We start from the raw sequence: 576716 nt of genomic DNA on the forward strand, positions 1-576716 counted from the left end.
AAAAACAACCCCAAGGATGGGTTTGTCTTTGCTCAAGGCAGACTTTACCCAAACAGTTTTTCCAAGCATACCTCTCATGTGCACCACTGGAACCTTCTCCCCATCTGTTGTTTGTAGGGGTTCAGATTGGGCAGGGCCTGCTCGGCTGATGGAGCCTCGGGTGTTAACTAACCAGGTGGCTTTTGCTAAATGCACCTCCCAGTTTTTGAAACTCCCCCCACCCAGTGCCTTCAAGGTGGTTTTAAGCAGTCCATTACACCGCTCAACCTTCCCAGCTGCTGGTGCATGGTAAGGGATGTGGTACACCCACTCAATGCCATGTTCTCTAGCCCAGGTGTTTATAAGGCTGTTCTTGAAGTGAGTCCCATTGTCAGACTCAATTTTCTCAGGGGTGCCATGCCTCCAAAGGACTTGCTTTTCAAGGCCCAGGATGGTGTTCCGGGCTGTAGCGTGAGGCACAGGGTAAGTCTCCAGCCATCCTGTGGTGGCTTCTACCATTGTGAGCACATAGCGCTTGCCTTGGTGGGTTTGAGGCAGTGTGATGTAATCAACCTGCCAGGCCTCCCCATACTTGTATTTGGACCATCGCCCACCATACCACAGGGGCTTCACCCGCTTGGCCTGCTTGATAGCAGCGCACATCTTATGGTCATGGATCACCTGGGAGATACTGTCCATGGTTAGATCCACCCCTCGATCTCGTGCCCACTTATAGGTGGCATCTCTGCCCTGATGGCCTGAGGCATCATGGGCCCATCGAGCTAGGAACAACTCTCCTTTATGTTGCCAATCCAAGTCTATCTGGGACACCTCTATTTTTGCAGTCTGATCTACCTGTTTGTTGTTACGATGTTCTTCGTTAGATCCGCTCTTGGGGACGTGAGCATCTACATGATGGACCTTCACGGATCGCTTCTCTACCTGAGTGGCAATGCCTTTCCACTCCTCAGCAGCCCAGATTGGTTTTCCTCTGTGCTGCCAGATTGCCTAATTCCACCTTTCCAGCCAACCCCCCAGAGCATTGGCTACCATCCATGAGTGTCGGGGTCTCCTCCCCCCGCCATGTAGCCCTGGGAAGAGGGGCCCTGAGGGCACAGACACACGGGGTTTCCCTGCCCCGGGTCAGCCTCGTTCCCCATTGGTTGGTTTGTGTTTCCTGCGCGGGCAAGGACCCTCGGGTCCCGGTGACTGTAACAGTTCCTCTGCAGATGCCCGGCCATGCGGCTGGGAAAATAAACATCTCTGAAACATCTAGCAAGAATCTGTCCATATATATTTCTTTTCCATGGGACTCCTGGTTTGATATAGGCATGTTACAGTATCCCCGCTGTAACAAAATGGTGGGAGAATTGCGAACAGAACGATCCCTGATCCCTAAGCGACTGATTTGTGTGAGTAAACCCTGGAAACTTTGGATGCCTCTTCTTGGTTTTGTTTTGCTATTCCATATCTAAACTATGGAGGAACCGTGGGAAGACTCTTGGCTTTCAGAGCCGCATATGGACATTTATCTTAAACTAAAAATGATTATTGAACAACGATTTGTAAATTTTAGCTTGATTCAAGCTCAGAAAGAACTGAAACACTTCCTGGCATGGTTGTTTAAGAACTTTTTCTATGTTTCTTGGGATTTAATTCTTACCAAGGTTTTTTGGAAGACCATTTGGACCCAGTTAATATTTGAGTCAAAATATATGCCGATGGAAGAATATTTTCCTGAATATTATTTAATTACCGAGACTGTTGAGCAATGTCAGCTGTGTCCTGGCGAAGGGAAGCCTGGCTCAGGGACTGTGCGACACAGGCCACGTGCACCGAGCGCTCTGTGAGCAGCAGCGAGACAATTCCCACGCGCGGGCGGAGCCACGCGGGCCGCAGTGTCGGCAGCATAGCGAGGCGCGGCAGGAGTGGCGCGACCCGGCAGTGCCCGCCCGGCCCCACGCAGCGAGTGGTGGAGCGAGCCCTGTGAGCGTCCGAACGAGCGGGGCGGCGCGCGGGTGGCGGCTGGCAGCGGCAGAGTGGAGCCGTGCCCAGCCGAAACGCGCGCTGGAGCAGGGCGCGGGGGGGCTCGGGGGCCCAGCTGAGACATGGGCGCAGCCCCAGGCAGTGGCAGCAAAGCTGAGACCAGAGGAGGCGACGCATGGAGAACAGAGCGGCACGGCCCGGCCCGGCCTGCGCTGCCCCAAACGCGACCCTGGGAAGAGCACGCAGGAACCAGCAGCGCCGACAATCCCAACATGGGAGCGACCGAAAGAGAGAGCAAAGACACAGCGAGACAGAAAACAGCAGCCACTCGGAAAAAGGAAAAGACCATAGTAGCTAAGATCTTAGGGATAGTGAAATGGCATAATGTTAAACAAAATTATGGTTTTATACCAAGATGTGATAACCAGCAAGACATATTCGTGCATAGAACTGCTATTAAAAAGAATAACCCTGAAAAATGCATCCCAAGCTTGGGAGATGGAGAGGTGGTGGAATTCAAAATCATACAAGGTAGAAAAGGGTTACAAGCATCGCAGGTCACTGGGCCTGATGGTGTTCCTGTGAAAGGCAGTATACATGCTAAAAATCGTAGTCCTGTTAGACAATATTTCCATTGTAAACCCCCCCTGCAGTCTCCCTTTCCTAATCCCACCTTTCCCTTTTACCCTATACCCAATATGAACCCTTTCCTAAGTTTACCCTATCCCCAGTTTATTCCTAATCCATTTTTCACCCCATGGCTTCGTTATGTAATTCCATTTCCCAAAAATCCCTTTCCAATGCCGAGTGGGGGAAGAAAAAGGGGGAGGGAAGAAATTAAACCCTCTCCTGCCTCAGTTTCCCCACAAAGGATGCTCAGAGAGTTCTGTCTCCCTTCTGTCAGCCGTAGGATGTTCCAGAGAATCTCTTTGGACATTTAAAGACTCAGGAGGGTGGCTTGTTTTGTTTTGAAACTGTTCTTGTTATGTTTATCCAGTTGTCTTCATTCTCCTTTTATTAAAATAAAACGGGTGAAATGTCGGGGTCTCCTCCCCCCGCCATGTAGCCCTGGGAGGAGGGGCCCTGAGGACACAGACACACGGGGTTTCCCTGCCCCTGGTCAGCCTCGTTCCCCATTGGTTGGTTTGTGTTTCCTGCGCGGGCAAAAGGACCTCGGGTCCCGGTGACTGTAGCAGTTCCTCGGCAGAGCCCAGCCATGCGGCTGGGGAAATAAACATCTCTGAAACATCTATCAAGAATCCGTCCATATATATTTCATTTCCACGGGACTCCTGGTTTGATATAGGCATGTTACAGTATCCTCACTGCAACACATGAGTCAGTGTAGAGGTAGAGCTTTGGCCACTACTCTCTTTCAGCTATGTCCAGGGCTAGTTGAACAGCTTTGAGTTCAGCAAATTGGCTCGATCCACCTTCTCCTTCAGTAGCCTGTGCAACTTGTCGTGTGGGGCTCCATACTGCAGCTTTCCATATCCAGCTAGCGCCTACAATTCGGCAAGAACCATCAGTGAAGAGGGTGTATTGTCTTTCACTGTCTGTTAGCGCATTATATGGTGGGGCTTCTTCAGCACGCGTCACCTGCTCCTCTTCTTCTTCAGAAGATATCCCAAAAGTCTCACCTTCAGGCCAGTTTGTAATTATTTCCAGGATCCAAGGGCGACTTGGGTTTCCAATTCGGGCACACTGCGTGATGAGGGCGATCCATTTGCTCCAAGGAGCGTCCGTGGCGTGATGCGTGGAAGAAAACTTTCCTTTGAACATCCACCCCAGCACTGGTAGTCGGGGTGCCAGGAGGAGTTGTGCCTCTGTGCCGATTACTTCTGAGGCAGCTTGGATTCCTTCACAAGCTGCCAAGATTTCTTTTTCTGTGGGAGTGTAGTTGGCTTCAGACCCTCTGTAGCTTCGGCTCCAGAATCCCAGTGGTCGGCCCCGAGTCTCACCAGGCACCTTCTGCCAGAGGCTCCAGGACAGACCATGGCTCCCGGCTGCAGAGTAGAGCACGTTCTTCACCTCTGGTCCTGTCCTGACTGGGCCAAGGGCTACGGCATGAGCGATTTCCTGCTTGATCTGGGTGAAGGCTTGCTGCTGTTTGGGGCCCCAGTGGAAATGGTTCTTCTTGCGGGTAACCAGGTAAAGAGGACTCACAATCTGGCTGTACTCAGGAATGTGCATTCTCCAAAAACCTATGGCGCCTAGGAAAGCTTGTGTTTCCTTCTTGCTGGTCGGTGGAGACATCGCAGTGATCTTGTTGACGACCTCGGTGGGAATCTGACGTGGTCCATCTTGCCACTTTACTCCCAGGAACTGGATCTCTTGGGCAGGTCCCTTGACTTTGCTCCTTTTGATGGCAAAGCCGGCTTCCAGGAGAATCTGGATGATTTTCTCTCCTTTCTCAAATACTTTCTATGCTGTGTTTCCTCACACTATGATGTCATTGATGTATTGCAGATGTTCTCTAGCTTCACCCTTTTCCAGTGCAGCCTGGATCAGTCCATGGCAAATGGTGGGACTGTGCTTCCACCCCTGGGGCAGTCGGTTCCAGGTATACTGCACACCCTTCCAGGTGAAGGCAAACGGAGGCCTGCACTCTGCTGCCAGAGGAATGGAGAAAAATACATTAGCAATGTCACTAGTGGCATACCACTTTGCTACTTTGGACTCCAGCTCGTACTGGAGCTCCAACATGTCCGGCACAGCAGCGCTCAATGGTGGAGTCACTTCATTCAAGGCACGATAGTCCACAGTCAATCTCCATTCCCTGTCAGACTTGCGCACTGGCCAAATGGGACTGTTGAAGGGTGAGTGGGTCTTGCTGACCACCCCTTGGCTCACCAGCTCACAGATCATCTTGTGGATAGGGATCACAGCATCTCGAATTGTCCGATACTGCCGGTGGTGCACTGTCGAGGTGGCAATTGGCACTCATTGCTCTTCCACTTTCAGGAGCCAAACTGCAGAAGGATTCTCTGATAGTCCAGGCAGGGTGTTCAATTGCCTAATGCCCTCTGCCTCCACAGCAGCAATCCCAAATGCCCACCTGAGTCCTTTTGGGTCTTTGTATTAGCCATTCCGGAGGAAGTCTATGCCCAGAATACACGGGGCCTCTGGGCCTGTCACAATCAGATGTTTTTGCCACTCTTTCCCAGTCAGGCTCACCTCAGCTTCCAACAGGGTCAACTGCTGTGATCCCCCAGTCACCCCAGCAATGGAGGCAGGTTCTGCCCCCACATGTCCCAATGGCATTAAAGTATACTGTGCCCCAGTATCAACCAAGGCATCACATTTCTGTTGCTCTGATGTGCCAGGCCATCGGATCCACACCGTCCAGAAAACCCTGTTCTCCCGTGCCTCTTCCTGGCTAGAGGCAGGGGCCTCTAGCCCTGGTTATCATTCTTTCCCTGGCCGTACATGCTCTAGGTACCTTCAAGGGGATCTGACATATCATCTTCTCTTCTGTAATACTTGGCAGCTCGGTCACTGGAGGCTGAGGCTACTTTCACCTTAGCGGAACCCCTTCGGTTAGTACCTCCCTCCTTGAGTTCACGCACCCGCGCTGCCAGGACAAAACTGGGTTTCCCATCCCACCTTCTCATGTCTTCCCCATGCTCACACAGGAAAAACCACAGCTCAGCTCGTGGGGTGTACCCTCTCTCTGTAGCAGGGGGACGATGGGCTCTGACTTGGTGGCCTCTGACTCGCACTGGTGCCACACTGATCTTCCTCATCTCCTCCCTCATCTCCTTCATCTCTTCTTTGAGGTCCTGGACCAGAGCAGAGACATGAGCTTTCAGAGGGCCATTGACCATACTGTCATAATTCCTGAGCTTGTTGGCGACAGAGCCCACTGTCAGCATCAATCATTGCAATGAAGGTGGTGTATTGCGGTGGCCCTAGCTTTGCCCCGTTCCACATCATCTGTCCTGTGCACTTGACCTTATTGGGGTCATTATCACGCTGTCCATCCCTCCCAAAGAGTACCTCTAATACTTCCACCTCGCTTAGCTGCTAGATCCCTTCCTCAAGTGTCTTCCACTGCATTCTATGATGGTACTCCTGCATTCTTTCTTTCTGAATGAACCTTTCTCTCACACTCATTATGAGTCGATCCCAGAGAGAAAGGGGTCCTGGCTCCCTCACAAATATCTGGTCCACACCTGGGTCCTGGGTCAACGGTCCCAGATACCTTGCCTCACCACTATCCAGTTGCACACCTGTGCCCATAAGGTCCCAAACCCGAAGCAGCCAGGTTTTTCAAGGCTCACGCCCCCTTCGCACAATGTCTTTTCGCATACCACGGAGACTGTCGTACGACAGGGACTCAGTGATGATTTCTGGCTCTGGCTCTCCTGCTGGTTTTGAGGGCCCTGGCTCCCCGTCATCATTAACTGGTCATACTGATTTGGTCTTATACTTCCTCCTTTGCACAGGGGTGACAGCTGCTTGCTGTGGTTGTCCTTGTGGTTCAGCTGAAACCTGGACGGTTGTAACATCTGTGGGTTCCACTGCTGCACCATCGGACTCACCCTCTTTGGGGCAGGGAGAGGGTTTTTCACTAGCTGAGGAGGTGTATTCCCTTAGCACTTGGCATATCTCCTGGCGCACCTGGCCCATCTCCTGGCATATCTCCTGGCGCACCTGGCCCATCTCCTGGCACATCTCCTGCATCCCCTTCACCAGTACCCCCACCCAGTTCGGGTAGTCCATTTCCGAGGTGGGCTGTTGGGCAGTATCAGGCTGCGGGGCAGGGTCAGGCTGTGGGGCAGGATCTCTAGTGTCTGGGGCTGTGTCAGATTCTGGGGCTGGATCAGGCTCTGGTGCAGGATCTCTAATGTCTGGGACCGTGTCAGGTTCTGGGGCTGGATCAGGCTCTGGGGTAGGATCTCTAGTGTCTGGGGCCGGTGTCTAGGTAGTTATCCAAGCCAATCTCAACTTATCCCTGAGTGCTAAATAGAGTAGGCCTACCAGCACCAGTTGGTTAGTACTCAGAGCGAATCTAAACCCTTTGAAAATTGTTGGGGTGTGCCCAAAGAACTGGTTGAGGGCTTGGGAGAAAACTTCCCCTGGTGTCATTTCCTCACAGAAGGTACCATTTTTAACATAACCCCAAAAACATGCCCGTGGTATGTGATAGCCCTTTATCCATGTACCCACATTCCGGAGGAAGTTAAAAACCCATGAATTCCTCACCTTCTCGACCCATAGCGGGAACTGGATAACAGCAATGGTAGCCTTAGTCAGAGGACCCATGTTTAGGTAAGGAGCTGCAAAGGGGAAGAATATAGCCACGACCACCTGCCACCCGAAACAGGGTAAACTAGACCACATAGTGCTGCCTAGCAAGGTTCCTATATCCAGCATACAAGATTAAGTTATCCAGGAACTGTTATTCCTTTTTCACCGAGTGGAAGGTATCTTTTCAGCTTTATACAGGCTAGCGCTTTTATTTCAATGCCTTAGAAAGCCTCGAGCAGCCCAGAGAGGCAGCACGGTCGATCTAGCACTTTAGTAGCTCTAAATCGGTACCTGTATCAGCTGCAAAGCAAATACCATCAGCAGAAGCAAAGAGGGAGAAATATAGCTCCCTGCCTGCTCAATTTCCTGCAGTTAGAAGCTTTCAAAATGAGACAGACAACCACATGTTCACAGGAAGATAGCTGAGCTGAGAGAGAGGGCGGAGCCTCCCCTCGACCATCTTTTATTCGGAGAAGGGGAAAGGGGAGGACTGGGGGCGGACCCGGGGCGACTGGCCAATCAGACACTGCTAAAGAGTTTGAGTTACATTTGGTTTTGCCCACGCTTAGAACAAAGGAGCTTGGAGCACATGGGCAGGAGCACATGTCTTTGGGAGGGGGAGGGGAAGCTCAGAACAGGCAGCAACAATTCCCTATTTTTTTTTCTTTCAAGCTGGGTTGTAACTCTTAGTAACTTAAAAGTGCATAGAACAGTAACAAAACAGCAGTGCAAAACATATTTGAAATCTATCGTCCCTAAAACTCGATAGTACCCAGGATGCCTTTAAACTAGTTCTCCAGTCAAAACTCAGGGGGTTAGTCAGGACATCTATGGTATGGAGTATCAGGACGAAGACTTACAGAGTACAGTGCAAAACCTGAGTGCAAAACAGTGCAACTTAAGGGATTAACATCAAAATGTGCAGTAGGGGGATTACATGAGGGTGCAAAATCAGGATCCTTTTTACGGCGTCTCTTCCAGGAGGCAGTTTTAACCTCCTTAATTTTTGAGGAAGTGACATAAGGTTTTACCCATTTCCCTGGGATCCATCTCAGTCCTTGAGGGGTAGATACACTGGCATACCCACATCCCCAAGTTACAAGTTTGTATGGTCCTTGGATTTTTTGAGTCTCTGGGTCCCAGATCAGGACTTCTGGATTTTCCTTCAGTTTCTGTCTCCCGGTGTTCTGGAAATGACGATAGATGGGAGGGTTTGGATCCTCAAAGGTGCCATTCAGGAAGTTTATGGTAAACAGTGCTTTGCTGAGTCTGAGGACAGGTGAGTTGAGTTTGGTGGTCCCTGATTGTTGTAGCAGCATTCGCTTGAGGGTTTGATGGGCACATTCAACAATGCCTTGTGCAGTTGGGGAGTGAGGAATACCTGTAACATGTCGAAATCCCCACTGCTGACGGAAGTTTTTAAACTCCTGAGAGGTGTAGGCAGGTCCACTATCAGTTTTTATCTCCTCAGGTATACCGAGCACAGCAAAAGCTTGGACAAGATGTTTTTCAATGTCCTTAGCTTTCTCACCTGCATGTGCAGAGGCATACAGAGCACCAGAGAAGGTATCAATAGAAACATGAACGTATTTTAATCTCCCAAATTCAGGGAAATGTGTGACGTCCATCTGCCACACTTCACCGCTATTAATGCCTCTGGGATTAACCCCATGCCCAGTGATGGAAGCTGTAGCTTCTGGCAGTTGGGACATGTAGCCACTATTGCTTTTGCCTGCGTCCGCGACAGATGGAACATGCGGATAAGAGCAGGAATATTTTGATGGTACATGGCATGGCTCAATTTTGCCTGTTCGAAAACTTGGGGGAGCTTTGGTAAGTCGGCTGATAGAACTATGTCTGCTGGCATAGCCAGAGCATCAGCTCTTCGATTACCTTCCGCAATAAATCCTGGCAGGTTTGTATGTGACCTCACATGCATGACAAAATAGGGATGCTCTCTGTGGGAAACTAGATAAATTAGCTTTGAGAGCAAATCATAAATTTTTTTGTTTGAGACGTCTTTTAGGAGAGCATGCTCAGCTCTAACAGTTACTCCAGCTACATATGCTGAGTCTGTCACCAAATTAAAGGGTTCTTTGAACCTCTCAAATGCTCTAATGACAGCTGCTAATTCAGCTACTTGTGGTGATCCTTGGATTACCTTGATGTCAGATTCCCCCTTTTGTGTCTTTGGATTTTTCCATGTAATCACGGACTTTTTGCATTTTCCTGAGGCAACAGTAAAAATGGTAATCACATCGAGGGGTTTTCTGCTTTGAATCTCTCGAGGGATGAAAGAGAATGCCAGATTAAACATGTTATGTTTTGGGTAATGATTGGAGATTTGGCCTGAGTAACTATCTAATGCAAATTGTAAATTTATATTATTTTGGAGTAGGTGATCTAATGCGTCTGTTGTTACAGGTAAGTAGATGCATGCAAAGTCACATCCTGCCAGGGTGCGGAGCCTTGCTCTACCCTTCATGATGATTTTTGCTATTAATTCTTGTGGCTGTGTGATGGTTTTAGGAGGTTGGAGTGGAAGGAAAACCCATTCAATTATGATGAGGGGTTCCTTCTGCTCTTTGTCCCACTGAAATATGAGGCCGTGAAAGCGTGGTACCTTCCCTAGAATGACAAGCTTAAAGGGCAGGGAAGGCTGATACCTGTGTGCTTGTCTGGTGGAAATGAGCTTTTGTATCTTTTTGAGAGACTGCCTTGCCTTTTCTGTCAGGGATCTAGGGGATGCTGGACTGCCTTCCCCTTTTACCAGGTTTGCAATAGGAGCTACATCCTCTGTGGTGAGTCCTAACCAGGACTTTAAATACTTCAGTGTCCCACAGATCTGTTGCACTTCCTCTAGTGTTTTCGGGTTATTATTAATGGTGACAGGTGCTGGAGTGATAGAGGTTTCTGTGATTTTGAGTCCGAGGTATTTCCAAGGGCTTGTTCTCTGCATTTTTTCAGGTTGTAATTCAAAGCCCTTGGCCTCTAGGGCCTCAAACACCATGTTAAGTGTCTGCACAAGATACTGATTATTGGGAGCACACACCAGCACATCATCCATGTAATGTAGGATGATGGCTTTCTCTGCTTTGGCACGGATGGGAGATAGAATTTTAGCAATATACTCTTGGCAGAGAGTTGGGGAATTTTTCATACCTTGGGGAAGCACAAGCCAATATTAACGTTCAATGGGAGTTTCACGATTAAGAGGTGGTACAGAAAATGCAAATCAAGGGGCATCTGCAAGATGGAGTGGAATATGAAAGAAGCAATCTTTAATGTCAAGAACAGCTAAATGTCAATGTTGTGGGAGCATTGAAGGTGATGGCATACCTGGTTGAAGGGGTCCCATGTCTTCAATAACCTTATTAACTTCTCTAAGATCTTGGAGTAGCCTATATTTGTTCTTTCCCGGTTTTTGTATTACAAACACGGGTGTGTTCCATGGGCTGTTAGTTGGAACTATATTTCCTTTAGCCAATTGTTCAGCTACTAATGTTTTGAGTGCCTCTATGTTTTCTTTTTTTAGCGACCACTGGTTAACCCGCACGGGTTCATCTGTTTTCCAAGTTAATTTCTGTGGATGGCACTCTTCTTCAGCGGCCACAAGGAAAAATTTTGATGCCTAGGGGTGATATCAATTTTTGTTCCCCACTGAGGCATGGCATCCCTTCCCCAGAGGGTGAATTTGGTGTCCAGGACATACGGACGAAGTGTCGCTATTTGTCCTTCAGGACCTTCAATTTGGATGGTGTGTTTGGATTGCATTGCAATTTGGGTACCTCCAATCCCATGTATGATGCCCTGAGATTGTAACTCCCATTGCTCCGGCCACTTATCAAATGGAATGACAGACACATCAGCACCTGTGTCGATCATTCCCATTATAATGATTTTATGTGATTTGTAAAGGAGCTTACATTCTATTATAGGTTTGTCATTTCCCAAAACCTCAGTCCAACAGATGGCTGGGATATGACCATCTGTGGGCAGGTATTTGGGCAGTGGAATGGCCTGTGCAATGACTTGACCCTTTGGCATGAAGTACGGCAGATATATACGTTGTACAATTAGGTTAGAACACCCGTTCTGATCCACTTTCATGAGTGTGGGTGTAACCTCTACCCCAGCAGGTGTCTCCCAAGTGTCCCCAATAACAAAAAGGTATGTAGAGTCTTGCGTGTGGTCCACATTCTGGAATGAGATGGGTATTACAGTCTGTTTGCTGTTGTTGAAATGGTGTGTTTCAGCACAGGTTACCTTAAACCTGAGTCCAGAAGTCCAAGTTGCTTTGTCTGCAGCCCTATTTAAGTCTGAATGCGGAGCTGTTAGGACACGTAGAGTAGCTAGTTTCCCTGCTGTTGACCTGGGGAAACACTCTTTGGAGAGTTTTTATCAGCAGTTATAATCGCTCTGCAATTGCGAGCTACATGTCCCTTTTTATGACAACGATAGCATATAAGGTTACCACGCGATTGAGTTCCCCCTGTACCCATAGCATTCTCCAAAACTTCCCCAACCATCCCCACTTTTTTCAAAAAGGGACCAGCTGTGTTCAGAGGCACCTTCTTTGTAAAGACTTCGAGGATGGATTCAACAGTAGGAGGAGGAAGCAGACGGAGAGTGAGGATGACTTGTTTGCAAGCATCATTCGTATTCACTTGGAGAAGTTCGAGTAGGAGCGCTTGTTGGAGGTCAGGATTAGGGACCTGGGAAGAGACAGCTTTGCACAAACGGTTATAAAAGTGAATAATATTTTCATTTGGCAATTGCTTGATGGTGGTATAATGAGAGTTAGGAGTTTGAGATGGTAATAATGTTAAGGCCTTTTCAGCAGCACGTGTGATTTCAGTAAGAACTGGAAGAGGGATAAGCATTGCTTGTTTTTGAGGATTTGCCATATTATTGTCACCAGATAAAAGGTCTAATGTGATATAATTATTCTCAAGGTCCAGGTAATTATCTGGAGTTTTCCACAAAATTTTTAATAAATCAGATAAAATTATTTTCCATTGCTTTTTCCACATCATAAAATCACCAGGTGTGAGAAGAGTTTGCATCAGTGTAACTAAATCATGAGGTACAAGTAAGTGAGTTGCAAAAGTAGCACTTAAAAGGCTCTTAAAATAATTACTATGCATTCCAAACTCCTTAATTGCCTTGCACATATCCTTAATATTAGAATAAGGAAAGGGTTTCCAATCAGGGTTTGCTCCATTGCTAGTAGGAGAGAGTGTAGTAGAAGCAGTTGGAGTTACTTCCTGGTAGCCATGGGTTCCCGGATTTAGAGAGGTAGTCACAGGATTGTGGGAACCTGGGGCGGGACAATGGGAAGCAGGGGCGGGGAGTGGAGGGGCAGGGGCAGGGAGTGGAGGCGGGGACACGGCCGGAGGAGGAGAGGGGTTGGGGGCGGGGTTGTGTGAGCCAGGGGCAGTACTTGAGCCATGGGCGGGCACAGAGGGAGGGGTGAAAAACGACACTGTGGGGGCGGGGTTTGGGGCGGGGTCAGGTTCTGATGCAGGAGTGGGAGGGGATGGGGACAAGAAGGGATTTGTGGGGTGGGGGAGAAAGGGATTGTGGGAGGTGTAGTTTGGGGATGAAGGAACATTGCATCCGCCATTATTGGAGACAAACAAACTCGGAGAAAAGGGGTTGGGGGGAGGGGGTTTTTCCCGGCCTGAGAGCACATGGCAATGGCTGTCCCTGGGAACAAAGAGATCAGGAGAGAAGGGGTTTTTACGCGCGCTTGAAACATGAGAGCTAGAAACTGGGGACAAGGGAGTGGAGAAAAGGGGTTGGGAAGGTCCTGGGACGGGCTCCGGATTCCCGTCCAAGGCAGGGTGCTGAGGAAACACGGGTGAGCAAGGAGGACGATAGCTCTCCTGTACTAAAAAGCAGGCTGCTCCAGCTGTGTTTTCCAGCATAGGGAAAGAGGGGTCGGGGACACAGGGGTTGGAAGAGGGTAAAAGGGAATTAACAGGGAGTTTTTGCAGAGGCTTTTCATGTACTGCCTTTTTCTCTGGCAAAGTATAACTTAGTAACAGGAGAGGAAAGAATTTTGAAACTGTTTCATCTCCTGCACGCCTAAGAGAGGAGAGTTTCCTACCCACCTTATCCCAAAATTCAGCAGATCTTATGTCTTCGGAGGTCAGATTAGGAAAGTACTGAAAAAGCCATTGTACAAAAGATTGAACTAGATTTTTAGGGTATTTATGCCCAGTTAAGGAAAGGTAGCTTTGAACTTGGTGGTATATTTCTCTATGGTGTGCAGAAACTTCAGATCCCATTATGAAAGCAACACCACTTTAAACCTCAACCCAACTCGCCAAAAAGGAGGAAAAAAAAGAGAAAGTTTGAACCAGCACCAGCTTAAGACAGGAGCCCCTAAACCAGCAGGGAAATATTCACCAGAATTCTGGGTTTATCACAGGAAAGCAGGTCCAGAGAAAAAAAACATGCGAGAAGGGTCTTCTGCTTTCCAGCTGTTCCCTTGCCATGTGGTGTGGGGGAGGTACAGGCTGAGGCTCTGGGTTCACCTCTTACGCAAAAAGTAACAGCTCGCTACACAGAGCTGGCACAGCAGGACGTGCAGAGCTAACTCCAGCAGACACACAGCTGCCTGGACACCCTGAAAGTCTCTCAGAACTGGAGTTCAGAGATAGCATGTTGGGCGCCAAATGTGGAAGGTATCTTTTCAGCTTTATACTGGCTAGCGCTTGTATTTCAATGCCTTAGAAAGCCTTGAGCAGCCCAGAGAGGCAGCACGGTCGATCTAGCACTTTAGTAGCTCTAAATCGGTACCTGTATCAACTGCAAAGCAAATACCATCAGCAGAAGCAAAGAGGGAGAAATATAGCTCCCTGCCCGCTCAATTTCCTGCGGTTAGAAGCTTTCAAAATGAGACAGACAACCACAGATGTTCACAGGAAGATAGCTGAGCTGAGAGAGAGGGCGGAGCCTCCCCTCGACCATCTTTTATTCGGAGAAGGGGAAAGGGGAGGACTGGGGGCGGACCCGGGGTGGCCGGTCAATCAGACACTGCTAAAGAGTTTGAGTTACATTCGGTTTTGCCCACGCTTAGAACAAAGGAGCTTGGAGCACATGGGCAGGAGCACGTGTCTTTGGGAGGGGGAGGGGAAGCTCAGAACAGGCAGCAACATCACCTCTCTCTCTTAATGCCCTCAGGCCCCACGGTTGGGCACCAAGATATGTCTTGGTTTAGGTCTGGCATAATTGACAGAGATTTATAGACCTTAAACAAGAAAACTACAAACCTATGTTTTTATATTTTATAAGTAAAAATATGCACTGGGTCTTATGGTGAAGGGTTTTAAGTGTAAAGATATGATTTTATAGTTTAATTTAAGAATTTAAATGTTATAATAGAAGTATCTGTGTGTACGTGACACGACAAGTTATTGGTCAAGACAGCTGCATTGCAGTGACAAAGTATTACAAATGATAGGTTATAAAGTCAAAACAAAGTTTCATTTTAAGTGCCTATTGGATTAGAAAGTTATAAATTGCTGTGTAGCCCTTTGTCTTGTGACTATTTCTTGTTATGGTGACTTATTACAAAATCTCACACCTCTGGGACTGATGCTTGTTTGTTATTTTAAGTAATAAATCATGTATAACTGTGATTGTCCCATCTCTCTTTAATAAGAACTCCGATGACGATGAAGGGCCACCAAATTAGGCGGCAATCGTTCCCCTGTGCTCTTGCACCAAAATTCCTTTAGCATGGCCCTGTTTAACATTCACATACAGCCCAAATTCTTTTTCTGAGTCTGGAAGAGCTAAGACTGCGGCATTAACCAATTCGTCTTTTAATTTTCTAAAGCTTTGCTCTCCTTCGGATGTCTATACCATGACATTAGGACTGTCTTGGGTTAAAAAGTCATGTAAAGGTTTGGCTGTTGGAGTGAAAGCTCCTCTGGACTCAGGCCCAGAGGGAAGCCAAAGCACAGGGGTTGAATTAAAACCTTTAGACAAGCTGAGATACATGAAGCCACACCAAAGTGAAATGGAAATATAGATTTTTTAACTTTTAGTAGAAATATATGCCAAGTGCCTTAAACATTAAAAAGCTGTAGCAGAGACCTTAAACACAGTTCTTGCTGCAGCAGTGTTACCTTTTCACAGAATTCTTTACTTTAGACAAAATATAGATAGAATTATACTGTTCCCATTTTTTAGATAGAGTGTTCACATAAACAATAAGAACTGATAGAAACTGTATACGCAAATCTGTGTAATGCCTATGTAACACTTGTGTAAGACTTACGATTGTTAGAATTAGACCAGGATAGGTTAAGAAAAGAAAAACTAGAATTGTGTGTTAATCTTATTGGTCAGTTATCAAATATAATCCACACTTCTGTAAGAAAAAATATAGAGTATAAAGTCTAGAATATAGAGCATATAGAGTATAGAGCATATAGAGTATAGAATATATATGGAGCATATAGAGCATATAGAAGAAGAAGCAGCTGGTTTGGCCTGCTGTTGCTGTTGCTGCTTGCCTTTATCATGTAATCCCCTTCAAACTCTGCCTTCAAGAAAGCTATGAGACTATGAAATAAAGAACTTAGCAGAACAGCAGCCTCCTCTGCTCTCTTACCCTGGTCCAAGAAGGAAGGGTACCCCGTCAAAAGCTCAACATCTGTCCAAAACAGAGGAATCCTCAATCCATGCTCTGCAGTACCCCACCAACCCTAAAAACTGCTGTAGCTCCTTTTTTGTCTGGGGTAACGGTACTTGTAAAATTCCTTGTATTCTTTCTGGATCAATACACCATAATCCTCCAGTCAAAATGTGTCCCAAATATTTAACCTTTTTCTCTACCAACTGCGCCTTCTTTTCAGATACTCTAAGCCCCTTTTTTTGCAAGAAAATTTTAGCAGCTTTACAGTAGCCTCTTCAACCACCTTTTCCTGTTCCCCTGATAAAAGCAAATCATCCACATACTGCAATAACCTAATTCCCGAGAGTGGGGTAAACTCTCTTAATATTTTCTGCAAGGCTTGCCCAAACAAAACCAGTGACTCTGTATATCCCTGCAGGAGCACTGTCCAGGTCAATTGTTGCTTTACCATTTTGCCTCCTTCTTCCTGTTTCCACTCAAAGGCAAAATACTGTTTACTGTCCTCTGTAATTGGACACCCCCAGAAAGCATCCTTCAAATCCAGTACAGAGTAATACTGATGTGAAGAAGATATTTGATTCAGGATGGTATGGGGATCTGGAACAGTGGGATGCCTTGGTTTGACAATTTCATTTATTATTCTTAAATCTTGCACCTTTCTGTAGGTTCCATCTGGTTTCTTAACAGGCAGGATAGGGGTGTTATAGGGAGATATACATGGCTCCAAAAGACCTGCCTTTAGCAGGGACTCAATGACAGGCTGTAACCCCTTCTTTCCCTCCCTCAAAAGCAGGTATTGCTTTTTAGACACCACTTGTCCTGGTTGCTTCAAAGTAACTTGGAGATGCTCGATGTCTAGTTTTCCATATTTCCCTGGGGCTGCCCACACCTCTGGGTTTATTTCAGCATAAGCCTTCTCAGACATTTTACACAAAGTTACCACAGTGTTAGACTCTGTGTCATTTTTTACAATACTAATTTGCATTCCCATTTTAGCCATCAAATCCTTTCCCAGTAAATTACAATCACAATTAGGAACAAACAGGAACTCATGCATTTCAAACCTATCCCCCACATCTACTAACAGCAGTTGAATAAAATGCACTCACTCATCCTGTCCACTCACCCCTTGAATAATCAACGATCTTTTTGACAATTTCCCTCCCTTAGGGATAAAATTTAAGGTGGATCAAGAGGCGCCTGTATTTATCAGGAAACACACCTCCTCTCAATCCAGACCCACCTTAAAAGTTAACAAGGGCTCTAGTGTGGTGGGTCCCTGGTATAATGGGACCTCCTGACACCCCTAGCAATCCATCTCCATTATCCTCTGGACCTCCTCCTCCTGAGGGTCTGGCTGTTTCTGCAGACAGTCCTGCTTCCAGTGTCCTTCTGCCCAGCAGATAGCACACTGGTTCCTCCCCAGCCTCTGTTTGGGTTAACTCTCCCCTGCCAAGGAGGGAATGCCTCTGCCACTTCCTTGTGGCTGACCCCATCCCCTCTGTCCCTGGGGACCTCTTGGACCCTGTGCTTTATTCCTCTGGGGCTGTAAAAACTCTGCCATTATCTTCACCTTTGCCTTTACCTTTTCCTCATCCCTTCTTCCATATATCTACTGTGTTTTTCTAACTAATTCCTCCAGAGGCTTATTCTGCCACTCTTCATCTTTCTGTACTCCTTTCCTTATATCAGGCCAGGCTTTAGTAACAAATTGTACCTTCAGCAATGTGTCAAAGGCTGGCCCCTCAGGATCCGTCCCCCCCGTGCTTCCGTAAGGCATCCCTAATCCTCTCCACCCAATGAGAGGGGCTTTTATGCTTCTCCTGTTCTAACGACATAGCCTTAGTTATGTTGTTTGTTCTGGGAGCCTCCGATTTGATTGCCCTAATCAAGTAAGCACGGTAGTCACAAAGGCAAGCCAGACTGGCCGGATTATTTGAGTCCCACTGGGGGTCTGCCTGGAGGATGGCATCATCCACTGTAGATGCTTTAGGTCCAGCCCCCCCCCCCCCCCGCTGCCTGTGGATGTTCATCTTCCCACAGCTGCTTGGTTTTCTGCAAAATCATTCGTTTCTCTGATGACCCAAACAAAATCCCCAAAATAAAATCCCAATCCTTCCATGTATAATCTGCATTTCCCAAATATTCCTCTATCTTTTCCCCCACCCCTATGGGATCATCCAAATGATGGGGGTAATTCTTTTTTCAACCCTCTTATATCCTGGGTAGTAAATGATACAATAACAAACCCAAACCCTCCCCCTTGACCCCTCAAAGGAACTTGGCATAGTGGCATCTGGTTCACCCCATCTCTTGGGTCCGGGGGGTTTCTGATGTCCTAAATTGAGCTCCTTTTCTAGCTCTAGGGGGTGATACGATATGCTGCTCTCCTCCCCCTGCACTGTCATTATTCTCAGGTGGGGCCGTAGGAATGGCATTTCCCTGATCCCTTTGCTCCGGAAGTTGCAGATTACCGTGCTTACTTGATTAGAGCAATCAAATCAGGGACTCCCAGAACTAACAGCATAGGCCCCGGGGGCCACCTCACCACCCCTCGGGAGAAGAAAAAAGAGAGCTTCCTGTGGTTTTTCCTTTTTTAAATATGTCATCACAGAGGCATTGCCAACTTCTCTAATTGGGCTAGCAATTGGCTCTGTGCTGGACATAGAAGTTTTAAGCAGCTTTTCTCCCGCCCACTAAAACCAGGCTGTGTTAAACCAACACAGTAGTCTTCAGTAAACCTGGGCACTGGCTTTTCCAATGCCCATCTTTCTTACAGTAAGCACACTGATTTGGCCCTTACCTCCCTTGGGTTTCATTTGAGCTTCCTCTACTATTTCCACCTTTACTTCTGCCTCTGCCTCATTCTTGACCACATTCTCTTCTTTGGTGTTGCTCTAAAGCTGCCACTATGACCCCTGTGAGGTTTTTCTTTTCTTGCTTGTCTCGGTTGTTATATATCCTCCAGGTTTCTCCCATTAATGCCTCCAAATTTCTGTTATCTGGCTCTTTTAATTTCTGTAGTTTCTGTCTGATGTCTGGGCTGGACTGTCCTGGCCTCAAGGAGACTAAGTGCTGCTTCCCCATTTCTGAAGCAGGATCAAGGTGATTTACCAAAATACGAATATCGATCTAGTATCGATATCCAACTGAGACGGACAAAGACTCTATAATGGTTTAGAGTTAGAAAGTGCATGTTTATTTGGTGCCAGGCACTGCGTGGGATAGCTCCCTAAGACACAGGGCCATGATACAAGCAAACACAAAGCTTTTTATTTACAAAAATTATGAATATCCAAAATACAAATGCATATTCATAACATTAACACCTCCCATTCTCCGCTTCGTATGGAAATGAGCTTAAATGTCATTAAGCATGCATAGTGTGTGTTCTGAATTGAGTCGGTGGTCTCGAATTGGGTCAGTGGTCCCAGATAGATGAAGTAAACTCATCTCCCTCATTTTGACCTTTTTTGCCTTTCTGAACTTTAACAATCCTAATTACTTTAGTGACCTCCAAATTTCCTCTTGTGTGACTTTTGAATAGGTTCCCACAGAGGGAGGAAATTGGTAATTGTCCTTGTTCCCTAGACCAACTTAGCAATGTTTCTGTTCCTCGTTCTAAGCACAGCTAAGCAAACATACAAATGACAGATCATCAGTTATTTAGTAATCAATTACTAACATCTTAAAAACCATTTCAGGTCCAGCTCTATTAACTATTTTAATTAACTCTAGCTGGGCCCAAATTCCTTCCTATTCTAACTAATTTCAACACAGCTAGCCTATAACTAAAATCTTTATGTTTCTTTTAAATCTATGTTTCAAAGGGTTGTAAACTTCCTCATTGCCTCTTGGAGCCTATCTACAAAGTCAGTAAGAGACTCCTGCTGTCCCTGTTTAACACTATACATTAATGACCAATTTACTGCTTTCGGAATGGCATTCTCTAATCCAAATTTGACTAACTCCCAGTATCTGATTAAAGAGGCATATTTGCCTGGATTGTTCCGATCCCACAGAGGATTTGTGGTAGGGAACAGCATGTCCACATTACCCTGTAGGGCTCCATTAGCAATTTGTCCCTGCATGTGTTTTAGCTGTTTTAATCACTAATTCTTTTTCAGTTTCTGTTAATTCTGTCAGAATTAAATCAATATCACCCCAATCTGGGTCCTGGTCCTTGACTATCAACTCAGATGGTTTTGCCACTTTACTGGGGTCTTCCCTGAAATTTTTAACCTCTTCTCTCCAACTATTCAAATCATTAATGGAAAAAGGTACTTTTACTCTCGTGGCCTTTCCCATGGGACCTACCACTTGTATCAAAGGAGCAATAACTGGTAAAACATTTTTAGCCTTGCTTCTAGTGCAAGCTGTCACTGGAGTCCCTGAGCTCATTCCCTCATCTGAGTCATCTGAGTCATCTTCTTTCTCACTTTCTAATCTACTACCACTAGGTGATGATTGAGGGGCCCCAGGGACTCTCCTGAGGAGATTAGATTGTAACTCCAAAAGATCAACCTCACTATATTCTTCTCTATCTCTCATCTTAAGACATTTCTGACCTATACTACATGCAGAACACCACCTCATTTTTCTTTTACCTCCATCCTTTTCTAGGGCCAAAACTAAGGGATCTTGTCGGGGTAAATTAATACCACACTCTCTCGGCCACTCAGGCTTGTTTCTCAGAGTGAAAAACATATCCAGGTAAATAACCTCATTCCATTTGTCCTCTCTTCTTAAAAACATTAATTGCAACAGAGTATTATATTGTAAGGTCTTGTTTACTGGCCACTTTTTTTCATTTCCTAATTTATATAGTGACCACTAGTGATTAAACTATTTAATTAAATCACTTTTCTTTAAATTGCCTCCAGGGATCCCTTCTTAATCCTTCCAATGAGCCAAAAAACACCCCAACGGACTATTTTGTACAATCTCCTTACTGCTGGTGCTACCCTTTCCTGGTACTATCCAGATGTCCGCACTTGGCAGTGAAAATTATCACTTGTGTTCCTTTCTTTACTCTTGTTCTGCGGATACTGCACCAACCACAAATTGGGAATCTTAGTTTCAACCTGCACCAGTATTAACATTTATAATGTTGACAAGCAATAAACGTGAAAGGATCACATGGCCCATTCCCGCACAATCTACACGGTCCTGATCCGCACAACAGACAAGGTAATGGAGTATGATGTGGCATAAGCCAAAATCCTTTTAACAGACACACAGGCAAGAAACAAAAACTTATTAACAGACACACGGACAAGAAACACTAGTCTTATATAGATGTCGGGGTTTGATGCTGGATAAGTGCCAGGCACTCCGAAAAACCTACTCATGTATTTTCCTCTGCTATAGCTGAGAAGAGATGGGAAAATTGAAATGAAGATTTCATGAATTGAGATAAGGATTAGGGAAAAAAAATTTTAAGGGCAAAACAGGTTCAAAACTGAAACAGTATAAAGAAAATTTATTATTAACAGAATTAAAAGTGAAAAGTGTAATAAGAACTAAAACAAACCTTTAGAACACTTCTCTTCTTCCCAGTCCCTCCCTCTTTTCCACTGACAGCGCAAGGAAACAAAATATGGGGCTTTGGTCAGTCTTTCATTTCTTAAAAATCTTTCTTCAGTGCACTTCTTAAAAATCTTTCTTCAGTCCGCCTAAGGAAAAGTTTCTTTCTTCTGCTGTGCCATGGGGTCCTTCCCACGGGAGGCAGTTCTTTATTAATTTCTCTAGCGTGGTTCTAATTTTCACAAACAGCAGCCTGCCCTACCTGCTGTGAGTCCCTCCAACGGGCCAAGCAGTCTTCCCACAACTGCCTAGCGTGGGTCATTGTTGGGGTTTTAGTTTAGTCCTAGTTTTTTTTCTGTTAGAGGAATTTTCTCCCATATGCACGTTGCTAGGGCACAAATGACTGTACTTAAGAAAGACAAAAGGGCCTGTCCAAGCTTTTTGTTCTCACCTGACTGGCAGTTCAGTTCGTTCTCAGCGTCTGGAGGGAGAAGGTGCAGAGAAAGGAGCTGCTGGTTCCCGTTTTCGGCGTCTTTCCTTTCTGCTGGAAACAACACCGGGGATCCCAAAGCTGCTTTCCCTGCCCTGCTGGAGCCTGGGCTGCGGCCGTCCTACCCCGCTGCTGTTTCGAGCCTTCATTACGCTGTAGCCGTGCTCACCCTGCCTGCCTGGAGCCCCGGGGGGTTCCCCTTTTGGATACATCTCGTCTGCCACCCGGGATTTGTGTTTGTGCCTGCCGCTTCAGCCTACCAGTCCAGCCTGCTGTTTCCGGGAACCCGGGACCAGCTGCCCACCGGTTTCTGAAGCTCCTTTGTTCCATCCTTCCCCGGGATCTCAGGGCACCAGAGCAGCCGCGTGCTCCCCGAGCTCGCTCCGGAGCGCCCCCTGCAGCCGCGGGGGAACCATCGCACCTGCCCTGCTCACCGGGAGCCGCCAGCGATCCCTGTCGGCTGCGAGCGGAACTGCACCCGAGGGGAAATAGCCTGACAGCCGAGAAGGCCGGGACTGGGTTTGTGTTTGCTGTTACTGTCATAGTTGTTGTTGTTTTGTTTGACTAGTTATATATATATATATATATATATATATATATCGTAAAGAACTGTTATTCCTATTTCCCACATCTTTGCCTAAAGACCCTTGATTTCAAAATTATAATAACTCAGAGAGAAAGGGGTTATATCTGCCACTCCAAGGGAGGCTTCTGCCTTCCTTAGCAGACACCTGTCTTTCAAACCGAGACAGTCATTTTAGTTCGTGGGGTTTTATTGCAGACGAGGTGGGGTCTGTGGCTCAGACCCAGGAAGCCGTGACCAACACAGAGAGAGCCTCTCACAAGGGACAGTCTTCCAGAGGTCTACGGCATTCCCTCAGCCGCCGGGGTGCCTCCGCAGAGAGGTGCCTGTCTCAGCAGGCTATCAGCTCTTTAGTGATTCAGTGAGAGTGATTTCAGCTCTTGTTCTGCAAGGCACCCCCAGACCAGACCAGGAGGAAAGAGACGAGGGGCTCGTTTGGCGGTTCCGCATGGGGCAGCTTTATTTGTCCCGCACCCCGCGAAGGGTAAGCCAGGGATGAGCTCTCCCTCCTTCTAAGGGAAGATACGGTAGTTCTTATAGGGATACAAGGATGGGTGTGAAAGGGTAGAAGCCAATGGGTTACAAAGAATCTACATAGGGTCTCCCAGAGGATCATGGTTCTGTTTTCTCTCACCCTCACCGAGAAGTGCTGCCTTTTCCAAGGGGATCTTGCCGGGAGGTTGTGCAATCTTCTTATCTCAGCAGGCTTCCCTCCAAGGCAGGGGCTGGGCATACTCCACAACTCCCCCTCCTGTATTTAGTAAAAAGGAATCTCCAGCAGCTCTTTTGAAGCAATGTAGGAGGCATGAGAACATAAGTAACATATAAGAATTCCAATGAATATCCACAAAACACCCTTAACTAAAGATGCAATCCATCCCGTTAATCCCCATTGTTTGAAAAGTTCATTGACCCAGTCTAGGCTCTTTTCTACTTTTATGTCTTTTACTAGTCCTTCTAGTTTCTGGATGTTCACCTGGATGGGTGTTGAGTGCGAAGAAAGATTGAAGCAGCACATCCCTTCAAAGTCCTGGCAGCCATGTCCGTGGACAAGCAGTAGGTAGTCTATCGCTGCTCGATTCTGTAGGGTTGCGTGTCTGGTAGTCTTCTCATCCTTTAAAAGATCGCTCAAGGCAGCAGATGTCGCATTGGCCTGTTTGCTAAGCCAACAACCTAGGTGATTTATATCACCAAGGGCTTTAAGCACAGTTAACCAAGGAGTGAACACAAAAGCTGTGACTCGCTCTCCCATATTTAAATTGCAAATGCAGCTGTAGCAATTTTCAGCAAAGAATCTCTTTTGGCGCGTTGATATGTTTGTTTGTCTCCAATTATGTAATAATGTGATATTTGGAGTGAGGGTAGAAAGCTTGCCAAGGCTACAGGGGCCTCTTTGGAGGCATAAGGGGATCCCGGCCCATACTCTGTCACCACAGACAAGAAATAACCCCTGGGGTAACACTTTGGGGTGGAGAGTGGACACGGAGAGTATGTGACTGGCGTAATTGCACCAATCCTGATTATTATAGGCTTTGTAAATTGGTGATATGTCTTTTCTGTATGTGTTTTTTGCCTGGTCAATTCCTGGCCAACCTTGGCTTTGCTGTCTAAAGTAAAATTTGACACAATATGTTGCTTTGGAGGACCCCAGCAGGTTCAATTCTTGGGGTTCATCTCAAGCATTTGACAGAATCTTTGTCCATTCGTCCCAAGTGTCTACTGGGTTGGGCCTCTTACCTGTGGTGCGGAGGAGCTCTGAGTTAGTGATGGGCCAGTCATCTGCTACTAAGGGAATTCCTACCAGACACATGGAGAGTGGGTTGTCTACGCTGCCTACGGACAGGCACAGATTGTCTTGTTTGCAAGAATATCACTTCCGGGACTATGCTTGCTAACCCATGACAAGTGTCTTTGCTGGGGTCACCCAAATATTATGGCTAGGCTGTGGGACAACCCAGCTGAAGGCACATGGTACCGCGAAGAGCATCCAGGCAGCGATGAGGACAGCATCAACGTAGATAAATTTCACCTTTGGACAGGGATGGGGCTTCTGAGAGGGAATATAAGCAAGACTTGTTATCTTTATGGTGAGAGGAGAGGGTTTTAGGGTTTAGGGAGGTTTGGCAAGGGTTGAGGGAGGGGGATATTTTGGGGTAAAGGGGGTGGTAACATATAGACTAGGGATCAAGTTTTTCAGACTGTGTCTGACCTATGGCTTGACTTTTGCCATAGCTTCTTGTTCAGCTTTCTGTTTTGTCTGCTGTCGTGTGGTGGGACAGTCTTTTCTCAGGTTTGGGGTCATTCAGGGACGTCTCCGTCTCCATGCAGAACTGGTCTGCTTTTGGGTAAGTGTTGTATTTGTCTCAGGAGAGTTCTTGTTGGTGTTTGTGGGAGCAGTGTTTGCGGGAGCAGTGTTTGCAGGGCCTAGGTATGGTTTTGTATTTTTTCCTGGGAACCATTTCAGGCCAGATGGTAGTCGAACACAGGCATAGCTTCTCCCCTAGGTAATCAATTGGAAAGGCCCAGAGGTCTGGTGTGTTTCTGGGTCCTTCACCAGCACTGGCAGTTTCTCTGTGAGCTTAGCTTGGGTTGAATTTGAGAAATAGCAGCAGAGTATTGGGGGGTCAGGCTCTGATGATGTACCATTTAGGAAGTTAATGATGTACAGAGCCTTACAGAGTCTTTCAACAGGAGACAAAATTTCTGTTTCTCTCTGCTGCTGATTGAGGACTCTTTTGATGGTTTGGTGGGTCCTTTCCATGATGGATTGCCCTGTGGGATTGCCAGGTATGCCTTTTGTTATGTTTTATTCCCCATTGGTTGAAGAAATCTTTCAACTTCCGGGAGGCATAGGAGGGCCCATTATCTGTTTTGACTTCTTCAGGGACTCCCAGGGTGGCGAAGGCAAGGAGAAAATACTTGATGGTGTGGATGGCATTTTCTCCTGCGTGGGCCGACGCAAACACTGCCCCAGAAAATGTGTCAACCAACATGTGCACATATTTAGATCTCCCAAAGGATGGGAAGTGGGTTACGTCAGTTTGCCACAATTGGCAGCTGTTCAGACAGCGGGGGTTGACTCCGATACCCATAGATGGTATTTAATAATTTTGGCAGTTTGGGCACATTGCGACGATAGCTCTCACTTGGTCTTTCGAGAGCTTAAACGTTCTGACGAGGGCAGGCATGTTTTGGCGATAAAATGCATGTGACAACTTCACCTGGGCGAAGATATTGGGGACGTTTGCAGTCTCTGTTGGCATGGCTAGTGCGTCTGCTTTCTTGTTCCCTTCTGTAATGGTGCCTGGGAGGTCGGTGTGTGATCTCACATGCATAATATGATAAGGTTGCTTTCTGTGGGAGATTAAATGAATTAATGTAGAAATCAATTGGGTAACTTTGGATTGGAGGCCTCTTTGAGAAAAGCATGTTCAGCCCTCATAGCTATGCCAGCAACATAAGCTGAATCTGTGCCAAGATTAAAGGGTTTGTCTTTGAATTTCTCAAAGGCTCTGATGACGGCTGCTAGCTGGGCAATCTGTGGAGATCCCTCTACTATTTAGATATCAGACTCCCATTTTTGAGTCTTGGGATCTTGCAGAGTCATTACTGACTTATGGGATGACCCAGAGACATTGGTAAAGACAGAGTTTTGAGAGGTGTCTGACTTTGGACTAATTTTGGGGTCAGATTAAAGGCTGCATCATGAATGAAAAGTCTATGTTTTGGCATGTGGATGTAAATTTGGCCTGTGTACCTATCTAGGGCGAACTGGAGGTGTAGAGAAATGGCTGAGTGAACAGGGATGTGTATACGTGCACAATCCAAGCTATATTAGTGAACTGTCCTTGACTAGGGAAAAAAGAGAAGAGCAATGCTGATATGGCAAGCCAACAGGATGTCGGGGAGGGGGATGCTGACCATAGAAAGACTTATGTTAGTCGCGTGCATATTAATCTGTAACCAATCGCTTGTTATTAAAGGCCGCATGAACAGCAGCTGTAATCCAATAGTATGGAGCTTGCTTATGCGTGCTTGGGGAATTAGGGTATAACTATGGGACTGACAATAGAATAAATGGAGTTCCATCATATCTCTGTGAGAAGCGTGGTTCATCCTGGCAGATCTCTGGCAATTTGGAGGCTCTCACTGGTCTGGAGCAAATGCTCCAGATCTCCCGTGGTCAGTGGCAAGTATATACATGTGAACTCACACCCTGCAAGAGAGTGGAGGCGAGTCCTGGCCTTTTTTATCAAATGTGCTATTATTTCTTGAAGGGTGGTTATTGTCTTTGTAGGTTGATTGCTTGTAAAGATCCATTCAATTATCAGCAAAGGGTCTCTGAGTTGAGGGTCCCATTGGAAGATCAGTCCAAGGAAACGGGGGGCCTAACCCAGAACTGCAAACTGGAGAGGCAGACTGGGTTCGATGCGATGGGCTTGGTGTAAAGACAGGGCTTCCTGGACTTTGGTGATGGTACCTCAGGCTTCTGGCGTGAGGGCGCGTGGAGAGTCCAAATCTCCGCTGCCACAGAGAAGGTTGAAGAGGGAGGCGAGGTCTTCTGTTGTGACCCCTAGTAGGGGGCATATCCAATTTATGGATGTGCACAAACTGTGTAAGTCTCTTAGGGTCTTTGGATCATCTCTGATGGTGAGTTGTTGGGGTACGATGGTTCTCTCACGGATCTGGAGGCCGAAGTAAGTCCATGGGCTGGAATGCTGCACTTTGTCTTCACGAATCTCGAACCCTGCTTCTTCTATGGCTTCAATTGTCTTTTTAAGAGTTCTGTCCAAGTAAGTTTTTTCTGATGCACAGATCAGGATGTCATTCATATAATGGTGGATGATTGCTTCTGGGAACAGGCTCCTGATGGGGGACAGAATGTGGGCGACATACCACTGGCAGATGGTTGGGCTGTTTTTCATGTCTTGTGGGAGGACGAGTCAGTGGTATCTTCTGAGTGGGGCTTATTCCTTAAGACAACATTTTGTTTGCTCCTCATGGATACTGCAACTCCACCAATCCCGGAGATCATACCTGCCACTGGCTCCAGTTCCCAATTCCCTGGCCACTTGGAGTGGGCAATGATGGTCACATCTGCCCTGGTGTCCAGCATACCTGGATGGTGGATCCTCTCTCCCTTACAGAACAAGCTGCACCCAATGGTCGGCTTGTTTGAGCCTACAATTTCTGTCCACATTGCTGTTATATTGAGTGGAATCTGTTCTGGGTGCTTCTGTGGAAGCAAAAAGGCTTGTGCAATCGGTGTTCCCTGTGAGAGAAAAAAGGTGTGTCTGTGCAACAAAGCTGGACAAGAATCTCTTGTCCAGAGTGAAATGTTTGTATTTCTGGTAAAACAAAAATTTGTTCCGGACCATGGAAGGTGTCACCTAGGATGAGAATGTCCCATGGGCCGTTCTGTGGTCCGTACTTTCCAGTGGGGATACGATAAAAACGCTTGTCAACAAGGTTAAGTGACAGTGATGTTATCAGCCCGCGCCTGGTTCCCATCGGTAGTGCTCTGTGTGTTGGATCCTTCTCATGTGTTCTGGAATCACCTGGGATGATGCGCTGCGATGTCTCCTGTCTTTCGGTTCTTGGTACTCTGATGTGGACTTCGTAGGCAGGGCGGAGCGATATGGCCTTTGATTTGTTGTCTGTGCGCGGGGCCTTACCGCGCTCCACTGGAAGTTTCCTGAGTGCTGCTGGTGCTGCTGCTGTCTCTAGTGCTTTTGGTAGGTGGCATGGCGGTCCTGAGTGGGTGACTTTTCTGGGCAGTCTTTTATAAAATGTCCAAATTTGCTGCAGTAGAAACAGCGGGCATTCTCTTTAGAGACTGCCACTGCAAATGCACCGGAAACCCCATCTGCAATGCCCTTAACAACTGCTTGGGTCACTGTGTTTTCGGTGGATGTATAGCATGTGCAGCTTTCTACCATCTGCTCTATGGTGGGTTCTGTGTCCATGGGTAAAGCCCTTAAGATAGTCTTACATTTTTCATTAGCATTTGCCATGGCAAGTTTACCCAAAAGTTCTTTTCGTCCATCTGGACTCTCTATCTGTTTCTCTAAGCTCATTTTCAAACGATCAATGAACTTAATGAAGCTTTCATTTACTGACTGTTTGATGTTAGAGAAGTGTTGTGTAGGAACAATAGATATGTCCTGTAATGCTACTTCAGGTAAGGTGGTAGCTTGGTCTGAGGGTTTTTGGAGGTCACCTTCTCCAGCTAATTGTTCAATTGTCCAATCTGTCTGATTTGTGTCTTTAGCATAGGTGTCAGACAACATTTTTAAATGTCTCTTCCAATGCCTTTCCCATAACATATATTCCACAGGGGAACAGAGGCAAGTAACAATGTTTTTAATATCATGTGGTATGAGCATATAGGCGGAGAAGGTGGCTTCCAATAAGTTTCTAAAAAAATGTGATCCTCTCCCGTGGTCTTTTGCTGCTTTGCAAAGCTATTTGATTTCTTTGTATGGGATAGGTTCCCATATTTTTGTAGTTGATGGTCCACCCTTCCTCCCTTTCCCTACAACGACTGGGAAGGCTGAGATCTTTTGGGCTAGCTCCCAGTCCCCTTCTCGGGTGGCTTCCCTACGTGTCTGTGCCCAGCGATCTTCAGTATCTGCGTCAGAATCCGAGCTGCTGCTATTGTCCTCTGAAACTGAGGAGCTCACAGTGGCAGGGTGGGGCTGGGCTGCAGGGGGCGTAGCGCGGCCTTTTTTAGATGCCGGCTTTGCCTTAGCCAGGGCCGGAGTGGCGGGGGATCGAGGGTGTTGTGAGGGATGGGAGAGGGGCGCGTCCCGGCCGCAGGGAGACAGCGGGGAGGCTGTGCAGCAGCTGCACGTTTTGGGGGGGGGTCGGGTTGCCGCCGTTGCCACTTCTAGAATTCTGTGTGAAGTCGTCATAGGCTGCAGGAGGTTGCGGGGTGGGGGGAAGGGTAGGAGCGGTGGGATTCATAGCAGTAGCGAAGGAAGAGGGAATTGCGCAAGAAACCGGAGGGGGGGGTGGGGCGTTTGCCGTCGCTTGCCAGGCTGGCAGTGCCGCTGCTAGCAGGGGGAGGGAGGAGGGGGCTTCTGTTCCAGGGGCCGCAGGCTGGGGCGGCGGCGTGGATGCTGCATGGCACTCTAGCTGGCCTCCGCCGGCAGCAGTGGGGGCAGGCGCTGGCGGCGCCAGCTGAAGTGTGAGACATGGCGTGTGCTCTGTGCCCCATTGTGCCTGCGTTGAGTCGCGTGGGGCCGGAGGGGGGGGGGGGGGGGGGGGCGTTTGCTGCACCATGCTCGCGCCGGTAGAGCCAGGTGGGGGGGAAGCAGGGGGATTTCGGTAGGGATGGGGGGGGGCAGGGTCAGATACACCACGAGCCGGCGCGAGAGGGGGGTTGGTGTCGCGCGCGAAGGATTGCGAAATAGCAGGGGCACAAGCAGGTTGGGCGGGAGGGGGCTCAGAGCTGTCCATCCCGGGGGGAAGGAGTGGAGGAGGGGTGGATCCTGTGCGCGCTGCCTGGGGGGTGGCAGCGGGACTGGAGGGACGAGCGGGGGGTTCTGGGGATGGGAGAAGTTGAAGAACTGGTTTTCCTAGATTCGGCTGGGGGGGAAAGGGAGTTAGCATTTGAAAGTGCGCTTGGATGCCTGAGGTGGCTGCTAGTCTCTTGGCTTCTATTTTTATCGTTGTGCGTGGCGAGGGGTAGGGGATTGGGGGTGTGAAAAACGAGGTTCACTCTCCTGTGAGAATTTAAAGGGTTTAATATAAAGACAATAAGAGACATAAAATAAAGCAAAGAGGTAACGGCCGGCTGCCTTGGCGCTCTGCCAAGAGCACACCTGATGCTCAAGGTTAGTCCATTTTATACCATTTTTACTGTCTGTTCTCTATGCATATTCAAACTTTTCCAGGAGCTGTTCTGCATGGCCACTCCTTGGTTCCGCCTTTTTAGAGCATTCGTATTCTTCTGCCTTGCGGTATTATTTCTTTTGATTCTTGGGGTTGGGCTCACTAGGTAAGAGTTGATAGTAGGGTGGATCTCTTAATTCTCCAGACAGTCAGGGCTGATTGCAGCTTTGGCCTCTTTGGCCCCCCCCGGGCAGAGCCGTGATAGTGACTCTGGGGTCTCCTGGCCCCCCCCCCCCCCCCCCATTCTCCGGGCAGAGTAGCCTTTGGGCCCTTTTGTTCTCTGGACAATTAGCAGCTTGTCGGGCGTCATCCTCTGTTCGCTTGGAAGTTATCTTACTTGCTCACACTTGCTAACATCCTTGCTAAAACAAAAGAAAACTACATCCACACAGCAAAAAGCATTTCTAACATTATATAATATCTACCTTTATACTTGCGAGAAGCCAATATTACAATATATGTTTATAACAATCCCCCCTTTTTCTATTTTATAAATCATTTGGCTTGAGCAGTAATTCTTTTCTTCTTGGCTTCTAATGTCCGTTCGTTCTTTTCACAGATCAATTTGGCTTCTTCGAGAGGGTCTTTTATATCACTTTGTCTTTTTAAGACCATAATTTTCTGTGCTGTTCCAGACATAGCCAACTTTGGGTCTGTAGGCATTGCCACAACTTGCATGCCTTGAACTATGCTGGTGATTAGCCGAATAAAACAGGGGATCAAGCAAGGGAGAAATATTAGACTAGCTGTAGCACATAAGAGGAAGAAACCTAGCTTCTTCTACCATTCTTTCCCCAATATGCAATCCCACCAGTTAGCAGTCATCATTGATTCCCATTTTTGGACCGGCACATGGGCTATTTTTCTGATATTGTTGGCGATATCTAGAATGGCATCCCCATTGTCATCGATTTTTAAACAACAATCGGATGTATTAAACTTCTCACATACACCCCCTTCTTCAGCCAGTAAATAGTCTAAAGCCAGCCTATTTTGATATATTGCAGCTCTGGTTTGGCATTGCTGACTGACTATTAATTCCATATCCCCGGCTGTTTCATTGGTTATGATGTCTACAAGAGCTTGGAGTCTGATGATACGATTCAGCATGTAAATTGGGGTTCGATACCCCCAACTTCCAACTTGTGCCCAGGTAGCTGGCCCATATGTTTCTAATATTCGCTCAGGGGGCCATTCCTCATCTTTCCATTTTTAAAATTCTCCAATCAAATCCCTTTTATTTCTTTTGAAGTTCTCATAGACAGGTATTCCTAATTGATCTCCCTCTGGTTCTGGTAAAAGGAAAAACCCTGGTTGAATGATTCCTAGTGTACAACTCCCTTCCCAATGTGAAGGGAGTCTTGGGTATGCCCTTTTCCCACATATCCAAAATAAGCCATCTGGTGCTTTCCAATAATCACCTTCTTGTTGATTTATATTCTCTCAAAATTTGGGGTTTTTTGGGATTCCAAAATAAGGATTTTTCCTTGTGTCATTGCATTGAAAGAGTCCAATTTCATTATCATATACACAGTCCTTTCTTTTTTTCTGAGCCAAATACCAAGTTGGTTTTTCTGGGACCCACCACGTTGAAGTTTTGTTACTCACTTTATACCTTTTACAGGGAGTGTTTCCTACTTCATTAAGAAAAATTTTCCCAGTTCGCCAGAGGCATTCTTCCCCTATCACTGTTGAACTTAAAATCCACCCTTCAGGTCGGTTCCCCCCTCTTATATTTGTCCGGTTCCATTCAAGGAGTTCTAGCAGGCCTATGCTGCTTCCTTTCTATGGCCATTCTTCTGTCATTAAAGCTCCTCCACAGACCCAACAGTTGGTTATGTTAAGTTCCTTACTTATCCTCTCCCCCAATTCAACAAACAGGTTTTTTCCCAACCTTGGGGTTTTTTCTTCTTTTAACTGTTGTTTAAGCTTTGCATACAGGTCCTGACGTGAGGTGAATATAGGGCGAGGTTGCTGTGCTGGCTTTGTATTTTTACTTACCACTTGTTCTTTTACCAAATCTTGGACTGTTCCCCTGGTGGCAGCTGTGAAGCAAATCCATTTCTCTCCTTTTGGACAATTGCTTCCCAGTCTGTTTCCACTTGTTCCTAAATTTTCTGTAATCCAATATTTTTCCCCTTTATGCATGCAAATACCTAATTTGGATGAGTCATAACAGTGACTGTTGATATGGGTATGAGTAATAAGAAAGAAACCCCAGTGCCTTTCCATGTAAAGCTTTTGATAGCATTTGTAACATGGTCTTGACGGTGTCCTGAAAGGGACCAGGATAAGTGACAAAAGAAGGAATAACAGAGGTCCGGCATGGCTTATACTCCCACCTCCCTTGCCTATGAGGTTGCAACCCATAGCAGGTGTATTGGATCTTCTCGGTGGCGAGTACAGTGGCCAACCCGGTCTTGCCCTCTATTTCCTTGTTACTTCCCTTTTTATGGTTTCTAGGCAAATCTCTTCTGGCACCTTTTAACTGTAGTATCCTATTGTACCTCAGGTATTTCCCATTCAACAGGCACTAGTAATTCTCATTTGCAGAGCAAAGTTATTACTTTTGTTGTTTGTGATTCTGTCTGGATAGAGGGTCGATTTTGTGCTTGACACTCCTTACAACTAGGGCGTCGATGGTGTGAAATGCCAATTTTCCCACAGATTAAACACTTATATTTGATTTAGCTGGCATGCCCCGTGTTAGAATGATTCAAACAGGGTATATGATGTGGCACTGATGGAAGTTGTGATTCTTCCCCTTCTTAATACGAGTCACAGGCTAGAATCAGAACACGAGAGTTCCCTGTTTGATACAGTCCCAACCCTTCCTGTTTGAAGTGGGAATATTCCTCCCCAAGATGTCCCAGAATTTGTCCAGGGGGCACGTGAAACCACTGATATAAATTTGGCTTTTACTTCTCAGTTAGGTGTGATTCTTTGCATATCCCTTGGATTATTTAGATTGTTCTAGTTCATTGCCACCCGGCCTCCGTTTAAGAATCAATTTGGTATCACCTGGTTTGGATATTACAGTCCACTCTTCAGGTTCTTTTACAGGTCCTTTGATTCTGCTGGCATGGATCCACCCTCGTTCCTTGGTCCCGATTGCTGCCTCAGTCATCAGCAGTACCTGAAAAGGACCCTCCCATTGTGGAGTCAAAGATTGTTCTTTCCATGTTTTTACTAGTACCCAGTCCCCTGGATGGATATTATGAATTTTGAGTTCCAAAGTTGTGGTTTGAGGGATCATTCCTTTCAGCCACGAATTTTCAAGTGTTCTGGCAATTGTGGTGATATATTTTCTGACACTTACTTTCCCTATTTCATAAGTGGCTGTTTCATGTTGAGTGGTAAGGAAGGGTAATCCGAACATCATCTCGTAAGGTGATACTCCCAGGTCTGACCTGGGCTGTGTTCGGACTCTCAACAGAGCCAAAGGTAAGCACTTTACCCACGACATTTGAGTTTCAATCATTAATTTTGTTAAAGTTTTTTTTAAAGTCTGGTGCATTCTTTCTACTCGGCCTGAACTTTGTGGGTGCCAGGGGGTATGTAATTCCCATTTTATTCCCAAGGCTTGAGTTATTTGCTGTAAGACTTTGGATGTAAAATGTGCTCCTCTATCTGAGTCTATTTTATTAGCCATTCCATATCTGGGAATAATTTGTTCTAGAAGGGTTTTGCATACTACATTAGCTGTAGCTCTAGTGGCAGGAAGTGCTTCTACCCAATGAGTTAGATGGTCTACTATTACTAATAGGAACTTCTATCTCTGTACTTGAGGAAGTTCAGTGAAATCTGCTTGGATACTTTGGAATGGTCGCAGAGCTAACTCGCGGCCTCTTAATGTTGTTTTTATTAATTATTTTCCTATTCACTCTTTGGCAAGTTATAAAATTCCCAGTTATTTGTTTTGCTACCCCAAAGATTCCAATATACCCATAATTTCTTAAGAAATGATCACACAAAGCTTGAGTACCCCAATGAGTTTTTTGATGCATATCTTCTAATATTCTCCTAGTGAGTGGCTTATTAAGTAACTGTCTCCCATCAGGGAGTTTCCATTTTCCAGATTGATCTTGTTCTCCCCCTATCTTAGATAATTCCTTTTGTTCTTCACAAAATTTAGGGATTTCCAATTCTTCCCTCTCTGGGGTCAAGATTAACATAATTCGTTCAGTCCCATTTTCTGCTGCATCTTTGGCTTCTTGATCTGCCAGATTATTCCCTCTTATTTCTGGGGTCATCCCTTTTTGGTGTCCTTTGATATGCACTACGGCTATTTCTTCAGGCAGTTTTAATGCCTCCAAAACTTCTGAAATCAGGCCTTCATGTACCAGTTCCTTCCCCTTTGAATTTAGCAAACCCCTTTCTTCCCAGATCTTTCCAAAGGTATGTATTACCCCAAAGGCATACTTTGAATCTGTATAGATGGTCCCCTTTTTCTGTGCTAAATGCTCCAGTGCTCTCTTTAGGGCATATAATTCACAAGATTGCGCCGACCAATTTGAAGGTAGTTTTCCTTTTTCGATGGTCTGCATATTTATCCCATCGACTAAGGCATATCCTGACATTCTTTTTCCTTGCAAGCATCTGAATGAACCATCCACATATATTCTTTCCCCTTCCAAGAGGGCTTGTTCTGCTAGATCTTCCTGAACTTTTGTTTGGTATTGAATAATTTCCAAGCAATCATGTGCCAGGTCATCTTTTGGTTCCCCATACAGGAATTGGGCCGGATTGAGGCTTTTGCTCATTTCTATAGTTAAATCATTACTGTCAATCAGAATTGCTTCATATTTTAATATCCTGGAGTCTGTTAACCATTTTTCAGCTTTCTGATTTAGCACATTCCGGACCGCATGGGGTGTGTATACAATCAGTTTACTTCCAAAGGTGAGCTTACGGCTCTCCTCCACTAAAATAGCAGTGGCTATTTGGCTTGAATGCATACTGGCCAGCCACGGCTTACTGGGTCCAATAATTTAGATAAATAAGCTGTTGGTCTTCTCACCCCTCCCCATTCCTGGACTAATACACTATGAGCTACTCCATTTTCTGCATTCACATATAAATGAAAGGGCTTTTCTAGTGAGGGTAAGCTTAGGGCTGGTACCGAGGCTAGTTTCAACTTCAGTTTTTCTAATTTATCATCATCATCTTTGGTCCATTGTATATTGTCTCCTCCTGTTAATTTTTCATATAAAAATTTTACTGCTTGTGTATATCCTCCCATCTATAGTCTGCAATATCCCAGTAACCCCAGCAGTCTCCTAACCTCCTTTTTTGAAGAGGGAGGAGGGAGGGATAAAATCCCTGTAATTCTTTCAGGACTTCGTTTTTGGCTACCTTTGCTTATCAGGTGGCCGAGATATTTTACTTCTGATTCCACAAACTGTAATTTCCCTTTTGATGCCCTTAGTCCCTTTTCCCCAAGAAAATTTAGAAGTTTCATAGTAGCTTCTTTAATTTCAACTTCTCCTGATATTAGAAGATCATCTACATATTGGATAATTTGTATTCCTGGGGGAGTGGGGAAGGTTCGTAATATTTCTCCCAAGGCTTGCCCAAATAAATTTGGGGCCTCACAATACCCCTGTGGCAGTTTAGTCCACCTCAGTTGGTTCCTTTTCCCCGTGTTTGGATCTTCCCATTCAAAGGCAAAAATATTTTGGCTTTCCTCTGCCAGTGGGCAGGCCCAAAAGGCATCTTTAAGATCCACCACACTAAACCACTGATGTTGAGGTGGAATTTTGCTTAAAAGAGTGTAGGGATTAGGAACCATAGGGTAGCAGGCCCGTGTTCTTTTGTTTACTTCTCTTAAATCTTGCACTAATCTATAATTTCCATCAGATTTCTTTACTGGGAGAATAGGGGTATTATGAGGGGATTTACAAGGTTCTAGTGTCCCATCCTTTATTAATTCTTCTATCACTGGTTTTAAGCCTTTTCTCCCTTCTAAAGATATAGGGTACTGACGTACACGAATGGGACATTCTTCTTTTTCAATTGTGACCCTTATGGGGTCAATATCTAGTCCACCCCTATTCCCTTCCCCAGCCCAAACCTCTCTGTTAATTTTTCCCTCATCTTCTTGGCTAAGTTTTAACACTTTGGCCGTCATTTTCCCTTCTTCTGGTATGACTCCAATCCCCAGCTGGATCTGTAAATCCCTTCCCAATAAATTGCTGCCAGCCCCAAGAACTAACAAAACATCCCCTATCCTTATTTTTGTTTCCCCTTCAATGACCACATCTTTAATGACAGGGACTTGAAATCCTTCCCCCTTTGCTCCCGTTACTTTTACCATATCAGTACTTACATCACACTCTTTTGGAATATTCATCACACAAGTCTTTTCTGCCCCAGTGTCAACTATAAATTCTAATACTTCCTCTTGGGGGCCTACTTTTAAAGTTATCAAAGGCTCCAGGTGGTATTTATCCCCCAAAACTAGAGCCCATGACTTCCCTATTTTTCTTCTGTGTGTGTCTCTTGAAATATTTTCAGATCCCTCCTCAGGTGGGGGCATTCCCTTTTGTAATGCCCCTCTTCCTTGCAATAGAAACAGGCATCCCTGGGTTGTTCTCGGAATTTTGACGGTGCTGAAGTTTTATTTTTCTCCCTTCCCCCATTTCTGAACCTTGAGTGTTTAAGAGTGGTACCTGAGGGCTTTTGATTTAGATTTTTTTGGAAGGTACTCTCTCGCATAGTGGCTATCATGATCCTTGCTTCCACTTTGGCTTTTTCTTCATCCCTCCGGACATATATATCTTTTGAGCTTCTCTTACTAGGTCTTGTCGTGGTTTTTCGTACCAGTCTTCTATTTTTTCCAGTTTTTTCCTAATATCTGGCCAGGCATGAGTGACAAAGTTAACTCTTAGCAGGGCTTGCCCTGCTAGGGACTCCGGGTCTATCCCAGAATATTGTTTCATATTCTTTCGGAGCCTCTCCAGCCACTCAGTCAGGCTTTCCTCCTTCCCTTGCTCCCCCTCAAAGGCTTTTCTGACATTTTGTCCTCGGAGTGCCCCCTCTTTTATTCCCTTGATTATCAAATTACGATAATCATTCATATGTCCCCTCCCAGCTTCATAATTTTGGTTCCAGTTAGGAGGTGTAATGGGCATTTTCTGATCCCCGGGTGGACCTTGTTGATTTTCTCTTTCCCAAATTTTTATTCCAGCAATTCTAATCATTTCTCTTTCCTCTTGGGAGAATATTATTTTCATGATTGATTGCATTTCTTCCCAAGTGAAAATGTTGGGACCTAAGAACTGGTCCAACTGTTCAGCTGTACCTATGGGGTCTTCTAATAATCCTTTAATTTCCTTTTTGAAATTCCTAACCTCTGTAGAGGTTAGAGGGGCATTCACAAAGCTGGTTCCCCCTCCTCCCATAGGCACTTCTCTTAATGGTAATAAATTAATTTCCCAGCTTCTCTCTGTTTGTTTAGCAATGGAGGGACTGTTGGGCTGCCTCTGAGCCTTAATGGCACCTCTTGTATTCTGGTATGGTGCTCCTTCATTAAGAAGAGGGTTTATTTGGGAAGAAGGCACCGAACTCCCCTGGGGAGGAGAGGCAGATTCAGAGTCTGGCGCTGAAGCCGAGTATTCTGGAGTGCAAGGGGTGGGGGTGGGGTCTGGCACTGAAGCCAAATATTCCGGAGCGAAAGGAGTGGAGGCGGGGTCCGGCGCTGAAGCCGGGTTTCTCAAGGCGGGAGAGGTGGGGGCTGAAGCCGGGACGTGTGACGTTTTCCTTGATTCAATTGAGGGTGTGGGGATTCCCGAGATATATGGGAAGGGTGGGATCCCCGGCATGGGCGGGGGCAGGGCTCCCCCCCAGCTCCATTGGGGCCGGAGGGCTGCCGGGGGAAAGGCCCCCGGTGCGGGCGGAGGGATGGCTGGTGGAGGAAACCCCGGAGCCGGGGGGAGGAGGGAGGAGGCAGCTTCTGATACTGGCGGCGGAGGAAACCCCGGAGCTGGGAGGAGGGGTGCAGCTTCTAGTGCTGGCGGTGGAGGCAATACTTCTAAAGGGTCCCAGCCTTTTTTCTCTTCTGTTTGCTTTTCCTCTGGGGTTTCTGATAGTTTAAAGACTTTGGTTCCCAGAGGTTTTGTAATTCCTGTCCAGCAAGAAGCATATTCTCTCTCCTCAGGGTGAGATGGCTCTTTTGAATTTACAAATACATTTAGAGCCTGGCAAGTCCATGCCTCATCAGACCCATATTTTGGCCAGTACACATGATCAGGTCTGATTTCCTTTTTTATCCACTCTTTCATGCAGAATTGAATCATTTTTACTTTATCTTTTCTTTTTGTAGAAGGATCAATTTCCCAGTTTGAGAGTTTGACCCTGAGGGGACTGTCTTGGGGTATATCCTCTGGTACCCTTTTATAATTTGAACTTAATTTACTAGGTTGTTGTCCCATTTTTCCAGGGGTTCTCTATTCCAACTTACTCTTTTCAAAATATCAATTTATCCCCCCCTTTGAAATACCAACTCATTCCTTTAAAACACCAACTTCACTGCTGTAAAATACTACCCACCCTTTCACAGTACAAAAACCAAAAAAAATTTATTATAGCCCACCTTCCCCAATGTCATAGGTTAGCAAGCATAGTCCCAGAAGGGATGTCCTTCCCAAGGGGTGCTTACAGCTTCCTCTGGGACCTGATAGAACCTATCAGCTGGCCAGTTTGAATATGGACAATTCTTTAAGCCACTTAAAGTTGTGACCGCCTCTGTGATACACACTTAAGAATAGACAAACTCCCCCCCCTCAAGCTCTCTCTCGTTTCCGGCGCTGGGACAGGTGGCTGCGGGGCCCGTGTGGGGCCCTGCTTGGGCCAGGCCGGGCCGGGCCATGACCATCCTGGTAGCCATGGGCCTGTTCCGCCAGAGCGGGTCGGAACCCCCCCCTCCACTGCGGCCAAGATTTCAGCAAAGCGGCACTGCTGTCCCTGCTGTCCGGCAGAGGTCAGGTGACCAACAGCGATAAGCCACATTCCAGCTGCAAGGCCGAGGTGAGATTAACCCTTTTATTGCTGTGAAGAGCTGAAAACCTGAGAGGAGAGAGAGAGAGGAGATGCTTAAAGCTGAAAGTCTGTTGTGAAGCTATGATATATTGGAATATCCCGTCATAATTTCATGGAGATATGGGGGGTGGAGTGTTCAACTCGTAAGCAATAGGCAGATGCTGACGCAGCTGTAATTTCATGAGAAGTTTGGACAGGGAGAGATGGACCAGATGAACCAGATGAGGACTTTTGTTCCAAATGGGAAAGGAGAAAAACCCCAGTTCCTAGAGAAGCTCCCAGAGATAGTCTTAAAGATGAAGATGAGGAAGACCCTTTGATCCCAGGGAGGGAGAAGGGCCTCTGTTTTTTTTTGTTTCTGAACGGCTCAACCTTAAAATTGTACCCCAGAAAACTTTCAAGAGTGGACCCTCGAAAGCAGTTGGGGGAAAAGCTGCAAGTCGGGGGAAGGGACTCACATCGCAAGCAGAGAGACTCCTCTTCCTAAATGGACTGAACATTATTTGGAAGTGGGTGGCTGTCTCGTTGTGATACTGTTTTCATAGCACGAGCAAAAAGAGACTTCTCTTTCTAAATGGACTGAACAAGGTTATTATGGAAGTGGTAAACAGACTGAACATCTTAAGGGTTGGCTTTTTACATTGTCAGTGGGAGAAGGGAGGAAGGTGGGGGGAGGAGGAGAGTTCTGAAGGTGGCATAATTTTTTTTTCCCTCTTTTAGGTCTGTTAATAAACTTCTTTATATTCTTTCAAGTTTGGTGCCTGCTTTGCGTTTTTCCTAATTCTTGTCTCACAGAAGATAAACAGTAATGAGTATTTTAGACCAAACCACTACACTAAATTGGTGTTTCTGCCCGGTTACAGAACCCAACCCGCAACACCCAAAAACAAAGTTGACTTCTAATTACACAGGTTTTCATTCACACATTCACTCTTTTTTTTCTTTTTTTTTTTTAAATATTTGTTCACTCACTCATTCTTACTCACAACAGAATAATAAGGTACCTTTTTCAAGTCACTTGTTAGTATCCACCCATGGGTATTATATAATCCTTAGGATCCTGGGTGTTCTTGGATTCCCCTCAACCCAGCACTGCTAGCATCCAACCCCAAATTCTCTTGGGGTACCTTTAGACTCTGCGTGTTCTTGGAGTTTTCCTCAACCCAGCATATGGGGGGGGGTAGGTCCCACTTTGCAACCCCTTCCCTGGGACCCTGTCCCAGGCACCCCGGGAGATTCTTTCACTCCTTTTATCTCTCACTTCGTCTCCTCGCTGGCTGCTGTTCTCGCGAACAAAGACCAGAACCGCAGCACTCAGAGACTGCCACACTCGCTTCGCAGATCTGGGGGTAACCAGTCCGCGTCTCATTCACACACACACATCTCCCGTAACCACCCCCTTTTTGTTTGGACAATACTTACCAGTCCTGTTTCTTTTCCAGTGTCTGTGGGGTTTTTGAGAGCGCTCTCTTTCATTTGCTTTATTTTTGTGTCTTTCTTGTCCTCCGGGTGTTGCCCTGCTGCCACCAAACCGCGCCAGAGGATGCTAAGCAGGGACCCTGCCCCAAAGTGGGCGGGGGGTGCCTTACCCTCGCTTTTTGAATCCTCTCACGCTTTTCAGAGGTGAGGTGTAGATCCGGGACGAGCCCCCAATTATGAAAAACGAGGTCCACTCTCCTGTGAGAATTTAAAGGGTTTAATATAAAGACAATAAGAGACACATAAAATAAAGCAAAGAGGTAACGGCCGGGTGCCTTGGCGCTCTGCCAAGAGCACACCTGATGCTCAAGGTTAGTCCTTTTTATACCATTTTTACTGTCTGTTCTCTATGCATATTCAAACTTTTCCAGGAGCTGTTCTGCATGGCCACTCCTTGGTTCCGCCTTTTTAGAGCATTCGTATTCTTCTGCCTTGCGGTATTATTTCTTTTGATTCTTGGGGTTGGGCTCACTAGGTAAGAGTTGATAGTAGGGTGGATCTCTTAATTCTCCAGACAGTCAGGGCTGATTGCAGCTTTGGCCTCTTTGGCCTCCCGGGCAGAGCCATGATAGCGACTCTGGGGTCTCCTGGCCCCCCCGTTCTCCGGGCAGAGTAGCCTTTGGGCCCTTTTGTTCTCTGGACAAAGTGTTGATTAGCAGCTTGTCGGGCGTCATCCTCTGTTCGCTTGGAAGTTATCTTACTTGCTCACACTTGCTAACATCCTTACTAAAACGAAAGAAAACTACATCCACACAGCAAAAAGCATTTCTAACATTATATAATATCTACCTTTATACTTGCGAGAAGCCAATATTACAATATATGTTTATAACGGGGGGGTCGGTCACGGTGCGTGTTCCGTTTTGAGGGGGTGCAGACAGTTATTCTACTGGGAAGGGGGGGTCAGGATTTGGTGTAGTGGTAGCCTCCTAAACAGCTTGGCCAGAGCTGGGAGGCAGGCGTGCTTCACATGGAGGCAGACATCTCTCAGGCAGAGAGGTGGGATGAGGGAGAGGAGGGGGTTGGTTTGGCTGAGGGTTATTTGCTACACGACACTTATTTTGTACTGACTTAACTATTACATTAAATAAGGGAATAAAGCGAGAGACAGAGAAGTCTCCTGAAGCGTGAAAAGAATAGATTTTCTTTCCCATGTTGTCCCAGAAGGGATTAGAAAGGAGAGAATCTCTGCTCACATCAGGAAAATTTTGAGATATCCAATAAGTGAAAGAGTTGATATTTATCTTAGAAAGAGCACTCTTAGACAATTTAAAGTCAGTACCAATGAGGGGATTTAAGATAAGGGAGTATAAGTCTCTCTCTGGTTGGGAGAGGCGGGGTTTACCCAGCCTGGCTCCCATCTTTGAGTTCCTGTGCCTCACTCAGCAGAAAATGAGAAAAAAAAAAGTCTAAAAAGGACCCGGAAATAGAAATGTGCACGAAAGAGCCCCAACTTTAACTTACACATCACGTCTTCAGGCGGGGCTGGATCCGGTGATGTCCAAAAAAATCTGCTGCCTGGGTGGTCAGCCGGTGGTTCGATCCTCAGGACTTTCGTCCTAGATGGAAGGCAAGGGTCTCGAACCCTCCTCTTCGGAAAGCTTCTGCTATAACACAGGGGGTGTCTTCAGAAGAGCAGCGCTCGAACAGCAGTTTCTATCCTGAAGCTGTTCAGGATGCAGCTCAAGCCGTGGACAGTCTGGGGTCAGGGGTCCAATGGCTGTTCAGGCACCAGATATTGCAGCCGGGTTGGGGTCTGTGGATCAGACCCAGTGTGAAAAACGAGGTTCACTCTTTGTAAAATTCAAAAAAAGTTTAATAAAAGGGACAATTAGGAGACAATAGCAAAAAGGGTATTACGGCTGGGAGCTTTGACAGAGAGCCAAAGGCACCCCTCTACATCCAAAAGATCATCTTTAAAAGTACATCTCTTATTGCATATTCATCACAATCATGCATGATTCATAAATTCTTTGGAGTTTCTATGTATCATCCCATCAGCCTTATCTTCCCCCTTGGCTCCATTCCGTCTCTGCTCCCTCCATAAATTCTTCCCTCTGGTTTCTGGTTTTCTTCTTCTCTGATAAGATAGTCCAGGAATGTGAAGACTTTCTCTGCCTATCTTTTCTAAATTGGCTACATAAACAATAGACATTCTATATCATGTATTACATGACAGAACCTAGGTAAAGTTTTTCTAACATTATGTAACATGCGAAAAGCCAACATCACCATACATTCATAACAATACCTCGCTTTTCTTTTTTTTACAGATCATTTGGCTTGAGCAGTATCCCATGTTTTCTAGCCTTTATTATTTGCTCATTTTTTTCACAAATCAATCTTGCTTCTTCAAAGGGGTCTTTGATATCATTTTGCTTCTTCAACACCATGATCTTTTGTGCCGTTCCAGATGTAGCCAATTTTGGTTCCACAGGCATTGGTACTATTTGCATGCCTTGGACCATGGTAGATATTAATCGAATAAAACAGGGGACCAAGCCTGCGGTGGCACATAAAAGGAAGAAACCTAGCTTCTTCCACCATTCTATTCCTAATACATTATCCCACCAGCTAAGTTTTAGTGCGGATTCCCACTTTTGGACCGGTACATGGGCTATTTTTCTGATATTTTTGGCTATATCTAGGACGGCAATCCCCATGGTCATCTATCTTCAAACAACAATCTGATGTATTAAATTTTCCACAAACACCTCCTTCTTCAGCCAATAGATAGTCTAAAGCCAACCTATTTTGATACACCGCAGCTCTTGTTTGGCTTTGTTGGCTAGCTAGTAAATCCAATGCCTGACCAGTTGGGTTCGTTATTATTTCTACAACTGCTTGGAGTCTTATAATCTGGTTCAGCATGTAAATTGAGGTTCGATATCCCCACCCAACTCCCATCTTGTACCCACCCTTCTGGTCTGTTTTCTCCCCTTATCTTTGTCCGATTCCACTTAAGGAGTTCTATTGGGCTTAAGCTACTGCCTTTCCATGGCCATTCCTCTGTCATCAGAGGCCCTCCACAGACCCAACAGTTGGTTACATTAAGCTCTTTACCTGTCCTTTCCCCTAACTCCACAAACAGGTTTTTTCCAAATTTTGAGATATCTTTTTCATTTTCTAATTGTTGAGTTTCACATACATCTTGAATTTGGGTCGATATAGAGTTAGATTGCTGTGCTAGCTTTGCCTTCTTGTTTACCAGTTGTTCTTTTACTAAGCCTGAGACTTTACTCCCAACAATATATGTGAAACAAATCCATCTTTCCCCTTTTGGACATTTACTTCCCAACCTGCTACCACTTGTTCCTAAGTTTTCTACAATCCAGTACTTTTGCCCATTTTGTATACAGTTTTCTAATTTGGATGGGTTATAACAGTGACTGTTGACATGGGTATGCGCAATGAAAAAGGAACCTCGGTGTTTTTCCATATACAGCTTTCGGTAACACCTATGGCATGGCTTTGTCGGTATCCCCAGAGGGAAGAGACAAAAAAGAAGTGACAGATAAAGGAATAACAGAGGTCCAATATGGCTTATACCTCCACCTCCCATGCCTATGGGGTTGCTACCTACAGCAGGGGTATATGATCTTCTTGGTGGCAGGTACAGTGGTCAATTCGGTCTTGCCCTCTATTTCCTCATCACTTCCTTTTTGCTAATTTCCATGCAAATTGCTTTTGACACTTCTTAATTGTAGCTTCCCACCGTTCCTCAGGTATCTCCCATTCAACAGGCACTAGTAATTCCCATCCACAAAACAAGGTTACTGTTTCAGCTGTTCTTTGCTCTACCTGGATGGGGAATAGATTTGGCATTTGACACTTCATGTGGTGAGAAGTGTCGTTTTAGTGAACTACAATACCAATATTTTTTACAGTCTAGACATTTAAGTTTAACCCAGCTAGCGTGTCCAGTATTGGGATGAATCAGACAGGGTATATGGTATGGCACTGTTGGAAGTGACAATTCCTCCTCTTTTTAAATGTCACAGGCTAAGGCCAGAATGTGAGAACTCTCAGCCCGAAATAGTCCTGATCCTCCTGTTTGGAGTGGAAGTATTCCTCCCCAAGGAGGGTATCGGAGGTGTCTCAGGACTTGTCCAGGCAACACTTGAAACCACTGATATAAGCTTGGCCTTATTTCCCAATCAGGTGTGATTCTTGGTGTATCTCTTGGATCATTTGGGTCTTCCCAGTGCATTACCACCCAGTTCCCGCTTAAGAGTCAACTTGGTATCACCAGGCTTAGATGTTATAGTCCACTCCTTAGGTTCTTCCATGGGTCCTTTGATTCTGCTGGAGTGGATCCACCCTCGCTCCTTGGTCCGGATCACTGCCTCAGTCATCAGTAGCACCTGAAAAGGACCCTCCCATTGTGGAGTTAAAGATTGCTCTTTCCGTGTTTTCACTAGTACCCATTCCCCTGGATGGATATTATGGATTTTAAAGTCTAAAGGTGTGGTTTGAGGGATTATCCCTTTCAATCGCAAAACTTCAAGGGTCCTTGCAATTGTGGTGACATATCCTTTAACACTCATTTGCCCTACTTCATAGGTAGCAGTTTCATGTTGGGTGGTCAGAAAGGGTGACCCAAACATCATTTCGTAAGGTGACACTCCCAGGTCTGACCTGGGTTGTGTCCGAACCCTCAATAAAGCCAGAGGTAGGCATTTTAACCACGACATTTGAGTTTCAATTATTAATTTAGTTAAGGTTCGCTTTGAAGTTTGATTCATCCTCTCTACCCATCCTGAACTCTGTGGGTGCCATGGGGTATGTAGTTCCCATTTTATTCCCAAGGCTTGAGTTAGTTGCTGTAGAACTTTTGTTGTAAAGTGTGTCCCTCTATCTGAGTCTATCCTATTAATCATTCCATACCTGGGAATAATTTGTTCTAAGAGGGTTTTACATGCTACATTGGCTGTGGCTCTGACAGTGGGAACAGCTTCCACCCAATGGGTGGTTTGTTATTACTAACAAGATTTTCCACCTCTGTACTTGGGGAAGTTCGGTAAAGTCCACTTGGATACTTTGAAATGGTTGGAGAGCTAACTCACGATCTCCTGAAGTTGTTTTTCTCATCACCTTTTTATTTACTTTTTGGCAAACCATACATCTTTCCGTTATTTGTTTAGCCAACCCATAAATTCCAATGCACCCATAATTCCTTAGAAAGTGATCACACAAAGCCTTGGTACCCGAATGAGGTTTTTGATGCATGTCTTATAATATTTTTCTGGTGAGTGATTTATTAAGTAACTACCTTCCATCAGGGAGTTTCCATTTTCCACATTTTTCTGGCTTTCCCCCTATCTTACTTAATTCTTTTTCCTCTGTTTCACTAAATTTTGGAGTCTCCAATTTTTCGTTCTTTGAGGTCAAAATTAGCATAACCCTTTTTATCCTGTTTTCTGCAGCATCCTTAGCTTCTTGATCTGCCAAATTATTTCCTCTTATTTCTGAGGTCATTCCTTTTTGGTGTCCTTTTATATGTACTACAGCTATCTCTTCAGGTAATCTTAATGCCTCTAAAACTTCTAAAATAAGTCCTTCATGTATCAATCCCTTTCCCTTTGAATTAAGTAATCCCCTTTCTTCCCAAATTTTTCCAAAGGTGTGTACTACCCCAATGGCATACTTTGAATCAGTATATATGGTTCCTTTCTTTTGTGCTAAATATTCCAGTGCCCTTTTTAGGGCCTATAATTCACAAGTCTGAGCTGACCAGTTTGAGGGTAATTTTCCTTTTTCAATGGTTTGCATAGTCCCCCCATCAACTAAAGCATACCCTGACATTTTTTTTCCTTGTACACATCTGGAAAAACCATCTACATATATTATTTCTCCTTCTGAAAGGGCTTGTTCCTCGAGATCTTCTCAAACTTTGGTTTGGTAATGGATAATTTCTAAGCAGTTATGTGTCAGGTTATCTTTTGGCTCTCCATATAAAAATTGAGCTGGATTCAGACTCTTGCTCACTTCTAGTGTCAAATCATCACTATCAGAATTGCTTCATATTTTAGCATTGTAGAGTCTGTTAAACATTTTTCAGCTTTCTGGTTTAGCACATTTCAAACTGCATGAGGTGTGCACACTATTAGCTTGTTCCCAAAAGTAAGCTTATGACTTTCTTCTACCAAGATTGCAGTAGCTGCTGTAGCTTGAATACATATTGGCCAGCCATGGTTTACTGGATCTAACATCTTTGACAAGTAAGCTATTGGTCTCTTCACTCCTCCCCACTCCTGAACCAGAACTCCATGAGCTACTCCACTTTCCATGTTCACATACAGATGAAAGGGTTTTTCTAATGAGGGTAAGATTAAAGCTGGTACTGAGGAGAGTTTTAATTTCAATTCCTCTAATTTACCATTATCCTCTTTGGTCCATTTTATATCATCTCCTTCTGTCAACTTTCGGGGTTTAACTTTCGACTTCCCTTGCTTATTAAGTGACCAAGATATTTTACTTCTGATTCTACAAATTGCAGTTTCCCTTTTGATACTCTTAACCCCTTTTCTCCAAGAAAATTCAGAAGTTTTATCATTGCTTCCCTGACTTCACTTTCAGCTTCCCCAGATAATAAGAGGTCATCCACATACTGGATGATTTGTATTTCTGGTGGAGTAGGGAAAGCTTGTAATATTGTTTCTAAAGCTTGTCCAAATAGGTTTGGAGATTCTGGAAATCCCTGTGGTAATCTAGTCCATCTTAGTTGCTGCTTTCTCCCAGTATTTGGATCCTCCCATTCAAAGGCGAAAATATCTCGGCTTTCTTCAGCCAGTGGGCAGGTCCTGAAGCCATCTTTTAAATCCACTACACTAAACCACTGATGCTGGGGTGGGACTTTACTTAGGAGAGTATAGGGATTGGGTACCACAGGATAACGAGCCCGAGTCCTCTTATTAACTTCCTGTAAGTCTTGCACTAATCTATAAGTCCCATCAGGCTTTTTTACTGGTTAGAATAGGGGTGTTATAAGGAGGCATACAAGGTTCTAATGTCCCATCCTTTATTAGTCCTTCTATTACTGGTTTCAAGCCTTCTCATCCTTCTAAGGATATAGGGTACTGACATACATGTATGGGACATTCTTCTTTCTCAATTGTGATCCTTATGGGGTCAATGTCCAGTCCTCCTCTATTCCCTTCTCCAGCCCAAACCTCCTTGTTAATTTTCTTTTCATCTTCTTGACCAAGTTTTAAAATTTTAGCTGTCATTTTCCCTTCTTCTGGTACAACTCCTATTCCCAACTCCACCTGTAAATCCCTCCCTAATAAATTGCTACCTGCCCCAGGGACTAATAAAACATCCCCCATCCAAATTCTAGTTTCCCCTTCGATTACCACATCTTTTATGACAGGAACTGTAAAACTTTCTCCTTTTGCCCGTTACTTTTACGGTATCTTTACTTATACTACAACCTTTTGGAGTATTCACTAGGCAGGTTCTTTTGGCCCCTGTATCAACCACAAATTCTAACTCCTCCTCCTGGGGACCGACTTTAAATTTATCACAGGCTCTAGATGGTGTTTGTCCCCCAGAAAATAGAGCCGGTGACATCCCTATTCCTCGTCTGGGTTTATTTCTCAGAAGATTTTCACGTCCTTCCTTAAGTAAGGGCATTCTCTTCTAAAATGCCCTTCCTCTCCACAGTAATAGCAAGCAGTTTTAGAATGCTCCTGGGTTTTTGTTTGAACTGAGTTCCTGTTTTTTCCCTTTTCCCCTTTTCTAAAGCCCGAATTTCTAGGAGTGGTATCTGGGGGCTTCAGATTCCTTTGAACGTTACTTTCTCTCATAGTGGCTACTATAATTTTTGCTTCTACTTTGGCTTTTTCTTCTGATGCCTAGGTTTTAACTTTTGCATTTTCCTGATTCTGTACTGCTTAGAGTGTAACTCTGAGGTTTCTTGTAGCTTGCTAATTTCTGCTCACTTGTGCTAGGTAGATATAACAAAAGCCTCTCCAGGCCTGCTCTCCAAGGTCACCCAGACCATCCTAGGCCCAAAAAGTATAATCCAAAGAGCTTCTAAGGGGGGCAAGCAGAGGGGAAATTACATCACTGAACTGAAGCTTTAATTGGAGAATTAACCCTGATATGCAAATGAACCAAACCTATAAAGGTGTGAAGAACTTGTGACATGTCGTCCATCTTGGGGTCCATTTTGGCAATAGCCTGTGTCTCCCAGGGTGTACCTTTGAAGGCCTTTCAAATAAATACCTATTTTATTCTTTTACTTCTGTCCAGTCTCTGTGTCTAGGAGGCCTCATAAGGCATCACAGGTAACCCGACACTGTAACCTTTGCCTCCAGACAAATCCCAAAAATACCCCCGAACCAAAAATGCGTCAAATTGGAAGGGGCCATGGGCCTGGACAGCAGTGGCAAATTGATTTTACGAAACTTCCGGGAAAAGGGGGTGTAGTGCTTTGGTCCAAAATACTCATTACTGTTTATCTTCTGTGAGATAAGAATTCGGAGAAATGCAAAGCAGGCACCAAACTTGAAAGAATATAAAGAAGTATATTAACAGACCTAAAAGAAGGAAAAGGGAAAAAAAAATTATACTATGCCTTCAGAACTCTTCTCGTCTCCGCCACCTTCCTCCCTTCTCCCACTGACAATGTAAAAAGACAACCCTTAAGATATTCAGTCTGTTTACCACTTCCATAATAACCTTGTTCAGTCCATGTAGAAAGAGAAGTCTCTTCTTGCTCATGTTATGAAAACATTATCACAATGAGACAGCCACCCACTTCCAAATATTGTTCAGTCCATTTAGGAAGAGGAGTCTCTCTGCTTGCATGTGAGTCCCTTCCCCCGACTTGCAGCTTTTCCCGCAACTGCTTTCGAGGGTCCACTCTTGAAGTTTTTGGGGTACAATTTTAAGGTTGAGCCGTTCAGAAACAAGAACAGAGGCCCTTCTCCTTCCCTGGGATCAAAGGGTCTTCCTCATCTTCATCATTAGGACTATCTAGGAACTGAGGTTTTCTCCTTTCCTGTTTGGAGCAAAAGTCCTCATCTGGTCCATCTCTCCCTGTCCAAACTTCTCATGAAATTACACCTGCGTCAGCATCTGCCTATCTCAGCACAGGTGCTTTTGCTTACAAGTTGAACACTCCACCCCCCATATCTTCATGAAATTACAACGGGATACTCTGATATATCATAGCTTCACAACAGAATTTCAGCTTTAAGCATCTCCTCTCTCTCTTCCCTCAGGTTTTCAGCTCTTCACAGCAATAAAAGGGTTAATCTCACCTAGGCCTTACAGCTGTGTGGCTTATTGCTGTTGGTCACCTGACCTCTGCAGGACAGAGGTGCCACTTTGCTGAAATCTTGGCCGCAGTGAAGAGAGGGGGGGTGGTTCCGAGCTGCTCTGGCTGCCCACAGCCCTGCTCTGGGGGGGGGGGGTCATCCTGGAGCTGTGGCCTGGCCTGGCCTGGCCTGGCCCGAGCAGGGCCTGGGCCAGGCCCACTGGGCCCTGCAGCCACCTGTCTCAGCACCGGAAACGAGAGAGAGCTTGGGGGGGGGGGGGGGGAGTTTGTCTATTCTTAAGTGTGTATCACAGAGGCGGTCACAACTTTAAGTGTCTTAAAGAATTGTCCATATTCAAACTGGCCAGCTGATAGGTTCTGTCCGGTCCCAGAGGAAACTGTAAGCACCCCTTAGCAAGGACATCCCTTCTGGGACTATGCTTGCTAACCTATGACAGGGGGGTATCAATATTTGCTAGTGTTGACAGGTTCTTTTTCAGGATGGCCAGAAGCTTTTCCTACTAGAACCACTAAGGCTCGAGAAGTAACCAAAGCATTACGACAAGAAATAATACCGCACTTCGGAGTTCCAGCCACAATATCCTCCGATAGGGGACCACATTTTATTTCAAGAGCGGTACAACAAACTAGCCATCATTTAGGCATAGATTGGGAACTCCACACTCCATGCCACCCAGAGTCAAGTGGTCAAGTAGAGAAAATGAATCATTTGATTAAACAGCAAATTGTGAGACTAGGGCAAGAAGCTAACCTACCCTGGCCCTAATCTCTTCCACTTGCGTTGTTACGAATTCAGACCAAGCCCAGAATTAAAGAAAAGCTAAGTCCCTTCAAAATACTTTATCGGAGACCATATGGGGTACAAAAAGGAATGTCTACCCAAATTGGTGAGGAGATGTTAACCACCTATATGATTGCTTTAGACAAACAACTTAGAGAAATTGAAAAACGTGTGGCTGGAACCCGAAGTCGCGGCTTGGATGGTCCTGTACATGACATTCAGCCTGGACGTTATGTATATGTTAAGTCTCTTACAGAAAAAACTCTAGAACCACAGTGAGGAGGACCATTCCAGGTACTTCTCACCACTTACACCACAATTAAGATCAGAGAACAGAGTGTCTGGATTCACCATACTTGGGTAAAGAAGGCTCCAGAGGCCCCTTGGAAAGTGACCCCTTGGGATGATGAACTGAAGTTTACCCGAACAAAATGAAAATGTTAGGGTGGCACGCAAGTATAACCCAGAAAACTGTTTATTTCACAGCCATAATTGTAGCCTCAAGTTGAGAAGTTATTCATAGGAGAGAAGACATATGGTCCCAAGCCTTTATGCGGTTCACTGGACTCATGGGGAAATATTCTGATTTAAAGGATTTAAACCTACTGACTGTGGTCATGCACGGAAACCAAGTGTATACAAAGCAAGAATGAGAAAAACAAAAAGCTTGGCAACTTCAGGGAACTGTAAGAGAAGAAGTCAAAATAGGATGCCGAATGATTAACGGAACTACTCATAAAAAAGCAACCCAAATTAGTGTTTCAACTACTACAGACAAACATAATGAAATCTGCAGTCATTCAAGTGAAGTAGATTGTTAGTATAATTTTACATTAGCACAGACCGTTGAAGTAGTTTGTCTTTAGGCCCAGGACAGTAATGGGTTCTCATTCAAATTCCAGATAAATACCCATGCTAGGCCTACTACATCCTACACCAGCAATCAAATCCAAACCCAGGTCATACCACTTAAGACTGAACCAAAGATTTATGAGATTGGCCCCTATGTAGTGAGGAACACAGGCCAGCAATTATTGCTGTTTAATACAGAGTGGTCTCTTAAGCATGTAGAACTACTAATGTAAATTAATATTTCTGGGATCGAACCAGTCTGCTCCCCTGTTGCTGCCTCCCTGAAGGGCCGCCCGGCCCCAGGACCTGCCCAGGCATGTCCAGACTTGTCTCTGCCATGTGCTCTGAATCCCCTTTGTTTCAAGCGCAGGTAGAATTTGAAAGTAGCATGGACTCCCCCGAAACAGAGTCCAATTGGCTGGTTACCACGGGTCCATCCCCTGCTCTCCCCGTTCCCCTCCCCCAAATAAAGGCAGCCGATTGCAGCTGGCCCACCCTTTTTTTCTCCTGCTTCTCCCTTCTGTGAACAGATTCTCTCGTCCCTGCCAGGACGGGAGGAATAAAGAAAACGTGAATACAGGCATGGAGTCAGGGCTATATTTCTACCTCTTTGCTTCTACTTATGATGATAGCCTAACAGCTATCACTTGCCACGTTTTGGAGCAGTGAATTCTCATCAAATGGAGCCCAACATGCTATCTCGTAACCACGGTTCTAGAGAGATTTTTGGGGTATCCCGGCAAACCACGTGTCGGCTGGAGTGACCCCTTTGCGTGCAGTGCCAGCACTCTGCAGCCCTGCTGCTGCTTTTTGTGCAGTAGCGAGCTCAGAGCACCAGCCAAAGCCCCCTCCACGCCACGTGGCATGGGAACGGCTTAACAGCAGAGGACCTACTTCGCTGATTTTTTTTTTTCTCCAGACCGGCTTTCCTGTGGTAAATCCACAGCTTTGGTGAGTATTTCCCCGCTGGCTTGGGGGCTCGTGTCTTGTAGCTGGTTTCGGTGCAATTTTTTTTTTTTTTTTCCGTTTTTTCGCGATTTTGGGCTGAGGGAGTGGTGTTGCTTTTATAATGGGATCTGAAGTCTCTGCACACCACAGAGAAATATATTACCAAGTTCAGAGTTACCTTTCTTGTACTGGGCATAAATATCCTAAAAGTTTAGTTCAATCTTTTGTGCGTTGGCTTTTCCAGGACTTTCCTCAGCTAACCTCCGAAGACGTAAGGTCTTCTGAGTTTTGGGATGGTATCGGGAAAAAGCTTTCCTCTCTCAGGCGCTCAGGAGACAAAACAGTTTCAAAATTTTTTCCTCTTCTGCTACTGATAGAAACGGAATGGCCAATCAAAATTTATAAAGAAATGACATTTATTATACGACCGAGATATCGGTTTCAAAAGCCACGATCAGGAAAAGCAGCACCGAGCCCGGGGTCGGAGCTGGGTGAACACGCATAGATCTGATCTCTATTGCACCAGACCTCCCAAGTTCACGGCTGCTGCTTTGGCTGGTCCCTTCTTATACAGTTTTTTGGTGAAGTCTGAATTAATTCTATTCTTCTCGTATTCATGAAGTTTTCTTTTCCCGGAGTTGGGCTGCACAAAGCCTTTCCTGGGTCTGATGAATCGTCCATCCTGGGTGATGAGTGGGCCATTTCTTCTGATGCATGGGCCATCTTGGGTTCCTGGAACAGTTATTTTTAGTTCCCGGAATGTCTGATTCCTTATCAGATGAGATGTAGACACCAGAAGGTGGTAATCAAGTCATCATAGTGCAAATGTCCCGGTGATAAGATCCAACCCCACCTAGGTGGAATCCTCACTTATTGTGAGGAACTTCTTTTGGTGTTGTGAAATTTTTCTCTCAGCCAAGCCACTGGGGGAGGGTTTTGAAACTTTGTCTCTACATGGTTTGATTACATTCCAGTTTTATATATAATAGCACAAATTACATACTTTATTTATAACAATTCCCCCCCTTTTTATATGGAAACATTAATTCGTGCTACCTTTTGTTACAAAAAATATAGAAACACTATCATCAAATACTTATTACAAGTATAAAGGTATGAATATTCAAACAAAAGAATTCCTTTTAGTCATAGCTATTCAGTTTCTCTTGTAACTCTAGCTTTTCCTCTTTTATCTGCTTTTCAAACTTTACCAGAACCTCGGCAGCTTTACTATTTGCTTCTTCTATTAATTCCATGATATTAGAGATTTTATTGTTTTTGCCAAATCCTCCAGCAGCTAGTTCCGGATTCATGGGCATCGCAGCTATTTGCATACCTTATACTACTGAGTGTATTAATCTAATAAAACAAGGAATCATGCAGGGTATGAATATCACCCTGGCCACTGAACAAAGTATAAAAAATGCTGCTTTCTTCCACCATGTACCATCAAACAGTTGTTCCCACCATGATGCTGGTAAAATGGAATTCCATTTTTGGACTGGAACGTGTGCCACCTTTTTGATCTCAGCTGCGAGGTCCCTGATGGTCTCCCTGTCATACATGAAATCCCTATTTGTGCTTGGTCTTTGCATATTAAGTGCTTTAATTAATTTTGAGTTAAATATTTTTAAATTGAATGTTAAAATTAACCCATCAGCCCAGGTACACAAATCAAGTTTTATTATTTTGGTTTTCACTCGTTCCAAGCTGTTCATTTGTGCCCTTCCCAGTAAAAAATCCCCAGTTAAAAGTTCCCCAGTTAAAATCCCTTTTCAAACATGAATCACTTGTACACCATAAGAGTTATCTTTCCTATGTTTACTGTATACTTTTACAAGTGTTTTAAGATGTGTTGGATGTATTTTTTTATGTTTTTACTTGTACTTTGGTTCCAAAGAAGATTTCAAAACCCCAGTTCCAACAAACAGCACAGCCCCCACAGCCATTACCCTGTAAGCTCCATAGCAACCTGAATTTTAATGACCCTTATCTCAACTAATACCACCCCTCTGACCAGGATGAGCCATTGGTGGACAGAGATAATCTGACAAAGGGAAAACACCAATCACCTTAAACCAAAGGGGCGGACTGTGGGTGGACTGTGGGCGGAGCAAAAGCTATAAAACAGGGAGCACAGGAAAGACACGCCCTCATTTCCCTTCCTCTCCAGTTGAGTTCAGTGCTGGAGAAACCTACTCCTTCCCAGGAGCCTTTTAGAAATATATTTCCTTTCGACCAGCCTAGCACTGCAAGCCCTTTTTTTTTTTCTCTACCTGAGGTCCAGTGCTGTCTAAGCCTGAAGATCTCGAATCCCTGTGCTCCTGGGGCATACCTCCTGAGCCACTAGGATCCCAAATTTTTATATTTTGCTAATTTTTGCAATTTTTCAATTTTTCTCTTTTAATAAATTGTTTTAATTTCTACTAAGAGTTGTCTCATTCCTCACAACTCTTTTGGGGCCCTCGTCCGGGATCCTATTTTTGCCCTAAAATCCAGGTATTTTGGTTAATTTTACTATTTTTGAATTTTTGCGATTTTTTTGGTTTTTTTCCCTTGGATTTTCTGGGCTCCCACAAGGATTACTGCAGTGGAGAAAGGACACCTCCGGTGGAGAAGGACTTTGTGGTAAGGCTTGAACCCTTCTTAAAGGGAATTTAGTTACCCTTTTTAAGGGCTACTAGTTTTTGGGGAACCTCCAAGTGGAATTCCTTTGTGAGAGTGTGTGTGGGGGGGGTTGGCTGCCCCCAGTGTGTGTGTGAGTGTGCTTGAAAGGGTTCATTTTTAAGGGCACCACGAGGGATCACCCTTTAGAGACACAGAGGGGAGGATCGAGTGTGGTGATCAGCCTTTCTTGGGGGAGGTTTCCACGTTTTAGGGGTGTGCGCAGCCCCAAATTCAGTTTTATTAGTGTCTCAGTCTCCTCGGGTCTATGACTGAGGAGAAACCTCATTTTAAACCCCTTCTTTTCTTCTTTTCGGCAGGGTCGGCCGCCATTTTGAAGTTTTGAATTTCCGCGTGGTCGGCCGCCATATTGAAATTTCGGGTTTCCGCGTGGTCGGCCGCCATTTTGAAATTTCGGGTTTCGGCACGGGCAGCCGCCATTTTGTGTCCTTTTAATTTGAACTGCACCCCTTTGCTGTTCTAAGTGCATGTGTGAACTTGTTTTAGCTGCACTCTTGTGGTCAGTGCTATCTAGCACCTTTATACTTCCTGTTAGTTTGGAGTGTTTGAGTTATTGGATTATAGTTGTAATTTGCTTTATCTGCTTTAATCATAAGACACCACTTTGATATTTTGAATTACTGTTTGTGTTATTCATTATAATCTTTTTCCTTTAATTCGGTTATAAATATTTTAAATTTACCTCTCCTTTGCTAATAAAGACAACTCTTGTTTCTTAAGTTTTAAGTATTATATATATAAAGCTATCTAAATTTCAGTTATACTTTAAAGAATTTAAATACACATTAATTATTCTTATTATAATTAAACTTATTTTTTTTTGCACCATATTTGTTTCTCACCAGCCTACCATATTTAATTTTTCCACAGATTCACCATCATTAATTCCCTTATATATCTATTATCCCTACTTACTTTTCTCTACATTAGTTGTATTGTATTTTATGCTTATAAATCTATTATAATTGTATTTTTTTACTGTGATATTGTATTGATTTTAAGTTATTTTGTAATATTATCTCCTTATACAATATTCTAATTGTTTTATATAATATAATACTTTGGTTTATTTAATTTAAAAAAAAAATTTTTTTTTTCTTCTGCACAAGCTACTTGTTTGCTTCCCAGTAACAAAATGGGACAAGCAAATAGCAAAAAGAAAGACCTAATGAAGAAATACAAAATCTTCCCAGAGAGTCCATTAGGACAAATGCTCCTAAAGTGGGAAGAAAATCTTTTAACTAAAGAAAAAGACCAGTGCCAAATGATTAGGTACTGTGTTTTTAAGTGGCCAAAACATAAAATTAACAAAGATGGGCTCAAATGGCCCAAGTATGGGTCTTCTGAAAAATGGCTTTGTGAGGCTTTGCATTCTTATGTACATTACAAAGCTCCAAAACATTCAGATGAATTAGACTATGCTAAAATTTGGGCAAATTATTGGCAAAAACCAAAATAAAGACCAAGGCAAAAAAATAGAATTGGAAGAGGAAACTAAATCTAAATCAATTGGACTTAATAAAAATTCAAGCCAAATTGTTTCCATTTCAGAAGAACACAAACAGAAAGAAAAACAAAAACCTAAATTAAATCAACCAAAGTGGGACCCCCTAGACTACCTTCCTCCGGTAACTCCTCCAGAAAGGAGGGTCCAAATTGAACAAGAAAGGGTCCTTCCTTCATCAAGCCACCCAACCGAAAGGGACTCAGAAAGTGAAAAAGAAAATTCTGTTCCTTCCTGCTCTCACAAAAAGACAACCGGACAAAGGATTTCTTCTAGCCAGGATGGCCCAGCATCTTGCACTAGAAAGAAATAATTTAAAACACCTGACTGTCCCACCTGCCTTAGCACTGCTCATGAGTCCAAAATTTTACCTCTTAGGGAGGTACCCATGGGAAATGCTCAAGGAGGAATTGGTTATGTAGTTGTACCTCTAGCTTCATCTGAGGTACGAGAATTTAAAAAAGAAATGAAAAGCCTGATGGCTGACCCAATTGGTCTAGCTGACCAATTTGATCAATTCCTCGGCCCTAATATTTATAATTGGGGAGAGATACAATCCATCCTACACTCTTTATTCACCATTGAGGAACAAAAACTGATTAGAGCGGCAGGAGTGACAGTCTGGGACAGAGAAAATAATTCTAATCAGGGCCCAATTGGAGAACAAAAATTACCACTGACAGACCCTGAATGGAACCCAAATTCAGAAGAGGGCAGGAGGAACATGAAAGACTACAGAAATTTAATTATAAAAGGGATTAGAGAAGCTGTTCCTCGAGTTAATAATATGAAAAAGGCATTTTGTGGGGAACAGGAAAAGGATGAGTCCCCAACAGCTTGGATGGCTCGGTTAAGGAACAACATCCAACTTTATTCTGTCATTGATTTAGACAGTGAAGGTGGTAAGACTATGCTAAAAGTACATTTTGTGCTTCACTCCTGGCCTGACATCAGAAAAAAATTGGAAAAATTGGAAAAATGGCCAGAGAGGGAACTAGATGAATTACTGGAGGAAGCCCAAAAAGTCTTTGTTAGGAGGGATGAAGAGAGGATGAAGGCTAAAAGCCGAATAATGAACAACAGTACTAGTGCTCCAATCCACAACCCTCCTACACAAAGAACTTTCCAAGGGGGCACCCCACAACAGCAAACCCAAATCTGCCCTCAGCAACAGCCACAAGTTTGTGCTTGCAATACACAATCTACCTCAATTGTTCAAAGACCTGAGAGGTTAATTTGCACATACTGTAATAAACCAGGCCACGGGCACTGGTACGGTTTTAAAAAGCAGAGAGACCAAGGAGTCCTTCAAATGGAGGGACAAATTTTGAACAACTGAAGGGGTCAGGGGCTTTATTCTCTGGGGCAAAAACATCTTAAAGAGCCCTTGATAAAATTAGAAGCTGGACCCCAGAGACAGCAAGTGGAGTTTTTAGTGGACACAGGTGCTGAAAGAACCTGTGTCACTGAAACACCTCCAGGATGTTTTATTTCTCAAGATACATTAGCTATATATGGTGCTAATGGTGAAAGCTTCACTGTTCCTGTAATTAAAAATGTAACCTTTTCCATACAAGGACGTACCCATACAGGGGATGTTCTATACCTACCTCAAGCTGGGATCAATCTTTTAGGACGTGACTTCCAAATACCTCTGAGGGTTGGGGTGGTACCGCAAGGTGGAAAAATGACTACTAAATTGTTTGTTTTATCTTTAGTAGATGAGCAACACATTGACCCGGTAGTGTGGGCCAAACCTGGCAACCGGGGAAAAATGGACATCACACCTCTAACAATTGAGTTGCTCCCAAATAGCCAGCCAGTACGTGTACCACAATATCCCCTCTCCAAAGACAAAAGAAAGGGCCTGAAGCCTGTTATCATGGACTTATTACAAGATGGAATTCTTGAGACCTGCAAATCCAGTTACAACACTCCAATTTTGGCTGTCCAGAAACCAGATAAGTAATTCCGGCTTGTACAAGATCTGCGTGAGGTCAATAAGAGAGTCCAAACCAGGTATCCACTGGTGCAGGACCCCTATACACTCCTGAGTCGGGTACCCCCAGCACATGCCTGGTTCTCTGTTATTGACCTTAAAGATGCTTTCTGGTCATGTCCTCTAGATTCTCATTGCAGAGACATCTTTGCATTTACCTGCGAGTATCCGGACACTGGACGGAAGCAGCAGCTGCACTGGACTCGCCTGCCTCAAGGTTACACCAAGGCACCCACACTCTTCGGCCAAGCGCTAGAAGATTTGCTAAGTTCCTTTTCTCCACCCGAAGGGATTCAGGTAACCCAGTACGTAGACGACCTGCTCCTCTCTGGGGAACAGGAGTCTACGGTAAGAACTGCTACAATTCAGTTACTGAATTTTCTACGGAGGAACGGGCTGAGGGTGTCAAAACTTAAATTACAATTTGTGCTACAGGAGGTGAAGTATTTGGGACATCTAATTGGCCATGGCACAAAAAAACTCAGTGCCGAAAGAGTAGAAGGAATCCTAAATTTACCACCTCCAACTTCAAAACGAGAAATTCGGCAATTATTAGGCCTATTTGGATACTGCAGACTGTGGATTGATCAGTATTCACAATCTGCCAAATTTTTATATGAAAAACTAATGGAAGAAGAACCTTTTAATTGGACTAATTCAGACACACAAAAATTACAAAATCTGAAAGAGAAATTAACAAAAGCACCTGTTTTAAGCCTCCCTTCACTAGAAAAGCCCTTCGATCTATTTGTTAATGTGGAGAAGGGAATTGCCTATGGCGTCTTGACCCAAGAGTGGGGTGGAGTCAGGAAGCCAGTTGCTTTTCTTTCCAAATTACTAGATCCAGCGTCCAGAGGATGGCCCGTCTGTATCCAGTCCATCGCCACAGCAGCCGTTCTGGTCTCGGAGAGTCAAAAACTCATTTTTGGTGGAGACTTGACAGTGCATACACCACACTCAATCAAAACCATTTTAGCTCACAGGGCTGCAGAGTGGTTAACTGACCCAAGAATAGTCAAATATGAAGCCATTCTCATGCACTCAGACCACCTGAGGCTAGTTGTGTGTACACACCAAAATCCAGCTCAATTTCATTATGGGACCCCATCAGAAAAAGAAATTGAACACAATTCCATTGAGATAATTGACATCCAAACAAAAGTTAGAGAGGACCTGGTGGACTGCCCCCTCAATGAAGGGGAAATCCTCTTCATTGACGGGTCATCTCGAGTGGTGGATGGAAAACGATGCTCTGGCTATTCAGTGGTCGATGGACACCAAATGTGCGTGCTAGAAAAGGGCAAATTGCCACCAACCTGGTCAGCTCAAGTCTGTGAGCTCTATGCCCTAGAAAAAGCACTCCACCGACTAGCAGGAAGAATTGGGACCATTTACACTGACTCCAGATACGCTTATGGCGTAGTCCACACCTTTGGAAAAATCTGGTCCGAAAGGGGGTTCCTAAACACCAAAGGGAAAGATATCCTACATAAGGAATTGATCCTAAAAATTCTAAAAGCACTGCAACTGCCTCAGGTGATCTCAGTGGTGCATATTCCAGGTCATCAATCAGGAACCACAAAAGAAGCTCGAGGGAACAACCTAGCAGACTTGGCAGCAAAAGAAGCAGCAGTGGAAGAAGAGGTAAAAGTGATGGAAGTGAACCAACTTCCAACTAACACCCCCACAACTGACACTATTCCACAAACTAACATTTTACCCACGCCCATTTTTACTGATCAGGAAAAACAAAAATTAGTTTTAATTGGAGCTAATGAGGATTCTCAAGGCCGCTGGTATTTACCAGATAAACGCCAAATTTTAAACAAAAATTTAACCCGAGAAATTCTACAAAATATCCACCAAAGCAATCATTGGGGTTCAAAGGCTCTGGCAGATCACTACCTCAGAACCTTTGGATGCACTGGTGTTTATGGAATAGCCAACCAAATAACCCGGGACTGTGTAATCTGTCAAAAGGTTAACAAAAAGGTGATGAAAAAGAACACTGGCAGAGGAATTGAATTAGCAATCAGGCCTTTCCAAAACATTCAAATTGACTTTACAGAAATGCCTCCTGTCCAGAGGTGGAAATACCTATTGGTAATCGTTGATCACCTTACCCACTGGGTGGAAGCTATTCCAACTGTCAATGCAACGGCCCAGACAGTGAGTAAGGTGATCCTCGAGCAAATTATCCCCCGTTATGGGATAGTCCACCGCATAGATTCAGATCGAGGTACCCATTTTACCTCCCAAATTGTACAACAATTGGCTCAGCAATTAGGAACAAATTGGAGATTACACACCCCGTGGCATCCACAGAGCTCTGGGAGAGTGGAACGGATGAACCAGACAATCAAGAACACCCTCACAAAATTAATGCTGGAAACAAAATGGACCTGGGTAAAATGCCTTCCACTTGCTCTTCTTAGAATTAGGACACAGCCAAGATCTGATTTGGGTTGTTCACCATATGAGATGTTGTATGGATTGCCCTACCTTGCTACACCACAAGAGCTGAATGTGAAAGAGTGTGGAAACACCAATGTACAACAATATGTACAGATAATTGCCAAAAATCTGAAGTTGCTAAGGGAAAGAGGTTTTCTTCCACAAACTCCCCCACTTGATTTTAATTTACATCACATCAATCCAGGTGACTGGGTGTTAATAAAATCCTGGAAAGAAAAGTCATTAACCCCATCTTGGGAAGGTCCATTTCAGGTCCAGCTAACCACTGAAACAGCTGTCCGAACATTTGAAAAGGGCTGGACACACGTCAAAAGGGTGAAGGGTCCAGTAACACCACCAATTTTAGAAAAGAAACCTCCAGACAAACCATCAAACTAAACACCCTGTTTGAAAGCTCCACTCAGCATCCCTCAGTCCAAGTTAATAAAATCCTGTACTCCCAGCTCTTCCCCAGTTATACCTCAGTAATAAGTGCTAGCTACAAGTTGTTAAATTAAGTTGAAAATATTTTGCTGTTAATTCTGTTCTTTGTCATTCCCTTTTACAGATTCTGCCTTCACACAACCATATTGTCACATCAACTGTATAGTAAGGCTCCATTTGAAGCCAGCATTCTCTTTCAATAACAGTCCAATCAGACTCCAAATTTACGGGCATGATAACTCTAATCTTTGACAAGGCCAACCCTAAAATAACCATGAGTTTCCAGAAGCCTGAGATCACTGAAGAACCATCTGAAGGTGAGAAGCCTAAAGAAAGGACGAAAGAAGCAAAGATGACAAGCCCCACCAGCAGAGGCAACCCAAATGCTGACAGCTCCTCTCGGGTATGCCTAAAGGGGAAAGTGAGCAACATCCTGCTACTAAATGTCATCTGTCTCTGGGTCCTCTGGCCTCCCTTTACACAAGCAGCCGACAGCCGCTGTAACAGATGTTACAAAACTGTGTACCAGGCAGAAGGAGGCTCATTCCAAATTCGACACTTTTTCCGAGCACATACTTATGTTAATCCATCTTGTTACAACATAACAGGGTTGAGTATCTGCTCAGAAAAAGGTCACAGGTATTGGATTGGCAGAAACATTGGCACCCAAATACATAAGCAGAAGGGAGAGTGCCCCTCCCAAGACAATTGGCTCTGTTTCAATTTTAGATACATAACCAAGACAGAAGATTTGTTGAAAAGAAAAACCTATGACACCGACCTGATCCAAGAGGTGGTCATAGAAGAAAAGGAAAAACAAAAAGAAAACAATCCTTTGATGTCAAGGAAAAACTTATTTATTGACCTGGCAGAAAGGATTGGACAACAGCTAAATTTAACCAATTGCTGGGTGTGTGGAGGAACTTTAGAATCGGAAAGTTGGCCTTGGCGGGGAGTCAGTCTTGGACCCCCCGATTTACTCCGACTGAGTAATCTTTCCCCCACAACCTGACATGACAATGAAACCTGGCTGCTAAGCAATACTGTTATTGGAGAAGAATGCATCTGGAGGAAAGGAAGAAAATTTTTAGAAGAAGTTGGTGAGACAATATGCAAAAGGTACCTGGTGACTGATGGGCAAAAACACTGGTGGATACCCCAAGAACCAGATGTATTCTGGTCTGCAGAAAAGGTTAAAAACAAAAATTGCATTTTGAATCCTGTTAAAAAACTCTGGCAGTGCTGGGATCAAGGAAATCCATACTCTGTCCTGCCACAAATTTCCAAGTACTGGATTACAGCAGCAAGTATACAACCCCACTTCTGGGAAGCACCACAAGACCTCTATTGGATCTGTGGTAACCGAGCTTATTCCAACTTACCACCTCGCTGGAAAGGGAGCTGCACTCTTGGAGCCATTCAACCAAACTTCTTCCTACTTGCTGAAAACGCTGGAGCCCACCTTGGAATCTCCCTTTATGATGAACTTTTCCGTACTAAGAGACATGTAATAGGTTGGACCCAGAGATGGGGAGAAGAAGAATGGCCAGCCAAGAGGATCCTAGAGACTTATGGACCTGCAACATGGGCACAGGATGGGAGCTGGGGGTACCGAACTCCCATCTACATGCTAAACCGGATCATCAGACTGCAAGCACTAATTGAGGTAATCACTAATGAGACCTCTCTTGCTCTTGAACTGCTTAACACACAGCAAGGGCAAACTCCAAAATCGGCTGGCATTGGACTATTTACTAGCTGAAGAAGGTGGAGTATGCGGCAAGTTTAACACCTCAGACTGCTGCATCCACATTGATGACCACGGCGAAGCCATCACCAAGATTACCCAAAACATCAGGAAACTAGCCCATGTTCCAGTGCAGAAATGGCAGCCCTTGATCACTTCTGAATGGTGGGGAAATATTTTCCAAGGAGAATGGTGGAAGAAAGCTTTAATTATTGTTGGACTTTCCCTTACAGGACTTATTTTTCTCCCTTGTTTAATCCCTTGTTTCATCCGTCTAATCACCACTGTCGTCCAAAGCATGCCACTGATCCAGGACCTTCAAGGACAACAGCAGCATCCACCATTCGCTCAAAAGATTATGTATATCAATAATAGTAATAATAAGAAAACCAGAAAGGAGAGAAAAATTGCCCAGCAAGTGTGGGGCAGTTTTAAAGAGCTTGAATCTATCCCTGAAGAGCTATCCACCTCCACTTAAATGCAAAGACCAAAGATGCGAGCATAAGAGAAAAAGGGGGGACTTGTCATACATGAAATCCCTATTTGTGCTTGGTCTTTGCATATTAAGTGCTTTAATTAATTTTGAGTTAAATATTTTTAAATTGAATGTTAAAATTAACCCATCAGCCCAGGTACACAAATCAAGTTTTATTATTTTGGTTTTCACTCGTTCCAAGCTGTTCATTTGTGCCCTTCCCAGTAAAAAATCCCCAGTTAAAAGTTCCCCAGTTAAAATCCCTTTTCAAACATGAATCACTTGTACACCATAAGAGTTATCTTTCCTATGTTTACTGTATACTTTTACAAGTGTTTTAAGATGTGTTGGATGTATTTTTTTATGTTTTTACTTGTACTTTGGTTCCAAAGAAGATTTCAAAACCCCAGTTCCAACAAACAGCACAGCCCCCACAGCCATTACCCTGTAAGCTCCATAGCAACCTGAATTTTAATGACCCTTATCTCAACTAATACCACCCCTCTGACCAGGATGAGCCATTGGTGGACAGAGATAATCTGACAAAGGGAAAACACCAATCACCTTAAACCAAAGGGGCGGACTGTGGGTGGACTGTGGGCGGAGCAAAAGCTATAAAACAGGGAGCACAGGAAAGACACGCCCTCATTTCCCTTCCTCTCCAGTTGAGTTCAGTGCTGGAGAAACCTACTCCTTCCCAGAAGCCTTTTAGAAATATATTTCCTTTCGACCAGCCTAGCACTGCAAGCCCTTTTTTTTTTTCTCTACCTGAGGTCCAGTGCTGTCTAAGCCTGAAGATCTCGAATCCCTGTGCTCCTGGGGCATACCTCCTGAGCCACTAGGATCCCAAATTTTTATATTTTGCTAATTTTTGCAATTTTTCAATTTTTCTCTTTTAATAAATTGTTTTAATTTCTACTAAGAGTTGTCTCATTCCTCACACTCCCCATAGTCATCAATTTCTATGCAGCATTCTGATTCATTGAACTTCCCACAGACTCCCCCTTCTTCAGCTAACAAATAGTCTAAAGCAATTCGGTTTTGGTATACAAAGGTACGCATCTGATAATGTTGTTTGGCTAACAGTTCTAGTGCATCCGAGGTATGATTTGAAACCACTTCTACTACAGCTTGGAGCCTTATGAGCCGATTGAGTAAATATACAGGGGTTCTATACCCCCAGCTCCCATCCTGTGCCCGTGTTGCTGGACCATAATATTGGATTATTCTTTCTGCTGGCCACTCTTCTTCATGCCATTTCTGACTTCCACCTGCTATAGGTAGTGTTTTCTTTATCCCTCTTTTCCTTCGGCTTAAGGTTTCGTATAGAGGGGCTCCTAACAGGCCACTTTCTGATCTGGGGAGTGTAAAGAAAGAGGGTCGAATCATACTTAGAGTGCATGAACCTTTCCATTTACTGGGCAGTTCACTGTATGCCTTTTTGCCACATATCCAGTATATACCATCAGGGGCTTTCCATTTTATTCTCGTATTTTCTGGTTCTCTCCAATATTCTCTTAAGTTTTCTAAGGATTGGTAAGGGTTAACTCCAGATTGCTTGTACCAGCAAAGGTTGACTCGACTATTCCAATCACAATTCGCTTTTCTCTCTTGACTCCAATATCCTGCAGGGGGTTCTGGTTGCCAGATTTTACTTTTGTTATTTGAATATACTGCTAGGGTGGATATACACGGGGTGTATCCCACAACCTCAGTATATTCACTTCCTTCCCTTCTGATGCAAATTATTCCTATTACTCGTTGGTCTAGAATCCAACCTTCAGGCCTCTGTGTAGTCTTTGAGAACTGATTTTTATCTCTTTTTAGAAATTGTTCTGGAGCTAAGCCTTCACCCTTCCAAGGCCATTTTTCTGCTGATTTTAGCCCCCCACATATCCAACAGTTAGATAAACCTAGCTCAGTAGCAATTTCTTGCATTAGGTCTATGAACAAGTTAGTGTTTGGGGCCGGCCATTCCCAATCATTATACTGTTTTTCTAATAAGTCGTATTGTTTGCTTAATGCCAGTAGTCTCTCTTGCTTTATTCTCTTTTTTCTTATTTCTGATTCTTGTCTCTTAAGGTTTAATGTTACCTGTTTCATAGAGTTTTCTGGGTCTATGCCATCCTTGTTCTTAGTAAAGCAAAAAGTGTTATCATATTGTAAGCATGCCCTGTCATCATTTTCCTCAAGGAGGTCTAGTATAACAGGTTCGTTGCCAAGGGGTGATCTGTCTTCGTACCTTAAATTTTTTTCCTACCCAGTAAATTTTCCATCCATTATACACATGCTTAATTTTGCATTATCATAACATAATTTGTTGATCTGAGAATAGGCTACGAAGATGGATTTTTTCTTCCCTCCAACCCATACAGTATGATTACAGTGGTCACAGATTGAGACCGGCATTTGGTCTATATTTCTTTTATGTCTCCTGGAGTATTGGTTTTCATTTTTGGGAGGAGGAGCTTCTGACTTCCTTTTCTTAAACCTTGCATTTTGAGATAAGCATTTAATTTTGCCTTCTGATTCACAAATTTTAAATCGAGTGCCGTTTAGATCACAATGTATGCTATTTCTTTTGCAGTTCTCTGGGCTTTGGTGTGCTTCCTGTTCCTTCAAAGGAACCTGCTGACACAGTTTGCAAAGACTGCCAGCTTTTTGGTCCTCTTTGGGGGACAAACCCCCTAGGGGTATATTAAGTGTTAGGCATATGGTCAGGCTCAGGACCATTAGGAACCCCCATAGGTGTATCCCTCTGCCTTTGCCTTCGCCCACTGGAGTGCAGCCAGCGGCGAGGTAAGCCATCTTCTTGGCAGCAGGGATATTCTTCTGGGGCCCTATGGCTGGACCAAATAACATACCTTCTCTTATATATGTTCCACCTAGAGAGCTTTATTGTGTCTGAACCGCAAGGTACCTTGATTGTTTTCCGGCACTCGACTGTTAAAATTTCTGCTTGTGCGTCCAATTTTCCCCTGACCCCGTATTTATATATATATATGTGGCGTACCACTCAGGGGAGTCTAGTTCCAATTTCCCACTTTGGTAGCAAGGGTTAAATATTGGCTAGTCAGGTCTTGCTCCTCCTCCAAACACTTTGTACACAGGCCTCTGGGCCTATCCCCTCTGGGACAATGAACAACCCAAATTTCGTTACAATATTCACACTTGAAAGAGACAAAGGGATAACATTCACAACCAGTTATATTACAACTTATCTGATCCCTCCCAGTCATTTGTTGGGTCTGTGCAATTTTATTTTTAAATCTCATGGTGGAGAAGTGATCTTCCACTCAGGTATTCCTTCCTGGACTTCGATTTTCTTCACTTGAGAAGCGTGCTGTTACAGTGGGGATACTGCAACACGCCTATATCAAACCAGGAGTCCCGTGGAAAGGAATATATACGGACGGATTCTTGCTAGATGTTTCAGAGATGTTTATTTCCCCAGCCGCATGGCCGGGGCTCTGCTGAGGGACTGTTACAGTCAGGACCCAAGCTGCTTTGCCCGCGCAGGGGAACACAAACCAACCAATGGGGAACGAGGCTGACCAGGGGCAGGGAAACCCCGTGCCTCCCTCAGGGCTCCCAGGGCTACATGGCGGGGGGAGGAGACCCCAACAGCGTGCGTCCAGCCTTTCTCTGCCGTTCGAATTGCTGCATCTGTAGTGAGGAGGACAAGAAATGGACCCTCCCAGTGAGGAGTGAGAGGGGTTTCCTTCCATGTTTTTATAAGAACTTTGTCCCCCGGCTGTATTTTGTGGATAGTAAATCCCAGGGGGGAATGTTGTGTCACCAGCCCCTGTTTCTTTAATTCCTGTAATTTCTTATTGATTGCTGTCAGATAGGGATGGATTTGTCCATCCTCTATCCCAGGATGCCCTACTGGCATTCCATGCTCATAGGGCATCCCATACAGCATCTCAAAGGGTGACAGCCCTGTCTCTGAATGAGGCATAGTTCGGATGTTCAGGAGGGCTAAGGGAAGACACTTTATCCAGGATATTTTTGTTTCTAACATTAATTTTGATAATTGTGCTTTTAGAGTTTGGTTCATTCTCTCGACCTGGCCCGAGCTCGGAGGGTGCCAAGGGGTATGATATTGCCATCGAATCCCTAGTGCCTCAGCCAATTGCTTAATAATTTTAGAGGTGAAATGTGTCCCTTGATCTGAATCTATGTAGTTTATTATACCATATCAGGGTATAATTTCTTCCAATAATATCTTTGAAACTGTCTGGGCTGTTGCCCTTGAGGTAGGGAAAGCCTCCACCCAGTGGGTTAATTTATCAACTAATACCAACAAATTTTTATATCTTCTAATTTTAGGTAGCTCAGTAAAATCTATTTGGATCCTTTCAAAAGGCCGATGAGCAGCAGGGCGACTCCCCAGTACTGCCTGTCGGAAGTTAGCCCGGCTTATTCTCTGGCATATCATGCACCCTTGTACCTCCTGCTTTGCTAATTCATAAATACCTTTACATCCAAAAAACTTTAAAAATTGTTCCGCCAGGGCCCTTGCCCCCCAATGAGTTTTCTGATGTAGTCTTTTTAGGATTTTCCTACTATATTCCTTTGACAGTAACTCCCTCCCATCAGGTAACCTCCACTTACCTTCTTCTTGTTTTGCTCCAATTTTTAGGTAGTCTTCAATCTCCTTTTCGGAGGGTTGTGGGGGGTATTCTTTGGGTTCTCCTTGCTCGACCTCGGGGGTACTTACTTTTAGTAATGCTGCATTTTTCGCCTCTTTGTCAGCTAGATTATTTCCTCGGGTCTGGAACTGCATGCCTGTCTGATGTCCCTTAACATGCACTCTTGAGATTGCCTCTGGCTCCCTGACAGCTTCCAGGATCTGTTTTATTATTTCCCCATGAATTAATCCTCTCCCTCTGATGTTAATCAGCCCTCTCTCTTCCCAAATTTTCCCAAAAGTGTGTACCACACCAAATGAATACTTGGAATCTGTAAAAATAGTTCCCTTTTTTCCTTTCAATCGCTTCAGAGCTCTAAATACTGCATACAATTCACATGCTTGAGCGGACCAACTAGCACTTAGAGGTCCAGACTCCACCACTTCTCCTGTTTTTCCATCTATCACCGCATATCCTGACTTTCTCTTACCATCCACTACTCTTGCTGAACCATCCACAAACAATTTCTCTCCTTCTTCCAGTTCTTCTTGCTCCAGATCCAGTCTTATCTTTGTTTGTAGTTCTACTATTTCAGCACAATTATGAGTTGATATCTCTGAGACCCCCCCATACAGAAACTGCGCAGGATTTCCTGCTGTAGTTGTCCGCAGCTCTAAATCATGAGAATGGACCAATATTGCCTCATATTTCAGAAGCCTAGCATCAGTAAGCCATTTATCAGCTTTTTGTTGCAGCAGGTTCCTGACACTGTGAGGAGTATATACAATTAAAGATGCCCCAAAAGTCACTTTTTTTGCTTCTTCTACCATCAGTGCCACAGCTACTATTGCCTGCAAGCATGTAGGCCATCCTTTGCTTACTGGATCCAACAGCTTTGACATATATCCTATTGGTTTCTTAACTCCTGTCCAATCTTGAGTTAAGACCCCATGGGCAGTGTGGTTGCTGACATCCACAAAAAATTGAAATTGTTTCTTCACATCTGGAAGACTTAAGACTGGGGCTGTTATTAGGGCTTCCTTTAATTTTTTAAAATTCTTTTTCATCTTGCTCCGTCCACTTTATCCTGTCAGTGGTTAGTTTTTCATATAGAAATTTCACCTTTTCGCTATAACTCTCAATCCATTGTCTGCAGTACCCCAGGAGTCCTAGTAACTGCCTGATTTTTCTCTTTGTACCAGGCAGGGGCAGAGCCACGATACCAGCTACCCTTTCAGGGTCTAATTTCTTTTTTCCTTTAGTTAGCCAATGTCCCAGGTATTTTACTTCGGGTTCAGTGAATTGAAGTTTTGACTTGGAGACTTTTAACCCTTTGTCCCCTAGGAAGTTTAACAACTTTATAGTGGCTTCTCTTACATCTTTTTCTGTTGGTCCAGCTACCAGCAAGTCATCTACATACTGAAGTAGCTTGGTTCCTTGAATAGGTTCAAATTGGCTGAGTAATTGTTCAAGAGCCTGGCCAAACAAGTTCGATGAGTCTACAAACCCCTGAGGCAAGGAGGTCCACCTGAGCTGTTGTTTTCGGTGGGTCTCAGGATCTTCCCATTGAAAGGCAAAATAGTCCCGACTTTTCTCGCTAGAGGACAAGTCTAAAAGGCATCTTTTAAGTCTATTACACTATACCAGGTATCTGAGGGAGAGACGTTGCTTAATAGAGTGTATGGGTTAGGGACTGTGGGGAATAGGGTTTTAGTTCTTGCATTTACTGCTCTCAGATCCTGTACTAGTCTATAATTTCCATCTGATTTCTGTATTGCCAGAATAGGAGTGTTATGTCTGAACATGCAGGGCTCCAGAGTCCCTTTCTTTATTAATTCATCTATCACTGGTTTCAGTCCCTTTCTCCCTTTTACAGGGAGGGGATATTGTTTAACTCTGATCGGATCTTTTGGTCTTTCAATTTCGATGTGAATGGGTGTCATTTCTATTTTGCCAGCCTCTCCTTTAGTATACCAAACTTTTGGATTAATCTTGTTTTCATCCTCTATGGTTAGTTTGTATAGGCTCACCATAAGCTGTGATTCTTGAACAATCAAATTTACCTCCAAAGCCACCATCAAATCTCTTCCCAACAAATTGTAGTCTGCCTCTTCTACCAATAACGCATCCCCTAGGCAGATTCTGGTTTCAGATTCAAATTCTACATCTTTAATAATCGGAACTTTAAAGGGTTCCCCCTTTGCCCCGACCACTATTTGGGTATTCTTACTTTTTTTACATCCGCTCGGCAGTTGCTGAACTGTGGTCCGTTCAGCTCCTGAGTCTACTAAAAAAATTAGTTCTTGCTTCAGGGGTCCGACTTTTAATTTTATCAAGGGCTCTCTGGATGTTCTGGACCCTAAATTGAGGAGCCCCTGACACCCCTAATCCTCTTGGAAGATTTTCTCATCTTTCAACCTTTTTCTACAATCCCTCTTAAAATGCCCTCTCCTCCCACAGTCAAAGCACTCTGGAAGGTTTCTGCGGCTATCTTGTTTCCATTGCGGGGGAGGGACTCAGTTCCTCTGAAGGTCGGGGCCCCTCCCAGGGCTTACCGTGTTGCTTGGGCGTTCCTGCTTCTGCACTTCCCTGACAGCTGCCACTAGCAACTTCGATTGTGCCTTTTGTTTTTCCTCATCTCTCCTCATGTACATCCACTGGGCTTCTCTGAGCAATTCCTGTAAATTCTTCTCCTGCCAATTATCAATTTTCTCCAGTTTCCTCCGTATGTCCTCCCAGGATTTTGCAACGAATTGTGTTTTTAATAGAACTTCCCCAATCAGTGAATTAGGGTCAGTTCCTGAGTACATTTGTAAATTTCGCCTCAATCTTTCTAGACATTCTGTGGGTGTTTCATCCTTTCCCTGGCATTCCCCAAACACTTTACTTAGATTCTGCCCTCTGGGTACTGCCTCGCATATCCCTTGTATTACTATGTTTCTTAGATCTATCATGTTTCGTCTACCATCCACCATCTGAGTGTCCCACCCCGGGTCTTGGCTTGGCCATTTCTGGCTGCCTGGTGCTCCCTGTGGATTCCTGTGTTCCCATCCCCATATCCCAGCTTGTTTAATCATTTCCCGTTCCTCGCTGTTGAATAGGGACCTTAGTATTGCGCATATATCATCATATGAATATATACTGTTTCCCAAAAATTCATCCAGCTGGTCTGCCACCCCTAGGGGATCATCCATTAGGTTTCCCATCTCTTTCTTAAAAGCCCTCACATCTCCCGGGTTAATGGGCACGTTTACAAACCCTATAACCCCTGGTGCAGTTGGCACCTCTCTCAGGGGAAGCAGCTTATGCTTTTCTCCCTCCCCCTCCCCGTGATCTCTGCTGGCTTTCTTTGCTTGAAAGCGTGTTCTGCTGGAAGGGGGGGAGTAGGCTCCCGGTGAGGGGGTGGAGGGATTTTTGTTTTCCCCAGGTGGCGATGAAGGCAAGGGTTGGAGTTGGGGATAGATTTGTGATACCAGTACTTGTCCCGGTATCACCGCGGCACCGTCCATTTGAGGTGCTTGTGCCGGCACGGGTGGGTGCGGAGGGACCAAATACGGGGGAGGAAGGTTGTCTAAGGGGTCCCATGTTCCGCTCAGGGTGGCAGGCCCCTGTTGTATTTTTATCGGGAGAAGCTCGGTTCGAGCAGACGCCCACATCTTAACATATTCTTCCTCCTTTTTTCGCGGAGGGGTCTTAGTGTTTATATAATTACATAGAGCTTGGCACATCCACTTTTCGAAAGTGCCAAAAATAGGCCAAATTACATGTTCCCTGATTTCTTTGCCCCCCCATACTTCCATACAGAAATAAACCATTTTTTCCTTGGATTTATTTCTCCTTTCGGGACAGTCTCCCCAGTGCTCTAGTATCCAGCCTAAGGGACTATCTCTCGGGATTTCAGGTATCCCTTGTTCCTTCCTACCCCCTGATTTTTCTTGGGGTTTGCTCTTTTTCTGTCCCATCTTAAAGAAGAGAAAAAAAAAACCAAAAAGCAAACAAAAAAACCCTTCGCTAGCGTATCTTACCTTGATTTTGTGGAATCTTCTAAATCCCTGAATTTGGTACCGTGTTAAATTTGTATTTTAATTTCTTACCAGTATAGTAGCCCTCGCAGGGGACCGCCCTGGGGGTTTTCCTCCGGTAACAGCTCTCAAAGTTCTGACTTTTACCTGGACTAAATATGTCCGAGACAAGGGGCCTTACCAGTCCTTTGACCTCGACAAAGGATGTACCCTTCCCCCTAGTCATCTGCGACCGATCCCCAGAATTTCTCGATTTATTCGGGCTTGACATGTGGAAAAGAATTTACTCCGTGTCTTTTGCTTCCCCCGCGACCGACCTCTTCCCTCGCGGGAGAGAGGAACTGCGATCTTGGGGTCCACGCTCGCTTCGTGATAATATCACGTCTCACACACACACGCTCGGTCACCCCCACTCAACCACGCAATACTTACGGTCCATTTTCCTGCGTGGATTCTTTGTGCACGTAGATTTTTATGAGTGAATTACCCTGCCGCGGCTCCGGGGATCCCACCCTGGTTCCCCCTCCGAATTCCCTGAGAGCTCGTTTTATTCCCTTTTCTTGATCGAGGTATCACTTTAAATTTGGTTCGTTGATACGATTGGTCAGGGGGATCCCCTGTCTGGCCAGGCCGCTAGGAAAAATTAGCGGGGCGCCTCCTGGCCGAAAAAGGGGTCCTCGATATCCCAAATCGTATCACGTCGGGGTCACCAAAAATTGATAGAAACAGAATGGCCAATCAAAATTTATAAAGAAATGACATTTATTAAACAACCGAAATATCGGTTTCAAAAGCCACGATCAGGAAAAGCAGCACCGAGCCCGGGGTCGGAGCTGGGTGAACACGCATAGATCTGATCTCTATTGCACCAGACCTCCCAAGTTCACGGCTGCTGCTTTGGCTGGTCCCTTCTTATACAGTTTTTTGGTGAAGTCTGAATTAATTCTATTCTTCTCGTATTCATGAAGTTTTCTTTTCCTGGAGTTGGGCTGCACAAAGCCTTTCCTGGGTCTGATGAATCATCCATCCTGGGTGATGAGTGGGCCATTTCTTCTGATGGATGGGCCATCTTGGGTTCCTGGAACAGTTATTTTTAGTTCCCAGAATGTCCGATTCCTTATCAGATGAGATGTAGACACCAGAAGGTGGTAATCAAGTCGTCATAGTGCAAATGTCCCGGTGATAAGATCCAACCCCACCTAGGTGGAATCCTCACTTATTGTGAGGAACTTCTTTTGGTGTTGTGAAATTTTTCTCTCAGCCAAGCCGGTGGGGGGGGTTTTGAAACTTTGTCTCTACATGGTTTGATTACATTCCAGTTTTATATATAATAGCACGAATGAATCGTGCCGCAACCGGGCCAGGAGACACTTCAGAAACAGAGTCAGAGAAGTGGGTATTTGCTTTATTCGGCGCACCGGGTGTGTGGGGATCGCTCCTCCAAACACACACACCTGGTGCTCTCTACAACACAGTATTAAGGGTTAAATTATGAATATTCATCACATTCCTTGAGACAGGTGTGGTTATACAAATTATTTATAGGAAGTCATTAGCATATGGGCCACGCATGCGCTGTGTGTCTTGGTGGTCGTGCTGAGGAAGGCCTCTCCTCTTCCTCGAGGGTCTTTTCTGATGAAGGTCAGTAGTCTTCCTCACAGTGCACTTTTCACCTTTCTCCCTGGGCATGCGTAGTCCTTTGAGGAAGGATTCAGCAGTCTCTGAGATGATCCTTGTCCCCTCTATCTTGACAAGATTAGGGTGAATTCGGCTTCTCAGGCTTTGTAATTAACATCTTCTGTCTGAACTAACATTTGCTGTCTCCCAATAGTTAACTTGTGCTTACATGAGTTAGTTATTGACTGCCCCTTCTTCAATCCCCCCTTTTCTTTGGTTATTTGTAATTCTTTACAAATCTTGCATGTCTTTAAAGTAAGAACCCTTCTCTATCTTATTTCTAAGTTTATGCTTGTGCCATTGAGCATAAGCATCGCGATTCCAAGTACATAGTATCATACAACAGTAACTACTAATACAAACAGTAAGTAGGAATGCAATAACACAAATAGCTGTTACAAACAGTTGTTTAAGCCAGGATAAGTTGGGTAACCATGATGTAAGTTTGTCCCATACCTCTTTAAACCCCCAAGAAGTGTTGTCTAATGTGATCTGATGTAGTGTCTGTGTTTTTTCCAGAATTGTCTGCAAATCTGTTTCTATTCGTTTGTCTAAATCAACATGACTACAACAGCTTGTATTTATTACTGTACATACTCCTCCTTCTTTGACATACAGCAAATCTAATGCAAGTCTATTCTGTATGGCTAATTGTGAGATGCTCTTAATCTCGATTTCCTGTGCTCTTATGGCATCTGCACTGGCATTCATTATAGTTTCTACAGTAGCAGAAAGGTTCGCTATTGCTTTCTCTAGTTCACTTACTCCGAGTCCCGGTATAAACCATCTGGCAAAGCTGTGAAATCTAGTGGGCCTATCTATTAAGGGGTTTGATGTCCTTTTGGTCCTCTATATAAAAGTTTGGAGCAAGCCTTGTATTTGAGAAACAACAGTAATGTGGGGAAATACCGGTCCTATGGCACAGCGGCCTTGCCATCCTAAGGGTAAAACTTTATAGGCGCTGTGACCACATATCCAGTACCAACCCCACCCTGTGGGCACCAGCCAACCCTTGGGCTTTGGTCCTTGTCTTGTTTGATTCTTATTCCACATGTTGGCCCCCCCATACGTCCAGAATTCTGAGCAGTTGGGGTAGCTGCCTATAAATGTTAAGTTCCCGCATTTGGAGTCTGTCTTATTCCCCCCTGAGTTTTTAGGTACAGATTCTTCCCAGCACCTCTGCACACGGGATACTGGTGAGGACCCAAGTATTGGCTCTTCAAACTCCAACTTCCACTGAAGTTGATCTAGGGATATGTTGACATAATGTGAAAGCCTGTTAGTACTAAGTGCAGCATAGATTTCTGTTGTATTAGGGAATGTTGCCCCAACCAAAGGAAAGCCTCTAGCAGAATTCTCAGGCAGCTGAGAACATATCCAGCAATCAGTTAGATTAAAATTTTCAACAACACCTTTGAGCAATCGAAGGTATGTGTTCTGGTCCCATGCACCTACCCCAATTATCAATGTTACCAGTATGGTCCAAATCATGTTGTGTTGATTTTTCGTAGCTGAAGGCACAGAGGTCCTGTTCTTCTTGCCTCCCACTCTGGCTTTGGCGCAGGTTTGGTCCTGGTATAATGGATCCAGGTCGGTTTTCCTTGTACTTTAATTGCTGTATGAGTGGTCAGCAGTGTCTGATGAGGTCCTTCCCATTTCTCCTGGAGTGGATCCCCTGAAAGAGACTTAACATAAATCCAATCCCCTGGTTTCACATTATGAAATGGTTTATCAGGTGGTGGTGGTTGACAATTAACAACTGTAGCGCTTATTGACTGTAATTTTTGACCTAAATGCTTTACATAATCTATTAGGTAGCTTTGCCCTACCAGAGCCACACTGTCATTGTGAATCACGTTTGTTCCATAGGGCCTTCCATACAGAATCTCAAAGGGGCTTAATTTTTCTTTGAGCCGTGGTTTTACCCTAATTCTTAGCAAAGCCATGGGCAGAGCCTGATACCAATATAAATTAGTTTCTTGACAAATTTTGGCTAATTGTTGCTTTATTAAGTGATTCATCTTTTCCACTTGTCCACTTGCCTGAGGCCTGTATGGTATATGTAACTGCCAGTGTATGCCTAGTAAATGACTGACTTTCTGCACCACCTGGGCTACAAAGTGTGATCCTCTGTCAGAATTAATTTCTCGGGGTACCCCAAATCGTGGAATAATTTCTTGTATTAAAGCTTTAACAACTTCTCTAGCTTTATTTGTTCTACAAGGGAAAGCTTCTGGCCAGCCTGAGAAAGTGTCTGTGAGGACTAGAAGGTACTTGTATCCCCCCTTCCTAGGTAATTCAGAAAAGTCAATTTGCCACACATCCCCGGGTAAAACTCCTTTAGTGATAGTTCCTGTGCTTAGCCTAACAGTGGTATTAGGGTTGTTTTTAAGACAGATTTCACAAGTGGAAGTTATGTCCTCAGTTGTTTCCTTCAGTTTTGATGCTGTCACTCTGTCCTTCAAATGGTTATATAAAGCATCAACTCCCCAATGTGTCTTAGAATGTTCGCTTTGGATGAATAATTTTAGCAGTTTTCTGGGTATCACAATGAGATCTTTTATTTTAGCGCACCCATCAGATCCTATTTGTCCCTTCCCTTCTTGTATCCAATTTAGATCATCAGTGGTGGGGGTTTTTCACCCATAAGGATGTTAGAAGGGATTAGAGCAAGGTCTTGAATTTGATCCCCGCCAGCCACTGCCTTTGCTGTTTTGTCTGCCATAGCATTTCCCAGTTCAGGGATAGTGTTACCCTGGGAGTGTCCCTTACAATGCATTATAGCCACTTTTGAAGGTTTTACCACTGCTTCCAGTAACTGCATGATTTCAGTAGCATGCTTGATTTCTTTCTTCTGTGAGGTTAATAAACCCCTTTCTTTCCAGATAGCCCCGTGAGCGTGTACCACCCCAAAAGCATACCTTGAATCAGTCCAAATGTTAATAGGTTTTCCTTCGGCCAATGCCAAGGCTCGAGTTCGGGCTATTATTTCAGCCTTTTGAGCTGATGTCCCCACAGGTAACGGTTTTGCCTCAATGACAGCGTCTGTGGTTGTAACTGCATACCCAGCGAGCCGCTTACCATTCTTGATATAACTGCTCCCATCAGTGAACCAGTTGTCTGCATTTTCTAGCGGAGAGTCCTTTAGGTCCGGGTGGCTGGAGTAAACTGCCTCCATGGTTTCAATGCAGTCATGCTGTACAGGCTCCTCAGTAGCCTTGTCCTGGAGGTAAGCTGCTGGGTTTAAAATGTTAGTTACTTGGATACTCACATCCTCCGATTCTGCTAGGACAGCCTGGTATTTGAGAAAGCGAGATGGGGTTAACCAGTGATTTCCTTTCTGTGTGAGCACTGCTGACACTGTGTGAGAGACAAAAACAGTTATCTGCTGTCCCAGTGTGAACTTGCGAGCTTCTTCTATGTTCAGGATCACAGCTGCCACTGCACGCAGGCAGGGGGCCATCCTTGGCTGACCACATCCAGCTGCTTGGAGAAATAAGCCACTGGCCTTTTGTATGGTCCCAGCTTCTGTGCCAAAAGTCCCAGCGCCAGTCCTTGTCTCTCATGTGAGAACAACAGAAAAGGTTTAGTGACATCTGGTATGCCCAGTGCTGGAGCTCGCATCAACTCACATTTCAGAGTTACAAATGCATTATTAGTCTCTGGTGTCCAGCATAGGTGAGTTCCCCCAGTCTCTTTTAGGAGTTGGTATAAAGGTTTCACAATGAGTCCATAGTTGTAGATCCATAATCTACACCATCCTGTCATTCCCAGAAAGGTTCTCAGTTCTTTGGTTGTGGTTGGCCTGGGCATTTGACAAATTGCCTCCTTCCTGTTGTCTCCCAAGGCTCTCTCCCCTCCTGCCAGTTCATACCCCAGATATGTAACTTTCTGGAGGACTAGCTGAGCCTTTTCAGGGGAGACCCTATATCCACTTAGTCCCAGAAAACTTAAAAGACTTACAGTCCAGTTCTTGCAGTCTTCACGGGTCCTTGTTGCTATCAGTAGATCATTGACGTACTGCAGGAGTGTACCTTCTCCAAGTGGCGGTGTCCAGGCTTCCAGTTCTTGGGATAATTGACCTCCAAATATCGTGGGGCTATTTTTGAATCCTTGTGGCAATACAGTCCATGTGAGCTGACTTTTTCTCCCTGTTTTGGGGTTTTCCCATTCAAAGGCAAAAATTTCCTGACTGCTTTCAGCTAATGGCAGACAAAAGAAAGCATCTTTTAAATCTAAAACTGAAAACCACACGAAATTACTTTGTAATTTTGTGAGTAAAGTATAAGGATTGGCTACTATGGGATGCAGTGTTTTTGTTATTGCATTTATTGCCCTCAGATCTTGGACTAACCGATAACTTCTGTTTGGCTTTTGTACTGGTAGAATTGGGGTGTTGTAGGGGGACCTACATTCTCTCAGCAACCCTTGATCGATAAATTTGGCAATTATTGGCTCTATTCCCACCCGTGCTTCATGCCTTAGTGGATATTGTTTGACTGACACTGGCTGTGCCCCTTCTAATAATTCAATAACCACTGGGGAAGCTCGTTTTGATCTTCCTGGGATTTTAACATCCCATACTAGTGGGATTACTTGATCTCTTATCTCATCATCTATGGGTATTCCTTCTTTTTCAGGGATATTTGCTAAACTTAAGGCCAAAATTAAGTTTTCTTCAGGAACCTGTAGTCTCATTCCTTTTTCTGTGAATTCTATTTTTGCTTGTAACCAGGTTAATAGATCTCTGCCTAGCAGGGGTTTAGGCAAGTTTGGAAGATATAGAAATTGGTGTATTCCCATCCTTTTGCCTAATGTAAATTTTAAGGGTCTCAAAAAATAGGCTTTCTCAGTTTTCCCTGTAGCCCCAACAACTTGGACATAATCATTACTGACAGGACTCAAAGTCTGATTCAGGACTGAGAATGTGGCTCCAGTATCCACCAAAAACTCCACCTCCCCTTCCCCTAGCTTAACTTTGACCACCGGGTCGGCTAGGGAGGGACCCGCCGGTCCCTGTCACTCATGGTACAGCTGTGCTACAGTCACTGGATGATTGTGTCTTTGGGGGCGTGGCATTGTTCATAGGACAATCTCGTTTCCAGTGCCCGGGCTGACCATATAACAAACATCGATCTGAGCCTGGGCGTTGCTGCCTTTGTCCTCTAGGTGGGGGCCTTCTCCCGCCCCTGGGGAATCCCGATCCCCTGACCTGGGCCACTGCGACTGTGTGGGGCTGTGCCCTGTTTTTATAAACTTCCCATGCCACTGCTAGAGGTTTCTCTAAGTTTTGGTTATCTGGTTCCTTAATCTTTTGCAGTTTTCTACGTATATCTGGTGCTGATTGCCCCATCAATAAGGATATTAACTGTTGCTGCCCAATTTCAGAAGCTGGGCCTAGTGTAGTGTGTCTTCTCATATTATCCCTTAATTTTTCTATAAATGCACCTGGGGATTCAGTGGTTTCTTGGTGAATACTGAATAACAATGACCAGTTAACTGTTTTAGGTATAGCATTTAGAAGCCCCCAGTGTACTAATTTCCTGTATCTAACTAAGAATGGGTATGTTTGTGGATCATTGAGGTCCCAGTGTGGATTTCCTGTAGGAAAAATGTTATCTACATTTCCATGCAATGTCCCAGCAGCTATCTGTCCCTGCACATGTGTTCTTGCTGTGGATATTACAGCAGCTTTTTCTGTCTCAGTTAATTCTGACAGCATGAGGTCTATATCTTCCCAATCAATATCTTGATTTCTAACAACCAATGCAAACCTTTTTGCTACCTTTTCAGGGTCTTCTCTATACATTCTGGCTGCCTCCCTCCAGGTATCTAAATCCAAAGCTGTAAATGGTGTTTTAACGTTTGTTATTCCCCCGTCTGGCCCCACCACTTGTCTAAGTGGTGCTATGAGCTTCTTCTCTACAGGGGTCTTGCTCCTAGTTCTGGATGATATTCCTGAGCCAGCCTCGCTTGTTCCTTCATCCCCACTATCCTCTGAGGATGTTTGGGGCACTGGAGACATTGTTCCTGATGTTAGGGTGCCACCACTGCACCCCATTAGCTCCTGGGTTTCCAAGGGATCCTGGTCCCTCTCAGCTTTGAGCTTCAAACATCTTTGCCCAATACTGTATGATGAGCAACATCTCTTCAGGCGGTTTTTTCCTTTTGCCTCCTTTTCTAGGAGGAGGACCATAGAGTCCTGTGGTGCCAGATTGATGCCAAATTGTTTCTGCCACTCTGGTTTGCATCTTAAGGTAAAAAACCAATCTGCATAGGAGGTCTGTCTCAGTTTTGAAAGACAGGTGTCTGCTAAGGAAGGCAGAAGCCTCCCTTGAAGTGGCAGATATAACCCCTTTCCCTCTGAGTTATTATAATTTTGAAATCAAGGGGCTTTAGGCAATGATGTGGGAAATAGGAATAACAGTTCTTTACTATATATATAGATAGATATATAACCAGTCAAACAAAAACAACAACAACTATGACAGTAACAGCAAACACAAACCCAGTCCCAGCTTTCTTGGCTGTCAGGGTATTTCCCCTAGGGTGCAGTTCCACTCGCAGCCGGTAGGGGCGCTGGCGGCTCCCGGTGAGCAGGGCAGGTGTGATGGTTCCCCCGCGGCTGCAGGGGGCGCTCCGGAGCGAGCTCGAGTAGCACGCGGCACTGGTGCCCTGGGATCCCGGGGAAGGATAGAACAAAAGCTTCACAAACCGCTGGGCAGCCGATCCCAGACTCTCGGCAGGCACAAACACAAATCCTGGGTGGCAGACGAGATGTATCCAAAAGGGGAACCCCCGGAGGTCCAGGCAGGCAAGGCAAGCATGGCTACAACGCAGCGAAGGCTCGAAGCAGCAGCGGGGCAGGGCGGCCACAGCCCAGCCTCCAGCAGGGCAGGGAAAGCAGCTTTGGGATCCTGGCGTTGTTTCCAGCAGAAAGAAAGACGGCTGAAAACAGGAACCAGCAGCTCCTTTCTCTGCAGCTTCTCTCTCCGGGCACTGAGAGCGAACTGAACTCACACCCAGTGAAAACAAAAGCCTGGTCAGGCCCTTTTGTCTTCTCTTAAGTACGGCCATTTGTCCCCTAGCAACATGCATATGGGAAAAAATTCCTTTAACAGGAAAAAAACTAGGACTAAACTAAAAACCCCAACAATGTCCACCCCGAATTTTTTTCCATACTAACATGTTACATGAAACTTAACCTTTTTAACCATATGAATACATGCATCACCCGAATTATATACATATATACATGCTGTTACTGATACACTGATACAAGTACAGAGTTCACCCTAAAACAAGGTCCCCTTGCAGTATGCATCGGGTCTCTCCATCCCTTTGCATCACCCACCAGGTGCAACCTGGTCCCTGAGCAAAAACAACCCCACGGATGGGTTTGTCTTTGCTCAAGACAGACTTTACCCAAACAGTTTTTCCAAGCATACCACTCACGTGCACCACTGGAACCTTATCCCCGTCTGTCGTTTGTAGGGGTTCGGATTGGGCAGGGCCTGCTCGGCTGGTGGAGCCTCGGGTGTTAACTAACCAGGTGGCTTTTGCTAAATGCACCTCCCAGTTTTTGAAACTCCCCCCACCCAGTGCCTTCAAGGTGGTTTTAAGCAGTCCATTACACCGCTCAACCTTCCCAGCTGCTGGTGCATGGTAAGGGATGTGGTACACCCACTCAATGCCATGTTCTCTAGTCCAGGTGTTTATAAGGCTGTTCTTGAAGTGAGTCCCATTGTCAGACTCAATTTTCTCAGGGGTGCCATGCCTCCAAAAGACTTGCTTTTCAAGGCCCAGGATGGTGTTCCGGGCTGTAGCGTGAAGCACAGGGTAGGTCTCCAGTCATCCTGTGGTGGCTTCTACCATTGTGAGAACATAGCGCTTGCCTTGGTGGGTTTGAGGCAGTGTGATGTAATCAATCTGCCAGGCTTCCCCATACTTGTATTTGGACCATCGCCCACCATACCACAGAGGCTTCACCCGCTTGGCCTGCTTGATTGCAGCGCATGTCTCACAGTCATGGATCACCTGGGAGATTCTGTCCATGGTTAGATCCACCCCTCGGTCTCGTGCCCACTTATAGGTGGCATCTCTGCCCTGATGGCCTGAGGCATCATGGGCCCATCGAGCTAGGAACAACTCTCCTTTATGTTGCCAATCCAAGTCTATCTGGGACACCTCTATTTTCGCAGCCTGATCCACCTGTTTGTTGTTATGATGTTCTTCATTAGCCCGGCTCTTGGGGATGTGAGCATCTACATGACGGACCTTCACAGATAGCTTCTCTACCTGAGTGGCAATGTCTTTCCACTCCTCAGCAGCCCAGTTTGGTTTTCCTCTGCGCTGCCAGTTTGCCTTATTCCACCTTTCCAGCCAACCCCACAAAGCATTGGCTACCATCCATGAGTCAGTGTAGAGGTAGAGCTTTGGCCACTTCTCTCTTTCAGCTATGTCCAGAGCTAATTGAACAGCTTTGAGCTAAGCAAATTGGCTCGATCCACCTTCTCCTTCAGTAGCCTGTGCAACTTGTCATGTGGGGCTCCATATAGCGGCTTTCCATCTCCAGCTAGCGCCTACAATTTGGCAGGAACCATCAGTGAAGAGGGCATATTGTCTTTCGCTCTCTGGTAGCTCATTATATGGTGGGGCTTCTTCGGCACGCGTCACCTGCTCCTCTTCTTCTTCAGAAGATAACCCAAAAGTCTCACCTTCTAGCCAGTTTGTGATTATTTCCAAGATCCCAGGGCGACTTGGGTTTCCAATTTGGGCGCGCTGCGTGATGAGGGCGATCCATTTGCTCCAAGTAGCATCGGTGGCGTGATGCGTGGAAGGAACCTTTACTTTGAACATCCACCCCAGCACTGGTAGTCGGGGTGCCAGGACGAGTTGTGCCTCTGTGCCGATTACTTCTGAGGCAGCTTGGACTCCATCATAAGCTGCCAAGATTTCTTTCTCTGTGGGAGTGTAGTTGGCTTCAGACCCTCTGTAGCTTTGGCTCCAGAATCCCAGTGGTCGGCCCCGAGTCTCACCAGGCACCTTCTGCCAGAAGCTCCAGGACAGGCTATTGTTCCTGGCTGCAGAGTAGAGCACATTCTTCACCTCTGGTCCTGTCCTGACTGGGCCAAGGGCTACGGCGTGAGCAATTTCCTGCTTGATCTGGGCCAAGGCTTGCTGCTGTTCTGGGCCCCAGTGGAAATGGTTCTTCTTGCGGGTAACCAGGTAGAGAGGGCTCACGATCTGGCTGTCCTCGGGAATGTGCATCCTCCAGAAACCTATGGCACCTAGGAAAGCTTGTGTTTCCTTCTTACTGGTTGGTGGAGACATCGCAGTGATCTTATTGATGACCTCGGTGGGAATCTGACGTCGTCCATCTTGCCACTTTACTCCCAGGAACTTGATCTCTCGGGCAGGTCCCTTGACTTTGCTCTTCTTGATGGCGAAACCAGCTTCCAGGAGAATTTGGATTATTCTCTCTCCTTTCTCAAACACTTCTGTTGCGGTGTTCCCCACATAATGATGTCATCAATGTACTGCAGGTGTTCTGGGGCCTCACCTTTTCCAGTGCAGCCTGGATCAGTCCATGGCAAATGGTGGGACTGTGCTTCCACCCCTGGGGCAGTCGGTTCCAGGTGTACTGTACACCCCTCCAGGTGAAAGCAAACTGAGGCCTGCACTCTGATGCCAGAGGAATGGAGAAAAATGCATTGGCAATGTCAATAATGGCGTACCACTTTGCTGCTTTGGACTCCAGCTCGTACTGGAGCTCCAACATGTCTGGCGCAGCAGTGCTCAGCGGTGGAGTCACTTCATTCAAAGCACGATAGTCCACAGTCAATCTCCATTTCCCATCAGACTTGCGCACAGGCCAGATTGGGCTGTTGAAGGGTAAGTGGGTCTTGCTGACCACCCCTTGGTTCTCCAGCTCACAGATCATCTTATGGATGGGGATCACAGCGTCTCGATTTGTCCAATACTGCCGGCGATGCACTGTCGAGGTGGAATTGGCACTCGTTGCTCTTCCACTTTCAGGAGCCCAACTGCGGAAGGATTCTCAGATAGTCCAGGCAGGGTGTTCAATTGCCTAATGCCCTCTGCTGTTGGAGAATGGAGTTATTGGGATCAATAAAAGAACTGTGCAAGCTATTGAGCTGGAGGCTTTTTGTGCCTGTGTGTATGAGACACTTTCTGTGGGAAAATCCTCTGTGAAAAGCAAAACAATTTCAGCCTGAGAAATTTCAGGGAGTAACGTACTTGCAGGTGCGATGGGGAGGCAAGGACAACATTCTTTTGAACATAACAAGACTGTGGAAGACTGCCAATGTAGTCTGATTGTGTAGAAATAGAAATATGTCCTGATAAGTAAGCCACTTAGGAGCTAACAAGCGGGTATACTATATAAGTGCCTTTAGACTGCTAATAAATCGGAGTGTATTTTTCAACCATATTGGCTGGTGTCTGTTCTTCTCCCCCCGCCGGGGATCCGAGCTCCCCGTCCCGCCGCGGCTTCCGACACTCTGCCTCCACAGCAGCAATCCCAAATGCCCACCTGAGTCCTTTTGGGTCTTTGTAATAGCCATTCTGGAGGAAGTCTATGCCCAGAATACACGGAGCCTCTGGGCCAGTCACAATCAGATGCTTTTGCCACTCCTTCCCAGTCAGGCTCACCTCAGCTTCCAAAAGGGTCAACTGCTGTGATCCCCCAGTCACCCCAGCGATGGATACAGGTTCTGCCCCCATATGTCCCGATGGCATTAAAGTGCACTGTGCCCCAGTATCAACCAATGCATCATATTTTTGTGGCTCTGATGTGCCAGGCCATTGGATCCACACTGTCCAGAAAACCCGGTTCTCCTGTGCCTCTTCCTGGCTAGAGGCAGGGCCCCTCTAGCCCTGGTTATCATTCTTTCTCTGGGCGTACATGCTCTAGGTACCTTCAAGGGGATCTGACATATCATCCTCCTTTCTGTAATACCTGGCAGCTCGGTCACGGGAGGCTGAGGCTACTTTCACCTTAGTGGAACCCCCTCGGTTAGTGCCTCCCTCCATGAGTTCACGCACCCGCGCTGCCAGGACAGAAGTGGGTTTCCCATCCCACCTTCTCATGTCTTCCCCATGCTCACACAGGAAAAACCACAGCTCAGCTCGTGGGGTGCACCCTCTCTCTCTAGCTGGGGGACAACGGGCTCTGACTTGGGGGCCTGTGACTCACACTGGTGACACACTGACCTTCCTCATCTCCTCCATCTCCTCTTTGAGGTCCTGGACCACAGCAAAGACATGAGCTTTCAGCGGACCTTTGACCATACTGTCATAATTCCTGAGCTTGTTGGCAACAGAGCCCACTGTTTCTCCGGTATTGTCAGCATCAGTCGTTGCAATGAAGGTGGTGTATTGCGGTGGCCCTAGCTTTGCCAGGTTCCACATCATCTGTCCTGTGCACCGGACCTTATCAGGGTCATTATCATGCTGTCTATCCTTCCCAAAGAGTACCTCCAATACTGCTACCTCTCTTAGCTGTTGGATCCCTTCCTCAAGTGTCTTCCACTGCATTCTATGATGGTACTCATGCATTCTTTCTTTCTAAATGAACCTCTCACACTCATTAAGAGCCGCCCCCAGAGAGAAAGGGGCCCTGGCTCCCTCACAAATATCTGGTTCACACCTGGGTCCTGGGTCAATGATCCCAGATACCTTGCCTCACCACTATCCAGTTGCACACTTGTGCCCATAAGGTCCCAAACCCGAAGCAGCCAGGTGGTATAAGGCTCACGCCCCCTTCGCACAATGTCTTTTCGCATACCACGGAGACTGTCGTACGACAGGGACTCAGTGATGATTTCTGGCTCTGGCTCTCCTGCTGGTTGTGAGGGCCCTGGTTCCCCATCATCATTAACTGGTCATACTGATTTGGTCTTACACTTCCTCCTTTGCACCGGGGCGACTGCTGCTGGCTGTGGTTGTCCTTGTGGTTCAGCTGAAACCTGGACAGTTGTAACAGCCGTGGGTTCCACTGCTGCACCATCGGACTCACCCTCTTCAGGGCAGGGAGAGGGTTTTTCACTAGCTGAGGAGGTGTATTCCCTTAGCAATTGGCATATCCCCTGGCGCACATGGCCCATCTCCTGGCACATCTCCTTGCGCACCTGGCCCATCTCCTGGCATAACTGGCCCATCTCCTGGCACATCTCCTTGCACACCTGACCCATCTCCTGGCACATCACCTGCATCCCTTTCGCCAGTACCCCCACCCAGTTCAGGTAGTCCATTTCTGAGGTGGGCTGTTGGGCGGTATCGGGCTGTGGGGCAGGATCTCTAGTGTCTGGGGCTGTGTCAGGCTCTGAGGCTGAATCAGGCTCTGGGGTAGGATCTCTAGTATCTGAGGCCGTGTCAGGTTCTGGGGCAGGATCAGGCTCTGGGGTAGGATCTCTAGTGTCTGGGGCCGGTGTCCGAGTAGTTATCCAAGCCAATCTCAACTTCTCCCTGAGTGCTAAATAGAGTAGGCCTACCAGCAGCAGGTGGTTAGTATTCAGATGGAATCTAAACCCTTTGAAAATTGATGAGGTGGGCCCAAAGAACTGGTTGAGGGGTTGGGAGAAAACTTCCCCTGGTGTCATTTCCTCACAGAAGGTACCATTGATAACATAACCCCAAAAACATGCACTCAGTGTGTGACAGCCATTTATCCACGTGCCCACATTCTGGAGGAAGTTAAAAACCCATGAATTCCTCACCTTCCTGACCCATAGCGCAAGCTGGATAACAACAATGGTAGCCTTAGTCAGAGGACCCATATTCAAGTAAGGAGCTGCTAAGGGGAAGAATATAGCCACAGCCACATGCCACCTGAACCAGGGTAAACTAGACCACATATTGCTGCCTAACAAGGTTCCTATATCCAGCACACAAAATTAAGCTATCCAGGAACTGTTATTCCTTTTTCACCTCTCTCTCTTAATGCCTTCAGGCCCCACGTTGGGAGCCAAGATCTGTCTCGGTTTTGAAAGACAGGTGTCTGCTAAGGAAGGCAGAAGCCTCCCTTGAAGTGGCAGATATAACCCCTTTCCCTCTGAGTTATTATAATTTTGAAATCAAGGGGCTTTAGGCAATGATGTGGGAAATAGGAATAACAGTTCTTTACTATATATATATAACCAGTCAAACAAAACAACAACAACTATGACAGTAACAGCAAACACAAACCCAGTCCCAGCCTTCTCGGCTGTCAGGGTATTTCCCCTAGGGTGCAGTTCCACTCGCAGCCGGTAGGGGCGCTGGCAGCTCCCGGTGAGCAGGGCAGGTGTGATGGTTCCCCCGCGGCTGCAGGGGGCGCTCCGGAGTGAGCTCGGGGAGCACGCGGCACTGGTGCCCTGGGATCCCGGGGAAGGATGGAACAAAGGAGCTTCACAAACCGCTGGGCAGCCGACCCCAGACTCTCGGGAACAGCAGGCTGGAACGGCCGGCTGGAGCAGCAGGCACAAACACAAATCCTGGGTGGCAGATGAGATGTATCCAAAAGGGGAACCCCCCGGAGGTCCAGGCAGGCAGGGCGAGCATGGCTACAATGCAGCGAAGGCTCGAAGCAACAGCGGGGCAGGGTGGCCACAGCCCAGCCTCCAGCAGGGCAGGGAAAGCAGCTTTGGGATCCCGGCGTTGTTTCCAGCAGAAAGAAAGACGGCTGAAAACAGGAACCAGCAGCTCCTTTCTCTGCAGCTTCTCTCTCCGGGCGCTGAGAGCGAACTGAACTCACACCCAGGTGAAAACAAAAGCCTGGTCAGGCCCTTTTGTCTTCTCTTAAGTATGACCATTTGTCCCCTAGCAACATGCATATGGGAAAAAATTCCTTTAACAGGAAAAAACTAGGACTAAACTAAAAACCCCAACAAGGTCTCATCCCATTTATTTTCCCTCCTTAAAATAACATTAATTGCAATAGAGTGTTATATCTTAAAGAGCCATTTTCTGGCCATTTTTCACCATCATCTAATCTGTAGAGTGGCCGCCACTGATTACAATATTTAATTAGGGTGCTCTTTTTCATATTCCCTCCAGGGACTCCCCCCAGCTCTTTCCAGTGTGCCAGCACGCATCCTAATGGACTTTTCTGGGTTATTTCCTTACTTTCTGATGATCCCATTGCCTCTTTTGTCCTTTCTCTCCCTCTTTTCTCTCTTCACGGCCAAAAATCCCCACAACCAGAGAACCAACTCCTTCCTTCCACAAGGCCACGCTCTGCCAATATTGTCTAAAACCAAGCTCTCTCCTCCAGCAACTTGGACACTGTTCAATCTTTCTAATAGACAATACTACTTTCTAATACATATACAAAAAAACCAAAACAAACCCAAACTTCACAACTGTTTCCACACTAGGCACGGGATTTTAAAAGGAAAATTAGCTGGGGTTATATTAGAAAAGCGTTGGAGCCTGGGTGTTCTCAATTCAGTAACTAAAATCTTTTTCCTCTAAAATCCGCCCCCCCTTGGACAGTAAGGTTGAATTCCAAACCAACGGTTTATATGATTTATACTCATTCACTCTTTGCCAAACGCTTCGCTTTTCTCTGGCCGAGCCCGTCGCTGGGGTACGGAACCGCAGATAGAGTTCCTCACTCGCTCCACACTTTGACAGCACGTCTCATCCTCTCTCACTCACACAGCAGCAGAATAGCAACAGACAAAACAAAAATAGCCATACAATAGTGCATAACAGCGGGGTCCAACCCCTTAAAGGTACCTTTCACAGTGGGGTCCAACCCCGGGGGGTCCAACCCCTTTAAAAGTTGGGGTCCAACCCCTTAAAAGTACTTTTCCTCTGGCCCAGGACTAATTTTGGGAGACCCAGTCTTCCTCGGGACTTTCAACCCACCCTCAGGGACTCGAACCCTGGACCTGCAGGTATTTTGTGTTTAAAAGGAATAGCAAATACCTGAATTTGGTGCAGATGGTCCTTGTCTGCCCCCGCCGTGAGCCAAAGGACAGCTGAGCTCCCCCTGAAAATTCAGGGTCGTGACTGGGAGGTCTGCTTACCCCTGGATCCAGCAGCCGGGCAGAGAGGGTCCCATCTGGGGTGCCAGATGAATCGTGCCGCAACCGGGCCAGGAGACACTTCAGAAACAGAGTCAGAGAAGCGGGTATTTGCTTTATTCGGCGCACCGGGTGTGTGGGGATCGCTCCTCCAAACACACACACCTGGTGCTCTCTACAACACAGTATTAAGGGTTAAATTATGAATATTCATCACATTCCTTGGGACAGGTGTGGTTAAACAAATTATTTATCGGAAGTCATTAGCATATGGGCCACGCATGCGCTGTGTGTCTTGGTGGTCGTGCTGAGGAAGGCCTCTCCTCTTCCTCGAGGGTCTTTTCTGATGAAGGTCAGTAGTCTTCCTCACAGTGCACTTTTCACCTTTCTCCCTGGGCATGCGTAGTCCTTTGAGGAAGGATTCAGCAGTCTCTGAGATGATCCTTGTCCCCTCTATCTTGACAAGATTAGGGTGAATTCGGCTTCTCAGGCTTTGTAATTAACATCTTCTGTCTGAACTAACATTTGCTGTCTCCCAATAGTTAACTTGTGCTTACATGAGGTAGTTATTGACTGCCCCTTCTTCACGAATTACATACTTTATTTATAACACTACTAACTTACACTTTGCCAAAGAAGAACGCAGTACAGGAAAAGCCACTGCAAAAACCCCCAGGTGACTCCCTTACGACTTCTCCTAACCCCTGTGTCCCTCATCCCGCTTCCTCTATGCTGGAAAACATGGCTGGAGCAGCCTGCTTTTTAGCACAGGAGAGCTATCGACCTCCTGGCCCACCCGTGTCTCCTCAGCACCCTGCCTTGGACAGGAACCCGGAGCCCGTCCCGGGAACTTTCCAACCCCTTTTCTCTACTCCTTTGTCCCCAGTTTCTAGTCCACATGTTGTAAGCGTGCAAAAAAACCCCTTTTCCTCCAATCTCTTTGTTCCCAGGAACAGCAATAGTCATGTGCTCATAGCCTGGGAAAACCTCACCCCCCCACTCCCTTTTCCCTGCATCTATCTGTTTCCAATAATGGCAGAGGCCATGTGGCCTCATCTCTGAACTACACCTCCCACAATCCCTTTCGCCTCCATCCCACAAATCCCTTCTTGTCTCCATCCCCTCCCACACCTGCGTCGAAACCTACCCCCGCCCTCTATCCCGCCCCCACGGCGTCATGTTTCACCCCTCCCTCTCTTCCCGCCCAGGAGGCGGGCACTGCTCACACCCCCGGGGGTTAGCACTGCCCCCTCTGCCCACAACCCTGCCCCCAACCCCTCCCCTCCTCCTGCTGCTTCCGCCCCTCCACTCCCCGCCCCTGCCACCCCCCTCCCCGCCCCTGCTTCCCACTGTCCAGCCCCATGTTCCCACAGTCATGTGACTCCCCCTTTACATCCAGGAACCCATGGCTACCAGGAAGTGCCTCCGGCTGCTACTACTCTCCCTCATAGCAGCACAGGAGCTAGTCCTAGCTGGACTCCTTTCCCATATTCCAATATCAAAGATTTGTGCAAAGCAATTAAGGAGTTTGGGATGCATAGTCACTATTTTAAAAGCCTGTTATGTGCTACCTTTTCAATGCATCTGTTGGTGCCTCATGATTTGATTACACTAATGCACTCTCTTCTCACCCCTGGTGAATTTGTTTGTGGAAACAACAGTGGAAGCAAATTTTATCTGATTTATTGCAAGTACTGTGGAAAACTCCAGATAATTATCTGGATTTTGACCACAATTATCTGACATTAGACCATTTATCTGGTGCCAATAATATGGCAAATGCTCAAGAACAAGCAATGCTTATTCCACGCCCAGTCCTTATTGAAATAACACGTGCTGCTGAAAAGGCCTTAACATTACTACCATCTCTAACGCCTGAATCTCATTATACCAATGTTAAACAATTGCCAACTGAAAATATTATACAGTTTTATAATCATTTGCATGAAGTAATCTTTTCCCAGGTCCCAAATCCAGACCTGCAAGAAGCATTCCTGCTTGAACTGCTCTAGGCCAATGCAAATGAGGCTTGCAAGCAGGTGATTCTGAGTCTCCCCTTGCATCCACCCCCAACTGTTGAAACCATCCTCGAAGTATGTACAAAGAAGGTGCAGCTGAACACAGCTGTTCCCTTTTTGAAAAAAGTGGGGATGGTGGGGGAGGTCATGGAGGACGCGTGGGTACAGGGGAAACTCAATCTCGAGGTAACCTCATGTGCTACCGTTGTCAGAAAAAGGGACATGTGGCTAGGAATTGCAGAGCAATTATAACTGCTGCTAAAAACTCTTCAGAGACTGTCTCCCCAGGTCAACAGCAAAAAACCTAATGATTCAGCGCATCCTAATAGCTCCACGTTCCAACAGAAATAGAGCTGCAGACAAAATAACATGGACACCTGGACTAAGGTTTAAGGTAACCTGTGATGTAGCATGTCTTGGTTTGAAAGACAGGTGTCTGCTAAGGAAGGCAGAAGCCTCCCTTGGAATGGCAGATGCAACCCCCTTCCCTCTGAGTTATTATAATTTTGAAATCAAGGGGCTTTTAGGCAAAGATGTGGGAAAATAGGAATAACAGTTCTTTACTATTATATAGCTATATGTGTATAACCAGTCAAACAAACTAAAATAACTATGGCAGTAACAGCAAACAATCACAAACCCAGTGCCAGCCTTCTTGCCTATCAGGCCCTTTCCCCTTGGGTGCAGTTCTGGTCGCAGCCGGCAGGGGCGCTGGTGGCTCCTGGTGAGCAGGGCAGGTGCGATGGTTCCCCCACAGCTGCAGGGGGCGCTCCGGAGAACTCGGCACTGGTGGCCTGGGATCCCGGGAAGGGATCAATGAAGCTTCACAAACCGCTGGGCAGCTGACCCCGGTGTCCGGCCGGACCCTCGGGAACAGCAGGCTGGAACGGCAGGCTGGAATGGCAGGCTGGAACGGCAGGGATGAGCACAAATCCCGGGTGGCAGACGCGATGTATCCAAATGGGGAAACCCCCTGAAAGCCTGGACAGGCAGGGTGAGCATGGATACAACGCAGCGAAGGCTCGAAGCAACGGCGGGGCACGGCGGCCACAGCCCGGCTTCCAGTGGGGCAGGGAAGGCGGAATTTAGCATCCTGGGGCTTCTCCAGCAGAAGGAAAAGCAGCTAAAGAAAACAGCTTCCCTCTCTGTCCTAACGCCGAGACCAACTGCCCCCACACACTCAGGTGAAACAAAAGAGTAGCCAGATGCGCCCCACTCTGTAGCCAGCACTTTTGTTTTCCTTAAGTACCCAGCCATTTGCTCCCCTAGCAACATGTATGGGCAAAAATTCCTTTAACAGAAGAAAAACCAGGAGAGCTCCTAAAACCCCAACATAGCACGTCACTTCAACAGCAACAGACGCACAGTGATACCAATCACATTCCAGAATGTGGACCACATACCAGACTTTACATACCTTTTTGTTATTGGGGACACTCAGGAAACACGTGCTGAGATAGAGGTTACACCTACACTCATGAAAGTGGATCAGAATAGGGGTTCTATCCTAATGGCACACTGTATACATCCACCATACTTTATGCCAAAGGGTCAAGTCATTGCACAGGCCATTCCACTGCCCAAATACCTGCCCACAGATGGTCATATCCCAGCCATCTGTTGGACTGAGGTTCTGGGAAACTATAAACCTTTAGTGGAATGTAAGCTCCATCATGGATCTCATAAAATCAATATCATGGGAATGATAGACACAGGTGCTGATGTGTCTGTCATTCCATTTGATAAGTGGCCTGCACAATGGGAATTGCAGTCTCAGGGTATCATACAAGGGATTGGAGGTACCCAAATTGTGAAGCAATCAAAAAACATCATTCAAATTGAAGGTCCCGAAGGACAAATAGGAACACTTCGCCCGTATGTCCTAGATACCAAATTCACCCTGTGGGGAAGAGATGCCATGTCTCAGTGGGGAACAAAAATTGATATCACCCCGGACATCAAAATTTTCCCTTGCGGCCACTGGATCAGAGTGCCATCCACAAAAATTGACTTGGAAAACTGAGAAACCAGTGTGGATTGACCAGTGGTCGCTAAAAAATGAAAAGTTTAAGGCACTCCACACATTAGTAAATGAACAATTAGCTAAAGGGAACATCGCACCAACTAATAGCCCCTGGAACCAGCCCATGTTTGTGACACAAAAACCGGGCAAGAACAGGTGGCAGCTTCTCCATGATCTCAGAAAAATCAATGAGGTTATTGAAGACATGGGACCCCTTCAACCAGGCATGCCATCACCTTCAATGCTCCCACAACATTGGAATTTGGCTGTCCTTGATATTAAGGACTGCTTCTTCCATATTCCACTCCACCCTGCAGATGCCCCTCGATTTGCATTTTCCGTGCCCTCTATTAATTGTGAGGTCCCCATGAAACATTACCATTGCCTTGTGCTTCCCCAAGGTATGAAAAATTCACCAAGTCTCTGTCAAGAGTATATTGCTAAAATTCTATCTCCCATCCGTGCCAAAGCAGAGAAAGCCATCATCCTACATTACATAGATGATGTGCTGGTATGTGCTTCCAATAACCAATACCTTGAGCGGACACTTAACATGGTGATTGAGGCCCTAGAGGCCAAGGGCTTTGAATTACAACGAGAAAAAATGCAGAGAACAAGCCCTTGGAAATACCTTGGACTCAAAATCACAGAGACTTCCATCACCCCAACACCCATCACCATCAATAACAATCCAAAAACATTAGAAGAAATGCAACAGCTCTGTGGGTCACTGACTTATATAAGACCCTGGTTGGGACTCACTGTTGCTGCCTGTTCTGAGCTTCCCCTCCCCCACCCAAAGACACTTGCTCCTGCCCATGTGCTCCGAGCTCCTATGTTCTAAGTGCGGCCAAAGTCAAATGTAACTCAAACTCTTTAGCAGTGTCTGATTGGCCGGTCACCCCGGGTCTGCCCCCAGTCCTCCCCTTTCCCCATTCTCCAAATAAAAGAGATGGGCGAGGGAAGGCTCCGCCCTCTCTCTCAGCTCAGCTTTTCCTGTGAACATCTGTAGTTGTCTCTCCCGCCTTTTAAAGCTTCTATCTGCAGGAAATTGAGCGGGCAGGGAGCTATATTTCTCCCTCTGTTTCTGCTGATGGTATTTGCTCTGCAGCTGATACAGGTACCGATTTAGAGCTACTAAAATGCTAGATCGCCCGTGCTGCCTCTCTGGGCTGCTCGAGGCTTTCTAAGGCATTGAAATACAAGCGCTAGCTGGTATAAAGCTGAAAAGATACCTTTCACAACTCACCACAGAGGATGTGGCTCCTATTATGAACCTACTGTCAGGGGGAGGCGGTCCAGCATCTCCCAGATCCCTGACAGAAGAGGCAAGGCAGTCCCTCAAAAGGGTGCAAGAGGCAATTTCCACCAGGCAAGCACACAGGTATCAGTCCTTCCTACCCTTTAAGCTTGTCATTCTAGGGAAGGTATCACGCTTTCATGGCCTCATTTTTCAGTGGGACAAGGAGCAGAAGGAACACCTCATCATAATTGAATGGGTGGTCGTCCTGCTCCAACCATCCAAGAGCATCACTAAGCCACAAGAACTGATAGCTAAAATTATCATGAAGGGTAGAGCAAGGCTCCGCACCCTGGCAGGATGTGACTTTGCATGCATCTACTTACCGGTAACAACAGACTCATTAGAACACCTGCTCCAAAATAATATGAACTTACAATTTGCATTAGACAGTTACTCAGGCCAAATCTCCAATCATTGCCCACAACATCAATTGTTTAATCTGGCATTCTCTTTTATTCCTCGAGAGATTGAAAGTAGAAAACCCCTTGATGCTCTAACCATTTTTACCAATGGCTCAGGGAAACCTAAAAGAACAGTCCTGACTTGGAAAGACCCCAAGATGCAAAAGTGGAAATCTGACGTCAGTGTAGTCCAGGGGTCACCACAAGTAGCTGAACAGGCAGCTGTCGTCTGTTGCTGCCTGTTCTGAGCTTCCCCTCCCCAAGACACTTGCCTCTGCCATGTGCTCTGAACCCCTTTGTTCTAAGTGCGGGCACAATCAAATGTAACTCAAACTCTTTAGCAGTGTCTGATTGGCTGGTCACCCTGGGCCTGCCCCCAGTCCTCCCCTTCCCCTTCTCCGAATAAAAGAGAAGATCAAGGGAAGCCACACCCTCTTTTGGCTCTGCTACCCTTTCTGTGAACATCTCTTGTTGTCTGTTTCTTTTGAAAGCTTCTAACTGCAGAAAATTGAGTGGGCAGAGAGCTATATTTCTCCCTCTTTGCTTCTGCTAGAGGTATTTGCTTTGCAGCTGATACAGTTACCGATTTTGGAGCTTCTGAAATGCTAGATTGCCTGTGCTACCTCTCTGGGTTGCTCGAGGCTTTCTAAGGCATTGAACTACAAGCGCTAGCCAGTAAAAGATGAAAAGATACCTCTTCAGTCATCAGAGCATTTGAGAGGTTCAAAGAACCCTTTAATTTGGTCACTGATTCAGCATATGTAGCTGGAGTAACTGTGAGAGCAGAACACACTCTCCTAAAAGAAGTTTCAAACAAGAAAATTTATGATCTGCTCTCGAAGCTGATTTATCTGGTTTCCCACTGAGAGCATCCCTATTTTGTCATGCATGTGAGGTCACATACAAACCTGCCAGGATTTATTACAGAGGGTAATCGTAGAGCTGATGCCCTGGCTATGCCAGTAGACATAGTTTTATCAGCTGACTTACCAAAGCTCCCCCAAGTTTTTGAACAGGCAAAATTGAGCCATGCCATGTACCACCAAAATATTCCTGCTCTTATCCACGTGTTCTATCTGTCATGGACACAGGCGAAAGCAATCGTGGCGACATGTCCCAACTGCCAGAAGCTACAGCTTCCATCACTGGGCATGGGAGTCAATCCCAGAGGCATTAATAGCGGTGAAGTGTGGCAGATGGACATCACACATTTCCCTGAATTTGGGATATTAAAATACATTCATGTTTCTATTGATACCTTCTCTGGTGCTATGTATGCCTCGGCACATGCTGGTGAAAAGGCTAAGGACGTTGCAAAACATCTTGTCCAAGCTTTTGCTGTACTCGGTGTACCTGAGGAGATAAACCCGATAATGGGCCTGCTTACATCTCTCAGGAGTTCAAAAACTTTCGTCAGCACTGGGGATTTCGACATGTCACAGGTATTCCTCACTCCCCAACTGGACAGGGCATTGTTGAACGTGCCCACCAAACTCTTAAATGAATGTTGCTGCAACAACCAGGAACCACCAAAATCAACTCACCCGTCCTCAGACTCAGCAAGGCATTGTTTACAATAAATTTCGTGAAAGGCACCTTTGAGGATCCAAACCCTCCAATCTATCATCATTTCCAGAACACCAGGAGACAGAAGCTGAAAGAAAATCCAGAGGTCCTGATCTGGGACCCAGAGACTCAGAAGATCCAGGAACTGTATCAACTTATAACTTGGGGACATGGATACGCCAGTGTATCCACCCCTCAGGGATTGAGGTGGATTCCCAGCAAATGGGTAAAACCCTATGTTACTTCCACAAAAGTCAAGGAGGTCAAAACTGCCTCCTGGAGGAGACGCTGTAAAGAAGATCCTGATTTTACATCTCCATTTGAGCCCTTTGCACTGGATTTTGATGCTGATCCCCTAAGTTAAGTTGCACTGTTTTGCACTCACATTTTGTACTTTATTTTGTAGATCCTTGTCCTGATACCCCATATCATAGATGTCCTGACTAACCTCCTGAGTTTTCTCCCCTACCTGATGTTTTAGAAAGCCATATCAACGGTAGCGTGGACTGTCCCACAGCCCTAAAACAAGCTTGAGGGCTTACACTGCATGAACTTTACATCTTGCAGTCAAATCATTCCACGCCTCCATACGGAGACCAGAACTAAATCAACCATCTGAAAGAAGAACTGGGGGACTGGTTTAGGGACATCCTGGGTAGTGTTGGGATATAGGGACAGTGGATTTCAATTATGTTTTGCACTGTTGTTTTATTACTGTTTTGTACACTTTAAGTTACTCAGGGTCACAGCCCAGGTTTAAAGGAAAAAAATGGGGAATTGTTGCTGTCTGCCCGAAGGGCCACCCAACCCCAGGACCTGCCCAGGCATGTCCAGACTTGTCTCTGCTATGTGCTCTGAATCCCCTTTGTTCCAAGCGCGGGTAGAATTTGAAAGTAGCATGGACTCCCCCGAAACAGAGTCCAATTGGCTGGTTACCATGGGTCCACCCCCTGCTCTCCCCGTTCCCCTCCCCCAAATAAAGGCGGCCGATTGCAGCTGGCCCACCCCTTTTTTCTCCTGCTTCTCCCTTCTGTGAACAGATTCTCTCGTCCCTGCCAGGACGGGAGAAATAAAGAAAACGTGAATACAGGCATGGAGTCAGGGCTATATTTCTACCTCTTTGCTTCTACTTATGATGATAGCCTAACAGCTATCACTTGCCGTCTCTCCAGGCAGCTGGAGGCATTCCAGGGCATAGAACGGTGAGTCTGCTGACTGAGCGAGCAGTGAATTCTAGTCACTCCCCTTTAATACAAACATCCTTTGAAGAGTAGATGGCCTGGCTGCAAAAGCAAACACCCCTCAAAGGCAGAATGCTGAGAAACCTGACTGGCATGCTGGGAACAGGACTAAGAGTCCTAAACAGAATTGATTCAGAGATACTGATGAATAAATTGGCCACAGCAACCAGTGACCTGACCAAATTAAAACAGCCCCTACAGTCCTCCCTATTAGTATTAGGAAACAGCCAGTGGCAAGTCTCCAAAATACTCCCAGACTTCGGAAAGACCAGCAACCTGGACCACAGACTGATATTAAACACACTTGGTGTAGCTCAAGACAATGTATCATTAGTCCTTAGCTGCATACAAGCCCAATTATGGATGCAGTCAACAGCTTCCTTAATTATAAGAGAAGGAAACGAAGGTGTTTTCCCTATTGAAATCCGAGAAGCTGTTTAGAATAATGCTAAATTAGAAAGGAAGCTCCAATCCTGGTGGACCTTGGTAAATGTCACTTATGACCCAATGACTAACATAGCTACTGCCTTTGTGCTTACCATACGTAATGCCACAGTTTATGTAATTCATCCTATTGTTGCATTGGGACCAAACTATGAAGGAACAGTTTTTTACCCCTCTGAACATAGAGTATGGGCTCGGATGGTAGAAGGAAAATGGCAAACAGTAAATTTAGAATCTTGCATCACACGGGAACAACAAGGATTTATCTGTAATACACTTGATGCCCCCGACCATCTCCCTGAGGACGGAGTCTGCCTCGGAGGGCGTGGTTTCCATCTCGCCCGAACCACCCGTTACGGCGCAAGTCAGGGGCAGGTCCGTACCTCCCGAACCCGGGGTCCTCCCATCAGATGAACCATGCGCGCGGCCAGGGGCGGTCCCAGAGCTTCCATCTAGCCCTCCCGCTACCCCCACGCGGTCCGGATTCGCGGCTGCTTCCGCATTTGACTTGCCCGCCGAAGCGGCGGCGGCGGCGCCTGCTTCTGACGTCATCATTCCCACCGTTGCCGACCCAGCTTTACTTCCGCGTTTGCGAAACCTGCTTCTACGCCTGCGCGGCGCGGCATAACCCACCCAACCTCAGATACCGCGGTTACCCCGGCAACGCCGCTCGCGACTCAAGCCGCTCCTAGCCCTGCCCCAAGCCCTAGCCAGGGCGTCAGCCACGCCCCTGGCTCCAGCCAAGCCTCGCCCCCGGTCCCCGGCCCCAGCGTTTCTGCTACCAGCCTGGCCCCACCTCCAATCCCGGCTGCAAGCCCCTCAGGTCTGCCAGACACGGACGCCTCAACTGCTACGCCGGCACCACCGGTAGGCATAGCACCTCCAGCCAGCACTGCAATTCCATCGGCTGCTACAGCTCCATCGTACAAGCCTTCAGCAGCTACAGCTCCCACCAGCTCTGGGTCAACACAACCCCTGTCTTCACCGCAGCCACGGCCAAGGGCATACAGCCTAGGCATTTCAGCAACTACCGTGTGTTATAAACATATATTATAATATTGGCTTCTCGCAAGTATAAAGGTAGATATTATATAATGTTAGAAATGCTTTTTGCTGTGTGGATGTAGTTTTCTCTCTTTTTAGCAAGAATGTTAGCAAGTGTGAGCAAGTAAGATAACCTCCAAGCGAACAGAAGATGAGGCCCAAGAAGCTGCTAATCAACATTTTGTCCAGAGAACAAAAGGGCCCAAAGGCTACTCTGCCCGGAGAACGGGGGGGCCAGGAGAGCCCAAGAGCCGTTATCACCGCTCTGCCCGGGAGAGGCAAAGAGGCCAAAGCTGCAATCAGCCCTGACTGTCTGGAGAATTAAGAGATCCACCCTACCATTAACTCTCACCTATCGAGCCCAACCCCAAGAATCAATAGAAATAAAACCACAAGGCAGAAGAATACGCATGCTCTAAAAAGGCGGAACCAAGGAGTGGCCATGCAGAACAGCTCCTGGAAAAGTTTGAATATGCATAGAGAACAGACAGTAGAAATGGTATAAAAAGGACTCGCCTCCAGCATCAGGTGTGCTCTTGGCAGAGCGCCAAGGCAGCCGGCCGTTACCTCTTTGCTTTATTTTATGTCTCTTATTGTCTTTATATTAAACCCTTTAAATTCTCACAGGAGAGTGAACCTCGTTTTTCACGTGTCACCATCACATGTACCCCCCATCCCTCTGACAACACCACTCAGAGAATTATCACGACAATCACAGGATGTTAAACCACATCTCCCACACAGCTTCAGCGAGATAAAATCTATTTTATCTCCAGAACAAAAAGAGGACTTTTTTAAATATATACTGACACCCCTTCCATCACAACAGGACCAAGCACGTATTATTCCTATTAAAAGTGAAGTCTCGGAGCGAGACATTCCACTTCATGCACATTCTTCTCGAACTTCTCAGGGATGCTCAGCTGACTTTATGGGACTTTTTCATCCTCAAGTGCCTGTTCAGGACCTCAGTGGGGAGGATATGGTGACCATCACAGCTCCAGAAGGCATTCCTATATCTTCTCAAGCTTCATCTTATTTTTTTACAACGAGCAGTACAACTCCAACTTCTCGTATGCCTTCTTCAAAGCTTCAAATTCCACAAAAGCAGGCATCTGATCCCTCATTTTTCCACCATCGCTTTCAGCTTTCGGATGACTTTGTTCGCCATCTTTATTTCCGACTGAGAGAATGTACAAGAGATTATCTACCTCAAGAGGTTGGTGCACTGGGTCCCCAGCCCTCACCCATCCCGCATGGTGGCAGTACCCTATCCAGATCCACTGTACTCTCTCCTCCAGTGTCCAGATCAAAGCCACCTGCGATGGCAGGTTCAGCCACTCCTTGTTTATTACCTTACAGTTCACAACCACGAATACCCTCCCCTATTCCTCATCCAGGAGGGGGAGAAGAAGATAGAATGCATGGATTCTTCAGTGAAGAAGAACCTGCATCCCTGCAGTCCAATCAAGCTGCAAGTTTACGAAATGCTGGTATGGACATGGTTTCACCCAACAAATATGTTTCAAAAGATACATCTGTTACAACAGACTGGTCAAGTATTAGTAAAAAAGGACTCAGAGATTTTAATATGGCCGAAACAGATAGTATTGTAATGCCAGTTACGTATTCCAGACAAAATCAAAATCCTCCTGTATGGCAACCTATGGATCATCAAGTCATCAAAGATTTAATGGATGCAGTAAAGAATCATGGACTGGGAAGTCCATACTTCAAACAGCTGTTGAGAGGCACATTTAACAACTATGATTTGGTACCTTTTGACTGTATAAGTATTGCCTCAACAATTTTTACAGATGCACAACTCCTGATATGGGATGCAAGATGGAGAAGAGCACTTCGTGAGCTGAGAGAAAAATATGCAGGAGGACCACATGCAGCTCTCACATTAGAGCAATTGGCTGGTGACGAACTTCATGCTAGACCAGAAGATCAGGCAGTGGTTTTACCTTGAAATGTGCTTATAGATATCAAAGAAGCAGCGCAAAAAGCAATCTTACAAATTCCACCAACTGGAACCCCAGAAGGCATTTACACAGAAATAAAGCAAGGTCTTGCTGAAACTTTTACCTCATTCGTCAATCGTCTTACGCAAGCCTTGGACAGACAAGTTAGTGATGAAGCAGCAAAACTGTATCTGCTACAAGGTCTTGCTTTTGCAAACGCTAATGCAGAGTGCAAATGTATAATCAGTGCTATACCTGGTCAACCGACCATAGCTGAAATGATAGAAGCATGCAGTAAGGTGGGCACACCTCAGCATGTTGCAGCAGTCCAAGCAAATGCTTTTGGACAAGAACTTGGAAAACTTCTTAAAGCGTAAGTAGCAGCACTTCATTCAGATCTACAACGAAGTAACTTCAGAAGTAATGGCAGCAGAACTCTCAAGAAGGCAATGCTTCAGGTGTAGAAAATTTGGATACATCTAAGGATTTTGCCCTGAGTCTGCAGAGGATACAAGAGTACCGAATCACTGCGCAAGATACAGCGCTTAGAACTTGCTTCAACAATCTGCAGGATCTACAGTAGCTCTTAGGAACAATAAATTCAAACAGGACAATGTTGGAGAACACCAATGATGGACTTGCTTTAGTTTTTGACTTGCTAAGAGGAGACTGTGACATCATGTCTCCCAGGACTTATTACAGCTGGTTGTGGGGTCAGTGAGTCTGACCCGGGAAGAGGTGACCAGTCCGGAGAGATGGTCCCGAAAGGAATCGCTTTCCCGAGGCCCGGTGTCTTCCCTCAGCTGCTGGCCAGGAGGGCCCTTGCAGAGACTGTCAGCTCTTTAGTGATTATCAGCTCGTGATTCCAGCTCAGCTCTGCAGGGCAGCCTCCAGGCCAAGCCAGACCAGAGAGAGAGACGAGAGGCTCATGTGGCTGGTTCCACATGGAAGGTAGCTTTATTGTTGGTCCCCTCCGGCGAAGGGGAAAGCCAGGGACGAGAGCTCTCTCTTACAGGGGCAGAGGCCTTTGCTTTTATAGGGATACAGGGGATGGGTGAAGGCCAATGGGCTACAAAGGATCTGCATAGGGTCTCCTAAAGGATTGTGGGTCTGTCTTTCCTCTCCAGTGACCAAAGAAGTAGTTGCCTTTCCAGGGAGTCCTGCTGGGCGATTACAAAATCTCTTATCTCAGCAGAGATCCCTCCAGGGCAGGGGCTGGGCATACCTCACAAGGGCTCTTACTCCTGAGGCTCAAAAGGCTCTTGACAGAATGGCAAATGCCAAATACTCATTTTTTGGAAAATATAAAAATATCCATCTGCCAGTGGATACATTTTCCAATGTGGTATTTGCTTCCTTGCACACAGGAGAAATAGCGAAACATGCATGTCAGCATTTTCTGCAAGCATTTGCATCATTAGGTATACTTTAAAAGATAAAAACAAACAATAGTCTAGCTTATATAGCAAAAGAGCTACATAAATTCTTAATGAGTCAGGGTGCACGTCACTCCTTCGGTATTCCTCATTCTCCTACAGGGTAAGCAATTATTGAAAGAACACACCAAACCTTAAAATCCCTTTTTGGTTAAACAAAAAAAGGGGGGAGGCAGAGGCTGTACGTTTTAAGATTTTTAAAAACAGGTTTTTTGCAGAATCAAATTCGCTTAAAATTAGACATTTGCCAACACCGTATAGGTAAAGTTAAAGGCAAACCCTTTGGTTTAGATCAGAAATCCAGAGACAGGGAAAATTGAAAGTCCATTTCAACTAATAACCTGGGGCAAAGGGTATGCTTGTGTCTCAACAGGTGCGGGACCAAAGTGGATTTTAGCAAAAAACGTGAAACCTTATCAAGTCCAGAAACAAGCAGGAATCGACTCCGGGAACAAGGAGGCGAGCACGCAAACGTGAATCAGTGTCAATACTGCTGTCGATGCCACAGACATCCGTTGTCTTTCTGTGCAAGAACTGTGGACTGAGTCTTATGTAAAAAGTGGGAAAGTTAATGGTGTAAATTTTGTATGTAAGAGTGTGTTAGAAGTTGTGTTACAGATCAGAGATTCCTATGTGGGATAAAGCTGTTGAACATGAAGCTCAATCAGGTATTATACTTGTGCCTTATCATCTCACTGATTGCCTTAAGCAATGAAGCTTTCCCAGTAAAACAATCAAAAGAAAATGTCTGGGAGACTTTGGCCAATGCATCAGGCCTAGATACCATCTGTCTAACTCATTCAAGGCCAAAGAAACCATTCTCAACATGTTTGGTCAGTCTACCAGCAGACAAATGGCTACCTTCCAAACATGCTAATCTAAAACTTTCACGATTCGGTTCAAATCAAGTGGAAAGTTGGGATGTTTGGACCAAATCCCTTCCGGAGGCTCCTTACGAACCTCAGGAATTGGAAATTCTTGGTTCAATAAAGATGGAGTTTTGTGTAATATTCAGTTCTCCAGGGTTGAAACAAAATAAAGACAAGATAACAGATGTCACTCCAAATTACAAGATATATAGAAATGCAACATCTTGGTGCAATTCAACAGTAAAGATGAGCACACCGTTCAACCAGGATCCATTGCAATTGCCACGAGGGATGTTTCTCATTTGTGGGGACAGAATTTGGCCTGCAATTCCCTCAAATGTCAAAGGCGGTCCATGCAGCTTTAGAAAGCTTTCTTTGCTAACTCCTAATGCAAAAATGATAAAAGAACATAAGAGTAGGGAGAAAAGATTTGTTGAGCAATATAAATCTGATTGTAATGACAAATTGATATCTTGGAATTTTGGACAAAGGTTTACTGCAGCTTTCCTTTTACCTGGTGCTGCTGCAGGAGCAGCCTTAAGACAATTGGATCAATTAGGCTGTTGGCTAAGTAAGAACTCTCATGCTGTCTCTCTCACATTGAGTGATATGTTAACTAATGTTCAGAGTGTGAGACAAGCGACTGCAAAACAGAGCAGCAATTGATTATCTTCTATTAGTGTATGGACATGGATGTGAAGAATTTGAAGGTATGTGTTGTATGAATTTGTCGGATCATTTGAAATCCATCCATGAAAGTATATGGCAATTAGAGGATGGAATAGCTAAACTTGGAGAAGAAAGCGGATCATTGTTGAACGATGTGTTCAATTGATTTGACCTTACACCCTTATGGAGAAAAATTTTGAAGATAGGTTTGTATGTTTTAACTGTTGCTGTAATTCTTTTAGTATTTGTGCCTTGTATACTTCACTGTGCTAGATGAGCCACGGACAAAGCTGTCAAGGAATGGGGGTTTTGGTTCAAACAGGAGGGGGAGATGTAGGAACCCAGAGTGCTGAGAATATTTCTCTACCTGTTTTTAAGGGTTCTTACCCCCCTAAACAACACTGTTTTAACCTCCAACCTTGGAAAAAATTACCAACGATCAGACAGGAACTAGAAAATACAGTGGTGTGAATTAGGTGATAGACTACTATGTAAGATTGTCACAGGGTGAAAAATTTAGAGGTTTTGGGCTTCTCTTTGTAGTAAATAGATAAAAGTAAAAAATATCAAAATGGAGGATTGTTGTTGTTCTCTAAACCTTCTTCTCCTTCTTCTACTACTCCATGTTCTGCAGTAAAAGTAGTTTGGAATGATTGGATAGAGAATTCCGCAGTTCCTGCCCGTATTACTGAATAATTGGTAGGAAAGTGAAAATAATATACATTTTTAGTAACTATTGGTTAAATTATCTTTAAAAGGCTGTGTAAATCTTGATAATTAGACTTCTCTCCTGCTTTCTGTGCTCTATGCTGTACCTGGGTCACGCTAGTGGCTCTGTTCCTCTGATAAGACTTAATAAACAACTATCCGGCAGCATTGAAACTCCAGGAAAAGTCTCGGTTTATCTTTGAAACTCCTTGCAAGGACTTTTAGAAAATTCTCTCCCATCAGGAGGGATTTGATATATGGCACGGTTCAGTGTCAGCCAGGAATCACTCTAATTTTTGTATTTGTAATTTTACCAAGACTGTTGGGTGTGACTTTTTGTATTTAGCACCGGTTGTGTCTCATCAATTGATAAGGTCTAACTACACCATATACCATAAATTGCTACCCACACCTATTGGGATGGACCTCACATTAGTAAAGCAATTAGTGAAACATCAGGACCTAATTGAGATTTTAGAAGAAATCTGAAAAAACGAGAAAAATACCTTAGTCACCATCCATCATGACACAAGAAATAAGCAGAATCTTGCAAAGAGTAAAACAAGATGCAAGTCATAACTGGTGAGACATGCTTTTTGAGTGGTCACCTACTGCAACTGGCATTCTGAATATGCTATGTCACCCCATAATTGTTTTATTAATTTTGGTGAGTGCCTGCCTTGTGTTGTCTATTATGTTGCTTTTTTGGAACTATAGAGTACTAAAGAAGTTATCAGTTTTAACTACTTTGTCAAATGCACATGGAAAAGCATTAAGGGATGCTTACCGTAAAAAATTATTAGAAAAAGAATTTATGTATTAGTAAAAGAATTTACTAACTCTATAGAAAAGGAGGGACTGAATCAAAGGGGATGGGGAAGCAGAAGTTAAATGATTTGCTAAGAAGTTGTTTGCTAAAAACAATGCATACAGCTTGCTCAACACTTATTGTGCCTACCAAAGCAGGATGAGAAGATAGAAGACTATTGATAAAGGGAAGGAATCTTGACCAAAGATCCTGTTTTCAACCTAAAACTAACTAAAACCACCCTTGAAGTTTGGACTTGGGCCAGGGACATAAAGAACATGCGCAGGGAAGCAAGGTGAAAAGTTCAGAAGGAGGAAGACTCTTTACTTCATCTGAGGAAGACCCTTACCCTATCTCAGCGACCCCTGCCCACAACCACCAGAAAGCACTGCGCAAGCGCAACGCGGATGTAAATGACTTTTAGGGTCATTGTAATGCGAGGCTAGGTGAGGCTAAGTAATGAATATGTATAAGCGTATTGGGAAACTTAATGAATAAACTTGTAACCTTATATATACCAAGCTGAATGCAGCTGTCGGCATGCATGACTTTAGAGGAACTATCCCCCGTGTGTCCCAGCGCTATAATAAACATACCTACTTTACTACTTATTCCAGTAGTGGAGTTTTTTTCTGCATATCATATGCGGTGGGAGGGGGTGGCCGGAGAGACAAATAGGGGCAATTAGGAAACAAAAGAAAATGGCCACGAGCTCCCACATACCACGGTAATGGCCCAGCCAGAGAAACTAGAGTTTAGGAGTGATGCCTGAGGGAGAAGTGGTATGGTTTCGGCAGTTTCTTAGCTGGGGGTAGGGCAGTCTTTGGTCGGGAGCAGTGACAGTGGTGTGGTGTTTCTTCGCCTTGGAACTCTCCTGCGCATGGAATTTTTTTTCGAACACTGTGGTGGAGCTCTGCCTGCCGCCGGCTTGTGAGCCTGTTGCTCACAAGAGAGAAGCACCGAGAGACCAACGCAGTTCATTTGGGTGCCTGGGGGAGTCGTCCCTTCCTCCCCTGCCCCTGGAGCCGCCACATGGAGGGCTGCCTGGAGCCGGAGCAACACCCTGTCGGACCTCTTCTCTGTACGGTAGTGCGACAGCGCAATAAAGCCCTGCCTCCCTTCCCAGCGTGCCGAAGACCGTCTTGCATCAGAATGCCTCCTGCAGCCGCGGCTGACTCACCGCAGCCTCTCTCCTCCAACACTAGCCAACAGTCACCCCTGCCGGTTGTGGCCGTAACTACACCAAAGGAGAAATTGCTTGACGAGCGGTAAAAGGCTGTTGTTGGGTTTTCTGTTTTTTTGTTGTTCCTGTGTTGCTGTTGTTGTTGTTTGTTTGTCTTTATATAAAAATGTATATATATATTTTCTAGTAAAGAACTGTGATTCCTTTTCCCATATCTTTTCCTGAAAGCCCCGTAATTTCAAAGTTATAATAATTTGGAGGAGGGGGTCATCTTTTCCATTCCAGGAGGGTTCCCACTTTCCTTGGCAGACACCCTTTTAAACCAGGACAACCAGGAATGCTGCTCTCCTAGATTCTTAAGTATTACAGCTGGTGATGAGGTCCAAGGCTCTGACCCAGGAAGAGATGACCGGTTCGGGGAGATGGTCCCGAAAGGAATCGCCTTCCCGAGGTCCGGTGTCTTCCTCTCAGCTGCTGGCCAGGAGGGCCCTTGCAGAAGCTGTCAGCTCTTTAGTGATTGTCAGCTCGTGATTTCTCAGCTCAGCTCTGCAGGGCAGCCTCCAGGCCAAACCAGACCAGAGAGAGAGATGAGAAGGCTCGTGTGGCTGGTTCCGCACAGAGGTAGCTTTATTATGGGTCCCCTCCGGCGAAGGGGGGAGCCAGTGACAGATGCCCTCCCTCGAGGGGCCCGAGGGAGCTTGCCTTTATAGGGATACAGGGGATCAGTAGGGGACCAATGGGTTACAGAGGGTCTGGGACAGACCAATGGGTTACAGAAAGATCTGCATAGTGTCTTCCAAAGGATTGTGGGTCCACCTTTCCTCGCCATGATCCAAGAAGTGGTTGCCTTTCCAGGGAGTCCTGCTGGGCTATTGCAAAATCTCTTGTCTCAGCAGAGATCCCTCCAGGGCAAGGGCTGGGCATACCCCACACTTAAGTACTTTAGATTTGTAAGTTAGGCCTGTGAGTTGCTGTTGTGGTATAGTTAAGTCTATATGAATCATTTGCTAAGCTGTTTGACTTAAATGACGAGGTTTAGGAATGGCATTCCCCAATTTTGTACTCCTGCTAAAACCATGTGCTGCTTCCACTCCCCTCTCAATCCAGTTGGAGGAACAAAAGGTAAAGATCACGGGTGGAGATAAAAGCGATTTACTGGAAACAGCAAAGATATAAGAAAACAAACAGTAAAAGCAACAATAGTAATAACAAAAGTATACAAAAGAGAGGGTGTTTTACATGCAAAATGCTCACCATAGAGCTCGACCCCGACCGAAGCCATGTTTTCTTGACCAGATGGAACCCCTTCTCTCCAGAAGAGAGAGAGTCCCTTTTCCCCCCACCCCCAGCAATGATATGAGGGGTATAGAATAAGGTCTCAGCCCTAGCCACGTCCCCTCCTGGCTACTGCAAAAAACTAATCCTGTCCTGGCTAAAATCAGGACACTTAAGTTATCAACTAAGTATTGTTAAGTTTTTTCAAGTTTAAGTGTGAAGGCTAAGTAGTGCTGTTTGGCCTTTAGGCATAAGCTGTTGGTCAAGTCCAGTCCAGGGCTCAGTTTAGCACTGGGGTCTACTCTGAACCTTGTGACTCAACAGGAGGGTCTTCCATATTCCTTTTGTCTTGGGGTGACTTGATGTTGTATTCCTGTCATAGGTTAGCAAGCATAGTCCCGGAAGGGATGTCCTTGCTGAGGGGTGCTTACAGCTTCCTCTGGGACCTGATAGAACCTATCAGATGGCCAGTTTGAATACGGACAATTCTTTAAGCCACTTAAAGTTGTGACTGCCTCTGTGATACACACTTAAGAATAGACAAACTCCCCCTCAAGCTCTCTCTCGTTTCCGGCGCTGGGACAGGTGGCTGCAGGCCCCGTGCGGGGGCCAGCAGGCCCAGCCAGGCCCTGCTTGGGCCAGGCCGGGCCAGGCCACGGCCAGCCTGGAGCCATGGGCCTGTTCCAGCCGTGGAACTCCCCTCCCCCACTGCCTTGCCGTGGGCGACCAGGGCAGCTTGGGTCTCCCCCCTCTCCACTGCGGCCAAGATTTCAGCAAAGCGGCACCTCTGTCCGGCAGAGGTCAGGTGACCAACAGCGATAAGCCACATTCCAGCTGCAAGGCCGAGGTGCGATTAACCCTTTTATTGCTGTGAAGAGCTGAAAACCTGAGGGAAGAGAGAGAGGAGATGCTTAAAGCTGAAATTCTGTTGTGAAGCTATGATATATCAGAGTATCCCGTTGTAATTTCATGAAGATCTGGGGGGTGGAGTGTTCAACTCGTAAGCAGAAGCACCTGTGCTGAGATAGGCAGATGCTGACTCAGCTGTAATTTCATGAGAAGCTTGGACAGGGAGAGATGAACCGAATGAGGACTGTTGCTCCAAATGGGAAAGGAGAAAAACCTCAGTTCCTAGAGATGCTCCCAGAGATAGTCCTAACGATGAAGATGAGGAAGACCCTTTTCTCCCAGGGAAGGAGAAGGGCCTCTGTTTCTTTGTTTCTGAACAGCTCAACCTTAAAATTGTACCCCAAAAAACTTCAAGAGTGGACCCTCGAAACCAGTTGCGGGAAAAGCTGCAAGTCGGGGGAAGGGACTCACATGCGAGCAGAGAGACTCCTCTTCCTAAATGGACTGAACAATATTTGGAAGTGGGCGGCTGTCTCGTTGTGATACTGTTTTCATAGCACGAGCAAAAAGAGACTTCTCTTTCTACATGGACTGAACAAGGTTATTATGGAAGTGGTAAAGAGACTGAACATCTTAAGGGTTGTCTTTACATTGTCAGTGGGAGAAGGGAGGAAGGTGGGGGGAGGAGGAGAGTTCTGAAGGTGGTATAATTTTTTTTCTTCTTTTAGGTCTGTTAATAAACTTCTTTATATTCTTTCAAGTTTGGTGCCTGCTTTGCGTTTTTCCTAATTCTTATCTCACAGAAGATAAACAGTAATGAGTATTTTAGACCAAACCACTACACTAAATTGGTGTTTCTGCCCGGTTACAAACCCAACCCGCGACAATTCCCTATTGCTGCACTGTGCCCAGAAATTAGTATATATACCTTTCTATGCTTTTAAACTGAGCCTGAGCAGAGAGAAAAGAAAAAACCCTCAAGAACGCAGAGATAACACACTCTCGTTCTCTGCATTTTTTTTTTCTTTTGGCTTCTGCGTTCTGCGGCTGGGAGAGTGGAAGCAGAGAAAAGCACCCTGCTTGCTTGTTTAGCCATTTTTTGGCTTTTTTTCCCTCCAGAGAGTTGAACTTTGTTTTTCCGGGAATTTTGGATTTTTTCCCTTTTTCTGCTGGACTGCTTCAATATCAGAACACATCGGGAGGACTTTCCACTGAGCACAGAGGGTCTGGCCCTGGGCCAAGTCCCAGCTCTGAGGAGGAGGGAGACCAAAGGGAGGATTCTAACATTTTCCCAGGTTTTTCTCCACAGCGAGAGATATTATTATTTAGCATTATTATCCTTTTCCCGTGTGTTTGTTAAATAAATAGTTTTTATCTCTTTCCCTTTCCTTTGAGGAAAAAGGTTTTTTTTCCCCCGAACCTGGTGATTTGTAACCTGCCTTCTCTCAGAGGATATATTTCTAAATTTGGCCAAACCGGCACACCTTTTTATCCTTACCCTTTCCTATCCTTTTCTCCCCCCCCCCCCCCCCCCCCCCCCCCCACCTCCACGTAGATAGTTTTGGGTTTATTTAAATTTGGATTTATTGATTTTGGACTTCTGTTTGATGTTTCTCTGTGTGCTTTAACCATCTAGTAAGAAGTAGAGTGAACCATGCCAACGAACTTTGCCATGCTTTCACTTTTATATTAAACCTGTTTTTGCAAATACCTTTGCTGGTGTTTCCTTATGCAACCCTAAAACACTCATTCACAACACCTCTGAAGCCCTCTGACCCATTTCCAGAAAGGTCTGAAAGAACAGACTGTGCATGATAATTAATTTGCATAGAAATCGAGAAACCTGTCTTCAGGGCAGGGAAACCTATATATAAAAAGGTATCCCCACCAAGCCTGGGCAGTGCCCCCAGAAGCCTAGACATCCCATCAGCTGGATTGATGCTGGAACTAGGATTGGTGATGTCTTTTTCTCTCTTTCTCTCTCTTCCTCTTTAATTCATTTCTTTTTTTATCTCTTCCTTTTCATTTTACTCCTTTATCCAAACCCCACTGCCATGTGCTTATATAGTAGGTCAGAAACTCATACTAATTCCCATGCCAAGTGTGTAATTTACTAATAAAACTTTGTGAGGTTTTGCAGACCCTCTGACTTTTGTCATTCCTTTTGACCACAGGCATTTATGAAGTTTGGGTGGTCCCTTCCCTTAAGGGTGGGATGTCACACTTGGTTAATTATGGATTTCTGGCACATGTTCTGGACTGAGGAAATGGGCTGCTTTGTTCTCAGTCATTTCTGGGCCACCTATAGTAAACCTCTTTTCCCCAACCCAAAGATCAAATACATTGGGATTGACCTAAACCTGCTATGAAAAAGGTTTTATCTACCAGGTCAGCCTCTGCTTTTAAATCAAATACTTTGATACTCCAGTAGTAGATGAGATCTAGGAATGAATCTGAGCCCTTCACCCTATGAGAGGATGCATACAGAGATGCCCATGCAGAGCCCAAGGTAGACAGTGAGGTCTCACAGACATACATCCACCTATACCACTGCTCCCAGTGTAGGGTTAGGGCCACAAAGGTTAGCAGATAACCTCAATTGTCTGAACTGAGGGAAGACCAAATAGTAAAACAAAAGGAAAGTGATAAAAGTTACAGGTAAGTATAATTGAAAGTATTTTTTTTTAACTTTTTAAAAACAGGGATTTCAACCTATCCATTTAGCAGCCTTGAAGATTCTCTGACAGACTAGGGACATCTCAAATGCATTAAAACCTGCCCTGGAAGTGTCATACACTGTAACAGTGACAAAAAGGCATAATATAATGATGACCAAAGACCTTTGTAGTCTCATAGGGATGTAACAGTACTGTGACAGTGTTGCGTGCTGCAGCTTTGGGACACGCTGGTTTGCCTGAGTAGGGTGGCAACACATAGAAGTACCATGGAACATGCAGGTTATCAGTGGCAGAATGATGCAACATGATGTAACGACACAGCAAGCAGTGCCAAGGAGGGACTGTGCCAAACCCCCATGTCCCACCCAGCCCTGCAGGATTACAGCTCTGTGTGGCACCCTAGAGGGAAAGGAACATGGCAATGTAACAGGTGGTGACAGTGGGAATGGTGATGTCATTGTGGGCCTGGTGTCACACCAGTGACACTGGGGCACGCGCTCAGAGCAGGAGCTGAGGGCAGTAGAGACAGCAGGGCTGCATAGTGATGCTCCCTCGTGTGAACCGCTATTCCCCCGCAAAACGAAGCACTGCAGGGACGCCATTCGGGGGGTGACGTCACAGCACAGGTGGTGAGCTCACCACGGCGCTATCACACGAGAGCGCGGCACAACCCTGCTACGATGCCCGCTCATGTCAGACCCTATACCTGCCGGTGCCTGTTGCCCACCTTGACTGACATGGCAGCTACCGCAGCGGCTACCCACCACCAGCTGCTCCTCACAATAGCCTCACGTTCTTCCGGCCAACGGAAGTCGATAGTGGCAACCATGGCAACGCGCCACAAGCGGCGTGCGACTAATCCGGGCGCAGAACGCTGTCGGCGTTGACTATTCCTTTCCTCTCCATCTCCCCGTGAAGTGTCCCCACGCCTCCCAAGGGAGGGAATTGTACGTTCCTGCGGCAGTGAGGCGAGGGCCGCGGAGAACCGAGCGTCTGGACCCCGGAATTATTGCCAGAACTCCCGCCTTTCATGAATATGCAAATGTAGGGCGGGGCGGTGGCGGCCGGGCCAGGAAGCGGCACGGCTGAGTCACTTCCGCAGCGACGATGATAAGGCAGAACCTGTGGTGGGCGGTGGCGTTGTTGTCGTAATCTTTCGACGTTTGAGGAGTCTCCCCGCGTTCGGTCTACTTTCCGCCTTGTCTCCACCATCATGATGGAGGAGATAGACCGGTTCCAGGTGCCAGCCGTTCGGGCCGAGATGCAGCCGCTGGTGAGGGGCGAGTGAGGCCGCGCTGTTTCCGGGAGCTGCCGCCTTGCCATGGGGGTGTGTGCCCCTGTGCCCGTGCGCCGCGATTGTTGTGTAACGGCCGTCATCTCCCTGGGTGTTGTCGGTAGCAAGGGGGGAAGGGAAGGGAAGGGAAGGGAAGGGAAGGGAAGGGAAGGGAAGGGAGCGGGCAAAAGGGGCTGTGCTCCTGCTTCGGTTGAAACGTCGCTTCTCCAAACGCAGTAACATCTCGAAACGCCCCGGCCTGGCTGGTGCATGAGGTGAGTGTTTCGCGCCGCCTCGGCCAGTGGGGCTCCAGTGCAGGGGAGGGGAGTGGGGAGCGGCGGTAAGATTGAGGAGCCTGTCCAAGTAAGGACGGGCAGCCAGAGCCGCTGGAGGCGTAAAGGCCTGGTGGGGTTTTAGTTGATTTTTACAATATACGTGAGATCCGGGGGAAGAATTGGGCGATGCTTATGCGCAGTCCGGTCTGAGAGGTTCTCCTAAGGGACGGGATATCCACACGGGATGGGCGTTAAATACGCGTATCTGGCGTAAGTTGTATGAAGCTATGAAGCTGTGGGACGCTCTCTGTGGCTGATTTTATAGCCATTGCTCTAGTGGAAAAATGTTATTGGATACGTGTGTGAAAAATTCAGGTGTTCTGCAAAGAAACATCTGTGTCAAATTACAGTTCTGCTCACATAAAATTCTTTACATAAAGAAGCAATCTGTAAGGGGTTGGATTTTTTTCCCCCACGCCAGGGCATGTGTTTTTAATTTTGTTGGTTTTGGGTTTTTTTTCCATTTTATGGACAATTATACTCAGTTAATGAGCGCTGAAGAAGTTGACATAAAGGTTACACTACTACATGGGACCCTGGGGAATCTTTGCAGAGAAGGAAGTATACAGGCTTGTGGGACTTTGTGGCTGCATAACTGGGCAGGTAGAGTGGTCCTGGGCTCTTGGTATCTTCTGAAATGACGTTTATGAAGGAAGGCCAGCTGGCTGGTAGTCATGGGAGATGCTAGATCATCACCAAGTAGTCTTGGTGATGATTTCTTGAGTGTGTAGTTGCTTTGCTTTGATGCTACAGGCTTGCTTGTGTGTGCTGTGCCTCAGCTGCATTCTGCAGAACACTTGAATGTGGTTATCTGTTTCCCATCTGGGAAAGGTTCCTTTGTGTGTTCCTCTCCACTTAATTCAGTCTGCCTCCCTCTTCGATTGAAGGTGCATTGTTATGTGCAACCTGGGACCTGTTGAAATACAGTTCACCTTGGCATTAAAGTGAAAGCTGGATATGGGCTGATTCAAGATGTTGATTCCCTTTGGCACCTGGAGTAAGCAAATTCCATCTTGGCATCCGACTGCATGAGACAGCGATATGAAATATTTGGAGAAGTGGAAATAATTTTAATAGAGTACTTGTACAGATCCTTTTGACAGTAGGTGAGGATAGGTTATTGGCTGGTTCATGTTAGTACTGAAGATACTACTGAGATTTCCAGTATATCAAACTGTACATAATTTAGAGTTCATGTACCAGTCCTTAGTTTCTTGTTGCAGCTAGTGTTTGCAAAAAGTTGAGAACAAAATAATTGTCTTGTGAACAGAAAGACAGTTTACAAATTTAAATTACCCCTCAGTGGCAAGAAAACCACTTTTCTTATGGTGGGAGTGTTGAAAAATTGTGAAAATATTTTTAGCTAGGTGGTGGTGTTTTCTTGTTTGCTTTTTCAGCTTCTAACCTTTGTGGTGGGGAAGAAAACTATTCATAAAAGCTGATGTAGACCTGTTGCATGCCTTACTTGGTGTGTGTGGGTGTCTGTGGGTGTGTGTTTTGTCAAGCAGAGACAGCAGGTATGACAAGGCTGACCCTCTTTATTCATGTTGAGAGCAGTAGGCATAGCAGTGAGATTAGGAAGTTTGGAAAACTTGTTGGCAGACGAAAAAACAATACACATAAGTATTTTCTAGAAACCCCATGATAATAGTAGAGGGATGGAATTGGCTTGTGCATTCACATTTGCATGGCCATGGAGTGACCAGAACTCAAAGAGATGGTCTGGTCCAGCCCTGCTGTTGCAGGGTAGGATGGTATATTATGCAGCTGTCATAGTAAGCTTTGGAAATAGGTTTCCTTCTTCTTCAGCAGCCAAGAATTAAGACATTTTCACAAAGAGATTTAACACTTGCATTAAAAGAATATTCTGAACCTTTGTTTTGGGGTTTCAGTTCATTTTTAACTAATGGAGTGCATAGTAAAAGCTTGTCTATGTTGAAGGTTGTTGCTATGACTGGATGTGTGGGATTTTTCTGTGTGCCTAGAAATGCTGGCATTGGGCTCAGAAGTGGGACAGAACAAGTCTGGTACAACACTTCCAGGGGCTTTGTCTACTTTGTGTACCTCCTGGTTTGTATTTTTCAAGTAGGGACTGGGTGCTTGCAAGAATCGCTGCAGTTCAGAAGGTGACTGAGGTTTATCATAGTGATTTGCCACACAGTTCTGCCCAATACTGCTGCTTTTTTCTGTTACAGTAACTGTTTGACCCTTCCCTCTCTCCTCCATCACATGCTTTCAAGTATAGAATAACTTTAGCATCTCAGGACTTTTTTCTCTTCCCAGTATAAAAGTTTTCAGTTTCATGTGGTCTTGGGGACAGATGAGTTGTCCAATGTTGAAGGCCAAAGGAATCTGGCAGTGTTTTCCCCATCCAAAGGGCTGAGGTAGAAGTTTGTTTTCCAGGAAAAATCTGAGAGCTGGTATGAACTGCTACTAAAGCTATCAAAAACTGTTTTGAAACATGATCCCCTGCTGAAAGCAAATAGAGAACAGAAGGTCCCTTGCCCAGTCTGAAGTGCATACACTATAAGAAATATTTTTTCATCCTGTTTAGGCTGGAGGGTATCCTAGGAGAGCACTGTTTCCTCTGAGTCTGGCCAGTAGCTGGCAGTGTGAGAAGAGTCCTGAAGTGAGGTTTGTAAAGCTAGGCTTTTCTTGAAATCCTTAAAAATTTGCATTCTTGACCAGCATGCATACTTTTTAATGTCTGTTCATTTGTGTAGGTTAAGTGTCATCTTACCTTTTGATGTCTTCCTGCTGAACTCCAGGATAATTGTCAGAGATCTGCCTAGAAACAATGTGACAGGCAGGCCTGCTGATCTGCTAATGTTCAAAATGAAGCAACAGGTATGCTTTTAAATGCTGAAGGGAAGCCATTCTTAGAAAGTAGTCTGAAACTTTTCTGAGTCCTTCAGCCTCCAAACCCGCCATCCATACTGGCACTATTGATCAGCTGTCTGAAATCCTCCTGAGCCTGTATCTCTAGCATACACCAAGCACTGACTGGTATATGATGGCAAATTGACAGATCACATGTTGGATCACATGTTGTTCCCATACACTGATGCAGAGAGTTTCTGTTCTTAGCACAAAAATGGAAGTAAACATGTTTTTGCCCACACAGCACCAGTACGACTTTTCTGAAGAAAAAGAACCTGTCAAAGTGCAGCAGCTTCAGAGGAGCTTTGCTACAAACTTATGAGACTTTGGCTTGCTTTCTGAAAGCGGCATGTGTAATACAGTATTTTAGTTTCCCAATTCTTTGCCCACATGAAAAGTGGGAGCTCTTTCTGGAGAAATTGGGTTGATGGTTCTTAGATCTCGTTCTGAAGTATTGTGGCCATGCTGGTTCCTTGCAAATGTTTGCCAGGCTGTGGGACCTTGGGCTGGTAGCTCTAGTTGTGATGACTGCAGCTGATCCAAGGATTTTGCTGAGCCGCATCCTACAGTGAGGTTGTTGGTTTTCTAGCTAGGATGCCAAATATATGCTGCTCCTGGAGGTGTAAAATTTTCTGAAACTTTGAAGGATACAGAAGATGGTTTTCTATACAGCTTTCTTTGAACATTAGAAAAGAAAAAAAACTAGACTACTGTATGCTTAGCTTTTAAAAAATAAACTATCATTTTAGTTAGTGGACAGAATGAGTGTTCAACATGCTTATCAAATCCACATTCATTATTTTTGGAAAATATTGACTGTTTCATCCTAGGGAAGTTGTGCTATGTGTTAAGACCTTTTTGTTTTGTCTGATGCATCCCTAAAATAGGGGAAAACCTGAAATGAGAAAAGTAAGAGTAATGAAGAAGCAAAAAGAAAGGCTATACCTGTAGGGCTTAGAAAGAGTATGTTAATGTAACATTAGGTCTAGTGTAGATACACAAGAAACTCCTTTCTAGGTGGAAAAAAGTTTCTAAAATGAAAATGTAATCCCTATGTATATTAATTTTAATGTAGCCCAGGGGTTACACAGCTTTGTAAATGTTTTGTAAATGCCTACAGCACTATGGGTTCTGAAATTGAAATAATTCAGATAGTGGTGCTTTTAGTTATACAGCTTGTTTTGATGTGCTGCTGTGTCATTTATAGCAGTAGCCTAAAAATTACCTCCCTGCATGTTTCATTTTTGTAATTGGGATTGTCTTGTTCCTTCCCTGCCCTGTATCAGGTCTTAGGTGCAGAGGTACAGGAGCATTTTTATTATCCCCCCAGGCCAGGGACAAACTCCGGAAGTGATTCCAGCATAGGCTCCAACTCCTGGCTATGCTTCCCCCCCTCTCCCCCTCCTTGTGCACCTGCTCACTGGCAGAGCATGGTATTGTCGTGGTTTAGCACACCTTGGTTTTTAGTTAAGGAGAAATCCATCAGCCACGGAAGTGATTCTTTTGCAAGGGGGTGCTGACAGCTTCCTCCAGACCCGACAAAACCAATCAGCTGGCTAGTTTGAATATTGATAATTCTGTTAAGCCACTTAAGCTTGACACGCCTCTGTGGTCCACATTTAAGAACGAACAAACCCCGGGAAAGCTCTCTTACTTCCGGTTTTTGGACAGGTAACTGGGGGGCCCGCGCAGCCCAGCGGGGCCGGGCTGGGCCCTGCTCGGCGCGGCCCGGCCGGGTCGGCCGCAACGCAGTTTGGCTAAGAGCTCAGCCGCTTCTGCTTCGCTGGACACCCGGCGCAGCCCCTCAGTGCGGCCGCTGAAATGAAATTCTACACCGCAAGAGCTCCGGCCACCGACCGGCAGAGATCACGTGACCAACAGCGAGAGGCAAACTCCTGATGCAAGGCCCGGGTGAGATTAACTCTTTTAGTGCTGTAAAATTCTCCAGAACGGATGAAACTGTGAAAAACGAGGTTCACTCTCCTGTTAGGATTTAAAAGTTTAATAAAGGACAATAAAGGACAAAGATAATAAAGCAAAATTCACGGCGCCGGGTGCCTTGGCACTCAGCCAAGAGCACACCTGTTATTGCGGAGACACCCTTTACATACCTGTCCTATTGTATCAGTCTAATGCATATTCATAATCAATTATGCATATTCAAACTTTCCCCCAAACTAGTTTACATGTTCCAGGAACTGTTTAGCATGGCTCCTCCTTGTATCCGCCTTTTTAGAGCATGCGCATTTCTTGGCTGTGGTTTTAGTCAGTTTTTATTATCACTTCTTGAGTGGGCTTTGGTCGATGGTTTCTGCAGATGGTAGTTGCTGATAGTTGGCATGTCAGTAGCAGGGGTCTTCAACACACGTTGGTTGGATGTTATCCAACCAAGCAGACAGTTCAATTACCACAAGCATAACTATATTAGCTATTTTACTATTATGTCTAAGTTTAGTTAATGACAGAAATAAAGGCATTAGTTATTGTTACAAAACTACATCTTTCTAACAAAGCTACTTTAACATTATACATATAGCATTCATTTTAACATTTGCAGAAAGCCAATATTATAATATGTATCTTTCACAATCCCCCCTCTTTTATTTCTATAAATCATTTGGCTTGAGCAATAATTCCTGTTTTCTAACTTCCATCATTCGCTCATTTTTTTCACAAATCAATTTTGCTTCTTCAAAGGGATCTTCCAAATTATTTTGTTTCTTTAACACTATTATCTTTTGTGCCATTCCAGATGTAGCAAATTTGGGGTCCATAGGCATTGTTACCACTTGCATACCTTGGACTACACTGGTGATTAGCCGTATAAAACAGGGGATCAAGCAAGGAAGAAATATCAAACCAGCTGTAGCACATAAAAGGAAGAAGCCTAGCTTCTTCCACCATTCTATTCCCAATACATTATCCCACCAGCTAGTTTTTAACATTGATTCCCATTTTTTGATTGGTACATGGGCTATTTTTCTGATATCCTTGGCTATATCCAGGATGGCATTCCCGTTGTCATCTATTTTCAAACAACAATCTGATGTATTAAATTTTCCCCAGACACCCCCTTCTTCAGCTAATAAATAGTCTAAAGCCAACCTGTTCTGATACACTGCAGCTCTGGTTTGGCTTTGTTGACTTGATATAAATTCCAATGCCCGGGCAGTTTTGTTCGTTATTATCTCCACAACTGCTTGGAATCTTATAATACGATTCAGCATATAAATTGGGGTTCAATATCCCCAACTCCCATCTTGCGCCCAGGTGGCTGGCCCATATGTTTCTAGTATGCGTTCAGGGGGCCATTCTTCATCTCTCCATTTTTGAAATCCCCCAATCAATTCCCTTTTTTTTCTTTTTAGGCCATCATAAACTGGTACTCCTAATTGATCTCCATCTGGACCTGGTAAAAAGAAAAATCCTGGCTGTATGGTCCCCAGAGTACAACTCCCTTTCCACTGGGAGGGGAGTTTTGGGTACGCTCTTTTCCCACATATCCAAAATAAGCCATCTGGTGCTTTCCAATAATCATTTCTCTGTTGATTTATATTCTCCCAAAATTTGGATATTTCTGTGATCCCAAAATAAGGATTCTTGCCTGTATCATTGCATTGAAAAAGTCTGGTTTCGTTATTATACTTGCAATTTTTCCCTTTTGGTTTTTTCTGGGCCCAATACTGAGTTGGTTCCTCTGGGATCCACCATGTAAAAGTTCCATTACTAGCTTTATATCTCTTACAGGGAGTATTTCCTACTTCGCTAAGAAAATTCTTTCCAGTGCACCAGCGACATTCTTCTCCTATTTTTGTTGAACTTAAAATCCACCCTTCTGGTAGATTTTCCCCTCTTATATTTGTCCGGTTCCATTTAAGGAGTTCAACTGGGCCTAAGCTACTGCCTTTCCATGGCCATTCCTCTGTCATTAAGGCCCCTCCACAGACCCAACAGTTGGTTATGTTTAGTTCCTTACTTATTCTTTCCCCCAATTCCACAAACAGGTTTTTCCCAAATCTCGAGATATCTATTTCCTTTTCTAATTGCTGTCTATGTTTCGTATACAAATCTTGACGTGGGGTTGACACAGAATTAGATTGCTGTGTTGGCTTTGCCTTTTTGTTTACTACTTGTTCTTTTACCAAATCTTGGACTCTACCCTTAAGGGCAAATATGAAACAAACCCATCTTTCCCCCTTTGGACATTCATTTCCCCACCTATTACCACTTATTCCTAAGTTTTCTGCAATCCAGTATTTTTTCCTGTTTTGCTTACAGATACCTAGTTTGGATGGGTTATAATAGTGACTGTTGATGTGGGTGTGTGTAATAAAAAAGGAACCTCGGTTTCTTTCCATGTAAAGCTTTCCGTAGCACTTGTGACATGATTTTGCTGGTATCCCGAAAGGGAAGAGACAAAAAAAGAGTGACAGAAGGAGGAATAATAGAGGTCTGGTATGGTGTATACCCCCACCTCCCATGCCTATGGGGTTGCTACCCACAGCAGGTGTATATGATCTTCTCAGTGGCAAGTTATAGTGGCCAATCCGGTCTTGCCCTCTATTTCCTTGTCACTTCTTTTTGCTATTTTCCAGGCAAATCACTTTTGGCACCATAATTTTCCCACCATTCCTCAGGTACCTCCCACTCAACAGTCACTAGTAATTCCCATCCACAGGGCAAAGTTATTATCTTGGTTATTCCTAGTTCTATTTGGATAGGGAATAAATTTGTCATTCGACACTCCATACAATGAGGGTGCCATTTTTGTGAACTGCAGTACCAATTTTTTTCACAATTTATGCATTTACATTTAGCCCAGCTAGCATGTCCGGTATTGGGATGAATCAGACAGGGTATATGGTATGGCACTGATGGAGGTTGTGATATCTCGAGATTAGGATACAGTCTATCCTCTTTATACAAATCACAGGCTAAGGCTAAAACATGAGGACTCTTTGACAGAAACAGTCCTGATTCTCCAGTTTGGAGTGGAAGTATTCCTCCCCAAGAGGGTGTTGGAGGTTCCTCAAAATTTGTCCAAACAGCACTTGATATAAGCTTGGCCTTATTTCCCAATTAGGTGTGATTCTTGGTACATTCCTTGGATCATTTGGGTCTTCCTAGTTCATTACCACCCAGTCCTCACTTAAGAGTCAACTTGATATCACCCGACTTAGATGTTATAGTCCACTCCTTAGGTTCTTCCACAGGTCCTTTAATTCTGCTGGTGTGGATCCACCCTCTTTCCCTGGTTTGGATCACTGCCTCAGTCATCAGTAGCACCTGAAAAGGACCCTCCCATTGTGGAGTTAAAGATCGCTCTTTCCGTGTTTTCACTAGTACCCATTCCCCTGGATGGATATTATGGATTTTAAAGTCTAAAGGTGAGGTTTGAGGGATTTTCCCTTTCAACCGCAAATATTCAAGGGTCCTTGCAATTGTGGTGACATATCCTTTAACACTCATTTGCCCTACTTCATAAGTAGCAGTTTCATGTTGGGTGGTCAGAAAGGGTAATCCGAACATCATCTCATAGGGTGACACTCCCAGGCCTGACCTGGGTTGTGTTCGGACCCTCAATAGAGCCAAAGGTAAACATTTTACCCATGACATTTGTGTTTCAATCATTAGTTTTGTTAAAGTTCTCTTTAAAGTCTGGTCCATCCTCTCTACCCGGTCCGAATTTTGTGGATGCCATGAGGTATGTAATTCCCATTTTATTCCCAGGGCTTGAGTTATTTGCTGTAAAACTCTTGACATAAAATGTGTCCCCCTATCTGAGTCTATTCTATTAACCATTCCATACCTGGGAATAATTTGTTCCAAAAGGGTTTTACATACTACATTAGCTGTAGCTTTGACAGTGGGAACAGCTTCTACCCAATGAGTTAAATGGTCTATTATTACTAATAAAAACTTCCACCTCTGTACTTGGGGAAGTTCAGTAAAGTCCACTTGGATACTTTGAAACGGTCGCAGAGCTAACTCGCAGCCTCCTACTGTTGTTTTTCTCATTACTTTTTTATTTACCTTTTGGCAACTTATACATTTCTCAGTTACTTGCTTTGCCAATCCAAAGATCCCAATGCATCCATAATTCTTTAAAAAGTGATCACACAAAGCTTGAGTACCCCAATGAGTTTTTTGATGCATGTCTTCTAATATTTTTCTAGTAAGTGGCTTATAAAGTAACTGCCTCCCATCAGGGAGTTTCCATTTCCCAGATTGATCTTGCTCTCCCCCTATCTTACTTAATTCTTTTTCTTCTGCTTCACTACATTTTGGAACTTCCAATTCTTCCTTATCTGGGGTCAAAATTAACATAACCTTTTTGGTCCCATTTTCTGCTGCATCTCTAGCCTCTTGATCTGCCAAGTTATTCCCTCTTATTTCTGAGGTCATTCTCCTTTGGTGTCCTTTAACATGTACTACAGCTATTTCTTCAGGCAATTTTAATGCCTCTAAAACGAGTCCCTCGTGTATCAGTCCCTTTGCCTTTGAATTAAGTAACCCCCTTCCCAAATTTTTCCGAAGGTGTGTACTACCCCAAAGGCATACTTTGAATCAGTATATATGGTTCCTTTCTTTTGTGCTAAATATTCCAGTGCTCTTTTTAGAGCATATAATTCACAAGATTGTGTTGGGGTCCCTCCCCCTGCCATGGAGCCCTGGGAGAGGGACCCTGGGGGGGGAGACACGGGGTTTCCCTGCCCCTGGTCAGCCTCGTTCCCCACTGGTTGGTTTGTGGTTTCCTGCACGGGAAAAGGACCCTCGGGCCCTGTGACTGTAGCAGTTCCTCAGCAGAGCCCCGACCATGCGGCTGGGGAAATAAACATCTCTCTGAAACATCTATCAAGAATCCGTCCATATATATTTCTTTTCCACGGTGTAGAAGCTGATCGTGATGAGGGGGGGTTCGGTCGGGCCCGGCTGGAGACGAGAGATCTCTATAAGCAGATCTTGGTGCATGCTGTTTATTGCAAGGGGCGTGGGTACAAGGGCACTGCTTAGAGCTACCAGCTGCAGCTCCAAGCAGGCCCAAGGTGTAAGAGAGAGGGAGAGAGAGTGAGCAAGAGAGCTAAGAGCAAGAGCAAGAGGCTAAGAGCTAAGAGAGTTAAGAGCGTAAGAGAGACGAATTAAGAGCGCTAGAGCAAGAGAGCTAGAGAGTTACAAGCGTAAGGTCCTTGTTACAATACAATAAATCATCTTCTGTACTGAATATTCTAATTCTCATTAGCCAATCTAATACAAGGTACAAATCCTATAGCATTTACATACAGCCTATAAGAGTTATTGCATTACCATAGAGTGTTACATTTTAACTTCTAAAAACTACTCCTTGGACCCCTTCTGCTGAGCTAGTAGGGTCTGCTCTGACCCTTGGACCTGTCTGCAAGCAGAGGGTATTGTCTAATCAAGAGGGGATTACCTTCAGCCAGCTATACCATTGTTTTCTAGTTGTTCAGTAACTTAAGACTTTATATCTCAAAGGTGGCCTTCATTTCGATGTCGCTTATAGTTTTCATATTCCCAAAATCTTTTGTTAGGCAATCATATTTATAAGGCTTTCCTGTTTCATCTTCCCCAACACACGGGACTCCTGGTTTGATATATGCGTGTTACAGTATCCCCACTGTAACAAGATTGAGGTGACCAATTTGAAGGTAATTTCCCTTTTTCGATGCTCTGCATATTTGTCTCATCAACCAAGGCATATCCTGATATCCTTTTTCCTTGTAAGCATCCAGATGAACCATCAACATATATTTTTTCCCTTTCTGGGAGGGCCTGTTATAGGAGAAAGTTTCACGAAGGATGTCTGGACTTCAGGTGGCTCTCTTGAAAGCTGTTTATTGCATAGGCGAAGTTACAGCATTTCAGGGAGTGGGTATCCAGAGCCAGCCCTACAGCTGCCAGCTCCAGCTTGTAGGCATACCTGAGGCCGCCTTCTGTTGAAGTTACAAAGCATTATATACTTTTCTTTGCAGAGTATCTTAATACATAACAACCAATAAGCACCATACACAATACCTTTACATTTGCCTATTGCCTATCATAACTACTACCATTACCATATTATAGTCATTATTATCCAATCACAAGAGTAAGTTACAATTTAAGCTTACAGTGGAGAATTCGCAGACCTCTTTTCTTCTTCCTACATCAACATTTCTTGTTTGCCTGCGATATCTCTCTTTTTGTTAAAGACATGTTTTCTATTTACTTATGCTCTTCTTGAGACTTATTTACTTGGTGAAAAACATGTCTTTGTTTGTAGTCACATACCTTTGCCCTAATCATAAAAATCTCCTTCCAACTCATCTCCAACCTTTGCCTTCTCAGTTACTCAGTGGTCAGTGTTTTAGCAAAACATCTTTTACTCTATATCAAAACTTGCTTCCATTTCTATCTCATCCCCAGTTTCTACATTCAGAGATCTTTCTGCCAAGCCTACATATCTGTGAAACTTTCTTACCAAACTTTCATCCTCCCCAACAGCCTGTTCTGCTAGATCTTCCCAATTTTTAGTTTGGTATTGTATAATTTCTAAACAATTATGTGTTAAGTCAGTCTTTGGTTTTCCATATAAAAATTGAGCTGGATTCAAACTTTTTTTTACTTCTAGTGTCAAGTCATCACTATCTATCAGAATTGCTTCATATTTTAACATCCTAGAATCTGTTAACCATTTTTCAGCTTTTTGATTTAACACATTTCGGACTGTGTGAGGTGTGCACACAATTAGTTTACTTCCAAAAGTAAGTTTACGGCTCTCTTCTACCAGAATAGCCGTAGCTGTTCTAGCTTGAATACATACTGGCCAGCCATGGCTCACTGGATCTAGCAATTTACATAAATAAGCTACTGGCCTTTTCACCCCTCCCCACTCCTGGAATAAAACTCCATGAGCTTCTCCATTTTCCACATTCACATACAGATGAAAAGGTTTTTCTAATGAGGGTAAACTTAAAGCTGGTACCGAGGCTAATTTCAACTTCAATTCTTCTAATTTATTATCATCTTCTCTGGTCCACTTTATATTATCCCCCTCTGTCACTTTTTCATATAGAAATTTTACTGCCTGCGTATACCCTTCAATCCATAGTCTACAATATCCCAATAATCCAAGCAGTCTTCTAACTTCCTTCTTTGAAGAAGGAGGGGGAAGAGATAAAATCCCTGCAACCCTCTCAGGATTAAGCTTTTGGCTACCTTTACTTATTAAGTGACCAAGATATTTTACTTCTGATTCTGCAAATTGTAGTTTCCCTTTTGATACCCTTAATCCTTTTTCCCCAAGAAAATTCAATAGTTTTATAGTAGCCTCCCTAACTTCAATTTCAGCTTCCCCTGATAATAGATCATCCACATATTGGATAATTTGTATTCCCGGAGGAGTGGGGAAAGTCTGCAGTATTTCTTCTAAAGCTTGCCCAAATAGATTTGGAGACTCAGTAAATCCCTGTGGTAATTTTGTCCATCTTAATTGCCGCTTTCTCCCAGTACTTGGATCCTCCCATTCAAAGGCAAAAATATTTTGACTATCCTCTGCTAACGGGCAAGCCCAAAGAGCATCTCTAAGATCCACTACACTAAACCACTGATGCTGAGGTGGGACTTTACTTAACAGGGTATAGGGGTTGGGTACCACTGGGTAACAGGTCCAAGTTCTCTTGTTAACTTCCCTTAAGTCTTGTACCAATCTATACATCCCATCAGATTTTTTTAACTGGGAGAATAGGGATATTATGAGGAGACATACAAGGTTCCAGTGTCCCATCCTTTATCAATTCTTCTATTACCAGCTTTAAGCCTTCTCTTCCTTCTAAGGATATGGAGTACTGACGCACACAAATGGGACATTCTTCTCTTTCAGTCGTGACCCTTATGGGGTCAATATTCAATTCTTCCCTATTCCCTTCCCCAGCCCAAACTTCTTTGTTAATCTTTTCCTCATCTTCTTGGCCAAGTTTTTAACACTTTGGCCGTCATCTTCCCTTCTTCCAGTATAACCCCTATTCCTAATTGTACCTGTAAGTCTCTCCCCAATAAGTTTGTCTTGGGGTGTTGCAACCTGCTGCAGGAACTAATAAGACATCTCCCATCCCTATTCTGGTTTCCCCTTCAATTACTACATTTTTAATGACAGGAACTTTAAGCCCTTCTCCTTTTGCTCCTGTTGCCTTCACAGTGTCATTACTCACATTACACCCTTTTGGAATATTTGCTACACAAGTTCTCTCTGCCCCTGCATCAACTATAAATTCTAATACCTCCCCTTGGGGGCCTACTTTTAAAGTTATCAAAAGCTCTAGATGGTATTTATCCCCCAGAAAATAGAGCCCATGACCTCCCTATTCTTCTTCTGGGTGTATCTCTTGGAATATTTTCAGGTTCTTTTTTAGATGAGGGCATTCCCTCTTATAGTGTCCTTCTTCCCCACAATAAAAACAGGCATTTTTGGTTTGCTCCTGGGATTTTGATTGTGCTGGGGTTCAGTTTTTTCCATTTTCCCTGTCTCTGAAACCCAAATGTTTGGGAGTGGTACTTGGGGGCTTCAGATTCCTCTGGGAGTTACTTTTTCGCATAGTGGCTATCATAATTTTTGCTTCTACTTTGGCTTTTTCTTCATCTCTCCGTACATAAACCTATTGAGCTTCTCTTAATAATTCATTTAATGCCCGCTCGTGCCAGTCCTCTATCTTTTCCATCTTCTTTCTAATATCTGGCCAGGTATGAGTGAGAAAGTTAATTGTCAATAGAGCTTGCCCGGCTATGCTCTCAGGGTCAATTCTGGAGTATTGTTTCATATTCTTTTGGAACCTCTCTAACCAATCAGTTGGAGTCTCCTCCTTCCCTTTTTGCCCATCGAAAGCCTTGCTGACATTTTGCCCTTGGGGTGCTGCCTCTTTTGTTCCTTTGATTATCAGATTACGATAATCATTCATATGTACTCACCCTGCCTCTTCAGTGTGGTTCCAGTTAGGAGGTGCTATTGGCATTTTCTGGTCCCCAGGTGGACCTTGTTGATTCTCTCTTTCCCAAATTCTCATTCCATCAGCTCTAATCATCTGCCTCTCCTTTTGGGAAAATATAATATTCATTATTTACTGCATTTCTTCCCAAGTGAAAATATTGGGACCTAAGAATTGGTTTAATTGTTCAGCTGTACCTATGGGATCTTCTAACAACCCTTTAATTTCCTTTTTAAAATTTCTGACTTCTGAAGAGGTCAAAGGAGCATTCACAAATCCCATCCCCCCTTGAACCCCTCCCATCTGTGAAAAACAAGGTTCACTCTCCTGTGAGAATTTAAAAGTTTAATAAAAAGACAATATGAGACACATAAAGCAAAGAGGTAATGGCCAGGTGCCTTGGCACTCTGCCAAGAGCACACCTGATGCCCAGGGATAGTCTTTTTTTATACCATTTTTACTGTCTGTTCTTTATGCATATTCAAACTTCTCCAGGAACTGTTCTGCATGGCCACTCCTTGGTTCCGCCTTTTTAGAGCATTCGTATTCTTCTGCCTTGCGGTTTTATTTCTTTTGATTCTTGGGCCTGGGCTCGCTAGGTGAGAGTTGATAGTCGAGTGGGCCTCTTAATTCCCCAGACAGTAAGGGTTGATAGCAGCTTTGGGCCTCTTTGGCCCCCCGGGCAGAGTGGTGATAGCCGCTTTGGGCCCTTTTGTTCTCTGGGCAGAGTGCTGATAGCTGCTTTGGGCCTCATCTTCTATTCGCTTGGAAGTTATCTTACTCGCTCACACTTGCTAAATTCTTGCTAAAAAGAAAGAAATCTACATCCACACAGCAAAAGCATTTCTAACATTATATAATATTCACCTTAATACTTGCGAGAAGCCAATATTCCGATATGCATTTATAACAATCCCCCTTTTTTCTATTTTATAAATCATTTGACTTGAGCAATAATTCTTTTTTTCTTGGCTTCTAATGTTCATTCGTTCTTTTCACAGATTAATTTGGCTTCTTCAAGAGGGTCTTTTATATCACTTTGTTTTTTTAATACCATAATTTTTTGTGCTCTTTTAGACATATCCAACTTTGGGCCTTTAGGCATTGCCACAACTTGCATGCCTTGAACTACGCTGGTGATTAGTCGAATAAAACAGGGGATCAAGCAAGGGAGAAATATTAGACCAGCTGTAGCACATAAGAGGAAGAAACCTAGCTTCTTCCACTATTCTTTCCCCAATACGCCATCCCACCAGTTAGCAGTCATCATTGTTTCTCATTTTTGGACCAGTACATGGGCTATTTTTCTGATATTGTTGGCGATATCTAGAACGGCATCCCCATTGTCATCGATTTTTAAACAACAATCGGATGTATTAAACTTCTCACATACACCCCCTTCTTCAGCCAGTAAATAGTCTAAAGCCAGCCTATTTTGATATATTGCAGCTCTGGTTTGGCGTTGCTGACTGACTATTAATTCCATAGCCCCGGCTATTTCATTGGTTATGATTTCTATGAGAGCTTGGAGTCTGATGATACAATTTAGCATGTAAATTGGGGTTCGATATCCCCAACTTCCAACTTGTGCCCAGGTAGCTGGCCCATATGCTTCCAATATGCGTTCAGGGGGCCATTCCTCATCTCTCCATTTTTAAAATTCTCCAATCAAATCCCTTTTATTTCTTTTGAAGTTCTCATAGACAGGTATTCCTAATTGATCTCCCTCTGGTTCTGGTAAAAGGAAAAACCCTGGTTGAATGATTACTAGTGTACAACTCCCTTTCCAATGTGAAGGGAGTCTTGGGTATGCCCTTTTCCCACATATCCAAAATAAGCCATCTGGTGCTTTCCAATAATCACCTTCTTGTTGATTTATATTCTCCCAAAATTTGGATATTTCTGGGATTGCAAAATAAGGGTTTTTCCCTGTGTCATTGCATTGAAAGAGTCCAATTTCATTATCATATACACAGTTCTTTCCTTTTTTCTGAGCCCAATACCAAGCTGTTTTTTCCGGGACCCACCACGTCGAAGTTTTATTACTTACTTTATACCTTTTACAGGGAGTATTTCCTACTTCATTAAGAAAATTTTTCCCAGTTCGCCAGAGGCATTCTTCCCCTATCACTGTTGAACTTAAAACCCACCCTTCAGGTCGGTTCCCCCCTCTTATATTTGTCCGGTTCCATTTAAGGATTTCTACCGGGCCTATGCTGCTACCTTTCTATGGCCATTCTTCTGTCATTAAAGCTCCTCCACAGACCCAACAGTTGGTTATGTTAAGTTCCTTACCTATCCTCTCCCCCAATTCTACAAACAGGTTTTTTCCTAACCTTGGGGTTTTTTCCTCTTTTAACTGTTGTTTAAGCTTTGCATACAGGTCCTGACGTGAGGTGAATATAGGGTGAGGTTGCTGTGCTGGCTTTGTATTTTTACTTACCACTTGTTCTTTTACCAAATCTTGGACTGTTCCCCTGGTGGCAGCTGTGAAGCAAATCCATTTCTCTCCTTTTGGACAATTGCTTCCCAGTCTGTTTCCACTTGTTCCTAAATTTTCTGTAATCCAATATTTTTCCCCTTTATGCATGCAAATACCTAATTTGGATGCGTCATATCAGTGACTGTTGATATGGGTATGAGTAATAAGAAAGAAACCCCGGTGTCTTTCCATGTAAAGCTTTTGATAGCATTTGTAACATGGTCTTGCCGGTGTCCTGAAAGGGACCAGGACAGGTGACAAAAGAAGGAATAACAGAGGTCCGGCATGGCTTATACTCCCACCTCCCTTGCCTATGAGGTTGCAACCCATAGCAGGTGTATTGGATCTTCTCGGTGGCGAGTACAGTAGCCAACTCAGTCTTGCCCTCTATTTCCTTGTCACTTCCCTTTTTATAGTTTCTAGGCAAATCTCTTCTGGCACCTTTTAACTGTAGTATCCTATTGTACCTCAGGTATTTCCCATTCAACAGGCACTAGTAATTCCCATCTGCAGAGCAAAGTTATTATTTCTGTTGCTTGTAATTCTGCCTGGATAGAGGATTGATTTTGTGCTTGACACTCCTTACAACTAGGGCGTCGATGGTGTGAACTACAGTGCCAATTTTCCCCACAGATTAAACACTTATATTTGACTTAGCTGGCATGCCCTGTATTAGGATGCTTCAAACGGTATATGGTGTGGCCCTGATGGAAGTTGTGATTCTCCCCCTTCTTAATACAAGTCACAGGCTAAAATCAGAACATGGGAATCCCCTGTTTGATACAGTCCTAACCCTCCCGTTTGAAGTGGGAGTATTCCTCCCCAAGGTGGGTATTGAAGATGTCTCAGAATTCGTCCAGGGGGCACTTGAAACCACTGATATCAATTTGGCTTTTACTTCTCAGTTAGGTGTGATTCTTTGCACATCCCTTGGATCATTTAGATTGTCCCAGTTCATTACCACCTGGTCTCCGTTTAAGAGTTAATTTGATATCACCTGGTTTGGATATTACAGTCCATTCTTCAGGTTCTTTTACAGGTCCTTTGATTCTGCTGGCATGGATCCACCCTCGTTCCTTGGTCCGGATAGCGGCCTCGGTTGTCAGCAGTACCTGAAAAGGACCCTCCCATTGTGGAGTCAAAGATTGTTCTTTCCATGTTTTTACTAGTACCCATTTCCCTGGATGGATATTATGAATTTTGAGTTCCAAAGTTGTGGTTTGAGGGATCATTCCCTTCAGCCACAAATTTTCAAGTGTTCTGGCAATTGTGGTGATATATTTTCTGACACTTACTTCCTCTACTTCATAAGTGGCTGTTTCATGTTGAGTGGTAAGGAAGGGTAATCCAAACATCATCTCATAAGGTGATACTCCCAGGTCTGACCTGGGCTGTGTTCGGACTCTCAACAGAGCCAAAGGTAAGCACTTTACCCACGACATTTGAGTTTCAATCATTAATTTTGTCAAAGTTTTTTTTAAAGTCTGGTGCATTCTTTCTACTCGGCCTGAACTTTGTGGGTGCCAGGGGGTATGTAATTCCCATTTTATTCCCAAGGCTTGAGTTATTTGCTGTAAGACTTTGGATGTAAAATGTGCTCCTCTGTCTGAGTCTATTTTATTAACCATTCCATACCTGGGAATAATTTGTTCTAGAAGGGTTTTATATACTACATTAGCTGTAGCTCTAGTGGCAGGAACTGCTTCCACCCAATGAGTTAAATGGTCTACTATTACCAATAGGAACTTCCATTTCTGTACTTGGGGAAGTTCAGTGAAATCTGCTTGGATACTTTGGAATGGTCGCAGAGCTAACTCACGGCCTCCTAATGTTGTTTTTCTCATTATTTTCCTATTCACTCATTGGCAAGTTATACAGTTCTCAGTTATTTGTTTTGCTACCCCAAAGATTCCAATATACCCATAATTTCTTAAGAAATGATCACACAAAGCCTGAGTACCTCAATGAGTTTTCTGATGCATATCTTCTAGTATTCTCCTAGTGAGTGGCTTATTAAGTAACTGTCTCCCATCAGGGAGTTTCCATTTTCCAGATTGATCTTGTTCTCCCCCTATCTTAGATAATTCCTTTTGTTCTTCACTAAATTTAGGGATTTCCAATTCTCCCCTCTCTGTGGTCAAGATTAACATAATTCGTTTAGTCCCATTTTCTGCTGCATCTTTGGCTTCTTGATCTGCTAGATTATTCCTTCTTATTTCTGGGGCATTCCCCTTTTGGTGTCCTTTGACATGCACTATGGCTATTTCTTCAGGCAATTTTAATGCCTCCAACACTTCTGAAATCAGGCCTTCATGTACCAGTTCCTTCCCCTTTGAATTTAGTAAACCCCTTTCCTCCCAGATCTTTCCAAAGGTATGTATTACCCCAAAGGCATACTTTGAATCAGTATATATGGTCTCCTTTTTGTGTGCTAAATACTCCAGTGCTTTTTTTAGAGTGTATAATTCACAAGATTGTGCCGACCAATTTGAAGGTAGTTTTCCTTTTTCGATGGTCTGCTGTAGAGGAATTCCTTGTGGAACAGGGGCACATGATACCCCAGGAGAGCTTGGGCACCCCAGGGTTGTTGCAGAAGTACCCCTGACAGGGCCTCAGGCTGAAGATAGGCTTGCAAGGCACCTGCTATCCAGCAGCCTTGAACAGCCTTGGGAAAAGGTATACACTAGTCAGCTCCCCTGCTGCTTAGAGGCTTTCTCGTGGGAGTGGGGCGTGAACTTTGCAAAGTATATCTTGGTGTAAGTAAACAATAAAACTGGAGCACGATGCTCAAATCGTCTCGGTGTTCGTGTCGTGACTCCAGCTGGTTCCCCTGCACCCGGGACACCCCCCCTGCTAAAGTCTGCATATTTATCCCATCGACTAAGGCATATCCTGACATTCTTTTTCCTTGCAAGCATCTGGATGAACCATCCACATATATTATTTTCCCTTCCAAGAGGGCTTGTTCTGCTGGATCTTCCTGAACTTTTGTTTGGTATTGAATAATTTCCAAGCAATCATGTGCCAGGTCATCTTTTGGTTCTCCATACAGAAATTGGGCTGGATTGAGACTTTTGCTCATTTCTATAGTTAGATCATTACTGTCACTCAGAATTGCTTCATATTTTAATATCCTGGAGTCTGTTAACCATTTATCAGCTTTTTGATTTAGCACATTTTGGACTGCATGGGGTGTGTATACAATTAGTTTACTTCCAAAAGTGAGCTTACGGCTCTCCTCTACCAAAATAGCAGTAGCTGCTATGGCTTGAATACATACCGGCCAGCCACAGCTTACTGGGTCCAATAATTTGGATAAATAAGCTATTGGTCTTCTCACCCCTCCCCATTCCTGGACTAAAACACCATGAGCTACTCTATTCTCTGCATTCACATATAAATAAAAGGGCTTTTCTACTGAGGGTAAGCTCAGGGGTGGTACTGAGGCTAGTTTCAACTTCAGTTTTTCTAATTTATCATCATCATTTTTGGTCCATTGTATATTGTCCCCCCCTGTTAATTTTTCATATAAAAATGTTGCTGCCTGTGTATACCCTTCAATCTATAGTCTGCAATATCCCAATAGCTCTAGCAGCCTCCTAACCTCTTTCTTTGAAAAGGGAGGAGGGAGGGATAAAATCCCTGTAATTCTTTCAGGACTTAGTTTTTGCCTACCTTTGCTTATCAGGTGACCAAGATATTTTACTTCTGATTCTACAAACTGTAATTTCCCTTTTGATGCTCTTAGTCCCTTTTCCCCAAGAAAATTCAGAAGTTTTATAGTAGCTTCTCTAACTTCAATTTCAACTTCTCCTGATATTAGAAGATCATCTACATATTGGATAATTTGTATTCCTGGGGGAGTGGGGAAGGTTTGTAATATTTCTCCCAAGGCTTGCCCAAATAAATTTGGGGCCTCACAATACCCCTGTGGCAGTTTAGTCCATCTCAACTGGTTCTTTTCCCCCGTGTTTGGATCTTCCCATTCAAAGGCAAAAATATTTTGGCTTTCCTCTGCCAGTGGGCAAGCCTAAAAAGCATCTTTAAGATTCATCACACTGAACCACTGATGTTGAGGTGGAATTTTGTTTAAAAGACTGTAAGGATTAGGAACCATAGGGTAGCAGGCCCGTGTTCTTTTGTTTATTTCCCTTAAATCTTGCGCTAATCTATAATTTCCATCAGATTTCTTTACTGGGAGAATAGGGGTATTATGAGGGGATTTACAAGGTTCTAGTGTCCCATCCTTTATTAATTCTTCTATTACTGGTTTTAAGCCTTTTCTCCCCTCTAAAGATATAGGGTACTGACGTACATGAATGGGACATTCCTCTCTTTCAGTTGTGATCCTTATGGGGTCAATATCGAGTCCACCCCTATTCCCTTCCACAGCCTACAGGAGAAAGTTTCACGAAGGATGTCCGGACTTCAGGTGGCTCTCTTGAAAGCTGTTTATTGCATAGGCGAAGTTACAGCATTTCAGGGAGTGGGTATCCAGAGCCAGCCCTACAGCTGCCAGCTCCAGCTTGTAGGCATACCTGAAGTTGCCTTCTGTTTAAGTTACAAAGCATTATATACTTTTCTTTGTAGAGTATCTTAATACATAACAACCAATAAGCACCATACACAATACCTTTACATTTGCCTATAGCCTATCATAACTACTACCATTACCATATTATAGTCATTATTATCCAATCACAAGAGTAAGTAAGTTACAATTTAAGCTTACAGTGGAAAATTCTCAGACTTCTCTTCTTCCTACATCAACATTTCTTGTTTGCCTGCCATATCTCTCTTTTTGTTAAAGACATGTTTTCTATTTACTTATGCTCTTCTTGAGACTTATTTACTTGGCGAAAAATATGTCTTTGTTTGTAGTCACGCACCTTTGCCCTTGTCTTGGTTTGAAAGACAGGTGTCTGCTAAGGAAGGCAGAAGCCTCCCTTGGAATGGCAGATATAACCCCTTTCCCTCCGAGTTATTATAATTTTGAAATCAAGGGCTTTTAGGCAAAGATGTGGGAAAATAGGAATAACAGTTCTTTACTATTATATATATAACCAGTCAAACAAAACAACAATAACTATGGCAGTAACAGCAAACAATCACAAACCCAGTCCCAGCCTTCTCGGCTGTCAGGCCCTTTCCCCTTGGGTGCAATTCTACTTGCAGCCGGCAGGGGTGCTGGCAGCTCCCAGTGAGCAGGGCAGGTGCGATGGTTTCCCCGCGGCTGCAGGAGGGGATCTGGAGCGAGCTCGGGGAGCACGCGGCACCGGTGGCCTGGGGTCCTGGGGAAGGATGGAACAAAAGCTTCACAAACCCCTGGGCAGCCAATCCCGGTGTCTGGCCGGACTCTCGGGAACAGCAGGCTGGAACAGCAGGCTGGAACGGTGGGGACGAGCACAGATCCCAGAGGACAGACGAGATGTATCCAAACGGGGAACCCCCCGGAGGTCGGGCAGGCAGGGCAAGCATGGCTACAGCGTAGTGAAGGCTCGAAGCAGCGGCGGGGCAGGGTGGCCACAGCCTGGCCTCCAGCAGGGCCGGGAAAACAGCTTTGGGATCCCGGCGTTGTTTCCAGCAGAAAAGAAAAATGGCCGAGGAAAAAGAACCAGCAGCTTCTTTCTCTGCAGCTTCTCTCTCCGAACCCCGAGAGCGAACTGACCCCACACCCAGGTGAAACAAAGGAGTAGCCAGGCCCACCCCACCCCCAATGGGCAGCTCTTTTTGTCTTTTTTAAGTACAGCCATTTGTCCCCTAGCAACATGCATATGGGAAAAAATTCCTTTAACAGGAAAAAAAACTAGGACTAAACTAAAACCACAACAGCCCGCATCCTAAAAATCTCCTTCCAACTCATCTCCAACCTTTGTCTTCTCAGCAATGCAGTGATCACTGGTGCAGCAAAACATCTTTTACTCTATATCAAAACTTGCTTTCATTTCTATCTCATCCTCAGTTTCTACATTCAGAGATCTTTCTGCCAAGCCTACATATCTGTGAAACTTTCTTACCAAACTTTCATCCTCCCCAACACCAGCCCAAACCTCTCTGTTAATCTTTTCCTCATCTTCTTGGTTAAGTTTTAACACTTTGGCCGTCATTTTCCCTTCCTCTGGTATGACTCCAATCCCCAGCTGGATCTGTAAATCCCTTCCCAATAAATTGCTGCCAGCCCCAGGAACTAACAAAACATCCCCTATCTTTATTTTTGTTTCCCCTTCAATGACCACATCTTTAATGACAGGGACCTTAAATCCTTCCCCCTTTGCTCCCGTTACTTTTACCATATCAGTACTTACATCACACTCTTTTGGAATATTCATCACACAAGTCCTTTCTGCCCTAGTGTCAACTATAAATTCTAATACCTCCTCTTGGGGGCCTACTTTTAAAGTTATCAAAGGCTCCAGAAGGTATTTATCCCCCAAAACTAGAGCCCATGACTTCCCTATTTTTCTTCTGTGTGTCTCTTGAAATATTTTCAGATCCCTCCTTAGGTGGGGGCATTCCCTTTTATAATGCCCCTCTTCCTTGCAATAGAAACAGGCATCCCTGGGTTGTTCCTGGAATTTTGACGGTGCTGAAGTTTTATTTTTCTCCCTTCCCCCATTTCTGAACCTTGAGTGTTTAAGAGTGGTACCTGAGGGCTTTTGATTTAGATTTTTTTGGAAGGTACTCTCTCGCATAGTGGCTATCATGATCCTTGCTTCCACTTTGGCTTTTTCTTCATCCCTCCGGACATATATATCTTTTGAGCTTCCCTTACTAGGTCTTGTCATGGTTTTTCGTACCAGTCTTCTATTTTTTCCAGTTTTTTCCTAATATCTGGCCAGGCATGAGTGACAAAGTTAGCTCTTAGCAGGGCTTGCCCTGCTAGGGACTCTGGGTCTATCCCAGAATACTGTTTCATATTCTTTCGGAGCCTCTCCAGCCACTCAGTCGGGGTTTCCTCCTTCCCTTGCTGCCCCTCAAAGGCCTTTCTGACATTTTGTCCTCGGGGTGCCCCCTCTTTTATTCCCTTGATTATCAAATTACGATAATCATTCATATGTCCCCTCCCAGCTTCATCATTTTGGTTCCAGTTTGGAGGTGTAATGGGCATTTTCTGATCCCTGGGTGGACCTTGTTGGTTTTCTCTTTCCCAAATTTTTATTCCAGCAATTCTAATCATTTCTCTTTCCTCTTGGGAGAATATTATTTTCATTATTGATTGCATTTCTTCCCAAGTGAAAATGTTGGGACCTAAGAACTGGTCCAACTGTTCAGCTGTACCTATGGGGTCTTCTAATAATCCTTTAATTTCTTTTTTGAAATTCCTAACCTCTGTAGAGGTTAGAGGAGCATTCACAAAAACAGTTCCCCCTCTTCCCATAGGCACTTCTCTTAATGGTAACAAATTAATTTCCCAGCTTTCCTCTGTTTGTTTAGCAATGGAGGGATTGTTGGGCTGACTTTGAGCCTTAATGGCACCTCTTGTATTCTGGTATGGTGCTCCTTCGTTAAGAAGAGGGTTTATTTGGGAAGAAGGCACCGAACTCCCTTGGGGAGGAGAGGCAGATTCAGAGTCTGGCGCTGAAGCCAAGTATTCCGGAGCGCAAGGAGTGGAGGCGGGGTCTGGCACTGAAGCCAGGTTTCTCAAGGCAGGAGGAGTGAGGGCTGAAGTCGGGATGTCTGACGTTTCCCTTGATTCAACTGCGGGTGCGGGAATCCCCGAGATATATGGGAAGGGTGGGATTCCCAGCATGGGCGGGGGCAGGGCCCCCCCCCCCCCCCCAGCTCCATTGGGGTGGGAGGACTGCCGGGGGAAAGGAACCTGGTGTGGGCAAAGGGATGGCTGGCAGAGGAAATCCCGGAGCCGGGGGGAGGGCCACCCCCGGCACCAGTGGCAGTGGTAATATTTCTAAGGGGTCCCACCCTTTTTTCTCTTTTGTTTGCTTCTCCTCTGGGGTTTTGACTCCCAGGGGGCTGTCTTGGGGTATATCCTCTGGTACCCTTTTATCCTTTGAACTTAATTTATTAAATTTTTGTCCCATTTTTCCAAGAGTTCTCTATTCCAACTTACTCCTCTAAAATATCAGTTTATCCCCCCCCCTTAAAATACCAACTCACTCCTTTAAAACACCAACTTCACTGCTGTAAAATACTACCCACCCCTTCACAGCACAGAAAATGATTTATTATAGCCCACCTCCCCCAAAAACAAAGTTACTTCTAATTACAGTCTTTCATTCACACATTCACTCTTATTTTTTTATTTTTGTTCACTCACTCACTCTTACTCACAACAGAATAAGGTACCTTTTTCAAGCTACTAGTTAGTATCCACCCATGGATATTATATAATCCTTAGGATCCATGGTGTTCTCGGATTTCCCTCAACCCAGCATTGCTAGCATCCAACCCCAAATTCTCTTGGGGTACCTTTAGACCCTGGGTGCTCTTGGATTTTTCCTCAACCCAGCATATGGGGGGGGTGGCCCCCACTTTGTAACCCCTTCCCTGGGACCCCGTCCCAGTCCACCCCGGGAGATTCTTTCACTCCTTTTATCTCTCGCTTCGTCTCCTCGCTGGCCGCTGTTCTCGCGAACAAAGACCGGAACCGCAGCTCTCAGAGACTACTGCACTCGCTTCACAGATCTGGGGGTAACCAGTCCGCGTCTCATTCACACACACTCATCTCCCGTAACCACCCCCTTTTTTCTTTGGACAATACTTACCAATCCTGTTTCTTGTTCAGTCTCCATGGGACTTCTATTTAGAGCGCTCTCTTTCATTTCCTTTATTTTTGTGTCTTTCTTGTCCTCTGGGTGTTGCCCTGCTACCACCGATCTATGCCAGAAGATACGGAGCAGGGACCCGCCGAAAACTGGGCGGGGGGGCACTTTACCCTTGCTCTGAATCCCCTCATGCTTTTCAGAGGCGAGGTATAGATCCGGGACGCGCCCCCAATTGTGAAAAATGAGGTTCACTCTCCTGTGAGAATTTAAAAGTTTAATAAAAAGACAATATGAGACACATAAAATAAAGCAAAGAGGTAATGGCCAGGTGCCTTGGCACTCTGCCAAGAGCACACCTGATGCCCAGGGATAGTCTTTTTTTATACCATTTTTACTGTCTGTTCTTTATGCATATTCAAACTTTTCCAGGAGCTGTTCTGCATGGCCACTCCTTGGTTCCGCCTTTTTAGAGCATGCGTATTCTTCTGCCTTGCGGTTTTATTTCTTTTGATTCTTGGGCCTGGGCTCGCTAGGTGAGAGTTGATAATCGAGTGGGCCTCTTAATTCCCCAGACAGTAAGGGTTGATAGCAGTTTTGGGCCTCTTTGGCCCCCCGGGCAGAGTGGTGATAGCCGCTTTGGGCCTCATCTTCTATTCGCTTGGAAGTTATCTTACTTGCTCACACTTGCTAAATTCTTGCTAAAAAGAAAGAAAACTATGTCCACAGTAAAAGCATTTCTAACATTATATAATATTCACCTTAATACTTGCGAGAAGCCAATATTACGATATGCGTTTATAACACATCGGTACTTCTCGTAATGGGAATAACCTGATTTCTTGATCCCAACCTTTCTGTACCTCAATCATCATAACCTCAGAAGAGACCCTTTTCCTTTGTTTTGGAGTAGTGGCAGGAGAGGAATTATCGAGCTGTCTTTGAGTTTTAACTGAGTTTCTCCTAGTATTTTGGTATGGTGCTTTTTCTCTGGGAAGGGGACACATCGGAACCACGGAAGTCGGCGGTGAAGCCGGAACTGCCAAGGGGACAGAGGCGAGGGCAGAAGTTGGCAGTGAGGCCGGAACCACCAAGGGGACAGAGGCGGGTTCAGCTGGTGGAAGTGGAACCACCGCAGGAGCAGGAGCGGCCGGCATGCAGGGAACAGGGGTGGGGGTGGGGGTGCCCAGCACAGCCAGAGCTGCAGCTGCGGCTGTGCCCGGCACGGGAGCGCTTGGAGCGGCCAGGGCCGTGGCTGGTTCGGGTGGGATCATAGCCAGCGCAGGAGCGCCTGGCGCAGTATGGTATGGAGGTGGCAATGCTTCCAGGGGGTCCCGGCCCTTTTCTTTCTTGTCCTCTGCTTGCTCTGTCTCTGGGGGTTCTGATATCTTAAAAACTTTTAATCCTAGGGGTTCTATGTCTCCTGTCTACCAAGGAGCATATTTTTTTTCTTCCAGGTCAAACGGTTCCTTTGAATTTACAAATGTATTCAAGGCTTGACAAATCCAATCTTCAAAGGACCCGTTCCTAGGCCAATAGACATGATCAGGTCTTATTTCTTTTTTTGTCCATTCTATCATACAATACCGAATCATCTTTACTTTATCTTTTTCCTTTGTACAAGGGTCACTATCCCAGTTGACTAACTTAATTCCCAGGGGACTATCTTGGGGTATATCTGCTGGCACCTTTTTATTCCCTTTTTTCCTTGAACCCAACTTACTGGTTCTTTGTCCCATCTTCCCAGGATTTTATCTGTTCATCCCTGGCCCCTGTTTTTTGCTCTAACCCACCCCTCTGGCAGCTTAAACACCACCCTCCTCTCACAGCACAGAAAACCTTTCCTCTTCAATAATATAATAATATAATATAATCCACCTCCCTCCAGATAATAAAATCAAACTTTAAATCAATCTATATTATGTATACTTTCATTCACTCTTACTCACTTTTATTTCTTTAATATGTCTCACTCATTCTCACTCACAACAAGACAACACAATGATAAGGTATCTTGATTTTCAAATCATTTGTTAATATTTGTTAATATTCTTGTTGGCCAACCCCAGATTCTCTTGAGTATAGTATCCTACACTTCCCATCTAGAGTAATTTTTCTAGCCTCTGTGTATTCCAACCCTCAATCCGGCAACTTTTCTGGAATCGGGGACCCTCACTTTCATCCTGTTTCCTAGTGGATTGTGCTAGGAAACCAGGAAACCCTTTGCTCCCTTTTCCTAGGGGTCCAACCCCTCCCTGAGACCCAGTCCCAGTTACCCTGGGGGGATCTTTCACTCCTTTTATCTTTCGCTTTGTCTCCTTGATGGCCATTTTTCTCGCGAAAAAATCGGAACCACAGCTCTCAGAGACTCCACACTCACTTTGCAGGTCTGGGGTAACCAGCCCGCGTCTCATTCACACACCAGTCAACCCCCATATTCGCCCCCCTGGAAATACTTACAATCCTTTTTCTTGTCTGGGTCTTCGTGCACGATAATTATGGAGCTCGTTGCCGCGGTTTCTTAGGGAGCCTCTTTTTCCTTTTCTTTTGCTTTATTTGTCCCTTTCTTGTCCACAGGGTGTCAACCTGCAACCGTCGATTCACACCATAAGAAACAGAGCGGGCTGCCAAACTCGGCGGGGCACGCCTCCCCCGCTCAGGATCTCCCAGGGTCTCAGAAGCAAGGTGTTAATCCTGGATGAAGCGCCCAATTGTGAAAAATGAGGTTCACTCTCCTGTTAGGATTTAAAATTTTAATAAAGGACAATAAGGGACAAAGATAAAGCAAAATTCACTGTGCCGGGTGCCTTGGCACTCAGCCAAGAGCACACCAGTCCAGTTATTGCAGAGACACCCTTTACATACCTGTCCTATTGCATCAGCCTAATGCATATTCATAATCAACTATGCATATTCAAACTTTCCCCCAAACTAGTTTACATGTTCCAGGAACTGTTTAGCATGGCTCCTCCTTGTATCCGCCTTTTTAGAGCATGCGCATTTCTTGGCTGTGGTTTTAGTCAGTTTTTATTATCACTTCTTGAGTGGGCTTTGGTCGATGGTTTCTGCAGATGGTAGTTGCTGATAGTTGGCAAGTCAGTAGCAGGGGTCTTCAACATACGTTGGTTGGATGCTATCTGTAGTGGTGTATCCAACCAAGCAGACAGTTCAATTACCACAAGCATAACTATATTAGCTATTTTACTATTATGTCTAAGTTTAGTTAATGACAGAAATAAAGGCATTAGTTATTGTTACAAAACTACATCTATAACAAAGCTGCTTTAACATTATACATATAGAATCTATTTGTAGAAAGCCAATTAAAATATGTATCTATCACAATAACAAAGCTACTTTAACATTATACATATAGCATTCATTTTAACATTTGTAGAAAGCCAATATTAAAATGTGTATCTATCACAAAACCTACAGACATCAATCCTCTTCCGAGTCAGAGGAAAAGGAAAGGTGAAGGCACATAAAACACCATAGAGACACCAAAGTCAGCAAAAAAGGAAGAGCTGAAGCCCAGAGAAAGGAGAAAGAGGAGATGCTTCAAACTTAGGAGCTGAAATTCTTTAGTAAAGCTATAGTGATGAACTATGATATATCAGAATACCCTTTGTAATTTCATGAAAAGCATGGGCAGGTGGAGTGTTCAAACCGCGACCATGAGCAAAGGTATCTGTGCTGAAATAAGCAAATGTTGAAGTAACTATGATCTAATGAGAAGCTTGAACAGAGAGAGAGATTAGTGATGAAGACCCTTGCTCCCAGGGAAGAAGAAGACCTCTCTTCCCAGAGATGATGATCCCATGACACTGTTGGGGCTGCCCAAGGCAGCACAGCGTCCAGCTGCAGACATCCTTGGCTTCTGCTGCTGCAGGCAGGGCTCAGCTGTAGCTAGCAGGGAAAGCTGTCAGCTGCAACAGGCTGAGGTTGGCTGCAGCTTGTAAGGAAAGCTGGCTCCTTTGCAAGGAGCGAGCCCCAAACAAAGGTGGTGTAAAAGCATCAGCAGAGGCAAAGGATGAGAGAGGGGTCTCTGTGTAGGTTCCAGCTGGTTTATTGCTGATGGAAAGTCCAGGGACAAAGACCAGGAAAAAGGGGAAAGCACAGCATTTTATATGGGGGTGGAACAAAGGGAAACAACCAATGGGGATCGACTGAGGAGGAGGCGATAACAGGGGAATAACCAATGGGGATAACTTAGGGGAGGGAATTACATTAGTAGACCAATGGGGCATCGAAGAAGGGAGAACTTTCCAGAACTAATATATAAGCAACTAATGGAAATACATAAACATGAACTTATACATAAAACTGGGTGGAGAACCCCTGAACCAATAAACTTAAAACATGTAAACTAAGAACCACTAGGAACATGGGAACTCGCTGTAACCAAGGGGTGAGAATCAGACCTCTGTGTTCTGGAGGCCTGTCTACCAGTTCTCTGAATGCTCTGCTGTAGTGGCCACTGCCACCTGCACTGCAACAATCCCAGAGATAGATGAAGAGAACCTTTGCTTCTGAACAGCTCATCCTTTAAATAGTACCCCATTAGCTAAAGATTGAACCCTCGAAAACAGTTGTGGGGAAAGCTGTAAGTCAAGGGAAGGGACTTTCACATGCGAGCAGAGAACCATCCCAGGTGGCTGTCTTGCTGTGACATTGAAGCCACAAGAGAACTGTTTCTTGTGGAGATGTCTCCATAGCATGAGCAAGAGAGACTCCTCTCCCTAAGTGAACTGAAAAAGAGGATGTTATAGAGGTGGTAAACTGATTGGAAAAATCCCAAGTTTTGTCTCTTTACATTGTCAGTGGGAAAAGAGAGGAGAAGTGGGGGGAGGAGAAGTGTTCTGAAGGTTTATTCTGACTTTTTTTGTTTTTCCTTTTAGTTCTGTTAATAAACTTTTTATTCTTTAAATTTTTGTGCCTCCTTTGCTATCTCCTAATTCTTATCTCACAGAAGGAAAATAAGTCATGGATTTCGAACTAAACCACTACAGGTATACTGAAAAGTCCTTGATTTAGAGTAAGCACTGCTTAGCAACAACCAAAACATCAGTGTGTATGATGTCCTACCCTTAAGGGGAAGGGAGCACCCAAGATTTGTAGATGGTCATGGTTGAAAGGAATGACAAAAGTCAGAGGGTCCACAAAACCTCACAATTTTATTAGTAAACTACACACTTAGCATGGAAATTGGTATGCTAGTCCCTGACCTACTATATAAGTACATGGCAGTGGGTTTTGGATAAAGGGGTAGGGCAAAAGGGAAGAGAGAAAGTGAGAGATTAATTAAAGAGGGGGAGAGAGAAAGAAAAAGAGATCACCAGTCCTGGTTCCAGAGTCGATACAGCTGGGGTGTTCAGGGTCCTGGGTGTGCCACCTGGGCTTTGTGGGGGTACCTTTTTATATATAGGTTTTCTCCACCCTGGAGATAAGTTTCTTGCTTCCTATGCAAATTAGTTCTCATGTGCAGTCTGTTCTGGACCTTTATGGAAGTGGGTCGGAGGGCTTCAGGGGTCTTCAGTGGTCTTGATCCCCCCCCTCCACAGTCCATGCCCGCTTCTTGACTTTATTCCTGCATTTGTGGTGTATTGTGTTGTGCTTATCTCCAGAAACTAGAACAAGGATGTTTGTCCCAGAAAAGTGCTGCCCTACTTCCACATGGCCCTCTTGTCCAGCCACATCCTATTCTTTCTCAGTGTGTTATTACCAACAATCCTTGGCTGTTATTACCGGCAATCTTTGGTTGGCTCCACAGCTATCTGGCTATCGGTGTTTGAGACATACACATTAGCCCCTTATTTTCTGGGATTCTACACCACTCCATGGCTCAAACATCAATATAGATTTGGTGATCCATTGAAAAGGGAAAATAAGAGAGAGGGAGAGACAGAAATGGGCAAATGCATTCTATAAGCGATCTCTAAATTTTGGGGATAATCTCTTTTTAATCCCCCACATCTTAAGGTGTAATTCAATTACCAAAATGAAAAGCAGAGGTTAACATTAAAAGAACAATCACAGGGTGTAACATCTTGTTAAGAATTCCCATTGCTGTTGGTGACCATCCAAATAAAATGTCCTACCAATGGTGTTCCCTGTTTTTCTTCACTTGTTGCAATACTTGTTGGATTTCTTCCACATCATTATAAATGATAATCAGTCTTTTGTCTGTATCAAGGTGAGATTCGTTCCAATAGGGATAGGCTGTGTCTTAAATCAGTGTATAATTAAATCATAACAACTGATAAGATATAACAGGAGTTGAGTAAATAAAATTGCATCCCATAATGTTAACAAAATTACAGACACAAATATTAGAGTGATTACTTGTATCTACAATAAAGTTGTCTACAAGTACAAAATCACAAGGGGTTCTCATACAGGCACATCCATTCCATTGGGCCTGTACTCTGTTCCAGGGGACAGAGTGATTTAATCCTGACATAATGATTGGATATATAGTATATACCAAAGCACTGTGTATTGTTAAAACAAAAACTGTGGCTTTACTCTTGGTGGGGTTATAAGGGAGATTAACTAGTTACCACCAAGAGTGGAATTCCCTTTCAAATTTGGTTGCATTAGCCCAGGTTACCTTTTGAATTTCAGTGGACAAATTGCTTTTATCTCCTTCCTTTATAATTGCTGCCACAGTAAATTGCACCGAGAAGCATGTGTGATGCAGAATGTACTATAGTTACCATACTGATTAGCATAAATAAAATAACGGAGGGTCTCCACCCTCAGGGTTGAGCTTGTTGATGTGTGAAGCAGATTTGGTTCATGCTGGCAATGACTGCTCCTTCAAGAAGGATAAGCAGTCCCTTAATGGTTAGCTTCCATCTTCAGTGGGGGTGTGCTGGCATCATTCCTGGAAAGAGAAAACAATACAAATCTTGGCAGGGTTAGTCCGGATAGGTTACCCCTTTGTGGATCAAGTTGTCTGACAGCTTGGACTAATGACAAAATTAATTTTTCCCACTCAGACTATCTCTGTTCTGTCTCTTTAAATGCAGTTGAGTTGAACAGTAAAGATATTTTTGTTCCATCAGGGCCAGTTTGACCTTGACATTCCTTAGGTAGAATCTCACACTTCATGAAGTGCTTTCTGCACTGCTGTTGCTGCTTCCACCACCTTTTCAGGGTGGTCTCCTGCAATTAGAGTATTACATAATTTCATGTCCAGAGGGAGTGAGACTGTCTGTAAAAGTTCAGCAAGCGCAGCATGTGCAATCATAGGTGAATGCTTATACCCCTGCAGGAGTCTGTTAAAAGGTGTATTGGATTCCTTTCCAGGTAAGTGTAATTTGAACCTTGTCATGTTCCCGGTGTGGAATCATAAAAATAATTTTTTACATCTAGGGTTGCCATCCACAAGTGGGATGCTCTCTGAATTTGAGTTACCAGTTCTGCAAAAGTTAGCAGAGCAGCATAGTATTGGCATTCAATTGCCTGTAATGAACTGTAAACCACAACTGTCTCTCACCAGCCAGACAGGAGCATCAGAAGGGGGTGTGAGTGATAATACCTCTTTTCTCCAAATCTGTTACGACCCCATCAATGCTCAAGCACATAGCTGTTGGTAGTGTGGCTGTTAGGTTTGTGGTATTGAGTACCGTAGCCGTTAGTGGGGCAAAACCGACTAGAACTTCAAGCAAAAATCTGTCATTGTGATACATTGGCAGTCCTTGGATCAGGGACTACAGGTGCTGCGTGGAGCGAGTGCACTGCAGTCTCTGGTTTGGGTTAACGTTTGAACTGAAAGACCACAAGCTGATGTCCAGATGTCATGTTCGATTGTTCAGAACATCAAAAAATGTTTTCATTGCAATCTTTAATTGCAAAGCAAGTAGCCAACATCCGCTTCTCACCCAGGAGCCATAAATTAACCTTAGCAGCTTTGCAGATAACACTTGCTTTGTTTACTCCAGTGATTTTAATTCTGTTGTCCAGGTCGTACACCCGGCTTCTCAGCATCCCACTGAATTAATATTGAATATTGTGCTCCAGTACCTATTAGAAACTATTAATTGTTGATGAGAACCAACTGGAATCCGAATGTCTGGGCCATTTTTATGTATGTATTGATAGGATTCCACTCTCTGGATTTCAGTTTTGCCTGGCTTGTGGCCAGAATGCTCACATTAGCCCCTTCTGGGCTTGTACAGTGTGTTATCAACATTATTCTCAAACTGAATCTAAAACAGAGCACTGTAGCAGCTGCTAAGAAAAAAATGAACTCTATCCCAGCTGCAATAGGGACAATATCCATGCCTTATTCCATACCATTTACATCATGCCAGATGCCTGACTTTCCACTATGCCATTGCCTTTCCTGTCTTTTGATAGATATACACACAGATATCATTTCATTCCCTTAGTCAATGGGCCATCCCTATTGTACCGGTTTGGCCAAATTTAGAAATATATCCTCTGAGAGAAGGCACAACCACCCCTCCCCCACCAGGTTCGGGAAAAAATAAATTTTCCTCAAAGGAAAGTGAAGAAGATAAAACTATTTATTTATCAAACACACGGGAAAGGAAAATAATGTTAAATGGTAGAATCTTTCGCTGTGGAGGAAAAACCTGGGAAAGCGTTAGAGTCCTCCCTTTGGTCTCCTTGGAGCTGGGCCTTGGCCCAGGGCCAGGCCCTCTGTGCCTGGTGGAAAGTCCTCCTGATGTGCTCTGATGTTACAGCAATCAAGCAGTACAGTAGAAAAGGGAGAAAATCTGAAATTCCAGGGAAGGAAAAATTCAACTCTCAGTCTCTCTCCGGAGAACAAAGCAGCTGAACCACTGGCCAAAAAAACTGTTCTGGGCGCAGCAAGCCGGGTGCTTCCTCCCTCCCCTGCTGCAGTGGGGAAAACCAATTGCTATCTCTGTGTGACCTTGAACAAGCTGCAAACTGCTTTGAAAAAGTTTTGCTCAGTTTTTTCCTTCCCCCTCTCAGGCTCAGTTTAGAGTCATAGAAAGGCACAGGAATTAATTTCTGGGCATAGGCAGCAATATGGGATACACATCATAAGGTCACCCCAAGACATTACCCCAAGACACCTATAAAAGTCTGCTGAGTTCATTTAGTCCATGACCTTGGAATTCATCTATCATAACAGTCTTTCAGGCAGGAAAGATAGTGTGTGCTCTTGTCACATGTTGAAGCCAGTTCTGATTCCATCAAGGCTGCCCTGGTTTGGTTTCATCACAATTCATTTATTATTAATGTGGCGATTGAAGGGGAGTTGTGTTCAGATCCCCAAATCTAGAGTGGCACAGATGGGCATTGTGAGATGCCCAGTGTGCTGACAGGCATATAGCTGCCATAGAAGTGATAATAGTGTTATATAGTTATTAGCATAATATAGTTAAATTAATTGTCTGCTCTCACCCAAAATAAAATCCCCTTGAGGCACACACCAGACTTCCCCATCCTCCCACATTACCCACCAAGTGCCCATGGGTCCTTGAGCAAAAGCAATCCCATGGATGAGTTTGCCTTTGCCTGAGGCAGGAATAACCCAGACTATTTTCCCCAGCATATTTTTAATGTGCACTACAGGAACTTTATCTCCTTCTACAGTATGTAAAAGTTTTGATTGGGCAGGGCCAGACCAATTGGCAGATCCTCTGGTGTTGACTAACCCTGTGGCCTTTGCTCAATATGTATGCCGATGTTTGAAGGTACCACCACCCATTGCTCTCAGTGTAGTCTTTAATAGTCCATTACATCATTCCATCTTTCCAGAGGCTGGTGCATGATAGGGAATGTGATATACCCACTCAATGTCATGTTCTTTGGCCAAAGGGTCTATGAGGTTGTTTCAAAAATGAGTCCCGTTGTCTGACTCAGTTCTTTCTGGAGTACTGCATTGCCATAAGACTTGCTTTCCAAGGCCCAGGATAGTGTTCTGGGCAGTGGCATGGGGCACAGGTTATGTTTCCAACTATCTGGTTCTTGTTTCCACCATTGCAAGCACATGGCGCTTGCCTTGGCGGGTTTGTGGGAGTGTGATATAGTCAGTCTGCCAGGTCTCCCCATATTTATATTTCAGCCATTGTCCTCTATACCACAGGGGCTTTAACCACTTGGCCTGCTTAATTGTAGTGCATATTTCACATTCATGGATACGCTCTGTGATAATGTCCATGGTAAAGTTCACCCCTTGATCACAAGCCCATTGATATATTGCATTTCTTCCTTGATGGCCTGAGGTGTCATGGGCCCACTGAGCTAGAAATAATTACATCTTGGTGGCCTGATTCACCTGTTAGTCATTCGGATATTCTTCAGTGGCCTGACTCTTGGGTACATAAGCATCTACATGACTGTCGCGAGTGAATGTTTAAAGGTCGCCTAAAGAATCACTGGCAACGGTATGGGCAAAAACTAGATGGTTAAAGCAAACCAAGAAAAAACCAAACAAAAATTAAAAATCAATCAACTTGAAATAAACCCAAAACTATCTATGTGGAGGCTGGGAGGGGGGTAGACAAAATGTTGGGGAGGATGAAAGTTTGGTAAGAAAGTTTCACAGGTATGTAGGCTTGGCAGAAAGACCTCAATGTAGAAACTGGGGATGAGATAGAAATGGAAGCAAGTTTTGATATAGAGTAAAAGATGTTTTGCTGAAACACTGACCACTGAGTAACTGAGAAGGCAAAGGTTGGAGATGAGTTGGAAGGAGATTTTTATGATTAGGGCAAAGGTATGTGACTACAAACAAAGACATGTTTTTCACCAAGTAAATCAGTCTCAAGAAGAGCATAAGTAAATAGAAAACATGTCTTTACCAAAAAGAGAGATATGGCAGGCATACAAGAAATGTTGATGTAGGAAGAAGAAAAGAGGTCTGCGAATTCTCCATTGTAAGCTTAAATTGTAACTTACTTACTCTTGTGATTGGATAATAATGACTATAATATGGTGATGGTAGTAGTTATGATAGGCTATAGGCAAATGTAAAGGTATTGTGTATGGTGCTTATTGGTTGTTATGTATTAAGATACTCTGCAAAGAAAAGTATATAATGCTTTGTAACTTGAACAGAAAGCGGCTTCAGGTATGCCTACAAGCTGGAGCTGGCAGCTGTAGGGCTGGCTCTGGATACCCACTCCCTGAAATGCTGTAACTTCGCCTATGCAATAAACAGCTTTCAAGAGAGCCACCTGAAGTCCAGACATCCTTCGTGAAACTTTCTCCTATACAAAAGGCTATGAAAGGGTAAGAATAAAAAGGAATACAGAAGACCCACTTGAGTCACAAGGTTCAGGGTAGACCTCCATGCTAAACTGAGCCTGGATTTGATCAACAGTTTATGTCTAAAGGCCCAACAGCACTTAACTTAAAACTTAATTGAAAAGTTAAACAATTTAGCAAAGGATTCATATAGAATTTATTATACAACAGTAGCTTGCTTACAGGCCTAACTTACAAATCTAAAGTACTTAAGAATCTAGGAGAGCAGCATTCCTAGCATGTTTGTTATAGCATATGCACACTTGCATGCACGCAAACCTAGAGTTTGTACAAGGTACCTGTGAAAAATTCCCCTTAAATTCAGTGAAATACTCACTTCGGATGCACTTGCATCTTCTCAGCAGGAGAAAAGTTGAGCCTCGAGGAGTGGGGGGTATCAGCCCAGGATCCATCAGCGTTGTTCAGCGATCATCCAAGTGTAGCAAACTTGAGAGTTCACTGGCTCTGAGAGGCCCCACTCAGAGGGAGGTTGCTGGTCACAGCCCGGTGCAGCCCAGGAGAGCTCAAAGGGTCTCACTTTAGACCGCTGTTTATAGAGTTGCAAGAGAGTGGGCTTTAGTCATAGTAATTTCCCATCCTGGTCACATTTTAGGTTAGTAATGTTCTTTGAAAGCTTGATAACAAAAATATTATTCCACTTGGATTGTTATTCAGGCAAGAAAAATAAGTTTCCAAGACTGTTCCTTAAAAAACAGGAGCTCGTTAGACAGCCAAAGTTCCTGGGAGCAGACAGTGTTTCTGATAAGCTCAAGAGGTGCTTAGTCCAGGTGCTGTTCATCAAGGCCAAGACCTAAAAAGCATTTCTAAGATCATAGTGTGGGCTGAGGCGGGGGGGGGGGAGATGCACCACCACAGTGACCTTCACCCGGGCAGCAATATCGTTCTACAATGCAGCAGCCCATATGGGATTACCCCTATGCTGCCAGTTATTCTGCTTTCATTGCTGCAACCACCCCCACGGGCATTTGCTACCATCCATGAATCAGTGTAGAGGGAAAGTATTGGCTGTTTTTCTCATTCAGCAATGTCTAAAGACAGCTGGAGAGCTTTCACCTCTGCAAACTGACTCAACACACCTTCTCCTCCAGCAGTTTTCACAACTTGTCATAGGGGACTCCATACAGCTGCTTTCTACCTTCCATCTTTTCCCACAATATGGCAGAGCCCATCAGTAAACAAGGAATATTGCTTCGTACTTTCTGGTAAGTTCTTATACAATGGGGCTGTTTCAGCACATGTAGTGGTTTGACCTTGGCTGGTTCCAGGTGCCCATTAAGCCACTCTATCATTCCCTTTCCCAGTGGGACAGGGCAGAGAAAATAAGATGGAAAACAACTCGTAGGTTGAAATAAGGCAGTTTACTAAAGCAAAGAAAAAAACAAACAAAAGTTTGTGCATGCATAAGCAAAGTGAAAAGTTAATCTCTACTCCCAATCAGCGAGCAATGTTCAGGCACTTCCTGGAAAGCAGGGCTTCAGCATGCATAGTGGTTGCTCTGGAAAGCAAACGTTGAATAACGAATGCCCCCTGTTCCTCCTCTCTCCCTTACCTTTATATCTGAGCTGACATCATATAGTATGGAATATCCCTTTGGTTAATTTGTGTCAACTGGGCTGGTTGTGTCCTCTCCCAGGATCTTGTCCCCTCCCAGCCCCTTGATGGGGGAAAGGAGTGTTAGAGGGACAGTGCTGTTTAGCAGTAGCCAAAACACTGGTGTGTTATCAGCACCCTTCCAGCTACCAATGCAAAGCACAACACTGTGAGGGCTGCTAAGGAAAAATGAACTCTATCTCAATCAGACCCAATATAGCACATTATGTCCTCTGCTGACATTCCAAAATCTTTGCTTTCTGGCCTGTCCATGATCACTTCCAAGATTCCTGGATGACTGGGGTTTCCTATTTGAGCTTTGATCAGTGTGACCCACATACATCATGCAGCTGATGCTACATGGAGTACAGAGGAGTCCCTTCCTTTGAGCATCCAGCCCAGCACTGGAAGTCAGCACACCAAGAGGAGCTGTGCTTCAGTACCAATCATTTCTGAAGCAGCTCAAACCCCTTCATAAGATGCTAGTATCTCTTTTTAAGTTAGGCTGTATAGCAAGCTTTGGATCCCCTGTATCCCTGTACTAGTTTGAAAACAAACCAGTGAGAGGCACCAAGTAAGAATAACAATTTAATAGGGAAATTAGGAAAAAAAGAACATAAAGGCAGAAAACACTGGTTTAAACTGACAGTCAGGATACAGCCTGACACCCTGTTAGTCAGGGTGGTGGTAACAGTCCAATAAAATGGTGCCTGCAGTCCTCCTGAAGTGGTGGATGTGGTTCTGTTGAAGCAGTGATCCTGTAGAAGGGTCTGCTCTTCCTCAAAAAGGTCCAGTGGTGGCTATGTAGCTCCTGTCCTCTGGGAATCCAGTGGAAAGGGTTGTCTGTGGTGTTTGGAATCTCAGATTATATCCAGGATGGAATGCTTGGTTCCTCCCTCTGGGTGGAGCATCTCACAATGGGATGATGAGTCACGAGGCCAGGCGTTGTTGGGCTCATTAACAGAAGATAGTCCGGAGTGGAGGAGGCAAGGAAACAGTGCCCCACCTGGTTTCAACAGCTCATGAGGATGGTAATAGAATACACTGTAACCCAGAACATTATCCACCCCTTATTCTATTACCATCTACATCATCCCAAATCAATACCTTCCTTAAACTCTACACACACACATACATATATATATACATACAGTGAAACGCTACACACAGTTCTCACTTAAGATTAGGTTTCCTTGTGGTACACAACGGGTTTCCCCATCTTTCTGCATTACCTACCACGTGTAACCAGGTCCTTGAGCAAAGACAATCCCACAGATGGGTTTGCCTTTGCCTGTGATGGGATTAATACAAACAGTCTTTCCTAAAATACCTCTCGTGTACCACAAGGACTCCATCTCCATCCACTGTGTGCAAGGGTTCAGACTGGGTGGGACCAGCTCGATTGATGGACCCTCGGGTATTGACCATCCAGGTGGCCTTTGCTAAGTTCATGTCATAGGTTAGCAAGCATAGTCCCGGAAGGGATGTCCTTGCTAAGGGGTGCTTACAGCTTCCTCTGGGACCTGATAGAACCTATCAGCTGGCCAGTTTGAATATGGACAATTCTTTAAGCCACTTAAAGTTGTGACCGCCTCTGTGATACACACTTAAGAATAGACAAACTCCCCCTCCAAGCTCTCTCTCGTTTCTGGCGCTGGGACAGGTGGCTGCGGGGCCCAAGCAGGGCCCAGTGGGCCCGGCCAGGCCCTGCTCGGGCCAGGCCGGGCCAGGCCATGGCTCCAGGATGACCCCTCCCAGCAGGGCTGTGGGCAGCCAGAGCAGCTCGGAACCGCCCTCCTCTCCACTGCGGCCAAGATTTCAGCAAAGTGGCACCTCTGTCCGGCAGAGGTCAGGTGACCAACAGCGATAAACCACACAGCTGCAAGGCTGAGGTGAGATTAACCCTTTTATTGATGTGAAGAGCTGAAAACCTGAGGGAACAGAAAGAGGAGATGCTTAAAGCTGAAAGTCTGTTGTGAAGCTATGATATATCAGAATATCCTGTTGTAATTTCATGAAGATATGGGGGGTGGAGTGTTCAACTCGTAAGCAAAAGCACCTGTGCTGAGATAGGCAGATGCTGACGCAGCTATAATTTCATGAGAAGTTTGGACAGGGAGAGATGGATCAGATGAGGACTTTTGCTCCAAACGGGAAAGGAGAAAACCTCAGTTCCTAGAGATGGATCAGATGAGGACTTTTGCGCCAAATGGGAAAGGAGAAAAACCTCAGTTCCTAGAGATGCTCCCAGAGATAGTCCTAACGATGAAGAAGAGGAAGACCCTTTGCTCCCAGGGAAGGAGAAGGGCCTCTGTTTTTTGTTTCTGAACAGCTCAACCTTAAAATTGTACCCCAAAAAACTTCAAGAGTGGACCCTCGAAACCAGTTGCGGGAAAAGCTGCAAGTCGGGGGAAGGGACTCACATCGCGAGCAGAGAGACTCCTCTTCCTTAATGGACTGAACAATATTTGGAAGTGGGTGGCTGTCTCATTGTGATAATGTTTTCATAGCACGAGTAAGAAGGGACTTCTCTTTCTAAATGGACTGAACAAGGTTATTATGGAAGTGGTAAAGAGACTGAACATCTTAAGGGTTGTCTTTTTCCATTGTCAATGGGAGAAGGGAGGAAGGTGGGGGAGGAGGAGCAGAGTTCTGAAGGTGGTATAATTTTTTTTTCCCTTTTTCTTCTTTTAGGTCTGTTAATAAACTTCTTTATATTCTTTCAAGTTTGGTGCCTGCTTTGCGTTTCTCCTAATTCTTATCTCACAGAAGATAAACAGTAATGAGTATTTTGGACCAAACCACTGCACTAAATTGGTGTTTCTGCCAGGTTACAAACCCAACCCGCTACAGTTCACTTCCCAGTTTTTGAAGGTCCCCCCACCCAGTGCCTTCAGGGTGGTTTTCTAAGTAGTCCATTGCAGCATTCAACTTTCCTGGCAGCTGGTGCATGATAAGGAATATGATATATCCATTCAATACCATGTTCTCTGTCCCAGGTGTTTATGAGGCTGTTCTTAAAATGAGTCCCGTTGTCTGATTCGATCCTCTCAGGGGTGCCGTGTCTCCAAAGGACTTGCTTTTCCAGGCCCATGATGGTGTTCCAGGCAGTAGCATGAGGCACAGGGTAGGTCTCCAGCCATCCAGTGGTTGCTTCCACCATGGTCAACATGTGGCGCTCGCCTTGGCGGGTTTGGGGAAGGGTGATGTAGTCAACTTGCCAGGCTTCCCCATACCTATACTTTGACCATCATCCACTGTACCACAGAGGCTTTACCCTCTTGGCCTGTTTGATTGCAGCACAGGTCTCACAACTGTGGATGACCTGTGAAATGCTGTCCATAGTAAGGTCCACCCCTCGGTCACGGGCCCATTGGTATGTTGTATCTCGTCCCCTGATGATCAGGGCATCATGGGCCCAACGAGCTAGGAATAATTCTCCCTTGTGCTGCCAGTCCAGATCCACCTGTGATACTTTCACCTTGGCTGCTTGGTCCACCTGTTTGTTGTTGCGATGCTCTTCATTAGCCCAATTCTTGGGTACGTGCGCATCCACGTGTCTAACCTTCACGGTCAGTTTCTCTACTTGGACGGCGATGTCCTGCCAAATCTCAGCGGCCCAGATGGGTTTCCCTCTGCGCTGCCAGTTGGCCGTTCTCCAGCGATCCAGCCATCCCCACAGAGCATTAGCTACCATCCATGAGTCGGGGTAGAGATAGAGCCTTGGCCACTTTTCTCATTCAGCAATATCCAAAGCCAGCTGGACGGCTTTAAGCTCTGCAACCTGATTCAATCCATCTTGTCCCTCGGTAGCTTGTGCAACTCATTGTGTGGGACTCCATACTGCAGCTTCCCATTTCTGGCTAGTGCCTACAATTCAGCAGGAACGATCATTGAAGAGGGCATATTGGCTTTCAGTCTCTGGTAGCTTGCTATGTGGTGGGGCTTCCTTGGCACAAGTTACTTGCTCTTCCTCTTCTTCAGAAGATAATCCAAAAGTCTCACCTTCAGGCCAGTTTGTTATGATTTCCAGAACCCCAGGGCGATTCGGGTTTCCAATACGGGTGCGCTGCATGATGAGGGCGATCCATTTGCTCCAAGCAGCGTCGGTGGCATGATGCGTGGAAGGAACCTTTCCCTTGAACATCCACCCCAACAGCGGAAGTCGGGGTGCCAGGAGGAGTTGTGCCTCTGTGCCGATAACTTCTGAGGCAGCTTGGACTCCTTCATAAGCTGCCAAGATTTCTTTCTCTGTGTGAGTGTAGTTGGCTTCGGACCCTCTGTAGCTTCAGCTCCAGAATTCCAGTGGTCAACCCCGAGTCTCGCCCGGCACCTTCTGCCAGAGGCTCCAGGACAGACCATTGTTCCCGGCTGCAGAGGAGAGCACGTTCTTCACTTCGGGTCCTGTCCTGACTGGGCCCAGGACTCCTGCGTGAGAGATTTCCTGCTTGATCTGGGCGAAGGCTTGCTGCTGTTCTGGGCCCCAGTGGAAATCGTTCTTCTTGCGGGTAACCAGGTAGAGAGGGCTCACAATCTGGCTGTACTCAGGAATGTGCATTCTCCAGAAACTTATGGTGCCTAGGAAAGCTTGTGTTTCCTTCTTGTTGGTCGGTGGAGACATCGCAGTGATCCTATTGATGATCTCAGTGGGAATCTGACGCTGTCCATCTTGCCACTTTACTCCCAAGAACTGGTTCTCTCGGCCAGGTCCCTTGACTTTGCTCTTGATGGCGAATCCAGCTTCCAGGAGAATCTGGATGATTTTCTCTCCTTTCTCAAATACTTCCTTTGCCATGTTCCCACACACAATGATGTCGTCGATGTCTTGCAGATGTTCTGGGGCCTCACCCTTTTCCAGTGCAGTCTGGATCAGTCCATGGCAGATGGTGGGACTGTGCTTCCACCCCTGGGGCAATCGGTTCCAGGTGTGCTGTATATCCCTCCAGGCGAAGGCAAACTGAGGCCTGCACTCTGCTGCCAGAGGGATGGAGAAGAAGGCATTGGCAGTATCGATGGTTGCGTATCACTTCGCTGCCTTGGATTCCAGCTTGTACTGAAGCTCCAGCATGTCTGGTATGGCAGCACTCAGTGGTGGCGTGACTTCATTTAAGCCATGGTAATCCACCGTTAGTCTCCATTCCCCGCTGGTTTTATGCACTGGCCATATAGGGCTGTTGAAATGTGAATGGGCCTTGCTGACCACCCCTTGGCTCTCCAGCTCATGAATCATCTTATGGATGGGAACCACAGAATCTCTGTTGGTGCGGTATTGCCGACGGTGCACTGTTGCTGTGTCAATTGGCACCTGTTGTTCTTCAACTCTTAGCAGTCCCACAGCAGAGGGGTCATCTGAGAGACCAGGCAGGGTATTCACTTGTCTGATGCCTTCGGTCTCTAGGGCAGCTATCCCAAAAGCCCAACGATGTCCTTTTGGGTCTTTGAAATGTCCATTTCTGAGATAGTCTATGCTGAGGATGCATGGGGCCTCTGGGCCATTCACGATGGAGTGTTTCTGCCACTCGTTCCCAGTTAAACTCACTTCAGCTTCCAGTACAGTCAGCTGCTGGGATCCTCCTGTCACCCCACAAATAGAAATGGCTTTCACTCCCACATACCTTGATGGCATCAGAGTACATTGAGCGCCTGTGTCAACCAAAGCCGTGTATTCTTGTGGGTCAGACATGCCAGGCCATTGGATCCACACAGTCCAAAAGACCGGATTGTCCCGTTCCTCTACCTGGCTTGAGGAAGGGCCCCTCTATTCCTGCTCATGGTACACGTTGCTTCCATCCGATGAATATGCTCCTGAGGTCTCTTCAAGAGAATCGATCATATTATCATTCCTATACCATCTGGAGTTCTGTGCGTGAGACCGGAGCAGCGTTGACTCTAAATGAGCTTCTTGTGGTAGTTGTCCCTCTTTTTAGTTCACGTACGCGGGCTGCTAAGGAGGAGGTGGGTTTTCCATCCCACTTACTCATGTCTTCTCCATGTTCCTGAAGAAAGAACCAGAGATTACCTCTTGGGGTGTATCCTCTCTCCCTGGTTGGGGGACGCCTGCTCCGAATGGCAGACTCTTGTTGGTTCTGGCGAGATGTGGTAAATTTCTTCCTTCAGTTCCTTTTTCAGTTTCTGATGGCTGTCTTCAATCAAGCTCCAGACTTGCTCAGCCAGCCTTGTTTCCACGGACGAGACATGGGTGTGAAACGGGGCGGTGACAGTGTCCTCGTAAATCCTCAGTTTGTTCACCAAGGCGCCCACCCTGTCCTCGCCTTCCCTCCATTGCAGGATTGCCAGGTAATGGGAGTACATTTCTGGTCCAAGACGTGCGAATCTCAACCACATCTGTGACATGCACTAGACACCATCCGGGCTCTTAGGAAATCTCTCGTCTTCCGAGAAAATGATCTCCAGCACAGCCAATTCCCTCAGGCATCAGATAACTTGTTCCGTTGTGCTCCATTTTCCTTGGTGCACCTGGAAGTCTTCTTTACAAAGGTACCTGTCCTTTACACTTGTCAGCAGTCACCGCCAGAGGCTGAGAGTTTTTGGGTTCTCCCGATCCCCTGGTCAATGACCACATCCCGGGGCAGAGATCCCAGCTGCCTGGCCTCACTTCCGTCCAGAATGGTGTCATTGGCTGCAGTGTCCCAGATGCAGAGCAGCCAGGTCAGGATGGACTCATTCGTCTGGCGGGTGAATTCCCTCCGCAGGTCACGCAGCTCACCCAGGGATAGTGACCGAGTGATGATCTCTGGCTCTGTCTCTTCTGCTGGGCGTGAAGGTCCTGCTGCATCCTCATCAGTCACTATATGGACTGATTTGCTTTTTGATTTCTGAATGGGGGCAACTGCTACCGGTTTAGGCTGTTCTGGTTTGGCGACGGTTTGTGTGGAGATGCTGATGGTGCTTTTGGTTTCTTTCTCCTCTGTGTCAGTCTGCGTAGACATGGACGCTGTTGTTTTGTATTTGGTTCCTTTCTTCTTTGTGACAGTCTGTACAGACATGGTGTTTCTTGCTTTGCTCTTTTTTTCCTCCTCCTCAAGCAGACGCTGCACCACACCAAGTAGTGTTTTGTTTCTAAGCATGGTGTACACAATTCAGGTCATAGAGAAAAAAGAGAATAGAACTGACAAGAAGATTATACCATCCTTAACATCCAGAGGGAACTCAATATTTTCAAAAACTGCTGTGCCTGGCCTGAAAGGCTGGAAGAAACCACGCTCTACTCTTCCCACCAGGGGCTGGGTGCGATTGTTGAGGAGATCCCAGATGTAGCAGCCCAGACTAGGACAGCCAAACAAAATTGAATATATATTCTGAATGGTATTCATTGCCTCGCAGGTTATTATGCTATAGACATAATAAACCAATAAAGCAATTCTCATACCATTCCCTGGTTTCAACAGGAGCAATACAACAGGCAGGTAGTTTCTCATGTGAGGAAAAAAATAGAGAGCAAGATACAGTACCCATATAGACAAGCTGAGCACCATGGTGAATTGGTTTCTGTTAATACAAAATTATAATTTTTACTTTCTCTCAGAGCAAGCCTCACGTTGGGTGCCAAAATATGTACTAGTTTGAAAACAAACCAGTGAGAGGCACCAAGTAAGAATAACAATTTAATAGGGAAATTAGGAAAAAAAGAACATAAAGGCAGAAAACACTGGTTTAAACTGACAGTCAGGATACAACCTGACACCCTGTTAGTCAGGGTGGTGGTAACAGTCCAATAAAATGGTGCCTGCAGTCCTCCTGAAGTGGTGGATGTGGTTCTGTTGAAGTAGTGATCCTGTAGAAGAGTCTGCTCTTCCTCAGGAGGTCCAGTGATGGCTATGTAGCTCTTGTCCTCTGGGAATCCAGTGGAAAGGGTTGTCTGTGGTGTTTGGAATCTCAGATTATATCCAGGATGGAATGCTTGGTTCCTCCCTCTGGGTGGAGCATCTCACAATGGGATGATGAGTCACGAGGCCAGGCGTTGTTGGGCTCATTAACAGAAGATAGTCCCGAGGGAAGGAGTTATCTATGAGTCATGCGGCAGGGCATTGATGGCCCATTAATCAGAAGATAGTCCGGAGGAAGGAGGCAAGGAAACACTGCCCCACCTGGTTTCAACAGCTCATGAGGATGGTAATAGAATACACTGCAACCCAGGACAATCCCTGAGTCCAAAAGCCTGGGGGTTGACCTTCAGTACCAGAGGCCCCAAGTGTGGCCATTCTCCCCAGCTGCAGTGTAGGGCATGTTTTTTTTTCATCTCTTCGGGTTTGGATTGGCCTGAGGGCTACTGCATGAACTATCTCCTGTTTAATTTGTTCAAATGATTTTTGTTGCTCAGGGCCTCATTTGAAATAATTCTTCTGAATCACTTGATACGGAAGACTTACAATGAGACTGTGCTTCAGAACATTCATTCTCCAGAAACTCACAATGCCTAAAAAAGCTTGAGTTTCTTTCTTAACAGCAATGTCTCTGTGGGAACCATATATATGGAGGTAACACCAAGATGGCCACGATCACAGAATCACAGAATCAACTAGGTTGGAAAAGACCTTTGAGGTCATCAAGTCCAACCTATGACCTGACACCACCTTGTCAACTAGACCATGGCACTTAGTGCCACATCCAGTCTTTACTTAAACACCTCCAGGGACAGTGACTCCACCACCTCCCTGGGCAGCCCATTCAAGTGCCCAATCACTCTTTCTGTGAAGAAGTTTTCCTAATATCCAACCTAAACTTCCCTGGCACAGCTTAAGACTCTGTCCTCTTGTCCTGTCTCTGGTTGCCTGAGAGAAGAGGCCAACCCCCACCTGGCTGCAACCTTCTTTCAGGTAGAGAGTGATAAGGTCTCCCCTGACCTTCTTCTTCTCCAGGCTAAACAATCCCGGCACCCTCAGCTGCTCCTTGTCGGGGTCCCTCCCCTGCCATGTAGCCCTGGGAGCCCTGAGGGAGGCACGGGGTTTCCCTACCCCTGGTCAGCCTCGTTCCCCATTGGTTGGTTTGTGTTCCCCTGCGCGGGCAAAGGAGCTCGGGTCCCGTGACTGTAGCAGTTCCTCGGCAGAGCCCGGCCATGCAGCTGGGGAAATAAACATCTCTGAAACATCTATCAAGAATCCGTCTATATATATTTCTTTTCCACGGGACTCCTGGTTTGATATAGGTGTGTTACAGTAATCCCCGCTGTAACAAAATGGTGGTGAATTGTGAGCAGAACGATCCCCGATCCCTAAGCGACTGATTTGTGTGAGTAAACCCTGGAAACTTTGGATGCCTCTTCTTGGTTTTGTTTTGCTATTCCATATCTAAACTATGGAGGAACCGTGGGAAGACTCTTGGCTTTCAGAGCCGCATATGGACATTTATCTTAAACTTAAAATGATTCTTGAACAACGATTTGTAAATTTTAGCTTGATTCAAGCTCAAAAAGAACTGAAACACTTCCTGGCATGGTTGTTTAAGAACTTTTTCTATGTTTCTTGGGATTTAATTCTTACCAAGGGCTTTTGGAAGACCGTTTGGACCCAGTTAATATTTGAGTCAAAATATATGCCGATGGAAGAATATTTTCGTGAATATTACTTAATTACCTAGACTGCTGAGCAATGTCAGCTGTGTCCTGGCGAAGGGAAGCCTGCCTCAGGGACTGTGCAACCCAGGCCACGTGCACCGAGCGCTCTGCGAGCAGCAGCGAGGCAGCTGCCGTGCGCAGGCGGAGCCACGCGAGCCGCAGTGTCGGTGGTGGAGCGGGGAGCAACGGGAGCGGCGCGGCCCGGCAGTGCCCGCCCGGCCCTGCGCAGCGCGTGGTGGAGCGAGCCCCGTGAACGCCCGAACGAGAGGGGCAGCACACGGGCGGCGGCTGGCGGTGGCGGAGCGGAGCCGTGCCCAGCCGAAACATGCGCTGGAGCAGAGTGCGGAGGGGTCATCGCTCGGGGGCCCAGCCAAAACGTGGGTGCAGCCCCAGGCAGTGGCAATGCAGCTGAGAGCAGAGGAGGCGGCGCAGGAAGAACGGAGCGGCGCGGCCCGGCCCGGCCCGCATGGCCCCAAACGCGACCCTGGGAAGAGCATGCAGGAACCAGCAGCCCCGACAGTTCCAACATGGGAGCGACCGAAAGAGAGAGCAAAGACACAGCGAGACAGAAAACAGCAGCCACTCGGAAAAAGGAAAAGACCATAGTAGCTAAGATCTTAGGGATAGTGAAATGGTATAATGTTAAACAAAATTATGGTTTTATAACAAGATGTGATAACCAGCAAGACATATTCGTGCATAAAACTGCTATTAAAAAGAATAACCCTGAAAAATGCATCCCAAGCTTGGGAGATGGAGAGGTGGTGGAATTCAAAATCATACAAGGTAGAAAAGGGTTACAAGCATCGCAGGTCACTGGGCCTGATGGTGTTCCTGTAAAAGGCAGTATATATGCAAAAAATCGTAGTCATGTTAGACAATATCTCCATTGTAAGCCTCCCCTACAGTCTCCCTTTCCTAATCCCACCTTTCCCTTTTACCCTATGTCTTATTACCCCCAGTGTATTCCCAATCCGTTTTTTCATCCATGGTTTCCCTCACAAAATCATGCCTTTGCCAATTGTTTCCCCAAAAATCCCTTTCCAATGCCGAGTGGGGGGTGAAAAGGGGTAGGTAAGAAATTAAACCCTCTCCTGCCTCAGTTTCCCCACCAAGCTTGCTCAGAGAGTTCTGTCTCCCTTCTATCAGCCCTAAGATGTTCCAGAGAATCTGTTTGGACATTTAAAGACTCAGGAGGGTGGCTTGTTTTGTTTTGAAACTGTTCTTGTTATGTTAATCCAGTTGTCTTCATTCTCCTTTTATTAAAATAAAACGGGTGAAATGTCGGGGTCCCTCCCCCTGCCATGTAGCCCTGGGAGCCCTGAGGGAGGCACGGGGTTTCCCTGCCCCTGGTCAGCCTCGTTCCCCATTGGTTGGTTTGTGTTCCCCTGCGCGGGCAAAGGAGCTCGGGTCCCGTGACTGTAGCAGTTCCTCGGCAGAGCCCGGCCATGCGGCTGGAGAAATAAACATCTCTGAAACATCTATCAAGAATCCGTCTATATATATTTCTTTTCCACGGGACTCCTGGTTTGATATAGGCATGTTACAGTATCCTCACTGCAACAGCTCCTCATAGGACTTGTGTTCTAGACCCTTCACCAGCCTTGTTGCTCTTCTTTGGACACACTCCAGCATCTCAACATCCTTCATAAATTGGGGAGCTCATAACTGGACACAGTACTCAAGGTGTGGCCTCACCAATGTGGAGTACAGGGGAAGGATCACTTCCCTAGTCCTGCTGGCCACACTATTCCTGATACAGGCCAGGATGCCATTGGCCTTCTTAGCCACCTGGGCACACTGCTGGCTCATGTTCAGTCTGCTGTCAATCAGTACCCCAAGTCCCTCTCTGCCTGGCTGCTGTCCAGCCAGATTCACAGCTGAAGTGTGAATAAAGGATTTATTCTATTATTTTGCTGGCAAAACAGGGACCCATACAGTGTGTCATGGGTTAGCATAGCTACAGAAATGATTCTCTTGCAAAGAGGTGCTTACAGCTTCCTCTATGACTTGACAGAACCTATCAACTGGCTAGTTTGAATATTGACAACTTTTTAAGCCACTTAAAGAGCTTGACACGCCTCTGTGGTCCACTTTTAAGAATGAACAAACCCCGGGAAAGCTCTCTCTTGCTTCCAGCCTTGGGACAGGTAACTGGGGGGGCAGGGGGCTGTGCATCCCTGCGGGGCCGGGCCAGGCCCTGCTTGGCCCAGGCTGGGCTGGGACACAGCCATCCTGGAGCCATGCGGCCCTGTTCCATCCGTGCCCCCCCCCAGCAGCCCTGCTCCATGCAGGCAGCCCCTGGTGCAGCTGGGGCTCGTCTGAGACTGCTGCCCTGCTGCCCGGCAAAGATCATGTGACCAACAGTGATAAGCTTCATTCCAGCTGCAAGGCCCAAGTGAGATTAACCCTTTTAGTGCTGTAAGTTTCCTCCAGAACAGATGAAGCCTGCAGACATCAATTCTCTCCCGAGTCAATGCCATAAAGACACCAAAGTCAGTGAAGAAGGAAGAGCTGAAACCCTGAGGGAGGAGAAAGAAGAGATGCTTAGAAGCTGAAATTCTGTTGTAAAGCTATGGTGGTGATGGACTATGATATATCAGAGTACCCGCTGTAATTTCATGAAAGCATGGGGGGTTGCAGCATTCAAACCGTAATTGTGAGCAGAAGTTCTTGTCCTGAAATAAGCAAATGACAATAGCTGTAATTTGATGAGGACCCTTCTGCTCCCAGGGAAGGGGCAGGGCCTCTATTCCTAGAGATGAAGATGCTCCCAGAGATGGGTGAAGACAACCTTTGTTTCTGAACAGCTGAACCTTAAAATGGTACCCCACTAGCTCAAGATTGGACCCTTGAAAGCAGTTGTGGGGAAAGATGTAAGTCGAGGGAAGGGACTCTCACATGCGAGCAGAGAACCAACCTGGGCGGCTGTCTCATTGTGACATTGAAGCCGTGAGAGAACTTCTTGTGGAGATGTCTCCATAGCATGAGCAAGAGAGACTCCGCTCCCTAAGTGAACTGAAAAAGGTTATTATAAAAGTGGTAAACTGACTGAAAATCTCAAGGGTTGTCTTTTTACATTGTCAGTGGGAGAAGGGAGAAAGGTGGGGGGAGGAGAAGTGTTCTGAAGGTTTGGTCTGAATTTTTTTTCTTTCTTTTAGGTCTGTTATTAAACTTCTTTATATTCTTTAAAGTTTTGTGCCTGCTTTGCTTTGTCCTAATTCTTATCTCACAGAAGGAAAATAAGTAAGTAATGAGTATTTTAGACCAAACCACTACACTCTAATTGGTGTTTCTGCCTGGTTTATGAACTGAACCTGCTACACCTTGCTAAGCTTATGTCATTTTAGCAGGGGCAAAAAGCACTCAGGCTGTTCCCGGTCTCACATATCAAAGGCCTGGCACAGGCACAATTTTTCATAAGGCTGTGTTTAACAATCTATAAGCTTCTGATCTCCCTTCCCCCCTTACTTCACAGTAGGCTTAGGCCTGTGAAGAATGCTTTTTAAGTCTTTTTACAGCATTATGTTATCTGACTTCTCAAGATAGACAGAAACAACAGTGAATTTTCCCAGCCTTAATATTCTTAGTGCCCCCGAGCTGCAAGGTCATCTTGAGCACAAGTCTCTTCACCCGTCTTCCTTTTTTAACCCTTTCCTCCCTACAGTCTCCAACAACTAGTATCTTGTTAATCATATCCATTGGGATCTGATGATGTCCATCTTTCCATTTTATTGCTAAAAACCTGAATCTCCTGTGAAAGTCCTTTGACCTCACTTTGTTTTATGGCAAAACCAGCTTTCAGAATGATTTGGACTATTTTCTTCCCTTTCTCAAGATTTTCTTCTGCTGTATTACTTTGCATGATGTTATCATCAATGTTTTGCAGATATTCTGGAGGTTTGCCCTGTTTCAGTACAGTCTGGATCAGTCCATGGTAGAAGGTAGGCCTGTGTTTCCACTTCTGGGCAATTAATGCCAGGTGTAATGGATACCCCTCTGCTGCCAAAGGGATGGAGAAAAGTGCATTAGCAATATCAGTCATGGCATACCACTTGGCTGCCTTTGACTCCAGCTCATCTGGAAGTTCCAGCATGTCTGGTATGTCAGTGCTTGGCAGCAGTGTGACTTCATTCAGGCCACGATAATCTACTCTTAGCCTACATTCTCCATTCGACTTTCACACTGCCCATATGGGACTATTAAAGGGCAAGCAGGTCCTGCTGATCACTCCTTGTCTCTCCAGTTGATGAATCAGCTTAAGGATGGGAATGACAGAGTCCCAGTTGGTGTGCCACCAGTACACCGTTGTGGTAGAGATTGGCACCTATTGTTCTTCAGCTTTCAGCAACTCCACAACAGAAGGGTCCTCCAAGAGTCTAGGCAACAGTCAGCTGTTGGGATACTCCTGTCACTCCAGAAACACAAATTGATTCTGCTTCTGCATAGCTTGATGGCATTAGGGTACACTGTGCAGTAGATGTGCAGTAGATACAGCAGTATCTACTAGAGACCCATAGGATAAGGATACTCCTGTGGGTCTGATGTGCCAGGCCCTCTGATCCATAGAGTCCAGTAAACCCAGTTGTCCCTCTCCTCTACCTGGCCTGAGGCAGGGTTCCTCTACTACTGGTCATAGGATTCTCCACTTCTTGTAGCGGTAGATTAGAATTCCTTTCCATAGGATCAGGAGTAAAATCAGCCTTTCTACCACCCTGCAATTAACATACCCATGCCTCTAGGGTCAAAGTAGATTTTCCATCCCACTTACTCATGTCGTCTCCATGGTCCCACAGGTAAAACCACAGAGTACCCTGTGGTGTGTACTTTCCATATCCTTCCTCATGAGTGGAAGGACACTTACTGTTCATGACTGTGATGATGGTCCATACAGGTAAGGAGGGAGTAGGATCTATCCTCTGAGTTGCTGGACCAGTTTCTCCACAGCCGAGACAAGGGAGAAAGAGAGATTGTCTTTGTATTCCCAGAGCTGGTGACCCACTTCATCCACCATTGGTGGCCCATTGTCTCTCCAAACTGTTGTTGCCAGTGGTTTGGTGTGCAACAATGGTGCACTCCATACAAATTTCCACCACATGGGTCATGGTTGTTGGACTTTGTCTGGGTCTGTGGGTAACTGCACATTTTTTGAGTCAAAATAAATCATCTCCTGCATGGCTAATTCTGTCAGGTACTGGCTACCTTTATTTACTGCAATCTACTTGCCTGGGTGACATATAACATCTTCCTTTAATGCTTGATAGGAGTTGCTTCCAGAAGCTAAGGACTCCTGTCCTTCCAATCGCCTTGTCAATGCCTGTTTGACTAGAAAGTGATCCCAGCTGCTTGGCTTCTCTATCCTCTAATTCCAAACTGTTAGCCCTGTTATCACCTGTCTGCTCCAATGCTGGGATGTTATGTGCACCTGGATGATGGCTGAAATATTTTAGTATGTCTTGCAGCTCACTCAAGGATAAGGATTGAGTGGTTACCTCTTGTTCTGGTTCTTCTTCTTCCTCCCGTTCCTGTGATGGCCCTGCTTCATCTTCCTTTACTAAATGACCTGTCTTTCATGTCCATTTCTTCTTGTGTATAGGGGCAACTGATGCTAGTATGGGTTGGTCCTCTGATTTAGCTGCATTACCTATCGGGGGGTCAGACAAGGTGAGCAAAATGCCAGGGTGAGAGAGAGGAACAATGTGTGCTTTTTAATTCTGAAAGCTTTCATTCAAGGAAAGCCCTCAGCTTACCTACATGGACTGTAACGTATATGCAGGCTCTTGAATCAGAGAGAACCAAAAGGTTCAAACTTCAACAACTTAGGAGTTGTTGAAGTAACATCCCTAATAATGACACTGGCCAGTATTTGGGACAAGCAGTCATTTATATTGCCAAGGATGTCTGATGAAACAAAGACTTACAGGGGTTTATATACACTGCAACTCTTACCCCCTTCTGAGTTCAGTCCACTATTTTGTCAGATACGTGTATATCATGTTTCTTCTTGCTGTTTTTCTGTGAAGCAGTATTGCCATCTAACATTCTTTTCTGGTAATTTTGAGGAGGGGTCGGGGGAGATCTTCTCTTACTTCATCACCATCATCTTTGTCATTGTAGCCGCTTCAGTTCGAAACCAGGCAAACACCAATTAGAGTGTAGTGGTTTGGGTCAAGATATGTATTACTCACTTATTTTCCTTCTGTGAGATAAGAATTAGGAGAAAGCAAAGCAGGCACAAAACTTTAAAGAATATAAAGAAGTTTAATAACAGACCTAAAAGAAAGAAAAAAATCAGACTAAACCTTCAGAACACTTCTCCTCCCCCCACCTTTCTCCCTTCTCCTACTGACAATGTAAAAAGACAACCCTTGAGATTTTCAGTCAGTTTACCACTTTTATAATAACCTTTTTCAGTTCACTTAGAGAGCGGAGTCTCTCTTGCTCATGCTATGGAGACATCTCCACAAGAAGTTCTCTCATGGCTTCAATGTCACAATGAGACAGCCGCCCAGGTTGGTTCTTGTTGGAAGCTGTGCGGGACGGGGAGCCCGGATCCCCGGTGGGGGGAGCGAGAAAAACAGAAGCCAAACCAATATGGTTGAAAAATGCACTCCGATTTTTTAGCAGTCTAAAGGCACTTATATAGTATACCAGCTTGTTAGCTCCTAAGTGGCTTAAAGCTTATCAAGACACATTTCTATTTCTACATAATTGGACTACATTGGCAAGTTTCCACAGTCTTGTTTTGATCAAAAGAATTTTTTGCTTGCCTCCCTCGTCTCACTCCCGGATATCACACCTGCAAGTTCTTTACTCCCTGAAATTACTCAGGCTGAAACTGTTTAGTTTCATACAGGGACTTTCCCACGGAAAATGTCTTTCACACACAAGCCTAAAAACCTCCAGCTCAATAGCTTGCACAGTTCTTTTATTGATCCCAATAATTCTATTCTCCAACAGGTTCTCTGCTCGCATGTGAGAGTCCCTTCCCTCGACATACATCTTTCCTCACAACTGCTTTCAAGGGTCCAATCTTGAGCTACTGGGGTACCATTTTAAGGTTCAGCTGTTCAAAAACAAAGGTTGTCTTCACCCATCTCTGGGAGCATCTTCATCTCTAGGAATAGAGGCCCTGCCCCTTCCCTGGGAGCAGAAGGGTCCTCATCAAATTACAGCTATTGTCATTTGCTTATTTCAGCACAAGAACTTCTGCTCACAATTACGGTTTGAATGCTGCAACCCCCCATGCTTTCATGAAATTACAGCGGGTACTCTGATATATCATAGTCCATCACCACCATAGCTTTACAACAGAATTTCAGCTTCTAAGCATCTCTTCTTTCTCCTCCCTCAGGGTTTCAGCTCTTCCTTCTTCACTGACTTTGGTGTCTTTATGGCATTGACTCGGGAGAGAATTGATGTCTGCAGGCTTCATCTGTTCTGGAGGAAACTTACAGCACTAAAGGGGTTAATCTCAGCCAGCTCCGCAGCTGGAGTTCACTTATCGCTGTTGGTCACATGATCTTTGCCGGGCATCTGTTGGTCACATGATCTTTGCCAGGCATGGGGGCAGCTTCAGCTGAATCTTCGGCTTCACTGGGGGGTTGGTCGAGAGCTGGGCTGCACCGCCTGCATGGAGCAGAGCTGTAGGGGGCCACGGATGGAACAGGGTTGCCTGCAGGCCCCCCCCCTGCTACTTGTCCGAAAGCCGGAAGACAAGAGAACTTTCCTGGGCTCTCTTCGTTCTTAAAAGTGGATCACAGAGGCGAGTCAAGCTTCTTAAGTGGCTTAAAAAGTTGACAATATTCCAATTAGCCAGTTGATAGGTTCTTTCAGGTCATAAAGGAAGCTGTCAGTGCCTCTTTGCAAGAGAATCACTTCTGTGGCTGATGGAGACCTCTAACAAAAAACCCAAACTATACTAAACCATGACAGTCATGCCATCCTCCAGATGGCCTTTCAAGCCTCATGCGTGTGCTCTTTCTTCTTGTGATGTCCCATTTATTATTTTATTGTTCTAATTTCTTATTTAGACATCTAATTCATCCCTAGTTATAAAATAACTCTAAGGCTCCTCTAGCTAAAACAATACTCTTTTGACTGAAACTTCTGGGGTATAACCACTTTTCCTTACCACAGGTATAACACATTCATCAGAGTCTAAGCCCGAGTTACTCCCTGTTCTTTCCCATAACATCTATCTTATTAGAACAAAGTTATCCATTAACTAGAACTAAGAGCAGCTAAAGCAACAAGATTATAAAAACTAAGATAGCAAAGTCACAGAAACACAAATTTCTTAAATAATTTCAGTACAGTTCCTTATAAAATTCAAGAACATTAAGTTTCTTAGCTAAATACTATATCTCTCTTTCACTCTCAAGTTGTATCCTCCTTGCTGTGAAATTGAAGACTGAATGTGGTAAGAGAAGAAGAGGGGACCTCATCACTGGTTTGATCTGTGGAGCAGAAGATTAAGAATGGAGCTGGCTAATGGCAGGACTGGGAGTCAGTCATGAAGGTGTACCTGTTTTTTCCAGACATCTTTAGAACTTGGCTGGAGTAGTTGTCTTTGGGCTTCTGTGCAGATTAATTATCTTTTGCTTTCCACAGTGTAGAAATGCACCTCTTCCCTCACACATGCACAGCATGCATCTTCAGTGAAGTCTTGTGCCATTCTGAAAATAAGGTCCCTGTGAGGTTATTCTGTCACTATAAAATTGGCATTGTAGTGATGCAGCCACTTGCAACTAGTAAATCTGTCGGTTCCAGCTCTAGCCCTGTGTGGTCTCCCTGACTGTTATTCTCCTTTCTGAGGTTTTGTCCTGGTTTCGGCTGTAATAGAGTTAATTTCTTCTCAGTAGCTGGTACAGTGCTGTGTTTTGGATTCAGTATGAGAATAATGTTGATAAACACATTTTAGTTGTTGCCAAGTAGTGCTTACCCTGAGTCAAGGACTTTGCAGTCTCATGCTCTGCCAGTGAGCAGGTGCACAAGAAACTGGAAGGGTGCACAGATGGGACAGGTGACCTGAACTGGTCAAAGGGATATTCCACACCATAAAGCATCATGCCCAGTATATAAACTAAGGGGAGTTGCCTGGAAGGGGGGCCGATCAGGGTTCAGGGACGGGGTTTGGCATCAGTCAGCAAGTGGTGAGAAATTGTATTGTGCATAACTTGGGTTTTTTTTGGGTTTTTCTAATCTTATTTCTTTTAATATTTCCTATTATTATAATATTTTAATTTCATTTCAATTATTAAACTGTTCTTAACCTACAAGTTTTACTTTTGATTCTCTTTCCTGTTCTGCTGGGGTGTGGGGGGTGAGTGAGCAGTTACATGGTGCCTAGTTGTCAGCTGGGCTTAAACCATGACAGGTTTAAAGTGTAATCTTACACAACAGATTGGTGTCCATTTTGGAATAAGTAATAGAAAGTAAGCATTTGCTTCTTTCCTTTGACTCTGAGGATAGCAAGGTGGAGAGAATGGAATTCTAGGTAGAAGTTTTCTTCAGTTTCAAAGAGTACCTGCTTTGGGCATATCCACCATTTATTCACAGAATAACAGTTTATTGCTTCTCTGGGAAGAAATGTTCTCTTAAATGCATGCCAAGTATACTAACTATATCCAAACTGCTTTTACTGAGATGTAAAGTCCTCTTAGGGACTGAGAAAGGTTATTTTCGGCTGTAAAGCTGAAGGATGGGGAGGAGGGGAATGATGTTTGTTTTTTCACTAAGTTTGCCACAGGCACTGGAAGAGCTTTTGAGCTGGTATGAGGTGACTTGCTTTGGTGGTGGCCTCTCCTACTTCTTGCCTTCAAACAAATCTCTTTTATGGTTGGCCAGTAAATTATCTTTTTTTTTTTCTTGGTGGACTGAATATCTTTATCTTCCTTAAATGGGATTATTTTTGTGTCTTCATTAGTTCTTCATTTTGCTCCTATGCACAGTTGTCTAACTTGAGATTTTTTATGTTTCTGTGTATACCTCTGTCATAGGTTAGCAAGCCTAGTCCCGGAAGGGATATCCTTGCTAAGGGGTGCTTACAGCTTCCTCTGGGACCTGATAGAACCTATCAGCTGGCCAGTTTGAATATGGACAATTCTTTAAGCCACTTAAAGTTGTGACCGCCTCTGTGATACACACTTAAGAATAGACAAACTCCCCCTCCAAGCTCTCTCTCGTTTCCGGCGCTGGGACAGGTGGCTGCAGGCCCCGTGCGGGGCCCGGCAGGCCCGGCGAGGCCCTGCTTGGGCCAGGCCAGACCGGGCCACGGCCAGCCTGGAGCCATGGGCCTGTTCCAGCCGTGGAACTCCCCCCCCCCCCCCCCCCCCGCCCCGCCTTGCCGTGGGCGACCGGAGCAGCTTGGCTCTCCCCCCTCTCCACTACGGCCAAGATTTCAGCAAAGCGGCACCTCTGTCCAGCAGAGGTCAGGTGACCAGCAGTGATAAGCCACATTCCAGCTGCAAGGCTGAGGTGAGATTAACCCTTTTATTGCTGTGAAGAGCTGAAAACCTGAGGGAAGAGAGAGAGGAGATGCTTAAAGCTGAAATTCTGTTGTGAAGCTATGATATATCAGAGTATCCTGTTGTAATTTCATGAAGATATGGGGGGTGGAGTGTTCAACTCGTAAGCAATAAGCAGATGCTGTCGCAGCTGTAATTTCATGAGAAGTTTGGACAGGGAGAGATGGACCAGATGAGGACTGTTGCTCCAAACGGGAAAGGAGAAAACCTCAATTCCTAGAGATGCTCCCAGAGATAGTCTTAAAGATGAAGATGAGGAAGACCCTTTGCTCCCAGGGAAGGAGAAGGGCCTCTGTTTTTTATGTTTCTGAACAGCTCAACCTTAAAATTGTACCCCAAAAAACTTCAAGAGTGGACCCTCGAAAGCAGTTGCGGGAAAAGCTGCAGGTCAGGGGAAGGGACTCACATCGCAAGCAGAGAGACTCCTCTTCCTAAATGGACTGAACAATATTTGGAAGTGGGTGGCTGTCTTGTTGTGATACTGTTTTCATAGCACGAGCAAAAAGAGACTTCTCTTTCTAAATGGACTGAACAAGGTTATTATGGAAGTGGTAAACAGACTGAACATCTTAAGGGTTGGCTTTTTACATTGTCAGTGGGAGAAGGGAGGAAGGTGGGGGGAGGAGGAGAGTTCTGAAGGTGGTATAATTTTTTTTTTTTTTTCTTTTCTTCTTTTAGGTCTGTTAATAAACTTCTTTATATTCTTTCAAGTTTGGTGCCTGCTTTGCGTTTCTCCTAATTCTTATCTCACAGAAGATAAACAGTAATGAGTATTTTAGACCAAACCACTACAACCTCTGTGAGGATATTCTCAGATTTAAGGTACCTTGAATTCCTTTTTTCCCCTCAAAGTGAAGAAGTGCTGTAGTCCTCGCAGAAGAATTCACTTTATATTGGGTTGTTGACAGTTGACAAGCCTAGTAGAAACTGCTAGCTAGTGATTCAATTTCTCTAAATCTGTGTGTGTCAAAAGTTTGATCAAAACCGTAATCTAAATCATACGCTAGGATAAAGGGGAATGGGTATGGTAAAGGAGTTACAGGACATCCAACTCTTCTTGAAAATGCCTTATGAGTACATCTGTACTGCGGTTTAACTTTCAAGAATTGACTCTTTCACAGAATAGAATCATTTAGGTTGAAAAAGACCTTTAAGATCATCGAGTCCAACTATTAACCTAATGCTACAAAGTCCACCACTAAACCATGTCCCAAAGTGCCACATCTACACTTCTTTTAAATACCTCCAGGGATGATGACTCAACCACTTTCCTCTTGTGTCCTATCACTTGCTATTTGGGAAAAGACACTGACACCCACCTGTCTACAACATCCTTTCAGGTAGTTGTAGAGTGCAGTAAGGTCTCCCCTCATCCTCCTTTTTTCCAGACTAAACAACCTCAGTTCCCTCAGCCACTCCTCATAAGACTTGTTCTCTAGACCCTTCACCAGCTTTGTTGCTGTTCACTGGACATGCTTTAGCACTTCAATGTCTTTCTTGTAGTGAGGGACACAAAATTGAACACAGTATTCAAGGTGCAGCCTCATCAGTGCTGAGCACAGGGAGACAATCACTTCCCTAGCCCTGCTGGCCATGCTATTTCTGATACAAGCCAGGATGCCATTGGCCTTCTTGGCCACATGGGCACACTGCTAGGTCATGTTCAGCTGTCTGTCAACCAGCATCTCCAGGTCCTTTTCCACCAGGCAGCTTTCCAGCCACTCTTCCCCAAGCCTGTAGCATTCCATAGGGTTTGTTGTGACTCAAGTACAGGACCCAGCACTTTGCCTTGTTGAATCTCATACAATTGGCCTTGGCCCATCAATCAGCCTATCTACATACATCCCTCTGTAGACCCTTCCTACTCTCCAGCAGATCAACACTCCCACCCTATTACTGCAGGCCTGGGCCCTAGAATATATCACCGTGTCCCGCAGCCATAGGGAGGAGGAGGAGAGAAGATCCAGCAGGCAGGAATTGTGCAGCAAGATTGATTCATTTAATTATTTTACAAACTCTTTTATAGACTTTTTTCTTCATAGTCTAATTGGACAAAGGATCAGCCACCCCTTGGGGTGATTGGCTAAAATCCTAAAACATCCATTGTCAAAATATTTTTCTACTATATCCTAAACAAGACTTTTCAAGGTTGCAGGTGGCTTGGTTGTTTACATTCCCTGCCACCTCTTCTGTGAGAGAGAAAAGTCTCTCACGGACTTAGAAAATAGCAAGAAAATCCTTGCTTGCAGCATTTTTGTATCTACTGAATCGCGCCACAACCGGGCCAGGAGACACTTCAGAGACAGAGTCAGAGAAGCGGGTATTTGCTTTATTTGGTGCGCCGGGTGTGTGGGGATTGCTCCTCCAAACACACACACCTGGTGCTCTCTACAGCACAGTATTAAGGGTTAAATTATGAATATTTATCACATTCCTTGGGACAGGTGTGGTTATACAAATTATTTATCGGAAGTCATTAATATTAGCATACGGGCCACACATGCGCTGTGTGTCCTGGTGGTCGCGCTGAGGAAGGCCCTCTTCTTCCTCGGGGGTCTTTCTGATGAAGGTCAGTAGTCATCCTCACAGTGCACTTTTCACCTTTCTCCCTAGGCATGTGTAGTCCTTTGAGGAATGATTCAGCAATCTCTGAGATAATCCTTGTCCCCTCTATCTTGACAAGATTAGGGTGAATTTGGCTTCTTAGGTTTTGTAATTAATGTCTGCTGTCTGAACTAACATTTACTGTCTCCCAATAGTTAACTTGTGCTTACATGAGTTAGTTATTGACTGCCCCTTCTTCAGTCCCCCCTTTTCTTTGGTTATTTGTAATTCTTTACAAATCTTGCATGTTTTTAAAGTAAGGACCCTTCTCTATCTTATTTCTAAGTTTATGCTTGTGCCATTGAGCATAAGCATTGCGATTCCAAGTACATAGTATCATACATACAACAGTAACTACTCATACAAACACTAAGTAACAATGCAATAACACAAATAGCTGTTACAAACAATTGTTTAAGCCAGGATAAGTTGGGTAACCATGCTGTAAGTTTGTCCCATACTTCTTTAAACCTTCAAGAAGTGTCGTCTAAGGTGATCTGATGCAATGTTCGCTTTGGATAAATAATTTTAATAGTTTTCTGGGTATGACTATGAGACCCTTTATCCTAGCCCACCCATCTGTGCTCATTTGTCTCTTGTCTTCTTGTATCCAATTTAAATCATCAGTGTTGTATGGTGGTTTTTTTTTTTTTTTCATCCATAAGGATGCTAGAAGGAATTAGAGTTAGGGCTTGGATCTGAACCCCGCCAGCCACTGCCTTTGCTGTTTTGTCTGCCATAGCCTTTCCCAGTTCAGGGATAGTGTTACCCTGGGAGTGTCCCTTACAATGCATTATAGCCACTTTTGAAGGTTTTACCACTCCTTCCAGTAACTGTAGGATTTCAGTACCATGCTTGATTTCTTTCTTCTGTGAGGTTAATAAACCCCTTTCTTTCCAGATATCCCTGTGAGCGTGTACCACCCCAAAAGTATACCTTGAATCAGTCCAAATGTTAATAGGTTTTCCTTCGGCCAATGCCAAGGCTCGAGTTAGGGCTATTATTTCAGCCTTTTGAGCTGATGTCCCCACAGGTAACGGTTTTGCCTCAATGAGAGTGTCTGTGGTTGTAACTGCATACCCAGCCAGCCGCTTACCATTCTTGACATAACTGCTCCCATCAGTGAACCAGTTTTCCACATTTTCTAGCGGAGAGTCCTTTAGGTCCGGATGGCTGGAGTAAACTGCCTCCATGGTTTCGATGCAGTCATGCTGTACAGGCTCCTCAGCAGCCTTGTCCTGGAGGTAAGCTGCTGGGTTTAAAACGTTAGTTACTTGGATACTCACATCCTCCGATTCTGCTAGGACAGCCTGGTATTTGAGAAAGCGAGATGGGGTTAACCAGTGATTTCCTTTCTGTGTGAGCACTGCTGACACTGTGTGAGAGACAAAAACAGTTATCTGCTGTCCCAGTGTGAACTTGCGAGCTTCTTCTATGTTCAGGATCACAGCTGCCACTGCACGCAGGCAGGGGGCCATCCTTGGCTGACCACATCCAGCTGCTTGGAGAAATAAGCCACTGGCCTTTTGTATGGTCTCAGCTTCTGTGCCAAAAATCCCAGCGCTAGTCCTTGTCTCTCATGTGAGAACAACAGAAAAGGTTTAGTGACATCTGGTATGCCCAGTGCTGGAGCTCGCATCAACTCACATTTCAGAGTTACAAATGCATTATTAGTCTCTGGTGTCCAGCATAGGTGAGTTCCCCCAGTCTCTTTTAGGAGTTGGTATAAAGGTTTCAGAATGAGTCTATAGTTGTAGATCTATAATCTACACCATCCTGTCATTCCCAGAAAAGTTCTCAGTTCTTTGGTTGTAGTTGGCCAGGGCATTTGACAAATTGCCTCCTTCCTGTTGTCTCCCAAGGCTCTCTCCCCTCTGGCCAGTTCATACTCCCGATATGTAACATTCTGGAGGACTAGCTGAGCCTTTTCAGGAGACACTCTATATCCACTTAGTCCCAGAAAACTTAAAAGACTTACAGTCCAGTTCTTGCAGTCTTCACAGGTCCTTGTTGCTATTAATAGATCATCAGTGTACTGCAAGAGTGTACCTTCCCTTCCCCAAGTGGCGGCATCCAGGCTTCCAGTTCCTTGGCTAATTGATCTCCAAATATCATGGGTCTATTTTTGAATCTTTGTGGCAATACAGTCCATGTAAGTTGGCTTTTTCTCCCTGTTCTGTTTCCTGTTGTCTCCCAAGGCTCTCTCCCCTCCTTCCAGTTCATACCCCAGATATGTGACTTTCTGGAGGACTAGCTGAGCCTTTTCAGGGGAGACTCTATATCCACTTAGTCCCAGAAAATTTAAAAGACTTACAGTCCAGTTCTTGCAGTCTTCACGGGTCCTTGTTGCTATCAGTAGATCATCGACGTACTGCAGGAGTGTACCTTCTCCAAGTGGCGGTGTCCAGGCTTCCAGTTCTTGGGATAATTGACCTCCAAATATCGTGGGGCTATTTTTTAATCCTTGTGGCAATACAGTCCATGTGAGCTGACTTTTTCTCCCTGTTCTGGGGTTTTCCCATTCAAAGGCAAAAATTTCCTGCCCTGCAACATTTCCTGACTGCTTTCAGCTAATGGCAGACAAAAGAAAGCATCTTTTAAATCTAAAACTGAAAACCACACTCAGTCACTTTGTAATTTTGTGAGTAAAGTGTCCTCAGGTCCTGAACTAATCAATAACTTCCATTTGGCTTCTGTACTGGTAGAATTGGGGTATTGCAGGAAGGTCTACACTCTCTCAACAACCTCTGATTAATAAATGTAGTAATTATTGGTTCTATTCTTACTCATGTTTCATGCCTTAGTGTATATTGTTTAATTGACACTGGTTGTGCCCCTTCTTAGTTCAATAATCACTGGGGGAGCCCGTTTTGATCTCTGGAATTTCAACATCTCCTACTAATGGGATCACTTGATTTGTTATTTTACTATCTATGGGTATTTCTCTTTCCTTTTATCTAATCTTAGTGGTTTAACTTACACTTTAAAGTCTTAGTCAGGTATCTTCAGGAGGCTTCTTTGGTTGTAGCTTCTTTATACAGTTTTTGTTATAATAATATTCTTACTCTGCTGTATGATTCTATACATTATGAAGGATTAGTTTTTATGATACAAAACTAACACACAAAACATTTTCATACAAAATGTTCTCATGCAAACATATCTTTACATTAGGGCTATGCTCTGTTTTCCAGGAGACAGATTATAGCACTCTTGTCATTTAATCTTGACACAAACTACAAACTGTGGCTTCATTATTGGTGGGATTAAAAATGAAATGAATTCTCTTTCAAACCTAGTTTTTTGGTTTTTTGGTTGTTTTTTTTTTGTTTGTTTTTTTTGTCTTCATCCCATTCTGCACCTACAACTGAGATTGCAGAATGTGCTATAAATAGGAGGGGTGAGGAAAAGTGAAAACATCTTCTTAAGACATATGGCTTGAGATTGAACAGCACTTTAGTTTGAGAGCTGGTAGAAGGCTTTTCTGTATCCCTCTTGGTTTAGGAAGGGGGATTCAATCATTTCTCATGTAGCATTTGCTTGTGTTTTGTCAAGATTCTTTAATTCACTAATTAGAAAATCCAAAAATTTAGCTAGATTATAATAATTTTGAAGCCTTCTGAGGCAGAACCGGGAAGGTTAGTTCATATTTGTAGGATTTCAAATATGTATCAATTCTTATACCAACTCTCAGGATAATATTGGTTGAGACAAATTATACATCTGTAAGACTTTAACCACACCATTTTTCAGTAAAAAGACAAAACAAGTTAGACAAAAATTAAACTCAAGAATATGTAGAATGCGTTAACTTCTATTTGATCTCTCACCAAGTCACTTGTAATGAAAACACAAACAAATTACAAACATTAACCAACTGACAATGTGAGCAATTATGGTGACACTTTACATTTCATTGGTTTTCACACAGCTCCATCTCATGTGTTGGTAGATTCTTATAAAAGAAAAGTGAAAATTTGGCCCACTAGACTGATTATTAAAAAAATAGTGAAACTTTTTGGGGCTAACACAAAGTGACAGTGAAGCAATGGTTATCACATTTAGGTGTGATTTTGCTGCTAGCAGTTTCCTTGCTCTCAAACTGCTTTCTTTATCTTTGATGTTGGGACATTTGACATTCCTAGAGAAGAAAAAAGAAACAAACTTCCCCCCCCTCCAAAAAAAATGAAAAATATGTCTGAGCGAAACAAGAGTTTAATTGCATTAACTTATTCAAGTGGAGTTTTAGTATTTATTCTATGAAGTGCTTGTTGCACCACTTTTGTTGTCTCCCACAGGTTTTCGGTGGGGTTTCTTCCAATTGATTCTTCAGTGGAGGGAGTGAGACTGCTTTTAAAAGTTTTGCAAGAGTTGCAGTCTGTGAATCAGGCATTTGGATTGCCCCTTTTTTTTTTTTTTTTTTTCTTCAGGGTTTTAGTAGGCTTCTGCTTTTCGCCTGGAGCAGTTTGCCTTATCAGTTTGCTCCTTTTGTTCTAGTGATTTTCATTTTGGACAAGATCAAGTTGGGCAGCAAGCAATGTTACTGCCTAAAACCCTTTTTTTTTTTTTTTTTTTTACCAAGTCCACCCCAGGAGTAGAGAGGTGACTAACAAATTAACCACGGAAGGATAGCAAAACATTTTCCCCCTAGGTTTCTCTACAGCCCCTGCAGACGAGGCTGCATGACAAATACCTAGGCCTGCACAGGGACAGCACCATCCCCACAAGGCAGCAGCTGCAGAATTGGCTGCAGGATTAGAATCTGCCAATTCTAGTTTTCCACAATAAACCACAGACTGGTGGCGGGGTTCCCCACAAGATAGGAGCTCCAGATTCGCCTCAGGTCTGAAACCTGCCAATTCTGGCTTTTCACAACAAAACACGAAAGGCACAGGGGCACGGGTCCCCTCCAAACAGGAGCCTTTCAGCTCTGCACAAGCACCACATAACAGGAGCCTTACAGCTCTGCACACCCAAACCTGTTAATCACTTCCGCAATTCTTACAACTTCTGCCATCACCTTTGCCATCGCTTTTGCCTTTTCCTCATCTCTTCTTACATACACTTGCTGTACTTTTCTAACCAGTTTCTCTCAAATTTCTCACTATTCTCTGCCACTCTCCCCTTACTCTAACATTATCTGCACTTTCATTTTTTTTTATTCTTGCTCTTTCTAGTCTGATGCCAAGCTCTCTCCTCTGGCAGCTTGGACACCACCCACTCCATCTAGTAGAAGTACAATACCACTTTCTCTCACAATTAATACATGCACAGAAATACAAGCTTCACAACTGTTTTCATACACTAAACACAGGATTTCAAAAGGGAAATCAGATGGAGCTATATCAGAAAGGCGTTGGGGGTCTGGATGATTTCAATTCAATAGCTAAAGTCTTTTCTCCTCTAAAATCTGCCCCCCCCTTCGGACAGTAAGGTTGAATTCCAAACCAACGGTTTATATGATTTATCCTCATTCACTCTTTGCCAAACGCTTCGCTTTTCTCTGGCCGAGCCCATCGCCAGGGTACAGAACCGCAGATAGAGCTCCTCACTCGCTTCGCACTTTGACAGCACGTCTCATCCACTCTCACTCACACAGCAGCAGAATAGCAACAGACAAAACAAAAATAGCCGTACAATATCGCATAACAGAGGGGTCCAACCCCTTAAAGGTACCTTTCACAGTGGGGTCCAACCCCGGGGGGTCCAACCCCTTTAAAAGTTGGGGTCCAACCCCTTAAAAGTACTTTTCCTCTGGCCCAGGACTAATTTTGGGAGACCCAGTCTTCCTCGGGACTTTCAACCCACCCTCAGGGACTTGAACCCTGGACCTGCAGGTATTTTGTGTTTAAAAGGAATAGCAAATACCTGAATTTGGTGCAGATGGTCCTTGTCTGCCCCCGCCGTGAGCCAAAGGACAGCTGAGCTCCCCCTGAAAATTCAGGGTCGTGACTGGGAGGTCTGCTTACCCCTGGATCCAGCAGCCGGGCAGAGAGGGTCCCATCTGGGGTGCCAGATGAATCGTGCCGCAACCGGGCCAGGAGACACTTCAGAAACAGAGTCAGAGAAGCGGGTATTTGCTTTATTCGGCGCACCGGGTGTGTGGGGATCGCTCCTCCAAACACACACACCTGGTGCTCTCTACAACACAGTATTAAGGGTTAAATTATGAATATTCATCACATTCCTTGGGACAGGTGTGGTTAAACAAATTATTTATCGGAAGTCATTAGCATATGGGCCACACATGCGCTGAGGAAGGCCTCTCCTCCTCCTTGGGGGTCTTTCTGATGAAGGCCAGTACTCATCCTCGCAGTGAACTTTTCACCTTTCTCCCTGGGCATTCGTAGTCCTTTGAGGAATGATTCAGCAGTCTCTGAGATGATCCTTGTCCCCTCTATCTTGACAAGATTAGGGTGAATTCGGCTTCTCAGGCTTTGTAATTAACATCCTCTGTCTGAACTAACATTTGCTGTCTCCCAATAGTTAACTTGTGCTTACATGAGTTAGTTATTGACTGCCCCTTCTTCACCAGAGGTGCACTCCATTCATTTTGCTGTGGACTTAAGTACTCTCTTAAACTGTTACATATTCATTAAGCCCAGAAAATAATTTACACTTCACTCAACTTTCTCCCCTCTCCGGTCTCTGCCCCCTTCCGCCAGCAGGACGCAGCTTCAGTCCTCTGGATAGCTTCAGAACTGAAGACAGGCACCCTCTCTCCGGTGCCTCCCCAGTCTCCAGTCTAATTTGTAGCTGACAGTTTCCTTGGGAGGTGTGAGTTTTGATGAGATAACAGTCTTCCTGGGATGAATGCGGTTTATCTTCTTTGTTTCTCTAAGATATCTTGGTTCCTGGCTCTGTAGTTTCTCAGCTGAAAAGACATTTATTACCATGTGTTTATTAATACATTTCTTAACATATTACAACTATTTCGAAGTTACAATTTATCTTAATCTCGTTTCTGCTTAACTACATTTTACCTTAACACTATTTCTACATAGTACATAACCACTTATAAATGTTAAAATCATATATGCGAAAGACAACATTTATCATTCACTCATTTATCACAGCCAGTTTTTGTACTGAGACCGAAATCGGCTAGAAAACAAACTTTCTAACACAATTTGAAGCAGGAAAGCCAAGGGGTGTTTAAGGCTGAACATGAGGCAAGCATATGTCTTGACCCCACCTCTTCTTGGAATTTCTATCAGAACACCGCTGGAACCCAGGAGTTGGTAGGTATATGTGTGCCTTTCTGTATTTTTTTCTTTTTCTCCTTCTAATTCCTTCTCCTTGGATTTTTTGAGTAACTTAAAATTGAATGGGCTTGAAGTTTTCTAAGTTGAATGGGCTAAGTTAATGCTTTGGGAAGTGTTGATTGAATGCTGCTCTAAACCTTTTGCCAAAGTCCTCTGATTTTCTGAAGTTGCCAGTAAAGTTCTTTTTGTTGTTTTGACCTCTTGAAAATATCTGGTTGGTATTTCTTCTGTGTGTCTAACTCAGAGTACGTGAACAGCCATAAACCCTTTTAAGTGTCTCCTTGAGCAAGGTTGTTTGGGGCCTTACATTTTTTAAATGGTGTAGTCGGCAGGATATTACTGAGTTGATGAAGAGGTATTTTATTTGGAGATAACTGCTCATCCCAGAATAAAGGAGAAGTTAACTTTCGGTTGAAACCCATATACTCCGGCAAAAAGGTTATGGAATCCTAACCTGAACTGCTCTCTGCTCATAGAATTGTTAAAAGCTTGCCCAGACCCGGACAGAGAGATATGGGCTGAGAAAAACTGGCAAAATCCGCAGTTATTTGCAGAGAAAATAGGAACTTCGGCAAAAAAAGAGAAAAAAAAAACCCTTGTAAGGGACAGGGCCTGGTATGCACGTGGGTGGAGGCCGAACTCAGAGAGAAATATGTTGTGGAGCTCAAACAGAAAAAGCTGATTGAGTTGCAAATTGCTTTGGAGGCTGAAACAGTAGCTTGCCTCAGGGCAGAGTGAGAATTGAAAGCCCAGAAGAAGATAGCTGAAAACCTGAGAAACCAGTTAAACAAGCTTGTCCAGAGCCAAAGAGCTTTGGAGTTGCAAAGTAACACTGCTGGGGGAGGTGTGGAGGATGAACCAGAGATTTCCAGCCTTGGGGAGGAGCTGGGCCTCCCCGAACATTGTCACCCCCCTCAGCCTTTGCTGAGTTGAGTGCAGCAAAGCCAAATCCCTCCTCTCACCCTAAACTCTGCCTGCCTGTAAAAAAGGAGGAGGCGGAGAGGGAGGTGGGACTCCCTGAGCATGATGTCACCACTCTCCGCTCCCTGGAGGAGGGGTTTGACTCAGCAAAGCCAACCCACTCCCCTCCCCCTCCTCGCAAGCTCTGTCTGCTTGTAAAGACAGAATTCGTTTATCAAGAGTAAGAACCCATGGTAACGATGTCTCACTCTGCAACAGAATTGGTTAAGTTGCAAGGGAAAATTAGCAATTGTCCCAAAGAAAATGAAATAAACAATGTTTTGAAAATTTACTCATGGGGGGGGGGGATGAAATAAAGCTTTCCAAAGAGGAAGCACATGACAGAGTGCCCTGGTCTTTTGCCCAGGAAGCAACATGTTCTGTGAGAAGTTTGGACCCGTTGGAGGAGGGAGAACCCATCCCTCTGATATGCGGAAAAGAATCTACAACTCGAAAGTTGTAAAGTAGGTATGTTTATTGCAGCGCCGGACGCATGGAGGGTAGCCCCAAAAAAACCATGCGTGCCGACTGCGGTACTCAGCTTGAAATATATCTGGTTACAAATTTCATATACATCAGGTTACACAATACACCTATACATATTCATCGTCTGTCTCCGCTTTGTATTATAATTAGCTCAGCATCCTATTATGCCTGCCCAGTGCCGCCTGGTGGTCGTGGGCCGGGATCTCCGGGATGAAGTAAGCAGTCTTCCTCAGATTTGAACTCTTCTTGCTTCCTTGTGCATGCTCTTTGAGGTCCTGGTCCAAGTCCAAACCCCAAAGCTGGTTCGGGCCAGTTCCAAGGTCTGAAAGCAGGACCTTTGGTCATGGTTTCTTCCTCTTATCAATGGTCTGGCATCCTATCCTTATCCTCCCATACATCCTTCCCCTTTGCCTGGCCAGCATAGCAAATATTCAGCAAGCAGTACATTGTTTAGCAAGCAGCTGCAAAGTTTTACAGTCCTAGCAGTACCCACAGCAATTAACTCTTAAAGCCTGAGTAATTAAATTAGTAAATTCTTTTACTAGTATATGGATTCTTTGGAGACTTTTTTCAATGCTTTTACTTTTCCGGCCCATTCTCTGTATGTGGTGGAGGCTTCAGTTGTGTTGTCCTTATCCTCACAAAATCATATGATTTGGTAAGGCACTCTGATTGATCCTATCAATTTGCTTTCTTAAAAGGTAATAAATCAGCATTATCATTTAAAAAATTGCAAACAGCAAAAACAGTGCACCAATTAAACTTTTCACCCAACTTGACAAATTCCATCCCAACCCCTGAAAAATTTTTCCACTCGGGTTTCCTTCATGTTCCTCATGTGTGTTCCTTTGAATATGGTCTAACAATCTCAGATCATTTTCCACATCCTGGGTCACATTTGGGATACGTATACAGCAATGGTCTAAGTCATCCTTCAGGTATCCACACACTCTATGTTCCTTAAGCGACATCATATCCAGTGCCATTCTGTTTTGTAAGGTCATCCTAGAGTTTGCCTGTACCTGCAGGTTTAGATCCTTGAATACCTTTTTTGTTACATTTGCCAATTTCTCAACCTGCCCTGTCAATTGATACAGCCATGCTCTGTTTCTCTAAGTAGCCAAAGGAGCCTGTTACAGTGGGGATACTGTAACACGATGTATCAAACAAGGAAGCCGTGGAAAAGAAATATATATAGACAGATTCTTGATAGATGTTTCAGAGATGTTTATTTCTCCAGACGCATGGCCAGAGTTCTGCCGAGGAACTGCTACAGTCACGGGACCCAAGGGTCCTTCCCCGCGCAGGGGAACACAAAACAACCAATGGGAACGAGGCTGACCAGGGGCTAGGGAAACCCCCTGTCTCTCCCCCAGGGCCCCTCTCCCAGGGCTACATTGCAGGGGGGAGGGACCCCGACATTTCACCCATTTATTTTTAACAAAAGAGATTTAAAACTTAACATTGAAAACAACTGGATAAACATGACAAGAACAGTTTCAAAACAATACAAGCCACCCTCCTGAGCCTTTAAATGTCCAAACAGATTCTCTGGAACATCTTAAGGCTGACAGAAGGGAGACAGGACTCTCCGAGCATGCTTTGTGGGGAAACTGAGGCAGGAGAGGGTTTAATTTCTTCCCTCCCCCTTTTCATTCCCCCCTCGGCATCGGAGAGGAGTTGTAGGGAAAGGGAATTGTATAGGGAAGCCATGGGGTGAAAAATGGATTGGGAATAAACTGGGGATGGGGTAAACTTAGGAAGGGGTTCATATTGGGTATGGGGTAAAAGGGGAAAGTAGGCTGTGGGTAGGGAAGCTCCTGGGATGGATATTGTTTATAATTTTGTGCATAACGGCTGCCTTTGACAGGAATACCTCCAGGCCCAGTAACATTTGCTGCTTGTAAACCCTTCTTTCCTTGTACTATATCAAATTGTACAACTTCCCCATCTCCTACACTTTGCAGGTAATTTTTAGTGTTATTCCTTTTAATGGCAGTTCTATGGATGAATAAATCTTCCCCTGTATCATCTCGTGTTATAAATCCATAGTTGTTTTTTACATTGTACCATTTCACAGTTCCTGGGATTTTTGTTGATACAACTTCTCCTATCACGTCCTTGCGTGTTTGTCGTGGCTACTGGTCCCGTATGGCTGCTGCCTCGCCCACTCCGACGTCTCGGTCGGGCCCTGGCATTGCAGCTGCTCCGCACCCTCCGAGCGGTGCTGCTCCGGCATGTGTCTGGGCTCTGCGTGGCCCCGCGTTGCCATCGCCGCCGGCCCCGCGCCCTCCAAGCGGTTCCGCTCCGCCAACTCCACTCTGCTTTGAGAGCGGCCTCGTTTTGGCTCGGCGCTGTGTGGCTTCTCGTGTCGCTGTAGAAACTGCCGCTTCTCACTCTACAAGGCTTTCTGAGCCGTGTGCTCAGAGCGGGCTTCCACGCCGACCCCTGGTTCCTGGCTGCTTGTGGGGGCCGCGTCTCTGCTGCACGTGGCCCATGGCATCTGCAGTGCCTGTGGCGTCGCTCCCTCACTAGCCATCGAGGACCCCGAGACAGGGATGGGGTCCGCGATAAAGCGCGGGCTCCCGAGGGGGCCGGGTGCATCCAGCGCAGGCACCTCCACCGGCACGGCTGCAGTCACGCACTCCTGGGATGGCTGCCGCATGGTCTCGGCCATGGGATTACAGTCATCCTCTGCTTTAGGGGTAATGGGACCATAGAAATGCTCCTCAAGAGCTTCACTGATTACAAGGCATCCATGGAGTGGTTCAATCACTAATGCATGTTTTGTTTGATCCTTCATCTCACAAAAGATCTCATACCAAAAGCACTCAAGACTAGTTCCAGGAGGATTAATATCAAAAAGTAAGTCTCGAGAAATATAGACGAAATTTTTGAAAAGCCAGTTAAAAAAATGTTCTAGATCTCCCGGTTCCAATACTTTCTTGTTTTGTTGTTCAAGGATTCCTTTAACTTCTAGATACATTTCTTTCTGTGACTCAGAGAGCCACATTTCCCATGATTCTTCCATAGTCCAGAGAGAATATCCAAACCAAGGTGAGAAGAGAGAGATCTAGAGTTCTTTTTACTCACAAATTTTCTGTCCTTTGGGATCGGTGTCTTGCCAGCAATTCCCTAGCATTTGTTACAGTGGGGATATTGTAACACGATGTATCAAACAAGGAGGCCGTGGAAAAGAAATATATATGGACGGATTCTTGATAGATGTTTCAGAGATGTTTATTTCTCCAGCCGCATGGCCAGAGCTCTGCTGAGGAACTGTTACAGTCACGGGACCCGAGGGTCCTTCCCTGCGCAGGGGAACACAAACCAACCAATGGGGAACGAGGCTGACTAGGGGATAGGGAAACCACGTGTCTCTCCCCCAGGGCCCCTCTCCCAGGGCTACATGGCAGGGGGGAGGGACCCCGACAGGAGCCAGTAGGGATTCTAGTGCCCAACTAACCTTAACCCTGGTTCATACCAGTGAGCATTAAAATCCCTATCTTCTCTTTTTATCCATCTGATTCTAAGTTTCTCCAGGTTTCCTTTGAAGGGATACTTTTTCCAAATTGAGCATAGAGTAACCATCTCAAGCATAATTTGTTTCACCTTTCCATCTAAGGAAAAACATGTCATACAGGTTCCATCGCTTAATGCCCAAGTAAGATGTCCTGGACTTGGAATGCTGGTTTTTCTGCAATTTAGTGTGGCTCCCCTTTTGGGTATCCACATGTCTTCCAATTTAATATTACTGCTTTATCCCCTGAATTCGCATCTATATTTCAGGGCTGCTGCTAAAGAAGGAATTAGTTTTATTTCTTCATCAATTGAGCTACAATTATAGATTGTTAAACAGTGCCAAAAGGGAGCTATTGCTGGTTTTTCACAGAAGGAGGTCCATTTTTCCCCTAATGGTACCTGTGTTCTATTACTTTCCAAATTTCTTCCTCATATAATGCACCAAGGGGCTATGGCCATGTATCTAAAATGTGATGAAATAGACACAGACCAAACTGACTCCCATTTTTCCTGTGTCCTTCCTTCCTGGAGGGATTAGGCATCTTCACATTTCCAGTTCATGACTGCTACATATACGTTCTTTTTTACCCTTTCATTATAGGTACACCATCCCAAATTAAATAGCCCAGGTCCCAATATTGGGTTCTTTACTTTCTCGTTAAATGAGTCTTCTAAATTGTCACACTGGGATTTGGGTCCTGGGGTGATCCATCTCTTTACAGACAGTAGCCACCACTTCCTGCCACTCAACTCTAGGGTCTGGGCAACATTTGATCTGCTTGGTATCATTCTTTTCTTCAACACTAGTCAAATTAATTGTTAATATTCCCCACGGCTGTCTTGGTTTGAAAGACAGGTGTCTTCTAAGGATAGCAGAAGCCTCCCTTGGAATGGCAGATGCGATCCCCCTTCCCTCCAAGTTATTATAATTTTGAAATCAAGGGGCTTTCAGGCAAAGATAAGGGTAATAGGAATAACAGTTCTTTACTATTATATATCTATATGTGTATAACAAGTCAAACAAACAACAATAACTATGGCAGTAACAGCAAACAATCACAAACCCAGTCCCAGCCTTCTTGGCTGTCAGGCCCTTTCCCCTCGGGTGCAGTTCCAGTTGCAGCCGTCAGGGGCGCTGGTGGCTCCGGTGAGCAGGGCAGGTGCGATGGTTTCCCCGCAGCTGCAGGGGACGCTCCAGAGCGAGCTTGGAGAGCACGCGGCACCGGTGGCCTGGGATCCCGGGGAGGGATGGAACAAAAGCTTCACAAACCCCTGGGCAGCCAATCCCAGTGTCCGGCCGGACCCTCAGGAACAGCAGGCTGGAACAGCAGGCTGGAACGGCAGGGACGAGCACAAATCCCAGGTGGCAGACGAGAAGTATCCAAACTGCAGAGCTGTGGTGGGAACCCCCCGGTGGTCTGGGCAGGCAGGGCGAGCACGGCTACAACATAGTGAAGGCTCAAAGTAACGGCAGGGGCAGGGCGGCCACGGCCCAGCTCCCAGTGGGGCAGGGAAGGCGGGCTTGGGATCCCGGAGTTTCTCCGGCAGAAGGAAAAGCAGCCGAAGAAGCAGCCTCTCTCTCCATCCAAACACCGGGAACTGACTGCCCACCACCCCAAGTGAAAAAGCGTAATAGGATGCACCCCACTCCTATAGCTAGGTTTTTTGTTTTTCTGAAGTACCCAGCTATTTGTCCCCCTTGCAACACGTATGGGGAAAATTCCTTTAACCGATAAAAACCAGGAGAGCTCCTAAAACCCCAACATTATCCACCCTAAATTTTCCCATACTAACATGTTACATGAAACTTAACCCTTTTAACCATATAAATACATGGATCACCTGAATTATATAAATATATACATGCTGATACTGATACAAGTACAGAGCCATGGGTAGTTCACCCTAAAACAAGGTCCCCTTGAGGTATGCATCGGGTCTCTCCATCCCTTTGCATCACCCACCAGGTGCAACCTGGTCCCTGAGCAAAACCAACCCCACGGATGGGTCTGTCTTTGCTCGAGGCAGAATTAACCCAAACAGTTTTTCCAAGCATACCTCTCATGTGCACCACTGGAACCTTATCCCCGTCTGTTGTTTGTAGGGGTTCAGATTGGGCAGGGCCTGCTCTATTGGTGGAGCCTCGGGTGTTAAGTAACCAGGTGGCTTTTGCTAAATGCACCTCCCAGTTTTTGAAAGTCCCCCCACCCAGTGCCTTCAAGGTGGTTTTAAGCAGTCCATTACACCGCTCAACCTTCCCAGCTGCTGGTGCATGGTAAGGGGTGTGGTACACCCACTCAATGCCATGTTCTCTAGCCCAGGTGTTTATAAGGCTATTCTTTAAATGAGCCCCATTATCAGACTTGATTCTCTCAGGGGTGCCATGCCTCCAAAGGACTTGCTTTTCAAGGCCCAGGATGCTGTTCCGGGCTGTAGCGTGAGACACAGGGTAGGTCTCCAGCCATCCTGTGGTGGCTTCTACCATTGTGAGCACATAGTGCTTGCCTTGGCGCGTTTGATGCAGTGTGATGTAATCAATCTGCCAGGCCTCCCCATACTTGTATTTGGACCTTCGCCCACCATACCACAGGGGCTTCACCCTCTTGGCCTTCTTGATAGCAGCGCATGTCTCAAAATCATGGATCCCCTGGGAGATACTGTCCATGGTCAGATCCACCCCTCGATCTCGTGCCCACTTATAGGTGGCATCTCTGCCCTGATGGCCTGAGGCATCATGGGCCCATCGAGCTAGGAACAACTCTCCTTTATGTTGCCAATCCAATTCTATCTGGGACACCTCTATTTTCGCAGCCTGATTTACCTGTTTGTTGTTACGATGTTCTTCATTAGCCCGGCTTTTGGGGACGTGAGCATCTATATGACAGACCTTCACGGATGGCTTCTCTACCCGAGTGGCAATGCCTTTCCACTCCTCAGCAGCCCAGATTGGTTTTCCTCTGTGCTGCCAGTTTGCCTTCTTACACCTTTCCAGCCAACCCCCCAGAGCATTGGCTACCATCCATGAATCAGTGTAGAGGCTTTCAGCTGTGTCCAGAGCGAATCGGATGGCTTTGAGTCCAGCAAATTGGCTCGATCCACCTTCTCCTTCAGTAGCCTGTGCAACTTGTCATGTGGGGCTCCATACAGCGGCTTTCTATCTCCAGCTAGCACCTACAATTCGGCAGGAACGATCCGTGAAGAGGGCGGACTGTCTTTCACTCTCTGGTAGCTCATTATATGGTGGGGCTTCTTCGGCACGTGTCACCTGCTCCTCTTCTTCTTCAGAAGATAATCCAAAAGTCTCACGTTCAAGCCAGTTCGTGATTATTTCCAAGATCCAAGGGCGACTTGGGTTTCCAATTCGGGTGCGCTGCGTGATGAGGGCGATCCATTTGCTCCAAGTAGCGTCGGTGGCGTGATGCATGCCTCTGTGCCGATTACTTCTGAGGCAGCTTGGACTCCTTCATAAGCTGCCAAGATTTCCTTCTCTGTGGGAGTGTAGTTGGCTTCAGACCCTCTGTAGCTTCAGCTCCAGAATTCCAGTGGTCGACCCCGAGTCTCGCCCGGCACCTTCTGCCAGAGGCTCCAGGACAGACCATTGTTCCCAGCTGCAGAGTAGAGCACGTTCTTTACCTCTGGTCCTGTCCTGACTGGGCCCAGGGCTACTGCATGAGAGATTTCCTGCTTGATCTGGGTGAAGGCTTGTTGCTGTTCTGGGCCCCAGTGGAAATCGTTCTTCTTGTGGGTAACCAGGTAGAGAGGGCTCACCATCTGGCTATACTCGGGAATGTGCATTCTCCAGAAACCTATGGCACCTAGGAAAGCTTGTGTTTCCTTCTTGTTGGTCAGTGGACACATTGCTTTGATCTTATTGATGACCTCAGTGGGAATCTGACGCTGTCCATCTTGCCACTTTACTCCCAGGAACTGGATCTCTAGGGCAGGTCCCTTGACTTTGCTCTTCTTGATGGCGAAACCAGCTTCCAGGAGAATTTGGATGATTCTCTCTCCTTTCTCAAATACCTCCGATGCCGTGTTCCCCCACACAATGATGTCATCAATGTACTGCAGATGTTCTGGGGCCTCACCGTCTTCCAGTGCAGCCTGGATCAGTCCATGGCAGAGGGTGGGACTGTGCTTCCACCCCTGGGGCAGTCAGTTCTAGGTGTACTGCACGCCCCTCCAGGTGAAGGCAAACTGAGGCCTGCACTCTGCTGCCAGAGGAATGGAGAAAAATGCATTGGCAATGTCAATAGTGGCATACCACTTCGCTGCTTTGGACTCCAGCTTGTACTGGAGCTCCAACATGTCTGGCACAGCAGCACTCAATGGTGGAGTCACTTCATTCAAGTCACGATAGTCCACTGTCAATCTCCATTCCCTGTCAGACTTGCGCACAGGCCAAATGGGGCTGTTGAAGAGTGAGTGGGTCTTGCTGACCACCCCTTGGCTCTCCAGCTCACAGATCATCTTGTGGATAGGGATCACACTATCTCGATTTGTCCAGTACTGCCAGCGGTGCACTGTCGAGGTGGCAATTGGTACTCGTTTCTCTTCCACTTTCAGGAGCCCAACTGCAGAAGGATTTTCTGATAGTCCAGGCAAGGTGTTCAATTGCCCAATGCCCTCTGCCTCCACAGCAGCAATCCCAAATGCCCACCTGAGTCCTTTTGGGTCTTTGTAATAGCCATTCTGGAGGAAGTCTATGCCCAGAATACACGGGGCCTCTGGGCCGGTCACAATCGGATGCTTTTGCCACTCCTTCCCAGTCAGGCTCACCTCAGCTTCCAAAAGGGTCAACTGCTGTGATCCCCCGGTCACCCCAGCGATGGATACAGGTTCTGCCCCCACATGTCCCGATGGCATTAAAGTGCACTGTGCCCCAGTATCAACCAATGCATCATATTTTTGTGGCTCTGATGTGCCAGGCCATCGGATCCACACCGTCCAGAAAAGCCAATTCTCCCGTGCCTCTTCCTGGCTAGAGGCAGGGCCCCTCTAGCCCTGGTTATTATTCTTTCCCTGGACATACATGCTAGAGGTCCCTTCAAGGGGATCCGACATTTCATCCTCCCTTCTGTAATACCTGGCAGCTCGGTCACGGGAGGCTGAGGCTACTTTCACCTTAGCAGAACCCGTTTGGTTAGTGCCTCCCTCCTTGAGTTCACGCACCCACGCTGCCAGGACAGAGGTGGGTTTCCCATCCCACCTTCTCATGTCTTCCCCATGCTCACACAGAAAAAACCAGAGCTCAGCTCATGGGGTGTACCCTCTCTCTCTAGCGAGGGGATGACTGGCTCTGACTTGGGGGCCTGTGACTCGCACTGATGTAACACTGATCTTCCTCATCTCTTCCCTCATATCCTCCCTCATTTCTTTCCTCATATCCTTCATCTCCTCTTTGAAGTCCTGGACCACAGCAGAGACATGAGCTTTCAGCGGACTATTGACCATACTGTCATAATTTCTGAGCCTGTTGGTGACAGAGCCCACTGTTTCTCGGTTATTCTCAGTATCAATCGTTGCAATGAAGGTGGTGTATTGCTGTGGCCCTAGCTTTGCCAGGTTCCACAACATCTGCCCTGTGCACCTGACCTTATTGGGGTCATTATCATGCTGAACATCCCTCCCAAAAATTACCTCTAATACTGCCACCTCTCTTAGCTGCTGGATCCCATCCTCGAGTGTCTTCTACTGCATTGCTTCTTTGTGAATGAACCTTTCTCTCACACTCATTATGAGCCGCACCCAGAGAGAAAGGGGCCCTGGCTCCCTCACAAATATCTGGTCCACACCTGGGTCCTGGGTCAACGATCCCAGATACCTTGCCTCACCACTATCCAGTTGCACACCTGTACCCATAAGGTCCCAAACCTGAAGCAGCCAGGTTGTGTAAGGCTCACGTCGTACGACAGGGACTCAGTGATGATTTCTGGCTCTGGCTCTCCTGCTGGTTGTGAGGGCCCTGGTTCCCCATCATCATTACCTGGCCTACTGATTTGGTCTTACACTTCCTCCTTTGCACATGGGCGACTGCTGCTGGCTGTGATTGTCCTTGTGGTTTAGCTGGAACCTGGATGGTTGTAACATCCGTGGGTTCCACTGCTGTGCTGTGGGACTCACCCTCTTTGGGGCAGGGAGAGGGTTTTTCACTAGCTGAGGAGGCTATTCCCTTGGCATCTGGCATATCACCTGGCACATTTCCTGCATCCCCTTCACCAGTACCCCCACCCAGTTTGGGTAGTCCATTTCTGAGGTGGGCTGTTGGGCAGTATCAGGCTGTGGGGCAGGATCTCTAGTGTCTGGGGCTGTGTCAGGCTCTGGGGCTGGATCTCTAGTCTCTGGGGCCATGTCAGGTTCTGAGGGAGGATCAGGCTCTGGGGTAGGATCTCTAGTCTCTGGGGCCAGTGTCTAGGTAGTTATCCAAGCCAATCTCAACTTCTCCCTGAGTGCTAAATAGAGTAGGCCTATCAGCACCACTTGGTTAGTACCCAGAGGAAATCTAAACCCTTCAAAAATTGGTGGGGTGGGCCCAAAGAACTGGTTGAGGGGTTGGGAGAAAACTTCCCCTGGTGTCATTTCCTCACAGAAGGCACCATTTTTAGCATAACGCCAAAAACATGCACTCAGTGAGTGATAGCCCTTTATCCACGTGCCCACATTCCGGAGGAAGTTAAAAGCCCATGAATTCCTCACCTACTTGACCCATAGCGCAAACGGGATAACAGCAATGGTAGCCTTAGTCGGAGGACCCATTTTTAGGTAAGGAGCTGCAAAGGGGAAGAATATAGCCACGACCACCTGCCACCCGAAACAGGGTAAACTAGACCACATAGTGCTGCCTAACAAGGTTCCTATATCCACCACACAAAATTAAGTTATCCAGGAACTGTTGTTCCTTTTTCACCCCTTGCTCTTGATGCCCTCAGGCCCCACGGTTGGGCGCCAAGATCTGTCTTGGTTTGAAAGACAGGTGTCTGCTAAGGAAGGCAGGAGCCTCCCTTGGAATGGCAGATGCGATCCCCCTTCCCTCCAAGTTATTATAATTTTGAAATCAAGGGGCTTTCAGGCAAAGATAAGGGTAATAGGAATAACAGTTCTTTACTATTATATATCTATATGTGTATAACAAGTCAAACAAACAACAATAACTATGGCAGTAACAGCAAACAATCACAAACCCAGTCCCAGCCTTCTTGGCTGTCAGGCCCTTTCCCCTCGGGTGCAGTTCCGGTTGCAGCCGTCAGGGGCGCTGGTGGCTCCGGTGAGCAGGGCAGGTGCGATGGTTTCCCCGCAGCTGCAGGGGACGCTCCAGAGCGAGCTTGGAGAGCACGCGGCACCGGTGGCCTGGGATCCCGGGGAGGGATGGAACAAAAGCTTCACAAACCCCTGGGCAGCCAATCCCAGTGTCCGGCCGGACCCTCAGGAACAGCAGGCTGGAACAGCAGGCTGGAACGGCAGGGACGAGCACAAATCCCAGGTGGCAGACGAGAAGTATCCAAACTGCAGAGCTGTGGTGGGAACCCCCCGGTGGTCTGGGCAGGCAGGGCGAGCACGGCTACAACATAGTGAAGGCTCAAAGTAACGGCAGGGGCAGGGCGGCCACGGCCCAGCTCCCAGTGGGGCAGGGAAGGCGGGCTTGGGATCCCGGAGTTTCTCCGGCAGAAGGAAAAGCAGCCGAAGAAGCAGCCTCTCTCTCCATCCAAACACCGGGAACTGACTGCCCACCACCCCAAGTGAAAAAGCGTAATAGGATGCACCCCACTCCTATAGCTAGGTTTTTTGTTTTTCTGAAGTATCCAGCCATTTGTCCTCCTAGCAACACATATGGGGAAAATTCCTTTAACAGAAAAAAACCAGGAGAACTCCTAAAACACCAACAACGGCATAGGCTCCCCTGCTGCCTCAGGTAAACAGGCTGTAATTCAGTAACATTCCGCAAATTGGCAAATGCTCTTATGAGGTCTACCACCAAATTTTCCCTTTGTTCCAGTTTTGGGAGGTCAATTATTTGCCAATCTTTCTCTCTGGATACCTAAAGCATTCCCAATCGCAAAATTGATATTATGAATAAAACACAGTACGAGTAACTTGACAGTCTAGACATGTTTCAGAGCCAGTTTGGAAGTTTTTGGGTCTTGATAAACGACTTTCCAAGCTTGCGGTGCTTTCTTCACTCGGCTGTAATGGATCCAAGCATTCTGCTCCTTTATCGCCGTCAAAGTAGTGTGAAGCACCTGGAATGTTCCTTACCAGTGTGGTTCCAAAACCTTTTCTGCAAAAGACTTAACATATACATAATCACCAGGCTGTATGTTGTGTACAGGACCATCCAGACCTGGACTTCGGGTCCCAGCCACATGCTTTTCAATTTTTCTAAGCTGTTTGCTCAAAGCCTCCATATAGGTGGCTAGTGTTTCTTCCCCAATTTGGATAGATGTCCCTTTTTGTACTCGGTATGGTCTCCTATAAAGCATTTCAAAGGGACTTTATTTTCTCTGCCTGGCCACTTGATTGTGGGTGGTACAGAGTATGGAGCTCCCAATCTATGCCCAAATAATGGCTAATTTGCTGCACCACCTTTGAAATGAAGTGTGGCCCTCTGTCTGAGGATATTGTGGCTGGGACTCCAAAGCATGGTATTATTTCTTGTAGCAGCACTTTGGTTACTTCCTGGGCTTTGGCAGTTCTGGTGGGAAAAGCCTATGGCCATCTTGAAAAGGTATCTGTTAATACCAACAAATATCGATACCCCCCTTTTCTTGGAAGTTCTGAAAAATCAATTTGCCACTGCTGCCCAGGCCCATGGCCTTTTGCAATTTGCCCAAGTTCTGGCTTGGGGTATTCTTGGGTTCAGTCTGGAGGCAAAGATCAGACTGCTGGGTTACCTGTATAATGGTAGCTTGTAAATTCCTGTCAATAATCCTTTCTGTTAAATAATTATATAGGGCATCTACTCCTCAATGGGTTTTTTACTGACCATAACAAATGGGAAGGAATGACTAACTTTCTTTCTTCAGTAACAGCCCACCTCTCTTAATTATATGTTCAGCTTTCTATCTTTTATGTTATATATTGGCTTACCTTCTAGGGAGATTTGCCTACCTGGGATCAAGGCTCTCTCAGTTGTTATCTCACCTTTCACAGCTTCTTTTGCCTCTCGATCCGCCAGCTCATTTCCTTCCTCCAATTCTGAGCTCACCTTTTGGTATGCCTTAATGTTCATGATTGCTATTTTCTCAGGTAACTGAACAGCATCTAACAGTCGCGTTATTTCTTGTGCATGCTTGATATTTTTCCTTGGGTATTCAACAACCCTCTTTCTTTCCAAATAGCTCTGTGTGCATGTACAACCCCAAATGCATACTTCAAGTCTGTGTAAATGTTTATTCTCTTTCTTTTTGCCATTTCCAAGGCTCGAGTTAGGGCAATTATCTCAGCTTTCTGTGCAGAGGTGTTTGTCGGTAACCGTCCAGATTCTATTACCCCCTGGCAGGTGGTAGCTGCATACCAGCATGCTGCTTTCCACTGATGACATAACTGCTTCCATCAGTGAACCAGGTCTCTGCATCGTCCAAAGGGGTATCCTTCAGATCCGGATGGCTGGAGTAAGTGGCTTCGATTGTCTCCAGGCAATCGTGGTGTACCGGTTCTCCTTGGTTTCCACTGAGAAAAGAGGCTGGGTTGACAATGTTAGTTACCACTATTTCTACATCATCTTGTTCTACTATGATGGCTTGATATTTTAAAAACATTTGTGGGGAGAGTCAATGCCCGCCTTTCACTTCCAGCACTGTAACAGTAAGCAATGTGTAAAGCATAATTGTGCAGAAGAAGGGGATGTGGAACTGTTTGTAGCCCCTGGAAGGAGGGAGAAAAGGGGCTGACAGAGGAGCAGAGGTGGCAACTGGAAAGTTCTCTCCAGCTGTAGATGAAAAAGGCACAAGTGGTTAAGAGAAGAAGCAAGATTTTGGGTTTGAGAACCACTGAAGGGTTTGGTAAAGTTGGAAAGGTATTTGGCCCGAACCCAGGACCCTGACTGAAATGATATGCTGTGGAGGTTGGAATGACTTGAGTTTTGTTATATCTTTGACTCCTACCCCTGAGGCAATCCCAGATTATTTTATGTAGTAGAATTTTCTACTGAATGTAATTTTCCCATGGTGCCCATTGACCTTTTCCTCTTTCCCTGGGTACGGGTTCTGGGGATCCCCCTGAAACATGGTTGGTGGGACGGATAAGGGTGGTAATCTGGGACATGTATATTTGTTTGTGTTGTGGTGCTACCTGGATCTGTAAGATTACAGATTCCAAAAGGCAAAGTGGCCTAACTATTGATCCTTACAGTTTGTACAAGAAGTACAATACATTGCAATATCAATAAACAATAAAGAATCTTAAATGGAACTCACCATGCTATTTTGGAGTTTGAGATGTTATTAATAAATGAGCAAAGAATATGTAAAATAACAGACCCCACTGAAGAAGAATACGGTGTCAAGAAACACAAAGGAAATCACAGACTGTCCCGGTTTGAGACAAATTTGGAGGAACATCTAAAATGAACGTCCTCTGATAGAAGGCAGGTTTCAGCCGCCCCTCCCCCACCAGGTTCAGAAAGAATTTTCCTCGGAGGAAAGTGAAAGGGAAAAAAACCCTATTTATTTAACAGACACAATGCACAATGGGAAAAGAATAATGCTAAATAATAAAACCTCTCGCTGTGGAGAGAACCTGGTAAATTTTCAGAGTCCTTTCTGTGGGTGTGGTCTCTCTCTTCCCCTCTTTCTGGGCTGGGTTGGCATGGGCCTCCCTCCGGGCCAATGGTGTAGGGTCTCCCGGTGTGTTCTGAACAGTTCCAGAAGAGAAGAAGAAGAAGCCAAAGTCCCAGGAAAAAAAAGTTTAATTCTCTGTCTCCGGAGAAACAGAGCCGAAAGCTGGCTGAAAAGCAGCAAAGGGTGCTTCCTCCTCTCTTGCTGCCACAGAAGCATGCAGAGGAGTAGTGTGACCTTGGAGCACAAACTGCTTTGAAAAGTTCATCTGGCTTTCTTTTTTCTTTCTCTTGCACCCAGTTTTAAAGACACAGAAAGGCACAGGAATCATGTCTGGGCATAGAGCCGTGATAGGGGATTGTTCCGGTTTGGCGAAATTTAGAAATATATCCTCTGAGAGAAGGCACAACCACCCCTTCCCCCCCAGGTTCGGGAAAAAATAAATTTTCCTCGAAGGAAAGTGAAGGAGATAAAACTATTTATTCACCAAACACACGGGAAAAGGAAAATAAGGCTAAATAATAAAATGTTTCGCTGTGGAGGAAAAACCTGGGAAAGTGTTAAGAGTCCTCCCTTTGGTCTCCTCGGAGCTGGGGCTTGGGCCAGGGCCAGGCCCTCTGTGCCCGATGGAAAGTCCTCCCGATGTGCTCTGAGGTTGAAAGCAGTCCAGTAGAAAAGGGAGAAAATACGGAATTCCAGAGAAGGAAAAACAAAGTCCAACTCTCAGTCTCTCTCTCCGGAGAACAAGAAACTGAAACAACTGGCCAAAAGCTGATGGGAAAGCCGCAAGCCGGCTGCTTCCTCGCTCCCCCTCCACAGCTGGGAGAAAATAAAACCTGCTATCTCTGTGTGACCTTGTACAAGCTGCAAATTGCCCTGAAAAAGTTTTGCTCAGTTTTTTCCTTCCCCCTCTCAGGCTCAGTTTAGAGGCATAGAAAGGCAAAAGAATTAATTTCTGGGCATAGGCAGCGATATGGGATACACATCATAAGGTCACCCCAAGACATTCCACCCCTTATCCCATATTGGTGGCTCAATGTCCAAACTAAGATATTTTAATTATACACACACATTTATATATATATATACACAGCTATATACAAACAGTGACAGTGACAATCAGCAAGCAGGGGTATACAAGCATTTCACACTACAGGTGGTTTTCACACAACAATCAGATCTCCCTGCGGTACACAACATGTTGCTCCATCTTTCTGCATTACCCACCATGTACAACCAGGTCCCTGAGCAAAGACAACACCACGGATGAGTTTGTCTGTACTCGAGGCAGAATTTATCCACACAGTCTTTCCTAACGGACCTCTGACGTGCACTACTGGGACCTTATCTCCATCTGTTGTATGCAGGCATTCAGATTGGGCTGGACCAGCTCTATTGGTGGAACCTCGGGTGTTAAGTAACCAGGCGGCCTTTGCTAGATGCTGCTCCCAATTTTTGAAAGTTCCCCCACCTAGTGCCTTCAAAGGGGTTTTCAACAATCCATTGCACCGTTCCACTTTTCCTGCAGCTGGTGCATGGTAAGGGATGTGGTACACACACTCAATGCCATGTTCTCTAGCCCAGGTGTTAATAAGGCTATTCTTAAAATGAGCCCCATTGTCAGATTCAATTCTCTCAGGGGTGCCATGCCTCCAGAGGACTTGCTTTTCAAGGCCCAGGATGGTGTTCTGGGCAGTAGCGTGAGGCACAGGGTAGGTCTCCAGCCATCCTGTGGTGGCTTCTACCATTGTGAGCACATAGCGCTTGCCTTGGCAGGTTTGAGGCAGTGTGATGTAATCAATCTGCCAGGCCTCCCCATACTTGTATTTGGACCACCGCCCACCATACCACAGGGGCTTCACCTGCTTGGCCTGCTTGATCGCAGCACATGTCTCACAGTCATGGATCACCTGGGAGATACAGTCCATAGTTAGATCCACCCCTCGATCTCGTGCCCACTTATAGGTGGCATCTCTGCCCTGATGGCCTGAGGCATCATGGGCCCATCGAGCTAGGAACAACTCTCCCTTGTGTTTCCAGTCCAAGTCTACCTGTGACACTTCTATCTTTGCAGCCTGATCTACCTGCTCGTTGTTTTGGTGTTCCTCATTAGCCCTAGTCTTGGGGACATGGGCATCTACATGGCGGACTTTCACAACTAGCTTTTTGACTCGGGAAGCGATGTTTTTCCACTCTTCAGCAGCCCAGACTGGTTTTCCCCTATGATGCCAATTAGCTTTTTTCCACTTTTCTAGCCATCCCCAGAGAGCATTGGCTACCATCCATGAATCAGTGTGGAGGTAGAGCTTTGGCCACTTCTCTCTTTCAGCAATGTCCAGGGCTAGTTGAACATCTTTGAGTTCAGCGAGTTGGCTTAATCCACCTTCTCCTTCAGTAGCTTCTGCAACCCATCGTGTGGGACTCCATACGGCTGCTTTCCACTTTCGTTTCATCCCTACAATGCGACAAGAACCGTCGGTGAAAAGAGCGTAGCATGTGTCTTCTGATGGCAGTTGGTTGTATGGTGGAGCTTCTTCAGCACGTGTCACTTGTTCTTCTTCATCAGTGAGACCAAAGTTTTCACCTTCAGGCCAGTTTGTGATTATTTCCAAAATTCCAGGGCTATTCAGTTTTCCAATACAGGCGCGCTGTGTGATGAGAGCAATCCATTTGCTCCATGTGGCATTGGTGGCATGGTGGGTAGAGGGAACCTCTGCTTTGAACATCCACCCCTTCACTGGTAGTCGGGGCGCCAGGAGGAGTTGTGCCTCAGTGCCAATTACCTCTGAGGCGGCTTGGATTCCTTCATAGGCTGCCAAGATTTCCTTCTCTGTTGGAGTGTAGTTGGCTTCAGACCCTCTGTAGCTTCAGCTCCAAAATCCCAGTGGTCGACCTCGAGTCTCACCAGACACCTTCTGCCAGAGGCTCCAGGACAGGCCATTGTTCCCAGGTGCAGAGTAGAGCACATTCTTCACTTCGGGTCCTGTCCTGACTGGGCCAAGGGCTACCGCATGAGCGATTTCCTGCTTGATGTGGGCAAAAGCTTGTTGCTGTTCTGGGCCCCAGTGGAAATTGTTCTTCTTGCAGGTAACCAGGTAAAGAGGACTCACAATCTGGCTGTACTCAGGAATATGCATCCTCCAAAAGCCTATGGCACCTAGGAAAGCTTGTGTTTCTTTCTTGTTGGTTGTTGGAGACATTGCTGTGATCTTATTGATGACCTCAGCGGGAATCTGACGCCGTCCATCTTGCCATTTCACTCCCAGGAACTGGATCTCCCCGGCAGGTCCCTTGACTTTGCTCTTCTTGATGGCGAAACCAGCTTCCAGGAGAATCCAGATAACTTTCTCTCCTTTCTGAAACACTTCTGCTGCAGTGTTCCCCCACACAATGATGTCATCAATGTACTGCAGATGTTCTGGAGCGTCACCCTTTTCTAGTGCAATCTGGATCAGCCCATGGCAGATGGTGGGACTGTGCTTCCACCCCTGGGGCAGTCGGTTCCAGGTATACTGCACACCCCTCCAGGTGAAGGCAAACTGAGGCCTGCACTCTGCTGCCAAAGGAATGGAGAAAAATGCATTGGCAATGTCAATAGTGGCATACCACTTCGCTGCTTTGGACTCCAGCTTGTACTGGAGCTCCAACATGTCCAGCACAGCAGCGCTCAGCAGTGGAGTCACTTCATTCAAGTCACGATAGTCCACAGTCAATTTCCATTCTCTTTCGGATTTGTGCACAGGCCAAATGGGACTACTGAAGGGTGAGTGGGTCTTGCTGATCACCCCTTGGCTCTCCAGCTCACGGATCATGTTGTGGATGGGAATCACAGCATCTCGATTTGTCCGGTACTGTCGACGATGCACTGTCGAGGTAGCAATTGGTACTCTTTGTTCTTCCACCTTCAGAAGGCTGACTGCAGATGGGTTCTCTGATAGCCCAGGCAAAGTGTTTAATTGCTTAATGCCCTCTGTCTCCACAGCAGCTATTCCAAAAGCCCACTTGAGTCCCTTTGGGTCTCTAAAATACCCGTTCTGGAGGAAATCTATGCCCAAAATGCACGGGGCCTCTGGGCCAGTCACAATGAGATGTTTCTTCCACTCAGTTCCAGTCAGGCTCACCTCAGCTTCCACCAAGGTCAAATTTTGTGATCCACCTGTTACACCAGAAATAGAAACAGATTCTACCCCCACATGCTGCGATGGAATTATTGCGCACTGCGCACCAGTGTCAACCAAAGCATCATATTTTTGTGGTTCTGATGTACCAGGCCAACGAATCCACACAGTCCAAAAAACACGGTTTTCCCTGACCTCTACCTGGCTAGAGGCAGGGCCCCTCTATGCCTGGTTATCCTTCTTTCCCTGGGCCTCTATCTTAGAGGTTCCTTCATGGGAATTGGACATGCCATCATCTTTTCCATCATTTTTGGCAGTTTGGCTACAGGCAACTGGAGCTACTTCCTTTTTGGTAGAACATCCTTTCTGAGACTTGCGCTCCTTCAATTCACTCACTCGTGCTGCCAGAGCAGAAGTGGGTTGTCCACCCCACTTCCTCATGTTTTCCCCACTGTCACACAGGAAATTCCACAGCTCACTTCGTGGGATGTGCCTTCTCTCTGGGGAACGTCCGTGGAGAAGGCACTCTTTAATCTCCTGGAGATTCTTCTCTATCTTATCTTTCACTTTCTGCATACATGTTTCCACAGCTTCTTGCATGTGTTGGGCCATGCACAGAGTCTGCATATGCTCGGAGCTTCACTGCCATATCCTGCACAGTCTCATTCGCACTGTAGTCTGGTTTCATTATTGCTAAAGCAGAAGCGTATTCTGGTGGCCCAAGCTGTATGAGTTTTCCCCACATATATGGAATAACTTTGGCCCGGTCTGGACTTCTCAATCCTGGGTCATTTGCGAAGACAACCTCTACCACCCCCAGTTCTCTCAGGTGTTGGATCCCTTGTTCTATGGTCTTCCATGGGGTTTGCTGCATGTAGAGATCATCTCCAGACATATATCTTTCAATCACGCCTGACAAAACTCGTCTCCAGAAACTGTTAGAATCAGCCCCCCTTTTCATCGCTTGGTCGATCACTGGATCGTGTGGCAGGGATCCCAAATGCCTCGCTTCAGCACCATCCAGCATCACATCATCACCTGCCGCATCCCAAATACGGACCATCCAACTTATTATGGATTCATCGGACTGTTGGGTGTAATCGTTTCTTAGGCTGTGAAGGTCCTTTATGGATATGGACTCAGTAATGGTTTCTGTGCCTGAGTCAGTTGGAGGCTTTGAGGTTCCTTCCCCTGCATCTTTTGAGGTTCCTTCCCTTGCATCATCATCTTTCACTGGGCGATCAGTTTTGGTAGTGTGCTTCTTCCTCGTGACAGGAGCCACTGTCAGTGGCTTAGACTCTCCCTATGGTTTGGGCTTGCTGTCTGGTTTATCTGCAGCCTGAGTGACTGGGGTATCTGCAGGCTTTGCTGATTGATCTTCCTGCCTCTCTACCTTTACCTGCTGCAGTGTGCGATAGGCATATGCCAAAGCCCAACATATTGCAAGGAGCTTGTTCTCATTGGAATTGTCATTGTATTTCTCTTTCAGATATTTTGCCACCTCACCTGGTTTCTGAACTTGTTCAGGGGGAAACTTGCAAACCATTGGGTCAGAGAATTTCTTTAGGGTTTGGCCGATGTCCTCCCATTCCCCACACCACTCAGGATTTTCCACCTCTGGGTCAGGTGTCTCAACAGTCACCCTAGAAATCTGAGCTCTCATTCCAGACAAGCTGCGAGACATATGGAGGAAGATTACAAGATAAAATACCAGGAGGGTGGTCTCTTTAACATCCAGGGGAAACTGAACACTCTCAAAAGAAAATCTATCAAATTTAAAGGGAAGGGAAACCCCGACTCCTCCTCCTCTAACAATCTGGGTGCAATTACTAATAAATTCCCAAAACAGGCTACTGAAGCTAGGACTGGGGTTAGGACGGAGAAACCACTTATCATACAGACTTCGAACAGCTGCCTGTACCTGTGTCAACTTCTTATAAATCATTATCACTGAGCACAGCAAAATAGAAATCCTGATTCGTCTGCCTTCTCTGTAAAATTTACATATCAAGGACAAGATTGGAGCAAGTTGTGGATAGGCAAACAACCCTAGGGACCAAAAAAAAACCAGTACCTCAATGAAGCCTAAGGACCAAAAAGACAGGAGTACATCAAGCCAGAGAGACATTATGAACTCAACCAACATGGTGATTACTTTACCCCAACACAGAATAAGTAAATTCAAACCAAAATGTAATTAGCACAGTTTTTTCACTTTCCTTAGAGCCCCGCAGTTGGGCACCACTAAATTTGTTCCGGTTTGGCCAAATTTAGAAATATATCCTCTGAGAGAAGGCACAACCACCCCTTCCCCCCCAGGTTCGGGAAAAAATAAATTTTCCTCGAAGGAAAGTGAAGGAGATAAAACTATTTATTTACCAAACACACGGGAAAAGGAAAATAAGGCTAAATAATAAAATGTTTCGCTGTGGAGGAAAAACCTGGGAAAGTGTTAAGAGTCCTCCCTTTGGTCTCCTCGGAGCTGGGGCTTGGGCCAGGGCCAGGCCCTCTGTGCCCGATGGAAAGTCCTCCCGATGTGCTCTGAGGTTGAAAGCAGTCCAGTAGAAAAGGGAGAAAATCCGGAATTCCAGAGAAGGAAAAGCAAAGTCCAACTCTCAATCTCTCTCTCCGGAGAACAAGAAACTGAAACAACTGGCCAAAAGCTGACTGGAAAGCCGCAAGCCGGCTGCTTCCTCACTCCCCTCCCGCAGCTGGGAGAAAAAAAACCTGCTATCTCTGTGTGACCTTGTACAAGCTGCAAACTGCCCTGAAAAAGTTTTGCTCAGTTTTTTCCTTCCCCCTCTCAGGCTCAGTTTAGAGGCATAGAAAGGCAAAAGAATTAATTTCTGGGCATAGGCAGCGATATGGGATACACATCATAAGGTCACCCCAAGACAGGGATACACATCATAAAGTCACCCCAAGACACAGACCAATCTGCTGGACTTTTTGATCAGTTCAGCTGAAAGACTGGTTCATGAACTCTCCCCCCACATCCTGGTTTGCATCACACCTTGCCTGCAATTTTAGAGACTCACAGGGTCGGGGGTGATGACCTGCATAGAAAGAAATTTTTATGTTAACTAGAATTATGCTTTTGATTATTGAAATAGCAATTGTCCGTTATACAATTTACTGTATACTTTCCTTGTGGGAGGTATTCTTACAGCTTTTTACTGCCTAGGCTAGTGGTTTAATGCCTTAGAAAGCCTCGAGCAGCCTAGAGAGGTAGCACAGGCAATCTAGCATTTCAGTAGCTCTAAAATCGGTAACTGTATTAGCTGCAAAGCTGATACCACCAGCAGAAGCAAAGAGGGAGAAATATAGCTCTTAGCTTGCTTAATTTCCCGCAATTAGAAGCTTTCAAAAGAAACAGAAGCACACAGATGTTCGCAGAAAAAGTTGCAGAACCAAAAGAGGCGGGGCCTCCCTTGATCCTCTCTTTTATTCGGAGAAGGGGAAAGGGGAGGACTGGGGGCGGACCCGGGGTGACTGGCCAATCAGACACTGCTAAAGAGTTTGAGTTACATTTGGTTTTGTCTGCTCTTTGGAACAAAGGGATTCAGAGCATATGTCAGGGGCAAGTGTATTGGGGAGGGGGAGGGGAAGCTCAGAACAGGCAGCAACATTTCTTCTTCTTTCCTTTCTCCTCTGTCTGTGAGATTAGGATCCCAGTGTTGCCACGAGAGGAAAGGTACCATTACTGTGGTCCCGGTCAATGTTTAGAACCACGGGGTGGTCTGAGAGACTGGACAGACTGATGTCTGGAGACATTTTGGGGTGCATGTATGTGGAGGAAGGGGCAGGTCGGGCCTTGCCTTGATGAGGCAGTGCACTGCCCTGTACACCCCCATCCCCTAGAGCCTGTATCCCAGCCTGGCAGTGGCTGCCAATCACTGGCACACCAGAGGCAGTGCTGCTCACCTGCTTCTGGAGCTCCTAACCCAGCTCCTGAGTGGCCAGATGACTGAAAGTTCCACCTGGGGGAAGGGCCCAGGAAAGCCAAGGGGTATTTAAGGCTGAACATGAGGCAAGCATATGTCTTGACCCCACCTCTTCTTGGAATTTCTATCAGAACACCGCTGGAACTCAGGAGGTGGTAGCTATATGTGTGCCTTTCTGTATTTTTTCTTTCTCTCCTTCTAATTCCTTCTCCTTGGATTTTTTGAGTAACTTAAAATCGAATGGGCTTGAAGTTTTCTAAGTTGAATGGGCTAAGTTAATGCTTTGGGAAGTGTTGATTGAATGCTGCTCTAAACCTTTTGCCAAAGTCCTCTGATTTTCTGAAGTTGCCAGTAAAGTTCTTTTTGTTGTTTTGACCTCTTGAGAATATCTAGTCAGTATTTCTCCCGTGTGTCTAACTCAGAGTACATGAACAGCCGTAAGCCCTTTTAAGTGTCTCCTTGAGCAAGATTGTTTGGGGCCTTACACTCCGAACATTATTTGAGAACATATCCAGCCATTAGTTACATTTAATATTTTAGTTACTTTGATCTTTAAATTTCATAAGTATTTTCACGACTAATCCCTTGGTGAAATTCTAAAGGTGTCTTTGGTGAACAAAGATTTTGGTTCACTATCAAGATACAGATATAAGTAATATTTTAGCTACAAGGTTAACTCATTCTCTTTCCTCAGTCTTATTTGGATTGGGGAGAATAACTTCATGTCCCACTGAGTTGATGCCTTTTTGATTCTAGAATACTGTACCCAATGTCCTTTATAGTTCAACTTTACTGTGGTATATGTGGTTAACAATACTTAGTAGGGTCCTTTCCACTTTGATTGGAGAGGTGCTGGGTCCCAGTCCTTAAGGTACACCCAGTCTCCTGTTTGGAATTTGTGCACTGGTGTGTCCAGTACTGTTGGTCTGGCGACAACAACTGCCCGTCATCAATCTTGCAATGTTTTACCTAAAACTATGAGGTAGTTATTGAGGTCTGAGGTCTGCCCCACCTTTACCATGCTGTACTAGTTTGAAAATAAACCAGTGAGAGGCACCAAGTCAGAATAACAATTTAATGGAAATTAAAGAAAAGGAAAAGAAAGTAAAAGAAAACACTGACAGAGCCAAGATACAACCTGAATCCCTATTAGGCAGGGTAGTGGTAGCAGTCTGGTGGAATGGTGGCTGCAATCCTCTGAAGTGGTGATCCTGTAGTAGAAGGGGTCTGCTCTTCCTCAGCAAAGTCCAGCGGTGGCTGTGTAGCTCCTGTCCTCTGGAAATCCAGTGGAGCCAGTCCCTTTGATGCTCAGAGTCCCAGATTATATCCACGATGGGATGCTTGGTTCCTCCCTCTGGGTGGAGCATCTCACAATGGAGTAATGAGTCATGAGGCCAAGTGTTGATTAGGCTCGTTAACAGAAGATAGTCTGGAGGGAGTTATCTCTGAGTCATGCAGCAGGACAATGATGGGCCATTAACAGAAAGATAGTCTGGGGGGAGGAGGCAAGGAAAACACTGCCCCACCTGATTTCAACAGCTCATGAGGATGGTAATAGAATACACCTCAACCCAGGACATTATCCACCCCTTATTCTATTACCATCTACATCATCCCAAATCAATACCTTCTTAAACTCTAAACACACATACATATATAGATATATATACAATGAAACCCTACACACCGTTCTCACCTAAGATTAGGTCTCCCTGTGATACACAACGGGTTTCCCCATCTTTGTGCATTACCCACCAAGTGCAACCAGGTCCTTGAGCAAAGACAATCCCACGGATGGGTTTGCCTTTGCCTGAGGTGGGATTAATCCAAACAGTCTTTCCTAAAATACCTCTCAGGTGTACCACAGGGACTCCATCTCCATCCACTGTGTGCAAGGGTTCAGACTCGGCAGGACCAGCTCGATTGATGGACCATCGGGTATTGAGCATCCAGGTAGCCTTCGCTAAGTTCGCTTCCCAATTTTTGAAGGTCGCCCCACCAAGTGCCTTTAGGGTGGTTTTAAGTAGTCCATTGCAGCGTTCAACTTTTCCGGCAGCTGGTGCATGATAAGGAATATGATATATCCATTCGATACCGTGTTCTCTGGCCCAGGTGTTGATGAGGCTGTTCTTAAAATGAGTCCCGTTGTCTGACTCGATCCTGTCCGGGGTGCCATGTCTCCACAGGACTTGCTTTTCCAGGCCCAAGATGGTGTTCCGGGCTGTAGCATGAGGCACAGGGTAGGTCTCCAGCCATCCAGTGGTTGCTTCAACCATGGTCAACACGTAGCGCTTGCCTTGACGAGTTTGGGGAAGGGTGATGTAGTCAACTTGCCAGGCTTCCCCATACCTATACTTTGACCATCATCCACTGTACCACAGAGGCTTTACCCTCTTGGCCTGTTTGATTGCAGCACAGGTCTCACAACTGTGGATGACCTGTGAAATGCTGTCCATAGTAAGGTCCACCCCTCGGTCACGGGCCCATTGGTATGTTGCATCTCTGCCCTGATGACCAGAGGCATCATGGGCCCAACGAGCTAGGAATAATTCTCCCTTGTGCTGCCAGTCCAGATCCACCTGTGATACTTTCACATTGGCAGCTCGGTCCACCTGCTCGTTGTTGCGATGTTCTTCATTAGGCCGACTCTTGGGTACGTGCGCATCCACATGTCGAACCTTCACGGTCAGCTTCTCCACTCGGGCGGCGACGTTCTGCCAAATCTCAGTGGCCCAGATGGGTTTCCCTCTGCGCTGCCAGTTGGCTTTTCTCCAGCGAACCAGCCATCCCCACAGAGCATTAGCTACCATCCACGAGTCGGTGTAGAGATAGAGCCTCGGCCACTTCTCTCGTTCAGCAATATCCAAAGCCAGCTGGACGGCTTTAAGCTCTGCAACCTGCCTCGATCCACCTTGTCCCTCGGTAGCTTGTGCAACTTGCCGTGTGGGGCTCCATATTGCAGCTTTCCATTTCCTGTTAGTGCCTACAATTCAGCAGGAACGATCATTGAAGAGGGCATATTGGCTTTCAGTCTCTGGTAGCTTGCTATGTGGTGGGGCTTCCTTGGCACAAGTTACTTGCTCTTCCTCTTCTTCAGAAGATAATCCAAAAGTCTCACCTTCAGGCCAGTTTGTTATAATTTCCAGAATCCCAGGGCGATTCGGGTTTCCAATACGGGCACGCTGTGTGATGAGAGCAATCCATTTGCTCTATGTGGTGTCGGTGGCGTGATGTGTGGCAGGAACCTTTCCCTTGAACATCCACCCCAGCACTGGTAGTCGGGGTGCCAGGAGGAGCTGTGCCTCTGTGCCGATTACCTCTGAGGCGGCTTGGACTCCTTCATAGGCGGCGAAGATTTCCTTCTCTGTGGGAGTGTAGTTGGCTTCAGATCCTCTGTAGCTTCGGCTCCAGAATCCCAGTGGTCGGCCACGAGTCTCACCAGGCACCTTCTGCCAGAGGCTCCAGGACAGACCATGGCTCCCGGCTGCAGAGTAGAGCACGTTCTTCACCTCTGGTCCTGTCCTGACTGGGCCAAGGGCTACTGCATGAGCGATTTCCTGTTAGATCTGGGCGAAGGCTTGCTGCTGTTCAGAGCCCCAGTGGAAATCGTTCTTCTTTCGGGTAACCAGGTAGAGAGGGCTCACAATCTGGCTGTACTCAGGAATGTGCATTCTCCAAAAACCTATGGCACCTAGGAAAGCTTGTGTTTCCTTCTTGCTGGTCGGTGGAGACATCGCAGTGATCTTGTTGATGACCTTGGTGGGAATCTGATGTCGTCCATCTTGCCACTTTACTCCCAGGAACTGGATCTCTTGGGCAGGTCCCTTGACTTTGCTCCTTTTGATGGCAAAGCCAGCTTCCAGGAGAATCCAGATAACTTTCTCTCCTTTCTCAAATACTTCCTTTGCTGTGTTTCCCCACACGATGATGTCGTCGATGTATTGCAGATGTTCTGGGGCCTCACCCTTTTCCAGTGCAGTCTGGATCAGTCCATGGCAAATGGTGGGACTGTGCTTCCACCCCTGGGGCAGTCGGTTCCAGGTGTATTGTACACCCCTCCAGGTGAAAGCAAACTGGGGCCTGCATTCTGCTGCCAAAGGAATGGAGAAGAAGGCGTTGGCAATGTCAATAGTGGAGTACCACTTCGCTGCTTTGGACTCCAGCTCGTACTGAAGTTCCAACATGTCCGGCACAGCAGCACTCAATGGTGGTGTGACTTCATTCAGGCCACGGTAATCCACCGTCAGTCTCCATTCTCCGTTGGACTTACGCACTGGCCATATAGGGCTGTTGAAAGGTGAATGGGCCTTGCTGACCACCCCTTGGCTCTCCAGTTTACGAATCATCTCATGGACGGGAACCACAGAGTCTCTGTCTGTGCGGTATTACCGACGGTGTACTGTTGCTGTGGCAATTGGTACCTGTTGTTCTTCAACTCTTAGCAGTCCCACGGCAGACGGGTCATCTGAGAGGCCAGGCAATGTACTCAGTTGTCTGATATCTTCTGTCTCCACAGCAGCTATCCCAAAAGCCCAACGATGTCCTTTTGGGTCCTTGAAATATCCATTTCTGAGATAGTCTATGCCGAGAATGCACGGGGCCTCCGGGCCAGTCACGATGGGGTGTTTCTGCCACTCGTTCCCAGTTAAACTCACTTCAGCTTCCAGTACAGTCAGCTGCTGGGATCCTCCTGTCACCCCACAAATAGAAATGGGTTCTGCTCCCACATACCTTGATGGCATCAGAGTACATTGAGCGCCTGTGTCAACCAAAGCCGTGTATTTTTGTGGGTCAGCTGTGCCAGGCCATCGGACCCACACAGTCCAAAAGACCCGATTATCCCTCTCCTCTACCTGGCTAGAGGCAGGGCCCCTCTATTCCTGGTTCTGGTGCATGTTGCTCCCTTCCGGTGAATATGTTCCTGAGGTCCCTTCAAGAGGATCAGTCATACTATCATTCTGGTATCGTCTGGAGTTCTGTGTGCGAGAGACCGGAGCAATGTTGACTCTAGATGCACTTCTTGTGGTAATTGTCCCTCTTTTTAGTTCCCGTACCCTGGCTGCTAAGTAGGAGGTGGGTTTTCCATGCCACTTACTCATGTCTTCTCCATGTTCCTGAAGGAAAAACCAGAGATTACCTCGTGGGGTGTATCCTCTCTCCCTGGTTGGGGGGCGCCGGCTCCTAATGGCAGAGACTCTTGTTGGTTCTGGCGAGATGTGATAAATCTCTTCCTTAAGCTCCTTTTTCAATTTCTGATGGCCTTCTTCAACCAAGCTCCGGACTTGCTCAGCCAAAAGACTTGTTTCCACGGATGAGACATGGGTGCGAAACGGGGCTGTGACAGTGTCCTTGTAAATCCTCAGCTTGTTCACCAAGACACCCACCCTGTCCTCACCTTCCCTCCATTGCAGCGTTGCCAGGTAACGGGAGTATATCTCTGGTCCAAGGCATGCGAACCTCAACTACATCTGTGACGTGCACTGGACACCATCTGGGCTCTTAGGAAATCTCTCATCTTCTGAGAAAATGATCTCCAGCACAGCCAATTCCCTCAGGCACCGGATACCTTGTTCCATTGTGCTCCATTTTCATTGCTGTACCTGGAGGTCTTCTTTACAAAGGTACCTGTCCCTTACACTTGTAAGCAGTCGCCGCCAGAGGCTGAGAGTTTCTTGGGTTCTCCCGATCCCCTGGTCAATGACCACATCCCGGGGCAGAGATCCCAGTTGCCTGGCCTCATTTCCGTCTAGAATAGTGTCATTGGCTGCAGCATCCCAAATGCAGAGCAGCCAGGTCAGGATGGACTCGTTCGTCTGGCGCGTGAATTCCCTCCGCAGGTCACGCAGCTCACCCAGGGATAGCGACCGAGTGATGATCTCTGGCTCTGCCTCTTCTGCTGGGTGCGAAGGTCCTGCTGCATCCTCGTCAGTCACTATGCGGACTGACTTGCTTTTAGATTTCTTCTTCTGAACGGGGGCAACTGCAATCGGTTTAGGCTGTTCTGGTTCAGTGATGGTTTGCGTGGGGATGCTGACAGTGCTTTTGGTTCCTTTCTCCTCTGTGTCGGTCTGCGTAGACATGGGCGCTGTTGTCTTGCGTCTGGCTTCTTTCTCCTCTGTGTCAGTCTGCGTAGACATGGATGCTGTCGTTTTGCATTTGGTTTCTTTCTCCTCTGTGCCAGTCTGCGTAGAGATGGACACTGTTGCTTTGCGTTTGGTTCCTTTTTCCTTTGTGTCAGTCTGCGTAGACATGGACGCTGTTGTTTTGCATTTGGTTTCTTTCTTCTCTGCGACAGTCTGTGCAGACATGGTGTTTGTTGCTCCGCTCTTCTTCCCTCCCTCCCTCCCTCATCCTGAGGATGCTGTGCCATAGCTCTGATTCTGAGCATGGTGTACATGGTGCAGGCTGTACAGAGAAGACAAAGCAGAACTGACAGCAAGTTTATGCTATCTTTGACATCCAGAGGGAGTTCAATATTTTCAAAAACTGCTGTGCCTGGCCTGAAAGGCTGGAAGAAACCACTCTCTACTCCTCCCACCAGGGGCTGGGTGTGATTGTTGAGGAGATCCCAGAAATAGGAGCCCAGACTAGGACAGCCAAACAAAATTAAGTATATTTTCCGAATGGCATTCATCGCCTCACAGGTTATTATGCTATAGACATAATAAACCATTAAAGCAATTCTCATACCATTCCCTGGTTTTAACAGGAGTAATACTACAGGCAGGTAGTTCCCCATGTGAGGAAAGATATAGAGAGCAAGATACAGTACCCACGCAGACAAGCTGAGCACCATGGTGAATACAAAATTGTAATTCTGACTTTCTCTCAGAGCAGTGCCGCACTTTGGGCGCCAAATTATGTACTAGTTTGAAAATAAGCCAGTGAGAGGCACCAAGTCAGAATAACAATTTAATGGAAATTAAAGAAAAGGAAAAGAAAGTAAAAGAAAACACTGACAGAGCCAAGATACAACCTGAATCCCTATTAGGCAGGGTAGTGGTAGCAGTCTGGTGGAATGGTGGCTGCAATCCTCTGAAGTGGTGATCCTGTAGTAGAAGGGGTCTGCTCTTCCTCAGCAAAGTCCAGCGGTGGCTGTGTAGCTCCTGTCCTCTGGAAATCCAGTGGAGCCAGTCCCTTTGATGCTCAGAGTCCCAGATTATATCCACGATGGGATGCTTGGTTCCTCCCTCTGGGTGGAGCATCTCACAATGGGGTAATGAGTCATGAGGCCAGGTGTTGATTAGGCTCGTTAACAGAAGATAGTCTGGAGGGAGTTATCTCTGAGTCATGCAGCAGGACAATGATGGGCCATTAACAGAAAGATAGTCTGGGGGGAGGAGGCAAGGAAAACACTGCCCCACCTGATTTCAACAGCTCATGAGGATGGTAATAGAATACACCTCAACCCAGGACACATGCACATCCCATGGGATATGTGGAGTTTGATAGGGCCAACCATATAGCAGCTCATGGGGGCTTAATTTTTCTGTGGCTCTAGGTTGGATCCTAATTCTCAACAAAGCAATTGGGAGGGCTTGTACCCAAGTCAACTAAGTTTCTTGACAGATTTTATTGAGTTGCAGCTTAAGAGTATAATTCATCCTTTCTACCTTTCCACTAGCTTGTGGCTGGTATGGAGTATAAGTTCCACTAAATTCTCAAGCCCTTGCTAACTTGTTCCACTGTTTTTGCTAGAAAATGAGACCCTCTGTCTGATGACATTCCCAGAGGAACTCCAAAGCACAGAATTATTTGATTTAGCAATATTTTTATGACTTCTTTTGCTATGTTTGTGTTACAGGGAAACGCTTCAGGTCACCCAGAAAAGGTATCCACTAAAAGGAAAAGATATTTATAGCTCTCTTTATGTGGAAGTTATTTGCCAATAATCTCCCAGTGAATTACCAGATTTCATAGCCCCTATTACCACTTTATTTCCAGTATTGCCGTTATTTCTTTTACATGTGCCACACTTTTGAGTCTTTGAATATACGATTTCAGTCATCTTGGAGTTAATTACTGTCTTTCTTAAGTGTTTCAACAATTTTTCTGCACTCCAGTATGTAGATTGGTGCTCTCTGTCTACTATTTCTCTCATAATTGACTAGGGAACTATTACTTGTCCAGTAGGGGTTATTGCCCATCCACTGGGGTGAAATCTAGCTTCTAATACTTCAGTTAACTGACAATCTTTTGCACTTTATTCTGGCTTAATATATGGTAGACTAATCTCTTGTTGCGGAACCAAAACATGGATGCCTTTTTCCACAGCCTCTTTAGCCGCCCTGTTGGCTAAGTAATTTCTGTATTTTGGCCCTATTTTATTTGTCTGGTGTGCTCAATAGTGCATAATTGCAACTTCATCTGGTTTTTGTACTGCTTCCAATAGGTGTAATATTTTTGTTTCATGTTTGATTGTTGTACCCTGTGCTGATAAAAATCCTCTTTCTCTCCAGATTGCTCCGTGGGCATGCACTACGCCAAAAGCATACTTAGAATCAGTCCAGCTGTTTACTTTCTTTTGCTTAGTTCCAATGCTCAGGTGAGAGCAACCAGTTTGGCCTTCTGTGCTGAAACATCTGACATCAGAGCCTTAGATTGTTCAGGGTAGTTACTGTGTATCCTGACATGCATTTTCCTTTGCGAACAAAGCTACTTCTGTCCATTTATAGTTCCCAATCTGGATCCTCTATTGGGATGTCCTTTAAATCTGGTCAGATGGAATAAACTTCTTTGATTGTTTGTAGGCAGTCATGTTCTGGAGTACTTTCTACCTCAGTGGCTGACAGAAACATAGAAGGATTAACAGTAGAGGTGGTTTTGAGGGTAATGTCGTCCTGTTCCATTAGTACCACTTAGTACTTAAGCATTTGGCTGGGAGACAGCCAGTGGTCCCCCTTTTGTTCCAAGACTGTGTGTACCATATGCAGTACATAGACCGTCATGCTTTGTCCTAGAGTCAATTCACAAGTTTCCTGAATCAACAGCACTGTAGCTGCAACTGCTCGAAAACAGCTCAGCCATCCTTGGCTTACATTATCGAGCTGTTGAGAATAATATGCAACAACTCATCTCTGGTCCCCTAGAAATTGTGCTAGAACTCCCAAGGTGATATTTTATCTCACAAGGTGATATTTTATCTCACATATTGAATAATTCAAAAGATCTTGTGAGATCTGTCAAGCCTAAAGCTGGAGCCCTCATTAATGCTTTCTTAAGTTGGTTGAATGCAGCCTGCATAGCATCAGTCCATATAATAAAATCTTTGTGGGTGGTTTTTAAAAGTCCATACAAAGGTTGGACTAGGAATCTGTAATTACTGATCCACAAGCGACACCACCTGACCATTCTGAGAAAGGCACACAATTCTTTTACAGTTTTGTGATTCCAGAAGCCAGCAGATAGCTTCTTTGTTTTCCGTGCTTAGTTTCCTTTGACCTCAGAGGATTTCAAAACCCAGAAAGGTCAGTCTTCTTCATCACTTGCACCTTCTCCCTCAATACCCTGTAACCATTTAATCCTAAAAAGTTTAACAATTCAACAGTTAGGCCTTGGCACTGTTCTTTAGTTTTGGTGGCTATCAGGATATCATCAACATATTGTAACAAAGCCCCTTGCAGATTAAAGGTCTTCCATTCCTCTAATTCCTTTGCCAGTTGATTCCCAAAAATTGTGGGTCTATTTTTAAATCCTTGTGGCAGTACAGTCCAAGTCAATTTGGTCTTTCTTCCTGTCTGTAGATTTTCCCATTCAAATGTGAATAGTTCCTGGCTGTCACAGCTTAGAGGTATGCAAATAAAGGCATCCTTTATATCTATTACAGTAAATCATTCCAAATTCTCTTTTAGCATGGTTAAGTGCTTATGGGTTAGTGTCATGGTTTGACCCTGGCTGGATGGTTTTGGAGAGTTAGACAGGTACAAAAATTGATGGGTTACCCATAATTCCCCCATTTGAATTTAATTGGATTGAAAAAGGAGCATGTTTCATGAGTCCCAGGGGCACTGATAATTGTGATGGAGTCATCACTTAACTTCCCTTGCAGGGTATTTAATACCAAACTACTAGCTCCTGTGTCTACCAAAAATTCTAGCTTTTAATTTCCAAGCATGACTGTTACCATAGACTCTGCTGAGGAAGAAACTCCCGGTCCCCTTCATAGGTCCTCTGCTATGGCCATGAGAGGGCCTGAAGGAGTCCTGGGTTTTAGCTGATGACACTCCTGCTTCCAATGTCCATCCTTTTTACAATATACGCATTGATTTGTTCCCAATCTTCCTAATGAAGGTTGGGGAACTGAACCCCTTTCCCTGCCATGAGACCGCCCCTCTCCCTGGGGGCAGGAATCCTTTACTGATTTCTCCTATAACTGCTACCACTTTCTGTTTAGTCACTTCCTGCTGTTTTTCACTATTTCTATATGCAGCCCATGCAACATCAAGTAATTAACCCATATCAAAAGTGCCTGTTCCCTGGATTTTTTGTAGTTTCTTCCTAATATCATCTGAGGACTGTCCTATGAAAATAGGAGCTAGGCAATTTTTGCCTTCCTCCATCTCTGGATCTATATTAGCATATTTCCAAGCGGTATCTTTGAGACAGTTCATAAATTCTGTAGGGGACTCCTTACAGTCCTGCTTCACCTCAAATAATTTAGACATATTTATAGCTTTTGGAATCACATGTCTAATCCCATATAAAATCCACTGTTGATATCTAGTTAACCTTTCTCACTGTACAGGTACATTTGGGTCCCACCCAGCATCTGCCAAAGGGAAATTTATTTTTAGATTACTGGGAAGGGTTCCCACCAGGATTTGCTCTTCGACAAATCTTTTACTAGTTTTAAGAACTGTCTCCCTTTTGGTGCTGTCAAATAACATTTCCAACATAGTGTCTCTATCCTTCCAATCAGGGTCTTGAGTTTTAATCATCATTTCAAAAGCTTTAGCTATTTCGTCCAGATCATCCCTATAAGTTCCAGTCATCAATTTTCAATTATTCAGATCTGTAATTGAAAACAGGACTTTTACTGTTATTGGTCCCTCAGCCCCTACTGACTGTTGAAGAGGAGATATTATTAGATCATTCTGTTTCCTCCATGTTCTTCCTGCTACAGAGCTAAAGCCCTCTGCAGCCTCAAACCTTCTTCCCAAACTTCCTCCTCCCTCTATTGCTTCTTTATCTATGCTGCCAGCTGGCTTTCTCAGTCCTCTATGCACTGAACTTAGAGCTAAATCCAAACCTTCCTCCTGGTCATCTAAGTGCTTAGAGCAGACTTGTCCTATACTACTGTAGTGGTTTGGTTCGAATTATCCACTACTTACTTATTTTCCTTCTGTGAGATAAGAATTAGGAGAAAGCAAAGCAGGCACAAAACTTTAAAGAATATAAAGAAGTTTATTAACAGACCTAAAAGAAAGAAAAAAAAGTCAGACTAAACGTTCAGAACACTTCTCTTCCCCCCACCTTTCTCCCTTCTCCCATTGACAACGTAAAAAGACAACCCCTGAGATTTTCAGTCAGTTTACCACCTCTATAATAATCTCTTTTTCAGTTCACTTAGGGAGAGGAGTCTCTCTTGATCATGCTATGGAGACATCTCCACAAGAAACAGTTCTCTCATGGCTTCAACGTCACAACGAGACAGCTGCCCGGGATGGTTCTCTGCTCACATGTCAAAGTCCCTTCCCTCGACTTACAGCTTTCCCGACAACTGCTTTTGAGGGTCCAATCTTGAGCTACTGGGGTTGAGCTGTTCAGAAGCAAAGGTTCTCTTTACCTATCGCTGGGAGCATCTTCAGCTCCTGGAACAGAGGCCCTCCTCCTCCCCTGGGAGCAAGGGTCTTCATCACTTTCATCTCTCTCTGTTCAAGCTTCTCATCAAATCACAGCTACTTCAAAATTTTCTTATTTCAGCACAGGTACTTTTGCTCACTATTGCAATTTGAACACTCCACCCCCCCCCCCATGCTTTCATGAAATTACACCAGGTACTCTGATGTATCATGGTTCATCACCATAGCTTTACAACAGAATTTCAGCTTCTAGGCTTGAAGCATCTCCTCTTTCTCCTCTCTCGGGGTTTCAGCTCTTCCTTCTTCACTGACTTTGGTGTCTTTATGGTGTTTTCTTCACGTGCCTTCACCTTTCCCTTTTCTCTGACCCGGGAGAGGATTGATGTCTCCCGGCTTCATCTTTTTTGGAGGAGTCTTACAGCACTAATAGAGTTAATGTCACCCGGGCCTTGCAGCTGGAATTCGCCTTTTGCTGTTCATCACCTAATTTCTGCTGGGTGGCGGCCGGAGCTTGTTTCGGTGTAGCATTTTATTTCAGCAGCTGCACTGGGAGGGGCTGGCCGAGCCGCGGGGCCGCCTGCACAGAGCAGGGCCGCGGATAGAACAGGGACACGTGGCTCTGGGGTGGCTGGCTCCCGGCCGGCTCGGCCTGCACTGAGGGGCTGCACCGGGTGTCCAGCGAGCAGAAGCGGCTGAGATCTTAGCCAAGCCGTGCTGCAGCCGGGCCGTGCTGAGCAGGGCCCAACCCAGCCCTGCTGGGCCATGCTGCAAGTCCCCCCAGTTACCTGTCCGAAAGCCGGAAGCAAGAGAGCTTTCCCGGGGTTTGTTTGTTCTTAAATGTGGATCACAGAGGCGTGTCAAGCTTCTTAAGTGTCCTGGGTTGAGGTGTATTCTATTACCATCCTCATGAGCTGTTGAAATCAGGTGGGGCAGTGTTTCCTTGCCTCCTCCCCCCAGACTATCTTTCTGTTAATGGCCCATCATTGTCCTGCTGCATGACTCAGAGATAACTCCCTCGGACTATCTTCTGTTAATGAGCCTAATCAACACTTGGCCTCATGACTCATTACCCCATTGTGAGATGCTCCACCCAGAGGGAGAAACCAAGCATCCCATCGTGGATATAATCTGGGACTCTGAACACCAGAGACACTCTCTCCACTGGATTTCCAGAGGACAGGAGCTACACAGCCACCACTGGACTTTCTGAGGAAGAGCAGACCCCTTCTACCACAGGATCACCACTTCAGAGGACTGCAGCCACCATTCTACCAGACTGCTACCACCACCCTGCCTAACAGGGACTCAGGTTGTATCTTGACTCTGTCAGTGTTTTCTTTTACTTTTTTTTTCCTTTTCTTTAATTTCCATTAAATTGTTATTCTGACTTGGTGCCTCCCACTGGTTTGTCTTCAAACTAGTACATATGGGAGACAAAATATTGATTAGTTCTATCTTGCACAAGTGTATAAAGACATTTAAGATGACGATACAGAGCATTATTGCTAACATCCTTCAAAACTGATCCTTCTATTCTCTTAACTACATTAGCAACATAAGCAGAATCTGTAATCAAATTAAAAGGCTCCGGGAAAAGCTGAAATGCTCTAACTACTGCTGCAAGTTCTACTACCTGGGTCGAACCCTCTACTATTTGAATATTCTGTTTCCATGTTTTAGTTTCTGGGTCTTGTCACATTACCACCGAGCTATATGTCTTTCCTGATCCATCACTAAAAATTGTCACAGCATCCAAAGGCAATTAAAGGCCAATCTCTGGGAATCATAGAGAGCGAAGGAAGTCCAGGTTTGTGAAGTCCCTTATCTCTTAGCTGTATAAGCTTGTGGCATTGCTCGAGAATTGCTTACAGCAAGAGCATTAAGTGCTGTTACAAGTCTTATCCAACATCTCAGCTTGAGCAGAAAGCCTTTTGTCCATCATCTCACCTTGACTGGTAATAGCTCTTTCCAGTTTTTCTCCTAATGAATCAGTTTGGACAACAGCCGTATGCTGTGCATTACCAACTTTACTACATGCTTCAAGCATATCTGAAATACTTGGTTGTACCCTTGGTAAAGCTCTAATAGTTCGCTGACACTCCTCATTAGCATTAAAATAAGCAAGATTCCGTAATAAAATTGGACGAGCAACATCATCCTCACGTTGTCTCTCCAAAGCCTGGGTCAGCCGATCAATGAAAGAAGAAAAGGTCTCGATAGGACCCTGCTTGATTTGTGTATAGGCACCTTGTGGAGAACCCACAGGCTCAATTTGCAAAGGTGCCCTTTTAGCTGCTTCTTTAAGGTCAGCAAGGACCGCCCTTGCCAGATCTGCTTGATCTTCTGGCCTGTCATGAGGTGGATCTCCTGCCAATTGTGCAAGTGTCAGAGCTGCATTAGGACCTGCGTAATTCTCTATCAGTTTTTCAAGAAGTCTACGCCACTTTAAATCCTACAGTAAATACTGCGAATCAGTCAAAAGCATGGAAGCAATGTTTTTACAGTCAAAAGGTGTTAAGTCCACATGATCTAAAGTTGCTTTTAACAGCTGCCTAAAGTAGGGAGATCCCAAACCACTCTCCTTTATAGCTCTCCTTAAATCCTTAATGTCATCATGTGCCAAGGCTTCCCATCTCGGGTTTGCTCCTCCTCTACCATACCTCACCAGCAATGCTAACAACGATTTATGAGGCTGGACAAAATCATCCTCTTTAGATACCTCCCGATGTATAACATTCCAATTTGAAACAGGCTTTTCCCTTAGATTTATTTCTCTCTGCTTATCGGCAGAGGAAAGCCTATTCATATCTTGAAGGCTTAAATTAAATTCATCCACTGAAGGTAAACACTCATCCTGAGTTTGCACATCTGCTGTGCTACCGGCAAACCTCCGAGCTGTCATGGGGGCATCCATCTTTACTTTCATCACTTCCGAAGATGTCATTTCCTGAGATGTAGTTTCCGGGGCCTCCTGCCCTCCGGCACCATACGTCACTTCCGAGGGCTCTCCCCTCGTTTCTTCACCACCCCCCCTTTCGGGTGCAATATCACAAGCAGCCGGAGGGGGCGACTGTGAGGGAGACAGTGGCGCAGTTAAAATTTCGGAGCCGCCATTAAGCACTGAGCTGTTCAACAATTCTATCACCACCCGGCAAGCAGGGATTAACATAGCCGCCGCCTTATCGCGTTTCAAAGCGAGATCATAAAGTCTAGTTGCACTATCATCCCAAACTGATTTAGTAAGAAGAAGGTCAAAGTCAATGTCAGGGCAATTACGAAAAACCCAAAGCAATAAATCTTTCACTTCTTTGCTGGGAAGAGGCTCAGAATGTAACTTCAGCAAGGCATCTAACTTATTATAGACATCCCTCTGTTCTTTTGAAATATTCTCACCCATCTCTTAACCTCCCCGGCCCCTGCCTTCACTCAATGTTGAAGACAGTTTTCCTACCGGCATGCTTGGGAGAAATCGGCCCACGACCCTCCGTTAAGCTTCCTTTCAGCTTTAGCTCCCACCGGATCACCCTTCATTTCAGGGTTTGGCTAACTCACGTTGACCGGGGGAATCCTCTTCATTCTACTCCGACTTCTGCACCGTAAATCCACTGCACACCAGGCACCACTTGTCACTTTCTCGCGCTTTCTCATGTCGGAGGAAAATAACCTTAAGGGATGGGACTATGCAATTACATGAATTTATTGTTTAAAATAACAAACGCATCAGTCCAGGCGTGAGATTTTACAACACCTCAGAGTAATGGCGACTAGTCACAAGATTTAGGGTTCCATCATAATTTATAACTTTCTAATCCAATAGACACTTAAAACGACACTTTGTTTTACATTAATGACCTATCACCTGTGGCACTTCTCACTGCAATGCAGCTATGTCTTGACCAATAACTTCTCATGTCATGTACACACAGATGTCTCTCTTATACCATCTACATTCTTAACTTAAACTATATAAAACCACACTATTATATTTTAAAACCCTTCACCAAAACACCCAGTGTACAATTTTACTTGTAATGATAGGAATACAAGTTTGTAATCCTTTTGCTTAAAGTCCACAAATCTCTGTCAATTAAGCCAGACCTAGTCTCTTCCAGGGTTGTAAATCAAAGCCTCCTTTAATTGCAGGAGTTTCTACTCCTCTGTCTCCCACATAAAAAGAGGAATAACTTCAGGGCAATGCTTGCAAATAGATTTCTCTGAGTTACCTAAATGTGGATGCTCTAAGTATCTGCTTGTTTTAGTGGCTATATTTTCAGGAGGGCCAGAGGCTTTCCCATGCCAAAACATTTGAGATAGAGAAGTTATTAAAATTCTACTTAAAGAAATAATCCCTAGATTTGGGATCCCTGAGGGTTTTTACTGAGATAATGGACCCCATTTTGTTTCAGAAGTAGTTGGGGGTGTCAAAATTTCTCCAAATAATAGGGAATTTGCACACTCTGTGGAGACTGCAGTAAAGCTTCAAGATAAAAAGAATGAATCAGACTCCTGAGGCAAATTGCAAAATTATTTCAGGAAAGACAATTTAGATGGGGAGAGGTTTTACCTATTGCTTTGATGAGAATTAGGATAACCCCACGAGTTAGGGAAGGAGTAAGCCCTTTTGAAGTGTTATATGGAAAACCATATCATATTAGAGAAAAAATGACCAAATGCACTTACAGGGGAAAGGGTGTAGTGGTTTGGTCCAAAATACTCATCATTGTTTATCTTCTGTGAGATAAGAATTAGGAGAAATGCAAAGCAGGCACCAAACTTGAAAGAATATAAAGAAGTTTATTAACAGACCTAAAAGAAGAAAAAAAATTATACCACACCTTCAGAACTCTCCTCCTCCCCCCACCTTCCTCCCTTCTCCCACTGACAATGTAAAAAGCCAACCCTTAAGATGTTCAGTCTGTTTACCACTTCCATAATAACCTTGTTCAGTCCATTTAGAAAGAAGAGAAGTCTCTTGCTCATGCTATGAAAACATTATCACAACGAGACAGCCACCCACTTCCAAATATCGTTCAGCCCATTTAGGAAGAGGAGTCTCTGCTTGCATGCGAGTCCCTTCCCCCGACTTGCAGCTTTTCCTGCAACTGCTTTCGAGGGTCCACTCATGAAGTTTTTGGGGTACAATTTTAAGGTTGAGCTGTTCAGAAACAAAAAACAGAGGCCCTCCTCCTTCCCTGGGAGCAAAGGGTCTTCCTCATCTTCATCTTTAGGACTATCACTGGGAGCATCTCTAGGAACTGAGGTTTTTCTCCTTTCCCGTTTGGAGCAAAAGTCCTCATCACTTCCATCTCTCCCTGTCCAAGCATCTCATGAAATTCCAGCTGCATCAGCATCTGCCTATCTCAGCACAGGTGCTTTTGCTCACGAGTTGAACACTCCACCCCCCATATCTTCATGAAATTACAACGGGATACTCTGATATATCATAGCTTCACAACAGACTTTCAGCTTTAAGCATCTCCTCTCTCTCTTCCCTCAGGTTTTCAGCTCTTCACAGCAATAAAAGGGTTAATCTCACCTCGGCCTTGCAGCTTTGCAGCTGGAATGTTGAATGTTGCTTATCTCAGTGGAGAAGGGGAAGAGCCAAGCCGCTCCGGCTGCCCACGGCAAAGCAGGGGGGGGGTTCCACGGCTGGAATAGGGCCCATTGGCTCCAGGATGGCCGTGGCCCAGCCTGGCCTGGCCCGAGCAGGGCCTGGCTGGGCCTGCTGGCCCCTGCACGGGGCTCGCAGCCACCTGTCCCAGCACCAGAAATGAGAGAGAGATGGAGCTGGGGGGGGTTATCTATTCTTAAGTGTGGATCACAGAGGCGGTCACAACTTTAAGTGGCTTAGAGAATTGTCCATGTTCAAACTGGCCATCTGATAGTTTCTATCAGGTCATAGAGGAAGCAGTAAGCACCCCTTTGCAAGGACATCACCTCCGGGACTATGCTTGCTAACCTATGACAAAGGGATAATGAGAAATCATTTTTTGTCTCTTTCTTGGGTATTATCCTACCGACACAGGTACCTTAATCAGCAGGCTCCCCTCCCTTTGGCTGCAGTACACAATTTCACGCCTGGAGACTGTTTATGTTTGACCCTGGAAGGATACACTGTTGAACTAGAGGTGGAAAGGACCTTATTTAGTGCACTTGCACCACTGTTAAGGTAGAGGGAATTAGTTCTTGGATCCATTTTTCTTGTGTGACGAGGGCTCCCTTGGATAACCACTGGACATGTATACCCCACTGGAACCTTTGAAACTGAGTGAAACCAAGACCTTTTAATTAATGAATTCCACTTGGGAGTTGATATTTTCTTATGTTGAACTAGATTGTCCACAGGGATTGTTGTTAATGTTTTGTTTTATACTGGTATTGTTGCCAGTGATAATAATTTTAATCTATAAAAATATTGATTTTTTCATAGTTAATAACAATAATGATAAGGCATATGTTGAAAGTAACTTTAATCTTAATTTGTATTGTGAAAACCGAATCTAATCCAATCTTGCACCTTATACAGTCCTTTGGAAAAATTTATAATGTCATGCAAATTATAGCTTGTTTACTCCTCCCCAAATCAGCCACAAATCCTGTACTTTGGGGAGTAATAACTACAGATTTAGAAATTATGGGGAAAAATATGTGGAAACATGTAAATGGTAGCAAAACCACTCAGTGCAATGAGAAAGGGAAGTATAGCCTGCAATGGACTCCACCTAATGCTACCAACATTGTGAAATGCAACATTTCAAAACCCAAGACCCTTTGGTGAAGTAATTGACTAATACCCCTTGGGGATACCAGATAAACCCCATTGGTTGAATGCCTGGTATATGAAACTGAGACTTGAAGAAAATAGGTATTTTTAACAAGTCTCAAAGGGGAGATTTTGTTGAAATAAAGTACCATGAGAAGGTTAAAATAAATCACTGAAATATAATACAGGATAAATAAACTTATGAAAAATGAGGGACTAACCAAAACTGCAGGAACCAAGAGCCATGATCTGAGAAGTGAGAGTAGGACACTATAAATCAAACTGCAAAGCCAAAGAAGTGAACTTTGTGCTAGCCTTATTCAGTAACATAGTAAAATACCTGCTCATAGGCTGTGATCGCCCCTTCCTCATAGAGCATGTGTGGTAAAATAAGTGTGCACTGTATCTATAAACAGAGATGAGAGAATTCAAAGCCAATGACTATAGCTTTAGGTTGTTATATTTATGGGAAATGCCAATTTTTTTTTTCTATGCATATAAAAATGAAGGCCTGGAAGACTGAGGGGGTGTTGGCTTTGTGGATTTATTACTTAGCATCCATCTCTATACAGACATGAAATAAACAAATAACTCTGTGTGTGGATCAGCTTCCTGCATGCTGGGTGTCAACAATAGAATGGAGTGCATTTGTCAGGTTGGGTCCTAAATTTAAGAAAACTCCTGGACCACAGTCATAGTTTGTTTTATTGTTGCTTAACATGATTTGGTCACTGCCACATGTATTTAGTTTCAGTTTCAACTGTGTTTCTCCTATATTTCTCTTGCAAATTTGTCAATTGCAATGGATCCCAGGGCTTGGTTCACATAGTAGGTCGTGGATGACCACTCCAATGTCCCATCTTTTTTTTCCATTTTAGCAACGAGTCTGCCTTCATATTCAGGAGGATTTTTGGGTGTGATAACTCACCCTTAAGGGGAAGGAAGCACCTAAGATTCATAAATGCTCATTGGTCGAGAGGAATGATGATGAAAGGGAAGGTGAAAGGGAAGAGAGGAATTAAAGGGGAAGAGATGAATTTTAAAAAAAAGAGAGAAAGGAAAAGGAAAAGAAAGAGGGGAAAAAAGAAAATTAAAGAGGTAGAGATGAATTAAAGAAAGAATGGAAAAGAAGAAAAAGAGCGAGAAAATGAGAGAATTAAAAGGAAGAAAAGGAGGAGAAGAGATCACCAGTCCTGGTTCCAGAGTCGATCCAGCTGAGGAAATGCTGATCCTGGTTTCAGCATTGATCCAGCTGATAAGTGGTGATCCAGCTGCATTGGTCTGGCTGATGAGATGTCCAGGGTGCTGGAGGCACCATGGGCTTTGGCGGGGGTACCTTTTTATGGACAGGATCTCGCTTTCTATGTAAATTAGTTATTATGCTCAGTCCATTCTTTCAGGCCTTTCTGGAAATGGGTTGGAGGACTTTAAGGGTCTTTGGTGATCCAAATCCCACCTTATAATCCATGTCAACTTCCTGCCAATCATTCCTGTGCTTGTGCTGTAGTGTTTTGGTTCTTTCTCATGGAAAAGTGCTACCCTATCTCTGCCTGGCCCCCCTTCTCCAGCCAAAACTTGTTATTTCTCATGGAGTGCAAATAACAGTAGTCCTTGGTTGTTACCAACAATTCTTTTCTGTTATTACTAACGGTACTTGGTTGGCTCCAAAGCCATCCAGTTATCAGTGTTTGAGACTGTGCTGGTTTGGCCAAATTTAGAAATATATCCTCTGAAAGAAGGCAGGTTACAAAACCACCCCTTCCCCACCAGGTTCGGGAAAAAATAAATTTTCCTCAAAGGAAAATGAAAGAGATAAAAACTATTTATTTAACAAACACACAGGAAAAGGAAAATAATGCTAAATGATAAAATCTCTCGCTGTGGAGAAAAAACCTGGGAAAGTGTTAGAGTCCTCCCTTTGGTCTCCTCGGAGCTGGGGCTTGGCCCAGGGCCAGGCCCTGTGCTCGGTGGAAACTCCTCCCGATGTGTTCTGATGTTGAAGCAGCCCAGCAGAAAAGGGAAAAAATCTGAAATGCCAGGGGGAAGAAAAAGTTCAGCTCTCAGTCTCTCTCTGGAGAAAAAGCAGCTGAAAAACTGGCCAAAAGTTGACTGGAAAGCAGCAATCCAAGTGCTTCCTCGCTCCCCTGCCACAGCTGAAAAAAAGTCGCTATCTCTGTGTGACCTTGAATAAGCTGCAAACTGCCTTGAAGAAGTTTTGCTCAGGTTTTCCTCCCCCCTCTCAGGCTCAGTTTAAAGGCATAGAAAGGCACAAAATTAATTCCTGGGCATAGGGCAGCGATATGGGATACACATCAAAAAGTAACCCCAAGACACATTTGCCCCATATCTTCTGGGAATTGGGAGTTCAAAGGATCTCACTTTGGACGGCTGTTTATAGGGTCATTAGAGAGTGGGCTTTAGTACGTTTTCATCCTGGCTGCAATTTGAGTTGGTAACTTTCTTGGAAGGTCCAATAATAACAATATTATTCCATTTGGGTTGTTATTCAGTCAAAAAAACTAAGTTTCCAAGGTTGTTCATTAAAAAACATATGCTCATTAGACACTTGTTATTTCCTGGGAACAGAGAGTGTTTCTGATGAGCTCAAGAGGGGCCTAGTCCAGGTGCAGTTCATCAAGGTCGAGGCAGAACAAGCATTTCTCAGATCATAGTGCGGCCCGGAGGGGGGGGATGCACCATCACAAGTCATTCCGTAACTAGAGTCAGCTTCTCTGGGCCTCTATCGTGGGGAACAAAGAATCATAGTCTTCTGGTTTGCTGTCATTGGGATCACTCCAGATATCTCCATCCCAATCTTCAGGGCATACTATTAGTTTCCTAATCTGTATGATGCTAGGGGAATGGGGAGCCTGTATAAGCATTATTTTTACCTTTTCTCCCAACTTTTGTCTTTTCTTCTTTTCTTCACAGAATGGGTAAGGTTGGTGCTACTAATGAGAGGGGAGAGCTTAGACAAGTCCCTGCTTTTGCCCAGGTTTCTGGCAGTAGACAGCAGCTTTTATTGAGGCAGCCAGCACCCCAAGCCCACTCTCACTCACACGTCCTTAATAATGACCGATCAGGTCTATTACAACATGGATTATTTATTGAATGGACACAAGGAATACAGACATAAGACTTTAAACAGACTACTTACTACACAGGATAACACAAAAGAACTACTAGTAGATAAAAAATACAGTGCATGATAATAAAGGTACCTATATTACAGCTAGTGAAGAAATAGTATAGATTAGGAGCCAATGTCACTTACCAACGAATGATAGTGGTGTGCAGAAGTCTCCTAATTTCTCTCAATCCCAGGGAAGTATCTCAATACCAACGTCTCAGCATTGAGGAGAACTCTCCACACCCTCAGAGAGTGTATAAGAGATTTCTGATTTTATGAAAATCATAGTGGTCTTTTATAGTTGTAAAAGTGCTTGTCTGTCAGTCACTTATTTCTGCTTATCTTTTTCCCATGTATTCAAGGCAGGATGTTTATTTCTGACTAAGGGTGTTTTCAGCCAAGAGAACGCACCACAAGGCAAACCATTCCGGCCTAGTTTAGCCATGAGGGAAGTAGATAAGCTTTTGCTGTGTCAGGGAGTGAAAGGTCCTGTCACAGTTGGAAGGGACCACAGTGGGTCATCTGGTCCAACCTCCCTGTTCAAGCAGGGTCATCCTAGAGCACATTGCACAGGATTGTGTCCAGACGATTCTTAAATATCTCCAGTGAGGGAGATTCCACAACCTCTCTGAGCAATCTGTTCTGTTAGAAGCTCAGCGGAACGAGGAGCCCCGGCCCCAGCGGGGGGAGAGAGAAACAGTCCAAAACCAATATGGTTGATAAGCGAACTCTGTTTATTAGCAGTCCAAAGGCACTTATATAGTATACCAGCTTGTCAGCTCTTAAGTGGCTTAAAGCTTATCAAGACACATTTCTATTTCTACATAATTGGACTTACATTGGCAAGTTTTCATAGTCTTGTTATGATTAAAAGAATTCAGTGCTCACCTCCCTCGTTCACTCCCGGATAGTACAGCTGCAAGTTTTTCACTCCCTCTCTGTTTCTCAGGCCTGCTTGTTATCTTTCACACAGGGACTTTCCCATGGAAAGTTTTCTCACACACAAGCCTAAAACTTCCAGGCCTATTGCTTGCACAGTTCTTTTATTGATCCCAATAATTATATTTCCCAACACTGTTCCAGTGCTTGGTCACCTGCACAGTAAAGGAGCTCTTCTTCATGTTCAAGTGGAATTTCCTGTGCATCAATTTCTGCCTGTTGTTCCTTGTCCTATTGCTTGGCCTCCCTGAGAAGAGCCTGGCTCCATCCTCTTGACACCCTCCCTTCAGATACTTACAGGCATTGATGAGGTCCCCTCTCAGTCATCTCTTCTCGAGGCTGAACAAGCTCCACTTCCTCAACCTTTCCTCTTAAGAGAGATGCTCCAGTCTCCTAATCATCTTTTTTGCCCTCCACTGGACCTACTCTAGGAGCTCCATGTCTCTCTTGTACTGAGGAGCCCAGAACTGGACACAGCACTCCAGATGTGCCTCACCAGGGCTGAGTGGAAGGGCAAGATCAACTCCCTCGACCTGCCGGCAATGTTGTTCCTAATGCACCCAAGGTTTCCATAGGCCTTGGCCACAAGGGCACACTGCTGCCTCATGGACAGCTTATTGTCCACCAGGACCCCCAGGTCCTTCTCCACAGAACTGCTTTCCAGCAGGTCACCCCCAGCCTGTGCATGGGGTTATTCTTCCTCAGGTACAGGACTCTGCACTTGCCTTTGGTGAATTTCAGAAGGTTCTTCTCTGCCCACCTCTCCAACCTGTTCAGGTCCTTCTGAAGGGCTGTACAGCACTGCAAGGTATCTTCCTCTAATTGTTTTTGCAGCAGTTCCATTTTTAAAGACAGCACTATATATACACCTTCTATTTCCTTCTCCAGGTCCTGTTCCTTCCTTTGTCTTCTCTCCCTTTCTTGATATGCAGCTTCTAAACCAGTATCTAGCATCTCCTTTCCCTTTTCCATCCTTTATATGACCCCTAAATGCCTTTAAGCGGTCTTCAACAACTTAATTATGCCAATTGTTATGAGCCTGGTCTTCTGAGAATTTGGGACTCATTCACTCTATGCCTCTGTAAATAATATTACTTGCCATCCTGCTGACTACTCCAATTTGTTGCAAGTGGAGTGACGCAGCTCACTCCTGAGAGAAGCAACAATATAGTTTACTGACAATGAGTTAACAAAATTCAATGGTAAATGCAACAGTGGTTTAACAAAATTCAATGACAAGGTACACTTGATTATTTACTGAATAGAAGACAGGGTCAGGCAAAACTTTCAGGGAGCCCCTCCCCATGAGTCACGAGGTGCAGAAAATACCCCCTTGCTTTCTAAATGCTTTCTCAGGAGTCTAATTGCAGCTGGATCCAAGCCTGGTCCCAGACTTGGTCAACAGTTTGTCTAAAGGATTATATGTGCACAATCAATCCTTCACATCACTTAGCTAAGATTTCAAAGTTTAGTATGCTATTAATCTGTTGCGGCAAAGAATCTCTCATCCTTGAGGAATAACTTTAAGAGGTGTCCCTCCTCAAGGGGAGATCCTGGCATGCAGCCTGCTACTGTGCAGGAAAGCTCACCAGGCCCTGGGCTGTCCACTATTTATGAAGTAAGGTCATTGACTTATATTTGCATACTGGAAAGATGCCTAGGTCACAACCTTTGGCTACCATGTTGCTATTCATCCCCCAAATTCCAGAGTAAGCTGGATACAGCCATCATAACTCCCACTGGTAATTATGGCTTAAACAGTGGGGCAGGGGGATGAAGGAAGGAAGCAAGCAAGCAAGCAAGCACACCATCACAAGCCAGAGATGAGTTTGTGGCCATACATGCCAGGAAATATCACAGGACACTGACCAGCCCCAGTGTCAGGCTGTGTTTCATGCTGCATATCGAGCAACTCTTTTGCTACAGCTTTCGAAAACAAATCAAGGGTGAAAAGCTGCTGGTAAAGCAACTAGCAGGAATTCTTTTTGATCTCCAGAGGAGCTGCTGTTTCAAGTTCATAACATAGAATCATAGCTCAGAGAAGGGTTTCTATAGATTTAGCTATGGTTGTCGTGTGTGCCGGTTTGGCCAAATTTAGAAATATATCCTCTGAGAGAAGGCAGGTCACCACCCCTCCCCCACCAGGTTCAGGAAAAAATAAGTTTTCCTCAAAGGAAAGTGAAAGAGATAAAAACTATTTATTTAACAAACACACAGGAAAAGGAAAATAATGCTAAATAATGAAATCTCTCGCTGTGGAGGAAAAACCTGGGAAAGTGTTCGAGTCCTCCCTTTGGTCTCCTCGGAGCTGGGACTTGGCCCAGGGCCAGGCCCTCTGTGCTCGGTGGAAAGTCCTCCCAATGTGTTCTGATATTGAAGCAGCCCAGCAGAAAAGGGAAAAAAATCTGAAATTCCAGGGAAGGGAAAAAAAGTTCAACTCTCAGTCTCTCTCCGGAGAAAAAGAAACTGAACAACTGGACAAAAACTGACCTGGGAGCAGCAAGCCAAATGCTTCCTTGCTCCCCTGCCACAGCTGTGAAAAAAAAAGTCACTATCTCTGTGTGACCTTGAACAAGCTGCTAACTGCTTTGAAAAAGTTTTGCTCAGTTTTTCCTTCCCCCTCTCAGGCTCAGTTTAGAGGCATAGAAAGGCACAAGAATTAATTTCTGGGCATAGGGCAGAGATATGGGATACACATCATAAAGTCCCCCCAAGACATAGTGCTAGGTCAAGACTTTCCTTGCTGGAACTCAATCACAGGGTAGCTTTCACTCTGCTGAATACTCCTTGAATGCAAAGGCCAGTGTGAGAAATGAAGCCCACTCCTCTTTTTGGGGCTTTATAAATTTAATAAGGGACAATAGGGGACAAAGGTCATTTAAAGCCAATGGACAGCGCTGGGTGCTTAGCTCATAGCCAGAGGCACAAACACTTACACAAACTTCCCGGTTATATGCTTTAGCATCATGCATGTTAATAAACTACAATGCATATGCATAGTTTTTTTCTGAGAACTAATTTACAATTTTTCTAGAAGGGATTAACATAGTCCCTCCCCCGACCCGCCTTTTAGAGCATGTGTATTATGATTGTGGGGGTCCTTGGGGGTCTTCTCCAATGAAGGCTCACGTCACAAACTTTTCAACTTTGTCTTTGGAGCATGTGCAGTTATGGTGTTCCTAGGTCTTTCTGGATCCAACCGGTTTAAATTCTTTACTTGGTGATTTATTGGCTTCACTTTTGCCCACTTCTCGTTAGCACATCCTGCTGCTTCCCTTATCTAGCTATACTTGCTTATTTTTGAAATTATCCACCTGGCGTTTCCGTTTATTTAAGCATTAAGTGATTAATTAACCCTATACTAGCTCTTACATTGTATAGAAGGTTATGATTCAGATTATATAGGTATCTTATAACTCAAGCTATATTAGCATCTTGTAACTTTGACCCCAGTAATGTTAACTAGTTAATATCTGCATAGCAAAGTTATTCTTAACATGTTTACACATAATAATTCCTAACATATTCTAATACATAATATTTCTTACATTTCACTACCCGCGAAAGTCAATGCTATAATAGCTGTTTATCACACCACCAGGTAGTAGCAAGAGGAAAAGCTAGTATAATTTGTAGTTGTCTTGGTTTACAGACAAATTTAGGAGAAAACACTCTGGAATGAGTGTTTCCTCTAAAGAGAAGGGCTTCAGTAATCCCTTTTGCCAATGAGAAAAATGAATGCCAGTGGGTGAAAGTGAAAAAAACCCAAACTATTTATTGACAAACCAAAGTGCCCGCACGGCACGAGAAAAAAAAAAAAAAATTGAATAAATGCTAGATATTGAACTTTCAGAACCTTACCCCACACCCCCCCACAGCAGAACAAAAAAACCCAAAATTCCCGGGAAATAAAATACGCTGGCTGGCCGCGTGGCAGGGAAGACAAAATGGTGGCTGGCTTTGTCTCAGGGAAGGGAAAAAGGGGCTCACGCAGTAGCTCGGGCAAAACATATGGGAACCTGTTGAACCTCTGGCGTTGGTCTCACAGCAGATGAAGCTGGTGGATTTTGGTGTCCTTTCTCTTGTTGGTTCAGCTTTTCCCGAGGTCTCGGGCTGGCCGGACCGGCCCCCGCCGGTCTTCTGCAGGTCCCGGTCGACCGTCTTGGCGATTGTCTGATCTCGGACCAAAAACTAAGCTGAACAGTTCGAGAAAGCAAAACAGAAGCCGCCGAAAGATTGCTGCTGCAGCCTCTCCAGGCCAGGGGAAGGAAGGAAGGAAGGAAGGAAGGAAGGAAGGAAGGAAGGAAGGAAGGAAGGAAGGAAGGAAGGAAGGAAGGAAGGAAGGAAGGAAGGAAGAAAGAAAGAAAGAAAGAAAGAAAGAAAGAAAGAAAGAAAGAAAGAAAGAAAGAAAGAAAGAAAGAAAGAAAGAAAGAAAGAAAGAAAGAAAGAAAGAAAGAAAGAAAGAATCTTGCTTAAGCTAGCAAAAACCTAACCTAGCTAAGCAACAAAGTAACATCCGGTCCGCGCCGTGACCAGTACTCTCTGGAGTGTGTCTTTGAACAAAGCCCGCGCAGGAGCTCCAAGGCTCCCGCCCCTCCCCTGGACCCACCTTAAAGCTACAGCAGCCATTTCTGGGCATAAAGCAGACGATCAGGAATAGAGAATCATCATAAAATCACCCCAATACAGTAGTGTTTTCATCAAAAGCTTTTCCTCAGCTTTTACAGAATGCACTGATGTCTTAATGTGACAGATCCTATTTTTAAGGTTAACAGCTCCCTTCTGGAATCACAGAATGGTTGAGGTTTGACAGGACCTCTGGAGATCATCTAGTCCAACCCCCTTGCTAAGGCAGGTTCATCCTACTGTTGTCTGGAAAATGAGCAAGAGAAAGAGCTTTTAGGACTTGATATTTAAATTGGATAAATTAAGCTGCTTTACAAGGTCCAGTGAACAGGAGTATGGACTATCTCATGGTGGCTTTGTTGCAGACTTGCCATCAGGCTAATTATATTACCAAATGTCAAAAATATCGGAATGAGTCTCTCCAACACTAAAGTTATGTTAAAAAGGGCATCATTTATTCAGGCCTGAAGGTGCATGATGGAGATTCTAACCTAACGTGGACCTGTGATTTTACAAGAGTGTTGCTTATATACAGTTGCTACATGCATATTGCAATTTACCCATGACCATAAATCCCATCCCAAGTTCCCAGAGATTCAGTGCTTTGTTTTGTCTATCGCTGCATTCTTGGGCCAGATGTCTTCTTATCTCCCAACCATCCTTGCTGAAAGCAGCTTTCACATGCCTTGTTTCTCTGCTAAAAGTTTCACAGGCACAGTAAAAATGGAATTAATCCTTTTGAGATCAATTATCCAGTGGATGGAGGGAGGCATTTGTGGTGGTTTCTTTGCTGCCTGTAGGCCTCTGACAAGTTTGGGTAAGCTGGAATACTTCAGGGCTTTCAAGGTAAAGTCTTCCTGTTAACTGCTGGTTTGGCATAGCTGTACAAAGGAATCAAAAATTGTGTTTTGGGCCACTCCAAAAACACATGCATAGGACTTGGTGTGTAGACAGTGTGTGTCTGATCTGTGGCCACCAGCTAAGCTTATCATACCTGCTCATGTCATCTGCTATAACCCCTTTGCCTGCATTGCTGTTTGCAGCTGGCAAATTGCTTCCACCCATCTGGGCTTGCCCTGAGGAAAGGTTCTTCCCTGCTTAAGGAAAAATTGCACCCAAGCTCCATCCACTGTGGTCTGCTGGAAGGGAGGAGTTTTAAAAAGAAAATATTTCTTCTCCAATTTGTTTGAATTTATCCTATCTGTGACTGTTGTAACTGCTGGACTCTGTCTAGCAGGCTGCTGCGGCCTGAAAGCTCAGCGAGGGTTTCCTAGGGCCATGCAATTAATCACATCCCAGAGTCCATTTTGGACAGCCCTGCGATCTGGCTCCGGCAGCCAGCAGCATTACAACGCAGTGGATGGCAAAGAAGGTAGAGAAGGGTCTCTCATGAGGGTTTGAGATGGCTTTATTAACATCTTGTCCCCACGATTTTCAGAGGTAGAGAGAACAGTGTGGTCTGGGTGCGGGATGGTTTTGTCAGGGGCCCAGGGGCGGTCCCTAGGCGGGGTTGGGGTACAAGAACAAATAGGGAGAAACCAAGGGAGTGACCAAGGCTAGGGAGGGAACAGGGGAAACATACAGAATCAGGGGGTCAACAGACCACCACATGTGACTTTTCTCTACAAGAGAACTCTTGAAAAAGGGACAAACCTGGACAATTGGTGGTGGAAGGCTTTAGTTCTGTTCCAAAATGTCTAGGCACTTGATAAGTAGCAGAAATCTCCTGATGAGCCAAAAGCAGTAAAATTTTCTGGTCAGTGGAAGAGACTTTGCCCAAACTTCCAGGAAAGAGGTTTATGGCCCACTTAAGGTGATATGCCTCTTCCTGCCACCTGCTGGACTCCCTTTCAGCTCGGCTGGACTCAGGTGGTGTTGGCGCCACTGTCTTGGGTTGCTGCCCCATGGTGGGGGCGGGGGGGCAGGAACGGTCCTGCCTGGCACCGAAAACTGTGGTCCCGGCCCCGCCTGTCCCAGCTGCAGTTTTGGAGCTGTCACTTCAGCACTGTCGGCTTGGGAGCCTCCCTGCTGCCTCTTCTCAGGCCCCTTGTCCTGCAGAAGTGTCCTGGAGGGCTCATAAATGGGAAGACACCCACGGGTGGTACAGTGCCAGGGTCTGCTGATCACTTCAGTGAGACAGACAAAATGGACCCCCTTCAGGTTGTGGCCATGGCCTTTTCCCTGCCGAAACCACGCCCATGGCTATGATGTGAATGGTATTTGAAAAAAGAGCGCTGAAAACTCCACCCCCTTCTCTCTGTACCCAGGACATACCCCCATATTGTGAAAACTGTCACCATGTTGATGTATTGGGAAAGCCCTGCTGTATCCCTCCACAGTGGCATGCTGGGCTTTTGTGGTCCCTGCTGTCTCTTGAAAGAGTTCTATGTAAGAAACTAGGTAGTGACTTCTGGGTAGTGACTTCTGTTTCCCAGGGGAAGAAGTGGAAGACCATAGAAAACCCAAATTTAAAGTCCCTTCTCTAGAATATATTATCATTCTTTGTAAGGTTCAAATTTTCTATATGCAGTGCTGATCACAGAATCACATAACATGATAAAGAACATGATAATTTTGTGGTGCTATACTGTATCTTTAAGTATGGTCATCTAAATAACCAAGTCTGGTCGTTATAAAAATAGCTCCTTAACCAGATAATTGTACTTAAATGCCAGCTCTGTGTCAATGCAAAACCTCTGATTGGATGTGCACTTGGTTAATATTGATTAAAACTGCAGTCTCAATTAAGTAGAGTCTGGTGATAGTGCCTTTGTGTTGCTATAGGCAGCCATGTTGTAAACTTACTGAATATCAGACTTTATTTAATGTAAGGAACCTTACAGCTTGTAGTGGGTTGACCCTGGCTGGATGCCAGGTACCCACCAAAGCCACTGTATCACCCCCCCTCTGCAACTGGACAGGGGAGAAAAAAAATTAATAAAAGGTTTATTACCGCAGTAAATATTACCGTATCATGCAGCCGTAGGGAGGAGGACAGAAATGGTCCAACAGGCAGGAATTGTGCAGCAAGAATGATTTATTTAATTATTTTTCAAACTCTTTTATAGACTTTTTTCTTCATCGTCTAATTGGACAAAGGATCAGCCACCCCTTGGGGGTGATTGGCTAGAATCCTAAAACATCCATTGTCAAAATATTTTTCTACTGTGCTATAAACAAAGCTCGGCAAGGTCGCAGGTGTTCATGTTTTATAAACTCTGTGAATATCTTCTGTGAGAGAGAAAAGTATCCCACGGACTTAGAAAAAAGCAAGAGAAATTCTTGCTAACAGCATTTTTGTATCCACAAAGGTTTATGAGTTAAGGACCAGGAGAGATCACTTGTGGATTACCATCACAGGCAAAACAGACTCGATTTGGGGAAATTAATTGAATTTATTACCAATCAAAATAAAAACAGGATAATGAGAAGTAAAACAAATATTAAAAACACCTTCCCCCCACCCCTCCCTCTTTCCTGGGCTCTATTTCCTCCCCCCCAGCAGCACAGGGAGACAGGGAATGGGGGTTACGGTCAGTTCATCACATGTTGTTCCTGCCACTGCTCAGGGACAGGAATCATAGAATCATGGAATATGCTGTGTTGCAAGGGACCAATCAGGACTGAGTTCAACTCCTGGCCCTGTGCACGACACTTGAAAAATCCCACCATGTGCCTGAAAACATTGTCCAAATGCTTCTTGAATGCAGTCAGGCTTGGTGTTGTGACCACTTCCCTGGGGAGCCTGTTCCAGTGCTCTGGGTAAAAAACCTTTTCCTGATATACAACCGTCCTGGTTTTGACCAGGACAGAGTTAATTATTTTTGCAGTACCTGTGAGGGGGTGTAGCCTGGAGCCATGTGGGCATGTATAGGTTGTTATTCTATACCACCTCTTGTCATCGAGTGGGATGGAAGTAAGAAACTCGCATCCGAGAGAGGGGGGCATTCCCTTCCAATGGGAGAAAGCATGGTGGGAGAAGCAGTTTGGTATTGTTTTATTTTACATGTAAATTGTTCCTTTGTCTTCTATGGGTTTTTATTAATTTTGTTGCTGTTACTGTTCATTTTTCTTATCTCATTGCCATTTCCAGTATATTGTTCTTATCTCAACCATTTGTGCCTCAAACTCCTCTGCAGACACCTGCAGGTGGACAAGGAGGGGATGGGAAGTGAGTGAGCGGCATGTGGTTTTGGAGTCCCAGGGAGGTTTACAGATCCATGACACCAACATAAACCTCCCTTGACACAATTTCATGCCATATCCTCGAGTCCTGTTACTGGTCACGAGAGTGAAGAGATCAGTACTTGCCCCTCTGCTTCCCCTCATGAGGAAGTTGAAGACCTCATTGGTCTCCCCTCAGTCTCCTCCAGGCTGAACAAATCAGGTGACCACAGCCGGTCCTCATAAGGCTTCCCCTCCAGATCCTTCACCATCCTTGCGGCCCTCCTTTGGATGCTCTCCAATAAATTAATGTCTTTTTTATATTGTCATGCCAAAAACTGCACACAGTACTCAAGGTGAGGCCACACCAGTGCAGAGTAGAGGTGGTGTCATAGGTTAGCAAGCATAGTCCCGGAGGTGATGTCCTTGCAAAGGGGTGCTTACTGCTTCCTCTGGGACGTGATAGAACCTATCAGCTGGCCAGTTTGAATATGGACAATTCTTTAAGCCACTTAAAATTGTGACCACCGCTATGATCCACATTTAAGAATAGACAGACTCCCCCCCCAGCTCTCTCTCTCGTTTCTGGTGCTGGCACAGGTGGCCACAGGCCCTGTGTGGGGGCCAGCGGGCCCAGCCAGGCCCTGCTTGGGCCAGGCCGGGCTGGGTCACGGCCATCCTGGAGTTGATGGGCCCTGTTCCAGCCGTGGAACCCCCCCCCCCCCCCCCACTGCCTTGCTGTGGGCAGCCGGAGCGGCTTGGCTCTCCCCCCTCTCCACTGCGATAAGAAAAATTCAACATTCCAGCTGCAAGGCCAAGGTGAGATTAACCCTTTTATTGCTGTGAAGAGCTGAAAACCTGAGGGAAGAGAGAGAGGAGATGCTTAAAGCCGAAATTCTGTTGTGAAGCTATGATATATCAGACTATCCTGTTGTAATTTCATGAAGATATGGGGGGTGGTGTGTTCAACTCGCAAGCAAAAGCACCTGAGCTGAGATAGGCAGATGCTGACGCAGCTGTAATTTCATGAGAAGTTTGGACAGGGAGAGATGGACCAGATGAGGACTTTTGCTCCAAATGGGAAAGGAGAAAACCTCAGTTCCTAGAGAAGCTCCCAGAGATAGTCCTAAAGATGAAGATGAGGAAGACCCTTTGCTCCCAGGGAAGGAGAAGGGCCTCTCTTTTTTGTTTCTGAACAGCTCAACCTTAAAATTGTACCCCAAAAGACTTCATGAGTGGACCCTCGAAAGCAGTTGCGGGAAAAGCTGCAAGTCGGGGGAAGGGACTCACATCGCGAGCAGAGAGACCTCTTCCTAAATGGACTGAACAATATTTGGAAGTGGGCAGCTGTCTTGTTGCGATAATGTTTTCATAGCAGGAGCAAGAAGAGACTTCTCTTTCTAAATGGACTGAACAAGGTTATTATGGAAGTGGTAAACAGACTGAACATCTTAAGGGTTGTCCTTTTACATTGTCAGTGGGAGAAGGGAGGAAGGTGGAGGGGAGGAGGAGAGTTCTGAAGGTGGTATAATTTTGTTTTTCCCTTCTTTTAGGTCTGTTAATAAACTTCTTTATATTCTTTCAAGTTTGGTTCCTGCTTTGCATTTCTCCTAATTCTTATCTCACAGAAGATAAACAGTAATGAGTATTTTGGACCAAACCACTACAGCTGGACAATCACCTCCTTTGACTGGCTGGTGATGCTGGTCTTGATGCACCCCAAGACACAGTTGGCCCTCCTGGCTGCCAGGGCACTGCTGACTCATATTCAATTTGCCATCGACCAGGACCCCCAGGTGCCTTTACCCAATGCTGCTCTCCAGCCTCTTGTTGCTCAGTCTATACACACATCCAGGGTCGCCCCATTCCAGGTGCAGAATCTGGCACTTGCCCTTGTTAAACTTCATATGGTTGGTGATTTGTTGAGGTCTCTCTGCAGGGCCTCTGTGCCCTCAAGGGATTCGACAGCAAACTTACTTAGTATTCCTTTGAGTCCTGTGTCCAAGTTGTTAATGAAGATGTCCTTCCCCTGCTCCAGCATGGGGTCCCAACCACTAGAGTCAGTTCTCCACAAATTTCATCATGAGTCTTTCCCTCTTCATGAACTGCTCCAGCATTAGTCCCTTCCACGCGGTGCAGTCCTTCAAGAACAGCCTGCTCCAACATGGCTGCCCCACAGGGTCACAAGTCTTTCCAAGAAACCTGCTCTAGCGTGGGCTACTCTCTCCATGGGTTCATGGGTCCCTGCCAGGAGCCTGTTCCAGCAAGGCCTTCCCACGGGGTCACAGCCTTCTTTTGGGCATCCACCTACTCCTGTGTGGGGCTCCTCCACATCTACGCAATAACTTTTTTTTCCTTCTTAAATATGTTATCGCAGAGGTGTTACTACCGTTGCTGATTGGCTCAACCTTGGCCAGCTGCAGGTCTGTCTTGCCAAGCAAACCAAATACACAGCTCCAGAGTGCTAGACACTTGTGTCCCACAGACAATCTCTAATGTGATCTTACAGCATTAATTTTTGTCTTCATACTATCTGGTTGTTCTCACTGAAGTCAAATGGTAGTCAACAGCCATCTTAGGCAAGAAAGAGCCTTTTGGTATATCAGTGTGATGCCTGTTCTCCCTGAATAACCACCACTCTTCCTGTTCATACAGACAGATGTTGCAAGCTGCCTGTACCGGTTTGGCCAAATTTAGAAATATATCCTCTGAGGGAAGGCAGGTTACCACCCCTCCCCCACCAGGTTTGGGGAAAATAAATTTTCCTCAAAGGAAAGTGAAAGAGATAAAAACTATTTATTTAACAAACACACAAAAAAGGATAATAATGCTAAATAATAAATAAAATAATATATAATAATATATAATAATATATAATAATATATAATATATAATATAAATAAAAATAATAAAACCTGGGAAAGTGTTCGACTCCTCCCTTTGGTCTCCTCGGAGCTGGGGCTTGACCCAGGGTCAGGCCCTCTGTGCTCGGTGGAAAGTCCTCCCAATGTATTCAAATATTGAAGCAGTCCAGTGGAAAAAAAAGAATATCTGAAATTCCAGGGGAAAAAAAAGTTCAACTCTCAATCTCTCCGGAGAACAAGAAACTGAAACAACTGGCCAAAAAACTGAACTGGGAGCAGCAAGCTGAGTGCTTCCTCCCTCCCCTGCCGCAGCTGGGAAAAACAAAGTTGCTATCTCTGTGTGACCTTGAACAAGCTGCAAACTGCTTTGAAAAAGTTTTGCTCAGTTTTTCCTTCCCCCTCTCAGGCTCAGTTTAAAGGCATAAAAAGGCACAAAAATTAATTTCTGGGCATAGGGCAGCGATATGGGATACACATCATAAAGTCCCCCCAAGACATTCCACCCCTTATCCCATATCATTGGCTTAATGCCCAAACTAATATATTCTACCTCTAAACACACACATCAATACATACATATATGTATACACAGCTATGTACAAACACTGACAGCGACACTCAGCAAGCAGGGGTATACAGGAATTTCACATTACAGATGGTTTTCACCCAACAATCAGATCCCCCTGTGGTACACAACATGTTGTACATCTTTCTGCATTATCCTCATCTTTCACTGGGCGATCAGTTTTGGTTGTGTGTTTTTTCCTCGTGACAGGAGCAACTGTCAGTGGCTTAGACTCTCTATCTGGTTTGGGCTTGCTGTCTGGTTTGGTTGCAGTCTGAGTGACTGGGGCATCTGCAGGCTTTGCTGATTTATCTTCCTGCCTGTAGCGGGTTCGGTTTGTAACCGGGCGGAAACACCAATTTAGTGTAGTGGTTTGGTCCAAAATACTCATTACTGTTTACCTTCTGTGAGATAAGAATTAGGAGAAATGCAAAGCAGGAACCAAACTTGAAAGAATATAAAGAAGTTTATTAACAGACCTAAAAGAGGAAAAAAAATTATACCATACCTTCAGAACTCTCCTCCTCCCCTCCACCTTCCTCCCTTCTCCCACTGACAATGTAAAAGGACAACCCTTAAGATGTTCAGTCTGTTTACCACTTCCATAATAACCTTGTTCAGTCCATTTAGAAAGAGAAGTCTCTTCTTGCTCCTGCTATGAAAACATTATCGCAACAAGACAGCTGCCCACTTCCAAATATTGTTCAGTCCATTTAGGAAGAGGTCTCTCTGCTCGCGATGTGAGTCCCTTCCCCCGACTTGCAGCTTTTCCCGCAACTGCTTTCGAGGGTCCACTCATGAAGTCTTTTGGGGTACAATTTTAAGGTTGAGCTGTTCAGAAACAAAAGTTGTCTTCACCCATCTCTGGGAGCATTTCATCTCTAAGAACAGAGGCCCTTCTCCTTCCCTGGGAGCAAAGGGTCTTCCTCATCTTCATCTTTAGGACTATCTCTGGGAGCATCTCTAGGAACTGAGGTTTTCTCCTTTCCCGTTTGGAGCAAAAGTCCTCATCTGGTCCACCTCTCCCTGTCCAAATTTCTCATGAAATTACAGCTGCGTCAGCATCTGCCTATCTCAGCTCAGGTGCTTTTGCTTGCGAGTTGAACACACCACCCCCCATATCTTCATGAAATTACAACAGGATAGTCTGATATATCATAGCTTCACAACAGAATTTCGGCTTTAAGCATCTCCTCTTTCTCTTCCCCCAGGTTTTCAGCTCTTCACAGCAATAAAAGGGTTAATCTCACCTTGGCCTTGCAGCTGGAATGTGGCTTATCGCAGTGGAGAGGGGGGAGAGCCAAACCGCTCCGGCTGCCCACAGCAGTGCTGGGGGGGGTTTTCCGTGGATGGAACAGGGAGGCCATCGGCTCCAGGATGGCCATAGCCCTGCCCGGCCTGGCCCAAGCAGGGCCTGGCCAGGCCCACTGGCCCCCGCACGGGGCCCACAGCCACCTGTCCCAGCACCAGAAACGAGAGAGAGCTTGGGGGGGAGTCTGTCTATTCTTAAAAGTGGATCACAGAGGCGGTCACAATTTTAAGTGGCTTAAAGAATTGTCCATATTCAAACTGGCCAGCTGATAGGTTCTGTCAGGTCATGGGGGGGAAGCTGTAAGAAGAACATCACTTCCGAGACTCAGCTTGCTGACCTATGACACTGCCCCTCTACCTTTACCTGCTGCAGTGTGCAATAGGCATATGCCAAAGCCCAACATATTGCAAGGAGCTTGTTCTCATTAGAATTGTCATTGTATTTCTATTTCAGATATTTTCCCACCTCAGCTGGTTTCTGAATTTGTTCAGACCAGTACAAATTTAGTGGCGCCCAAGGTGGGGCAGGAAGATAAATCAGCAAAGCCTGCAGATACCCCAGTCACTCAGACTGCAACCAAACCAGACAGCAAGCCCAAACCAGATGGAGAGTCTAAGCCACTGACAGTGGCTCCTGTCACGAGGAAAAAACACACAACCAAAACTGATCGCCCAGTGAAAGGTGAGGATAATGCAGAAAGATGTATTACAGCTGGTGGTGGGGTCAGTAGCTCTGACCCAGGAAGAGGTGACCGGTCCGGAGAGATGGTCCCGAAAGGGATCGCCTTCCCGAGGCCCAGTGTCTTCCCTCAGCTGCTGGCAGAGGGGCCCTTGCAGAGACTGTCACCTCTTTAGTGATTGTCAGCTCGTGATTTCAGCTCAGCTCTGCAGGGCAGCCTCCAGGCCAAACCAGACCAGAGAGAGACGAGAAGGCCCGTGTGGCTGGTTCCGTACGAAGGTAGCTTTATTGTTGGTCTCCTCCGGCGAAGGGGAAAGCCAGGGACGAGCTCTCTCTCCCCACAGAGCCAGGGGGCTTCCTTTTATAGGGATACAGGGGATCAGTGGGGGACCAATGGGTTACAAAGGGTCTGGGACAGACCAATGGGTTACAGAAAGATCTGCATAGGGTCTCCCAAAGGATTGTGGGTCCACCTTTCCTCGCCATGACCAAAGTGGTTGCCTTTTCAAGGAATCCTGCTGGGCAATTGCGAAATCTCTTGTCTCAGCAGAGATCCCTCCAGGGCAAGGGCTGGGCATATCCCACAAAGATGGATGCAGGACCTACAGTTTTGGAATGGTTTTCCTTTTAAATAGACCAGAAAAATATGAATGTGCCTGTACCAGAAATAGAAAATATTTCTATAGCAATGTTTGTGTTTTACAATTTAATGACTTGGCTGCATTTTTCAGCTAACTGGCATGGGATGTAACTCTGCTTATGAGAAACATGCCATTATCTTTTAATGGGTTTCTTAAGTTGCTTTCATGGAAGGTACCTCCTGTCCACTCTGGAACAGGATATTACGTAGGCAGTCCTTGGCTTCACAGTGGTAATGGCTGTTACAACTGTGTGGGAAAAATGAATGGATCTGCAGTACTGTTCTCCATTCTCAGGAACATCCGAAGGTGCATTTGTGCTGTAATGACATCAACAACTCCAGCATAGTGTAGAGATGCCTGAATTTAATGTTAAAATAAGAATGTCTGTCCCTGCATCCCATCATGGAGCCCAACAGGACCGTGAGATCTGTCCCAGAAGGCATGTAAATTAGCCTTCAGTAAGTTTCATGTTTTTCTGATGAAAATATACCTCAGGTAACTTGTTTAAAGCAGAGTTGTATTTCAGCTGCACTGCAGTAACTCAGATAGTGAGTCCCTCAAAGCACTGAACTTTTTCAGCCATGTAGAAGAGATGTGCCTCTAAGCTATGCAAGGGTGGGTGTGAGTCATGCAGAGGTTGTATTGCCTCATGGTTATATGTCTTCACTTACTAATGTATTCAAGCTGCTTCCAGTGAGGTTACTTATGAAGAATGAATCTGGAGGGGAAATTCTTTTGATGTTCACTTATTTGACTTGAGTTTTATGTGAGTCCTAAAGGATGTGTTTTGTAGATAACTCTGCAGGGGAGGCAGCATGGAAAGCAGGGCACAAGTGTCTTTGCTTAAAAAATAGGGAAGAAAACTTGATTTATCTTAAAACTGCTGATCTTGTCACCAAATCTCTGAAATATTGGAATAAGACTGCTTAACACTAATTTGGTGTTAAAGAAGGCATAATTTATTCAGGCCTGAGATCCAATGGGGGATACTCCTAACCTTATGCGAACACGTGATTCTATAAGTGTGTTACTTATATACAGTTGCTACATGCACATTACAATTTACCCATTACCATAAATCCCACCCCAAGTTCCCAGATTCAGTCCTTTGTTTTGTCTATTACTGTATTCTTGAGCCTTGCTGGAAAGCAGTTTTTGCATGCCTTATTTCTCTGCTAAAAGTTCACAGGCACAGTAAAAATTAAATTAACCCTTTTGGTTTCAATTCTCCCCTTTGAAACTTTTCAAATTCCTCAAGGCCATTTAATAATTTTCAATTTGATTTCTATCTATAGTCATATATATTCTCGTGAGATTCCGATTGATTATTCTACAAACACAACTAACAACTGGTAATTACTACAATAATTACTACAATTACAATTATGATGGTTTCCAATATTCCAGCCAGCCATCCTCTCAGGGACCATCCCCCTATTACTTGAAGAATTTTATTGAGCCAATTCGTTTCAGAGGCCTTTTGGATAGCATTGCTATCTTCAGCAACTTGCCACATTTTGTTAAGTTGCTTTTGGAGATCTTTTACATTTGGGATGTGTACACAACAGTGTTCTCTATCAATTTTTAAATACCCACAAACCCCTTGTTCTTTAGTCAGCAATAGGTCTAAGGCCAGTCTGTTTTGTAATGTGAGTCTAGTATTTGCCTGTATTTGCTTATTTATAATTTGAAATCCCCTTTCTGTAGCTTCAGATAGTCTCCTTAATTGCCAAGTTAGATTATCTAATAAAATTCTGTTTTCTAGAGCCATGGCTCCTGGTAAGAGAAAACTCTGTCGAGCCCATTCAAACTGTGTAGAAGCTGAAGGCCCTGTCCATCCATCCTCTATCTCATTTTACCTTATTCCAATATTGGGCTTTTATGGGGCTTCTTTTCCAAGTTGGACATAAGGTTAATAACCCTAAGGTAACTTGTGTGGTGGTCAGTTCAAGCATGAAGTGAGTGGTCCAATATCCATCTGAAGTAGCCCAAACAGTGTAACCTTGGGAAGGAATTTCCAAGGATTTAACACCATCTAAAGGTTTATTATTACAATTTAGAACTAATTTGGCCATCCAGCTTATGGTGCTGGACCAACTTTCATGGTTTTATTTTTCTCCTCACCTCCATTGATTTTCACTTAGATTATACATAGGTGTGATTCCCTAATTCAGACACCATTTTACCTTTCCTAAGTTTAAAAGGGAACACTAACATGAGTTCTCCTCCTTTGTTTTAACCAATCCCTTTCTACCAATACGGAGAAATGAAATACAAGTAGATATAAGTGAAAAAATAAGTTTGCTAACAAGCGAAACAGCAACAGGCAAAAAAATAAGTCAATAATCACTAGATACAAAATTGCTAAATCTCACAAACTCCCTGAGAACAAAGAGAAACCCAAAATGGTAGAAATACCCTTTCCAAGATGGTGCCCACCATGGGCTCCTGCGTGTAGAGAGAGAAAGGCAAAATGTCATCTGACCGTCACACCAAAATGGTGGCCTTTGCAGGCGGGAGACAAAGGGAAAGGATGGCAGCAAACCTGCCCAGGAAGGTAGGAGCTTATAAAGCAGTTCTAGTAGCAGATGAGAAGTGCCAGAGCGTGTTGGGTCAGCACCACTGCCTGCCGCTTCTTCCTGCTGCCCACTAGACTCTGCCAGTGTTGGTGCTGCTGCCCTCCACACTGCAGGTGTGTTGGGGGGGGAAGAACCAGTCTGTCTGCACTGATGCAGGGTGAACCAGCCCCAGGGACTGGCTTGCTTTGCAAAGTTCACTCCAAAACAGTTTTTGATTGCAAAATGCAGTTTTTCCGAGTGGCTACTGTTGCAAGCCCAGGAAAAAACCCCAACTGCCCAAAGCAACTCCTCTGAAGCGGAGCCTCTGCCTTCAGCAAACACTGCCAGGAGACAGAGGGAGCTCCCTGCTTCTTGGCTCCAACTTAAAAAGGGACCATGGCAACACACCCCCTCCCCTTCCCCCCCCCCTCCATTCCATTTTCTGGCTGCAGGGTCTGAAAGAGACAGTAACAATTTTTGGGCACAGATAGATATGGAATGCAATGACATTTTGGGCTACCCATTATATAATAGAAGAATAATTTAATTTTGCGATGTTAAAGTCTATTAGCTCTACTGAAAACAGGAAATAGTTCACATCTGCTTGATAACGGAAATGACTGAGGTGGGAAATTCAAGTGAATTACATTTTCCTGTATAAGTACAGGTGTATACTCAGTGTTGACTACATTGCTCTGCTTCCAATGTTTGCAAATACTGCAGAATTAGAAGCATAAAAAACAGATAGAGACAGGGTAGATGTACATGAGCTATCATGGAATTAAATATAACACAATCTAAATGTAATTTTTCATATTATATTTATCCTAGTGTCTGTGCAAACTGGTGAAACACAGGTTACTATGAAATTGTTGATTGCTCTGGCATAGATGAACCACATGAGTTGTTTTGGGCGTTTTCTGCCGTGATCCTATTTCTGTTTCTGTGACCTGTTCTGTTTGGCTCAGGCCACCTCTGTGTGCTGTCTTGAGATCACCACACATGACACTCCTCAACTAAAAACTATGGTCCTGTGGGCACTTTACACAAGCTATTGTGATGATGCCAAATTTCCAGACGTGATACTGATCACATGGTCCTGTACCTTAGATTGAAAATGTTGCTTTGGAGATAAAAAAGTCAGGAGATGGATTTTTACTTAAAGAACTGTAGAGACAGAGAAGTGTTTAAATGGTAATGCAACCACTTTAAAGTAAATTGAGAGCCTCCAAGTTTTGTCAGGTTAAAGCACAGGTTACAAATAGGGTAGAGGCTACCTGCTTCCTAAGAAATGTCTCACCCAGAAATTATTATTGGAATTATATGGCAGAAGAGCTTGCTAAGCCGCTTGCCATCATTTATCACCAGTCCTGGCTAACTGGGGAGGTCCCAGGTGACTTGAAGTTGGCCAATGTGATGCCCATCTACAAGAAGGGCTGGAAGGAAGATCCAGGGAACTACAGGCCTGTCAGCCTGACCTTGGTACCCGGCAAGGTTATAGAGCAGATCATCGTGAGTGTGATCACATGGCACATACAGGAAAATCAAGGGCTCAGACTCAGCCAGCATTGGTTTAGGAAAGGCAGGTCCTGCCTGACTAACCTGATCTTTTATGACCAGGAGACCTGCCTAGTGGATCAGGGAAAGGCTGTGGATGTGTCTACCTGGACTTCAGTAAAGCCTTCGATACTGCCTCCCATGGCATACTCCTGGAAAAGCTGTCACCTCACAGCTTGGACAGGTGCATTCTTCGCTGGGTTAAGAACTGGCTGCATGGCCAGGCCCAGAGAGTGGTGGTGAATAGTGCTGCATTCAGTTAGTGTCCAGTCCCTAGTGGTGTCCCCCAGGGGTCAGTGTTGGGCCCAGTCCTGTTTAAAATCTTTATTGATGATCTGGATGAGGGTATCAAGTCTACCCTTAGTAAATTCACTGACAACACCAAGTTGTGTGGGAGTGTTGATCTGTTGGAGGATAGGAAGGCTCTGCAGAGGGATCTGGACAGGCTGTATAGATGGGCCTTGTAGTGGTTTGGTCCAAAATACTCATTACTGTTTACCTTCTGTGAGATAAGAATTAGGAGAAAAGCAAAGCAGGCACAAAACTTAAAAGAATATAAAGAAGTTTATTAACAGACCTAAAAGAAGAAAGAGAGAAAAAAAAACATACCACACCTTCAGAACTCTTCTCCACCCCCCACCTTTCTCCCTTCTCCCACTGACAATGCAAAAAGACAACCCTTGTTCAGTCTGTTTACCACTTCCGTTCAGTTCATTTAGGAAGAGGAATCTCTCTTGCCCATGCTCTGGAGAAATTATCACAATGAGACAGCCGCCTGGGTTGATTCTCTGCTCACATAATGTGGGAGTCCCTTTCCCCGACTTGCAGCTTTTCCCTCAACTGCTTTCAAGGGTCCAATCTTGAGCTACTGGGGTACAATTTTAAGGTTGAGCCATTCAGAAACAAAAGTTCTCTTCACCCATCTCTGGGAGCATTTTCATCTCTGAGAATAGAGGCCCTTCTCCTTCCCTGGGAGCAAAGGGTCTTCCTCATCTTCATCTCTAGGACTATCTCTGGGAGCATCTCTCGGAACTGAGGTCTTCTCCTTCCAATTTGGAGCAATAGTCCTCATCACTTCCATCTCTCCCTGTTCAAACTTCTCATCAAATTACAGCTGCTTCAGCATTTGCTTATTCCAGCACAGGTGCTGTTGCTCACAAGTACAGTTTGAACGCTCCACTCCCCATGCTTTCACGAAATTACAACGGGTACTCTGATATATCATAGTCTATCACCACCATAACTTTACAACAGAATTTCAGCTTTAAGCATCTCCTCTTTCTCCTCCCTCAGGTTTTCAGCTCTTCACAGCACTAAAAGGGTTAATCTCACCCAGGCCTTGCAGCTGGAATTTCACTTATCGCTGTTGGTCACATGATCTTTTTCTGGGCAGCGGTGGGCAGCTTTCAGCTGAATCTTGGCCGCAGTGGAGAGGGGGAGCTGGGACGCTCCGTCTGCACATAGCAGGGCTGTGGGGGGGGGCCATGGGTGGAACAGGGCCCATCAACTCCAGGATGGCTGTGGCCCGGCCCGGCCTGGCCCGAGAAGGGCCTGGGCTGGGCCCGCCGGCCCCTGCATGGGGCCCGCAGCCACCTGTCCCAGTGCCGGAAACGAGAGCTCTGCCTCGGGGTTTGGCTATTCTTAAATGTGGACCACAGAGGCGGTCAAAATTCTAAGTGGCTTAAAAAATTGTCCATATTCAAACTGGCCATCTGATAGGTTCTGTCAGGTCATAGAGGAGCTGTAAGAACCTCTTTGCAAGAACATCACTTCTGGGACTATGCTTTGCTAACCCATGACAGGCCTACACCAATATTATGAGGTTCAACAAGATAAAGTGCCATGTCCTGCACTTTGGCCACAATAATCCCATGCAGTGCTACAGGCTTGGGGAAGAGTGGCTGGAAAGGATCTGGTGGTGCTGGTTGATAGCCAGCTGAACACAAGCCAGCAGTGTGCCCAGGTAGCCAAGAAGGCCAATGGCATCCTGCCTTGTGTCAGAAACAGTGTGGCCAGCAGGACCAGAGGAGTGATTTTCCCCCTGTACTCAGCACTGATGAGGCATCACCTCAAGTACTGTGTCCAGTTCTTGGCCCTTCACTTCAAGAAGGACATTGAGGTACTGGAGCGAGTCCAGAGAAGGGCAATGAAACTGCTGAAGGATGTTACGAATGGGAGAGGGGAGAGCTTAGCCAAATCCCTGCCTTTGCCCAGGTTTCTGGCAGTAGACAACAGCTTTACTGAGGCAGCTGGCACCCCAAAATCCACTCTTGTTCACAAGTTTTTAATAATGACTGATCAGGCCTACTATAACATGAATTATTTTTTGAGGAGACCAAGGAAAACAGACATAAGACTTAAAACAGATTTACTTACTACACAGGATAAACAGAAAGAAACACTACTAGTAGATAAAGATACAGTGTACAATAATAAAGGTACCTATGTTACAGCTAGAGAAGAAATAGTATAGATTAGGAGTCAATGTCACTTACCAAGGAATGATAGTGGTGTGTAGAAAATCTCCTAATTCCTCTCAATCCTAGGGAAGTAACTCGACGTGAACATCTTCCTGCCGAGGAGAACTCTCCACGCATTCAGTGTATGAGATTTCTGATTTCATGAAAATCATAGTGGTCTTTTATAGTTGTAAAAGTGCTTGTGTTCTGCAGTCACTAATTTTAGGTGTTCCTTTCTCACCATTCGACAGGATGTGTATTGCTGGCTAAGGAGGTTTTCAGCCAAGATAATTCATCACATGACAAATCATTCCAGTCTGACAGCCATATGTGAGGGGAGAGAAGGTTTTGCTGTATCAAGGGGTGAAAGGTCCTGCCACAAAGGGTCTGGAGTGCACGTCTTATGAGGAGCAGCGGAGAAAGCTGGGATTGTTTAGACTGAAGAGGAGGCTCAGGGGAGACCTTATCACTCCCTGAAAGGAGGTTGTAGCCAGGTGGAGGTCGTCCTCTTCTCCCAGGCAACCAGTGACAGGACAAGAGGACATAGCCTTCAGCTGTTCCAAGGGAGGTTTAAGTTGGACATTAGGAAGAATTTCTTAACAGAAAGGGTGATTAAATATTGGAATGGACTACCCAGGGAGGTGGTGAAGTCTCTGTCCCTGGAGGTGTTTAAGGAAAGACTGGACATGGCACTTAGTGCCATGGTCTAGTTGACATGGTGGTGATCGGTCATAGGTTGGGCTTGATGATCTCAGAGGTCTTTTCCAACCTAATTGATTCTGTGATCAGTACATTATTTCATTATACATTTTAATGAGCTGGAAATCTGCTGCCTCTTTTGAAGTTCATAACAATGCACTTAGATACCTTGTGTTTGTACAACATGACAGCATCAGCTTAGATAGATCTGTATGCAGTAAAGTATGCTGAAGATATGCTTAGGGGTTAGGATATATGTACATGTCATGATTTAACCACAGCCAGCAACCAAGCCCCACGCAGCTGTTCATTAACACCCCCACCAGTGGGATCAGAGAATTGGAGGGGAAAAGCTAGAAAACTCTTGGGTTGAGATAAAGACAGTTTAATATGGAAAGCAAAATCTGTGCACACAAGTAAAGGAAAACAAGGAATTCACTGCTTCCCATGGGCAGGCAGGTGTTCAGCCATCTCCAGGAGAGCAGGACCCCATCACGCATAATGGTTACTTGGGAAGACAAATGCCATTACTCCAAACATCCTCCCCCTTCCTCCTTCTTCCCCTCACATTATGTACTGAGCATGATGTCACATGGTATGGAATATCCTTTTGATTAGTTTGGGTCACCTGTCCTGGCTGTGTCTCCTCCCAATCTCCCATGCACCCCTAACTTCCTTGCCAGTGTGGAAGTGAGAAAAGCAGAAAAGGCCTTGGTTCGATGTAAGCCCTGCTCAGCAATAATCGAAACACCTCAATGTTATCAACCCTGTGTTCAACACAAATCCAAAACATAGCCCAAATAATAGCCACTATGAAGAAAATTAATTCTGTCCCAGCCCAAAACAGGACAGTATATGAGCTTTTTAAAATGTGAATTTCATATAAAACATCAGAAGCTGTTTCTGAGCTATGGTGCTGTGGGCAGGTGTAACAAATGGTGTGGGGATACTGCAACACGTGTATCAGACAGCAAGGCCTGTGGAAAGAATATATATGGACCGATTCTTGGTAGATATTTTCAGACATGTTTATTTTCCCAGCTGCATGGCTGAGGATCGGCTGAGGAACTGCAGCAATCATGGGACCTGAGGGTCCTTTCCCCGTGCAGGGGAACACAAAACAACCAATGGGGAACGAGGTTGACCAGGGGCTAGGGAAACCCCGGGTCTCTCCCCCAGGGCCCCTCTCCCAGGACCACATGGCAGGGGGGAAGGGACCCCAACAGGCAGGGATATTATAAGACTGCTTTAATATAGCTCTAACATACACATTAGGTAGCAGTTGGAAAGACAGCGTGTCTTTCAAGGTTTAAGTAGCACTTTCTGGAAGTGCCTTCAATTAACAGCTCATGACAAGCTTTCTTTGGTGTTTCTCTCATTATATTGCATAGCCTGATAATGAGAATGATCACCCAAAGAGACTCAAATTTATTTACCATTTTTTATTTCATTGGAAGGCTCCTGGATATTTGAGCTAGTAACATTCCTGATTTGTGCCTCCAGAAGTGTCTAAGACAATTATGTGGAGTAGAGACTCCAAAATGAGTTACCTCCCCTTTTAGTTTTAACCACTCCCCTTTCACCAATAGGGAGAGACAGATGGGAGAAGATATAAGTGAAAAAATAAGAGTTTACTTTTAAAAAAGTAACAGACTGTATGGACCAGAAGACAAAGACAAGATGGCAGAGAAGCCCCCTTCTCCAGACCACATGGTGGAGAGAGAGAACAAAGGAAAAATGACCCAGCAACCAAGCCTCCGTGATTGCAGAACTCCCTCCTCTCCTAAACAACAACCAACAAGGAACAGGGACAAAACAAAAACCTGGAAGAACTATTATTTTGTCCAAAAACAAGAGTCAGTGCTGCTGGGCTGCTTGCTCCATGCCACCCAACAGGGGCTTTCCTGGTGGCAGCAGTTCTGTCAGCAGTTGGGCGTTGCGAAATACTGGGGCAAAGGCTGAAAAACTTGTGGAGTGAGAGAGTCCAATGTCCCAGCATAATTGTCCCGAGTGGCAACAGTGAAAAAGGTCCAAAGAAAACATCTTCCGTGGCTCCAGAAGTGGGGGTTGCCCCGGCAACAATGGCCAAAAAAATGTTGCGAAATTCTCCAAAGCCTGGAGAGAAACAAAAGAGAACCTACCTGTCATAGTTAGCAAGCGTAGTCCCGGAAGGGATGTCCTTGCTAAGGGGTGCTTACAGCTTCCTCTGGGACCTGATAGAACCTATCAGCTGGCCAGTTTGAATATGGACAATTCTTTAAGCCACTTAAAATTGTGACCGCCTCTATGATCCACATTTAAGAATAGACAGACTCCCCCCCCCAAGCTCTCTCTCGTTTCCGGCGCTGGGACAGGTGGCTGCGGGGCCCGAGCAGGGCCAAGTGGGCCCAGCCCAGGCCCTGCTCGGGCCAAGCCGGGCCTGGCCACCGCTCCAGGATGACCCCCCCCAGCAGGGCTGCGGCCAGCCAGAGCGGCTCAGAACCCCCCTTCCCCCTCCACTGCGGCCAAGATTTCAGCCAAAGCGGAACCGCTGTCCGGCAGAGGTCAGGTGACCAACAGCAATAAGACACATTCCAGCTGCAAGGCCTAGGTGAGATTAACCCTTTTATTGCTGTGAAGAGCTGAAAATCTGGGGGAAGAGAAAGAGGAGATGCTTAAAGCTGAAAGTCTGTTGTGAAGCTATGATATATCAGAGTATCCCGTTGTAATTTCATGAAGATATGGGGGGTGGAGTGTTCAACTCGTGAGCAAAAGCACCTGAGCTGAGATAGGCAGATGCTGACACAGCTGTAATTTCATGAGAAATTTGGACAGGGAGAGATGGACCAGATGAGGACTTTTGCTCCAAACGGGAAAGGAGAAAACCTCAGTTCCTAGAGAAGCTCCCAGAGATAGTCCTAACGATGAAGATGAGGAGGACCCTTTGCTCCCAGGGAAGGAGGAGGGCCTCTGTTCTTAGAGATGAAATGCTCCCAGAGATGGGTGAAGACAACTTTTGTGTCTGAACAGCTCAACCTTAAAATTGTACCCCAATAAAACTTCAAGAGTGGACCCTCGAAAGCAGTTGCAGGAAAAGCTGCAAGTCGGGGGAAGGGACTCACATCGCGAGCAGAGAGACCTCTTCCTAAATGGACTGAACAATATTTGGAAGTGGGCAGCTGTCTCGTTGTGATAATGATTTCATAGCAGGAGCAAGAAGAGAGACTTCTCTCCCTAAATGGACTGAACAAGGTTATTATGGAAGTGGTAAACAGACTGAACATCTTAAGGGTTGTCTTTTTACATTGTCAGTGGGAGAAGGGAGGAAGGTGGTGGGAGGAGGAGAGTTCTGAAGGTATGATATAATTTTTTTTTTCCCCCCTCTTTTAGGTCTGTTATTAAACTTCTTTATATTCTTTCAAGTTTTGTGCCTGCTTTGCATTTCTCCTAATTTTTATCTCACAGAAGGTAAACAGTAATGAGTATTTTGGACCAAACCACTACACTAAATTGGTGTTTCCGCCTGGTTACAAACCGAACCCGCGACAGTACCCCAGGCAAATCTCTTGGCAGCCTGGAGAGGAACAAAAAAGGAGCTCTGCCTCCACTCCGAAACCTGTGGAGAACAAAATCAGCACTCTGTGTGAGTCTTCCCTGTCTCTTAGAGGTACCCCCCAAACCCCTGCCTCTGCAAACCCTGGGTAAAACACTCCGGTTCTGCTTCTAGCCCCTGGGTCTTAAAGGGACAGTAACAATCTTGGGCAGGTTGACATAGAGACACTATGGAATGCAACACACTTGTTTTGGGTTACTGTCGTGGTTTGACGCAGCTAAGCATCAAGCACACGAAATCTGTTATTTTTCATAAGGGGAAAATAAGAAAATATTGAGGAAAACTAGAGAGCTGTGAGGCAAAACAGGTTCAAACTTGAACAGTTGCTGTACAAAGAATAAGTTTATTACTAACAGAATTAAAAGTAAAGAGACATAACAAGAAATTAAAGCAAACCTCCCCCCTCTTCCAGCGCCTCCCTCCTATTACCCAACTCGCACAAAGGATAACAGAACATGGGATTTTAGTCAGTATTGTAGTTCTTGAAAAGTCTCTTTCTTATGCTTAAAGAAAAAAGGGTTTCTTCTGCTTCACGTGGTTCCCAAGCTGCCACCAACAACAGACTCGCCCGGAAAATCTGCTGTAGTGAAAAACATCTCTTTATAAGCTGCATATGAATTCCTCATCTCCCATGAAAAATCTCACAGTTCCTTCACACTGCCAGACATGGGCCATCACATGGGGTTATTAGTCTTTTTAAGGATGAGTTATTTTGGCCTGAACACAAAGGCTTTCTTTGCCACAAGTCTCTAAAAGCCTCTCACTGCTTCTATATAGCCTGGCATAGGCACTCTTCACATCTTCACAGGCCGCGCATGAATTCTCCAGCCCCCAATGTACTTCAAGTGGATTAAAGTGACAAACAGTTTGTGATATTACAGTTTCTTACCATGGCATGCAAGAAGTATTTTTAAGCTATGCATGAAAAATGTGGCACCGCCCTCTTTTTTCCCATCGCCATTTTTGGCTCTGTCTCACATGACTCACTTTCTCTTTCTCTCTGACTTTGAAGCTGCCATGTTGAAGAGTGTTCTTGTTCAGGCTTTCCAGTGGAGAAAGCCTCGCTCCCTTTATGCTGCTGGCTGCATGATGTCTTCTTCAGTTTAGCGTGAAGTGTGCTGGCTGTAGATAGGAGGCTATGCCAGCTCCTGCTGGCTCGGCCAGCTCTGCATGGAGAGGAGAGGGACCTGCCAGTCCCAAGAAGACATGCTGGATGGGTTTAGCTGTGTGGCAATCCATGGCTGGTTTTAGCTCCCTGCAGCTCTGGGATAGTTCTCCCCCCAGCGACCCAGGGTCTGTGCCACGACATTGGGAAAGCGGAAGGGGGCAGGGGCCCCAGCCCAGCCCTGCAGGGCCTGGAGGCTTGGAGGGCCCCCCACCTTCCGTCAGTCGAGCTGGAACTAAAAGAAATTCCGGCCTCTCCATGTGGTTTAAATATGTAAATTGCAAGAAGCATTATTGGTCTAAAAGTCTGTCCATCAACTCAGATTCAACCCACTACAGTTACCCAGGACAATAAGTCAAGTACTTGAGTTAAGCTTCAAGCTATCATCACTCTTAAGATCTAAGCAGAGTGGAATCCAGTTGGAAGCCTGTAGTGATGCATTGAGGTGGCCACATAAAAACAGAGGCTAGACAAAAACAAGAGAATAAAAGGTATTTATTTGAAGGACCTTCAAAGGTACACCCTGGGCAGTCAAAAGGCTACACCCAAGATGGACGCTGGGTCACGGGTTCTTCACACTTTTATAAGTTTGGTCCATTTGCATATCAGGGTTAATTGTCCAATTATAACCTCAGTTAATGATGTAATTACCCCAAGTTTGCCCCCCCTCTCAAGGCTTTAGTTTACACATTTTGGGGCCTGGGACAACAAGGTGTCCTTGAAAAGCAAACCTAGAGAGGCTTTGTTATGTCTAACCAGCATGAGAGAACAGTAGTTAACAGGCCACACAAAACTTCAGAGTTACACACTAGGCAGTACAGGATTTGAAAAATATGAAAGTTAAAACCTAAGGCATCAGTAGTCAGTGGTGTTCTCCAGGGATCGATACTGGTCCTGGTCTTATTCAACTTGTTTATCAATGACCTGGATAAAAGGATAGAATGTACCCTCAGCAAGTTTGTTAATACAAAACTGTGGGGAGTGGCTGATGCACCTGAAGCCTGTGCTGCCATTCAGTGGGACCTTGATAGGCTGGAGAGTTGGGCAGAGAGAAACCTAATGGGGTTCAGCAAGAGCAAGTGTAGGGTCCTGCACCTGGGGAGGAATAACCCCAAGTACCAGTACGGGTTGGAGGCTGACCTATTAGAGAGCAGCTCTGCAAAGAAGGATCTGGGAGTCTTGGTGGATGACAAGTTGACCATGAGCTGGTAGAGTACCCTTGTGGCCAGGAGGGCCAATGGTATCCTTGGATGAATCGGGAAGAGTGTGACCAGCAGGTCGAGGGAGATGATTGTTCCCCTCTACTCGGCCCTAGTGGGGCCACATCTGCAGTATTGTGTTCAGTTCTGGGCTCCTCAGTACAAGAAAGACAAGGAGCTACTGGAGAGGGTCCAGCAGAGTGTGACAAAGATGATTAGGGGTCTGGAGCATCTCTTATGAGGAGAGACTGCAAGAACATGACGAAGAACTTTTTTACACTGAGGGTGGCAGAACACTGGAACAGGCTGCCCAGGGAGGTCGTGGAGTCTCCCTCTGTGGAGACGTTCAAAACCCACCTGGACGTGTTCTGTGTAACCTACCCTTTGCGTGGGAATTGGACTAGATGATCTCCAGAGGTCTTTTCCAACCTTACCCATTCTGTGATTCTGCAATTGTAGTGGTTTGATTTTGTCTGGGTGCCAGGTGTCTACCAAGCCACTCTATCACTCCCTTTCCCAGTGGAACAGGAGAAAGAGAACAAGATGGAAAACAGCTAGTAGGTTAAGAAAGTTTACTAAAGCAAAGAAAAAAACAAAGCAAATGTTTGTGCATCCATAAGCAAAGGGAAAAGTTAATCTATACTTCCCACCAGCGAGCAATGTTCAGATACTTCCCAGGAAGCAAGGCTTCAGCACACATAGCAGTTGCTTCGGAAGGCAAACATTGTAGAATAACAAATGCCCCCCCCCATTCCTCCTCTCCCTTAGATTTTATATCTGAGCTGACATCATATGGTATGGAATATCCCTTTGGTTCACATGGGTCAACTGGCCTGGTTGTGTCCCCTCCCAGGATCTTGCCTACTCCCAGCCCCTTGATGGGGGGAAGGGGTGTTAGAGAGACAGCACTGATGCTGCTCAGCAGTAGCCAAAACATTGGTATGTTATCAACACCCTTCCAGCTACCAATGCAAAGCACAACACTGTGAGGGCTGCTAAGGAAAAATGAACTCTATCTCAGTCAGACCCAATATGGTGATCTACATTTTAGATAGCTTTTCCCAGCAGCACAGGTGTTGCAAATCTTAAATTAATGCACAAAGCTGATTCTACCCTGCAAAAAATTGGAACTAATAGGTAAGAAAAATAGTATTTTTTCCCATTCCTGCTTTCTTAATGATAATGGAATTTAAAAGGGCTGTTTCAGCTAAATATCTCATATCCAGCAGTATTTGAAAAGATAATAATGAACTGAAAGTGTTTCTGTGCCCACCTGCAGTGTTAATTGAAAGCTGTGAAGACAAAGAGGTAGAACCAGGCTCAAGGGATCTTTCTTACAGAAACTTTATGTGAACCATCTCTCCTGTATCTGAATGTATTGTCTAAGCCATCCTTATTAAGCTAAAAGGCTTCAGTGGTAATGAGAGGTTTTAATGCTTCCCCTTGTATTAATTCTTGTTACAAACCAAATTGAAACCCTTGCAGATGCCCCATCTTACATTTTGTTGACTCTTTTCTAGTCTCCACTTTTCTATATACAGTGCACACAGCAGAAGAAACAGACACAAACATAGACCTAGGCTCCAAATTTACAACTGAAAAGGTACCTCAGGAGGAAAGTTGTGCATTTTTAATTTGCTTTTTAAGATCACATGTTTTTCTTCCCCTTTTAACTGTGAGATCCTTATGTAAATGAGACTCATAGGGAGAAGAAATTGTCAGATGTGACAGACTGGTGTATCCTGAGCCCAACCTTTAATATGTCTGGGCTGTGAGACTTGTGATTTGTTTATGCAATTTTCTGCTTAATATCAAATTCTTGCAAGAAGGGAACAATTTTCAGGACTATAATATAATATAATATAATATAATACTGAAGTGTAATATTGGTACTTCTTGCTTTCTGGTGCATGCTATCAAATGTATTAAGTAGAAATGCATTTATGACGATGCTCTTGTCACAGGGGACAGAACCCTGGAGGTGGACTCAGCTCTCCTGCTCATGTGTTGAGCAGCTTCACCTCTATGGATTTCAATTTTCCCACATATAAAATATCTGTTCAAAAACATTTTGAAAGATGAAAAGGAGAACAGAAAAGCAGAGACATAGGGAAAAGAACTTAGCATCACTGCAGAGAACAAAAAGTCATCTGTGCAGTGTGATGACAGAGACAATAAGGCAAGCAAAAGTTCTGAGAGATTAAAACGCAGACAAAAAGCTGTGAAGCCATTCTAGATTATTAGTACATTGCCTTGTGATGCCTTAAGAGGCCTCCTAGACACAGAGACTGGAGTAAAAGAATAAAATAGGTATTTATTTGAAAGGCCTCCAAAGGTACACCCTGGGAGCCACAGGCTATTGCCAAAAATGGACCCCAAGATGGATTACAGGTCATGAGTTCTTCACACCTTTATAGGTTTGGTTCATTTGCATATCAGGGTTAATTCTCCAATTAAAGCTTCAGTTCAATGATGTAATTTCCCCTCTGCTTGCCCCCCTTAGAAGCTCTTTGGATTATAATATTTGGGCCTAGGATGATCTGGGTGACCTTGAAGAGCAGGCCCGGAGAGGCTTTGTTATGTCTACCTAGCACAAGTGAGCAGAAATTAGCAAGCTACAAGAAACCTCAGAGTTACACTCTAAGCAGTACAGAATCAGGAAAATATAAAAGTTAAAACCTAGGCAACATTTCCCCCCCTTTAGAGGCTTGACAAGGCCTTTACCTTGTCTAGACTCTATTGTAAATATTCTAATATCTACTAATAATATGTCTAACAGCAGTATATATCAATAAACAAGAATTATAATTACAATCATTATAAAAAAATCTGTAATCCAGGGATCCAGGGTCAGTTTGGTAACCATGAAACCAGGGTGTGGAAGATACCATCAGTTTTGGGTGTTATCCAATGCAAAATCTAAGTTGATTCTCAAATTGTAAAAAAATTTTGTTGATCTTTCCACTTCAGTTCACGTCAATTATTAATTTTGTATCCAAATGAATATCTTTGGATATACTTTGGACTAGAATCATATGCAAAATTTTGGTTCCAAACCCGAGTCAGGGTTACCAACTGTGTAAATAATAAGCACAGGAAAAAATCCTTTAAACTACATCATCTTCATTTGTATCAGTCTCTGTTTTCTCAGTTATTTCAGGAGCAGAAGCCTTCTTAACTCTGGAGTAGTGAATCCAGGGTCCTTTGTCAGCAACTTTGACTGCGGTGAGGGTGGTCAGCAAAATCTGGAACGGTCCTCTCCACTTGGCCTGCAGAGGATCACTGTCCCACCACTTGACATAGACCCAGTCTCCAGGCTGGAAGGGACATGCAGGAGTGTCCAGTCCTATGGGTCTGGATAACACGACATAATTCTGGAGCTTCTGCAAAGTAGAACCTAAAGCCATTAGATATCTCTGTAAATCAAGTTTTGCCCTCATGTGAATTTCACCTGGAACATGTGGAATTTGATATGGCCTGCCATACAATATTTCATAGAGACTGATGGTATCCCTCCACCTTGGTTGTATATGGATCCTCAGCAAAGCTATAGGCAAGGCCTGAACCCATGTCATGGATGTCTCTTGACAGATTTTGCTAATTTGTGCCTTAAGGGTCTCATTCATGCGTTCCACTTTACCGCTTGCTTGGGGTCTGTAAGGTGTGTGCAGATCCCAAGCAATTCCCAAAATTCGGCTAACTTCTTGAATCACATTTGCAGAAAAATGTGGTCCCCTATCAGAGGACATACCCTAAGGAACCCCAAACCTTGGTATTATATGATTAAGCAAAGCTTTCACCACCTCCTTGGCTGTGTTACTGCAACAGGGGTAAGCTTCAGGCCATCCACTGAAGGTTTCAACCAACACCAGTATGTACCTGTATCCTTCTTTGCGTGGTAACTCAGCAAAGTCTATTTGCCAGTAATCTCCACGAAGACCCCCTGCCTTTGTTACTCCTAACACAACTCTTTTCCTCATATCAGGATTGTTTTTACAGCAGATTTCACACCTGCTCACTACTGATTGTACAATATCTACCATTCCCTTTCCTATTACTACCTTCTTTAGATGTTTCAGAAGATTTTCAACCCCGAAATGCGTGCTTTCATGTTCTCTTTGAGCTAGCTCTCGAAGAATTAGAGGTGGGACCACAACGTGATTTGCAGGTGTAACAGCCCATCCATTTTCTGTGATCTCAGCCTTAAGAAACTTAATTAACTTGTGGTCTGCCTGATCATATTTTGGGGTGAACCCTGACAAGTCAATCGTTTTTTGTGGAATTACTGCAAGAACACCTTTTTCTGCAGCCCCTCTTGCTGTTTCATCAGCGAAGCGATTTCCCAATTCTGGAGTGGTTTTCCCTTTCTGGTGACCCCTACAATGCATGATAGCTACTTCTGTGGTTTTTTTGATGCTCTCTAAGAGGGCAAGGATTTGTTCAGTGTGTTTGATGTGGTTACCTTGTGCGTTCAACAGCCCTCTCTCCTTCCAGATGTCTCCATGGGCATGCACAACACGAAATGCATATTTAGAGTCAGTCCATATATTTACCTTTTTTCCTTTGCTCAGGTCCAGGGCCCTTGTCAGTGCAATCAGTTCAGCTTTTTGCAATGACACGTCTGCCAATAGGGCCTTCACCTCGATCACCTTGTTCTGGGTTGTTACTGCGTAACCTGTCATTTGTTTACCATTTCTCATGAAGTTGATCCCGTCTGTAAACAGCTCCCAGTCTGGATTTTCTAGGGGCACGTTCTTCAGGTCTGGTCTGCTGGAATAGACCTCCTTGATTGTCTGCAAACAGTCGTGCTCAGGCACATCATCAGTTAAAGTAGAGGACAGAAACATGGCAGGGTTAACAACAGAAGTTGTTTTCAGGGTAACATCATCCTGTTCTAACAGCAGTGACTGATATCTAAGCATCCGATTGCTGGACAGCCAATGTCCTCCTTTCTGTTCCAGCACTGCTGCTACTGCATGTGGCACATACACTACAATGTGTTGTCCAAGGGTGAGTTTCTGGACCACTTGAATCAGGATGACAGTAGCTGCCACAGCTTTCAAACACCCAGGCCACCCTTGGCTAACATTGTCTAGCTCTTTGGAAAAGTAGGCCACAGCCCTCTGTTGGCTTCTGAGGTACTGTGCTAATACACCCAGTGCCACATTCAGTCTCTCATGTGTAAAAAGTTCAAAAGGCTTAGTCAAGTCTGGTAAGCCCAGTGCTGGAGCTGACGTTAGAGAGTGTTTCAGCTGTTTAAATGCAGCCCTTGTGCTTTCAGTCCAAATTATAATGCCATTTTCAGCTGCTTTTATTGCTCCATACAAGGGTTTCACCAACAACCCATAATTTCCTATCCATAAACGACACCAACCTACCATTCCCAGAAAGGCTTGCATTTCTCTCACGGTGTGGGGCTCTGGAAGCTGGCAGATGGCTTCTTTCCGTTCCTTGCTGAGCTGTCAGTGTCCACGGAAGATCTCAAGACCCAAATAAACTACTGCTTCCTTGGCGATCTGTGCCTTCTCTTTGGAAACTCTGTACCCACTCTGTCCCAAAAAGTTTAACAAGCTTATAGTGAATTGGATGCAGTCATCTCTGGTTGTAGGTGCAGTCAAGATCTCATCAACATACTGAAGGATAACTCCTCCCGGCTCTTGTCTCCTCTGATCTTCTAATTCTTTTGCTAGCTGGTTTCCAAATATTGTTGGGCTATTCTTGAAACCCTGGGGTAAGACTGTCCAAGTAAGCTGACTTTTCCTTCCTGTTTCAGGGTTTTCCCACTCAAAAGCAAAAAGCTCCTGGCTGTTTTTATGCACAGGAATGCAGAAAAAGGCATCTTTCAGGTCCACAACAGTAAACCACCCTAATTTATCTGTCAGTGTGGTCAAAATTGTATAAGGGTTTGCTACCACGGGATATATGTCCTCTGTAATTTTGTTAATTGCTCTCAAATCTTGGACTAACCGGTAACTTTTACCATCAGCTTTCTTCACTGAAAGGATTGGCGTGTTATACCTGGACTCACATTGCACTAATAACCCATGGCGGAGGAATTTTTCAATTATAGGTGCCAGTCCTTTGCGACTCTCTAATTTTAAAGGATATTGTTTTTGCCTTACCGGTGTAGCTCCTGGTTTGAGTGCAATGCTCACTGGTTCTGCCTGTTTGGATCTTCCTGGAACATCACTGGCCCACACAATTGGATTGACAGCATTTTCGACTTCAATGGGGATTTTTCCACAGCTGTCCTGTATAAAAAGTGCAGCAACTTGGACAAATTTAGTTTCTGGAATGATAACTCAAATGCCCTCCCTTCTTCTAAATTTAATTTCGGCTTCCAATTTTTCTAACAAATCCCTCCCCAGCAATGGTTTAGGGGAGTTGGGCATATAAAGAAATTGATGAGTTACCCAATGCTTCTCCAGTTTAAATTTTAAAGGTTGGAAGAAAGGCCATGTTTCAGTTACTTCTGTTGCCCCAACCGCATGAACAGTTTCGTGACTAAGTTTCCCTTCTGTCCTGGGTTGAGGTGTATTCTATTACCATCCTCATGAGCTGTTGAAATCAGGTGGGGCAGTGTTTCCTTGCCTCCTCCCCCCAGACTATCTTTCTGTTAATGGCCCATCATTGTCCTGCCGCATGACTCAGAGATAACTCCCTCCAGACTATCTTCTGTTAATGAGCCTAATCAACACTTGCCTCATGACTCATTACCCCATTGTGAGATGCTCCACCCAGAGGGAGGAACCAAGCATCCCATCGTGGATATAATCTGGGACTCTGAGCACCAAAGACACTGGCTCCACTGGATTTCCAGAGGACAGGAGCTACACAGCCACCGCTGGACTTTCTGAGGAAGAGCAGACCCCTTCTACTACAGGATCACCACTTCAGAGGACTACAGCCACCATTCCACCAGACTGCTACCACTACCCTGCCTAATAGGGACTCAGGTTGTATCTTGACTCTGTCAGTGTTTTCTTTTACTTTCTTTTCCTTTTTTTTTTAATTTCCATTAAATTGTTATTCTGACTTGGTGCCTCTCACTGGTTTGTTTTCAAACTAGTACACCTTCTAAAGTATTTAACACAAAATATGCTGCACCGGTGTCTAGCAGAAATTCTATATCATCTTTCCCCAGCTTGGCTATAACCAAAGTCTCTGCTGGGGGAGAAGCCTTCGGTCCCCATCATTCTGAGTTTGAGTTTTGTTCCAATGGGAGTTGGGGAACTGGGGGTGTCTTCTTCAGCATCGGACAGTCAGCTTTCCAATGCCCTTTCTTCTTGCAATAACCGCATGTGTCTGTCCCCAGGGGGAGCGGCTTTCTTAGATGTCTTTTCCTGGGTATCCTTCCTCCTGGGACAGGGTTTCCCTTTGTCACTGGAGTCTCTATCTCAAAATGCTCTCCAGGCTACTTCTAACATTTTATTCATGCCTTGAACCCCTTCTAACTTTTGCAACTTTCTCCTTATATCATTTGAAGCCTGACCCATAAATAAATAAGCCAGATGAAGGGCCCCTAATGCTGTATCAGGATTTATGTGTGTGAATTTGATAGCAGCTTCTCTTAACCTATTCAAAAAATCAGAAGGAGTTTCATTAGGACCTTACTTCACTTCATAAAGCTTTGCCCAGCTGAGAGCTTTAGGGACACCATGCTTTAATCCATATACTATGAGATCTTGATACCGTTTTAATCTTTGCATATCTGCTGGCACATTTGGGTCCCACCTTGGATCATCTGTTGGAAAATTATCTGCAACCGTACCTTGTAGCATTCCATTAGCTATGCCTGATTCCACAGAGTCAACAATAACTTTGTTCACCATCTGCTTTTCAGTGGGATCAAGCAGTGTGTCTATCATAACTACCAAATCACTCCAGTCAGGGTTCTGTGTTTGAATTGCTCTTTGTACCAAAGTAGCCACATTGTCTGGATTTTCTTTATATTTTCCCACTGTACTGGTTTGGCCAAATTTAGAAATATATCCTCTGAGAGAAGGCACAACCACCCCTCCCCACACCAGGTTCGGGAAAAAAAAATTTTCCTCGAAGGAAAGTGAAGGATATAAAACTATTTATTTACCAAACACACGGGAAAAAGAAAATAAGGCTATATATTAAAATCTCTCGCTGTGGAGAAAAAAACCTGGGAAAAAGTGTTAGAGTCCTCCCTTTGGTCTCCTCAGAGCTGGGGCTTGGGCCAGGGCCAGGCCCTCTGTGCCCGGTGGAAAGTCCTCCTGATGTTCTCTGAGGTTGAAGCAGTCCAGCAGAAAAGGGAGAAAATCTGAAATTCCAGGGAAGGAAAAGCAAAGTTCAACTCTCAGTCTCTCTCCAGAGAAAAAAGAAACTGAACAACTGGCCAAAAGCTGACTTGAAAGCAGCAAGCCGGGTGCTTCCTCGCTCCCCTGCCACAGCTGAAAAAAAAAGCCCCTATCTCTGTGTGACCTTGAACAAGCGACAAACTGCTTTGAGAAAGTTTTGCTCAGTTTTTTCCTTCCCCGTCTCAGGCTCAGTTTAGAGGCATAGAAAGGCACAAGAATTAATTTCTGGGCATAGGGCAGCGATATGGGATACACATCATAAGGTCACCCCAAGAAATTCCACCCTTTATCCCATATTTTGGCTCAATGCCCAAACTAAGATATTCTAATTCTACACACACACATTAATACATATATATATATATATATATACATACACACAGCTATGTGAGAACAGTGACATTGACACTCAGCAAGCAGTGGTATACAGGCATTCCACATTACAGGTGGTTTTCACCCAACAATCAGATCTTCCGGTGGTACACAACGTGTTGTTCCATCTTTCTGCATTATCCACCATGTGCAACCAGGTCCCTGAGCAAAGACAACCCCATGGATGGGTTTGTCTGTACTCGAGGAAGAATTCATCCAAACAGGTTTTCCTAACAGACCTCTGACATGCACTACTGGGACCTTATCTCCATCTGTTGCATGCAGGGGTTCAGACTGGGGTGGATCAGCTCTATTGGTGGAACCTCGGGTCTTAACTAACCAGGTGGCCTTTGCCAGAAGCTGCTCCCAAGTTTTGAAAGTTCCCCCACCCAGTGCCTTCAAAGTGGTTTACAACAATCCATTGCACAGTTCCATTTTGCCTGCACTGGTGCACGGTAAGGGATATGGTACACCCACTCAATGCCATGTTCTCTAGCCCAGGTGTTAATAAGGCTATTCTTAAAATGAGTCCCATTGTCAGACTTGATTCTCTCAGGGGTGCCATGCCTCCAAAGGACTTGCTTTTCAAGGCCCAGGATGGTGTTCCGGGCTGTAGCGTGAGGCACAGGGTAGGTCTCCAGCCATCCTGTGGTGGCTTCTACCATTGTGAGCACATAGCGCTTGCCTTGGTGGGTTTGAGGCAGTGTGATGTAATCAATCTGCCAGGCCTCACCATACTTGTATTTGGACCATCGCCCACCATACCACAGAGGCTTCACCCGCTTGGCCTGCTTGATCGCAGCACATGTCTCAAAATCATGGATCACCTGGGAGATACTGTCCATGGTTAGATCCACCCCTCGATCTCATGCCCACCTATAGGTGGCATCTCTGCCCTGATGGCCTGAGGCATCAGGGGCCCATCGAGCTAGGAACAACTCTCCCTTGTGTTTCCAGTCCAAGTCTATCTGTGACACTTCTATCTTTGCAGCCTGATCTACCTGCTTGTTGTTTTGGTGTTCTTCATTAGCCCGGCTCTTGGGGACATGGGCATCTACATGGCGGACTTTCACAACCAGCTTTCTTACTCGGGCAGCGATGCCTTTCCACTCTTCAGCAGCCCAGATTGGTTTTCCCCTATGCTGCCAATTAGCTTTTGCCCACTTTTCCAGCCATCCCCATAGAGCATTGGCTACCATCCATGAATCAGTGTAGAGGTAGAGCTTTGGCCACTTCTCTCTTTCAGCAATGTCCAGGGCTAGTTGAACAGCTTTGAGTTCAACGAGTTGGCTTGATCCACCTTCTCCTTCAGTAGCTTCTGCAACCCGTCGTGTGGGACTCCATACGGCTGCTTTCCACTTTCGTTTCATCCCTACGATGCGACAAGAACCGTCGGTGAAAAGAGCGTAGCATGTGTCTTCTGATGGCAGTTGGTTGTATGGTGGAGCTTCTTCAGCGTGTGTCACTTGATCTTGTTCCTCTTCATCAGTGATACCAAAGTTTTAACCTTCAGGCCAATTTGGGATTATTTCCAAAATCCCAGGGCAATTCAGGTTTTCCGATACAGGCGCGCTGTGTGATGAGAGCAATCCATTTGCTCCATGTGGAAGGTATCTTTTCAGCTTTTTACCGGCTAGGCTAGTGGTTTAATGCCTTAAAAAGCCTCAAGCAGCCTAGAGGGGTAGCATGGGTAATCTAGCACAAAATCTAGCACTAAATAGCACAATCTAGCTCTAAAATTGGTACCTGTATCAGCTGCAAAGCAAATACCATCAGCAGAAGCAAAGAGAGAGAAATATAGCTCTCTGCTCGCTCAATTTCCCGCAGTTGGAATCTTTCAAATGAAACAGACAAGAGATGTTCACAGTAGGATAGCAGAGCCAAGAGAGGGTGGGGCCTCCCTTGATCACATCTTTTATTCGGAGAAGGGGAAAGGGGAGGACTGGGGGCGGACCTGGGGTGACCAATCAGACACTGCTAAAGAGTTTGAGTTACATTTGGTTTTGCCTGCGCTTAGAACAAAGGAGCTCAGAGCACATGGCAGAGGCAAGTGTCTTTGGGAGGGGGAGGGGAAGCTCAGAACAGGCAGCAACAATTCCCTATTTTTTTTTCTTTAAAGCCGGGTTGTAACTCTTAGTAACTTAAAAGTGCATAGAACAGTAACAAAACAACAGTGCAAAACATAATTGGAATCTATCGTCCCTACAACTCGACAGTACCTAGGATGTCTTTAAACTAGTTCCCCAGTCAAAACTCAGGGGGGTAGTCAGGACATCTATGGTATGGGGTACCAGGACAAAGATTTACAAAATACAGTGCAAAACCTGAGTGCAAAACAGTGCAACTTAAGGGAGTAACATCAAAATCTGCAGTAGGGGGTTTACATGAGGGTGCAAAATCAGGATCCTTTTTACGGTGTCTCCTCCAGGAGGCAGTTTTAACCTCCTTAACTTTTGAGGAAGTGACATAAGGTTTTACCCATTTCCCTGGGATCCACCTCAGTCCTTGAGGAGTAGATACACTGGCATACCCACATCCCCAAGTTACAAGTTTGTATGGTCCTTGGATTTTTTGAGTCTCTGGGTCCCGGATCAGGACTTCTGGATTTTCCTTCAGTTTCTGTCTCCCGGTGTTCTGGAAATGACGATAGATGGGAGGGTTCGGATCTTCAAAGGTGCCATTCAGGAAGTTTATGGTAAACAGTGCTTTGCTGAGTCTGAGGACAGGTGAGTCGAGTTTGGTGGTCCCTGATTGTTGTAGCAGCATTCGCTTGAGGGTTTGATGGGCACGTTCAACAATGCCTTGTGCAGTTGGGGAGTGAAGAATACCTGTACATGTCGAAATCCCCACTGCTGACGGATGTTTTTAAACTCCTGAGAGGTGTAGGCAGGTCCATTGTCAGTTTTTATCTCCTCAGGTATACCAAGCACAGCAAAAGCTTGGACAAGATGTTTTTCAACGTCCTTAGCCTTTTCACCTGCATGTGCAGAGGCATACATAACACCAGAGAAGGTATCAATAGAAACATGAACGTATTTTAATCTCCCAAATTCAGGGAAATGTGTCACGTCCATCTGCCACACTTCACCGCTATTAATGCCTCTGGGATTGACTCCCACTGCCCAGTGATGGAAGCTGTAGCTTCTGGCAGTTGGGACACGTTGCCACTATTGCTTTTGCCTGTGTCCGCGACAGATGGAACATGCGGATAAGAGCAGGAATATTTTGATGGTACATAGCATGGCTCAATTTTGCTTGTTAAAAACTTGGGGGAGCTTTGGTAAGTCGGCTGATAAAACTATGTCTGCTGGCATAGCCAGAGCATCAGCTCTACGATTACCCTCTGCAATAAATCCAGGCAGGTTTGTATGTGACCTCACATGCATGACAAAATAGGGATGCTCTCTGTGGGAAACCAGATAAATTAGCTTTGAGAGCAAATCATAAATTTTTTTGTTTGAGATTTCTTTTAGGAGAGCATGCTCAGCTCTAAAAGTTACTCCAGCTACATATGCTGAGGCTGTGACCAAAATAAAGGGTTCTTTGAACCTCTCAAATGCTCTAACGACAGCTGCTAGTTCAGCTACTTGTGGTGATCCCTGGATTACTTTGATGTCAGATTCCCACTTTTGCGTCTTTGCATTTTTTTCCATGTGACCACGGACTTTTTACTTTTTCCTGAAGCATCGGTGTTCCGGTTTGGCCAAATTTAGAAATATATACTTAGAAATATAAAAACGGTAATTGCATTGAGGGGTTTTCTACTTTGAATCTCTCGAGGGATGAAAGAGAATGCCAGATTAAACATGTTATGTTTTGGGTAGTGATTGGAGATTTGGCCTGAGTAACTATCTAGTACAAATTGTAAATTTATATTATTTTGAAGTAAGTGGTCTAATGTGTCTGTTGTTACTGGTAAGTAGATGCATGCAAAGTCACATCCTGCCAGGGTGCGGAGCCTTGCTCTACCCTTCATGATAATTTTTGCCATTAGTTCCTGTGGCTGTGTGATGGTTTTAGGAGGTTGGAGTGGAAGGAATACCCATTCAATTATGATGAGGGGTTCCTTCTGCTCTTTGTCCCACTGAAATATAAGGCCGTGAAAGCGTGGTACCTCCCCTAGAATGACAAGCTTAAAGGGTAGGGAGGGCTGATACCTGTGTGCTTGTCTGGTGGAAATGAGCTCTTGTATCTTTCTGAGAGACTGCCTTGCCTCTTCTGTCAGGGATCTAGGGGATGCAGGACCGCCTTCCCCTTTTACCAGGTTTGCAATAGGAGCTACATCCTCTGTGGTGAGTCCTAACCAGGACCATAAATACTTCAGTGTCCCACAGATCTGTTGTAATTCCTCTAGTGTTTTTGGGTTATTATTAATGGTGACGGGTGTTGGGGTGATAGAGGTCTCTGTGATTTTGAGTCCGAGGTATTTCCAAAGGCTTGTTCTCTGCATTTTTTCAGGTTGTAATTCAAAGCCCTTGGCCTCTAGGGCCTCAATCACCATGTTAAGGGTCTGCTCGAGATACTGATTATTGGGAGCACACACCAGCACATGCCAATGTTGTGGGAGCATTGAAGGTGATGGCATACCTGGTTGAAGGGGTCCCATGTCTTCAATAACCTTATTAATTTCTCTAAGATCTTGGAGGAGCCTATATTTGTTCTTTCCCGGTTTTTGTATTACAAACACGGGTGTGTTCCATCGGCTGTAAGTTGGAACAATATTTCCTCTAGCCAATTATTCAGCTACTAACTTTTTGAGTGCCTCTAAGTTTTCTCTTTTTAGCGACCACTGCTTAACCCACACTGGTTCATCTGTTTTCCAAGTTAATTTCTGTGGATGGCACTAAACTTCAGGGGCCGTAAGGGAGAATTTTGGTGCCTAGGGGTGATATCCATTTTTGTTCCCCACTGGGACATGGCATCCCTTCCCCACAGGGTGAATTTGGTGTCCAGGACATACAGACGAAGTGTCACTAATTGTCCTTCAGGACCTTCAATTTGGATGGTGTGTTTGAATTGCTTCGCAATTTGGGTACCTCCAATCCCATGTATGATGCCCTGAGATTGTAACTCCCATTGCTCAGGCCACTTATCAAATGGAATGACAGACACATCAGCACCTGTGTCGATCATTCCCATTATACTGACTTTATGTGATTTGTAAAGGAGCTTACATTCTATTACAGGTTTGTCATTTCCCAAAACTTTAGTCCAACAGATGGCTGGGATATGATCATCTGTGGGCAGGTATTTGGGCAGTGGAATGGCCTGTGCAATGACTTGACCCTTTCGCATAAAGTACAGCGTATATATACATCGAACAATTAGGTTAGAACACCCGTTCTGATCCACTTTCATGAGTGTAGGTGTAACCTCTATCCCAGCAGGTGTCTCCCAAGTGTCCTCAATAACAAAAAGGTATGTAAAGTCTTGCATGTGGTCCACATTCTGGAATGAGATGGGTATTGGAGTCTCTTTGTTGTTGTTGAAATGGTGTGTTTCATCACAGGTTACCTTAAACCTGAGTCCAGAAGTCCAAGTTGCTTTGTCTGCAGCCCTATTTATTTCTGAATGCGGAGCTGTTAGGACGTGTTGAGTCGCTAGTTTCCCTGCTGTTGATTTGGGGAAACAGTCTTTGGAGAGTTTTTATCAGCAGTTATAATCATTCTGCAATTGCGAGCTACATGTCCCCTTTTCTGACAACGATAGCATATAAGGTTACCACGCGATTGAGTTTCTCCTGTACCCGTAGCATTCTCCACAACCTCCCCAACCATCCCCACTTTTTTCAAAAAGGGAACAGCTGTGTTCAGCGGCACCTTCTTTGTACAGACTTCGAGGATGGATTCAACAGTAGGAGGAGGAAGCAGAGGGAGAGTGAGGATGACTTGTTTGCAAGCATCATTTGTATTATCTTGGAGAAGTTCGAGTAGGAACGCTTGTTGGAGGTCAGGATTAGGGACCTGGGAAGAGACAGCTTCGCACAAACGGTTATAAAAGTGAATAATATTTTCATTTGGCAATTGCTTAATGGTGGTATAATGAGAGTTAGGAGTTTGAGATGGTAGTAATGTTAAGGCCTTTTCAGCAGCATGTGTGATTTCAGTAAGAACTGGACGAGGGATAAGCATTGCTTGTTTTTGAGGATTTGCCATATTATTGTCACCAGATAAAAGGTCTAATGTGATATAATTATTCTCAAAGTCCAGGTAATTATCTGGAGTTTGCCACAAAATTTTTAATAAATCAGATAAAATTATTTTCCATTGCTTTTTCCACATCATAAAATCACCAGGTGTGAGAAGAGTTTGCATCAATGTAAGTAAATCATGAGGTACAAGTAAGTGAGTTGCAAAAGTAGCACTTAAAAGGCTCTTAAAATAATTACTCTGCATTCCAAACTCCTTACCTGCCGTGCACAAATCCTTAATATTAGAATAAGGAAAGTGTTTCCAGTCAGGGTTTGCTCCATTGCTAGTAGGAGAGAGTGTAGTAGAAGCAGCTGAAATTACTTCCGGGTAGCCATGGGTTCTAGGATTTAGAGAGGTAGTCACAGGATTGTGCGAACCTGGGGCGGGACAATGGGAAGCAGGGGCAGGGAGTGGAGGGGCAGGGGCAGGGAGTGAAGGTGGGGACACGGCGGGAGAAGGGGAGGGGTTGGGGGCGGGGTTGTGGGAGGCAGGGGCAGTACTTGAGCCATGGGCAGGAACAGAGGGAGGTGTGAAACACGACGCTGTGGGGCCAGGGTTGGGGGCGGGGTCAGGTTCTGACGCGGGAGTGGGAGGGGATGGGGACAAGAAGGGATTTTTGGGGTGGAGGAGAAAGGGATTGTGGGCGGTGTAGTTTGGAGAGGAAGGAACATTGCATCTGCCATTATTGGAGACAAACAAACTTGGAGAAAAGGGGTTGGGGGGAGGGGGTTTTTCCCGGGCTGCGTGCACATGGCAATGCCTGTCCCTGGGAACAAAGAGATCAGGGGAGAAGGGGCTTTTACGCATGCTTGAAACATGAGGGCTAGAAACTGGGGGCAAAGGAGTGGAGAAAAGGGGTTGGGAAGGTCCTGGGACGGGCTCCGAATTCCCGTCCAAGGCAGGGTGCTGAGGAAACACGGGTGAGTCAGGAGGAAGATAGCTCTCCTGTGCTAAAAAGCAGTCTGCTCTAGCTGTGTTTTCCAGCGTAAGGGAAGAGGGATCAGGGACACAGGGGTTGGAAGAGGGTATAAGGGAATTAACAGGGGGGTTTTGCAGAGGCTTTTCATGTACTGCTTTTTTCTCCGGTAAACTGTAACTTAGTAACAGGAGAGGAAAGAATTTTGAAACTGTTTCATCTCCTGCACGCCTAAGAGAGGAGCGTTTTCTCCCCACCTTATCCCAAAATTCAGCAGATCTTATGTCTTCGGAGGTCAGATTAGGAAAGTACTGAAAAAGCCATTGTACAAAAGATTGAACTAGATTTTTAGGGTATTTATGCCCAGTTAAGGAAAGGTAGCTTTGAACTTGGTGGTATATTTCTCTATGCTGTACAGAAACATCAGATCCCATTATGAAAGCAACACCACAAACCTCAACCCGTAATAGCAAAAAGGAGGAAAAAAAAAAAAAACCAAAAGAGAAAGATTGTACTGGCACCAGCTTAAGACAGTAAACCAGCAGGGAAATACTCACCAGAATTCTGGATTTACCACAGGAAAGCAGGTCCGGAGAAAAAATACATGCGACAAGGGTCTTCTGCTCACCAGCCGTTCCCTTGCCACGTGGTGTGGGGGAGGGTACAGGCTGAGGCTCTGGGTTCACTGTTACACAAAAAGTAACAGCTCGGAACACAGAGCTGGCACAGCAGGAGGTGCAGAGCTAACTCCAGCAGACACGCAGCTGCTAGGACACTCTAAAAGTCTCTCAGAACTGGGGTTCAGAGATAGCATATTGGGTGCCAAATGTGGAAGGTATCTTTTCAGCTTTTTACCAGCTAGGTTAGTGGTTTAATGCCTTAGAAAGCCTTGAGCAGCCTAGAGAGGTAGCACGGGCGATCTAGCACTTTAGTAGCTCTAAAATCGGTACCTGTATCAGCTGCAAAGCAAATAGCATCAGCAGAAGCAAAGAGGGAGAAATAGAGCTCCCTGCTGGCTCAATTTCCTGCAGTTAGAAGTTTTCAAAAGAAACAGACAACAAGAGATGTTCACAGGAGGATAGCAGAGCCAAGAGATGGCGGGGCCTCCCTCGATCGTTCCTTTTATTCGAAGAAGGGGAAAGGGGAGGACTGGGGGCGGACCTGGGGTGACCGGACAATCAGACACTGCTAAAGAGTTTTAGTTATATTTGGTTTTGCCCGCGCTTCGAACAAAGGAGCTCAGAGCACATGGCAGAGGCAAGTGTCTTTGGGAGGGGGAGGGGAAGGTCCGAACAGGCAGCAACAGCTCCATGTAGCATTGGTGGCATGGTGGGTAGAGGGAACCTTTGCTTTGAACATCCACCCCAGCACCGGTAGTCGGGGTGCCAGGAGGAGTTGTGCTTCAGTGCTGATTACCTCTGAGGCGCCTTGGATTCCTTCATAGGCTGCCAAGATTTCCTTCTCTGTTGGGGTGTAGTTGGCTTCAGACCCCCTGTAGCTTTGGCTCCAAAATCCCAGTGGTCGACCTCGAGTCTCACCAGACACCTTCTGCCAGAGGCTCCAGGACAGACCATGGCTCCCAGCTGCAGAGTAGAGCACATTCTTCACTTTGGGTTCTGTCCTGACTGGGCCAAGGGCTACAGCATGAGTGATTTCCTGCTTGATTTGGGCAAAGGCTTGTTGCTGTTCAGGGCCCCAGTGGAAATTGTTCTTCTTGCGGATAACCAGGTAAAGAGGGCTCACAATCTGGCTGTACTCAGGAATATGCATTCTCCAAAAGCCTATGGCACCTAGGAAAGCTTGTGTCTCCTTCTTGTTGGTTGGTGGAGACATTGCAGTGGTCTTATTGATGACCTCAGCGGGAATCTGACGCCGTCCATCTTGCCATTTCACTCCCTGGAACTGGATCTCTCGAGCAGATCCCTTGACTTTGCTCTTCTTGATGGCGAAATCAGCTTCCAGGAGAATCTGGATAATTTTCTCTCCTTTCTCAAACATTTCTGTTGTGGTGTTCCCCCACACGATGATGTCATCAATGTATTGCAAATGTTCTGGAGCCTCACCCTTTTCTAGTGCAGTCTGGATCAGTCCATGGCAGATGGTGGGACTGTGCTTCCACCCCTGGGGCAGTCAGTTCCAGGTGTACTGCACACCCCTCCAGGTGAAGGCAAACTGAGGCCTGCACTCTGCTGCCAGAGGAATGGAGAAAAATGCATTAGCAATGTCAATAGTGGCATACCACTTTGCTGCTTTGGACTCCAGCTCATACTGGAGCTTCAACATGTCCGGCACAGCAGCGCTCAATGGTGGAGTCACTTCATTCAAGCCACGATAGTCCACAGTCAATCTCCATTCTCCTTCAGACTTGCACACAGGCCAGATGGGACTACTGAAGGGTGAGTGGGTCTTGCTGACCACCCCTCGGCTCTCCAGATCACAGATCATCTTGTTGATGGGAATCATAGCATCCCGAGTTGTCCGGTACTGTCGGCGATGCACTGTCGAGGTAGCAATTGGTACTCTTTGTTCTTCCACCTTCAGACGGCCGACTGCAGATGGGTTCTCTGATAGTCCAGGCAAAGTGTTCAATTGCTTAATGCCCTCTGTCTCCACATCAGGTATTCCAAAAGCCCACTTGAGTCCCTTTGGGTCTCTGAAATACCTGCTTCAGAGGCAGTCTATGCCCAAAATGCATGGGGCCTCTGGGCCAGTCACAATGAGATGTTTCTTCCACTCATTTCCAGTCAGGCTCACCTCAGCTTCCACCAAGGTCAAATTTTGTGATCCACCTGTTACACTAGAAATAGAAACAGATTCTACCCCCACATATTGCGATGGGATTATTGTACACTGTGCATCAGTGTCAACCAAGGCATTATATTTTTGTGGTTCTGATGTACCAGGCCAACGAATCCACATAGTCCAAAAAACATGGTTTTCCCTGACCTCTACCTGGCTAGAGGCAGGGCCTCTCTATGCCTGGTTATCCTTCTTTTCCTGGGCCTGCATCTTAGAGGTTCCTTCATGGGAATCGGACATGCCATCGTCTTTTCCATCATTTCCAGCAGTTTGGCTACAGGCAACTGGAGCTACTTCCTTTTTGGTAGAACATCCTTTCTGAGACTTGCACTCCAATTCATGCACTCGTGCTGCCAGAGCAGACATGGGTTGTCCACCCCACCTCTTTGTGTCTTCCCCACTGTCACACAGGAATTTCCACAGCTCACTTCATGGGATGTTCCTTCTCTCTAGGGAACGTCCATGGAGAAGGCACTCTTTAATCTCCTGGAGATTCTTCTTTATTTCATCTTCAATTTGCTGCATACGTGTTTCCACAGCTGCGATTCTTGCATGTGTTGGGCCATGCACAGAGTCTGCATATACTTGGAGCTTCACTGCCATATCCCGCACAGTCTCCTTCGCAGCGTAGTCCAGTTTCATTATTGCTAATGCAGAAGCATATTCTTGTGGCCCAAGTCATATGAGTTTTCGCCACATATATGGAATAACTCTGGCCCGGTCTGGACTCCTCAATCCTGTGTCATCTGTGAAGACAACCTCTACCACCCCTAGTTCTCTCAGGCACTGGATCCCTTGTTCTAAGGTCTTCCACTGGGTTTGCTGCATGTAGAGATCAACTGCGCACATATATCTTTGAAATGCCTGTCAAGACCCGTCTCCAGACACTGGCAGAGTCACCCTCCCTTTTCATCGCTTGGTCGACCACTGGATCATGTGACAGGGATCCCAAATGCCTCGCTTCAGCACCGTCCAGCATCACATCATCACCTGCTGCATCCCAAATACGGACCATCCAACTTATTATGGATTCATCAGACCGTCGGGTGTAATCCTTTCTTAGGCTGTTTTAGTGGTTTGGTCCAAGATACTCATTACTGTTTACATTCTGTGAGATAAGAAGTAGGAGAAACCCAAAGCAGGCACCAATCTTGAAAGAATATAAAGAAGTTTATTAACAGATCTAAAAGAAGGAAAAAAAAAAAATTATACCACACCTTCAGAACTCTTCTCCTCCCCCCACCTTCCTCCCTTCTCCCAGTGACAATGAAAAAAGACAACCCTTAAGATGTTCAGTCTGTTTATCACTTCCATAATAACCTTGTTCAGTCCATTTAGGGAGAGAAGTCTCTCTTGCTCCTGCTATGAAAACATTATCACAACGAGACAGCCGCCCACTTCCAAATAACTCTGTTCAGTCCATTTAGGAAGAGGAGGAGTCTCTCTGCTTGCATATGAGTCCCTCCCCCGACTTGCAACTTTTCCCACAACTGCTTTCAAGGGTCCACTCATGAAGCTTTTTGGGGTACAAATTTAAGGTTGAGCCGTTCAGAAACAAAAGTTCTCTTCACCCATCTCTGGGAGCATTTCATCTCTAAGAACAGAGGCCCTTCTCCTTCCCTGGGAGCAAAGGGTCTTCCTCATCTTCATCTTTAGGACTATCACTGGGAGCATCTCTAGGAACTGAGGTTTTCTCCTTTCCCATTTGGAGCAAAATTTCTCACTGCTTCCATCTCTCCCTGTCCAAACTTCTCATGAAATTACAGCTGCGCCAGCATCTGCCTATCTCAGCGCAGGTGCTTTTGCTCATGAGTTGAACACTCCACCCCCCATATCTTCATGAAATTACAACGGGACATTCTGATATATCATAGCTTCACAACAGACTTTCAGCTTTAAGCATCTCCTCTTTCTCTTCCCTCAGGTTTTCAGCTCTTCACAGCAATAAAAGGGTTAATCTCACCTAGGCCTTGCAGCTGGAATGTGGCTTAATGCAGCGGAGACGGGGGGGGGGGGGGGGGGGGGGGGGGGGGGGGGAGCTGGGCCGCTCTGGCTGCCCACAGCAGCGCTGTGCGGGGGTTCTGCGGGTGGAACAGGCCCATCGGCTCCAGGATCGCCATGGCCTGACCCGGCCTGGCCCAAGCAGGGCCTGGGCCGGGCCTGCCGCCCCCCGCACGGGGCCCGCAGCCACCTGTCCTAGCACCGGAAAATGAGAGAGCTGTGGGGGGGGTTGTCTATTCTTAAGTGTGGATCACAGAGGCGGTCACAATTTTAAGTGGCTTAAAGAATTGTACATATTTAAACTGGCCAGCTGATAGGTTCTGTCAGGTCATGGGGGGAAGCTGTAAGCACTCCTTTGCGAGAACATCACTTCTGAGACTATGCTAGCTAACCCATGACAGCTGTGAAGGTCCTTTATGGACATGGACTCAGTAATGGTTTCTGTGCCTGAGTCAGTTGGTGGTTTTGAGGTTCCTTCCCCTGCATCTTTTGAGGTTCCTTCCCCTGCATTATCCTCATCTTTCACTGGGCGATCAGTTTTGGTTGTGTGTTTTTTCCTCGTGACAGGAGCCACTGTCAGTGGCTTAGACTCTCCCTCTGGTTTGGGCTTGCTGTCTGGTGTGGCTGCAGTCTGAGTGACTGGGGTGTCTGCAGGCTTTGCTGATTGATCTTCCTGCCTCTCTACCTTTACCTGCTGCAGTGTGCGATAGGCATATGCCAAAGCCCAACATATTGCAAGGAGCTTGTTCTCATTAGAATTGTCATTGTATTTCTCTTCAAATATTTTCCCACCTCAGCTGCTTTCTGAACTTGTTCAGATGGGAAATCTTAAACTATCAGGTCAGAGAATTTCTTTAGGGTTTGGCCGATGTCCTCCCATTCCCCACACCACTCAGGATTTTCCACCTCTGGGTCAGGTGTCTCAACAGTCACCCTGGAAATCTGAGCTCTCATTCTAGACAAGCTGCGAACCACATGGAGGAAGATTACCAGATTAAATACCAGGAGGGTGGTCTCTTTAACATCCAGGGGATACTGAACATTCTCAAAAGATAACCTATCAAATTTAAAGGGAAGGGAAACCCTGTCTCCTCCTCTTCTAACAATCTGGGTGCAATTACTAATAAATTCCCAAAACAGGCTACTGAAGCTAGGACTGGGGTTAGGACGGAGAAAACACATATCATACAGACTTCGAACAGCTGCCTGTACCTGTGTCAACTTCTTATAAATCATTATCACTGAGCACAGCAAAATAGAAATCCTGATTCGTCTGCCTTCTCTGTAAAATTTACATATCAAGGACAAGATTGGAGCAAGTTGTGGATAGGCAAACAACCCTAGGGACCAAAAAAACACTAGTACCTCAATGAAGCCTAAGGACCAGAAAGACATGAGTACATCAAGCCAGAGAGACATTATGAACTCAACCAGCATGGTGACTACTTTACCCCAACACAGAATAAGTAAATTCAAACCAAAATGTAATTACTACACGTTTTTTCACTTTCCTTCGAGCCACGCAGCTGGGTGCCACAAAATATGTGCCAGTTTGGCCAAATTTAGAAATATATCCTCTGAGAGAAGGCACAACCACCCCTCCCCACACCAGGTTCAGGAAAAATAAATTTTCTTTGAAGGAAAGTGAAGGACATAAAACTATTTATTTACCAAACACACGGGAAAAGGAAAATAAGGCTATATATTAAAATCTCTCGCTGTGGTGAAAAAAACCTGGGAAAAAGTGTTAGAGTCCTCCCTTTGGTCTCCTCGGAGTTGGGGCTTGGCCCAGGGCCAGGCCCTCTGTGCCTGATGGAAAGTCCTCCTGATGTTCTCTGAGGTTGAAGCAGTCCAGTAGAAAAGGGAGAAAATCTGAAATTCCAGGGAAGGAAAAGCAAAGTTCAACTCTCAGTCTCTCTCCGGAGAAAAAAGAAACTGAACAACTGGCCAAAAGCTGACTTGAAAGCAGCAAGCTGGGTGCTTCCTCGCTCCCCTGCCACAGCTGAAAAAAAAGCCCCTATCTCTGTGTGACCTTGAACAAGCTGCAAACTGCTTTGAGAAAGTTTTGCTCAGTTTTCCTTCCCCCTCTCAGGCTCAGTTTAAAGGCATAGAAAGGCACAAGAATTAATTTCTGGGCATAGTGCAGCGATATGGGATACACATCACAAAGTCACCCCAAGACACTATGCCTGATTCCACAGAGTCTACAATAACTGTTCACCATCTGCTTTTCAGTGGGATCGAGCAGTGTGTCTATCATAACTACCAAATCACTCCAGTCACGGTTCTGTGTTTGAATTGCTCTTTGTCCCAAAGTAGCCACGTTGTCTGGATTTTCTTTATATTTTCCCACTGTACTCTTCCATTGATCTAACTCTATGAGGGAGTACGGAACCTTTTTATAGACTGGTCCTTGATTACCTGCAGCCTGCCTCAGAGGGGCTTGTAAATCTGGCTCCTTTTTTGTTCTGGTCCATGTAACGATTGGGCTGCGCTCCCTTATTGCTTTTCTTGCTATCTTTCCTCTTTTTCGCCTGCTTAAAGCAGCTATCTCATCTTCCTCTTCAGAGGAATTGCCTGTGTGGGAGCTGTCTGATTGTGTGTCAGGTTTGCTCCTGGGCCTGCGCGCTTCAATGACATCATCTCCTGAGCCAGCTGCTCGGCGTGTGGTGTTATCATGGTAACAACAACACCTGGGAGAGGGAGGAACACCACCCCCCCGCGGGAAGTTCCCTCCCTGCCCCTCCGGTGGAAAGTCCTGCCCCCCGGCTCCTCCTCTAAGGGTGGTGCCGTAGGCTGCACATGCTGGCTGTCCCCTCCCCTCAGCTCCTCCCCCCTGGAGGGACCGGAGGGGAGGGGGGAGAGAGAGAGCCGGGCGGCTTCTGGGCAGAAGCCACTGAAGACGCAAACGCCTTCCGAGGCTGCCACGGCCAATCGTCTTCACTTTTCAGGTGTGGCCCTGCTGGAGCCTGAGTCTCAGCTGGGAAGTCTCCCAAGTCTTCCAAGTCCGCAGGAGATGGCGGGGACGGCCGGTCCGCCCCCCCTTCTCTTCCCTCACTGGCCAGAATCCATCTAAAGCTGCCTGTCCTCCCCTCCCCGCCCCCGGGACCTGTGTCAGCTGAGAAGGAGGAGGAGGAGGGAGAGGCGGGGGAGGGGGGGGAGGAGGAGGAGGAGGAGGAGGAGGAGGAGGAGGAGGAGGAGGAGGAGGAGGAGGAGGAGGAGGAGGAGGAGGAGGAGGAGGAGGAGGAGGAGGAGGAGGAGGAGGAGGAGGAGGAGGAGGAGGAGGAGGAGGAGGAGGAGGAGGGGGAGGGGGCTCCGATCTCAAGGAGGGAGCAATTAAATCCATTTCCATGTCTTCCCCCTTTGTCAGGTCCAACATAAACTTCTTAACCTTTTTCTCTTTTCTCCTTAAAAATAGTATATGCTCTTTCTTAGGTATTTGTAACTTAGAAGCAGCCAAGAAAAGCTTTGCATACTCTAGTTCTAAGAAACAGTGGTCTCTTCGATGATATGATATTAAACTCAATATTAATTCTTCTTCCAGAGTGCCGTATTGCGGCCTTTTCTGCCAGTTATTCAACCTGTAAGCTGGCCAAATCAATGTAGAAAGCCTAAGTAATTCTGCTTTTGTAAGGGTTTTATCTTTGCCAATCAACTTTGCCCAGTTATCTAATACAAATTTTAAAGGGGTGTTAGGTGGTACTTCAGTCCCCATACAAGAAATATTACCACCCATGGTTTTACGCTTATAAACAGAAAATTCACAAAACTAAAGCAACAAGATCTGAAAACACTCTATAAAGCAAAGAGAGAAAACTAAAGAAGGTAGGATTTGAACCCACAAACCCCAGGAATACAAACTGTGGCTGGAAATACTATCCAAGCCCTAAGCCTCTGTGCCACCTGGCCATGTGCCAAAGAGAGTTGGCTACAATTCTCCTAACCTTTTCACAAGGCAGGAACAAACCAACAGAGGGAAAATTAAATCCCTGAATAGAATGTTCCCTGATAAGCTCTCAAGAGCTACCAAGCTAACAGAAAGGGGAAATACCAAAGGAAACCCCCTTGGACCCTCCCGAGTCCCCAAACTAACTACAAGAGATCTCTTAACACCTAATTCAGGTGTTACCAACAGAATACCACCTTTATTCAGTTACTCACCGGGCCTCTGTGCTGGATCTGGAGAGTTTTCTGGGCTCTTGGAGCTCCTCTGTCTCCTGGACTGCCGCAACTGCCCCCCCAGGTGCCGGCCGAGGGGGGGGAGCTGAGCTGGATCTTTCTGAGTCCCAGAGGATTTTCAGAAGCCTTGTTGTCCCTTCTGGCGGTGCCAAAGAACTGATGCCTTAAGAGGCCTCCTAGACACAGAGACTGGACAGGAGTAAAAGAATAAAATAGGTATTTATTTGAAAGGCCTTCAAAGGTACACCCTGGGAGCCACAGGCTATTGCCAAAAATGGACCCCAAGATGGATTACAGGTCATGAGTTCTTCACACCTTTATAGGTTTGGTTCATTTGCATATCAGGGTTAATTCTCCAATTAAAGCTTCAGTTCAATGATGTAATTTCCCCTCTGCTTGCCCCCCTTAGAAGCTCTTTGGATTATAATATTTGGGCCTAGGACGGTCTGGCTGACCTTGAAGAGCAGGCCCAGAGAGGCTTTGTTATGTCTACCTAGCACAAGTGAGCAGAAATTAGCAAGCTACAAGAAACCTCAGAGTTACACTCTAAGCAGTACAGAATCAGGAAAATACAAAAGTTAAAACCTAGGCATCACTGCTTTATCAAAAAGCGGAGCTGTTTTAAGGATCACAGAATTTCCCATAGAGAGGAGAGTGGAGAATATTTTCTCAGGGCTCTAAAAAGTAATTGAGAAGGGTGGGCAGATAGACACATCCCAGTTCCCAGCTATGCTTTTAAGGGGTATCTGAAGGCCACAGAATCTATGTCCCCATTCCTTTCCACATGCACTGGGTTCCCAAAGTAGTTACAGGGTGGAAAGCAGAGACTTGTCAAATTTTCAAGATGTCAGAGGTGTTGACTGTGGCAAAGGAAGCTACATTTCCTAAGGTTCTACCAAGGGTGTGTTTGTACCCAGCACCCAGATCCATTGCTCAGGGTGTAAGTGCACACTGTTGTCTGGAGCTATTTCCTACCACAGTGAGTGTGGGCAGGTGATGAGTGTAAAAAGACTGTTGACCTGATGCATTATGGCAGATTTTGTGTTTCTTGCTTACTATTGCCAAAAGGAAAGAGGCAATTTTCATGGGTTGTTTTAAACAGAGAAAGCTAATAACCCTACTGAGCGTGCCATATTCCTTAAATCACCGATTTCAGTTTAAAGTGATTTCAGCTTCTCTCTGTGCCCCTGCATACTGAGGATTCACAGCACTCCTGCTCCATGAAGGTTCACTGGAACTATTTTCTGATGTTCAGAAATGACACACTGTACACACTGTAGGACACAGCTGTACCTAGCAGGAGGGCAGAGTTTTCAAGGCCCATCATGTTAAGCCTATAGAAAAAAAAAACAAATAAGGAACTGCCCCACCATTTGAATGCTGTGGCTACCCATACCCAATTAAGCTCTGAGCATGTGGGGAGAAAACTGATTAAACTCTGGCCTCAGCCAACTGTTCATACAGTGGCCTGACTGAATGTATTTTTTTCCCTAGGAATGAAGACATAAGGAAGCCTCAGGAAAAAAAATCCTTAAATGTATTTAAACCTAGAGCCATTTAGAGCCTCTACAGCCACATCTCAGGACTTGCCTTTTGATTGGGAGTGTTGTGTTCTGCTCCCAGTGAGCAGAGAGAAATCACAGTTTACTATCCATTTCTGCACTTTCATATGGGTACAAATGATGTCACAACAAAAAATCTAAGATCAATCAAAAGAGACTTCAGAGTCCTGGGAAGAATAATTAAATATGCCAGACCACAGGAAGTGTTTTCCTCAATCCTGTGGGATTTTCCTCAGTAATGGGCAGAAACTTTGGAAGAAACAGGTGAGCCTAGGATATCAATACCTGCCTGCAGGACTGGTGCCTGCACCAAAATGTTGGGCTTTTAAACAATGGAACAGCCTTCAAGAGGCAAGGTATGCTGGGTCTTGATGGCATCCACATGTCCAGATGGAGAAAACACATCTTTGGACATAAGCTGACAGGGCTGATCGAGAACTAGAATTGATGGGGGAAGGGGATACCAACGGGAGAGCTGAAGTTAAGACAAGGGTTGGCATGGTATCGCCTGAGGGTAGAGATGCTAGTGGGAACATTTTTGCTGCTCCTGGGAGCATGGAGGGCTCAGGAGCACATCTGAACTGCTTGTACACCAACACATGCAGTATGAGAAACAAATAGGATGAACAGGAAGCATTGGTCAGTCCCCAGAGCTATGATGTCATTGGTGTTAGTGAGACTTGGTGGAATGAGTCCCACAACTGGAGTGCCAGGATGGAGGACTACAGGCTGTTCAGGAAGGCTAGGCAGGGCAGGTGAGGTGGAGGAGTTGCACTGTATGTGAGAGGTATGACTGTACAGCCATTACAGTTAGGGATGATGTGGTTGAGAGCTTCTGGGTGAGGATCAGGGGGATGGAAAACAAGGCAGCTGTCATGGTGGGTGTCTGCTATCAATCACCCAGCCAGGTGATGACAGTGATGAGTTAGTCTACAGGCAATTAGGAGAAATCTCTGGATTGGTAGCCCTTGTCCTTATGGGAGATTTCAACTTTCCAGGTATCAACAGGGAATACCATTCTTCTGTGACAAGCAAGTCTGTAAAATTCCTGAAGTTTGTGGAAGATAACTTCTTGTCACAGGTACTCAGTGAACCAACTAGGAAAGATGCCCCCCTAGACTTGTTTGTGACTAGAGAAGGACTTGTGGGAGATGTGATGGTTGGTGGTTGTCTTGGCCACAGTGATCACAAAACCGTTGAGGTTAAAATTTTCGGTGTAATTGATGCCATGAAGATTTTTTGCCTTTTCTTTTATACCCCTGTTATACCTTTTTTACAACTTCTGTATTCTTAGTGCTTTTTGCCTACATTCTTGGACTTGTTTGTCAAGCTGAGAGACTAAACATTTTAGAAGCTTCGTAGCTAGGGATCAGTGTTCCCCAGACCCCAAGGTCCTCTCCAGAACACATTTTATAAGCTAAGATAGAACCATCCAGGGGAAGGCTCCTTGGGGAGGGGGGCTCACTTGAGTCTCTCATTGGGGAATCTTTGATAGATATGCTAATTAGTAAAACCGATAATGTTATACCAGATCTTTTGGGGTATGCATTTTGCTGGGTGCATTTCGGTGCATTTGACCTGGCACCTAAGGATCCTTAAAATAAATACCAATGTAAAATCCCTTTTTCCCCTTCTAACCGTGTTTGACTCTTGATTTTAAGACCAGGAAAAGGCATCATAATGAGAAAAAATGTCAGCAGAGTTGCTACCCTGGATTTCGAGAGAGCAAACTTTAAGCTACTCAGTGAGCTATTTAGCAGAGTACCCCAGGAATCTGCTTTTTAGTACTGAGGAGTCCATGAGTGCTGGTCAATCTTTAAGAACCACCTTTTAAACGTACAGGAGAAGGCAATCCCACTGCGTCCTAAGTCAAGTAAGCAGAGCAGACGATCAGCTTGGTTGAACAGGGAACTCCTCCTGGAGCTCAAAGGGGAAAAAAAATGGTATGATCTCAGGAAGCTATGTCAGGCTTCTCAGGAAGATTACAGAGCTGTGGTTAGTATATGTAGGGAGAAGACACAAAAGACCAAAGCTCAATTAGAGTTGAAACTGGCCAGTCTTATGTCAGACAACAAGAAAGGATTTTTAAAATATGTTAATAACAAGAGGAGGTGTAAAGAAAACATTGGACTGTACTTGTTAAAGATGGTCATCTGAATAATAGAGATGAAGAAAAAGCAGAGGAATTAAATGGGGTTTTTTGCCTCAGTCTTTAATGATATTGATAGACCTTGGGTTGCCCAGTCCTCTGAGTTGGAGGGCCACGACTGATGCGGCTGGTGTGGGGTCAGTAGCTCTGACCCAGGAAGCTGTGACCGGTCCGGAGAGATGATCCCGTGAGGAATCGTCTTCCCGAGGCCTGGTGTCTTCCCTCAGCCATAGCTGGAGTGCCCTTGCAGAGAAGCTATCAGCTCTTTAGTGATTGTCAGCTCGTGATTTCAGCTTTTTGCTCTGCAGGGCAATCTCCAGGCCAGACCAGGAGGAGAGAGACAAGAGACCTGTATAGCAGTTCCGCATGGGGTAGCTTTATTAGTCTGTACCCTGCGAAGGGGAGGCCAGGGACAAGCTCTCTCTGCCTCACAGGGGCAGAGGGCTAGCTCTTATAGGGATACAGGGGGTGGGTGTCAGAGGGTAAAAGCCAATGGGTTACAAAGGATCTGCATAGGGTCTCCCAGAGGATTCTGGGTCTGTCTTCTCACCGTAACTGAAAAGTGGTTGCCTTTCCAGGGAGAGTCCTGCTGGGAGGTTAAGCAATCTCCTTATCTCAGCAGGCGTCTCTCCATGGCAGGGGCTGGGCATACCCCACACATGACTGCGGGAACAGTGCCTTCCCATTTGAGGACACTAAATCTGTAAATTACCAGCTGTATCAGCTGAATGTTCATAAGTCCATGGGGCTTGATGGGATTCATCCCAAAGTTCTGAAGGAGCTAGAGGATGTTATGGCAGGACCCCTCTCAATCATCTACTAAAGGTCTTGGGAGTCTGGGGAGGTGCTTGCTGACTGGAAGCTAGTCAATATTATTCCAATTTATAAGAGGGGCATGAAGGAAGACCCAGCAAACTACAGACCTGTTAGTCTAACCTCAGTACCTGGAAAATTTATGGAGAAGATCATACTGGGTGCTACTGAAAGGTATTTAAAAACAATGCAATCATCAGGCACAATTAATGGGTTCACAAAGGGAAAGTCCTGTTTAACTAATTTGATATCTTTCAATGATAATGTTAATTGCCTAGTGGATGAAAGGAAGGCAGTGGACGTAGTTTTTCTTGATTGTAGTAATGCCATTGATACTGTCCCTTACAATGTCCTTCTGGACAAGTTGTCCAACTGTGAGATGAGCAGGTTTACAGTGCACTGGGTAAAGAGCTGGCTGAAGGACAGAGCTCAAAGGTTTGTAGTGAATGGAGCTACATCTGACTGTCAACCAGTCACCAGTGGTGTTCCTCAGGGCTCAATTCTAGGGCCAGTTCTGTTCAATATCTTTATCAATGATCTGGATGCAGGAGTTGAATGCACCATTAGCAAGTTTGCTGATACCAAACTGGGAGTTGCTGTTGACTCTCTCAAGGGATGAGATATCTTGCTCTAGATAGACTGGAGCATTAGGTTATGATTAATAGGATGAAATTTGACAAGTCAAAATGCCAGATTCTGCACCTGGGATGGAGTAATGCTGGGCACAAATATAAAGTGGGAGAGGAGTGGCTGGAGAGCAGCCCTGCAGAAAGGGATCTGGGGGTGCAGGTCAATAGCAAGCTAAGTAGGAGTCAGCAGTGAGCCCTGGCAGCCAAGAGGGCAAACTGCATCATGGGGTGCATCAAACACAATATAACCAGTCAGTCAAAAGAGGTGATTATACCGATGTATTCAGGGTTGGTACAGCCATACCTTGAGTCCCGTGTGTAGTTCTGGGGCCTACAATTTAAGAAGGATGTTAAGGTACTTGAATGTGTCCAGAGGAGGGCAACAAAGCTGGTGAAAGGGCTGGAAGGCGTGTCCTGAGAGGAGCGGTCAAGGATGTTGGGTTCACCTAGTTCGGAAAAAAAGATGCTGAGGGGCGATGCCATTGCTCTTTCCATCTTCCTGAGGAGGATAAGTGGAGAGGGAGGTGCTGCATTGAGTTTGCGTGGCCAGGTTTTGGCAACTGGGGGGCTACAGGGTTGGCTTCTGTGAGAAGCTGCTAGAAACTTCCTCCATGTCTGGCAGAGCCAATCCCTGGTAACTCCAAAGACGGATGTGCCATGAGTCAAGGCTGGGCCAATTAGAAATGGTGGTAATGCCTCTGTGATAACATGAAGAAGAAGAAGAAAGAAGAAAGAAGAAAGAAGAAAGAAGAAAGAAGAAAGAAGAAAGAAGAAAGAAGAAAGAAGAAAGAAGAAAGAAGAAAGAAGAAAGAAGAACGTATCCCCAGAGAACGTCGAAATCACGACATAGGCAGGTCAGATGATATGGCCAAAGCAGAGCTAAGACCTCATTTAATGAATTTCTCCTCTTTTATAGTGTAGTTCGCAATAAAGAAATTACATGATTGGCTTATTCACTCATCACCTCTCAAGGTGATAGGCTGAGCAGTAAGACACCCATTTCCAAATATTATTCTCACAAGACTGAAAACAATTCTACAGTTTCCACAACAACTTGCAAGTGCAAAAATGGTTTACATTCTTACAAACTGTTATCCATCCAGTTCTCATGAGAATGAAAGCTTCTCACAGAGAAGCTGTGAGAAGCTGGATTTCTCTGTTTCTCAGCTAAAGCATGAGAAAGGAAAAACTTCACAAATGCTACAGAGCTGGAAATTTTCTCTGCTCCTGCCTTTTAGCATCCACAGGGTGAGAATATGGGAGAAGAATAACTCTGCAGACACCAAGGTCAGTGAAGAAGGAGGGGAAGGATGTGCTCCAGGCACCAGATCTGGGATTCCTCTGCAGCCCGTGGTGAAGACCATGATGAAGCAGTTGTGCCCTTGCAGTCCATGGACATCCGTGGGGGTGCAGAGATCCAACTGCAGCCCGTGGAGGAGGCCCATGCCAGAGCAGGTGGATGCCTGAGAGGAGGCTGTGAACCTGTGGGAGGCCCGTGGAGAGAGGAGTGCCTGCTGGAGCATCCTGTCCTTGAAGAACTACACCACGTGGAAGAGTGACCCATGCTGCAGCAGTTTGGGGAGGACTGTTGCCTGTGAGATGGACTCACATTGGAGAAGTTTGCAGAGAATTGTCTCCCATAGGAGGGACCCCATAGTCGAGCAGGGGAAGAACTCCTCCCTCTGAGCTGTGGGAGAAACAATGTGTGAGGAACTGACCATAACCCCCATTCCCTCTCTTCCTGTACTGCTGGGGGAGGAGGTGGAGCTTGGAAGGAGAGAGGGGTGGAGGGAAGGTGTTTTAAGATCTTGTTTTACTTCTCATCATCCTGCTCTTATTTTGTTAGTAATAAATTCAATCAGTATCTCTAATTTGAGTCTGTTTTGCCTGACAGTGTTTGGTGAATGATCTCTCCCAGTCCTTAACTCATGAGCCCTTCATTATGTTTTCTCTCCCCTGTCCACCTGTGGATGGGAGTGACAGAGAGGCTTTATTGGGTATCTGGCATCCAGCCAGAGTCAACCCATTACAGGTGCTGATCTCTCCTCCCTGGTGTCCACTGACAGGATGCATGGGAATGGTTCAGAACTGTGCCAGGGGAGGTTTAAACTGGATGTTAAGAAGCATTTCTTTGCCAAGAGGGTGGTCAAACACTGGAAAAGGCTTCCTAGAGAGGTGGCTGATGCCCCAAGCCTGTCAGTGTTCAAGGTATTTAGACAATGTCTTTAATGACGTGCTTTAACTTTTGATCAGGCCTGAATTGGTCATGTAGTTGCACCAGATGATCATTGTAGATCTCTTCCAACTGAAATATTCTATTCTATTCTATTCTATTCTATTCTATTCTATTCTATTCTATTCTATTCTCATCATTTGGCCCAGGGCTGGTGACAGCACATAGCTGAGATTTTGATGTTGGGGTCAGAACTGAATGCATCAGTCTAGGGAAGCTTGTAAAAACTGACAAAATTGCCAAGTGAATTTTAATAGCAAAAGCCTGTGGTGGATCTCAGTGTGCTCATAGGCTTTCATAAGCAAAAGGCTAATTAATCAAGTAAATGTTTGTCTTGGTTTGAAAGACAGGTGTCTGCTAAGGAAGGCAGAAGCCTCCCTTGGAATGGCAGATGCAACCCCTTTCCCTCTGAGTTATTATAATTTTGAAATCAAGGGGGCTTTTAGGCAAAGATGTGGAAAATAGGAATAACAGTTCTTTACTATTATATATATAACCAGTCAAACAAACAACAATAACTATGACAGTATCAGCAAACAATCACAAACCCAGTGCCAGCCTTCTCGGCTGCCAGGCCCTTTCCCCTCGGGTGCAGTTCCGGTCGCAGCCGGCAGGGGCGCTGGCAGCTCCCGGTGAGCAGGGCAGGTGCGATGGTTTCCCCGCGGCTTCAGGAGGGGCTCCGGAGCGAGCTCAGGGAGCACGCAGCACCTGTGGCCTGGGCTCCCGGGGAAGAATGGAACAAAGGCTTCACAAACCCCTGGGCAGCTGACCCCGGTTTCCAGCCGGACCCTCGGGAACGGCAGGCTGGAACAGCAGGCGGGAACGGCAGGGACAAGCACAAATCCCGGATGGCAGACGCAATGTATCCAAACGGGGTACCCCCCGGAGGTCTAGGCAGGCAGGGCGAGCACGGCTACAACGTAGTGGAGGCTCAAAGCAACGGCGGGACAGGGCGGCCACAGCCCGGCTCCGAGCGGGGCAGGGAAGGCGGGCTTGGGATCCCGGCGTTGTTTCCAGCAGAAAGAAAAACGGCCGAAAAGAACCAGCAGCTCCTCTCTCTCCGAACGAAGAGACTGAACTGCCCACACCCCCAGATGAAACAAAAAGAGCAGCCAGGTCCTTTGTCTTCCTTAAGCACTCAGCCATTTGTCCCCTAGCAACATGCATATGGGAAAAATTCCTTTAACAGGAAAGAAAAACTAGGACTAAACTAAAACCCCAACAATGTTTTTCTGGGTGGATGAGCTATAGAGAGAGAAATGCATCCATTCAGTATGCACAGAAGCAGAGCATGTTCATGCAAGGAGGGAGCTTCAGCCAAGCTGTCTTCTCACAGCCAGGGATTGTTCATTGCTACAGAATGTATATGAAGTGATGGGAAATATGGATGGGAAATAAGACAGTGCCTTGATGCTCCTGGACCAGGGATAGATACATGCTGGCACTGCAGATGCTGTCTCTGGCCTACTTCAGTTTCATTTTGGTTCCCTTTTACTCTTCGGAGGAAATGGACCTGGCCCATGCATGCAGTGGTGATTGCCCAGACTCTGATGGTTCTTTGTGATCCCTCTGCCCTTGTCATGAGTCTGTTTTGCAGTGATAGCATGTTCCCCTGTGGGTTCTGCTGTAGAGGAGCAGTGCTGCTGAGGCAGAAAAGCATCATTACAAACCTTGGAGATGGATTCCTGGTGTGGACTGGCATTGTTAAGGACTCTGCTGGTGTCCTTAATCATCCCCACCTCCAGGGGCAGGGGCAGGGGTGCAGTCTCTACCAGTTTCACACCTCTCTAGTCACTAGGGGGAAAGGAAGACACATCTCCAGGGATGGACTTGTCTCCTTTTAAGATGAGTGTCTAAGGCAGAATGGAATAAATCACCCTTTGAAAATCATCTTCCTCTTCTGTGGTGGTCTAGGAAGCCTTGTCTATTTGTTTGCTCTAGAGCCCAGCTTTGAGATTGTTCTAGCAGAGTCCTCTGGTCCAGGACCAGAGTCCAGATCCTCAAAGGCACCTCAGAACATTTCTCACCTCCTGTTGTTCATGCATATGGATGTCTAATGTCACTGGAAGGTTACCCACAAGGAGAAGCTACAGTCAGCATATCAACTTCTAAGAGAAGTAGGGTCTGGTTTTCATTTAAAGAGTTTTAATACAATTTTAACAGTTTGAGCCTGAGCTAGTCCAGGTGGCCAGGTCCTTTCCCTGCCATGTGAACTGCTGGCTGTGTGTTCCTTCCATGTGGGACCTCATATGTTCAAGTGCTAGACTGCACCAGCACAGGAGGCAATTGCACCATCATTTACCACAACATGTCTAATCCCATGCCTTCCTGCAGCCAGCAGATTGGGGCTCTATCACGTGAAAAGGGGAGTCTTCCTTGACCCTTAGTGTGGGAAGATTTACTCAACCCTTAGTGTTTAATTTGTCTGTCAGCATCCCAGGAAAGTCGAGACCCTTGTGCCTGACTAGTCTGTCAGCGTCCTGTTAGGGGGATCCTTCACTGAGTCGTCCTACTGCATTGGAGGGTGGTTCAACTGACTTAGTCAGGGTAACACACCAACAGCATGCGGGAGACCCCTCAGCAGATCTTCCTCTTTATTAGTGTGTTACCTGCTGCTGGCAACTACCAGTGTCCACAAAGGATTCACACTAACAGTTTACGGAATAGCACTCTTTATTAATATAAAATCATGACAGGTTAAGGTTGGAAGGTTGTCGGTGATAGTGTCTGACAGCAAAAATATACTTGAAGGAATATAAAGGTGTCATGGCTAGACACTGGCCCAATGCCAGGCACCCATGAAAGCCGCTTGCTCACCCTCCTCTGCCACAGTTGGGCAGAGGAGAGAAAAAAATTAATGAAGGATTCATGAGTTAAGGACTGGGAGAAAATACTTTGAGGGCAAAACAGCCTCAACTTAAAGTTGCAAAGTGAATTTATTACTAACAGAGTCATAGGAGGATAATGAGAAGTAAAATAAGCCCTTAAAACACCTTTTCTTCCCCCAACGCCCTCCCTCCTTCCCACTGACAGTGCAGGGAGACAGTGTATGGGGGTTTGGTCAGTTTATCACTTATGGGGAGAAATAAGATAGAATTGGGTTGTGAGCTGTAAAACCTGCCTGCAGAGGCACATGGCAGCACAAAGAAGCACATAGCAGCACAAAGGAGCACATAGCGGCACAGAGAAGCTTATCTCCACTGGACCCTGGGGGGAGGAAGTGTCACACAGCAGACCCCTATGGAGAGAAGCCTGCCGGGAGCTGATGGACGGCTGAACAGCGAGTGATCACCCCATAGAAGGAAGTGTATTGCTGATGTGGCAACACGGGATAGGTCACATAGTGAGAATTGCCATACAAGGAAATACTGTGCCTTAGAAAAGTGTATAAAACCAGCTCATTCCTTTGAATAAATGATTCAGATCCCCTGCTGGTCTGGATCCGTGCCTCAATTGCCAACAGTCACCCAAGGTTTTCTTCCACTGCTCCAGGAGAGGAGTCCTTCCCCTGCTGCACTGTGGGGTCCCTTCCCATGGGAGACAGTTCTCCGTGAACCTCTCCAGCGTAGGTCCACTCTCACGAGCAGCAGTCCTTCCAAAACTGCTGCAACATGGGTCACTCCTCCACAGGGTGCAGTCCTCCAAGGACAGGCTGCTCCAGCCTGGAAGCAAGGGCCCTCTCTCCATCAGATCTTCCACTGGGCCACAGCCACTTCCAGGCTACCACCTGCTCCAGCGTGAGCACCTCCCCCACGGGCTGCAGGTGGATCTCTGCATCCCCTGTGGATCCCCATGGGCTGCCTGCTTCACCATGGTCTTCACCACAGTCTTCACCACGGCCTGCAGAGGAATCTCAGCTCTGGTTCCTGGAGCACCTCCTCCCCCTCCTTCTCCACTGACCTTGGTGTCTTCATGTTGTTTTTCCCTCACATGTTCTCACCTCCTCCTCTTCTCTGACTAGAAGAAAAAGCTGTGCATGCCCCACTTTGTTTTGATTTTCTTCTTAAATATGTTATCACAGAGGCATTACCAACCTTTCTAATTGGCCCAGCTTTGGCCAGCAGCATGCACCTCTTCAGAGCCATCAGGGATTGGCTCTGCCAGATATGGTGGAAGCTTCTGGCACCGTCTCACAGAAGCCACCTTTGTTGCCCCCCTGCTACCAAAAAACAGGCCATGCAAAACCAACACAACAGGCAAGCTCTAATTCTCAATATAATGTTCAGCATGCAGAGAGTATGATTCTTACCCAATAGGCATCCCTATGCAGGAGAAGACACGTTCAGCCCATCAACTGATCCCAGCAGTTATGATGGAGTCTTCCCTAACTTTTCCCCCATTCTTATTTTTATACTATTTCTTTGTGTTTAGGTGGATCTTGAGTGACTCTAGTCATGCATACCTTTGTTACTGACTGGTGTAAAATGCTCTAGCTTTGCTTTTAAAGATACAGTCAAAAAGAATATAGAGCGCATGCCCAGTGAGGGGTCGTCATACCTTGGAGGTAGGTAACTTTGGGATGGTGGTGTGCATTATTATTAGGCTTTAATGAAGCAAGTTCATCTAAGGAGAGGGATTTCCCCACAGTTGCTGTCTCAGCAGTAGGACATCTTCCCCTATTGCCCCGGTTGACAGGTGTTATGTGGTTTATCAGCTGTAAAGTATCATTGAGTTCCCTTCCCTGCAAGGATTTCCACAGAGTCTGGCCACAGTGTCTCCACTCTGCTCCACCCTCCATTCCATCATCCTTAGCAGGTGTGTGGGTATGGGCAATCATCATGGAATAGGTTTCAAGTCATGCCAACCACATTCCATCCAGGGAGCGACAACTGTGATTTACCATATAATTCCCATACTGTTATAACTCCTGTTAAGATGCCAATACAACTCTTCAGTTTCTTCTAATTGTATCCCCAGTTACCTGTCCACAGGGTCCTCAGTCATTTTCCCACAGGCTCCAAGGACTTAGTTGTGTTCAGTACTACTAGGAAGCATCTAGCTCTTGGAGTCATGGTTTTGAAAAGCTGCTGTATTCTTCCTTTTCCCAGACTGTTAGAGAAAAGGTTCTTATCTGGGAAGCCTGGACACAGGTGGTGGCCTGCCACTTACCACCTTACACATCCTGTATATATATATTCATGTATAATTTCGTTTCTAGCTTCTTGTGGGAAGAAGTGAATGTGTTTGAAAACCAATATTATTTACTATGGTGCTAAATAGAGACAGTTCCAAGAGGTTTCAAGTTTGCCATGAAAGGAGTTTAAATATAATAGAATCATAAAATAGAATCATAGAATATGCTGAGTTGGAAGGCACCCATCAGGATCATCTAGTCCAACTCCTGGCCCCACACAGAACACCTCAAGAATGACACTACGTGCCTAAGAGCATTGTCCAAATGCTTCTTGAACTCTGTCAGGCTTGGTGCTGTGACCACTTCCCTGGAGAGCCTGTTCCAGTGCTCAACCACCCTCTGGGTGAAAAACTTTTTCCTGATATCTAACATAAACCTCCCCTGAAACAATTTCAGGCCATTTTCTTGAGTCCTGTCACTGGTCACCAGAGAGAAGAGATCAGTGCCTGCCCCTCCGCTTCCCATTGTGAGGATGTTGAAGACCATCATGAGGTTTCCCCTCAGTCTCCTCTTCTCCAGGCTGAACAAATCAAGTGATCTCAGCTGCTCCTCATAAGGCTTCCCCTCCAAACCCTTCACCATCCTTGCGGCCCTCCTTTGGATGTTCACCAATAGCTTAATGTCTTTTATATTGTTGTGCCCAAAACTGCACACAGTACTCAAGGTGAGGCCACACCAGTGCAGAGTAGAGCTGGACAATCACCTCCTTTGACTGGCTGGTGATGCTGGGCTTGATGCACCCCAGGACACAGTTGGCCCTCCTGGCTGCCAGGGCACTGCTGACTCATATTCAACTTGCCATGGACCAGGACCCCCAGGTGCCTTTGCCCAATGCTGCTCTCCAGCCTCTTGTTGCTCAGTCTATACACACATCCAGGGTTGCCCCATTCCAGGTGCAGAATCTGGCACTTGCCCTTGTTAAACTTCATATGGTTGGTGATTTGTTGAGGTCTCTCTGCAGGGCCTCTGTGCCCTCAAGGGATTCGACAGAAAACTTACTTAGTATTCCTTTGAGATCTGCATCCAAGTCATTAATGAAGATATTGACGACAACTCGGCCTAGGATGGAGCCCTGGGGAACCCTACTAGTGACCAGACTCTAGTCGGATGCAACCCCATTGACTATAACTCTTTGTGCCTGACTCCTGAACCAGTTGTTCACCCATCACATAACATGGTTATCCAGCTGTGTGCTGGACATTTTGTCCAGAAGGATACTATGCAACACAATATCAAAAGCTTTACTGAAATAAAAAAAAATGCATCTACTGGCTTCCCTTGATAAACTCGGTGGGTTACCCTGTCGTAGAAGGAAATCAGGTTCAACAAGCAGGACTTTCTCCTTATGAAGCCATGATGGCTGTGACCAATCACTGCTTTGTCCTCCATGTGTCAATACCTCCCAGAATAATATTTTCCATTATTTTACCAGTCACTGAACTGAGACTGACAGACCTGTAGTTTCCAGGGTCCTTCTTGCCTTGAGAATCGGGACAATGTTAGCCAGCTTCCAGTCAGCTGGTACCTCTCCAGATTCCCAAGACTACTCAAAAATCATCTTTTCATCAGTGCTGGAGCTGCCTGAATTGGCACTTTGTATATCTGAATCCTCTGCTATGCTGTACCATAGAGTACAAAACTGCCTGAATTAGCTTGCCTGCAAGTAGGCATAATGGAATGGACTCCGTATTTGAGGAACTTTGGTTTTCAGGGGGATTTCAGTGACAGTGAAAAATGCTGTGCTGACAGATACTGAAATTAAATCTTTCCAGTTAGCCAAAACCAAATAGATCCAGGTTGGGAAGTACAGACGTCTTCACTCCTCTCCAAGAGGGACTGGAGATTGAATTCTCTTACTCATTCAGTCCTCATTTTTTCTGAGATGGACTTTAACTCAGCTGGCCATGAGCTTTTTAGTTTTAATCATGAGGTAGACTGGTCCACTTGGAACTCAGCTGAAACTGTAAATGCGTTTCATACAACACCCCAAAGAGTCGTCACATGAAAATTGTTTTGGACTATGAGCAGCAGTCCTGCCACACCTGCTGCAATGTGAGTCCCTCCCATGGGCAAACAGTCCTCCCAAAACTGCTGCAGCGTGGGTCACTCTTCCACAGGGTGCAGTCCTCCAAGGACAGACTGTTCCAGCCTGGAAGCAAGGGCCCTCTCCACCGGATCTTCCACTAGATCACAGCCTCCTCCAGGCATCCACCCGCTCCAGCGTGAGCACGTCCCCCACGGGCTGCGGGTGGATCTCTGCATCCCCCATGGAACCCCATGGGCTGCAGGGGGACAACCTGCTTCACCATGGACTTCACCACAGCCTGCAGAGGCATCTCAGCTCTGATGCCTGGAGCACCTCCTCCCCCTCCTTCTTCACTGACCTTGGTGTCGCCATGTTGTTTTTCCCTCATGTTCTCACATCCTCCTCTTCTCTGACTAGAAGCAAAAAGCCCGGTAACTTTGTTTTGATTTTCTTCTTAAATATGTTATCACAGAGGCATTACCAACCTCTCTCATTGGCCCAGTTTTGGCCAGCAGCATGTCCATCTTTCAGTGCCATCAGGGATTGGCTCTGCTGCACATGGTGGAAACTTCCAGGAGGTTCTCACAGAAACCACTTCTGTGGCCCCCCCTGCTACCAAAAACCAGGCCGAGCAAAACCAATACGCCCACCCTCTGTATTATATTCCCAGTATCATCTATCATATAAGCCAGGTGTTGAAACCTGGTGTTTTCAGGGGTACTGTAAGCATACTAAACATGCTTCCAAAGTTTTTTCTAGGTTTCCCTAGGTTTCAGCCATTCAAAACACTGGCATGTTCTCTGTTCCCTCTGAATGTGAGTGGGAATGGACTCACCTGACAGTCAGTGAACAGACTGCAGAACTTTTAGCTAAATTATTCTGTTTCATTTTCTTTCTCAACAGGATCCAACAGCTGCATCTATTTTGGACAGAGATTGTGGTAAAAGAGAAGGAGAGACTGTAGCCATGGACTATAAGCCATCCCCACTTCAAGTGAAAGTAGGTGAGTCTTTGCTGATGGAAAGTGAAAAGGCTGAATCCAAGGTCTGAAATATGGTGAGGTGCTTGTGGGACCATATGCAGATCTTCATGTATGTGGCTGAGCATGCCAGCTCAGCTCAGACAACTCCAGAGCACTTTATCAGTGTGATTCTTCTGCAAACATGCAAGGACACTTTATTTTGGGCTGTGGTAGATGAAGACAACTATGCCTTGAAAGGAAGACATAGCTCTTTAAACCAACAGATTTTTATCACGCTAAGATCAAGGCTTTGGACAGGAAAATAATGAAGATAATATAGAGGGACTGTATAGAAGAGAAGACAGGACAACTGCAAACAAAAGGGAAAGGATCAGAGACTTGGACTACCAGGAAAAGCAGTGTTACTGTAAGCTGGAGGGTTTGTAAAGGTTCACATAGAAATGCTCGTGCTGTTTCTTAGCAATATTTTTGAAGTTCTGGAAGCAGAATTATATTAGCACAATACTCTGTTTCCTCACAAGGCTAGTGCTTACAAGAGGACAGCAATCCACACATGACTGTCCTGTCTCCAAAATCTGAGCCACTATTGTAACACAGAGACTTAAAGACCTGACAAGGGACAGATCAAAAGAATAGTGTAGGTTTTGCTCAGAGCATGGATAAAAAAATGTGAATCTAAGTCTTGAAAATTTCACATAGGAGTAGGAAGCAGTGCCCTGGTTATCCTTCACATCAGAACAAATGACATTGACAGGATGCTGCTGGAGCTGGTTGAGGTTGACCTGTTGGAGTGGGTCCAGAGGAGAGCCACAAAAATGGTCACAGGGATGGAACACCTCTCCCATGAGGAAAGGTTGAGAGTTGGGGTTGTTTATCCTGGAGAACAAAAGACTCTGGGGAGACCTTATTGCAGCCTTTCAATACTAAAAGGGGTCTTATAAGAAAGATGGGGACAGACTTTTTAATAGGGCCTTTAGCAACAGAACCCAGGATAATGGTTTTAAAGAGGGTAGATTCACACTAGATATAAGGATGAATTTTTTTTATGATGAGGGTGGTAAACCACTAGAACAGGTTGCCAAGAGGTTGTAAATGCCCCATCCCAGGAAACATTCAAGGTCAGATTGGATGGGGCTCTGAGCAACTTGGTCTAGTTGAAGATGTCCCTGCTCATTGCAGGAGGCTTGGATTAGATGACCTTTAAAGGTCCCTTCCAACCCAAACCATTCAATGATTGTATGCCATGCTAGGTAAGCCTCTGAAAAAGTGGGTGCCCAGATGTTCAGTGGAATAGCTCTGGCCACTACCAAATGAGTGACAGGGAAGGTCAGCAAACAGCTAAGGTTTGAAGATATGGGGAAGTTTGGGCATTGGTGTATAATTATGAAGACATGTTCTCTGATAGATAGGTTTTACCTAAGGACCTGGAGTACTACTGCAAACATTGGTGTTGGCCTCATTTCTAAGAGAAACATTAAAGAAACACCAGGAAAAAGCTGGGAGGTGCTTGTGAAGTCTCAAGGCTCTGCCTGAGTATGTGGTAAATTGAATAATCAGACAAATCTGGTCATGGCAGTGCAGAAAGGAATGTCACAGAGTAGACCCATGGACAACAAAGGAAAAGAAAGTGGTTGAATAAGCAAGATCTTGCTGGAAGAGTGACTAGGGAGGAGAAGTCAGAAAGTTGAATATGTAAGTGTAGCAAGATTATGCAGCAAAGTGGAGGACCTTGAGCTACTGATACAGGATAGGAGTGAGTGCATTGGAACAGTAGATCTTTCCTGCAATGTCAGTGATGAGCACTCTGAAACCAGTGGCTGCTTTTCAGGAAAAGACAGGGAGCAGCAGTGTGTGTTAATGACAGCACAACTCACAGTTTAGTAAAAGATTATCACTTCCAGCATGCCATATGCCACCATGATATTTTTCACTGCCAAAAGAGTTCTGTAATGTTATCAGAGAGATAATTGCTACTGCAGCAGTTGTTTTCTATAATTTAACATCAGGAATCATGTTGGAGAGCAATTAATACTATGATTGGTAAGTCTGAGATGTTCTTGTATTTCTAGGCACTAAAAATAAAAATATTCTCCAGAAATTCACTAACATGTCAGGAAATGGTGCTATTTTAGACTTGGCTTTGGTAAGTCATGAAGATGCTATAGAAGACCTGGTCATAGGAAATAGCTTTGGATTCAAGGACAAGTTCAATCCATGAAAATTAAATGAAAATGTAATTTGAGGTAGATCTATAACAAAAATAAGTTTTTGTCATGGGTTAGCTAGCATAGTCCCAGAAGTGATGTTCTTGCAAAGGGGTGCTTACAGCTTCCTCTATGACCTGACAGAACCTATCAGATGGCCAGTTTGAATATGGACAATTCTTTAAGCCACTTAAAGTTGTGACCGCCTCTGTGATCCACACTTAAGAATAGTAAACTCCGAGGCAGAACCTCTCTGTCTCGTTTCCAGTGCTGGGACAGGTGGCTGCGGGCCCCGTGCGGGGGGCCAGTGGGCCCGGCCCAGGCCCTGTTTGGGCCAGGCCGGGTGAAGCCACGGCCATCCTGGAGTCGATGGGCCCTGTTCCACCTGCAGAAACCCCCCCAGCAGGGCTGTGGGCAGCTGTAGAGGCTCGGCTCCCCCCCGCCTCCACTGCAGCCAAGGCCAAGATTTCAGCCAAAGCGGAACCGCTGTCTGGCAGAGTTCATGTGACCAACAGTGATAAGCCACATTCCAGCTGCAAGGCCTAGGTGAGATTAACCCTTTTATTGCTGTGAAGAGCTGAAAACCTGAGGGAAGAGAAAGAGGAGATGCTTAAAGCTAAAATTCTGTTGTGAAGCTATGATATGTCAGAGTATCTGTTGTAATTTCATGAAAGCATGGGGGGTGGAGCGTTCAACTCGTAAGCAAAAGCAGCTGTAATTTCATGAGAGGTTTGAACAGGGAGAGATGGAAGCGATGAGGACTTTAGCTCCAAATGGGAAAAGAGAAAACCTCAGTTCCTAGAAATGATCCCAGAGATTTCTTAGAGATTAAATGCTCCCAGAGATGGGTAAAGAGAACCTTTGTTTCTGAATGGCTCAACCTTAAAATTGTACCCCAAAAAACTTCAAGAGTGGACCCTTGAAAGCAGTTGTGGGAAAAGCTGCAAGTTGGGGGGAAGGGACTCACATGCGAACAGACTCCTCTTCCTAAATGGACTGAACAAAGTTATTTAGAAGTAAGTGGCTATCTCGTTGTGATAATGTTTTCATAGCATGAACAAGAAAGACTCCTCTTCCTAAATAGACTAAACAAAGTTATTATGTAAGTAATAAACAGACTGAACATCTAAAAGTTTGTCCTTTTACATTGTCACTTAGAGAAGGGAGGAAGGTGAGGGGAGGAGAAGAGATCTGAAGGTGTGGTATAATTTTTTTTTTCTTCTTTTAAGTCTGTTAATAAACTTCTTTATATCCTTTCAAGTTTGGTGCCTGCTTTGCTTTTCTCCTAATTCTTATCTCACAGAAGATAAACAGTAATGAGTATTTTAGACCAAACCACTACAGTTTTATAAACTAAGAGTTCAAGCAGAGTCAGGAGATTAAAAAGCCCAGGAACTCAAACACATCAGGTAGAGTTGAAGGAGAAAGTATCAGAAAAAAGGACATTGCTAATGTAGTTCTCCAACAGCCATTTCATTTATATGTTCATTAATGACTTTGACACAAAAAACAAGAGTTGGCAAAGAAAATTTAATCGTAACAGCAATGATGAAGTTGCAATAAGAAGACCAAGGGCAATCAAAAGAGAGTTCAGGGCCTTTGGACAACTGGTTAAGGGATCAGGAGCACAAGTATTTTTTTCCTCTATCCTTCCAGTTGCAAGGAATGATGTTGGAAGAAACAGGAAGAGCCAGCTGATCAATACCTGGCTATGTGACTGCTGTCACCAGCAGAATTTGGGTTTTTTTGGCCACGGGTTGGTCTACATAATACCAGGCCTACTGGAGACAGAAATATTCTATAAGCAGCTGGGAGGAGTCTCACAATCAGTAGCCCTTATTCTCAGTGGGGACTTCAACCTACCAGATGTCTGATGGAAATACAATACAGGAGAGAGGAAACAGTCTCTTAGAATGTGTGGACAATAAGTTTGTGACAGCTGGTAACTAGGGGAGGTGTACCACTTGTATTAGTTTTAAAACAAACCAGTGGGAGGCACCAAGTCAGAATAACAATTTAATGGAAATTAAAGAAAAGGAAAAAAAAAGTAAAAGAAAACACTGGTTCAAACTGACAGAGTCAAGATACAACCTGAATCCCTGTTAGGTAGGGTGGTGGTAGCAGTCTGGTAGAATGGTGGCTGCAATCCTCTGAAGTGGTGATCCTGTAGTAGAAGGGGTCTGCTCTTCCTCAGAAAGTCCAGTGGTGGCTGTGTAGCTCCTGTCCTCTGGAAATCCAGTGGAAAGGGTTGTCTTTGGTGTTCAGAGTCCCAGATTATATCCACGATGGGATGCTTGGTTCCTCCCTCTGGGTGGAGCATCTCACAATGGGGTAATGAGTCATGAGGCCAAGTGTTGATGAGGCTCATTAACAGAAGATAGTCCAGAGGGAGTTATCTCTGAGTCATGAGGCAGGACAATGATGGACCATTAACAGCAAGATAGTCTGGGGGGAGGAGGCAAGGAAACACTGCCCCACCTGATTTCCACAGCTCATGAGGATGGTAATAGAATACACTGCAACCCAGGACACCACTGGACCTGCTGTTTGTGAACAGAGGACGTGAGTAATGTGATGGCTGGAGGACATCTTGGACACAGTGATCATGAAACTATTGAGTTTTCAATTCTCAGAGAAGTAAGAAGGGGGGTCAGCAAAACTTCTACCTTGGACTTTTGGAGGGCAGACTTTGGCCTCTTTAGGGGCCTGGTTGACAGAATCCTTTGTGAGGCAGTCCTGAAGGGCAAAGGAGTCCAGGAAGGCTGGGCATTCTTCAAGCAGGAAATCTTAAAAGGCACAGGAGCAGGCTGTCCTATGCCAAAAGACAAGCCTGCAGGGAAGAAGATCAGCCTGGCTAAACATAGAGTTTTTGCTGGAACACAGGAGGGACAGAAGAGAGTTTATGACCTCTGGAAGAAGGGACAGGCAACTCAGGAGGACTACAAAGATGTCATTAGGTTATGCAGGGAGAAAGCCCAACAATAACTTAATTGCACCACTACAGTAAAAGACAATTAAAAATTGTTTCTATAAATACATTCACAAGAAAAGGAGGGCTAAGGAGAATCTCCATCTTTTATTGGATGCAGGGGGAAATGTAGTGACAAAGGATGAGGGGAAGGCTGAGATATTTAATGCCTTCTTTGCCTGAGTCTTTAATAGTAAGACCAGTTGTGAGTATCCAGCCTGCTGAGCTGGAAGAGAAAGACAGGGAGCAGAATGAAGCCTCTATAATCTAAGGGAAAATGGTCAGTGACCTGCCACACCACTTAGACACACACAAGTCTATGGGGCCAGATGGGATCCACCCAAGAGTACTGAGGAAGCTGGCAGAAGTGCTCACCAAGCCCCTTTCAATCATTTCCCAGCTGTCCTGACTAAATGGGGAGGTCCCAGTTGACTGGAGGTTGGCCAATGTGATGCCTATCTAAAAGAAGGGCTGGAAGAAGGATCCAGGGAACTACAGCCCTGTCAGCCTGACCTTGGTGCCAGGGAAGGTCATGGAGCAGATCATCCTGAGTGCCATCATGCAAGCACGTACAGGACAACCAGCTGATCAGGCCCAGTCAGCATGGTTTTAGGAAAGGCAGATGCTGCTTGACCAATTTGATCTCCTTCTATGACAGGGTGACCCATTTAGTGGATGAGGGAAAGCCTGTGGACTTTGTTTACCTTTGTTTACCTGTAAAGCCTCTGTCACTGTCTCACACAGCATTCTCCTGGAGAAACTGTCTACTTGTGGCTTGGATGGGCATACTCTTTTCTGGGTAAAAAACTGGCTAGATGGCCAGGCCAAAAGTGTTGTGGTGAATGGCATCAAATCCATCTAGCGGATGATCACAAGTTGTGTTCCTCAGGGCTCCGTATTGGGGCCAATTCTGTTTAATATCTATCAATGATAGATGTCCACAGAAGGGCAATGAAACTAGTGAAGGGTCTGGAGAGCAAGACTTATGAGGAGCAGCTGAGGGAGCTTGAGTTGTTGAGCCTGGAGAAAAGGAGGCTCTGGGGAAACCTTATAGCTCTCTATCTGAAAGGAGGTTGTAGCAAGGTGAGGGCCCATCTCTTCTCCTAAGTAACGAGTGAAAAGGAGTTATATCTCATTTAGCCAAGAATCTTGTGGTCCCCTGAACTTTGTAAGGAGCTGTGCCCTAGTTAGCTAAGGAATTTATGGCTTTTTGGACTTTTTAATTTTAGCTGGTTTTGCTTACGTGGGTTTAACTTAGTGTCAGTAGAACAAGATAAAGAACCTAAGAAAATTAAGGAACAGCTGAGCTTGCACCTGCAGGAAATAACTCCAGAGACTTACACACCACAGAAAACTTAATCAATAGAGGGTTATTTAGCTAGGGAAGCAAATTCAATAAAGAATTGTTTAGGTAAGAGGAGTTTTGGGTTGTCTTTAACTAAAGATACATGTAGTGTCTTAGTGACTTAGAACAATAAGATAAGAAACTAGAAGTCAGCAGAAGTAAATTATGCATGCGCTGGAAGCTGCCAACATGGAAGAGTCATCCAAAGGGCAGGCGATGAAGACCATAATGAAGACCCTCTGATGAAGTAACAAAGCCCCCTACTCAAAATAATACCGGCGAAAAAGACACTAGATGACAGCCTTGGCCCATGAAAGAACAGCAAGATAAACTTGGAGATGGCACCTCTGGTGTAATAGACTGGGCGGACCATGGGAGGGACTGTAAAGAAATCCTAAGTGTTACAATGTATTTAAACCCCAGGAAACTGTGTCTCATTGGACAGGCTCATGGCAAAAAAATCCCAGTATGTCTCCAGCACTGTAATAAAGGAATGTTTGATCTAACAGAATTTTGCTGTTGGATTTGAGTTCTTTAATTCACAAGGATAGGACAAGAGGAAATGGCCTCAAGTGGTGCCAGGGGAGGTTTAGACTGTATATTAGGAAAAATTTCCTCACTGAAAGGGTTATCAAGCATTGGAAGAGGCTGCCCAGGGAAATGGTTGAGTCACCATCCCTGGAGGTATTTAAAAGATGTGTAGACATGGCACTTAGGGGAAGGAAAAACAGTTGTGATATTATTGCAGATTAGTTAGAGGAGAAATAGAGGGGCAAGAAGGGAAGAGATAAATGAAACACTGTAGCTGACACAGGCTCAGATAAACAGCAAAGCTGTTAAGAGAAACTGGAACAGCAATTCACTGGAGTTCAGCAGCCTTTTCATTACAGTTATTACTATTATTATCATTAGTGTTATATTTTACTTTATTTCAATTATTAAATTGTACTTATCTCAACCCAGGAGTTTTACTTTTTTTTTTCTGATTCTCCTCCACATCCCACTGGGGAGGGAGGGGAGGGGGGAGTGAATGAGTGAGTTCATGGTACTCACTGTCTGGAGTTAAACCATGACACAGTGTAAAACCCAGCTATGCACAGCAGAGTCCCAGTGTGCCAGGTACAGTAAGTGATGCAGCTAGTTCTTAATGTGTCAGGGAGATGTACAGCATTAAACAGTGAGGAAGTTGGATAGAACCAGTAGCAGCAACAAACTAAGCATATTTTTTTTTCCAGTTAGCACAGACTTCATCATGTCCATTGATTTTGGTTTACTTACCACACAAAGGAAATAACAATGATTCATAACTACCAAGACATAACTAGGGTTTTAAGGCAATTCTACCATAAATCCAAAGCCATCATGTTATGTTTGTTGTAACTTCAAATTTTTCTACCTTCTGCTCTGAATGCAAGATAATCCCTGCTTTTTCCAAACAACCAAATACCCTCTTCTTTGCTCTCTGCCATGAAACTGGTACAATCAAGACAGCAGGTATTGATATCTCCTAAAGGAATTATGCAGTTCTCCCATCTAGCTCAATATCCTGAAATTCAAGAGCTTAAAAGTGCTTTCTGCCATGAGTAAATGGCCAGCTGGCTATAAGAAGAGAGTTTAATCACATCATGTGTTTCAGAGCTGCAGGCTGATGGCAGCCTCTTCACTGCTAAGGAGCTGCTAAGTAACACCAGCCCCACCATGCCAGAATACAGCCTCTCTCAGCTCCCCCATCAATACCCAGCCTGAAAGTAAGAGTAGATTTTCAAAAAAGAAAGATTTTATGTGGTTTATTTTAAATACTGGTTGTTGGACTAGAAATTTGGGAGAAAAAATAAATAGTAAAAGTGAGAGAATTGTATAAATTGATCTGAAAAGCAGTGTTTGACATATTAAATGACACTGTGCTAAAAACGTCTTGAACAAGGCTAGCATATTTAATTTTTAAAGTGATGCTTTCAGGCATGCGTAGTTTAAGTCCAGAATGGAGGCCACTTTTTAAAATCAAGATTTTCAGGTTTTGCTTACAATTAAAAAACCCGCAAACAATCAACAGGTATCTTGGGTTTAAAGTCTCTAGTAAACCCTAGAACTATTTTTTTTTAAACTTCACTTAAAGAATATGTAAATGGTAATTTCAAAACTATTCACAAAATTCATGTCTAATTTTCAAGGTTATTTTGGCTATAAAAAGTTTGGGAGGCTCAAGTCACAAAACAGCTGTGCCTTTTTTAGCTATACACTTTCAGAACATGGAAGACTCAAGTTTGATTCCTTTTTCTGCCTGAATTATTTAACTACTAGGCTGAAATGTGGCTTTATGCAGCCTCTGATCTGTGGAGCAGGGCATGAAGCAATTGCAAAATACGAAAACAAAACTTTGACATAAATATTTCTGTGCAGGCAAATATTATGTTTTTAGTGCTTCCCAGATCACATAGCTGACTCACTTCTGCCTATGTGCAGAAGAGCAACAATACACTTGAAGTCCTTGGATTCGGCTTGAGCCTTTTGAGTTTTACTATACTTCATTGGAAGGGGATGATCAGTAACACAAGGAGGTGATCTTGGCTCCTTTGTTGCCAATGTTCTTCTTTCTAACTGCAATTCATAGGTACCTGGGAGTTTCCACCTCGCTAGAAAGTGGTGTCATGGCCACATTAGAAAAGGCTATGGCTGCTTTGGGTCTCATTGACTAGATGAAGTATCTCCAAGAGGTCTCCAGGACATTAATCTGAAATAGAACCAGGATGTAATCTCTGCTTCAGAGCAAGGCAAGAGGGAGAAAAGGAAAAGGGCAGGAATAAATAGGAAAAAGTGCTAACTGTCTGCATTTGCCTGGTAATGACCATCAGATGGGAGATGACCAAAATAATCTGGAGAGTTGTAAAATGAGTGGAAAGGCTTCATATGAAACCTCCTCTGTGCTAGTGAGGAATTATATGAATGTGGCTGAATTGGCAGTAAATTGTCTGTAGCATTTAGTGAGTGCTTAATTTCCAATCTCTTTGTTTTCTCACCTTAATTACATTAAGGGAAACCTTTTTCTCCATGAGGATAATCAAACACTGGAAAACTTCTCCCAGGGAGGTTGTGTCATATCTCCATCCTTGGAGATTTTTAAAATATGACTGAAGAAAGCTCTAAGCAGTCCAGTCTGATCCCATAACTGATCCTGTTGTCCCAAACATGGGTTCATTACCTGGTGTGCAATGCCAATTCACACACTGATAACAAAGTATTTCCATTTTTATTCTAGTTTGTGTAAAGTAGGGAGCTGAGTGGCAACCCACAAAAGGCTGACTCTCAGATCATCAAAACTTACACTATTTATACATTTTAAAAACAAAGGCATCAGCATTCATTAGTTACAAATTACACAGCTTTATCATTAATTAGTACTCAAACCCTAAGTTGCCAGTTATATCTCTCACTTCTCATGGTAATTAGTCTGCATGTGCAGTTCTTTCCTCCATTTGAGTTGGGGGTCCATTTTGAGTAGGTGGTCAATTGGTCAGTGGTTGTGATCTCCCCTGATGGAATTGCCTTTCCTCCAGTTACTGCTCAGTCCACCTGACTTCAATCAGTGGCTCTCATCCAGACAAGCCATTCATTTTAGAATTGTCTTCACTTTTCCTGAAAACAAAAGATTAGCCAAGCCTATAAGTTTCACAATGTAGTTGCTTAATCATAACTGTCTAGCTATAGGAACTGATGCTGTAAGAGGCCACCTAAAATAGAGACTAGACAGGAGTGAGGGAATAAAAGTAGGTATTTATTTGAAAGGCCTTCAAAGGTACACCCTGGGGAGCCAGAGGCTATTGCCAAGATGGACCCCAAGATGGACGACAGGTCACAAGTTCTTCACACTTTTATAGGTTTGGTTCATTTGCCTAGCAGGGTTAATTCTCCAATTAAAGCTTCAGTTTAATGATGTCATTTCCCCTCAGCTTGCCCCCCCCTTTAGAGGCTTTTGGTTTATACTTTTTGGGCCTAGGACAGTCTGAGTGCCCTTGGAGAGCAGGCCTGGAGAGGCTTTGTTATGTCTACCTAGCATGAGAGAGCAGAAATTAACAGGCTACAAGAAACTTCAGAGTTGTACACCAGGCAGTAGAGGATTTGAAAAATATAAAAGTAAAACCTAAGACATCATTCCCCCCCTGCAGAGGCTTGGCAAGGCCTCTACCTTGTCGAGACTCTATTCTAAATATTCTAAATATCTACTAATAATATGTGTCTAACAGCAGTATATATCTAACGATACTATATAGCTATAAACAAGAATTATAATTACAGTCATTATAAAAAATCTGTAATCCAGGGTCAGTTTGGTAACCATGAAACCAGGGTGTGGAAGATACAATCAGCTTTGAATGTTATCCAGTGTAAGATCTAAGTTAGTTCTCAAATTGTAAAAAAAATTTGTTGATCTTTCCACTTCAGTTCACATGTCAATTGTTAGTTTTGTATCCAAATGAATGTCCTTGGATATACTTTGGACTAGAGTTGTATGTAAATTTTGGTTCCAAACCCGAGTCAGGGTTACCAACTGTGTAAATAATAAGCACAGGAAAAAATCCTTTAAACTACATCATCTTCATTTGTATCAGTCTCTGTTTTCTCAGTTATTTCAGGAGCAGAAGCCTTCTTAACTCTGGAGTAGTGAATCCAGGGTCCTTTGTCAGCAACTTTGACTGCGGTGAGGGTGGTCAGCAAAATCTGGAACGGTCCTCTCCACTTGGCCTGCAGAGGATCACTGTCCCACCACTTGACATAGACCCAGTCTCCAGGCTGGAAGGGACATGCAGGAGTGTCCAGTCCTATGGGTCTGGATAACACGACATAATTCTGGAGCTTCTGCAAAGTAGAACCTAAAGCCATTAGATATCTCTGTAAATCAAGTTTTGCCCTCATGTGAATTTCACCTGGAACATGTGGAATTTGATATGGCCTGCCATACAATATTTCATAGAGACTGATGGTATCCCTCCACCTTGGTTGTATATGGATCCTCAGCAAAGCTATAGGCAAGGCCTGAACCCATGTCATGGATGTCTCTTGACAGATTTTGCTAATTTGTGCCTTAAGGGTCTCATTCATGCGTTCCACTTTACCGCTTGCTTGGGGTCTGTAAGGTGTGTGCAGATCCCAAGCAATTCCCAAAATTCGGCTAACTTCTTGAATCACATTTGCAGAAAAATGTGGTCCCCTATCAGAGGACATACCCTAAGGAACCCCAAACCTTGGTATTATATGATTAAGCAAAGCTTTCACCACCTCCTTGGCTGTGTTACTGCAACAGGGGTAAGCTTCAGGCCATCCACTGAAGGTTTCAACCAACACCAGTATGTACCTGTATCCTTCTTTGCGTGGTAACTCAGCAAAGTCTATTTGCCAGTAATCTCCACGAAGACCCCCTGCCTTTGTTACTCCTAACACAACTCTTTTCCTCATATCAGGATTGTTTTTACAGCAGATTTCACACCTGCTCACTACTGATTGTACAATATCTACCATTCCCTTTCCTATTACTACCTTCTTTAGATGTTTCAGAAGATTTTCAACCCCGAAATGCGTGCTTTCATGTTCTCTTTGAGCTAGCTCTCGAAGAATTAGAGGTGGGACCACAACGTTTTTTTGATGTTGGGGAGGGGGATGCTGACCATAGAAAGAGAAAGACTTATGTTAGTTAGTCACGTGCATATTAATCTGTAACCAATCGCTTGCTATTAAAGGCCGCGTGAACAGTAGCTGTAACCCAATAGTACGGAGCTTGCTTATGCATGCTTGGAGAATTAGGGTATAACTATGGGTCTGACAATAGAATAAACGGAGTTCCATCATATCTCTATGAGAAGCATGGTTCATCCCGGCAGATCTCTGGCTATTCTGGGTTGTTCCTGCATAACCTGTCATTTGTTTACCATTTCTCATGAAGCTGCTCCCGTCTGTAAACAGCTCCCAGTCTGGATTTTCTAGGGGCACGTCCTTCAGGTCTGGTCTGCTGGAATAAACCTCCTCGATTGTCTGCAGTCATGCTCAGGCACATCATCAGTTAAGGTAGAGGACAGAAACATGGCAGGGTTAACAACAGAAGTTGTTTTCAGGGTAACATCATCCTGTTCTAACAGCAGTGACTGATATTTAAGCATTCGGTTGCCGGACAGCTAATGTCCTCCTTTCTGTTCGAGTACTGCTGCTACTGCATGTGGCACATACACTACAATGTGTTGTCCATGGGTGAGTTTCTGGACCTCTTGAATCAGGATGACAGTAGCCACCACGGCTTTCAAACACCCAGGCCACCCTTGGCTAACATTGTCTAGCTCTTTGGAAAAGTAGGCCACAGCCCTCTGTTGGCTTCCGAGGTACTGTGCTAATACACCCAGTGCCACATTCAGTCTCTCATGTGTAAAAAGTTCAAAAGGCTTAGTCAAGTCTGGTAAGCCCAGTGCTGGAGCTGACGTTAGAGAGTGTTTCAGCTGTTTAAATGCAGCCCTTGTGCTTTCAGTCCAAATTATAATGCCATTTTCAGCTGCTTTTATTGCTCCATACAAGGGTTTCACCAACAACCCATAATTTGCTATCCACAAACGACACCAACATTCCCAGAAAGGCTTGCATCTCTCTAATGGAGTGGGGCTCTGGAAGCTGGCAGATGGCTTCTTTCCGTTCCTTGCTGAGCTGTCAGTGTCCACGGAAGATCTCAAGACCCAAATAAACTACTGCTTCCTTGGCGATCTGTGCCTTCTCTTTGGAAACTCTGTACCCACTCTGTCCCAAAAAGTTTAACAAGCTTATAGTGAATTGGATGCAGTCATCTCTGGTCTTAGCTGCAATCAAGATGTCATCAACATACTGAAGGATAACCCCTCCTGGCTCTTGTCTCCTCCAATCTTCTAATTCCTTTGCTAGCTGGTTTCCAAATATTGTCGGGCTATTCTTGAAACCCTGGGGTAAGACTGTCCAAGTAAGTTGACTTTTCCTTCCTATTTCAGGGTTTTCCCACTCAAAAGCAAAAAGCTCCTGGCTGTTTTTATGCACAGGAATGCAGAAAAAGGCATCTTTCAGGTCCACAACAGTAAACCACCCTAATTTATCTGTCAGTGTGGTCAAAAGTGTGTATGGATTGCTACCACTGGGTGTATGTCCTCTGTAATTTTGTTAATTGCTCTCAAATCTTGGACTAACCGATAACTCTTTGCATCAGCTTTCTTCACTGAAAGGATTGGCGTGTTATACTTGGACTCACATTGCACTAATAACCCCTGGCGGAGGAATTTTTCAATTATAGGTGCCAGTCCTTTGCAACTCTCTAATTTTAAAGGATATTGTTTTTGCCTTACCGGTGTAGCTCCTGGTTTGAGTGCAATGCTCACTGATTCTGCCTGTTTGGATCTTCCTGGAACATCACTGGCCCACACAATTGGATTGACAGCATTTTCGACTTCAATGGGGATTTTGCCACAGCTGTCCTGTATAAAAAGTGCAGCAACTCGACAAATTTAGTTTCTGGAAGTTAGTTTCACTACTCGTTGTAGTGGTTTGGTCCAAAATACTCATTACTGTTTACCTTCTGTGAGATAAGAATGAGGAGAAAAGCAAAGCAGGCACAAAACTTAAAAGAATATAAAGAAGTTTATTAACAGACCTAAAAGAGGGGAAAAAAAAATTTAAAAAAATCATACCACACCTTCAGAACTCTTATCCTCCCCCCACCTTTCTCCCTTCTCCCACTGACAATGTAAAAAGACAACCCTCAAGATGTTCAGTCTGTTTACCACTTCCATAATCACCTTGTTCAGTTCATTTAGGAAGAGGAGTCTCTCTTGCTCATACTATGGAGATATTATCACAACGAGACAGCCGCCCAGGTTGGTTCTCTGCTCGCATCATGTGGGAGTCCCTTTCCTTGACTGGCAGCTTTTCACACAACTGCTGTCAAGGGTCCAATCTTGAGCTACTGGGGTACAATTTTAAGGTTGAGCCATTCAGAAACAAAAGTTCTCTTCACCCATCTCTGGGAGCATTTTCATCTCTGAGAATAGAGGCTCTCCCCCTTCCCAGGGAGAAAAAGGGTCCTCATCATCTTCATCTCTAGGACTATCTCTGGGAGCATCTCTCGGAACTGAGGTCTTCTCCTTCCAATTTGGAGCAATAGTCCTCATCACTTCCATCTCTCCCTGTTCAAACTTCTCATCAAATTACAGCTGCTTCAGCATTTGCTTATTCCAGCACAGGTGCTGTTGCTCACAAGTACAGTTTGAACGCTCCACTCCCCATGCTTTCACGAAATTACAACGGGTACTCTGATATATCATAGTCTATCACCACCATAGCTTTACAACAGAATTTCAGCTTTACGCATCTCCTCTTTCTCCTCCCTCAGGTTTTCAGCTCTTCACAGCACTAAAAGGGTTAATCTCACCCAGGCCTTGCAGCCGGAATTTCACTTATCACTGTTGGTCACATGATCTTTGCCAGGCAGTGAGCAGCTTTCAGCTGAATTCTTTGGCCACACTGGAGAGGGGGAGAGAAACCAGGCCGCTCCGTCTGCACGTAGCAGGACTGTGGGGGGAAGGCGTGGGTGGAACAGGGCTGCATGGCTCCAGGATGGCTGTGGCCTGGCCCAAGCAGGTCCCGGCAGGTCCCAGCAGGGCCCAGCAGGGCCACTGGGCCCTGCACAGGCCAGTTACCAGTCCTCTGTCTGGAAGCAAGGGAGAGGGCGCTTCCCAGAGTTTGTCCATTCTTAAATGTGGACCACAGAGGCGGTCAAAATTCTAAGTGGCTTAAAAAATTGTCCATATTCAAACTAGCCAGGTGATAAGTTCTGACAGGTCATAGAGGAAGCTGTAAGCACCTCTTTGCAAGAAAATCACTTCTGGGACTATGCTTGTTAACCCATGACACCTCCCTGTACTTGTACTTGGACCATCACCCAATATACCACAGGGGCTTCATCCGCTTGGCCTGCTTGATCGCAGCGCATGTCTCACAATCATGGATAACCTGGGAGATACTGTCCATGGTTAGATCCACCCCTCGGTCTTGTGCCCACTTATAGGTGGCATCTCTGCCCTGATGGCCTGAGGCATCATGGGCCCATCGAGCTAAGAACAACTCTCCTTTATGTTGCCAATCCAAGTCTATCTGGGACACCTCTATTTTCGCACCCTGATCTACCTGCTTGTTATGATATTCTTCATTAGCCCGGCTCTTGGGGACGTGAGCATCTACATGACGGACTTTCAGGGGTAGCTTCTCTACCCAAGTGTCAATGCCTTTCCACTTATCAGCAGCCTAGACTGGTTTTCCTCTGCGCTGCTAGTCTGCTTTCTTCCACCTTTCTAGCCAATCTCACAGAGCATTGGTTACCATCCATGAGTCAGTGTAGAGGTAGAGCTTTGGCCACTTCTCTCTTTCAGCTATGTCCAGAGATAATTGAACAGCTTTGAGTTCAGCAAATTGGCTCAATCCACCTTCTCCTTCAGTAGCCTGCGCAACTTGTCGTGTGGGGCTCTATACAGCAGCTTTCTATTTCCGGCTAGCACCTACAATTTGGCAGGAACCATCAGTGAAGAGGGCGTATTGTCTTTCATTCTCCGGTAGCTCGTTATACGGTGGGGCTTCCTCAGCACGTGTCACCTGCTCCTCTTCTTCTTCAGAAGATAACCCAAAAGTCTCACCTTCAGGCCAGTTTGACATTATTTCCAGAATCCCAGGGCAACTTGGGTTTCCAATTCGGGCGCACTGCATGATGAGGGTGATCCATTTGCTCTAAGTAGCGTTGGTGGCGTGATGTTTGGAAGGAACCTTTACCCTGAACATCCAACCCAGCACTGGTAGTCGGGGTGCCAGGAGGAGTTGTGCCTCTGTACCAATTACTTCTGAGGCAGCTTGGACTCCTTCATAAGCTGCCAAGATTTCCTTCTCTGTGGGAGTGTAGTTGGCTTCAGACCCTCTATAGCTTCGGCTCCAAAATCCCAGTGGTCGGCCCTGAGTCTCACCAGGCACCTTCTGCCAGAGGCTCCAGGACAGACCATTGTTCCCAGCTGCAGAATAGAGCACGTTCATCACCTCTGGTCCTGTCCTGACTGGGCCCAGGGCTACTGGGTGAGCGACTTCTTGCTTAATCATGGCAAAGGCTTGTTGTTGTTCTGGGCCCCAATGGAAATTGTTCTTCTTGCGGGTAACCAGGTAGAGAAGGCTCACGATCTGGCTACACTCGGGAATTTGCATTCTCTAGAAACCTATGGCGCCTAGGAAAGCTTCTGTTTCCTTCTTGTTGGTCGGTGGAGACATCGCAGGGATCTTATTGATGATCTCAATGGGAATCTGACGTCGTCCATCTTGCCACTTTACTCCCAGGAACTGGATCTTTCGGGCAGGTCCCTTGACTTTGCTCTTCTTGATGGCGAAACCAGCTTCCAGGAGAATTTGGATGATTTTCTCCCCTTTCTCAAATACCTCCAATGCCGTGTTCCCCCACACAGTGATGTTGTCAATGTACTGCAGAGGTTCTGGGGCCTCACCCTCTTCCAGTGCAGCCTGGATCAGTCCATGGCAGATGGTGGGACTGTGCTTCCACCCCTGGGGCAGTCGGTTCCAGGTATACTGCATGCCCCTCTAGGTGAAGGCAAACTGAGGCCTGCACTCTGCTGCCAGAGGAATGGAGAAAAATGCATAAGCAAGGTCAGTAGTGGCATACCACTTCACTGCTTTGGACTCCAGCTCATATTGGAACTCCAACGTGTCTGGCACAGCAGCACTCAATGGTGGAGTCACTTCATTCAAGGCACGATAGTCCACAGTCAATCTCCATTCCCCATCAGACTTGCTGTCTCGGTTTGAAAGACAGGTGTCTGCTAAGGAAGGCAGAAGCCTCCCTTGGAGTGGCAGATATAACCCCTTTCCCTCTGAGTTATTATAATTTTGAAATCAAGGGTCTTTAGGCAAAGATGTGGGAAAATAGGAATAACAGTTCTTTACTATATATATATATATATATATATATATAACTAGTCAAACAAAACAACAACAACTATGGCAGTAACAGCAAACACAAACCCAGTCCCAGCCTTCTCGGCTGTCAGGCTATTTCCCCTCGGGTGCAGTTCCGCTTGCAGCCGACAGGGATCGCTGGCGGCTCCCGGTGAGCAGGGCAGGTGCGATGGTTCCCCCGCGGCTGCAGGGGGCGCTCCGGAGCGAGCTCGGGGAACACGCGGCTGCTCTGGCGCCCTGGGATCCCGGGGAAGGGTGGAACAAAGGAGCTTCACAAACCGGTGGGCAGCTGGTCCCGGTTCCCGGAAACAGCAGGCTGGACTGGTAGGCTGGAGCGGCAGGCACAAACACAAATCCCGGGTGGCAGACGAGATGTATCCAAAAGGGGAACCCCCCGGGGCTCCAGGCAGGCAGGGCAAGCACGGCTACAGCGTAGCGAAGGCTCGAAGCAGCAGCGGGGTGGGCGGCCACAGCCCCAGCCTCCAGCAGGGCAGGGAAAGCAGCCCTGGGATCCCCGGTGTTGTTCCCAGCAGAAAGGAAAGACGCCGAAAACGGGAACCAGCAGCTCCTCTCTCCGCGGCTTCTCCCTCCAGACGCTGAGAGCGAACTGAACTGCCCGCCAGGTGAAAACAAAAGCCTGGCCGGGCCCTTTTGTCTTTTCTTAAGTATGGCTATCTCCTCTCAAGTATGGCCATTTATCTCCTAGCAACATGCTATGGGAAAAAATTCCTTTAACAGAAAAAAAACTAGGACTAAACTAAAACCCCAACATTATCCACCCCGAATTTTTTTCCATACTAACATGTTACATGAAACTTAACTTTTTAACCATATAAATACAAGCATCACCTAAGTTATATACATATGTACATGCTGATACTGATACAAGTACAGAGCCATGGGTAGTTCACCCTAAAACAAGGTCCCCTTGAGGTATGCATCGGGTCTCTCCATCCCTTTGCATCACCCACCAGGTACAACCTGGTCCCTGAGCAAAAACAACCCCACGGATGGGTTTGTCTTTGCTCAAGGCAGACTTTACCCAAACAGTTTTTCCAAGCATACCTCTCATGTGCACCACTGGAACCTTATCCCCATCTGTTGTTTGTAGGGGTTCGGATTGGGCAGGGCCAGCTCGGCTGGTGGAGCCTCGGGTGTTAACTAACCAGGTGGCTTTTGCTAAATGCACCTCCCAGTTTTTGAAACTCCCCCCACCCAGTGCCTTCAAGGTGGTTTTAAGCAGTCCATTACACCGCTCAACCTTCCCAGCTGCTGGTGCATGGTAAGGGATGTGGTACACCCACTCAATGCCATGTTCTCTAGCCCAGGTGTTTATAAGGCTGTTCTTGAAGTGAGTCCCATTGTCAGATTCAATCCTCTCAGGGGTACCATGCCTCCAAAGGACTTGCTTTTCAAGGCCCAGGATGGTGTTACGGGCAGTAGCGTGAGGCACAGGGTAGGTCTCCAGCCATCCTGTGGTGGCTTCTACCATTGTGAGCACATGGCGCTTGCCTTGGCGGGTTTGAGGCAGTGTGATGTAATCAACCTGCCAGGCCTCCCCATACTTGTATTTGGACCACCGCCCACCATACCACAGGGGCTTCACCCGCTTGGCCTGCTTGATCGCAGCGCATGTCTCACAGTCATGGATGACCTGGGAGATACTGTCCATGGTCAGATCCACCCCTCGGTCTCGTGCCCACTTATAGGTGGCATCTCTGCCCTGATGGCCTGAGGCATCATGGGCCCATCGAGCTAGGAACAACTCTCCTTTATGTTGCCAATCCAGGTCTATCTGGGACACCTCTATTTTCGCAGCCTGATCTACCTGCTTGTTATTACGATGTTCTTCATTAGCCCGGCTCTTGGGAATGTGAGCATCTACATGACGGACCTTCACAGATAGCTTCTCTACTCGAGCGGCAATGTCTTTCCACTCCTCAGCAGCCCAGATTGGTTTTCCTCTGCGCTGCCATTTTGCCTTATTCCACCTTTCCAGCCAACCCCACAGAGCATTGGCTACCATCCATGAATCAGTGTAAAGGTAGAGCTTTGGCCACTTCTCTCTTTCAGCAATGTCCAGAGCTAATTGAACGGCTTTGAGTTCAGCAAATTGGCTCGATCCACCTTCTCCTTCCGTAGCCTGTGCAACTTGTCGTGTGGGGCTCCATACAGCGGCTTTCCATTTCCGGCTAGCGCCTACAATTCGGCAGGAACCATCAGTGAAGAGGGCATATTGTCTTTCACTCTCTGGTAGCTCGTTATACGGTGGGGCTTCTTCGGCACGCGTCACCTGCTCCTCTTCTTCTTCAGAAGATAACCCAAAAGTCTCACCTTCTGGCCAGTTCGTAATTATTTCCAAGATCCCAGGGCGACTTGGGTTTCCAATTCGGGCGCGCTGCGTGATGAGGGCGATCCATTTGCTCCAAGTAGCATCGGTGGCGTGATGCGTGGAGGGAACCTTTCCTTTGAACATCCACCCCAGCACCGGTAGTCGAGGTGCCAGGAGGAGTTGTGCCTCAGTTCCAATTACCTCTGAGGCAGCTTGGACTCCTTCATAAGCTGCCAAGATTTCTTTCTCTGTGGGAGTGTAGTTGGCTTCGGACCCTCTGTAGCTTCGGCTCCAGAATCCCAGCGGTCGGCCCCGAGTCTCACCAGGCACCTTCTGCCAGAGGCTCCAGGACAGACCATTGTTCCCGGCTGCAGAGTAGAGCACGTTCTTCACCTCTGGTCCTGTCCTGACTGGGCCAAGGGCTACGGCGTGAGCGATTTCCTGCTTGATCTGGGCAAAGGCTTGCTGTTGTTCTGGGCCCCAGTGGAAATCGTTCTTCTTGCGGGTAACCAGGTAGAGGGGGCTCACAATCTGGCTGTACTCAGGAATGTGCATCCTCCAGAAACCTATGGCGCCTAGGAAAGCTTGTGTTTCCTTCTTGTTGGTTGGTGGAGACATCGCAGTGATCTTATTGATGACCTCAGTGGGAATCTGACGCCGTCCATCTTGCCACTTCACTCCCAGGAACTGGATCTCTCGGGCAGGCCCCTTGACTTTGCTCTTCTTGATGGCGAAACCAGCTTTTAGGAGAATTTGGATTATTCTCTCTCCTTTCTCAAACACTTCTGTTGCGGTGTTCCCCCACACAATGATGTCATCAATGTACTGCAGATGTTCTGGGGCCTCACCCTTTTCCAGTGCAGCCTGGATCAGTCCATGGCAGATGGTGGGACTGTGCTTCCACCCCTGGGGCAGTCGGTTCCAGGTGTACTGCACACCCCTCCAGGTGAAAGCAAACTGGGGCCTGCACTCTGCTGCCAGAGGAATGGAGAAAAATGCATTGGCAATGTCAATAGTGGCATACCACTTTGCTGCTTTGGACTCCAGCTCATACTGGAGCTCCAACATGTCCGGCACAGCAGCGCTCAGTGGTGGAGTCACTTCATTCAAGCCACGATAGTCCACAGTCAATCTCCATTCCCCATCAGACTTGCGCACAGGCCAAATGGGGCTGTTGAAGGGTGAGTGGGTCTTGCTGACCACCCCTTGGCTCTCCAGCTCACGAATCATCTTGTGGATGGGAATCACAGCGTCTCGATTTGTCCGATACTGCCGGCGGTGCACTGTCGAGGTGGCAATTGGCACTCGTTGCTCTTCCACTTTCAGGAGCCCAACTGCAGAAGGATTCTCAGACAGTCCGGACAGGGTGTTCAACTGCCTAATGCCCTCTGCCTCCACAGCAGCAATCCCAAACGCCCACCTGAGTCCCTTTGGGTCTTTGTAATAACCATTCCGGAGGAAGTCTATGCCCAGAATACATGGGGCCTCTGGACCGGTCACAATTGGATGCTTTTGCCACTCCTTCCCAGTCAGGCTCACCTCAGCTTCCAAAAGGGTCAACTGCTGTGATCCCCCAGTCACCCCAGCAATGGATACAGGTTCTGCCCCCACATGTCCCGATGGCATTAAAGTACACTGTGCCCCAGTATCAACCAATGCATCATATTTTTGTGGCTCTGATGTGCCAGGCCATCGGATCCACACCGTCCAGAAAACCCGGTTCTCCCGTGCCTCTTCCTGGCTAGAGGCAGGGCCCCTCTAGCCCTGGTTATCATTCTTTCCCTGGGCATACATACTAGAGGTACCTTCGAGGGGATCTGACATATCATCCTCCTGTCTGTAATACCTGGCAGCTCGGTCACGGGAGGCTGAGGCTACTTTCACCTTAGCGGAACCCCCTCGGTTAGTGCCTCCCTCCTTGAGTTCACGCACCCGCGCTGCCAGGACAGAAGTGGGTTTCCCATCCCACCTTCTCATGTCTTCCCCATGCTCACACAGGAAAAACCAGAGCTCAGCTCGTGGGGTGTACCCTCTCTCTCTAGCAGGGGGACGACGGGCTCTGACCTGGGGGCCTGTGACTCGCACTGGTGCCACACTGACCTTCCTCATCTCCTCCCTTATCTCCTTTATCTCCTCTTTGAGGTCCTGGACCACAGCAGAGACATGAGTTTTCAGTGGACCATTGACCATGCTATCATAATTCCTGAGCTTGTTGGCAACAGAGCCCACTGTTTCTCGGTTATTGTCAGCATCAATGGTTGCAATGAAGGTGGTGTATTGCGATGGCCCTAGCCTTGCCAGGTTCCACATCATCTGTCCTGTGCACCTGACCTTATCGGGGTCATTACCGTGCTGTCCATCCCTCCCAAAGAGTACCTCTAATACTGCCACTTCTCTTAGCTGTTGGATCCCTTCCTCAAGTGTCTTCCACTGCATTCTATGATGGTACTCCTGCATTCTCTCTTTGTGAATGAACCTTTCTCTCACACTCATTAAGAGCCGGTCCCAGAGAGAAAGGGGTCCTGGCTCCCTCACAAATATCTGGTTCACACCTGGGTCCTGGGTCAACGATCCCAGATACCTTGCCTCACCACTATCCAGTTGCACACTTGTGCCCATGAGGTCCCAAACCCGAAGCAGCCAGGTGGTATAAGGCTCACGCCCCCTTCGCACAATGTCGTCTCGCATACCACGGAGACTGTCGTACGACAGGGACTCAATGATGATTTCTGGCTCTGGCTCCCCTGCTGGTTGTGAGGGCCCTGGTTCCCCATCATCATTAACTGGTCGTACTGATTTGGTCTTACACTTCCTCCTTTGCACAGGGGCGACTGCTGCTGGCTGTACTTGTCCTTGGGGTTCAGCTGAAACCTGGGCGGTTGTAACATCCGTGGGTTCCACTGCTGCACCGTCAGACTCACCCTTTTTGGGGCAGGGAGAGGTTTTTTCACTAGCTGAGGGGGTGTATTCCCTTAGCAATTGGCATATCCCCTGGTGCACCTGGCCCATCTCCTGGCGCATCTCCTGCATCCCTTTCGCCAGTACCCCCACCCATTTCGGGTAGTCCATTTCTGAGGTGGGCTGTTGGGCGGTATCTGGCTGTGGGGCAGGGTCTCTAGTGTCTGGGGCTGTGTCAGGCTCTGGGGCTGAATCAGGCTCTGGGGTAGGATCTCTAGTGTCTGGGGCCGTGTCAGGTTCCGGGGCAGGATCAGGCTCTGGGGTAGGAACTCTACTCTCTGGGGCCATGTCAGGTTCTGGGGCAGGGTCAGGCTCTGGGGCAGGATCTCTAGTCTCTGGGGCTGGTGTCTGGGTAGTTATCCAAGCCAATCTCAACTTATCCTTGAATGCTAAATAGAGTAGGCCTACCAGCAGCAGGTGGTTAGTATTCAGAAGGAATCTAAACCCTTCAAAAATTGATGGGGTGGGTCCAAATAACTGGTTGAGGGGTTGGGGGAAAACTTCCCCTGGTGTCATTTCCTCACAGAAGGTACCATTGTTAACATAACCCCAAAAACATGCGCTCAGTGTGTGATAGCCATTTATCCACGTGCCCACATTCCGGAGGAAGTTAAAAACCCATGAATTCCTCACCTTCTCGACCCACAGCACAAGCTGGATAACAGCAATGGTAGCCTTAGTGAGAGGACCCATATTCAAGTAGGGAGCTGCAAAGGGGAAGAATATAGCCACGGCCACATGCCACCCGAACCAGGGCAAAGTAGACCACATAGTGCTGCCTACCAAGGTTCCTATATCCAACACACCGAATTAAGTTATCCAGGAACTGTTATTCCTTTTTCACCTCTCTCTCTTAATGCCCTCAGGCCCCACGTTGGGCGCCAAGATCTGTCTCGGTTTGAAAGACAGGTGTCTGCTAAGGAAGGCAGAAGCCTCCCTTGGAGTGGCAGATATAACCCCTTTCCCTCTGAGTTATTATAATTTTGAAATCAAGGGTCTTTAGGCAAAGATGTGGGAAAATAGGAATAACAGTTCTTTACTATATATATATATATATATATATATATAACTAGTCAAACAAAACAACAACAACTATGGCAGTAACAGCAAACACAAACCCAGTCCCAGCCTTCTCGGCTGTCAGGCTATTTCCCCTCGGGTGCAGTTCCGCTTGCAGCCGACAGGGATCGCTGGCGGCTCCCGGTGAGCAGGGCAGGTGCGATGGTTCCCCCGCGGCTGCAGGGGGCGCTCCGGAGCGAGCTCGGGGAACACGCGGCTGCTCTGGCGCCCTGGGATCCCGGGGAAGGGTGGAACAAAGGAGCTTCACAAACCGGTGGGCAGCTGGTCCCGGTTCCCGGAAACAGCAGGCTGGACTGGTAGGCTGGAGCGGCAGGCACAAACACAAATCCCGGGTGGCAGACGAGATGTATCCAAAAGGGGAACCCCCCGGGGCTCCAGGCAGGCAGGGCAAGCACGGCTACAGCGTAGCGAAGGCTCGAAGCAGCAGCGGGGTGGGCGGCCACAGCCCCAGCCTCCAGCAGGGCAGGGAAAGCAGCCCTGGGATCCCCGGTGTTGTTCCCAGCAGAAAGGAAAGACGCCGAAAACGGGAACCAGCAGCTCCTCTCTCCGCGGCTTCTCCCTCCAGACGCTGAGAGCGAACTGAACTGCCCGCCAGGTGAAAACAAAAGCCTGGCCGGGCCCTTTTGTCTTTTCTTAAGTATGGCTATCTCCTCTCAAGTATGGCCATTTATCTCCTAGCAACATGCTATGGGAAAAAATTCCTTTAACAGAAAAAAAACTAGGACTAAACTAAAACCCCAACACTTGCGCACAGGCCAGATGGGGCTGTTGAAGGGTGAGTGGGTCTTGCTGACCACCCCTTGTGTGAGAAATGAGACAACTCTTAGTTAAAAATTAAAATAATTTATTGAAAACAGAAAAGTGAAAAATTTAAAAATTTGGGATCCTATGGCCCGATAGATGGTATGCCCCAGGAGCGCAGGGATTTTAGATCTTCTGGCTGAAACAGCACTAGACCTCAGGTAGAGAAAAAGGGCTTACAGTGCTAGGCTGGCTTTTGGCTGGTAAGAAAAAAAAATATTTCTAAAGGCTCCTTAATAGGAGTAGGCTTTCCCAGCACTGGCCTCCACCTCAGCAAGGCTGGAGAGAAAAGGGGCGTGTCTCTCTCTGGCCCATTGTTTTATAGTGCCTTTGCTCCGCCCCAGTCCGTCCACAGCCCGCCCACAGCCCGCCCCTTCGGTTTAAAGTGATTGGTGTTTTCCCTTTGACAGATTATCTCTGTCCACCAATGGCTCATCCTTGTCAGAGGGGTGGTATTAGTTGAGATAAGGGTCATTAAAATTCAGGTTGCTATGGGGCTTGCTTACAGGGTAATGGCTATGGGGGCTGGGCTGTTTGTTGGAACTGGGGTTTTGAAATTTGCCTTGGAACCAAACTACAAGTAAAAACACCTAAAAAAGTAGTAAAATACATCCAACATCTTAAACACTTGTAAAAGTATACAGTAAACACAGGAAAGATAACTCTTATGGTGTACAAGTGATTAATGGAACTTGATTTTTGGTACCTGGGCTGATGGGTTAATTTTAACATTCAATTTAAAAATATTTAACTCAAAATTAATTAAAGCACTTAATATGCAAAGACCAAGCACAAATAGGGATTTCATGTATGACACCTTGGCTCTCCAGTTCAAGAATCATCTTTTGCATGGGGATCACAGCATCTTTATTTGTCCGATACTGCCGGCGGTGCACTGTTGAGGTAGCAATTGGCACTTGTTGCTCTTCCACTTTCAGGAGCCCAATTGCAGAAGGATTTTCTGATAGTCTAGGCAGGGTGTTCAATTGCCTAATGCCCTCTGCTTCCACAGCAGCAATCCCAAACACCCACCTGAGTTCTTCTGGGTCTTTGTAATAGCTGTTCCGGAGGAAGTCTATGCCCAGAATACATGGGGCCTCTGGGCCTGTCACAATCAGATGTTTTTGCCACTCCTTCCCAGTCAGGCTCACCTTAGCTTCCAACAGGGTCAAATCCTGTGATCCTCCGGTCACCCCAGCAATGGATACAGGTTCTGCCCCCATATGTCCCGATGGCATTAAAATACACTGTGCCCCAGTATCAACCAATGCATCATATTTTTGTGGCTCTGATGTGCCAGGCCATTGGATCCACACCGTCCAGAAAACTCGGTTCTCCCATGCCTCTCCCTGGCTAGAGGCAGGGCCCTTCTAGCCCTGGTTATTATTCTTTCCCTGGACATACATGCTAGAGGTCCCTTCAAGGGGATCTGACATGTCATCCTCCCTTCTGTAATACCTGGCAGCTCGGTCACGGGAGGCTGAGGCTACTTTCATCTTAGCGGAACCCCCTCGGTTAGTGCCTCCTTCCTTGAGTTCACGCACCCGCACTGCCAGGACAGAACTGGGTTTCCCATCCCACCTTCTCATGTCTTCCCCATGCTAACACAGAAAAAACCACAGCTCAGCTCGTGGGGTGTACCCTCTCTCTCTCGCGGGGGGACAATGGGCTCTGACTTGGGGGCCTGTGACTCGCACTGATGTCACACTGATCTTCCTCATCTCCTTCCTCATCTCCTTCATCTCATCTCCTTCATGTCCTCTTTGAGGTCCTTAACCACCGCAGAGACATGAGCTTTCAGCGGGCCATTGACCATACTGTCATAATTCCTGAGCCTGTTGGCGACAGAGCCCACTGTTTCTCGGTTATTCTCAGCATCAATCATTGCAATTGTCTTGGGGTGACCTTATGGTGTGTATCCCATATCGCTGCCCTATGCCCAGAAATTAATTCCTGTGTCTTTCTATGCTTCTAAACTGAGCCTGAGAGGGGGAAGGAAAAAACTGAGCAAAACATTTTCAGGGCAGTTTGCAGCTTGTTCAAGGTCACACAGAGATAGCAGGTTTTTTTTTTCCCAGCTGCGGCAGGGGAGCGAGGAAGCACCCGGATTGCTGCTTTCCAGTCAGCTTTTGGCCAGTTGTTTCAGTTTCTTGTTCTCCGGAGAGAGAGATTGAGAGTTGGACTTTGCTTTTCCTTCTCTGGAATTCTGGATTTTCTCCCTTTTCTACTGGACTGCTTTCAACCTCAGAGCACATCGGGAGGACTTTCCATCGGGCACAGAGGGCCTGGCCCTGGCCCAAGCCCCAGCTCCGAGGAGACCAAAGGGAGGACTCTTAACACTTTCCCTGGTTTTTCCTCCACAGCAAAACATTTTATTATTTAGCCTTATTTTCCTTTTCCCGTGTGTTTGGTAAATAAATAGTTTTATCTCCTTCACTTTCCTTCGAGGAAAATTTATTTTTTCCCGAACCTGGGGGGGGAAGGGGTGGTTGTGCCTTCTCTCAGAGGATATATTTCTAAATTTGGCCAAACCGGAACAGCAATCAAGGAGGTGTATTGCTGTGGCCGTAGCTTTGCCAGGTTCCACAACATCTGCCCTGTGCAACTGACCTTGTCAGGGTCATTATCATGCTGTCCATCCCTCCCAAAGAGTACCTCTAATACTGCCACCTCTCTTAGCTGCTGGATCCCTTCCTCGAGTGTCTTCCACTGCATTCTATGATGGTACTCCTGCATTCTGTCTTTGTGAACGAACCTTTCTCTCACACTCATTATGAGCCGCACCCAGAGAGAAAGGGGCCCTGGCTCCCTCACAAATATCTGGTCCACACCTGGGTCCTGGGTCAATGATCCCAGATACCTTGCCTCGCCACTATCCAGTTGCACACCTGTACCCATAAGGTCCCAAACCCGAAGCAGCCAGGTTGTATAAGGCTCACACCCCCTTTGCACAATGTCTTTTCGCATACCACGGAGACTGTCGTACGACAGGGACTCAGTGATGATTTCCGGCTCTGACTCTCCTGCTGGTTGTGAGGGCCCTGGTTCCCCATCATCATTAACTGGTCATACTGATTTGGTCTTATACTTCCTCCTCTGCACAGGAGCGACTGTTGCTGGCTGTGATTGCCCTTGTGGTTCAGCTGGAGCTTGGACGGTTGTAACATCCATAGGTTCCGCTGCTGCACCATCGGACTCATCCTCTTTGGGGCAGGGAGAAGGTTTCCCACTAGCTGGGGAGGTGTATTCCTTCAGCAGCACCTGGCATATCTCACGCATCTCCTTCATCAGTGCCCCCACAAAATCTGGGTGGTTCCTTTCTGAGGTGGGCTGTTGGGCAGTATCAGGCTGTGGGGCAGGGTCAGGCTGTGGTGCAGGATCTCTGGTGTCTGGGGCTGTGTCAGGCTCTGGGGCTGTATCTCTAGTGTCTGGGGCCGTATCTCTAGTGTCTAGGGCCGTGTCAGGTTCTGGGGCAGGATCAGGCTCTGGGGTAGGATCTCTAGTATCTGGGGCCGGTGTCTGGGTAGTTATCCAAACCAATCTGAACTTATCCCTGAGTGCTAAATAGAGTAGGCCTATCAGCACCAGTTGGTTAGTGCCCAGAGGAAACCTAAACCCTTCGAAAATTGGTGGGGTGGGCCCAAAGAACTGGTTGAGGGGTTGGGAGAAAACTTCCCCTGGTGTTATTTCCTCACAGAAGGTACCATTTTTAACATAACCCCAAAAACATGCACTTACTGTGTGATAGCCCTTTATCCACGTGCCCACATTCCGGAGGAAGTTAAAAGCCCATGAATTCCTCACCTGGAATGGAAGAAAAAAAATTGCAACCCCCTTCCCTCCAAATTATTATAATTTTGAAATTAAGGGGCTTTCAGGCAAAGATATGAGGAACAGGAATAGCAGTTCTTTACTATTATATATCTATATGTGTATAACAAGTCAAACAACAATAACTATGGCAGTAACAGCAAACGATCACAAACCCAGTGCCAGCCTTCTTGGCTGTCAGGCCCTTCCCCTTGGGTGCAGTTTTGGTCGCAGCCGCCAGGGGCGCTGGCGGCTCCCGGTCAGCAGGGCGGGGGTGATGGCTCCCCCGCGGCTGCAGGAGGCGCTGCGGAGCGAGCTCAGGGAGCACGCGGCACCGGTGCCCTGGGATCCCGGGGAGGGATGGAACAAAGGTTTCACAAACTCCTGGGCAGCTGATCCCAGTGTCTGGCCAGACCCTCGGGAACAGCAGGCTGGAACAGCAGGGATGAGCACAAATCCCGGGTGGCAGACGAGATGTATCCAAACTGCGGAGCTGCGGTGGGAACCCCCCAGAGGTCTTGGCAGGCAGGGCGAGCAGGGGCTACAGAGTACCGAAGGCTCAAAGCAACAGCGGGGGCAGGGTGGCCGCAACCTGACTCCCAGCGGAGCAGGGAAGGTGGGCTTGGGATCCCGGGGTTTCTCCGGTAGAAGGAAGGCAGCAGAAGAAGCAGCCTCTCTTTCCATCCAAACAAAGGGAACTGACTGCCCACCAACCTAGGTGAAAGAGATGCACCCCTCCCCCTATGGCCAGGTCCTTTGTTTTTCTTAAGCACCCAGTAATTTGTCCCCCTAGCAACATGTATGGGGAAAATTCCTTTAAGAGAAAAAGAAAACAGGAGAACTAAAACCGCAACAGCACTCAAGACGGTCTTTAGTACTGGTTAAGAAACAAGGTTGTTGAAAGGCTGAGTACTCTGAGCTGTGCCCTGTGGAGGAAATGTGGTATTTTCTGTGGAAGAAAAGGATAAGTAGTGATATGTCATTATTTGCAAATGGCCAATACTGTAAAACCTGTTCTTTTGGGCAGTCCTTTAAAGCCTCTGGGGTTTGCTAAATATGGAACCTTCTGCCTGTCCAGCAGTGTTGAAGTCACCCAAGCCTGATTTAGAGGGAGTGTCCCATAGGCATCATCTGCTGAAGCACTGACTTTTGCTTTGTTCATTTGGCCCAAAAATGTTTTGAGATATTTTTAGGTACTGTACCAGTTTGAAAACAAACCAGTGAGAGGCACCAAATCAGAATAACTATTTAATAGGGAAAATAAAAAAAAAAAAAAATAAAGGCAGAAAACACTGGTTTAAACTGACAGAGTCAGGATACAACCTGACACCCTGTTAGTCAGGGTGGTGCTAGCAGTCCAATAAAATGGTGGCTGCAGTCCTCCTGAAGTGGTGGATGTGGTTCTTTTGAAGCAGTGATCCTGTAGAAGGGTCTGCTCTTCCTCAGAAGGTCTAGTGGTGGCTATGTAGCTCTTGTCCTCTGGGAATCCAGTGGAAAGGGTTGTCTGTGGTGTTTGGAATCTCAGATTATATCCAGGATGGAATGCTTGGTTCCTCCCTCTGGGTGGAGCATCTCACAATGGGATGATGAGTCATGAGTCAAGGCATTGATGGGCTCATTAACAGAAGATAGTCCAGAGGGAGGAGGCAAGGAAACACTGCCCCACCTGGTTTCAACAGTTCATAAGGATGGTAATAGAATACACTGTAACCCAGGACAGGTACCAAAACCCTCTCTGAGACAGCAAGATAAGGAGATCATTTTAGCTGGATGATCATAGTTGCAAATGGTAGCTTAACTTAGACAATGTCAGATATAGCTGGTAAACACAAACTCTCAGGATGATGCCTCGCACTGTCATTGGCAGATGTTTGTTGACCTTCCTGAGGTCTGTGCAGATAGCCAGATTATGGAGATAGCAGTGAATCCTAAGTATGGTTTTACACAAGGTAAACCAAAGTAAGCAGAGTGCATTTAACACTGTGAGTAAAGTAAGAAAACCATACAGTCACTGTCCCAAGCACCAACGACTTTCCAGTGAACAAAGTGTAGTAGGTTTAACCCCCAAATATACCTCTCTGTGTTAATGGAATTTGGTGTTGCAAAGCACCCTCACCAGCACAGGAAGAGCAGATGCACTTTGTTGGGGTTCCTGTTTATTCTAGTTTGCTGCCTTCATCATCAAATTCATGCAATTTACATAATAAAAGACGTTCTGTCCCCAGTTTCCGATACCATCTTCTCCAGAGAGACATGGAAGAGCAATGACTTTACCTGCCTTTCCCACCAGATATTGCTGCAGAGGTGACACTGTCAGAGCTGCTCTGACAGCTTTGTCACAGCATGGTCAGGAGAGGAGATGCAGCTTGCTCTACCTTATGTTACTGGCCTCTGAAGAGTTGGTAGGAGGAAACCTTGTTCCTGTCAATGGGCTGAGCCAATGTGACTTAAGGTGCCCATGGAGTAGATGCAGGGGATAGAAAAATGCCAGCTTGAGTTGTGTTTCTTGCTGTCCTCATCTTTTATCCCTGTGGGTTCCAAGTCAGGGCACAGTTCCTCGCTCATCTGGGTTTGCAGGGCTGTGTATTGGGCAATCAGAAAATGATGATTCTTCCTCTCATTTCCCTAATGCACATGCTGCCTTAGGAGGCTCTTGAAGACAGCTAGGCAGATCCCAGTGCCCCGAAATTTTGGCTTAAGTGCTACCCCTGGAAAGGACACTGTTTTCAGTCCCTGGGATTCCCCCACATTGCTACTGGTGCTGACCTGGAGGTTTTTAATTCCCCAAAGCTTGGTGTTGTCCTTCCATTCACCTTGCAAGTACAACTGTTAGCAGCCACAAAGGCTTTTTGAAAGCAGAGAGTATTTTCTGCCACCCTTTCACTCTGCTTATAGCTTTTTCTGGTCCTCTGAGCACTGCATATGCCAGCATCAGTGGGGTGGAGAGACTGTTAGGAAATTTGAGTGTCAAAGCTCTGTTTGGGTCTTGGCAAAACCCAGGCTCTTTACAGCATATTGTGCATGAGAAAGTGATTTCAGGCTTGAGAGCATTATTGATCATGTGTGTATATGTGTGTACACACACCACAGTTCTTTCATCCTCCCTGCACTTGCTTGAACTTCTTGCCTTGGGGGAACTGGTACGTCATTCCTACTCCCTATGTCTTGGAGATGTCTCAGCTTGTGCATTCAGAGAGGGTTTCTGATGTTGCTTCAAACTGAAATTGTCTCTGAGACAGATAATCCCATTATCTTTACTTTCTGTCCCCAGGGTAATTTAAGAAAAACAAAACAGACTTCCATCTCTGCATCTGCAAAGGGTCTCTGAAATCGCACCATGCCTTGTGTCAGGGGAGGTTGGTTTAGGTTGGATATTAAAAACGGTTCTTCACCCAGAGGGTGGTTGGGCACTGGAACAGGCTCCCCAGGGAAGTGGTCACAGCAGTCTGACAGACTTCAAGAAGCATTTGGACAATGCTCTCAGGCACATGGTGAGATTGGTGCTATGCAGCACCAGGAGTTGGGTTCAATGATCCTTGAGGGTCCCTTCCAACTCAGCATATTCTGTGATTCTGCGATAACAACCCCTGACTCATACCTTTTGCTCTAAATTGTAGTCTGTAGGGGCTTGTTCCTTGCACATCCTGCTGCCCACTCCAGCAGCAAATGTGAGGTACCCAGCCAGCATCTTCTTGCTGCTGGCTTCTCTTCCCTCCCCTGCCTGTCCAGCCAGCAGCACCACCTGGCTGAAGGGCAGGCAGCTCATTTCTTATAAAGTCCTTTAAAAGAGATTGGAATTAGCACAGACTTTGGCAAAGTTTTTATCAGGGAAAAAACCTGACCCTCCTCGCTCCATTTTTTCATCATTAAATACAACACACTTTCACTGTACTTAAATATCTGTGTACAAGTTAAAGCCTGTTGTAAATCTTAATTATTGAAAGATAATTCAAACTGAAGTTGAAACCACAAGGAACCATACATTGCTGAAACATCTGCCATTTTAGCTGTCTGTACTCCTTATGCACTGTCTGGTTTCTGTCTATTTCTTCAGACAAATATTCTATACACATTCACCAGTACCTTAGTGCTACTGCAATAAAGCTTTGCTTGCTGAGACCCTTAAGCTGTTTCTCTCCTCTTTTCTTCTACTCTTACAATTATTCTGTTCCTTTCATTTCACCTTCAGCTCCAATCAGGCATTCAAACAGGTAACTACCACAATAAACCTTATGTTTGTATGTAGTTGGTGATTTTAGCTCCCAAAAATGTATGTGCCAAGTGAAACTGAATGTGTGTGCACTGTGCCCCAACAAAAATTTGACCCAGGCATTCATGGGGCACATAAATTACAATAATTCTCGTATTTCTTTTTCTTGTCTCCTCCCTTTTGTCTTAAAAGCGCTGTAGAAAATCTTTAGTGAATTGTCTTTTGATATGCAAATTCAAGCTAGGATTTTTCCACCCTTTGGTGCATACAGCTGGCCATAGGGGAGGGAGGTAAAAATGTTGCTCTGCCAGAATTTCTGCCTCACTGAGTCATTTAGGAGAGTGGGTCAGATAGCTGGGACTCTGCAGTTGCAGCGTTGCCATCAATCTCATTTAATGCCACAGTGGTGAGAGTAGGCAGCTGGGAGACAGAGTCAGAAACATCCCGTCTGCTGTTTGGGGGAGGTGGGCTCAATTTCCAATCAATGGGATCTCATGAGGCCTTGATCTGTGGCAAGACAGAAAAGCAGGAGTCTTTGCAAAAAGATTAGTAATGCGTGGAATGAGACACGGGATCTGACATTCAGAGCCTAGGTTGAACTTGCCTTCCCTTCACCCAGGCTCCCTTTTACAGTCCTCCCAAAAGGCAATGTTAAACCTTGCTCAGACCAGCAGTGCTTTAGCATCCATCCTCTCACCATCAAGACTGACTGTGGTCCAGCAGTGAGAGACATTGGGATGGCAGTTATAACTACAGTCCCGAATGTGCACACCAGCACATGACACCTTGTGTTAGCAAACTGCTTCTGAGCATCGCTGCTCTATGCACTGTCCTGACAGGTAAGAAAGATGTAAAATACATCAGCATTAAAATACTAAATCCCATTTCATTGACATCAGAGTTGCATATTAAGAACTGTCATCATCTTTATCTGTACATTACTGTCACCTTCAGCATGTCAAACTCTTCCATGAGTCTCTTTGAACTCTCCCTGCAACTGGAACTGCCACTCCTTTGACAGATGCTTCAGCTCAGCAGTGCACACATCTTATTTCCAGTGCAGTGATCTGTGGTTTGGGATGACATCTCTCATACCCCAGACCTGCTTGCCCTCCTTCAGCACTCAAATCAAATGCATTCAGAAACGTGGAACTTAAAAAGCCCCTTTCATCTTGTTTTCAAGCCCCTTTCTCTGAGAGTAGAAGGAAAAGGCAGCTTCCAAACTCTCAGCCCTGTATCTCATCCCTGGAAGGAAGAAGACACTAAGGACATGAAATAGCTGGCAACAGCAGCCTACCATCCCCTCTGTCATTCCTCTACTGCCTAACACTGCTAGATAGAAACCCTACTTGAGAAAGGAGGCAGGGAATCCCTTGAGGATGTGTATTGGGTTTGTGTGGCCAGGTTTTGGTAGTGGGGAAGGCTACAGGAGTGGCTTCTGTGAGAAGCTTCCCCCATGTCCAACAAAGCTGATGCCAGCTGGCTTCAAGACAGATCCACCGCTGGCCAAGGCTGAGCCAAACAGAGATGGTGGTGGTGCCTCTGTGATTACATATTTAAGAAGGATTAAAGGTAGATGTAACTGTTCTCAGAGAAGAGAGGAGTGAAAATACATGAGAGGAGCAGCTATGCAGACACCAAGGAGAAGGAAGGAGAGAAGCTGCTCCAGGTGCTGGATTGCCCTGCAGCCCATGGTGAAGACCATGGTGAAGCAGCTGTGCCAATGCAGCCCATGGAGGTCCACGGGGATGCAGAAATCCACCTGCAGCTCATGGAGGAGCCCCAAGCTGGAGTGGCTGGATGCTCAAAAGAAGGTTGTGACCCCATGGGAAGCCTGCGCTGGAACAGGTTCCTGGCAGGGACCTGTTGTGCTAGTTTGAAAACAAACCAGGGGGAGGCACCAAGTCAGAATAACAATTTAATGGAAATTAAAGAAAAGGAAAAGAAAGTAAAAGAAAACACTGACAGAGTCAAGATACAACCTGAGTCCCTGTTAGGCAGGGTGGTGGTAGCAGTCCTCTGAAGCAGTGATCCTGTAGTAGAAGGGGTCTGCTCTTCCTCAGAAAGTCCAGCGGTGGCTGTGGGGCTCCTGTCCTCTGGAAATCCAGTGGGAAGAGTGTCTCTGGTGCTCAGAGTCCCAGATTATATCCACGATGGGATGCTTGGTTCCTCCCTCTGGGTGGAGCATCTCACAATGGGGTAATGAGTCATGAGGCCAAGTGTTGATTAGGCTCATTAACAGAAGATAGTCCAGAGGGAGTTATCTCTGAGTCATGCAGCAGGACAATGATGGGCCATTAACAGCAAGATAGTCTAGGGGGAGGAGGCAAGGAAACACTGCCCCACCTGATTTCCACTGCTCATGAGGATAGTAATAGAATACACTTCAACCCAGGACACCTGTGGACCCGTAGAGAGAGGAGTTCATGCTAGAGCAGGTTTCCTGGTAGGACTTTTGACACTGTGGGGGGCCCACACTGGAGCAGCCAGTTCCTGAAGACTGCAGCCCGTGGAAAGAGAGACCCACATTGGAGAAGTTTGTGGAGAACTGTCTCCTGTGGGAGGGACCCAAAGCTGGAGCAGGGGAAAGACTCCTCACTGAGAAGGGGCAGAAACAATCTGTTATGAATTGACTGTAAACCCCTTTCCCTGCATCCCTGCGCCCTTGTGGGTGTTAGCAAAAATTTGGTAAAATAAAAAAAACTCCTTAACACCAATGTAGCATTAAGAAGCAGGCATTCTTTATTCGGCCCCATGCACGGGGCAATAGCTCCTCCCAAAGCCGTGCATGCGGAGTACAGTTCTGGCTCCTGGATGGGATTGCTCTTGAGATCCAGTCTGCCAGAACACACTTGTTCCATGGTTACCAGACAGTCATGGCACAAAGGTCTCTGGGCTTCTTCTGAAGCCTGGAGAAAACATGGCTGGGGTTTAAAGTAGTGGTTACCTTAAGTTCAACATTGTCCTGCTCCAATTGAGTAACCTGATCCAATGTTTTCTTTTTTGTTCCAAAACCATCTATTACCATGTGGGGTACGTATCAGCTTTTGTGCTTCTCTGCAGCTGCCACTGCTTTCAGGTATTCGGGTCATTCTTCAACTGTATTGTCCAATTGTTTGGACAGGATGTTTCCATGACCCCAAATGCTGGCCAGTACCCCCAGTGCTAGGTGCCTCCTTTCATGCACAGATAACCTAAATGGTTTGGTTAAGTGTGAGTCCCAATGAAGGGGTTGTTATTAAGGTTCTTTTAGGGCTTTAAAGGCCCTCTGTCTCTCAGGAGTCCATACCAAGTATTTTCGGTGCAAGGATTTTGCTAGTACTCCATAATTGGCAATCCATAACTGACACCATCCAGCCATACCTAAGGCAGCTTGCAGTCCTTGGCTCTTGGAGTCTGGCAAATGGCTTCTTTTCAGCTGCTTCCCAAGCTTCTTTTTTCCTGCGAGATCTCAAAACTAGAATATATTTTTGCTTCTTTGCCCATTTGTGTAATTTCTTTGACACTTTGTATCTAGATTGTCCTAAGAAATGTAACAGACTCACAGGAGCATTGAGGCATTTACTTTCAGTCTTGATTGCTGGCAGAATACTTTCCAGGGGTTTTTTTTTGTATTTTTTTTTCACAATTCATGTTAGCTGTGCCTTTCACCCTGTGTTTGGATTCCCTCACTGAAAAGCAAACAACTTTTTAATTGAGTCAAGAGGTATTACAGAAAAAGGCATCCTTAAGATCAAGCACCATGAACCATTTGTATTCCCTTTTATGTGCTGTCAAGAGTGTGTACAGATTAGCTACTACTGGATGAATATCAGGTACTTTTATTAATGGCCCTTAAATCTTGTACTAATCTATAACTGGTAATATTGGTGTGTTATACTCTGATTCACATTCTTTCAATAACCCATATGCTAAAAATTTTTTAATAAGTTTTTACAAGTTTTTCCAACTTTTTTCTTGCCTCACATTTAATAGGATATTGTTTTTGCTTTACCAGTCTGGCTTCAGGTTTGAGAGTAATCCTCACTGGTCTGACCACCTTTGATCATCCAGGCATCTCAGTTGTCCATACCAACAGGGTTACAGCATTCTCTGCCTCTTCTGGGATTTCTTCCAACTTTTCTGATTCCTGTAACATAAAGTCTTTGCCTCAATGGCTTTTGATTCTGGTGTTTGAATTTGTATTTCCCCATGCTAGAAAGCGATTTGAACCAATTTTCCCAATAAATCTTTCCCCAACAAGGGGATTGGGTATTCAGGCATATAAAAATTGGCATTTCCTCCACTGTTTTCTTAATTTTAATAGTATTAGTTGTAAAAAAAGGCCTGTTCTCTTTCCTCTTTGTCGCACCCACAATGCTTACAGGTTCCAAGATAAGTTTTCCTCTGCACATATTCAGTACTGAATAAGTTGTTCCTGTATTAATTTAAAAATTTACCTTTTCATTCCCAGCAATAATGTAAGCAGGGCTCAGTTGAGGATGATTCCCCTGGTTCCTTCAGGGGGGTTTTTCATTTTCACTTAAGGTCTTGAGCTTGCTGGCTTGAAGAGCCTGGTTTAGGTTCTTTGTTCAATTTCCCCTGGGCTTGGGGACAGTCCCTTTTCCAATGTTCTCTTTCTTTACAAATTGCCAAACACATTTCAGCTACCGACTATCACAACACAAACTGCCAAATACACTTTAGCCACTAAATATCACAATAGAAATTGCCAGATATACTTCAGCCACTAATTAAGACAAATTACTAAAGTATACTTTAGTCACCAATTATTATAATAATTAACCAATTGTTTGTGAGTGAGGGGGATCCTGAGTCCTAATTATGGTTTCAAATACTTTAGCAACTCTGTCTGGATTTTCCCTATAAACTCCTGACACCTTTCTCCATGACATTAAATCCACTATTAAAAACAGGGTTACTGGACCATGATTCCCGACCTCGTGCCAGAAGGGAGCCATAAGAACTTCCCTGGCATCTTCCCCAACATGTCCTTTCCACCTTCTAGTACATCCTGCAATCGGACTAAAATCCTCCGATCCCCTAAAACATTTGTTCTGTTCCAGTCCACTTTCCCACAACTTACTCATGTGTCTAACTGTATTCCCCGGTGATTCATCATTCATCCCCCCCCATTCTTTGCCGCAGAGCAACCATCAGCTCTAAATCTTCCTCCTCTGAACAAATTTAGTGGCGCCCGACAGCGTGGGGCTCGAACCCACGACCCTGAGATTAAGAGTCTCATGCTCTCACTAAATTTGTTCAGGTTTGGCCAAATTTAGAAATATATCCTCTGAGAGAAGGCACAACCACCCCTCCCCCACCAGGTTCAGGGAAAATAAATTTTCCTCGAAGGAAAGTGAAGGAGATAAAACTATTTATTTACCAAACACACGGGAAAAGTAAAATAATGCTAAATAATAAAATCTCTCACTGTGGAGAAAAAACCTGGGAAAGTGTTAGAGTCCTCCCTTTGGTATCCTTGGAGCTGGGGCTTGGCCCAGGGCCAGGCCCTTTGTGCCTGGTGGAAAGTCCTCCCGATGTGCTCTGATGTTAAAGCAATCAAGCAGTCCAGTAGAAAAGGGAGAAAATCTGAAATTCCAGGGAAGGAAAAATTCAACTCTCAGTCTGTCTCCGGAGAAAAAGCAGCTGAACCACTGGCCAAAAAAACTGTCCTCAGGAAACAGCAAGCCGGGTGCTTCCTCCCTCCCCTGCCACAGCTGGGAAACAAATTGCTATCTGTGTGTGACCTTGAACAAGCTGCAAACTGCTTTGAAAAAGTTTTGCTCAGTTTTCCTTCCCCCTCTCAGGCTCAGTTTAGAGGCATAGAAAGGCACCAAAATTAATTTCTGGGCATAGGCAGTGATATGGGATACACATCATACGGTCACCCCAAGACACCCCCCACAAAAAGAACTGGTAGGGAGCATATTCAGGACAGGTGACCCAAACTGACCAAAGGGATATTCTACACCATAGAACTTCATGCCCAGTATATAAACTGGGGGGGAGTTACCCAGAAAAGGGGACAGATCTGGGTTCAGGAAGGGAGGTCTGGTGTCAGTCAGCAGGTGGTGAGCAGTTGTATTGTGCATCACTTGGGGTGTTTTTCCTTTTTATCATCATTATTACTATTTACCATTATTATTGTATTTTACTTTATTTTCAATTATTAAACTATTCTTATCTCAACATACCAGTTTTACTTCAATTCTCCTCCCCATTCCACCAGGGTGGGGGGGAAGAGGGGGGGTTAAGCAAGTGGCTCTTTGGTGTTTCATCTCCAGCTGGGCTTAAAACCATGACAGACATCTAGTCCAACCTCCCTGCTCAAGCAGGGTGTCATGGGTTAGCTAGCATAGTCCCAGAAGTGATGTTCTTGCAAAGGGGTGCTTACAGCTTCCTCTATGACCTGACAGAACCTATCAGATGGCCAGTTTGAATATGGACAATTCTTTAAGCCACTTAAAGTTGTGACCGCCTCTGTGATCCACACTTAAGAATAGTAAACCCCGAGGCAGAACCTCTCTGTCTCGTTTCCGGTGCTGGGACAGGTGGCTGTAGGCCCCGTGTGGGGGGCCAGCGGGCCCACAGCCCTGCTCGGGCCATGCCGGGTGCAGCCACAGCCATCCTGGAGCCGATGGGCCCTGTTCCACCCGCAGAACCCCCCCCAGCCTTGCTGTGGGCAGCCAGAGCGGCTCGGCTCCCCCCCTCTCCACTGCGGCCAAGATTCAGCTGAAGCTGCACCGCTGTCTGGCAGAGGTCATGTGACCAACAGTGATAAGCCACATTCCAGCTGCAAGGCCTAGGTGAGATTAATCCTTTTAGTGCTGTGAAGAGCTGAAAACCTGAGGGAAGAGAAAGAGGAGATGCTTAAAGCTGAAATTCTGTTGTAAAGCTATGATAAATCAGAGTACCCATTGTAATTTCATGAAGATATGGGAGGTGGAGTGTTCAACTTGTACTTGTGATCTCAGCACCTGTGCTGAGATAGGCAGATGCTGATGCAGCTGTAATTTCATGAAAAGTTTGAACAGGGAGAGATGGAAGCGATGAGGAATTTTGCTCCAAATGGGAAAGGAGAAAACCTCAGTTCCTAGAGACGCTTCCAGAGATGGTCCTAAAGATGAAGATGAGGAAGACCCTTTGCTCCCAGGGAAGGAGAAGGGCCTCTGTTCTTAAAGATGAAATGCTCCCAGAGATGGGTGAAGACAACTTTTGTTTCTGAACGGCTCAACCTTAAATTTGTACCCCAAAAAACTTCAAGAGTGGACCCTCAAAAGCATTTGTGGGAAAAGCTGCAAATTGGGGGAAGGGACTGATATGCGAGCAGAGAGACTCTTCCTCTTCCTAAATGGACTGAACAGAGTTATTTGGAAATGGGCAGCTGTCTCGTTGTGATAATGTGTTCATAGCATGAGCAAGAGAGACTCCTCTTCCTAAATGGACTGAACAAGGTTATTATGGAAGTGGTTAACAGACTGAACATCTTAAGGGTTGTCCTTTTACATTGTCAGTGGAAAAAGGGAGGAAGGTGGGGGGAGGAGAAGAGTTCTGAAGGTGTGGTATTGTTGCCCACCGACCACAAACACAAACCAACAGAGAGTCAGTTTATGCGGTGCTTTATTCAGGGCCCGGGGACCTGGGGACTAGTGTCCCAAATCAGGCTTCCCAAAGGCCTATCGTTTCACTCAGCTCTTTATACAGTTTCAAACATTGGCACACATACAAGATTTAATCTTCAAAGTAAAACATACATCACAAGGATTAACAATTGATAATCATACCCTACGCCATATCTCTCTATGGTTGTCTAGTCTTAGATAATGCTCAACGAGCTCCTACCACTGAAATCCCCCTTGCATGCAACATATATCAACCCAGAACAATTTACTTTTAGACAGGTTCACCGTGCCCAGCTAATTCACTAACGGGTTCACCATGCCCAGCTAATTCACTATTCCTAACCTCCCCACCCAGTACATTCTATTCCTGTTTCCCCAGAGAACTATTTCTACACCTGAGGCCTTACAGCCTAGCAGAGCCTTAGCCTTACTACTTCTAAAATCCAATATCCTATCCTTTTTGTAACAAGTCCCCCCTTTTGAGCATCCTTCGAGCTTCTTCTGGGTTCGCAAGGATGCTCAACAATTCATGTCGCTGTTTCGCGATAAGCAGGAGGTGGAACGGCTGGTTCTGCCAGGACTTCTCTTCGCATTATCGCCTTCATTATTCGCCGAGTATGTTGACCTTCCTTGACAATCATTCCTAAAAGACACTTATATACTATTAAGGCAACTAAAATGATTATAACAATCATGATTCCATATTGTACAATTGAGGATATCCATCCGGACATCCGAATTCCCAGGGAGCTGAACAGTTCTCCAACCCAATTGTGTTCTGCCTCTTTCTGAATATCATTCACCTTTCCTTCAATCCGTTCTAATTGACTTATATCCTTTTCTACTTCTTGTGTAACATTCGGGATGTGAATGCAGCAATGGTCGTCTCTACCATGCAGATATCCACATACGCCATGCTCCTTCAACAATATCATATCTAGAGCCATCCGATTTTGAATTGTCATTCTAGACGTAGCTTGTAACTGCAGATTTAAGTCCTTGAATCCCTTCTTAGTCACAGCCGCTAACCTTTCTGTTTGTCCCAACAATTTGTACAACATTTCCCTGTTTCGATATGACGATATTTGTGCAAAGAGAGATTCTAATACCCACCCAAATTTAATTCCTGAAGAAGGTTCATGCCAATCTTCCCCTTCTTCTAACCCTATGTCCCCAATTTCCTGACTGATGTCTCGCTTATGTCTTATTTGTATTTCTGAGGCCGTCAATTTTGTCGATTTCCAGAAAGGACAAAGAGTTGGAACTCCTAAAGTAATTTGTGTAGTTGGACCATCTACCGGCATATGAGTGGTCCAATGTCCATGACCCATTACCCAAACTAAATTTCCTGGAGCTCGGATTGATGTAGTTTTACAGTTTAACTCTCCTTCTGTATTTTTGTCTTTTATCGTGTGGTTATATCCCCTACATTCACAGCCAAATCTCAAAAGTACCTTTACCGGCAGTAGACTCACAGACTCACTTGGGCTGTCACAAGTGAAGACCTCAGTGCAATTCCAATCGGTCATCCTAGGTGCATCTTTCCTCCAACTATCCTGTCCTTGATAGGTCTTTGAGTAAGTTTGATTTTTCTGTCCCTTCCAATGAATACACCATTGAACTGTTCCTATATAACTATAAGTTTCCAACAAACTAGGTCCCCAGATTGTCTGCCATTGTTCCATGGTAGTTGTGTTTGTAACATTCTGGCATATCATTTCAAAATATTGTTCAGTTGCCGGGACTTCTCGTGTTTGCCTCTCATCGTATTCACACCATCCTACTCCCTGGAATCTTCCGATTCTGGTAAATACAGCATTCGGAAGCTTATAACAATCTGCTCGAGTCCTCGGGGTTTTCCTCCTTATCACATTTGTCCGATTAACCAATTTAGTTCGGCTCCTAATCTCCTGGGTACAACTTAAGGTAACTGTTCGATTAGATGCAGGCATGTCTGGAGCTGGTATAATTCCCCATGGTATAGGGTCTCCTGCCGCATGGGGCAAAGGCAGACATGCAGTGATTGCTGATACATTTTGTGTTTGCCCAAAATCCCTAATTAAACCCACAATCAGATTCTCTGGTTTGGTTCGGATTTCATCCTCTAGTACCTGCCGAGTCACCCTTGTTCTTTCAACATAAACACTAATCATCCCGGTTGCCCACCAATCATCTCGAGCAACCCAACACCAGTATTGTCCATTATCTTGCTGTTCCAGGACCTCTTTAATTACTAACACTATTTCTTGGGGTTTTCTTTTAATTTGATATTTCCCTTGAGCCACCAAGCTTTGTCCTCCAAACCACCATTCATACTCAGTATAGCTTTCGGTTGGTATCCTACATCTTAAAACCAAATCCTGCCCTTCCTTTGCGTTATATATTTCCTGTTCAGGCTTGATTCCTTGCTCCTGTTGTAATACCACTTCTACCTTCCTGACCCCATAACCTCCACTATCACCACAAACGATAACACAAAGGTATTTACCCTCCGATCTACCAATCTCTGAGTTCGTTATATTCAACCATCCTCTGCTCTCATTTCCCAGCGTCCACCAACTTGTCCCTTGTACCTGTGGATTCCACATTTCCTGTGTCGTGTTCCATTTCCACCATTTCATTCTAATTTGTTTCTGACACCCTGTCTTAAACCTATGAGTACATTTTATTCTGAGGGGAGGTCCGTCCCACATATCTACTTTCCCATTTGGGAGATTCACCTGGACCTTATTTTCTGATTCTGTTTGGGAGATATTTAAAATGTCAAGATTTACGAATCCATAATCATAAGTCCCTTTTATCCAAACCACACAAGCGTATTTTCCTGTTCTGGCTTTTGTTATATTGGATATCTGCAGGGTAATCCTACCTTTTTGCTGCTTCTCATCCCAGACCGTTTCTACTCCTTTATCGGGAATTTGATCCTTGGTGATCCATTTCCATTGTGCCCTGACTCTGTCCCGTCCAGCTCCCTGATCATCGACAAACAAACATGTAAGATTTACATTTGAATTCTCCGGTACCCACACCCTTGATTCAGGTATTGTGATTTTAACAAAGGTTTCAACAATTATTATTTTACTCAAGAGTAACAGCAACAGCATTAATTTTTGGCTTTGAACACCATTCTGGTGGGAGATAGGGGTTCCACCGACCATCGGGAGGGGACCTTTTTGACCCGTGTGTAATGGATCCAGCTGTTGATCCCGTCGACCTTGACGGCGGTGTAAGTTGTCATTATCACTTGATGGGGGCCGTCCCATGTTTCCTTCAGAGGCTCCACCGACCAGTTCTTCACGTAAACTTGATCTCCTGGGTGAATATCGTGAGCAGGAGTGTCCAGAGGTAACGGTCGATTCCACTCCAGCGTGGATCTCAGTGCTGCAAGGGTCTTATTTAAAGACAGAACATAATTTACAATCATCTGATCCCCAATTACATGTGGGTCCCCTTGATAGGTTACAGCATGATATGGTTTGCCGTACAAAATTTCATACGGACTTACCCCTATCCTTTCTCGTGGTTTAATCCTAATCCTCAGAAGGGCTAGAGGCAATGCTTGGGGCCACTGTATTTTAGCTTCTTGACAAATCTTTTTAATTTGATTTTTCAGAGTTTGATTCATTCGTTCCACCTGACCACTAGATTGAGGTCTCCAGGGGGTGTGTAAGTGCCACTGAATTCCCAGAATAGTAGAAACTTCCTGCACGATCCCTGCAGTAAAATGTGGTCCTCTATCTGATGATATTCCTAAAGGAACCCCAAACCTTGGAATAATTTCCTTGAGAAGGGTTTTCACTACCTCCTTGGCCTGATTCGTCCTGCAAGGGAAAGCTTCGGGCCATCCCGAAAAGGTGCACACATAAACTAGTAAGTACTTGTATGCCTGAGATTTTGGTAACTCGGAAAAATCTATTTGCCAATAATCCCCTGGTTGTGGCCCTACACGTATTTTCCCCATTTGGACCTGTCTTCTAACCAACGGGTTATTTTTAATGCAAATCGGGCAGGTGGCATTTATTCTTTTGGCCATTGTTATCATCGAATTAGAGAGTACTATTTTCTTTAGATATTCTACCAATGCTTCTGCACCACAGTGGAGTTTGTTATGTTCAGTTTCCATGACTACTTTCATCAATCCTACTGGCAGTATAACTTGTCCGACCGGTGTTACATACCATCCTACAACATTCCTTCTTGCTCCAGTGATTTGTGCCAACCGTTCATCCTCCGGAGAGTAGCACGGTTTCTCTTCTAAATAAGGTGCAGCGGGATTTTCTCTTGTCGGTATCAGAGCCATTTGAGTCCAGACCAATCTGGCTGCCCTTTTCGCAGCTTCATCTGCCATCCGATTCCCCTGAAATTCTTTCCCGGAGTCTGCTTGATGACCTCGGACATGCATGATCGCTACTGCTTTAGGTAAGTGTACAGCTTCCAGCAACTGAATTATTACTTCCTTATGTTTGATCTGTGAGCCTTGAGAGGTCAAAAGTCCTCTTTCTTTCCACAAAGCCCCATGGATGTGAACCACACCAAATGCATACTTTGAATCAGTCCAAATGTTTACTTTCCTGTCTCTACTAAGGACCAATGCCCTTACCAACGCCCATACTTCTGCTTTTTGCGCTGAAGTTTCTGGAGGCAGTGCTTTAGCTTCCACTATTTCTTGGAGTGTCACCACAGCATACCCTGCATACCTGGTTCCATGCTCCATAAAACTGGATCCGTCCGTGAACAGCTCCACATCGGGATCTGCCATCGGGACATCTTTCAGATCCTCACGGCTGGCATACACTTGTTCGATCACCTCCATGCAGTCATGCTCCAGTTCTCCTTCCTCTTGGGTGGACCTGAGGAATTCTTCTGGATTGAGATGGTTGGTTATTTTTAATTCAACATCATCTTGTTCCCGCAACTGAGCCTGATACTGCATCATTCTGCTGGAGGAGAGCCAATGCCCCCCTTTTTGTTCCAAGACGGCTATGACCATGTGAGGTACATATACCGTGATGTGTTTTCCCAGTGTCAGTTTCCGTGCCTCCTGAATTAGGATTACCGTAGCAGCCACTGCTCGCAAGCACCCTGGCCACCCTCCGCTCACCATGTCCAGCTGTTTCGAGAAGTACCCCACGGGCCTCTTCCATGACCCCAATCGCTGTGTGAGTACTCCTAAAGCTAATCTCTGCCTTTCATGCACATACAATTGAAAGTCTTTTGTCAGGTCTGGCAGACCCAGGGCGGGGGCCTCTTTGAGTGCTTGCTTTAATTCCTGGAAAGCCTTGTGCTGTGTCTTACCCCACTTGAATTCGGGTTCCTTGATTGTTTCGTACAGTGGTTTGGCCATGAGTCCGAAATTCGGAATCCACAGGCGACACCAGCCGACCATCCCTAGGAAAGATCTTAATTCCTAATTATTTCGTGGTACAGGGATTGCACAGATGGCTTGTATGCGATTCACCCCTATTCTCCTGACTCCTTGTGATATTTCACATCCCAGATAAATTACCTTCTGTCGCACCAGCTGCGCTTTTTCCTTGGATACTCGGTATCCTGCCTGACCCAACATGTTTAATAGTTCAATTGTTAACTTTAAGCACAGTCCCCGCTCCTCTGTTCCCAGGAGTATGTCATCCACATATTGTAAAACAACATAAGAAAAAGGAGACTCTTTTACCTTGGTAGTTTTCCATTCCTCTAACTCCTTTGCTAGCTGGTTTCCAAAAATGGTGGGTGAACACTTAAATCCTTGTGGCAACCTGGTCCATGTTAACTGTCGCTTGCGGCGAGTGTCTGGGCTTTCCCATTCGAAGGCGAAAATGTATTGACTCTCGGGGGCCAGTGGGATGCAGAAGAAGGCGTCTTTTAGATCAATCACTGTGAACCACTGAAAATTCTCAGAAATCGATGTTAACAATGTATATGGATTGGCCACCACCGGGTGTATATCTTTGGCAATTGCATTTACTGCTCTCAGGTCCTGCACCAACCTGTATTTCCCATTTGGTTTCCTTACCGGAAAGATTGGAGTATTAAATTCTGATTCGCATTCTTGTAAAATCCCTAATGCTATAAATTGTGTGATCATTGGGGCAATTCCTTTCCTGGCTTCCAAACTAATAGGGTACTGTCGAACTCTTACCGGGTGTGCCCCTTCCTTTAGTTCAATTTTTACAGGAACGGCTACCCTGGATCTGCCCGGGGTCCCTGTTTCCCATACCCACGGGACTACTGCCTGCTCTATTTCCTGGGGTATCTCCTCTGTCTTTGTCTCTTTAATCACAAAAAGTTTTGCCAGATTCCCCTCCGGGATTTCTAGTTTAGCACGCCCTTTCTCGAATATGATTTTTGCATCCAGTGCCGATAATAAATCTCGCCCCAACAAGCATTCCGGGCTGCTTGGCATATATAAAAACTGGTGATCCAATTCTTTGTTTCCAAATTTGATTTCCAGTGGCCGCAAGAATGACCTCTCCACCACCTCCCCTGACACCCCTACTACTTTCACAACTGAATCACTTAACGGTCCTATTTGTTCATTGATTGCAGAGAAAGTGGCTCCTGTATCTACCCTAAATTCCCTGGGCCCCCCGTCAACTTCCAGGACCACTTTTAGATCTTTATCTAGTCAGCTCTGATTTTGATAGTTCCCCATCATAAAGGCTTGAGCAACACCTTGTGGTCCTGGCGCGAAAGGGTTTAACCCATCATTCGCGTTCATTCCCTGATTTATGGGATTCCTTCCTGGAAAGTTACTCATCAAATTGAGGGGGCACTCATTCTTCCAATGACCTTCGGCGAAGCATCGGGCGCACTGATTGGGCCCCAATTTACCTCTACCCCTACCCATCATCTGGTTCCCTACATTCTGATTCACAAAACCTCCGAAACCACCTCTTCCCATGCCCCCGTTTCTTCTGCCTCGTCCCCTCCCCCGGCCTCTCACATTCATCTGACTTGCCTGTTGTAACACTGCCAACATGCTTGCTTGTTGCTTCTTCACTGCCTCTTTCTCTCTATTATTATACACTTTCCACGCTACTTCAAGCATTTTCTCCAAGTCCCGAGTGTCATTCCCTTCTAGCTTTTGTAGCTTCCTCCTAATATCCTCCTGTGACTGTCCCATAAATATCAAGGCCATTTGTAGTTTTCCTGCCTCCGATTCCACGTCTAAGTCTGTATACCTCCGTGCTATTTCTTTCAGCCTCTCCAAGAACGCAGATGGTGACTCTGCCTTATCCTGTCTTACCGCATACAACTTAGACCAATTTAAAGTCTTTGGGATTCCCCTCTGAATTCCTTCCACCAACAGCTCCTGATAAACCTGCAACCTATGATACTCTTCTGCCAAATTAGGGTTCCATTCTGGATCTTCCCTTGGTACTATTTCATTCACATTCCCTATTCCTTGTAGTGCTGGTGCTTGCAACTGAATCATGTCCCTTGCCCGATTAGACATAGCTTTAAATACCATCTCCTTTTCCGTAGAATCCATTATCGAGTCTAGCAACACCTGTAGGTCATTCCAGTCCGGATTCTGTGTCTTTATTACCATTTTCACCACCCGAGCCACCTTTTCAGGATTTTCTCTATAAGCTCCAGCAGATTGCTTCCAAATTATTAAATCATTGGGGGAAAACGGAACTTTCACTCTGACCCGATCCCCTGTTGGTCCAACTGCTTCTCGCAATGGGGCCATTAGATGTGCTCGAGAAGCGCTTTTTCCCCTGTCCAGACGCCCTCTGCGAGTACGCTGGGAGAGTGGAGTTCGGGATTGTTCCCTCCCTCTCTCCCTGGGTTCGGGAGTTCGGGATCGTTCCCTCTCTCCTTCCTCGGAGTCAGATTCCTCTTCCGAAGAATCTGAGTCCGGGAGGGGGAGGTTGATTGGGTTGGATGGTGATACCAACAAAGACACATCCTCCTCAGGCTCAGAGAACCGTACCCTTCGCTCTTTACAACCCACGCATTCTTCTGGTTCCGTTTCTAACACCATCATTCCACATTTCCTCTGCCAATCCTTTTTTCCTATTAGCTGATAGAACAAATCCAAATAGGGTATCTCATCCCACTTCTCATTTTCCCGTAGGTACCGCATCATGGAGGTTATAATTTCAGAATTAATAGTGCCATTCCACGGCCACTGCATCCCCCCAGTTTCATATTCAGGCCATACCTTATTACAATAATCAATCAATTCCCTTTTCCGCAGCTCCCGTCCCAATTTACCCTCCTTCCAATGACTTAGCAAACACCCGAGGGGAGATTCCTCCGGAATATCCTTATCTGAACTTGACAAAGCCCGAAACACCCGCAACGGCATCATTCCAGAGGTATGCAACCACACAATAACACACACACACCTAGTAACACACAGACTAATACCAATACCAATTACCACAATATCCAATTCCCTCCTTGCTTATCTCGTCGCCGCGAGAAGCAAGGGCTGGCTCTGCAAAGCTTTCGCTCTGTCTGACGGCCAGCGCCTAGGCTTTATAATCCAAACCAATGCCCCAACCCTGCGAGTAGAGACTCGTCTTACCGGGCAGGCTACCACCACCGGTTTAAAAGGAATAAAGCACCTTATGGGCTTACCTCACAGTTGTCCGTCGGACGCGGGGTCGGGCACGGGCTGATGTCTCCCCAGAAATCACCTGGTGCCGGCACGGAGCAGATCACCCCGCGAACCGCCCCTACGACCCCCGGAGTCCTGCCGCGGTCGCCAGAAAACTGTTGCCCACCGACCACAAACACAAACCAACAGAGAGTCAGTTTATGCGGTGCTTTATTCAGGGCCCGGGGACCTGGGGACTAGTGTCCCAAATCAGGCTTCCCAAAGGCCTATCGTTTCACTCAGCTCTTTATACAGTTTCAAACATTGGCACACATACAAGATTTAATCTTCAAAGTAAAACATACATCACAAGGATTAACAATTGATAATCATACCCTACGCCATATCTCTCTATGGTTGTCTAGTCTTAGATAATGCTCAACGAGCTCCTACCACTGAAATCCCCCTTGCATGCAACATATATCAACCCAGAACAATTTACTTTTAGACAGGTTCACCGTGCCCAGCTAATTCACTAACGGGTTCACCATGCCCAGCTAATTCACTATTCCTAACCTCCCCACCCAGTACATTCTATTCCTGTTTCCCCAGAGAACTATTTCTACACCTGAGGCCTTACAGCCTAGCAGAGCCTTAGCCTTACTACTTCTAAAATCCAATATCCTATCCTTTTTGTAACAGTATGATTTTTTTTTTCTTCTTTTAGGTCTGTTAATAAACTTCTTTATATTCTTTCAAGTTGGTGCCTGCTTTGCATTCCTCCTCATTCTTATCTCTCAGAAGGTAAACAGTAATGAGTATCTTGGACCAAACCACTACACAGGGTCATCCTAGAGCACATGGTACAGTATTGCATCCAGATGGTCCTTGACTCTCCCCAGTGAGGGAGACTCCATAACCTCTGTGGTCAATCTTTTCCTGTGCTTGGTCACTCGCAGAGTAAAGTTCTTCCTCACATTGAGGTGGAGCTTCCTATGCATCAGTTTCTTCCCATTGCCTCTTGTTCTATTTCTTGGCACCACCAAGCAAAGCCTGGCTCCATTCTCTGACACCTCCCTGCAGGTACCGATAGAAATTGATGAGGTCCATGAGGTCCCCTCTCAGTCATCTCTTCTCGAGGCTGAACAGGCTCAGTTCCCTCAGCTTTTCCTCATGAGAGATGCTACAGTCCTTTAATCATCTTTGTCACACTCTGTTGGACCTGGTCCAGGAGCTCCATGTCTTTCTTGTACTGAAGAGCCCAGATCTGGGCACAGCACTCCAGATGTGCCTTACCAGGGCTGAGTAGAAGGGCAGGATCACCCCCCTTGACCTGCTGGCAATGATCTTTCTAAAGCACCCCAGGATTCAATTTGCCTTCTTGACCACAAGGGCACTGCTGACTCATGGACAGTTTGTTGTCCACCAGGACCTCCAGGTCCTTCTCCACAGAGCTGCTTTCCAGCAGGTCATCCCCAACCTGTACTGGTGCCTGGTGCCTGTACCTTCCCCAGGTGCAGGACCCTGCACTTGCCTTTGTTGAATTTTGGAAGGTTCTTCTCTGTCCACCTGTTGAAGTCCCTCTGAATGGCAGCACAGCAGTCTAGGGTATTGGCCACTCCTCCCAGCTTTGTGTTGTCAGAAAACTTATTGAGGAGGCTGTTACAATATGATTAATTATGGAGGAGCAAAGAGAGCTCTCTGTGAATTGTGGAAAAAAACCTTCAGGTTCAAATATTCCCCGAAATGAGATTAAAACTCACACAAGGTTATATGTTGGTACCAAAAAAATAGATTTTTTTCACTTTATTAATGGTAAAAGAGGCAAAGCGAAAGAAAGGGGAAAAGTAGAGAATAGTTGGAAAGAGCTAAGATTATTTTATTTAACAGTAAATGAAAGAGAAAGAAGAGAAAGGAAGAAAGAAACTGTAAAAGAGGTGTGGGGGGGGGACAGAAAAAGTGACAAAGACAGATTAGGTAGAAAATATCACCAGTCCATGGACCCCAATGGTGTCCTGTTGATCCTCTCCGTCTGGTCTTCTTGGTGGTGAGGGTACCCCCAAAACACATAGAGTTCAATGGTTTAATATACATTTGGGCCAGGTGGGAAGACCCAGGTACCTCCCCTGAGGGGAGAGGGCAAGTTTGACACTGTCTCTTGCAGCAGACTCTGGATCAGTTGCATCACTTTGCATCACGTGCAGTCATCTGGTGCAACACCTCAGGAATGAGTCTGGGGAACACTTTGGGGGGCTTTGATGGATTATGGCACCCCCTCAGCTGCCTCTCACATGAATGTCCCATGGATGTGGCCTTCCTGGGATTTTACAGCTGAGCCAGTTTGTGTAACAGAGGATGGGTGTTCACTGCCTCTGACCAGAGGTTATGCCACACACCCAAAACTCTCCTCTTCCCCCTTTTGTTGGGGGGGGGGGGGGGGAAATCTGTGCAAACCTGGCCTCAGCAGATAAGCCTGTGGGGCTATGGCCTCCCCATGGATACATTCTTCTCCCCCAGCCTTATCTGCTTCTTCCCAAACCTGAGATGATTGAACAACAGTGTCACCTTTATCTTATCTCAAGTTCCCTTAGGCAGCTTAACTCACAGTCCAAGGTTCCAGTCAGAAGGCATATTCAGGGTAGGGTGGGCTTCAGTGGTGCAGCTTCATTATACAGTTTTGCTATAATGGGCAAAAGTCCTTCATAACAATATTTAAGCTGATGCCTTTTCCTGGTCCTAAAATCACGAGTCAGACACAGGTGATAAAATGCGGTTACCTTTATAAGGATCCTTTCTGGTGCCCAACATGCTGAAAAACACACCAAAAATGCGCCAAAGATGCACACCATAACATAAAGCTGGCCCAATTTTATAAGTTTAGCAAATTAGCATAACTGACAAGAATCCCCAATTAGAGACACAAGTAATGAGGTAATTACCCCCTGGTTTGACCGTTTTCTTAAACCTCCCCTGTAGATACTAATTAAACTTTGTTTATGAGAAAGTGTCTCAAGAAGCTGGTTTTAACCTTGGTTCCCAGAGGAGGCAAGATTAGGATTGGAGCCTTTAGGAATGTGTTTTGTCATTCTGTCTAACAGAGTAGGTGAAATACTAGCTATGAATCTATGTAGTTATACAATAATAGGCTACAGAGATACAAATATATATAAAGAATATAAAGAATATATAAAAGCAAAAAGGCAAAAATCTGTTTGGCATCAAAGCCATGAACCATAAAATTTCAGTCTCTGACAGAGGCATCTACCCCTTCATCCAAGTCATTGATTAATAAGTTAAACAATACTGGGCTCAGTATTGAACCTTGTGGACAGCACTAATGACAGGTCTTCATCTAGATTTATTGCCACTGATAACAACCCTCTGGGATCTGTCATTCAGCCAGCTCTCAATCCACCTCACTGTTCACTCATCCAGTCCACACCTCCTGAGTTTGCCTATGAGGATGTTGTGAGAGGCAGTGTTGAAAGCCTTGCTGAAGTAGAGGTAGACAATATCCACTGCTCTCTCCTCATCCATCCACATAGTTGTTTCATCGTAGAAGGCAATCAGGTTGGTTAAGCATGATTTCCCTTTGGTGAATCCATGCTGAATACTCCTAATCATCTTCTTGTTATCCATGTGGATAGAGATGGCCTCCAGAGTGAGGTGTTCCATCACCTTTCCAGGGATTGAGGTGAGATCGACTGGCCAGTAGTTCCCTGGGTCATCCTTCCTGCCCTTTTTGAAAATCAGGGTGATATTTGCTTTCTTCCAGTCCTCAGGCATCTCTCCTGACTGCCATGACCTTTCAAAGATGATCATGAGTGGCCTTGCTATGATGTCCACCAGCTCTCTCAGCATTTGTGGATGCATCCCATCAGGGCTCATGCACTTGTGGATGTCAAGTTTGCCTACGTGTTGTCTAACCCAGTCATCCTTGACTGAGGGGAAGTCTTCCTTACACCGTTCCTTTTCACTGGTCTTCTGGGCCAGAGATCCCTGAGAGCTGGTCTTGTTCATGAAGACTGATGCAAAGAAGGTATTGAGTAACAAGAAGCCCTTCTTGTTGTCCTTGACATCCTTGGCTGTATTTAATTCCAGATGGGCCTTGGCCTTCCTTGTCTCATTTCTACTTACTCTGACAACCTTTCTATATTCATTCCAAGTGGCCTGACCCTGCTTCCATCTCCTGTGTATTTCCTGCTTGTGCTTGAGCAATGACAGAAGTTCCTTGTTCATCCATGCAGTTCTCTTGCCCATGTCCATGGTTACAATCTTGCTGTCCTTCTTCCTCCTTGCCTGATACTGAACTCCACAATCTCATGGTCACTGCAGCCAAGGCTGCCCTCAACCTTCACATCTCCAAGGCCTTCCCTGTTTGTTAGTTTAAGGTCAAGCAGCACACCATGCCTTGTGGGATCCTCTACTACCTGTGATAGGAAGTTGTCATCAGTGATTTCCAGGAACCTCCTGGACTGTTTGTGCTTCATGGTGTTGCTTCTCCAGCAGATGTCAGGGTAGTTCAAGTCCCCCACAAGAACCAGAACCTGTGACTTTGAGGCTGCTTTTATCTGCCTGTAGAAGGCCTCATCCACTTCCTCCTGATCAGGTGGCCTGTAGCAAACATCCACAACAGTGTCACCTTTACTAGTCAGCCCTTTTATTCTAACCCATAAGGCCAGAAACATGTCTGGGAGTGTCAGCTGTAGTCCAGTCTTGGGAACAGGAAAAGTCCGAGGGTACTTTGCAAGCAGGATGCTGGAGTCAGCAAGCTGTAGAGTCTCTTGCAAGCTTGTGTATTGCCTGTGACATTAGTGCTTCTGTCCTTATTTGTTTTGGCTACTAGATAGAAACTCAACAAGTCATTCTAAACAGTGGTATCTGCCAGCCAGTGAAAGCTTTCCCAATTACAACATTTTAAAAATAAATTAAATCTGTAGTTTATATAGACTATAAAACATCTGTTCTCTGCCATAGACCAGTCATATAGTGTGTATTTTAGACTCATGCAAGCATGAACGTTTGATTGTGTGTATGCAGTTCAAGCTTACTTATGTCAGGCTCTATTCAAGTGGGGTTTTATACAAATATTCACTATATGATGATCTCCTGTGTAACTGAAGGCTGTGAATATTCAGATAAGCAAATCTGACCTGTTAGTCTCCTAAATACATGTCCCACTTACTGCATGCCTCAGTGGCCTTAATGCTTCTTCACAGAACATCAGGACCCATAACAAATCTGATGTGGGCACTAATATTAACTGTTTAACTGGTAGATTATGCCTTTAGCATAAGTGATGCTTTAAAAGAAGAGAGCTATTTAAATTAAGTTCATTTCATAGACTCATTTCTTTTTCTTTTCTTTTTTTTTTTTTTTTTTTTTGTCTGATATACCATACAACAGGGTCAAGCAAATGGCTTTGTCTTAAACCTGTGTTCATTTGAATAGAAATTATGAGGGGGTATTTGCAGAAGTTCTTTCCAGGTGAAATAATTTTCCCTGTCCCTTTAAAATATGTTAAGGGAGACAGTAGCTCAGTTTTATGGATTATATTTTGTAAAGTTCCATTTATAAACTGAAACTTTTAGCTGGTGTTGGTTAGGTTGCAAACATGACCCCAGATATCTAACTTTGTTCTTCTGACTGGAAGGAAAACTATTCTTTGAAAAGTACATGAAAAAAACCCAAATTCATTTCTGAAGGTAAATGTGAAAGATTAAAAATACCCCACATTTAAATAAAATTGATGTGTTCATAAATTCCAGTTTGACAGAAATGAATGAAATCTTCCTATTTGGTATATGCAGCCATTAGGAATAAAAGTCTCAGTCCTTAAAAATTAAGTGATACAGCACTGAGTCAGAATCAGAATGATGCCTAAGAACACGATGCCCTTGTGAGATGGGACCTGCGACAATAGATGCTATTGACATCAGTACAGAAAGGTGTTTAAAGATGAAGAGAGATTATTGCATCCTGCTGCTACATAGTCACAACCTGCCTAAATGAAATGGCTGCAGAGACATCTCAGACAGAGGACTGGAAGCTGGGAATCCCAGTTCTCCCCTGCTGCCACAGGTGCTTTGCATGGCTTTAAGGCAAATTAGTTAAATAGTTTCTCCCATCAGTAAAATATAGCTTACTGTTTCACAAAGATGATTCATGATTATACCATGCCATGAAGAGGCAATGTGCTCTGTGTTTAAAGTAGTAAATTTTTACCTAAAGTTACAGCCATAAGGTTTTCTTTGCTAGCTGGCAAACTACACTGGATGCCCTGCTCTCCTATGCATCAAAGCCCAATATCAGATATAAACAGAGAAGTCCTTCCTTCCTATAATCACATAAAGGTCAGATAAATGAGTTTTGGGACTGAGACAGGGACATACTGCTGGAAAATAAAGCCATTTTTGGAGATACTCATGGTGTAAGTTTGGGTCAGGCCCAGAGCAGTCATTTACCTATCCTCCTCTGTGCTAAGGAATAGCATGGCACTTCTGTTTGGTGTGTGCTTTCTGAAGGGAAACACAAAAATTAACATCAGCCTGACCATCAGAAACCTCTCTGTAACTTGTGTAGTTAACGCTCTTGGTGAATGTTACCCCAGAATGAGCCCTTGTGCCGGTTTGGGCAAATTTAGAAATATATCCTCTGAGAGAAGGCAGGTTGCAACCATCCCTCCTCCACCAGGTTTGGAAAAAAAATAAAATTTCCTCAAAGGAAAGTGAAAGAGATAAAAACTATTTATTTAACAAACACACAGGAAAAGGACAACAATGCTAAATAATAAAACCTCTCGCTGTAGAGAGAAAAGCTGGGAAAATTTCAGAGTCCTTCCATAGGTAGCCTCTCTCCTCCTCCTTGGAGCTGGGATGGGGTGGGCCCTCCTCCAGGGCCTCCATCTCGGTGGAAAAAGTCCCGATATGTTCTGATGTTGAAACAGTCCAAAAAACAAAGAAGGGAAAAAACCAAAGTCCAAGGAAAACCAAAGTTCAACTCTCCGTCTCTCTCTCCAGAGAAGAAAAATAGCCTAAAACTGGATAAGAAAGCAAGCAGAGTGTTTCCCTCCTCTCTCCCTGCCGCAGGATGCAGAGGAGTCTGTGTCCTTGAAACAAAACTGCTTTGAAATTTTTGTTCAGTTTTTTTCTCCCCCCTCTCAGGCTCAGTTTAAAGGCACAGAAAAGGCAAAAAATTAATTTCTGGGCATAGAGGAGCAATAGGGGATACAACATAATAAAATCACCCCAAGACAGAGGAGGGGGCTGGCTGCATACAGATCCTTTTAATTTCTGCTACCCCTTTTTAGTAAAAATCACTTTTCTTTTGCATTTCATTACAATGCAGAGAGGTATGGCCATCAGCTACACTAATCCCACCTGCATGGTCCCACTTCTGCTCTCCAAATCTCCCTGGGTAGCACAGCCCTCATTGTGATCAGCATGGCCACAGCACACAGCATTCTAATACCTCCCTTTCTATACAGCCTGCAGGCAAAGCCCCTTTTGTCATATATACCCTGAAATTTCTCCAAGAAGTAACATAGTCCTTGCTGACAAATACACTCTGTCAGAGGTGAAAGGTAGTGATTATTTCAGCATTGACTAGAAGCAGGCTAATGTCCCTGAGCTAAATGACACAAGTGAGCTGAAATTAGGACTTGGTCTCAAATTGGAAGTTGTAGTCAGCACTTCGTTCTTTCTCCCTCTGTTTCCTCAAGACTCTGTTGATCACTTATCAGGATGTGAAAAGACATATTAATTTTATTTATTGTACAATTAAAATTCTCTACTGTGCTGGTTTGAAAAGTAAACTGTTGGGAGAAATGAACCCCACACAATTACCTTGAGAGAGATTTCAGGTTGGAGTTGTCACCGAAACTGCGGGAAAAACAAAAACCCTCCAAAAACATTTCTAGTGTTAGAGAATCAAGGCATTACTTTATTCTAGCTAGGATGTTGTTCTGGCCAGGATGTGCAACAGAAATAATTTCATCCACACATAACCCAGGTGTGCAGAGAAAATCATTACATGACATGAATTTTACTAGATACTTATTCAGTCAAAACCCATAGAAATTAATTGGTTCAATGTTCATTGGTCCCAATTTACACAGTTCTTAGTATTTGGTTTCCTACTGGTAACAGATCTCTTCACCTCCGATGCTAATTAGGTCCTCATTCTTATCTCTCTTTTCCCAGACCAGGTGTCTCTGACCGTGCCAGGGGTGATATTTGGAGTTGAAGGTCTGTTAATGGTCGTTGATGGTCGTTATCTCTTGTGTATCTTCTGTGCTACTCCCAGTCTATTGAGATGTCAATCTCATCAGGCCTTACCTGGTGAAACAATGCCCTGGAAAGAAACTTCAATTCCCTTCCCCCGGGGCAAAGGCGAACTTAGGTTGGACTTGATGATGTCAAAGGTCTTTTCCAACCTAGTTCATTCTGTGATTCGGTGAAAACTGGCTAAAGTTACATAAAAAAATTTTAAATTTCCTACCATCTCAAACAGTTACAATTTAATAGAAAGATTACAATAAATGCAATGATACACAGAAAACTGGCTTAAACCCACAAAGTCAGAGTACAACCTGGCACCCTGTTGTTCAGGGTGATGGTTACACTCCTATCAAGTGGCGATTGCAGTCCTGTTGAAGTGATGGTTGCAGTCAAAAGCGGTGGTCCTGTGGAAGTTTTGCTCCTCCTCTGGATCTGTCCAGTGGTGGTGTCTCCAGTCCCCAAACATCGATATATATGCAGGCAGGAATGCTCAGTACCTCCCCCAGGGTGAGGAGTTTCACAATGGAATGATGTAATCCTGTGAGTCATAAGATATTTTTTTGAGTCCTTGATGATCGTTGCAGCTGCCTATTCTGCTGGTGACATTCAGTTCATTATGGCCCATTAGCAGAGATGACCCCCTCAGGATGGGTGGGACTGTGCTGGTGCTTCCCCATGATGCCTTTTTCTCTGGTCCTAAAAATATGAGCCAGACACAGTTAGGGTGATAAAAAGGGATACCATTATATGAGGATCCTCAGGTGCACAAATCCATCAGGTGGAAAATGCCAAAGAAGCACCCTGCACGTGACTCATGTACAATTTTTATAGATTCTGCAAATTAACATATCTGACAAGAAACCCCCAATTAGGAACCTGCCTGGTGAAGTAATCCCCCCAGTTCTAGTACCTTCTAGACTCTCCTCCCTTGGGATGAGATCCAGGTCCTGTTTACAAAAATATGTCTTAAAAATCTGGTTTCAGCTTTGGTTTCTAAGGAGAACCAAAATAGCATAGGGATCCTGGAATTTGTTTGGTCTTTCTGCCTAGGAAAATATTGAAGCTAAGCTACAATAAGAAGCTACAAAGATACAAATATATGTGTAAAGAATACAGAGAATAAATAAAAGAAAAAAAGGTAAAAACCAAAATGGCATCACCCAGAGGGAGTTATCACAGATGAGTCATTGGTGTTAAGAAAAAGAAACACTACCCTGCCTCACAGGGTTTGCCTCTTTTCCTTATCTCATTTAATACCCAGTTTGTAGCCTGAGGTGTTGGGTGTGCACTGGGCAGCTACTGCAACTGACCCATCATTAACAGTTTATCAGAAATGACCGCGAGGGGAGTAGAGTACACAGTTTGGGTTACACCCACATAGTGCTAAACTGGCACTCTTCTGTAACCGTGACATCTGCTTGCTTGAGAAGGTAGAATTCATCAGGGAATTCCTGCAGCCCTTGGCCTATGAAGCAAACTTGGCTGGAAGTGGGGAACAAAGAGTCAAATACATCCCAAAATCTCATCACATCTCATAGATCTTGAAGATGGAAAAATACAATTTTGTCACACTGGATTAATTTTTGTTGTCTTCCCACTGCAGCAAATCCCATGGACAGTGCAATGTCCCCTTAGCAGAATGTTCTGTCACCTCCTAGTCAGGCAGGTTGAAAAGCAATTAAGTTAGCTAGGTTCAGCCAGTGGCTCTCAGCAGTGGCTCTCAGCAGGGACAGGAGCAGTCAGCGTCTGCATGATTCCAACTCACAGTGCAAAGGAAGCAAATCAGCCTAGTCTACAATCAAATGGCATTTATGTCAATCAAACTGCTTCAAATGAGGAGTATGGATGTGGTCAAGCACGGTAGCAGTGAGAGGTGATGGCATCCTAAACCACTTTCCACCTACCACTGTCCAACCATAGCCAATCACTCAATATCTTGGGACAAATGGAAACTGTGGATTTGGGGGATGGTCTGACCCTCCAAGTAGATCTTTGGCATATCACAGAATGATGTTCACCAAATTCCTGGCTTATCTGCTTTGCCTGAAATCACAAAAGGAGCAGCTCTGCAGGAGACCAAAGCATATGACTACTTTTGACATATCTGGTTTTGGGCAGTGTGCAGACAAAATCAATGCCACACATAGCAACGTAACAAAGAAGCTGTTCAGCATTTCATTTTTAAAATCAGGAAAATATTATTAAAAGGGGCTATGATGTCATTTAAAGACTGAAACCCAAGTGTGTTGGTCTTGCATGGCCTGGCTTTTGGCAGCAGGGGGGCCATGGAGATACCTTCTGTGAGAAGCTGCTAGAAGCTTCCACCATGTCTGGCAGAGTCAATCCCTGATGGCTTTAAAGATGGACATGCTGCTGGCCAAGCCCAGGCCAAATAGAGATGTTGGAAACACCTCTGTGATGACATATTTAAGAAGAAAATCAAAACAAAGTGGGGGCACAATTTGAATTCGAGCTAGAGAAGAGAAGGAGGTGAGAACATGTGAGGGAAAACATGGCGACACCAAGGTCAGTGGAGAAGGAGGGGGAGGAGGTGCTCCAGGCGCCAGAGCCAAGATGCCTCTGCAGGCCGTGGTGAGGACCATAGTGAAGCAGGTTGTCCCTCTGCAGTCCATGGGGATCCATGGGGGATGCAGAGATCTACCGCAGGGTTTGGTGCTCGAGGCATGAGCTCTGGCGTGCCCCAGGTCAGAGACAGTCCAGCTGCGTTACCTCCACGCGTCACTGAAGCGACTTTCGAGTCAGGAAAAGAGCTGCTTGCTGGGCTAGCTATCTGGCTTCTTGGCAGAGGAAACACGGCAGGAACCGATGGGATTGGCTCACGTTAGCTCGGAGACAAAGGAAGAGAGAGGCTGTTTGGGTCTGGCTTCTAACAGGTTTATTGTTAGAAGTTTTGCAACCCGAACAAGCTTGGAAGGCTGGAATCCGATGTGATGGGAATGATGGGATGTGATGGGATGGGAATGATGGGATCCGATACTGAGGCTTGTCCTCAGTTTTATAGGGAATTTGAAAACCCCAGTGAAAGGGGAAAACAACCAATGAGTTACAAGCCAGAGGGAGGATACAATGTAACAAGAACCACTGAGGGAAACTGAGAGGTGGGAGTTATAACAGAGAATCAATGAACAACCCAGTAACCGAGAATTTTCCTGAACAAGGGGAGGTGGCTTGTAGCCGGGCATTGCCCGGGGGGGTGCGGCTTAGGCTTCTGAGCCACCCCGTGACCCACCCTCTGAGTCTGCCTCTTTGGGAAACTGGACCCAGGGGATGGGCTGGGATTGATTGGCATCTCGCTGCCCCAGCCCCGCAGTGGGCTGGGTCACACCAACAGAAATCCACCTGCAGCCTGTGGGGAAGGTGCCCGTGCTGGAGCGGGTGGATGCCTGGAGGAGGCTGTGATCCAGTGGAAGACCCGGTGGAGAGAAGGGGCCCCTGCTTCCAGGCTGGAGCAGCCTGTCCTGGGAGGACTGCACCCCATGGAAGAGTGACCCACGCCGCAGCAGTTTTGGGACTGTTTGCCTGTGGGAGGGACTCACATTGCAGCAGTTTTGGGACTGTTTGCCTGTGGGAGGGACTCACATTGCGGCAGTTTTGGAAGGACTGCTGCTTGTGAGATTTGGAACCATGCTGGAGAAGTTCATGGAGAACTGTTTCCTGTGGGAAGTGACCCCACGGTATAGCAGAGGAAGGGCCCCTCTCAGTGAGCAGCGGAAGATAACCTTGGGTGATGAACTGATCAGAACTCCCACCCCCCTCTCTGCCTGTGCTGTCGGTGGGAAGAAGGGAGGGGCTGGTGGAAGAAAAGGTGTTTTTAAGGGCTTATTTTATTTCTCATTATCCTCCTCTGATTTTGTTAGCAATAAATTCACTTTGTAATTCTAAGTTGAGCATGTTTTGCCCTTGGAGTGTTTTCCCCTGGTCCTTATCTCAACTCTGTGGATACAAAAATGCTGATAGCAAGAATTTTCTTGCTATTTTCTAAGTCTGTGAGAGACTTTTCTCTCTCACAGAAGATAGTAGCAGAGTTCTATAACCAATTAAACACCTGCAACCTTGTAAAACTCTTGTTTATAATACAGAAGAAAAATATTTTGACAGTGGATGTTTTAGGATTCTAGCCAATCACCCTCAAGGGGTGGCTGATCCTTTGTCCAATTAGACTATGAAGAAAAAAGTCTATAAAAGAGTTTGTAAAATAATTAAATAAATCAATCTTGCTGCACAATTCCTGCCTGCTGGATCTTCTCTCCTCCTCCCTACGGCTGCGGGACACGGTAATATACCCTAGGGCATTTTAATACAACTCCATGAAACCTTCATTAAATTTCTCTCTTCTCTGCCCAGCTGTGGCAGGGGAGGGAGAGTTAGTGACTTTAGTGGGTGCCTGGCATTTGGCCAGTGTCAAGCCACGACACCAAGGAATAATTTTTAGGATATATTCAAATCTGTTTTTACTATGGACACACTCATATTAAGTCCATTCTGCTTCCTATGCTCCATTACTACCTTGCCTCATTATAAAGCAGCTAGACACATCCAGCCAGTTAAACAGCTAACCATTTATAATTGCACTGAGTAATACAGTATTGAAAACATTCATTAGGTTTGTAGCTGTTCCCAGTAGTAAGGGGGGAATTCAGGCCCTCTTGACTTATATGCAATTTTCTCTAACTGAGGTTCCCCATGGGAGTGTGTTCTCTATTATTTGCTCATCTTCTGACATCCTGAGTCAGGCAGGTGAAAGCACACCAGGGCAGGAATGATTTGCTGAGTGCTTAGCATGCTGGGGCACCATCTTGTTGAGGACCTTTGTGTGCAGCTGTATCATGAGACCATTGCCAGACAGGATCCGATTATGGTCCTGATCATGTCTGCAGCATGTATTTCATTTGCTCCTGTATACTTCAGTGTTATTCCTGTCTTATTGGAAGCTCTGTGGGCTTCCTTGGCTGTTTTCTTGTCACCAGTAGAGCTTACCTTGAAGCAGCACTTGGAGCAGATGCTAAATGGCCCAGATGGGGTCAGAAGGCAGAACAGGCTAGTGTGAGGCTAGCAGCTTGCTCGTTGAGTGGATTTATCTGGTCTTTAAATGATTTTAATGTCATAAGGGGACAAAGTGCCTTAAAGATGAAGTGTCAAGGTAGATAAGGAGGGACGAGATGTGATGTGTTGGTTTGCAGGTCCAGACAAAGAGATGTCCCTCATGCTGTACAGAGTAGTATAGTGGTATCAAAAGGATCCTGGACCCCTTCCCCACATACACACACACACACACACACACACACACACACATGCCACTCCACATGTTCCTCTTCTGACACAATGTCCAGGATTTTCTAAAATGAAACTGGTCAGCCAAATTCCCCATTGCATCAGGCTGACAGCACAGCTGTCTCTGTTCTCTGAGCTCTCCACTGAAACCAAAGCTAATCCTGCTTGGCTCCACTCAAGCATGGAGACCAAGGTAGATTACCCAACACAGCAACCCTGCTAATGACCAGACAGGATCTTCAGACTAAATTAGGCATACTTCTTCATGTCAAAGGCACATGCAGGCTACTTCATGTCTTCTCAGCCTCCTCTGCTTTATCTTGTTTCTTCAAGGAAATGTCTGTCTGGAAAATTCATGAAAAGCCAGCAGGAAGCTGTTTCTCCCCAAACTGTACCAGCCCTGCTGCCGTGGCTAATGATTGCCTGTTGGCTCTGCAAACCATCACACCTGTACTCAGTGTGCTCAGTCACCCATAGCCACTTGTCCTGGGTTGAAGTGTATTCTATTACCATCCTCATGAGCTGTTGAAATCAGGTGGGGCAGTGTTTCCTTGCCTCTTCCCCCCAGACTATCTTTCTGTTAATGGCCCATCATTGTCCTGCTGCATGACTCAGAGATAACTCCCTCTGGACTATCTTCTGTTAATGAGCCTAATCAACACTTGGCCTCATGACTCATTACCCCATTGTGAGATGCTCCACCCAGAGGGAGGAACCAAGCATCCCATCGTGGATATAATCTGGGACTCTGAGCAACAAAGACACTGGCTCCACTGGATTTCCAGAGGACAGGAGCTACACAGCCACCGCTGGACTTTCTGAGGAAGAGCAGACCCCTTCTACTACAGGATCACCACTTCAGAGGATTGCAGCCACCATTCCACCAGACTGCTACCACTACCCTGCCTAATAGGGACTCAGGTTGTATCTTGACTCTGTCAGTGTTTTCTTTTACTTTCTTTTCCTTTTCTTTAATTTCCATTAAATTGTTATTCTGACTTGGTGCCTCTCACTGGTTTGTTTTCAAACTAGTACACCACTTCATGGGAAGGAGGACAACAAACCAAATGGGTGTGAGTATTTTGCTAGGTACAATGATAAAAAGTAGAACAGCCAAGTGAAATGAAAACTAAACAACTTATTTCAAATACTTGCAAATACCATGTAAATAGCATCATTTGAGCACTGATATTTTTTATTTCTTCATTTGTTCTTGTATGTTCCTTTTCCCCTGTATTTGGTGGGAGTGACTATTAACAACCCTTCGTCATTCTTCTGGTGCCCAAGAGCTGCCCTGAGTTAGCTAGTTTCATAGGGTCAACACTGATTTTTCCATCAAGCTGCATAGCCTTCCTGGAAGTTCATTGCACATACTGGAATGCTGCAGGCAGCACAGGCAGTCTTGGACCTGGAGTGTCTTTTCATAGCCAGAGGCAGAAATTGCCAAGTGCTGCAGACAAACTGCCTATCCTCTCTGATGGGGCCATGGCCCCAATAAGCAGTGGCCTCGAGGGCTGGGAAAGACATGTGGGAACGCAGTCTGGTGAGGAATACTTGATTACCATACTGGAGTGTCTGGAATTAGTGAGAAGGAAAAAGCATCTTAGCTTTTCATGCCCTGAGAATTCCCCACGTGCATAGTTCCCAGGTTTCACACAAAGGTTAGCACAGTTGGGTTAATGGAGGGTTGTGATCTTGGGATTCATGCTCATTTGGATGTCTCATCAGCCAATATGGGGCAAACTTCGAAGAAAAATGCCATTTACTTATTGAGGCTAGGTTGTAGTTCCTTCTCTCACCTTCTCTTTACTGTGCTGGTTTATGTGTTTGATTGCAGCTTCTATGAGAACTATTTTAATTTGTGAAATCACAGATTTTTGTTAAAATCTCAGACCCCAAAAGTAACATCTTCAGAAGTGCCTAAATCAGTCACATTTCTAGAAGGAACTTAGGTACTTAGAGTTTGGGGCCCTGGCCTTCAAAGAAACGTCTGGGGGCCAAAACCAAAAGAGCTGGAAGCCTGGGAAAGACCTCACTACCTAGAAATGGAGTTCACAAACTCCACCTGCTATGCCAGGAGGAAGCACTGAGCACAAAATGGGCACTAAAAATTTCATTCCCCCATTCTGATGGACCTGATGGTTGGTGTGATGGATTTTATAGCCCAGAATTACTTCAGGATATTGTCATCCAAACAGCTTCTTTGGGTGATGGAAGTAGTAGTGGCTCATATTTGTAAGGCTCAGAAAGATGGTTTCCTTGCCTCAAAGCCTGAAATGACTCATGTGCATCTCCACCACCTAGGAGCTTGTCCCAACACTCCAGGGCTGTGGTGGGTTGACCCTGGCTGGATGCCAGGTGCCCACTAAGGTTGTTCTATCACTCCCTTCCTCAAATGGACAGGGGAGAGAAAATATAGCAAAAGGCTCATGAGTTGAGATAAGGACAGGGAGGGGTTGGACATGAGGGAAGCTTCTAGTAGCTTCTCAGAGAAGCCACCCTTCTAGCCCCCATTACCAAAACTTGGCCACGCAAATCCAATACAGATAGACTTCCATTCGTCCTGCTAGCCCTCACTTTTTGGCCACCAGGGACTCAGGATTCATAGCATCCAAGAGGAAGCTGAACTGTTGATTCATGCTTAAGATATTTAGCTGGGGACACTGGCATGGATGCTCCTACCGCACTTACATTGCTTTAGGAATGTTCACTCCAAGCCACCTGTCATAGGTTAGCAAGCATAGTCCCGGAAGGGATATCCTTGCTAAGGGGTGCTTACAGCTTCCTCTGGGACCTGATAGAACCTATCAGCTGGCCAGTTTGAATATGGACAATTCTTTAAGCCACTTAAAGTTGTGACCGCCTCTGTGATCCACACTTAAGAATAGACTAACTCCCCCCCCAAGCTCTCTCTCTCTCGTTTCCGGCGCTGGGACAGGTGGCTGCAGGCCCCGTGCAGGGGCCAGTGGGCCCGGCCAGGCCCTGCTTGGGCCAGGCCGGGCCGGGCCACGGCCAGCCTGGAGCCATGGGCCTGTTCCAGCCATGGAACTCCCCCCCACTGCCTTGCTGTGGGCAGCCGGAGCGGCTCGGAACCCCCCCCCCTCTCCACTGCGGCCGAGATTCAGCAAAGCGGCACCTCTGTCCGGCAGAGGTCAGGTGACCAACTGCGATAAGCCACATTCCAGCTGCAAGGCCGAGGTGAGATTAACCCTTTTATTGCTGTGAAGAGCTGAAAACCTGAGGGAAGAGAGAGAGGAGATGCTTAAAGCTGAAAGTCTGTTGTGAAGCTATGATATATCAGAGTATCCCGTTGTAATTTCATGAAGATATGGGGGGTGGAGTGTTCAACTCGTAAGCAATAGGCAGATGCTGACGCAGCTGTAATTTCATGAGAAGTTTGGACAGAGAGAGATGAACCAGATGAGGACTTTTGCTCCAAAGAGGAAAGGAGAAAAACCTCAATTCCTAGAGATGCTTCCAGAGATAGTCTTAAAGATGAAGATGACCCTTTGCTCCCAGGGAAGGAGAAGGGCCTCTGTTTTTTTTGTTTCTGAATAGCTCAACCTTAAAATTGTACCCCAGAAAACTTTCAAGAGTGGACCCTCGAAGGCAGTTGCGGGAAAAGCTGCAAGTCGGGGGAAGGGACTCACATCGCAAGCAGAGAGACTCCTCTTCCTGAATGGACTGAACAATATTTGGAAGTGGGTGGCTGTCTCGGTGTGATACTGTTTTCATAGCACGAGCAAAAAGAGACTTCTCTTTCTAAATGGACTGAACAAGGTTATTATGGAAGTGGGTGGCTGTCTCGGTGTGATACTGTTTTCATAGCATGAGCAAAAAGAGACTTCTCTTTCTAAATGGACTGAACAAGGTTATTATGGAAGTGGTAAACAGACAACATCTTAAGGGTTGTCTTTACGTTGTCACTGGGAGAAGGGAGGAAGGTGGGAGGAGGAGGAGAGTTCTAAAGGTGGTATAATTTTTTTTTATTTTCTTCTTTTAGGTCTGTTAATAAACTTCTTTATATTCATTCAAGTTGGTGCCTGCTTTGCATTTCTCCTAATTCTTATCTCACAGAAGATAAACAGTAATGAGTATTTTAGACCAAACCACTACACCACCAAATAAGGGAAAGAAGGGGTTTAATAAGAAATCTCATATTGTTCAGATCCACACATTGCAGTAGCTCTCAGTAAGAGCACAGAAATAGTCATGGGGAGATCTATTGGAGGAAAAAGACAATTAACAAAAGTCCAGATTCATTGACCGAAGGAGTTATCTGAGTTAGAGAAGAGCATTAGTGCTTGTACCGAGTATTCAATAGAAAGCAAAGTGTGATGGTCCATTTAAAAAGCTCCATCAGGCCTTAAATATCTTGGCAGAAAATGAAACCTGTAACCTTTTTTCTGAGTCAAGTGCCTTTTGTGAATTATACAGCCTCCTGAAGCATTGGCAGCTTGTCTCAGTGCTGTGTATTTGTGGTCAGTGCTGGTGTAGATGGGTGGAAGTCAGCTTGTGATTAGAGTTGTAAACATTTTCCTCCGTTAAAGACCACTTTATTCCTCTGTGTCTGACCAGAAAAATTCATGTGGCCTGCAAAACACCAGCCTTTTATTCTGGAGACAAAGATAACCAATTCAAGTTCTGGTCCTGAGAAATTACTCTGATTTTGTATCTCATGCCAGAGAGTTATTAATCCCATCCTTTTCCTGCCAAGTTCAATGAGCATTTATTCAACTCAGCCATTGGCAGGAGCAGAGCTGGGCAGGGTTTGTAGGAGTATGTAGTGTTCCTTGCAGGTTCCTCAGTCATGCTCATCACCACAATCTCTAGGCATCTCTGATGTTTATTTGATCCTCAAGAAGGTGGCCTTGGACATGTGTTCCCCTGCTTTTACCTGTGTGGAAAGGACAGAGTTGGCCCATCTTGCACTTATACATCCTGGTAGGTATGCCACTTTTCCAAGACAAGTGAGAAAAGGTGTTTAGCAAGGGGGGGGTCCTGGGTGCAGGGGAATCCAGCCAGAGTCACAATACGAACACTGATACGATTTGAACATCGTGCTCCAGTTTATTGTGCAGTTACACCAAGTTATACTTTTTCAAAGTTCACGCCCCTTTCCCATGAGAAAGCCTCTAAGCAGCAGGGGAGCTGACCAGTGTATACCTTTTCCCAAGGCTGTTCAAGGCTGCCGGATAGCAGGTGCCTTGCAAGCCTATCTTCAGCCTGAGGCCCCATCAGGGGTCCTTTTGCAACAGCCCTGGGATGCCCAAGCTCTCCTGGGGTATCCTATTCCCCTATTCCATAAGGAATCCCTCTACACATCCCCCCTTTTCTTTTTGGGCAACCCAGGTCTGGTCGATGATTTTTTGCAGCCCCGCTTTAAGGCAAGAAAAAATACACCCAAGTACTCTTAAGCCTAATATAACTACAAATAGCAATTGGCAGCCTTCTACTACCAAGGTATGCAGCCATCTGGTGATACCCAGACCCTTAAGCCAATCTCCAATAGGGTCGTCTGTCTCCTGAAGATTGTGTAGGCCCCTCTGGAGGTCAGAGAGGTGCTTGTGAATTGAGACAGAGTGGTCAGAAAGATTCATACAGCACAGACCTTGGAACTCTTCACAGCCGTGGCCATGAGCTAGTAGTAGAAACTCAATGGCTGCTTGATTTTGTAATATTGTATGTCTAACACTAGTAACATCTGCGCTTAGCTCGTCAAGCATCCGCGAAGTTATGTTTAACTCATCCCTCTCTTAGCAAGCAAGTTTATGCAAAATAGCGTGAGCCCTGGCTGCTGAAGCACCAGGTAAAAACATAGATGATAGCCAAATTAACTGCCTTCACTTGATCTAAATGGGTGGACAGCTGATTGAAAATGTCCGCTAATGCTCCTGTCTCAAGACAATCAAAAAACAATTTCTCACTCTACCTCTGTGTCTGGTGCTATACCCAAAAATTTATGCAACTCTCCTTAGTTTTGCCTTTGGACAGGGTTCCCCGACACCCACCACAAGTCACTAGCAACCACCTAGGGCAGCTGTTACATTCGCCCCAGGGTCTCGCTATTTCTCCTGCTATGGAGAGTGGTGGATCTGGCAAGTCCTCAGCTCCCTCACTCAGCCACGTCTGCAGCCTCTCCCAAGGCTTCTCGGGACGGAGGTCCCAGAGTTCCAGCTGTTATGGTAGTGGCGTTACTTTCTTCAGGAGCTGATGCTGACTGCACCTTCTTGCTTCGGGGTCCTGTATGCGTAGCACGGCACCACTTGCTGGGTACCCCTCTGGTCAGTGCTGCGGCGATGACTTGTCCCTGTTGTTGCAGGACATTCTGCAGCGTTGCAGTAAAAGCAGCTGTTTGAGATGACTGTTCTGCATGGGTAGCATGTAGAGCATCTCGTCTACACCTGCTCCTTGGGGCAGCGTGGCAAGAATTGTCTTAGTTTGCCTATTAGCATTTTCAAAGGCAAGTGTTCGGAACATTTGCGCTTGGAGCTCTTCAGAGAGCTCAGTTGCATCCTTTAAGGCTGCTGACAAACGGTCGATAAACTGACCATATGGCTCTGACAGCCCCTGTCGGACTGCTGCATACGGGGGAGACTTCTTCTTTTCAGGTACTGCCAACAAGGCTTCGTGTTGCTGCCTGTTCTGAGCTTCCCCTCCCCCTCCCAAAGACATGTGCTCCTGCCCATGTGCTCCGAGCTCCTTTGTTCTAAGCGTGGGCAAAACCAAATGTAACTCAGACTCTTTAGCAGTGTCTGATTGACCAGTCACCCCGGGTCCGCCCCCAGTCCTCCCCTTTCCCCTTCTTCGAATAAAAGATGGTCGAGGGGAGGCTCCGCCCTCTCTCCCAGCTCAGCTATCTTCCTGTGAACATCTCTGCTTGTCTGTCTCATTTTGAAAGCTTCTAACTGCAGGAAATTGAGCGGGCAGGGAGCTATATTTCTCCCTCTTTGCTTCTGCTGATGGTATTTGCTTTGCAGCTGATACAGGTACCGATTTAGAGCTACTAAAGTGCTAGATCAACCGTGCTGCCTCTCTAGGTTGCTCGAGGCTTTCTAAGGCATTGAAATACAAGCGCTAGCCAGTATAAAGCTGAAAAGATACCTTCCACATTTGGCACCCAACATGCTATCTCTGAACTCCGGTTCTAAGAGACTTTCAGGGTGTCCCGGCAGCTGTGTGTCTGCTGGAGTTAGCTCTGCACGTCCTGCTGTGCCAGCTCTGTGTAGCGAGCTGTTACTTTTTGCGTAACAGTGAGCGCAGAGCGTCAGCCTGTACCCTCCCCCACACCACGTGGCGAGGGAACGGCTGGTGAGCAGAAGACCCTTCTCGCATGTTTTTTTTTTTCTCTGGACCTGCTTTCCTGTGGGAAAATCCAGAATTCTGGTGAGTATTTCCCTGCTGGTTTAGGGGCGCCTGTCTTAAGCTTGTGTCGGTGCAAACTTTCTCTTTTTTTTTCCTCCTTTTGGCGAGTTGGGTTGAGGTTTAAAGTGGTGGTGCATTCATAATGGGATCTGAAGTTTCTGCACACCATAGAGAAATATACCACCAAGTTCAAAGCTACCTTTCCTTAACTGGGCATAAATACCCTAAAAATCTAGTTCAATCTTTTGTACAATGGCTTTTTCAGGACTTTCCTAATCTGACCTCCGAAGACATAAGATCTGCTGAATTTTGGGATAAGGTGGGGAGGAAACTCTCCTCTCTTAGGCGTGCAAGAGATGAAACAGTTTCAAAATTCTTTCCTCTCCTGTTACTAAGTTATACTTTGCCGGAGAAAAAGGCAGTACATGAAAAGCCTCTGCAAAACCCCCCTGTTAATTCCCTTATACCCTCTTCCAACCCCTGTGTCCCTGACCCCTCTTCCCCTACGCTGGAAAACACAGCTAGAGTAGACTGCTTTTTAGTACAGGAGAGCTATCGTCCTCCTGGCTCACCCGTGTTTCCTCAGCACCCTGCCTTGGACGGGAATCCAGAGCCCGTCCCAGGACCTTCCCAACCCCTTTTCTCCACTCCTTTGCCCCCAGTTTCTAGCCCTCATGTTTCAAGCGCGCGTAAAAACCCCTTCTCCCCTGATCTCTTTGTTCCCAGGGACAGGCATTGCCATGTGCTCGCAGCCCGGGAAAAAATCCCTCCCCCCAACCCCTTTTCTCCGAGTTTGTTTGTCTCCAGTAATGGCGGATGCAATGTTCCTTCATCCCCAAACTACACCTCCCACAATCCCTTTCTCCCCCACCCCACAAATCCCTTCTTGTCCCCATCCCCTCCCACTCCCGCGTCACAACCTGACCCCGCCCCTAACCCTGGCCCCACAGCGTCGTGTTTCACACCTCCCTCTGTTCCTGCCCATGGCTCAAGTACTGCCCCTGCCTCCCACAACCCCGCCCCCAACCCCTCCCCTCCTCCGGCTGTGTCCCGTCTCCACTCCCCCCTCCTGCCCCTCCACTCCCCGCCCCTGCCCCTCCACTCCCTGCCCCTGCTTCCCATTGTCCCGCCCCAGGTTCCCACAATCCTGTGAATACTTCTCTAAATCTGGGAACCCAAGGCTACCAGGAAGTAACTCCAACTGCTTCTACTACACTCTCTCCTACTAGCAATGGAGCAAACCCTGATTGGAAACCCTTTCCTTATTCTAATATTAAGGATTTGTGCAAGGCAATTAAGGAGTTTGGGATGCATAGTAATTATTTTAAGAGCCTTTTAAGTGCTACTTTTGCAACTCACTTACTTGTACCTCATGATTTAGTTACACTGATGCAAACTCTTCTCACACCTGGTGATTTTATGATGTGGAAAAAGCAATGGAAAATAATTTTTTCTGATTTATTAAAAATTTTGTGGAAAACTCCAGATAATTACCTGGACTTTGAGAATAATTATATCACATTAGACCTTTTATCTGGTGACAATAATATGGCAAATCCTCAAAAACAAGCAATGCTTATGCCTCATCCAGTTCTTACTGAAATCACATGTGCTGCTGAAAAGGCCTTAACATTATTACCATCTCAAACTCCTAACTCTCATTATACCACCATCAAGCAATTGCCAAATGAAAATATTATTCACTTTTATAACCGTTTGTGCGAAGCTGTCTCTTCCCAGGTCCCTAATCCTGACCTCCAACAAGCGTTCCTACTCAAACTTCTCCAAGTTAATGCAAATGATGCTTGCAAACAAGTCATCCTCACTCTCCGTCTGCTTCCTCCTCCTACTGTTGAATCCATCCTCGAAGTCTGTACAAAGAAGGTGCAGCTGAACACAGCTGCTCCCTTTTTGAAAAAAGTGGGGATGGTTGGGGAAGTTGTAGAGAATGTTACGGGTACAGGAGAAACTCAATCGCGTGGTAACCTTATATGCTATCGTTGTCAGAAAAGGGGACATGTAGCTCGCAATTGCAGAATGGTTATAACTGCTGATAAAAACTCTCCAAAGACTGTTTCCCCAGGTCAACAGCAGGGAAACTAGCGACTCAATGCGTCCTAACAGCTCCGCGTTCAGACATAAATAGGGCTGCAGACAAAGCAACTTGGAATTCTGGACTCAGGTTTAAGGTAACCTGTGATTAAGCACACCATTTCAACAACAACAAACAGACTGTAATACCCATCTCATTCCAGAATGTGGACCACACGCAAGACCTTACATACCTTTTTGTTATTGGGGACACTTGGGAGACACCTGCTGGGATAGAGGTTACACCTACACTCATGAAAGTGGATCAGAACGGGTGTTCTAACCTAATTGTACAATGTATATATCCACCGTACTTTATGCCAAAGGGTCAAGTCATTGCACAGGCCATTCCACTGCCCAAATACCTGCCCACAGATGATCATATCCCAGCCATCTGTTGGACTGAGGTTTTGGGAAATGACAAACCTGTAATAGAATGTAAGCTCCATCACAAATCACATAAAATCAGTATAATGGGAATGATAGAAACAGGTGCTGATGTGTCTGTCATTCCATTTGATAAGTGGCCTGAGCAATGGGAGTTACAATCTCAGGGCATCATACATGGGATTGGAGGTACCCAAATTGCGAAGCAATCCAAACACACCATCCAAATGTAAGGTCCTGAAGGACAAATAGTGACACTTCGTCTGTATGTCCTGGACACCAAATTCACCCTGTGGGGAAGGGATGCCATGTCCCAGTGGGGAACAAAAATTGCTATCACCCCTAGGCACCAAAATTCTCCCTTGCAGGCCACTGAAGTTTAGTGCCATCCACAGAAATTAACTTGGAAAACAGATGAACCAGTGTGGGTTAACCAGTGGTCGCTAAGAAAAGAAAACTTAGAGGCACTCAAAAAGTTAGTAGCTGAACAATTGGCTAAAGGAAATATAGTTCCAACTAACAGCCCATGGAACACACCCGTGTTTGTAATACAAAAACCGGGAAAGAACAAATACAGGCTACTCCAAGATCTTAGAGAAGTTAGTAAGGTTATTGTAGACATGGGACCCCTTCAACCAGGTATGCCATCACCTTCAATGCTCCCACAACATTGGCATTTAGCTGTTCTTGACATTAAAGATTGCTTCTTTCATATTCCACTCTATCCTGCAGATGCCCCTCGATTTGCATTTTCTGTACCATCTCTTAATCGTGAAACTCCCATGGAACATTACCATTGGCTTGTGCTTCCCCAAGGTATGAAAAATTCCCCAACTCTCTGCCAAGCGTATATTGCTAAAATTCTATCTCCCATCCGTGCCAAAGCAGAGAAAGCCATCATCCTACATTACATGGATGATGTGCTGGTGTGTGCTCCCAATAATCAGTATCTTGAGCAGACACTTAACATGGTGATTGAGGCCCTAGAGGCCAAGGGCTTTGAATTACAACCTGAAAAAATGCAGAGAACAAGCCCTTGGAAATACCTCGGACTCAAAATCACAGAAACCTCTATCACACCATCACCCGTCACCATTAATAATAACCCAAAAACACTAGAGGAATTACAACAGATCTGTGGGACACTGAAGTATTTATGGTCCTGGTTAGGACTCACCACAGAGGATGTAGCTCCTATTGCAAACCTGGTAAAAGGGGAAGGCGGTCCTGCATCCCCTAGATCTCTGACAGAAGAGGCAAGGCAGTCTCTCAGAAAGATACAAGAGCTCATTTCCCCCAGACAAGCACACAGGTATCAGCCCTCCCTAGTCTTTAAGCTTGTCATTCTAGGGAAGGTACCACGTTTTCACGGCCTCATATTTCAGTGGGACAAAGAGCAGAAGGAACCCCTCATCATAATTGAATGGGTTTTCCTTCCACTCCAAACTCCTAAAACCATCACACAGCCACAAGAATTAATAGCAAAAATCATCATGAAGGGTAGAGCAAGGCTCTGCACCCTGGCAGGATGTGACTTTGCATGCATCTACTTACCGGTAACAACAGACGCATTAGATCACCTACTCCAAAATAATATAAATTTACAATTTGCATTAGATAGTTACTCAGGCCAAATATCAAATCATTACCCAAAACATAACATGTTTATTCTGGCATTCTCTTTCATCCCTCGAGAGATTCAAAGCAGAAAACCCCTCGATGTGATTACCATTTTAACTGATGTCTCAGGAAAAAGTAAAAAGTCAGTGGTTACATGGAAAAATCCAAAGACGCAAAAGTGGGAATCTGACATCAAGGTAATCCAAGGATCCCCACAAGTAGCTTAATTAGCAGCTGTCGTTAGAGCATTTGAGAGGTTCAAAGAACCCTTTAATTTGGTCACTGACTCAGCATATGTAGCTGGAGTAACTGTTAGAGCTGAGCATGCTCTCCTAAAGGAAATCTCAAACAAAAAATTTATTATTTGCTCTCAAAATTAATTCATCTGGTTTCCCACAGAGAGCATCCCTATTTTCTCATGCATGTTGTCATAGGTTAGCAAGCACAGTCCCGGAAGGGATGTCCTTGCCAAGGGGTGCTTACAGCTTCCTCTGGGACCTGATAGAACCTATCAGCTGGCCAGTTTGAATATGGACAATTCTTTAAGCCACTTAAAGTTGTGACCGCCTCTGCAATACACACTTAAGAATAGACAAACTCCCCCCCCAAGCTCTCTCTCGTTTCCGGCGCTGGGACAGGTGGCTGTAGGCCCCATGCAGGGGCCAGCAGGCCCGGCCAGGCCCTGCTTGGGCCATGCCGGGCTGGGCCACGGCTAGCCTGGAGCCATGGGCCTGTTCCAGCCATGGAACCCCCCCCACTGCCTTGCCGTGGGCAGCCGGAGCGGCTCGGAACCCCCCCTCTCCACTGCGGCCAAGATTTCAGCAAAGCAGCACCTCTGTCCGGCAGAGGTCAGGTGACCAACAGCGATAAGCCACATTCCAGCTGCAAGGCCGAGGTGAGATTAACCCTGTTATTGCTGTGAAGAGCTGAAAACCTGAGGGAAGAGAGAGAGGAGATGCTTAAAGCTGAAAGTCTGTTGTGAAGCTATGATATATCAGAGTATCCCGTTGTAATTTCATGAAGATATGGGGGGTGGAGTGTTCAACTCGTAAGCAATAGGCAGATGCTGACGCAGCTGTAATTTCATGAGAAGTTTGGACAGAGAGAGATGAACCAGATGAGGACTTTTGCTCCAAATGGGAAAGGAGAAAAACCTCAATTCCTAGAGATGTTCCCAGAGATAGTCCTAACGATGAAGCTGAGGAAGACCCTTTGCTCCTTGGGAAGGAGAAGGGCCTCTGTTTCTTTGTTTCTGAATGGCTCAACCTTAAAATTGTACCCCAAAAAACTTCAAGAGTGGACCCTCGAAAGCAGTTGCGGGAAAAGCTGCAAGTCGGGGGAAGGGACTCACATCGCGAGCAGAGAGACCTCTTCCTAAATGGACTGAACAATATTTGGAAGTGGGCAGCTGTCTCGTTGTGATAATGTTTTCATAGCAGGAGCAAGAAGAGACTTCTCTTTCTAAATGGACTGAACAAGGTTATTATGGAAGTGGTAAACAGACTGAACATCTTAAGGGTTGTCTTTTTACATTGTCAGTGGGAGAAGGGAAGAAGGTGGAGGGGAGGAGGAGAGTTCTGAAGGTGTGGTATAATTTTTTTTCCTCTTTTAGGTCTGTTAATAAACTTCTTTATATTCTTTCAAGTTGGTGCCTGCTTTGCATTTCTCCTAATTCTTATCTCACAGAAGATAAAGAGTAATGAGTATTTTAGACCAAACCACTACACTAAATTGGTGTTTCTGCCCGGTTACAAACCCAACCCGCGACACATGTGAGGTCACATACAAACCTGCCAGGATTTATTGCAGAAGGTAATCGAAGAGCTGATGCTCTGGCTCTGCCAGCAGACATAGTTCTATCAGCCGACTTACCAAAGCTCCCCCAAGTTTTCGAACAGGCAAAATTGAGCCATGCTATGTACCATCAAAATATTCCTGCTCTTATCCGCATGTTCCATCTGTCGCGGACACAGGCAAAAGCAATAGTGGCTACATGTCCCAACTGCCAAAAGCTACAGCTTCCATCACTGGGCATGGGAGTCAATCCCAGAGGCATTAATAGCGGTGAAGTGTGGCAGATGGACGTCACACATTTCCGTGAATTTGGGAGATTAAAATACATTCATGTTTCTATTGATACCTTCTCTGGTGTTATGTATGCCTCTGCACATGCAGGTGAAAAGGCTAAGGACGTTGAAAAACATCTTGTCCAAGCTTTTGCTGTGCTCGGTATATCTGAGGAGATAAAAACTGACAATGGACCTGCCTACACCTCTCAGGAGTTTAGAAACATCCGTCAGCAGTGGGGATTTCGACATGTTACAGGTATTCCTCACTCCCCAACTGGACAAGGCATTGTTGAACATGCCCATCAAGCCCTCAAGCGAATGCTGCTACAACAATCAGGGACCACTAAACTCGACTCACCTGTCCTCAGACTCAGCAAAGCACTGTTTACCATAAACTTCCTGAATGGCACCTTTGAAGATCCGAACCCTCCCATCTATCGTCATTTCCAGAACACCGGGAGACAGAAACTGAAGGAAAATCCAGAAGTCCTGATCCGGGACCCAGAGACTCAAAAAATCCAAGGACCATACAAACTTGTAACTTGGGGATGTGGGTATGCCAGCGTATCTACCCCTCAAGGACTGAGATGGATCCCAGGGAAATGGGTAAAACCTTATGTCACTTCCTCAAAAATTAAGGAGTTTAAAACTGCCTCCTGGAAGAGACGCCGTAAAAAGGATCCTGATTTTGCACCCTCATGTAAACCCCCTACTGCAGATTTTGATGTTACTCCCTTAAGTTGCACTGTTTTGCACTCAGGTTTTGCACTGTCCTCTGTAAATCTTCGTCCTGATACTCCATACCATAGATGTCCTAACTAACCCCCTGAGTTTTTTGCTGGGGAACTAGTTTAAAGGCATCCTAGGTACTGTCGAGTTGTAGGGACGATAGATTCCAATTATGTTTTGCACTGCTGTTCTGTTACTGTTCTATGCACTTTAAGTTACTAAGAGTTACAACCCAGCTTTAAAGAAAAAAAATAGGGAATTGTTGCTGCCTGTTCTGAGCTTCCCCTCCCCCTCCCAAAGACATGTGCTCCTGCCCATGTGCTCCGAGCTCCTTTGTTCTAAGCGTGGGCAAAACCAAATGTAACTCAGACTCTTTAGCAGTGTCTGATTGACCGGTCACCCCGGGTCCGCCCCCAGTCCTCCCCTTTCCCCTTCTTCGAATAAAAGATGGTCGAGGGGAGGCTCCGCCCTCTCTCCCAGCTCAGCTATCTTCCTGTGAACATCTCTGCTTGTCTGTCTCATTTTGAAAGCTTCTAACTGCAGGAAATTGAGCGGGCAGGGAGCTATATTTCTCCCTCTTTGCTTCTGCTGATGGTATTTGCTTTGCAGCTGATACAGGTACCGATTTAGAGCTACTAAAGTGCTAGATCAACCGTGCTGCCTCTCTAGGTTGCTCGAGGCTTTCTAAGGCATTGAAATACAAGCGCTAGCCAGTATAAAGCTGAAAAGATACCTTCCACAGCTTCATGGGCAAGAGTCTGTGGCAAATGATGAATGACTACGGGCATGGTCAGCTGTGTCACCGTCGCCCCATAAGCTCCACTCCCAGTTAGCATGTCAGCTTGGAGTGCATACAGTGGGTCTTGTGTGTCACCTTGATGTTTGCTAGTTTCTTCTTGTGCTAGCTGCCTTCACGTTCGCTCCCAGAGCAGGAACTGTGAAGGGGTTAGTAACAACTGTGCAATGCTGATGCAATCATTCGGACACAGGACATCTGCTGTAAAGATAAACTGCAGAATGCTTCGTGTAGCTTCAGACCGCAAGCCATGCGTGGTGACTGTTTGCTTGGCTTGCTGCAAGATCTTCCAGTCATGGGGTTCCCACTTTGCAGTGTTCCCTTGTACAGGGAAAGCGAGGGCATCCACTGCTTGCCAATCACCCTCAATGATTGCATCACAGATAACTCCATTCCATCTCCTTCACAATGGGTCAGTCCTCTCTGTTGGGGCTGATGGAAACGACGGCTGCACCTCCCCTCGTGGGAAGGGAGGGGCTGGAGGCACTGTGCCTGATTCTCCCGACGGGAATGTCGGAGCTTTGAGTGCTAACTTGACCAGTGGGGCCACGGGACGCTACGGTGCTGATGGCATAACATCACAAGCTTTGGACTCTAGTGCGTCTTGCCGTGTAGATAAGTCAGCAAGCCTTTTGATTACTTCTTGCATCATTTCTTGGTGCTTCTCCCCCTCTTGGGGCTGACCCCCGACAGCCCTGGCTGGCTCTGGCTCTGCAGGCGACGAAACCACAGAAGCTGCTTTGCTGCCGGACGTCACTCCGCTGTCCGGCAGAGGGGGGTTGTGCTCTGCCACTTTCGGCTGGGCTTTAGGACCGCTGGTTTGAGCCGCCACTTTCAGCTGGGAGCTAGGACCGCCCATTTCTCCTTGGCCCCCCTGTGCCCCTCCCCCTGAGTCGGGCTGCTCTGCTTCCGCTTTGGGGCCACCTGCTCTGGTTCCCCTGGCTCTGCCGCACTGATATGATGAAATTCGGAGTCTTACCGCGTTTAAGCGAACCTGCATGCAGCAAAACTCACTCGGGTCCCTGCCATTCGGGCGTCACGTTTAGCGGGGGGGGGGGGGGTCCCAGGTGCAGGGGAATCCAGCCAGAGTCACGACACGAACACCGATACGATTTGAGCATTGTGCTCCCGTTTTATTGTTTGGTTACACCAAGTTATACTTTTTCAAAGTTCACACCCCTTTCCCATGAGAAAGCCTCTAAGCAGCGGGGGAGCTGACCAGTGTATACCTTTTCCCAAGGCTGTTCAAGGCTGCCGGATAGCAGGTGCCTTGCAAGCCTATCTTCAGCCTGAGGCCCCATCAGGGGTACTTCTGCAACAGCCCTGGGATGCCCAAGCTCTCCTGGGGTATCCTATGCTCCCTGTTCCACAAGGAATCCCTCTACAAAGGTGCTTTTCTCTCCAAAGGAAATAAAATCCACAAGAGAAAAAACCCCTATATCAGCACATTTCACACATCACAGGGAAGCAGAAGCAAAAAAAATTAACTATTCAGGTTCCCCAGCTAGCAGTCTGGTAAACCCCTATTCTGGAATGCATAAAAATAGTTCCCAACATTTTCTCACACTGGAGAATGTTTTTAACTAGGCCCTTTCCTGCCTTACTGGCCCCATGCTTGGCTTTTTCCCTACAAGCCTTGTCTAGCATTGCAGAATGAGATTGGAGCAGTTAGCTCAACATTTGTGGCTAATTGCTAGCTCAACCCAACTGATGTCCCACAAGAAACAAGGAAGGACTTTGAACTGGAAAATTGAATATCAGTTTATATGATAACCCATCATACATGGGCTCCTATCCCTACTGGAGGCAGGAGCGGATTAATACAGCACAAACACTGCATACCTGCGGAAGGCTTAACTTTTGGACCTGAATGCGAGTTGTGAATCTGTGGTGAGAAGTTATTAAGAAAAATAGTCTCTCCTAAATAAGAAGTTAATTTAAATCCTTCTTGCACTGAATACACAAAGAAAGCTTGATGTACTGTCCAAGTTTTAAGGTACATTTCAGCAGCAAGAACAACAAGCTCTGAAAATTTAAGGAAACTATACTATTTAAAAATATAGCTGCAAAATGTTTCACTTTTTTTTTTTTTTTTTTTAATAAAGAAAGCAAGCTCACAAAAATCAATGTGAGATAAAAGAGAGACACACAGGAGACATCACAGGTTGCCAGGGATAGAAGCAGGATCAACATTTTCTGTTGTGGGGTGTGTTAGTCTGTTGAGTTGCCATAAAGGGAAACAGTAATAACTCAGGCCTGGTGTCAAGCTAGGCTGGGCTAACACTAAATGGTGGTGATGCTTTGATGGACACACTTTTCTATCCCCACTGGGCCCCTCAGTGGCAGCCTCAGTAGGAGGAGAAAAAGTAAAAGGTTAAATCCCCTTGCCCAGCACAAAGCACAGTTTTAGAATCCATGCAGCAACCAGGTGCAGATAGAGGCAAGGTCTCTACCCCATCTGGTTCTTATCCAGAAGTTTTATGACCATCTTAGTGTGTGTTGTCAACAAGCTGCTGTGAGTCAGGGTGTAGTGGGTTGACCTTGGCTGGGTGTCAGGTGCTCACTAAGTTGCTCTATCACTCCCTTTCCCAATGGGACGGGGGAGACAATAAGATGGAGAACAACCAGTGGGTGAGATAAGGCAGTTTTATTACAGTGAAAGAAAGAAATAAGCAAGAATCTGCATGCTCATAAGCTAAAGAAAAAAAGGTCAATCTCTACTTCCCATCGGCAGCAATGTTCAGACACTTCCTGGGAAGCAGGGCTTCAGCACGCGTAATGGTTCCTTCAGGAAGCAAACACTGAAGAATCACGAATGCCCCCCCCCCTCTTCCTCCTCTCTCCCTTAGCTTGTATATCTGAACTGACATCATATGGTATGGAATATCTTTGGCTAATTTGGGTCAGCTGGCCCGGTTGTGTCCCCTCCCAGGATCTTGCCCACTCCTATCCCTTTGATAGGGGAAGCAATGTCAGAGGCACAGCACTGCTCAGCAGTAGCCACAACACTGGCCTGTTATCAACACCCATCCAGCTACTAATGCAAAGCACAGCACTGTGAGGGCTGTGAACTTTGCCTCAGTCAGACCCAATACAGAGGGTATGTAAGCTTTAGCCTTTGGTGACCTTGGAGACAATGGGACACAGCTCATCCAGTCTTTACAGTGTCCTTTCCTGAGAGATGGAGAGGTCATGTCTGTTGCTATTAATTCTGCTATGCCTTTTGCTGCTATCAAATCTGGGTTTCTGCAGCTGTATGGTGGCCAACCAGGCTGTTGCCCTAATTTTGCTTTCCCCCTTTGTATCCCATATGCAGAGAAGCAGAGGGAGTTGGCTCAGAAGAGCTCCCTGAAGAACAGCAACATGGGAAGCCCAGTTAATCAGCAGCCCAAGAAGAACAATGTGATGGCACGAACAAGGTAAAGGACTGGAAAAGCACTCCTCTGTGCTCTAAGCTGCAATCCCTAATGACCTTAGGATGGGCAAGAATGATGTTCATTGCTATTTGCCTACTGCCAAACACTGTGAGAGCAGTGATGACCCTTCCTGGAGCTGACAGGCCCAAATGCTGTGTTGCATTCCATCCCCTGGGGAGATGCAGGGACAACTGGGCTCAGGATTGGTGACAATGCAGCCTGAAGGAGGCAGAGGCAGCCCAGCCTGGTTGAAATTAGGAGTTTGATATGACTGTTTTACATGTTCTGGGTAATCTCCTGATGCCTTTTCCTGGTCTTAAAATCAGGAGTCACACACGGTTAGAAGGGGAAAAGGGATTTTACCTTGGTATTTATTTTAAGGATCCTTAGGTGTACACGTCCAGGTCATATACATCGAGATGTACCCCACCGAGTCTATCTCTGTCTTCGTCTTCTGTCTCCACACCTCTCTTTCCCCCCCCCAACATTGGGTATAGCATTATAGGTTTTACTAATTAGCATATCTATCAAAGATTCCCCAATAAGAGGCTCAAGTGAGCCCCCTTCCCCAAGGAACTCTCCCCTGGATGGTTCTATCTTGGTTTACAGAATGTGTTCTGGAGAGGACCTTGGGGTCTGGGGCACACTGATCCCTAGCTACGAAGCTTCTAAAATGTTTTGTCTCTTAGCTTAACAAACAAGTCCAAGAATGTAGGCAAAAAAGCACTAGGAATACAGAAGTTGTAAAAAGGTATAACAGGGGTATAAAGGAAAGGGCAAAAATCTTCATGGCATCATTTCCCCCCTTTTAGAGACTAACAAAACTTTATCTTGTCTAGTCTCTACTCTACTCTATTCTATTTTTACCCGCAGAACCGGTTTACACAACCGGCTGCTCCACAGGAAATTACATAGATAATAACTACAATTACAACTATTATGAATATTTCTTTTACCCAGGCCCAGTTTGGTAACCATGAGGTGAGGGTATCAAAAATATGATCAAATTTTAAAGTGTTATTTTTAGAAGCCACTTCATGTAGAATTTGAGTTCCCTTCCAAATTTCATCCAAATCTTTCTTAATTCTTCCACTTTGGTCCACATAAGAACAACAAGAGGTATTGACAATAGCACATACACCTCCTTGTGCAGCAAGTATGAAATTGAGAGCTATCCTGTTTTGCATAACTGCACGGGACAGACTGTCAACTTCCTCCTGTAAGGCTGAAATTGCATCTGCAGTATGCTGCTCAATACGTTCAATGACAGCCGAGATGTTTACAATTGCTCTCTCCAGTTCAACGACTCCATAAGCGGGTATAAGGGCTCTGATTATGCTATGAAAAAGTGTGGGACGTTCAATGAGGGGATTAAGAGATCTTTTCCTCCTCTCATGTGGTTTTTCAAGGTGGTCAAATATTGTTATATTTGGGACCACAGCCCCAATAGCACAAGCCTGGTCTTTGTTCACAGGCATAACTTTCCAGGCCTTATTACCACATATCCAATACAACCCTGTCCCAAATGGCTGAGCCAGTCTCCACCCTGTCAATTTCATCTTTGCTGCAATTCTTGGGTCTATTATTTCCCTGAAATAGGTCTGATGACAATATGAAGGAAGAACAGCTTTTCCTGTGGCATTTACAATTGCACAAGGAACCTTATAGTTTGCACGCTCTACCAGGCCACTCAGGGTAATGGGAGGCAGAAGGGTGCTATTAATTGGTTCCCACGTTTCAGTGCAGTTTTCTTCCATTAAAATGCCAATCAATGGCCAGTGACCCTTCCCATCTAGGGGTGGTAACTGAGTACAGATCCAGCAATCGCTCTTATTAAGAATTTTGGACACATTTTGGACCACAGTCTTATGCAAATCATGGGGTGAACCCTGAATCATAGTTACCAGTTGGGCAAACAGCAAACATGTAAAAAACAGTTTAGACTGCATCTTTCTGATTTGTATCAGTCTCTGTCTTCTCGGTGATTTCGGGAGCAGAAGCTTTCTTCACCCTGGAGTAGTGGATCCACGGTCCCTTGCCTGCAACCTTGACTGCAGTAAAAGTGGTCAGCAAAACTTGGAATGGTCCCTTCCACTTGGCTTGCAAGGGGTCGCTGTCCCACCACTTGATGTAGACCCAGTCTCCAGGCTGGAATGGATGAGCAGGTGTGTCCAATCCTATTGGTTTGGATAACATGACGAATCTCTGGAGCTTCTGCAAAGTGGAACTCAGAGCCATTAAATATTTCTGCAAATCATTTTTACCTCTCATATGAATTTCCCCTGGGATATGTGGAACCTGGTATGGCCTGCCATATAATATTTCATAGGGACTGATGTTGTCCCTTCTCCTTGGCTGTATGCGGACTCTTAGCAAGGCTATAGGCAGGGCTTGAACCCATGTCATGGATGTCTCTTGACAAATCTTGCAAATCTGGGTTTTGAGGGTCCCATTCATGCGTTCAACTTTGCCACTTGCCTGGGGCCTGTATGGTGTGTGCAGGTCCCAGGTAAGTCCCAAAATCCTGCTAACTTCCCCAACCACTGTTGCAACAAAATGTGGTCCCCTATTTGATGACATTCCCAAAGGAACCCCAAATCTTGGTATTATATGATTGAGCAAAGCTTTCACTACTTCTTTTGCTGTGTTGGTGCGACAGGGGAAAGCCTCAGGCCATCCACTGAAGGTGTCAACCAGCACCAGTATATACCTGCATCCCTCTTTGCGTGGCATCTCAGCAAAATCTATTTGCCAATAATCTCCCGGGAGATCTCCTGTCTTTGTCACTCCTAACACAACTCTCTTGCTTGTGTCAGGGTTGTTTTTACAGCAGGTTTCACACTTGCTTGTTACAGATTGTACAATATCAGTCATTCCTCTCCCTATCACTACTTTCCTTAAATGTTTTAAAAGATTTTCTGTTCCCCAGTGGGTGCTTTCATGCTCTTGTTGGGCTATTTCCCGAAGGATCAGGGGTGGAACTACGACTTGTCCTACTGGGGTAACAGCCCACCCACCTTCTTTAATTTCAGCTTTAAGGAACTTAATTAATTTGTGATCCCTCTGATCGTATTTTGGGGTAAATGATGACAAATCTATCTCTTTCTGTGGTACCACTGCAAAAATGCCTTTTTCTGCAATCCCCCTGGCTGTTTCGTCAGCAAAACGATTTCCCAGTTCGGGGGCTGTTTTCCCTTTTTGATGACCCTTGCAGTGCATGATAGCCACTTCCATAGGCTTCCAAATGCTCTGTAAAAGTGCAAGAATTTGTTTAGCATGCTTAACTTCATTACCTTGAGCAGTCAGCAGGCCACGTTCCTTCCAAATAGCTCCATGGGCATGAACAACACTGAAGGCATATTTGGAATCAGTCCATATGTTCACCTTCTTCCCCTCACTCAGTTCTAGAGCTCTTGTTAGTGCAATGAGTTCAGCTTTCTGTGATGATACATCTGGAGGCAAAGCTTTTGCCTCAATGATCTTATCTGAGGTGGTTACGGCATAACCAGTCATCCTCCTACCGTTTCTCATGAAGCTGCTCCCATCAGTGTACAATTCCCAATCTGGATCTTTCAAAGGAACATCTTTCAGGTCTGGTCTGCTGGAATAAGTTTCCTCTATTGTCTGCAAACAATCATGCTCAGGCACACTGTCGAGTAACGTGGATGATAAAAATATTGCAGGGTTTACCACAGAAGTTGTCTTTAGAGTAACATCGTCCTGTTCTAACAACACAGATTGGTATTTGAGCATCCTGCTAGGGGAGAGCCAGTGTCCCCCCTTTTGCTCCAGCACATTTATCACTGCATGGGGTACATACACGACAATGTGCTGCCCAAGGGTGAATTTACGGGCCTCCTGTATCAGAAGGACTGTTGCTGCCACAGCTTTCAAGCATCCTGGCCAACCCTGGGCTACATTGTCTAGTTGTTTTGAGAAATAAGCCACAGCTCTTCGCTGGTCTCCAAGGTGCTGTGCCAGTACCCCCAGAGCAACATTCAGTCGCTCATGAGTAAAGAGTTCAAAAGGTTTAGTCAAGTCCGGCAGCCCCAAAGCTGGGTCTGACATCAAGGAATGTTTCAGCTGTTTAAATGCAGCCCTGGCATTCTCTGTCCACATAATTGTCCCCTTTTCAGCTGCTTTAAGGACCTCATATAAAGGTCTCACCAGTATACCGTAGTTTGATATCCACAGGCGACACCAACCTACCATTCCCAGGAAGGCCTGCATCTCCCTTATGGTATGGGGCTCTGGAAGTCGACAGATGGCTTCCTTCCGTTCTCTGCTGAGTTGTCGATGTCCACGGAAAATTTCTAGGCCCAGGTATACTACTGTTTCTCTGGCAACCTGTGCCTTCTCTTTCGAGACCCGATACCCACTTTGGCCCAAAAAGTTCAACAGACTTACAGTGAGCTTGATGCAGTCATCTCGTGTCTTGGCCGCTATTAAGATGTCATCAACATACTGGAGAACCGCTCCTCCTGGTTCATGTTTCCTCCAGTCCTCAAGCTCCTTTGCCAGCTGGTTTCCGAATATGGTCGGGCTGTTTTTGAATCCTTGTGGTAAAACTGTCCAGGTGAGCTGGGTCTTCCTCCCTGTTTCTGGATTTTCCCACTCAAAAGCAAAAAGTTCTTGGCTATTCTTATGCACAGGAATGCAGAAAAAGGCATCCTTGAGATCTAAAACAGTGAACCACCCTAATTCATTTGTTAGTGTTGTCAGAAGTGTGTAAGGATTCGCTACCACTAGGTGTATGTCCTCTGTTATCTTGTTGATTTCCCTCAAATCCTGCACCAACCTGTAGCTTTTACCATCAGCTTTCTTTACTGGCAAGATTGGTGTATTGTATCTGGATTCACACTCCACTAACAACCCATATTTGAGAAATTTTTCGATCACAGGTACTAATCCCTTGCGAGCTTCTAATTTCAGAGGATATTGTCTTTGCCTTACTGGTGTAGCCCCTGCTTTGAGTGTGATACTCACAGGTTCAGCTTTTTTAGATCTCCCAGGACAATCATTGGCCCACACTATTTGAATGACAGCCTCTTCAACTTCTTTGGGAATTTTTCCATGGCATTCCTGTACAAGTATAGCAGCTGCTTCAATAATTTTAGATTCTGGGATTATAACTTTCACTCCCCCTTCTTTTGAAAACTTAATTTCTGCTTCCAATTTTTCCAATAAATCTCTGCCTAACAAAGGCATTGGGGAATTTGGCATATACAGGAACTGGTGAGTGACCCAGTGTTTTCCCAATTTAAATTTTAAAGGTTGGAAAAAAGGCCTTGTTTCACTTACCCCTGTAGCTCCAATCACATCCACAGTGTCTTGACTCAGTTTACCTTTTAAAGTATTTAACACAGAATATGTTGCCCCTGTATCAACCAGAAATTCAACATCATCATTCCCCAGCTTAGCTACAACCGAAGGCTCTGCTGGGGTAGTTACCTTTGGTCCCCGTCAGTCCATATTTACAGTTAGTTCCGAAACTGGGGGCTTCTTTTCTGCTCGTGATGGACACTCATTTTTCCAGTGCCCCCGCTTTTTGCAAATTGCACACTGGTCCTCAGATAGGGGAAAAGAGGGACCCCTTTTTGACGTGTCAGATGACTTTTCCTTATCATACTTCTTCTTGTAGTGGGGTTTATGATGTTTATCTTTGTCTGCTAAGTCTCTGTTCTGGTATACTTTCCAGGCTACAGTCAACAATTTACCTATATCCGGTGGCCCATCTATCTTTTGCAGCTTTTTCTTTATGTCATTAGCAGATTGACCTATAAACAGGTAAGCCAGGTGGATCTGCTGCTCAGGTGAGTCAGGGTCTAAGGTAGTGTATTTTTGTGCAGCCTCTTTAAGCCTATTCAGAAACTCTGTGGGGGTCTCATTTGGATTTTGTTTGATCTCATATAACCTAGCCCAATTCACTGCTTTAGGGACGGCACATTTTAACGCAACAACCACCCATTTTTGGTATTGCTTCAGTTTTTCCATCTGTTCTGGGACATTAGGATCCCAGTTAGGGTTTGCTAGGGGATAGATATCATTAACTGACCCTTGAAGACTCCCAGTTGCAATTTGAATTTCTATAGCAGATATAGCAGCTTTGTTGACCATTTCTCTTTCTGTTTTATCCAATAATTCATCTAGCATAACATTTAGATCACCCCAATCTGGGTTTTGAGTTTTTATGGCCATTTCTACACGCATAGCTACTTTCTCTGGGTTGTCCCTGTACTTCCCAATTGAGTTTTTCCACTGCTGTAATTCTCCGAGAGAATATGGCACTTTTATAGAAATAACTCCTTGATTTCCCACAGCCTGTCTCAGAGGTGCTTCTAACACAAGTTCTTCTTCCCCCCCTTTATCTGTTTTGGACCTTGTGTGTTTAGCGACGGGACTGACTGCTCTCATAGCTTCTCGGGCTATCCTGCCCCTTCTCCTACCACCCTCCCCGTGAGAACCATCTGTATCAAAATCATCCCATTCGCTTTTAACTGAAATTGGTTCATTGGTTTTAAAACTTGTTCCAGGCAAATGTTGATCAGGAACTGTCTCGCTCTTTGCGGCAGTGGAGGGGTAGGGAGGCAGGGGCTGCAAGCAGGTTCTCCCGTCCCTAGCTCTGTAAGAGCCGCCTGGGTCGGGGCCATCCCATCTGCCCTCAGCTTTAACACTGCCTGTGCCGCAGGGTGGGGAGAGCGACCGGCTCCTCCTGCCTCTGGCTCGGAAACTTGCGGTTCTTTGGATTGGGGAATGCCGCCGCAATTGCCCGTGTCCATTTCTACCTTCACTTCTGTGTTCAGGGTATTCGGGGAAAGGCGGCCAGCCTGCCCCTTCCCCTCCCTCTTCCCCGGCTCTGCCTCTGGAAAGGTCAGGGGGCGGCGGCCAATCCACCCCTTCCCTGACTCTGGAAAGGTCAGGGGGCGGTGGAATACCTGCCTCTTCTCTGCCTCTGGGGAGGTCAGGGGGCAGTGGCCAGTCTGCTCTTTCTCCGCCCCTGGAAAAGTCAGGGGGCAGCGGCCAATCCACCCCTTCCCTGCCCCTGAAAAAGTCAGGGGGCGGTGGCATACCTGCTTCTTCTCTGCCTCTGGGGCGGTCAGGGGGCGGCGGCCAATCCGCATCTCTCCTACCTCTGCACTCGCCCTCCGCCCCTGACGAGTCTGGGGGTGGGGGGGCCCCGCGCCGCTCCTCCTGCTTGGAGCCGGCCGCCTGCCCCCTCCCCTGCCCCCGCCCTGACAGGGGCGGGGACAGGGGAGGCGGCGGCGGAGGCGGCGGCGGCGGCAGTGGCGGTAGCAGTAATGGGGGAGCCACTGCTCCCCCATCCCCCGCCCCCACTTGTGCGGACTGCCCCGGCGGCGGTGGCGGCGGCGGCGGCGGCGGCGGTGGGGGAGCCACTGCTCCCCCATCCCCCGCCCCCACCTGTGCGGGCTGCCCCGGAGGCGGCAGTGGCGGCGGTGGCGGCGGCGGTGGTGGTGGGGGAGCCACTGCTCCCCCATCCCCCGCCCCCACCTGTGCGGGCTGCCCCGGAGGCGGTGGCGGCAGCAGCGGTGGCGGCAGCGGTGGTGGGGGCGGCGGCGGCGGCGGAGCCACCGCTCCCCCACCCCCCCCCTGTGCGGGCTGCCCCGGCGGTTGAACCGGGGGGGGAGACCCCCCCTCGGTGCGCAAAGCTGGTGCTACCATATCTGTATCTGTCATATCAATTTCTCTGTCCGTATTAGTATACGAGTCAGCTTGCTGCGGCTTTTTCTTTCCCTTTCTCTTCCTCAAAGTCATTTCCATATTACTTTTGTCTACCACATATGCTTCTTCCCTGTTCAAATACATAGTAAAAAGTTCTGCATATCTTAGTTCATCAAACCTACGTAATGATCTCAATTCTGCAATCAGGTCATTAATGATGTTATTTTCCAAACTCCAATAGCGAGGCCAATTTCCTTGACTTAGTTTTAAAGTTGGCCAAACCCGTGTGGACAGTCTAATCAATTCTCGGGTATCCAAAGTAGTTTTTCGCCCTGTCAGCCATTTCCAGTGTTTTATTATCAGCTCTAATGGGCTGTTAGGAGGGATTTTTTCATTCACACCACCCATATTTTCTCACAGACAGGAAAACTCTGCCAGAGGAAAGCTCTCAACTCCGGAATTCAACCTGCAGTCTGTCCTTGGAATTCCGATTTCCCAGGCAGTTTATCTAGGTTACTACACAAACACTTCAAAACAGCACTTTAAAACACTAAAAAGCAACTAGTTTTAGCAAGCAGTAAATGCGCGCGCGCGAAAATCTGGTCTCAAAAGGATTCGAACCCTCAACTTCCTGACGCCTCAACCAACCAACCAACCAACCAACCAACCTCTGAGCCACTCCTGCGGCTGCCTCGGGTGCAGCCTCTGGGCTCCTGTGGATTCAACGGAGGGCGTCCCCTCCTTTCCACAGTTCGCAGGGGAAAAGTTTAAGCTTTCCCCTTTTGTGGGCTTTCATACCCCCAACCTTTCCAACCCCCTTGGAGATCTCCTTCCCTAGTGCTAGCACAGTTTCAGTAAGTACTGATCCCCTTTTCACTCACCTCTTTCCGTGCTGGGTCCTAAAGTCCTGGTCACAGTCTTAGATTGTTGCTCCGGCCCCTCTGTAATTTGCCGGCAAAGAAAGGGGCAAAGCAAGATGTGTTCCAACCCAAGACTGCGAGTTTCAAGGTCTTCAGGGTCCCTTCGTGGTCGCCAGCATCCTAATCCTGACAGCAGGAGAGTGTATGATGCCGCTTCATGTAACACAAACTAGTTTAGAACATCATTCTGCTTTGTCTGCTTTTATCTCAGTAGTTGCCCTGTTCCTTTTTGATTATGACCCCTTCTTCATAATTATTGACTTAAAAAAGGCTTGTGAACAATTCATCTCTGTGTGCTTTGCTATATACCTCCTCCTCACTTGAAACAGCATGGCCATACTTTGCTGGAGCTGCTTTGGCACATCTCTGTACGACAGTATCAGACAGTGCCACAAATTGCTGTAAAAAAAGGATGTTATTGGATGAATACTTTCATTTAGAGTGTTTCTATTGTTTCCATGTAAGCTTCAGTACACCAGTGTATCATATACCTGCATTCAGGAGGAAGGAACCCCCCCCCGAGTCCACAGGATTATACGCTTTGCAGTTTTTAGTAGAGGACCTCACTTAGAATGACAGCAGAATATGATAAAGTTGCTTGAATTACCATATATTAAGTAGAACAGGAACTGCAGATCAGAGCCTCTCTGTTAATTAATTAATACCCAAACTCCACAATAGTAGTCATAAATCATGCTAGGACTTTGTCAAGTTTTATTTGTAAGCCCCTGTGATGTTGTTGGAACACACTGCATTGCTCACTGCTCCGTTTGGTTGTTGAGATCATACAAAGGAGCCAGACCCTTGGTGGCAGCAAGAAATTGGGCAGATGCTCTCAGCTGGCTTTTCCATGCTTCTTGTCTTCCAAAGACAAGCTGGAAAAAAATGGTTTTTTAGCAATAGGCTGAACACTAGTTTCCCAAGAGGAATAGTAGAAGATTTGCTGCTTGAGAATTTTAGAAACACTGAAATTAGTGAAGGAGGATGGTAAGGGAGAGAAGATGGGATAAGTACAGGTGCCTACTTGTAAAATTAGTGACTTCTGCTTGGAGAGGCTGCTCTTTCTGAGCTGCCAATGAAAAGAGTGATTTGGGTGGGGAAGGACTGAGCAATGACACCCATCAACAAAAGCCTTTGAACAGCCAGTTCAGTCCATTTGTGTACACCTGAGCACTGTTCAGCGGACATGTGGATGCCTCCACTGCCAAGCAGAGCCTGCTGGCAGTAGACTTGCTTTTCTTAGTTACTTTTCATGCAGCTTTTAGAAGCATCCCTTGGGATCTGCAAAACAGAGGTTTGCAGTCATTGCTTTAGTAGCAGATGTAGCCAAGCTCCATTGTTCCCACATGGCTGGGATGTGTCTGGCACAGGGTCTCGCTGGCCCATGTCTCTTCATCTTCCAGCTCCCTTGGCTTTCTGAGAGCCAAGCAGCACCACAAGCATAGCCCTAGTAATACTTCAGAATGGTTTTGTCTGTTTTGCCACAAACAGGGAACTCCAGGAAGGCAGAAATATCACAAGCTTGTTCAAGCAACTTTTCACAAGATAATGGCTGCAGAAAAAATGGAATATATTCCAGTGGGATACGCTGCAAAATGTTCAGGTTATGGTAGTTCTTAAAAGTCTAAACTGTTGGCTTCCTCTGGTCTCTGCGGGAGGAGAATAAGCTCGTTATTTCCACTTTTTTAACAGTTCTGCTCTTCTCCTCATTAAATATGTTTTCCTTCATTCAAGCAAACCACATTGCCTCTCCTAGTCTCTACTTCACCTTCTCCTCCTTTCCCAAGGCTTTTTTTCTGTGTTTTCTGTATTAATTTCTTACATCCAGCTTCTAGTACCAGGCAGCCTTCACTATTCGATCCTCTGGGTCAGGGGCACAGCCAGCCTTAGAGGTAAAAGGTTCTGAATCCATAACACAATCAGTCTCCCTAAGAGCAAATAATATGTGAACAAGGTTGGGGTGTTGCTGGCATACTCACTATGAGCGCAGGTGTTACCAAAAATTTGGTAAAATAAAAATCTCCTTAACACCAGTGTAGCATTAAGAAGCAGGCATTCTTTATTCACTGAATGCATGGGGGGGATAGCTCCTCCCAAAAGCCGTGCATGCTGAGTACAGGAATGTTTCTGTTTATATACTGTATTCTACATACATATTCATTGATTGTCCTGGACTAAACATACATAGGATAATCATTTCCCTGAAATCATTAACATTTCCCCCCCCCCCTTACACATGCATTCTGTCCTGAGGGTCTCTCTGGTGGTCCCTGGTGGTTGTAGGCCCCAATGTTCCAGGTAACCTGGCTGAGTTGGCAGGACACTGAGGCTGGTGAACTTCCAGTTCTCCTTCTTACACAATGGTCATTGTGCAGTTCCATAGGCCAGTAGTTTTTGGAGAACAAGCATTGTGTTAGCTTACTAGGTGTAGGCCATTTATCATCTGGTAACACAGGCAGAGTCCACAACACCATCTGCACCACTTCTGCACAGATACTGTAGCCTGCTCTGAGGATAACCTTATCTCAGATTTTGTCATAACATATTTTATGTTAAGTGATCAAAACCACCAAGACAAGAATCTCATACTAGGACACCTGCAGATGAAAGCAGCTCTGACTGCAATCTGGCTTTGTTCCAAGGACAGTGGGAAGCAAGCATAAGAACAATCAGGATGCAAAGGAAAGATTTAGATTGAGGGCAAAGACACCATCACAGTTTTTGTCTGTTGCAGAAAAATTGAAGCTCTGTGTTATGAAAAAAGACATTTCTCAAGAAAAAGATGTAGTGATTTTTAAAAACTGATTAAATAGCACCACAAAGGGGTCTCCTCCTAGATCCCCGATAATGTTTTGTTCACTCATGTTCAGTTTTGTGGATGAAAGAACTGTTGTGCAGTGGATACCACTGAATTAATGTATTTTCCTTACTGTAAAAGCTCTGAATCCTGTATTTCAACACACAAACTCAATAGAGTAATTAGAGGTGCAAAGTCATCATCAGCTTTTGTAATACTTCTGGTGAAGTAAAAGTCTATAAAATAATAGAATTTTAAAAGAGCTAGTCTGAGTGGACTTTTACGCTGCACCCACCAGGTCAAATTCCTCATATTACTAAATTTAGGAGTGAGACCTCAAATGTGCTGTGTTGTGGGGTGCTGTGTAGGAGTTCATGCAGAAAGACAAAATCTCTGATTTTCAATAGAAGAATAGTAGGAGCACCAAGCCTCTGCCTTCCCCTAGCTTCCTTCTCACTATTTATTGCTAGTGTCATGTACTCATTGATAGAGGAAAAAAAAGAATTGCTAGAGGAAAAAATGAGCAATCTGATATAACAAGCAGTGCTAGTGATCAGGTTCACCAGAATGAAGTGTGGAGTGTCCCAACTGTTTTTTCTTCCAGGGAGGAGTGTGTTCTCAATGCATGTCCAGTGTTCATCCCTGTGAAACTGCTCTGAACTATCCAGAGACACAGCCTGCTTCCTCTGAATTGCACCCATTTAAATGTCTTCGTTGATAAGGGAGGACTTGCAAGGAAGTTGTCTTGGTTTAAAAAACCCAGATGTCTGCCAAGGAAGGCGGGAACCTTCCTGGAATGGAAACATGACCCCCTCCCTCCAAATTATTATAACTTTGAAATGACGGGGCTTCCAGGCAAAAGTATGGGAAAAGGAATAGCAGTTCTTTACTAGAAAATAGATATATATATACATATATATCTAAAGACAAACAGACAACAACAACAGCAACAACTCAAAAAAAAAATTTAAAAAAGAGAACCCAATAACAGCCTTTTCCCACCTGTCAAGTGATTTCCCCTTTGGTGTAGTTACGACCACAACCGGCAGGGGGCGCTGGTGGCTCAGGTGAGGCGACAGCTGCAGTGACTCCCTTGCAGCTGGCAGAGGGTGCTAGCAGGCTCCAGCGAGGCAGGGAAGGTGTGATGATTCCCCTGCAGCTTCAGGGGGCACTCTACTGGAGTTCGGCAACCTCCTCAGGTGGTGGTGGAGGTTCGGACGAAGGGGAAGAGAGGAAATTGCTCCTTTTGTAAACTCACAGGCAGCAATCGGTTTAGGTACCACCCCTGGCAGCGGGCAAGAATAGTGAAGGCAGGCAGATCCGATTGGGTAGCAATCGGTCTCGGTACCACCACCGGCAGAAATGGTGAAGGCAGGCAGATCCAATCCTAGTGCCAAGTTACAATGTAGCAATACCCCCAGCCAGATACACACACTCAGCCACCCATGCGGCCGCTCTCCTTGATCCCTGAACCAGAAGGGAAGAGACAACCCAGCCCCGCCCCCATCTCCCCTCAGGGTCCTGGCCGAGCTTACATCTCTCGCGATGTCCCCCAAACCCCGAAGGAGGGGGGAGAACAATGATGAGGGGGGACAGTGGCAATTCCCGGTACAAATGATTACGGGATACACCTTATGAGCCCTCCCCAAAACATAACTGAAACAGAGAAAGCCAACTATCATATGGCTTTGCTCTAGACTATGTGTGGTATTGAGCTTTACTGTGTGGTTAACGGACAACATTTAATTATTTCAGGCTTGTCATTCCCAATAAAGGCTATTCGTCATTAGATCAGAGTCCAGATGAAAAGCCACTGGTAGCCCTGGATACAGACAGGTATGCAAAGGGTTAATAAGATTTTTATATATATTTATATATATATAAAAGTGCAAGCAAGTTTTCATGCTATAGTGCAGCACTGAAGCTAATTCCTGCTGAAACTGCTCTTGTGGGCCACTTGCATTCTTCCTTGCTGTGCACTTCAGCATATGCTGTAACAAGTCTGTGTGTGTAAACAAGTAGGAAAAGATGTGAGTAAAAAACACTTTGATGGAAAGGTCTCAGGGTTACAGACGAAAGTTGGTCTCCAGACTTTCTTGATGTAATTTCTCTGTGGATGAAGTACAGCTTCATGACACAAGAAAGATAGGGCTAACCAGGGAATACAGGTCTCTCTAATTGTTGTTTCCTTCTTTGCTGCATCTTGTCATTCCCTGCAGTGATGATGACTTTGACATGTCCAGATATTCCTCCTCAGGATACTCATCGGCTGAGGTGAGTTATACTCTCTCCTGCCATCCTTGCCATGAATGCTAATAGTTGAACAGCCAGAAACAACTTAGAATGGCCTTGTGCTGCCAGAAACAGTTCCACAAGGAATTTACCAGTGATGTAGACTCTGAGCCTGGAAGGGGCCATGGCAGAAACTGTGTCATATTTCTGTCTTTCCTGGTGATCCAGTTGGCTCCATCCCCACACTTCCATGCCACAGACACAGATCTGCCCATCGGCTGTTTTCACAGATACCTTTGGCTTCACTTAAGCTTTTCCCAGTTCTGCTCAGTCATGCAGTGTTGGCCCACGTGGTGCAAATGCATCAACTTGTCTGTCACAGCAGATCAGAAACTGTATGCATGCCAAGGACACAAATAAAGGATCTGAGGGTGTGCTGTGATTTCCAGTTCTTGTGAGAGTCAGGGTCACCCAGTGCATGTTTACTTGGAGCACCAGATATTCTAGGGAGGACTTGCAGATATGAACTTTTGCCCTTTCAAAGAGAAAAGTCAGGGAAGCTCTGGTTTGTTAATCCCTTTGCATTGTTTCTGAATATATTCCCAAGGTCTCTTGTGAATTAGTTGTTCAGACTCCAGGTACTGCTTCTGCAGGATCTGATTTTACATCCAAGGTGCTGAACAGCCATTATGCACACAAGCCATGGGAACTCTTCCTCTTTTTATCCCTTCCTTCGAAAAATACCTCTGAAATGCAGAGAAATGTCCAAGAGCAGGGACCAGATCAGCTGATCTGGGCCATCTCTGGGCCCTGATGAAATGTTGTTCACCCATATCTGGCTAGACAGCACTTGAATTTGAGATTACAAAAAGCCAAGAAGCTTCACCACCTTTCAACTGCTACAGTGCCCCAAACTGAAAGGAGGGACTGCCCAGCTGCCAGTCAGTTTATTATCATCATTATTACATTACTTTAAATGAGAATTTATCTTTATGGAAAGATTATTCCAGAATAAAATACTGTATCAATTTGCTACTCTGGAATATCTCACTCTAGATATTACTATTCTGGAAGAAGTTTTAAAAACAGAAGGCAGCTCTCACCTGTGGTCAAAAACTGTGACTCTTTCATTGATGGGACATCTGCTAATGATAGGGAAATATATTCCGGAATAAGGGACTTCTTTCCTCTTCCAACCATCAGAAGGAAGAAGTCTCAAGTGTTTGTCTGTTTGTCTGTAGCAGATCAACCAAGACTTGAACATCCAGCTGCTAAAGGATGGGTACCGGTTAGATGAGATCCCAGATGATGAGGACCTCGACCTAATCCCCCCTAAATCCGTCAACCCCACCTGCCTGTGTTGCCAAGCCACCTCCTCCACCGCCTGTCACATCCAGTAGTGAGGCCAGCAGGCTGTTATCAGTGCTTTCCACTATAACTGTAAAACTTAAGTCATCGCTTCCTCCTATGGTAGGACGTGCACCTCTTTGTGTTCATGGACCCAGAAGAAACCAAAAAATTAATTTTATGATTGGTTAATAAGTTATTTTAAACTATGATAAAACAAAAGACAAGTTGCTCAAAGTGCCAGGCATTGCCTGGCAAAACTGACTGGTCTGGAGAGCAAATGTAGATGGGTCCAGAGATACCTCCTTGGTTTGTTTAGGCACTGGAGATGTTTTGTAAGGTGTCTGTTCCAGAATGGGAAGGCTCAGATGGAGCTGCAGTTACTGCTGCCCACTGAAACCAATCCATCTACAAGATCAGGGGTGAGTCTGAGGTGTCAGAGGGTTTTACCTGTGGGAGAAGGTCAGTTCTTAATTGATTCACTAAACCTGATACATTTGCATAGCTATAATTATACCATAACTGGGACACAGAAATAGGAACAGAGCAAGGCATCCTTTCTTATGGCAAGGCTAGTCAGGACTAGCATGACACAATTAATTTACTTGCAAAAGGGACAAATAGGTGACATTTCACTGAGTCAGTACTAGTTAGAGCTGTTGTGTCACATATCCAATGCACTCTGTTCTTAGTTCCACATTAAATTATCACCAAACACATTGGATTCAATCTGCAGTCTATCCATGCTCTTCAGGGATTCAGTCTTTGCCTGAGAATACCATACTCCTGAGTTCAGTCCAGCCATGTATACTGACTTCAGCCAATACTTCATTCCTGTGAGACCCATGTGCTTTCCGAAATCTTAGTGTGTTCAGCTAAGAAAAAATGAGTCCTGCACAAGACAGAACTATAACTGTTCAGTCTGAAGGTCAGTGCCAGAAAAACTAGTTGAAGAAAGCACATTTTCACAGAGCTTGGCTGCTGATATTGTCTTGACACTGCATCTCTTGGTGCCCATGTGTAGGAACCCAGAGTGCCAAGAATATTTCTCTGCCTGTTTTTAAGGGTTCTTACCCCCCTGAACAACACTGTTTTAGCTTCAAACCTTGGAAAAAATTACCAACAGTCAGACAACAACTAGAATTCTCTCCCATCCAGAGGACTAGATTTACGACACGGTAAAGTGTCAAATGGTGCCCCGTGTGAGGACCAAACTCACAACCTTCAGATTATGAGACTGAGAGATTTATTAATGCTGAAGGTGTCTGTGGTAGTGTCAGACTGCTGTTGGCACATACTACATGTTTTCTCTAACCTCAGACAAGTCACATCCCCTCTTGATATCCATTCCCTTCTGCAGCACAGGGAGAAAGCTGACTTCCCAAGATGCTACCAGCACCCTGCATCCATCTGCATGGATGTTGCCAAGTATGTGGTGGACACCATTGATAGGATAGCTCTGCAAGCAAGATGCGAAAAGCATTCTATAGAAGTTTTGCATGTATTTTCAAAGTACTACAAAGAAAAGCAGCACAACCCTGCTTTCCCTCTCTTTACCATTTTCTGATGTTGCATACATGTGTCAGAAGGCTGCAGAGAGGAGGTTAGTAAAGAGATTAAACAACTTTGGAAGCAGATGTTTGGCAAGGATGTTTCCCACACATTTGGCAGCTGACTCTTGCACAACTGACTTCTCAGTCTGCATGATGCCAGAAAGACTGTGTAAAAATATTTGGTGGCACAACAGCACCATCCACTGCTAATGAAGTTAAGGAACTTAAGAGGGCAACAAGGACTTAAAATACAGATGCCAGCCCCTGTGAGAAACCTGCACCTGCTCAGTCTGGCATTAATCTTGCATAGGTAATCCCAAATCACAACCTCTTCCTCTATGCTGAGTTGCTGAACCTTCTGCTACAGGGTTTGTGCAGCTCTGTAACAGATGCGGGTTTGTCTGATGAGATGTGGTTCAAGGTTTGGAACAATCCCTTACACAGGAAAGCCTTGAAAGGAAGTGACAAGGATTCCATGTTCTAGAAGAGAAAAGCACCTTAAAATGAGCACTTTTCCATGACTTCCCCTTAGGCTCAACCTAGCCAAGTTTGCCCTGTGGCACTGCCCATTTATGCAGATGGTTCTTTTGAAACGTGAGAAGTAGAAATAGGGTCATGTGAAGAGTCAGCTCTGAAGGGTGGTAGAGGTCAAAGCCAGGGTATATTTACATTGGCACATGCAGCCTGTGCTTGCTGAGCCAAGCAGCAGCCAGGTGACAAAGCCTGCTTCATTCTAGGTAATAGTGGCCATACCCTGTGTGAGCTTTAAGGGAGAATGGTAAAAGGAGAGCCCAGGCAAAAGTGCCAGTATATACCCTCAGATCATTACATGGATGCTAAAAGTAAGAGCATGAAACTGCCATGGGAATATCCCAAAGGAGCCATTCAATGCTCTCTTCCTTCCCATCATCATTCACTATCCCAGTTGCACTCTTTCTGAGTGTTGTAGAGCAACATGGGCACCAGCAGGACAAGTTGCATCTTTCCTTGGTGCCTGTGGAGAGCAGCTCTTCCCATTGCTTCCCAGACCCAGCTGCCAGGAGAAACTGGTGGTGACTGAGCCTTTGTCTTTCTGTAAAAAGCTGCTCCAGTAAAAGATGGATTTGCTCCTGGAAGGAACCCATCTCACCAGTTGTGCCTGGACTGTGGAGTCATTCCAAGTAACAAATGGTGATACAGGCGGTAGGATTGCATCAGGGAGTGGAAGGTGCAAAAGAAGTCTCATTAAAATGTGACTGTCTCAAATGTCACTGCAAACCAGCAAAGTAGGCACCAGGAAAAGAAAAGGCCATGCTGAGATAATTGCTCCTATCTGCTGAGATGTTTGTCCTGCCAGAGCAGCATTTCTTCCATGGTTGCCCATCCAGCTGCCCCGGATGAGCTCACCAGGAAGAACTGCTCTCTTACCTGGGCTGCGTTTTCCCTTCTGCACTGGTCCCAAAAGAGCTGCAACTCCACCTTCTCCATCTGTTACCCACCTTCCTCAAGCTCGCATAATCTAGATGTGAAGCTTTTTGGGAGATGTAAGATAAACCCACTGAGACAGCTGGAAAACTTGGACAAGCTCTCTTCACAACAGCCCTTCTGGTTTTTATCACCTTCATCTCCATCCCCAGCTCACTGATTTCTGGGCTCAGTTTTTTGCATGGAAAAGCTAGGATAGCAGCTGTGTTTGGCTTGTAGCTGCCTCTGTCTTGAGACAAATACAAGGCAACCATTGAACCATTAGGACATCCAACATCTGTGATGGTGATTGAGACAGAGCAGGCTGGGGTTTCTCTTCACCCACCTGAAGGCAGTGGGGCTGAGGGTTAGCTAAGCTAATGTAAAACCTTGGTGTGAGCCAGCTGCTTTCATCCTCCCAGGCTCAGCACTGTGGGAGATCTGGGACTCAAGCACCACGTCCCAGGCCTATAAGCCCATATGCAAATAGACTGGAAACCCACAGCAGAGGCACAGTTGGAAAGCCAGTCAGCTGTGTCCTCACCATGCTGTGGCAGAGTTCTGTGAGATGCACTGGTAGGGCTGTAGTTGTGCAGAGAGAAAGATGAAGTCTTTGCAGGGAAGAAAATTCAGAAAAATTTTATTCTCCCCCTTTTTGCACATTTTTAACATTTTTTACTGCTTCCACAAGGGTTATTGAACCTTCAGTTTAATAAAGAAGGAAATGAGCCAACATTAAATAGCTTTCTGAAGGGTTCTGAAAGCAGACACCACTTGCATGCAGTTGGTCTGTGTCTGTGACCTCCAGACCTCATTGTACATCCTGTAGAGTCCCCATGTGTTGTGGGAACTGGGATGGGAGAATCAGTGCTGACCATCATGTCAAACAGCCCCAGCTTTCCAATTGAAGAGGAATTAGACCATGAAGGGGGGGGAAGCAGCAGTGACAATAGAAGGATAGCTAGTTGTCACAGGTAAACATCGGTATCCATGTCCAGTGGCTAGTCGCAAGCTTTGTTATATTGTACTTCCTCCTTCCACTCCTCTTTTCTCAAAGCAGCTATCATCTTCCCCCTCCTTCATGCACTAATGAGCATCAGAGGCAGTTACATCAAAAGTGACTCTCAGCCCAGTTCTGCACTCCCCTCTCCCACCCAATCCCAAGGCAGCCCAGACAGTGGTTGGCCATCGCAAATCTAAATTTTTGGTAACTCTGCTTGGGTTTCTTTCCTCGTGTACCATACCTTCCTCCCCACGCACTCTAGCAGGGCAGTACAGGAGGCTCCAACCATGTCCCAAGTAACTTCTTTGCCCCCTGGCAGCACCTTACATACATGAACCTTACTGTGAATGTACCGTGTCAATGCTGGTGAGATCTGGTGCTGCCAATCTTGCATAGGTGGCAACTGATTGGGATCCTTTGGGAGAAACCAGAAGGAAGTAGCTACTGTCCCTTTTCCTTTTTGAGGGAGAGTGGGATTTTTTGGTATTATGATTATTGTCCACCTTCCAGTGACCAAGTTCTGGGCTTCATTAATAATGGGTTAATTTGCTGTCCGGACAGGTATGGAGCTTCACACCAACCTTAATGGCAGACACCATGTCTGTATCCAGAGCCTGGATACAGGCTGGGTTTTTCCCATGTTGGCAAAGTGCTTTCAGCAGGCTCCAGAGAGCCATTTCTGGCAGACAGGGAAACAGCACTCCTCAGAGTTCGGATCAAATCTGCACTTGCATTTCATGCCCTTAGCTTGGATAAAAATCAACCCCAAATACTTCCCAGGTCTCCTTTCCCTGTGTGGTGTCCAGTGCCTCAGTGGAGACAATGGCAGAAGGCATTTGGGGGTCACCAAAAGCAAGATCCTTTTTGGATGTATTTAATGGAAATATCTTTCAGGAGGAGAGGAGACCTCACAACCTTTCTGTAAATGTCAGAGTGGGAGACTAATTTTCATCTGTCTTTGCATATAGTGAAACATAGTTGAAACAGCCAAATGCGAAGTACAGTTAAATATAGGGTTTGACCTGAATAACCCTTTAATTAGGAAGATAAATTTGTTGTAGCTTGACCTTAGTTCATGTAAGGAACCTGTTAATCATTTGACATGCACAGTGTATTAATGCTGCACTTAACTTGGCCATTGGTTTTATTATCTAGGTTTGGGAGACTTTTCACTCTTGAAACATCAATCTGCATCTTGTATGGGGCAGGGGCGTGTTTCTTTCTTTTTTCCTGTTCAGAACATGTAGCACACTGTTGTACTTCTGTTCCCATCCATGTAGAGTATTGCCTTAAATAGATCGTGCTGTGGTTTGTTTTGGGTTTTCTTTTTTCTACCATCCGTTTTATGCATTAATTTATTTTAAACAGTGGGGGATTTCAAAAACATGAAATATGTATAATTTTTTTAAACATTTCCATTGCAGTATTTATCATTGTTACTGGTTGTGTATAGTGTAACGGAATTAATATTAAAAAGCATACATATGAAAACCAGCCTGCCAGACTGTCATTGGAGCGAACTGTGGTGAGAGAGTATGAACCACACCATCTCGTCTGAGCCCCCAGCAATCGCGGATACTGAAATCAGGGGGTACTAGTCTTCATGCCATGGCAAATACTAGTTGCTTGGGTCCAGTAGAAGCAGCTGGTGTGGAGCTGTGCCGTACAGCACAGTTAAACCTGCCAGGGCCATCCAGTCCCCAGCCAGCATTTGGGAAGGCTTCTCCTCATGGCAGCAGGACCCATCCCCTGCATCTAGGCTATGCCTCTCCTCCCAACAGTGACAGAAGCAGAAGGAGGTGCTGCATCTATACAACATCAGTGGGTGAAATAACCTTTTCTCCAGCCTTGCAGCCATTCTGCTCCTTAAAGCTATTGGCACTAGAGCTGAACACTGATTTTAGAGGCCAACATCAGCAGCTGGAAATGCCAGGGACTGCTAGGAACAGGGGATAGCCACCGGGAGCCACTGGCTCATAGAACCATAGAATCATCAAGGTTGAAAGACACTTAAGATCATCCAGTCCAACTGTCAACCCAACACTATCATTGTAACCCCTAAACCACATGACCCAGCGCCAGATCCAGATGCATCTTAAACACCTCCAGGGATGGTGACTCCACCTCACTGGGCAAACTATTTCAATGCCTGACCATCCGAACAGTGAAAAAAATTTCTAATATCTAATCTGAATCTCCCCTGTCTCATCTTAAGGCCATTTCCTCTTGTCCTCTTATTGTAGGCACGGCAAAAGAGACCAGTCCCCACCTCACTACAGCCTCCTTTCAGGTAGTTGTAGAGAGTTGTACATGAGGTCCCTCGTGAGCATCCTCTTCTCAAGACTGAACAACCCCAGGTCCCTCAGCCATTCCTCATAAGACATATTTTCTAGGCCCTTCACAAGTGTTGCCCTTCTCTGGACATGCTTCAGTGCCTCAATGTCCTTTTTAAAGGCACTGAAGGCAGTACTCAAGGTGTGGACTCAACAATGCTGAGTACAGAGGGATGATCACTTCCCTAGTCCTGCTGGTTCCACTATCCTTGACACAGGCCAAGATGCCATTGGCCTTCTTGGCCATCTGGGCACACTGCTGGCTCATATTGAGCCAGCTGTCAACCAGCATCCCCAAGTCCCTTTCTGCCAAACAGCTCTCAAGCCACTTTTCCCCATGCCTGTATCGTTGCGTGCAGTTGCTGTGGCCCAAGTGCAGGACCCCACACTTCACCTTATTGAACCTCATGCAGTTGTCTCATGCTGGAAGCTGACCTAGTGCAGGGTGAATCCTCCCCAATCAAGAGATTCAACCCCTATCCCTCTGCAGAGTGATACTTCCTAGATCTGTGCCCCAGATGGCTCTGAGGCCATGGGGGTGGAGAGGGGGTAGGCATCACTGACATCCGTGTCCACCTGTTGGGGTAACAAATGTTGCCTTGAGGCATGTTAACAGGAAGGAGTTAAACAGAGACCAATGGCACCAGTGCCAGCAGCAGCACTGGCAGCCAACTCATGCCTCAGAACTGGATGAACAAGTCACTTTTTCTACTTCAACATAGAACAGTACACTCTTTGAGCTCTACTGACCATAACTGGAGAGAATAATAGAAGATGTCAAGAGGAAAGATTTATTGTAGAACTGTGATTAAGCTTGTAAGCCTGTAGCTAAAATTAGCCTTTAGGTGTAGAGATATATATACTGAGTGCTTCTGAATAAATTTTAGATTCACCCGCATTTCTGTTGGTGTCTCTCATCTCCTCATGTGTCACATCCACCCTTCCCACCCAGCCTCCCACTGGCTCCCAGGAGGGGACAGGACTGAAGGAGAGCCTGAGCCTGGCTCAACAGAGACCAGCAGGATGTGAAATTCAAAAGCAATTTGTTTTTTTCATTTCAATGGCACACTAATCACTTTTGCCTGGCTGCCCAGCCCCACCATTCCTCTCAACAGAGCAGGGCTTGGCAGCCCTTCAGGGAAATGGGTTGGCATCCACCCAGCCAAAATAGACATGGGTCTTCACCCATCATCTCCAAAAATGTGACAGCAGAGGGATTGGGCTTCTCACAACCCTCAGAAAGCTGAAGCCTTGAGCAGAGCAGGTCTCCGAGTTGGTACTATGTGACAAGCCAAGCCAGAACAGGGTTTCTGCTTGGCTGCCTGTCTTGGGGTGACTTTATGATGTGTATCCCATATCGCTGCCCTATTCCCAGAAATTAATTTTTGTGCCTTTCTATGCCTTTAAACTGAGCCTGAGAGGGGGGAGGAAAAACTGAGCAAAACTTTTTCAAAGCAGTTTTCAGCTTGTTCAAGGTCACACAGAGATAGAGACTTTTTTTTTTTCAACTGCGGGAGGAGAGCGAGAGGGAAGGGAAGCGCCTGGCTTGCTTTTCTTTCCAGACAGCTTTCAGCAGTTTTTTTTCCCCCAGCTCCTTTTCCTTCCGACAGTTGAACTTTTGTTTTCCTGGGACTTCATTTTTTTCCTTTTCTCTCCGCTGGACTGTTTCAACATCCGAATACATCGGGAGGACTTTCCACCAAGGCCTTGGCCCTGGAGGTGGGCCCACCACCCCGTCCCAGCTCCAAGGCGGGGGAGAGAGAGATCTACAGAAGGACTCTGAAATTTTCCCAGGTTTCTCTCAGCAGAGTGAGAGGTTTTATTATTTAGCATTGTTGTCCTTTTCCTGTGTGTTTGTTAAATAAATAGTTTTTATCTCTTTCACTTTCCTTTGAGGAATTTTTTTTTTCCCAAACCTGGTGGGGGAGGGGTGGTTGTGCCTTCTCTCAGAGGATATATTTCTATATTTGGCCAAACCGGAACAAGGAAAAAACCTTGGAGTTTCTACCCCAACCTTGTTGTGGATGCTCAGTGCTGGGCAAGTGGCATGGGGAGGAGGGGGAAAGAGGGGTTATGCTCCCTGGTTAGCAAAGCATTTGACACCCCATGGTTTGTGCTTGCTGTCTTCTTGTCCCCTGGAGCTGCACCTTTCAGTGGCTTGGGGCTTGCAGGGCAGGCAGTCATTAGTACAAGTTCTCATGTGTCAACTCTGTCCATCAGTAGGTTTCAGAGTGAGCAGGGGACAGGATCTTGCTGCAGAAGGGGAAACTGAAGCAGTGGCAAGGCACAGCTTGGGGCTGATGCATGACATGATGATGGGGGAGCAGATTGTCTGGCTCTGAGAGCTCCAACACACAGTACAAAGGCTTGGTTCAGCTCTGACTTGGTGAGGGAAGGGGGGGGTGCTCCATGCCAGGGGGTTCCTGTGGGGGTTGAGGGGAGATCCAAGCACTTCAACACCTCTCCCAGACCTGGTCCTGAAGGAATCCCTGAGCCATGGCCTCACTGTGGAGGGGTGTCTGTGGTATATCACATGTATGCTGTGGACATGCAGTACTCCCCTCATGGGCTAGCAATCATGCAGACTGATGCAAAGCACTCTGCAAACCAGCTTATCTCTTGCAGCCTTGTTAGCCTGTACATTATAATGAGGGAGCCAGCAGAAAGCATGGAGAGGGATGTCACCGCTGTGCAGGGACAGAAATGGCTCAGTGTAGAGGTTTGGTCCAAAATACTCATTACTGTTTACCTTCTGTGAGATAAGAATTAGGAGAAAAGCAAAGCAGGCACAAAACTTGAAAGAATATATAGAAGTTTATTAACAAACCTAAAAGAAGGGGAAAAAAAATCATACCACACCTTCAGAACACTTCTCCTCCCTCCCCCTTTCTCCCTTCTCCCACTGTAAAAAGACAACCCTTGAGATGTTCAGTCTGTTTACCACTTCCATAATAACCTTGTTCAGTTCATTTAGGAAGAGGAGTCTCTTGCTTATGCTATGGAGACATCTCCACAAGAGATTCTCTCATGGCTTCAGTATCATGAGACAGCCGCCCAGGTTGGTTCTCTGCTGGCATGTGAGTCCCTTTCCCCGACTTTCAGCTTTTCCCACAACTGCTTTCGAGGGTCCAATCTTGAGCTACTGGGGTACAATTTTAAGGTTAAGCCATTCAGAAACAAAAGTTCTCTTCACCCATCTCTGGGAGCATTTCCATCTCTGAGAATAGAGGCCCTTCTCCTCTCCTGGAAGAAAAAAGCATCTTAATCTCTAAGACTATCTCTGGGAGTATCTCTAGGAACAGAGGTCTTCTCCTTCCAATTGGAGCAAGAGTCCTCATCGCTTCCATCTCTCCCTGTTCAAATTTCTCTTCAAATCACAGCTGCTTCAGCATTTGCTTGTCTCAGCACAGGTGCTTTTGTTCACAAGTACAAGTTGAACACTCCATCCCCCATGCTTTCATGAAATTACAACGGGTACTCTGATATATCATAGTCCATCACCACCATAGCTTTACAACAGAATTTCAGCTTTTAAGCATCTCCTCTTTCTCCTCCCTCAGGTTTTCAGATCTTCTTTCTTTACTTAATGTCTGCAGGCTCCATCTGTTCTGGAGGGAACTTACAGCACTAAAAGGGTTAATCTCACCCGGGCCTTGCAGCTGGAATTTTGCTTATCGCTGTTGGTCACATGACCTTTGCCGTACAGCAGGGCAGCATCAGCTGAATCTTCGGCCGTACTGGAGGGGGGGGCATGCCATCTGCATGGAGCAGGCCGGGGGGGGGGGGGGGGGGGGGCATGGGTGGAACAGGGCCCATCGGATCCAGGATGGCTGTGTCCCGGCCCAGGTCTGGCCCGAGCAGGCCCCGGCAGGGCTGGCAGGCCCTGCTGGGCCCCGCACAGGCCCAGCCCAGTTACCTGTCCCCCGGCCAGAAGCAAGAGAGGGCGCTTCCCAGGGTTTGTCCATTCTTAAATGTGGACCACAGAGGCGGTCAAAATTCTAAGTGGCTTAAAAAATTGTCCATATTCAAACTAGCCAGCTGATAGGTTCTGTCAGGTCATAGAGGAGCTGTAAGCACCCCTTTGCAAGAACATCACTTCTGGGACTATGCTTGCTAACCCATGACACCATGTGCCCCAACTCCCATGAAGATAAGCACTGCCACATGCCCCGGGCATCTCTCCCCACTTGCTGCTGTATCTAGGGACTAAAAATGCCCCTGGTGCAAAATCTGATGAGCCAAAATCAGCCTGAACAGATGATTAAGGTAGAGATGCAGGAGTAATATAGGAATGTTATCGACCCTGCTGGCTGGACAGGTCTGAAGGTATTGCTGAGGTCCCAACCATCCCTCTCTCAGCATCACACAAACCACATAACCATGAGGTTGGGGGTCTGAGGGTAGTGGAAGTGGCTCTGTTCATACCCCCTTTTTCATTCCATGTTCCCCCCCACAGTGCTGAAGAGACCCTCCCTCAGCCTCTGCACTTGTGATTTTACCCATTCCTATCCCCACACTGACTGTTCTGTTCCCAGGGGTGCCTGCAAGTTCCCAGGTCTTGCTCAGCCAGTGGCTCCTAAATGACCCCGGTGGTAGGTGCTGCCTGCAGGACACTCTCCTGGTACACCATAGCCCCCAGTGACTAAGGTCATGTGGGCAGGGATAAGTGACCAATGGACTGAAAGTGGTGGGTATCACCTCTATCACAAATTCCCAACAAGGACTCTGGAAGCACCATGTCTGACATGCCCTCTTGGCCCCATGGAATTGTATTTTGGGGAGAGGGGGAACGGCTCCGGCCATCCCCCCACATCCCTGACATCACAGGTGTATTGGTTTTGCATGGCCTGGTTTTTGGTAGTGGGAGGGCCACAGAGGTGGCTTTAGTCAGAAGCTGCTAGAAGCTCCCACCATGTCTGACAGAGCCAATCCCTGATGGGTCCAAAGATGTACATGCCACTGGCCAAGGCTGAGCCAATTACAAATGTGATGACATTTAAGAAGAAATCAATACAAAGGTTGTTACGCAGTTTATTTGCACCCAGAGAAGAGCAGGGTGAGAATACATGAGATAACTCTGCAGACACCAAGGTCCATGAAGAAGGAGGGAGAGGAGGTGCTCCAGGCATCACAGCTGAGATTCCTCTGCAGGCTGTGGTGAGGACCATGGTGAAGCAGGATGTGCCCCTGCAGCTCATGGAGGACCATGGGCATGCAGAGATGCACCTGCAGCCCCTGGAGGAGTGCCACGCCAGAGCAGGTGGATGCCTAGAGGAGGCTGTGATCCTGTGGAACACCCTTGGAGAGAGGGGCCCTGCTCCCAGGCAAGAGCAGCCTGTCCTTGGAAGACTGAACCCCATGGAAGTGACCCATGCTGCAGCAGTTTGAGGGGTACTATTTCCTGTGGGATGGACTCATGTTGCAGCAGTTTTGGGAGGACTGCTGCTTGTGAGATGGAGCCATGTCAGAGAAGTTTGTGGAGAACTGTCTTCTGTGGGAGGGACCCCATGGTGCACCGGGGGAATGACTCCTCTCCCTGAGCAGTGAGAGAAGCTATGGGTGATGAACTGACCATAACCCCTATTCCCTGTCTCCTTGCGCTGCTGGAGTGGAGAGCTGGGAAAGAGGGAGAGGTGGGGGGAAGATATTTTTAAGGTTTTACTTTACTTCTCATTATCCTGCTCTGATTTTGTTTGCAATAAATTCACTTTAGATCTCTAATTTGAACCTCTTTTGCCTTTGATAGTATTTAGTGAGCGATTGTCTTGGTTTGAAAGATAGATGTCTTCCAAGGAAGGAAGGAACCTCCCTTGGAATGGAAAATATGACCCCCCTTCCCTCCGAATTATTATAACTTTGAAATTATGGGGCTCTCAGGCAAAGATACGGGAAAAGGAATAACAGTTCTTTACTAATATATAGATATGTATAACAAGACAAACAAACAACAACAACAGCAGCAAAAACAAACAAAAAAAAGAGACCAAATAACAACGTTCTCTTGACCATCAAGCACTTTCCCCTTTGGTGTAGTTATGGTCACAGCCAGCAGGGGCGCTGTTGGCCCCCAGCCAGGCATGAGAGGGATGATGATTCCCACGTGGCTGCAGGGGGCGCTGTGGAGCGAGCTTAGCCGCCTCTCCACATGGTACTGGTGGCTCAGATGGCGGAAGAGATAGAAAACGGGCTTCCTTTGCCAACTCATGGGAAGCAGCCAGTCTCAGTGCCACTCGGGAAGCTGAATGGACTGTAGCAGGAACCTCGGAGCAGCAGGCTGGAACAAGCACACCTGGGGTGGCAAACAAAGTGTAGCAAAAACTCTGAAGCCATTGCAGAAGCCACGGAGGTCTGGGCAGACATGGGGCGTTGAGTTAAAATGTAGCAAAAAGCCCTGAAGCAGCAGCAGAAAACAGCAGGGCTGGGTGGGGTATTGCTCCTTTGGACAGCTCATCCGCAATGGCTGGTCCCGGGGTCACACCACCCTGCAGAGGGAGTGGCCTGGCATGGAGTGCTCCTGGCTTCCGGCGTAGCACGCACCAGATCTGGGCTCCCAAGTGGCAGAGGGGCAGAGAAGCAAGCCGGCCAGCCCTAGTCACAGTACCAAAGGAAAAAGAAAAGAAAGAAATAGGCAAAAAACACAGGGCAACAGGATATCTAGTTAGACGTCCAAACCTGAGTCGATCACCTCCACCAGAAGGAAGCAGCAGCCCTTGGCCCCCAACCCTTGCAGGATCCTGGGCTGCCCCTCACCCATCGTGATATTCCCAGAGCCAGGGGAGGCACTGACCATTCTGGACACAAAACAAAAAGAAAACCAAAAATTAATATGGGATATAAACCATCCCCAAAACAGCTATCTCTGCTGGTCCTTAACTCATGAGCCGTTTGTTAAATTTTGTCTCCTCTGTCCAGCTGCACCAGGGGAGTATGGCAGGACATCCCCCCTCTACCACAGAAAGCTTATCTGCTCGGTCCATCAGCTGGTGCATAACTCTGAACATTCTCCCCCCTCACATGAATTGGTGAGATAACCCAGGCCAGACCGATGTTTAGCAATGAGTTATCTCTGGTGCCAGGGAGGTGAGACCCCCAGCTGAAAATTAACATCCCTCACCTTGAAAGCGACATGTAGAGAAAGAGGCCAGGAATCTTTGACTGAAAAGACACTACTTTAAGACTATAAAAGCTACACAAATTTTCACAGAGGTAGAAGTCTCCTACACACACCCTGGAAACTTGTAGGGCTTCTTCCTGAAGCTTGGATGCATCTTCGTGGTTACTTTTCCGGAAATTGAGAGCAAAGGATCCTATGTATGTACCATCAGAAACTGGATGGTAAGATACATTGAATCCTAATCTCTACTATTTCTTCACTAGCTGTAATATAGGTACCTCACTCATGCACTGAATTGTTTATCTAGTAGTGTTTCTTTTGTTTACTCTGTGTAGTAAGTAATCTATTAAAGTCTTATGTCTGTTAACTTGTGTCTGTCAAATAAATAATTCATTTTGTAATAGACCTAATTGGCCATTATTAAGAACTTCTGAGCAAGAGTGGGTTTTGGGGTGCTGGCTGCCTCAATAAAGCTACTGTCTACTGCCAGAGGCCTGGGCAGAGACAGGGACTTGTCCAAGCTCTCCCCTCTCCATTTGTAACATTTGGCATACTGAGCAGGTTTATGCCAAATGATTTAAAAAATCAGACTAAAGACTTGTGAGACTATTTATGGTGGCACAGTGTTAATAACCCTCTTCCAGTAGACAACTGGTTTGAGTGGGAAAAAATCCAAGAGAAAATAAATGGACAGCGGGAATTGCTGATAGATAAAAGTGGAGAAAATATAATTGCTCTTGCACTTGCATCATGTTTAAAGGCTGACTGTGAGTGGCAGAGAGAAATGATAAGAGAATATGACCAATTAAAACAAAAGCTAAAAGAATCCAAGGAAAAAAGAAAACCCTTGGAAGAAAAGTTGGAATTAACACCATTAAAAAACCCCAACTCTGTGGATGTTAAAAAAATTCCAGAGTTAACAACATCACCTGAGGATGAGAATCATGATATTCAGAAAAACTCTGATGAAATTAGTGATTCAAATGTTGAATTGGATTCTGACAAAAGCACAGAAACCCTATCTCTTAAGAAGGAAGAAATTCCAGAACTTGAATTTAAATCCATTGAAATACAGGACTCCTTTAAACACAGGACTCTTTTAACATAAGCACCTTAGTATAAAGTATTGATTAATAAAAGTTGGGTGTATGCTGCTATGCTCGACTGCAACTGCTTTTGCAAGACAAGAAGCTTAGCCCTGGAAGGGGCTATGATGATAAGTGAATAGAAGATGCTATGCCTAAGGCTAACTGCTCTTAAAAACAAACCCGAGTGGACTAGGATGATGAGGGAATGGAATGGCAGCTAATGGGTTTGGCTAACCGCTTTTTTTGCAGAACAAGGGATTAGCCCCTAGGGGCTAAGCGATAAGAAGGAAGACACATGCTAACTGCCGTTTTAATGACAAATAGAAGAACTGTCAGGAAAGGTAGAAAAATGTAATAGGAGAATAGGCACATAATCAGTACACAATTATAGATGAAGTATAACTCATATAGCAACAGTGTGTAATAGTAAAATTAAGTATGTATTAGCAAAATAGATGTGTGATGAATGTATTACATAAGAATAGCGTGCTGTGTTTGTAACCCTAAGATAAGGAAAACACAAGTAACGTAAGACCCCAACCCCTTAAGATGGTAACTTTTAGATAAATGAACAGAAAGGGCAGATGCCAAACTCGTAAACATATAAACTATGTAAGATGAACATGGTGGACACGCATATGGAGGTGTTAACCCCTGCATGCTCCTGGCATGGTCAATAAAGATGTGCTTTACTTTACAGTACCTGACTATGGAGTAGATTCCTTTTGATGCCCAAAACTAGGCAAGAAAATAAAAATCTATAGTCAGATACCTACAGAGCAGGTATTTGTTTATTTAGCGCTGGGAGTGAGGGGAATCTCTCTGCCAAAAACTCATTCCATCTTCTTTAGCCTTCAGTTATATTTTAAAAGTCCTTACACGCAATGTCACAATTACAACATATCATTAGCATACTCATATTTGCATAAAGCTGTGTCATCAGTTTGTTGCTTTCGCGCATGCATCAGTTCCTTCTGTGGTGGTCGTCAGTCTTCCGGTGGTCTTTTGATGAAGGCTTCTGTAGTCTTCCTCACGTTTGAATTTTTTACCTCTGTCTACAACACATGCCTAGTGCTTCTTGTTTTTCAGTCTAACTGGTTTTTAGCTAATTTTGCAGTTTGCAAGTTCCGTTGAAACTTTCTATCTTGCTTTTGATGGCACATGATATCTCACTGGCTTTGCTATCTTGCTTGCTCTGCTATCTTGCTTGCTTTACCTGTACATCTCATTACAATGTTACTTGTGGTTAACTATTACAGCTGGTAATGGGTCAGTAGCTCTGACCAAGGAAGAGGTGACCGGTCTGGAGAGATGGTCCCGAAAGGAATTGCCTTCCTGAGGTCCGGTGTTTTCCTTCAGCTGCTAGCTAGGAGGGCCCGTGCAGAAGCTGTCAGCTCTTTAGTGATTTTCAGCTCCTGATTTCAGCTCAGCTCTGCAGGGCAGCCTCCAGATCAGACCAGAGAGAGATGAGAGGCTTGTGTGGCTGGTTCTGCAGGAAAGGTAGCTTTATTGTTGGTCCATACTCCGGCGAAGGGGAAAGCCAGGGACAAAAGCTCTCTCTCTTGCAGGGGCAGAGGGCTAGCTTTTATAGGGATACAGGGGGTGGGTGCCAGAGGGTAAAGGCCAATGAGTTACAAAGGATCTGCATAGAGTCTCCCAGAGGATTCTGGGTCTGTCTTTTCTCACCCTAAGTGAAAAGTTAGCTGCCTTCCCAGGGAGTCCTGCTGGGAGATTGAGCAATCTCCTTATCTCAGCAGACATCTCTCCAGGGCAGGGATGGACATACCCTACAGTTAACCTTTTGTTCCATACCACTTAGGTTTCAAATCCCCCCTTTCTTTTTATTTTTGTGAATTCTTTCACAAATTATGATGTTTATTGTCAGGAAATATGTTCCTCTTTCTACTCTATGTCTCAATTTATATTTCTTCTAGTCATCATAAGACATTGTGGTTCACTGACAGCACCACAAAAAGCACTGGCTAAATATGCATTGTGAGAAATGAGACAACTCTTAGTTAAATAAAAACTTAAAATAATTTATTGAAAACTGAAAAATGGAAAAATTACAGAAATTAGAAAAATATAAAAATTTGGGATCCTATGGCTCGATAGATGGTATGCCCCAGGAGTGCAGGGATTTTAGATCTTCTGGCTGAGACAGCACTGGACCTCAGGTAGAGAAAAAGGACTTGCAGTGCTGGGCTGGCTTTTGGCTGGTCCAAAAGTAAAAAAATTACTAAAGGCTCCTTAATAGGAGTAAGGCTTTCCCAGCACTGATGTCCACCACAGCTAGCCTGCAGAGAGAGAGGGCGTCTCTGTCTGTCTCATTGTTTTATAGTGCCTTTGCTCCATCCCAGTCCGCCCACAGCCCGCCCCTTCGGTTTAAAGTGATTGGTGCTTTCCTTTTGACTGATCATCTCCATCCACCAATGGCTCATCGTTGTCAGAGGGGTGGTATTAGTTGAGATAAGGGTGCTAAAATGCCTTCATTAAAATTCAGGTTGCCATAGACCTTGCCTACAGGGTAATGGCTATGGGGCTAAAAATAGCTGCTGGCTGTTAGAACTGGGGTTTTTGGAATTAGCCTTGGAACCAAAGTACAAGTAAAAACACCTAAAAAAAGTATTAAAATACATCCAACACATCTTAAAACACTTGTAAAAGTATACAGTAAACACAGGAAAGGTAACTCTTATGGTGTACAGGTGGTTTGAAGTTTGAAAAGGGAGCATTAAGTTGGGAATTTTTAACTGGGGAATTTTTAACTGGGAAGGGTGCAACTCTCTTAATAAACTACTTTGAACAATTGAAAACACTGATAATGGAACTTGATTTTTGTACCTGGGCTGATGGGTTAATTTTAACATTCAATTTAAAAATCTTTAACTCAAAATTAATTAATTAAAGCACTTAATATGCAAAGACCAAGCACAAATAGGGATTTCATGTATGACATGCATGTACACAAAATGATCATTCTTAACAACAAGATTCCCATGAATAATTGTTTCAATCAATTTAGATTAGGGAGCCAAGACGTAAGTGTCTCCCACAAGTGAGTTGACCAAGATGTATCATCCTTTGTTACTTCATGGAGTATCTTTGCATGTTGCCAGATTGTATGTATATCTGTTGTTATTTGCCCTGATTGACCTATATAAGTACAACAACTGGTATTTACCAATGTACAGACTCCTCCCATTTGTGCTGTGATCATATCTAATACCATACGGTTTTGAAATACTACTTCTTTTAAAGAATTAATTCCTGTTTGCAACAATCCAATGGCATCTGCTGTTGAGTCTACAATTATTTCCATTTCTGCTGAGATGTTCACTATTGATTTTTCTAAGTGTACAATTCCTAAAGTTGGGAATAAAGCTCTGACAAAGCTGTGAAAGCCTGTATTATATCTAGTCAGAGGATTAGAAGGTATACTTTGACTAAATCGGTTTTTCCAAATTCCTCTAACGATTCCTGTAATTAAACTAGTATGATTTATAACTTGTATAGGTGGAATTGATGCCTTTTCCTGGTCTTAAAATCAAGAGTCATACACGGTTGGAAGGGGAAAAGGGATTTTACCTTGGTATTTATTTTAAGGATCCTTAGGTGTACACGTCCAGGTCATATGCATCAAGATGCACCCCGCCGAGTCTATATGTCCGCCCCTCCTCCCCAACATTGGGTATAACATTATAGGTTTTACTAATTAGCATATCTATCAAAGATTCCCCAATGAGAGGCTCAAGTGAGCCCCCCTCCCCAAGGAACCTTCCCCTGGATGGTTCTATCTTGGTTTACAGAATGTGTTCTGGAGAGGACCTTGGGGTCTGGGGCACACTGATCTCTAGCTACGAAGCTTCTAAAATGTTTAGTCTCTTAGCTTGACAAACAAGTCCAAGAATGTAGGCAAAAAGCACTAGGAGTACAGAAGTTGTAAAAGGTATAACAGGGGTATAAAAGAAAAGGCAAAAATCTTCATGGCATCATTTCCCCCCTTTTAGAGACTAACAAAACTCTATCTTGTCTAGACTTTACTCTATTTTTTTACCCGCAGAACCAGTTTACACAACCGGCTGCTCCACAGGAAATTACACAGATAATAACTACAATTACAACTATTATGAATATTTCTTTTACCCAGGCCCAGTTTGGTAACCATGAGGTGAGGGTATCAAAAATATGATCAAATTTTAAAGTGTTATTTTTAGAAGCCACTTCATGTAGAATTTGAGTTCCCTTCCAAATTTTATCCAAATCTTTCTTAATTTTTCTATTAAAATGCTAATTAATGGCCAGTGACCCTTCCCATCTAGGGGTGGTAACTGAGTACAGATCCAGCAATCGCTCTTATTAAGAATTTTGGACACATTTTAGACCACAGTCTTATGCAAATCATGGGGTGAACCCTGAACCATGGTTACCAGTTGGGCAAAGCGCAAACATGTAAAAAACAGTTTAAACTGCATCTTTCTGATTTATATCAGTCTCTGTCTTTTGGTGATTTCGGGAGCAGAAGCTTTCTTCACCCTGGAGTAGTGAATCCACGGTCCCTTGCCAGCAAACTTGACCGCAGTTTAGTGGTCAGCAAAACTTGGAATGGTCCTTTCCACTTGGCTTGCAAGGGGTCGCTGTCCCACCACTTGATGTAGACCCAGTCTCCAGGCTGGAATGGATGAGCAGGTGTGTCCAATCCTATTGGTTTGGATAACACGACGAATCTCTGGAGCTTTTGCAAAGTGGAACTCAGAGCCATTAAATATTTCTGCAAATCATTTTTACCTCTCATATGAATTTCCCCTGGGATATGTGGAACCTGGTACAGCCTGCCATATAATATTTCATAGGGACTGATGTTGTCCCCTTTGCCTTGGCTGTATGCGGACCCTCAGCAAGGCTACAGGCAGGGCTTGAACCCATGTCATGGATGTCTCTTGACAAATCTTGCAAATCTGGGTTTTGAGGGTCCCATTCATGCATTCAACTTTGCTACTTGCCTGGGGCCTGTATGGTGTGTGCAGGTCCCAGGTAAGTCCCAAAATCCTGCTAACTTCCCCAACCACTGTTGCAACAAAATGTGGTCCCCTATCTGATGACATTCCCAAAGGAACCCCAAATCTTGGTATTATATGATTGAGCAAAGCTTTCACTACTTCTTTTGCTGTGTTGGTGCAACAGGGGAAAGCCTCAGGCCATCCACTGAATGTGTCAACCAGTACCAGTATATACCTGCATCCCTCTTTGCGTGGCATCTCAGCAAAATCTATTTGCCAATAATCTCCCGGGAGATCTCCTGTTTTTGTCACTCCTAACACAACTCTCTTGTTTGTGTCAGGGTTGTTTTTATAGCAGGTTTCACACTTGCTTGTTACAGATTGTACAATATCAGTCATTCCTCTCCCTATCGCTACTTTCCTCAAATGTTTTAAAAGATTTTCTGTTCCCCAGTGGGTACTTTCATGCTCTCCTTGGGCTATTTCCCAAAGGATCAGGGGTGGAACTACGACTTGTCCTACTGAGGTAACAGCCCACCCACTTTCTTTGATTTCAGCCTTAAGGAACTTAATTATTTGTGATCCCTCTGATCGTATTTTGGGGTAAATGATGACAAATCTATCTCTTTCTGTGGTACCACTGCAAAAATGCCTTTTTCTGCAATCCCCCTGGCTGTTTCGTCAGCAAAACGATTTCCCAGTTCAGGGGCTGTTTTCCCTTTATGATGACCCTTGCAATGCATGATGGCAACTTCCGTAGGCTTCCAAATGCTCTGTAAAAGTGCAAGAATCTGTTTAGCATGCTTAACCTCATTACCTTGAGCAGTCAGCAGACCACGTTCCTTCCAAATAGCTCCGTGGGCATGAACAACACTGAAGGCATATTTGGAATCAGTCCATATGTTCACCTTCTTCCCTTTGCTCAGTTCTAGAGCTCTCGTTAGTGCAATGAGTTCACCTTTCTGTGATGACACATTGGGAGGCAAGGCTTTTGCCTCAATGATTTTATCTGAGGTGGTTACAGCGTAACCGGTCATCCTCCTACCGTTTCTCATGAAGCTGCTCCCATCAGTGTACAATTCCCAGTCTGGGTCTTTCAAAGGAACATCTTTCAGGTCTGGTCTGCTGGAATAAGTTTCCTCTATTGTCTGCAAACAATCATGCTCAGGCACACTGTCAAGTAACGTGGATGATAAAAACATCGCAGGGTTTACCACAGAAGTTGTCTTTAGAGTAACATTGTCCTGTTCTAATAACACAGATTGGTATTTGAGCATCCTGCTAGGGGAGATCCAGTGCCCCCCCTTTTGCTCCAGCACATTTATCACTGCATGGGGTACATACACGACAATGTGCTGCCCAAGGGTGAATTTACGGGCCTCCTGTATCAGAAGGACTGTTGCTGCCACAGCTTTCAAGCATCCTGGCCAACCCTGGGCTACATTGTCTAGTTGTTTTGAGAAATAGGCCACAGCTCTTCGCTGGTCTCCAAGGTGCTGTGCCAGTACACCCAGAGCAACATTCAGTCGCTCATGTGCAAAGAGTTCAAAAGGTTTAGTCAAGTCCGGCAGCCCCAGAGCTGGGGCTGACATCAAAGAATGTTTCAGCTGTTTAAATGCAGCCCTGGCATTCTCTGTCCACATAATTGTCCCCTTTTCAGCTGCTTTAAGGACCTCATATAAAGGTCTCACCAGTATACCGTAGTTTGATATCCACAGGCGACACCAACCTACCATTCCCAGGAAGGCCTGCATCTCCCTTACGGTATGGGGCTCTGGAAGTCGACAGATGGCTTCCTTCCATTCTCTGCTGAGTTGTCGATGTCCACGGAAAATTTCCAGGCCCAGGTATACTACTGTTTCCCTGGCAACCTGTGCCTTCTCTTTCGAGACCCAATACCAACTTTGGCCCAAAAAAGTTCAACAGACTTACAGTGAGCTTCATGCAGTCATCTCGTGTCTTGGCCGCTATCAAGATGTCATCAACATACTGGAGAACCGCTCCTCCTGGTTCTTGTTTCCTCCAGTCCTCAAGCTCCTTTGCCAGCTGGTTTCCGAATATGGTCGGGCAGTTTTTGAATCCTTGTGGTAAAACTGCCCAGGTGAGCTGGGTCTTCCTTCCTGTTTCTGGATTCTCCCACTCAAAAGCAAAAAGTTCTTGGCTATTCTTATGCACAGGAATGCAGAAAAAGGCATCCTTGAGGTCTAAAACAGTGAACCACACTAATTCATTTGTTAGTGTTGTCAAAAGTGTGTAAAGATTCGCTACCACTGGGTGTATGTCCTCTGTTATCTTGTTGATTTTCCTCAAATCCTGTACCAACCTGTAGCTTTTACCATCAGCTTTCTTTACTGGCAAGATTGGTGTGTTGTACCTGGATTCACACTCTACTAACAACCCAAATTTGAGAAACTTTTCAATCACAGGTACTAATCCCTTGCGAGTTTCTAATTTCAGAGGATACTGTCTTTGCCTTACTGGTGTAGCCCCTGCTTTGAGTGTGATACTCACAGGTTCAGCTTTTTTGGATCTCCCAGGAGAATCATTGTCCCACACTATTTGAATGACAGCCTCTTCAACTTCTTTGGGAATTCTTCCATGGCATTTCTGTACAAGTATAGCAGCTGCTTCGATAATTTTAGATTTTGGGATTATAACTTTCACTCCCCCTTCCTTTGAAAACTTAATTTCTGCTTCCAATTTTTCCAATAAATCTCTGCCTAACAAAGGCATTGGGGAATTTGGCATATACAGGAACTGGTGAGTGACCCAGTGTTTTCCCAATTTAGATTTTAAAGGTTGGAAAAAAGACCTTGTTTCCCTTACCCCTGTAGCTCCAATCACACCCACAGTATCTTGACTCAGTGTACATTTTAAAGTATTTAACACAGAATATGTTGCCCCTGTATCAACCAGAAATTCAACATCATCATTCCCCAGCTTAGCTACAACCGAAGGCTCTGCTGGGGTAGTTACCTTTGGTCCCCGTCAGTCCATATTTACAGTTAGTTCTGAAACTGGGGGCTTCTTTTCTGCTCGTGATGGACACTCATTTTTCCAATGCCCCCGTTTTTTGCAAATTGCACATTGGTCCTCAGATAGGGGAAAAGGGGGACCTCTTTTTGATGTGTCAGATGACTTTTCCTTATCATACTTCTTCTTGTAGTGGGGTTTATGATGTTTATCTTTGTCTGCTAAGTCCCTGTCCTGGTATACCTTCCAGGCTACATTCAACAATTTACTTATGTCCGGTGGCCCATCTATCTTTTGCAGCTTTTTCTTTATGTCATTAGCAGATTGGCCCATAAACAGGTAAGCCAGGTGGATCTGCTGCTCAGGTGAGTCAGGGTCTAAGGTAGTGTATTTTTGTGCAGCCTCTTTAAGCCTATTTAGAAACTCTGTGGGGGGTCTCATTTGTATTTTGTTTGATCTCATATAACCTAGCCCAATCCACTGCTTTAGGAACGGCACATTTTAACCTAACAACCACCCATTTTTGGTATCGCTTCAGCTTTTCCATCTGTTTTGGGACATTAGGATCCCAGTTAGGGTTCGCTAGGGGATAGATATCATTAACTGACCCTTGAAGACTCCCAGTTGCAATTTGAATTTCTATAGCAGATATAGCAGCTTTGTTGACCATTTCTCTCTCTGTTTTATCCAATAATTCATCTAGCATAACATTTAGATCACCCCAATCTGGGTTTTGGGATTTTATGGCCATTTCTACATGCATAGCTACTCTCTCTGGGTTGTCCCTGTACTTCCCAATTGAGTTTTTCCACTGCTGCAATTCTCCGAGAGAAAATGGTGCTTTTATATAAATCACTCCTTGATTTCCCACAGCCTGTCTCAGAGGTGCTTCTAATACAAGTTCCTCCCCCCCCCCCTTTATCTGTTTTGGACCTTGTGTGTTTAGCGACGGGACTGACTGCTCTCATAGCTTCTCAGGCCCCTCCTTCTACCACCCTCCCCGTGAGAACCATCTGTATCAAAATCATCCCATTCGCTTTTAATTGAAATTGGTTCATTGGTTTTAAAACTTGTTGCAGGCGAATGTTGATCAGGAACTGTCTCGCTCTTTGCGGCGGTGGAGGGGTAGGGAGGCAGGGGCTGCAAGCAGGTTCTCCCGTCCCTAGCTCTGCAAGAGCCGCCTGGGTTGGGGCCACCCCGTCTGCCTTCAGCTTTAACACTGCCTGTGCCGCAGGGTGGGGAGAGCGACCGGCTCTTCCTGTCTCTGGCTCGGAAACTTGCGGTTCTCTGTATTGGGGAATGCCGCCGCAATTGCCCGTGTCCATTATACCTTCACTTCTGTGTTCAGGGTACTCGAGGAAAGGCGGCCAGCCTGCCCCTTCCCCTCCCCCTTCCCCGTCTCTGCCTCTGGAAAGGTCAGAGAGCGGTAGCCAGTCTGCACCTTCTCCGCCTCTGGGGCGGTCAGGGGGCGGTGGCCAATCCACCCCTTCCCTGCCTCGGGAAAAGTCAGGGGGCGGTGGCCAATCCGCATCTCTCCTACCTCTGCGCCCGCCCTCCGCCCCTGACGAGGCTGGGGGTGGGGGGGCCCCGCGCCGCTCCTCCGGCTTGGAGCCGGCCGCCTGCTCCCTCCCCTGCCCCCGCTCGGACAGCGGCGGGGACAGGGGAGGCGGCGGCGGCTGCGGCAGTGGGGGAGCCACTGCTCCCCCATCCCCCGCCCCCACCTGTGCGGGCTGCCCCGGCTGTGGAGTCGGTGGCGGCGGTGGTGGGGGAGCCACTGCTTCCCCATTCCCCGCCCCCACTTGTGCGGGCTGCCCCGCCGGCGGACGCGGCGGCGGCGGTGGCGGAGCCACCGCTTCCCCACCTCCCCCCGTGCGGGCTGTCCTGGCTGTTGAACGGGGGGGGAGACCTCCCCCCATTGCGCAAAGCTGGTGCTACCATATCTGTATCTGTCATATCAATTTATTTGTCTGTATTAGTATACGAATCAGCTTGCTGTGGCTTTTTCTTTCCCTTTCTCCTCCTCAAAGTCATTTCCATATTACTTTTGTCTACCACATATGCTTCTTCCCTGTTCAAATACATAGTAAAAGTTCTGCATATCTTAGTTCATCAAACCTATGTAATGATCTCAATTCTACCATCAGGTTGTTATAAACATATATTATATTGGCTTCTCGCAAAGTATAAAGGTAGATATTATATAATGTTAGAAAAGCTTTTTGCTGTGTGGATGTAGTTTTCTCTCTTTTTAGCAAGAATGTTAGCAAGTGTGAGCAAGTAAGATAACCTCCAAGCGAACAGAGGATGAGGCCCAAGGAGCTGCTAATCAACACTTTGTCCAGGGAACAAAAGGGCCCAAAGGCTACTCCGCCCAGAGAACGGGCGGCCAGGAGAGTCCAAGAGCCGTTATCACCACTCTGCCCGGGGGGCAAAGAGGCCCAAAGCTGCAATCAGCCCTGACTGTCTGGAGAATTAAGAGATCCACCCTACCATCGACTCTCACCTAGCGGGCCCAACGCCAAGAATCAAGAGAAATAAAACCACAAGGCAGAAGACTACGCATGCTCTAAAAAGGCGGAACCAAGGAGTGGCCATGCAGAACAGCTCCTGGAAAAGTTTTAATATGAATGAAGAACAGACCGTAAAAATGGTATAAAAAGGACTCACCTCTAGCATCAGGTGTGCTCTTGGCAGAGCGCCAAGGCACCCGGCCGTTACCCCTTTGCTTTATTTTATGTGTCTCTTATTGTCTTTATATTAAACCCTTTAAATTCTCACAGGAGAGTGAACCTGGTTTTTCACAAGGTCATTAATGATGTTATTTTCCAAACTCCCATAGCGAGGCCAATTTCCTTGACTTAATTTTAAAGTCGGCCAAACCCATGTGGGCAGTCTGATCAATTCTCGGGTGTCCAAAGTAGTTTTTCGCCCTGTCAGCCATTTCCAGTGTTTTATTATCAGCTCTAATGGGCTGTTAGGAGGGATTTTTTCATTCACACCACCCATGTTTGCTCACAGACAGGAAAACTGCCAGAGGGAAGCTCTTACCTCTGGAATTCAGCCAGCAATCTGGCGTTGGAATTCTGATTTCCCAGGCAGTTTATCTAGGTTACTACACAAACACTTCAGAACAGCACTTTAAAATACTAAAAGCAACTAGTTTTAGCAAGCAGTAAATGCGCGCGCACGAAAATCTGGTCTCAACAGGATTCAAACGCTCAACTTCCCGACGTCCCAACCAACCAACCAACCTCTGAGCCACTCCTGCAGCTGCGTAGGGTGCAGCCTCTGGGCTCTTGTGGACTCCATGGAGGGCGTCCCCTCCTTTCCACAGTTCGCAGGGGAAAAGTTTAAGCTTTCCCCTTTTGTGGGCTTCTATGCCCCCAACCTTTTCAACCCCCTCGGAGATCTCCTTCCCCAGTGCTAGCACAGTCTCGGTAATATCGATTCTCTTTTCACTCACCTCTTTCCGTGCTTCTGCCTTTCCGTGCTGGGTCCTAAAGTCCTGGTCACAGTCTTAGATTGTTGCTCCGGCCCCTCTGTTATTTGCTGGCAAAGAGAGGGGCAAAGCAAGATGTGTTCCAACCCAAGACTGCGATTTTCAAGGTCTTTAGTGTCCCTTTGTGGTCGCCAGCAACTGATGCCTTTTCCTGGTCTTAAAATCAAGAGTCATACATGGTTAGAAGGGGAAAAGGGATTTTACTTTGGTATTTATTTTAAGGATCCTTAGGTGTACACATCCAGGTCGTATGCATCGAGATGCATCCCGCCGAGTCTATATGTCCGCCCCCCCTCCCCAACATTGGGTATAACATTATAGGTTTTACTAATTAGCATATCTATCAAAGATTCCCCAGTGAGAGGCTCAAGTGAGCCCCCTCCCCAAGGAACCTTCCCCTGGATGGTTCTATCTTGGTTTACAGAATGTGTTCTGGAGAGGACCTTGGGGTCTGGGGCACACTGATCTCTAGCTACGAAGCTTCTAAAATGTTTAGTCTCTCAGCTTGACAAACAAGTCTAAGAACGTAGGCAAAAAGCACTAGGAATACAGAAGTTGTAAAAAGGTATAACAGGGGTATAAAAGAAAAGGCAAAAATCTTCATGGCATCAGAATGAGATACCCCACAGTACACTGACTTGTCCAGTTTCCAGGTAGTTGCTTAAGGCATATTTCATTTCCACACAACCACCAAAAGCCATCTGGAAAATCACAGCTAGTTGTTGTCATGGGTTAGCAAGCATAATCCCGGAAGTGATGTGCTTGCCAAGGGGTGCTTACAGCTTCCTCTGGGACCTGATAGAACCTATCAGATGGCCAGTTTGAATATGGACAATTCTTTGAGCCACTTAAAATTGTGACCGCCTCTGTGATCCACATTTAAGAATAGACACACCCCAGGCAGAGCTCTCTCTTGTTTCTGGCGCTGGGACAGGTGGCTGCGGGCCCCGTGAGGGGGCCAGGCCACAGCCATTCTGGGGCCAATGGGCCCTGTTCCACCCACAGAACCCCACACAGCCCTGCTATGTTGCAGCCGGAGCGGCCTGGCTCCCCCTCTCCAGTGCGGCCAAGATTCAGCTGAAGCTGCCCTGCTGTCCAGCAAAAGATCATGTGACCAACAGCGATAAGCAACATTCCAGCTGCAAGGCCTGGGTGAGATTAATCCTTTTAGTGCTGTGAAGAGCTGAAAACCTGAGGGAAGAGAAAGAGGACATGCTTAAAGCTGAAATTCTGTTGTAAAGCTATGATACATCAGAGTACCCGTTGTAATTTCATGAAGGCATGGGGGGTGGAGTGTTCAACTTGTACTTGTGATCAAAAGCACCTGCGCTGAGATAGGCAGATGCTGAAGCAGCTGTAATTTGATGAGAAGTTTGAACAGGGAGAGATGGAAGTGATGAGGACTTTTGCTCCAAATGGGAAAGGAGAAAACCTCAGTTCCTAGAGATTCTCCCAGAGATAGTCTTAGAGATGAAGTTGAGGAGAACCCTTTGCTCCCAGGGAAGGAGAAGGGCCTCTGTTCTCAGAGATGAAATGCTCCCAGAGATGGGTGAAGAGAACTTTTGTTTCTGAACAGCTCAACCTCAAAACTGTACCTCAGTAATTCAAGAATGGACCCTCAAAAGCAGTTGTGGGAAAAGCTGCAAGTCGGGGGAAGGGACTCACATGTGAGCAGAGAACCAACCCGGGCAGCTGTCTTGTTGTGATAATGTTTTCATAGCATGGTCAAGAGAGACTCCTCTTCCTAAATGAACTGAACAAGGTTATTATGGAAGTGATAAACAGACTGAACATCTCAAGGTTTGTCTTTTTACATTGTCAGTGGGAGAAGGGAGAAAGGGGGGAGGAGGAGGAGAAGTATTCTGAAGGTGTGGTATGATTTTTTTTTTTTCTTCTTTTAGGTCTGTTATTTAAACTTCTTTATATTCTTTCAAGTTTGGTGCCTGCTTTGCATTTCTCCTAATTCTTATCTCACAGAAGGTAAACAGTAATGAGTAATTTGAACCAAACCACTACACGAAATTGCTGTTTCCTCCGGTTACAAACCGAACCCACTACAGTTGTGATGCTCATTTTGGGATTGTTAGTATGTCTTGCAAACAAATAGTCATGACACTGAGCAAATTGAACTTTAAAATCTTGTGAGGTATGTGGTGAATTTACATCTGATGTTTCATAGAATGGCAGTAATTCTGATCCAATTGGTAGTATTATTGAACTGGCCACAGTTCGGTCCTTTAAAGTTTGACTGTACATAAATAAGGGATTGATTGACGAGTGATAACTGAAAAAGTGGTTTTCCTAAAGGTGAACCCACTTGTTTGCATTGTATACTGTTGCAGTGGCTAAGTCCACTTTACACCCCCCAAGTTGCCTTAAAAGTTGTCTCTCTTTACAACACTGTGCTAGAAAGTTCTCCCTTTGTCTAGATGCTGCTGGTCACTGGCCCTCTCCCCCTCCCATCCCTTTTCACATTGGCCCCTGTTATGTCATTCAACCTTGCCTCTGCCCCCTAGCCCTCAGACTATTGGTTTTGGATGCTCTGCCCGCCTTTGGGAGTTTTTGGGATAAAATGGGCTTGGGCTTTTGGTTGTTGTTCTTTCTTGCCTCTGTTCCCTTTGGGGTGTTGCCATTAAACACCTTGGAATTGCATGCAGAGAACCCCTCTCGCCTCTTTGTCTCTGGTTCGTGCATAGATTTTGTGTGTGTGAGCAGCTGTTAGCAACCACCTGCAAAGGTGAGATTGTGTGCATGCGTAGGTGCTAGGAGAGTGCCGCCTAAGCAGTCTATGAGGGACCCAGTAGGGACAAAAGCGGCATCGATCCACCGAAGCCCTTTTTTAGTGTACTAATATTATACAAGGTATACAGGCTTAATTCAGTCCAATTACTAGAGGGTACCCCTAACAATGGTAAGTGTAATTGTTGTACCTCTCCACACAGCCAACAATCTCTTACTCCAGTATGATTAGCTATTGCCTCAAGCAAAGCCACATACTTATTTACATCAAAATTTACTACAATCTGCCAAAAAGCAACAAAGCATAACAAAGTATTCATGATTTACAGCTGAGTTTCAGCTTCAGTCTGTCATTACTAATGGTTGTTACTGTCCAAGGTGCAACAGGAGATTTCTTCACTTGGGTATAATGAATCCAGGTAGGTTTTTTTCTCACACGAATTGCAGTGAAGGTTGTCAGGAGGACTTGGAATGGTCCGTCCCACTTCTCCTGTAGAGGATCACCTGAAATATTCTTAACATACACCCAGTCACCAGGATCAATTGTGTGCAATTTATGATCTGGTAGCTTAGGCTCGTTTTCAAATACAGTGTTATACTTCTGCTGCAACTGAGTGTTAATGGTTTTTAAGTATTCATAAATGTATTGATTACCAACCTGGGTCAGGTTTTCATCATGAGTGGCATTTAACCCATAAGGTCTACCATACGAGATTTCAAATGGGCTAATTTTTTCTTTTGACCTTGGCTTTACCCTGATTCTGATGAGGGCAATGGGTAATGCCTGGTACCAGTACAAATTTGTCTCCTGACAGATCTTAGCTATTTGTTGTTTAAGCATGTGGTTCATTTTCTCTACTTGACCACTAGCTTGTGGACTGTAAGGGGCATGGAGTTGCCACTCAATTCCCAAGGCCTTGCTGACAGCGTGTACAATTTGTACACAAAAGTGTGATCCCCTGTCAGAGGATATTTCCCTAGGTACACCAAATCTAGGTATGATCACATTCAACAGTACTTTTATTACTTCTCTAGCTTTATTTGTCCTACAAGGGAACACTTCTGGCCACCCAGAGAAATTATCAGTAAGTACCAGCAAATATCGAAAACCCCTCTTTCTTGGGAGTTCAGAAAAGTCTATCTGCTACAAGTCTTCAGGAAAAGCTCCTCTGCTAATAACCCCTTGTTCTAGCCTAACTGTTGTATTTGGATTACTCTTCAAACAAGTCACACATGTTGGCGCCTTATTATCCAAGAGATGGGACAGTCATGGTTATCATGATTTATTACTTGAAAAATCAAACGAGGCATCAGTCTCAGAGGCTGTGATTTAGTAACAAATCGCCAGAACTGAAGACAGTCACGAGTTTCAAAGTTACATGGCAATTTATAACTTTTTGGTCCAAAAAGCAATTAACATGAAACTTTGTTTTGACTTTATAACTTATCACCTTTGGTACTTTTTACTGCATTGCGTCTGTTTCACAATCAATAACTTGCTAGCTCACTACACACATATACTTCTATTATAACATCTAAATTGTTAACTTAAACTATAAAATCACATTACTATACTTAAAAACCCTTCACTGTGGGAGTGTGTTTGTTTTGGTTCAGTCCGGGTCCCCCTTCTAAGTTCTTTAAGTTTGGTGTACCCCAGTTGGCGCCCCCCTGTTTTATTAAAATCACCCTATCTGTCATTTTTGTCTCCTCCCAGGGCCCTGTCTGTCACTCTGGCACCCCTCCCAGGCTTCTGGAAAGTTCTAGCCTGGGGGCCAGGTGATTGGTCCTGGGAAAGGAGTCCCTCCCTTCCCCTGTTACAGTTGGTTCCCTTATGTGTCCCTCGTTCTGTTTGCCGCACCCTTCCCTTCCCTGGTTGGTTGATCTGTACTCCCCCCCTTGTCTCCCCCCCCATAAAATGCCTTGCATGAGACCTGCAGGTGCGCTGAGTTGGGCACCCCCTGGTGGTTGAGGTCCCCCCGTTCGGAGGGCCAATAAACTTTCTGGATTTAACCCAACTCTGAGCCTGCCTCCTTTCCTCCGCCGTCTGCCTTTATCACCGTGGTCCCTTGGAAGGACCCACGAGCCAGACCTCTGATCGCTCTGATATCAGAGGCTGGACCCCGCAGCCTGCTGTGTCCCGAGCTGACCGGGCTGAGTGGGAACTGTTCCTAGAGGACACAAAGGCAGCTTGGCGCCAAAGCGTGGGGCCCCCCGCTTTAATCGGACCCCACGGAAGGGACTGATTGCCCCTCCCACGTGTCACCAGTGAGCGCCCCCGTGCCCCGCCCCCAGAAATCGCGGTTCCATGCCCGGCTGCCACCCACTTCCTGCTTCCGGTTCCCACGCCTGTCCTTCTGGTTTCCACGGTGTCTGGCTGGAAGGGGGAGGGCCTGAGGTCCGGAACCTGGAACTGGATCCCATTCCCTCAGCCGCTCCGGTTTTTTATCAGAGGTCCCGGAGAGGAGGAGCAACCCATGTCAACTGGGAACCCCTCTCCCACCAAACAATAAAGGAACTCTGCAAGGCGCAGAAGGAGTCTGGGAGAGAAAGCGAATATTTTCGCGGCCTTTTAAAGGCAAATCTCTCCGGAGCAGTAATGACACCCTTCGATCTGCGTCAGCTTTTCTCATGCCTGCTTTCCTCAGCAGAGTTTCTGCTCTGAAAGGCGGCGTGGGAAAGGGAGCTCCGCAAACTCCTTCCAGCGCTCTTGCAAAGTTCTGATACGGCCGTTGATGCTGACAATCAGGAACTTACATTGGACCATCTAAGCGGCGAAGGAGATTGGGCTTTGGCGCCGAAGTAGGCTCAAGGCCTGCCTTTGGAGGTCTTGCAACAGGTCAAGGAAGTGGCCGGTAAGGCATTCCTTGGTCTGAGGCCTGATGCACCCGTAGAATCCTACTCGCAGGTCCAGCAGCAACCCACTGAGTCATTCCTAAAGTTTGTGGAGAGACTAACCCAGGCCGTAGAGTTGCAGGTCAAGCAGCCGGCGGCCAGGGAAGAGGTCATCGCAGAGATGGCTATGGTGAATGCCGATCCTCAATGCACGACAGCCATCCTGAGCCTCCCCCTGGACCCCCTGCCAACCATACAGACTATGTTAGAAGTTTGTGCTGTGAAGGCACCACACCTGCAACCTACCAGCTCAGAGAGACAGCGGCCCAGAGGAATGGCCTCAGTGGGAACAGCAACACATCGCCCTGCAGCGGACCAGAGGAGGACCACGGGCCCGAACACCAAACCACCTCCAACTGCAGACGGCCAAAAGCGAGCCCCGCAGGCCAGGAACACCTGCTTCCTATGTGACCGGCCTGGACATTGGGCAAGGGACTGCCCGCTCAAGCAGCAGTTCCAGCAATTTAAAAAGGAACATGAACCTGGGGGACAGGAGGGCCAACTGCAACAAAAAACCTGAATGGGGAGCGCACGCCCGCCCCGCGTGAAGACAAAAAAGGGACGGGACGCGAGGGGGAGGGGGAACTTGGAGAGACCAAACTATCGGACACGACTTTAAAACCGGACTTGACTTCCTTTTCTGATGGTTCTTTCAGGTTGCAGCTGTTGACACCGCTCCACCTAAAGACCAGCGAGTGGCATACCGCACCGGTAAGCACTGGTGGTGAGCTGTGGGCAGAAGACCAAGGCCCTGACAGGTATGTCATAGTCGGAAATGTTACCTGCACACCACAAGAGATCGAAGTCGCTCCGGGACTAATGACATCTAGTCCCGAAGGACCTGTTCTCTGGCTGCGCTGTGTCCACCCACCTCTGTTCCTGCCCAGAGGGCAGACAGTCGCCCAGGCTATCCCTGTGGAAAGGCCACCCCCAACGGTGTGTGCCACACATGCTATAGGGACACAGAAGCCTCGGGTAGGCTGCAAGGTCAACAGAGGGGAGGAAGTCCTACACCTCAGAGGGCTTCTAGACACAGGGGCAGATGTGACGATCATTCCCACACGGGAATGGCCGGCACATTGGGAATTGAAGAACGTGGCTGGACACGTGCAAGGTGTTGGGGGCATTCAATTGGCCAAACAGTCAAAGGGCATCGTGCAAATCAAGGGACCGAGCGGACAATTGGCAAACATACGTCCGTTCATATTAGACTACAAGGAACCCCTCTTGAGGAGAGACCTCATGCAGCAGTGGGGAGTCACAATTGACCTACCTGACCCCCCGAAAAATTTTTGGGTTGCGGCCACTGAAGAGCGCCCTACTCAAAAACTAAATTGGAAAACTGATCAGCCCGTTTGGGTAGAACAGTGGTCGCTCTATGGTGAGAAGTTGAAGGCGCTCGAGAAGTTTGTGGAGGAGCAACTTGAAAAGGGGAATATCGTGGAATCCAACAGCCCCTGGAATTCCCCTGTCTTTGTTATCAAAAAGCCTAACAAAGACAGATGGCGGCTCCTCCAGGACCTTCGTCAAATTAACAATGTTATCGAAGACATGGGCTCTCTCCAACCAGGGATGCCATCCCCAACGATGCTCCCTCAAAATTGGAATCTGGCAGTAATTGATATTAAAGACTGCTTTTTCCAAATTCCCCCGCACCCTGACGATGCCCCGCGTTTTGCCTTCTCGATTCCTGTTATCAATCGAGAAGCCCCAAGGAAAAGATACCATTGGAAGGTGTTGCCACAGGGTATGAAGAACAGCCCGACCATCTGCCAATGGTATGTCTCTTCCTTGCTTGCCCCAGTTCGCGCAGCAGCAAAAGAGGCCATCATCTTCCATTATATGGATAATGTCCTCGTGTGTGCCCCCGACAATGACATGCTTGCCAGTGTGCTCGACCTGACAATCAATGCATTGGTTGCTGCAGGGTTTGAGCTCCAAGAGGGAAAGATTCAACGGATGCCACCTTGGAAGTACCTGGGCCTAGAAACTACAAAGCGGACCATTGTGCTGCAAAAATTGGCTATTAATACCAACATCAAGACTCTGGCAGATGTCCACCAGCTGTGTGGGTCTTTAAATTGGGTGAGGCCGTGGCTGGGTCTGTCCACCGAAGACCTAGCCCCCCTTTTTGATTTACTAAAAGGGAGAGAGGAGCTTAGTTCTCCCCGGACACTTACCCCAGAGGCGCAAACAGCTCTGGAGAGGGTGCAACATCTGATGTTCACCAGGCAGGCAAGCAGGTATAGGCCTGACTTGCCATTCAAGTTCATCATCCTGGGTAATCTGCCACACTTGCACAGGGTTGTCTTCCAATGGGAAGACAAGAAGAAGAAGAGCAAAGAGGACCAGGACTGAAGGGATCCCCTCTTAATCATAGAGTGTGTATTTGTCAGCCATCATCGGTCCAAGAGGATGACACAGCCACAAGAGCTGATGGCTGAACTGATCCGGAAGGCTAGGATCCGGATCAGAGAGTTATCAGGATGTGACTTCGACTGCATCCACGTGCCAATTAGGACAAAAATGGGCCAAATTACTAAGGCGATGTTGGAGAGTCTGCTTCAAGATTGTGAAGCATTGCAGTTTGCTCTGGAGGGCTACACAGGCCAAATTTCCTTGCATAGGCCAGCCCACAAAATTTTCAATTCGGAAATTCAATTCGAGTTAAATATAATAAGTGTTCGGAGCAAGGAACCTCTAAAGGCCTTGACAGTTTTTACTGACCCGTCCGGGGTGACTTGGAAAAACCCCCAAACTCAGCGGTGGGAGACTGACATCAAAAAGGTGGAAGGATCGCCTCAGGTTGCTGAGTTGGACGCAGTCGTCAGGGCTTTCGAAAGGTTCCCCGAACCCCTAAATTTGGTAAGAGACTCTGCATATGTTGCAGGGGTAGTCTCCAGAGCCGAGCACGCCATTTTGCGTGAAGTCTCCAACATGGCTTTGTATGAGTTGCTCTCAAAGTTAATAAATCTAGTCTCCCACCGAGAGCAACCATTTTACGTGATGCACGTCAGGTCACACACGGACCTGCCCGGGTCCATCGCAGAAGGCAACAGGAGGGCAGATGCCCTCGCTGCGCCAGCTGCGATGGCCCTGACTCCAAACGTTTTTGAGCAGGCCAAAATCAGCCATCAGCTGTTCCATCAGAACACTCCTGCCCTGGTTCGTCAATTCAATCTAAAGCACAACCAGGCCAGGGCGATTGTGGCTGCATGTCCAGAATGCCACCAGCTAGCCCTTCTTGCCATTGGTACTGGCGCAAACCCCCGTGGACTTAACAGCTGCGAAGTGTGGCAGATGGACGTGACACATGTTGCTTCATTCGGCAGAATGAAGTACGTACATGTGTCGGTTGATACCTTCTCGGGAGCAGTTTTTGCCTCTGCCCACACAGGGGAAAAGGCTAACGATGTCCAAAAGCACTTAGTGCAGGCATTCGCTACCCTGGGCATCCCCAAAGTCATCAAAACCGACAATGGCCCAGCGTATACGTCCAAGGAGTTCAGGAGCTTCCTGCAGCAATGGGGAATAGAACACAAGACTGGCATCCCCTATTCCCCGACAGGTCAAGCCATTGTAGAGAGGGCCCACCAAAACATCAAAAGAATGCTCCAGCGCCAGTGCTCCTCCAAAAAGCTAGAGTCACCTGCTGTCAGGATCTCAAAGGCATTGTTCACCCTAAATTTCCTCAACTGTGCCTTTGAGAACCTGAACCCACCAATCGTGCGGCAATTTGGGCCTTCTCAGCGGTTGCAAATGAAAGAAAGGCCTTTGGTGTTGGTTAAGGACCCGGAGACTAGGGAGATACAAGGGCCTTATGAACTAGTTACCTGGGGGAAAGGGTACGCATGTGTATCCACCCCCGAGGGCCCTAGGTGGATCCCATCGAGGTGGGTGAAACCGTGTATCTCCCAGACCGTCAGGAAGGGAGACCAAATACCCCCCAAGACCAGGGTAGGTTCGTCGTGTGCCTCTCTGAGCCCCGAGCCCCAAGTTTATCCCAGTTGTTATCCCCAGTTTCAACCTTATTTTTCTAAGTTTTGTTTTACTTTGGAGACATCGGAGATGGGTCCTGTGCCATCAATCCGAGCCGTCGCCGAGGTTCTGCAGATCGTCGATGTGGGAGACAGAGGAGTAGAAACTCCTGCAATTAAAGGAGGCTTTGATTTACAACCTTGGAAGAGACTAGGTCTGGCTTAATTGACAAAGATTTGTGGACTTTAAGCAAAAGGATTACAAACTTGTGTTCCTATCATTATAAGTAAAATTGTACACTGGGTGTTTTGGTGAAGGGTTTTAAAATATAATAGTGTGATTTTATATAGTTTAAGTTAAGAATTTAGATGGTATAAGAGAGACATCTGTGTGTACGTGACATGAGAAGTTATTGGTCAAAACATAAGCTGCATTGCAGTGAGAAGTGCCACAGGTGATAGGTCATTAATCTAAAACAAAGTGTCGTTTTAAGTATCTATTGGATTAGGAAGTTATAAATTACGATGTAACCCTAAATCTTGTGACTAGTCGCCATTACTCGGAGGTGTTGTAAAAGCTCACGCCTCGACTGATGCGTTTGTTATTTTAAACAATAAATTCGTGTAGTTGCACAGTCCCATCCCTGAAAAGTTATTTTCCTCCGACACGTGAAGCGCGAGAAACGGACGGGGGGTGACCCGGCAAGGGCCCCGACAAGTGGTGCCCGGTGTGTGGCGGATTTACGGCGCAGAGGTCGGAGTAGGATGAAGAGGATTCCCTCGGTCAACGTGAGTTATCCGTACCCTGAAAGGAAGGGTGATCCGGCGAGAGCTTAAGCTGAAAGGAAGCTTGACGGAGAGTCGCAGGTCGATTTCTCCCCAGCACGCCGGTAGGAAATCTGTCTTCAACGATTGAGTGAAGGCAGGGGCCGTGTAGGTAGAGAGATGGGTGAAAATATTTCAAAAGAACAGAGGGATGTTTATAATAAGTTAGATGCCTTGCTGAAGTTGCATTCTGAGCCTCTTCCCAGCAAAGAAGTGAAAGATTTATTGCTTTGGGTTTTCCGTAATTGCCCTGATGTTGACTTTGAACTTCTTCTTACTAAATCAGTTTGGGATGATATTGCGACTAGACTTTACGATCTCGCTTCAAAACGCGATAAGACGGCAGCTATGTTAATCCCTGCTTGCCGAGTGGTGATAGAATTGTTGAACAGCTCAGTGATTAATGGCGGCTCCGAAATTTTAACTGCGCCACGGGCTCCCTCGCAGTCGCCCCCTCCGGCCGCTTCTAAAGTTGCACCCGAAGGGGGGGGTGGTGGAGAGAAGACGGGGGAGCCCTCGGAAGTGATGTATGGTGCCGGAGGGCGGGAGGCCCCGGAAATTACATCTCTGGAAATGACATCTTCGGAAGTGATGAAAGCAAAGATGGATGCCCCCATGACAGCTCGGAGGGTTGCCGGTAGCACAGCAGATGTGCAAACTCAGGATGAGTGTTTACCATCGGTGAATGAATCTAATTTAAGCCTTCAAGATATGAATAGGCTCTCCTCTGCCGATAAGCAGAGAGAAATAAATCTAAGGGAAAAGCCTGTTTTAACAAATTGGGATGTTATACATCGGGAGGTATCTAAAGAGGATGATCTTGTCCCAGCTCGTAAATCACTGTTAGCATTGCCGGTGAGGTATGGGAGAGGAGGAGCAAACCCGAGATGGGAAGCCCTGGCACATGACGACATTAAGGATTTAAGGAGAGCTATAAAGGAGAGTGGTTTGGGATCTCCCTACTTTAAGCAGCTATTAAAAGCAACTTTAGATCATGTGGACTTAACACCTTTTGACTGTAAGAACATTGCCTCCATGCTTTTGACTGACTCGCAGTATTTGTTGTGGGATTTAAAGTGGCGTAGACTTCTTGGAAAACTGATAGAGAATTATGCAGGAGGTCCTAATGCAGCTTTGACACTTGCACAACTGGCAGGAGATCCACCTCATGACAGGCCAGAAGATCAAGCAGATCTGGCAAGGGCAGTCCTTGCTGACCTCAAAGAAGCAGCTAAAAGGGCACTTTTGCAAATTGAGCCTGTGGGTTCTCCACAAGGTGCCTATACACAAATCAAGCAGGGTCCGACCGAGACCTTTTCTTCCTTCATTGATCGGCTGACCCAGGCTTTGGAGAGACAGTGTGAGGATGATGTTGCTCGTCCGATTTTATTACGAAATCTTGCTTATGTTAATGCTAATGAAGAGTGTCAGCGAACTATTAGAGCTTTACCAGGGGTACAACCAAGTATTTCAGATATGCTTGAAGCATGTAGTAAAGTTGGTAATGCACAGCATACGGCTGTTATTCAAACTGATTCATTAGGAGAAAAACTGGAAAGAGCTATTACCAGTCAAGCTGAGATGATGGATAAGAGGCTTTCTGCTCAAGCTGAGATGTTGGATAAAAGACTTGTAACAGCACTTAATGCTCTTGCTGTAAGCAATTCTCGAGCAATGCCGCGAGCTAATATAGATGAAAGAGTGTGCTTTCGATGTGGTGAGCCTGGACATTTAATGAAAAATTGTCCAGGGCTTGGAGAGATTTCAACAAAACCATTACGTTGTCCGAGATGTAGAAAGGGAAGACATTATGCTAACAGATGTCACTCTAGATATGATGTAGATGGGAATCTCTTGCCGGGAAACGAATTTTTGAGCGCGATGCCTCGCCGCGTGACGAAACAAATAGCAGCAGTTCATTACCCAGAGCTTCAATCCTATGGAAACCAAAGTCGCACACAGTTAGCAGAATGGTCAAACATCTCCCAAGCGACTCAAACCTCTTGCCCCCTGGAGCATTCTGTACCTTGGCAGCCTCCAAATTGATATGTTTTATGAATAGTTCCCACTACCTGATACCCACAGGAGTTACTGGGACATCTGAAGAAAAGCAGGACTTTTTAATTATGGGAAAAGATGCGTGTCGTATTATAGGTCTCGTGGTTTATCCAACAATTGTTTCAGCAAACTATCATGAAGAGCTTACAATTTTGGCTCAAGCATTACAACCTCCTTTAGTTGTTCCTGCAGGAACGCAATTAGCCACTGCTGTTGCATTGCCTACTACAGCTGTACGCAGAGCGATAGAGATGGAAGGGCGGCCACCTACAACAGAAAATTCAAACTTAGGACCAGAGATTTTCTGGACAGAGCATATTGGACGTGACAGGCCTTTACTGACTTGCAGTTTAATGCATAACAATAAAACAATCATGGTTCAAGGCCTACTAGATACAGGAGCAGATGTTACTATTATTTCTTACTTGTTTTGGCCAAAAGACTGGAAGTTGGTAACTCCCCTGGATACCCTCACAGGAATAGGGGGTGCCACTTTATGCTTACAAAGTGAATCTGCGATTACAGTCAGAGGACCTGAAGGAAAAACAGCAATTGTTCGTCCTTTTATTGTGAAAAAGCCTATTACAGTCTGGGGAAGAGATTTGTTATCTCAGTGGGGAGTCAAGTTGGAAGTGGATTTTTAGTAGGGGCCATGCAGGCACTCATCACCCCTAAGCTTTCATGGAAAACCGATGAAGCCATCTGGGTTAATCAATGGCCCCTAGAAGAGGAAAGATTGAGTGCCCTTAAGAAATTAGTGCAGGAACAATTGCAAGAAGGACATATCATAGAAACAACTAGTCCTTGGAATTCACCAGTGTTTGTTATACACAAGAAGACCTCTAATACCTGGAGACTGCTTCAAGACCTTAGAAGGATCAACGAAGTAATAGAAGATATGGGACCCCTCCAACCTGGACTTCCTTCGCTCTCTATGATTCCCCGAGACTGGCCTTTAGTTATCATTGATTTAAAGGACTGTTTTTTCAATATTCCACTTCATCCAGAAGATGCCCCGCGTTTCGCATTCTCCGTTCCAAGTGTTAATCGACAAGAACCATTGATGAGGTACCACTGGGTTGTGCTTCCCCAAGGGATGAAAAATTCACCTACTATATGTCAATGGTTTGTGGCAAAAGCCTTGTCTCCAGCTAGGCGAAAACACCCTAAAGCAAAGATTCTACATTACATGGATGATCTGTTAATTTCAGCACCCACTCAGAAGGAGATGGAGGAAGCTCGTGACAGTGTTGTAACAGAGATTAAAAGGGCTGGACTTGAGATTTCTACGTCAAAAATACAAGAAACTCCACCATGGCAATATTTGGGATGGAAAATGACAGAACAGTCAATAAGGCCACAGAAAATACAGCTTCGAATTAAAGTTCATACTTTACAAGATTTGCAGCAGCTTTTGGGAGAGATAAATTGGATTAGAGTTACTTTAGGGATTACTAATGACGAACTTGCTCCAGTTTTTGATTTGTTAAAGGGAGATTGTGACATTACTTCCCCAAGAACCCTCACACCTGAAGCTCTAAAGGCACTTGACAGAGTAACAGAGGCTTTACAGAAAAGACAAGCACATCGTTGTGTAGATTCACAACCATTTTTCCTTGCAGTACTGGGGGAAAAAATGCAATTGTATGGTCTTATATTTCAATGGGATGCTTCTGCCAAAAATCCCTTATTGATAATAGAATGGGTTTTTTTGCCTTATAGATCTCCAAAAACAATCTTCACAACGATGGAAATGTTAGCTGAGATTGTAATCAGAGGCAGGTCAAGGTTGTTAACTATGGCAGGCAAGGAGTTTGCGATAATTTACTTGCCTCTGAAGAAACGATATTTTGATTGGGCATTACTAAACTCAGAAGAACTTCAGATTGCGTTATTGAATTATCCAGGTACTTGTTCTATTCATTTCCCTAGTCATAAACTATTTCAGGCAAAATTAAGCTTTAGAGAAAGACCACTGTTAAGTGAAGTGCCTTTGGATGCTGTGACAATTTTTAGTGATGGGTCAGGGAAGACCCATCGCTCGGTCGTTACGTGGCAAGACTCAGAAACTAAAACATGGAAACAGAATATTCAAATAGTAGAAGGTTCAACCCAGGTAGTAGAACTTGCCGCAGTAGTTAGGGCATTTCAGCTTTTCCCAGAGCCTTTTAATTTGATTACAGATTCTGCTTATGTTGCTAATATAGTTAAGAGAATAGAAGGATCAGTTCTGAAGGATGTTAGCAATGATGCTCTGTATCGTCATCTTAACTGTCTTTATACCCTTGTGCAAAATAGAACTAATCAATATTTTGTCTCCCATATTAGAGCTCATTCTTCACTCCCAGGATTCCTGGCGGAGGGCAACTCCAGGGCTGATAAGTTAACCGTTGCTATAGTGAACACCTTGCCAAATACTTTTGAACAAGCAAAGTTGAGTCATGCCTTTTTTCATCAGAATGCACAAGCTCTTATGAGAATGTTTCATCTTTCCAGAGACCAGGCTAGAGCAATTGTAAATACCTGCCCAGATTGCCAACTGGTGCAGCCTCCTGTCTCCATGGGAGCAGTAAATCCTCGAGGGCTACAGAGTTTGCAATTGTGGCAAACGGATATCACTAAATATCCGTCCTTTGGAAAATATAAAAATATCCATCTATCAGTGGATACATTTTCCAATGCAGTTTTTGCTTCTGTACACACAGGAGAGACAGCAAATCATGTGTGTCAGCATTTTTTGCAAGCTTTCGCTTCCTTGGGGGTGCCTCAAGAAATAAAAACAGATAATGGTCCTGCTTATACAGCTCAGAAAGTAGCCACATTTTTGATGAATTGGGGTGTTCGCCATACTTTCGGCATTCCTTATTCGCCCACGAGTCAGGCAATTGTAGAAAGGACACATCATTCCTTGAAACGTATTTTAGATCAGCAAAAGGGAGATCTAGCACAAGCAACACCACAGATGCGATTAAGTAAAGCTTTGTATGTTTATAACTTTTTGAATAGTTCTTCTACAGAGCCTGATCCTCCAATATTTAGGCATTTCTCTAATAGCACACATGTAAAGTTAAGAGAAAATCCTTTGGTTCTGATTAGAAATCCAGAAACAGGACAAATAGAAGGTCCGTTCCCATTAATAACCTGGGGCAAAGGGTTTGCTTGTGTCTCTACAGGTACGGGACCTAGGTGGCTTCCTGCGAAGAATGTGAAACCATATCACACGCAGAAAGAAGCTGACAACTCTACGAGTACAGAAGAGAGTACGCAGACGTGAACTTCGCAGAGACTACAGCCCATACCTGCAATCTTTTGTTTTATTGTTAAAGCTGTAAATTTTAGGTTTTAGATTGATGTAAGCGTGTATAAGCAAATGTGTTGTAAAGATCTTTTGGCAAATAATCCTCATCATTAAATAAAGTGAAAGTAAAATTGGGAAATACAAAAATATTCTTACAAATTAGTTTAGAGATTGAGATTTGAGAAGGAGTCTTTTGCCAAGAGAACTTTCAAGAAACATGAAATCTAATCAAATGTTAAGTTTGTTTTTTGCTTTGTTTGTCTTGTTTACTTTCGGTGGAGTAGCTTTGCCGGTCGATCAACCTAAGACCAATGTTTGGGTGACTTTAGCTAATGCTTCAGGATTGGATACTCTATGTCTGTCTACCACAACTCCAGAAAATCCATTTTCAACTTGTCTAGTCAATGTTCCAATAGAGAATTGGCCAATCCCAGAGAAAATTGACAGGGCCTTACGAGGTATCTTTGCAGGATCAGAAGTTTGGGAACACTATACTCCAGTAAATACATGGGAATGGTGGACTCCCTATCTTCCTAAAATCTCTGATGAACCTGAAGAATTGGAAATCCTTGGTTCTGTAAAAGTGAAATTCTGTGTTGAGTTCTATTCTACAAACATGAATCAATCACTGATGAGAGATGTTTCTCCATATCACCCTGTGTATAAGAACCACTCCTTTTGGTGTAATAATACTTTTGTAGTTTCATCTGCACCTAGCTCTATTCCTCTGCAATTACCAAGAGGAATGTTTTTTGTATGTGGAGACAGAGCATGGCCAGCTATCCCTTCAAACATTAAGGGTGGTCCGTGTACTTTGGGAGAGCTTACGTTATTTACTCCTAATATGAAGACAATTGCCAATGTGAGACACAGACAAAAAAGATCTACTCCGCATCAATATGGACCAGAGTGCAAAGATGATTTCACCCCATGGGGCTATGGAAAAAGGCTTGTAACATCTCTTCTTATACCACCAGTTGCCTCAGTAGTTGCGTTAAAGCAGTTGGATCGGTTGGGATGTTGGCTGAGTAAACAATCTAACGCTACATCCCTTGCATTAAGTGGCCTTTTAGCAGATGTCAAAAATGTGAGGCATGCCACTTTGCAAAATAGAGCAGCCATTGATTTTCTTTTACTAGCCCATGGACATGGATGCAAAGACTTTGAGGGGATGTGCTGTATGAATCTGTCTGACCACTCAGAGTCTATTTACAAGAGCATACAACAACTTAAAGAGGGTGTGTCGAAAATAAGAATCGATGATGGAACGTGGCTGGATAATTTGTTTAGTGGATGGGGTTTAGCATCGTGGGTAAAAAAGTGTCTTACAACAGGCATATATATTTTGGCAGTTATAGTAATAGTTCTCATAATGGTGCCGTGTCTGTTTCAATGTGTACAGCGAATGATTGATAAATCCATCAAAGGAATTTTTTTGGTGCAGAAAGGAGGGGGAGATGTGGGAGACAGAGGAGTAGAAACTCCTGCAATTAAAGGAGGCTTTGATTTACAACCTTGGAAGAGACTAGGTCTGGCTTAATTGACAAAGATTTGTGGACTTTAAGCAAAAGGATTACAAACTTGTGTTCCTATCATTATAAGTAAAATTGTACACTGGGTGTTTTGGTGAAGGGTTTTAAAATATAATAGTGTGATTTTATATAGTTTAAGTTAAGAATTTAGATGGTATAAGAGAGACATCTGTGTGTACGTGACATGAGAAGTTATTGGTCAAAACATAAGCTGCATTGCAGTGAGAAGTGCCACAGGTGATAGGTCATTAATCTAAAACAAAGTGTCGTTTTAAGTATCTATTGGATTAGGAAGTTATAAATTACGATGTAACCCTAAATCTTGTGACTAGTCGCCATTACTCGGAGGTGTTGTAAAAGCTCACGCCTCGACTGATGCGTTTGTTATTTTAAACAATAAATTCGTGTAGTTGCACAGTCCCATCCCTGAAAAGTTATTTTCCTCCGACACGTGAAGCGCGAGAAACGGACGGGGGGTGACCCGGCAAGGGCCCCGACAGTCATCACCCTGCAGATGCTCCCATGGCTTGTGTCTTCGTGGATAGTTCCTCAACCAGCAGTCAATGTATGGTCAGTTCTAGCCCGTACCATGGGTCAGGACCACATATGCCTATCCACTGCTGCAGCCCAAAACCCCATGACTACGTGTCTAGTGGGGATCCCTCTCGAGCAAGAAGAATTTACTTCTCTTCCCGAAAAGCTCGAGCCCATGCAAGCTTCATCAAATACGAGTAAGGCCTCTGTTACCAAGCCGCCTGTCGACTTGCACCGTCCTCGAGTACCTTATCGGAGACAGCCCCCATTCAGCTGGCACCGCAGGGGAAAGCGTGACACCGACAACCCCCTTGAAAAATGGCTGCCCTGGCTCCCAAGGGCCAGTAGCGAGCCCCAGGAATTAGACCTCCTGGGGTCATACCCGGCTCGCTACTGCGTCCAGTTTCAATTCGGGCTGTCCCCAGATCTGGAGGCTTTTAAGATCATTGCCCCAAATCACCGGGAGTACAAAGCAGCCAAATGGTGCCTGGCCGTCAGTAAAGTGACCACTGAAAATCCTCACCGGTCACGCCCGAAAAGGTTACCCCGGGGACTGTTCCTCATTTGCGGCGACAGGGCGTGGGCAGGCATCCCCTCTCGCCTATTAGGAGGCCCATGCACAATAGGCTGTTTGACGCTGCTGACACCCAACCAAACAGTAGTCAGCGATTGGGAGAAGAAAACACACCAAACCTCTGAATTGGCAATCAAAAAATGTGAATTGGCCGAACTGGACCAGAATTGTGATTCAGAAGTAATCCATTGGTCCAGACCAAAAGGGGTTGCAATCACCGTGCTCTTGCCATGGGTGGCTGCAGCCAAAGCTTTAGGGGAATTAGGCCACTTAGAATGTTGGGTCGCCAAGCAAGCGAACCTTACTTCAAGCGCCCTAAGTGACCTCTTAAAAGACGAGGAACTGACCAGACAAGCCACCCTACAAAATAGGGCGGCCATTGACTTCCTACTCCTCCTCCATGATCACTGGTGTGAGGAGTTCGAAGGACTATGCTGCCTCAATCTATCATCGAGGGCTGAGAACGTCCACAAGAGCATCGATAAGATGCAGGCCATGCTGAAGCAGATTCAAAGAGAGACTGGAGACTGGCTCGGCAACATCATCAGCGGATGGGGACTGTCCGGATGGGCTGGATCCATTCTCCGAACCGGACTGATCTTGTTTTTTATTCTCTTAGTTGTCATAATTATGTTTGGACTGCTGAAAAAACTGCTAACCAACATGATTATGAGCTCATCCTCCCCTGCAGAAATCAACCAAGCAGAGCTCCCCAAAGAGTTTGAACTCGAGCCTATGGCCCCGGAGATGACGTGGTTCGGGGACCTGTACCCAGACTCAGAGTACTGTCCCCAAGCCGAATTCATGTCATCTTAAAAAAACAAAAAAGGAGGAAGTTTGTGGGAGTGTGTTTGCTTTGGTTCAGTCCGGGTCTCCCCTCTATGTTCCTTAAGTTTGGTGTACCCCAGTTGGCGCCCCCCCTGTTTTATTAAAATCACCCTATATGACAGTTTTGTCTCCTCCCAGGACCCTGTCTGTCACTCTGGCACCCCTCCCAGGCTTCTGGAAAGTTCTAGCCAGGGGGCCAGGTGACTGGTCCTGGGAAAGTAGTCCCTCCCTTCCCCTGTTATAGTTGGTTCCCTTACGTGTCCCTCGTTCTGTTTGCCACACCCTTCCCTTCCCTGGTTGGTTGATCTGTACTCCCCCCCTTGTCTCCCTCCCCCATAAAATCCCTTGCATGAGGTCTGCAGGTGCTCAGAATTGGGCACCCCCGGTGGTTGAGGTCCCCCCATTCGGAGGACCAATAAACTTTCTGGATTTAACCCAACTCTGAGCCTGCCTCCTTTCCTCCGCCGTCTGCCTTTATCGCCGCGGTCCCTTGGAAGGACCCACGAGCCAGATCTCTGATCGCCCTGATATCAGAGGCTGGCCCCCGCAGCCTGCTGTGTCCCGAGCTGACCGGGCTGAGAGGGAACTGTTCCTAGGCGACACAAAGGCAGGCTTTGCCTTATGGCAGGAACTTGGCTGTGCTGTCCGACACGAGCTCCCGACTGGGGAGACAGCAGCGTTAGAATTATAGAAAACCTGGCGTTCGTTATTTATTCGGCTGAGAGACCTTGACTGTGATAGCAGGGCTGGATCGCCTATTTCGGTGATGAGTGACGGAGGAATGTCCGAGGGGGGCCCCGCTGACCGGGCTTCCGGGGCAGATGATGGTGGATTCGGAAAACCCCCCCCCGGCTCCAGAGGCAGAGCCTGCGCTGCTTCACCCTGCACAATCGCAGGACTCCGCGGCCCCTAGGGACCCCGCGCTGGCAGAGGCGGGGGTGTCAGGGTAGCAGGAGGCCGCACAGCCTGCCTTGCCTTTCAGCTCGGCGGCGGCCACGGCTTATCCAGTGCCGCAAATCAGCAGTTTAGCAACTTGGACCCCCAGAGCGGCTCCTAGCTCAGTTGCGTATGCACCTGGATCTAACTTCTTAGCTGGCGTAGCGCTGGGCGTCCCTGCCCTGAGACTGCCTGGGTGTGGTCCGCTGCCCTCCTTGGCGCTGGACTGTTGTGCACAGTCTCAGACCCGAGCCATCGACCTTTTAATGCAGCATCTGCCCTTGCTGACAGAGCTACTGAACCTATCCCGAAGAATGGAGGACCTGCTCAGCCTGCTAGAGCAGTGGACACCTGAGGCACCCTGCCATGCGGGACCTGCGCCACCCGCCCCCCCCGCCAGCCGCGGGAGACGCGGCTCCGAGCCAAGAAACGGCGCGGCCGGCGGGGAAACCGGAAGCAGCGCTGCTGCGGGAAAACCCAGAAGCGGCTGCGGGTGTGGACCAGCGGGCAGGGGCGGCGGTGCCGGGCACGGCAGCAGAGCACGGGCCAGAGACGGTGGCGCCGAGCGCGGCCGGGGAGAGCGAAACAGCAGCGGAAGCGGCCACCGCGCCGAACGCGGCTGCCGTGCAAGAGGCAAGCATGACGCCGAGCGCAGCTGTAGCCCCAGAGACAGTGGCAGCAGCTTCAGTACTGGCTCGGTCGGGAATGGCCGAGACAGCCTCCCATAAGGCAACTGCTGTTCAAACTGCAGCACAGGCAACTGCAGTTTGTACTGTCTGTTCTGGCTCTAGCAAACTTAGCCAAAGTGCCCCTCCACGTACATTTCTGTTCACTCCCAGCACCTCAGAGTTGCCTTTGCCGGATGATTCATCGTCAGGCAGTGAGGCAGATGAGGTTCTGGCCCCAGGTCGTCAGGCGGCTGTAGCTGTGCGGCGAAGAAAAAAGGCTGCGCCTCTCTCCCCCCTGGACCTTTCAGGACGGCACGGTAACAGTGCGTCCGACTCACTACAATCGCTTTTTAGAGTCAGTTAAGAAGCGAGCATTGGAGGAGGGTGACTGGAGGTTATTAGAAATCCTTGGACTGCCATCTGGATCTGAGGATTCTGGGGGTAACCAGGGAGCTGCTACACTCCATCCACAGGCTGTGCCAGAAGTTCAGGATGGTAGTGCTTCCCCTAAAGGGGAGATCCAAGCTTTCCCAGTGTATAAGGCTCTCCTAGATTCAGGGGAGCATGACAAGCATGAGGTAATTGCTTGGAAAGTTGCCCAGGACCTCCAATCCAAGGTGGCACAATATGGACTAGGTTCTGCTGAGGTTATGCAGATAATAAGGGTGATAAATACGGATTTGCTTTCTCCATTTGATGTCAGACACTTAGGTCAAATTCTATTTGAACCTGTACAATTTACAGTTTTTGAGAAAACCTGGAGAAAGCTGGCCGACAAGGCTGCATTAGCAAATTTGCAGCTCCCTGCTGCTGATCCTAGACAGACAACAGGAGTGGATGCTTTGGTGGGGACTGGTCCCTTCTCTGATCCCAGTCTACAGGGTACCTTGTCCTCTAGAGTCCTGCAGCAAGCTCAACAGGTCGGCATGGCTGCCCTGTTGAAAACCATAGAGTTGTCTGCGCCCAGAAAGCGATATACTGAAATAGTTCAAGGCAAATCAGAGTCATTCCTCTCTTTTGTAGAGAAAGTCGCTGCTTCTCTCGAGAAGCAGGTTGAGGATGACGGGTTAAGACAGGTGTTGTTAAGGCAGTTAGTGAGAGATAACGCAAACGAGGAGTGCAGAAAAATCATAGCTGCCTTACCAGGGGACCCTGAGGTGACAGACATGGTCGAAGCCTGCGCTAAGGTGGGATCTGAGAACCAGAAAAGGCCTGCTTTGGCTGTGTTCCTGCAGCCTGTTCATGCATCTTCTGGTCGTGAACCAAAGCCACCAAAACAGGTGAAGAAACGGAAGCGGCCTAAGGCGATCCAAAAAGAGAACACACCGATCCCCCAGTGCAAGAGGTGTGGCAGGCCAGGGTATTGCTCGGACTATTGTAGATCTCAGACTCATGCCAATGGTTGGCCTGTTGGGAATCTTCCGCCTGGGTGCAAGGAGGGGGAATTGCTCTCCGATGCAGTCGCTACCCCAGAGAGTGGCACAGGTACAGGCACAGGCCTACCCAGCCACCCTTGAGACAGCACCCAGGGATCAGACGGCACCCATGGATCAGACGGGTTTGACGTCCACACCCCCGCCGCAGTCGTCTTAGACTCTAGCAGTACTTATAAGGTTCCCTTGGACGCATATGGACCCTTAGCCCAGGGATCCAGTGCGATGCTGGTGGGAAAACCTGATGTTGCCCATCAAGGAATCTTAGTGCACTCAGGAGTTATTGATTCTGACTTTAAAGGTCAGATTTGCGCTATGGTCTCCATGCAGAAACCCCCTGTAACTATTCCTGAAAAGACCTCCCTTGCTAAATTAGTGCCTTTTAAGTCTTGTGTCCCCAGGGTAGAACAAACTCACGAAGATAATGGCAGTGGATCTACGGGACTTCCGCAGGCCTTCTGGACTGCAGACATCTCTGACCAAAGGCCACAGATGACATGTACCCTGGTCCTGCCGAACGCCTGTCCACCCCGGATTCAGCTTCGAGGCTTGATTGATACGGGTGCTGATGTAACTATCATCTCCTTCTCTGCATGGCCTCCCTCATGGCCTTTAGCCCCGGTGGGATCGGCCATCGCAGGATTAGGAGGAACCACAGAGAGCTATTTAAGCGAACGGCCTGTGATGCTGAGGGACTCAGAGAGACACACAGCTACAATTAGGCCTTGTGTTACTACCACTTCCCTTAACCTTTGGGGACGGGACGTGTTGGCAGTTTGGGGCGTGCAGACTGGGACAAATTTTTAGCAGGGGTCACTGTGTGTAAGGGCGCACAGTATCCTACATTGCCTTTGCAGTGGCTGACTAACACACCAATCTTTGAGCCGCTGTGGCTCCTACCAAAAGAGAAGTTAGACGCCCTTCATCAGCTGGTTCAGGAACAGTTACAACAGGGGCACATTGAACCTTCTAGTAGTCCCTGGAATACTCCTGTTTTTGTAATTAAGAAGAAATCAGGGAAATGGAGATTATTGCAGGATCTCCGGAAAGTTAATGCAGTAATGGAAGGTATGGGGGCATTGCAGCCTGGCATGCCCTCTCCACCATGATTCCTACGGGGTGGGACATCCTGATTGTCATACATGAAATCCCTATTTGTGCTTGATCTTTGCATATTAAGTGCTTTAATTAATTAATTTTGAGTTAAACATTTTTAAATTGAATGTTAAGATTAACCCATCAGCCCAGGTTCCAAAAATTAAGTTCCATTAATCACTTGTACACCATAAGAGTTATCTTTCCTGTGTTTACTGTATACTTTTACAAGTGTTTTAAGATGTGTTGGATGTATTTTTTATGTTTTTACTTGTACTTTGGTTCCAAGGCAAATTTCAAAACCCCAGTTCCAACAAACAGCCCAGCCCCCATAGCCATTGCCCTGTAGGCAAGTACCATAGCAACCTGAATTTTAATGACCCTTATCTCAGCTAATACCACCCCTCTGACAAGGATGAGCCATTGGTGGACAGAGATAATCTGTCAAAGGGAAAACACCAATCACCTTAAACCGAAGGGGTGGGCTGTAGGCGGACTGTGGGCGGAGCAAAGGCTATAAAACAACAAGCAAGAGAAAGACACGCCCCCTTCTCTCCAGCCTGCTGAGGAGTTCAGTGCTGGAAAAACCTACTCCTTTTAAGGAGCCTTTAGAAATATATTTTTTTTTGACCAGCCTAGCACTGCAAGCCCTTTTTTTCTCTACCTGAGGTCCAGTGCTGTTTCAGCCAGAAGATCAAGAATCCCTGCGCTCCTGGGGCATACCATCTACCGAGCCATAGGATCCCAAATTTTTAATTTTTTTCACTTTTCCGTTTTTAATAAATTGTTTTAATTTTTAACTAAGAGTGGTCTCATTTCTCACAACTCTTTTGGGATCTCGTCTGGGATCCTATTTTGCCCTAAAATCCAGGTATTTTGGTTAATTTTACTATTTTTGAATTTTTGCGATTTTTTTGGGTTTTTTCCCTTGGATTTTCTGGGCTCCCAGAAGGATTACTGCAGTGGACAAAGGACACCTCCGGTGGAGAAGGACTTTGTGGTAAGGCTTGAACCCTTCTTAAAGGGAATTTAGTTAGGGACTTACCCTTTTTAAGGGCTACCAGTTTTTGGGGAAACCTCCGGGTGGAATTCCTTTGTGAGAGTGTGTGTGGGGGGGTTGGCTGCCCCCAGTGTGTGTGTGAGTGTGCTTGAAAGGAGTCATTTTTAAGGGCACCAGGAGGGATCACCCTTTTAGAGACACAGAGGGGAAGATCGAGTGTGGTGATCAGCCTTTCTGGGGGGAGGTTTCCACGTTTTAGGGGTGTGGGCAGCCCCAATTCAGTTTTATTAGTGTCTCAGTCTCCTCGGGTCTGGAACCGAGGAGAAACCTCATTTTAACCCCCTTCCTTTCTTCTTTTCGGCGAGGGCGGCCGCCATTTTGAAATTTCGAATTTCGGCGTGGTCGGCCGCCATTTTGAAATTTCGAATTTCAGCGTGAGCAGCCGGCATTTTGAAATTTCGAGTTTCGGCACGGGCAGCCGCCATTTTGTGTCCTTTTAATTTGAACTGCACCCTTTTGCTGTTCTAAGTGCATGTGTGAACTTGTTTTAGCTGCACTCTTGTGGTCAGTGCTATCTAGCACCTTTATACTTCCTGTTAGTTTGGAGTGTTTGAGTTATTGGATTAATCATAAGACACCACTTTGATATTTTGAATTAGTGTTTGTGTTATTCATTATAATCTTTTTCCTTTAATTCGATTATGAATATTTTAAATGTACCTCTCCTTTGCTAATAAAGACAACTCTTGTTTCTTAAGTTTTAAGTCTTATATATATAAAGCTATCTAAATTTCAGTTATACTTTAAACAATTTAAATACACATTATTCTTATTATAATTAAATTATATTAAATTATTTTTTTGCACCATATTTGTTTCTCACCAGCCTACCATATTTAATTTTCCCACAGATTCACCATCATTAATTCCCTTATATATCTACTATCCCTACTTACTTTTCTCTACATTAGTTGTATTGTATTTTATGCTTATAAATCTATTATCATTGTATTTTTTATTGTGATAGTGTATTGATTTTAGGTTATTTTGTAATATTATCTCCTTATACAATATTCTAATTGTTTTATATAATATAATACTTTGGTTTATTTAATTTTAAAAAAAAATTTTAAAAAAAATTTCTTCTGCACAAGCTACTTGTTTGCTTCCCAGTAATAAAAATGGGACAAGCAAATAGCAAAAAGAAAGACCTAATGAAGAAATACAAAATCTTCCCAGAGAGTCCATTAGGACAAATGCTCTTAAAGTGGGAAGAAAATCTTTTAACTAAAGAAAAAGACCAGTGCCAAATGATTAGGTACTGTGTTTTTAAGTGGCCAAAACATAAAATTAACAAAGATGGGCTCAAATGGCCCAAGTATGGGTCTTCTGAAAAATGGCTTTGTGAAGCTTTGCATTCTTATGTACATTACAAAGCTCCAAAACATTCTGATGAATTAGACTATGCTAAAATTTGGTCAAATTATTGGCAAAAACAAAATGAAAAACAAGACAAGAAAATAGAATTGGAAGAGGAAACTAAATCTAATTCAATTGGACTTAATAAAAATTCAAACCAAATTTTTTCCATTGCAGAAGAACACAAAGAAAAACAAAAACCTAAATTAAATCAACCAAAGTGGGACCCCCTAGACTACCTTCCTCCGGTAACTCCTCCAGAAAGGAGGGTCCAAATTGAACAAGAAAGGGTCCTTCCTTCATCAAGCCACCCAACCGAAAGGGACTCAGAAAGTGAAAAAGAAAATTCTGTTCCTTCCTGCTCTCACAAAAAGACAACCGGACAAAGGATTTCTTCTAGCCAGGATGGCCCAGCATCTTGCACTAGAAAGAAATCATTTAAAACACCTGACTGTCCCACCTGCCTTAGCACTCCCCATGAGTCTAAAATTTTACCTCTTAGGGAGGTACCCATGGGAAATGCTCAAGGAGGAATTGGTTATGTAGTTGTACCTCTGGCTTCATCTGAGGTACGAGAATTTAAAAAAGAAATGAAAAGCCTGATGGCTGACCCCATTGGTCTAGCTGATCAATTTGATCAATTCCTCAGCCCTAATATTTATAATTGGGGAGAGATACAATCCATCCTACACTCCTTATTCACCATTGAGGAATGAAAACTGATTAGAGCCGCAGGAGTGACAGTCTGGGACAGAGAAAATAATTCCAATCAGGGCCCAATTGGAGAACAAAAATTACCACTGACAGACCCTGAATGGAACCCAAATTCAGAAGAGGACAGGAGGAACATGAAGGACTACAGAAATTTAATTATAAAAGGGATTAGAGAAGCTGTTCCTCGAGTTAATAATATGAAAAAGGCATTTTGTGGGGAACAGGAAAAGGATGAGTCCCCAACAGCTTGGATGGCTCGGTTAAGGAATAACATCCAACTTTATTCTGTCATTGATTTAGACAGTGAAGGAGGCAAAACTATGCTAAAGGTACATTTTGTGCTTCACTCCTGGCCTGACATCAGGAAAAAATTGGAAAAATTGGAAAAATGGCCAGAGAGGGAACTAGATGAATTACTGGAGGAAGCCCAAAAAGTCTTTGTTAGGAGGGATGAAGAGAGAAAGAAGGCCAAAAGCCGAATAATGAACAACAGTACTAGTGCTCCAATCCACAACCCTCCTACACAAAGAACTTTCCAAGGGGGCACCCCACAACAGCAAACCCAAATTTGCCCTCAGCAACAGCCACAAGTTTGTGCTTGCAATACACAATCTACCTCAATTGTTCAAAGACCTGAGAGGTTAATTTGCACATACTGTAATAAACCAGGCCACGGGCACTGCTACGGTTTTAAAAAGCAGAGAGACCAAGGAGTCCTCCAAATGGAGGGACAAATTTTGAACAACTGAAGGGGTCAGGGGCTTTATTCTCTGGGGCAAAAACATCTTAAAGAGCCCTTGATAAAATTAGAAGTTGGATCCCAGAGACAGCAAGTGGAGTTTTTACTGGACACAGGTGCTGAAAGAACCTGTGTCACTGAAACACCTCCAGGATGTTTTATTTCTCAAGATACATTAGCTATATATGGTGCTAATGGTGAAAGCTTCACTGTTCCTGTAATTAAAAATGTAACCTTTTCCATACAAGGACGCACCCATACAGGGGATGTGCTATACCTACCTCAAGCTGGGATCAATCTTTTAGGATGTGACTTCCAAATACCTCTGAGGGTTGGGGTGGTACCGCAAGGTGGAAAAATGACCACTAAATTGTTTGTTTTATCTTTAGTAGATGAGCAACACATTGACCCAGTAGTGTGGGCCAAACCTGGCAACCGGGGAAAATTGGACATCACACCTCTAACAATTGAGTTTCTCCCAAATAGCCAGCCAGTACGTGTACCACAATATCCCCTCTCCAAGGACAAAAGAAAGGGCCTGAAGCCTGTTATCATGGACTTATTACAAGATGGAATTCTTGAGACCTGCAAATCCACTTACAACACTCCAATTTTGGCTGTCCAGAAACCAGATAAGTCATTCCGGCTTGTACAAGATCTGCGTGAGGTCAATAAGAGAGTCCAAACCAGGTATCCACTGGTGCAGGACCCCTATACACTCCTGAATCGGGTACCCCCAGCACATGCCTGGTTCTCTGTTATTGACCTTAAAGATGCTTTCTGGTCATGTCCTCTAGATTCTCATTGCAGAGACATCTTTGCATTTACCTGGGAGGATCCGGACACTGGACGGAAGCAGCAGCTGCACTGGACTCGCCTGCCTCAAGGTTACACCGAGGCACCCACACTCTTCGGCCAAGCGCTAGAAGATTTGCTAAGTTCCTTTTCTCCACCCGAAGGGATTCAGGTAACTCAGTACGTAGACGACCTGCTCCTCTCTGGGGAACAGGAATCTACGGTAAGAACTGCTACAATTCAGTTACTGAATTTTCTAGGGAGGAACAGGCTGAGGGTGTCAAAACCTAAATTACAATTTGTGCTACAGGAGGTGAAGTATTTGGGACATCTAATTGGCCATGGCACAAAAAACCTCAGTGCCGAAAGAGTAGAAGGAATCCTAAATTTACCACCTCCAACTTCAAAACGAGAAATTCGGCAATTATTAGGCCTATTTGGATACTGCAGACTGTGGATTGATCAGTATTCACAATCTGCCAAATTTTTATATGAAAAACTAATGGAAGAAGAACCTTTTAATTGGACTAATTCAGACACACAAAAATTACAAAATCTGAAAGAGAAATTAACAAAAGCACCTGTTTTAAGCCTCCCTTCACTAGAAAAGCCCTTCGATCTATTTGTTAATGTGGAGAAGGGAATTGCCTATGGCGTCTTGACCCAAGAGTGGGGTGGAGTCAGGAAGCCAGTTGCTTTTCTTTCCAAATTACTAGATCCAGTGTCCAGAGGATAGCCCGTCTGCATCCAGTCCATCGCCGCAGCAGCCGTTCTGGTCTTGGAGAGTCAAAAACTCATTTTTGGTGGAGACTTGACAGTGCATACACCACACTCAATCAAAACCATTTTAGCTCACAGGGCTGCAGAGTGGTTAACTGACCCAAGAATAGTCAAATATGAAGCCATTCTCATGCACTCAGACCACCTGAGGCTAGTTGTGTGTACACACCAAAATCCAGCTCAATTTCTTTATGGGACCCCATCAGAAAAAGAAATTGAACACAATTCCATTGAGATAATTGACATCCAAACAAAAGTTAGAGAGGACCTAGTGGACTGTCCCCTCAATGAAGGGGAAATCCTCTTCATTGATGGGTCATCTCGAGTGGTGGATGGAAAACGATGCTCTGGCTATTCAGTGGTCGATGGACACCAAATATGCGTGCTAGAAAAGGGCAAATTGCCACCAACCTGGTCAGCTCAGGTCTGTGAGCTCTATGCCCTAGAAAAAGCACTCCGCCGACTAGCCGGAAGCATCGGGACCATTTACACTGACTCCAGATACGCTTATGGCGTAGTCCACACCTTTGGAAAAATCTGGTCCAAAAGGGGGTTCCTAAACACCAAAGGGAAAGATATCCTACATAAGGAATTGATCCTAAAAATTCTAAAAGCACTGCAACTGCCTCAGGTGATCTCAGTGGTGCATATTCCAAGTCATCAATCAGGAACCACAAAAGAAGCTCGAGGGAACAACCTAGCAGACTTGGCAGCAAAAGAAGCAGCAGTGGAAGAAGAGGTAAAAGTGATGGAAGTGAACCAACTTCCAACTAACACCCCCACAACTGACACTATTCCACAAACTAACATTTTACCCACGCCCATTTTTACTGATCAGGAAAAACAAAAATTAGTTTTAATTGGTGCTAATGAGGATTCTCAAGGCCGCTGGTATTTACCAGATAAACGCCAAATTTTAAACAAAAATTTAACCCAAGAAATTCTACAAAATATCCACCAAAGCAATCATTGGGGTTCAAAGGCTCTGGCGGATCACTATCTCAGAACCTTTGGATGCACTGGTGTTTATGAAACAGCCAACCAAATAACCCGGGACTGTGTAGTCTGTCAAAAAGTTAACAAAAAGGTAATGAAAAAGAACACTGGAGGAGGAATTGAATTAGCAATCAGGCCTTTCCAAAACATTCAAATTGACTTTACAGAAATGCCTCCTGTCCAGAGGTGGAAATACCTATTGGTAATCGTTGATCACCTTACTCACTGGGTGGAAGCTATTCCAACTGTCAATGCAACAGCCCAGACAGTGAGTAAGGTGATCCTCGAGCAAATTATCCCCCGTTATGGGATAGTCCACCGCATAGATTCAGATCGAGGTACCCATTTTACCTCCCAAATTGTACAACAATTGGCTCAGCAATTAGGAACAAATTGGAGATTACACACCCCGTGGCATCCACAGAGCTCTGGGAGAGTGGAACGGATGAACCAGACAATCAAGAACACCCTCACAAAATTAATGCTGGAAACAAAATGGACCTGGGTAAAATGCCTTCCACTTGCTCTTCTTAGAATTAGGACACAGCCAAGATCTGATTTGGGTTGTTCACCATATGAGATGTTGTATGGATTGCCCTACCTTGCTACACCACAAGAGCTGAATGTGAAAGAGTGTGGAAACACCAATGTACAACAATATGTACAGATAATTGACAAAAATCTGGAGTTGCTAGGGGAAAGAGGTTTTCTTCCACAAACTCCCCCACTTGATGCTAAGAGATACCAATGGAAGGTCCTCCCTCAAGGGATGAGGAACAGCCCAATTATCTGTCAGTGGTATGTCGCCCAAGCTTTAGCCGGAGTTCTCAAGCAGTTTCCTGATGCATGCTGCTACCATTACATGGATGATATCCTGGTGGCAGCGTCCACTCGGGACGAGCTGCTGAGAATACAGCCTCAGCTGCTCGCTGCTCTGCATGCCTATGGATTAGAGGTAGCTCCGGAGAAAGTTCAACAGCATCCTCCTTGGTAATATTTAGGAGTGAAAATTTTGGACCAAACTATCCAACGCCAAGAGGTGCAATTCCCTGTAGATACAAAAATGCTGCTAGCAAGGATTTTCTTGCTAGTTTCTAAGTCTGTGAGAGACTTTTCTCTCTCACAGAAGAGGTAGCAGGGAATGTAAACAACCAAGCCACCTGCAACCTTGAAAAGTCTTGTTAATGGTATAGAAGAAAAATATTTTGACACTGGATGTTTTAGGATTTTAGCCAATCACCCCCAAGGGGTGGCTGGTCCTTTGTCCAATTAGACTATGAAGAAAAAAGTCTATAAAAGAGTTTGCAAAATAATTAAATAAATCAATCTTGCTGCACAATTCCTGCCTGCTGGATCTGCTCCTCCTCCTCCTCCCTATGGCTGCGGGACACGGTGATATACCGTAGGAACCAGGCCTGCGGTAATATTTGGTGCTGCCCGACGTGATTTGCACTCTCTGATGTGTCCTGCTGCTGCGAGCCAAGCCGAATTCCTCTAGAGGTACGCTGTTCCCTGTCGGGGGTCTCCTCCCCCTGCCATGTAGCCCTGGGAGAGGGGCCCTGAGGGCACAGACACACGGGGTTTCCCTGCCCCTGGTCAGCCTCGTTCCCCATTGGTTGGTTTGTGCTTCCTGCAGGGGCAAGGACCCTCGGGTCCCGTGACTGTAACAGTTCCTCGGCAGAGCCCCGGCCATGCGGCTGGGGAAATAAACATCTCTGAAACATCTATCAAGAATCCGTCCATATATATTTTTTTTCCACGGGACTCCTGGTTTGATATAGGCGTGTTACAGTAATCCCCGCTGTAACAAAATGGTGGTGAATTGTGAGCAGAACGATCCCCAATCCCTAAGCGACTGATTTGTGTGAGTAAACCCTGGAAACTTTGGATGCCTCTTCTTGGTTTTGTTTTGCTATTCCATATCTAAACTATGGAGGAACCGTGGGAAGACTCTTGGCTTTCAGAGCCGCATATGGACATTTATCTTAAACTTAAAATGATTCTTGAACAACGATTTGTAAATTTTAGCTTGATTCAACCTCAGAAAGAACTGAAACACTTCCTGGCATGGTTGTTTAAGAACTTTTTCTATGTTTCTTGGGATTTAATTCTTACCAAGGGCTTTTGGAAGACCGTTTGGACACAGTTAATATTTAAGTCAAAATATATGCCTGTGCCGGTTTGGCCAAATTTAGAAATATATACTCTGAGAGAAGGCACAACCACCCCTCCCCCACCAGGTTCGGGAAAAAAAAAAAAATTTTCCTTGAAGGAAAGTGAAGAAAATAAAACTATTTATTTAACAAACACACGGGAAAGGAAAATGCGGTTAAATGGTAAAATCTTTCGCTCTGGAGGAAAAACCTGGGAAAGCGTTAGAGTCCTCCCTTTGGTCTCCTCGGAGCTGGGGCTTGGCCCAGGGCCAGGCCCTCTGTGCCCAATGAAAAGTCCTCCCGATGTGCTCTGAGGTTGAAAGCAGTCCAGTAGCAAAAGGAGAAAAATCCGGAATTCTAGAGAAGGAAAAGCAAAGTCCAACTCTCAGTCTCTCTCCGGAGAAAAAAGAAACTGAAAACAACTGGCCAAAAGCTGACTGGAACACAGAAAGCCCGGGTGCTTCCTTGCTCCCCTGCCGCGGCTGGGGAAAAAAAACCTCCTATCTTTATGTGACCTTGAACAAGCTGCAAACTGCTTTGAGAAAGTTTTGTTCAGTTTTTTCCTTCCCCCTCTCAGGCTCAGTTTAGAGGCATAGAAAGGCACAAAAATTAATTTCTGGGCATAGGCAGCGATATGGGATACACATCATAACGTCACCCCAAGACAATGCTGATGGAAGAATATTTTCGTGAATATTATTTAATTACCGAGACTGTTGAGCAATGTCAGCTGTGTCCTGGTGAAGGGAAGCCTGGCTCAGGGACCGTGCGACCCAGGCCACGTGCACCGAATGCTCTGCGAGCAGCAGCGAGGCAGATCCCGTGCGCGGGTAGAGCCATGCGAGCAGCAGTGTCGATAGCAGAGCGAGGCGCGGCGGGAGCGGTGCGACCCGGCAGTGCCCGCCCGGCCCCACGCAACGCATGGTGGAGCAAGCCCCGTGAGTGCCCGACCGAGAGGGGCGGAGCGCGGGCGGCGGCTGGCAGCGATGGAGCGGAGCCGTGCCCAGCCAAAACGCGCACTGGAGCAGGGCGCGGGGGGGTCATCGCTCAGGGGCCCAGCCGAGACATGAGTGCAGCCCCAGGCAGCGGCAGCAAAGCTGCGACCAGAGGAGGCGACGCATGGAGAACGGAGCAGGCCCCGAACGTGACCCTGGGAAGAGCGCGCAGGCACCAGCAGCCCCGACAATTCCAACACGGGAGCGACCGAAAGAGAGAGCAAAGACACAGCGAGACAGAAAACAGCAGCCACTCGGAAAAAGGAAAAGACCATAGTAGCTAAGATTTTAGGGATAGTGAAATGGTATAATGTTAAACAAAATTATGGTTTTATAACAAGATGTGATAACCAGCAAGACATATTCGTGCATAGAACTGCTATTAAAAAGAATAACCCTGAAAAATGCATCCCAAGCTTAGGAGATGGAGAGGTGGTGGAATTCAAAATCATACAAGGTAGAAAAGGGTTACAAGCATCACAGGTCACTGGGCCTGATGGTGTTCCTGTGAAAGGCAGTATATATGCAAAACATCGTAGTCATGTTAGACAATATCTCCATTGTAAGCCCCCCCTACAGTCTCCCTTTCCTAATCCCACCTTTCCCTTTTACCCTATGTCCTATTACCCCCAGTGTATTCCCAATCCGTTTTTCCATCCATGGTTTCCCTCACAAAACCCTGCCTTTGCCAATTGTTTCCCCAAAAATCCCTTTCCAATGCTGAGTGGGGGATGAAAAGGGGGAGGGAAGAAATTAAACCCTCTCCTGCCGCAGTTTCCCCACAAAGCATGCTCAGAGAGTTCTGTCTCCCTTCTGTCAGCCCTAAGATGTTCCCCAGAATCTGTTTGGACATTTAAAGACTTAGGAGGGTGGCTTGTTTTGTTTTGAAACTGTTCTTGTTATGTTAATCCAGTTGTCTTCATTCTCCTTTTATTAAAATAAAACGGGTGAAATGTCGGGGTCCCTCCCCCTGCCATGTAGCCCTGGGAGCCCTGAGGGAGGCACGGGGTTTCCCTGCCCCTGGTCAGCCTCGTTCCCCATTGGTTGGTTTGTGTTTCTTGCGTGGGCAAGTACCCCCGGGTCCCGTGACTGTAGCAGTTCCTCGGCAGAGCCTCGGCCATGCGGCTGGGGAAATAAACATCTCTGAAACATCTATCAAGAATCCGTCCATATATATTTCTTTTCCACAGGACTCCTGGTTTGATGTAGGCGTGTTACAGTATCCCCACTGTAACAGCTCCCCTTCCCGCCCCGGGACCGGGAGGTCCGACAGAACTGAGAAATGGCAAACAGCGGCTCACAAACCGAAGCTGCGGTGCAGGTCTGGAAAGGTGTGTTTAGTATAATGCACACCTCCATTCCTGAAAACTCAGTTCGGGAATTATTAGACTGGGCTACTTTAAAAGGGATTTCCATGGACAGAGATAGTGCCCTGGACTTTGCCTTATGGCAGGAACTCAGATGCGCTGTCGGACACGAGCTCCTGACTGGGGAGCCAGCAGCGTTAGAATTATACAAAACCTGGCGTTCATTATTTTTCCTGCTGACAGACCTTGACTGTGACAGCAAGGCTGGATCGCCTATCTCAGTGATGAGTGACAGAGGAATGTCCGAGGGGGGCCCCGTTGACTGGGTTTCTGGGGAAAATGATGGTGGATTCCGAACCCCCCCCCCCCGGCTCCACAGGCAGAGCCTGCGCCACTTCACCCTGCACAATCGCAGGACTCCGCAGCCCCCAGGGAACCCCGCACCGGCAGAGGCGAGGGGGTCAAGGCAGAGGCGGCGGCCACGGCTTATCCAGGGCCGCAGATCAGCGGCTTAGCCACATGGACGCCCAGAGAGGCTCCTAGCTCGGTTCCATATGGACCTGGATCTAACTTCTTAGCCAGCGTAGCACCGGGCGTGCCTGCACCTAGACTCCCTGGGTGTGGTCCACTGCCCTCCCTGGCGCTGGATTGTTGTGCGCAGTCGACCTTTTAATGCAGCATTTGCCTTTGCTGACAGAGCTACTGAACCTATCCCAAAGGATGGAGGAACTGCTCAGCCTGTTAGAGCGGCAGATGCACTGCCCGCACCGCCAGCACAGCTAGCACCGCCCGCGCCCCCCCCGCCATCCGCGGGAGACGCGGCTCCGAGCCAAGAAACGGCGCTGTCGGTGGCGGACCCGGAAGCGGCTCAGCTGCGTGAAAACCCGGAAGCCGCGGCAGCTGCAGAGCAGCGGGCAGGGGCAGCAGCGCCCAGAGCGATCCCCGAGAACGGGCCAGCGGCAGCAGCGCCGGGCGCAGCTGGGGAGCGCGAAACAGCAGCGGAAGCAGCGACGGCGCCGAACGCAGCTGCTGTGCCAGAGGTGGCGGCGCCGAGAGAAGCTGCAGTCTGTCCTGTCTGTTCTTCCTCTAGCAAACTTAGCCAAAGTGCCCCTCCACGTACGTTTCTGTTCACTCCCAGCACCCCAAAGTTGCCTTTGCCTGATGATTCCTCGTCAGGCAGTGAGGCAGATGAGGTTCTGGCCCCAGGTCGTCAGGCGTCTGTAGCCGCGCAGCGAAGGAAAAGGCTGCTCCGGTCTCGCCCCTGGACCTTTCAGGACAGCACGGGAACAGTGTATCCGACGCATTATAATCTATTCTTAGAGTCCCTTAAGATGTGAGCATTGGAGGAGGGTGACTGGAGGTTGTTAGAAATCCTTGGACTGCCATCTGGATCTGAGGATTCTGGGGGTAACCGGGGAGCTGTTACACTCCATCCACAGTCTGTGCCAGAAGTTCAGGATGGTAGTGCTTCCCCTAAAGGGGAGATCCAAGCTTTCCCAGTGTATAAGGCTCTCCTAGATTCAGGGGAGCATGACAAGCATGAGGTAATTGCTTGGAAAGTTGCCCAGGACCTCCAATCCAAGGTGGCACAATATGGACTAGGTTCTGCTGAGGTTATGCAGATAATAAGGGTGATAAATACAGAGTTGCTTTCTCCATTTGATGTCAGACACTTAGGTCAAATTCTATTTGAACCTGTACAATTTACAGTTTTTGAGAAAACCTGGAGAAAGCTGGCCGACAAGGCTGCATTAGCAAATTTGCAGCTCCCTGCTGCTGATCCTAGACAGACAGCAGGAGTGGATGCTTTGATGGGGACTGGTCCCTTCTCTGATCCCAGTCTACAGGGTACCTTGTCCTCTAGAGTCCTGCAGCAAGCTCAACAGGTCGGCATGGCTGCCCTGTTGAAAACCATAGAGTTGTCTGCGCCTAGAAAGCGATATACTGAAATAGTTCAAGGCAAATCAGAGTCATTCCTCGCTTTTGTAGAGAAAGTCGCTGCTTCTCTCGAGAAGCAGGTTGAGGATGACGGGTTAAGACAGATGTTGTTAAGGCAGTTAGTGAGAGATAACGCAAACGAGGAGTGCAGAAAAATCATAGATGCCTTACCAGGGGACCCTGAGGTGACAGACATGGTCGAAGCCTGCGCTAAGGTGGGATCTGGGAACCAGAAAAGGTCTGCTTTGGCTGTGTTCCTGCAGCCTGTTCACGCATCTTCTGGTCCTGAACCAAAGCCACCAAAACAGGTGAAGAAACGGAAGCGGCCTAAGGCGATCCAAAAAGAGAACACACCGATCCCCCAGTGCAAGAGGTGTGGCAGGCCAGGGTATTGCTCGGACTATTGTAGATCTCAGACTCATGCCAATGGTTGGCCTGTTGGGAATCTTCCGCCTGGGTGCAAGGAGGGGGAATTGCTCTCCGATGCAGTCGCTACCCCAGAGAGTGGCACAGGTACAGGCACAGGCCTACCCAGCCACCCTTGAGACAGCACCCAGGGATCAGACGGCACCCATGGATCAGACGGGTTTGACGTCCACACCGCCGCTGCAGTCGTCTTAGACTCTAGCAGTACTTATAAGGTTCCCTTGGACGCATATGGACCCTTAGCCCAGGGATCCAGTGCGATGCTGGTGGGAAAACCTGATGTTGCCCATCAAGGAATCTTAGTGCACTCAGGAGTTATTGATTCTGACTTTAAAGGTCAGATTTGCGCTATGGTCTCCATGCAGAAACCCTCTGTAACTATTCCTGAAAAGACCTCCCTTGCTAAATTAGTGCCTTTTAAGTCTTGTGTCCCCAGGGTAGAACAAACTCACGAAGATAACGGCAGTGGATCTACGGGACTTCCGCAGGCCTTCTGGACTGCAGACATCTCTGACCAAAGGCCACAGATGACATGTACCCTGGTCCTGCCGAACACCCGTCCACCCCAGATTCAGCTTCGAGGTTTGATTGATATGGGTGCTGATGTAACTATCATCTCCTTCTCTGCATGGCCTCCCTCATGGCCTTTAGCCCCGGTGGGATCGGCCATCGCAGGATTAGGAGGAGCCATACAGAGCTATTTAAGCGAAGGGCCTGTGGTGGTGAAGGATTCAGAGGGGCACACAGCTACGATTAGGCCTTATGTTCCTACCACTTCCCATAATCATTGGGGCCGGGATGTGTTGGCAGCTTGGGGCGTATGGATTGGGACAAATTTTAGCAGGTGTGTCAGAGCGCACAGTATCCTACACTGCCTTTGAGGTGGTTGATTAACACACCAATCCGAGTCAGACTCTGCTCACTTAGTTGAATTAAAGGCTGTTACCATGGCTTTTCAGCGATTCTCACAGGAACCTTTGAATTTGGTTACTGACTCTGCTTATGTAGCATATATCACCCAATGCTTAGATTGTTCCCTTCTGAAGGAGGTGAAAAATGCGGCTCTGTTTTCACTGTTGCAAACCTTGTGGTCTGCAATTCAAGCTCGAGTGCATCCGTATTACATTCTGCACATTCAAAGCCACACCAATTTACCAGGGTTTCTAACAGAAGGCAATGCCAGGGCTGACAGGCTGGCCAACCCTGCGCGGGTAGAGCCTCAGCCTGACAAAATTGCACAAGCCAAGGCATCGCACGGTTTCTTCCATCAAAGTGCACATACCCTGCAGAAGCAGTTTCATTTAACACCAACTGAGGCGTGCGACATTGTCAGCGCTTGTGCTGACTGTCATGGACTCGCTGCGCCTTTGCCAGCTGGGGTAAACCCCAGAGGGCTAAAAGCCTTGCAGATTTGGCAAACGGATGTAACTCACATCCCAGAATTTGGTCGGCTGAAATATGTGCACGTGTCTATTGACACTTTCTCCTCGGCTATGTGGGCTACTGCTCACACTGGAGAGAAGGGCCGTGATGTCATTGCCCATTGGAAATTGGCTTTCTCAGTCCTGGGCGTGGCAGCTTCTGTGAAAACCGATAATGGTCCTGCCTACGCCTCGGAGAAGACGCGGCAGTTTTTACACCTATGGGGTGTAGACCATACCTTTGGTATCCCACATTCTCCTACTGGCCAAGCCATTGTTGAACGTGCTCATGGTACCTTGAAGCGTGTTTTGGGCAAGCAGAAAAGGGGAATGCATGGAGAAACCCCACAGAGCCGACTAGCAAACGCTTTGTATACAATTAATCACCTTACAGTACCACAAAATTCAAATAATCCTGTTATTCTGAATCATTTTCTCTCATTGCAGTCTGCAGGCGACGGACAACTGCCCCAGGCAAAAGTCTGGGTGCGGAATTTACTCACTAACCAGTGGGAAGGCCCTCATGAGCTTATCGTTTGGGGTTGTGGGTATGCTTGCGTTTCCACAAATACCGGGGTACGGTGGCTACCTTCAAAATGCGTTCGCCCTGACCTACGGCACCAGAGGCAGAACAGGCAACCTCCAAATGATGACCAGAACGCCAATCATCCAAATGGCGACCAGAATGCAGATCATCAGCCTAATGACTCTTCGGAGGATGACCAGGATGTCAACCATCAGGCAGATGGTCCTTCTACAAGCAGAGACTGGGATGGTCCTTCCACAAGCAGAGACTGAACTTTAAATTTCTTGTTATGGAGTCAGATAGTTAAAGCCTTAAGGACATATTTAGAATTAATAACTGATGTAGATTTCTATTTGGCATTAATAGTAGAGTTGTTATCTTATAAAACAAAAAGGGGAAATTGTAGATACAAAAATGCAGCTAGCAGGGATTTTCTTGCTAGCTTCTAAGTCCGTGAGAGACTTTTCTCTCTCACAGAAGAGGTAGCAGGGAATGTAAACAACCAAGACACCTGCAACCTTGAAAAGTCTTGTTTATGGGATAGTAGAAAAATATTTTGACAATGGATGTTTTAGGATTTTAGCCAATCACCCCCAAGGGGTGGCTGGTCCTTTGTCCAATTAGACTAAGAAGAAAAAAGTCTATAAAAGAGTTTGTAAAATAATTAAATAAATCAATCTTGCTCCACAATTCCTGCCTGCTGGATCTGCTCCTCCTCCTCCTCCCTATGGCTGCGGGACACGGTGATATACCGTAGGAACCAGGCCTGCGGTAATACCGGATGGCTGCGTACCTTGGTAGTAGAAGGCTGCCGATTGCTATTTGTAGGTATAATAGGCTTAATAGTATTTGGGTGCATTTTTTCCTGCGTCAAAGCAGGGCTGCGAAAGATTATCGACCAGGCCTGGGTTGCCCAAAAAGAAAACGGGGGATGTGTAGAGGGATTCCTTGTGGAACAAGGGCATATGATACCCCTGGAAAGATTGGACAACCCAGGGTTGCTGAGGGATAGGTCCTAAGACTAGGGAAAGCCCCTGAACAGGCCCCTGGCTGCAGGCAGGCCTGGAAAGCACCTGGCTGCAGGCAGGCCTGAGAGTCCTTCGCAAGGTATACACTGGCTGGCTCCCCAGCTGATTAGAGGCTGTCTAGAGGGACTGGACATGAATCTTTGCAAAAGTAGATATAAGTTTGCATAGTTGAACAATAAAGGGAGAACGATGCTTAATCGTATTGGTGTACGTGTCGTTTATCCGGCCAGCTCTCCAGACTTGGTCCCTAACAGTCCCTTCCAGAGGATTGGACATAACATCATCCCTTCTATTCTGCCTAGGGGCTTGCCCATGGGAAACTGGCTCAGCATTTATTCTTGACGAGCTTCCTGTGGTAGTCATTCCTCTTCTCAACTCACATACATTTGCTAGGGCAGAGGTGGGTTTTCCATCCCACCTCCTCATGTCTTCTCCATGTTCATGCAGGTAAAACCACAGATTAACCCATAGAGTGTACCCTCTCTCCCTGGCCATGGGGTGCCTGCTCCTAATTACAGAGAATCATGTCTGTACTGTCAGGACATGGAAAATTTCCTCTCTAAGCTCCTCTTAAAATTTCTGGAAATCCTCAGCCAGTTTTTACATGGACAAGACATGGGCCCATAACAGGGCAGAGATAGTTTCTTCAAGTGCTCAATTTGTCTTCTCCTTCCATGCCATCACTGATAATGAGCTGGCATATGACATTGTCGCATTCCATACGAGTTTCAGCCACATGCGTAGCGTGCACTGAACACCATCAGAATTATCAGGGAACCACTCATTACTTGAAAAAATTATCTCCAGCACAGCTAATTCTCTCAGGTACCAGATACCTTGCTCCATGGTGTTCCATGTGTCTTGGTGCACTGAAAGGTCATCCTTGCAAAGGTATCTTTGCTTCACACTTAACAGGAGTTGGCTCCAGAGGCTGAGGACTTCTGGTCTTTTCAAATCCCTTGGTCAATGCCCACATCCTGGGACAGGGATCCTAGTTGTTTGGCTTCACTATCATCTAGGTTCATATCATTGGCTGTGGCACCCCAGCATTGCAGTAGCCAGGTCAGTATGGACTCACCAGTCTGGTGGCTAAGATCTTTCCACAGATAGCGCAGCTCACCCAAAGATAGGAATTGGGTGATTATCTGTGGCTCTGTCTCTTCTACTGGTTGTGAGGGTCCTGCTTCCTCTTCATCACTCACTATGTGAACTGATTTGGTCTTGGATTTCCTCTTCTGTATAGGGGCAACTGCTACTGGAATGGGTTGTTCCTCTGGTTCAGCTGCAGTTTGAGTGGCCATGGTACCTGTTGATTTGGTTTCCTTCCCCTTCTCCTGAGGGTGCTGTACCATAACAAGCAGTGTCTGGTCAGCAGTGGCCAGGGCCCAGCACATTGCATAAGCTTGTGCCTCTCTGGAACTGCCACAGCATTTTCCATCACATATTTTATCCCTTTAAGAGGGTCCTCTAGTTGTTCAGGGGTGAACTTCCAAACCACTGGAGAAGTCCTCCAAATACTGGCCCATGTCCTCCCACATTCTATGCCACTCAAGATTATTCACCCTGGGGGCAGGCATCTGGACAACTTCCCTAGAAATCTCTGTCCTGACTCTAAACATGGTGTAGACTGCACTGACTCTAAACACATTGTAGGTTGTATTGAGGAGTCATAGCAGACTTAGCAACAAGAACATGCTTTCCTTAACATCCAGAGTGAAAGGAATGAGAGAGATTTGTCTTTGCAAAAAACTGTGGGTCTGCTGATAGGTAAAAGCTAGATACTGAGAGGTCAAAGAAACAATAGGTGGTATTCCACTGATTGATGAAAGGAGTGAGAGGGATTTGTCTTTACAAACAAACTGTGGGTCTGCTGATAGGTAAAGATAGATACTGAGAGACGAAAGAAGCAATGGAAAGAACCATAAATTCCATAGGAAAAAGAAAAACAGGGGGGTATACATTAGAAGGTGGACTGTATTAAGCGATTCGGGAAGTCTGTACCTCTCAAGTACCTCAGCCAATGGAGAAAGAGAGAGGGAAATGCATCTGGGAAATCAGGATAAAAAGGAGGCTGCATCCTCTAACAGTTTGAGAGACCCCAGGGGAAATGCCCACGACCTCTCCCTTTGTTCAAATAAAGTAACAGGACTCCTCTGTCTCCTTTTTGGACATAAACCTCTGGTGTTTGTGGATTAATTTTCCTGAAAATTTGGGGGCTCTTGTCCGGGATATTTCCACCATCCAGGGCCGGTAGGCAGCAAGCGGAGTTGAAGGCGTGCCTCACCCAGTTTCGGTGATCAGCTCCCCATGGTGGCAGCCGGCACTGGGCGATTGATTGGGTTCCTGAGACTGTCCAGGAGATAGATGAGTGGGGGACCAGGGGGGTCCGTGAAGAGTCCACAGGAAAGGACCACTGAAAATCTCACTGGTGAGTACAATGGGATCTTTGGGGAGTAAACCTGAGAGGGCACCTATGGAGGGTAGCACAGGTAAAACAAGGCACCCATGGAGGGTAGCAAAGGTAAAGCTGGGAAGGGGCCCTGGAAAAAGGGATGACGATCCCAAAATATATCCAAAGAATCCCTTGGAAGAATATGGAATTGGTTTACACATTATCCCAGAGGTAATTAAGGACATAGATGCCCAGAGGGGGCAATAAGGGAAAGTCAAGAAGGGGTCTTGACAACAGGAGATGGACAAATAGTGTTGATATGTTGAGAAAAAATTAGTTGAAGGGGAGTGTAGAGAAATATGGTTGAGGCAAGGAGCGGCAGGACCGGGTGAGGAGGTGCAGGACCAGGAGCACGGGCTGGGGGCCTGTGGGGGCTGCAGGGCAGCTCGGGCTCAGCGCCAGGCAGTGTCTGACCCCATCATCCCTGGGCAGGGGTGGCAGCGGCCCCTGGCCCCATGAGTTGCAGGACACCCCAGCCAGCTGTAGTGCTGCCAGCCTTGCACCCTGGGAGCGCCAAGAGGGACGAGCCATTTGGACACTGGCAGGACAGGGACTGGCTCTGGTATACAGTATATGATAAAGAGAGTGAGCACAAGGAGGAGGAGAAAGGAATATCTGGGAAATGCACATTATACGTGGAAGGATTAGAATTTTCTTTTAAGGATTTTGGTTGGTTCACTAGAGAAACAAATGATTTTGAGCTGTGGGAGAATGAGCACCCACAGGCAGTAGCGGGGGGGACTAGAGGAAGGGCAGAATAAGTCCCTGGATGAACTGGTTAGAAAGATACAGCAAGTGTATGTAAGAAGCGATGAGGAAAAAGCAAAAGCAAAGGCAAAGGTGATGGCAGAGTTTTTATGGCCCCAGAGGGATAAACTGCAGGGTCCAAGGGGTCCCTGGGGATAGAAGGGGTGGGGTCAACCACAAGGAAGTGGCAGAAGCATTCCCTCCTCAGCAAGGGAGAGCCAACCCAAACAGTGGTGGGGAAGGAATTAGTCTGTATCTGCAGGGCAGAGGGACACTAGAAGCGGGACTAGCCACAGAGACAGCTGGATCCTCAGAAGAAGGAAGTCCAGAGGAGAATAGAGAGATTTTTAGGGGTGTTAGGGGTTCCGATTATTCTAGGGACCCACCACACTGGAGCCCTTGCTAACTTTTAAGGTGGGTCTGGATCAAGAGGTGTGTTTCCTGGTAGACACAGGGGCCTCTTGATCCATTTTGAATTTTATCCCTAAAGGGGGAAAATTGTCAAAAAGATCTTTGATTATTCAAGGGGTTGTGAAAATTGTGGTTTCTTCTGTAGTCTTAGAAGTTCGAACACATCTTTCTCTGAGGTAATTGTGGAAATTGTGGTAAATGGATTTAGTGATTTAATTTCTTTGTCTACATGGGGTTTTGTGCGGAGCCTAAAGCTCCTGTTTGGAGAGGACCCACGCCCCTGTGCCTTTTGTATGTTTTGTTGTGAAAAGCCAGAATTGGCAGGTTTCAGTCCTGAAGCCAATTCTGCAACTCCTATCTTGCAAGGAGCCCTCCCACCAGTCTGTGGTTTGTTGTGGAGAGCTAGAATTGGCAGGTTCTAATCCTGAAGCCAATTCTGCAGCTGCTTCCTCGTGGGAATGGTGGTGTCCCTATGCAGGCTTAGGTATTTGTCATGCAACTTCCTCTGTGGGGGCTGTAGGAAAACTTTAGGGGAAAATGTTTTGTTATCCTTCCTTGGTTAATTTGTTAGTTGCCTCTATCCCTGGGGTGGACTTGATGCAAAAAATTGGGATAGGGGGCAATTGGTTACTAAAAAGATGATTGGCTACTAAAAAGGTGATTGGTTATTAAAAAGGGCTTTAGGCAGTGGCATTGCTTGCTGCTGAATTTGATCATGTCCAAAAGGAAAATCACTGGAACAAAAGGAGCAAACTGATAAGGCAAACTCCTCCAAGGTGAAAAGCAGAAGCCTACTAAGTTAATGCAATTAACAACTTGTTTCACTCAGACTTATTTTGCTGGGGAAGTTTGTTTCTTTTCTCTTTTCTAGGAATGTCAAACATCCCGGCATCAAAGATAAGGAAAAGGGTTTGAGAGCAAGGAAACTGCAAGCAGCAAAATCATACCTAAATGTGATAACCATTGCTTCACGTGGACTCTCACTTTGTGCTAGCCCCAAAAAGTTTTACTTCTTTTTTTTAATAATCGGTCTAGTGGGCCAAATTTTCACTTTTCTTCTATAAGAATCTACCAACACATGAGATGGAGCTGTATGAAAAAAAAAGAAATTTAAAGTGTCACCATAATTGCTTGAGTTGTCAGTTGGTTAATGTTTGCAATTTGTTTGTGTTTTCATTGCAAGTGACTTGGTGGGAGATCAAATAGTAGTTAAAGCATTCTACATATTCTTGAGTTTAACTTTTGTCTAACTTGTTTTGTCTTTTTACTGAAAAATGGTGTGGCTAAAGGTCTTAGAGATGTATAATTTGTCTCAACCAATATTATCCTGAGAGTTGGTATAAGAATTTATACATATTTGAAATCCTACAAATATGGACTAACCTTCCCAGCTCTGCCTTGGAAGGCTTCAAAATTATTATAATATGGCTAAATTTTTCAGATTTCCTTACTAGTGAATTAAAGAATCTTAACAAAACACAAGCAAATGCTACATGAGAAATGATTGCATCCCCCTTCCTAAACCAGGAGGGGTAGCCATGGAGTGCAAATAGGACATGAATAAAATACAAAAAAGTCTTCTACCAGCTCTCAAACTAATGTGTTGTTGAATTTCATGCCATATGTCTTAAGAGGCTGTTTTAACTTTGCCTCACTCCTCCTTTTGATGCCAATCAGTGTAGTGACTACAGCACATTCTGCAATACACGTGCTTTTCAGTTGTGGGTGCAGAGTGTGATGAAGACAATTTACTCACTAAAATTCAAAAGAAAAAGCTACTTGGGATAATAAAACTAAGTTTGAAAGAGAATTAATTTCATTTTTAATCCCACCAATAATGAAGCCACAGTTTCTGGTTTGTGTCAAGATTAAATTACAACAGTGCTATAATCTGTCTCCTGGAAAACAGAGCATAGCCCTGATGTAAAGATATGTTTGCATGAGAACATTTTGTATGAAAATGTTTTGTGTGTTAATTTTGTATCATAAAAACCAATCCTTCATAATGTATAGAATTAATTATCCAGCAGAGTAAGAATATTATTGTAACAAAAACTGTATAAAGAAGCTACAACCAAAGAAGCCTCCCTGAAGATACCTGACTAGGACTTTGAACTGTAAGTTAAACCACTAAGATTAGATAAAGGGAAAACCCATTCTTTAATCATCTCAGGCCTAGGAAAATAAAACAACAACAAAAAAAAAAAAAACAAAAAAAACCAAACAAGGCTGAAAGAGGAATGCATCCACAAGAAAGCCAAACAAAGCAGAGATTCTTCCCTGGCTGAGTTTGGGGTGGAGGAGACCACAGCTCACAGAAGCCAGGTTTACACAGCCTCCTGCCCAAAACGAAGGGGAAGTGGAAATGAGTGATGTATATTTAAAACAATATGTGGCCAGGATACTGTCTCTTGTGAAATCTCTTTGACAGGAAGCTCAGCTGGCACAGACCCTGCCTTTGGACTTTGCTGTTCATAACATCCAGCCAGGAGATTGGGTCCTAGTTAAGGAGTGGAAAGAAGCACCACTGGTGGCGAAGTGGAGTGGACATTTCCAAGTGTTACTGACCACAGAAACAGCCATCAAGACAGCTGAACATGGGTGGACCCATCACACTTGGGTCAAGGTCTCTGAGCCCCTGGAGATTTGGACATCTCAGCTGGAGGAAAAGGAGGGGAGGCCATGACTGACACTCTGATGGAGTGGGCCGGAGTAGCAGCCAGTGCGGTGACATCGAAGGAAGCCCCGTGTGCCTATCCACAGATGGTCTGCTGAAATAGTCTGTATGGGCATCCCTCCACTCGGATCTCCAGTCACTGGGGGGCCAATCCTAGCTGTCATTGTTTTCTTTATGCTAAGCTGTTTCTGTGCCTTCACTTGCCACAGGTGGTGCGGGAGTCAACGTGAGAATTAGATTAGGTGATTGGATTACACCATTAGAATGGTTTTCTAATAATCTTACCTTTATACTGTCAGTTTGGTTTGAGCCAGAGGTGGGAGAATCATATTTTTAATCCTAGGAGAAGAAGTAGCAAAAACCTTTAACCTTAGCAATTGTTGGGTCTGCAGAGGGCCAGGAGGATCTGAAGACTGGCCATGGATGGTCAGCCCAGTCTAAACTAAATGGTGGGTCAGCACCCTGAGTGAGGTCCATAATGGAACGGGATTTTGGGATGAGGAAGGGTCCATGGTGACTTCATTCCTCTGAAAGAGGCATTTACTGTCTAAATAGAACAGAAGGTGTATATGTGAGAAAAAGTGTTTGTGACTGGACTTTATCTTTGGGTTTATCTATTAGCAGAAGAAGGGAGAGTGTGTAGAAAAATAAATGACTCAAACTGCTGTTTGCAAATAGATGACAATGGAAAAGTGGGGAAACAAATAACAAAAGGAATAAGAAAGTTAACACATATACTGGTCCAAATGTGGAAAGGATGGGAATGGGACATGTTTTCGTGGTTACCTGGTGGACTATGGGTTAAACAAATGCTTTTTTTCCTCTTATGTGCTGTAGCAACACTAATCTTTTTACCATGCATGATCCTTTGCTTAGTGCAACTTATTTAACATGTGATCAAGGGGATGCAGGTAGTAGCCATGCCTACAGATCCAGAGATGGCTACAAAAGGACAGAAAATGATGTCACTGCAAATAATTGCAAAACCAAAAAAGACCCAGAAACAGAAAATTAAGTCAATAATAACTAAAGTTTGTAAAGACAATTATTAAAAAAATAAAAGAGGAGGGATTCAAAGGAATTGATTTACCAAAATATGGGTAAGGATCTAGTATCAATACCCAAATGAGACAGACAATGACTCTCTTAGAGTTAGAAAGTGTATGTGTATTCCAGCGCTGGGCAGCTGTGCGGGATAGTTCCCTGATATGCAGTGCAAAGATACAAGCAAATACAGAGCTTATTTATCTACAAAAATTATGAATATCCAAAATACAAATGCATATTTATGACATTAACACTTCCCATTCTCCGTTTCATATGGAAATTAGCTAAATGTCATTAAGCATGCGTAGTGTGTTCTCTGAATCAAGTCAGTGGTCTTTTATTTGGGGAGTGGTTCCAAATGGATAAAGTAAAACTTGTCTTCCTCATTTTGAACTTTTTGCCTCTCTTAGTTTTGACAATACTAGTTACTTTGATGACCTTCCAATTTCCTCTTGCGTGACTTTTGGATTGGTTCTCACAAAGGGAGGAAATTGATAATTGTCCTTGTTCCTTAGACCAACTTATCAATGTTTCTGTTTCCCATTCTAAGCACAGCTAAACAAACATAGAAGTGACAGACGATCAATTATTCAGGAATCAGTTACTCACATCTTAAAACTTGTTTCAGGTCCAGCTCTTCTTAACTAACTATTTTAATTAACTCTATCTGGGCCCGAACTCACTCTTATTCTAACTAATTTCAACACAGCTAGCCTATAACTAAAATCTTTATGTTTCTTTTAAAATTCTGTGTTTCAGAATGAGGGACTTGTCTTTACAAACAAACTGCGGGTCTGCTGATAGGTAAAGATAGATACTGAGAGATGAAAGAAGCAATGGAAAGAACCATTAATTCCATAGGAAAAAGAAAAACGGGGGGTATACATTAGAAGGTGGACTGTATTAAGCGATTCGGGAAGTCTGTACCTCTCAAGTACCTCAGCCAATGGGGAAAGAGAGAAGGAAATGCATCTGGGAAATCAAGATAAAAAGGAGGCTGCATCCTCTAACAGTTTGAGAGACCCCAGGGGAATGCTCCAGGGCCTCTCCCTTTATTCGAATAAAGGAACAGGACTCCTCTGTCTCCTTTTAGGACATAAACCTCTGGTGTTTGTGGATTAATTTTCCTAATGAGAGAATTCAAAATTCTCAGTAGTTGTTGTAGCAGATCTGAAGGGGGAGACGAGGGTGAAAGGCTGGGAAAAATTATTCTCTCCTGTTCCCCCCACAGACTGGGTACGATTGTTAATGAATTCCCAGAGGTAGCAGCTGTTACAACCTGTCCCAGGAAACAAGAGTAACCCAGGTTCTTGTTAATAGATCCCTTGGGGCAGATTACAGTGAAATGATGCTGAATGATTGATGTGTGTAAATACATGCATATAGGATTTATTTTAGAACAATTTGGTTGCAAATTGTCCTGGGTTGCAGTGTATTCTATTACCATCCTTATGAGCTGTTGAAACCAGGTGGGGAGTGTTTCTTGCCTCCTCCCTCTGGACTATTTTCTGTTAATGAGCCCATCAACGCCTTGCCTCATGACTAATCATCCCATTGTGAGATGCTCCACCCAGAGGGAGGAAACAAGCATTCCATCCTGGATATAATCTGATATTCTGAACACCACAGACAAGCCCTTCCACTGGATTCCCAGAGAACAAGAGCTACGTAGCCACCACTGGACCTTCCAAGAGCAGACCCCTCTACAGGATCAACAGAACCACATCTACCACTTCAGGAGGACTTCAGCCACCATTTCACTGGACTGCTACCACCACCCTGACAGGTTGTATCCTGACTCTGTCAGTTTAACCCAGTGTTTTCTGCCTTTTTTTAAAAATTTCCCTATTAAATTATTTGTTGCTGCCTGTTCTGAGCTTCCCCTCCCCATCCCCCAGACACTTGCCTCTGCCATGTGCTCCGAGCTCCTTTGTTCTAAGCGCAGGCAAAACCAAATGTAACTCAAACTCTTTAGCAGTGTCTGATTGGCTGGTCACCCCGCGTCTTCCCCCAGTCCTCCCCTTTCCCCTTCTCCGAATAAAAGAGACAATCAAGGGAGGTTCCGCCCTCTCTTGCCTCTGCTATCCTTTCTGTGAACATCTTGTCATCTGTTTCTTTTGAAAGCTTCTAACTGCAGGAAACTGAGCGAGCAGAGAGATATATTTCTCCCTCTTTGTTTCTGCTGGTGGTATTTGCTTTGCAGCTGATACAGGTACTGATTTTAGAGCTACTAAAGTGCTAGATTGCCCCTGCTACCTCTCTGGGTTGCTCAAGGCTTTCTAAGGCATTGAACTACAAGTGCTAGCCGGTAAAAAGCTGAAAAGATACCTCCTCATTTGGGGCCCAACGTGCTATCTCTGAACCCCAGTTCTGAGAGACTTTTAGGGTGTCCCAGCAGCTGCGTGTCTGCTGGACTTAGCTCTGCACCTCCTGCCATGCCAGCTCTGTGTAGCGAGCTGTTACTTTTTGTGTAACAGTGAACCCAGAGCCTCAGCCTGTACCCTCCCCCACACCACGTGGCAAGAGAACGGCTGGAAAGTGGAAGACTCTTCTCGCTTGTTTTTTTTTCTCCGGAGCTGCTTTCCTGTGATAAATCCAGAATTCTGGTGAGTATTTCCCTGCTGGTTTAGGGGCTCCTGTCTTAAGTTGGTGCCGGTGCAATCTTTCTCCTTTTTTCCTCTTTTTTGCGATTTGGGGGTTGAGGTTTGTGGTGTTGCTTTCATAATGGGATCTAATGTTTCTGCACACCATAGAGAAATATACCACCAAGTTCAAAGCTACCTTTCTTGTACTGGGCATAAATACCCTAAAAATCTAGTTCAATCTTTTGTACAATGGCTTTTTCAGTACTTTCCTAATCTGACCTCCGAGGACATAAGATATCCTGAATTTTGGGATAAGGTGGGGAGAAAACTCTCCTCTCTTAGGCATGCAGGAGACGAAACAGTTTCAAAATTCTTTCCTCTCCTGTTACTAAGTTATATTTTGCCAGAGAAAAAAGCAGTACATGAAAAGTGTGGAGTATGCCCAGCCCCCGCCCTGGAGGGATCTCTGCTGAGATAAGAGATTTTGCAATCACCCAGCAGGACTCCCTGGAAAGGCAACCACTTCTTTGGTCACGGCAAGAAAAGACAGACCCACAATCCTTTAGGAGACCCTATGCAGATCCTTTGTAACCCATTGGCTTTCATCCATCCCCTGTATCCCTATAAAAGCAAGGCCTCTGCCCCTGTGGGACTCAGAGAGAGTTCTCGTCCCTGGCTTTCCCCTTCACCGGAGGGGACCAATAATAAAGCTACCTTTCATGCGGAACCAGCCACACGAGCCTCTCGTCTCTCTATCTGGTCTGGCTTGGCCTGGAGGCTGCCCTGCAGAGCTGAGCTGAAATCACGAGCTGATAATCACTAAAGAACTGACAACCTCTGCAAGGGCCCTCCTGCCAGCAGCTGAGGGAAGACACCGGGCCGCAGGAAGGCAATTCCTTTCGGGACCATCTCCCCAGACCAGTCACCTCTTCCTGGGTCAGAGCCACTGACCCCATCACCAGCTGTAATAACTGGCGCCCGAACAGCCTTGGATCCCGGACCCCGGACCTGGCCTGAGCTGCGTCTTGACTTGCCAAGACAGAACCAGCCGTTCGTGTGCTGATCCTCTGAAGATAGACCTACGTTTTAGCAGGCCTTTTGGACGGGGACAGTTCGAGACCCTCGCCTCCCACCTAGGACAGAAGTCTGTGAGGATCGAACTGCCAGACCATCCCCCCAGCAGACCTTTCTAGGAGCCAGCCTCACCAGAAAACGGGATTTGTAAGTTTAAATTTGGGGCTCTCTCCTCTTTCTTGCGAGAAACTTAAAGTAATTTTGGGGTTTTTTCTCTTTTTTCTGCTGAGGGAGGAACTAAGATGGGACATAGGCAAGCTAAACCCAGCCTTTCCCAATCTGAGAGAGACCTATACCCTTTTCTTCTAACCCTTCTCTTAAAATCTGACTTTAAATTCTCTACAGGTGCTCTTTCTAAGAAAAGTCTTAAATCTTTCAGTAACTGGATATCTCGAAATTTTCCTGACGCTACAACAGACTCTGTCCTTTCTGATCCGTTCTGGGACAGAGTGGGGAACAAACTGTATTCCTCTCAAGCCACGGGAAACCTCTCTGTTTCCAAATTCATTCCTTTATTTCATTTATTGGTTAAAATGTGTCGTGCGACAAACCCCCCTCAGACAAACCCGTTCTCTGCCCTCCCCCCCTCCTACTCCCCCTCTCCGCCTCCGGCAATGGCCAGCCAGAGCGCGGACCCCGCCTGCCACCCCCTCCCTGGCACGGCTGGGGCGCCGGCCACACCACTTCCCTACCCCGATCCCCTATTCCCAGCAGTCCTCCCATACCCAACGCCCCCCGCTCGCCCCTTTGGTTCTGCTGCCACCCCCCAGGCAGCGCGCACGGGATCCATCCCAGACCCATCCCCGTTCCCGGGGATGGATGCCTCTGAGCCGCCCCCAGCCCCATCTCCCTGTGCCCCTGGTATTTCGCAACCCTTCGCACACGACACCACCCTTCCCCCTCTCGCACCGGCTCGCGGTGCCTCTAACCCACCCCACCGCGTCCCACAGCACCGCATCCCAGCTTCCTGCCGCATCCCTGCTCAACGCTGCCCTGCCCCCCCCCCACCCCAGCGCGGCAGCCCCGTCCCAGCAAGTCACCCTGCGGCCGCTGCCCCTCCCTGCACCCACGGAACAAGCATGGTACAACACGGGGCTGGTTCCGCAGAGCCCCACGCACGCACTGTGGGGCACGGAAAAAGCGTCCGCTCCTCTCGCCGCTGGCGGGACCCAGCTATCCGCAGCACTGCCCCAGCCTACTGCCCGAGGAGTGGAATCTCCCTCCCCCCTCCCCCCTCCCCCCACCGCCAATGGCACTGGCACCCTGGCAGGCACCGGCACACCTGCTCTCTCCCCCCCAGCTGCATCTTGCACAATCCCTGATGCTCCCCCTCTCCCTACACCCCCCCTCCCCCTACCACGGGTTCTTGCGCAATCCCCATCTCCTCCGCTGCTGCACTAGAGCCTACAGCCCCCCCACACCCTCCTACAGCTCATGTTGACTCCACACGGAATTGCGAAACCGGCACTACCTGCAACCCAACCTCCCCCCAAACGACCTGCTGCTGTACAACCTCTCCACCCCCATGCTGCCACAACAGACCCCCTTCCCATCCCTCAAACCATCCCCAACCCCCAGCTACCCCTGCCCTGGCTAAAGGAAAGTCTGCATTTCAAAAATGCTGTGCTACGCCCCCTGTATCCCCACCCCGCCTTGCCACAGCTTATCCCTCCTTTTCAGATGACAGTAGCAGCAGCTCTGACTCTGAATCTGAGGATCGATGGGCACAGACACGCAGGGAAGCAAACCGGGAGGGAGATTGGGAGTTAGCCCAGAAAATCTCAGCCTTTCCAGTCATTATAGGGAAAGGGAGGAGGGGTGGTCCAACTACAAAAACATGGGAACCTATCCCATACAAAGAAGTCAAAGAGCTTTGCAAGGCAGCAAAAGAACATGGGAGAGGGTCACATTTCTTTAGAAACTTATTGGAAGCCACTTTCTCTGCCTATACATTAGTACCACATGATATTAAAAACATTATTAACTGCATCCTTTCCCCTGCTGAATATATGTTATGGGAAAGGCATTGGAAAAGACATTTAAAAACATTGTCTGACACTTATGCTAAAGATGCAAATCAGACAGATTGGAAAATAGAACAACTGGCTGGAGAAGGTGACCTCCAAAAACCTTTAGATCAAGCTACAACCGTACCTGAAGTAGCATTACAAGACATAGCTAATGCAGCAAAAATATCGCTGCTCCTTACTCCTGATGATTCTGTTCCTACACAATATTTCTCTAACATCAAACAGTCAGTAAATGAATGCTTCATTCAGTTTGTTGACCGTTTAAAAGCTAGCTTAGGGAAACAGATAGAGAGTCCGGATGGATGAAAAGAACTTTTGGGTAAACTTGCCATGGTAAATGCTAATGAACAATGTAAGAATATCTTGAGGGCCCTACCCATGGACACAGAACCCACAATAGAACAAATGATAGAGACCTGTACCAGACACACATCCACAGAAAACACAATGACCCAAGCAGTTGTAAAGGGCATCACAGAGGGAGTTTCTGGTGCATTTGCTGCAGCAGTCTCTAAGGAGAATGCCCGCTGTTTCTACTGTGGCGAACTTGGACACTTTATAAAGGACTGCCCACAAAGGTCACCCACTCAGGACCGTCGTGCCGCCTACCAAAGGCACCAGAGACAGCAACAGCACCAGCAGCGTCCAAAAAACTTCTATCGCAGCGCAGTGTCAAGGCCCTGCGCTCAAACAAATCAAAGGCCATACTACCCCGCCCCGGCTGCAAACTCCACATCGAGTCACCGAGAGCAGACAACTGGACCTCACCCGGCACCATCATCCCAGGCGATCCCAGAACACGTGAGAAGGATCCAACACATGGAGTGCTACTGATGGGAACCAGATGCCAACTGGTAACATCACTGCCAATTTACTTTGTTGACAAGCGTTTTTATCGTATTCCCACAGGAAAGTATGGACCACAGAACTGCCCATGGGACATTCTTATCCTAAGCGATACCATCCATGGTCCAGAACAACTCTTTGTATTACCTGAGATACAAACAGTGCACCCTGGACAAGAGATTCTTGTCCAGCTTTGCTGCACGGACACTGTAGAGAGCTTATCTGAGGAATGGCTGCGCAGCAGAGGACATGATAAGATAGAGCCTTGCAGGATGTAGGAGTTAGCCTGTCGTGGGAAAAGGGGTTTCTTATCATCAAGGTGTCCAACAGGACACAAGCCAGAGCAGATTGGAATGAAGAAACCATCACCGCGGGGTGTGTTGTTCCCACGAGAGAAGATGACCAATCGTGAGCTCAGGTTTTGCAATATGTATGAGCTGTTTAAGTGTTGTATAAATAAGAGATGAAAAGACAATAAAATCGAGGCTTGCCGATCATGAAATCATGAGCTTGTCTCCCGCGCCTTTCCCGACATCTGACGCCCGAACAGAAGGCACGTCATGTACCCCCCCCTACCCCCACTTCCACAAGGAAAGGTGCGTTGGGTTCAGGTCCTGCAGCTAGAGGGACGGCAATAAGAGCGGAGAACAACTGTTTCCGTCTCCGTGCCCGAACGACCACACCGGTGGGTTCGCTGATACGTGCTGCCGAAGCCTGGAGGGCTAGCAACGGTACCGTAAGTATGGATAGGCAAGCAGCACAGGATTTATTTAAAGCTTTTCTTCTTAAGCGTCACTTTAAAGCTTTTAACTTAGAAAAAGACCTCCCTTCCCTACTAACTCACGCGCGTTCTTATGGTTTCTTTAACGACCCTCACAGCATTCACGAATTAGCAGAATGGCGGAGGTACGGGGATGAACTTTTTAGCCTTGTTTTAGACGATGATAAGTCAGCCAAGAAAATAAGCAAACTTTGGAAAGCAGTTCATAATGAGTTACTGTTAGTGCAGGCAGAGAAGCAAGCAGTCATAGGTTTTAAGACAGCGCATTCCCGTAACCAAGATAATGACTCCTCGGTTTTCCCTACAGCCCCCAACCCCCCCGCCTTTGCCACTATTGAGATTCCTCCAGAGCCACCCCCCACTGACAGTCAATCCCCCGCGCTGCCTACCCCCCTGCCTGCCCCCCCACCTTCCGCTTCAATCGCCGTTTCTGCATTAACCCCCTCATGCCCGCCGCTGCCGCCCGACCCCTCTAATGCCACGGAGCCTGTCCCTGGGGCAGAATCTGACCCGGCGGAGGCTATGGCAGCAAGGAGGAGAGAGTTGTGGCAGGCGCTTGCCCGAGACGGCATGGAAAGGGGAGATTCCGAGCTCCTAGCAGCGGCACAAGAAGCGATGGCTTTCCCTGTTGTTTTCACTACTAATGCGCAAGGGGGTCAGAACGCGCAGTTTGCCCATCTCGACTGGAAACTCCTGTCCCAGCTGAGAGCAACAGTCAGTAACTTTGGGGTGTCTAGTGAACCAGCTAAGCAGATGTTAGATTATCTTTTTAATGCCCACATTCTCCTGCCTGCCGATATCCTGGCTATCACGAAACTCATTTACACCCCCTCTCAGAGATTGCTTTTTGAGGCAAGGTGGAGAGAGGAAGCGGCAAGTAGCACTAATCTCCCCAGACCCCAAGGGGATCCCTTAACAGGCCTTACTGTAGACGAGCTTATGGGACAGGGCCTGTATCTCAGAGTTGAAGCTCAAGCTGGACTAGGGCCACATAAACTTAGGGAGGCAATGGCAGTAGCTAAGAGAGCAATAGATAAAGTCAGGACATCGGGAGGGACCCCCCTATATATGAGCATCAAGCAGGGTCGTGATGAATCGTTAAGCTCCTTTGTTGATAAGGTTATGGATGCTATCTCTAGGGCAGGGATACCCGATCATATGCAAGATGCTATTTTAAGACAGTGCATTTTGCAAAATAGCAATCCTGCCACTAGATCTCTGATTACCTCTATACCTGGTGATTGGACCACTCAGGCATTACTAGATAAAGCTGCGACCTTGCCCTCAGGTGCTCAAGCCTTTTTAGTCCAAGCATTAGAAAAGCTGGGGGAGGGATTGAAGGAACAAGCAGCTAGTGCTCAGACGCAGGTAATGGCCGCCCTTGCTCCCCTCCAAGCAGCAGCCACGCGCCCCCGGTTGCCTCCAGAGAGAAACAGAATGAGATGCTATCGATGTGGCCAGTCGGGTCACCTTCGTCGGGAGTGCTCAGCATCCGGAGTTTGGTGCAACAAATGCCAATCCAACACGCATAACTCGAATGCCTGCCGCAACAAGAAGCGGGGAAACTCCCGGAGCAGCGCATCCAGCAGCCACGCAGGGACACAAGTAGCAGCTGCAAACCCTTGCCCTGCCTCCAGCCAGCAACAAGTGGCAGCATCGGCCTGGACTTGGCAGCCTCAGTAGACTGTGATCTCCTGACGTCTGAAATCCATAACATCCCTACAGGACTCACAGGACCCATCTGCCTCAATGGTACACCAGTAGGAGGCTTGATTCTTGGCCAATCATCTGCCACTGCCCTAGGACTATTCGTTCAACCAGGCGTGGTGGACGCTGACTCACAAGGTGATATCTTCATACTGGCTTATACTGTTCATCCACCTGTAAGGATTCCTAAAGGCCAAAGACTAGCTCAATTTGTACCTTTGCCTCAAGCCACACAAGGCATGCAACCCTTGCAGGCTCAACCAAATGCTCATACAGGCTACGGCTCAACTGGGGAACTAACCTTGCTCACCATCGATCTTAATAGCCGTCCACGGAAGCCGTGTGCCCTAACCTATAAAGGAGAAACAATCACGTTACAGAGCCTCCTAGACACAGGGGCAGACTCCAGCATTGTCGATGTGAACACATGGCCCTCACATTGGCCTCTTCTGCCAGCAATGACAGCCATCACTGGTGTCGGAGGAATGAAACTAGCACACAAATCTCCACTGATAACTGTAGAAATTGAGGGCAAGAAAACTACCGCAACCTTTTCTATCGCCCCTCTACCCCCCACAGTCGACTGCCTCATCGGAAGAGATGTATTGGCCCAAATGAGTTTTGTGCTTACCGATGATCGCCATTTCTGCTAAGGGCCGTTGCTTGGAATTTCCCGCTGCCACTAAGATGGACTGACAATAACCCTGTAGTGGTTAAGCAATGGCCTTTAAAACGGGAAAATCTGCTTCAAGCACACGCTCTAGTCAATGAGCAGCTTCAACAAGGACATCTCAAGCCTTCGACAAGCCCATGGAACACCCCAATTTTTGTCATCCAAAAGAAAAATGGCACGTTTCGTCTGCTACAAGACCTTCGAACTGTCAATGCTCGTATGGAGCCTATGGGAGCGCTGCAGCCAGGACTCCCTAATCCAGCAATGTTGCCACAAGATTGGCCTCTTCTCATTATTGACTTAAAAGATTGCTTTTTCACAATTCCACTACATCCAGATGATACAAAGCGATTTGCCTTTTCATTGCCTGCTCTCAATCGTGGTGAACCAGACAAACGTTTTGAGTGGACTGTATTGCCGCAAGGAATGCGCAACTCTCCCACCATATGTCAATTGTATGTCGATGCAGCATTACAGCCACTGCGACAAAAGTTACCTCAGACCATCATTTATCATTATATGGATGATATTTTGTTTGCGCAGAAGAAGCCTTTTGACCAAACAGAAATTCAGCTTATTACCTCCTCTCTTCAAGAATGGTCTTTAGTAATAGCTGCTAACAAAATTCAAATATCCTCCCCGTGGAAGTATTTAGGATGGGTCATCACCAATCAAAGAGTGAAGCCTCAAAAACTGCATATCCAAGCCTCAATCACCACTTTAAATGATGCTCAAAAACTGTTAGGTGATCTGCAGTGGTTAAAGCCAATAGTAGGAATCCCTAATGTTCTATTAGACCAGCTCCGTCCCTTACTAAAAGGATCAGATCCATGCGCACCAGTACACCTAACGCCGCAGCAGCAAGAAGCTCTACAACAAATCACCACCTGTATCACAGACGGTTTTGTTTCGCGTCTTAATCCAGACATCCCCCTCTCTCTTACTATTTGGAATTCTGAAACTCACCTCCTCGGCGCAATTACGCAGCTAAAGAAAACGGGGGAGCTGACGGTTTTAGAATGGATATCACCACAGTTGCAGCAGCGAAAAACTATTACCACAAAACTTGAAAATTTGGCTAATTTAATTAAGAAAGGACGTTTGCGCATTCTGGAAATTGGAGGACAAGAACCTGAGTGCATCAATCTCCCGATGGAAAAACCTGCCTTGGACTGGTACTTGCTAAATTCTTCATCACTCACGGAAGCGCTGTTGTCCTCAGGAGCCAAAATTCAGACTGGTCCCCTGTTTCCCAAGGCATTACAGTGGATAGGAGCATGGAACTGGATTTCAAAACCCTTGCGAGAAGATAAGCCTATCCACAATGCCATTACTGCATTCACAGACGCCGGAAGAAAGACAAGGAAAGCAGCCGTCGTATGGAAACAAGACCAGCAATGGCATCAGCATTTAATAAACGCCTCGTCAGATGATACCCTGCAAACCTTAGAATTACTTGCAGTCGTTTGGGCAGTAACCCACCTCACAGGACCCTTAAACGTAGTTTCGGACTCGCTGTATGTAGTGGGCGTCGCCTCAAGAATTGAGGATGCAGTCATTAAGGAAGTACAAAACAAAAGGCTTTATGAACTCTTTCTGCAACTAAAACGCGCCCTAAGAGAACGGTCACACCCCTATTCCATTCTCCATATTCGCAGCCACATGTGGAATGAAGGCCTGGGTGAAGGAAATGAAAGAGCAGATAAACTTGTCTCGCTTGCCCAAAATATTCTCCCGAAACAAACAATGGCGCGAGAAAGCCATGCTATTTTTCATCAGAATTCCAAAGGCTTGTCAAGGGAATTTGGTATCCCAATTGAAGAGGCAAAAGCCATAGTTAAAGCGTGTCCCGTGTGCAGTTTCCACAATAAGGGGCTAGGTTTAGGAGCAGGTGTTAACCCCAGGGGCCTAAAGGCTAACGAAATTTGGCAAATGGATGTCACTCATGTCGCCAGCTTTGGACGGCTAAAATATGTTCATGTTACTATAGACACCTATAGTCATTTTATGTGGGCAACTGCTCAAGCAGGAGAAACAGCCAAACATGTTGAACGCCACATGAATAGCTGTATTGCTATTATGGGAGTCCCTATAACAGTTAAAACAGACAATGGGCCCGCCTATTGCAGTATGCGAATAGCCAAATATATGACCCAATGGAATATTGTCCACAAAAGGGGAATTCCTCACTCCCCCACGGGTCAAGCAATTGTGGAAAGAGCACACGGTACATTAAAACAGTATCTAGAAAAATATCCTGACATTCCTAATACCCAAGACAAACTACTGAAATGCTTATTTGTTTTAAATCATCTTTGCATTTTTGGAGATAGACAGTCTCCTCCTGCCATAATCCATTTTACCCCACCTTCTAATCCGCAACCAGAAGTGTGGGTCAGATTTAAAGACCCCCAGTCAGGATTATGGCAGGACCCAGCCAAAGTTTTGTACTGGGGCAGAGGTTATGTTTGTGTTTCTACCCCGACAGGACCGCAGTGGATCCCTGCCAAATGGACTAAGCCAGCTTATACGCAGGGACAGTCCGCGACAGAGGAAGAAGAGACGACTCCAACAGGTGGTCTCACAAGTGCTACATAACACCGAAGAGGAATTCCATACTAAATTTCTAATAGACTCTGAACGGGAAATTGAAGAGACCCTCATTCCCCGATTATACGCGGACTTTTTGCCACATTGCCAACGCTCATGCATTGTTTGTTATAATTGTTGCCATTTAAGCTCGGGTTAGAATTCATTGCAGAGGTTGTAATTTACAGTGGTGGATCTTTCAGCGACAAGTGTCCACAGGGTTAAGGTGTCTCAATTGTGAGTTTCAGTGGAATCGAGCATCAGCTCAGGAAAATCTTGGTAAACTAACGGGAGTACCTCTAGATCAGAGTTTAGCGTTACTAGAAAATATCAAAGACCTCCACCTACGAGAATTGCGGTGGGAATTAAAGCATATTAGCTAACAAACGTTCCGCTATCCTAGAAGCCCGTTGCAAGACAGGCCTTGATGTCCCAGAGCTGTGGCAGGTTAAACCCCGTGACTGGGACAATGTGTGCCGCCGGTATACTCGCCGTATTGGGTCTTCTAAGCGTCCCAGGCACTTTGGCCCTCAAGCATAGATACCCTCCTAAGCTATTCGATCCAAGGCAAAATGTTTGGGTATCTTTGGCACACGAATTAAATACAACTACGTTCTGTGCCAGCTTAGCTACCCCAAGTACTCCTTTTCTTACGTGCCTAATAGGAGTCCCCCTAACAAATACAACTTGGCTCCATTTCAGGTCAGCCGCCAATGATACAGGGTTCCGATCAGGCCGAATTACTGGCAATAACATCATTGAAAGTTTCGAGCAGTATGATGTATGGGATGACCGCCTCCCATTCGGGCCTGAGCCGCAAGAGATTGAATTGATTGATTCTTTAAACGCCACTAGTTGCTTTTATATAGATAGCAGAAATTCACACTGCTCTGAAGGCACGCATACCAACTGCTGGAAAAATGTATCTACTCCTACTTGGTTGTCTCCCATAGGGAACAGTTTAGAATGGGAAAAATCGTGGTGCAACCACACTGGTAGGACACAGGAAAAACCTGCACCAGGCACAGTCATACCCAGAAGGCTGCCCCCTGGATATTTTCTAATTTGCGGAAATCGTGCTTGGTCCGGCATCCCTACCTTGCCCGTTGGCGGTCCGTGTACAATCGGACAGCTTAGTTTAGCCCTTCCACAGCACCACCCAAATAAAACCCACCCCACCAGATGGCGCAGAGACCTATCCCAGACCCTCCAATCAAATTGTGATGATGAATTGACCTTGTGGAACAAGTGGGAGGTAATTTTTTCATCACTATTTTTGCCTGGAGGGGCAGCAGCTCGAGCTCATCGCAATATAGAGAGATTAAGCTGCTGGGTAGTGAAGCAAGCAAATGGAACAAGTAGAGTACTGTCCGCACTTGCAGATGATTTAAGCACAGCCCAGCATGCTGTATTACAAAATAGAGCTGCTATTGATTTTCTGTTGTTAGCTCATGGACACGGGTGTGAAGAATTTGAGGGATTATGCTGCATGGATCTAAATGATCATTCTCGCTCTATTCATGCAGAGATTCAACAGCTTATAAATCACTCTCAAAAAATTAAGGAAGATACAGGTTTCTTTGGCCTAGATGGGCTGGTCAGTGAACTGGGATTGGGTGGTTGGGTAAGAAGCATGGTAAAAACATTGTTTCTCTTATTGATTATGGTTTTGGTAGGATTAGTCCTGTTCAGCTGCGCTCTAACTTGTATCAAGAGGGTACTGCTAAAAACAACAACTCTGAGCATGATAGCACATAAAGAAAACGGGGGAAGTGTAGAGAGCTTATCTGAGGAATGGCTGCGCAGCAGAGGACATGATAAGATAGAGCCTTGCAGGATGTAGGAGTTAGCCTGTCGTGGGAAAAGGGGTTTCTTATCATCAAGGTGTCCAACAGGACACAAGCCAGAGCAGATTGGAATGAAGAAACCATCACCGCGGGGTGTGTTGTTCCCACGAGAGAAGATGACCAATCGTGAGCTCAGGTTTTGCAATATGTATGAGCTGTTTAAGTGTTGTATAAATAAGAGATGAAAAGACAATAAAATCGAGGCTTGCCGATCATGAAATCATGAGCTTGTCTCCCGCGCCTTTCCCGACAGGACACACCTTTCTTTCTCCCACAGGGAACACCGATTGCTCAAGTTTTTTTACTTCCACAGAACCGCCCAGAACAGCTTCCTCTCAATCCTACAGTAATGTGGATAGAGATTGTGGGCTCAAACAAACCAACCATCGAGTGCAGCTTGTTCTGTAAAGGAGAGAGGCTCTACCACCCAGGGATGCTGGACACCGGAGAAGATGTGACCATCATCGCCCCCTCTGAGTGGCCAGGGAATTGGGAACTGCAGCCAGTGGCAGGTATGATCTCCGGGATTGGTGGAGTTGCAGTATCCATGAGAAGCAAACGAAATGTTGTCATCGAAGGACCCAAGGGCAAGATAGCGACCACCTGACCATTCGTGGTGAGAGCCCCCATCACCCTATGGGGCAGAGACCTTCTATCCCAGTGGGGTGCCACACTTACCATTCCTAGCCAGGATTTCTGACTGGGGCCACTGAGAAATGCGTGCTGCCATCTACTCCCCCGCTCACCTGGAAGACTGACAACCCAAAATGGACAAGGCAGTGGCCCCTTGAAAAAGAAAAACTCAGCGCGCTGGAAGCCCTGGTGGAAGAGCAACTTGCCAAAGGTCATATCACTGAAACCACAAGCCCTTGGAATTCCCCTGTCTTTGTACTGAAAAAGCCCGGCAAGGACAAATGGAGACTACTCCAGGACCTACGAAAGATCAATGAGGTCACTGAAGACATGGGCCCCCTCCAACCCAGCCTGCCATCACCATCGATGCTGCCCCGAGACTGGATGCTGGCCATCATAGATATTAAAGACTGTTTCTTTAACATCCTTCTCCATCCTCAGGACACACCACAGTTCGCCTTCTCCATCCCCTCTCTTAATGAACAAGCCCCACTCAGAAGATATCATTGGCTCATCCTCCCACAAGGCATGAAGAACAGCCTGACCATCTGCCAGTGGTACGTTGCCCACATTCTGTCCCCCATCAGGAGCCTATTCCCGGAAGCAATCATTTACCACTATATGGTTGACATCCTAATCTGTGCATCAGAGAAAACTTACTTGGACACAACTCTTAAAAAGACAATTGAAGCCATAGAAGAAGCAGGGTTCGAGATTCGTGAGGACAAAGTGCAGCACTCCAGCCCATGGACATACCTCGGCCTCCAGATCCGTGAGAGAACCATCGTAGCCAGCAACTCACCATCAAAGAGGATCCCAAAACCCTAAGGGACGTACACAGTTTTTGCAGATCCATAAATTCGATACGCCCCCTACTGGGAGTCACAACAGAAGACCTCACTCCCCTCTTCAACCTTCTCTGCAGCAGCGGAGACTTGGACTCTCCACATGCCCTCACACCTGAAGCCCAAGGTACCATCACCAAAGTCCAGGAAGCCCTGTCTTCACACCAAGCCCATCACATTGAACCCAGCCTGCCTCTTCAGTTTGCAGTTTTGGGTAAGGCTCCCCGTTTCCACTGACTGATCTTCCAATGGGACCCTCAACTCAGAGACCCTTTGCTGATACTTGAATGGGTCTTCACAAGCCATCAACCTACAAAGACATTAACCACCTTCCAAGAAGTAATGGCACATTTAATAAAAGAGGCCAGAACTCGTCTCCGCTCTCTTGCAGGGTGTGAGTTCACATGCATATACTTGCCATTGACCACTGAAGAGCTAAAGCAGTTGCTCCAGACCAATGAGAGCCTCCAGCTAGCCCAAGATAGCTACACAGGCCAAATTTCCATTCACATTCCAAAACATAGATTTTTCTACCATGATGCAGCTTTTAAATTGATTCCAAAATTAATCCAAAGTAGAAAACTTCTCAAAGCTCTGACCGTCTTTATCAATGGGTCTGGCTCATCACATCGGTCTGTCATGACATGGAGGCAACCCAATACCCCAAAATGGGAATTTGATATTAAAATAGTAGAGGGATCTCCACAGATTGCTGAGTTAGCAGCTGTTTGTCAGAGCCTTTGAGAAGTTTAAAGATGAACCTTTTCATTTGGTCACAGATTCGGCTTATGTCGCTGGCATAGCTATGAGGGCTGAGCATGCTTTTCTAAAGGAGGTCTCCAACCAAAAATTATACCAATTGGTTTCTACATTAATCCATTTAATCTCCCACAGAAAACAGCCTTACTACATTATGCATGTGAGGTCACACACCGACCTCCCTGGTCCCATTGACAAAGGGAACAGGAGAGCAGATGCACTGGCCATGCCAGCAGAGACTGCAAATATTCCTGACATCTTTGCCCAGGCAAAGTTGTCACATGCATTTTTTCACCAAAACATTCCTGTCCTCGTCAGAATGTTCAAGCTTTCAAAAGATCAAGCAAAAGCGATCATTGCAACGTGCCCGAACTGCCAGAACTACCAAATACCACCTATGGGTACCAGAGTCAACCCTCGTGGTCCTAACAGCTGCCAATTGTGTTAAACTGATGTAACCCACTTCCCATCCTTTGGGAGATCCACATATGTGCAAGTGTCAGTTGACACATTTTCTGGGGCAGTGTTTGCGTCAGCCCATGCAGGGGAAAATGCCATCCACATCATCAAGCATTTTCTCCTTGCCTTCGCCGCCCTGGGAGTCCCTGAAGAAATCAAAACAGATAATGGGCCTGCCTACACCTCTCGCAAATTAATAGATTTCTTCAACCAATGGGGAATAAAACACAAGACAGGCATACCTAGCAATCCCACAGGACAATCTACCGTAGAAAGGACCCACCAAACCCTCAAAAGAGTCCTCAACCAGCAACGGAGAGAAACAGAAATCTTGTCTCCAGTTGAAAGACTCTGTAAGGCTCTCTACGTCATTAACTTCCTAAATGGTACCTCATCAGAGCCTGACCGCCCAATACTCTGCCACTTCTCAAATTCAACCCAAGCTAAGCTCACAGAGAAACCACCAGTGCTGGTGAAGGACCCAGAATCACACCAGGTCTCTGGGCTTTTCCAATTGATTACCTGGGGGAGAGGCTATGCCTGTGTCCAGCTACCATCTGGCCCGAAGTGGTTCCCAGGAAAAAGTATAAAACCATACTTAGGCCCTACAAACACTGCTTCCACAAACACCAAGAACTCTCCTGAGTCAAATACAGGACCTCCCCAAAACCCGACCAGCTCTGCATGGAGACGAAAACGTCGCCGAATGCCCACCAACCAGGAAAAAGATCGTCCCACCACACGGCAGCAGACGAAACAGAAAGCTGAACAAGAAGCTACAGCAAAAGTCAAGCCGTAGGCCAGACACAGCCTGAAAAACTGATCCTTAGTTTATATGTTATCACCCCTTGTTACCCCAAAATATGCCTTTCCCTCAACCCTTGTCAAACCTCCTTAAACCCCAAAACTTCCCCTCTCACCACAAAGCTAACAGATCTCGCTTCTATTCCCTCTCAGTAGTCCCATCCCTGTCCAAAGATGAAATGTATCTATGTTGATGCTGTCCTCACCGCTGCCTCGATGATCTAAAAGTAGATAAGAGCCTAGACTGGGTCAATGACCGTTTTGGACGATGGGGAATAATGGGATGGATTGCATCTTTGATTAAGGGAGCTTTGTGGGTATTCATTGTAATTATTACTGTGTTACTTATGTTCTCTTGCCTCCTACGTTGCTGCAGAAAGGCTGCTGGGAATGCCTTTTTACTAAATACAGAAGGGGGAGTTGTGGGGTATGCCCAGCCCCCGCCCTGGAGGGATCTCTGCTGAGATAAGAGATTTCGCAATCGCCCAGCAGGACTCCCTGGAAAGGCAACCACTTCTTTGGTCACAGCGAGAAAAGACAGAGACACAATCCTTTAGGAGACCCTATGCAGATCCTTTGTAACCCATTGGCTTTCATCCATCCCCTGTATCCCTATAAAAGCAAGGCCTCTGCCCCTGTGCAGAGAGAGTTCTCGTCCCTGGCTTTCCCCTTCGCTGGAGGGGACCAACAATAAAGCTACCTTCCGTGTGGAACCAGCCACACGAGCCTCTCGTCTCTCTATCTGGTCTGGCTTGGCCTGGAGGCTGCCCTGCAGAGCTGAGCTGAAATCACGAGCTGGTAATCACTAAAGAGCTGACAGCCTCTGCAAGGGCCCTCCTGCCAGCAGCTGAGATGAAGACACCGGGCCTCGGGAAGGCGATTCCTTTCGGGACCATCTCCCCTGACCCGTCACCCCTTCCTGGGTCAGAGCCGCCAGTTTAATGTCACGATCCGCTAATACAAGCGGGGGTCGTGATGGTTCATTTATCGATCTCAGAGTGTAAAAGGACACAAGAGATTTCAGTTTTAATCAGAACAGTGCACCTGTATTAAGTGCCCACAACACAGTAATGCAATAGAAGAGAGAAAAAGAGAGAGAGATAAAGAAACAGAAAGTAGAGAGGAAGAAAAAGAGGGGGGGCAATAGCTACCAACGGATGAGACAAAGTCCTTGTGGTCTTCCGCCAATAGATTCGTCTTCTTTCCGTGGGGAGATCTCTGGCTCAGTTATTTCGAAAAGTCCCTTTATAGTCCTTTTCAGAACGACGGGCAACTGGCCAGGAAGTTGGGAAATCCACAGCCGTTGTTATGGGGCCCGTTGCTTTGGGAAACAGGTACAGGACAGACGTACAAGACAGGTGTACCGGAGAGGTGTACAGGACAGGTCATTCCTTTCTGCTTCAGCGCAGTCCTTCCCGCTTGGGCAGCAAGAACGGCACAGTCCATTGTTACCTGCACTAATTTTCCTCAGGAATGCGTACCAGTTCCCAGTGGGAACATCTGCAGGCAACACTTGGCAGACATCCCACCTCAGCAGGGCCAGGACTCCTGTGTTCAGTCTCTGTCCTCGGCGATGATTGTGAGGCAGATGAGGGATCTTCGGACTGTCTCTTACACCACCCCATGACTCACGATTGTCGTCAGGAGAGCTCTATCAGCAGGATTTCGTAGTGTTGTTGCAAAGTCTTCAGGACTCGTCAATGTTGGTGGCATATCCCGGAAAAGGGGTAGAGAACATAAGAAAGGAAGAGAAAGAAAAGAAAAGAAAAAGAAGGAAACAAAAAAAGAAAGAAATAAATAATTTTTTAATCAGAATACCTTTAATTTCTTATCACATCTTATTTTAATACTCGTGTAGTTCGTCTCGTGTCAATAACCTTGGGTATGTCCACAATGGATGGGATATTGGCCAAATTGTGGACATCTATTATAGGTGTCAACTGTGTTAACCGTTTCATCATTCTCCAATTCATGATGTATAAGACTGCTGATAAAGCAAAACCAATCAAAACCAAAATCAAGAGAACAATGATGGGATGACACAATTTGTTCAGGACACCTGTAGCAGTAGGTGACCACCCAAAAAGAGTATCCCACCACCTGTGTTCAGCATCTTTCTTTACCCTTTCTAGAACACGATGTATTTCTTTCACCTTGTGATGAACTGTTACCAAGGTTTTCTGTCCATTTTTCTTGATCTTTTCCAAAATTTCAATTAAATCTTGGTGAAGCAACAATTGCTTTACCAAAGTAAGGTTCATCCCAATGGGGGTAGGCAATAATTGGTGGATCAGTGTGTAATTGGACTGTAAAAGGTGATAAGAAGTAACTGGGGCTAAATATGAAAAACCACATCCTATGATTTTAGTAAAGTTACAAACACAAAAATTTGAATGATTTTTTGTATCTACTACTAAATTTTCTACAAATACTTTATCACAAGCAGTTCTTAAGCATGCACATCCATTACCTATATAGACAAGCACTGTTTCAGGAATCTCGTTAGGATGAATTTCAAAATGACAGATATTTTGTTCTGTATCTAAACAAATGTCTTGAGCTCTAATTGCATTACTTTCACAGATGAACCCTTGTTGTTCTCAGACAATACAAGTTTCTAAATTAACGGTTTGCCACTTCTCACCAATTTGACGGGCCCATTCTCTATGCTCGAAAGAATAGAGAACAGCTCCATCATGGTTCAGCCCTTAATGCAATGACAGGGAATATCAAATGCACTGAAGCATTGCGTATGGTCAGTACAAAGGCTGTGACTGTGTTTGTGATGGGATAGTAGGTAAAATTCACTAAGTTCCACCAGGATTGGAATTCTCTTTCAAAATCAGTGGCACTGTCCGAGATTATTTTCCGAATTTCAGTAGGAAAAGTGCCTCTCTTATAATTGAGGCAGCAACTGACTGCATCCATAATTGAGCCTGGATGCAGCTGAGAGCCAAAGAAATGTTATTTTGTGTAGCATCGAGTGCGTCAATTATCAATTTGTGGTCATTCACATTTACCTTTTCCCAATTTGGTAATATGTTTGATAACAGCCACTGATGGCTTCCCAAGGCTAATAGGGACGACTGCAGTGGTTGTTGTATTTTAGTCAAATCTGTAGTTGTGGCAGCCAATTTATTCATTAGTACTTCTGAATCAATACTATTTAAGATTCCCAATCCTGTTCCCACGACACCGGTTATGTCTCTTTGCATTCATTTCTTAGAAGGGTTCGCTTTTGCAACCAGGTTGTCCACCCCTCGAAGGAAGTTTGCAGGAAAGGTGAACAAGCTGGCTGAACTTCTGACACATTGTTTTGCATCAGCAATTTGACTTGTTTAAGGGACTATGCCGGACTCTTCATGTCCCTCGGAGTTCTTCTGTGAAAAGCAAACACAAACAGAGCCTGCCACCAAAGCCAGAAAGTTAGAATGATGGAATTATCCAGCGTGTATATATCCAATGCTCTCTCCCTAGGGCATCAGATGCTACCCATGCATATTTATTCAGGGGGCTTTTTAGCACAAGTGGTATTTCTCCTACGGTAGGGAGGTCTACCAAAACAGGTTGTCCAGGATAGTGTGCAGGATTCTTAGGATCATTAGGTCCCTGTAGTGAAGGAATTATGCTTGGAGCTGTTGGGCAAAAGGCAGTGATTTTAGGACACCCGTTTACCCCCCATCTATCATTCACACCTTTCACAGCTTCCCATAGCCGAACATCCCAATTTCCCTCCTGTGGTTTCAGAAGTCGTTTCAAGAGACCATTGGTCCTTTCTACAATGCCGTTAGCTTGAGGGTAGTAAGGGGTGTGAAAAGTCCATTTAATCCCTTCACTTTTTGCCCAGTCCTGTACAACTTTGGCAGTAAAGTGAGACCCATTATCAGATTGAATTTCTTGTGGTTTTGGGAAAGTTCCAAACCATCCCTGCAATGCTTTGACAGTGTTATCTCCTGTAGCTCTTTTAAAGGCATCAGCCTGGACTAACCCAGATATAATCTCCACTCCTACCAGCACAAAGTGTTTACCTCCTGACTTTTTAAAGGGGCCAATATAATCTACCTGCCACGCATCCCATAAGCCTTTACCCTTTCTTAAATGCAGAGGGTCATCTTCCAAAGGGTGTCTTTCTAGCCGTCTGCAGCATTGTTCACAGGCTGATATGCATGTTTTACACATTTCTCTAGTAACAGGCCAACCTCGAGCTAGGGCTTCTTTGTACAAATCTTTTGCACCTGTGTGTTGTCTTTTTACATGCAACCATTCTAATAAGTGCTCCCAGTCCTCTGTAAACTGATCCTTTTTCAAAGGACTTAGTTTTGCTAATTCATCAGCTTTATTGTTCCACTCTCCTGCTGCATTTCCATCTGTCTGGTGAGAGGCTACCCACCCCACGGCAAAATTCCCTTGACTTGCAATATTTAGAATTTCTTGCCACTTTTCCTTTTGCCATACTGGGATTCTGTTAACTTCCCAGTCATTTTGCTGCCAAAAGGGAAGCCACTCAGTACATCCCTTAAGCACAGCATAGGAATCGGTGTAGATACAGACAAGAGAAGTATTCTGTGCCTCACGTTGGAAAACACTCCAAACAGCTATCAGCTCGCCAACTTGCGCGCTGCCTTCCCCCTCTGTGATAATTCGTTCACCTGAGGAAGTGTGGAGGGCTACAGCCTTGTATTTCCACACCTTTCCTTCTCGCTTGGCAGAAGCATCTGTAAACCAAGAATTTGCTGCCTGTTCGGGGGAAAAAGGAGGGGCTACTTTAATGACTGAGGCAGGTTTGTCTTGGCTGCTACCCAAGTTTTCAGTCTCTTGGATTGCCAGATTTTTTACAGCTCCTTCAGTTACTGAGATGATGTTACAATAATGTTCAATCTGAGCATACCACTTCCTTACTGAGGCCTTCTGGGCCACCCCGTCAGGTGGGGGGGTCCCAGTAGAGACTGCCTTAATAACTTTGAAAGGGCCTCTCAAAACAATTGGTCGTTGTCGTGCAATCTTCTCCACTTCTATGAGAGCTAAGCTAACCACAAACAATCCTTTCTCCCAGGTAGTGTACCTCTTTTTAGCATCTTTAAAGCCACGAGAGTAAAAACCAACAGGCCTCATTGGACCCTCAGGACCCCGCTGCCATATGTGTACTGACAACCGTGAGGAGGCAAATCCCCATTCCACCTGGAAAGGATCTGTAGGGTGAATAGGGCCCAGGGCTTGGTGAGCTGTTGCTTCAAAAATCAACAATTGCAATGCTTCTTCTTGAGAAGCAGTCCATTCCCATTTTACCCCTTTTCTTAACAAGTTATAAAGAGGTCTGGCAATTATGGAAAAATCTGGGATGCGTTTTCTCCAGAATACTAATAATCCTAAAGCATGTTGGAGATCTTTTTTGGATTCAGGCATTTTAATCTGGTCTAAAGAGGTTAGGGTATCAGGTGGGATGCGTCATACCTCCTTTCCACCAAATTCCCAAAAATTTCACTTCATGTGAAGGGTTTTGGATTTTTTCTGGGGGAATTTTCAAATCAAGGCTTTCTAAGTGGGAGATTATTTTCTGTTGGGTATCTCTCACTTCTTCTATTTCATCTCCTCCCACAAGGATATCATCAATGTATTGATAAACAGCCACATTGTCAGCTTTGGGTATTTTTTCTAACTCTTGGGCTAAAGCGTGATGAGCCAGGGTAGGAGAATGTTTGTACCCTTGGGGAAGCCTAGTGAAAGTGTATTGCTGACCTTCCCATGTGAAAGCAAAGCAGTCCATATCTTCTGGCTGTAAAGGTATCATAAAAAACATGTCTTTGACACCTATAGTTGCCATGATTGAATGAGCCTTTTCTTGAATCAATGTTATTAATTCTGCCAGAGTTGGGACAGCTGCTGTAAGAGGGTCTGTGTTGGCATTTAGCCTGCGAAAATCTATTGTCAGCCTTCACTTCCCATTAGGCTTTCATACTGGCCACATTGGAGAATTGAAAGAAGAATGAGTATTAACTATTACTCCTTGTTCTCGCAGCTCCTGTATCACTGGCTTGATGCCCTCTTTGGCAGCCAGGGGAAGGAGGTATTGTTTCACATTAGTTACTTTGCTGAATGGTAGGGAGGCTACGGCTTGGAGCAGTCTGACGTTAAAATGGGGTGTGCCAAAAGACCACAGAAGACCCTCTGAGTCCTCCCACTGTCTCCCAACAAGGGCATTCATCCCTAATAAATTGGTTGGGATATCTCCAATCACCATATTAATAGAGAGTTGGTTTTCCTCTCCAGGCAAAGTGAGCTTGACTAAGGCCGCATTCATAGATTCTGTCATTCCCAAGGCATTTAAAACACAATATCGGTTCTTTGTTGGAACAATTCCACACCTCTGGGCATCTTTCTTTGTCAGCGCAGAAATTTGTGCTCCAGTGTCAATCAGAAAAGTTACAGGTGCCCGTTTAGGGCCTGTAATATCTGTGATCATTATATCTCCTGTTTTATTTTTAGTGAGCCTTCTCAGGTATACCCATGCTCTGTCTCTTCGCCCACTGACAAGAGACGGAGGGTCTAGTTTCCCTGGTTTTGAGGGAGAGGTTGTTTTGGCTCACTGCACAGATTTTGAGGGAGGAGGGGTGCACTGGGTTGAAGTGACAGATTCAGTAGAATGGGTTTTCGGCAGTGCCAGTTAGACACTACCTTACTCAATTTATCCAGGGGTAAGCCATCCATCACATCTTTGGGGATCCCCTTTTTGATGCCTAATAACCACCAATGCTGATGGTTAGAGATCTGTTTTACATTTTCTGGCTTTTCGCTATGAGGATCCCTAATGTACCTGACACCTTTTGTTTTGTCTGATTTTTCCTCTGGGATTTTTATAGGTCCAAATTTTCTACTGTAATTAATCAGATCTTCTGCAACCTCACTCCATGTCCAAACTTTGCGATCACTGGCAGGTGAATTCGATTGTGAACCTGGCGGCTGAGAGGGGGTTGAATATGGACTAAACCCAGGATCAGTAGATCCAGTTTGGTCGCTCGGGTTTCCAAGGAATCTATCCAGCCTTTCTACGGGACCTACAGCTGCTATGGTTTTTTGAAGGACAATTGCTGTAGGTTTGAGTTATTCTGGAAGGCCTCGAATTAAAGGGGTCATCAGTTCAGGTTTAACAGGTAATTGCATGGGGGATTCATATCCAGGAGTTAACTTCCTTTCATGGATCATTTGCAGACATGCGGCTTTGTGGACGCTTTCTAGAAGTTGGTGGGGGGTACCAACTATAGCTAAAGGGTCTCCCCTTTCTAACGGATTGAGTCCCCCGGCCCAGAAAGCTGCACGCTGAGTCAGGGACCATGTGCCATGTTTGTCTCCTGTTGTCAAGAAAACTCCATGTCCCCAGTATCCACTGGCCTCCTGTTCAGTTAATTGAATTTGGTCTCCTCCAGTGAGGGACACTCGGAAAACATATTCCGTCTCAGATTCATGGGGGAGCCGCCCATACTCCTTTTTTAATCTAGCCAATTCAACAGCAGTGTATGGTATTTGTTTAGTGGTGATATGCGTTTCAAAATCTTCATCATTGATATAATTATATTCTGTTTTAATCAGAGGTCTCATACGAGGGCAGCAGTTTTCCTCACAATTTTTCATTAGCATTAGTTCTTTCTGGGGGTATATTTGGTTAATGTGAGGAGTTTCCTTTTCCTCTGACTCTTTTGGTGAGTCAGTATTCTTTGAATTCCTAAAGTATTCCTCTTTTAAAGCAGCCTCTAGCAAATGATTTTTATTCTTCTCTTCATCTAATTGTTTCTGTAAAATCTCCACTAGGTTTTGAAGGGAATCTATGATTGCTTTCTCCTCAGTACATCGCTTTAAGCGATGATCTATAGCTGCCGCAAGGCATGCCCGTAAAACAGAGCAGATTATGGTTTTATTTCGGCCAAATTTAAATCTAGTCTCATGTTGTAAAGAACATACTCTATCAGTCACATAATCCAAATTAAACCAGTTATTTTGAGCCCATTCTTCCCCTCCCGGAGAGGGCCGGGCATTATGTTTTGCTAGCAGAGCATAAAACGCAGCTTTAACTTTTGCACTGGGGTTTTCAGTCATTTTATGAAGGGATCAAAACTACCACAGGAAGGTACAGGTTACACACTGCGACACACACAGCTTCCCTGTGTCTCCCTTCACTTCCCTGGGTGGGTGAAGAGACCAAATCTGCTTGGGAGGTACTCCTTAAGTTACTTATGGTTGTCTCTTCACTACACCAAGCAGTCCAAAATCACACACACACAGCAAAAAACAGTTCCCCCTTTTACACTAAGAGATCTTTTGCAAAAAATCTGAAGACAGAGCCCTCAACTGAGTATGGGGTGCTTTTCAACCCAGGCGTGTGCAGTTTGCGGGAAATTCGAGTCATCCCCCTTGCTTTCTAGACACCGCTCACCCTTTTCGGGGTGTCGGGCTAGGTGCGGCTGGAGCGAAATGTCCTTCCCCTATTACAGACTACACACAACCTAGCAACCCCTTCTGTCTGTCAGATCCTGTCCGTGACGCCAGTTTAATGTCACGATCCGCTAATAAAAGCGGGGGTCGTGATGGTTCATTTATCAATCTCAGAGTGTAAAAGGACACAAGAGATTTCAGTTTTAATCAGAACAGTGCACCTGTATTAAGTGCCCACAACACAGTTATGCAATAGAAGAGAGAAAAAGAGAGAGAGATAAAGAAACAGAAAGTAGAGAGGAAGAAAAAGAGGGGGGGGCAATAGCTACCAACGGATGAGACAAAGTCCTCGTGGTCTTCCGCCAATAGATTCGTCTTCTTTCTGTGGGGAGATCTCTGGCTCAGTTATTTCGAAAAGTCCCTTTATAGTCCTTTTCAGAACGACGGGCAACTGGCCAGGAAGTTGGGAAATCCACAGCCGTTGTTATGGGGCCCGTTGCTTTGGGAAACAGGTACAGGACAGACGTACAAGACAGGTGTACCGGAGAGGTGTACAGGACAGGTCATTCCTTTCTGCTTCAGTGCAGTCCTTCCCGCTTGGGCAGCAAGAACGGCACAGTCCATTGTTACCTGCACTAATTTTCCTCAGGAATGCGTACCAGTTCCCAGTGGGCACACCTGCAGGCAATACTTGGAATACATCCCACCTCAGCAGGGCCAGGACTCCTGTGTTCAGTCTCTGTCCTCGGCGATGATCGTGAGGCAGATGAGGGATCTTCGGACTGTCTCTTACACCCCCATCACCAGCTGTAATAGAAAAGCCTCTGCAAAAACCCACTGTTAATTCCCTTATACCCTCTTCCAACCCCTGTGTCCCTGACCCCTCTTCCCCTACGCTGGAAAACACAGCTAGAGCAGACTGCTTTTTAGCACAGGAGAGCTATCGTCCTCCTGGCTCACCCGTGTTTCCTCAGCACCCTGCCTTGGATGGGAATCCGGTGCCCATCCCAGGACCTTTCCAACCCTACTTCTCCACTCTTTTGTCCCCAGTTTCTAGCCCTCATGTTTTAAGTGCACGTAAAAACCTCTTCTCCCCAGATCTCTTTGTTCCCAGGGACAGCCATTGCCATGTGCTCGCAGCCCGGGAAAAACCCCTCCCCCCAACCCCTTTTCTCCAAGTTTGTTTGTCTTCAATAATGGCGGACGCAATGTTTCTTCATCTCCAAACTATACCTCCCACAATCCCTTTCTCCCCCACCCCACAAATCCCTTCTTGTCCCCATCCCCTCCCACTCCTGCTTCAGAACCTGACCCCGCCCCCAACCCCGCCCCCACAGTGTCACTTTTCACCCCTCCCTCTGTTCCCGCCCATGACTCAAGTACCACCCCTGCCTCCCACAACCCTGCCCCCAACGCCTCCCCTCCTCCCGCCGCGTCTCTGCCTCCACTCCCCGCCCCTGCCCCTCCACTCCCTGCCCCTGCTTCCCATTGTCCCTCCCCAGGTTCCCACAATCATGTGGGAAGCCTAAATCCGGGAACTCAGGGCTACCAGGAAGTAACTCCAACTGCTCCTACTACACTCTCTCGTACTAGCAATGGAGCAAACCCTGGCTGGACCCCCTTTCCTTATTCTAATATTAAGGATTTGTGCAAGGCAGTTAAGGAGTTTGGAATGCATAGTATTTATTTTAAGAGCCTTTTAAGTGCTACTTTTGCAACTCACTTACTTGTACCTCATGATTTAATTACAATTATGCAATCTCTACTCACACCTGGTGATTTTATGATGTGGAAAAAGCAATGGAAAATAATTTTTTCTGATTTATTAAAAATTTTGTGGCAAACTCCAGATAATTACCTGGGCATGGACAACAATTATATCACATTAGACCTTTTATCTGGTGACAATAATATGGCAAATCCTCAAAAACAAGCAATGCTTATCCCTCGTCCAGTTCTTACTGAAATCACATGTGCTGCTGAAAAGGCCTTAACATTACTACCATCGCAAACTCCTACCTCTCATTATACCAACATCAAACAATTGCCAAATGAAAATATTATTCACTTTTATAACCGTTTGTGCGAAGCTGTCTTTTCCCAGGTCCCTAATCCTGACCTCCAACAAGCGTTCCTACTCGAACTGCTCCAAGTTAATACGAATGATGCTTGCAAACAAGTCATCCTCACTCTTCCTTTGCGCCCTACTCCGACTGTTGAATCCATCCTCGAAGTCTGTACAAAGAAGGTGCAGCTGAACACAGCTCTTCCCTTTTTGAAAAAAGTGGGGATGGTTGGGGAGGTTGTGGAGAATGCTATGGGTACAGGGGAAACTCAATCGCCAGGTAACCTTATATGTTATTGTCAGAAAAAGGGACATGTAGCTTGCCACTGCAGAACAATTATAATTGCTGATAAAAACTCTTCAAAGACTGTTTCCCCAGGTCAACAGCAGGGAAACTAGCAACTCAACGCGTCCTAACAGCTCCGTGTTCAGACATAAATAGGGCTGCAAACAAAGCAACTTGGACTTCTGGACTCAGGTTTAAGGTAACCTGTGCTGAAACACACCATTTTAACAACAACAAACAGACTGTAATACCCATCTCATTCCAGAATGTGGACCACATGCAAGACTTTACATACCTTTTTGTTATTGGAGACACTTGGGAAACACCTGCTGGGATAGAGGTTACACCTACACTCATGAAAGTGGATCAGAACGGGTGTTCTAACCTAATTGTACAATGTATATATACGCTGTACTTCATGCCAAAGGGTCAAGTCATTGCACAGGCCATTCCACTGCCCAAATACCTGCCCACAGATGGTCATATCCCAGCCATCTGTTGGACTGAGGTTTTGGGAAACGACAAACCTGTAATCGAATGTAAGCTCGGTCACAAATCACATAAAATCAGTATAATGGGAATGATAGACACAGGGGCTGATGTGTCTGTCATTCCATTTGATAAGTGGCCTGAGCAATGGGAGTTACAATCTCAGGGCATCATACATGGGATTGGAGGTACCCAAATTGCGAAGCAATCCAAATACACCATCCAATTTGAAGGTCCTGAAGGACAAATAGCGACACTTCGTCCATACATCCTAGACACCAAATTCACCCTGTGGGGAAGGGATGCCATGTCTCAGTGGGGAACAAAAATTGATATCACCCCTAGATATCAAAATTTTCTCTTGTGGCCGCTGGAGCAGAGTGCCATCCAGGAAAATTAACTTGGAAAACAGATGAACCAGTGTGGATTAACCAGTGGTCGCTAAAACAAGAAAACTTAGAGGCACTCAAAACATTAGTAGCTGAACAATTGGCTAAAGGAAATATAGTTCCAACTAACAGCCCATGGAACACACCCGTGTTTGTAATACAAAAACCGGGAAAGAACAAATACAGGCTACTCCAAGACCTGAGAGAAATTAATAAGGTTATTGAAGACATGGGACCCCTTCAACCAGGTATGCCATCACCTTCAATGCTCCCACAACATTGGCATTTAGCTGTTCTTGACATTAAAGCTTGCTTCTTTCATATTCCATTCCACCCTGCAGATGCCCCTTGATTTGCATTTTCTGTGCCCTCTATTAATCATGAAACTCCCATGGAATGTTACCATTGGCTTGTGCTTCCCCAAGGTATGAAAAATGCCCCAACTCTCTGCCAAGAGTATATTGCTAAAATTCTATCTCCCATCCGTGCCAAAGCAGAGAAAGCCATCATCCTACATTACATGGATGATGTGCTGGTGTGTGCTCCCAATTATCAGTATCTCGAGCAGACACTTAACATGGTGATTGAGGCCCTAGAGGCCAAGGGCTTTGAATTACAACCTGAAAAAATGCAGAGAACAAGCCTTTGGAAATACCTCGGACTCAAAATCACAGAGACCTCTATCACCCCAACACCCGTCACCATTAATAATAACCCGAAAACACTAGAGGAAGTACAACAGATCTGTGGGACACTGAAGTATTTAAGGTCCTGGTTAGGACTCACCACAGAGGATGTAGCTCCTATTGCAAACCTGTTAAAAGGGGAAGGTGGTCCAGCATCCCCTAGATCCCTGACAGAAGAGGCGAGGCAGTCTCTCAAAAAGATACAAGAGATCATTTCCACCAGACAAGCACACAGGTATCAGCCCTCCCTAGTCTTTAAGCTTGTCATTCTAGGGAAGGCACCACGCTTTCACGACCTCATATTTCAGTGGGACAAAGAGCAGAAGGAACCCCTCATCATAATTGAGTGGGTTTTCCTTCCACTCCAACCTCCTAAAACCATCACACAGCCACAAGAACTAATGGCAAAAATTATCATGCAGGGTAGAGCAAGGCTCCGCAGCCTGGCAGGATGTGACTTTGCATGCATCGACTTACCTGTAACAACTGCCACATTAGAGCACCGACTTCAAAATAATATAAATTTACAATTTGCATTAGATAGTTACTCAGGCCAAATATCAAATCATTACCCAAAACATGGCATATTTAATCTGGCATTCTCTTACATCCCTCGAGAGATTCAAAGTAGAAAACCCCTGGATGCAATCACCATTTTTACCGATGCTTCAAGAAAAAGAAAGAAGTCCATGGTCACATGGAAAAATCCAAAGACGCAAAAGTGGGAATCTGACATCAAGGTAATCCAGGGATCACCACAAGTAGCTGAACTAGCAGCTGTCGTTGGAGCATTTGAGAGGTTCAAAGAACCCTTTAATTTGGTCACTGACTCAGCATATGCAGCTGGATTAACTGTTAGAGCTGAGCATGCTCTCCTAAAAGAAATCTCAAACAAAAAAATTTATGATGTGCTCTCAAAGCTAATTTATTTGATTTCCCACAGATAGCATCCCTATTTTGTCATGCATGTGAGGTCACATACAAACCTGCCAGGATTTATTGCAGAAGGTAATTGTAGAGCTGATGCCCTGGCTATGCCAGAAGACATAGTTCTATCAGGCGACTTACCAAAGCACCCCCAAGTTTTTGAACAAGCAAAATTGAGCCATGCTATGTACCATGAAAATATAACTGCTGTTATCCGCATGTTCCATCTGTCGTGGACATAGGCAAAAGCAATAGTGGCAACATGTCTGTAGTGGTGTCATAGGTTAGCAAGCATAGTCCCGGAAGGGATGTCCTTGCCAAGGGGTGCTTACAGCTTCTTCTGGGACCTGATAGAACCTATCAGCAGCCAGTTTGAATATGGACAATTCTTTAAGCCACTTAAAGCTGTGACTGCCTCTGTGATACACACTTAAGAATAGACAAACTCCCCCCCCAAGCTCTCTCTCATTTCCAGTGCTGGGACAGGTGGCTGCAGGGCCCGAGTGGGGGCCAGGAGGCCAGGCCAGGCCCTGCTTGGGCCAAGCCGGGCTGGGCCAAGGCCATCCTGAAGCCGATGGACCTTTTCCATCTGTGGAACCGCCCCTGCCACTTCCTTGCCGTGGGCAGCCGGAGCTGCTCAGCTCTCCCCCCTCTACACTGCGATAAGAAAAATTCAACATTCCAGCTGCAAAGCTGCAAGGCTGAGGTGAGATTAACCCTTTTATTGCTGTGAAGAGCTGAAAACCTGAGGGAAGAGAAAGAGGAGATGCTTAAAGCTGAAATTCTGTTGAGAAGCTATGATATATCAGAGTATCCCGGTGTAATTTCATGAAGATATGGGGGGTGGAGTGTTCAACTCGTAAGCAAAAGCACCTGCGCTGAGATAGGCAGATGCTGACGCAGCTGTAATTTCATGAGAAGTTTGGACAGGGAGAGATGGACCAGATGAGGACTTTTGCTCCAAACGGGAAAGGAGGAAACCTCAGTTCCTAGAGATGCTCCCAGAGATAGTCCTAACGATGAAGATGAGGAAGACCCTTTGCTCCCAGGGAAGGAGAAGAGCCTCTGGTTTTTGTTTCTGAATGGCTCAACCTTAAAATTATACCCCAAAAACCTTCAAGAGTGGATCCTCGAAAGCAGTTGCGGGAAAAGCTGCAAGTCGGGGGAAGAGACTCACATGCAGGCAGAGAGACTCCTCTTCCTAAATGGACTGAACAATATTTGGAAGTGGGCAGCTGTCTCGTTGTGATGCTGTTTTCATAGCACGAGCAAGAAGAGACTTCTCTTTCTAAATGGACTGAACAAGGTTATTAGGGAAGTGGTAAACCGACTGAACATCTTAAGGGTTGTCCTTTTACATTGTCAGAGGGAGAAGGGAGGAAGGGGGAGAGAAGGAGGAGAGTTCTGAAGGTATGGTATAATTTTTTCCCCCTCTTTTAGGTCTGTTAATAAACTTTTTTATATTCTTTCAAGTTTGGTCCCTGCTTTGCATTTCTCCTAATTCTTATCTCACAGGAGATAAACAGTAATGAGTATTTAGGACCAAACCACTACACTAAATTGGTGTTTCCGCCCGGTTGCAAACCCAACCCGCGACAAGTGGTTTTGTCCAAAATACTCATTACTGTTTATCTTCTGTGAGATAAGAATTAGGAAAAATGCAAAGCAGGCACCAACTTTGAAAGAATATAAAAAAGTTTATTAACAGACCTAAAAGAGGGGGAAAAAATTATACCATACCTTCAGAACTCTCCTCCTTCTCTCCCCCTTCCTCCCTTCTCCCTCTGACAATGTAAAAAGACAACCCTTAAGATGTTCAGTCTGTTTACCACTTCCATAATAACCTTATTCAGTCCATTTAGAAAGAGAAGTCTCTTCTTGCTCGTGCTGTGAAAACATTATCACAACGAGACAGCCGCCCACTTCCAAATATTGTTCAGTCCATTTAAGAAGAGGTCTCTCTGCTTGCATGTGAGTCCCTTCCCCTGACTTGCAGCTTTTCCCGCAACTGCTTTCGAGGGTCCACTCTTGAAGGTTTTTGGGGTAAAATTTTAAGGTTGAGCCGTTCAGAAAGAAGAACAGAGGCCCTTCTCCTTCCCTGGGAGCAAAGGGTCTTCCTCATCTTCATCTTTAGGACTATCTCTGGGAGCATGCCTAGGAACTGAGGTTTCTCCTTTCCCATTTGGAGCAAAAGTCCTCATCTGGTCCATCTCTCCCTGTCCAAACTTCTCATGAAATTACAGCTGCGTCAGCATCTGCCTATCTCAGCGCAGGTGCTTTTGCTTACGAGTTGAACACTCCACCCCCCATATCTTCATGAAATTACACCGGGATACTCTGATATATCATAGCTTCTCAACAGAATTTCAGCTTTAAGCATCTCCTCTTTCTCTTCCCTCAGGTTTTCAGCTCTTCACAGCAATAAAAGGGTTAATCTCACCTCGGCCTTGCAGCTGGAATGTTGCTTATCGCAGTGTGGAGATGGGAGAGCCAAGCCACTCCGGCTGCCCACAGCAGCGCTGTGGGGCGTTTCCACGGATGGAACAGGCCCATGGCTATAGGATGGCTGTGGCCCAGCCCGGCCTGGCCTGAGCAGGGCCTGGACTGGGCCCACTGGACCCCACACGGGGCCTGCAGCCACCTGTCCCAGCACTGGAAACAAAAGAGAGAGCTTGGGGGGGGGGGGAGTTTGTCTATTCTTAAGTGTGTATCACAGAGGTGGTCACAACTTTAAGTGGCTTAAAGAATTGTCCATATTCAAACTGGCCAGCTGATAGGTTCTGTCAGGTCATGGGGGGAAGCTGTAAGAAGACCATCCCTTCCGGGACTATGCTTGCTAACCTATGACAATGTCCCAACTGCCAGGAGCTACAGCTTCCATCACTGGGCAGTGGGGTCAATCCCAGAGGCATTAACAATGGTCAAATGTGGCAGATGGACGTCACACATTTCCCTGAATTTGGGAGATTAAAATATGTTCATGTTTCTATTGATATCTTCTCTGGTGATTTGTATGCCTCTGCACATGCAGGTGAAAAAGCTAAGGACGTTGAAAAACATCTTGTCCAAGATTTTGCTGTGCTCGGTATACCTGAAGAGATAAAAACTGATAATGGACCTGCCTACTCCTCTCAGGAGTTTAAAAACTTCCGTCAGCAGTGGGGATTCCGACATGTTACAGGTATTCCTTACTCCCCAACTGGACAAGGCATTGTTGAATGTGCCCATCAAACCCTCAAGCGAATGCTGCTACAACAGTCAGGGACCACCAAACTCAACTCACCTGTCCTCAGACTCAGCAAAGCACTGCTTACCATAAACTTCCTGAATGGCACCTTTGAAGGTCAAAACCCACCCATCTATCATCATTTCCAGAACACCGGGAGACAGAAAATGAAGGAGAATCCAGAAGTCCTGATCCGGGACCCAGAGACTCAAAAAATCCAAGGACCTGTTGTGCTAGTTTGAAAACAAACCAGTGGGAGGCACCAAGTCAGAATAACAATTTAATGGAAATTAAAGAAAAGGAAAAGAAAGTAAAAGAAAACACTGACAGAGTCAAGATACAACCTGAGTCCCTGTTAGGCAGGGTGGTGGTAGCAGTCCTCTGAAGCAGTGATCCTGTAGTAGAAGGGGTCTGCTCTTCCTCAGAAAGTCCAGTGGTGGCTGTGTAGCTTCTGTCCTCTGGAAATCCAGTGGAAAGAGTGTCTCTGGTGCTCAGTCCCAGATTATATCCACGATGGGATGCTTGGTTCCTCCCTCTGGGTGGAGCATCCACAATGGGGTAATGCAGTCATGAGGCCAAGTGTTGATTAGGCTCATTAACAGAAGATAGTCCGGAGGGAGTTATCTCTGAGTCATGCGGCAGGACAATGATGGGCCATTAACAGCAAGATAGTCTGGGGGGAGGAGGCAAGGAAACACTGCCCCACCTGATTTCCACAGCTCATGAGGATGGTAATAGAATACACTTCAACCCAGGACACCATACAAACTTGTAACTTGGGGACGTGGGTATGTCAGTGTATCTGCCCCTCAAGGACTGAGGTGGATTCCAGGGAAATGGATAAAACCTTATGTCACTTCCTCAAAAGTTAAGGAGGTTAAAACTGCCTCCTGGAGGAGGTGCCGTAAAAAAGATCCTGGTTTTGCACCCTCATGTAAACCCCTTACTCCAGATTTTGATGTTAATCCCTTAAATTAAGTTGCCCTGTTTTGCACTCACGTTTTGCACTGTATTTTGTAAATCTTAGTCCTGATACTCCATACCATAGATGTCCTGACTAACCCCCTGAGTTTTAACTGGGGAACTAGTTTAAAGACATCCTAGGTACTGTCGAGTCGTAGGGATGATAGATTCCAATTATGCTTTGCACTGTTGTTTTGTTACTGTTCTATGCACTTTTAAGTTACTAAGAGTTACAACCCAGCTTTAAAGAAAAAAAAAATAGGGAATTGTTGCTGCCTGTTCTGAGCTTCCCCTCCCCATCCCCCAGACACTTGCCTCTGCCATGTGCTCCGAGCTCCTTGTTCTAAGCGCGGGGAAAACCAAATGTAACTCAAACTCTTTAGCAGTGTCTGATTGGCTGGTCACCCCGCGTCTTCCCCCAGTCCTCCCCTTTCCCCTTCTCCGAATAAAAGAGATGATCAAGGGAGGTCCCACCCTCTCTTGGCTCTGCTACCTTTCTGCAAACATCTCTTGTCTTCTGTTTCTTTTGAAAGCTTCTAACTGCAGGAAATTGAGCGAGCAGAGAGCTATATTTCTCCCTCTTTGTTTCTGCTGGTGGTATTTGCTTTGCAGCTGATACAGGTACCGATTTTAGAGCTACTAAAGTGCTAGATTGCCCGTGCTACCTCTCTGGGTTGCTCAAGGCTTTCTAAGGCATTGAAATACAAGTGCTAGCCGGTAAAAAGCTGAAAAGATACCTCCTCAGTTATTCTGACTTGGTGCCTCCCACTGGTTTGTTTTCAAACTAGTACACTAGAAAGCAGGTATGTAGCCATTTTGATTATTATTATCTATAACAATATGAAAGCATTGCAATAAGAAAGTGCAAAAATATAATCCAAGGATATGTATAAGGGAAAAGAAAGAGAGAGAGAGAGGATGAGTGTGAAAACCTCACCACCCCGTCGACCTTCACTGAGTCTTGATTGTTGCAGCTATCTCTTGGTCGAAGTGATAGTCTGTCAGGGGTGGGAGGAAGAAGTCCCCAAAACACAAAGAAACACAAACTCTGATGAATTAAAATATACTCGGGCTCGGGGGAAGAGCTTTCATTTTGTAAGGAAAATTAATCCACAAACACCAGAGGTTTATGTCCAAAAAGGAGACAGGGTCCTGTTACCTTATTCAAACAAAGGGAGAGATCATGGGCATTTCCCATGGTCTCTCTCAAATTGTTAGAGGATGCAGCCTCCTTTTTATCCTAATTTCCTGGATGCATTTCCCTCTCTCTTTCCCCATTGGTGGAGGTACTTGAGTGTCGCAGTTGAGACGGATTCAACAGTCACGAATAATGCACACCAACTCCGTTCAGAAGGCAAAACGACAGAAAGGCATTTTATTCTACAAAGTCTCCATTTATATAGTCTCTTGGCACTCGTGCTGTGTCCTCATAGGCTTCTACATTAACACCTCTTAAAACTTATTGGTAGGTTGCAACCACCACCCATTAGAAAACAAATCTAAGCTAAAAACAACACCCCTAGGACAGCTGTGTGTTTTCTTCTCCTTGTTTTGGTTTCTTGATTCTGTTGATGCTAAAGTTCTCACGGGTACAAGCTGAATTCTCAAGGGTACAGAGTAATTGTGTTCAAATCAGTGTGTGTGAAACTTTCTGACCAGCTGTCAGTTTCGACACTTGAGAGGTACAGACTTCCTGAATTGCCTAATACAGACCCCCTTCTAATGTATACCCCCCCCCCCCCCGCTTTTGTTTTCCTTGTGTCTCTGTTCTTTTTTTTTTTTTTTTAATCCAGGTGATATGCAGAAAAGACTCCACTACTGGAATAAGTAGTAAAGTAGGTATGTTTATTCCAGCGCTGGGACGCATAGGGGATAATTCCTCCAAAGTCATGCATGTCGACAGCTGCATTCAGCTTGGTATATATTGGGTTACAAGTTCCATATTCATTAAGTTTCCCGATATGCTTATACATATTCATTATGCAGCCCGCTTAGCCTCACCTCGTATTACAATGAGCCCAAAAGTCATTTACATCCACTTTGTGCCTGTGCAGTGTTGTCTGGTGGTCGTGGGCAGGGGTCTCTGGGATGAAGTAAGGGTCTTCCTCCTTCTGAACTTTTCACCTTGCTTCCCTGGGCATGGTCTTTATGTCCCTGGCCCAAGTCCAAACTTCAAGGGTGGTTTTAGTTAGTTTTAGGTACGAAAACAGGATCTTTGGTCAAGATTCCTTCCCTTTATCAATAGTCTTATATCTCCTCATCCTGCTTTGGTAGGCACAATAAGTGCTGAGCAAGCTGTATGCATTGTTTTTAACAAACAGCTTCTTAGCAAATCATTTAACCTCTGCTTCCCCCTCCTCCCCCTCATTCAGTCCCCCCTTTTCTATAGAGTTAGTAAATTCTTTTACTAATACACAAATTCTTTTTCTACTAATCTTTTATGATAAGCATCCCTTAATGCTTTCCCATGTGCATTTGACAAAGTAGTTAAAACTGATAACTTCTTTAGCACTCTATACTTCCAAACAAGCAACATAATAGACAACACGAGGCAAGCACTCACCAAAATTAATAAAACAATTATGGGGTGACATAATGTATTTAGAATGCCAGTTGCAGTAGGTGACCACCCGAAAAGCGTGTCCCATCAGTTATGATTTGCATCTTGCTCTACTCTTCGCAAGATTCTGCTTATTTCTTGTGTGTCACGATGGATGGTGACTAAGGTCTTTTTCCCGTTCTTTCGGATTTCTTCTAAAATCTCAATTAGGTCCTGATGTTTCGCCAATTGCTTTACTAATGTGAGGTCCATCCCAATAGGTGTGGGTAGCAATGTATGGTATATGGTATAGTTAGACCTTATTAATTGATGAGACACAACCGGTGCTAAATACGAAAAGTCTCAGCCAACAATCTTGGTAAAATTACAAATAGAAAAACTAGAGTGATTCTTGGCAGCTACATTTATATTACAGTCATTTATCATCATAAAAGTGCAGATACTTCTTAAGCACACACAGCCTTGACCAATATATACAAGTACAGTTTTCGGTGTAGTGGCTGGGTGGACCTCGAAGTGACAAATGCCTTGTTCTATGTCAAGACATATGTCTTTGGCATCAAGTGTATTACTTTCACAGATAAATCCTTGTTGTTCCCATGTGATGCAAGATTCTAAATTTACTGTTTGCCATTTTTCTTCTACCATCCGAGCCCATACTCTATGTTCAGAGGGGTAAAAAACTGTTCCTTCATAGTTTAGTCCCAATGCAACAATAGGATGAATTACATAAACTGTGGCATTATGTATGGTAAGCACAAAGGCAGTAGCTATGTTAGTCATTGGGTCATAAGTGAAATTTACCAAGGTCCACCAGGATTGGAGCTTTCTTTCTAACTTAATAGCATTATTCCAAACAGCTTCTCGGATTTCAATAGGGAAAACACCTTCATTTCCTTCTCTTATAATTAAGGAAGCTGTTGACTGCATCCATAATTGGGCTTGTATGCAGCTAAGGACTAATGATACATTGTCTTGAGCTACACTAAGTGTGTTTAATATCAGTCTGTGGTCCAGGTCGCTGGTCTTTGTGAAGTCTGGGAGTATTTTTGAGACTTGCCACTGACTGTTTCCTTATGCTAATAGGGAGGATTGTAGGGGCTGTTTTAATTTGGTCAGGTCACTGGTTGCCATGGCCAATTTATTCATCAGTATCTCTGAATCATCTCCATTTATAACTCCCAGTCCTGTTCCCAGCATGCCAGTCAGGTCTCTCTGCATTCTGCCTTTGAGGGGGGTTTGCTTTTGCAGCCAGGCTGTCCACCCTTCAAAGGATGTTTGTATTAAAGGGGAGCAGGCTGGTTGGATCTCAGAGATATTAATTTGCATTAGTAGCTCTACATGCTTAAGAGACCACTCTGGATTAAACAGCAATAATTGCTGGCCTGTGTTCCTTACTACATAGGGGCTAATTTCATAAATCTTTGGTTCAGGCTTAATTGGCATAGCTATGGTATTTATCTGGAATTTGAATGAGAGCCCATTCCTGTCTTGGGCCCAAACTACTTCAACAGTCTATACTAATGTAAAACTATACCAGCAATCTACTTCATTTGAATGACTGCAGATTTCATTATGTTTTTCTGTAGGAGTAGTTGAAATGCTAATTTGGGTTGCTTTCTTTATGAGTAGTTCCATTAATCATTCGGCATTCTATTTTGATTTCTTCTCCTACAGTTCCCTCTAGTTGCCAAGTTTTTTGGTTTTCCCATTCTTGCTTTATATACACTTGGTTTCTGTGCATGACCACAGTCAGCAGGTTTAAATCTTTTAAATCCGAATATTTCCCCATGAGTCGAGTAAACCGCATGAAGGCTTGGGACCATATGTCTTCTCTCTTATGAATAACTTCTCAAGGCTAAAAGCTTCGGGCCATCCTGAAAAAGTCTCTGTCAACACTAGCAAATATTGATACCCCCCTTTTCTCAGAAGTTCTGTAAAATCAATTTGCTGCTGCTGTCCAGGCCCATGGCCCCTCCCAATTTGACCCATTTTTGGTTTGGGGGTAATTTTGGGATTAGTCTAGAGGCAAAGATTGCACTGTCGGGTTACTTGCACAACAGTTTCGTATAAATTTCTAGTGATAATTTTCCCAATTAAGTAGTTAAATAAGGCATTTGTTCTCCAATGCATTTTCTGGTGCTCTTTTCTTATTAGTGACCATAGAAAATGGGAGGGAATAACCAATTTTCTTTCTGCAGTGATAGCCCATCCCTCTTGGTTAAATGTTCCCCCTTCATCTTTAATCAATTTCTTGTCCTTTTTGTTATATGTTGGCTTACCCTCTAGGGAAAGTTGTCCATCTGGGATCAAGGCTCCAGCCATTGTTACCTCACTTTTTTTCTGCTTCTTTTGCCTCTCGGTCTGCCAGATAATTTCCTTCTTCCAATTCTGAGCTCACCTATTGGTGTGCCCTTATGTGCATGATTGCTACCTTCTCAGGTATCTGGACTGCTTCCAACAGTCGCATTATTTCTTGTGCATGTTTAATGTTCTTTCCCTGTGAATTTAACAGTCCTCTTTCTTTCCAAATGGCCCCGTGTGCATGTACAACTCCAAATGCATACCTTGAGTCTGTATGTTTATCTTATTTCCTTTTGCTATCTCTAAGGCACGAGTTCGGGCAATTATTTCAGCTTTTTGTGCAGAGGTGTTTTTTGGCAGGGGTCCGGATTCTATCACCTCCTGGCAGGTGGTAACTGCATACCCAGCATGCTGCTTTCCACTGATGACATAACTGCTCCCATCAGTAAACCAGGTTTCTGCATCTTCTAAAGGGGTATCCTTCAGATCCGGGCGGCTGGAGTAGATGGCTTCGATAGTCTCTAGGCAATCATGGATTACTGCTTCCCCTTGATTTCCACTGAGAAAGGAAGCTGGGTTGACAATGTTAGTTACCACTATTTCTACATCATTTTGTTCCACCATGATGGCTTGAATCTTCAGGAACCTTTGTGGGGAGAGCCAGTGCCCGCCTTTCACTTCTAGCACCGCAGACGCCGTGTGGGACACCAGCACAGTCATTTTCTGACCCAAGGTGAATTTGAATGCTTCTTGGATGTTTAGCACGACTGCTGCGATGGCTCAGAGGCACCCAGGCTATCCTTTAGCTGCTGCATCTAGCTGCTTAGAGAAATAAGCAACTGCCCGTCGGTGTGGGCCCAGGTCCTGTGCTAGTATTCCCAAGTAAACCCCTTGTTTCTCATGGGAAAATAGAAAGAATGGTTTACTCGTGTCTGGTAGTCCTAGAGCTGGAGCTGACATGAGGGTATTCTTTAGCTGATTGAAGGCCCGCATGGCCTCCTTTGTCCACTGGAGATCTCTGCTTTCCTTTGTAATGAGCTGGTATAGCGGTTTCACGAGCAGCCCATAATGGTAAATCCACAATCTGCAGCATCCTGTCATCCCCAGAAAAGTCCGTAACTCTTTCACTGTCTGGGGTTTCGGGGTTTGGCATATCGCTTCTTTGCGATCTTGCCCCAACGTTCGTTGCCCGGCACTAACTTCAGAGCCCAGATATATCACCTTCTGTTTTACCACCTGAGCCTTTTTCTTAGATACCCTGTAGCCTTGGAGTCCCAGAAAGTTTAAGAGGCTTACCGTCCAAGCTATGCAAGCTTCCACTGTTCGGGTAGCTATTAAAAGGTCATCTACATACTGCAATAACATCCCTTCTCCTGGTGGGGCTTCCCAGGACTCTAGGTCTTTTGCAAGTTGTTCTCCAAACAGGGTGGGACTGTTCTTACATCCTTGAGGCAACACCGTCCATATGAGCCGGGTTTTGCACCCACTCTTAGGGCTTTCCCATTCGAATGCAAAAATTTTCTGGCTGACTTCATGGAGAGGGAGGCAAAAAGAAGGCATCCTTTAAATCGAAAACGATAAACAAAGTTAGCTCTGGTGTTAAGCATGTTAACAGAGTGTAAGGATTCCCTACCACAGGATAGAGATCTTTAGTTATCTTGTTAACAGCCCGTAAATCTTATACCACCCGGTACAACCCATCAGGTTTATGGACAGACAAGATAGGAATGTTAAAATCAGACTGGCACTCTTTTAACAGTCTGTACTGGTTCGGCCAAATTTAGACATATATCCTCCGAGAGAAGGCAGGTTACCACCCCTCCCCCACCAGGTTCGAAGAAAATAAATTTTCCTCGAAGGAAAGTGAAAGAGATAAAAACTATTTATTTAACAAACACACGGGAAAAGTAAAATAATGCTAAATAATAAAATCTCTCGCTATGGAGAAAAAAAACCTGGGAAAGTGTTAGAGTCCTCCCTTTGGTCTCCTCAGAGCTGGGGCTTGGCCCAGGGCCAGGCCCTCTGTGCTCGGTGGAAAGTCCTCCCGATGTGTTCAAATATTGAAGCAGTCCAGTGGAAAAGGGAGAAAATCCGAAATTCCAGGGAAGGGAAAAAAACATTCAACTCTCAGTCTCTCTCCGGAGAAAAAGAAGCTGAACAACTGGCCAAAAAACTGAACTGGGAGCAGCAAGGCGGGTGCTTCCTCCCTCCCCTGCCACAGCTGGGAAAAAACAAAGTTGCTATCTCTGTGTGACCTTGAACAATCTGCAAACTGCTTTGAAAAAGTTTTGCTCAGTTTTTCCTTCCCCCTCCCAGGCTCAGTTTAAAGGCATAAAAAGGAACAAAAATTAATTTCTGGGCATAGGGCAGGGCAGTGATATGGGATACACATCATAAAGTCACCCCAAGACACAGTCCTAACTGTAAGAATTTTTCAATTACTGGGCTAATTCCTTCTCTGTCTTCCTTTTTGAGGGGGTATTGTTTAATTCCAACTAGTTGTTTTCCCTCTTTGAGTTTGACCTGTATTGGGGTTGCATTTTTGGCTCTCCCAGGTACATCTGTGACCCAGACCCCTAGGAACACTTGACTCATTATCTCCTCTCTAATTTCCTCTGTAGAGCCTTTAGTTGTTAATATTAGGCTCAGTATTTCCACGTACTGCTGGTCATTTACCTCTAGAATAATTTCCCCATTCTTAAATGTAATGGTTGCTTGTAATTGTTCTAATAGATGTTGGAATTTCAACATCTCATACTAATGGGATAACTTGATCTGTTATTTCACTGTCTATGGGTATTTATCTTCTTTCATTCTTTTTTGTCTGTTTTAAGTAGTAAATTGCCTTCATCACATTCTGCACCTACATCTGAGTGCAGAATGTGCTATAAATAGGAGGCATGAGGCAAAGTTACAATACTCTCTTAAGACATATGGCATGAGATTCAACAGCATATAAATTTGAGAGTTGGTAGAAGGCATTTTTGCATTTTATTCATGTCTTATCTGCAGTCCATGGCTACCTTTCCTGGTTTAGGAAGGGGGATTCAATCATTTCTCATGTAGCATTTGCTTGTGTTTTGTCAAGATTCTTTAATTCACTAATTAGAAAATCTGAAAAAATTAGCCATATTATAATAATTTTGAAGCCTTCTGAGGTAGAACTGGGAAGGTTAGTCCATATTTGTATGATTTCAAATTTGTATAGATTCTTATACCAACTCTCAGGATAATATTGGTTGAGACAAATTATACATCTATAAGACTTTAGCTACAACATTTTTCAGAAAAAAAAAGACAAAACAAGTTAGACAAAAGTTAAACTCAAGAATATGTAGAATGCTTTAACTACTATTTGATCTTTCACCAAGTCACTTGCAATGAAAACACAAACAAATTGCAAACATTAACCAACTAACAATGCAAGCAATTATAGTGACACTATAAATTTCATTGGTTTTCATACAGCTCCATCTCATGTGTTGGTAGATTCTTATAAAAGAAAAGTGAAAATTTGGCCCACTAGACCAATTATTAAAAAAAAAGAAATAAAACTTTTTGGGGCTAACACAAAGCAACAGTGAAGCAATGGTTATCACATTTAGGTGTGATTTTGCTGCTTGCAGTTTCCTTGCTCTCAAACTGCTTTATCTTCGATGCTGGGATGTTTGACATTCTTAGAAAAGAGAAAAGAAACAAACTTCTTTGAAAAAAATGTGAAAAATAAGTCTGAGTGAAACAAGTTGTTGATTGCATTAACTTATTCAAGTGGAGTTTTAGTTTTTATTATCTGAAGTGCTTGTTGCACCACTTTTGTTGTTTCCCACAGGATTTAAGTGGGGTTTCCTCTAATTGATTCTTCACCGGAGGGAGTGAGACTGCTTTAAAAAGTTTTGCAAGAGTTGCAGTCTGTGAATCAGGCATTTGAATTGCTTTTTCTTTTTTTATTTTTATTTTGTTCACTGGCCACTCAGGACAGGCGTTTTCTCTTAAAATTTCTCTATAGCCCCCACAGACGAGGCTGCATGACAAATACCTAGGCCTGCATAGGGACAACACCATCTCCACAAGGCAGCAGCAGCAGAATTGGCTTCAGGATTAGAATCTGCCAATTCTAGTTCTCCACAATAAACCACAGACTGGTGGGGGGTTCCCCACAAGATAGAAGCTCTGGATTGGCCTCAGGACTGAAACCTGCCAATTTTGTCTTTTCACAACAAAACACAAAAGGCACAGGGGCATGGGTCCCCTCCAAACAGGATCCTTTCAGCTCTGCACAAGCACCACATAACAGGAGCTTTACAGCTCCACACAAAACACCAAGCAGAAAAGGGAACTAAACACCCAAATCTATTAACCACAATGTCCACAATTCTTAAAACTTCTGCCATCGTCTTTGCCTTTGCTTTTGCCTTTTCCTCATCCCATGTAACATACACTTGCCATACTTTTCTAACCAGTTCCTCTCAAATTTCTCACTATTCTCTGCCACTCTCTCCTCACTCTAACATTATCTACACCTTCATTTTCTGCCAAGTTCTGTATTCCTGCTCTTTCTAGTTTGATACCAAGCTCTCTCCTCTGGCAGCTTGGACACCACCCACTCCTTCTAGTAGAAGTACAATACGACTTTCTCTCACAATTAATACATGCACACAAATACAAGCTTCACAACTGTTTTCACACACTAAACACGGGATTTCAAAAGGGAAATCAGATGGAGCTATATTAGAAAGGCATTGGGCGTCCCAAGAATTAAGACCAAATAACTGAGGGGGAGGGGTTCTTCTAACCTCGTGCCTAGCCACAATTCTAATTCTATTAGCACCTGTCCTGGGTTGCAGTGTATTCTATTACCATCCTCATGAGCTGTTGAAATCAGGTGGGGCAGTGTTTCCTTGCCTCCTCCCCCTAGACTATCTTGCTGTTAATGGCCCATCAATGCCATGCCACATGACTCAGAGATAACTCCCTCTGGACCATCTTCTGTTAATGAGCCTAATCAACACTTGGCCTCATGACTCATTACCCCATTGTGAGATGCTCCACCCAGAGGGAGGAACCAAGCATCCCATCATGGATATAATCTGAGACTCTGAACACCAGAGACAACCCTTTCCACTGGATTTCCAGAGGACAGGAGCTACACAGCCACCACTGGACTTTCTGAGGAAGAGCAGACCTTTGTTTTTCTACAGGATCACCACTTCAGAGGACTGCAGCCACCATTCTACCAGACTGCTACCACCACCCTGCCTAACAGGGACTCAGGTTGTATCTTGACTCTGTCAGTTTGAACCAGTGTTTTCTTTTTTTTTTTCCTTAATTTCCCCATTAAATTGTTATTCTGACTTGGTGCCTCCCACTGGTTTGTTTTCAAACTAGTACATAATTTGGCGCCCAAGGTGGGGCTTGTTCTGAGAGAAAGTCAGCATCACAATTTTGTATTAACAGAAACCTATTCACCATGGTGCTCAGCTTGTCTACATGGGTACTGTATCTTGCTCTCTATATTTTTCCTCACATGGGGAACTACCTGCCTGTTGTATTGCTCCTGTTAAAAGCAGGGAATGGTACGAGAATTGCTTTATTGGTTTATTATGTCTATAGCATAATAACTTGCAAGGCTGTCATAGGTTAGCAAGCTGAGTCTCGGAAGTGATGTTCTTCTTACAGCTTGGTGCCTGCTTTGCGTTTCTCCTAATTCTTATCTCCCAGAAGTTAAACAGTAATGAGTATTTTGAACCAAACCACTACTGAGGCGATGAATACCATTTGGAATATATACTCAATTTTGTTTGGCTGTCCTAGTCTGGGCTCCTATGACTGGGATCTCCTCAACAATCGCACCCAGCCCCTGGTGGGAGGAGTAGAGAGTGGTTTCTTCCAGCCTTTCAGGCCAGGCACAGCAGTTTTTGAAAATATTGAGTTCCCTCTGGATGTTAAGAATGGTATAATCTTCTTGTCAGTTCTATTCTCTTTTTTCTCTATGGCCTGCATTGTGTACACCATGCTTAGAAACAAAACACTACTTAGTGTGGTGCAACGTCTGCTTGAAGAGGAGGTAAAAAGGAGCAAAGCAACAAATACCATGTCTACGCAGACTGTCGCAGAGGAGAAAGAAACCAAACATAAGAAAACAGTGTCCATGTCTACGCAGACTGACACAGAGTAGAAAGAAACCAAAGGCGCTGTCAGGGTCCCCATGCAAACTATCACTGAACCAGAACAGCCTAAACCAATTGCAGTTGCCCCTGTTCAGAAGAAGAAATCAAAAAGCAAATCAGTCGGCATAGTGACTGACGAGGATGCAGCAGGACCTTTGCACCCAGCAGAAGAGGCAGAGCCAGAGATCATCACTCGGTTGCTATCCCTGGGTGAGCTGCGTGACCTGCGGAGGGAATTCACCCGCCAGACAAACGAGTCTATCCTGACCTGGCTGCTCCGCATTCGGGACGCTGCAGCCAATGACACCATTCTGGATGGAAATGAGGCCAGGCAACTGGGATCTCTGTCCCGGGATGTGGTCATTGACCAGGGGATCAGGAGAACCCAAGAAACTCTCAGCCTCTGGCTGAGAAATCAGATGGAGCTATATTAGAAAGGCATTGGGCGTCCCAATAATCAAGACCAAATAACTGAGAGGGAGGGGTTCTTCTAACCTCGCCCTAGCCACAATTCTAATTCTATTAGCACCAAAAATCAATAATCTAGCACCGCTCCAAACAAATGTTTCAATACAACATACTCAAACAACACACAGCAACATACACATCCCTGATCTACAAACAAATAGGCCAGGTAGTATACAGCCACCTACACATAAAAGCAGTCCAACAACAACCAATATCCACACAGACATAAGCAACCCAACAACACTCAGGCCAGCTACTAGTAGCCAAAATATTCATAACACTCACTTTTAATAACTTCAGGGTCCAGCATATTTATTTTCTCCAATACAATCATCAACAAGTTCTGGCAGAAACCCCCCCGGAATCACTCGATCCACTCTCAGGATTGCTAGCAGCTGCTCTATTGGTCAGTGACTCCCCCTTGCTGGCTCCCGTAGCTGGCTGCTCTGCTTGCAAGCTCCACCTTTACCCACACAGGGACTATGCTCTGCGCATCTTATGAGTGGCCCTGGCCATGCGTATGACTTACAGGCACCCTAAATCCAGAACATACCATTTATCCCCAGTCCCAGCAGGTTGCTGTCTGCCCCTGCAGTGAGCGAGCCGAGGGGCGGAGTTCCTCCACGAAAGCCCTGGGGCGCACTGAGGATGTTCACTCCTCAGCCAATCCTGCAGCCAGAGGGAGTTCTTCCTGCCTGGCTAGCCAAAATGATATGTGAAAAAGACTCCACTACTGGAATAAGTAGTAAAGTAGGTATGTTTATTCCAGCGCAGGGAAGCATGGGGGATAGCTCCTCCAATGTCATGTGTGCTGAGAGCTGCATTCAGCTTGGTATATATCGGGTTACAAACTCCATATTCATTAAGTTTCCCAATACGCCTATACATATTCATTACCTAGCCCTGCCTAGCCTCACCTTGTATTACAATGAGCCCAAAAGTCATTTACATCCGCATTGCGCTTGCGCAGTGTTGTCTGGTGGTCATGTGCAGGGGTCTCTGGGATGAAGTAAGGGTCTTCCTCAGAAGTTCCTCCTTCTGAACTTTTCACCTTGCTTCCCGGGGCATGCTCTTTATGTCCCTGGCCCAAGTCCAAACTTCAAGGATGGTTTTAGTTAGTTGTAGTGGTTTGGTCCTAAATACTCATTACTGTTTATCTTCTGTGAGATAAGAATTAGGAGAAATGCAAAGAAGGCACCAACTTGAAAGAATATATAGAAGTTTATTAACAGACCTAAAAGAGGAACAGAAAAAAAAAATTTATATCAAATTCAGAACTCTCCTCTTCCCCCCACCTTCCTCGCTTCTCCCACTGACACTGTAAAAAGACAACCCTTAAGATGTTCAGTCTGTTTACCACTTCTATAATAACCTTGTTCAGTCCATTTAGAAAGAGAAGTCTCTTCTTGCTCGTGCTATGAAAACAGTATCACAACGAGACAGCCACCCACTTCCAAATATTGTTCAGTCCATTTAGGAAGAGGAGTCTCTCTGCCTGCATGTGAGTCTCTTCCCCCGACTTGCAGCTTTTCCAACAACTGCTTTTGAGGGTCCACTCTTGAAGTTTTTGGGGTACAATTTTAAGGTTGAGCCGTTCAGAAACAAAAAAAACCAGAGGCTCTTCTCCTTCCCTGGGAGCAAAGGGTCTTCCTCATCTTCATCTTTAAGTCTATCTCTGGGGGCATCTCTAGGAACTGTGGTTTTCTCCTTTCCCGTTTGGAGCAAAAGTCCTCATCTGGTTCATCTCTCCCTGTCCAAACTTCTCATGAAATTACAGCTGCGTCAGCATCTGCTTATTGCTTGCGAGTTGAACACTCCACCCCCCATAACTTCATGAAATTACAACGGGATACTCTGATATATCATAGCTTCACAGCAGACTTTCAGCTTTAAGCATCTCCTCTCTCGCTCTTCCCTCAGGTTTTCTGCTCTTCACAGCAATAAAAGGGTTAATCTCACCTCAGCCTGGCAGCTTTGCAGCTGGAATGTTGAATTTTTCTTATCGCAGTGGAGAGGGGGGAAAGCCGAGCCGCTCCAGCTGCCCACGGCAAGGCAGTGGGGGGGGGGGGGGGGGAGGTTCACGACTGGAACAGGCCCATGGCTCCAGGATGGCCAGGTCCTGGTCCGGCCTGGCCCAAGCAGGGCCTGGCCCGGCCAACTGGACCCCGCACGGGGCCTGCAGCCACCTGTCCCAGCACCGGAAATGAGAGAGAGGTTGGGGGGGGGGGGAGTTTGTCTATTCTTAAGTGTGTATCACAGAGGCAGTCACAACTTTAAGTGGCTTAAAGAATTGTCCATATTCAAACTGGCTGCTGATAGGTTCTATCAGGTCCCAGAAGAAGCTGTAAGCACCCCTTGGCAAGGACATCCCTTTCGGGACTATGCTTGCTAACCTATGACATTAGTTTTAGGTTCGAAAACAGGATCTTTGGTCAAGATTCCTTCCCTTTATCAATAGTCTTATATCTCCTCATTCTGCTTTGGTAGGCACAATAAGTGCTGAGCAAGCTGTATGCATTGTTGTTAACAAACAGCTTCTTTGCAAATCATTTAACCTCTGCTTCCCCCTCCTCCCCTAATTCCGAGGGATTTATCGCAGTCTTGGGTGAGTAACAGTTTGTATCAATCAGTGGATTTCCTATGGAATCTATACTTCCTCACATTGCTTCTTTCATCTCTCAGTATCTGACCTTATCTAGCAGACCCACAATTTATTTGTAAAGACAAATTCCTCTCATTCCTTTCAATTTCTCTTGTAAAAGGCCTCGGAAATGAGTCTGGGTGAACTTCAGGAGTCCCTGATGGTTAATGACACCTAAAACATGACAACTGTCTCAGGCATTTGAGCCAGGGATCCCTCTTCAGACCTTCTCATGGAAGGAGGATTGGGGGGGGGTGGAAGGGAGGAGAGGGTGTTTTAAAATACAGTGGTTTGTGTAAGGGAGGGCAATTTAGCATGACAAGAGGCTCCATCTCTTATCTCACTCATTGCCCATCATTCACTCTCTGTCATAGAGGTTTAGCCATTACACACCCAAAAGCTCGGCTCCCCCACTTCCAGACACAGCTCCAGCAAAACACTCTGGCACCTTCACAACTCAGAAATGCTTTGAGTCATTAACCCATAAAAGTCCAGTTTCCAACAGCAGTCAAGGACAGGACCGGACAACAGCACTGAATACACATCCCGAATTGCCCTCATTGCCCTTGGCGTTATCATGGCATAAACTGATACCACTCAGTACATCATCAAAGCAATCCTGATCCCTCTCCCTGCACTGAAAAAGAGCACTGTGATGGGCAAACAGTGCCACATAAATGGAAACATAAACAGGGTCAGGTACCACACCCGCATGAACAGACTGAGCAACATTGTAACCAGCGGGCTCCATATCTAATGCACAAATGCTTGGATCAAAATTCTTTCCAACCCATTCCCAGAAAATCTGTTTTTATCTGTGGTAGTTTGAAAACAAACCCGTGGGAGGCACCAAGTCAGAATAACAATTTAATGGGGAAAATTAAAGAAAAGGAAAAAGAAAAAGACTAAAAGAAAACACTGGTTCAAACTGACAGAGTCAAGATACAACCTGAGTCCCTGTTAGGCAGGGTGGTGGTAGCAGTCTGGTAGAATGGTGGCTGCAGTCCTCTGAAGTGGTGATCCTGTAGAAAAACAAAGGTCTGCTCTTCCTCAGAAAGTCCAGTGGTGGCTGTGTAGCTCCTGTCCTCTGGAAATCCAGTGGAAAGGGTTGTCTCTGGTGTTCAGAGTCTCAGATTATATCCATGATGGGATGCTTGGTTCCTCCCTCTGGGTGGAGCATCTCACAATGGGGTAATGAGTCATGAGGCCAAGTGTTGATTAGGCTCATTAACAGAAGATAGTCCAGAGGGAGTTATCTCTGAGTCATGTGGCAGGACAATGATGGGCCATTAACAGCAAGATAGTCTGGGGGGAGGAGGCAAGGAAACACTGCCCCACCTGATTTCAACAGCTCATTAGGATGGTAATAGAATACACTGCAACCCAGGACATTATCGCATTCCTTTGTGCCGCACATTGGGCACCAATTAAATTTGCTGGTTTAAAAAAACAGCCATGCGGCTGGAAAATAAACATCTCTGAAAACTTCTACCAAGATTCGGTCCCTATTTTTCCACGGGCCTCGCTGTCTAATGCATGTTGCAGTAATCCCCGCTGCAACAATGGTGGTCAATGCAGGCATAATGATTCCCTGGAGTCAGCGACTGAAACAATCAAGATTTTGAAGATTCTCAAAAATTCGTGAGTAAAGAAACTTTTTGGATCTCTCTTCTTGCTTTTGTTTTGCTCTTCCATAAACTATGGAGGAACCGTGGAAAGTCCTGACTCTCCGAACCGCATGTGGACATTTATCTCAAACTTGAAAAGATTCTTGAACAATGATATGTACATTTTAGCTTAATTCAAGCTCAAAAAGAACTGAAACATTTCCTGGCATGGTTGTTTAAAAACTTTTCTACTGTTCTTGGGACTTGATTCTTACCAAAGATTTTTGGAAGAATTTTTGGTCACAGTTAATTTCTGAGTCAAAATATATGCCGATGGAAGAATATTTTCGTGAATATTATCTAATTACGGAGACTGTTGAACAATATCAGCTATGTCCTTGTGAAGGGAAATGTGCCTCAGGGACTGTGCGATCTCGGCCACATGTGCTGAGTGCTCTGCGGGTGGCGGCGAGGCAGTTCCCATGCGGGGGCGAAGCGCCGCAAGCCATGGTGTCGGCAGTGGAGCAAGGCACGGTGGGAGCGGCGCAAGCTGGCGGTGCCTGCCTGGTCATGTGCAGCACGTGGTGGAGTGAGCCCTGTGAACGCTTGGCTGCGGCCAGCGGTTATAGCAGTGGAGCGGACCCGCACGAAGCCCAGGCATGCACTGGGACGGAGCCGTTTGCAGGGCATGGCTGGACTGCTGCTTGGAGGCCCAGCCAAGACATGGCCAGGCAGCGGCAGCACAGCTGTGACCAGAGGTGGCGGTGCGCAGGGAGCTGAGCAGCACGGCCCGGCCCAGCCCGGCCCACGCGGCCCCGAATGCAACCCTGAGAAGTCAAGACCCTGCAGCGAGAGTGGGCAGGCACGAGCAGCCCCGGCAGTCCTGGCAGCTCTGGCAGCCCCAACGCGGGAGCAAGCGAAAACGAAAGTGAAACCAGGAACACAGCAAGACAGAAAACAGCAGCAACTCGGATAAAAGAAAAAATCATCGTAGCTAAGGTTTTAGGAATAGTAAAATGGTATATTGTCAAACAAAATTATGGTTTTATAATGAGATGTGACAACCAGGAAGACATATTTGTTCATAGAACTGCCATTAAAAAGAATAACCCTGAAAAATACCTCCCAAGCTTAGGAGATGGAGAAGTGGTAGAGTTTAAGATTATCCAAGGAAAGAAAGGCCGGCAAGCAGCATATGTTACCCGGCCTGATGGTGTTTCTGTGAAAGGCAGTATATATGCTGCAAATCGTAGTTATGTCAGACAATATCCCCATTTACAAGCAGCCCATACAGTTTCCCTTTCCTAATCCTACCTTTCCCTTTTATCCTATATCCTTTTACCTCCAGTGTATTCCTAATCCATTTTTCCACCCGTGGTTTCTCTCACAAAACCATGCCTTTACCAATTGTTTCCCCAAAAATCCCTTTCCAATGCCGAGTGGGAGATGACAAGGGGGGGGGGGGGGGGGGGGGGCGGAATTAACTATTGTTGTTTAGAGTTCCTACAGGTACATATGGAAGAAACCCTCTCCTGCCTGAGTTTCCCCACAAAGCATGCTCAGAGAGTCCTGTCTCCCTTCTGCCAGCCCTAAGATATTCCAGAGAAAAAAAATCTGTTTGGACATTTAGAGACGCAGGAGGGTGGCTTGTTTTCTTTTGAAACTGTTCTTGTTATCTTATGTTTGTCCAGTTGTTTTCAATGTTAAGTTTTAAATCTCTTTTAGTTTAAAAAAAGGGTGAAATGTTGGGGTTCCTCCCCCCTGCCATGGGGTCCTGGGGGAGGGGACCCTGGGATAGAGGCACGGGGTTTCCCTACTCCCTGGTGAATCTCGCTTCCCATTGGTTATTTTGTGTTCACCTGCGCGGGAAGGACCCTCTGGTCCCGTGATTGCAACAGTCCTTCCACAGTCCCCGGCCACGCTGCTGGAAAATAAACATCTGTGAAACATCTACCAAGAATCGGTCCCTATTTTTCCATGGGCTTCGCTGTCTTATGCATGTTGCAGTACATTCCCATCCTTTCCATGTTTGGACTGGTACATGAGCTAATTTTCTTATTCCTTTCGTTATTTGTTTCACCACTTTTCCATTGTCATCTATTTGCAAACAGCAGTTTGAGTCATTTAATTTGCCACACACTCCCCCTTCTTCTGCTAGTAGATAATCTAATAACATCTGATGTTGAAATATTGTATTTCTCATCTGAGTAGATTGGTCAGCAAGAAGGTCAAGAGCTGTAGCTGTCTGGTTAACTATTTGTACTAGTTTGAAAACAAACCAGTGGGAGGAACCAAGTCAGAATAACAATTTGATAGGAATATCAAAGAAAATAAAGGCAGAAAGCACTGGGTTAAACTGACAGTCAGGATAAGGATACAACCTGAGACCCTGTTAATCAGGGTGGCACTAGCAGTCTGATAAAATGGTGGCTGCAGTCCTCCTGAAGTAGTGGATGTGGTTCTGTCGAAGCAGTGATCCTGTAGGTCTGCTCTTCCTCAGAAGGCCTGGTGGTGGCTCCTGTCCCCTGGAAATCCAGTGGAAAGGTTGTCTCTGGTGTTCAGAATCTCAGATTATATCCAGGATGGAATGCTTGGTTCATCCTTCTGGGTGAAGCATCTCACAATGGGATGATGAGTCATGAGGCCAGGTGTTGATTAGGCTCATTAACAGAAGATGGTCCGGAGGGAGTTACCTCTGAGTCATGTGGCATGGCATTGATGGGCCATTAACAGAAAGATAGTCTGGGGGGAGGAGGCAAGGAAACACTGCCCCACCTGATTTCAACAGCTCATGAGGATGGTAATAGAATACACTGCAACCCAGGACACTATTATTTCAAAGACAGCTTGTAACCTAATTATCTGATTTAAATTATAAATGGGTTCTCTGGCACCTGATATGAATTCATTAGGATTACAAGTGGCCGGTCCATAGTGTTGTATGATTCGCTCAGGTGGCCATTCATCTTTTCTCCACTTTTGGGTGCTCCCTCCCACCAGGGATGCATCAATTGACCACTTTTCTCTAATCAGATCATCATATACCTTGATTCCTAACTGATTTCCCTGAGCTTGTGGTAACAGAAAGAACAACGGTCTAATATACCCTACATAACATACCCCAGACCAGTTTGGAGGTAACCTATGATAAGCATATCGGCCACAAATCCAATAATGCCCTTTTAAAGCCCAGGTCCCATTGGCAAAGGGGCCTTCCGAATTTTCATCATCAATCGGTGGGTCAAAATACAGCTTACTTCCTGGCCCTAATGGTCCCCCAACAATAGTTTCCCCACCATAAGAATCACAGTATTTGCATTTCCAAGCTCCCACATGAGGTTTCCACCTGCAGTTACATCCCAGATCTGTTTTGTTAGATCTGGACCAGAACTTATTAAAAAGAGTTCGAGTTCCGTTCCGGTGTTGCCACTTCCACTGATAGTCAAGGACAACATGTGTCCAACTTGTGGAATTGTCTTGGTGGCAGCTTAAAAATAAGTGGTCAAAAAACTTTTCCTTCCCCACTGCTTTACAGCCTTCAAAATATTTTCGGTAATTATGGAAGGAACACCATACCCAGCTACCATTAGTGAGCTTAACATGTGTTTGATTCCATCTGCCTCGATATCTGGAACAATCATAAGGAGGGCAGTCGGGGGTCCAACAGTCTAAATCCAAAGATAAAGTCCAGTCACAAACGCTTTTTCCCACATATACACTCCCTGTTCTATTTAGACAGTAAATGCCTCTTTCGGAGGAATGAAGCAGCCACGGACTTCCTTCTTTATCCCAAAATCCCATTTCATTATGGACCTCACTCAGGGTGCTGACCCACCATTTAGGTTCGACCGGGCTGGCCACCCACAGCCAGTTTTCAGATCTTCCCGGTTCTCCACAGACCCAACAATTGCTAAGGTTAAAGGTTTTTGCTACTTCTTCTCCTAAGACCAAAAAATTATTCTCCCACTTTTGGCCCCAACTTAACTGAAAATATAAAGGGAAGATTATTAGAAAAAACATTCTAATGGTGTAATCCAATCTCCTAATCTAATTTTTCACTGTCATGTTGTCTTCTGCACCACCTGTGGTGCGTGAAAGCACAGAAACAGCTTAACATAAAGAAAACAATGACAGCGAAGATTAGTCCCCAATGACTGGAGATCTGAAAGGAGGGATGCCTATACAGACTATTCCAGCAGCCCATCTGTGGGTAGGCACACGAGGTTTCCCCCGATGTTGACACACTGGCTGCTGCTCTGGCCCACTCCTGTGGAGTGTCAGTCTTGGCTTCCCATCCTTCTCCTCCAGATGAGATGTCCAAATCTCCGGGGCCTCAGAGACCTTGACCCAAGTGTGATGGGTCCACCCATGTTCAGCTGTCTTGATGGCTGTTTCTGTGGTCAGTAACACTTGGAAAGGTCCACGCCACTTCACTACGAGTGGTGCTTCCTTCCACTCCTTAACTAGGACCCAATCTCCTGGTTGGATGTTGTGAACAGCAAAGTCCAAAGGCAGGGTCTGTGCCAGCTGAGCTTCCTGTCAAAGAGATTTCACAAGAGACAGTATCCTGGCCACATATTGTTTTAAACATACAGCACTTATTTCTACCCTCCCACTAGGCTGAGAATTACAAGGGTAAGGAATTCCAAACATCAATTCAAAGGGAGAAAACTGAATATCTCCCCTGGGTCTTGCCCTTATTCTTGCTAAAGCCAGTGGTAAGAGTCATACCCATGGCATATTAGTTTCTATCACCAGTTTCAGAAGGTGTTTCTTTATTTCTCCATTCATCCTTTCAACCCGGCCCGAGCTCTGGGGGTGCCAGGGGGTATGGAGGTTTCATTGTATTCCTAAAGCACTCATAACCCCTTGAAGAATTTTTCCTGTTAAATGAGTTCCTCTATCTGAGTCTATTGCTTCCACAATCCCATATCTTGGAATTATTTGTTCCAAAAATACTTTAATAACTGATCCTGTAGTTGCTGAAACAGCTGGAAATGCTTCTGGCTACCCTGTTAGCTGACATACTATTACCAGAAGATATTTAAACTTTGCAACTCGGGGCATTTCAGTAAAATCCACCTGGCATCTCGGAAGGGACGTACAGCCCAAGGCCTCCCTCCCCTGGCAATTTTCTTTATAACTGTGAGGAATGAGACAACTCTTAGTAAAAATTAAAATAATTTATTAAAACCAGAAAAATTGAAAAATTACCGAAATTAGAAAAATATAAAAATTTGGGATCCTAGTGGCTCAGGAGGTATGCCCCAGGAGCGCAGGGATTAGAGATCTTCAGGCTTAGACAGCACTGGACCTCAGGTGGAAGAACTTGCAGTGCTGGGCTGACTTTTAGCTAATCCAAAAGTCAAAGGTAAAAATTATTAAAGGCTCCTTAAAAGGAGTAAGGCTTAAGTACTCAGCACTGGTGCCCACTACAGCTGATCTGCAGTGGTCTCTGTGTGCGTCGTTGTTTTATAGTGCCTTTGCTCCGCCCTGGTCCACCCACAGCCTGCCCACAGCACACCCCTTTGGTCTAAAGTGATTGGTGCTTTCCTTTTGACGGATCATCTCTGTCTACCAATAGCTCGTCGTTGTCAGGGGGGTAGTAACTGCTGAAGTAAGGGTGGTAACATGCCTTCATTAAGATTCAGGTTGCTATGGAGCTTACTTGCAGAATAACGGCTATGGGGCTAAAAATAGCAATTGGCTGTTAGGACTGGGGTTTTGGAGTTAGTCCCGAGACTAAAATGCAAAGCAAAACCCTCAAAAAAAAATTAAAATACATCTAATACCTCTTAAAACACTTATAAAAGTAGACAATGAACATAGGAGAAACAACTCTTACAGTGTACAAGTGGTTTAAAGTTTGAAAAAAGGGATTTTTAACTAGGAAACTTTTAACTGGGAATTTTAACTGGGACTAGTGCAAATGCACTGTTTTGAACAAGTGAAAACACTAATAATGAAGCTTGATAGTGAAAACCCTAATAATAAAGCTTGATTTTTGTACCTGGGTTGATGGGTTAACTTTATCATTTAATTAAAAGAACTGTTTAACTCAAAATTAACTAATTAAGGCACTTAACATGCAAAGACCAAGCTAATTAGGGATTTCATGTATGACAATAACCCTGTTATTGGTTTTAGCACAAATCAAACAACCCTTAATAGCTCGCTTTGCCAGAGTAAAAAGACCCACAGCAGCATACATTTTGAGGAAGGCTTCTGCCAGTCCTTGGGAGCCCCAATGACTCCCTTCATGGAGTTGTTTTAATAACTGTAAGGCCAGAGCTTTTCATAGCCACTGTTTACCATCTCTTGTAAACCAATTATCCCCTCTTTCCTCTGCCCCATTCTTTTTCATTATCTCAAGCTCCTCTGGTAGAAAAACCAGTTTCTCTGGCAGCGGTGCAGTTACTGAGAGTAAGGGGAGGATCTTATAACGCAGTTCTGGTGCTCCTGGCAAGAGCTCTGGCGTGCCCTTGATCAGAGAGAGTCCAGCTGCGTTACTTCTGTGCGTCACAGAAACTACTTCGGCATCAAGAAGGGTGATGCTGGCTGAGCCAATTAGCTGGCTTCTTTGCAGAGGAAACATGGCAGGAACCAATGATATAGGTTCACATTAGTTCGGAGGTAAAGGAAGGGAGAGGCTGTTCTGGTCTGACTTCTAACAGGTTTATTGTCAGAAGTTTCGCAACCAGAACATGGCAATGATCTTAAGCTGGGATCCAGCAGAGCGGCTTTCTCTCAATTTTATAGGGGGTTTGAAATCCACAGGGAAAGGGGAAAGCAACCAATGAGTTACAAGGCACGGGGAGGATAAACTTCAACAAGAACCAACAGGGGAAACCTGGAGGCAGGAGATACAACAAAGAACCAATGAACAACCGAGTTAACTGAGAATTTTCCCGAACAGGGGGAGGCTTGGACCCAGGTGCAGCCCAGAGGGGATGCGGCTTAGGCTTCTGAGCCGCCCCTTGATCCACCCTCCGAGTCTATCTCTTCGGGAAACGCGATCGGGGGAGGGGCTGGGATTGATTGGCATCTCGCTGCCCCAGCCCTGCAGTGGGCTGGGTCATAGCAACATCTCCTCCCTTTTTATTACATTGAAATGCGGGAGAAGACTTAAGGGATTTCAAAACCAAGCACTTAGAAATGGGAAGGGCTAGCAAAATTAACAACACTATAAACAGAACCCATACAATATCTTTGATAACAGAGGGAATCAGGCTGCTGAAGCTCCCGGTGGATGAAGAGAGACTAGAGGCAGAAAAGAGGTTTTTAAACCAGTCGCTGCCCTCTGCACTCAGGTTGTCAACTTGGGCATGAATTTCCTTAATTTCGGCATGGATGGACTTGCTCTTTGATAAAAAGTCTATACAACAGAGTCCTTCAAACTCATCGCAGCTGTGGCCATGGGTGAGGAGAAGGAAATCAACGGCAGCTCGATTTTGTAATGTTGCCTGCTTTGTTTTTTCTTCCTCAGCTAAAAGCTGGCTGAGGACGGAGGATGTGGCTTGGGCACTTTTCCCTAGCCAGCAAGAAATCTGCTCAAGTTCTCCAAGCGCCTTAGCTGCCGCCACCCATGGCAGGAAAATTGATATGATAACTCTTTTAGAAAGGCCAATTAGTGACCGAATTATCACAATCATCAGGGATTTTGTTAATCGACCCAGCCTGATTAGCCGAATTTTGCCACTTGAGAAGTTGAGCCCCGTCTGTGGTGAGGGTGGTCAAATGCCCCAGAGTGCAGGGACCTCCTGTAAGAAATGGTGGGATTCTGTTCCACGCCCGGTCCCCACAGATTAAAAAAAAACCCTCTGGCAGCACCTTGCTGTGACTGATGGAGTTGGAAACTGACAGAGTCATATTGTGACACTGTTGGGGTTTTAGGAGCTCTCCTGGGGTTTTTTTCTGTTAAAGGAATTTTCCCCATATGTGTTGCAAGGGTGACAAATTGCTGGATACTTAAGAAAAACAAAAGACCTAGCCATTGGGGGTGGGGTGCATCTGGCTACTCTTTTGTTTCACCTGGGTGTGCAGACAGTCGGTCCCCGGCGTTTGGATGGAGAGGGAGGCTGTTTCATCGGCTGCTTTTCCTTCTGCCAGAGAAACCCCGGGATCCCAAGCCCGCCTTCCCTGCCCCACGGGGAGCTTGGCTGTGGCCGCCCTGCCCCTGCTGTTTCTTCGAGCCTTCGCTACGTTGTAGCCGTGCTCGCCCTGCCTGCCCAGACCTCCAGGGGGTTCCTACCCCAGCTCCGCAGTTTGGGTACATCTCGTCTGCCACCCGGGATTTGTGCTTGTCCCTGCTGTTCCAGCCTGATGTTCCAGTCTGCTGTTTCTGAGGGTCTGGCTGGACACCGGGATCGGCTGCCCAGGGGTTTGTGAAGCCTTTGTCCCATCCCTTCCCGGGATCCCAGGCCACCAGTGCCGTGTGCTCCACGAGCTTGGTCCAGAGCGCCCCCTGCAGCCGCAGGGGAACCATTACACCTGCCCTGCTCACTGGGAGCTGCCAGCGCCACTGCCAGCTGCTAGCAGAAGTGCACCCGAGGGGAAAGGGTCTGACAGCTGAGAAGGCTGGGACTGGGTTTGTGATTGTTTGCTGTTACTGCCATAGTTATTGCTGTTTGTTTGACTTGTTATACACATATATGTAGATACAAAACTGCTGTTAGCGAGGATTTTCTTGCTATTTTCTAAGTCTGTGAGAGACTTTTCTCTCTCACAGAAGAGGTAGCAGGGAATGTAAACAACCAAGACACCTGCAACCTTGAAAAGTCTTGTTTATGGGATAGTGGAAAAATATTTTGACAATGGATGTTTAGGATTTTAGCCAATCACCCCCAAGGGGTGGCTGGTCCTTTGTCCAATTAGACTATGAAGAAAAAAGTCTATAAAAGAGTTTGTAAAATAATTAAAGGAATAAATCTTGCTGCACAATTCCTGCCTGCTGGATCTGCTCCTCCTCCTCCTCCCTATGGCTGCGGGACACGGTGATATACCGTAGGAACCAGGCCTGCGGTAATATTTGGTGCTGCCCGACGTGATTTGCACTCTCTGATGTGTCCTGCTGCTGCGAGCCAAGCCAAATTCCTCTAGAGGTACGCTGTTCCCCTTCCTCCCCTGGGACCGGGAGGTCCGACAGAACTGAGAAATGGCAAAAAGCGGCTCACAAACCGAAGCTGCGATGCTGGTCTGGAGAGGTGTGTTTAGCATACTGCACACCTCCATTCCTGAAAACTCAGTTCGGGAATTATTAGACTGGGCTACTTTAAAAGGGATTTCCATGAACGGAGATACAGCCCTGGACTTTGCCTTATGGCAGGGACTCGGCTCTGCTGTCCGACACGAGCTCCCGACTGGGAACTCAACAGAGTTAGAATTATACAAAACCTGGCGTTCATTATTTATCCTGCTGACAGACCTTGACTGTGATAGCAGGGCTGGCTCTCCTATCTCGGTGATGAGTGACGGAGGAATGTCTGACTGGGTTTCCGGGACAAATGATAATGGATTCAGAAAAATCCCCCCCGGCTCCACAGGCAGAGCCTGCGCCCGCTCATCCTGCACAATCACAGGATTCCACAGCCCCCAGGAACCCCGCGCCACCAGAGGCAGGGGGGTCAGGGCAGGGAGAGGGCGCACAGCCTGCCCTGCCATTCGGCTGGGGGGCGGCCACAGCTTATCCAGGGCGGCAGATCAGCGGTTTGGCCACTTGGATGCCCAGAGAGGCTCCTAGCTCGGTTCCATATGGACCTGGATCTAACTTCTCAGCCGGCGTAGCGCTGGGCATGCGTGCCCTGGGACTCCCTGGGTGTGGTCCGCTGCCCTCCCTGGCGCTGGACTGTTCTGCGCAGTCGCAGAACCGAGCCATCGACCTCTTAATGCAGCATCTGCCTTTGCTGATGGAGCTGCCAAACCTATCCTGAAGGATGGAGGAACTCCTCAGCTTGCTGGAACGGCGGATGCCTGACCCCGTGCCGCCCGTGCCCCCCCCCCCCCCCGCCATCTGCGGGAGACGCCGCTCCGAGCCGAGAAACGGCGGCGAACCGAAAGCGGCGCAGCCGCGGGAAAACCCGGAAGCGGCCAGAGACGGCGGCTGCGGAGCAGCGGGCAGGGGCGGCAGCGCCCAGAGCGACCGCCGAGAAAGGGCCAGCGGCCGCGCCGAGCGCGGCTGGGGAGCGCGAAACAGCAGAGGAAGCCGAACGCAGCTGCTGTGCCAGAGGGGGCGGTGCCGAGAGCAGCTACAGACTGTCCTGTCTGTTCTGCCTCTAGCGAACTTAGCCAAAGTGCCCCTCCACCTAAATTTCTGTTCACGTCCAGCACCCCAAAGTTGCCTTTGCCTGATGATATTTCGTCAGGCAGCGAGGCAGATGAGGTTCTGGCACCAGGTCGTCAGGCAGCTGTAGCTGCGCGGCAAAGGAAAAGGCTGCTCCGGTCTCGCCCCTGGACCTTTCAGGACTGCACAGTAACAGTGCGTCTGACTCATTATAATAGCTTCTTAGAGTCTATTAAGATGCGAGCATTGGAGGAGGGTGACTGGAGGTTATTAGAAATCCTTGAAATGCCAAATGGATCTGAGGATTCTGGGGGTAACCAGGGAGTTGTTACACTCCATCCACAGGCTGTGCCAGAAGTTCAGGATGGTAGTGCTTCCCCTAAAGGGGAGATCCAAGCTTTCCCAGTGTATAAGGCTCTCCCAGATTCAGGGGAGCATGACAAGCATGAGGTAATTGCTTGGAAAGTTGCCCAGGACCTCCAATCCAAGGTGGCACAATATGGACTAGGTTCTGCTGAGGTTATGCAGATAATAAGGGTGATAAATACAGAGTTGCTTTCTCCATTTGATATCAGACACTTAGGTCAAATTCTATTTCAACCTGTACAATTTACAGTTTTTGAGAAAACCTGGAGAAAGCTGGCCGACAAGGCTGCATTAGCAAATTTGCAGCTCCCTGCTGCTGATCCTAGACAGACAGCAGGAGTGGATGCTTTGATGGGGACTGGTCCCTTCTCTGATCCCAGTCTACAGGGTACCTTGTCCTCTAGCATCCTGCAGCAAGCTCAACAGGTCGGCATGGCTGTTCTGTTGAAAACCATAGAGTTGTCTGCGCCCAGAAAGCGATATACTGAAATAGTTCAAGGCAAATCAGAGTCATTCCTCTCTTTTGTAGAGAAAGTCGCTGCTTCTCTCGAGAAGCAGGTTGAGGATGACGGGTTAAGACAGGTGTTGTTAAGGCAGTTAGTGAGAGATAACGCAAATGAAGAGTGCAGAAAAATCATAGATGCCTTACCAGGGGACCCTGAGGTAACAGACATGGTTGAGGCCTGTGCTAAGGTGGGATCTGGGAACCAGAAAAGGTCTGCTTTGGCTGCTTTCCTGCAGCCTGTTCACGCATCTTCTGGTCGTGAACCAAAGCCACCAAAACGGGTGAAGAAACGGAAGCGGCCTAAGCCGAGCCAAAAAGAGAACACACCGATCCTCTAGTGCAAGAGGTGTGGCAGGCCAGGCCATTGTACGGGCTACTGTAGATCCCGGACTCATGCCGATGGTCGGCCTTTGTTGGGAATCTTCCGCCTGGGTGCAAGGAGGGGGAATTGCCCTCCGATGCAGTCACTCCCCCAGAGAGTGGCACAGGTACAGGCACAGGCCTACCCAGCCACCCTAGAGACAGCACCCAGGGATCAGACGGCACCCATGGATCAGACGGGTTTGATGTCCACACGGCAGCCGCAGTCGTCTCAGACTGTAGCGGTATTTATTAGGTTCCCTTGGATGCATATGGACCCTTAGCCCAGGGATCCAGTGCGATGCTGGTGGGAAAACCTGATGTTGCCCATCAAGGAATCTTAGTGCACTCACGAGTTATTGATTCTGACTTTAAAGGTCAGATTTGCGCTATGGTCTCCACGCAAAAACCCCCTGTAACTATTCCTGAAAAGACCTGCCTTGCTAAATTAGTGCCTTTTAAGTCTTGTGTCCCCAGGGTAGAATAAACGCAGGAAGATAATGGCAGTGGATCTATGCGACTTCCGCAGGCCTTCTGGACTGCAGACATCTCTGACCAAAGGCCACAGATGACATGTACCCTGATCCTGCCGAACGCCCGTCCACCCCGGATTCAGCTTCGAGGTTTGATTGATACGGGTGCTGATGTAACTATCATCTCCTTCTCTGCGTGGCCTCTCTCATGGCCTTTAGCCCCGGTGGGATCGGCCATCGCAGGATTAGGAGGAACCACACAGAGCTATTTAAGCGAACGGCCTGTGGTGGTGAAGGACTCAGAGGGACACCCAGCTACGATTAGGCCTTATGTTGCTACCACTTCCCATAATCTTTGGGGACGGGATGTGTTGGCAGCTTGGGGCGTACGGATTGGGACAAATTTTTAGCAGGGGTCACTGTGCGTAAGGGTGCACAGTATCCTACACTGCCTTTGCAGTGGCTGACTAACACACCAATCTTTGAGCTGCAGTGGCCCCTACCAAAAAAGAAGTTAGACGCCCTTCATCAGCTAGTTCAGGAACAGTTACAACAGGGGCACCTTGAACCTTCTACTAGCCCCTGGAATACTCCTGTTTTCGTAATTAAGAAGAAATCAGGGAAATGGAGATTATTGCAGGACCTCCGGAAAGTTAATGCAGTAATGGAAGGTATAGGGGCCTTGCAGCCTGGCATGCCCTCTCCCACCATGATTCCTACGGGGTGGGACATCCTGATCATTGATTTAAAGGATTGTTTTTTCACAATTCCTTTGCATCCTGATGACAAACCAAAATTTGCCTTTGCTGTGCCTGCCGTTAACAATGCTGAACCTGCTAAGAGATACCAATGGAAGGTCCTCCCTCAAGGGATGAGGAACAGCCCAATTATCTGTCAGTGGTATGGTGCCCAAGCTTTAGCCTGAGTTCGCAAGCAGTTTCCTGATGCACACTGCTACCATTACATGGATGATATCCTGGGGGCAGCGTCCACTCGGGACGAGCTGCTGAGAATACAGCCACAGCTGCTCGCTGCTCTGCATGCCTATGGATTAGAGGTAGCTCCAGAGAAAGTTCAACAGCTTCCTCCTTGGAAATATTTAGGAGTGAAAATTTTGGACCAAACTATCCAACGCCAAGAGGTGCAATTCTCAGATTCAATAAAAACCTTAAATGATGCCCAGAAGTTGTTGGGTGTCATCAATTGGTTAGGATCTTATTTAGGTCGAACTGCAAAGCAACTTTCCCCACTTTTTAATACATTAAAAGGGGATCCCGGTCTGAATTCACCTCGGGAGTTGACTCCGGAGGCGCGACAAGCGCTGCAGGAGGTCCAACGGGCTGTTTCCACTCGTCAGGTTTATTGAGTGGATCCCTCCATTGCTATCACTGTTTTCATTACTATTCCAGACCTCCATCCTACAGGCATCATTGGCCAGTGGAATGCACAATGGCCTGATCCTTTGCATATCCTAGAATGGGTCTTTTTGCCTCATCAGCCAAAAAGGACTGTGACCACAGTGTTTGAATTGGTCGCTTCTCTGATAATCAAATGCCGTCAACGGTGTTTGCAACTGATGGCTGCAGATCCTGCAGTAATTGTCATTCCGATCTCAAAGGAATACTTTGAGTGGAGCCTCATCCATAGTGCTCCTTGGCAAAGCGCGCTGCAAAACTTCTCAGGGCAGATCACTTACCATCTGCCCAGCCATAAATTACTGCAGTTGGCAAAATCGACTGTACTTTCCTTGCGGCCGGGAAATAGCCGAGTACCGGTGCAAGGACCCACCATCTTTATGGATGGTTCAGGGAAAACTGGGAAAGCCATTGTTACCTGGAAGGAGGGATCGGAATGGCAGGTGCTGAAGGAACATGAGTCAGGCTCTGCTCAGTTAGTTGAATTAAGGGCTGTTACCATGGCTTTTCAGCGATTCTCACAGGAACCTTTGAATTTGGTTACTGTCTCTGCTTATGTAGCAGACATCACCCAACGCTTAGATTGTTCCCTTCTGAAGGAGCTGAACAATGCAGCTCTGTTTTCGCTGTTGCAAACCTTGTGGTCTGCAATTCAGGCTCGAGTGCACCCGTATTACATTCTGCACATTCGAAGCCATACCAATTTACCAGGGTTTCTAACGGAAGGCAATGCCAGGGCTGACATGCTGGCCAACCCTGCATGGGTAGGGCCTCAGCCTGACAAAATTGCACAAGCCAAGGCATCGCACGGTTTCTTCCATCAAAGTGCACATACCCTGCAGAAGCAGTTTCATTTAAGGCCAACCAAGGCGCGCGACATTGTCAGTACTTGTGCTGACTGTCATGGACTCGCTGCACCTTTGCCAGCGGATATAAACCCCAGAGGGCTAAAAGCCTTGCAGCTTTGGCAAACAGATGTAACTCACGTCCCAGAATTTGGTCGGCTGAAATATGTGCACGTGTCTATTGACACTTTCTCCTCGGCTATGGGGGCTACTGCTCACACTGGAGAGAAGGGCCGTGATGTCATTGCCCATTGGAAATTGGCTTTCTCAGTCCTGGGCGTGGCAGCTTCTGTGAAAACCGATAATGGTCCTGCCTACGCCTCGGAGAAGACGCGGCAGTTTTTACACCTATGGGGTGTAGACCATACCTTTGGTATCCCACATTCTCCTACTGGCCAAGCCATTGTTGAACGTGCTCATGGTACCTTGAAGCGTGTTTTGGGCAAGCAGAAAAGGGGAATGCATGGAGAAACCCCACAGAGCCGACTAGCAAACGCTTTGTATACAATTAATCACCTTACAGTACCACAAAATTCAAATAATCCCGTTATTTTGAATCATTTTCTCTCATTGCAGTCTGCAGGCGACAGACAACTGCCCCGGGCAAAAGTCTGGGTGCAGAATTTACTCACTAACCAGTGGGAAGGCCCTCATGAGCTTATCGTTTGGGGTCGTGGGTATGCTTGCGTTTCCACAGATACCGGGATACGGTGGCTACCTTCAAAATGCGTTCGCCCTGACCTACGGCACCAGAGGCAGAACAGGCAACCTCCAAATGATGACCAGAACGCCAACCATCCAAATGGTGACCAGAATGTAGATCATCAGCCTAATGACTCTTCTGATGATGACCAGGATGTCAGCCATCAGGCAGATGGTCCTTCTACAAGCCGAGACTGGGATGGTCCTTCCACAAGCAGAGACTGAACTTTAAATTTCTTGTTATGGAGTCAGATAGTTAAAGCCTTAAGGACATATTTAGAATTATTAACTGATGTAGATTTCTATTTGGCATTAATAGTAGAGTTGTTTTCTTATAAAACAAAAAGGGGAAATTGTAGGTATAAAAATGCTGCTAGCGAGGATCTTCTTGCTATTTTCTAAGTCTGTGAGAGACTTTTCTCTCTCACAGAAGAGGTAGCAGGGAATGTAAACACCCAAGACACCTGCAACCTTGAAAAGTCTTGTTTATGGGATAGTGGAAAAATATTTTGACAATGGATGTTTTAGGATTTTAGCCAATCACCCCCAAGGGGTGGCTGGTCCTTTGTCCAATTAGACTAAGAAGAAAAAAGTCTATAAAAGAGTTTGTAAAATAATTAAATAGATCAATCTTGCTGCACAATTCCTGCCTGCTGGATCTTCTCCTCCTCCTCCTCCCTATGGCTGCGGGACATGGTGATATACCGTAGGAACCAGGCCTGCCGTAATACATATAGATATATAATAGTAAAGAACTGTTATTCCTATTTCCCACATCTTTGCCTAAAAGCCCCTTGATTTCAAAATTATACTAACTTGGAGAGAAGGGGGGTTGCATCTGCCATTCCAAGGGAGGCTCCTGCCTTCCTTAGCAGACACTTGTCTTTCAAACCAAGACAGATGTACCGCCCACGTTGGGCGCCACTAAATTTGTTCCGGTTTAGCCAAATTTAGAAATATATCCTCTGAGAGAAGGCACAACCACCCCTCCCCCACCAGGTTTGAGAAAAAAAAAATTTCCTCGAAGGAAAGTGAAAGAGATAAAACTATTTATTTAACAAACACACGGGAAATGAAAATGAGGTTAAATGGTAAAATCTTTTGCTGTGGAGGAAAAACCTGGGAAAGCGTTAGAGTCCTCCCTTTGGTCTCCTCGGAGCTGGGGCTTGGCCCAGGCCCAGGCCCTCTGTGCCCGATGGAAAGTCCTCCCGATGTGCTCTGAGGTTGAAAGCAGTCCAGTAGCAAAGGGAGAAAATCCGGAATTCTAGAGAAGAAAAAGCAAAGTCCAACTCTCAGTCTCTCTCTGGAGAACCAGAAACTGAAAACAACTGGCCAAAAGCTGACTGGAACACAGCAAGTCGGGTGCTTCCTCGCTCCCCTGCCGCGGCTGGGGAAAAAAACCTGCAATCTTTATGTGACCTTGAACAAGCTGCAAACTGCTTTGAGAAAGTTTTGCTCAGTTTTTTTTTCCTTCCCCCTCTCAGGCTCAGTTTAGAGGCATAGAAAGGCACAAAAATTAATTTCTGGGCATAGGCAGCGATATGGGATACACATCATAACGTCACCCCAAGACAACAGATCTTGGCTGCCAAAATGGGCCTGAGGGCATTAAGAGAAAGGGGTGAAAGAGGAATAACAGTTCCTGGGGAACTTAATTTTGTGTGCTGAAAATAGGAACCTTGCTAGGCAGCACTATGTGGTCTAGTTAACCCTGGTTCGGGTGGCAGGTGGTCGTGGCTACATTCTTCTCCTTTGCAGCTCCTTACCTAAACATGGGTCCTCTGACTAAAGGCTACGATTGCTGTTATCCAGTTTGCACTATGGGTCGAGAAGGTGAGGAATTCATGAGCTTTTAACTTCCTCTGGAATGTGGGCACATGGATAAAGGGCTATCACTCACTGAGTGCATATTTTTGGCGTTATGCTAAAAATGGTGCCTTCTGTGAGGAAATGACACCAGGGGAAGTTTTCTCCCAACCCCTCAACCAGTTCTTTGAGCCCACCCCACCGATTTTCGAAGGGTTTAGATTTCCTCTGGGTACTAACCAACTGGTGCTGATAGGCCTACTCTATTTAGCACTCAGGGATAAGTTGAGATTGGCTTGGATAACTACCCAGACACCAGCCCCAGAGACTAGAGACCCTACCCCAGAGGCTGATCCAGCCCCAGAGCCTGACACAGCCCCACAGCCTGATACTGCCCAACAACCCACCTCAGAAATGGACTACCCAAACTGGGTGGGGGTACTGGTGAAGGGGATTCAGGAGATGTGCCAGGAGATGGGCCAGGTGCCCCAGGAGATATGCCAAGTGCTAAGGGAATACACCTCCTCAGCTAGTGAAAAACCCTCTCCCTGCCCCAAAGCAGGTGAGCCCGATGGTGCAGCAGTGGAACCCATGGATGTTACAACCGTCCAGGTTCCAGCTAAACCACAAGGACAATCACAGCCAGCAGAAGTTGCCCCTGTGCAAAGAAGGAAGTATAAGACCAAATCAGTACGACCAGTTAATGATGATGGGGAATCAGGGCCCTCACAACCAGCACGAGAGTCAGAGCCGGAAATCATCACTGAGTCCCTGTCGTACGACAGTCTCCGTGGTATGCGAAACGACATTGTGCGAAGGGGGCGTGAGCCTTATACAACCTGGCTGCTTCGGGTTTGGGACCTTATGGGCACAAGTGTGCAACTGAATAGTGGTGAGGCAAGGTATCTGGGATCGTTTACCCAGGACCCAGGTGTGGATCAGATATTTGAGGGAGCCAGGGCCCCTTTCTCTCTGGGAGCGGCTCTTAATGAGTGTGAGAGAAAGGCTCATTCACAAAGAAAGAATGCAGGAGTACCATCATAGAATGCAGTGGAAGACACTTGAGGAAGGGATCCTATTACCGCGGGCCTGGGCCCTAGGGTATATGACCATGTCCCGCAGCCATAGGGAGGAGGAGGAGGAGAAGATCCAGCAGGCAGGAATTGTGCAGCAAGATTGATTTATTTAATTATTTTACAAACTCTTTTATAGACTTTTTTCTTCATAGTCTAATTGGACAAAGGATCAGCCACCCCTTGGGGGTGATTGGCTAAAATCCTAAAACATCCATTGTCAAAATATTTTTCTACTAGACCATAAACCAGACTTTTCAAGGTTGCAGGTGGCTTGGTTGTTTACATACTCTGCTACCTCTTCTGTGAGAGAGAAAAGTCTCTCACCGACTTGGAAAATAGCAAGAAGATCCTTGCTAGCAGCATTTTTGTATCTACAAGATCCAGCAGCTAAGAGAGGTGGCAGTATTAGAGGTACTCTTTGGGAGGTATGGACAGCATGATAATGACCCCGATAAGGTCAGGTGCACAGGACAGATGACGTGGAACCTGGCAAAGCTAGGGCCACCGCAATACACCACCTTCATTGCAAGGATTGATACTGAGAATAACCGAGCAACAGTGGGCTCTGTAGCCAACAGGCTCAGGAATTATGACAGTATGGTCAATGGTCCGCTGAAGGCTCATGTCTCTGCTGTGGTTACGGACCTCAAGGAGGAGATGAAGGAGATGAGGGAGGAAATGAGGGAGGAGATGAGGAAGATCAGTGTGGCACCAGTGCGAGTCACAGGCCCCCAAGTCAGAGCCCATTGTCCCCCAGCTAGAGAGAGAGGTTACACCTTACGAGCTGAGCTGTGGTTTTTTCTGTGCAAGCATGGGGAAGACATGAGAAGGTGGGACGGTGTAAGACACGGTCCGAAGATCCCTCATCTGCCTCACGATCATCGCCGAGGACAGAGACTGAACACAGGAGTCCTGGCCCCGCTGAGGTGGGATGTATTCCAAGTATTGCCTGCGGGTGTGCCCACTGGGAACTAGTACGCATTCCTGAGGAAAATTAGTGCAGGTTGCAATGGACTGTGCCGTTCTTGCTGCCCAGGTGGGAAGGACTGTGCTGAAGCAGAAAGGAATGACCTGTCCTGTACACCTGTACTGTACGTCTGTCCTGTACCTGTTTCCCAAAGCAATGGGCCCCATAACAACGGCTGTAGATTTCCCAACCTCCTGGCCAGTTGCCTGTCGCTTCTGAAAAGGACTATAAAGGGACTTTCTGAAATAACTGAGCCCGAGATCTCCCCACGGAAAGAAGATGAATCTATTGGCGGAAGACCACGAGGACTTTGTCTCATCCGTTGGTAGCTATTGTCCCCTCTTTTTCTTCCTCTCTACTTTGTTTTTCTTTATCTCTCTGTCTCTTTCTCTCCTCTATTGGATTACTGTGTTGTGGGCACTTAATAAAGGACTTGCTGACTTCGGCGGGGGAAGACATGCAGACAATCAATGTGATTGATAAAGCAAGCTTCGTTTATTGGCAATACAGAGGCACTTATATAGTATGAGTGTACATGCTTAACAGTTCTTAATTGGTTTAAGCTTATGAAAGCGCATTCTTGTTTCTACATAATTGGGTTAGATAAAAGACTACATTTGGCAAGCTTCTACTATTAATGTTTTAACTTGAAAAATCAAAGTTCTCCTCCCCTCTCATGGTCAGTACATCTTATCAGCACAGCACTGTACCTCCTTAAAACTCCCTTTTGGTTCTCAGGCCTGTTTCTCACGTCGGCATTTTCTCATGCAGGCCTTTGCTCATGCAGGCCTTTGCTTGTACAGCTCTTTTATTGATCTGTACCTTTCAGCTTTATCAATGATCCATGTCCCTGATCCTCTAACCATTCTTCAACATAAAGGTGCACTGTTTTGATTAAAACCTAAATCTCTTGTGTCCTTTTACACTCTGAGATCGATAAACAAACCATCACGACCCCCGCTTGCATTAGCGGATCGTGACAGATGGGAAAGGTGTAGAGGGATTCCTTGTGGAACAGGGGCATATGATATCCCAAGACAGTCTGGGCAACCCAGGGTTGCTGCAGAAGAACCCCTGAAGGGGCCTCAGGCTGCAGATAGGCCAGAAAGACACCTGGCTGCAAGCAGCCTTGAACAGCCTTGGAAAAAGTTCCACGCTGGTCAGCTCCCCCTCTGCTTAGAGGCTGTCCCGTGGGAATAGGGCGTGAAGCTTTGTAACGTACATATAAGTGAGTGTAAGTAAACAATAAAGGGAGCACAATGCTCAAATCATATAGGTGTTCTTATCGTGACTCTGGCCGGTCTCCCCAGCACTTGGAACCCCCCTTCCCAGCAAAAGAAACCCACTTTTTCCTGGCAGCACGGGTGCGTGAACTCAAGGAGGGAGACACAAACCGAGGGGGTTCCACTAAGGTAAAAGTAGCCTCAGCCGCCCGTGACCAAGCTGCCAGGTATTACAGAAGGGAGGATGATATGTCGGATCCCCTTGAAGGGATCTCTAGCATGTACACCCAGGGAAAGAATGATAACCAGGGCTGGAGGGGCCCTGCCTCTAGCCAGGAAGAGCCACGGGAGAACTGGGTTTTCTGGACGGTGTGGATCCGATGGCCTGGCACATCAGAGCCACAAAAATATGATGCATTGGTTGATACTGGGGCACAGTGTACTTTAATGCCATCGGGACATGTGGGGGCAGAACCTGTATCCTTCGCTGGGGTGACCGGGGGATCACAGCAGTTGACTCTTTTGGAAGCCGAGGTGAGCCTGACTGGGAAGGAGTGGCAAAAGCATCCGATTGTGACCAGCCCAGAGGTCCCGTGCATTCTGGGCATAGACTTCCTCCGGAATGGCTATTACAAAGACCCAAAAGGACTCAGGTGGGCGTTTGGGATTGCTGCTGCGGTGGCAGAGGGCATTAGGCAATTGAACACCCTGCCTGGACTATCAGAAAATCCTTCTGCAGCTGGGCTCCTGAAGGTGGAAGAGCAACGAGTGCCAATTGCCACCTCGACAGTGCACCGCCGGCAGTATCGGACAAATCGAGATAGTGTGATCCCCATCCACAAGATGATCCGTGAGCTGGAGAGCCAAGGGGTGGTCAGCACGACCCACTCACCTTTCAACAGGGAATGGAGATTGACTGTGGACTATCGTGGCTTGAATGAGGTGACTCCACCACTGAGCGCTGCTGTGCCGGACATGTTGGAGCTCCAGTACGAGCTGGAGTCAAAAGCAGTGAAGTGGTATGCCACTACTGACCTTGCTAATGCATTTTTCTCCATTCCTCTGGCAGCAGAGTGCAGGCCTCAGTTTGCTTTCACCTGGAGGGGTGTGCAGTACACCTGGAACCGACTGCCCCAGGGGTGGAAGCACAGTCCCACCATCTGCCATGGACTGATCCAGGCTGCACGGGAAAAGGGTGAGGCCCCAGAACATCGGCAGTAATTGATGACATCATAGTGTGCGGGAACACAGCATCGGAGGTGTTTGAGAAAGGAGAGAAAGTTATCCAAATTCTCCTGGAAGCTGGTTTTGCCATCAAGAAGAGCAAAGTCAAGGGACCTGCCCGAGCGATCCAGTTCCTGGGAGTAAAGTGGCAAGATGGACGACGTCAGATTTACACCGAGGTCATCAATAAGATCACAGCAATGTCTCCACCAAACAACAAGAAGGAAACACAGGCTTTCCTAGGCTCCATAGGCTTCTGGAGAATGCATATTCCTGAGTACAGCCAGATCGTGAGCCTTCTCTACCTGGTTACCCGAAATAAGAATGATTTTCACAGGGGCCCTGAACAGCAGCAAGCCTTCGCCCAGATCAAGCAGGAAATTGCTCACGCTGCAGCCCTTGGCCCAGTCAGGACAGGACCAGAGGTGAAGAACGTGCTCTACTCTGCAGCCGGGAGCAATGGTCTGTCCTGGAGCCTCTGGCAGAAGGTGCCTGGTGAGACTCGGGGCCGACCACTGGGATTCTGGAGCTGAAGCTACAGAGGGTCCGAAGCCAACTACACCCCAAAAGAGAAAGAAATCTTGGCAGCTTATGAAGGAGTCCAAGCTGCCTCAGAAGTAATCGGCACTGAGGCACAACTCCTCCTGGCACCCTGACTACCGGTGCTGGGGTGGATGTTCAAAGGAAAGGTTCCTTCCACGCATCACGCCACCTACGCGACTTGGAGCAAATGGATTCCTCTCATCAAACAGCGTGCCCGAATTGGAAACCCAAGTCGCCCTGGGATCTTGGAAATAATTACGAACTGGCCGGAAGGTGAGACTTTTGGGTTATCTTCTGAAGAAGAAGAGAAGCAGGTGATGCGTGCCAAAGAAGCCCCACCATATAACGAGCTACCAGAGAGTGAAAGACAATACACCCTCTTCACTGATGGTTCCTGCTAAATTGTAGGTGCTAGCCGGAGATGGAAAGCCGCTGTATGAAGCCCCACATGACAAGTTGCACAGGCTACTGAAGGAGAAGGTGGATCGAGCCAATTTGCTGAACTCAAAGCTGTTCAATTAGCTCTGGACATAGCTGAAAGAGAGAAGTGGCCAAAGCTCTACCTCTACACTGAATCATGGATGGTAGCCAATGCTCCGTGGGGTTGGCTGGAAAGGTGGAAGAAGGCAAACTGGCAGCGCAGAGGAAAACCAATCTGGGCTGCTGAGGAGTGGAAAGGCATTGCCACTCGGGTAGAGAAGCTATCCTTGAAGGTCCGTCATGTAGATGCTCATGTCCCCAAGAGCCGGGCTAATGAAGAACATCCTAACAACAAACAGGTAGATCAGGCTGCGAAAATAGAGGTGTCCCAGAAAGACTTGGATTGGCAACATAAAGGAGAGTTGTTCTTAGTTTGATGGGCCCATGATGCCTCAGGCCATCAGGGCAGAGATGCCACCTATAAGTGGGCATGAGATCGAGGGGTGGATCTAACTATGGACAGTATGTCCCAGGTGATCCATGATTGTGAGACATGCGCTTCGATCAAGCGGGCCAAGCGGGTGAAGCCCCTGTGGTATGGTGGGCGATGGTCCAAATACAAGTATGGGCGCCAAGCTGCCTTTGTGTCCTCTAGGAACAATTCCCACTCAGCCCGGTCAGCTCGGGACACAGCAGGCTGCGGGGGCCAGCCTCTGATATTGGAGTGATCAGAGGTCTGGCTCGTGGGTCCTTCCAAGGGACCACGGCGATGAAGGCAGACGGCGGAGGAAAGGAGGCAGGCTCAGAGTTGGGTTAAATCCAGAAAGTTTATTGGCCCTCCAAACGGGGGGACCTCAACCACCAGGGGGTGCCCAATTCTGAGCACCTGCAGACCTCATGCAAGGGATTTTATGGGGGGGGGAGACAAGGGGGGGAGTACAGATCAACCAACCAGGGAAGGGAAGGGTGCGGCAAACACAACGAGGGACACATAAGGGAACCAACTGTAACAGGGGAAGGGAGGGACTCCTTTCCCAGGACTAATCACCTGGCCCCCTGGCTAGAACTTTCCAGAAGCCTGGGAGGGGTGCCAGAGTGACAGACAGGGTCCTGGGAGGAGATAAAAATGACAGACAGGGTTATTTAAATAAAACGGGGGGGGGGGGGGGGGCGCCAACTGGGGTACACCAAACTTAAAGAACTTAGAAGGGGGACCCGGACTGAACCAAAACAAACACACTCCCACATCTCCTCCCTTTTTGTTTTTTCAAGATGTCATGAATTCAGGTTGGGGAAGTACTCTGAGTCTGGGTACAGGTCCCCGAACCACGTCATCTCCGGGGCCATAGGCTCGAGTTCAAAGTCTTTGGGGAGCTCTGCTTGGTTGATTTCTGCAGGGGAGGATAAGCTCATAATCATGTTGGTTAGCAGTCTTTTCAGCAGCCCGAACATAATTATGACAACTAAGAGAATAAAAAACAAGGTCAGTCCGGTTTGGAGAATGGATCTAGTCCACCCGGATAAACCCCATCTGCTGAAGATGCTGCTGAGCCAGTCGCCAGTTTCTCTTTGAATCTGCTTCACCATGGCCTGCATCTTATCGATGGTCTTGTGGACGTTCTCAGCCCTCGATGATAGATTGAGGCAGCATAGTCCTTCGAACTCCTCACACCGGTGATCATGGAGGAGGAGTAGGAAGTCAATGGCAGCCCTATTTTGTAGGGTGGCTTTTCTGGTCAGTTCCTCGTCTTTTAAGAGGTCACTTAGGGCGCTTGAAGTAAGGTTCGCTTGCTTGGCGACCCAACATTCTAAGTGGCCTAATTCCCCTAAAGCTTTGGCTGCAGCCACCCATGGCAAGAGCACGGTGATTGCAACCCCTTTTGGTCTGGACCAGTGGATTACTTCTGAATCACAATTCTGGTCCAGTTCGGCCAATTCACGTTTTTTGATTGCCAATTCGGAGGTTTGGTATGTTTTCTTCTCCCAATTACTGACTACTGCTTGGTTGGGTGTCAGCAGCATCAAACGGCCTATTGTGCATGGGCCTCCTAATAGGCGAGAGGGGATGCCTGCCCACGCCTTGTCGCCGCAAATGAGGAACAGTCCCGGGGTAACCTTTTCGGGGGTGACTGGTGAGGATTTTCAGTGGTCACTTTACTGACGGCCAGGCACCATTTGGCTGCTTTGTACTCCCGGTGATTTGGGGCAATGATCTTAAAAGCCTCCAGATCTGGGGACAGCCCGAACTGAAACTGGACGCAGTAGCGAGCCGGGTATGACCCCAGGAGGTCTAATTCCTGGGGCTCGCTACTGGCCCTTGGGAGCCGGGGCAGCCATTTTTCAAGGGGGTTGTCGGTGTCACGCTTTCCCCTGCGGTGCCAGCTGAATGGGGGCTGTCTCCGATAAGGTACTCGGGTACAGTGCAAGTTGACAGGCGGCTTGGCAACAGAGGCCCTACCCGTATTTGATGATTTGGTGGTCTGGGAAGGCGTCATCGAAGCTTGCATGGGCTCGAGCTTTTCGGGAAGAGAAGTAAATTCTTCTTGCTCGAGAGGGATCCCCACTAGACACGTAGCCATGGGGTTTTGGGCCGCAGCGGTGGATAGGCATATGTGGTCCTGACCCATGGTACGCGCAAGAACTAACCATACATTGGTGCTGGTTGAGGAACTATCCACGAAGACACAAGCCATGGGAGCATCTGCAGGGTTATGACGATCTGCAGAACCTCGGCGACGGCTCGGATTGATGGCACAGGACCCATCTCCGATGTCTCCAAAGTAAAACAAAACTTAGAAAAATAAGGTTGAAACTGGGGATAGTAATTGGGATAAACTTGGGGCCTGAGGTTCAGAGAATCACACGACTAGCCTACCCCGGTCTTTGGGGGTATTTGATCTCCCTTCCTGACGGTCTGGGAGATACACGGTTTCACCCACTTTGATGGGATCCACCTAGGACCCTTGGGGGTGGATACACATGCGTACCCTTTCCCCCAGGTAACTAGTTCATAAGGCCCTTGTATCTCCCTAGTCTCCGGGTCCTTAACCAACACCAGAGGCCTTTCTTTCATTTGCAACTGCTGAGACCGCCCAAAGTGCCGCACGATTGGTGGGTTCAGGTTCTCAAAGGCACAGTTGAGGAAATTTAGGGTGAACAATGCCTTTGAGAGCCTGACAGCAGGTGACTCTAGCTTTTTTGAGGAGCACTGGAGCTGGAGCATTCTTTTGATGTTTTGGTGGGCCCTCTCTACAATGGCTTGACCTGTCGGGGAATAGGGGATGCCAGTCTTGTGTTCTATTCCCCATTGCTGCAGGAAGCTCCTGAACTCCTTGGACGTATACGCTGGGCCATTGTCGGTTTTGATGACTTTGGGGATGCCCAGGGTAGCGAATGCCTGCACTAAGTGCTTTTGGACATCGTTAGCCTTTTCCCCTGTGTGGGCAGAGGCAAAAACTGCTCCCGAGAAGGTATCAACTGACACATGTACGTACTTCATTCTGCCGAATGAAGCAACATGTGTCACGTCCATCTGCCACACTTCGCAGCTGTTAAGTCCACGGGGGTTTGCGCCAGTACCAATGGCAGGAAGAGCTAGCTGGTGGCATTCTGGACATGCAGCCACAATCGCCCTGGCCTGGTCGTGCTTTAGATCGAATTGACGAACCAGGGCAGGAGCATTCTGATGGAACAGCTGATGGCTGATTTTGGCCTGCTCAAACACGTTTGGAGTCGGGGCCATCGCAGCTGGCGCAGCGAGGGCATCTGCCCTCCTGTTGCCTTCTGCGATGAACCCGGGCAGGTCCGTGTGTGACCTGACGTGCATCACGTAAAATGGTTGCTCTCGGTGGGAGACTAGATTTCTTAACTTTGAGAGCAACTCATATAAGGCCATGTTGGAGACTTCACGCAAAATGGCGTGCTCGGCTCAGGAGACTACCCCTGCAACATATGCAGAGTCTGTTACCAAATTTAGGGGTTCGGGGAACCTTTCGAAAGCCCTGACGACTGCGTCCAACTCAGCAACCTGAGGCGATCCTTCTACCTCTTTGATGTCAGTCTCCCACCGCTGAGTTTGGGTGTTTTTCCAAGTCACCACGGACTTATGGGAAGCCCCGGACGGGTCAGTAAAAACTGTCAAGGCCTTTAGAGGTTCCTTGCTCCGAACACTTATTATATTTAACTCGAATTGAATTTCCGAATTGAAAATTTTGTGGGCTGGCCTATGCAAGGAAATTTGGCCTGTGTAGCCCTCCAGAGCAAACTGCAATGCTTCACAATCTTGAAGCAGACTCTCCAACATCGCCTTAGTAATTTGGCCCATTTTTGTCCTAATTGGCACGTGGATGCAGTCGAAGTCACATCCTGATAACTCTCTGATCCAGATCCTAGCCTTCCGGATCAGTTCAGCCATCAGCTCTTGTGGCTGTGTCATCCTCTTGGACCGATGGTGACTGAGAAATACCCACTCTATGATTAAGAGGGGATCCCTCCGGTCCTGGTCCTCTTTGCTCTTCTTCTTGTCTTCCCATTGGAAGACAACCCCGTGCAAGTGTGGCAGATTACCCAGGATGATGAACTTGAATGGCAAGTCAGGCCTATACCTGCTTGCCTGCCTGGTGGACATTAGATGTTGCACCTTCTCCAGAGCTGTTTGCGCCTCTGTGGTAAGTGTCCGGGGAGAACTAAGCTCCTCTCCCCCTTTTAGTAAATCAAAAAGGGGGGCTAGGTCTTCGGTGGACAGACCCAGCCACGGCCTCACCCAATTTAAAGACCCACACAGCTGGTGGACATCTGCCAGAGTCTTGATGTTGGTATTAATAGCCAATTTTTGCAGCACAATGGTCCGCTTTGTAGTTTCTAGGCCCAGGTACTTCCAAGGTGGCATCCGTTGAATCTTTCCCTCTTGGAGCTCAAACCCTGCAGCAACCAATGCATTGATTGTCAGGTCGAGCACACTGGCAAGCATGTCATTGTCGGGGGCACACAAGAGGACATCATCCATATAATGGAAGATGATGGCCTCTTTTGCTGCTGCGCGAACTGGGGCAAGCAAGGAAGAGATGTACCATTGGCAGATGGTCGGGCTGTTCTTCATACCCTGTGGCAACACCTTCCAATGGTATCTTTTCCTTGGGGCTTCTCGATTGATAACAGGAATCGAGAAAGCAAAACGCGGGGCATCGTCAGGGTGCGGGGGAATTTGGAAAAAGCAGTCTTTAATATCAATTACTGCCAGATTCCAATTTTGAGGGAGCATCGTTGGGGATGGCATCCCTGGTTGGAGAGAGCCCATGTCTTCGATAACATTGTTAATTTGACGAAGGTCCTGGAGGAGCCGCCATCTGTCTTTGTTAGGCTTTTTGATAACAAAGACAGGGGAATTCCAGGGGCTGTTGGATTCCACGATATTCCCCTTTTCAAGTTGCTCCTCCACGAGCTTCTCGAGCGCCTTCAACTTCTCACCATAGAGCGACCTCTGTTCTACCCAAACGGGCTGATCAGTTTTCCAATTCAGTTTTTGAGTAGGGCGCTCTTCAGTGGCCGCAACCAAAAAATTTTTTGAGGGGTCAGGTAGGTCAATTGTGACTCCCCACTGCTGCATGAGGTCTCTCCCCAAGAGGGGTTCCTTGTAGTCTAATACGAACGGACGTATGTTTGCCAATTGTCCGCTCGGTCCCTTGATTTGCACGATGCTCTTTGACTGTTTGGCCAATTGGATGCCCCCAACACCTTGCACGTGTCCAGCCACGTTCTGCAATTCCCAATGTGCCGGCCATTCCCATGTGGGAATGATCGTCACATCTGCCCCTGTGTCCAGAAGCCCTCTGAGGTGTAGGACTTCCTCCCCTCTGTTGACCTTGCAGCCTACCCGAGACTTCTCTGTCCCTATAACATGTGTGGCACACACCGTTGGGGGTGGCCTTTCTACAGGGATAGCCTGGGCGACTGTCTGCCCTCTGGGCGGGAACAGAGGTGGGTGGACACAGAGCAGCCAGAGAACGGGTCCTTCGGACCTAGATGTCATTAGTCCCGGAGCGATTTCGGACTCTTGTGGTGTGCAGGTAACATTTCCGACTATGACATACCTGTCAGGGCCTTGGTCTTCTGCCCACAGCTCACCACAATTGCTTACCGATGCGGTATGCCACTCGTTGGTCTTTAGGTGGAGCGGTGTCAACAGCTGCAACCTGAAAGAACCATCAGAAAAGGAAGTCAAATCCGGTTGTAAAATCGTGTCTGGTAGTTTTGCCTCTTTGAGTTCCCCCTCCTCCTCGCGTCCCGTCCCTTTTTTGTCTTCACGCGGGGCGGGCGCGCGCTCCCCATTCAGTTTTTTTGTTGCAGTTGGCCCTCCTGTCCCCCAGGTTCATGTTCCTTTTTAAATTGCTGGAGCTGCCGCTTGAGCGGGCAGTCCCTTGTCCAATGTCCAGGCTGGTTACATAGGAAGCAGGTGTTTCTGGCCTGGGGGTCCGCTTTTGGCTGTTCGTGGTTGGAGGTGGTTTAGTGTTCGGGCCCGTGGTCTTCCTCTGGTCCGCTGCAGGGCGATGCGTTGCTGTTCCCACTGAGGCCATTCCTCTGGGCCGCTGTCTCTCCGAGCTGGTAGGTTGTAGCTGTGGCGCCTTCACAGCGCAAACCTCCAACATAGCCTGTGTGGTTGGCGGGGGGTCCAGGGGGAGGCTCAGGATGGCTGCCTTGCATTGAGGGTCGGCATTCACCATAGCCATCTCTGCGATGACCTCTTCCCTGGCCGCCGGCTGCTTGACCTGCAACTCTACAGCCCGGGTTAGTCTTTCCACAAATTTGAGGAACGACTCAGTGGGTTGCTGCCGGACCCGCGAGTACGATTCCACGGGCGCATCAGGTCTCAGACCAAGGAATGCCTTACTGGCCGCTTCCTTGATCTGTTGCAAGACCTCCAAAGGCAGGCCGTGAGCCTGCTTTGGCGCCAGAGCCCAATCTCCTTCGCCGCTTAGATGGTCCAATGTAAGTTCCTGATTGTCGGTACCAACGGCCGTATCAGAACTTTGCAAGAGCGCTGGAAGGAGTTTGCGGAGCTCCCTTTCCCACGCCGCCTTCCAGAGCAGAAACTCTGCTGAGGAAAGCAGGCATGAGAAAAGCTGACGCAGATCGAAGGGCATCATTACTGCTCCAGAGAGATTTGCCTTTAAAAGGCAGCGAAAATATTCGCTTTCTCTCCCAAACTCCTTCTGCGCCTTGCAGAGTTCCTTTATTGTTTGGTGGGAGAGGGGTTCCTAGTTGACACAGGTTGTTCCTCCTCTCCGGGACCTCTGATAAAAAACCGGAGCGGCTGAGGGAATGGGATCCAGTTCCGGGTTCCGGTCCTCAGGCCCCCCCCCCTTCCGGCCAGACACCATGGGAACCGGAAGTGCAGGCGTGGGAACCGGAAGCAGGAAGTGGGTGGCAGCCGGGCATGGAACCACGATTTCTGGGGGCGGGGCACGGGGGTGTGCACTGGTGACACGTGGGAGGGGCAAGAGGGCTGGACCCAACTTGGGAGTAGGAGGGGTCAAGGCGAAAGGGGTTGGAACTTGGGAGAAAGGGATTTCAGGGTGAAGAACGGGGGGAAGGGCAAGAGGGGGTCTCTGCCATGTGGCGCCCGCCATCTTGTCCTCCTTGGGCAGGGAGGTAATTTTCTAAACTCTCTGGATAGCTAAACAGAACTCGGGGTCTAACAACTGGGGAAGTCAGGGAACAGGATGAGCCCCGGGCAGTCTGGCCAGGACTGTCCGGGCGGGGGCTTCGGGAATCCCGAGGAGAGCCAGGGAGTCAGCAGCAGCCCTGCGCATTGCGGTTTGCTCTCTTCAGGATGCCCGATTTAGGGGACACGGGTTTGAGAGACTGATTAGGGGTAACACCTGGGGAATTCGGGGTTGTTTGTCCTTCCCTCTCCCTTTTTTTATTCAACGCCGATCTAATTTGCAAGTACAGAAAGGAAAATTTTTCCAATTCTTTCTCTTTGACAGAATTTGATTGCGCCAATTTTGCTCCCACGGCGTTCCAAAAGGGAACGCTCAAAACCGAATTCTGGGAGCACTGAGGGAAGTGCAGAAACAACCACCGAATAAACCTTTTTAAACGTGCCTTTGAAAAACTTATCCCCCCACCTTCAAGGAGTCCCTCAACTTGGAAAAATACCCCGTTCTGTGCTGTGGAGAGCTTAGCGCCCATAGCACCGAAAGCACAGCTTCTGGAGCTAAAAACTTCAAGCCTAGAATGCCGGTTTCCCAGAAACCAACCAGAGACAAGCTAACCGCACTTGTCCCGGGGCTGCGCAGCCTACGTTCGGCTCTTCGAGAGCCAGGGACCGTGCCGATCCCTCTGAAAGCCTTTACTGGCTTCAAGGTAAGTTTTTTTTCCCCCCCCAGGGAAAAATACTTACCTGACTGGCGTCCAGGCAAGCTCCAGGCGACCGATTCCTCCACCGAGGACGACTCCGCTGGCATAGGCGAAGCTACAGTCCTCACCCCCAGGAGCGCAGCTCACTAGAACGGAACGTGCTGCAACTGGGGTAGCTTGACATCCCAAGGACGCGCTTGCCGAAGCAATCAGTCCCTTCCGTGGGGTCCGATGGAAGTGGGGGGCCCCACGCTTAGGCGCCAAGCTGCCTTTGTGTCCTCTAGGAACAATTCCCACTCAGCCCGGTCAGCTCGGGACACAGCAGGCTGCGGGGGCCAGCCTCTGATATCGGAGTGAACAGAGGTCTGGCTCATGGGTCCTTCCAAGGGACCGCGGCGATGGAGGCAGACGGCGGAGGAAAGGAGGCAGGCTCAGAGTTGGGTTAAATCCAGAAAGTTTATTGGCCCTCCGAACGGGGGGACCTCAACCACCAGGGGGTGCCCAATTCTGAGCACCTGCAGACCTCATGCAAGGGATTTTATGGGGGGGGGGCGGGACAAGGGAGGGATTACAGATTAACCAACCAGGGAAGGGAAGGGTGTGGCAAACAGAACAAGGGACACGTAAGGGAACCAACTGTAACAGGGGAAGGGAGGGACTCCTTTCCCAGGACCAATCACCTGGCCCCCTGGCTAGAACTTTCCAGAAGCCTGGGAGGGGTGCCAGAGTGACAGACAGGGTCCTGGGAGGAGACAAAACTGACACATAGGGCGATTTTAATAAAACAGGGGGGACGCCAACTGGGGTACACCAAACTTAAAGAACTTAGAGGGGAGACCTGGACTGAACCAAAACAAACACACTCCCACAGGGAGGCCTGGCAGATTTATTACATTACACTGCCTCAAACCTGCCAAGGCAAGCGCTATGTGCTCACAATGATAGAAGCCACCACTGGATGGCTGGAGTCCTACCCTGTGCCTCACGCTACTGCCCGGAACACCATCCTGGGCCTCGAAAAGCAAGTCCTTTGGAGGCATGGTACCCCTGAGAGAATTGAATCTGACAATGGGACTCATTTTAAGAACAGCCTTATAAACACCTGGGCTAGAGAACATGGCATTGAATGGGTGTACCACATCCCTTACCATGCACCAGCAGCTGGGAAGGTTGAGCGGTTAATGGATTGCTTAAAACCACCTTGAAGGCACTGGGTGGGGGGACTTTCAAAAACTGGGAGGTGCATTTAGCAAGAGCCACCTGGTTAGTTAACACCCGAGGCTCCACCAGCCGAGCAGGCTCTGCCCAATCCGAACTCCTACAAACAACAGCTGGGGATAAGGTTCCAGTGGTGCACATGAGAGGTATGCTTGGAAAAACTGGGTTAATTCTGCCTTGAGCAAAGACAAACCCATCCGTGGGGTTGTCTTCGCTAAGGGACCAGGTTGCACCTGCTGAGTGATGCAAAAGGATGGAGAGACACAATGCATACTTCAAGGGGACCTTGTTTTAGGGTGAACTACCCATGGCTCTGTACTTGTATCAGTATCAGCATGTATATATGTATATAATTTGGGTGATGCATGTATTTATATGGTTAAAAGGGTTAAGTTTCATGTAACATGTTAGTATGGGAAAAATTTGGGGTGGATAATGTTGGGGTTTTAGGGGCTCTCCTGGGTTTTTTTTTTCTGTTGAAGGAATTTTCCCCGTATGTGTTGCAAGGGTGACAAATTGCTGGATACTTAAGAAAAACAAAAGACCTAGCCATTGGGGGTGGGGTGCATCTGGCTACTCTTTTGTTTCACCTGGGTGTGCAGACAGTCGGTCCCCGGCGTTTGGATGGAGAGGGAGGCTGTTTCATCGGCTGCTTTTCCTTCTGCCAGAGAAACCCCGGGATCCCAAGCCCGCCTTCCCTGCCCCACGGGGAGCTTGGCTGTGGCCGCCCTGCCCCTGCTGTTTCTTCAAGCCTTCGCTACGTTGTAGCCGTGCTCGCCCTGCCTGCCCAGACCTCCAGGGGGTTCCTACCCCAGCTCCGCAGTTTGGGTACATCTCGTCTGCCACCTGGGATTTGTGCTTGTCCCTGCTGTTCAAGCCTGATGTTCCAGTCTGCTGAGGGTCTGGCTGGACACCGGGATCAGCTGCCCAGGGGTTTGTGAAGCCTTTGTCCCATCCCTTCCCAGGATCCCAGGCCACCAGTGCCATGTGCTCCCCGAGCTCGCTCCAGAGCGCCCCCTGCAGCTGCAGGGGAACCATCACACCTGCCCTGCTCACCGGGAGCCGCCAGCACCACTGCTGGCTGGGAGCAGAAGTGCACCTGAGGGGAAAGGGTCTGACAGCTGAGAAGGCTGGGACTGGGTTTGTGATTGTTTGCTGTTACTGCCATAGTTATTGTTGTTTGTTTGACTTGTTATACACATATAGATATATAATAATAAAGACCTGTTATTCCTATTTCCCACATCTTTGCCTAAAAGCCCCTTGATTTCAAAATTATAATACTCGGAGGGAAGGGGGGTCGCATCTGCCGTTCCAAGGGAGTCTCCTGCCTTCCTTAGCAGACACCTGTCTTTCAAACCAAGACAGACAGCAACTCCATGTTTTATAGATTCTGTTAAAAGGGATGAAAGGGAATTGGTGTTCTGGCTTGCTACAGCGTGAGTTAAAACAAAAGGCTGCCCCAGCAGACCCCTGAAGATGTAATTCTTGGGGCTCCTGTATGGCTACTGGAAGTTTCCGCATCCACCGGTCCCAGCGGAGGGGCTGGAGGATGTGGGTGTCGTGGGTGTAGGCAACAAACTCCTCAGCATTCAAGGGAATAGCAACAAGGCAGGAAGACATTGGGTCCTTCGCCCCGCCCGTGCCCAAGCATATCCCCGTCTGGTTGAGGGCTCGGGCAAGCAATACCCAAGTGTTGTTGTGAGGCTGTGGTATGTTACATGCTTCGCTTCGTTGGTGGTGGCACAGGAGGAGCTGCAGCAGCAGGTGGGACAGCAGCAGGGAGGATGTCATCACGCAGTCAGGGGTGGTAACTTTAGGAAAAGGATAACACAAATATAATTAATACAAATACAATTAACTTAGATAACAACCCTCCCTTAGACTCCCACTCTTTCAAAACAAAACTGAGGGGTCATTTTGGGAAGGGAGACACATTTTAAGGGGACTGGGAAGGGGAGGGTTTGTTTTTCAGGCCTGGAGGAGGAGACTTTTATCCAGGTGGCTTGGTTTTTCTTCTTTTCCAGGCTGTGGCAGCTTCTTTCCTTTGCTTGGCATCCGCAGGTGGGCTCAAAAAAGGGTTTGATCCATTTCCCAGGGATCCATCTTGGACCTTCTGGGGTGGAAACACACCCGTAGCCTCTACCCTGGGTGACTAGGGGGTACGGGCCATGTATTTGTAAAGTATCAGGGTCTTTTATTAGGACCTCAGGTCTCTCAGTCAGTTTATGTTTGGCAGAGTTTGTGAAGTGTCTTATTATGGGAGGATCAGGTTCCTCATAGGAACAGTTTAAAAAGTTCAAAGTGAACAACGCGTTGGACAGTCTTATGATGGGGGCAGTGACCTCATTGCCTCGTTTTTGTTGTTCTAACAGTCTTTTTAGTGTTTGATGCTTTCTTTCTATAATGGCTTGGCCTGTGGGCGAGTGAGGGATGCCAGTGATGTGATCCACACCCCATTCGCTCATGAATCTATTTAACTCTGAAGAGGTGTATGCTGGGCCATTGTCAATTTTTATTTTATTTGGTGTCCCCAACACTGTGAAGGCCTGTACTAGGTGGTTGATAACATCTTTGGCCCTCTCCCCACGGTGGGCTGAGGCAAAGGTCGAGCCAGAAAAGGTATCCGCAGAAACATGAATATATTTTTGGCAGCCAAACTGGGGGAAGTGGGTGACATCTGTTTGCCATACCTCGCAACTACCTAGGCCTCGGGGGTTAACCCCTTGACCTAATGATGGAAGCTGATGTTTTTGGCTGTTGGGGCATGTTGCCACAATGGCTTTCGCCTGGTCTCTAGTGAGGTGGAACATTCGAATGAGAGCTGGAGCATTTTGATGGAACATTGCATGGCTCAGCTGCTCTTGCTGGAATCTGTTAGGCATATTCGCTAACTCGATGGGCATAGCTAGGGCATCTGCTCTCCTGTTCCCTTCGGCAATAAATCCTGGCAGGTCAGTGTGTGATCTCACATGCATGACAGAATGGTTGCTTTCGGTGGGAGATCAGTTGAATCAGTTTCGAAAGCAAGTTATGAAATTTTGGGTTTGCAACCTCCTTTAGTAAGGCTCTCTCTGCCCTGGAAACTGCACCTGCAACATAGGCTGAATCAGTTATCAAATTAAATGGTTCACTGTACCACTCAAATTCTCTGACCAGGGCTGCAAGTTCTGCCACTTGTCGTGATCCTTCAACTACCTGCACATCCGACTCCCACTTCTGAGTGCGAGAATCCCTCCATGTGATGACAGACTTGCAGGAACTTCCGACGCCATCTGAAAAGATTGTCAAGGCATTTAATGGTTTTCGGCTTTGAATTTCTTTTGGAATCAGTTTGAAGATTGAAGTAGTCTGTGTTTTGGATGGTGCATAGAAATTTGGCCTGTGTAGCTGTCTAGGGCAAATTGGAGGTGCACTTTGTTTTGAAGAAGGTTATCAAGTGAATCGGTCGTCAATGGTAAGTAGATGCATGTAAGGTCACACCCTGCAAGGGTGCGGAGGCGGGATCGAGCTTTCATCACCAGCTGAGCCATGAGCTCCTGTGGTGTTGTGATATTTTGGACGGCTGGTGCGAGAGGAAAACCCACTCAATGATTAACAGAGGATCACTCTGCACTTCGTCCCCCTGAAATATCAGCCTGTGAAGGTATGGCATTTTCCCTAATATAATAAATTGTAAAGACAGACCTGGGGGGCAGCGGTGTGCCTGCCAGGACAACAGCGCTTCCTGTACCTTGCAGATGGACTGTCTCGCCTCCTCTGTTAGATGCCTGGGTGATGTGAGGCCATCTTTCCCTCACAGGAGGTTGAACAGAGGAGTGAGATCTTCTGTCGTGAGCCCTAGGAGCGGCCTCACCCAATTTATGGACCCGCAGAGCTGGTGGCGTTCCTGCAAGGTCTTAGGGTTATCATTAATTTTCACTTGTTGGGGAACCACAGTCTGTTCATGGATTTTCAGTCCAAGGTATGTAAATGGAGAGGTTTTCTGGAAGTTTTCAGCTTGGATTTCAAATCCATTTGCCTCTAAGGCCTCGACTACCTTCCCCAATGTCCAGTCTAAATAGGAGTGGTTAGGAGCACACACCAAAACATCGTCCATATAGTGGAGCACTATTGCCTTTGCTGCTAACTTTCTGCTTGGGGACAGAATGTGAGCCACATAGCACTGGCAGATGGTGGGTGAGTTTTTCATGCCTTGCAGCAGAACTTGCCACTGGTAGCCCTGCATGGGAGCCTTTCAGTTGATGGAAGGAACCGAGAAGGCAAACCTGGGTGCATCGTCTGGGTTTAGTGAGATCTGGAAGAAGCAGTCCTTAATATCAATGACTGCTACCTTCCACTGCCTAGGGAGCATGGAGGGTGAAGGCATTCTGGGCTGCAGGGGTCCTATGTCCTCAATGACTGCGTTTATTTGCTGCAAATCGTGTAGGAGGCGCCACTGGTCTTTCTCCAGCTTTTCATTTCAAATACCGGGGAATTCCAAGGACTAATTGAGGCTTCGATATTTCCTTTTTTCAATTGCTCATCCATGAGGGAGGTGAGCACTTTTAATTCGTGTTTTTTCAAAGGCCACTGATCCATCCAGACGTGATCGTCAGAGATCCAATTTAATTTCTGGAAGGGGCGCTCCGCAGTGGCCTTTACTAAAAATTTTGGGGTTGAGATGGAATTTCGACTCGAGCCCCCCACTGGGACATGAGATCTCTGCCCCACAATGTGAATCCAGAGTCAATTACGAAAGGACGGACTGATGCTATCTGTCCCTCTGGACCCTCGATTTAGACAACTGCCCTGCTTCTCTGGGCAGATATAGATCCCCCCACACACGTCACGATACCTTCTGCCAGCTGCAGCTCCCAGTGTGATGGCCAATTGTGGGAAGAAATGGCTGTCATGTCTGCTCCCGTGTCCATCATTCCTGCCAGGCTCATGTCTGAGCCTTGGCAAGACTGTTTTCAGTTAAGAATGGGCTTGTCTTTCCCAACTACATCAGCCCAGAAGACAGAGAGGTTGCAGTCCTGTGGTGGACTACTGGGCATGAGAATAGCTTGGGCTGCAACTTGGTTAGCAGCAAGAAAATAGGGAGGATTAACACACTGGATATTGAAAGTAAAGAACCCTTGTGGCCCCACTTGAACAATTTCTGGTGTAACACAAATGTCAGTTGATGAATATGCAACATCTTTTAACACAAACAATATACAGTCTTTCAGATTCTCGCAACTTGCAACGAGTCTCTGGGGTTTCACCAAGCCCATTTGGATTGCAGTGGTCGTGGCAACCATTTTCCATGTGTCAGTTTCAGGATTTGTTCCCCCGCGTGGCCCTGCCAATCCATGCGGTCTGGTCAGTTTTTTGGCTGCATCCCGTTGGCAGCAGGCGATGTCATTTGCCCTGGGGAGGCAGCTCTGAAACCTTGATTAATTGGAGCCAGAGCTCTGCAGTTTCAGGCCAAGAGACCTGGTTTACCACACCTGTGACAGTCCCAATTAGCATTTCGATCACCCTGAGATGCTCTTGCATCAGCAGCGGCTGCAGTTCCTATTAAATTTCACCCCATTTTTAAACTTGGCTGGTTAATTGGCACCAATGTTGTGCAAGCACAAATCATTTGACTTAGGGCCGGTGGAGGGTCAAATGGAAGACCCAAAATCACTCTTTTACAAGCTTCATTGGCATTAGTGTTTGCAATTTGCATAATAATATGTTCCATTCTTTTCGGATCTTCCACTTGTCTTTCCACCACGAGCCTAAGTTTATCCACAAAATCAATAAAGGGCTCATTTTGCAGTTGCCGAATCTCAGTATAATTCAATTGAGGTGCTAATTTAGGGGGCATCATTAAAAACGCTTGCCGTGCTGCCTGCTTTACAGCATTGAGGACCGGCTCTGGTGTATTTTGAGCCTGGTTCTGGGGCTTGGCTAATAACCCCTCACCGGCAAGGTGATCCATAGAAACCCCGGCGTTGTTTGGATCCTTCAGTAAAATCGTGAGGACCTTGCCAAGTTGCTTTCTCCAACCTTCTTCCCACATCTGAGACTCGGATGGGGAAAGCAAGCAGGAGAAAATGCATTTGAGGTCGTGCGGCGCAATCACTGTACTGGTGAGAGTTATCTTCAGAAGGTTCTTAAAATACTGACTCTCCCTCCCAAATTCTTTCTGGGCTTTGCAAAGCTCTTTGTGCCCAGAAGGATCAAAAGGTTTCCATGTAGGATTATTGCCTGCTCTGTCATAGGTAACAGGAGCGGCGAAGGGATGGGGGGGGATGAGGGGACTCTCGGACCTAATTTCAAGATGGCATTGGTTCCGGTTTCTACCCCGTGGGAACCGGAAGGGGGGTGGGGGAACCAGGAAGTCCTCCACGGGGGCGGGGTTGGAGGACCAGGAGGCGTGGTCACAGGATGGGCTGGGATTCCCGACGCAGGGGCAGTTCCCAACGTGTGGGAGGAGCCCGAAGACGTCATGTCAGGGGGCGGGGATAAAAAGGGTTGGGGGTAGGAGGGTGTCATAGGTTAGCAAGCATAGTCCCAGAAGGGATGTCCTTGCCAAGGGGTGCTTACAGTTTCCTCTGGGACCTGATAGAACTATCAGCTGGCCAGTTTGAATATGGACAATTCTTTAAGCCACTTAAAGTTGTGACCGCCTCTGTGATGCACACTTAAGAATAGACAAACTCCCCCCCCCAAGCTCTCTCTCGTTTCTGGTGCTGGGACAGGTGGCTGCGAGCCCGTGTGGGGGCCTGCAGGCCCGGCCATGCCCTGCTTGGGCCAGGCCGAGCCGGGCCTCGGCCATCCTGTAGCCGATGGACCTGTTCCAGCTGTGGAACCCCCCCCCTCCACTGCTTTGCTCTGGACAGCCGGAGCGGCTTGGCTCTCCCCCCTCTATTACCGCAGGCCTGGTTCCTACGGTATATCACCGTGTCCCGCCGCCATAGGGAGGAGGAGGAGGAGAAGATCCAGCAGGCAGGAATTGTGCAGCAAGATTGATCTATTTAATTATTTTACAAACTCTTTTATAGACTTTTTTCTTCATAGTCTATATGGACAAAGGACCAGCCACCCCTTGGGGGTGATTGGCTAAAATCCTAAAACATCCATTGTCAAAATATTTTTCTACTATCCCATAAACAAGACTTTTCAAGGTTGCAGGTGGCTTGGCTGTTTACCTTCCCTGCTACCGCTTCTGTGAGAGAGAAAAGTCTCTCACGGACTTAGAAGCTAGCAAGAAAATCCCTGCTAGCTGCATTTTTGTATCTACAATTTCCCCTTTTTGTTTTATAAGATAACAACTCTACTATTAATGCCAAATAGAAATCTACATCAGTTATTAATGCTAAATAGGTCCTTAAGGCTTTAACTATCTGACTCCATAACAAGAAATTTAAAGTTCAGTCTCCGCTTCTGGAAGGACCATGCCAGTCTTTGCTTATGGAAGGACCATCCGCCTGATGGCTGACATCCTGGTCATGATCAGAAGAGTCATTAAGCTGACGATCTACATTCTGGTTGCCATTTGGATGATTGGCGTTCTGGTCATCATTTGGAGGTTGCCTGTTCTGCCTCTGGTGCCGTAGGTCAGGGCGAACGCATTTTGAAGGTAGCCACCGTACCCCGGTATCTGTGGAAATGCAAGCATACCCACGACCCCAAACGATAAGCTCATGAGGGCCTTCCCACTGGTTAGTGAGTAAATTCCACATCCAGACTTTTGCCCGGGGCAGTTGTCTGTCGCCTGCAGACTGCAATGAGAGAAAATGATTCAAAATAACGGGATTATCTGAATTTTGTGGTACTGTAAGGTGATTAATTGTATACAAAGCGTTTGCTAGTCGGCTCTGTGGGGTTTCTCCATGCATTCCCCTTTTCTGCTTGCCCAAAACACGCTTCAAGGTACCATGAGCACGTTCAACAATGGCTTGGCCAGTAGGAGAATGTGGGATACCAAAGGTATGATCTACACCCCATAGGTGTAAAAACTGCCGCGTCTTCTCCGAGGCATAGGCAGGACCATTATCGGTTTTCACAGAAGCTGGCACGCCCAGGACTGAGAAAGCCAATTTCCAATGGGCAATGACATCACGGCCCTTCTCTCCAGTGTGAGCAGTAGCCCACATAGCCGAGGAGAAAGTGTCAATAGACACGTGCACATATTTCAGCCCACCAAATTCTGGGATGTGAGTTACATCCATTTGCAAAATCTGCAAGGCTTTTAGCCCTCTGGGGTTTACCCCAGCTGGCAAAGGCACAGCGAGTCCATGACAGTCAGCACAAGCGCTGACAATGTCACGTGCCTCGGTTGGCATTAAATGAAACTGCTTCTGCAGGGTATGTGCACTTTGATGGAAGAAACCGTGCGATGCTTCGGCTTGTGCAATTTTGTCAGGCTGAGGCCCTGCCCATGCAGGGTTGGCCAGCATGTCAGCCCTGGCATTGCCTTCCGTTAGAAACCCTGGTAAATTGGTATGGCTTCGAATGTGCAGAATGTAATACGGGTGCACTCGAGCCTGAATTGCAGACCACAAGGTTTGCAACAGTGAAAACAGGGCCGCATTGTTCAGCTCCTTCAGAAGGGAACAATCTAAGCGTTGGGTGATATCTGCCACATAAGCAGAGTCAGTAACCAAATTCAAAGGTTCCTGTGAGAATCGCTGAAAAGCCATGGTAACAGCCCTTAATTCAACTAACTGAGCAGAGCCTGACTCATGTTCCTTCAGCACCTGCCATTCCAATCCCTCCTTCCAGGTAACAATGGCTTTCCCAGTTTTCCCTGAACCATCCATAAAGATGGTGGGTCCTTGCACCGGTACTCGGCTATTTCCCGGCCGCAAGGAAAGTACAGTCGATTTTGCCAACTGCAGTAATTTATGGCTGGGCAGATGGTAAGTGATCTGCCCTGAGAAGTTTTGCAGCGCGCTTTGCCAAGGAGCACTATGGATGAGGCTCCACTCAAAGTATTCCTTTGAGATCGGAATGACAATTACTGCAGGATCTGCAGCCATCAGTTGCAAACACCGTTGACGGCATTTGATTATCAGAGAAGCGACCAATTCAAACACTGTGGTCACAGTCCTTTTTGGCTGATGAGGCAAAAAGACCCATTCTAGGATATGCAAAGGATCAGGCCATTGTGCATTCCACTGGCCAATGATGCCTGTAGGATGGAGGTCTGGAATAGTAATGAAAACAGTGATAGCAATGGAGGGATCCACTCAATAAACCTGACGAGTGGAAACAGCCCGTTGGACCTCCTGCAGCGCTTGTCGCGCCTCCGGAGTCAACTCCCGAGGTGAATTCAGACCGGGATCCCCTTTTAATGTATTAAAAAGTGGGGAAAGTTGCTTTGCAGTTCGACCTAAATAAGATCCTAACCAATTGATGACACCCAACAACTTCTGGGCATCATTTAAGGTTTTTATTGAATCTGAGAATTGCACCTCTTGGCGTTGGATAGTTTGGTCCAAAATTTTCACTCCTAAATATTTCCAAGGAGGAAGCTGTTGAACTTTCTCTGGAGCTACCTCTAATCCATAGGCATGCAGAGCAGCGAGCAGCTGTGGCTGTATTCTCAGCAGCTCGTCCCGAGTGGACGCTGCCCCCAGGATATCATCCATGTAATGGTAGCAGTGTGCATCAGGAAACTGCTTGCGAACTCAGGCTAAAGCTTGGGCACCATACCACTGACAGATAATTGGGCTGTTCCTCATCCCTTGAGGGAGGACCTTCCATTGGTATCTCTTAGCAGGTTCAGCATTGTTAACGGCAGGCACAGCAAAGGCAAATTTTGGTTTGTCATCAGGATGCAAAGGAATTGTGAAAAAACAATCCTTTAAATCAATGATCAGGATGTCCCCCCCGGTAGGAATCATGGTGGGAGAGGGCATGCCAGGCTGCAAGGCCCCTATACCTTCCATTACTGCATTAACTTTCCGGAGGTCCTGCAATAATCTCCATTTCCCTGATTTCTTCTTAATTACGAAAACAGGAGTATTCCAGGGGCTAGTAGAAGGTTCAAGGTGCCCCTGTTGTAACTGTTCCTGAACTAGCTGATGAAGGGCGTCTAACTTCTTTTTTGGTAGGGGCCACTGCAGCTCAAAGATTGGTGTGTTAGTCAGCCACTGCAAAGGCAGTGTAGGATACTGTGCACCCTTACGCACAGTGACCCCTGCTAAAAATTTGTCCCAATCCGTACGCCCCAAGCTGCCAACACATCCCGTCCCCAAAGATTATGGGAAGTGGTAGCAACATAAGGCCTAATCGTAGCTGGGTGTCCCTCTGAGTCCTTCACCACCACAGGCCGTTCGCTTAAATAGCTCTGTGTGGTTCCTCCTAATCCTGCGATGGCCGATCCCACCGGGGCTAAAGGCCATGAGAGAGGCCACGCAGAGAAGGAGATGATAGTTACATCAGCACCCGTATCAATCAAACCTCGAAGCTGAATCCGGGGTGGACGGGCGTTCGGCAGGATCAGGGTACATGTCATCTGTGGCCTTTGGTCAGAGATGTCTGCAGTCCAGAAGGCCTGCGGAAGTCGCATAGATCCACTGCCATTATCTTCCTGCGTTTATTCTACCCTGGGGACACAAGACTTAAAAGGCACTAATTTAGCAAGGCAGGTCTTTTCAGGAATAGTTACAGGGGGTTTTTGCGTGGAGACCATAGCGCAAATCTGACCTTTAAAGTCAGAATCAATAACTCGTGAGTGCACTAAGATTCCTTGATGGGCAACATCAGGTTTTCCCACCAGCATCGCACTGGATCCCTGGGCTAAGGGTCCATATGCATCCAAGGGAACCTTATAAATACCGCTACAGTCTGAGACGACTGCGGCTGCCGTGTGGACATCAAACCCGTCTGATCCATGGGTGCCGTCTGATCCCTGGGTGCTGTCTCTAGGGTGGCTGGGTAGGCCTGTGCCTGTACCTGTGCCACTCTCTGGGGGAGCGACTGCATGGGAGAGCAATTCCCCCTCCTTGCACCCAGGCGGAAGATTCCCAACAAAGGCCGACCATCGGCATGAGTCCGGGATCTACAGTAGCCCATACAATGGCCTGGCCTGCCACACCTCTTGCACTAGAGGATCGGTGTGTTCTCTTTTTGGCTCGGCTTAGGCCGCTTCCGTTTCTTCACCTGTTTTGGTGGCTTTGGTTCACGACCAGAAGATGCGTGAACAGGCTGCAGGAAAGCAGCCAAAGCAGACCTTTTCTGGTTCCCAGATCCCACCTTAGCACAGGCCTCGACCATGTCTGTTACCTCAGGGTCCCCTGGTAAGGCATCTATGATTTTTCTGCACTCTTCATTTGCGTTATCTCTCACTAACTGCCTTAACAACATCTGTCTTAACCCGTCATCCTCAACCTGCTTCTCGAGAGAAGCAGCGACTTTCTCTACAAAAGAGAGGAATGACTCCGATTTGCCTTGAACTCTTTTAGTATATCGCTTTCTGGGCGCTGACAGCTCTATGGTTTTCAACAGGGCAGCCATGCCGACCTGTTGAGCTTGCTGCAGGACGCTAGACGACAAGTTACCCTGTAGACTGGGATCAGAGAAGGGACCAGTCCCCATCAAAGCATCCACTCCTGCTGTCTGTCTAGGATCAGTAGCAGGGAGCTGCAAATTTGCTAATGCAGCCTTGTCGGCCAGCTTTCTCCAGGTTTTCTCAAAAACTGTAAATTGTACAGGTTGAAATAGAATTTGACCTAAGTGTCTGATATCAAATGGAGAAAGCAAATCCGTATTTATCACCCTTATTATCTGCATAACCTCAGCAGAACCTAGTCCATATTGTGCCACCTTGGATTGGAGGTCCTGGGCAACTTTCCAAGCAATTACCTCATGCTTGTCATGCTCCCCTGAATCTGGGAGAGCCTTATACACTGGGAAAGCTTGGATCTCCCCTTTAGGGGAAGCACTACCATCCTGAACTTCTGGCACAGCCTGTGGATGGAGTGTAACAGCTCCCCGGTTACCCCCAGAATCCTCAGATCTATATGGCATTTCAAGGATTTCTAATATCCTCCAGTCACCCTCCTCCAATGCTCGCATCTTAATAGACTCTAAGAAGCTATTATAATGAGTCAGACGCACTGTTACTGTTCAGTCCTGAAAGGTCCAGGGGCGAGACCGGCGCAGCCTTTTCCTTTGCCACGTGGCTACAGCTGCCTGACGACCTGGTGCCAGAACCTCATCTGCCTCGCTGCCTGACGAAATATCATCAGGCAAAGGCAACTTTGGGGTGCTGGGAGTGAACACAAATGTACGTGGAGGGGCACTTTGGCTAAGTTCGCTAGAGGCAGAACAGACAGGACAGTCTGCAGCTGGTCTCGGCACCGCTGCCTCTGGCACAGCAGCTGCGTTCGGCGCGGTCGCCGCTTCCGCTGCTGTTTCGCGCTCCCCAGCCACGCCCGGCGCTGCCGCCGCTGGCCCATTCTCGGCGGCCGTGCTGGGCGCTGCCGCCCCTGCCCGCTGCTCCGCAGCCTCCGTCTATGGCTGTGTCTCCGCAGCCGCCGCCGCTTCCGGGTTTTCCCGCCGCTTCTGGGTTTGCCCCCGGCCGCGCCGTTTCTTGGCTCGGAGAAGCGTCTCCCGCAGATGGCGGGGGGGGGCGCGGGTGGCCCAGGCTGTGCTGGTGGCACGGGCGGTGCTGGCGGCGGGGACGTGGGCTCGGGCATCCGCCGCTCTAACAGGCTGAGCAGGTCCTCCATCCTTCGGGATAGGTTTGGCAGCTCTGTCAGCAAAGGCAGATGCTGCATTAAGAGGTTGATGGCTCGGTTCTGTGACTGCGCAGAACAGTCCAGCGCCAGGGAGGGCAGCAGACCATACCCAGGGAGTCCCGGGGCAGGCACGTCCGACGCTACGCCAGCTAAGAAGTTAGATCCAGGTCCATACGGAACAGAGCTAGGAGCCTCTCTGGGCGTCCAAGTGGCCAAACCGCTGATTTGCGGCCCTGGATAAGCCGTGGCCACTGCCCCGCCGAATGGCACGGCAGACTGTGCGTCCTACTGCTGCCTTGACCCCCCCGCCTCTGGCGGCGTGGGGTTCCTGGGGGCTGTGGAATCCTGCGATTGTGCAGGGTGAGCCGGCGCAGTCTCTGCCTGTGGAGCTGGGGGGGTTTTTCGGAATACATTATCATTTGCCCCAGAAGCCCAGTCAACGGGGCCCCCCTCGGACATTCCTCCGTCACTCATCACCGAGATAGGAGAGCCAGCCCTGCTATCACAGTCAAGGTCTGTCAGCAGGATAAATAATGAACGCCAGGTTTTGTATAATTCTAACTCTGTTGAGTTCCCAGTCGGGAGCTCGTGTCGGACAGCAGAGCCGAGTCCCTGCCATAAGGCAAAGTCCAGGGCTGTATCTCCGTTCATGGAAATCCCTTTTAAAGTAGCCCAGTCTAATAATTCCCGAACTGATTTTTCAGGAATGGAGGTGCGCAATATTCCAAACACACCTTTCCAGGCCATGACCGAAGTTTCGGTTTGTGAGCCGCTGTTCGCCATTTCTCAGTTCTGTCGGACCTCCCGGTCCCGGGGGGGAAGGCGAACAGCGCACCTCTAGAGGAATTCGGCTTGGCTCGCAGCAGCAGGACACGTCAGAGAGTGCAAATCACCTCGGGCAGCACCAAATATTACCGCAGGCCTGGTTCCTACGGTATATCACCGTGTCCCGCAGCCATAGGGAGGAGGAGGAGAAGACGATCCAGCAGGCAGGAGTTGTGCAGCAAGATTGATCTATTTAATTATTTTACAAACTCTTTTATAGACTTTTTTCTTCATAGTCTATATGGACAAAGGACCAGCCACCCCTTGGGGGTGATTGGCTAAAATCCTAAAACATCCATTGTCAAAATATTTTTCTACTATACCATAAACAAGACTTTTCAAGGTTGCAGGTGTCATGGTTGTTTACCTTCCCTGCTGCCTCTTCTGTGAGAGAGAAAAGTCTCTCACGGACTTAGAAGCTAGCAAGAAAATCCTCGCTAGCAGCATTTTTGTATCTACACCCCTCTCCACTGCGATAAGAAAAATTCAACATTCCAGCTGCAAAGCTGCAAGGCCGAGGTGAGATTAACCCTTTTACTGCTGTGAAGAGCTGAAAACCTGAGGGAAGAGAAAGGAGATGCTTAAAGCTGAAATTCTGTTCTGAAGCTATGATTTATCAGAGTATCCCGTTGTAATTTCATGAAGATATGGGGGATGGAGTGTTCAACTCGTAAGCAAAAGCACCTGCGCTGAGATAGGCAGATGCTGACGCAGCTGTAATTTCATGAGAAGTTTGGACAGGGAGAGATGGACCAGATGAGGACTTTTGCTCCAAACGGGAAAGGAGAAAAACCTCAGTTCCTAGAGATGCTCCCAGTGATAGTCCTAACGATGAAGATGAGGAAGACCCTTTGCTCCCAGGGAAGGAGAAGGGCCTCTGTTTTTTGTTTTTGAACAGCTCAACCTTAAAATTATACCCCAAAAACCTTCAAGAGTGGATCCTCAAAAGCAGTTGCGGGAAAAGCTGCAAATCGGGGGAAGGGACTTACATGCAGGCAGAGAGACTCCTCTTCCTAAATGGACTGAACAATATTTGGAAGTCTCGTTGTGATGCTGTTTTCATAGCACGAGCAGGAAGAGACTTCTCTTTCTAAATGGACTGAACAAGGTTATTATGGAAGTGGTTGTTACAGCGAGGATACTGCAACATGCATATATCAAACCAGCAGTCCCGTGGAAAAGAAATATATATGTGGACAGATTCTTGGTAGATGTTTCAGAGATGTTTACTTCTCCAGCCGCATGGCCGGGATCTGCCGACGAACTGTTACAGTCACCGGACCAAGGGTCCTTTGCCCGTGCAGGGAAACACAAACCAACCAATCGGGAGCAAGGCTGACCAGGGGCCAGGGAAACCCCGTGCCTCCCCCCCAGGGCCCCTCTCCCAGGGCTACATGGCGGGGGGAGGAGACCCCAACAAGTGGTAAACAGACTGAACATCTCAAGGGTTGTCTTTTTACACTGTCAGTGGGAGAAGGGAGGAAGGTGGGGGGAGGAGGAGAGTTCTGAAAGTGGTATAATTTTGTTTTCTTTCCTTCTTTTAGGTCTGTTAATATACTTCTTTATATTCTTTCAGGTTTGGTGCCTGCTTTGCCTTTCTACTAATTCTTATCTCACAGAAGATAAACAGTAATGAGTATTTTGGGTCAAACTACTACAGGAAATTGGTGTTTCTGCCCAGTTACAAACCCAACCCTGCCCTGCCCTGTCATAGGTAACAGGAGCGGCGAAGGGATGGGGGGGGGGGCTGAGGGGACTCTCGGACCCAATTTCAAGATGGCATCGGTTCCGGTTTCTACCCCGTGGGAACCGGAAGGGGGGTGTGGGAACCAGGAAGTCCTCCACAGGGGGCAGGGTTGGAGGACCAAGAGGCTTGGTCACAGAATGGGCTGGGATTCCCGACGCAGGGGGCGGTACCTGACTTGTGGGAGGAGCCCGAAGACGTCATGTCTGGGGGCAGGGATAGGAAAGGGTTGGGGGTAGGAGGGTGGAAGGGATTGTGGGAAGAGGAAGAGGGGGAAGGGGTGAACTGTGACGTCGTCACCGCCATTATGCAGACACGTAGAGTGGGGGGGGATAATGGCAAATAGCATTTAGAACAGTTTTCTGGGCTTACAGCTGGGGAAGAGGGCATAGGATACTGGGTTTGGGAAGGGGTCGAGGCAGCCTGGCCAGGGCTATCTCTACAGGGTCGCTGAAAAGACCGAGAGGGGTCAGAGAGAAGGTAGCAACTCTGTGCCTCTGGGCTTATCACCCCATTTGGTTTTTCCAACGAAGGGGAAGTGGGATGAGGAGCAGGAGGGGAGGAAGGAGGGATACGGGAAGAACTACGGGGGGATTTGACCTTTTCTTTTATGTTCCGATCCATTTTATGCAAGTCCCTAAGGACTAGAAGGAGGGGAAAAAATTTTTCTCCTGAGGAGTCTCCCTTTCGCTTTAAATCAGTAATCTTATCCCCCACAGCCTGCCAGAAGGCAGGAGGTTTTAAATTTGCAGGAGACACTTGAGGAAGGTAAAAGAAAAGACAGGAAACAAACTGTTTTAAAGGATCCTTTGAAAATTAAAAGCCACTAACTTCAAGGAATTTCGCAACTCGGAGAAAAACCTCTCTTTGGGGCTGAGAGAGTTTTGATCCCATCTGTCTCTCAATATTTCTTTCATCCGCCACCCGCAAAATAAAAAAGGAAACAAAATCTCAGGGACCAGGGATACTCACACAAGTTTCAGTTCAGCAGAAATCAGCACAAATTCACAGTTACATGCGTCTGGTCCTGTAGTGGTTTGGTCTAAAATACTCATTACTGTTTATCTTCTGTGAGATAAGAATTTGGAGAAACGCAAAGCAGGCACCAAACTTGAAAGAATATAAAGAAGTTTATTAACAGACCTAAAAGATGAAAAAAAATCATACCATTCCTTCAGAACTCTTCTCCTCCCCCCACCTTCCTCCCTTCTCCCACTGACAATGTAAAAAGACAACCCTTCAGATGTTCAGTCTGTTTACCACTTCCATAATAACCTTGTTCAGTCCATTTAGGAAGAGGAGTCTCTCTTGACCATGCTATGAAAACAGTATCACAACGAGACAGCCACCAGGATTGGTTCTCGGCTCGCATGTGAGTCCCTTCCCTGACTTGCAGCTTTTCCAACAACTGCTTTTGAGGGTCCACTCTTGAAGTTTTTGGGGTACAATTTTAAGGTTGAGCCGTTCAGAAACAAAAGTTCTCTTTACCCATCTCTGGGAGCATTTCATCTCTAAGAACAGAGGCCCTTCTCCTTCCCTGGGAGCAAAGGGTCCTCCTCATCTTCATCGTTAGGACTCTCTCTGGGAGCATCTCTAGGAACTGAGGTTTTCTCCTTTCCCATTTGGAGCAAAAGTCCTCATCACTTCCATCTCTCCCTGTTCAAATTTCTCATGAAATTACAGCTGCGTCAGCATCTGCCTATCTCAGCACGGTTTACGAGTTGAATGCTACACCCCCCCTGCCTTCATGAAATTACAACGGGTACTCTGATATATCATAGCTTCACAACAGAATTTCAGCTTTAAGCATCTCCTCTTTCTCTTCCCTCAGGTTTTCAGCTCTTCACAGCAGTAAAAGGGTTAATCTCACCTAGGCCGGGCAGCTGGAATGTGGCTTATCTCTGTTGGTCACAAGACCTCTGCCGGACAGCCGTGCGGCTTTAGCTGAATCTTAGCCGCAGTGGAGAGGGGGGGAGCCGAGCCCCTCTGGCTGCCCACAGTGGGGCTGTGGGGGGGGCCGCGGGTGGAACAGGGCACATCAGCTCCAGGATGGCCGAGGCCCGGCCCGGCCCGGCCTGGCCCGAGCAGGGCCTGGGCTGGGCCCACTGCCGCTTGCACGGGGCCCACAGCCACCTGTCCCAACACCAGAAATAAGACAGAGCTGGGGGGGGGGGGGGGGGGTTTCCATTCTTAAGTGTGGATCACAGAGGCGGTCTCAACTTTAAGTGTCTTAAAGAATTGTCCATACTCAAACTGGCGATCTGATAGGTTCTATCAAGTCACAGAGGAAGCTGTAAGCAACCCTTTGCAAGAACATCACTTCCGGGACTATGCTTTGCTAGCCCATGACAATAGGTCCCAAACTAAAAGGCACAGGTGGGGTCCCCCGAGGCGCGGCTGATCTCCAAAGTCAGTTCAGTGTAAAATCAGTCGGAGTTAGCAGCCTTCTCTCAGGGCACCACTCCTAAAACAGAGCAAGCTGCACCAAGAGTCGTTGGCAGCTCCAAAGTCGCTTCTTCTCGCTGTCCACTGACAGCCATGATATCACAGGGATCCGCTCGTGTAAGCCGCATGTTTGGGTGCCAACCTAATGTAGTTCTGGTGCTCGTGGCACGAGCTCTGGCGTGCCCTCGATCAGAGAGAGTCCAGCTGCCTTACTTCTGTGCGTCACAGAAACGACTTCGGCATCAAGAAAGGTGCTGCTGGCTGAGCCAGTTAGCTGGCTTCTTTGCAGAGGAAACATGGCAGGAACCGATGATATAGGTTCACATTAGTTTGGAGGTAAAGGAAGGGAGAGGCTGTTCTGGTCCCACTTCAAACAGGTTTATTGTCAGAAGTTTCACAACCAGAACATGGCAATGATCTTAAGCTGGGATCCAGCCGAGCAGCTTTCCCTCAGTTTTATAGGGGGTTTGAAAACCACGGGGAAAGGGGAAAGCAACCAATGAGTTACTAGCCAGGGAGAGGATACAATTCAACAAGAACCAACAGGGGAAACCTGGAGGCAGGAGATACAGCAAAGAACCAATGAACAACCAAGTAACCGAGAATTTTCCCGAACAGGGGGAGGCTTGGACCTGGGTGCAGCCCAGGGGGGATGTGGCTTAGGCTTCTGAGCAGCCCCTTGATCCACCCTCCGAGTCTATCTCTTCGGGAAACTCGATCGGGGGAGGGGATGGGATTGATTGGCATCTCGCTGCCCCAGCCCTGCAGTGGGCTGGGTCATAGCAACAATCTTAGAGATTTCTGGCAACAGTGCAGTTTTCCGAGCCTTCTCATCAGCCAGTCAGTTACCTATTGCCTCCTCTGAGCGCCCTGCCTGGTGTCGCCCTATGTGTGTACTTGCCACCCGTTTTGGTAAATTCACCACCACCAATTGAATGAGGGGGAGGAGGGGGAAGCAGAGGTTAAATAATTTGCTAAGAAGCTGTTAAAAACAATGCATACAGCTTGCTCAGCACTTATTGTGCCTACCAAAGCAGAATAAGGAGATAGAAGACTATTGATAAAGGGAAGGAATCTTGACCAAAGATCCTGTTTTCAAACCTAAAACAAACTTAAACCAGTCTTGAAGTTTGGACTTGGGCCAGGGACATAAAAAGCATGCGCAGGGAAGCAAGGTGAAAAGTTCAGAAGGAGGAAGACCCTTTACTTCTTCTGAGGAAGATCCTTACTTCATCCCAGAGACCCCTGCACATGACCACCAGACAACACTGCGCAAGCGCAATGCGGATGTAAATGACTTTTGGGCTCATTGTAATATGAGGCGAGGCTAGGCGGGGCTAGGTAATGAATATGTATAGGCATATTGGGAAACTTAATGAATATGGAGTTTGTAACCCGATATATACCAAGCTGAATGCAGCTCTCAGCACACATGACATTGGAGGAGCTATCCCCCATGCTTCCCTGCGCTGGAATAAACATACCTACTTTACTACTTATTGCAGTAGTGGAGTCTTTTTCGCATATCATTTTGGCGAGCCAGGCAGGAAGAACTCCCTCTGGCTGCAGGATTGGCTGAGGAATGGACATCCTGGAGCTTTCGTGGAGGAACTCCGCTCCTCGGCTAGCTCACTGCAGGGGCAGACAGCAACCTGCTGGGACTGCGGATAAACGGTATGTTCTGGATTTAGGGTGCCTGTAAGTCATACGCATGGCCAGGGCTGCTGGTAAGACGCGCAGAGATAACTCGCGCACAGCATAGTCCCTGTGTGGGTAAAGGTGGAGCTTGCAAGCAGAGCAGCCGGCTACGGGAGCCAGCAAGGGGGAGTCACTGACTGATAGAGCAGCTGCTAGCAATCCCAAGAGTGGATCGTGTGATTCTGGGGGGGTTTCTGCCAGAACTTGTTGATGATTGTATTGGAGAAAATAAATATGCTGGACCCTGAAGTTATTAAAAGTGAGTGTTATGAATATTTTGGCTACTAGTAGCTGGCCTGAGTGTTGTTGGGTTGCTTATGTCTGTGTGGATATTGGTTGTTGTTGGACTGCTTTTATGTGTAGGTGTGTAGTGGTTTGGTCTAAAATACTCATTAGTGTTTATCTACTGTGAGATAAGAATTAGGAGAAATGCAAAGCAGGCACCAACTTGAAAAGAGTATAAAGAAGTTTATTAACAGACCAAAAAGAAGAAAAGAAAAAAAAATTATACCACTGTTGGGGTTTTAGTTTAGTCCTAGTTTTTTTTCCTGTTAAAGGAATTTTCTCCCATATGCATGTTGCTAGTGGGCAAATGGCCATACTTAAGAAAGACAAAACAGCTGTCATTGGGGGTGGGATGGGCCTGGTGACTCCTTTGTTTTCACCTGGGTGTGGGGCAGTTCGCTCTCAGCGTCTGGAGGGAGAAGCTGCAGAGAAAGGAGCTGCTGGTTCCCGTTTTCGGCGTCTTTCTTTCTGCTGGAAACAACGCCGGGATCCCAAAGCTGTTTTCCCTGCCCTGCTGGAGGCTGGGCTGTGGCCGCCCTGCCCCGCTGCTGCTTCGAGCCTTCGCTACGCTGTAGCCGTGCTCACCCTGCCTGCCTGGAGCCCCAGGGGGTTCCCCTTTTGGATACATCTCGTCTGCCACCCGGGATTTGTGTTTGTGCCTGCCGCTCCAGCCTGCCATTCCAGCCTGCTGTTTCCGGGAGCCCAGGATCGGCTGCCCAGTGGTTTGTGAAGCTCCTTTGTTCCATCCTTCCCCGGGATCCCAGGGCACCAGAGCCGTGTGCTCCCCGAGCTCGCTCCGGAGCGCCCCCTGCAGCCGTGGGGGAACCATCGCACCTGCCCTGCTCACCGGGAGCCACCAGCGATCCCTTCTGGCTGCGAGTGGAACTGCACCCGAGGGGAAATAGCCTGACAGCCGAGAAGGCTGGGACTGGGTTTGTGTTTGCTGTTACTGTCATAGTTGTTGTTGTTTTTGTTTGACTGGTTATATATCTATATATCTATATATATATAGTAAAAAACTGTTATTCCTATTTCCCACATCTTTGCCTAAGGACCCTTGATTTCAAAATCATAATAACTCAGAGGGAAAGGGGTTATATCTGCCACTTCAAGGGAGGCTTCTGCCTTCCTTAGCAGACACCTGTCTTTCAAACCGAGACAACCACCTTCAGAACTCTCCTCCTACCCCCACCTTCCTCCCTTCTCCCACTGACAATGTAAAGACAACCCTTAAGATGTTCAGTCTGTTTACCACTTCCATAATAACCTTGTTCAGTTCATTTAGAAAGAGAAGTCTCTTTTTGCCTGTGCTATGAAAACAGTATCACACCGAGACAGCCGCCCACTTCCAAATATTGTTCAGTCCATTTAGGAAGAGGAGTCTCTCTGCTCGCAATGTGAGTCCCTTCCCCCGACTTGCAGCTTTTCCCGCAACTGCTTTCGAGGGTCCACTCTTGAAAGTTTTTTGGGGTACAATTTTAAGGTTGAGCTGTTCAGAAACAAAGAAACAGAGGCCCTTCTCCTTCCCTGGGAGCAAAGGGTCTTCCTCATCTTCATCGTTAGGACTAGCTCTGGGAGCATCTCTAGGAACTGAGGTTTTTCTCCTTTCCCATTTGGAGCAAAAATCCTCATCTGGTTCATCTGGTTCATCTCTTCCTGTCCAAGCTTCTCATGAAATTACAGTTGCGTCAGCATCTGCCTATTGCTTATGACTTGAACACTCCACCCCCCATATCTTCATGAAATTACAATGGGATACTCTGATATATCATAGCTTCACAACAGACTTTCAGCTTTAAGCATCTCCTCTTTCTCTTCCCTCAGGTTTTCAGGTCTTCACAGCAATAAAAAGGTTAATCTCACTTCGGCCTTGCAGCTGTGTGGCTTATCGCTGTTGGTCACCTGACCTCTGCTGGACAGAGGTGCCGCTTTGCTGAAATCTTGGCCGTAGTGGAGAGGGGGGAGAGCCAAGCTGCTCCGGCTACCCACGGCAAGGCAGTGGGGGGGGGTTCCATGGCTGGAACAGTCCCATGGCTCCAGGATGGCCCAAGCAGGGCCTGGCCGGGCCTGCTGGCCCCCGCACGGGGCCTGCAGCCACCTGTCCCAGCACCGGAAACGAGAGAGAGCTTGGGGGGGGAGTTTGTCTATTCTTAAGTGTGGATCACAGAGGCGGTCACAACTTTAAGTGGCTTAAAGAATTGTCCATATTCAAACTGGCCAGCTGATAGGTTCTATCAGGTCCCAGAAGAAGCTGTAAGCACCCCTTAGCAAGGACATCCCTTCCGGGACTATCCTTGCTAACCTATGACAAGGTGGCTTTCTACTAGCTCGCCTATTTGTAGATCGGGGATGTGTATGTTGCTGTGTGTTGTTTAATTTTACGGAACTTCCAAGAAACGTCCAAGAAAAGGGGGGGTATCGATATTTGCTAGTGTTGACAGATACTTTTTCAAGATGGCCGTAAGCTTTTCCTACTAGAACCGCTAAAGCTCGAGATGTAACCAAAGCATTACTACAAGAAATAATACTGCTCTTTGGAGTTCCACCCACAATATCTTCAGACAGAGGGCCACATTTTATTTCAAGGGTGGTACAACAAACTAGCCATCATTTAGGCATATATTGGGAACTCCACACTCCATACCACCCCCAGTCAAGTGGTCAAGTAGAGAAAATGAATCATTTGATTAAACAGCAAATTGTGAGACTAGGGCAAAAACCTAACCTACCCTGCCTGCAATCTCTACCACTTGCATTGTTATGAATTCGGACCAATCCCAGAATTAAAGAAAAGCTAAGTCCCTTTGAAATACTTTATGGGAGACCATATGGGGTACAGAAAGGAATATCTACCCAAATTGGGGAGGAGTCGTTAACTACCTATATGATTGCTTTAGACAAACAGCTTAGAGAAATTGAAAAACATGTGGCTGGAACTCGAAGTCGCGGCTTGGATGGTCCTGTACATTACATTCAGCCTGGACATTATGTATATGTTAAGTCTCTTACAGAAAAACTCTGGAACCACAGTGGGAAGGACCATTCCAGGTGCTTCTCACCACTTGCACAGCAATTAAGATCAGACAGCAGAGTGCCTGGATTCACCATACCCAGGTAAAGAAGGCTCCAGAGGCCCCTTGGAAAGTGACCCCTGGTGATGATGAACTGAAATTGAAGTTTACCAAAACAAAATGAAAATGTTATGGTGGCATGCAAGTAAAACCCAGAAAATATGGGTTTTTTCACAGTCATAATTGTAGCCTTAAGTTGCGAAGTTATTCATAGGAGAGAAGACATATGGTCCCAAGCCTTTATGCGGTTCACTGGACTCATGGGGAAATATTCTGATTTAAAGGATTTAAACCTGCTGACTGTGGTCATGCACAGAAACCAAGTGTATACAAAGCAAGAATGAGAAAAACAAAAAGCTTGGCAACTAGAGGGAACTGTAGGAGAAGAAATCAAAATAGAATGCCGAATGATTAATAGAACTACTCATAAAAAAGCAAACCAAATTAGTGTTTAAACTACTCCTACAGACAAACATAATGAAATCTGTAGTCATTCAAATGAAGTAGATTGTTGGTGTAATTTTACATTAGTACAGACTGTTGAAGTAGTTTGTCTTTAGGCCCAGGACAGTAATGGGGTCTCATTCAAATTCCAGATAAATACCATGGTTAGGCCTACTACAACCTATGCCAGCAATCGAATCCAAACCCAGGTCACACCACTTAAGCATGAACCAAAGATTTATGAGATTGGCCCCTATGTAGTGAGGAACACAGGCCAGCAATTATTGCTGTTTAATCCAGAGTTGTCTCTTAAGCATGTAGAGCTACTAATGCAAATTAATATCTCTGAGATCCAACCAGCCTGCTCCCCTTTAATACAAACATCCTTTGAAGGGTGGACAGCCTGGCTGCAAAAGCAAACCCCCCTCAAAGGCAGAATGCAGAGAGACCTGACTGGCATGCTGGGAACAGGACTGGGAGTTATAAATGGAGATGATTCAGAGATACTGATGAATAAATTGGCCATGGCAACCAGTGACCTGACCAAATTAAAACAGCCCCTACAATCCTCCCTATTAGCATAAGGAAACAGTCAGTGGCAAGTCTCAAAAATACTCCCAGACTTCACAAAGACCAGCGACCTGGACCACAGACTGATATTAAACACACTTAGTGTAGCTCAAGACAATGTATCATTAGTCCTTAGCTGCATACAAGCCCAATTATGGATGCAGTCAACAGCTTCCTTAATTATAAGAGAAGGAAATGAAGGTGTTTTCCCTATTGAAATCCGAGAAGCTGTTTGGAATAATGCTATTAAGTTAGAAAGAAAGCTCCAATCCTGGTGGACCTTGGTAAATTTCACTTATGACCCAATGACTAACATAGCTACTGCCTTTGTGCTTACCATACATAATGCCACAGTTTATGTAATTCATCCTATTGTTGCATTGGGACTAAACTATGAAGGAACAGTTTTTTACCCCTCTGAACATAGAGTATGGGCTCGGATGGTAGAAGAAAAATGGCAAACAGTAAATTTAGAATCTTGCATCACATGGGAACAACAAGGATTTATCTGTGAAAGTAATACACTTGATGCCAAAGACATATGTCTTGACGTAGAACAAGGCATTTGTCACTTCGAGGTCCACCCAGCCACTACACTGAAAACTGTACTTGTATATATTGGTCAAGGCTGTGTGTGCTTAAGAAGTATCTGCACTTTTATGATGATAAATGACTGTAATATAAATGTAGCTGCCAAGAATCACTCTAGTTTTTCTATTTGTAATTTTACCAAGATTGTTGGCTGAGACTTTTCGTATTTAGCACCGGTTGTGTCTCATCAATTAATAAGGTCTAACTATACCATATACCATACATTGCTACCCACACCTATTGGGATGGACCTCACATTAGTAAAGCAATTGGCGAAACATCAGGACCTAATTGAGATTTTAGAAGAAATCCGAAAGAACGGGAAAAAGACCTTAGTCACCATCCATCGTGACACACAAGAAATAAGCAGAATCTTGCGAAGAGTAGAGCAAGATGCAAATCATAACTGATGGGACACGCTTTTCGGGTGGTCACCTACTGCAACTGGCATTCTAAATACATTATGTCACCCCATAATTGTTTTATTAATTTTGGTGAGTGCTTGCCTCGTGTTGTCTATTATGTTGCTTGTTTGGAAGTATAGAGTGCTATAGAAGTTATCAGTTTTAACTACTTTGTCAAATGCACATGGGAAAGCATTAAGGGATGCTTATCATAAAAGATTAGTAGAAAAAGAATTTGTGTATTAGTAAAAGAATTTACTAACTCTATAGAAAAGGGGGGACTGAATGAGGGGGAGGAGGGGGAAGCAGAGGTTAAATGATTTGCTAAGAAGCTGTTTGTTAAAAACAATGCATACAGCTTGCTCAGCACTTATTGTGCCTACCAAAGCAGAATGAGGAGATAGAAGACTATTAATAAAGGGAAGGAATCTTGACCAAAGATCCTGTTTTCGTACCTAAAACTAACTAAAACCACCCTTGAAGTTTGGACTTGGGCCAGGGACATAAAGACCATGCCCAGGGAAGCAAGGTGAAAAGTTCAGAAGGAGGAAGACCCTTACTTCATCCCAGAGACCCCTGCCCACAACCACCAGACAACACTGCGCAAGCGCAACGCAGATGTAAATTACTTTTGGGCTCATTGTAATATGAGGCAAGGCTAGGCAGGGCTAGGTAATGAATATGTATAGACGTATTGGGAAACTTAATAAATATGTTTTGAGGTCCCTTCCCCCTGCCATGTAGCCCTGGGAGAGGGGCCCTGGGGGGGAGGCACAGGGTTTCCCAAGCCCCTGGTCAGCTTCGTTCCCATTGGTTGTTTTGTGTTTCCCTGCACGGGCAAGGACCCTCGGTCCGGTGATTGTGACAGTTCCTCGGCAGATCCTGGCCATGCGGCTGGAGAAATAAACATCTCTCTGAAACATCTATCAAGAATCTGTCCATATATATTTCTTTTCCACAGTCTCCTTGTTTGATATGTGTGTTACAGTATCCCCACCGCAACATCATGGTGGGGAATTGCTGGCAAGACTCCAATCCCTAAGGACAGGAAATTCGTGAGTAAAAACCACTCTAGATCTCTCTCTTCTCACCTTGGTTTGGATATTCTCTCTCGACTATGGAAGAATCGTGGGAAATGTGGCTCTCTGAGCCACAGAAAAAAATGTATCTAGAAGTTAAAGGAATCCTTGAACAACAAAACAAGAAATTATTGGAACCGGGAGATCTAGAACATTTTTTTAACTGGCTTTTCAAAAATTTCTTCGATATTTCTCGAGATTTACTTTTTGATATTAGTCCTCCTGGAGTTCCTCTGGCTTGTCATGGGTGTTTTTGGCACGAGATCTTGTTGGAGATGAAGGATCAAACAGAACATGCATTAGTGATTGAACCCCTCTGCGGATGCCTTGTAATCACTGAAGCTCTTCAGGAGCATTTATATGGTCCCATTACCCCTAAAGCAGAGGATGACTGTAATCCCGTGGCCGAGGCCATCCCAGGAGCGTGTGACTGCAGCTGTGCCGGCAGAGGTGCCTGCCCTGGAGGCGCCCAGCCCCCTTGGGAGCGCGCGCCTTATCGCGGACCCCATCCCTGTCTCGGGGTCCCCGGCCACGCGACCGCGAATGAGGTAGCCACGCCGCAGGCGCCGCGGGTGCCGTGGGCCACGTGCAGCAGAGAGGCGGCCCCCACAAGCAGCCAGGAACGGGGGGTCAGCATGGAAGCCCGCTCTGAGCATACGGCTCAGAGAGCCCTGTGGAGGGAGAAGCGGCGGTTTCCACAGCAACATGAGAAGCCGCGCAGTGCCGAGCCGAAACGGGGCCACTCTCAAAGCAGCGTGGAGCTGGTGGAGCGGAACCACTTGCAGGGCATGGGGCTCGCGGTGATGGCAACACGGGGCCGCGCAGAGCCCAGACAAGCGCCAGAGCAGCACCGCTCGAAGGGCACGGAGCAGCCGCAATGCAGGGGCCCGGCCAAGACGTCAGAGTCAGCGAGGCGGTGGCCACGCGGGACCAGCAGAGATGACAAACATGCAAGGACGTGATAGGAGATGTTGTAGCAACTAAAGTCACAGGAACTGTGAAATGGTACAATGTAAAAAACAGCTATGGATTTATAACACGAGATGATACAGGGGAAGATTTATTCATCCATAGAACTGCTATTAAAAGGAATAACCCTAAAAATTACCTGCAAAGTGTAGGAGATGGGGAAGTTGTACAATTTGATATAGTACAAGGAAAGAAGGGTTTACAAGCAGCGAATGTTACTGGGCCTGGAGGTAATCCAGTCAAAGGCAGCCATTATGCACGAAATTATAAACAATATTCATCCCAGCAGCTTCCCTACCCACAGCCTACTTCCCCCTTTTACCCTATACCCAATATGGACCCCCTTTCCTAAGTTTACCCCATCCCCAGTTTATTCCTAATCCGTTTTTCACCCCATGGCTTCCCTATACAATTCCCTTTCCCTACAACTCCTCTCTGATGCCGAGGGGGGGATGAAAAGGGGGAGGGAAGAAATTAAACCCTCTCCTGCCTCAGTTTCCCGACAAAGCATGCTCAGAGAGTTCTGTCTCCCTTCTGTCAGCCTTAAGATGTTCCAGAGAATCTGTTTGGACATTTAAAGACTCAGGAGGGTGGCTTGTATTTTTTTAAAACTGTTCTTGTTATGTTTATCCAGTTTTTTTCAATGTTAAGTTTTAAATCTCTTTTGTTAAAAATAAACGGGTGAAATGTCGGGGTCCCTTCCCCCTGCCATGTAGCCCTGGGAGAGGGGCCGTGGGGGGGAGGCACGGGGTTTCCCAAGACCCTGGTCAGCCTCGTTCTCATTGGTTGTTTTGTGTTTCCCTGCGTGGGCGAGGACCCTTGGGTCCCGTGATTGTGACAGTTCCTCGGCAGATCCCAGCCATGCGGCTGGAGAAATAAACATCTCTGAAACATCTATCAAGAATCTGTCTATATATATTTCTTTTCCACAGCCTCCTTGTTTGATAAGCATATTACAGTATCCCCACTGCAACAAATATGGAGTTTGTATCCCGATATATACCAAGCTGAATGCAGCTGTCGGCACGCATGACTTTGGAGGCATTATCCCCCCTGCATCCCAGCGCTGGAATAAACATACCTACTTTACTACTTATTCCAGTAGTGGAGTCTTTTCCACATATCAATATTGTACTAGAAGAAGTGGGTGGTGTCCAAAATGAGGGTGTAGGTAATGTTAAATAAGGGGACAGTGGCAGAGAATAGTGAGAGGTTTATTGTGGCTTTAGTGTGTGGATTTGGGAGGCTTGGAAAGAAATGTGGGGGGAGACGTGCAGGAAGGCTTGCGTGGAAGAGAGAAGAGAGGGATAGAAAAAGGGAAGGGAAGGGAAGGGAAGGGAAGGGAAGGGAAGGGAAGGGAAGGGAAGGGAAGGGAAGGGAAGGGAAGGGAAGGGAAGGGAAGGGAAGGGAAGGGAAGGGAAGGGAAGGGAAGGGAAGGGAAGGGAAGGGAAGGGAAGGGAAGGGAAGGGAAGGGAAGGGAAGGGAAGGGAAGGGAAGGGAAGGAAGGAAAGGAAAGGAAAGGAAAGGAAAGGAAAGGAAAGGAAAGGAAAGGAAAGGAAAGGAAAGGAAAGGAAAGGAAAGGAAAGGAAAGGAAAGGAAAGGAAAGGAAAGGAAAGGAAAGGAAAGGAAAGGAAAGGAAAGGAAAGGAAAGGAAAGGAAAGGAAAGGAAAGGAACAGACAAAGGTGGCAATGGGATCATCAGAAAGCAAGGAAATAACCCAGAAAAGTCCATTGGGGTGTGTGTTGGCACACTGGAAGGAACTAGGAGGAATCCCCTGAGGGACTATGAAAAAGCACCCTAATTAAATACTGTAACCAATGGTGGCCACTATACAAATTAGATGATGGTGAAAAGTGGCCAGAAAATGGAACTTTAAACTATAACTAATGTCATAGGTGAGCAAGCATAGTCCCGGAAGGGATGTCCTTGCTGAGGGGTGCTTACAGTTTCCTCTGGGACCTGATAGAACCTATCAGCTGGCCAGTTTGAATATGGACAATTCTTTAAGCCACTTAAAGTTGTGACCGCCTCTGTGATCCACACTTAAGAATAGACAAACTCCCCCCCAGGCTCTCTCTCGTTTCCGGCGCTGGGACAGGTGGCTGCGGGGCCTGAGTGGGGCCCAGTGGGCCCGGCCAGGCCCTGCTCAGGCCAGGCCGG

The 576716-nt window shown here is 46.1% G+C and overlaps 1 protein-coding gene across 4 annotated transcripts; it reads left to right on the top strand.

The window, feature by feature from the left end:
• Positions 1–113014: 113014 nt before the first annotated feature.
• Positions 113015–392193, top strand: LOC138102887 (protein FAM219A-like). Of its 4 annotated transcripts, XM_069000657.1 has the most exons (6): positions 113015–113179; positions 296160–296259; positions 377065–377167; positions 390317–390397; positions 390781–390835; positions 392038–392193. In XM_069000657.1, the coding sequence occupies exons 1-6, from the start codon at positions 113120–113122 to the stop codon at positions 392191–392193; spliced, it is 555 nt and encodes a 184-aa protein (XP_068856758.1). In that variant the 5' UTR covers positions 113015–113119. The 4 variants fall into 4 exon arrangements, 1 of the variants encoding a protein (XP_068856758.1); XR_011147594.1 differs by lacking the exons at positions 296160–296259; positions 377065–377167; positions 390317–390397; positions 390781–390835; positions 392038–392193 and adding exons at positions 113417–113454; positions 116238–116361; positions 118066–118305; positions 141153–143505; XR_011147595.1 differs by lacking the exons at positions 296160–296259; positions 377065–377167; positions 390317–390397; positions 390781–390835; positions 392038–392193 and adding exons at positions 118066–118305; positions 141153–143505.
• Positions 392194–576716: the final 184523 nt, after the last annotated feature.

Source organism: Aphelocoma coerulescens, assembly GCF_041296385.1.
Source record: "Aphelocoma coerulescens isolate FSJ_1873_10779 chromosome W unlocalized genomic scaffold, UR_Acoe_1.0 ChrW_unloc_scaf_4, whole genome shotgun sequence".
Lineage (NCBI taxonomy): Eukaryota > Metazoa > Chordata > Aves > Passeriformes > Corvidae > Aphelocoma > Aphelocoma coerulescens.

Excerpts from the sequence above, each read along its gene's own strand:
- LOC138102887 (XM_069000657.1), top strand. The coding sequence starts at position 113,120 with ATGATGGAGGAGATAGACCGGTTCCAGGTGCCAGCCGTTCGGGCCGAG. Across the intron at positions 390,398-390,780 it reads GTAGCCCTGGATACAGACAG|TGATGATGACTTTGACATGT; the intron begins GTATGCAAAGGG and ends CATTCCCTGCAG. Across the intron at positions 390,836-392,037 it reads CAGGATACTCATCGGCTGAG|ATCAACCAAGACTTGAACAT; the intron begins GTGAGTTATACT and ends TGTCTGTAGCAG.